At 43.6% G+C, this 576,716-nt stretch overlaps 3 protein-coding genes and 1 pseudogene across 7 annotated transcripts; 1 reads left to right on the plus strand and 3 right to left on the minus strand.

Moving 5' to 3' along the window:
• Positions 1-2,712: 2,712 nt before the first annotated feature.
• Positions 2,713-146,500, minus strand: LOC149443722 (uncharacterized). Of its 4 annotated transcripts, none has more exons than XM_089655352.1 (8): positions 146,364-146,500; positions 141,423-141,621; positions 125,708-125,797; positions 118,245-118,324; positions 110,483-110,598; positions 107,611-107,708; positions 100,411-100,479; positions 2,713-2,793 (listed from the first exon to the last, which is right to left on the minus strand). In XM_089655352.1, exons 2-8 carry the CDS (start codon positions 141,612-141,614, stop codon positions 2,731-2,733), a joined length of 708 nt encoding a protein of 235 aa, XP_089511478.1. In that variant the 5' UTR covers positions 141,615-141,621; positions 146,364-146,500; the 3' UTR covers positions 2,713-2,730. The 4 variants fall into 4 exon arrangements, with proteins under 4 accessions (XP_089511478.1, XP_089511482.1, XP_089511481.1 ...); XM_089655355.1 differs by having other exon boundaries at positions 2,735-2,793; positions 100,374-100,479; XM_089655354.1 differs by lacking the exon at positions 2,713-2,793 and adding an exon at positions 44,159-44,874.
• A 74-nt stretch (positions 146,501-146,574) lies between these two features.
• Positions 146,575-428,612, plus strand: ANKAR (ankyrin and armadillo repeat containing). The gene is made up of 23 exons (XM_089655357.1): positions 146,575-146,673; positions 211,696-212,453; positions 215,816-216,253; positions 224,319-224,482; positions 225,698-225,813; positions 231,213-231,393; positions 234,868-235,090; positions 256,978-257,179; positions 258,627-258,835; positions 264,905-265,009; positions 265,701-265,945; positions 269,062-269,230; positions 269,510-269,751; positions 269,838-269,991; positions 320,033-320,194; positions 336,394-336,500; positions 344,312-344,434; positions 363,011-363,169; positions 377,009-377,126; positions 388,244-388,353; positions 395,579-395,775; positions 425,472-425,518; positions 428,391-428,612. The coding sequence occupies exons 2-23, from the start codon at positions 211,862-211,864 to the stop codon at positions 428,585-428,587; spliced, it is 4,260 nt and encodes a 1,419-aa protein (XP_089511483.1). The 5' UTR covers positions 146,575-146,673; positions 211,696-211,861; the 3' UTR covers positions 428,588-428,612.
• Positions 159,415-161,864, minus strand: LOC149443724 (uncharacterized; annotated as a pseudogene).
• A 42,921-nt stretch (positions 428,613-471,533) lies between the features above and the next one.
• On the minus strand, positions 471,534-573,628 carry OSGEPL1 (O-sialoglycoprotein endopeptidase like 1). 2 transcript variants are annotated; one of them, XM_089655358.1, is made up of 8 exons: positions 573,535-573,628; positions 543,546-543,780; positions 535,629-536,016; positions 532,763-532,967; positions 521,900-522,045; positions 496,490-496,620; positions 495,072-495,143; positions 471,534-475,627 (listed from the first exon to the last, which is right to left on the minus strand). In XM_089655358.1, the coding sequence occupies exons 2-8, from the start codon at positions 543,740-543,742 to the stop codon at positions 475,552-475,554; spliced, it is 1,215 nt and encodes a 404-aa protein (XP_089511484.1). In that variant the 5' UTR covers positions 543,743-543,780; positions 573,535-573,628; the 3' UTR covers positions 471,534-475,551. The 2 variants fall into 2 exon arrangements, with proteins under 2 accessions (XP_089511484.1, XP_089511485.1); XM_089655359.1 differs by having other exon boundaries at positions 573,520-573,590.
• Positions 573,629-576,716: the final 3,088 nt, after the last annotated feature.

Here is a 576,716-nt window from a genome sequence, read left to right on the forward strand (position 1 = left end):
TCGCAGTCTTCTGGGACACGTGTCCACGGGACTATTCAGAATGCGCAGTGGTACTCGCTCATGCGCAAGCTGTCACAGCTGGGTGCCCACACTGAAGAGGATGGCACCGGGAAACCAGATGGCTGGTGAAATGGGCTGCGGTGGAGAACACCGTGGGATTGAGGGACAGGTGAGTGGCTAGACTGGAACTCTGATTTAATCTGCATTTTTAATCTGCCCAGCAACAAGTTGGGCAAAAAAAAAAAGAAAATTCAAAAAAAGCAAAAACGCACATACAAAAATGTAAAGCATACAGCAAAAAGCACTGCAAAACACAAAACGCAAACTGCATTGGTTTTTGTGGTTTTCTGAACCTGGAACCAGGAATGCTTCCAAAACACACACTTGTTTTACATTTTTGATGTGGTTTGCGTTTCTGTCGAGCAACCAGTTGGTCAAAAACAATTTACAAAATGCATAAAAAACTGCAAAACGCATACTGCATTGGTGTGAACAAAGCCTGAAACACAATGAAAATGCATCAAAAACACATGCTGTGATTTGATGTGTTTGAGTCACATGACCTATGAAAACGCACCCTAAATGTGCTAAACTTTGGGCAAAATAATGGGTAAAATCACAACAAAATTCCAGGTAAAATCATGGCACAATTGTGGGTAAAATCATGGGTAAAAATGCTGCAAAATCACAGGTTACAATCAAGTGTAAAAATGCAGCAAAATCGCAGGTTAAAATTGCAGGTAAAATCACAGGTAAAATTGTGACAAAATCATGGGTAAAAAACAGCAACATTGCAGGTAAAATTGCGGCAAATTCCCAAGTAAAATTGTGGGTAAAATCGCATTTGCGGTGGCCATTATCGGCACCTTTTTCTTTTTTAATTGCCAAAATGCCAATAACAATATTTTCGGTCGCCTATATATTGGTGCATCCCTCTTATGTATAGTATATACACTATTACCAGTGGAGGAGGTGCAGAGACCCCAGACTGTCCTGGGTGTTCATTCTCAGAACACTGCCTGGGTGGGAGGTACAGACCAGGAGTCTGACTCCCCCCGCTATAGTGATCAGGGAGGAAATACATCACAGATTCCTGGAGGAAGAACTGCAGAGGGCTGAGCCAAGACCAGTAACTGGGGAAATAGGAGGCATAGCAGCCACTGGTCGTACAAACAGGAAACCACAAGGGACTAGCAGTTTTATTTGAAAATCATCAGCTTATTTCAGAGCAATTACTGAATGAACCAGAGGAAGGAGGACATATTCTGTGAAGGTAGGAGATCAGCAGCAAAAGATATGAAAAAACATTTTTACCTGGAGTTTTGCTTTAAATAGAAGCTGTCAGACAAAGTGAAGCACGCTAAAAGATCTCAAAAAGCAGCACATCTGGCTGTAATCTAAAAAAATTCAAGAACAAATGAGTGTATCAGTCTGGAAAGGGTTAAAAGGCCATTTCTAAGGCTCTGGGACTCTAGCGAATCACGTTGAGAGCCATTATCTGCAAATGGAGGAAAATTGGAACAGTGGTGAACCTTCCCTGGAGTGGCCGACCTTCCAAATTTACTCCAAGTACACAACAACTCATCCAGGAGCTCATAAAAGAACCCAGAATATATTAAGAACTGAAGGCCTCACTTGCTTCATTTAAAGTCAGTGTTCATGATTCAACAAAAAGAAAGACTAGGCAAAAATGGCATCCATGGGAGAGTTCCAAGGCAAAAGCCACTGCTGACCAAAAAGAACACAGACTCATCTCATTTGCCAAAAAACATCTTGATTATCCCCAAGACTTTTGAGCAAATATTCTGTGGACTGATGCGACAAAAGTTGAGCATTTTGGAAGCTGTGCGTCCCATTACATTCAGCGTAAAACTAAAGAGCATAAAAAGAACATCATACCAACAATCAAACGTGGTGGTAGTGTGATGGTCTGGGGTTGCTTTGCAGCTTCAGGACCTGGATGACTTATAATTGATGAAACCATGAATTCTGCGCTTTAACAGAAAATCCTGAAGGAGAATATCAAGCCATCAGTTTGTGACTTCAAGCTCAAGAGCACTTGGGTTATGCAGCAGGATAATGATCCAAAACACCAGCAAGTCCACCTCTGATAGGCTCAAAAAAAATAAAAATTTAAGTTTTGGAGAGGCCTAGTCAAAGTCCAGATTTAAATCCAATTGATGTGCTGTGGCATGACAGGCCCAAAACCCTTGAAAACCCTCCATTCTGGCTGAATTAAAACAATTCTGCAAACAAGAGTGGGCCAAAATTCCTTCACAGTGATGTGAAAGATTCATTGCCAATTATTGCAAACACTTGATTGCAATTGTTTCCACCAATTAGGTTTAGGGGGCAATTACTTTTTCACATAGGGCCAGGCAGATTTGGACAGCATTTTTCCTGTAAAAAATCATCATTTAAAAACTGTATTTTGTACTTACTCGGGATATCTTTGTGCAATAATACAATGTGTTTTATGATCTGAATAATTTAAGTATAACAAATATGCAAAAAAAAAATTAGGAAGGGGGCAAATACTTTTTCACAGCACTGTGTGTATATATATATATATATATATATATATATATATATATATATACACACACACACACACATTCAGAATGAATACCACCCCAATGTCCTGCAGCACAAATGTGTGTTTTGGCCCTTCAAAAAAATGTAAAAAAAATTGTTTATCAATAGTGACAGGCTTCTCAAACAAATACTTAATTACCTTATTAGAAGCCAGGATAGAAAAAGGCCTGGTGCATCTTTTTCACTGATTGGTGCATCCTGAAACACAGAATTTTAATTTGTGTGGTTTTCTATATTAGATTGTATTGATTTCAACAAAAGACTTCTACAGTTATATGACACAATATTTAATATTCTTTGATAATATTACAACAGATAAATATGAAATAATTATGGTACCTTATCCATCAATGAGACCATTTACTGTATGTACTCTGACATTGTAGTACATTATAAAAATAGTAAAAAAACATGTTGCACATAAAGCACCAATATCACCTTTATGCCAAGGTTAAACCTGGCCAGAGAGATGTGAAGGCTGTCATTACTAACCTCTTTCTGAAATTCTTGATGCCTACCCATTATTCTGACACAATGGCCTTGATTCACTAAGATGTGAGTGTATTAGCAGAGACTGACCATTCAGGCAGACTCCGGTCAATCAATCAGTCGTCTGACCAGCGTCTAGCAAGCTCATTGACGAGCGTCTATTGATTACTTTGCTATCACTGGCACATTTTTAGGTGCAATACCGGATATGTTCGCTAGATGGCGCACAAGCGCGGGCTTTATTGACATTGGCATTCTTATGATGGCAAAAGAATTCTTAGAATGTAATAAATAGAAGAAAATAGAAAATTCTAATACAGGTATACTATTTCTTTTCTTGCTGTGTCTCCAAAATGATCAGGAAACTAATGCATTTACTAATGAATGTCATACATTCTGTACTCAAATGTTAAACATTTTCACACTTATATCTCAAATAATTTATATACTTCTAATTTCCCAATATAATTATATATCTTCATTCTCTTTAATCACGTAACTATTCTATGGTAAAGACAAGTGCAGCGCTATAAATGCATGTGATCAATAATGAACGCATGTAAAAACCAAAAAGTGCAAAGAATTGCAACAATGATGTAATATTGTAAATGGTGCTAAAATAAGTTCATAGAATCATTCCTGAATAATGGAATGTCCTTCGTGTGAGAGTACCAACTCAGAGAGTGCCTATGAATGGCACGTGTGGTCTCTCCGTGACGGACAGTAGTGCATGAACTTGTGAAAGGTAAACCACCTTTGGGACTGGTCTACACTCACCAGAACAAAAGTATTAATGTGCATGGGTTATACACATCACACATCTGGGGGTGCAGCGGTATGCTGGCAGTTATGGGTTAGTCATCCAGCTCCATCCATCCATCCATCCATCCATCCATCCATCCATCAGGGTGGGTGCCCAAATGGTCCTGGGGAGGAAGTAGCTCAGCCACAGGAGCCAGAAAGGTGCTTAATAGTGTAGTGCACTGTCACAGGGGTGGATGACCTTTCACGAGTTCATGCACTACTGTTCGTGGTTATATTTATCTTGTGTAATACCATTTTACTAGTCTATATCAGCGACCAGCTCGCTCTTATCATTTTTAAACAATGTAACTATTCTACATTATAGCTCAAACTGTGTCTCCCACAGTGGTTTAGTGGTTAGAGCTCAGAACTTACAGCACTTGGGTCATGGGTTCTAATCCCAGTCATGGCTACATCCTAAAAAATGGAGATCAATTTTCTGGGTTGTGTCAGTGCCAGGAATATTGATCAAACAATTATGATTTTGCCTAATGACTAGAAAGTGGATGAATGTACTCTTCTGCCAATTAGGAAATGTGCAAGTTTCATGCCGTGTATATTTCATTGTAACATTTTTCTCTTTTAAATCTGTCTCCTTATACAACTTGACCCCCTCCCCCACCCCGTCATCACCTGTCCCATATGCAAATCTATGGATCACCGCCCCACTCTTTAACTATCTATTTACTGATCAAGTGAATGTGTCTCATTTTCTATCAGCTACAGCTCAGATCTCACATTATTATACAATTGCTGATTGTATCTCACCACTAGTCTGATTGAATTCACAATTCCTGGTCAGTCCCGTTCCCTGACCTCTAATAAACTTTAGGGCCAGTTCACACTACATGTGTTTCAGTTGCTTTTTCGGCATCACAAACGCACAGAAAGAAGGTTATATGGTTGTCAATGTCATAGTTAACATCAGCGCTTGCATTTTCAGTGCATTGCAGGTGCTGTAAACAAAGTTGACCACGCTGCATTGTTTCTGCACAGAACTGTACTGGAACACATTGAAACGTCCTTGAATGTACTAAAACGCACATGTCCCTAACTACATTGAATACAAAGAAAATAGAAAAAAATAAGTGGAAGGGATATAAAAATGCAATGTAAACATGTCCAAAACGCATTCAAAATGTACTGGAACACACTAAACATGCATGCCAAAAGGGCATGAAAAAAACCCATCAGGAACACATCTAGACTGTTTCTATAGTGTGAACCAGCCCTTAGGACTTGTTCACACCATTGGTGGTGCAGAAACGCATGCAAGAACACACATTTTCCAGCACAGCAAAGAAATGCAATGCCCTATGTAGATGTGCGCAGGTACCATGATGAAAACGTTGTTGCACCTACACACGTCTATTAAAAACAGCCCCATTCACAGCCACAAATACGCATGGCACCACACTACTGTGCGGTTAGGTGCGACAGACTTGGAAAATAACATAAAAATAAGCCAACATGGCTAAAACATATCTTGAAAATATGGGGACTCTGATATCCGGCGACAGTCCGTTCACGAACGAGAAGCAATTCTGCACCCCTAAAACCAACATAGAGGAAAGGGATGGTCAAATTGCTGTGCTGCTTCCAAACCACCTCTGGCATGCCAGGGTCATTATGCAGGTCCTCGATGCCAGTTCTTGCCTGCGGCCACAAAATATCCACTGGCCACGAGTGAAGGTGAGTGGAGGACGTGAAGGTGGATTTCTACCAGCTTCAACCGCAAGCAGTACCACTCCTGAAAAATGAGAGCAAATAATCATTGACACGTCATCATGACAGTCAATTCTCAGTGCAGGCTATCTAGAGTGTCTTTCCTTTTTAACCATTTCAAGAGTTCAAGGAAACATTCTTGGAGCATCTACTGTGTTTGGAAAGGCCAAAGGTCCCCCCCTCCCCCAGGCACACTAATGCTTATGCAGGCCATAGACGGGGAGAAAAACGGCCGATTTTTCTTTTAAAAAATGAAAAATTGGTTGTTCAAGCGGCCGACGTTACCAGCAATGGTAAAAAAAAAAAATCGGCCGATTTTCATCCCGTCTACAGCCGGCAAAAAGTGTCTCTGCAGAGAGCTCCGCTATATCTTTGACAGTTCCTTGACATTTACAGCGGTTGCAACAATGTATCTATTTGTATCCATTTAGGATACAGATGTTTTTATTCGGAAACAAATAGATACAATGTTGCAACCGCTGTAAATGTCAAGGAACTGTCAAAGAAATAGCGGAGCTCTCTGCAGGGACACTTTTTGCCATACTGGAATTCCTCTCATTTTTCATCCTTCTTCTTCATCATCATCCTCTTCTTCTTCATCATCATCATCATCCTCTTCTTCATCATCATCATCCTCTTCTTCTTCTTCTTCATCATCATCATCCTCTTCTTCTTCATCATCATCTTCATCCTCTTCTTCTTCTTCTTCATCATCATCCTCTTCTTCTTCTTCTTCTTCATCATCATCCTCTTCTTCATCATCATCATCCTCTTCTTCATCCTCTTCTTCTTTTTGTCTTCCTCTTGCAGGTCACTGCTCATGTGCAGATTTTTTATCAGTAAAAAAATCGGCCAATTTGCCCATCATTGCCGCGAAAATCGGCCGATCGGCAAATTCGGCCGTTTTTTTTTCCAACTTTACCGAAAAAAAAAATCTGCCAAAATACCGAAAAACGGCCGAACAAATAGCCCACTAACGATCCGAAAGTTGGCCGATTTTATTTTCGGCCGAAAAATCGGCCAATTTTCGACCCATCTATGGCCTGCATAAGATATGGTGTGGCCCTAGGGTCAATGTGTGTTTAGAATACTTCCAAAATGCACATACAAAAACACTACATCCAAATGCATGTTGCATTTCTATAGCATGTTAAACAGAAGAAAAATGCACTTACATAATGTTAACATGCGCAAGTAAAAGTAGACAAAATCCACATCCTTTTATTCTGGCTTCACATACATGCATTGTGGTCTAACACCGCACTCCTGGGCAAATCACATGCAATTTGTGTGCGTTGCAATTAGAGACAAACATTTTGCACACCTCAAATTGCACCGCATCCGGGCCAAAAATGTGCAGGACCCTTTTTCAGGGTATGCACATGTATTGTACTGTCCAAGGCATTGCACACTAACGCATTGCACACTAAAAATGTCAAATGCGTTAGTGTGTACAGTGCATGAGTGTAAAATGCTTTAGTGTGTACAGTGCATGAGTGTAAAATGCTTTAGTGCACACTGCAGTGTACAATGCATTGCACACTGTAATACACTGTAATACCGTGTACACCCACACATTGTAGACTGTAATGCACTGTACACTGTCATGCAGGATGGAGCAACGCATTGCACACTGTGATACCGTGTACACCCACACATTGTAGACTGTAATGCACTGTACACTGTCATGCAGGATGGAGCTACGCATTGCACACTGTGATACGCTGTCCACTGTCATGCAGAATCCAGCAACGCATTGCACACTGTAATACCATGTACACCAACACATTGTAGAATGTAATGCATTATATGCAGTATACATGTCCAGATATTCAAAGATTAGCCATGAAGGCCTAGCTGGTTACCTATTGGGCGACCGCAGATAGCCGAATAACGCTACACTGCATCCAGGCAGCTCTGGGAGGGTGTCATATGACATCCTGGCAGAACGCGCTCTCCATGATTGCTGTGTCCTAAGGACACAGCTGATCACGTGATGTGGTAAAGGCCAATCACAGCGGCTTTTTACCATGTGATCAGCCATGTCCAATGACACGCTGGTCACCGGGAAATGCATTTGCCGGGTCTTGGCTGCACTTTCATCACGCTGTCAGAATGTGTGGAAAGTACTGCCGAGAACCAGCAGTTATCAAAGCAGGGGTCGGCCCCGATGATCAGTGCCCACCAGTGCCACCCAACAGTTCCGCCCACCTGTGGCCAGCAGTGCCACCCACCAGTGCTGCCTCATCAACGCACATCAGTGTTGCTAAATTACCAGTTTACCAAATGTTATAATATAAACAGACTTTTATTCATTATGAGCTATTTTGTGGTTTATCGAGCAAAAAGTAAAACACACAGCAGCAAGTCAATACCACCCAAAGAAAGCTCTATTTGTCTGAAAAAACTGATATAAATTTAAGATGGGTACAATGTGGCATGACCGCACAATTGTCATTCAAAGGGTAACAGTGCAGAAAGATGAAAATTGGCCAGGACAGGAAGGGGGTAGGAGTACCCAGTAGGCAAGTGGTTAATATCATTGACCCATCAATACCCAGGAGCTAATGTGCAGATAAGTAGCATGTGCACCAAGTGAGATTCTGCTAGGCCCCACCCACAAAATTGCAATTACCTGTCCCTCACATGTTATTAACATATTTGCAATGGCCACAGTTACTGTACATATAAGGATCATCTCCTCAGTTGAGAACTGTGCTCTCGCCATGTCCAAATGCCAATAAGATTATCAAAATTTTCAACCAACACAAAACCTCCAACCACTTGTCATCCACTTACATTCCCCACAACCACTTCCGGGTGCGTGCGCACGTGATGACGGACTTCCAGGATAGCCGTTCATGCGCCATGCGGACACCTGTTTGGTGCTTATTTGTTTGCAATCGCGCATTTTTATGTGCGGCTATGATAGCTTTCGCAAATGTGTGTTTCTTATTGATTTGTTTTTTTTAACCTTGGCTAATATTTGTTGCCAAAGACCAAAAATCAACAAAGTGTGGACTATTTTATTACTGTAAATCGAATTGTAGAAAACCTGTAGCTGGCTGCACAGTGAATGTGACATTCATTAGTACATAACAATATTGTGGTGCAAGTGGGTTTTTTTTTTTGGTTTTGAAAAAGCCAGTTTGCACCCACTTGCATATTCACGCTCTTACAAGCTACATTTGAGCAGATTATATAAGTATACAAAGTAACTATTAAGGTTGTTCATATATTGAACATAAAATAAACACAAAAACATCGGTCAAACATTTATTGATCAAATATATCGTCATTTATTTGGTCAGCAGGAACAAGTAGGTACAGTCAATATCTTGGTGAGTCACAAAAATAGGATTGATGTGGCAAAAATAAAACACTCCTGCTCATAAGAGCTTACAATCTAAAGATACTTCTAGTGAACTGTGTGTGCTCAGGTTATAGCAGGAAACAAAGGGGAAGATGAATCAAGTAACATTTTCATGCACATAAGATTTACTTACACAATCACTTAGTATGAAGATCCATTCACAAAAAAAGTCTACACATCAAAATATAAAGAAAACAAAGCATGTGAAAAAAACCCCTCCCACCTCTACAAATCCCCTACACATACATTTGTCAGCAAGTTTGTCAGAAAAATGCATTGGAGTCTAAATAAGCAAGCAAAATTAAAACAAGGGCAGATTTTAAACAAAACGATTGACATGTGTGAGGCTTTCAATGCAAAGAGAAAAAACACAATCATTGTGCAATAACACACAAACACTTTACAAGGCCAAAAATATGCAAACATTTCCAGCCCACTTCCAAACACAGCCTGAGTGGTGTCTGGGGCAATTCAGCACAAAATCTCTTCTTCCCCCCAACCACTACAAGCAAGGACTTAGTCACAAACCACCCGGCCTAGTAACAGGCCAAATCACTCCCTACTGCACATCTTTATATAAGCTAGGTTGTATTTGGAGCACGCCAAACAAGGCCCCACACCCAATTAAGCCACACCCACCACTGACCTTAATTTGGTCAGTGAAAGTGTTTTCACCTGATGAATCCGCTTCCTACCTGCATTAACCCTTGGTATACAGGCCCCACAAATCAGAACGATATATACAGTGAAATGTACGTGTGCAGCATACAACAGAACATTGAGCAGGGATGTGAAAGGGAACCCCAATTGGAACCGTTATTGCTACTATGGTCACAATTCCCTCCAGATTCTCGCATGAGTTAAGACAGTCACATGACCACATCTTGTATGCAATACTGAAAATGACAAATCGATTTGACTAGTATGGTGAATTTCCCATCAATTGGCAAAACACTCCAGAAATCAAACATCACCAAACATTACACTCTGGGCAAAGCTGATTTACAAATCCTGCGACTTACAGTAAAGTTGACCATTTCAATGCAATTTTCAAGACATCTGACACAGATCTCTATGCAAATTGCCACTAAAGTAGTACATGTACTACTATAGAAATCAGTGTTTGAAACGCACCCATGTGGTCGCTCTAATAGCAGACAATAGGGTGCGACTTTGCAGACGATTTACAACTTGCATGTTGTGCAAATCACATGCCAAGTCCCACTCAATGTGCACGCTATTGGAGCGTTCATATTGTTGTGGTTCAAACTTGGTTGGAGCCGCAAGTAATAATAGAGTAATGAATACACTACTTTTCATGCAATTTGCTGAGAGATCGGTGTCGATTGTCTTGAAAATTGCACTTGAAATCACCATGTACCCCGACTTTGAAATCATGCAACTTCTATGCAAGTCACATGATGTGACTGTGGTGTCAATAACACCACTTAGAAATCTGCTTTAATGTGACCGGGTAGCCCCCAGTAACATTGTTTGCGATTGCCATGCAATTGGCATGACAGGCGACTTGCAAATCGTAGACCAAGTCGCACCCTATTGGCCACTGTAGGCTCTGTTCACATCCAATTGGATTGTGAACTCGTGCAACTTCACTGTAAGTTGGGCAATTGCCGCATCGGATTAGATGTGACAGTGGTGTTAGCCCCCAGTAACATTGGGTGCAATTTGCCATGCAAAGGGCAAGTTGCTGGCCATGCCAATCGCATGACAAGTCGCATCCAGGGTGTGCAATTTCAGGTGCGATTTGTGAATTGACATGGTACCTGATATTGGATATAATGAATGTGAATGTGAGTGTATTAACGTACGCCATTTGTTGCAGTGAGAGTTCAAAGGTATTTGAAGATTTTGGCCATTTATTAGCAATTTAACATCTAGACTCAAATAGAAATCGCAATGCTACACACAATTGAAAACACAACTAGTTAGTAATTCTCTAGAAAACACAGTAAAATTGGCAACTTAAACAGTAATTTTCAATTGCATATAGTGTGAACGAAGCAGGAAAATTAACAAAGGAAATAAATCTTTGAAGGCGTGCGGTCTGCTTTGCATTTGGTGGAAAAATCCATACCAGTATTTGTGACAAGTTTGATGTGTGGATTCACCAACCAAGTCTTTTCTCTCTCGCTCACTCTTCTTTGTCTCACTGGCTCGCTCTTCTCTCTCGCTCACTCTTCTGTATGTCTCTCTTTATCACTCTTCAGTATGTTTTTCTCGCTCACTCTTCTTCATCTCACTGGCTCGCTCTTCTCTCTCTCTGTCAGCTCTTTGTTTGCCAAATCCTTCACAAAAGTGGATGGAGTGTAAACCATCATTATCAAATCTATTAGTGCTCCAGGCTCTTATCTTACCCCATTGTATGACATTCACATAAGGTGCAGCTTTGAAGGTGTTTCAACAGACAAGGCCTCATTCTAATTCACATTTTAGGGATCACTTAGACAGAAAGCAAAGATGTTGCCAGAACATCTATTTGAAGACAGCCACACATGGAGATCATACTACTTCCTTGCCGTGGTTGGGATTCAAACCGACAACCCTAGAGCTGTGAGGCAGTAGTGCTAACCACTAATCCACGGAGCTACATTGCTAATCCAGCCTGTATTTCTGTGCTGTGAATCAATCTTAGGTCCCTGGGCAAGTTCAGTGTAACTACCAGATATCTCCAATGTGACACAAATGTTGTGCTATGTTGCCAATTCACATGTATGATGGTTCTATGTATCCCAATACAAAGGATTGCAATACTAATACAGGCGTACCTCGGTTTACCAATGCCTCAGGGAACGTCATATTTGGGGTACAAATGCCAAACCATTTCAGTTCATTGGTCTGTTTACAAATGTTTGAATAATTTGGTATGGGCATGTGGCCTGGTATGGTTCAGGAGGGGGGGAGGCGCTCGCTTGTCCCCCCCCCCCTTTCCTGACCTGCTGGGCTGCATGCTCAGATAAGTATCTGTTATGGATTTTGGGGGGTACCCCATGCTGTTTTTTATTTAATTTCAGCGTGGAGTTACCCCTTAACATCCATACGAGACCCGAAGGGCTTAGTATGGATGGGAGGGGGGACCCCACGCCGGGTTTTTTACAAATTGTTTATAATTCCCTGCAATACTTTTACATCAACTGTCAGTGGGGAACTCCGCCGACAGCTGAAACATGAGCGCTGCATTGGTTTTCGCTACTAAAATGCTGCATGAGTTGATAACATAACTCATGCGGGATTGTAGGAGCGACAGCCATGTGTTAATGTTTCAACTGTCAGCGGGGTTCCCCACTGACAGCTGAATGTAAAAAAAAAAAAAAAAAAAGCGTGGGGTCCCCCCTCCCATCCATACCAAGCCCTTCGGATCTGGTATGGATATTAAGGGGGAACTCCACGCTGAAATAAAAAAAAACAGCTTGGGGATCCCCCCAAAATCCATACCAGACCCTTATCCGAGCATGCAGCCCGGCAGGTCAGGAAAGGGGGGGGGGCGAGCGAGCGCCCCCCCTCCTGAACTATACCAGGCCACCTGCCCTCAACATGGGGGGGTGCTTTGGGGAAGGGGGGCTCCCCCCCAAAGCACCTTGTCCCCATGTTAATGGGGACAAGGGCCTCTTCCGTTATTGGGATAATTGGTCAGCCATTTTTTGGGATTTTAGCATATTTTGTTTACCAGTAAAGTTGAAAATTTTTTGTTCCAAATTTACTGATAAAAAAAATGTGCCAAAATCCCGAAAAACAGCTGACCAATTAACCCACTAACGGCCCGAAAATCGTTCGATTTTCTTTTCGGCAGAAAAATCGGCCGATTTTAGACCCATCTATGGCCTGCTTTACATGGGTCTAAAATCGTCCGCAAAAAAAATCGGCTGATTTTCAGCCCGTTAGTGGGTTAATTGGTCAGCCATTTTTGGGGATTTTGCAACTGTTTTTAATTGGTAAATTTGGATAAAAATTGGCCGATTTTGCAGATCGGCCGATTTTAGCTGCAATGATCGGCAAATTGGCTGATCTTTTAACAGATAAATAATCTGCACATGAGCCATGACCTGCAAGAAAAAGAATAAAAAAAAAGAATAAGAAAAAGAAAAATGCAGGCCTTAGATGGGGCGAAAACTGACCGTTTTAAAAAAAAAAAATCGGTTGTTCAATGGGCCGACGTTACCACCAATGGTAAAAAAATTGTTAGATTTTCGCCCCATCTACGGCCTGCAAATATAATAGCGAAGTAATTACTTCTGTCCCTGCAGAGAGCTGCGCTATTATATTTGACATTAAAAAGTATAAAGGTTGCAACATTGTATCTATTTGTATCCGAATAAAAACATCTATATCCGGAATGGATACAAATGGATACAATGTTGCAGTCTCTATACTTTTTAATGTCAAATATAATAGCGGAGCTCTCTGCAGGGACAGAAGGAATGTTTCAGCTGTCATCGGGGTTTCCCACTGACAGCTGAATTTTAAATTATTTCCGTGAATTAAATAAATAATAAAAAAAACAGCGTGGGTCCCCCCTCTCATCCATACCAAGCCCTTCAGGTCTGGTATGGGTATTAAGGGGGAACTCCACGCTGAAATTTTAAAAAAAAACAGCGTGGGTCCCCCTCAATATCCATACCAGACCCTTATCCGAGCATGCAGCCCGGCAGGTCAGGAAAGGGGGGGGACGAGCGAGCGCCCCCCCCCTCCTGAACCATACCAGGCCACATGCCCTCAACATGGGGGGGTGCTTTGAGGCAGGGGGGCCCCCCCCCCCAAAGCACCTTGTCCCCATGTTGATGAGGACAAGGGCCTCTTCCCCACAACCCTGGCCGGTGGTTGTGGGGGTCTGCGGGCGGGGGGCTTATCAGAATCTGGAAGCCCCCTTTAACAAGGGGGCCCCCAGATCCCACCCTCCCCCCTACGTGAACGAGTCTGCGGTACATGGTCCCGCAGACTCCTTCACAAAAAAACTAAGTGTGGTGTAAAAAAAACACAGTACAGGGTCTTTGACAAGTCCTTTATTAAAACAATGTCCCCCGAAGTAGATCCAACGCAATCCCGGCGGCGGCGGCGGCAGGGACCCGAAAAAAGAAAAAAAAAAAAAAGGTTCCGCTCCTGTCGGAGGCTTCCAGCCTAGTGAAGAAGAGGCTAGCTGACAGTTCTTATATAGGTATGGGGCGGGGCCAGCCGGGCACATCATCCCCGCCCCTTACCTATTTGAGAAATGTCACCCTGTCTCTCCGCTGAGGCTAACTAGCTGAATGCAGGAGACAGTCTGACATTTCTTATATAGCTATGGGGCGGGGCCAGCCGGGAACAGCAAGCATGTGACATGGGGCGGGTCACTCGGATGATGTCCCCGGCTGGCCCCGCCCCATAGCTATATAAGAAATGTCAGACTGTCTCCTGCATTCAGCTAGTTAGCCTCAGCGGAGAGACAGGGTGACATTTCTCAAATAGGTAAGGGGCGGGGATGATGTGCCCGGCTGGCCCCGCCCCATACCTATATAAGAACTGTCAGCTAGCCTCTTCTTCACAAGGCTGGAAGCCTCCGACGGGAGCGGAACCTTTTTTTTTTTTTCTTTTTTCGGGTCCCTGCCGCCGCCGCCGTGATTGACGTTGGATCTACTTCGGGGGACATTGTTTTAATAAAGGACTTGTCAAAGACCCTGTACTGTGTTTTTTTTACACCACACTTAGTTTTTTTGTGAATAAGTCTGCGGGACCATGTACCGCAGACTCGTTCACGTAGGGGGGGGCAGGATCTGGGGGCCCCCTTGTTAAAGGGGGCTTCCAGATTCTGATAAGCCCCCCGCCCGCAGACCCCCACAACCACCGGCCAGGGTTGTGGGGAAGAGGCCCTTGTCCTCATCAACATGGGGACAAGGTGCTTTGGGGGGGAGCCCGCCCTGCCTCAAAGCACCCCCCCATGTTGAGGGCATGTGGCCTGGTATGGTTCAGGAGGGGGGGGGGCGCTCGCTCGTCCCCCCCCTTTCCTGACCTGCCGGGCTGCATGCTCGGATAAGGGTCTGGTATGGATATTGAGGGGGACCCACGCTGTTTTTTTTTTTAAATTTCAGCGTGGAGTTCCCCCTTAATACCCATACCAGACCTGAAGGGCTTGGTATGGATGAGAGGGGGGACCCACGCTGTTTTTTTTATTATTTATTTAATTCACGGAAATAATTTAAAATTCAGCTGTCAGTGGGAAACCCCGATGACAGCTGAAACATTCCTTCTGTCCCTGCAGAGAGCTCCGCTATTATATTTGACATTAAAAAGTATAGAGACTGCAACATTGTATCCATTTGTATCCATTCCGGATATAGATGTTTTTATTCGGATACAAATAGATACAATGTTGCAACCTTTATACTTTTTAATGTCAAATATAATAGCGCAGCTCTCTGCAGGGACAGAAGTAATTACTTCGCTATTATATTTGCAGGCCGTAGACGGGGCGAAAATCGAACAATTTTTTTACCATTGGTGGTAACGTCGGCCCATTGAACAACCGATTTTTTTTTTTTAAAACGGTCAGTTTTCGCCCCATCTAAGGCCTGCATTTTTCTTTTTCTTATTCTTTTTTTTTATTCTTTTTCTTGCAGGTCATGGCTCATGTGCAGATTTTTTATCTGTTAAAAGATCAGCCAATTTGCCGATCATTGCAGCTAAAATCGGCCGATCTGCAAAATCGGCCAAATTTTATCCAAATTTACCAATTAAAAAAAGTTGCAAAATCCCCAAAAATGGCTGACCAATTAACCCACTAACGGGCTGAAAATCAGCCGATTTTTTTTGCGGACGATTTTAGACCCATGTAAAGCAGGCCATAGATGGGTCTAAAATCGGCCGATTTTTCTGCCGAAAAGAAAATCGAACGATTTTCGGGTCGTTAGTGGGTTAATTGGTCAGCTGTTTTTCGGGATTTTGGCACATTTTTTTTATCAGTAAATTTGGAACAAAAAATTTTCAACTTTACTGGTAAACAAAATATGCTAAAATCCCAAAAAATGGCTGACCAATTATCCCAATAACGGAAGAGGCCCTTGTCCCCATTAACATGGGGACAAGGTGCTTTGGGGGGGAGCCCCCCTTCCCCAAAGCACCCCCCCATGTAGAGGGCAGGTGGCCTGGTATAGTTCAGGAGGGGGGGCGCTCGCTCGTCCCCCCCCCTTTCCTGACCTGCCGGGCTGCATGCTCGGATAAGGGTCTGGTATGGATTTTGGGGGGATCCCCAAGCTGTTTTTTTTATTTCAGCGTGGAGTTCCCCCTTAATATCCATACCAGATCCGAAGGGCTTGGTATGGATGGGAGGGGGGACCCCACGCTTTTTTTTTTTTTTTTTTTACATTCAGCTGTCAGTGGGGAACCCCGCTGACAGCTGAAACATTAACACATGGCTGTCGCTGCTACAATCCCGCATGAGTTATGTTATCAACTCATGCAGCATTTTAGTAGCGAAAACCAATGCAGCGCTCATGTTTCAGCTGTCGGCGGAGTTCCCCACTGACAGTTGATGTAAAAGTATTGCAGGGAATTATAAACAATTTGTAAAAAACCCGGCGTGGGGTCCCCCCATGCCATCCATACTAAGCCCTTCGGGTCTCGTATGGATGTTAAGGGGTAACTCCACGCTGAAATTAAATAAAAAACAGCATGGGGTACCCCCCAAAATCCATAACAGATACTTATCTGAGCATGCAGCCCAGCAGGTCAGGAAAGGGGGGGGGGACAAGCGAGCGCCTCCCCCCCTCCTGAACCATACCAGGCCACATGCCCATACCAAATTATTTAAACATTTGTAAACAGACCAATTAACTGAAATGGTTTGGCATTTGTACCCCAAATATGACGTTCCCTGAGGCATTGGTAAACCGAGGTACGCCTGTATTAGTATTGCAATCCTTTGTATTGGGATACATAGAACCATCATACATGTGAATTGGCAACATAGCACAACATTTGTGTCACATTGGAGATATCTGGTAGTTATACTGACCTTGCCCAGGGACCTAAGATTGATTCACAGCACAGAAATACAGGCTGGATTAGCAATGTAGCTCCGTGGATTAGTGGTTAGCACTGCTGCCTCACAGCTCTAGGGTTGTCGGTTTGAATCCCAACCACGGCAAGGAAGTAGTATGATCTCTGTGTGTGGCTGTCTTCAAATAGATGTTCTGGCAACATCTTTGCTTTCTGTCTAAGTGATCCCTAAAATGTGAATTAGAATGAGGCCTTGTCTTTTGAAACACCTTCAAAGCTGCACCTTATGTGAATGTCATACAATGGGGTAAGATAAGAGCCTGGAGCACTAATAGATTTGATAATGATGGTTTACACTCAACCCACTTTTGTGAAGGATTTGGCAAGCAAAGAGCTGACAGAGAGAAAGAAGAGCGAGCCAGTGAGATGAAGAAGAGTGAGCGAGAAAAACATACTGAAGAGTGATAAAGAGAGACATACAGAAGAGTGAGCGAGAGAGAAGAGCGAGAGAGAAAAGACTTGGTTGGTGAATCCACACATCAAACTTGTCACTAGAGATGAGCGAATCGAAGTATCCGAAGTGGAATTCGAGTCGAATATCGGAAAAATTTCGATTCGTGCCGAATCCGAAAAATAGCCTAATTCGGACGCGCGAATCGAAATTTTTCAGAAAATGGCGGCTGACATGTGCGGCGACGGAGCGGGGATGTCTGGGAAGGCGCGCAGACAAGGCGCGCTGACCCATAATGCATTCCTCAACTACATGTGATCGCATCAGCCAATCAGCAGCCAGCCAGCCAGCACTGTGTAATGGTCGAGCTATAAATAGCGGCCATTTTGGAATTCTTCATTTGCCTGCAGTTATTGAACAGAGGCAGACCGCTCTGTACTAGGGACAGGGACAGAGTTAGGGCCACAGAAACGATAATTGGGGACAGAGAAAAGTTACTTAGGGACAGAGAACCATTACTCAGGGACACAGACTTGTTAATGAGGGCCACAGAATCGTTATTTAGGGACAAAGAAACGCTAGTTAGGGCCACAGAATTCATACTCAGGGACAGACAGAATTGTTACTCAGTGCCAGAGAATTGTTACTTAGGGCCACAGAAACGTTATTAGGGCCACAGAATTTTTACTCAGGGACAGACAGAATTGTTACTGAGTGCCAGAGAATTGTTACTCAGGGACAGACAGAATTGTTACTGAGTGCCAGAGAATTGTTACTTAGGGCCACAGAAACTTTAATTAGGGCCACAGAATTTTTACTCAGGGACAGACAGAATTGTTACTGAGTGCCAGAGAATTGTTACTTAGGGCCACAGAAACTTTGCTTAGGGCCACAGAATTTTTACTCAGGGACAGACAGAATTGTTACTGAGTGCCAGAGAATTGTTACTCAGGGACAGACAGAATTGTTACTGAGTGCCAGAGAATTGTTACTCAGGGCCCCAGAAACTTTACTTAGGGCCACAGAATTTTTACTCAGGGACAGACAGAATTGTTACTGAGTGCCAGAGAATTGTTACTCAGGGACAGACAGAATTGTTACTGAGTGCCAGAGAATTGTTACTTAGGGCCACAGAAACTTTACTTAGGGCCACAGAATTGTTACTCGCACAGACACAGAATTGTTACTCGCACAGACACAGAATTGTTACTGAAGGCCACAGAACTGTTACTTAGGGCCACAGAATTGTTACTTGCACAGACACAGAATTGTTACTCGCACAGACACAGAACTGTTACTGAGGGCCACAGAACTGTTACTTAGGGCCACAGAATTGTTACTCGCACAGACACAGAATTGTTACTCAGGGCCACAGAACTGTTACTTAGGGACAAAGAAACGCTAGTTAGGGCCACAGAATTCATACTCAGGGACAGACAGAATTGTTACGGAGTGCCAGAGAATTGTTACTCAGGGCCACAGAAACTTTACTTAGGGCCACAGAATTTTTACTCAGGGACAGACAGAATTGTTACTGAGTGCCAGAGAATTGTTACTCAGGGACAGACAGAATTGTTACGGAGTGCCAGAGAATTGTTACTCAGGGCCCCAGAAACTTTGCTTAGGGCCACAGAATTTTTACTCAGGGACAGACAGAATTGTTACTGAGTGCCAGAGAATTGTTACTCAGGGACAGACAGAATTGTTACTGAGTGCCAGAGAATTGTTACTTAGGGCCACAGAAACTTTACTTAGGGCCACAGAATTGTTACTCGCACAGACACAGAATTGTTACTCGCACAGACACAGAATTGTTACTGAAGGCCACAGAACTGTTACTTAGGGCCACAGAATTGTTACTCGCACAGACACAGAATTGTTACTCGCACAGACACAGAACTGTTACTGAGGGCCACAGAACTGTTACTTAGGGCCACAGAATTGTTACTCGCACAGACACAGAATTGTTACTCAGGGCCACAGAACTGTTACTTAGGGACAAAGAAACGCTAGTTAGGGCCACAGAATTCATACTCAGGGACAGACAGAATTGTTACGGAGTGCCAGAGAATTGTTACTCAGGGCCACAGAAACTTTACTTAGGGCCACAGAATTTTTACTCAGGGACAGACAGAATTGTTACTGAGTGCCAGAGAATTGTTACTCAGGGACAGACAGAATTGTTACGGAGTGCCAGAGAATTGTTACTCAGGGCCACAGAAACTTTACTTAGGGCCACAGAATTTTTACTCAGGGACAGACAGAATTGTTACTGAGTGCCAGAGAATTGTTACTCAGGGACAGACAGAATTGTTACTGAGTGCCAGAGAATTGTTACTTAGGGCCACAGAAACTTTACTTAGGGCCACAGAATTGTTACTCGCACAGACACAGAATTGTTACTCGCACAGACACAGAACTGTTACTGAGGGCCACAGAAACTTTACTTAGGGCCACAGAATTGTTACTCGCACAGACACAGAATTGTTACTCGCACAGACACAGAACTGTTACTGAGGGCCACAGAACTGTTACTTAGGGCCACAGAATTGTTACTCGCACAGACACAGAATTGTTACTCAGGGCCACAGAACTGTTACTTAGGGACAAAGAAACGCTAGTTAGGGCCACAGAATTCATACTCAGGGACAGACAGAATTGTTACGGAGTGCCAGAGAATTGTTACTCAGGGCCACAGAAACTTTACTTAGGGCCACAGAATTTTTACTCAGGGACAGACAGAATTGTTACTGAGTGCCAGAGAATTGTTACTCAGGGACAGACAGAATTGTTACTGAGTGCCAGAGAATTGTTACTCAGGGCCACAGAAACTTTACTTAGGGCCACAGAATTTTTACTCAGGGACAGACAGAATTGTTACTGAGTGCCAGAGAATTGTTACTCAGGGACAGACAGAATTGTTACGGAGTGCCAGAGAATTGTTACTCAGGGACAGACAGAATTGTTACTGAGTGCCAGAGAATTGTTACTTAGGGCCACAGAAACTTTAATTAGGGCCACAGAATTTTTACTCAGGGACAGACAGAATTGTTACTGAGTGCCAGAGAATTGTTACTCAGGGACAGACAGAATTGTTACGGAGTGCCAGAGAATTGTTACTCAGGGCCACAGAAACTTTACTTAGGGCCACAGAATTTTTACTCAGGGACAGACAGAATTGTTACTGAGTGCCAGAGAATTGTTACTCAGGGACAGACAGAATTGTTACGGAGTGCCAGAGAATTGTTACTCACGGCCACAGAAACTTTACTTAGGGCCACAGAATTTTTACTCAGGGACAGACAGAATTGTTACTGAGTGCCAGAGAATTGTTACTCAGGGACAGACAGAATTGTTACTGAGTGCCAGATAATTGTTACTTAGGGCCACAGAAACGTTATTAGGGCCACAGAATTGTTACTCAGGGACAGACAGAATTGTTACTGAGTGCCAGAGAATTGTTACTTAGGGCCACAGAAACTTTAGTTAGGGCCACAGAATTGTTACTCAGGGACAGACACAGAATTGTTACTGAGGGCCACAGAACTGTTACTTAGGGCCACAGAATTGTTACTCGCACAGACACAGAATTGTTACTCGCACAGACACAGAATTGTTACTGAGGACCACAGAACTGTTACTTAGGGCCACAGAATTGTTACTCGCACAGACACAGAATTGTTACACAGGGACACAGAACTGTTACTGAGGGCCACAGAACCGTTACTTAGGGCCACAGAATTGTTACTCGCACAGACACAGAATTGTTACTCGCACAGACACAGAATTGTTACTGAGGGCCACAGAACTGTTACTTGGGGCCACAGAAACGTTAATCAGGGACACAGAATTGTTACTGAGGGCTACAGAACTGTTACTTAGGGCCACAGAATTGTTACTCGCACAGACACAGAATTGTTACACAGGGACACAGAACTGTTACTGAGGGCCACAGAACCGTTACTTAGGGCCACAGAATTGTTACTCGCACAGACACAGAATTGTTACTCGCACAGACACAGAATTGTTACTCGCACAGACACAGAATTGTTACTCAGGGACACAGAACTGTTACTGAGGGCCACAGAACTGTTACTTAGGGCCACAGAATTGTTACTCGCACAGACACAGAATTCTTACTCGCACAGACACAGAATTGTTACTCAGGGACACTGAACTGTTACTGAGGGCCACAGAACTGTTACTTAGGGCCACAGAATTGTTACTCGCACAGACACAGAATTGTTACTCAGGGACACAGAATTGTTACTCAGGGACACATAATCGTTTAATTAAAGACAACATGCAGAGGAGTGGCAGAGGAGGCAATGTTTTAGGAGCGAGCAGACGTGGCAGCAGAGGAAGGGGTCGAGGCAGCACTATTCGCAGCCAGAGGCCAGTGCTCCCGGTGTCATCCAGCGGTCGTGTCTCCACCGACAACCCTGCCGTCATCGATTGGTTGGCTCGGTCGTCTTCCTCTTCCCAGGTCACCTCTGACACCTACAGCCAACGGTCGGAGGGTACGTCAGACACAACCGTTAGTTGGCATGGCCCGGGACCAAGCCCACTGAAATCACGTGTCCTCTACCTGCCCCTGTCCTTTGGTGTTCCCTCACCAAGCGAAGTATCGCATGCTGTGGGCTCAGCCCCACTGTACAGTGAGGAAGAGCTAACAGAGGGCGGTCAGGAACGGGGGGAGACATCCGCCTTTTCAGCAGCTAGGCGAAGAAGTAGTGGCGAGGAGAGTGGCCCGGTAGCCGGTCTAGAGACAGGTCTGTCTCCTGACCCAGACGCAGCCGAGGGGGCTAGTAGTGAGGCGGAGACCCTACTTGATGATGAGGAGGTTGATCGCACTTGGCAGCCTCGTCGTCATCAGGCAATTTCTTCCGCATCATCAGGAGAAGAGGGTGGCAGCTTGGCAGTGAGCGAAACAGTCGGTGGGTTGCCCAGGAGACAGCAGCAGGGTCGCAGCAGTGTCAGTGGAAGCAGTGTCAGTGGAGCCAAACGGCCACGGAGTAGAGCACCAGCTCCACTGCAGCCTACCACCACGGCCAGTAGTGGTGCCGGTGTGCACGGAGGAAGCAGCAGTCAGCCAGTGAGGAGTATCGGGGGCAAAGTTTCCTACTCGGCGGTGTGGCAATTTTTCGTCAAGCCGCCCGAGGAAGTAAACGTAGCCGTATGTCGACTATGTGGCCAGAAAGTCAAGCGTGGCCAGGGGGCCCATGTTGGGACTACAGCGTTGCGGCAGCATATGCAGCGTCGCCATTTGGTGGCCTGGGAAAACCGTGATAAAGATACGGCGGTTCTGCCCGCCCCAGCCCCCGCTCCATCACCCGCTCTGTTACTTGCTCCGTCACCCGACGTCAATCGCCCTCCATCAGCCAGTCAAGGCTCCAACACCTCTGCTGAGGGGAGTTGTCACTCGTTGGCATCTTCCGCTCGTTCAGATGCTCCTTCTCCTGCTACTCCTCTTCACAGATTCCGTCAGCAGTCTTTCTTGGAATCCGTTTCCAAGAGACAACAGTTTGCGAGCACGCACCCGACGGTGCAAAAGCTGAACGTCCTCCTGTCCAAGTTGCTGGTGCTGCAGTCCCTCCCTTTCCAAGTGGTGGACTCAGCACCTTTCAGAGAAATGATGGCTTGTGCCGCGCCGCGGTGGAGAGTGCCAAGCCGTCATTTCTTCGCCAAAAAGGCAGTGCCAGCCCTGCATTCACATGTAGAAGACATGGTGGGCCAGTCTTTGAGCATGTCGGTCTCTGCCAAAGTGCACGGCAGCGCCGACGTGTGGAGCTGTAACTACGGTCAGGGACAGTACATGTCATTTACGGCCCACTGGGTGAACGTGGTGCTGTCACAGCCGCACCAGCAACTTGGACAGGTCACGCCGCTTTTGCCTCCACGTTTGCACGTCCTTGGTCCGGCAAAGATGTCCGCCTCTACCACCTCTTCTTCCGCCGTGTCCTCAGCCGCCACCCCCGTGCCAAGTCCCATTACCCGACCGGCATATCACATGTGCAGGGCGCAACGGTGTCACGCTGTTCTGCACCTGGTATGCCTTGGCGAACGTAGTCACACAGGGGAGGAACTTCTGAGTGTAATGAACAGAGAAATCGACAGATGGCTGTCTCCGCGCAAACTGAAAATCGGAACCATGTTGACTGACAACGGAAAGAACATGGTGTCTGCTCTGCGTCAAGGAAGGTTGTGCCATGCGCCATGCATGGCTCACGTGTTCAATCTGGTTGTCAAGCGGTTCCTAAAATCCACCATCCCACTGCAAGACATCCTTAAAATGTCACGTAAACTTTGCATGCATTTCAGCCATTCCTACACCGCAAAGCACACCCTCCTTGAGCTGCAGCGGCAGAACGGAATTCCACATCATCGCCTGATCTGCGACGTTGCAACAAGGTGGAATTCAACCCTACACATGTTAGACCGCCTTTACGAGCAGCGAAAGGCCATCACCGATTTCCTGATGTTACAAGCGGATAAAGGTACTCCCCTGTGTAACTTCGATGTCAGCCATTGGCAGCTCATGCGTGACACCTGCCGCTTGCTCAGGCCCTTTGAGGAGGCCACGCTATTCGTGAGTCGGCAGGACTATGGGATGAACGACGTCATTCCTCTGTTGCACGTCCTTGAACAAATGCTGTTAACAATGGCTGGTCAGGGTGCGGTAGACGTGGCGCACAGATCTCAACGCCACATGACCCCTGTGGGGGCAGGACAGGAAGAAGAGGAGGAGGTAGAGGAGGACATTTGTGCTCAGGAATTATTGAGTGAAATGGGTGGTTTTTCCACTCAGCGGACAGGAGTGGAGGAGCAGGAGCATCTGGTAGAGGAGGAGGAGGAGGAGACAGAGGACCCAGACGCACCGTGGCAGTATGCTGTGGAGATGGAGGCAGGGAGTCCCTCGCATTCCTTGGCACAAATGGCCCATAGCATGCTCGGTTGCTTGCGTAGCGACAGCCGAATAATAACCATCAGACAGAGGGATGACTTTTGGCTGTCCACCTTGTTGGACCCTCGCTACCGTTCCAAAATGGTGGCCTTTTTCACACCTGCTGAGAGGGAGGCCAAAATAACGTACTATAAAAACCACCTATGTAGTCAGTTGGTCTCTGCCTTTGTGCGCCAACGTCCATCCTCAGACACTGTGGGCCCTGTGCGCTCGCGTTCCGCTGCCATGGCAGCAGGGGAGGGGTGGGGTGGTAGGAGCAGTGGCAGCTCCACCAGCAGCGGCTGCCTCAGTCTGCAGTCGATGATGAGTAGCTTTCTTCACCAGCGCAGTGAGGAAACTACTAACCAGCCGCAGCAGCAGCAGCAGCAGCATCAGGTGGACCTGGAGCAGGACCTCAAACAACAGGCTTGGGCCTACTTGGACAGCACCCTGCCAACCGAGGTAGACAATCCCCTTGACTACTGGGCAACGAAACTTGACCTTTGGCCCCAACTAGCTGAATTTGCCCTTGAAAGGCTGTCATGCCCGGCCAGTAGCGTGGCATCGGAGCGCGTGTTTAGTGCGGCAGGAGGTATTGTAACTCCGCGGAGGACACGACTGTCCACCCAAAGTGTGGAGAGACTCACGTTTGTGAAAATGAATCAGGCGTGGATTAGTCTGGATTTCAAACCACCAGTTCCTGACACAACTGACTAAATCCGCCATGAATCATGCCTCAAACATGTGCCACTTTCAGGTCTCCTCACACACTGCTGGTGTGTAGAATTTTTTGACATAGGGTGCTGGCAGATTACGGGCCTCCCATAGCTGCTGCCAGGACCCTAATCTGCCATAGGCCCCTATATACCGCCTCCTCATGCTGCTGCCAGGTCCAGAGTCTCTCATGGGTCCCTGTACGGCCTCCCATTGCTGCTGTCTCCATCGCCACACTCTGCCATGTGCCACTTTCAGGTCTCCTCACACTGCTGGTGTGTAGAATTTTTTGACATAGGGTGCTGGCAGATTACGGGCCTCCTATAGCTGCTGCCAGGCCCCTAATCTGCCATAGGCCCCTATATACCGCCTCCTCATGCTGCTGCCAGGTCCAGAGTCTCTCATGGGTCCCTGTACGGCCTCCCATTGCTGCTGTCTCCATCGCCACACTCTGCCATGTGCCACTTTCAGGTCTCCTCACACTGCTGGTGTGTTCAATTTTTTGACATAGGGTGCTGGCAGATTACGGGCCTCCCATAGCTGCTGCCAGGCCCCTAATCTGCCATAGGCCCCTATATACCGCCTCCTCATGCTGCTGCCAGGTCCAGAGTCTCTCATGGGTCCCTGTACGGCCTCCCATTGCTGCTGTCTCCATCGCCACACTCTGCCATGTGCCACTTTCAGGTCTCCTCACACTGCTGGTGTGTTCAATTTTTTGACATAGGGTGCTGGCAGATTACGGGCCTCCCATAGCTGCTGCCAGGCCCCTAATCTGCCATGGGCCCCTATACCGCCTCTTCATGCTGCTGCCAGGTCCACAGTCTCTCATGCCATGTGCCACTTTCAGGTCTCCTCACACTGCTGGTGTGTTGAATTTTTTGACATAGGGTGCTGGCAGATTACGGGCCTCCCATTGCTGCTGCCAGGCCCCTAATCTGCCATAGGCCCCTATATACCGCCTCCTCATGCTGCTGCCAGGTCCAGAGTCTGTCATGGGTCCCTGTACGGCCTCCCATTGCTGCTGTCTCCATCGCCACACTCTGCCATGTGCCACTTTCAGGTCTCCTCACACTGCTGGTGTGTAGAATTTTTTGACATAGGGTGCTGGCAGATTACGGGCCTCCCATAGCTGCTGCCAGGCCCCTAATCTGCCATAGGCCCCTATATACCGCCTCCTCATGCTGCTGCCAGGTCCAGAGTCTCTCAAGGGTCCCTGTACGGCCTCCCATTGCTGCTGTCTCCATCGCCACACTCTGCCATGTGCCACTTTCAGGTCTCCTCACACACTGCTGGTGTGTAGAATTTTTTGACATAGGGTGCTGGCAGATTACGGGCCTCCTATAGCTGCTGCCAGGCCCCTAATCTGCCATAGGCCCCTATATACCGCCTCCTCATGCTGCTGCCAGGTCCAGAGTCTCTCATGGGTCCCTGTACGGCCTCCCATTGCTGCTGTCTCCATCGCCACACTCTGCCATGTGCCACTTTCAGGTCTCCTCACACTGCTGGTGTGTTCAATTTTTTGACATAGGGTGCTGGCAGATTACGGGCCTCCCATAGCTGCTGCCAGGCCCCTAATCTGCCATAGGCCCCTATATACCGCCTCCTCATGCTGCTGCCAGGTCCAGAGTCTCTCATGGGTCCCTGTACGGCCTCCCATTGCTGCTGTCTCCATCGCCACACTCTGCCATGTGCCACTTTCAGGTCTCCTCACACTGCTGGTGTGTTCAATTTTTTGACATAGGGTGCTGGCAGATTACGGGCCTCCCATAGCTGCTGCCAGGCCCCTAATCTGCCATGGGCCCCTATACCGCCTCTTCATGCTGCTGCCAGGTCCACAGTCTCTCATGCCATGTGCCACTTTCAGGTCTCCTCACACTGCTGGTGTGTTGAATTTTTTGACATAGGGTGCTGGCAGATTACGGGCCTCCCATTGCTGCTGCCAGGCCCCTAATCTGCCATAGGCCCCTATATACCGCCTCCTCATGCTGCTGCCAGGTCCAGAGTCTGTCATGGGTCCCTGTACGGCCTCCCATTGCTGCTGTCTCCATCGCCACACTCTGCCATGTGCCACTTTCAGGTCTCCTCACACTGCTGGTGTGTAGAATTTTTTGACATAGGGTGCTGGCAGATTACGGGCCTCCCATAGCTGCTGCCAGGCCCCTAATCTGCCATAGGCCCCTATATACCGCCTCCTCATGCTGCTGCCAGGTCCAGAGTCTCTCAAGGGTCCCTGTACGGCCTCCCATTGCTGCTGTCTCCATCGCCACACTCTGCCATGTGCCACTTTCAGGTCTCCTCACACACTGCTGGTGTGTTGAATTTTTTGACATAGGGTGCTGGCAGATTACGGGCCTCCCATAGCTGCTGCCAGGCCCCTAATCTGCCATAGGCCCCTATATACCGCCTCCTCATGCTGCTGCCAGGTCCAGAGTCTGTCATGGGTCCCTGTACGGCCTCCCATTGCTGCTGTCTCCATCGCCACACTCTGCCATGTGCCACTTTCAGGTCTCCTCACACTGCTGGTGTGTAGAATTTTTTGACATAGGGTGCTGGCAGATTACGGGCCTCCTATAGCTGCTGCCAGGCCCCTAATCTGCCATAGGCCCCTATATACCGCCTCCTCATGCTGCTGCCAGGTCCAGAGTCTCTCATGGGTCCCTGTACGGCCTCCCTTTGCTGCTGTCTCCATCGCCACACTCTGCCATGTGCCACTTTCAGGTCTCCTCACACTGCTGGTGTGTTCAATTTTTTGACATAGGGTGCTGGCAGATTACGGGCCTCCCATAGCTGCTGCCAGGCCCCTAATCTGCCATAGGCCCCTATATACCGCCTCCTCATGCTGCTGCCAGGTCCAGAGTCTCTCATGGGTCCCTGTACGGCCTCCCATTGCTGCTGTCTCCATCGCCACACTCTGCCATGTGCCACTTTCAGGTCTCCTCACACTGCTGGTGTGTTCAATTTTTTGACATAGGGTGCTGGCAGATTACGGGCCTCCCATAGCTGCTGCCAGGCCCCTAATCTGCCATGGGCCCCTATACCGCCTCTTCATGCTGCTGCCAGGTCCACAGTCTCTCATGCCATGTGCCACTTTCAGGTCTCCTCACACTGCTGGTGTGTTGAATTTTTTGACATAGGGTGCTGGCAGATTACGGGCCTCCCATTGCTGCTGCCAGGCCCCTAATCTGCCATAGGCCCCTATATACCGCCTCCTCATGCTGCTGCCAGGTCCAGAGTCTGTCATGGGTCCCTGTACGGCCTCCCATTGCTGCTGTCTCCATCGCCACACTCTGCCATGTGCCACTTTCAGGTCTCCTCACACTGCTGGTGTGTAGAATTTTTTGACATAGGGTGCTGGCAGATTACGGGCCTCCCATAGCTGCTGCCAGGCCCCTAATCTGCCATAGGCCCCTATATACCGCCTCCTCATGCTGCTGCCAGGTCCAGAGTCTCTCATGGGTCCCTGTACGGCCTCCCATTGCTGCTGTCTCCATCGCCACACTCTGCCATGTGCCACTTTCAGGTCTCCTCACACACTGCTGGTGTGTTGAATTTTTTGACATAGGGTGCTGGCAGATTACGGGCCTCCCATAGCTGCTGCCAGGCCCCTAATCTGCCATAGGCCCCTATATACCGCCTCCTCATGCTGCTGCCAGGTCCAGAGTCTGTCATGGGTCCCTGTACGGCCTCCCATTGCTGCTGTCTCCATCGCCACACTCTGCCATGTGCCACTTTCAGGTCTCCTCACACTGCTGGTGTGTAGAATTTTTTGACATAGGGTGCTGGCAGATAACGGGCCTCCTATAGCTGCTGCCAGGCCCCTAATCTGCCATAGGCCCCTATATACCGCCTCCTCATGCTGCTGCCAGGTCCAGAGTCTCTCATGGGTCCGTGTACGGCCTCCCATTGCTGCTGTCTCCATCGCCACACTCTGCCATGTGCCACTTTCAGGTCTCCTCACACTGCTGGTGTGTAGAATTTTTTGACATAGGGTGCTGGCAGATTACGGGCCTCCCATAGCTGCTGCCAGGCCCCTAATCTGCCATAGGCCCCTATATACCGCCTCCTCATGCTGCTGCCAGGTCCAGAGTCTCTCATGGGTCCCTGTACGGCCTCCCATTGCTGCTGTCTCCATCGCCACACTCTGCCATGTGCCACTTTCAGGTCTCCTCACACTGCTGGTGTGTAGAATTTTTTGACATAGGGTGCTGGCAGATTACGGGCCTCCCATAGCTGCTGCCAGGCCCCTAATCTGCCATAGGCCCCTATGTACCGCCACCTCATGCTGCTGCCAGGTCCAGAGTCTCTCATGGGTCCCTGTAAGGCCTCCCATTGCTGCTGTCTCCATCGCCACACTCTGCCATGTGCCACTTTCAGGTCTCCTCACACACTGCTGGTGTGTTGAATTTTTTGACATAGGGTGCTGGCAGATTACGGGCCTCCCATAGCTGCTGCCAGGCCCCTAATCTGCCATAGGCCCCTATATACCGCCTCCTCATGCTGCTGCCAGGTCCAGAGTCTGTCATGGGTCCCTGTACGGCCTCCCATTGCTGCTGTCTCCATCGCCACACTCTGCCATGTGCCACTTTCAGGTCTCCTCACACTGCTGGTGTGTAGAATTTTTTGACATAGGGTGCTGGCAGATTACGGGCCTCCTATAGCTGCTGCCAGGCCCCTAATCTGCCATAGGCCCCTATATACCGCCTCCTCATGCTGCTGCCAGGTCCAGAGTCTCTCATGGGTCCCTGTACGGCCTCCCATTGCTGCTGTCTCCATCGCCACACTCTGCCATGTGCCACTTTCAGGTCTCCTCACACTGCTGGTGTGTAGAATTTTTTGACATAGGGTGCTGGCAGATTACGGGCCTCCCATAGCTGCTGCCAGGCCCCTAATCTGCCATAGGCCCCTATATACCGCCTCCTCATGCTGCTGCCAGGTCCAGAGTCTCTCATGGGTCCCTGTACGGCCTCCCATTGCTGCTGTCTCCATCGCCACACTCTGCCATGTGCCACTTTCAGGTCTCCTCACACTGCTGGTGTGTTAAATTTTTTGACATAGGGTGCTGGCAGATTACGGGCCTCCCATAGCTGCTGCCAGGCCCCTAATCTGCCATGGGCCCCTATACCGCCTCTTCATGCTGCTGCCAGGTCCACAGTCTCTCATGCCATGTGCCACTTTCAGGTCTCCTCACACTGCTGGTGTGTTGAATTTTTTGACATAGGGTGCTGGCAGATTACGGGCCTCCCATTGCTGCTGCCAGGCCCCTAATCTGCCATAGGCCCCTATATACCGCCTCCTCATGCTGCTGCCAGGTCCAGAGTCTGTCATGGGTCCCTGTACGGCCTCCCATTGCTGCTGTCTCCATCGCCACACTCTGCCATGTGCCACTTTCAGGTCTCCTCACACTGCTGGTGTGTAGAATTTTTTGACATAGGGTGCTGGCAGATTACGGGCCTCCCATAGCTGCTGCCAGGCCCCTAATCTGCCATAGGCCCCTATATACCGCCTCCTCATGCTGCTGCCAGGTCCAGAGTCTGTCATGGGTCCCTGTACGGCCTCCCATTGCTGCTGTCTCCATCGCCACACTCTGCCATGTGCCACTTTCAGGTCTCCTCACACACTGCTGGTGTGTAGAATTTTTTGACATAGGGTGCTGGCAGATTACGGGCCTCCTATAGCTGCTGCCAGGCCCCTAATCTGCCATAGGCCCCTATATACCGCCTCCTCATGCTGCTGCCAGGTCCAGAGTCTCTCATGGGTCCCTGTACGGCCTCCCATTGCTGCTGTCTCCATCGCCACACTCTGCCATGTGCAACTTTCAGGTCTCCTCACACTGCTGGTGTGTAGAATTTTTTGACATAGGGTGCTGGCAGATTACGGGCCTCCCATAGCTGCTGCCAGGCCCCTAATCTGCCATAGGCCCCTATATACCGCCTCCTCATGCTGCTGCCAGGTCCAGAGTCTCTCATGGGTCCCTGTAAGGCCTCCCATTGCTGCTGTCTCCATCGCCACACTCTGCCATGTGCCACTTTCAGGTCTCCTCACACACTGCTGGTGTGTTGAATTTTTTGACATAGGGTGCTGGCAGATTACGGGCCTCCCATAGCTGCTGCCAGGCCCCTAATCTGCCATAGGCCCCTATATACCGCCTCCTCATGCTGCTGCCAGGTCCAGAGTCTGTCATGGGTCCCTGTACGGCCTCCCATTGCTGCTGTCTCCATCGCCACACTCTGCCATGTGCCACTTTCAGGTCTCCTCACACTGCTGGTGTGTAGAATTTTTTGACATAGGGTGCTGGCAGATTACGGGCCTCCTATAGCTGCTGCCAGGCCCCTAATCTGCCATAGGCCCCTATATACCGCCTCCTCATGCTGCTGCCAGGTCCAGAGTCTCTCATGGGTCCCTGTACGGCCTCCCATTGCTGCTGTCTCCATCGCCACACTCTGCCATGTGCCACTTTCAGGTCTCCTCACACTGCTGGTGTGTAGAATTTTTTGACATAGGGTGCTGGCAGATTACGGGCCTCCCATAGCTGCTGCCAGGCCCCTAATCTGCCATAGGCCCCTATATACCGCCTCCTCATGCTGCTGCCAGGTCCAGAGTCTCTCATGGGTCCCTGTACGGCCTCCCATTGCTGCTGTCTCCATCGCCACACTCTGCCATGTGCCACTTTCAGGTCTCCTCACACTGCTGGTGTGTTCAATTTTTTGACATAGGGTGCTGGCAGATTACGGGCCTCCCATAGCTGCTGCCAGGCCCCTAATCTGCCATGGGCCCCTATACCGCCTCTTCATGCTGCTGCCAGGTCCACAGTCTCTCATGCCATGTGCCACTTTCAGGTCTCCTCACACTGCTGGTGTGTTGAATTTTTTGACATAGGGTGCTGGCAGATTACGGGCCTCCCATTGCTGCTGCCAGGCCCCTAATCTGCCATAGGCCCCTATATACCGCCTCCTCATGCTGCTGCCAGGTCCAGAGTCTGTCATGGGTCCCTGTACGGCCTCCCATTGCTGCTGTCTCCATCGCCACACTCTGCCATGTGCCACTTTCAGGTCTCCTCACACTGCTGGTGTGTAGAATTTTTTGACATAGGGTGCTGGCAGATTACGGGCCTCCCATAGCTGCTGCCAGGCCCCTAATCTGCCATAGGACCCTATATACCGCCTCCTCATGCTGCTGCCAGGTCCAGAGTCTGTCATGGGTCCCTGTACGGCCTCCCATTGCTGCTGTCTCCATCGCCACACTCTGCCATGTGCCACTTTCAGGTCTCCTCACACACTGCTGGTGTGTAGAATTTTTTGACATAGGGTGCTGGCAGATTACGGGCCTCCTATAGCTGCTGCCAGGCCCCTAATCTGCCATAGGCCCCTATATACCGCCTCCTCATGCTGCTGCCAGGTCCAGAGTCTGTCATGGGTCCCTGTACGGCCTCCCATTGCTGCTGTCTCCATCGCCACACTCTGCCATGTGCCACTTTCAGGTCTCCTCACACTGCTGGTGTGTAGAATTTTTTGACATAGGGTGCTGGCAGATTACGGGCCTCCCATAGCTGCTGCCAGGCCCCTAATCTGCCATAGGCCCCTATATACCGCCTCCTCATGCTGCTGCCAGGTCCAGAGTCTCTCATGGGTCCCTGTACGGCCTCCCATTGCTGCTGTCTCCATCGCCACACTCTGCCATGTGCCACTTTCAGGTCTCCTCACACTGCTGGTGTGTTCAATTTTTTGACATAGGGTGCTGGCAGATTATGGGCCTCCCATAGCTGCTGCCAGGCCCCTAATCTGCCATGGGCCCCTATACTGCCTCTTCATGCTGCTGCCAGGTCCACAGTCTCTCATTCCATGTGCCACTTTCAGGTCTCCTCACACTGCTGGTGTGTTGAATTTTTTGACATAGGGTGCTGGCAGATTACGGGCCTCCCATAGCTGCTGCCAGGCCCCTAATCTGCCATGGGCCCCTATACCGCCTCCTCATGCTGCTGCCAAGTCCAGAGTGTGTCATGGGTCCCTGTACGGCCTCCCATTGCTGCTGTCTCCATAGCCACACTCTGCCATGTGCCACTTTCAGGTCTCCTCACACTGCTGGTGTGTTGAATTTTTTGACATATGGTGCTGGCAGATTACGGGCCTCCCATTGCTGCTGCCAGGCACGTAATCTGCCATGGGCCCCCGTACCGACTCCTCATGCTGTGACGTTGCAACAAGGTGGAATTCAACCCTACATATGTTAGACCGCCTTTACGAACAGCGAAAGGCCATCACCGATTTCCTGATGTTAAAAGCGGATAAAGGTACTCCCTGTGTAACTTAGATGTCAGCCATTGGCAGCTCATGCGTGACACCTGCGCTTGCTCAGGCTCTTTGAGGAGGCCACGCTATTCGTGAGTCGGCAGGACTATGGGATGAACGACGTCATTCCTCTGTTGCACGTCCTGGAACAAATGCTGTTAACAATGGCTGGTCAGGGTGCGGTAGACGTGGCGCACAGATCTCAACGCCACATGACCCCTGTGGGGGCAGGACAGGAAGAAGAGGAGGAGGTAGAGGAGGACATTGGTGCTCAGGAATTATTGAGTGAAATGGGTGGTTTTTCCACTCAGCGGACAGGAGTGGAGGAGCAGGATCATCTGGTAGAGGAGGAGGAGGAGGAGACAGAGGACCCAGACGCACCGTGGCAGTATGCTGTGGAGATGGAGGCAGGGAGTCCCTCGCATTCCTTGGCACAAATGGCCCATAGCATGCTCGGTTGCTTGCGTAGCGACAGCCGAATAATAACCATCAGACAGAGGGATGACTTTTGGCTGTCCACCTTGTTGGACCCTCGCTACCGTTCAAAAATGGTGGCCTTTTTCACACCTGCTGAGAGGGAGGCCAAAATAACGTACTATAAAAACCACCTATGTAGTCAGCTGGTCTCTGCCTGTCTGCGCCAACGTCCATCCTCAGACACTGTGGGCCCTGTGCGCTCGCGTTCCGCTGCCATGGCAGCAGGGGAGGGGTGGGGTGGTAGGAGCAGTGGCAGCTCCACCAGCAGCGGCTGCCTCAGTCTGCAGTCGATGATGAGTAGCTTTCTTCACCAGCGCAGTGAGGAAACTACTAACCAGCCGCAGCAGCAGCAGCAGCATCAGGTGGACCTGGAGCAGGACCTCAAACAACAGGCTTAGGCCTACTTGGACAGCACCCTGCCAACCGAGGTAGACAATCCCCTTGACTACTGGGCAACGAAACTTGACCTTTGGCCCCAACTAGCTGAATTTGCCCTTGAAAGGCTGTCATGCCCGGCCAGTAGCGTGGCATCGGAGCGCGTGTTTAGTGCGGCAAGAGGTATTGCAACTCCGCGGAGGACACGACTGTCCACCCAAAGTGTGGAGAGACTGACGTTTGTGAAAATGAATCAGGCGTGGATTAGTCTGGATTTCAAACCACCAGTTCCTGACACAACTGACTAAATCCGCCATGAATCATGCCCCAAACATGTGCCACTTTCAGGTCTCCTCACACTGCTGGTGTGTTCCATTTTTTGTCATAGGGTGCTGGCAGATTACGGGCCTCCCATAGCTGCTGCCAGGCCCCTAATCTGCCATGGGCCCCTATACCGCCTCCTCATGCTGCTGCCAAGTCCAGAGTCTCTCATGGGTCCCTGTACGGCCTCCCATTGCTGCTGTCTCCATCGCCACACTCTGCCATGTGCCACTTTCAGGTCTCCTCACACTGCTGGTGTATTCCATTTTTTGTCATAGGGTGCTGGCAGATTACGGGCCTCCCATAGCTGCTGCCAGGCCCCTAATCTGCCATGGGCCCCTATACCGCCTCCTCATGCTGCTGCCAGGTCCAGAGTCTCTCATGGGTCCCTGTACGGCCTCCCATTGCTGCTGTCTCCATCGCCACACTCTGCCATGTGCCACTTTCAGGTCTCCTCACACTGCTGGTGGGTTCCATTTTTTGTCATAGGGTGCTGGCAGATTACGGGCCTCCCATAGCTGCTGCCAGGCCCCTAATCTGCCATGGGCCCCCGTACCGACTCCTCATGCTGCTGCCAGGCCCGTAATCTGTCATGGGCCCCTGTTGTCGCTTGTTGGCATATTCCGCTCGTTCAGATGCTCCTTCTCCTGCTACTCCTCTTCACGGATTCCGTCAGCAGTCTTTCTTGGAATCCGTTTCCAAGAGACAACAGTTTGCGAGCACGCACCAGACGGTGCAGAAACTGAACGTCCTCCTGTCCAAGTTGCTGCTGCCAGGCTCGTAATCTGTCATGCGCCCCTGTACCGCCTCCTCATGCTGCTGCCAGGTCCAGAGTGTGTCATGGGCCCCCGTACCGACTCCAAATGCTGCTGCCAGGCCCGTAATCTGTCATGGGCCCCTGTACCGCCTCCCCATGCTGCTGCCAGGTCCAGATTGTGTCATGGGTCCCTGTACGGCCTCCCATTGCTGCTGCCAGGCCCGTAATCTGCCATGGGCCCCCGTACCGACTCCTCATGCTGCTGCCAGGCCCGTAATCTGCCATGGGCCCCTGTACCGCCTCCTCATGCTGCTGCCAGGTCCAGAGTGTGTCATGGGTCCCTGTACGGCCTCCCATTGCTGCTGTCTCTATCGCCACACTCTGCCATGTGCCACTTTCAGGTCTCCTCACACTGCTGGTGGTTTCCATTTTTGTCATAGGGTGCTGTATGGCCTCCCATTGCTGCTGCCTCCACCGCCACACTGTGGCTCCACACTCTGGTTTTGGCCCCGTGACTGCCCAAATGAGTGAAGTGTGTGGTGATTCTAAGATCGACGGCACTCATCTGCATGTCATACTGCCTGACAGTATTATTTCTCTTCCCCAGCAGACTCCAAGGGCATTTAAATTAAAGGTACAGTGTTCAGCACTAATATTAAGTCTCTCTGAAGCCTAGAAACACCCTTTTTTAAGTTAAATTCACAGCGAATATATTCGACTCGAATCGAAATTTTTCCACGAATTCGCCGAATCAGTCGAATCGAATTTTTGAATACTTCGCTCATCTCTACTTGTCACAAATACTGGTATGGATTTTTCCACCAAATGCAAAGCAGACCGCACGCCTTCAAAGATTTATTTCCTTTGTTAATTTTCCTGCTTCGTTCACACTATATGCAATTGAAAATTACTGTTTAAGTTGCCAATTTTACTGTGTTTTCTAGAGAATTAATAACTAGTTGTGTTTTCAATTGTGTGTAGCATTGCGATTTCTATTTGAGTCTAGATGTTAAATTGCTAATAAATGGCCAAAATCTTCAAATACCTTTGAACTCTCACTGCAACAAATGGCGTACGTTAATACACTCACATTCACATTCATTATATCCAATATCAGGTACCATGTCAATTCACAAATCGCACCTGAAATTGCACACCCTGGATGCGACTTGTCATGCGATTGGCATGGCCAGCAACTTGCCCTTTGCATGGCAAATTGCACCCAATGTTACTGGGGGCTAACACCACTGTCACATCTAATCTGATGCGGCAATTGCCCAACTTACAGTGAAGTTGCACGAGTTCACAATCCAATTGGATGTAAACAGAGCCTACAGTGGCCAATAGGGTGCAACTTGGTCTACGATTTGCAAGTCGCCTGTAATGCCAATTGCATGGCAATCGCAAACAATGTTACTGGGGGCTACCCGGTCACATTAAAGCAGATTTCTAAGTGGTGTTATTGACACCACAGTCACATCATGTGACTTACATAGAAGTTGCATGATTTCAAAGTTAGGGTACATGGTGATTTCAAGTGCAATTTGCAAGACAATCGACACCGATCTCTCAGCAAATTGCATGAAAAGTAGTGTATTCATTACTCTATTATTACTTGCGGCTCCAACCAAGTTTGAACCACAATAATATGAACGCTCCAATAGCGTGCACATTGAGTGGGACTTGGCATGTGATTTGCACAACATGCAAGTTGTAAATCGTCTGCAAAGTCGCACCCTATTGTCTGCTATTAGAGCGACCACATGGGTGCGTTTCAAACACTGATTTCTTAAGTAGTACATGTACTACTTTAGTGGCAATTTGCATAGAGATCTGTGTCAGATGTCTTGAAAATTGCATTGAAATGGTCAACTTTACTGTAAGTCGCAGGATTTGTAAATCAGCTTTGCCCAGAGTGTAATGTTTGGTGATGTTTGATTTCTGGAGTGTTTTGCCAATTGATGGGAAATTCACCATACTAGTCAAATCGATTTGTCATTTTTAGTATTGCATACAAGATGTGGTCATGTGACTGTCTTAACTCATGCGAGAATCTGGAGGGAATTGTGACCATAGTAGCAATAACGGTTCCAATTGGGGTTCCCTTTCACATCCCTGCTCAATGTTCTGTTGTATGCTGCACACGTACAGTTCACTGTATATTTCTTTCTGATTTGTGGGGCCTGTATACCAAGGGTTAATGCAGGTAGGAAGCAGATTCATCAGGTGAAAACACTTTCACTGACCAAATTAAGGTCAGTGGTGGGTGAGGCTTCATTGGGTGTGGGGCCTTGTTTGGCGTGCTCCAAATACAACCTAGCTTATATAAAGATGTGCAGTAGTGAGTGATTTGGCCTGTTACTAGGCCGGGTGGTTTGTGACTAAGTCCTTGCTTGTAGTGGTTTGGGGGAAGAAGAGATTTTGTGCTGAATTGCCCCAGACACCACTCAGGCTGTGTTTGGAAGTGGGCTGGAAATGTTTGCATATTTTTGGCCTTGTAAAGTGTGTTTGTGTTATTGCACAATGATTGTGTTTTTTCTCTTTGCATTGAAAGCCTCACACATGTCAATCGTTTTGTTTAAAATCTGCCCTTGTTTTAATTTTGCTTGCTTATTTAGACTCCAATGCATTTTTCTGACAAACCTGCTGACAAATGTATGTGTAGGGGATTTGTAGAGGTGGGAGGGGATTTGTAGAGGTGGGAGGGTTTTTTTTCACATGCTTTGTTTTCTTGATATTTTGATCTGAAGACTTTTTTTTGTGAATGGATCTTCATACTAAGTGATTGTGTAAGTAAATCTTATGTGCATGAAAATGTTACTTGATTCATCTTCCCCTTTGTTTCCTGCTATAACCTGAGCACACACAGTTCACTAGAAGTATCTTTAGATTGTAAGCTCTTATGAGCAGGGGTGTTTTATTTTTGACACATCAATCCTATTTTTGTGACTCACCAAGATATTGACTGTACCTACTTGTTCCTGCTGACCAAATAAATGACGATATATTTGATCAATAAATATTTGACCGATGTTTTTGTGTTTATTTTATGTTCAATATATGAACAACCTTAATAGTTACTTTGTATACTTATATAATCTGCTCAAATGTAGCTTGTAAGAGCGTGAATATGCAAGTGGGTGCAAACTGGCTTTTTCAAAACCAAAAAAAAAACCCACTTGCACCACAATATTGTTATGTACTAATGAATGTCACATTCACTGTGCAGCCAGCTACAGGTTTTCTACAATTCGATTTACAGTAATAAAATAGTCCACACTTTGTTGATTTTTGGCCTTTGGCAACAAATATTAGCCATGGTTAAAAAAAACAAATCAATAAGAAACACACATTTGCGAAAGCTATCATAGCTGCACATAAAAATGCGCGATTGCAAACAAATAGGCACCAAACAGGTGTCCGCATGGCGCATGAACGGCTATCCTGGAGGTCCGTCATCACGTGCGCGCGCACCCGGAAGTGGTTGTGGGGAGTGTAAGTGGATGACAAGTGGTTGGAGGTTTTGTGTTGGTTGAAAATTTTGATAACCTTATTAGCATTTGGACATGGCGAGAGCACAGTTCTCAACTGAGTAGATGATCCTTATATGTAAAGTAACTGTGGCCATTGCAAATATGTTTATAACATGTGAGGGACAGGTAATTGTAATTTTGTGGGTGGGGCCTAGCAGAATCTCACTTGGTGCACATGCTACTTATCTGTACATTAGCTCCTGGGTATTGATGGGTCAATGATATTAACCACTTGCCTACTGGGTACTCCTACCCCCTTCCTGTCCTGGCCAATTTTCATCTTTCTGCACTGTTACCCTTTGAATGACAATTGTGCGGTCATGCCACATTGTACCCATCTTAAATTTATATCAGTTTTTTCAGACAAATAGAGCTTTCTTTGGGTGGTATTGACTTGCTGCTGTGTGTTTTACTTTTTGCTCTATAAACCACAAAATAGCTCATAATGAATAAAAGTCTGTTTATATTATAACATTTGGTAAACTGGTAATTTAGCAACACTGATGTGCGTTGATGAGGCAGCACTGGTGGGTGGCACTGCTGGCCACAGGTGGGCGGAACTGTTGGGTGGCACTGGTGGGCACTGATCATCGGGGCCGACCCCTGCTTTGATAACTGCTGGTTCTCGGCAGTACTTTCCACACATTCTGATAGCGTGATGAAAGTGCAGCCAAGACCCGGCAAATGCATTTCCCGGTGATCAGCGTGTCATTGGACATGGCTGATCACATGGTAAAAAGCCGCTGTGATTGGCCTTTACCACATCACGTGATCAGCTGTGTCCTTAGGACACAGCAATCATGGAGAGCGCGTTCTGCCAGGATGTCATATGACACCCTCCCAGAGCTGCCTGGATGCAGTGTAGCGTTATTCGGCTATCTGCGGTCGCCCAATAGGTAACCAGCTAGGCCTTCATGGCTAATCTTTGAATATCTGGACATGTATACTGCGTATAATGCATTACATTCTACAATGTGTTGGTGTACATGGTATTACAGTGTGTAATGCGTTGCTGGATTCTGCATGACAGTGTACAGTGCATTACAGTCTACAATGTGTGGGTGTACACGGTATCACAGTGTGCAATGCGTAGCTCTATCCTGCATGACAGTGTACAGTGCATTACAGTCTACAATGTGTGGGTGTACACGGTATCACAGTGTGCAATGCGTAGCTCCATCCTGCATGACAGTGTACAGTGCATTACAGTCTACAATGTGTGGGTGTACACGGTATCACAGTGTGCAATGCGTAGCTCTATCCTGCATGACAGTGTATAGTGCATTACAGTCTACAATGTGTGGGTGTACACGGTATCACAGTGTGCAATGCGTTGCTCCATCCTGCATGACAGTGTACAGTGCATTACAGTCTACAATGTGTGGGTGTACACGGTATTACAGTGTATTACAGTGCGCAATGCGTTGTACACTGCAGTGTGCACTAAAGCATTTTACACTCATGCACTGTACACACTAAAGCATTTTACACTCATGCACTGTACACACTAACGCATTTGACATTTTTAGTGTGCAATGCGTTAGTGTGCAATGCCTTGGACAGTACAATACATGTGCATACCCTGAAAAAGGGTCCTGCACATTTTTGGCCCGGATGCGGTGCAATTTGAGGTGTGCAAAATGTTTGTCTCTAATTGCAACGCACACAAATTGCATGTGATTTGCCCAGGAGTGCGGTGTTAGACCACAATGCATGTATGTGAAGCCAGAATAAAAGGATGTGGATTTTGTCTACTTTTACTTGCGCATGTTAACATTATGGAAGTGCATTTTTCTTCTGTTTAACATGCTATAGAAATGCAACATGCATTTGGATGTAGTGTTTTTGAATGTGCATTTTGGAAGTATTCTAAACACACATTGACCCTAGGGCCACACCATATCTTATGCAGGCCATAGATGGGTCGAAAATTGGCCGATTTTTCGGCCGAAAATAAAATCGGCCGATTTTCGGATCGTTAGTGGGCTATTTGTTCGGCCGTTTTTCGGTATTTTGGCAGATTTTTTTTTTCGGTAAAGTTGGAAAAAAAAACGGCCGAATTTGCCGATCGGCCGATTTTCGCGGCAATGATGGGCAAATTGGCCGATTTTTTACTGATAAAAAATCTGCACATGAGCAGTGACCTGCAAGAGGAAGACAAAAAGAAGAAAAAGAAGAAGAGGATGAAGAAGAAGAGGATGATGATGATGATGATGAAGAAGAAGAAGAAGAGGATGATGATGATGATGATGAAGAGGAGGATGAAGATGATGAAGAAGAGGATGAAGAAGAAGAGGATGATGATGATGATGATGATGAAGAAGAAGAGGATGATGATGATGATGAAGAAGAAGATGAAGAAGAGGATGATGATGAAGAGGATGATGATGATGAAGAAGATGATGAAGAAGAAGAGGATGATGATGATCAAGATGATGAAGAAGAGGATGAAGAAGAAGAGGATGAAGATGATGAAGAAGAAGAGGATGAAGAAGAGGATGATGATGAAAAAGAAGAAGAGGATGATGAAGAAGAAGAGGATGATGATGAAGAAGAAGAAGAAGAAGAAGGATGAAAAATGAGAGGAATTCCAGTATGGCAAAAAGTGTCCCTACAGAGAGCTCCGCTATTTCTTTGACAGTTCCTTGACATTTACAGCGGTTGCAACATTGTATCTATTTGTTTCCGAATAAAAACATCTGTATCCTAAATGGATACAAATAGATACATTGTTGCAACCGCTGTAAATGTCAAGGAACTGTCAAAGAAATAGCGGAGCTCTCTGCAGAGACACTTTTTGCCGGCTGTAGACGGGATGAAAATCGGCCGATTTTTTTTTTACCATTGCTGGTAACGTCGGCCGCTTGAACAACCAATTTTTCATTTTTTAAAAGAAAAATCGGCCGTTTTTCTCCCCGTCTATGGCCTGCATAAGCATTAGTGTGCCTGGGGGAGGGGGGGACCTTTGGCCTTTCCAAACACAGTAGATGCTCCAAGAATGTTTCCTTGAACTCTTGAAATGGTTAAAAAGGAAAGACACTCTAGATAGCCTGCACTGAGAATTGACTGTCATGATGACGTGTCAATGATTATTTGCTCTCATTTTTCAGGAGTGGTACTGCTTGCGGTTGAAGCTGGTAGAAATCCACCTTCACGTCCTCCACTCACCTTCACTCGTGGCCAGTGGATATTTTGTGGCCGCAGGCAAGAACTGGCATCGAGGACCTGCATAATGACCCTGGCATGCCAGAGGTGGTTTGGAAGCAGCACAGCAATTTGACCATCCCTTTCCTCTATGTTGGTTTTAGGGGTGCAGAAATGCTTCTCGTTCGTGAACGGACTGTCGCCGGATATCAGAGTCCCCATATTTTCAAGATATGTTTTAGCCATGTTGGCTTATTTTTATGTTATTTTCCAAGTCTGTCGCACCTAACCGCACAGTAGTGTGGTGCCATGCGTATTTGTGGCTGTGAATGGGGCTGTTTTTAATAGACGTGTGTAGGTGCAACAACGTTTTCATCATGGTACCTGCGCACATCTACATAGGGCATTGCATTTCTTTGCTGTGCTGGAAAATGTGTGTTCTTGCATGCGTTTCTGCACCACCAATGGTGTGAACAAGTCCTAAGGGCTGGTTCACACTATAGAAACAGTCTAGATGTGTTCCTGATGGGTTTTTTTCATGCCCTTTTGGCATGCATGTTTAGTGTGTTCCAGTACATTTTGAATGCGTTTTGGACATGTTTACATTGCATTTTTATATCCCTTCCACTTATTTTTTTTCTATTTTCTTTGTATTCAATGTAGTTAGGGACATGTGCGTTTTAGTACATTCAAGGACGTTTCAATGTGTTCCAGTACAGTTCTGTGCAGAAACAATGCAGCGTGGTCAACTTTGTTTACAGCACCTGCAATGCACTGAAAATGCAAGCGCTGATGTTAACTATGACATTGACAACCATATAACCTTCTTTCTGTGCGTTTGTGATGCCGAAAAAGCAACTGAAACACATGTAGTGTGAACTGGCCCTAAAGTTTATTAGAGGTCAGGGAACAGGACTGACCAGGAATTGTGAATTCAATCAGACTAGTGGTGAGATACAATCAGCAATTGTATAATAATGTGAGATCTGAGCTGTAGCTGATAGAAAATGAGACACATTCACTTGATCAGTAAATAGATAGTTAAAGAGTGGGGCGGTGATATGGGACAGGTGATGACGGGGTGGGGGAGGGGGTCAAGTTGTATAAGGAGACAGATTTAAAAGAGAAAAATGTTACAATGAAATATACACGGCATGAAACTTGCACATTTCCTAATTGGCAGAAGAGTACATTCATCCACTTTCTAGTCATTAGGCAAAATCATAATTGTTTGATCAATATTCCTGGCACTGACACAACCCAGAAAATTGATCTCCATTTTTTAGGATGTAGCCATGACTGGGATTAGAACCCATGACCCAAGTGCTGTAAGTTCTGAGCTCTAACCACTAAACCACTGTGGGAGACACAGTTTGAGTTATAATGTAGAATAGTTCCATTGTTTGAAAATGATAAAGCGAGCGCTGGTCAAATTATATAGACTACTAAAATGGTATTACACAAGATAAATATAACCACGAACAGTAGTGCATGAACTCGTGAAAGGTCATCCACCCCTGTGACAGTGTACTACACTATTGAGCACCTTTCTGGCTCCTGTGGCTGAGCTAATTCCTCCCCAGGACCATTTGGGCACCCACCCTGATGGATGGATGGATGGATGGATGGAGCTGGATGACTAACCCATAACTGCCAGCATACCGCTGCACCCCCAGATGTGTGATGTGTATAACCCATGCACATTAATACTTTTGTTCTGGTGAGTGTAGACCAGTCCCAAGGGTTGTTTACCTTTCACAAGTTCATGCACTACTGTCCGTCACGGAGAGACCACACGTGCCATTCATAGGCACTCTCTGAGTTGGTACTCTCACACGAAGGACATTCCATTATTCAGGAATGATTCTATGAACTTATTTTAGCACCATTTACAATATTACATCATTGTTGCAATTCTTTGCACTTTTTGGTTTTTACATGCGTTCATTATTGATCACATGCATTTATAGCGCTGCACTTGTCTTTACCATAGAATAGTTACGTGATTAAAGAGAATGAAGATATATAATTATATTGGGAAATTAGAAGTATATAAATTATTTGAGATATAAGTGTGAAAATGTTTAACATTTGAGTACAGAATGTATGACATTCATTAGTAAATGCATTAGTTTCCTGATCATTTTGGAGACACAGCAAGAAAAGAAATAGAAGAAAATAGAAAATTCTAATACAGGTATACTATTTATTACATTCTAAGAATTCTTTTGCCATCATAAGAACGCCAATGTCAATAAAGCCCGCGCTTGTGCGCCATCTAGCGAACATATCCGGTATTGCACCTAAAAATGTGCCAGTGATAGCAAAGTAGTCAATAGACGCTCGTCAATGAGCTTGCTAGACGCTGGTCAGACGACTGATTGATTGACCGGAGTCTGCCTGAATGGTCAGTCTCTGCTATTACACTCACATCTTAGTGAATCAGGGCCTTTGAGCCTAGAATATTGCACCTTTTCACAATATTCTAATTTTCTGAGATTGTGGATTTGGGGTTTTCATGAGCTGTAAGCCATAATCATCACAATTATGACAAATCACAGCTTGAACTATCTTGCTTTACATGTAATAAATGTCATATATTAGTTTCACCTTTTAAGTTGCATTACTGAAATAAATGAACTTTTGCACGATATTCTAATTTTTCGAAGTTTCACCTGTATATGCTGAATTAGCACAAGTAATTAGTGCTTGCAGGCTGGAACAGCTGGAGGCCAGTGACAGCTAGTGGTACAACACTAAGGCTTGGCCACATATTATACAATTTTCTTGAGAATTTTGCTTTAGACTTACCAAAAACCACATAATATGAGGTCAAAACTAAACGGCACTTTCAATTGTATCCACTTAGCCAGGCCCTTGCACTATACAGTTGAAGGCAAATCTAAAGGAAATTGGGCAGAAATTGGACAGAAAATTGTAAGAACATTGTATCACTATACAGTCTCGGCTCCTATATACTATCAGCTCCTGAGCTTCCAATTTGCTACACAGCATATTAAGCGGATTACTGTAAACACAGTAAATATTTGGGGTGCGCAAAATACATAAACACTATGTTAGGGGAATTTTTCTAATATTTCTTCCCAATAAAAACCTAGGAAATAAAAGCATAATACACTGTGTACTGTAAACTACAAACAGTAAAAAGTATAATATGCAGAACTAAAACATCTCATAAATTAAAAGAAAAATGTTCTGGATTTAAGGAGAAAAGGACCAGGAACTCCAGTCATGAACCAAGGAAAAATCATTTTAGCTTTGGATCACCATTAGGTTCAGTTCACACTGACATTGCTTCATTTGTGTGCAATCCCTGGTGTTACTGCCAGTCCCTTTTCTTTCCTTTTAAAAACTGACTACACTAGGCATGAGAGCACAGATGGTAAGTGTTCTGGCTGTGCTGGGAGCCAATGATCTGACTTGTGCTGACATGCCCCCATCCCCCACCCCGCACAGTCATACATTGGAAAATTCAGTTTGCTGCTGTTTCTTCTCCCCTAGGTCTCCGAGCTCCTTATGCAGCGGAAAACATGGTATGTAATCACTTAGTTAAAAAAAAAAAGGGGGGAAACGGTATTTATAATGTGTTTTTTTATGTACCATAAATGTTTTGCCTTTCAGTTCTATTTTAAACTGAATGGGTTGTTTTACAAGGTGAGGGTTTACATATAGTAAAATTCCCATTGGGATAGATAATAATTCCCATAGGAACTGAAAAGCAGGCGTGCAGGTAGTATCACCTCCTTAATGCCTGTAAACTGGCTGTGAATCTCTTCTGAAAAACGACCCACCAAATGCTTTTCTGAGAGCGGTAAAGTCTGCCGCCTGTGTGAAAGGCCAAAGAATGTTTGCTAAGTTTCAAATATATTTACACATTCATTATGAATTTTGTATTAGTAATTGTCCGGACAGCTTTTGAAAAAAAAAATGTTTGCATTGTAATTGGTTGTATTGACGATCTATCCAGTGCTGGAAAAAAGGCTTCTTTGCAGAATCTCCCATCTCCAAACATCACCCTTCGGTAATATCAGGAGCAGTTCGATCACTGGAAGGCAGAATGTAGAGACAGCTCTAGTAGACTACATGTTACCTTGGGGAAGCAATCATATTGGCCATTTTTCATTGACAGCAGACAACTACAGATGCATAATTCATAGAGAAATTGCACATATATTTTCAGTGTGCTACTTTTATGTTGTGATCCCAGTTGTACTAGCTATGAGAGCAGTTTAGGGTAAAATCCTACTGATGAAGATATTAGATGCTACTTTTTTCTGCCCGTGTTGCCCTGAATAGCCAAAAAATAACAAGGCTTAGCTAACACCTTACTTCTGGTCCTGTTAATTGTAGTGAGCTTTCGTTAACCACTTGCCCTCCGGAAGATTTACCCCCCTTCCTGACCAGGCCATTTTTGCTATTTGCCGTTGCACTATTTTAACTGATAATTGCACAGTCATGCATTGCTGTACCCAAACGTCATTTATGTCCTTTTTTCACACAAATAGAGCTTTCTCTTGGCGGTATTTGATCACCAATGGGATTTTAATTTTTTTTTATATAAATGAAAAAAGACCAAAAATGTTAAAAAAATACTACATTTTTTATTTTCTGTTATACAAAATACCCAATAAACTCAAATTTCATCATAAATTTAGGCAAAAATGTATTCTGCTACATGTCTTTGGTAAAAAAAATCCCTATAAGTGTATATTAATTGGTTTGTGTTATAGCGTCTACAAACTATGGTATAGATACTGGAATTTACACAGCTTTTACTTTCTGACCGCCTCTCACATTCCTTGAGGTGCTAAAATTCCAGGGCAGTAGAAACACCCCCCATATGACCCCTTTTTGGAAAACAGACACTCCAAACTATTTGCTGAGAAGCATGTTGAGTCCATGGAAGATTTTTTTTTACCACAAGTTTTTGGAAAATGACAATTTTTTTTTTTTTTAACACAAAGTTGTCACTTAAATGAAATATGCTTGCACATGCCATGGCAATATATGGATTTACACCCCAAAATATATTCTGCTACTTCTCTCGAGTATGGGGATACCACATGTGCAAGACTTTTTGGGAGCCTACCTGTATACAGGAGTCTGAAATCCAATGATCCCTTTGAAAGCCTGAAGGTGCGTAATTTCCTCATTTGACTTCCTTACTACCTATCACAGTTTCAGAGGCCCTGAAATGTCAGGATAGCACAACCTCCCCCCCAAATAACACCTTTTTAAAAAGTAGACACCTCTAACTATTTGCTGAGAGGCATGACAGTGCCCTGATGATCGGTGCCGATCCCCGCTCTGACAACTGCCGGTTCTCGGCAGTACTTTCCTCACGATCTGACAACGTGAGGAAAGTGCAGCCGAGAACCGGCACTTGCATTTCCCTCTGATCAGCGTGTCATTGGACACCGCTGATCACGTGGTAAAAGGCCGCTGTGATTGGCCTTTTACCACATCACGTGATCAGCTGTGTCCGTAGGACACAGCGATCACGGAGATCGCCGGGTGAGCACCCCTTGGGGCGCGCAGGAGAGCGCGTTCTGGGAGGACGTCATATGACGTCCACTCAGAACTGGCCGGCCGCAGTGTAGCCGTCATTCGGCTATCTGCGGTCGGCAACTAGTTAAAGAAAAGCATTCACGCAACTCTCACGGTATGAGAGTTTTCGGGATTGAGGCCATCACTAGGGACTTGGATAGTGGGAGGAGACACCAAGAGTTATCCAAAAGGGAGAGTTTTTGGATTTTCACATTGGGTACCCTGTCTCCTAGAGGACTGAATGATGACCTCGAAATTCATACTCTCATCTAATTTCCTGCTAGTGACAGACATATCTGGTGTATATTATTTGTCTAGTAAAAAAAAAAAAAAAAAAAATTTTTTTTTAAACATTTTTTACTGAAATATCTATTACTTTCTTATTATATTATATATATATTTATAAGATATACATTAGCCTTATGTATTATACATGATTATGGCACAGGTTTTGTGTATACATGTATGCACATATATATATATATGTATATACATATATGAACAGGTGTGTGTAGGTGTTTTTTTATAAGCGTATTTATGTGCGTCTCTGTACATTCATATTTTATTCATTTTTTTACTCAATTATTTAATTATTTATTGTATATTTCCTATAAAATTGTTTTGTATGAAGAGTTCTGACGGTGGGATTGCAGCTATAGGGTTTGGCTATCTCATTGGCAATTGCACCAACGATCTGTCGTTAATACTAAGAATAATTTTTGACATACAGTTACAACCTATTGGCACGCATTCAATTGGGAGTCAGCAAGTGGGGTGATAGAGAAACTAGGACCCTGTGGGGATCGAGCAGCGCCGCCTGATGTGCGCGCAATGGCCATTAGATGTGCCAGTGAGATCGCGGCAATGCCGTTCTCAGTGCGCAGGCGCGGGCTGATTCGCGCATGCGCATTTACTACCACGCCACTGCGGCGTGCATTCCACAGGCTGATCCTGTCTGCAGCCATATTATTTACACAAGATCTCCCTCTGCTGCCGAACAGACAACAACACAGATATAACAGTTTCACTCGGAATATACCATCTTCTCCCTCCAATCTATATGAATCATCCCCTTGCTTGGTAATATGAATGAACGTCCATACTCTTCTATTTTATATATATGGTTGTATATATGTTTTTATGTTAGAACATTGCATTATCTCTAATGATCGCTACTTATCACTATAAATTTTTTTTAATTTTATTAATTTTACTATTTTTAACAAACATTCTGGCTGAATTGCCCACCTTTTATGAACAATCTTCAAATCACTGACCATCTATGGTTCATGCAATTGTGTGAGTTCCTCTGTTTCCATATTTTATGCATCTGACCATCAGTACAATGATAATATTAATTTTTTAATTTTTATTTTTGCATTTATAAGCTGCACTTATTAATGAATTATTTATCAATATTTTTTTATTCTACACATTTATATATATTTTATTTAAATTTTACTTCTATGATTTATAATGCTTTATATATATATCTTGATGACTAGTTACTGCACTTTGTTGACACCCGGGCCCCTCCTCCCGGCCCAGGACAGCCCAACCCATCAGGGAGGGCCCTATTTCAGTCTGGGGGCATAAATGGGAGCATACACTCTCAGTCCAGTCAGCTCTGAGGAAGAAGGCATGACCTTCGAAACGCGTCAGATGTTCTGAGTGCCTACCCCCATGATGGAATTTGCGCTGGCCTCTTGCCTTTGAAGTCCCTTTTAGGACTTACATGCCTGTTTTGGTTTCATCTACTCACACCGGCCTGGGTCCCGGAGCGCAGGAGAAAATCGCATTTGGGGCACTGGCAGGTGGCATGGATGAGCACTGAGAGCTGGCACTGATGGACACTGACAGGTGGCACTGCTGGGGCAACAATGATCATCAGGGCACACTGATCATCAGTGCCCGGATGATTAGTGCACATCTCCCCTCCGAGGAATGCTGATTACCGGCTCTCCTCTCCTCACGAGCTGTCAGCGTGACAGCTCGTGAGGAGAGAAATGCCGATAACCGGCATTTCCCTGTTTACATGCGATCAGCTGTGACTGGACACAGCTGATCACATGACCGAGCCGACATCTTTGGCTCTTTCCGTGGATCGGTTATCCACTGTGTCCGAGGGACACAGCACACCGCCGATCGCCGCGTGCTCCCGGAGCCGTGCATGCGTGGTGAGAATGGGAGGACGTCATATGACGTCCTCCCAGAATGAGAGAAACGCCTTGCGTCCATCATTGGACTATATGGCGGGCGGGAGGCGGTTAAAAGCATGAAGGTGCCTATTGGATTTTAGGGTCCTGTACATGGCTAGACTGGCAAAAAGTCTCTCACATGTGGTATCCCCATACTTGGGAGAAGTAGCAGAATGTATTTTGGGGAGTAATCCCACATATACCCATGGCTTGTGTGAGCAATATATAATTTAAATGACAACTTTGCTTTGTGTAAAACAATATTTTTTTTTGTCATTTTCCAAAAACTTGTGGTAAAAAATTTATTCTTCTATTGACTCAATATGCCTCTCAGCAAATAGTTTGGGTCATTTGGAGGGGGGGTTGTTATCTTGGCATTTTATGTCCAGAATTAGATGCTTATGCCACATATCACCCATTCTTCTAACCACTTGAAGACCGAGCCTTTTCTGATACTTTTTGTTCACATGAAAAAAATCTGTATTTTTTGCAAGAAATTGCTTTGAACCCCAAACATTATATATATTTTTTAAAGCAGAGGTCCTAGAGAATAAAATGGTGGGTGTTGCAATTTTTTTATGTCACACAGTACTTGCACAGCGATTTTTCAAATGCAAATGTTTTGTAATAAATAAATTTTTTTTTAAATTTAATGCACAAACACACTATATATTGGCCAGTTGTTTGGTAAAATATAAAAGATGATGTTACGCTGAGTAAATAGATAACAAACATGACATGCTTTAAAATTGTGCATGCCCGTGCAACGGTGACAAACTACATACATTTTTAATATCCATAGGTGATGCTTTAAAAGCCTTTACAGGTTACCACTTTGATTTGCACAGGAGGTCTAGAGCTAGAACTACTGCCCTCGATCTGACATTCATGGTGATACCTCACATGCATGGTGCTTGTTAAAGCAATCCAGTGGCTAATTAGCTGGCTGAATAAAATGATACCAGGATGATGCCTGTAGTTGCAGGTATCATCCTAGTATAACCATTCAAAGTCCAGTGATGTAACAGTATGTCTCTGTTACTTGTTGGGCATGTATGTTGTTCTTTTTTTTTTATGTAGCCTGTGAGCTGAACGAAAAGAGAAGAAATATCTTCCAGAAAAAGTATGTGGTATGTCCACCATTATAATATACCACCCTGCATCCACCCACTTCTAATGTTGGGCATAAATGTAATGTTCTTTTTTTTTCCTTTCAGCCCATGGGCTGAATGAAAAAAAAAAAGAACCTAACATATTCCTCCATTCACATTGATTGATTTGGATAAAGAAATCTCTGCCAAAAAAAAAAGGAAAAAATATATGCTGAAGCATAGGAGCAATCCACCCACTGACCACCCCAAGCACCCATGCTTAGGCATACATTTTCTTTTTTTCACTGCAGATGAGAAATCTCATCTAGCAGTGCTGCACACACTGACATATATTCTGAGAGCACACCCTGTTGCTGTCAGAATAAACAGATCGGTGCTGCAGCTGAATGGCCTTCCTGCAAAGAAAACAGTAATGGCTAACCATGAAACACAGTAACAATATAACATTAACTCAATAAAACAACTTTTTTTTTCTTAAATCTGTGCAAAAAATATGCAAAATATACAGTATATGCTGAAGCATAGGACCAATCCATCCACTGGCCACCCTAGACCCTCATGCTTGGGCATATATGTTCTTTTTTTTAACTGTGGATGATAAATCTCATCCAGCAGCGCTGCACGCACTGACGTAAACTGATGCTGCACACCCTGTTGCTTTTAAAATAAACAGATCAGTACTGCAAATTAATGCCCTTCCTGCAAAGAAAACAACAATGGTTAACAATAAAACAAAGTAACAACAGAACATTATTGGCTTTTTAAAAAAAAAAAAAAAGTAAACGTTCCAGATTTTAGGGTCTCAAAATGTGACAGCCAGTTTCCTGACTACATAACTTCTTTTTAGACCCTGTGTAAATATAGGCCCTGAACTGTGCCATGCTGTACCCTATACTAATACACCACTAGTGTGTGGTAGCGACGGAAGCAGCCCTTGAGGCAGAGACCAGGTTAGTCAGGACAGGAGGGACAAAAAAAGTGGGTGTCACGTCTAATTCCGTGTCTGCTACAGACACAACATAGTTTTTTGGGGTTACTTTTGGGTTGGGGTACCAAGAAATGCATCAGAAAAATGCCTCCAAGGCAGCCGGCTCACTGCATCAGTTGAGGGATTGGGCCACAGCACCTTCCGTGATGATCTCTTCCTGAAATTTTAGAAAGGATCCACTATGTCCAGTTGCTTTGTAAAGCACAAAAACATACAGAACAAATTGAAATAAAGATACAAACACTTTTTTGTACCAGCTTCTGGCAATATGGGAAACTAAGTACGGGTTCATCATCTGGTCATTAAAGTCCACCCCTCCCATGGTAAGTTTATAGTCATGGACACAGAGAGGCTTCTCAACACCAGCTGCCATGAAAATTTAGACTATCATGTCTGTGTGAATGGAAGACAGGATGAAAACATCCCATTTGTCCTTCCACTTCACTGTGAGCAATTCATCATTTTTCAAGCAGGTTTTCTCCCCCTTTCTAAGTCGGGTATTTATAAGCTGTTGGAAGAAGCCCCAGAGATTAAGTCGCCCAGTGCCACATGTGCCAATTCCAAGACTGTACAAATGTCTAAATAGTGGAACACTTGTATAAAAATTGTCCACATATAAGTGGTACCCCATATAGAAAAAGAATGACACCAAGTCCCAAACTATCTTGCCATTGCTTCGCATGTAGTCTGGGCATCTGGGGGGCTCTACATTACTATCTTTTCCCTCGTAAATCTGAAAATTACATGCATAGCCTGTTGAAATGCATTAATCACATTATAATCATGGCTATGGCAGCAGAGAACACGGACATATGATGAATCAGGTCTGTGGACAAATATAACCGTAACTCATTCTTTGAGGCCCATGTTGAGGTTTAGGCCCAAAAAAAATTTAAATTTGGAAACCGTAATAGATTTCCATGCAAATGGTCTGGCAAGGTTTGAATTTGGGTTGGCGGTGACATATTGCTGTGCGTATAAATTGCTATGGCCCACAATCATCTATGAAAAACAGCTCCAAAAAAGGAGCTGTTTCCAATTTCATGTTGGGCAGTGAATGGGGGAAGTACGGGTGTTTGAGAATTTGTGGGCTGCCAATCATTATTTGCAAGCACACCTGGAAGGACAGTAGGTGCTCTACGGGCCTGTGTGCGAATTCTTAGTGGCTGCAAGACACTACTTGTGCTAACCACCGCACAAGCTTGTACTGCATTTATGGGACTGGCCACGTTACCAAGTGACACTGCAGTGCTGATATGAAAAAGATCAGGATAAACTTAGGCCGCTGCTACTTGTCAGTTCACCAAAAGGTACAGCGGCACTAGTACTAGCACTCTGCTGCATATGAGAATCATCATGCAATTCTAACACCTCAGCAACCTGGGAATGGGGTCAGGTATGCCTGACCTTACCAGCGACCTCTTCTCTATCGTCTGAGCTATCTGTCAGGGTGCTGCTTCTCTCAATAGGTTCATATTCTGAGCCTGATTCTGTCAGTGAGGCTACCCCTGCTCTCATCTGACATACTAAGAATCCTGTAGACCACTAAATTTATAGGTACCTAATGCAACTCATGGGAAAAAGAGCACCTGGTTGTCAGGGACTACTTGAACTGCTACAAAAAAAATTATAAAAAAAAAAAAATTGCAAATGCTAGCAGAGCTCAGGCCTGATCTTGCTAACCCTGCAGTTTTGTGTGCAATGTATCAAGTGACAGTGATCTTCTGACACTGCACTTGCTGGAGGGGAAGGGAGGGGGGTTAAGCGTAGGGGCTAAACGTGGTTGCTGGCAGGTGTCAGGGCTAATCCTGCTAAAGCTGCATTTTTGGGGACACTACAGGTGAAACTCGAAAAATTAGAATATCGTGCAAAAGTTCATTTATTTCAGTAATGCAACTTGAAAGGTGAAACTAATATATGAGATAGACTCATTACATGCAAAGCAAGATAGTTCAAGCCGTGATTTGTCATAATTGTGATGATTATGGCTTGCAGCTCATGAAAACCCCAAATCCACAATCTCAGAAAATTAGAATATTACATGCAATCAATAAAACAAGGATTGTACATATAACAATATCGGACCTCTGAAAAGTATAAGCATGCATATGCACTCAGTACTTGGTTTGGGCCCCTTTTGCAGCAATTACTGCCTCAATGCGGCGTGGCATGGAAGCTATCAGCCTGTGGCACTGCTGAGGTGTTATGGAAGACCAGGATGCTTCAATAGTGGCCTTCAGCTCTTCTGCATTGTTCGGTCTCATGTCTCTCATCTTTCTCTTGGCAATGCCCCAAGAGAAATGATTATGATTAAGTCCCGGATGTGACGAAACGCGTCAAGGGAAGTGACGTCGGACGCACAGGAAAGGAACTAGAAGTGGCGTGACGGCCATTTTTGAAGTTGGCAAAACCGCATGGCAAGTTGAGAGGAAGCTGCTCGGCAACCCTGAGTGGTTTTTGGGCATGGGAATATGCGTTTTTAACCGTTAATGTAAGCAGTTTTAATAAAATTATAATCTTATAAAAAATGGAATTACACTATATATTATATCCATACATCTGTTACATGAGCACCCTGGAGTCTTGGGAATGTCCGTTTAAACCATGAGGATGCTCAGGAGGATATGGTGGATGAGGTATACTTCAGGAGTGGAGGAAAGGAGTGAAAGTATGCTGATGATTCCTACTATATGAATAAGGCGTTTTTACTTTTTTGTTCTGGTAAGAGTATATATGCTTTTCACTATAGAAGTATACACTGTTGTGGTCACTTGTTTTTTTGCTGTACTCACAGAGTGACGCAGTACTATTCAAGTTGCACAGTGTTCACTATTTTTGCTCTACTTTGAATTTCTGCACATTTTTGTTGGGGAAGGAATGATACTTTTTGTGATTTATTGATTAAGGTAATACACTATGTAGTGTTTTCTTTCTTTTGAGGTATTTTCTGTCCTCTAAGAGCCAGTGGAGGGGGTCAGCACCAAAGAATGTGACAAGCTGGATTTTGGACACTTATTTTGTTGCAGTGACTTTATTTTTATTTTTGAGTGACTTTACACGATTAATTCTTTATTTTGGTCATTGGACTGTCTGTTTTGGGATTTAGAGTTTTGAGTTCAGCACGTGGGTTTACAGTGTGGAGTATATGGACATATTAGAGCTTTGGTTTAATGATTTGCAGTTTCAAGGGTGAAAGTATTTCTTCTAGTATGTGAAAGGATATTTGGGTTAGTTTAGTGGTAGGTGATACCGTACTTATATTTATAATAATGCCCCATCGATTCTCTATGGGGTTCAGGTCAAGCAAGTTTGCTGGCCAATCAAGCACAGTAATCCCACGGTCATTGAACCAGGTTTTGGTGCTTTTGGCAGTGTGAGCAGGTGCCAAGTCCTGCTGGAAAATTAAGTCAGCACCCCCATAATGCTCGTCTGAGGAAGAAAGCATGAAGTGCTCCAAAATCTCCTGGTAGACGGCTGCGTTGACCCTGGACTTAATGAAGCACAGTGGACCAACACCAGCAGATGACATGGGTCCCCAAATCAACACAGACTGTGGAAACTTCACACTGGACTTCAAGCATCTTGCAGTGTGTGCCTCTCCATTCTTCCTCCATACTCTGGGTCCTTGGTTTCCAAAAGTTGCTCTCATCATGACTCCAGCCTCAGTCCTCTCCTTGTGAAAGTCCCCAACACTTTTGAATGGCTTTTTCCTGACAATCCTCTCCAGGCTGCAGTCATCCCTGCTGCTTGTGCACCTTTTTCTTCCACACTTTTCCCTTCCACATAACTTTCTATTAATGTGCTTTGATCCAGCACTTTGGGAACATCCAACTTCTTTTGCAATTACCTTTTGAGGCTTTCCCTCCTTATGGAGGGTGTCAATGATGGTTTTCTGCACAACTGTCAGGTCAGCAGTCTTTCCCATGATTGTGATTCCTACTGAACCAGACTGAGAGACCATTAAAAGGCTCAGGAACCCTTTGCAGGTGTTATGGCTTAATTAGCTGATTAGAGTGGGACACTTTGAGCCTAGAATATTGCACCTTTTCACAATATTCTAATTTTCTGAGATTGTGGATTTGGGGTTTTCATGAGCTGTATTATGACAAATCACGACTTGAACTATCTTGCTTTGTATGTAACGAGTCTATCTAATATGTTAGTTTCACCTTTTAAGTTGCATTACTGAAATAAATGAACTTTTGCACGATATTCAAATTTTTTGAGTTTCACCTGTATACTATTGTGAACGTTAGTATAATTCTAATCTAGTAAAAAAGATTGAACCGTTCAGACACCAGCAATGGAGGTGTATGTGAGCAGGTTCCTCACAATCAAAGGGTTAAATGTGATGGTAATTTAGTGGCAGGCAATCTGATGCTATCTGGGAGGAACGCTAACTGACGTTAACGCTAGCTGAAGTCGCCCGTGACACTAATACAGCGATCAGTAAAAAATGTGTACACTGTACGAATGACACTGGTGACAGGGCAGTGAAAGGGTTAACTGGGGGGTGATCAGAGGGTTTAATGTGACCTAGCTGTGCTTTTACTGTGTCAATGTTCTACTTTGACTTACGAGGATCTGCTTTCTTCTCTCTGGAACGGAATGAGCTCCAGATTGGAGAGAAGATTGGATCATTTCTGGTGCTCTGTAATGTAAACACAGGCACAGGAAGACATCTGATTTGGTACAATTGATCAACAGGTCCAGGGCACAATCATTGGCCTGAACCTGGTGAGTGATCAGTGCTGTACCGAATCACAGCACTGCCAGGCTGGTGGGAGTATGAGAACATGCCCCAAGGCCCGTGAACACAGCAAGTACTCGGATCATGTGTATGTGTATGTATATATATGTGTATATATATATATATATATATATATATAAAATTATACATTTATTACAAGTACTTATATAGCGCCGTCAATTTATAGAGTGCTTTACATATATATTGTACATTCACATCAGTCCCTAACCCTCAAGGGGCGTACAATCTAAAGTTGCTACCTCACATTCATACGTACACATATTAGGGCCAATTTAGACAGGATCCAATTAATCTACCAGCATGTCTTTGTAGTGTGGGAGGAAATCGGAGTAGCCGGAGGAAACCCACACAGGCATAGGGAGAAATTATATATACACGTGATTTTGCGCAGGGTGGACACCCTGTAGCAGTATAGCTACAGGAGGTGGTCGCCAAGAAGTTAATCTTTTATGTTCTTGCAGCCCTAACAAATGTTATAGACTTGTCCTAGGGATACATTTTGTGTATTTTTTTCCTTTCTTAATAACATTCTGTATGTTCATGCTGGTATGTTATTTTGAATTCCTCATTTGAATATTTGTCAACAGAACATCATTGTTGTACAGTGTACTTTCTACAAGAAGCTTTTCAAATCACAAGCAGTTACACAGGTTTACTTCTGTGAATTGTGGATTTGTGCATCAGACACCTGCATGTGCTAGCAATTCTTCTCTTAATGGAGAACCTGTCACACATGGGTCAAGGTAAGAGCAGTCAAGGTTAATAAACTGTTACATTTGCTTGTGCTCTCAACCAAGCTCTTCACTGGCTTCCACTAGCCCAATGCATAAATCAAAACACTAACCACAACGTATAAAGCCATCCGCAACATTGCCCCCCGCTATATCACCAACCTCATCTGCAGGTATCACCCAGATTGTCCTCTCCACTCCTCCCAAGACATCTTACACTCTAGCTCCCTTGTTACCTCCTCCCATGCTTGCCTCCAGGACTTTTCCAGCACCTATTCCATCCTCTGGAACTCCCAATTCCAGTGTGTCTGGTCAGCTCCTATCCTGTCTGCCTTTAGGCAACCCTTGAAAACTCGTTTATTCAGGGAAGCTTACCCCGCCTGCACCTAAAAAGCCATACTTGAGTCACCTCCATTTGATCATCCCCTATTACCTTTTGTACCATTTCCCCTTCCCTTTAGATTGCAAGCTCCATAAGCAGGGCCCTCCTATTCCATCAGTATTGAACTGTATTGCAATTTTACTGTCCCCCTTTATGTTGTAAAGCACTGTGCAAACAGTTGGTGCTTTATAAATCCTGTATTATAATAATAATAACCACTAGGGGACCGCCCACAGTACATATACTGTGGCAAAGCGGCCCCTGTAGGCAGGATCATGTATATAAATGTGATCCTTGTTTACATGCTAGGGGGCACGCGCAAAGCAAGCGACCACCCTGGCCGTTGCACCAATCGTGGCCACGTGTGTCAATCACCGTGTCCCAGCCGGTGATTACCCGCCGGGTCCCGGTGATTGCCAGCAAACACTGACACAGAGCACAGCTGCATTGTTTTCAATGCAGTTCTGCTCCCTGTCAGTTCCCAGCTCACTGTTCCGGAGAGCAGAGCTTAGCTTTCAGGGACAGCGTGCAACAGTGAAGTACACCCACCCACTAGTAAAACACTCCCCTCACACAGTTAACTCTTTGATTGCCTAAAAAAGTTAACCCCTTCCTCCCCAGTGCCATTATTACAGTGTCAGTGTTTTTTTTTTGCACTGATCACTGTATTGGTGTCACTGGGGATGTCAGTGGCCCCAAGTCAGTTCCCCCTCAGTGTCAGAATGTCCGCCGCAGTCCCACCATAAGTCGTTGCTCGCCGCCATAAGTCAATGATCACCGCTATTATTAGTATACAAAAAAAAATCCAGTATCTATATCGCCATTTGTAAACACTATAACTTTCACGTAAACCAATTAATTTACACATATTGGGATTTTTTTTAGCGGACATGTCGCAGAATACATTTTGGCTAAAATTTATGTCGAAATTTGATTTTTACATTTTTTTTTACTGGACATGATTTATAGCAAAAATTCCAGAATATTGTTTTTTTTCACAAAATTGTCGGGTTTTTTTTTATAGCTCAAAAAATAGAAAACGCACAGGCGATCAAATACCACCGAAAGAAAGCCCAATTCATGGGAAAAAAAGGATGTAAATTTCATGTTTGTGCAGCGTTGCATGACCGTGCAATTGTCAGTTAAAATGATGCAGCTCCATAACACAAACCACTTATGTAACCGCTTCCTGACCGCCCTATAGCAGAAATACTGCTACAGGGCAGCACAGGTGTGCAAAATCACATATATATATATATATATATATATATATATATATATATGTGATTCGTGCTCCCATGGTTTTCACGCCCCTCCCAGATAGCATTAGATTGCCTATCAGTACACCAGTCATCACATTTAATCCCTCGATTGCCAGGAAGATGCTCATAAACAATAAACCTCCATTGCTAGTATAGTGTCTGAACGGATCAATATGTTTGATCAGATCAGCACTACACCAGCGTTCACATTAGTATAGCGTCCCCCAAAATGCAGCATTAGCAGGATCAGCCCTGGCACCTGCCAGTACCTGCGTTTAGCCCCTATGCTTACCCCCAGCAAGTGCAGTGTCAGTAGGTCACTGTCACTTGATACATTGCACACAAAACCACAGTCTTGACAGAATCAGGCCTGATCTCTGTTAGCACTTGTCGGTAAATTTTGATGACTCTCATATGCAGCAGAGTGCCAGTACTAGTGCTACGCTACCTTTTGGTGAACTGTCGAGTACTAGTGGCCTAGTACTTCCTGGTCTTTCACATACCTCTTAGATTGTAAGTGTCAAGCACCGCCTGGCGGAGTCTCTAGCAACCCACAGCACGGAATTCCTCAGGGCGCGGAATCCAATCTGCTTATTCACCAGGGCTCCTGATGGTGGGGATGGACTTGGAGCAGACTGAGACCAGGTCGCGACCCCTGAGTACGTCCGACAGTAGTAGAGAGCCCCGTCAGAGGTGTGTGGGAAATGGAGCCTGATGTGAAGAGGCTGGCAGGCCTGGTCACAGGGACAGATCCATACGGGATGGATGGATCGTCAGGGTAACGTAAGGCGTAGTCAGGCAGGCCAGGTCAGCAACGTGCGGGCAGCGAGGTACCGGAGGAGCAGGCAGAGAATGGTCAGGGTCACAAGCCGGGTTCAGCAACTAACGGGCAGCGCGGTACAGAGGATCAGGCAGAAGAATGGTCAGGTCAAGCCAGGGGTCAAGCAGGAGACAATCAGCAGGGTCAGGATCAATGCAGAGGTCAGCAACAGGAAGCTTCACAGGATCAGATTACAGGAACAGGACAATAAGACCAAACGGCAATTGACATACCTCTTGTCCCGTTTAAATAGCGCTCCCTGCGCTGTCATTGGTGCCAGGCGCGTGTCTGCGATCGCGAGTGCGCAAGCACGGCTGTCGCGATTGCCCAGGTCCCGCTGCCCGCTGGCTAGAGCGTGTTAGTGTTCTGCGCATGCGCCGCCCGGCGCATCGCGGCAGAACACCTGGTCCCTGACATTGCCCCCCCCTACGGGCAGCCGCCGGATGCCCAATTGTTCTCTCCTGCGTGGGTGATTACTGAAAAATTCCGAATTAATCTAGAGGCGTGGATGTTCTGGGCTGGTTCCCATGAGTTTTCCTCCGGGCCGTAACCTTTCCATTTAATGAGGAATTGGGCCTGGCCTCTCCTCTTCCTACAACTTAGAATTGCTTCGACCTCAAATTCCTCCTCCTCATCTATGTTTATGGCCTCCGGAGGTCTAGATCTCCGGTCCGGGAATGGATCCGGTGCTGCGGGTTTCAACAAGGACACGTGAAAGACCAGGTGTATTCTAAAGGATTCGGGAAGTAGGAGTTCGTACACTACCTCGTTAATCTTTTGTTTCACCCTGAATGGACCCATGAATCTTGGTCCTAATTTTCTTGATGGGCAAGACATTTTCAGATTTGCTGTGGCTAGCCAGACCTAGTCCCCAGGGTGCAGAACAAGTTTGCCTCTCCTCCTCTTGTGGAAGGCCTTTTTATTATCTTCTTGGGCCTTTGTGATAGCTTCTTGTAAGACCTTGTTGTTTGCTGAAAAAAACTGTAGCATATCCTGCGTAGCTGGCACTGGACATTCTGGAATCGTTTGGGGTAGAAATGTGGGATGGAATCCGTAATTGGCGAAGAATGGAGTTTGTTGGGTAGCAGAGTGATTCGCATTGTTGTATGCAAATCTGGCCAGTGGCAGGAGATTCAGCCAATCACCGTGAAGGAAGGAGGTGTAACACCTGAGATACTGCTCCAGAGTCAGGTTTGTGCGTTCCATTTGTCCGTTGGTCTGTGGATGATATGCCAATGATAACGACAGCTTGATTCCCAGGGTCTGGCACAGTGCTTTCCAGAATTTAGAAGTGAACTGGACCCCTCTATCTGAGACAATGTCCTTTGGAACCCCATGAGGTCTCACCACTTCCTTCACGAAGACTTACGTACGCTTCACAATCTTTAGTCATACTTGGCCACCAGAACACACGTTGCAGCAGTTACAAGGTCTTCCGTACCCCGAAGTGGCCAGCCAGAGAGTGATCATGGCAGTGGCCCAAGACTGTGGTACGGGTTTCTTCGGGCACCATGATCCGTCTCTCCTTCTACAAAAGTCCTTCCTTATTTTGTAAAGAAACTCCGGGTGGACTTGGCATCCCCACGGACGCAGCCTGTAGTTAGGACCGTAGCTCGGTCTGTAGAGCAAGGAAATTCCCTGTAGACAGGATGGTGCCCAGTTTGTGGGTTTCTTCAGGGTCTTCAAACATACGCGAGAGCACGTGGGGTTTTGTGTTCTTTGACCCCGGTCTGTAGGTGATGTGGAACACAAATCTCGAGAAAAAGAGTGCCCATCTAGCCTGACGTGGCCTCAAGCGCTTAGCCGTCCTCAGATACTCCAGATTCTTGTGGTCAGTGAAGATCAGGATTGGGTGTGTGGCTCCTTCCAGTAGGTACCTCCTCTCTTCTAATGCTGCCTTAATGGCCAAAAGTTCCCGGTCCCCAATATCATAATTCCTCCCTGCAGACGAGAGTTTTCTGGAAAAGAAAGACACGGGGTGCATCAGTTCCTTGACGCCCTGTCTCTGGGAAAGCACAGCCCCTACCGCGTTCTCAGACGCGTCCACTTCCAGAATGTAGGGTAACAAGGAATCCGGGTGGCTCAATATGGGGGCCTCGGTGAACAGCCTCTTCAAGGACTCGAAGGCCACCTGTGCCTCAGGTGTCCACCTAAAACGTACCCCTTGTCTGGTGAGTTGGGTGATGGGGGACACGAGGCCTGAAAAGTTCTTGATAAACTTTCTATAAAAATTGGCGACACCAATGAATGGCTGCACACCCTTATTGTCAGCCGACCTCGGCCATTCCAAAATAGCAGAGATCTTTTGGGGGTCCATGGTTACTCCCGTAGTAGAGATGATTAGTCCCAGGAAGGAGATGCTGCGCTGTTCGAAGCTGCATTTCTCTGCCTTTGCGTACAGCCCATGTTGACGGAGCCGTCCCAACACGCTTCTAATATGACCTCTATGCTCCTCCAGGGACGCAGAGAAGATCAGGATGTCATCTATATAGCTGACCACAAAAACGTCCAAGAAATCTTTGAACACATCATTGATGAAGTGTTGAAGGGTGACTGGGGCATTGCACAGACCGAAGGGCATGACCAAGTACTCGAAATGGCCAAACCTGGTACGGAAGGCTGTCTTCCACTCATCTCCCTCCCGAATGCAGATCAAATTGTAAGCCCCTCTTAGATCTAATTTTGTAAAAATTGATGCTGTCCTGAGCCTCTGAAATAATTCTGGTACCAAGGGAAGCGGGTAACGGTTCTTTACCGTAATCTTATTTAGTTCCCTGTAATCCACACAGGGCCATAGGGATTTATTCTTCTCAACAAAGAAAATTCCCGCCCCGGCTGGAGACGTAGAAGGGCGGATGAACCCCTTATGGAGATTCTCATCTATATACTCTTTAAGTACCCCTAACTCTCTCTCCGATAGGGGAAAAATTCGCCCGAAGGGCACCTCAGATCCTGGAAGCAGGTCAATGGGGCAGTCATTGCGGAAGGCCCTGAATTTAGTGCGGTCCCCATTGAACTATCGGCACAGGAGGTTCCGGTAAAGGCATAGAGGCCGCTGCTCCAGCAGGTGCTTCCGGGGGACTTCGAGCTGACAATGAGGGACCCGAGTCTTGGGATGCAGGGGCGGACATAGTTAACGTCTGAATCCGTCCTTCCAAATGGGTATACCCCTCCTGCAGCATCTTTACTGCCTGGGTCAGTGCCGCCAAGTGCTGGCATATGTCCTCCAACGGGGATGGTCCTCTTCTAGGCTCCAACATCTGGCCGTTTGGTACTGTCAAGTACCGCCTGGCGGAGTCTCTAGCAACCCACAGCACGGAATTCCTCAGGGCCTAAGTCCCAATCTGCTTATTCACCAGGGCCCCTGATGGTGGGGATGGACTTGGAGCAGACTGGGACCAGGTCACGACCCCTGAGTACGTCCGGCAGTGGTAGAGAGCACCATCAGAGGTGTGCGGGAAATGGAGCCTGATGTGAAGAGGCTGGCAGGCCTGGTCACAGGGACAGATCCTTGCGGGATGGATGGATTGTCAGGGTAACGTAAGGCATAGTCAGGCAGGCCAGGTCAGCAATGTGCGTTCAGCGAGGTACCGGAGGAGCAGGCAGAGAATGGTCAGGGTCACAAGCCGGGTTCAGCAACTAACGGGCAGCGCGGTACAGAGGATCAGGCAGAAGAATGGTCAGGTCAAGCCAGGGGTCAAGCAGGAGACAATCAGCAGGGTCAGGATCAATGCAGAGGTCGGCAACAGGAAGCTTCACAGGATCAGATTACAGGAACAGGACAATAAGACCAAACGGCAATTGACATACCTCTTGCCCTGTTTAAATAGCGCTCCCTGCGCTGTCATTGGTGCCAGGCGTGTGTCCGCAATCGCGAGTGCGCATGCGTGGTCATCGCGATCGCCCAGGTCCTGCTGCCCGCTGGCTAGAGCGTCTCAGTGTTCTGCGCATGCGCGGCAGAACACCTGGTCCCTGACAGTAAGCTCCAAGGGGCAGGGCCCTCCTAGCCCTCTTGTATTGAACTGCATTGTTGCTGTATTGTTTCCCGTTATATTGTACAGCGCTGAGCAAACTGTTGGCGCTATATAAATCCTGTATAATAATAATATCAGCACTGCAGTATCACTTAATGACGTGGCGAGTCCCATAAGTGCAGTACAAGCTGGTGCGGTGGTGAACACAAGTATTGTCCCGCAAGCACCAAGAATTCGCACACAGGCTCGTAGAGCCCCTAGTATCCTTCCGGATGTGCTTGCAAATCCCGTTTGGCAGCCCACAAATTCTGCAGCACCTGTACTTCCCCCATGCACTGCCCAACCAGGAATTCAGGTGGAAATAGCAAATTTAACTACTCTCCTTGATTTTTTGGAGCTGTTTTTCAAGGAAGATCTGTATGCATCGATTGTGGATCAAAGTAATTTATATGCACAACAGTTTATCACCGCCAACCCAGATTCAAACCTTGCCAGACCATTATGGTTTACAAATTTACATTTTTTTTGGACCTAACCCTCAACATGGGCATTACTAAAAAAATGAATTGCGGTTGTATTGGTCCACAGACCCGTTTCATCATATGCCCGTGTTCTCTGCTGTCATGGCCAGGCATAGATGTGAGAGTATAATGTGTTTTATACATTTCAACAACAATACACTTTGTCATCCTTCGGGTGACCCTGAATTTGACCGGCACCACAAAATTCACAAAATTCAGCCCCTCACAAATCACCTTACCCAAAAATTTGCAGATGTCTATACTCCCCAGCAAAAAATCTGCGTTGGAGTCCCTCATTCATTTTTCTGGCCGCCTTGCATTCAAGCAATTTCTCCCCAGCAAGCATGCCAGATATGGGATCAAGTTGTAGAAGACCTGTAAGAGGGCAACAGGCTATACTTATAAGTTTCGGATTTACAAGGGAAAAGATCACGTGGAGCCCCCCAGATGCCCAGACTACATGGGGAGTAGTGACAAGATAGTTTGGGACTTGGTGTCATCCTTTTTCCATATGGGGTACCACTTATATGTGGACAATTTTTATTCAAGTTTGCCACTATTTAGACATTTGTACAATCTTGAAACTGGTGCATGTGGCACCGTGTGCCCACCATTAGCTGTAGGTGGATGCAGGGCAGTATATTCTAATGGTGGGCATACCACACACTTTTTCTGGCAGAGATTTCTTCTCTTTTTTCATTCAGTCCACAGGCTGCATACAAAAAAAAAACATAGCATATATGGTAATACCTCGGTTTACGAATGCCTCTGTTAACGTAATTTTCGGTTTACGAATGAAAATTCATTGAAAATAATAGCTGTCAGTTTTCCCGAAGCTAAAGGATACTTTGTATCTTTTAAGAAACTGAAAGGAAATATTGTTTCTTTTGGGGAAATAAACTAAAAGAAACTTTCTCTCTTTTAGCTGGAAGGGGAAAGTAACAAATGAATTTTTGAACTACTGTATAGTGAAGAAAAAAAAAACAGTAATTACATTTAAAAACTGGCACCTGACAGCTGAGTGTAAAATAATTTTTTTAATTGCCAGCAATTCTTTTATATTCAGCTGTCAGTGGGGAACCCTGCTGACAGCTGAAACATTAACACATAGTTGTCACTACTAAAATACCGCATGAGTTAATTAAATAACTCATGCGGTATTTTAGTAGCATTTACTGTTTTTTTTACCTTCGGAACAGATTAATTGGTTTTCATTGCATTCCTATGGGAAACAGTGTTTCGGTTTACAAACTCTTCGCAATGCAAAATGTCCTGCAGAACGAATTAAATTCATAATCCGTGGTACTACTGTGTACCCAACAAGAACCAGCGACGTACTGGTATATCACTGGACTTTGAATGGTTATACCAGGATGATGCCTACAGCTGCAGGCATCATCCTGGTATCGTTTTTTTCAGCCGGCGATCGGCTTTCATGTAAAAGCAATCCTAGTGGCTAATTAGCTGCACTATTGCTTTTACAAGTAGTGGGAGACGATGCCCCCCACTGCCTTCCATGGCCTTCTCGGGCAGTCCCGTGCCATTGGGGCAACCTGAGAATGCAGCCGGTGTTTCTGCCAGCTGACGATAGAGCTGATTGGAGACCAGAAAAGTGCCAAACATCTCTATAGTCTAAGAAATCGGAAGCTATGAGCATTTCATCACTTCAGTTTCATAGGATAAAAACAGTGCCATTTGTAAATTGGGAAAGCATCTAATCACACTGATCTTGGTTTGATTAGATAATGTAAGGGCAGAGGAGATATCTAGAGTCTGATAGAACCCAGATTTCTCAAAAAAGAATATATGACAATGCCCATTAAAGTTATAGGGGATATTTGCATTCCCTGTGATAAAATGGAAACAGCGGTCGCACCATGCATGTGAGGTATTGCCACGAACGTCAGATCAAGGATGTGACAATCGCGGCGTCAGACCCCTGACCTTCTTACCAAACTCGTGACCAAAAGACTAGCTAATTGGACCACAATCTATGTACCGGCAGCCTGGGAGCGATTGTTACTGGGTCAGGTTAATTACGCAATTAACCCTTCACACTGCCACCACCTCCTTTTTGTACAGAGAAAGAGGAAACTCGGCAATATCAGCTATAACACTATAATGGTTGAGATAATCGTCTGTATAACACGGTCCCCGCAGGCCGGTTATGCAGAGGGTTAAACAAACACAGTAGCGCTCTTTTTAGAGGCAGGAATTCGTAAATTGCAATAAAGAGCTATAGAAACAGTTCAACACTTTCAGAAGGAAAGATTTATTACTAAAAGGTCAAAAGGGTACAATAAAAATATTTACAGAAAAAAGATGTAACCAATATATATATATAAATATACAGAGAACAACAGCACAGCAAAGAGGTAACAGGAGGTTAAAGTACTTGCCAATCAGCCTTGGGTTTGCAGATCAAGTTTCAGAGCAAAAGGGTATGAGTTTCCCCAGGTGGTTCTGATGTTAAACAGGGAGACTTCAACTTAGCTCTCTTAGGCCTGACAGCTCATTTTGTAGTTCCCCAGCAGGGGGTGTCTCTGAAGTTAAGGACCAATACCCCGTTTAGGGCGTGAAGGTCTGGGCATAGACCTAAACTAGAGCCAAAATTTCTTTTAGTTCATATTTTGGCTCATAACTTTCCATCTGCACAAGTGACACTCCACCCGCGGGTAGATTATTATGCAGACACGTCTGAGGATTGATTAGATATGAAATTATACACTGAATGGTTCATAAGATCTACTTTTCTGCTTTCCTATGTATTCCAGCCAAGGAGAGTGACCTATCAAATTGTTCGTCTTCTCTTGGCCAATCTGACGATATGCTTGGTTTTTATGTAAGTCCCTCATATTCCAAGATATGAGATATAGGGGAAAAATGGATTTTTAAAAGTGTTATCTGGTCGTGCTTCGTGGGAATCTCTTTGAACTTCTGGGAAGGCTTGCGTTAGCTTTTACAAGGTGCTATATTGCACAGCTCTCTCAGACAACCAGGCACCTTCGCTCAAAAATGTTTTATAGCTCTGGGGTTCCCTGCTGTGCCCTGGCCTGCCTGTGACCCTTCCAACACACATATGTCCCTGTGGATTAACAGAGAGGAAAGGGGGAGATTGAGGGACAACATGGAGATTTCTTAACAAAATGGAGGACTGCGTCAGTCTCTGGGTGTACGCTTGCGTCATCTCCCCCCTCATGTGGTTGCATGGGAGGGAACCACAATTTCCTTCCTGACGCAACCGACCTCTGCCCAGAGGTTCACCTTGGCTCGACCTGGTACCGCTGCACTGCGGGAGAACCAAGTTCCTTTTGACAGGGAAGCTGTTCTCCCCAGCAACACTGCTGTGCCAACCAGGTGAGCTGTGACTATCCGGATATCGTGGCGACTGCCGGGGTGCCCACCTGTTCACAAAACACTTCGGCTCAGGGGTGTCATCTGCTAACATATTATTATGTAGCTTCTTGTCGAGGTAGAGAAGGATATTTCCCTCTCCCATCTTCTTCCTCAGACCTAGGACTACATCTGGCCCGAAGGTAGTGGCGCCTGCGTGCACCGGAACCGGACAAGCGAATTCTGGAACTCGCCTCCCAGATATGTCCACAGGTACCTTCATCCAAGATGAACAGTCCTCGTTACCTGCTAGCATCCAGGACACCAGTTCCACCAGTTTCCTGTCTGCCAGGTCAGTCACAGGTCCAGCTGAGCCAGGATAGTTGCACCCAGGCGTCTTACCGTAGCCAGCTGCACCCACTACTCACGTAACCTGCTTTTTGGCCTGGGGAGCAGGCCAGGCCACAACTGCCTCAGTTTCCCCATGCCCAGACCTCGGGGTATTTTCCAACCGGTGGTTCCCAAAGCTGAACCACTGACTTGCCCCTCTGACAGTTACCCTTCTCGACTGTCTGACTAGGCACGGGCAGTTCCTGACTAGTGACAGGGGCCCAAGGTGCTCTACCCAGACAGGGTGGAACACCGCAAGGCCCCTGAAGTGGGCAACTGCACCCAGTTCCACTCCGCATTGCAAGGCATTCCTGATCCCTGGGGAGGTGGTTGGTGCGTTCTCAACCCCAACTAGCATTCCCATGAATTCAGGGAAGCCATATGGGGTGGTGAAGGCTGACTCGTCCTGAGCCTCCTGGGTTAGAGATGGTGGCCCATACCCCCTGTTCAGGTCCATGATGGTTAAACAATGGGCACCTTCCAGATACTTCATTACCTCATGGCCCCTGGGCATGGGGTATGCCACACCCACAGGGCTGGTGCTCAGTTTTCCAAGGTCCTCAAACAGCCTGGTCAACTGATCCTGTTTGGGGATCGAGACTACCGGGGATGCCCAGACTCTAGCTGACCCCTGGATCCCTGACTGCGTCATTCCCTCTGTCTCTTTGGCCCATTCAGCCTGCACCTCCTGGGAGGTGAGGTTGGCGGAGGGCAGGAGGGAGGCAGGAATTCTGCCGTCTAACTTCTGAACCGCATGGTGAGCTCTCCCTGGGTTCCTCAGAACCCAGACACCATCTATAATAGACATTGCCAGCAGCTTCTGTACCTGAATGGAAAATAGAGGTAATTGGAGCTGAGGGCCGCAGCCCCATCTCTGAGATCCGCTGATCAGCTCCAATTGTGTCCCTCGCACTTCCAATCCAGGTGTGCTGTCACTGCCTAGGACACATGTTTTTCTGCCTGGTGACACACCAGGACAGGTCAGATCGGATGACATGCTGCCAATCTCCAAGCCCCCTGCTAATAGGCCGTTCACTCCATCCTCCCTGTCAGGCCTTTGTTTACCCCACTCAGCAGGGAAGGAAGCTCACATCCAGCTTGAGGCTGAAATCCCTGTGTGAATTGCTTTCCAGTGCTGGCCTGCACATGGGACTCCAAGTATTAGCCAGCTGTTGTTTACCCTTCTCAGGAGGGAAGCTCTCAGCTAGCTGGCCTCTGAAGGTCATTTGGGGATTGCTTTTCAAGGCTGCCTTATGTGTGGAACTACAAGTCCCAGCCGGCTGCCTAATACCATGCAAGGCCAACGGCTGGGCATTTATCAAGGCACAATCTTTTGGACCTGGGCAAGGAACAGGCCTATCCAGACCATCCCTTTGCTCAGCCCCCAGAGATTTTACCTCTGCCCCCTTCACAGCACTGAGGGTGACCCCTAACAATGAAAATGCATCATTTGTTTCATCATGACCATCATAATCATCAGCATTACCAACATTCTCATCACTACTGACATTATCAATATCTGCCTCATCGTCATCATTATCAACAGTTACGTTTATAATATCAATGACACAAGTTCGATGCCTCCCCAGGGAAGGGGATTTCTTCTCGTTCTCCAGCTAATGGAGAATTCTGTAGCCCCACTCCATTCCCAGCCCCCTCCCTCTGTCCATTCACAGGTTGCCCAGACATTACTCCAACATCTGCACACAGTACTTTTGCATGTCCAGAGAGTTCCAGGGGGACCTTCCGGGTATTCTCGGCAAGGGCATAATAGGAAACAAGAGTGCCTAGATCAGCATCCAACAAAACAGGTGTTGGAATTTCATCCGAGACCCCCACCTCCCTCATCCCCCTTTCCGCACCCCAATCTATGAATACCTTTGCACAGGGTATGCGTGAACGGGTCCCCCCAACTCCTGTGAGGGTAAGGAACTTTCCTGGGATGAGGTTCCTTAGCTCATTCAGCTCTGGCCGGATCAAGGTGACTTCTGCCCCAGTGTCCCGGAAACCAGTTACAGACTGGTTGCCCACAATGACTGGCTGCAAGTTGGCGGGGGTTACCCGCATCTTCCTGTGGACGAACAGCACGGAAGAAGAGTTGCTGGCCGGCTGGCCAGATGATGTCGTCTGCTTCTGCTCAGGACACTGCGTCCTGAGATGTCCGGCTTTCCTACAGGTGACACATCTGCGGTTGTCAGGCAGGGATGGCTTGGCTCCAAGCACTGCAGGTGTGGGCAGAGGGGAAGCTTGACTCACCGACGTAGGAGGGGTTGCTAGGGGCGATTTCCCTCCTTTCCAGCCGTTCGGAGGAGCCTTGCGATGGTCAGACACTCGCGTGTGGACGAAGGTATCTGCCAAATCGGCTGCAGCTTTAGTAGATGCTGGCTCTCTCTCCAAGACAAACTGTCTGATGTCGGCCAGGCAGATGTGTAGGAGGTGTCATGAGATCTTCTAAAGACTCGTAGGAGTCATCTTTCAGTCCCTTAGTCCACTGTCGGAATGTGGTGCGTAAGCAACTCGCCACATCCGTGTAAGAGTCCCCAGGTCCCTTCTGCATGGACCTGAACTACTTGCGGTACACTTCCGGGGTTATCTGGTACTTCCGGACAATGGCATCTTTTAAAACTTCGTAATCGTCGTCCTACCCCTCTGGCAATTCAACAAACTCGTCCAGGATGGACCTGTGGATGGACAAAGGGAGGGGGCTGACAATGGAGTGGGGCTACAGGATTAGCTGGAGAACGAGGCCCTGCCTCGTAGCCCTGGTGTCAGGTATCAAGCCCATCGAGCTGGGGGCACATGGTACTTTTTTCAAACGACAGTAAATACATGTCAATGTCACTATCTTTTTCCATCACTGGAAACTTGGCTGCAGTGCCCACGGCCAGAGTGGCATCCCTGTGTTCTAAGGACCCGAGGTTCTGACCCGGTCGCTGCTGCTGCTGGAGCCTCGCCATCTCCAGCTCGTACCGACGATCAGCTTCCTTCTGCACCACCTCTCTCTCAGCTTGGCATTCCGCGGCCTCTCTGTCAGCCTGGCGTTCAAGGAACCGCAGGTATGCCTCAGGATCGGTCTCTTGGATGCGTTTCAGGGCTTCTTGCATCTGAGGAGAGTCGCTGCTGGTTACAAGCACTCTGTTGCTGGCCCGCTCAGGTGGTGGTGTGACGGTACCATTCGGTGATCCTCCAGTGTCAGTCTCTGTGTGCCCATCCTGGGAGGCCATCTCTGAGCCACTGGGATCGGAGATAGCGGGAACCCCTGCATGGTCAAGTTCCCCCGAGTTCTGATCTGCTCGGATATCATGCTCCAGTAGGTCCCGAATCAAATCTTCACGAGTTTTGCTTGTATTCTGCTGCACCAGGCATAATTGCAAGCAAAGATAGAATAGAAAGCAGAAAAAGGAAGGAGCTGTTGCTATATGTCTCTCTCTATATACAGGTGAAACTCGAAAAAATTAGAATATCGTGCAAAAGTTAATTTATTTCAGTAATGCAACTTAAAAGGTTGAACTAATATATGAGATAGACTCATTACATGCAAAGCAAGATAGTTCAAGCCGTGATTTGTCATAATTGTGATGATTATGGCTTACAGCTCATGAAAACCCCAAATCCACAATCTCAGAAAATTATAATATTGTGAAAAGGTGCAATATTCTAGGCTCAAAGTATCCCATTCTAATCAGCTAATTAAGCCACAACACCTGCAAAGGGTTCCTGAGCCTTTAATGGTCTCTCAGTCTGATTCAGTAGGAATCACAATCATGGGAAAGACTGCTGACCTGACAGTTGTGCAGAAAACCATCATTGACACCCTCCATAAGGAGGGAAAGCCTTAAAAGGTAATTGCAAAAGAAGTTGGATGTTCCCAAAGTGCTGTATCAAAGCACATTAAGTTATGTGGAAGGGAAAAGTTTCACCTTTTAAGTTGCATTACTGAAATAAATGAACTTTTGCACGATATTCTAATTTTTCGAGTTTCACCTGTATACAGTCAGGTCCATAAATATTGGGACATCGACACAATTCTAACATTTTTGGCTCTATACACCACCACAATGGATTTGGAATGCAACGAACAAGTTGTGCTTTAACTGCAGACTGTCAGCTTTAATTTGAGGGTATTTACATCCAAATCAGGTGAACGGTGTAGGAATTACAACAGTTTGCATATGTGCCTCCCACTTGTTAAGGGACCAAAAGTAATGGGACAGAATAATAGTCATAAATCAAACTTTCACTTTTTAATACTTGGTTGCAAATCCTTTGCAGTGAATTACAGCCTGAAGTCTGGAACACACAGACATCACCAGACGCTGGGTTTCATCCCTGGTGATGCTCTGCCAGGCCTGTACTGCAACTGTGTTCAGTTCCTGCTTGTTCTTGGGGCATTTTCCCTTCAGTTTTGTCTTCAGCAAGTGAAATGCATGCTCAATCGGATTCGGGTCAGGTGATTGACTTGGCCATTGCATAACATTCCACTTCTTTCCCTTAAAAAACTCTTTGGTTGCTTTTGCAGTATGCTTTGGGTCATTGTTCATCTGCACTGTGAAGCGGCGTCCAATGAGTTCTGAAGAATTTGGCTGAATATGAGCAGATAATATTGCCCGAAACACTTCAGAATTCATCCTGCTGCTTTTGTCAGCAGTCACATCAATACAAGAGAACCAGTTCCATTGGCAGCCATACATGCCCACGCCATGACACTACCACCACCATGCTTCACTGATGAGGTGGTATGCTTAGGATCATGAGCAGTTCCCTTCCTTCTCCATACTCTTCTCTTCCAATCACTCTGGTACAAGTTGATCTTGGTCTCATCTGTCCATAGGATGTTGTTCCAGAACTGTGAAGGATTTTTTAGATGTCGTTTGGCAAACTCTAATCTGGCCTTCCTGTTTTTGAGGCTCACCAATGGTTTACATCTTGTGGTGAACCCTCTGAACATCTGGCCAACTGTTGTGAAGGGTGTTTTCTTCACCAGGGAAGAATTCTTCTGTCATTCACCACAGTTGTTTTCCACGGTCTTCCCGGGTCTTTTGGTGTTGCTGAGCTCACCGGTGCGTTCCTTCTTTTTAAGAATATTCCAAACGGTTGTTTTGGCCACGCCTAATGTTTTTGCTATCTCTCTGATGGGTTTGTTTTGTTTTCTCAGCCAAATGATGGCTTGCTTCACTGATAGTGACAGCTCTTTGGATCTCATCTTGAGAGTTGACAGCAACAGATTCCAAATGCAAATAGCACACTTGAAATGAACTCTGGACCTTTTATCTGCTCATTGTAATTGGGATAATGAGGGAATAACACACACCTGGCCATGGAACAGCTGAGAAGCCAATTGTCCCATTACTTTTGGTCCCTTAACAAGTGGGAGGCACATATGCAAACTGTTGTAATTCCTACACCGTTCACCTGATTTGGATGTAAATACCCTCAAATTAAAGCTGACAGTCTGCAATTAAAGCACATATTGTTCGTTGCATTTCAAATCTATTGTGGTGGTGTATAGAGCCAAAAATGTTAGAATTGTGTCGATGTCCCAATATTTATGGACCTGACTATATGTATAAAAAATATGCACCACTTGTTTCTAAGGACTGTTTCCGCAAAGGTTACAATCCTTCAGTGCAGAGCGAATTTTTAACACTGCACTGAAGCACTTAATGCATCTATCCCACGTACGCTGCCAACCAATATGTGATGATCGCGGCGTCAGACCCCTGACCTTCTCACCAAACTCGTGACCAATGGACTAGCCAATCTAAAACCGCGATGTCACGTGCGTAACAATGCCACACCCAGCTGCACCCTGCACAATGATTTTCCAGCTAATTGGACCACAATCTATGTACTGGCAGCCTGGGAGCGATTGTTCCCGCAGGCCGGTTATGCAGAGGGTTAAACAAACACAGTAGCGCTCTTTTTAGAGGCAGGAATTCGTAATTTGCAATAAAGAGCTATAGAAACAGTTCAACACTTTGAGAAGGAAAAATTTATAACTAAAAGGTCAAAAGGGTGCAATAAAAATATTTACAGAAAAAAGATGTAACCAATATATATATATAAATATACAGAGAACAACAGCACAGCAAAGAGGTAACAGAAAGGAGGTTAAAGGGTTAAAGTACTTGCCAATCAGACTTGGGTTTGCAGATCAAGTTTCAGAGCAAAAGGGTATGGGCTTAGCCAGGTGGTTCTGATGTTAAACAGGGAGAATTCTTCAACTTAGCTCTCTTAGGCCTGACAGCTCATTTTGTAGTTCCCCAGCAGGGGGTGTCTCTGAAGTTAAGGTCCAATACCCCGTTTAGGGCGTGAAGGTCTGGGCATAGACCTAAACTAGAGCCAAAATCTCTTTTAGTTCATATTTTGGCTCAAAGCTTTCCATCTGCACAAGTGACACTCCACCCGCGGGTAGATTATTATGCAGACACGTCTGAGAATTGATTAGATATGAAATTATACACTGAATGGTTCACAAGATCTACTTTTCTGCTTTCCTATGTATTCCAGCCAAGGAGAGTGACCTATCAAATTGTTTGTCTTCTCTTGGCCAATCTGACGATATGCCTGGTTTTTATGTAAGTCCCTCATATTCCAAGATATGAGAGATAGGGAAAAAATTGATTTTTAAAAGTGTTATCTGGTCGTGCTTCGTGGGAATCTCTTTGAACTTCTGGGAAGGCTTGCGTTAGCTTTTATGAGGTGCTATATTGCACAGCTCTCTCAGACAACCAGGCACCTTCGCTCAAAAATGTTTTATAGCTCTGGGGTTCCCTGCTGTGCCCTGGCCTGCCTGTGACCCTTCCAACACACATATGTCCCTGTGGATTAACAGAGAGGAAAGGGGAGAATGAGGGACAACATGGAGATTTCTTAACAAAATGGAGGACTGCGTCAGTCTCTGGGTGTACAAAGGACAGTAATTCTAACACTAGACCTCCTCTGTAAATCTAAAATGGTAGCTTGTAAAGGCTTTTAAAACGTTGCCTATGTATATTAAAAACGTATGCAGTTTGTCGCCATTGCATGGAGCATGCACAGTTTTAAAGCATGTTATTTTTGGTATCTATTTACTCTGCATACCATCATCTTTTATATGTCACAAAATAATTGGACAATATTTTGTGTTTTTGTGCATTAAAAGTAAAAAAAAGTGTATTTTTCTTTTAAAAATTGCATTTGAAAAATCGCTGCGCGAGTACTATGTGACATACAAAATTGCAGCACACACCATTTTATTCACTAGGGTGTTTGCTTTAAAAAATATATGTTTGGGGTTTAACCGTTTCAATACCGAGCAATTTTACACCTTCCTGCCCAGGCCATTTTTCAGGTTTCAGCGCTCTCACACTTTGAATGACAATTGCGCGGTCATACAACACTGTACCCAAACTAAAATTTTATCATTTTCTTCACACAACTAGAGCTTTCTTTTGGTGGTATTTAATCACCGCTGGGGTTTTTATTTTTTGCTAAATTAACAAAAAAAGACCAAAAATTTTGAAAAAAAAACACATTTTTCTTTGTTTCGGTTATAAAAGTTTACAAATAAATAATTGTTCTTCATAAATTTAGGCCGAGATGTATTCTGCTAGTTCACAAACTATGGTATAGATCTGAATATTGATCAATCCTGAAGTACTGACAGCCAATCTAATTTCTTGAGGTCCAAGAATGTCAGAACAGTACAGATATCCCCAAATGACTCCTTTTTGCAGAGTAGACAGTCCGACGTACTTCATAAGAGGCATGGCGAGTTTTTTGAAGTTGTATTTTTATGTCATAATTTTTCGGAAAATGAAAAAATTAAAAAAATTATTTTCACTATTTTTTTTTTTTACAGACTGTCACCAGTGCAGTACAGCATCATCATATAACTGGCATGGCGGTTAACAGGGACACTGACTGGTGACAGTATGAAAAAAAAATATATATATATATTTTTTTTATTTTTTTTATTTTTTTATTATATTTAATTTTTTATTACTTTTTTTTTATTTTTTTTAAGATTTTTTTTTCATATTTTACTATGACCAAAGTAGTACAATGTTACCATAGTAACACTGTACTACTTTGGGGAAGTGATCAGTATTTTTTTTTTTTTTTTTTTTTTACACAATTTGCTTATAGCAAAGAATTACTTTGCTATAAGCAAGCATTTACCTGAATGAAATCGATTCATTCAGCTTTTTTTTTTTTTTTTTTTGTGCTTAGCTGTGATTTGGTCACAGCTAATCACGACATGTGCATGTGATTAGCTGTGACCATTCACAGCTAGGCACTAGTATACAATGGATGGCATCATGAATGAAGCCATCCATTGTATACAACTGTCGCGACCTGCTGTGTTTGGTCACAGCAGGTCACATGGTACCAGCAACGGGAGCCGGTACTCGGATCTGTCATCGGCTGTGTCCGAGGTGCACGGCCCGTGACAGATCCCGCTGCTGCGCCGCTCTGCATTACCGCAAACGGCGCATGTGCGGGAGCACGCCAAATGGCGTGCACCCGAAATGAAGAGGCACATCTGAAGCCGCCAAACGGCCATTGGCCGGGCGGCTAATGGTTAAATTAATTTCCTAGCAAAAAATACTGATTTTTTTCATGTGAACAAACAGGCCCTGATTTACTAAGAATTGAGTCTACCAGCAGATGCTGAACATTCAGGCAGACTCAATTCAATCAATCAAGACCTGTCAGTCTTCAGAAAGGTGTCTAGCAAGCTCATTGAAAAGAGTCTACTTTGTAGACTCTTTCCTGCTAGTAAATACGGAATCGCTTCAGGCACATTTCTAGATGCAATGCCGGATATGTTCGCTGGGTGGCGCACAACCACGGGCTCCTGTTGGCGTTTTTCTGTTTGCATATTAGAATACTTATAATTTTAAATAAAAAGCACACCTATATTATATATATATATTTTTTTTTCTTCAAAAATGATCAGCCAACTAATGCATTTCCCAATGAATGTCATACATTCTATTTTCAAATGTCAAACATTTTCACTTTTATCTCAAATAATTTGAATGCCTAGCTCTAATTTCCCAATATAATTATATATCTTCCTTCTCTTTAATCATGGAACTATTCTACATTCCAGCTCAAACTCTGTCTCCTACAGTGGCTTAGTGGTTAGTACTCAGGACTTACAGCACTTGGGTCATGAGTTCTTTTTTTTTTTTTTTTTTTTTTTTTAAATTTAAATATTTATTAGTTTTTCATATTATTACAAAAATTCCATAAGAAGAGACACAATACATTTAAATAATCATTACATTTCTACTTTGCCCCCTCTGCAAGTTCTCCAATCTCTCAAGGCCCAATAACTTTAAATGACTTCCTAGTTTAAAATTTTCTATATTTCTCTTTCAATCCTGATTTTTCCCATTTTTCCCATCTCGTATAGTATATTCCCAACCTGTCTTCCTGCATATAGTAAGATTTTTCCATTCTACTAACCTGATTTACTTTATTGATCCAGTCTTCCTCCTTCGGCACCTCTGTTTTCTGCCAGAACTTGGGTATCAACCCTTTTGCAGCATTTAAATAGTACCATACGCCTGATTCTTTATATTTATTTACTGTTGTCTCAACATTATGTAGGAGACACATCGTTGGGTCTAACCCTATGTCATTTCCAGTTATTATTTCTATTAATTTAACTATTGTCTTCCAGAAAGCCTGAATTTTCGGACATTGCCACCATATGTGAAACACCGTGCCCATCGCCCCACAACCTCTCCAACACATTTTTGAATTCTCCCCACTCATCTTGTGCTCAATGCTCGGTGTAATATGCCATCGTGTCAAACACTTATAGTTAATCTCAACATCTCTCATACTAACATTCTCGTGTATCAATCTAAATATCTTGTTCTGTTGATCCTCGTCTAACACCACCTCCATATCTCTTTCCCATTTCGTTATAAAAATTAACTTTGTGTCTGTGTCTAATTCTGTGAGTATTCTATAAATTTTAGCAATACCATGTTTCCCATCTCTACGTGATTCTAACAGCCTTTCAAACATATTCCACTCCTTTTTTAATCTCAGGGGTTTTGGTAGCTTTCCAATAAAACATTTTAACTGGTGATATTTCCACTCATCTATTCCAGTAAAAATGTCTCCCTTCTTCTCTTTTAATTCTTTAAATGGTCTCAATTCCCCCTCTGCCAGTACATCTCTCAGTTGGATATCTTCCCTTTTAAACCATCTCCCTGATATCTCATCCTTTCCTGGGGGGAAATACTCAGTATTTGCAAGAGGCATTAATATAGAGTTGAATTCCCATTTCATATTTTTGTGTAAATTATCCGATACCCTTAAAACATTTAAAGTGTAAATACTTGTGCTTTCTTTAATTCTTCTAAAATGTGCTGGGACCCATATCATCTTACTCAAACTAATCCCACTCAGTTCATTTTCAATTTTTACCCAACTCTTCCCCTTATGGTTAAATGTCCAATCGTAGATTCTTGCTAAGATTACTGCTTTATAGTATCTCTTGACATCAGGTAGTCCCATTCCCCCTTTCTCTTTAGTCCTACTCAGTGTTTTGTATGATATTCTTGGTTTTTTATTCCTCCAGATATATCTTGTTAACATTTTTTTTATTATCTTAAAAAAAGCCTCTGGGAGTTTGATTGGAACCATTTGGAATTTATACAGTATTTTAGGAATGATTACCATTTTAACTAGGTTTATACGTCCTATCCATGATGGGTTTCCTCCTTCTAATATTTTTAATTCTTCCTTGGTCTCATTTATCAAAGAAATATAGTTTAATCTATACAGTTGTTTATATGAGATAGCAAGTTTTATTCCTAGGTATTTTAAATTTTTTTCTCTCCATATAAAGGGGAATTCTTTTTGAAGCTTTTCCTTTTCACTCTTTCTATGTTGATATTCAAGATCTCTGTTTTTGTTGGATTAATTTTTAAATTTGATAGTTCACCATATTCCTTCAAGATCATCATTATATTTGGTAATGTTATTCGGGGGTTGCCTACATAAAACAATAGGTCATCCGCAAAGGCCGCTACTTTGTGTTCTATATTTTCTATCTGGATTCCCTTGACCGCTCCGCTATTCCTTATCATTGACATCAGGGGTTCCAATGACAAAACATACAACAGGGGGGACAGTGGGCAGCCCTGTCTTGTTCCATTGGACATCCCAATGGATTCCGACCTCTCCCCATTTACCGTAATAATTGCGGTGGGCTCCCTATATAATTTACCTATCCACTCACGCATTCTCTCTCCAATCCCCAACACTTCTAAGTTGTCCATCATGAAGCCCCAATCCACTCTATCGAATGCCTTTTCGGCATCAATCGACAATAGTACCACCGGGGCTTTCCCTTTTCTGCTTTTCTGAATAAGCATCAGAGTTCTCAACCCGTTATCTCTACCCTCTCTCCCTGGGACAAAGCCCACCTGATCTCCATGTATCCATTCAGGCATTAGATCTTTCAGCCTATTTGCTAGAACCTTTGCGTACAACTTGGTATCGGTGTTCAATAATGAAATTGGTCTATAGCTGGAACACTGAGAAGGATATTTTCCCTCCTTGTGGATGAGTACAACATGGGCCTGAAGAGATTCTCTTCTCCCCTCCATCCCTCCTCCCAGATCATTCATATACTTCTTCAGCTTAGGTAACAATATTTCACTATATTTTGTATAGTACTTTACTGTATACCCATCCGGTCCTGGGCTTTTTCCACCCCCTGTACTTCTTAATGCTGCTTTTATTTCGTCCTGGGAAATTTCCGCATCCAAGAAGTTCAATTGTACTTCTCTTAACTTTGGTAATCCTGCATTTTTTAAATATATCATCCTTTTTTTGTTGATATCCTCTCCATTTTCTTTTGGAGAGCCTTGGGGACTAATATTATACAACTTTCTATAGTACTCCGTGAACACTTTAATAATCTATTTAGTTGAGTGAACCAACTCCCCTTTAGGATTTTTTATCTTTTCTATATAATTTCTATTTTTCTTTTTATTCAGAGCTCTCCTTATTTATTTTCCTGGTCTGTCTCCCCATCTATATCTTTCACTTAATACTTTATTATATACTCTTCTCCTCTCCTCATCCATCAATGTCTCTAGCTCATCTTTTTTATCCATTAACTTCTGTCTTGTTTCTCTTATTATTTTCTTCTTTTGTATCTGCTCCAAATCCAGGATTTCTTTTAAGAGCCCACTAACCCTCTCTCTTCTTTCTCTTTTCTTCCTTGCTCCCATCGCAACCAGGATTCCTCTTATATATACCTTGTGGCTTTCCCATACTGTGGCTGTCGATACTTCCTCTGTCTCATTCTCCTTAAAATATACCTTGATCTCTTCCCCAATCTTCTGAGCTATATCCTCATCCAAGAGAAGGGCCTCATTTAACCTCCATCCTAGGCCTCCCGTCCACCGTCTTCCCCATCCCATTTTCATTATGACAGGGGCATGATCCGAGAATGTACTCATCTCTATTTCTATTTTAACCAATAGTTCTATGAGTTGATGATCAATTAAAATATAATCCAGTCTCCAGTATATCTCATGTGCATTAGAGAAGAAGGTATAGTCTCTGTCTTTCATATGCATTATTCTCCAAGTGTCCACCAGTTGGTACTCGTGGATCGCTTTTTTCAAAGCTCTCAGAGACCTACCACCTTCTCTCTGCACAGGGGAGGTTGTATCCTTTTGTGGGTCCATACAAAGATTTAAATCACCTGCTACTATCAAACGCCCTTTTTTGAAATCTATCAATTTTTTCAACAGACCCTTCAAATAGATCTCCGGCTTTTTGTTGGGGCAATATATATTGGCTAACGTACACTCGATTCCCTGTAATTTACCTTTCAAGAACAGGAATCTCCCCTCCGGATCGGTCCTTCTATCCTCCAGCTCAAATCTCATATTCTTTGCCAATCCTATTGCCACCTCTTTTGCTCTTTTAATTGGAGAGTCAGCGTAATACCATGTTGGATAATATTTGGATTTTAATTTCACATTTGACTCTATCTCAAAATGTGTTTCCTGTAAAAATACCACTAACGTTGCCCTATGATGTAACTCTTTAAACAACTTAAATCTTTTCCCAGGACAGTTCAACCCATTCACATTATATGTTATAAACTGTATTTCTTCCATCCTTCTTAATTCTGTCTATCTCTCCTCTAATACACCTCCTCTTATTAGGCCCTACTATCTTGCAGCATATTAACCCAACCTCCCCTCCCCAAACTCCCTCCCGCCAAACCCCCATCTCCCACCCCCACCCCCCTCGCCCTCTCTTCTTTTTCCCCTACCCATTTTTAGGCATGTAAACTGCCTACAAATCATTTGTGGATCTGTTTCCACCATTGATTTAAAACTTAGGGCGTAAGCTCCGCCCATGTACGGCTCACCTCTCCTCCGACCCCCTGGATCCCCTCTCTCTATCATCTAGACTCAGCAAGAATCTTTACTCTTTACTTCCCTCCCTTAACCGGAGCCTCCAGGAGGACCTCAACATCCGGAGGGGAGAGACCAGGGGCAAGAGAGGGAAAAGAGAGAAGAAAAAAAAACAAAACATAAAAACATATTTTCTACTTAATTCTCCCTCCTTTCCCCCCCCCCAACCCCGAGGCCTCCCTCCCCCCGACATGCTTCCAGTCCTCTTTTCTTGTGTCATCTGTATTTACTTTATCTTCTTTTTCTTCTTCCCACCCAGCTATCTCCATTCTTTGCAAGTCCAGTCTATCACAAAAATCCCTTAGTTCCTCCGGAAATCTCAAATAAGCTGTGACCCCGTTTTTCCAACCAATTAGAGATGCTGAGGTACCCCATCTATACTGAACATTCTGTTTTCTCATTTGCTCAAAGAGGGGTCTCAGGGATCTTCTTCTCCATAGGGTCTCTGCTGTTAAGTCAGCATAAATTTGGATAGTCAAATCTCCATACTTAATTAATGATCTTCCCTTGGTCTTCTTCCAAATCTCATCTTTGACCCCAAATTTTTGGAACTGGACAATTATGTCTCTCGGTCTTTCCTTCTCAGTAGCCTGTTTGAACTTTCCTATTCTAAACACTCCGTTTAACTTGATCCCGTCTGTTTCAGGTCTGTCTCTTATGGAGTTTAGAATTTTTTTAACTAGTTCATATAGTATTTCCCCTTTGCAGTCTTTGGGATTCCTCGTACTCTAAGGTTACACCTTCTTTCTTTATTTTCTTGAACTTCCATCCTAAAGATCAATTTTTTCTGGGTGTTTTCTAATTGGCTTATTTTTTTCCTTAGATTATCTGTATTTTGGGCCTGGGTTTTAACTTTCTCCTCTGTTTCCTCCATTCTTGATAGCAGATGCCCTAAATCATTTTGAATAGCTGTCATTTCATGTTTTATCGTTTTTTCCAAATTTTGAAACATTTCTATCATCTCCTTCTTATTTGGTACTTGTAGTTCACCGTCAGATTCTTTTTTCCCCAAGCCATCCACTATTTGTTGGCTACAGCTGCTATTCATGCCCAATGATAATCTAGGACTATTTCCTGAACTAGTGTCCATTTCCCCTTTTGCGCTTGCGCCTTGGTCCCTTTCTGGCGTAGTATTTCCTTATGATGTAAATTTCTTTATTGTTCCTGTTTGAGACCCTTTGAGCCCTGCTCCCTTGGGACCTTTATTCTTCATATCCTCTGTAAATCTTGATAGACTTGCTATTTTTCCTATATGTTTTACTCTCCTAGGACACCTGGGCCTCCTCTCTTCTTCTCTTCTAACCCCTGGGAATCCTCCCCTCCCCTCCTTCACCCCTTGGTCTCCTATGTCACTCAGGGGTCCACAACACAGTAAGCCCCCAGCAGCTCTCACTCACCCTTCCCTTCTCAGGACGGTAGCTCCAGGCTTGTGTGGAGAGCCTTCACTGCTGCTCAGTCCTGGGGGGGGGATTCCTCTGGGTTTCCGATGCTGTATTTCTTTCTTTTTTTTTTTCTTTCTAGGATTCGTCCCGGGGAAGCAGGATGGGTCTCCTGATATTCATGGGTCTCCCTGACCCAGGATCGGACAGCCAGCCAGGGGGTACAGGCAGCTGTGAGCCGGCAGCTCCCTGTCACATCAGGAAGCCGGCCGGCTTCCTCTTTCCTCCAGAGATCCTCCGCGGCTGGCCACGTGCTCCCGCAGCGTCACCTCTCCTCTCAGCCGCACGGATCTCCCACTCATGTAGCGCCGGGGGAACCGGCGTGTCACTGCAGCCTCAGACCAGCTCCCATCTCCGGCTCTCCGGGTTCAACTCCCCAGCCCTCCAGACTCCGTTGGGTCAGCTCCTAGTGAGGGTCACTGGGTGGGTCGGGAAGCGGGACCTAGCAAGAAGCTAGTGCCACTCACTCCCCACAGCCACCATATTCAGGGTCCTCCCTCTTTCCTTCGAGCAGGTTTAGGGATTGGTCCGGCGACTCCCCTCTCCTGTCAGGGAACCGGCCGGCGTCTCTGCTTCCCAGTGCTCCTTTGCGGCCACCAGCGTGCTCACGCCGCACTGCTCCGTTTCCCCGGCAACCCGACAGCTGCACTCGGATCCCCGCCACGTGTTCACCTCCCGGAGCTCCGTGCCCGCTCTCCTCTCCCTTCACTGCGCCGGCTTCTCCCCTTTTGGAGAACTCCTCGATCAGGTAGGGCTCCGCACTTCACACCATGAGGGTTCTCGGGATGGTCAAATATGGAGATCAATTTCCAGGGTTCTGTCAGTGCCAGGAATATTGATCAATCAATTTATTGGCTACTGACTAGAAAGTGGAAAGGGAGTGTGTCCTGTTCTTCTGACAATTTTGAAACTTTCAATTTTCCTTCTGTTTATATTTCATTACAACTTTGTTTCTCATCTCTTAGGCTACGTTCGCACTAGCTTTGTCAGCAGGCATCAGACAGGTGCTTATGAAGCGTTTTTAACGCTTCTCAAACGCCTATGAAAATTCTGCACATGGCAGCACACAGTGCTGTTCACACTGAAGCATTATCGTTGCGTCGCAGCAAAACTGGCGCCTCATGTCGAGTCAGGAGGAGTTGAAGCCTCCCATTCAAGTCTATGGTGCCGCTCCTCAAACGCATGGCAGGCGTTCGCGGTGCGGTTGCGAGGCGTTTGCGGAGCGTTAATACCATTTAACAATCACCGGAACATGTCAAAAACGCATCCAAAATGCACTGGAACACGTAAAAAACGCATCCAAAATGCTCTGGAACACCCTAAACAAATCAAAAAAGAGCATGCAAAAATGCATCTAGAACACATCTAGAATGTGTTTCTATAGTGTGAACTGGCCTGTAGGACTGGTGCAGAAACGCATGCAAGAGCATGCATTTTCCTGCACAGCAAAGAAATGCAATGCCCTCTGCAGATGTGCACAGGTACCATGATGAAAACTTAATTGCACCTCCACATGTCTAGTAAACACAGACGCATTCACAGCCACCAAAACGCATGGCACCACAGTACTGTGCAGTTAGGTACAACACACTTTTAAAATAATATGCCTGCAGTATTTACACGTTAGGCAGCCCATTGAAATTAATGAGCTGAGAAAAAAAAAGTAAAAAATGCCACATTCACACAGGTCCTCTGGCCTGAATGAGCGGGGCTCATGTGGCTGGAGCCACCTGTTACACTATGGGGACACAGCAGCAGTATGAACACAGGTTTTAATCTGACAGGTGTGAAGGCGTGGGGAAGTGGCCCTGAATGCTCACTGTCTGTGTTCAGGGCTGTACACCTGCACCCATATGCTTGTCAAATTAGGACCTGCAGCATTTCCATAGTGTAACATAGGTTGCCTGCAAACAGCAACAGCCACAAAAACAAACCACTGATTCACACTTTACAGGCCACAGCACCCATGTGAATGAGCCCCAATACCTCAATTACACACACAGCTTTATTTATTAAAGCACAGTTTTATCATTTAGTTTAACAGGAATTTGGTTGGGATCATGTACATTAATAATGTTTTTAATGAATTTTTACCATAAATATAATTTGGATATTTTCTCTGGCAGTGGGGGACTGTCAGGTATGCTGTATGGGGCCCCGTGATATCTAACGGTGGCCCTGGGTGTATGCTTGTGTCTGGGCCACCTGTATAGTTAGGAAGAACAAGAACTTCTTCTATGGAATACCTTGAACCTCTGTTATGTACCTCAATGTATCTAGGAATCAGATATGTTTTCAACTGAAAATACAACAATTATTAGTAATGTTTCCTCTGCAAATGAGGATCAGCTCCTTGGTGGAGAACAGCGATCTCGCCATGTCCAGATGTGGTCTGGAATTCCACAAAAGAACAATTCACAAAACCAAAAAATAGACTTGCAAATTACCACTAAACTCTCCTAACTACACTCCCATCCACTTACACTCCCCACTACCACTTCCGAGTGTGTGCAAACATCCTTCGCAAACGTGATGACGTATTTCCGATATGACAGCCGCTCTAGCGCCTCCTCCAACAGCCGTCTTGGCATTTATTTGTGCACCATAGCAATTTTCCACACGGCTCCATTGTGTATATGACATTCGCGAATATATGTCTGCAGCTCTATTGTGTATTTGGCATTGGTGAATATATGTTTGCAGCTCTATTGTGTATATGACATTGGTGCATATATGTTTGCCGATAAAGGCCCAAAGTCAACATAAATTGGGGGCCTAATTTATTACTGTTAGAGGATTGTAGAAAAAGAATAGCTAGCTGCACATTGAACACAACCTTATTCATTGGTACATAACATTGTCTTTTGGTGCAATAGGGGGCTTTTGGTTTGTTAGTTTGGACATACTTGCATACAGTATGTGCACTCTAACAAGCTAGATTTGGGCATATTATATAGCTCGCAAAATATAAGTGTTAGGGGTGCTAGTATATTGAACTTGAACATGAAATAACCCCCTCAAAAATATACATAGTCCAAACGTTTATTGATCAAATACATATTCCCTCAAATCCCTCTTGTATTGAACTGTAGTGTTGCTGTATTGTCTCCCGTTATATTGTAAAGCGTTGAGCAAACTTTTGGCACTATATAAATCCTGTATAATAATAATAATATGCCACATTTATTTGGACAGCAGCAACAAGTAGGTACAGTCAATTTCTTGGTGGGGAAAAAAAAGCAGGATCGATGTTGCTAAAATAGAACGGTCCTGCTCATAAAAGCTTACAATCTAAAAGATTATACTTCTAATGAACTGTGCTTCACAGGTTACAGCAGGAAACAAATGGTTAATATGAATCACTTAAAAATACATAAGTGACAAAATAACAAACACCTCCCACCTCTCCAAATCCCCACACATACATTTCTCATCAGGGTTGTCCGAAAACTGCATTTCAGTCTAAATAAGCAAGCAAACTATAGCCAAGTACAGATTTGGAAGAGCAGAGCAATTGACATGTGTTAGGATTACAATGCAAAGATAATAAACACACAATCATTGTACAATAACACACAAACACACTTTAGAAGGGAAAAAAATGCAAAACATTTACAGCCCACATCAAAACAAAGCGTGAGTGAGGTCTGGGGCAATTCACCACAATATCTCTTCCTCCCCAAACCACCACAGGCAAGGATTTGCTGAAAATAACCTAGCCTATACAAGGCGAATCACCCACTACTGCAACTTGTTATATAACATAGACCACACCCACCACTGTCATTCATTTGGTCAGAGAAAGTGATTGCACCTGATTAATCCTCTTCCCACCTACGTTAACTCTTGGTATACAGGCCCCACAAATCAGAGTCAGAAAGAAAGCCACAGTGAGGTGTACCTGTGCAGCATACAACAGAACATTGAACAGGGATGTGAAGGGGAACCCCATTGGCAATATTTATTGGCACTATGGGCACAATTCACTCCAGATTATCGCATGAGTTAAGGCATTCACATGACCGCATGCAATACTGAAAACGTCAATTCACTTTTGCTAGTATGCGGGATTTCCCATAAATCAGGAAAACTCGCAGGAAATCAAACATAAAAAGGCCTCACGCCCCAGTCACATCAAAGTCGATTTAGAAATCGTGAGACTTACAGTGAAGATGCCGATTTTCTTGCGATTTGCAAGACATCTGACGCAGATATCTATGCAAATCCCCACAAAAGTAGTACACGTACTACTTTAGAAATCAGTGTTGGAAACGCACCCATATGACCGCTCTAATAGCAGACGATAGGGTGGGACTTGGCATATGATTTGCAAGTCGCATATCATGCAAATCACTTGCCAAGTTGCACTCAATTTGACCACTATTAGAACGCTCATATTGGTGTAGTTCTAACTTGATTGGAGCTGCAACAATTTCTAAAGTAATGAATACAGTACTTTTCATGCGATTTGCAGAGAGATCTGTGTCAGATGTCTTGCAAATCGCACTTTAAATCAGCATGTCCCCTGACTTTGAAATCATGCGACTTCACTGTAAGTCACATGATGTGACCGTAGGGTAAGTCGCATCACTTCAAAATCCGCTTTGATGTGACCGGGGTGGCCCCCAGTCACATCGGGTGCAATTTGGCATGCGATTTGCATGCCAGGCGATTTGCAAATTGTAGGCCAAGTGGCACCCTATTGTCCACTATCGGCTCCATTCACATCCAATCTGATTTTGAAATCATGCGACTTCACTGTAACTTGCCCAATTTCCAAATCGGATTAGATGTGACTGTGGTGTTAGACCCCGGTCACATCGGATGCAATTTGGCATGCTATTTGCAAGTCACAGGGCATGACTGCATGCCAAGTCGCATCCAGCACCAAAGCTCGCTCGTCCCCCCCCCCCTTTCCTGACCTGCCAGGCTGTATGCTCGATTTCAGGTGCGATTTGGGACTTGAGATTGTACCTGATATCGGATCTAATGAATGTGGATGTGAGTGTCTTAAAATACGCGATTTGCTGCAGCACAATTTCAAAACTAGTTCTTGTCTAACTTTTTGTGCATTTTGTAGTGATTTCACATATAGACTACGATAGAAATTGTAATGCAAAACACAATTAAAAATGCAATAACTCACTGGTAAATCTACAGAAAACACAGTGAAATTGCCAACAAAAAGCACAATTTTAAATCGCATCGAGTGTGAACCAAGCAGGCAATCCAACAAAGGAAATAAATCTTTGAAGGCATGCAGTATCTGCATGCTCGGATAAGGGTCTGTTATGGATTTGGGGGATCCATGCCATTATTTTATTAATTATTTTTTTAAAATCCTTCTCTCTCTCTCTCGGCTTGACAAATCCTTCCCAAAAGGGGGCGGAGTGCAAACCAGCATTATCAAATCAATCATTAGTCCAGGCCCTTATCTCATCCCATCTTTTGACATTCACATAAGGTGCAGCATTGAAGGTGTTTGAACAGACAAGGCCTCATTCTAATTCACATTCTAGGGATCATTTAGATAAAAAGCAAAGATGCTGCCACCAGCACATCTATGTTAGGGCAGCCGCCCAGGGAGATCATGCAACTTCATTGCTGTGGTTGGGATTCAAACTGACGACCCTAGCGCTGTGAGGCAGCAGTGCTAACCACTTATCCACTGAGCTGTGACACTAATCCAGCCTCTATTTCTGTGGTGTGAATCCACCCTAAGTCCCTGGGCAAGGTCAGTGTAACTAGCCAGATATTTCAAATGTGACACAAATGTTGTGCTATGTTGCCAATTCACATGTATGTTGGTTCTATGTATCCCAATACAAAGGATTGCAATACTAATACAGGCGTACCTCAGTTTACGAACGCCTCGGTTAACCTAATGTTCGGTTTACCTATGAAAATCCATTGAAAATAATGCCTCGGTTTACACAATTATTAATAATTTTTTTCGCAATACAAAGTGTATGTTGGTGCTGATTTTTAAATGCAAATGCTAGCCTTTTTTATTCTTCACAAGCTTATCTATCACTTTCCCCGAAGTTACAGAAAACTTTGTATCTTTTAATAAACTAAAAGTAAACATTGTTTCCTTTAGGGATATAAACACACATGTGATCCCACCCCACATGAATGTCACATGGGGTGGGGTTACTCAGATGATGTCCCCAGGTGGCCCCGCCCCTTACATATTTAACAGCTGTCAACCCAGCCAACACCATAGGGCTGGATGCCATCGTTGGGAATGGAACCTTTTTTTTTTCTTTTTTCGGGTCGGCGGTAGCTTGCACCACGATTGATGTTGGATCTACTTCGGGGGACATTCTTTTGGATTTTTCTTTTATTAAAGGACTTGTCAAAGACCGTGTCCTGTCTTTTTTTCCACTACACTTGTTTTTTTGTGAATGAGTAGCGGTACCATGTACCCCATACTTATTCACGTAGGGGGGGAGTGGGATCTGGGGGCCCCCTTGCTAAAGGGGGCTTCCAGATTCTGATAAGCCCCCTGCCCGCAGACCCCCACAACTACCGGCCAGGGTTGTGGGGAAGAGGCCCTTGTCCCCATCAACATGGGGACAAGGTGCTTTGGGGGGGAGCCCGCCTGCCCCAAAGCACGCCCCCATGTTGAGGGCATGTGGCCTGGTATGGTTCAGGAGGGGGGGACGCTCGCTCGCCCCCCCCCTTTCCTGACCTGCCAGGCTGCATGCTCGGATAAGGGTCTAGTATGGATTTGGGGGGGACCCCACGCCATTTTTTTTTTTTTTTTTGGCGTGGGGTTACCCCTTAAGATCCATACCAGACCCGAAGGGCTTGCTATGGATGGGAGGGGGGACCCCACGCCATTTAAAAAAAAAAAAATGTAATTGCAAACCTTTCTTTTTAAGTTCAGCTGTCAAAATATATATTATCTAGACCTTCGAAATATATAAAACCATTACAGAAATAATTATAAAGGATAAGAAACAAAAACAGAATCAATAGAACTAAGGAAATCAAATTAGAATACATAAAGATATGCCTAGCTACAAATAGTGCTGTTTGTTAAACACAGTAGACGCGATCAAGTGCCGTCTGTCAGAGGACTCCACACTGAGATTTACTATTAAACAGCGTCTAAAAAGAAAGCGCCCACAGAAAACGGCTAAAATGTGTTCTACACATGCGCATTTATATCTGTGCATAGACGCTGGAAAAGCGTCTAGTTCTTGACTGTCATGAATTCCTTCAAAAAACTATTTTTTTACACATTTAAAAATTTTTTTGAAATGTAAGATATTGTTTAAAGTGAAGTCCCGATATTTGTGAAAGCAAATTTCAATGTCTCTGCAGTGTGCAGTGATTTTTTGTTGTGTTAGATGTGCTTCTAGCACGTCTTCTTTCTTAGACTGATTGGATTGGATAGAGGATGAGGTAAGATCAGAGGGTGGGTACTTTGTATGGTAATTATAATGGTTTAATGATCAGGTGTGGTAGTGGGAGGTAGTTTTTATTAATTTGCATAGGAGATGGATGAGAGCTCTCCCTAAGGGGTATAAAAGATACTGAAGGTGGTGTCTTGAAAATGCCCTGTGGGTGGGGCGAAACGCGTTGACGCACTTCCGGTCTGCCGTCTTCTTGGCCTACGTCACTTCCGGCATTTGGAACGCACGCCGACTTTTGCGGTTCAAGCAGCCATTTTTGAGGTGGAAAGCTGGTCATCCTCTACAGTGATCCTTAAAGCGTGAGATCCCTATATTTACAATTTGGAAACTTGTTCCTTTGAAGCCTTTGAGGCTATTAAACAAGGCCTGTTATTTTATTGAAACATGTGAGTGTCCTTATTCTATGGATTTATATGGTATTGAGTGGCAGTATTACACTATGTAGCCTTTCTTTCCTTGCACACTATTGAGGATTCCATGGAGAAGTAGAGTGGAGTCGATTGCTGTATCTAAGCAGGGTGAAGAAGGCGATTTGAGTTCCTCCTGAGGGGCTATAGGATCCCTTATATCCTATGAGGCTTATTACTCACCTCCATCTGGTGAGTGCGGTCAATATTATTTTTCACGTGGTGATTAGGTGGAAGCACATTTTGGAATATTGTTTTGAAAATCCTTTTGGGAAAATAAGGACTTATATTTGAAATATCATATATATATTTTTGCACGGACATTTATTTATTTGTGATTATTTTTATTTATTTAATTTTTGCGCTGTTTTTTGTGTTATTGATTCTTGGATTGTGCCTAGTTAGTAAATTCGATTTCGCATCTACTTGTTGATGCTTTCTTTAGTAAATGTCTTTGCTGTCTAAAAGTAGACGGTCGCTATTGAAAAGTAGACATTAGCCCACGGAAATGCGCCTAGGCACATTAGTAATCAGGGCCAAAGTGTCAGAAAAGGCTTGATCTTCAGGTGGTTAGAGGAGTGAGTGATATGTGGCATAAACTTCTAATGCTGGGCATAAAATGTCCCCACCCCCCAAAACGACCCCTTTTTGGAAAGTGGACACACCAAACTATTTGCTGAGAGGCATGTTGAATCAATAGAAGAATTTAATTTTTTACCACAAGTTTTTGGAAAATGACAAACAAGTTTTTTTTTTACACAAAATTGTCACTTAAATGATTTATTGCTCACACATGCCATTAGTATATGTGGAATTACTCCCCAAAATACATTCTGCTACTTCTCCCAAGTATGGGGGTACCACATGTGAGAGACGTTTTGGTAGTCTAGCCAAGTAGAGGACCCCAAAATCCAATAAGCACCTTCAGGCTTTTAAAGGGCTTTATTTCCTCATTACACTTCCTGACTACCTATCACAGTTTCAGAGGCCCTGAAATGCCAGGATAGCACCAAACCCCCATCAAATGACCACTTTTTGGAAAGTAAACACCCCAAGGAATTTGATATGAAGCATGGTAAGTATTTTGCAGATCTCATTTGTTGCCATTTTTTGTCTTTTTTTTATATTTTAAAACCTTGTGTGAAAAACTAAGATCTGAAAAATACTCACCATGCCTCTTTATAAATTCCTTGGGGTGTCTACTTTCCAAAAAGGGCTAATTTGGGGGGGGGGGGGGGGGTTGGTGCTATCCTGGCATTTCAGGGCCTTCGAAACTGTGATAGGTAGGCTTTCAAAGTGATCATTGGATTTCAGGCTCCTGTATGTGGCTAGGCTCCCAAAAAGTCTCACCCCCCCATATCCCCCCCAGTGGTACCCCCATACTCGGTAGAAGTAGCAGAATGTATTTTGGGGTGTAATTCCACATATACTCATGGCTTGTGCGAGAAATATATAATTTAAATGACAACTTTGTGTAAAAAGAAAAAAAAAAGTTTTTGTCATTTTCTAGAAACTTGTGGAAAAAAATAAATTTTCCATGGACTCAATATGCCTCTCAGTAGATAGCTTAGGGTGTCTGCTTCCCAAAAATGGGTCATTTGGGGGTGTTTGTACTATCCTGGTATTTTAGCATCTCAAGAAATGTGATGGGTAGTCAGAAAGTAAAAGCTGTGTAAATTCCATTATCTGTACCATAGTTTGTAGATGCTATAACTTTCACACAAAGCCATCAATATACACTTCTTGGGATTTTTTTAACCAAAAACACGGAGTAGAATACATTTTAGCCTAAATTTATGACGAAATTTTAGTTTTTTTGGATATTTTTATCACAGAAATGAGAAAATATCGTTTTTTTTCAAAAACAATTTTTTTTCTCAAAACTTTTTTTGTTTATAGCGCTAAAAATAAAAAGCGACCAGGTGATCAAATAAGGTAAATAATACAAATTCCTCCTGCACTATATGGAGTACCTAGAGATTAAAGCCGCTCACAATCTAAACTGGTACCTTATACAGTGAACCAAACTAAACAAATCATGTAGTGCAGCACTACTATAGTACTATCCCAACATCAAATCATAGAAATGTTCTAATAAATAATCCAGACATGTGACTATAAATATTAACCCATTAAATATAATTAACGATAAATATATAAATAAATAAACAAAGTGCCACAATGTTCTTTAAATCCAAGTGTTCAATTAATAAGTGACCAGCGGTCCTGATATAAACTTCAGGACCCATGCCTTAATATTCCATCAAAAATGTGTGTCAATATAAACTAACCCCTCATACATAGCATAAACCACACACTAAAACGTGATCAGAGAACACAATAAAGTGACCAACTTAACCGCTTGCCTACAGGGCACTTATACCGCCTTCCTGCCCAGGCCAATTTCCAGCTTTCAGCGCTGTCACAATTTGAATGACAATTGCGCGGTCATGCAACACTGTACCCATATGAAATTTTAATCATTTTTTTGTGACAGATAGACCTTTCTCTTGGTGGTATTTAATCACCTCTGGCTTTTTAATTTTTTCTTAAACAAACCAAAAACCGCTGAAAATTTAAAAAAAAAGTTTTTTCTTAGTTTTTGTTGTAAAATTTTGTAAATAAGTGATTTTTCTCCTTCACTGATGTGCGCTAATGAGGCTGCAGTGATGGGCACTGATAGGTGGCACTGATGTGCACTGATGAGGAGGCACTGGTAGGTGGCACTGATGGGCATTGGCGGGCATCACTGATGGGCACTGAAAAGCAGCGCTCATATATGGCACTGACTGGCACTGATAGGCGGCACTGACTGGCACTGTTAGTCGGCACTGACGGGCACTGTTAGTCGGCACTGACGGGCACTGATAGGCAGCACTGATGCGCACTGATAGGCGGCACTGACTGGCACTGATTGGCAGCACTGATAGGTGGCACTGATTGGCAGCACTGATAGGTGGCACTGACTGGCACTGATGGGTGACACTGAAAGGCAGCTCAGATGAGCACTGATATGTGGCATTGATGTGCACTGGTAGGCACTGATATGTGGCATTGATGTGGCACTGATGGGCACTGGCATGTGGCACTGTTCAGCACTGACAGCTGGCACTGATGGACACTGACAGGTGGCACTTCTGGGGCCACACTGATCATCAGTGCCCTGATGATCAGTGTACATGTCCCCTCCGCGGAATGCCGATTACTGGCTCTCCTCTCGAGCTGTCAGCGTGACAGCTCGTGAGGAGAGAAAAGCCGATAACCGGCCTTTCCCTGTTTACATGTGATCAGCTGTGATTGGACACAGATGACCACATGACCGAGCCGACATCTTCGGCTCTTTCCGCAAATCGGTGATCCGCTGTGTCCTAGGGACACAGCGCACCGCCGATCGCCGCACTGCGCGCTCCCTGAGCCGCGCATGCGTGGTGAGAATGGGAGGACGTCATATGACGTCCTCCCAGAACGAGAGAACCACCTTGCACCTGTCATTGGACTATATGATGGGCGGGAGGTGGTTAAATTCAAATAACTTTCCATTAACAACTTAAAGTTCATAATCAAATACCACCAAAAGAAAGCTCTATTTGTGTGAAAAAAAGGCCTGGTCATTAAGGGGGGTAAATCCTCTAGAGGGCAAGTGGGATAATAAAGTAACTAGCCAAAGTCCCTGAATTTGACTTTACACTCAGATTATGATATAATATACAAAGCGTAGTGAAGAACAAAAAACAGAGCGCACCGACCTTGCTTACTGAAGCAATTAGTTGATTTATTGATTTAGGAGATATACTCACAAAAGTATTAATAAAACAGGCATGTATAATCCAAAACCAAATTATATGATAAGGAGACACATGCGAATCCCTTCGGAAGGGGAGACTCACAGAGTGACACTGATGTGTTTTGTAGGGGGGGTCCCTTCTTTATCAGAGCTAACCAGACTGAGAGCACCTTCCTCTTTATATAGTCAGTATCAATGTGTGAGCCCTCCCAAAAAGGGAGGGACCAGCAGATCCTAGGATGTGGGGCCAACATGTCACAAAAGATAAAAATATGTATATAACATAGAAATATATGTAAATAAAACATCGAAATATCAATATATAGATACAATTGTAGATATAGAACTACCAATGAAAACATGCTAAAAATATGACACAGTTTTATAGTATACTAATATTCATTCAAATGTTACTAAATTGTGTGTACATATTAAATAAATAAAAAGGAGTATATGAAAGGTGCACATCAAAGGGTTATGTCCAGTCCATAGATGCCATCAAAAATCGGATAAAATTACCTGAATAAAATATTGTATTAAATTAGAATTACCTTAGAGTTGTACAAGGCATGGGACCACATCCATAGTGGTTTGTATTAATTTCTATTTGAACCATGTAAAAGCAGCTCTCAGCAGTGACAATTTGGAGTTTTTAACTATTTTACATCAGTCTGCAAGTATCTGGAAGCCATTCTGACACAGTGGGGTTTATTTACTAAAGCTGGAGAGTCCAAAATCAGACTCCCTTCTGCATAGAAACCAATCAGCTTTCAGGTTTCATTGCCAAAGCTTCATTGAACAAGCTGAGGTTAGAAGCTGATTGGTTTCTATGCAGAAGGGAGTCTGATTTTGGACTCTCCAGCTTTAGTAAATAAACCCCAGTGTGTTAATCCATGTGTCAGATTTGCAAAATGGCAGTGGAGAGGGGAATTAAAACTGCAGTTAGTTCACGTGGCGGTGGAAAGCACGCCGGCATCCGAGACCCTACTGTGCATGCGCGTTGCGTTCCAGCTGCCATTTTGGCACAGAGATTGTCACAGGAGGAACGGCCTGCATCTGTGCACTATGATAAACTCCAGTCATCATAGTGACGTTATGTGAGAGACCAAGGGGAGAGAGGAAAGAGGAGAGACAGGGAGGGGAGAGAGGGAGTTGCGTCTGAGCACAGCCACAGACTGTTTAGGAGTCGACTCACATTGGACCGGGGAACACAGAGATGTAAGTCTCTGTTTGATCCTCTACATAAGGGGGGAAGAAAATAAAATAAAAATAATAATAATACTACTACTGTACAGGAATTGGGGACTTTAGCCCATCTTGGATAAAAAGTGTTAATACTGGGCAAATGAAGCAAAAAGAGGGGACATAAATTAATAGATCAGTAAATAGTGAGTGCTGCCTGTAAATTGATAGATACATACATGAATGGATTAATAAATATATATATATAAAATTAGTGGCTTAAAAATTCATACACTTAGAATCAGTTACGATTGTATCACGTACCTGGTGACAGTGGCCAATGGAGAGATGACTTCCCTTGCGGCTAGTTCCAGACTCCCCTGAAGGTGGGACAGCAGGAGTCAGGCCCAGAGTAGCACAGGTTGCCTGTGGGAGTGCTTGTTTGGTGGTCCATCCAGGAGCACAGCTGATGTGCTGAGATGGGGTCTGCAGGCAGGGGCACCTGTGCGAGGTATGCAGGCCTTCTAGAGAACAGAGGATCACAGGATAACCAGTTCAAGCCAAGGTCGGATGCCAGGTGGGGATCGGAGCAGATGTAGTCAAAAGGGATAGCCGAGGTCATACACAGAGCAGGAGAGAAGATCCGTTAGACAAGCCAGGTCAGGTCGGGGTTAAACAGAGCAGACAGGTCCAGGAGCAAGGCGAGTCATTAACAGGAAATCACAAGTCAGGATAGCAAGGGAACGAAGGTACTAGGGAGCCAGAGATCAACCAGCACCTGAGAGTAGGGCAGGGCTTCCTTATAAAGGCCGTTTGGCGCCAAATTTGAGCTGATGTGAACTTCTGCAGCCATGCAAGGTACTGGCAGGGGTGCGAGGCCTCCTAACACCTCTGCATAGGACAGAGCCCTGACAATTGCCAGAAACAGAGATAAATGAATACATTGAAATAAATGATCAATAAAAATGAAAATTAATTAAAATAATAATTATTGAAATATAAATATAAAATTTTAAAATTGAATTGGAAAATTATTGCAGACATTGAAAATATAAACTAATACATATAATAAATAAATATATATATATATATATATATATATATATATATATATGTGCCCATGTGGCTAACTGTATATAGGCCACACTTCTCGCCCCCTGAGAGTTCGCATCAGCGAGCAAAAAAGTAATATTATGAATTGCAAAGATAACTATTCAGTCCCTCGTCACTTCAAAGAAGTCCACCAGAGTAATTACTGTGGAATCAGAGTCTTTGGTGTAGAGGCTATACCAAAAGATCTGGATAATGTCAGGAGATACCAAAGACTTTGCAGGAGAGAGATTTTTTGGATCTTTACATTAGATACCCTATCCCCTAAGGGTTTGAATGATGATTTAGAAACACACACCTTGGTATAGTCTATTTAATTTTTAGATTAAATTAATTTTTATCCATCATCTTAAGGATGCTCGAGATATTTATATACATATATATATATATATATATATATATATATATATATATATATATATATGTGTGTGTGTGTGTGTGTAATATATGTATTGGTTTATATTTTCAATGTCTGCAATAATTTTCCGATTCAAATTTTACATTTTATATTTATTTCTATTTCAATTTTTTAATTTCAATAATTATTATTGTAATTCAGTTTAATTTTTATTCATCCGTTATTTCAATGTATTAATTTATCTGTTTCTGGCAATCGTGATTGATTCTAAATGTACTGATTTTTAAGCCACTAATTTTATGTATATATATATTTATTAATGCATTCATGTATGTATCTATCTATTTACAGGCAGCACTCACTACTTACTGATCAATTAATTTATGTCCCCTCTTTTTGCTTCGTTTGCCCAGTATTAACCCTTTTTATCCAAGATGGGCTAAAGTCCCCAATTCCTGTACAGTAGTATTATTATCATTAATATTTTTCTTTTATTTTCTTCCCTTCTTATGTAGAGGATCGAACAGAGACTTGCATCTCTATGTTCCGCGGTCCAATGTGAGTAGGCTCCTAAACAGTCTGTGGCTGTGCTCAGCCACAACTCCCTCTCTCCCCTCCCTCTCTCCCCTCCCTCTCTCACATAACGTTGCTACGATGACCGGAGTTTAGTGCGCATGCGCGGATGCTGAACGTTCCTCCTGTAACAATTTCTGTGCCAAAATGGCGGTTGGAACGCATCGCGCATGCGCAGTAGGGTCTTGGATGCCGGCGTGCGTTCCACCGCCACCTGAACTAACTCTGCAATTTTAATTCCCCTCTCCACTGCCATTTTGCAAATCTGACACATGGATTAACACACTGGGGTTTATTTACTAAAGCTGGAGAGTGTGAAATCAGGCTGACTTCTACATAGAAACCTATCAGCGTCCAGGTTTTATTGCCAAAGTTTAATTGAGCAAGCTGAGGTTAGAAGTTGATTGGTTTCTATTCTATTCAGAAGTGAGCCTGATTTTGCACTCTCCAGCTTTAGTAAATATACCCCACTGTGTCAGAATGGCTTCCAGATACTTGCTGACTGATGTAAAATAGTTGAAAGCTCCAAATTGTCACTGCTGAGAGCTGCTTTTACATGGTTGAAATAGAAATTAATACAAACCACTATATATGTGGTCCCGTGCCTTGTACAACTCTAAGGTAATTCTAATTTAATACAATATTTTATTCAGGTCATTGTATGCGATTTTTGATGGCATCTATGGACTGGACATAACCCTTTGATGTTCACCTTTCATATACTCATTTTTATTTAATATGTACACACAATTTTAGTCACGTTTGAATGAATATTAGTATACTATAAAACTGTGTCATATTTTTAGCATGTTTCCATTGGTAGTTCTATATCTACAATTGTATCTATATATTGACATTTGAATGTTTTATTTACATATATTTCTATGTTATATACATAGTTTTATCTTTTGTGACACGTTGGCCCCACCTCCTAGGATGTGCTGGTCCCTCCCTTTTTGGGAGGGCTCACACATTGATACTGACTATATAAAGAGGAAGGTGCTCTCAGTCTGGCTAGCTCTGATGAAGAAGGGACCCCCCTCTTCTAAACGCATCAGCGGCACTCTGAGAGTCTCCCCTTCGGATGGGATTCGCATGTGTCTCCTTATTGTATGATTCGGTTTTGGATTATACATGCCTGTTTTATTACTACTATTGTGAGTATATCTCCTAAATCAATAAATCAACTAATTGTTTACTGAGGTAATGTGCAAGGTCGATGTGCTCATTTTTTTGTTCTTCACTACAGTTCGTATCGAGCTTCCCCAGCTTCATGTTAGAGATGCACAGCCTACAATCAGTCCTGGACGAACTTCCATACTCTCTAATAGTATTGGTCCATCGGACCTCTACTGATCTGGGTCCCTGAGTGCAGGAGGTGTCGCATCTGTGTTTACTTATAATATACAAAGCACTAGGAGCCAATAAAGTGCCCAGTATACAGCTGACAGGAGGAGAGAGAAAGGACCTTATTAGTCCGCTGCTCATCTCTCACTGTCCAATCATAGGCAGTGGCCTTAAAGTGGAACTAAAATGTCTTATCCTATTCAGCCAATGAAGCTACCATCTTAGCCTCATTTTGATCTGCAACTGCCATGGTACTGCATGTGATCAGTTATGACACTAGCCATTTGATGATTCGACAGTGTGGTCAAGAGCACAAGCAAATGTGACAGTTACATTCCTGGCAAAAGCTGGGAATGTAACTGTTTTTTGAAAACAGATGTATTTAGAATTTATTGATTGAATTGAATTTGAATTGATTTTGAATTGATGGATTTAGTTCCGCTTTAAGACCTCGTTCACACCATTGTGCAGAGCCGTCAGTTTTTCTGCATGCATTCTGCATGGGCACAACAAAATCAATTTTTCTCTATATGCCCTGTTCACGCCACAACACTGGTATCACATGCAGATTTTTTTCTACACAGGAATCTGCAATGTGTATAAAACTCATTGAAATGCACATGAAAACTGATGTAAACTGATGTCTCTGCACATCACTTTCCATCAGTTTTCATGTGCGTATGGTGTGAATGAGCCCTTACAGTTTCAAAAATTCCCGGCATGCTGGGATTGTAGCTGTTACATTTTCTTGTTCTCTCAACCAAATTGTCAAACCATCAAATGGCCTGTGTCATAACTTGTCACAAGTGCAGCACCATGATAGTTGCATTTCAAACAGAGGCTAAGATAGCAGCTTCCTTGGATGAAAAGGAGAGCATGGTTTGGTTCCGCTTTAAGCCTTAAAGTGTAACTAAACCCTCTTATGCATTTCAGCCAAGGAAGCTGCTATCTTAGCTTCTGATTGATCTGCAACTGTCTTGGTGCTGCACTTTATGACAGCAGCCATTTGCTTTGCAAGTGTTGTGGTTAGCATTCCCAGCATACCTGGAATGTAACTGTTTTTTGAAATCATGAATCAATGGGTTTAGTTCCATTTTAACTACAGTGGAGAGAAGTCAGTTCAGCAATATAACTTGCAGAACAGTGTCAAAAGTTCAGCTTTAGCTTGTTACCAATCTTTGCAATGCTCCCTAAAATATACATTTGTATTCACATGGGGGAGCAACAATAAATATCTACGTAATATTTTTCTGTGGAATGTGACAATACTTACAAAGTACTCATCTAATATTGAAGTTTACAGCCTTTACCTTCTTTTCGATGAGAAACTCTTTCACAAGCGGTACCGTGTGTTTAGAGAAAACATAGAAACACGGGCACTAAAAGAAAGAAAAATATATATATATATACCTAAAAAGTAGGGGTGTAACATTAAATGCAGCTTAGAGTAAAATTATGCTGTTGTAAGCCCATGACCCTCCAAAAATCTGGAAATAACATGACTTTCTTTCATCAGGCAAATGGAAAAAAAAAAATTTTTTATTAGCTCTAAAGGCTTGTTTACAATTGCTGCAACCTATGCCATCCCCTGGAAAAGTGATCTGCGGTGGACTGATTCTCAGGAGGCAGTATGTCACCTCTTCACCACCTGTTTTAATCTTGAAATACCTGCACCACGTGGTTGCAGGATGGTTGTGGAGTGGTCCCATTCACTTAAATTGGTTTCATTTGACAGGGGGTTTAATTTTCGCTGCAGCAGTGGCATGTATACAACCTCAACAGGCCACTGTGTTGGATTAAGGGGGCAGTAAAACCACAGCTCAAATGCCTCAACTGTTGTGCAACATAAAATTAAAAAGACATTAAATATGTTGTCATCTGCAGTACATAATATAAGCAAAAGATACAGAGAGTCTGAAGAAATCTCTGTGTGTCAGGGACAAGGTTGAATGGATTGGATGCTGTGATATTCAGACCCTCTGACAGCACTGCATTAAAAATGAACTTGATTCTGTATTGGAAATCACTGCATGAGCTCTGGGATGCTTCCAAAAATCCCTGTCTTTGAACACAGCTTGCAGTGCCATCCAAAAATGCAAGGTATCATGCAAAGAATCCATACCGGAATATGATCTAGTCTTCTTTGGGCCAAGGCTCATTTAAAATGGTCTGTTCCAAAGTGGAAAACTGTTGTGTGGTCAGACGAATCAAAATTTTATATTCTTTTTGGCAATCATGGGCGCTGCGTCCTCCACACTAAAGAAGAAAGGGGCATTCCTGCTTGTTATCAGCGCTCAGATTAAAAGCCTGCATCTCAGATGGAATTGGGGTGCCTTAGTGCATATGGAATGGGCAGCTTGGAAATCAGGAAAGGCATCATCCCTGCTGAAAGATATATCCAGATTTTAGAGTAGCATATGCAAGAATGGGACAACATTCCTCTCCCAAAACTCCAGCAACTAGTCTCCTCAGTTCCCAGATGTTTACAGAGTGTTGTTAACCACTTCCTGCCCAGACACTTTTACCCCCTTCCTGACCAGGGCAATTTTCAGCTTTCAGCGCTATCACACTTTGAATGACAATTGCACGGTCATGCAATACTGTACCCATATGAATTTTTTACCATTTTTTTGAGACAGATAAAGCTTTATTTTGGTGGTATTTATTCACCACTGGGATTTTTATTTTTTTTACTATGTAAATGAAAATGTCCAAATATTTTGAAAAAAAGTTTTTTTAATAAAATTTTGCAAATAAATATTTCATCATAAATCTTGGCCAAAATTTATTCCGTTATTTTTTTAGTAAAAAAAAAATCCAAATTAGTTTATAACCAAAAATTATAATTTTTAAACATTTTTTTTTTTACATTTTTATTTTATTTTTTTAATATTATTTTTTATTTTTATTTATTTTTTTTACATAGTTAGCCTAGCAGTACAGTGTCACCATGGTGACACTGTACTACTTGTGGGGGGTGATGAAGATTTTTTTTTTTTTTTACACTGATTGCTTTTACACCCATATAGGATGTAAAAGCAATCATTTCTCTTTCTCTCTGTCTGCATTCTTGCAGTCATTGAAAAGTACTGACTGAGCTGTGATTGGTCACAGCTTGTCACATGGTACAAGGCTGTTGTGAATAGCCTTGTACCATGTGACCTCTGTGATCATTCACAGATTTCACACGTAGTAAGCAATGATGTCACAAGTGACATCTTGCTTACTACTTTGCATGTGATCACTGATTCGCCAATCAGTGATCACATGATCGGGACCTCGTACAGAGGTCCCGTCCGACGATCGGTGTTTCACTGTGTCCGGAGGACACAGCGGACACCGGATCGCGGTGCTGCGTTCTCCCAGGGAGCACGCACAGCTAGAAAAGGCGGGTGCCGTTTATGAACGGCAACCCGCCCCTGGACTGCCACCGCCCTGCTGTTTATAAACAGCAGGCGGACGGCAAGAGGTTAAAAGAAGAGGGGATGTTAGTCTGGTTCTTTCCTGATCCTGCTTTCTATCTTTATCTTTTCACTTTTACAGTCTCCTGATGAAGTGTCGCTATTGGTTAAAGGAGAAGTACAGCCACAGGCTCTTTGGGGGGGTGTTGGGGCAGAGCAGACAGCGGTGACTGACAGTCACCGCTCTCTGCTCAGAGCCGCTGTGAAAACTCAGCGATCAGCGGTCATGTGATCGCTGAGTTCTCACACTTACAGCCAGCAGGGGACAGATGCAGTATTCACCTAGGTAAGTATGATTTTAAAAAAAAAAAGCAATCCCACACTTCTCTTTTAAGATGTCTCTTCTGCAACCCGCATGTACTATGGTTACTTGATGCTCTGTAAGAGTACTGGTCTAAAATACTTCGACAAATTGTTTATTATTTTTTGTATGCACAAAACATTTTGCTGCAGAAGACTGTACTCTGGACAAATATGAATATGTTTTTGTACTTTGGACACATTTTTTTTCGTTTGTTGTAATATAATTGTCGGAAAATAATAAACACAGGTTAGTAAAAAAAAAGAAGAGGAGAGGAGATGCTACACTGTGACAAACATGGCCTGTCCCACTTTTTTGGAATTGTGGTTGTACTTTGCCACATTTTTGTTTCCCCCACCCCAACTTTTTTAAGACAATGTTGCTGCCATCAGTTTCAAAATTACCTTATTTTATTTTTTAAATAGTATATTTTCTCAGTTTAAATAACATTTAATATGTTTTCTATTTCCTATGTTGAATAAAATAAGTGTTTTACACATTTTACACAACGTCGCAACTTTTTTGGAATTGGGGCTGTAATAAATATGGTACACTTACCTGCTCTGTCACAGAGTGGCCCTGAATGTGGTCCCCCGCTGGTGATCTTGGCTCTTCCTTTTCTGTTTCTGTCCCCATAGTAAGCGGTTTGCTCTGGGGTCAGACATACGGGCTAGAGTCCAAGCCGAGTTGTCTGCATCTACAGACACACACAGTGCAGCTCAGCCCACTCACAGCTTCCTCCAAACAAGATTTGACTGACGACAGCAGCAGCCAATGGCTCCCACTGCTCTCAGTGAAGTGTTTGACATCACAAACCAAGGATAGAAGATAGCCCGGCACAGTGCTGAATCCGGAATGCACTCAACTAAGTGTTTAAAAGATAAGTTTGGGTTTTTTAATTTTTTTAAAATTATACTTACCTATGTGTATGCAACATCAATCCGATTCTGCATCTGTCCCCCATCGCTCTAAGGCTGAGAACTGAGTAATCAGGCACTGCTGTCAGTCACCGCCATCTGCTCTGCCCCCCCTGCTCACTGGGGCTACCGGTCCAGGCTCTGAGGTGGATCCTGATCCGTAATCTTTCCCTAGCCTGGACCGGCTGAATGACATCAGCTGTCAGCATACTTTAGCCCATGATCAGCTGAAAATGGGTTACAGGAGTGCAGAACGAACTGCAATCCTGTGATCTACAGAAGTGCAACCAAACGAGCTTTAGCTGTACTTCTCCTTTAAGGGGGGCTGGGGGATGTTGCTATTGTAAGATTTTTGTCCTAATGCAGCGAATGAATTAAGGTACTCAACCTTTTGCCTTTAAAACCACTTTAAGCTGGAATTAAATTCTTATCTGTCTTGCTGTACTAAACGTTTGCTTAATTGTGGAAATAAAAAAAAATTTAAAAACAGAGAATGGTCAAGAATTTTAAATGCTTAGTTGCAGTGATTTTCATTCCCATAGCAGCCTATTTAAAATGATGCATTACATTAAAACACATTATGCTACTTCATTTGAATGAGTTGGCAATGCACAGTAAAAAGGCTTACAGCAATTTTGTGACAAACAGCACCACAAGGCATGGCAATCCATTGCAGTGTGCTGAAATTGCATTTGCAGGGTTTGTTAAGATGCTAGCCAGTATGAATAGCACCGCAGAGCAACAGTGTAAACCCAACCTACATGTTTTTTATTCACTTGCACTTTGTCTTTAAATTTAAAGTACATTTACAAAATAAAGTGGAAGCAAAGTCCACTTTGTAAGTTGGGCCTACAGCTAATCCTATAATAAGGGTTACCTGTAGGTACAGTGAATATCTCCTAAACTTGTATCATTTAGGATATATTCACACAGCATGCAGCCAGTGATGTCACTGGCACATGCTCTCTGAAGAGACAGCACAGCGTGCTGGACCTTCAGAGCTCCGTGGGCTCCTGCGTGCAACAAAATCCTAATTAACAAGAATTCAAGTATAGGTGAGTCTAATTATTCATTAAACAGGTGGCCGGCAGACAGTTGATTTATAAAAGGGTGTTACTTGACAAAGAAAACCCATTCTCATTTCATGCTGTCAGCAGTGGCACCACATGGAAGAGAAATGTCACAAGGCCAAGAAAGAAAATAATTTCTTTACACAAGAAAGGTGAAGGGTACAAAAAGATCAGCTTTACGTATCACTCAGAATACCGTAGCAAAAGTAATCCAAAAATTAAAAAAAGATGGAACTGCAACTATCTCACAAAGATGTACAGGCCGTCCACAGAGGTTAACACCTCGACAGAAAGCCAAACTGGGGTGATTGTTTCCCGTGACACAATACAATATAAACTGCAGAGGAATGGCATGCAAGGGTGTTGTCCACAAGGGAAGCCTCTCCTAAAGCCCATGCAAAAAAAGCCCACCTAGATTTTTCCAGGGCTCATGCTGGGGTCCATGGACCCCTTCTCTTCTCCATCTACACCTCCTCTCTTGGTCACTTGATAAACTCCCATGGCTTTAAGTACCATCTCTATGCTGATGACACACAAATCTATCTTTCTACTCCTCACCTCACCCCTTCAGTCTCCTCTCGCATTACTAGACTTAGTAGTGACATATCACTTAGTAGTAACATATCGGCACAGATGTCACTCCACTTCCTCAAACTCAGTCTTTCCAAAACTGAGCTCTTAGTATTCCCTCCAGCCTGTGCCCCCTCCCCTGACTTCTTCATCAAGACCAATAATACAACCATCAGTCCCTCCCCTCATGCCAGGGTACTAGGTGTAATCCTAGATTCCAATCTGTCCTTTCAGCCCCAAATCCAATCGTTGTTCAAATCATGTAGACTTCACCTCCGCAACATCTTCAAGATACGTTCTTAACCTCGGAAATTACTAAGCAACTTATTCAGTCCCTTGTTATCTCTCGCCTTGACTATTGTAACTCCCTCCTCATTGGCCTACCTCATCGCAGGCTATCCCCTCTTCAGTCTATCATGAATGCTGCTGCCAGACTCATCCACCTTACTAACCGTTCCGTATCTGCCACCCCTCTCTATCATTCCCTCCACTGGCTTCCCATTGACCAATGGATAAAATTCAAAACATTAATAATAACATATAAAGCCATTTATAACTCTGCCCCAAATTACATCACCAATCTTGTCTCCAAATATCACCCAAAACGTACTCTCCGCTCCTCGCATGACCTCCTGCTCTCTAGCTCCCTTGTCTCCTCCTCCCATGCTCATCTCCAGGGCTTCTCCAGAGCTTCCCCCATCCTCTGGAACTCTCTACCCCAATTTATCAGACTATCGTCTACTCTGCTCACTTTTAGGCAATCTCTCAAAAACCCTTCTCTTCAGGGAAGCCTATCCTGCCCTCAGCTAATAATGAAATCTTCAACTCCTCCTACCAGTCCATCCTCCACAGTTATCTTTTGTACCACTAGCCCCTCCCTCTTAGATTGTAAGCTCCAAGGAGCAGGGCCCTCCTAACCCTCTCTTGTATTGAACTGTATTGTCTCCTGTTATATTGTAAAGCGCTGAGCAAACTGTTGGTGCTATATAAATCCTGTATAATAATAATAAAATGACTATTTTTTGCTCTGGGGTGTATTCATTTTTGCATCATCTAATTTGAGTAAAACTCAAGATTTTGTAATCTAAGTTATATTATTACCTTTACTTTCATGCAATGAGCTAAACAAATGTTCTATAAAACTCAGTTTTGTCAAAATTTTGGAAATTGTTCTTATGTTCATTGAGATATTAATTAAAATCTTACTTTTCAAAAGGGGTGTACTCATTTATGCTGAGCACTGTATATATAAATAATTTTTTAGACATAAGGATTTACATAATTGTATTATCCTTGGCGAATCTGAATCCCTTAGGAAGTAGATGGTGGCCCTGGATGATGCCTGAATATGGAGGGTATATTACAGGCAGAAAGCAAAATGGAGGCATTCTCAGCCCCCTTTTACAAGCAGTGACTGGTCTTTCAGCTGCCTGCATGTATGGAACAGTCACATCCTTCTCATCACACATCTGTAGAATGGAATGGAGTTCCTTGTCGGGTGAGTACGTCTGAACAATACACAAGAAGATAAGTATTTTCTGCTCACAACAGGCTCAACTGTGCAATCTCCTGGTGCTGTTTCAGTCATTGTGTTTTAGCAAATCAGTAAAAAAATAAATGAATCACTGCACACTGTATTAAAATACACTTATCCTTTAAAGGTGAATGCCAGGTGAAAAAAAAAATTTTGGCCATTTGCAGTGTAAAAATAAATTATATTTATTGATGCCTGTCCCACATTTGGCCGAAACTCCTTTCAATAAATCCTTTTCTTTCATTCAGCCCTGTACTGTAAGCACTGAGATTGTAGTTCCAGCTCAAGTTCACTGATCATAGCAGGTTGCTCATTGTATACCTCCTACATTCTAAAAAAGTCCTTTATTCTTTTCATTGGATGCCTTTGGAAGACTTTCTGTGATTGGAAGAAGGTCAGATGAATGTCACAATCTCCCCTCCTCCATTAAACCATTGATATATCTAATTGCTGCACAAGGCATTCCTAAATTTAGTGCTACTGCAAATTACAGCACCTTTTTATACTCTTTAGGTTTACTATTTATGCTCCTCGAGCTGCAGTACTCAAAAGGCACATACTGTATCCTCACAACACTTAATAACACATTACGCATTAACAAACATAACACAAATTTGTATGCTTCATGGTTATTAGATACACAAATTTAAATCTTACAGCTTGTCTTGATGTTGTATCTGTGGGTGAAGGTTTTTCCAGTAAAGCTGTGATTTTTTTGTTTTCATCTGTTTCCAGAATACCGTATTTCCTTATTTCTGAATGAAATAGAAGTTAAATGTTCAGTTTAATATATAATTTACAAGAAGCATTGTATATAGTTTCAAAGAAAAACATATGCAAAATAAAAAAAAATTTCTACATTTTTATAAAAGCATGGCAATAATATGAGTTCATACAGACTAGACAAAAAATAGAATTCATTTCACACAAGAGAGGTGAATATAATGACTTTAAGTAATAAACATTCCCATAAAAATCATTAGGAGCGACAAGGATGTAGAATGCTCCATTTTTGGCATATGAGCTCATGTTAATACCGAAGATGTTATAATTAATAATACAAAATTTTGCCATTTTCCTAGGTGTTTATATTTTTGTTCTTGCTGTCAATTTCATGTGTTGCTTCTCCATCTGAACTCTGTTCAGGAAACCCCCTCATGATCTGTTGGTTATACATACACTAGGCAATTTTGTAGAAACCAAGTGTCTTTCAAATAGCTTTCAACTACAGTCATTTCCTAGTTTCCAGCAATAACGTGATCCAAAATGGGTTGTATAATGATCAAAATCACTCAAAATGGCATTTACCAATCTACTTGCACCCCAATTCTTTACATAATAGTTGCTTGAAATACGGTGACATTTGTGGCTGAAACTTATGAAAAGCTACAGAATTTCTCAGTATATGTCCCCAGAACCTCATCCTGCATAGGTAGAAACCTTTGAGTACTAAAAACTGTCTTTTGAGCTCTCCCTTAAAGGAACCACAAATGAACTAGTGGGGAAATATACCTTCTGTCTAGGATTCATCCCTGGTGTCCTGTACAGCTCATAGAAAAAATAGTTTTCTGCTGGTGTGATATGCGGTGTGAAAAAATTAACACATGCTACATTTTTCTGTAGTGCACTGCAACACATTGCGCTGCTGTATAGGGAAATTAATACATTGTCACTTTGTGCACTTAAAAGCCTTAAAAAAGTAAACAATGTGATGCGCTGAGATGCGCATTGCACCACCCCCTCACCGCAGCTCACTCTGACTAGAAAGGTTTGTTAACTTTTTTATTCCGCACCACAGCAATACCTGCTGCCTCCGGGAAAGTCCACATCCCACATCTCAGGAAGAAGTATTTTGCTGAGGGGTGTATGTGTGACATCTGCGTATGTATAGGGGTATTCCCATGTATGTGCACATGCGTTGCAGATCTGTACATGGTTTACTACCAGAAACCAGTGACCTGTGTGCGCATGCACAGTAATATTCCAGCCTGAGCACATACAGTAAATACAGCCAGGTTCAAAAGACTTGGCAGAAACCTGCAACATCTCTGCGCATCTCAGGGACATCTAAAGATAGAAGCGGAGAAGACGAGCAGAGAAAAAAAACAATATCTCCCAGGTGACGTTCCTCTAATGCTTTATGAGATTAATAACTGGAAAAAATTGTACTGAATTTACAAAATAAAAGCAACACATTAGGCAATATTATAAAATAAATTCAATCAGCTGCAAGAAAAGAACTTAGAGGCAATACCCATAGTCTGATGGTAGTTTTATATAAAGTATACCTGTAGGGAATGTACCCAGTTAGCTAACAGCAATACCTGCTAGCAAATCCCTCTTATTGTTCAACACTGCCCAAAGCCCTCATGGAATGGCTTTACAAAGATCGACAACTAGATAGACAGACAACTGATGTAGAGACACAGTCCTGAGAGGGTATGATGTCAGCTACTTGGTGTTGCTGTTGTATTTTCCCACCTGTAAAAGGTTTATTGTAAATCCAGTGCCTTAAATAAAATAGAAAATGACCTCCAACTGGTTATAGTTTTTAACATTTTTGCAGTCGCTGTACCTAGGCAATATTTGGTCGCTTTACTTATATAATTGTGAGGATCTTCATCCTCTTTGTTACTGTTTTGAATTTTCCTGCTTTCTCATCCTACACATAACAGTGCAGCTCTCCAGAGTCCAGGCAAGTTAAAGTAGACCTGAACTCAATAAGTGTAGATATGCTTTTTTTTTTATACTGAAAATTAGAAATGTCAATTGTGTCTAAGGGATCATGCACACTGCAGCTCAAATGAAAAGCTTAAACAAGCTTGTACTAAACATGGGCATGCTTGCACGCTTTTGTGCATTGTTATTGCACACATATGCATGCTTTTGTGCACTTTTGTGCATAACTCAACTCATTTTTCACTCCCAAATGACCACAATGCATTGCAAAATTAGTTCTAGTCGTCGTTATGATTGAAAGAAAAAGAAAGCACTGTGAGAGCAGAAAGAAATGTTTATTTTCCAGGCACAAAAAAATGAAAACTCAAAAAAGTTCAAAAGCTTGTAGAAGCAGCTTCTTTGAGCAGTGTGTGAGAGTCCTAAGAAATAACATGAAAATGTACCATTTGTCTGGAATTTCTCCTGAAAAATAGCAGTGCACTTCCTAATACATGAATGTGCCTAGGCACTCCTGTGTCTACAGCCTCATAGCTGTATATCTCTCACTGCTGCTTCTGACTGCTAGTTGCAGGAGATTTGGAGTGCAATTTTGTAATGTCACTACTATGTTGCTCAAGGTTCTCCTTCATATGGCTTCATCTCATGGAAACAAAAGTCCTGTCTCTATCAAATGGCTACCTCTACACATAGACACAAAGCATGGTAAGTCACAAAGGGGGAAAGGTTCACTGCAGGGATACCACAGAGAGGTGATCAGTCCTTTGCCCTCTGCCCCTTATTTTAGACACATTCACTGCTTTAAAGCCAATAGATATTTACAATTGATGTAACAGAGGAACATAATACTTACCTTCTTCCTTGCAGCTGTATGATAATACTAAGTTTGCTTGGCTATTGCCTTTATGAAGTGTTTCATATTTCTCTAAAACATCTTGCAGGTGAAAATCTTCATAAAATAAGGTATCCCTAAAACAAAAACAAGGTAATATGTTTCTGCTTATTCTGTGTTTTCATTTATTGAATGTTCAGCAATGTGAAACTATAAGGACTAATTCACATTAGCACAGATGGTCCGTACAATGGGAGACTTGTTTATGTGGCTTGGAGGTGACAGGTTCTTGTATATAGCTGCCTGTACAAATCAATGACAGGTGGTGGCTGTACACCTCTCACTGCACATCAAAGCATTTGTATGCATACAGTGATTGATGAGTGGCCCTAGACACATAGACCCTGATTTACTATTGTGCCTGGGCGCATTTCCGTGGGCGAATGTCTAATTTTTACGAGCGACCGTCTACTTTTACCCCACAACGAGATTTACTATTGAGCAGCATCCATAAGTAGACGCCCAATCGAATTTACTAACGAGACACACGCCCGGAATCAGACTCACAAAGCAGACTTGCTAAGAGGCATGTCTAACACCATGAAAAATCACTGCAGAGACATGTTCACTTTGAAATTTGCTTTGCCAAATATCAGGACTTCACTTTAAACAATATCTGCCATTTAAAAAAAACATTAAGAATGTGTAAAAATAGTTTTTTTAAAGCAAATCAACACAGTAAAAAACTAGACGCCCGTGCAGTGTCTTTGGCCGATATAAATGCGCATGTGCAGAACACATTTTAGATGTCCTCTGTGGGCGCTTGCTTTTTAGCCACTGCTCAATAGTAAATCTCAGTGTGGATTCCTCTGACAGCTGACACTCGGTCGCATCTACCGTGTTTAACAAACAGCACTAGGCATATCTTTATGTATTCTAATTTGATTTCCTTAGTTCTAGTGATTCTATTTTTGTTTCTTATCCTTTATAATTATTTCTGTAATGATTTTACTTATTTTGAAGGTCTAGATAATATTTATTTTGACAGCTGAATGTAAAAATAAAGGTCCGCAATAAAAAAACAAAACAAAACAGCGTGGGTCCTCCCTCTTATCCTTACCAATCCCTTCAGGTCTGGTATGGATATTAAGGGGGAACTCCATGCCGAAATTAAAAAAAAAAAAAACAGCGTGGGGACCCCCTCAATATCCATACCAGACCCTTATCCGAGCATGCAGCCCGGCAGGTCAGGCAAAGGGGGGGGACGAGCGAGCGCCCCCCTCCTGAACCATACCAGGCCACATGCCCTCAACATGGGGGGGTGCTTTGGGGCAGGGGGGGCTCCCCCCCAAAGCACCTTGTCCCCATGTTGATGGGGAGAAGGGCCTCTTCCCCACAACCCTGGCCGGTGGTTGTGGGGGTCTGCGGGCGGGGGGCTTATCAGAATCTGGAAGCCCCCTTTAACAAGGAGGCCCCTAGATCCCGGCCCCCCCCCCCCTACGTGAATGAGTTTGCGGTACATGGTCCCGTGACTCATTCACAAAAAAACAAAGTGTGGTGCAAAAAAAACACAGTACAGGGTCTTTGACAAGTCCTTTATTAAAACAATGTCCCCCGAAGTAGATCCAACGTCAATCACGGCGGCGGCGGCGACCCAAAAAAAGAGAAAAAAAAAAGTTCTGGTCCCGTTGGAGGCTTCCAGCCGTCTGAAAAAAAGGCTAGCTGATAGTTCTTAAATAGGTTAGGGGCGGGGCCAGCCGGGGACATCATCCGAGTGACCCCGCCCCATGTCACATGCTTGCTGGCCCCGGCTGGCCCCCGCCCCTTACCTATATAAGAACTGTCAGACTGTCTCCTGCATTCAGCTAGTTAGCCTCAGTGGAGAGACAGGGTGACAGTTCCTAAATAGGTAAGGGGCGGGGCCAGCCGTGGACATCATCCGAGAAACCCTGCCCCATGTGATATCAATGATGTTACATGGGGCGGGGTTTCTCGGATGATGTCCCTGGCTGGCCCCGCCCCTAACCTATTTAAGAACTATCAGCTAGCCTTTTTTTCAGATGGCTGGAGGGCCTCCGACGGGACCAGAACTTTTTTTTTTCTTTTTTCGGCCGCCGCCGTGATTGACGTTGGATCAACTTCGGGGGACATTGTTTTAATAAAGGACTTGTCAAAGACCCTGTACTGTGTTTTTTTTACACCACACTTTGTTTTCTTGTGAATGAGTCGCGGGACCATGTACCGCAGACTCATTCACGTAGCGGGGGGCCGGGATCTGGGGGGCCCTTGTTAAAGGGGGCTTCCAGATTCTGATAAGCCCCCCGCCCGCAGACCCCCACAACCACCGGCCAGGGTTGTGGGGAAGAGGCCCTTGTCCCCATCAACATGGGGCAAGGTGCTTTGGGGGGGGGAGCCCCCCCTGCCCCAAAGCACCCCCTCCATGTTGAGGGCATGTGGCCTGGTATGGTTCAGGAGGGGGGCGCTCGCTCGTCCCCCCCCTTTCCTGACCTGCCAGGCTGCATGCTCGGATAAGGGTCTGGGGTATGGATATTAGGGGGTACTCCACGCTGGTTTTTTTTTTTTTTAATTTTCAGCGTGGAGTAACCCCTTAACATCCATACCAGACCTGAAGGGCTTGGTATGGATGGGAGGGGGGACCCCACGCTGTTTTTTTAATTATTTATTTAATTCACGGAAATAATTTAAAATTCAGCTGTCAGTGGGAAGCCCCGATGACAGCTGAAACATTCCTTCTGTCCCTGCAGAGAGCTCCACTATTATATTTGACATTAAAAAGTATAGAGACTGCAACATTGTATCTATTTGTATCCATTTCGCATATAGATGGTTTTATTTGGATACATATAGATACAATGTTGCAACCTTTATACTTTTTAATGTCAAATATAATAGCGCAGCTCTCTGCAGGGACAGAAGTAATTACTTCGCTATTTGCCGGCCGTAGACGGGGAAAAAATTGGACATTTTTTTTTACCGTTGGTGGTAACGTCGGCCCATTGAACAACCGATTTTTCGTTTTGTTTTTTTTTTACAAAACAGTCAGTTTTCGCCCCATCTATGGCCTGCATTTTTCTTTTTCTTCTTATTTTTCTTCTTTTTTTTATTCTTCTTTTTCATTTTCTTCTACTTCCTTTTCTTCTTTTTCTTGCAGGTCATGGCTCATGCGCAGATTTTTTGTCTGTAAAAAGATCAGCCAATTTGCCGATCATTGCTGCTAAAATCGGCCGATCTGCAAAATCGGCCGATTTTTATCCAAATTTACCGATTAAAAAAAGTGGCAAAATCCCAAAAAATGGCCAATTAACCCACTAAAAATCAGCTGATTTTTTTTCCGACTGATTTTAGACCCATCTAAAGCAGGCCATAGATGGGTCTAAAATCGACCGATTTTTCTGCCAAAAAAAAAATCGAACGATTTTCGGGCCGTTAGTGGGTTAATTGGTCGGCCGTTTTTCGGGATTTTGGCACATTTTTTTTATCAGTAAATTTGGGGAAAAAAAATTTCCAACTTTACTGATAAACAAAATATGCTAAAATCCCAAAAAATGGCCGACCAATTATCCCACTAACGGAAGAGGCCCTTGTCCCCATTAACATGGGGACAAGGTGCTTTGGGGGGGAGCCCCCCCTGCCCCAAATGTGCTGGTGGCAGCATCTTTGCTTTCTGTTTAAATGATCCCTAGAATGTGAATTAGAATGAGGCCTTGTCTGTTCAAACACCTTTAAAGTAGCACCTTATGTGAATGTCAAACGATGGGATGAGATAAGGGCCTGGACTAATGATTGATTGGATAATGCTGGTTTGCACTCCACCTCCTTCTGGGAAAGTTTGTCAAACCATGAGAAGAGTGAGCAAAAGAAATGGATTAAAAAAATAAAATAAAATAATGGCATGGAGTCCCCCCCCACCCAAATCCATAACAGACCCTTATCTGAGCATGCAGATACCGCATGCCTTCAAAGATTTATTTCCTTAGCTGCCAGCTAGCTATATAATATGCCCAAATCTTCCAAAATAACAAACCAAAAGCTCCCTATTGCACCACAAGACAATGTTCTGTACCAATGAATAGGTCGTGTTCAATGTGCAGCTAGCTATTCTTTTTCTACAATCCTCTTAACAGTAATAAATTAGGCCCCCAATTTATGTTGACTTTGGGCCTTTACTGGCAAATATATATTCGCCAATGTCATATACACAGTATAGCTGCAAGCATACATTCACCAATGCCAAATCTACAATAGAACTGCAAACATATATTTGCAAATGTCATATACACAATGGAGCCGCATGTAAAATTGCTATGGTGCACAAATAAACGCCAAGACGGCTGTTGAAGGAGGCGCTAGAGCAGCTGTCATACTGGAAATGACATTTGCGGAAAGACGTTTGCACACACCCGGAAGTGGATGCGGGGAGTGTGAGTGGATGGGAGTGCAGTTAGGAGAGTTTAGTGGTAATTTGCAAGTCTATTTTTTAGTTTTGTGAATTGTTCTTTTGTGGAATTCCAGACCACATCTGGACAGGGCGAGATCGCTGTTCTCCACCGAGGAGCTGATCCTCATTTGCTGGGGAAACATTACTAATAATTGTTGTATATTCAGTTGAAAACATGTCCAATTCCTAGATCCATTGAGGTACATAGCAGAGGTTCAAGGTTCTTCCTAACTATACAGGTGGCACAGACACAAGCATACACCCAGGGCCACTGTTAGATATCATGGGGCCCCGTACAGCATACCTGACAGCTCCCCACCGCCAGAGAAAATATCCATCAATATGGACATAATGCCAACCATAATACTGTGAAATCTAAATGATAAAACTGTACTGAGTTCATAAATAAAGCTGTGTGTGTAATTGAGGTGTAATTGAGGTTTTGGGGCTCATGGGTGCTGTGGCCTGTAGAGTGGGAATCAGTGGTTTGTTTTTGTGGCTATCGCCGTTTGCAGGCAACCTATGTTAACCTATGGAATTGCTGCAGGTCATAATTTGACAAGCATATGGGTGCAGGTGTACAGCCCTGAACACAGACAGTGAGCATTCAGGGCCACTTCCCCACGCCTTCACACCTGTCAGATTAAAACCTGTGTTCATACAGCTGCTGTGTCCCCATAGTGTAACAGGTGGCTCTAGCCACATAAACAACCCACTCATTCATGCTGTACAAGCCAGAGGACCTGTGTGAATGGAGCATTTTTTACTTTTTTTTTTCCTCAGCTCGTTAATTTCAATGGCCTGCCTAATGTGTGGGAACATGCAAAAATACTGCAGGCATATTATTTTAAAAGTGTGTTGCACCTAACCATGCACATCTGCAAAGGGCATTGCATTTCTTTGCTGTGCTGGAAAATGTGTGTTCTTGCATGCGTTTCTGCACCACCAATGGTGTGAACAAGTCTTAAAGGCCAGTTCACACTATAGAAACGGTCTAGATGTGTACCTGATCCGTTTTTGCATGCCCTTTTGGCATGCATGTTTTAGTGTGTTCCAGTACATTTTGGATGCGTTTTGGACACGTTGCATTGCATTTTTGTATCCCTTCCAGTTATTTTTTTCTACTTTTTTTTTATTTAATTTAATTAGGGACATGTGTGTTTTAGTACATTCAAGGATGTTTCAATGTATTCCAGTACAGTTCTGTGCAGAAACAATGCAGCGTGGTCAACTTTGTTTACAGCACCTGCAATGCACTGAAAATGCAAGCGCTGATGTGAACTATGACATTGACAACCATATAACCTTCTTTCTGTGAGTTTGTGATGCCGAAAAAGCAACTGAAACACATGTAGTGTGAACTGGTCCTAAAGATTATTAGAGGTAAGGGAACGGGACTGACCAGGGATTGTGAATTCAATCAGACTAGTGGTGATATACAATAAGCAATCGTATAATAATGTGAGATCTGAGCTGTAGCTGATAGAAAATGAGACACATTCACTTGATCAATAAATAGTTACAAAGAGTGGGGCGGTGATCCATAGATTTGCATATGGGACAGGTGATGATGGGGTGGGGGAGGGGGTCAAGTTGTATAAGGAGACAGATTTAAAAGAAGAGAAAAAAGTTACAATGAAATATACACAGCATGAAACTTGCACATTTCCTAATTGGCAGAAGAACAGGACGCAGGTAACATTCATCCACTTTCTAGTCATTAGGCAAAATCATAATTGATTGATCAATATTCCTGACACAACCCAGAAAATTGATCTCCATTTTTTTAACGTTCATAAATGTCAAGGAGCTTATAATCTAAGGACAGAAACTCAGCCATGTAACAAGGTCCAATGAACCTAACAGCATGTCTTTTGAGTGTTGGCAGAAACACATCCATACAGGGAAAGCATGCAAACTGGGATGCAGCCATAACTGGGATTAGAACCCATGACCCAAGCGCTGTAAGTTCTGAGCTCTAACCACTAAACCACTGTGGGAGACACAGTTTGAGCTACAATGTAGAATAGTTACATTGTTTAAAAATGATAAAGCGAGCACTGGTCAAATTATATAGACTACTAAAATGGTATTACACAAGATAAATATAACCACGAACAGTAGTGCATGAACTTGTGAAAGGTCATCCACCCTTATGACGCGTATACTACACTATTAAGCACCTTTCTGGCTCCTGTGGCTGAGCTAATTCCTCCCCAGGACCATTTGGGCACCCACCCTGATGGATGGATGGATGGATGGATATGGATGACTAACCCATAGCTGCCAGCATACCGCTGCACCCCCAGATGTGTGATGTGTATAACCCATGCGCATTAATACTTTTGTTCTGGTGAGTGTAGACCTGTCCCAAGGGTGGTTTATCTTTCACGAGTTCATGCACTACTGTCCGTCACGGAGAAACCACACGTACCATTCATAGGCACTCTCTGAGTTGGTACTCTCACACGAAGGACATTCCATTATTCAGGAATGATTATATGAACTTATTTTAGCACCATTTACCATTTTACATCATTATTGCAATTCTTTGCACTTTTTGGTTTTTACATGCGTTCATTATTGATCACATGCATTTATAGCGCTGCACTTGACTTTAACATAGAATAGTTACGTGATTAAAGAGAATGAAGATATATAATTATATTGGGAAATTAGAACTATCCAAATTATTTTAGATATAAGTGTGAAAATGTTTAACATTTGAAAATAGAATGTATGACATTCATTAGTAAATGCATTAGTTGTCTGATCATTTTGGAGAAACAGCAAAAAAAAAAAATAATATAGGTGTACTAATTATGTTACATTCTAAGTATTCTCTTTTGCTAACAGGAAAACGCCAAAGGGGCAAAGCCCGCGCTTGTGCGCCATCTAGCGAACATATCCGGTATTGCACCTAAAAATGTGCCAGACGCGATTCCACATTTACTAATTGCAAAGTAGACGTTCGTCAATGAAATAGCTAGACGCTGCTCAGAAGACTGACAGGTCTTGATTGATTTAACTGAGTCTGCCTGAATGTTCAGAATCTGCTGGTAGACTCAAATCTTAGTAAATCAGGGCCATACTGTTTGCATCCAGGGCAGCTCATTCATCCCTGTATGCATGCAAACGCTCAGGTATGTTGTGAAAGGTGTACAGCTGCAGCTTGTGTATAGGACTGCTGCATGAAAATACATGTATTGTTGTTAATGTGTATAATCAGTATGATTACAGGAAGATCTTTGTTCACTTAGATATACCATAAATATACAAATTCATAGTTAAGCCATAATACGGCAAGAAAATAGCTACACCTACCCTCCAATAACCACGACATGGTCATCTATCTTAAATTGTTCAATGATCAGCTGAAGGCAAGAGACAGCACCTAGACGTTCCTAAAGAGAAGAAATTTTTTTTTAAACTAGGTTTTTATTGAGTAAAAAGCAAGGCAGACATATACAAATACACGTTAACTATCAAATGACCAAGACAAGGAAATTATAGGGATACAGCTGCAATAATAACACCGTCCTCAGCAACATACACTCATTACAGAACCGTATTTAACATTAGAAATAGAACATCCATTATAATAGTCTCTGATACATATCAGGTGTCACTGCAATTGTTTTAGCAAAAGCCCTTTACCCGTGGTCCTTTACATAGAGTACCAGGCAAACTGGCAAGAACATCCTGTATATAAAAAAATAAAAGAAAACGAAAAAAAAAGTATAAAAAGTGTTACATTTTAAACAAATGGGCCGGAGTCTAACACACTTCATTGTAAAAAATGAAAGATGCACACAAGCACATAACACCCCCCCCGCCAAAAAAAATTATGAGGCCCCCCCATACACGTGCAAACGTAAAAACACATGCTGTGGCGCCTACGCATGAAAACCTCAATTGCGATACACGTTACATATCGCCGCACACATTAGGATGAGAGCAATATTTCTAGCACCAGATCTCCTCCGTAACGCTATACTGATGACCAATAAGGGGCTTTAAATGTGTCGCCTATAGAAAATATAGGGTACTGAAGTTTGTCACCATTTCACAAGCGCATGCAAATTTAAGGTTTGACATTCTGGATATCTATTTACTCTGTGCAACCTTATCTTTATATTTTACAAAAAAATTGGGTAATGTATTGCTTTTTTTGTGCTCTAAAATGAACTAAGTTGTATTCTTACTGAAATTTTGTGGTAATATCATGCAACATAAAAAAATTTTAACTACCACTATTTTGTTCTCTAGGGTCTCTGATTTCAGAAAACATATAATGTTTGGGGGTTTTATGTAATCTTCAGGCCTAAAATTATTTTTTTAATCTTGTGCAAAAAGCATAAAAATGGGAGGTAAGGTGGAGATAAACAGCGCAATGTTAAAAATGTTACACATTTAAGTCTCCATAAAACCCCCTACAGGAGATGTGTTATTACACGAAGCGCGTCTAGGAGGAGCCTCTGCACGCCTTGACGTTACGCCACCGGATCAGGAGGTCCGGTGGCCATCATTTTTATTCACTGGTCAGTGCATTTAAAGAGCTCGTTTACACTATACCTATACTGGTACTCTAACCCTGTACGTTTTACTGTTTTATCATAATGATATATACTCAATAAATACTTTTTATAATACTACACCACGAGCGTTTTCATCTCTATCACCTGGCACTGAGCCTCCACATCTCAGCCCAGCATTCTAGGAGTCCACCCAGGCAGGACAATTTGGGATATTGGTCCAGATCAACTTCTCTGGCAGCCGTCACCCCATTTACCACCAGAGGGCACATTTATCATCAGGCTATACCTTCATGGGACCTCCGGCTTCATGGAATTTCTATGTGCACATTAAATTGCACTTCCGGTGAGTGGGCAATTTTTCTACACCTTCATGTTAGGATGCTGGAATATACCCATTTGGATTGAAGTTATTTATACTCCATCACTGGAGTATACCTTTTGGACTGATATTTTACTACCTTGGACTGTTTAACATTCAGTTTATAGGACTTTTCCATTTCTGTCATATTTTGTCATACTTTAGATAGTGTGTTTTATTTGTATAGCGCTGCACACCCTATTTTCATGTCTGATTTAAATACGGTTTTGGTTCAAATTTATTTATTTTTTATCTGGACAAGTAGATTGTCATGAGGGACAAGTAGGGGCACCGATTTAGTCGAGGGGCACCGATTTAGTCCCTGGACAAGCTGTTTTCTCAAAACTTTGCACACCCCTGGTGTACATAGAAACGTTGGGTGGCATAGTAATACAAAATCAAATTAGGAACTGCCAAACCTCCCCTATTAGTGGGTAGTTGTAGACTGGTCAAAGAAACTCTAGGGGATTTTGGATACCACAAAAAGGACGTGAGAATGGAATCAATTTCTTGGAAGATTATTTAGGGGAGAAAGACTGGGGAATTGGCCAAGATATATATAAGAATTTAGGAAGGAACACCATCTTAAATAAATTCACCCTTCCCAGTAGGGATAAGGGCAGCTTAATTCATTCAGCGACCTTGGTGAGGAGGGAGGAGATACAAGACACTAGAATATTGTCATAGAATTTTGTCAACGGGAGTAGAATTTCAATCCCGAGATAAATAAATTTGGAGGTAAGTTGTAATGGGCAGTCAGAGAGCAAACTAAATGCGGGGATCTCATCTCTGAGGAACAAATTACATTTAGACCAATTAACTTTGAATCCTGAGTATTGCCCAAAGAGTTGGATTAGGGTAAAGACATTAGGAGCAGTAGTCTGGGGATCCAAGATATACAACAACATATCATCGGCGCAAAGTGAAGCACGTTCTTTCAGAGTACCAATTGAGATTCCCTGAACCAGTGGGGAAGTTCAGAGGAGTTCCACCAAGGGTTCTATGGCGAGAACAAACAGCAGGGGTGAAACGAGCACCCCTGCCACGTGCCCTGACCTATTGGGAAGGAGTCAGAAATTCGTCCATTTACCCTGAAGCGAGCCTTTGGTTGGGTATATAGTATGTGTATTCAGGTAAGGAACCCCTCCTTAAAACCAAACCTCTGGAGAACCTGAAACAGATAGGGCCATTCTATAGAATCAAACGCCTTATGTGTATCAAGTGATATCAGTGCTCTGGGGGAGTCTAGGGCATTCAGAATCTGGAGATTAGTAAAGAGTCTACCGAGATTAGTGTTGGTAGACCGTCCAGGAATAAAGCCCGTCTGGTCAAACTTTACAAGAGAGGTTATAACAGAACTGAGGCAGGTAGCTAGGATTTTGGAAATTATTTTGAGATCTGTATTAATTAAAGGTATCAGCGGATATGATTCACAAAAATTCAGATCTTTATGAGGTTTGGGGATTAACACTATCAGAGCTTCCCGCATCGAGGGGGGGCAAATCCTTGTCCTCCTTAATGGCCTTATAAAGAATAGTTAAGCGTGGCACAAGATATTCCCTATGGGCCAGGTACCACTCGATGGGTAGGCCATCCAGACCCAGGGTTTTGTGTTTAGCATACAGATCCAATGTCATATCAATCTCCTCGGCCTATCCAGAGACAGCTTATCTTTAAAGTGAAGACATTTTAACTAAAATAAACACAGTACAAATTAGACTTAAGACTCAATTCCAAAAGCTTCAACACAAAATTAAGGATCTTTATTTTAACCAAGTTGCTGTTATTGTCAAATCCCATTTGACTCAGAAGAGAATGTTGCTGATTTACCACTTCAGATCCGGACACTTTCACCCCCTTCCTGTCCAGGCCAATTTTCAGCTTTCAGTGCTATTACACTTTGAATGACAATTGCACGGTCATGCAACACTGTACCTATATTCTTTTTTTAGCATATTTTTGAGACAGATAAAACTTTATTTTGGTGGTATTTATTCACCACTGGGATTTTTATTTTTTTGCTATATAAATGAAAAAGTCCAAACATTTTGAAAAAAAAAAGTGTTTTTCTTATAAAACTTTGCAAATAAATAATCTTTCTTCATAAATCTTGGCCACGATGTATTCAGCTATCTTTTTAGTAAAAAAAAAAATAACCCAAATTAGTTTATAACTAAAAATTTAAATTTTTCAAAGATTTTTTTTACATTATTTTTTTTTGTTTTGTTTTTTTTTACATACTGTCACCCTAGCAGTACAGTGTCTCCATAGTGACACTGTACTACTTGGAAGGTAGTGATGAAGATTTTTTTTTTTTTTTTTACAGATTGCTTTTACACCCATAAAGGCTGCTGTCAGGAAGTGACATCTTGCTTACTACTATTCATGTGATCACTGATTGGCCAATCAGTGATCACATGATTGGGACCTCACACAGAGGTCCCGTACAGTGATCGGTGTTCCCAGGGAGCGCACACAGGCAGTGAATGCAGGGGCCGTTTATATACGGCCACCTGCTTCGGCACTGCTCCCATCTGGCCATTTATGTACATGGGCCGGACGGGAAGTGGTTAAAGTAGTTCTAAAGTAAAAAAGTTTTTTACCTTAAGACCCCTATCACACGGGGCAATTCTGCTCTAATCAGCAGGAGATCTGTAAGCTGATCCCCTGCTGATTGGAGCAGAGCGGGACGGATGTCACATCCATATCTGGTCAGTTTATGCAGAGTGGACACAGACAGACCACGCTGCGTAAGGGTGTAAGCTGACTCTGCTGTTCATTTACATCTGGGAACCTCTGACTCCCTTCACAAAAATGGAAGGGGATGCAATCCTCTTGTATTTCTATTGCGGATTGGGTCAGAACCGGAGGTCTGTTTACACCCTCCTATCCATAGAGCTGCATGAATCTTCCGGCCAGGCCTAGGGGTCTAGTGCATTCTCTAAGGTAAAAAACTCCACACTACTTGTCTCTGCCCCAAACCCCCCAACCCGTCTCTAAACATGTACCCCTACCACCACCCAGGATCAGTGCTGTCCCGGCTGCAGCCCTGCTCTCCTCTCTTCCTGGTCTCACAGGAGAAACTGAGAGCAGAGGGAGCCAAAGTCTCCTGCTGCTGTCAGTCAAACCCCTGTGAGGAGTGAAAGGGAGGGGGGTTAACCAATGCTGTGTGTGTCTATGGATGCACACAGCCCAGATTGGGAGCAGGCCTGTAAGGGTCATTGGTAAGGGGGCACTCAGAGGAAGAAGAAAAGGACAGTGCTGGTAGGGGGCTCTCGTCTGTTAATATACAAAGAAATAATCCAAAGATGTCATTTTCTGATTTTTGATATTCCATAAGTCTTACATTTGAACTCCACAATAAGTAATAAGAAGTGATGGTCCTTTCTATAACACAAAAGAGTTAATTAAGGCTGAAGGCCTGAAGTTCAGCTTTAAGTGTGCTGACACATTTCCTTTAATACATATTTCTCTATATTATAAAGGAAATGTACATTTAAAGCTGAACCTTTAGGCTGATTATAAGAGACATAGTAATCCAGTTTGAAAGTTTGCCTATGTGCAGAGGTTTCCTGTAATTGAGACCGGTCACTACTGCACTCTCTCCTTCTGCAGGGTGACTGGTCTTGTATCCACTCCTCGTCTAGTTTTCTGCAATGGGTGGAGTTGCTGTGTCCCTTCCACAGCTCTGCTTTCTACACAAACTTTGTACAGCACATAATGTCACTGCTAATTTTACAAGGCACTATCTGGGTTTGCAATGGCATCTGGTGCACACAAAGCTAATTTGTAGCTATTGTGGTATATATTTAAATTAAAGTTTTTGTACCCAGAATTAAACTTTAAAGTGGTTGTAAAGGCTCATGGTTTTTTACCTTCATGCATTCTATGCATGAAGGTAAAAAAACCTTCTGTATGCTGCTACCCATACGGCCCTCCCTAATACTTACCTGAGCCCTCTTTCAATCCAGCAACATTGCAAACCACTGCACACAGCAGGTAAGTATAATGTGTTTATTTTTTTTTTTAAACCAAATCTTTAATACTACTTTAAGCAAACCTGGGCTCCATTCAGTAAAACAGATCACATGCAGTATTAAGATATCCAGACACATTTTCCCTAAATATTGCATCCTGTAATTGTCAATTCACTATTTACCGCATAGCATTAAACTCAATTCACAAAAGGAAATAAATAATTGCACACAGTAATTAGGTAGTGGTCCAGGTATATGATAATTAGGGAATGACAGTCACTGCTCTCTGCTCAGAGCGGCTGTGAGAACTCAGCGATCAGCAGTCATGTGATTGCTGAGTTCTCACCCTTCGAGCCAGCGGGGATAGATGTAGCATCAGACTGATGCTGCATCCACTTAGGGAAGTATGATTTAAAAAAAAAATAATAATTTCCATACTTCTCTTGTACACTCAGGACACTTTCTGCATGGAGTTTTCATGTTCCCCCTATGTGTACATAAGCATGTGACTTAAATTGTAACCACTTTCAGGGCATGTACTGATGTGAATCCACAATGAGCAAAGCATTGTATAAATAAATACTGCACCTGTAATAAATACCAAAATAAATTGCATAGAATGAGAGTTAATTTCCCCTTTATCTTTGTATCTACCAATTGTTTTGACATACAGTTTTCAATGGAGTAGAGAAACAAATAGAAATATGTGTATTATTACTTTGTTTGTCATTGTTTGCAATTAACTGCATGATTTTTATATTATTATTATACAGGATTCATATAGTGCCAATAGTTTGTGAAGCAAGTTGGCCTAGCTCAGAGCTTTGCTTTAGAGACTAGATTTTACATTGGGAGCACAGTGGCTAAATGGTTAGCACTTCTGCCTGACAGTACTAGGGTCGTTGGTTCAAATCCCAGCCACAGCATCACCTGCCTGGAGTTTGCATATTCTCCCTGTGCCTGCATGGGTTTCCTCCCACACTCCAAAGACATGCTGGTAGGTTCATTGGTTCCTGTCAAAACTGGCCCATGAATATGAGTTAGAGACCTCAGATTGTACTCCCCTTGAGTGTTAAGGACTGATGTGAATGTACAATATATACAGTATCTCACAGAAATGTGACAACACTGAAGAAATTATACTTTGCTACAATGTAAAGTAGTGAGTGTACAGCTTGTATAACAGTGTAAATTTTCTGTCCCCTCAAAATAACTCAACACACAGCCATTAATGTCTAAACCACTGGCAATAAAAGTGAATACACCCCTAAATGAAAATGTCCAAATTGTGCCCAAAGTGTCAATATTTTGTGTGGCCACCATTATTTTCCAGCACTGCCTTAACCTTCTTGGGAATGGAGTTCACCAGAGCTTCACAGGTTGCCACTGGAGTCCTCTTCCACTCCTCCATGACGAAATCACGGAGCTGGTGGATGTTAGAGACCTTGTGCTCCTCCACCTTACATTTGAGGATGCCCCAGAGATGCTCAATAGGGTTTAGGTCTGGAGACATGCTTGGCCAGTCCATCACCTTTATCCTCAGCTTCTTTAACAAGGCAGTGGTTGTCTTGGAGATGTGTTTGGGGTCGTTATCATGTTGGAATACTGCCCTGCGGCCCAATCTCCGAAGGGAGGAGATCATGCTCTGCTTCAGTATGTCACAGTACATGTTGGCATTCATGGTTCCCTCAATGAACTGTAGCTCCCCAGTGCTGGCAGCACTCATGCAAGAGGGTTAGGAGGGCCCTGCTGATAAGTGCTTACAATCTAATAGTTTATAGTTTTTTCTTTCTTACAGCACTCAATTTTAGTTATCTATCCACACTTTTTGTGTTTTATATTCATACAAAGAATGTTACCTATGCACAATGCTTTTCACACACCTTATACTGTATTGGTTTTGCACCAACATACCTCATTAGTGGACGTGCCATCATTAATAACTTTTACAAATGGGTAATTCTCTGCCCACTCTGTGAATTTACTGTAGTACAAGTCATTAGTCTAGAAAAGAAAGAAATACTGTTTGTGCATGTTTAGAATACATTTCTGTGTGTTTTGTCATTTCTGGTAATAAAACAAAGATTCTAAAAACAAATGCTAATAATAAACTGGGTTTGACAATTTTAGGTAATCAGACCATCTTAGGAAGAAGCCAATTATTTGTCTTTGACATGCTTTAGGCTCCATGCACACTGGGGTTTTTGATAACGCTGGTAACGTTAGCTGTGTAAAGCCATATTAAAAACGTGAGCTTTTCAGATTTATTTAGCGTTTTTGCATTAGCGTTTTGCTGCATTTTACCGTGTTTTTCAGCGTTAGAGCATTTTTTTTACCATGCTAAAAAACCCCTCTAGAAACCCACTAGTTCTGGGGTTTTTTTCCAGCCAAAAAACACCCCTGCCAAAAAACGTTGATTACAGTCTATGTGTGCATTGACACATAGGATAAAATGCTGGCGGGTTTACTAGCTGTAGAAAAAAACGTCAAAAGCCAAAAACAGCAGTTGTAAAAACATCCAGTGTGCATGAGGACTTACAGGTGAAACTCGAAAAATTAGAATATCGTGCAAAAGTTCATTTATTTCAGGAATGCAACTTAAAAGGTGAAATTAATATATGAGATAGACTCGTTACGTGCAAAGCAAGATACTTCAAGCCATGATTTGTCATAATTGTGATGATTATGGCTTACAGCTCATAAAAACCCCAAATCCACAATCTCAGAAAATTAGAATATTGTGTAAAGGTGCAATATCCTAGGTTCAAAGTGTCCCACTCTAATCAGCTAATTAAGCCATAACACCTGCGAAGGGTTCCTGAGCCTTTAAATGGTCTCTCAGTCTGGTTCAGTAGAAATCACAATCATTGGAAAGACTGCTGACCTGACGGTTGTGCAGAAAACCATCATTGACACCCTCCATAAGGGGGGAAAGTCTCAAAAGGGAATTGCAAAAGAAGTTAGAAATATTTTTATTGAAAACAATATCTTGCAACCAGCAACATAATTTTATACAAAAGTAAAAAATATAAATAACATAAACCACCTACTTGGTATCAGACAAAGAAAAATACCGGATAACTCTCCCATGACAAATATAAACAATAAGACAAAGGAAAAAAATAAACCTGGTCCTTATAACTACAGCACCAGGACATATAATTTGCACCCTACAAAGTGCAAAACTAAGAAGAAGGCCTTAACAGCCCTATATATCATCCATATCCTTACACAGCACAGATTTACTTGTTCAAGTGTTTTATGCCTCTCTGGCCTGCCAACATATATAAACAACATTTCCTTTGTGAGGAAAAACCTCCCTTATTATAAATTATCAGCCTATATACAATTTTAAAGAAAAAGCCCTAATACTCTACCCAACAAAGGCTAAGAAACCTAGACCTTCAGGTATACGTAGCCATTTCAAAAAAACAACCTTCCAACAAAATCTAAGGGAGTGAAAGAAGAGAAAAGACAGAGGACAGCAACCACACCAAGAGATCAACAGACTGCTGCTACAGGCCTGATATTCCTCCACATCTTTATCCAGACCCTTCGCCACAGCCTGTCTTTCTCGAGACCCCGAATTTTCCCCACCTCACCAAGGATGTCACGCACCACCACCTGGACAGGAAGGACCTTCTGCCGCAAGGAGACCTGACACCGTGCATTCCACGTGAAATAACGGACAACTAGACAAACTAGAAAAAGTGTGTTTTAGGGCTCGTTCCCACTAGGCTGTTTTGCCAACGCTTGCCAAACGCCCCTATAGCGTTTGGCAAGCGTTGGTCCGGCGTTTGCGGAGCGTTTTTTAGCCACAACCGCACCGCAAACGCCGGCCGGGCGTTTGCGGAGCGGCACCATAGACGAGAATAGGAGGCTTCAAAGCCTCCTGACTCGACCAGAGGCGTCCGTTTTGCCGCGACGCAAACGCTCCCGTTAGAACAGCACCATGTGCTGTAATGTGCAGAATTGGCAGAGGCGTTTGGGAAGCGGTAAAAACGCTTCCCAAACGCCTCTCTGCCATCTGCACACAAGGCTAGTGTGAACGTAGCCTTAATCAAAGCCAACATGACTTTCTAATGCCCCATATACCCACTCTGCATAAGACATGCAGTGCAGGAAAGGGATGCCTAGAGCCCTCTCCACCTCTTTGTACACCTCTACATTGAAGGGACATTGAAGCAAGAAATGGTCCATACTTTCCACTTCACCCCCACACTCCGTCCTCGGACAACCTCGGTCATCCAGAGAACGGTGCTTCAAATTTCCCCTCACGTAGAGCCTGCCGTGGAACGCAAGCCAGGCCTGGTCCCTAAATTTCAAGGGAATCCTTTCCATATTTAACAAGCGCAAACCCTCCCTCAGAATATGGCCTGGGCAATCCTTCAAGGCCAGCGGTGCATGAAACGCAGAGGCCACAATCCTCTCCCTCAAGAGCCTCCCAGGGAGTGACCTGACCTCCTCCGCAGTCACACACCACCATCTAAGAATCTTCAAGCACGGGGCGACATAAGACGGGAGCTTACCGTGCTTGACCCGCAAGCTTCTCACTGGCCCGCCTCTCTCCCAGCAGCCCAGAAAAGGTCTAAACCAAACTTGAAAAAGGCTCACCCATGCCGACGGGTTCTCTTTCAACATATTACCAATGTTATGCTTTATAAACATCAAAGAGAAGAAAACAATCGGGTTGACCATACCTAGGCCACCCTCCCGCCGGGATCGGTAAGTCACATTCCGCTTCACAAGGTTCAGCCTGTTCCCCCATAACAGCTGGAAGAAACAACTGTAGACCCTCGTGTAGAGAGACTCTGGCAAGAGACAGACGAAACTGACGTACAAGAAAATGGGGACCAAGTAGGTTTTAATTAGGTTGACCCTTTCCCTTAGGGACAACTGCCAACCCTTCCAGCATCTCACTTTGACATCAGCATCTGACAACCTGGATTCCCAATTTGTTTTACTGTAATCATCAGGTCCAAATTCCAAACACTTTGATCTTCTGACAGGGCTCTGGGAAGGCATCCGGAAGCTCAAAACCCTCACCTTCCCTACCCATCCAGAAAACTTTACATTTGTCATGATTAATCTTGGAGCCTGAAGCCTCCGCATACTGCTCCATCACCGAGACCACCTCCTGCGCCTCATTAGTCCCAGAGATGAAAACAGACACATCATCAGCATAAGCCACGACCCTCAGAGGTGACTCACCAGTAGCGCCCCTGGACACCCTGCCCAACACCCCACCATCTAGCCTCCTGATGAAGGGGTCGATGGCAAAGACATAAAGCAAAGGGCTCAGCGGACACCCCTGGCGCACCCCTGAACCAACCTCAAAGGGCCGCCCAACCCAACCATTGACCAACATGAAGCTCTCAGCCCCTTTATACAATGTCTGCAACCATACATTGAACCTCCTCTCCAGGCCATACCTGCCAAGGAGATGCCAGAGGTACTTGTGATCAACCCGGTCAAAAGCCTTAGCTTGATCCAGCGCCAGCAAATACTTCCCACAACCGTCAGCCCTGCACCACTCCAGAGCCTCCCGGACAGCTAACATCGCTGAGAAGGTGCTCCTGCCCTGGACCGAACAGTGCTGCTGCTGCGAAAGTAGACCGTCCACCACTGACGACAAGCGCCAGAAAAGGATCTTGGCCAAAATCTTTCTATCGACATTGAGCAGGCTAATGGGGCTCCAATTCTCAATCATCGCTGAGTCCTTACCTTTTGACAGCAAGATCACGGCTGATTTCCTCATGGAGGGAGGGAGTGAACCCTCATCTAAACAGCAATTAAACACCTCCGCTAGGTGAGGTGCCAAGCGAGATTTAAAGGTCTTAAAAAACTCAGCTGTCAAACCGTCTGGCCCTGGTGTCTTCTTAATGGCCAAACTATCTATCGCTTTGGCGACCTCTTCAGCCGTGATCTCATTTCTCAAACTCGCAGGCGGATTGGTATTTTCCAAACCTGGTGTAGAATCCAGGAAGCTTGACATCCCTGCCCGATCAAGGTGCTTCTCCTTCAGAAGATCTTCAAAAAAAGCCCTTGAGACCTCCAAGATCCCTGACCTGGATTTCGTCAAGGATCCCGTACTGTCCCTCAGACCACTGATCGTTTTAACTGCTATGCTCTGTTTGCAGCTCTGGTAAGGGTCGGGCGAGTGATATTTCCTGTAGTCCCTCTCCAGAACCAAAGTGGCATGCCGATCATACTGATACTTCTTCAAGAGCAGCTTAACCTCTGAGATTGCCCCAGAATCTCCACCCTCAGAGACAAGGCGATCAAGCTTCCTACGCAACTGCTGATAGGCAATGTATTTTTCAAGCTGTTTTCTTTTACCTAGGGCCTTGAAAAACCTGCTGATCCGCACTTTGGTAAGCTTCCACCACTCCGACTTACTGCCGCAGAAATCCAGGATGGTCTCCTGAGCCTGAAGAAGATCCTCAAAGGATCGTCTCACCTCTTCGTCCTCCAGCAGAGCCGAATTCAACCTCCAGACACCCCTTGCCTTCAGCAGCGAATCTGAAGCATTCAAAGTCACAGTCAATAAAAGGTGATCAGAGTACTCCACCGCCCGACACTCAGGCGCCGAGAAAGCGGAGTCCCCCTTTAAAAAAAAATCTATCTATCCTACTCTCACTTCTCCCTCTTCTATACGTGAACCCTGTGCTGTCTGGGCTGCACTTAATTAAGGCGTCCACCAGACCTGCATCCCTGACTATCGCATTTAAAAAAACGCTATGATATCCCAGTCTGTCAGTGGAACCTTTCCTGTCTTTGGGCCTAGTGATAGTGTTAAAATCACCTCCAAAGACAACCTGCCAGGACGTAAAAAGGAACGGCTTAATCTTCGTGAAAAGGCATTTCCTATCCCATTTTGACTGGGGACCATATAGATTGATAAGGCGTAACTCCTGCCCCTTCACGAGGACGTCCAGGACCATACACCTTCAGATCTCCACCTCAATGATCCGCCGACATGTTACCATGCCGGAAAAAAGCACCGCAACTCCGCTGTAAGGCTCAGCCGCAAGAGACCAATAAGAGGGACCACTCCTCCACTCCCTCTTGGCCAGGTGTAAATCAGCCAGGCTATCAAGCCTGGTCTCTTGCAAAAACAATACATCAGCTCCAATCTTGCTGAGCAAAAATAAGGCTGTATATCTTGCACTTACAGATTTAATGCTGGCAACATTAATGGTTGCCACCTTTATCGGAGCGGGAACTGCCATTAAGGTAATTGAGATGGCCGTTTCTTAACCTTTGTTTTCCCAACCTTAGCAGGGGATCTGACCCTCTTGAGGGAACCCCCTGCTTCCTCATCCTCCATAGGGGATACAATATCACCTTCATCCTCAGATAACAAACTATATTTGTTCCCTAGGGAAACTTCCCCCACCTCAATAGAAGAGCAAGATTATGCAGATGATAGGATTGGCCTATTTCTACCACCCCTTCCTACCACTGACCATCCCTCTTCCTTAGCTACATCCTCTCTCCCAGGTCCACCCACCCCAGAATCCAGACCTTGCTGGTCTTCCTCCCGCCCCCTCCCCACGGCCCTAGTGGCCCTTGCTGACCTCCTGTGCCTCTTAGGGAGCAGCACTAAAGGAGGAGCCCTAACATGATCTGCTATCCCAGCCCCTTTGGCAGCCTCATTCATTTTTGACACCTCTGATGAGGGAGACACATGATGAGAGGCAGACAACACCTGGGGAGATACAATAACAGGGGAACACATTACAGCAGAGGAAGAAACAGAAACAACAGGAGACTCAACTGACTCCCCTAACTCTAGAGATACTGCTGCACTTTGCCCCTCAGGGCCCAAACTTCATCTCGCCTCCTCAGCATCTATCCTCGCCAGCTCCTCCATTACCTCAGGCATGTTGTGTAATGCCTCTGGACACCGGCTATAGGAATGACCCAGCTGCAAACAGAGGTTGCACCTGATGAGGCTGCAATCCTTGGATAGGTGACCAATCCCCTGGCACAGGGAACACTTTAGCACACTACATGTGGACGCAAAGTGTCCCTTATTTCCGCACCTATAGCAGACTTTGGGCTGGCCAGCATAGAAAATCACCAGCCTGTCTTTGCCAATGAAGGCTGACGATGGTATATGTTTTATCTGGTTATCTATAACCTGCAGCTTCACCACTGCTGACCACCCACCTGTCCATATCCCTCTGTTATCAAGTTGTTTCCTGAGTGGGCTCATCACCTCCCCAAACCGGCTCAGCCACACTATATTATCTGCAGCAGGGATGGATTTGTTTCTGACCAATATGGTCACGTTCTTTAATAGGGGCTGCCTGGACACCACTTTGGGGATAAGCCCCTCCCACCTGGGGGTATTCTTCCATTCATTTTTGTATCTTTGCCAGAACAGATCCAAGCTTTCCGGTCTGACAAATGAGATACCTTTATGCTATCGGCTTGAATCTTTCAGATCCAGCGCTCGTTTTTATCCCATTTACCACAAGATATCAAACTCCCCTGTCCCCAAGGGAGCAATGAAGGCAAAAATCTCAGAGGTTTTGAATCCCATATCTAGGATCCTATCCACAACCTCATGTCTATTAGGGGGGGAGCTTCTGCCCTCCCATCTCAGCTGAACAACATTACGCCTCTTTATTGGAGATCCCAACACTCCTGTTTGCACCTCTGGTGCTCTCATTCCCCCCTGACCCCCCCTCACAGCTGCAGAATAGCTCACTGCAGGTCTCACACCGGGAGCAGGGACAGGGGCGGAGCTAAGGGCAGGGGCGGGACCCCCCACAGGAGCCACAACAGAAGCTGAGGCATGGCTTGCTGGCACTGTGACCTGCCCTGACGTCAGAGCTAACACCGAGCCAGGAGCAGGGACTGCAGTCACACTAACAGCTGAGACTGACATCTGGCTGGGGGGAGGGATGGAGCCCTGAACACACATGGATCCAGGAGCAGGGACGGGAGCTCAGGTGGGGGCGGGGACAGGACACCACCCTGAAGCCATCATATCAGTAGAGGTGGGGATGTCAAGCAGTGAGTCCTGTCCTGACACCAGAGCTGAAACCGGGTCAGGAGCTCGGACTGTATCAACCTTGGAAGCAGACACTGAGCCAGCAGCAGGGGCGGGGCCCTGCACAGAGCTATGAGCGGGGACAAAGGTATTGTCAGAGCCTGGAGCAGGGATGGAGACACAGATGGGGGCGGAGCCAGCAGCAGGGGCTGGAGCCTGAACAGGCGCCATGATTGGTGCATGGGCAGGAACTGAAGCCGGGTCAGAGGCGGGGATCACCCTGCTCTCCATGCCATGCACATCTGACACAAGCAGGGGGGACACAGGCAGGGGGGACACATCACAAGCAGGCTTTCCTGCAACCTTAGATTTACCACCAGCAGCCATTACTGACACTGAACGGGGGTAGGGGCGGAGCCCCGCACAGTAACAGAGCCTGGAGCAGGGATGGAGACACAGATGGGGCGGAGCTAACAGCAGGGGCTGAAGCCTGAACAGGCGCCATAATTGGTGCATGGGCAGGGACTGAAGCTGGGTCAGAGGCGGGGATTACTCTGCTCTCCATGCTGTGCACGTCTGACACAAGCAGGGGGGACACAGGCAGGGGGGATACATCACTGGCAGGCTTTCCTGCTGCACCAGCCTTACCACCAGCAACCACACAGACATTCACATTGGCTGAAGCTGACACTCTCTCCCCCTCAATGTCCATGGCTTTACTCACAGTCCTGCTTTCAGCTGCACTCTGTAACTCTGCCTCCACACTCCCCACTCTCAGTCCAGCAGCTCTCTCCTGAGCTCTGGAAATCCTCTCCAGCCTCACAAACACAGCTCTTTCCTTCCCCCTCGGTATCACTGGTCTCGGACACTTGTCTTCCTCCATCTCAGAATCTGTGTCCTCAGATGTGAAGGCAAACCGCCTGCCTTGCAGTGGGGACTCCATCTCTGTAATGAAATTCATCAGCCCGGCCTCCTCACTCTCCTCCACCTGTGTCCCCAATCCGGCTTCTGCTGTGCAGGTGGGTCAGACACCAGCACCTCACTCACTGCCTCTCCAGAAGTGGATCCCTCCATTGGGAAGACTGTTGCAGCCGATGCCCCGGCTGTGGTGTCAGACAATTCCTCTGAAGACAGGACATCTCTGGGATGGCCTCTTGCTGCAGCAAAAGTCTTCTCCCTTGCTTGTTTAAAGCCATCTTTATTGCTATACTTCTTTTTCAGCAGCCCACTTGCAGCCTTCAGGGTGGACACTCGCTCCTCCTGCAGATGGACCGCCTGCTCCAACCTCTCCAGCTCAGGCCTCATGGTCTGTCTCTTTGAGCTCCAGACCCTATTGTATGTTGATCTGTAACGCTTCAAAACCATTTTTAGCTGAGAAAGTTTTTCCTCCTCTCTGGCGATCCTTTTTACGTGCGTGGCCACTCGTCTGCGGTATACTGTATATGACTCACCGGCCTTGGGGCCCTCTCCCAGGTCCTCAGTAGGTGTAAGTATGAGGCCGGTACTAGGGCCCTTGGGGGGACCCCCGCCTCCAGGGTCCTGCCTGGGAACACTCATCTCTCCTGGGCTGGGAGAGGAATCCAGTCCCTGGCTCTAAAACAAGGCCTCTGGAAGTCAGAGAGCAAGTCCACACACAACTCTCCACACCAAGCTCCTCCCAGGAAGTGGGCGCAAAGGAAGTTGGATGTTCCCAAAGTGCTGTATCAAAGCATATTAATAGAAAGTTAGGTGGAAGGGAAAAGTGTGGAAGAAAAAGGTGCACAAGCAGCAGGGATGACCGCAGCCTAGAGAGGATTGTCAGGAAAAGGCCATTCAAAAGTGTTGGGGACTTTCTCAAGGAGTGGACCGAGGCTGGAGTCAGTGCATAAAGAGCCACAACACACAGATGGATCCTGGAAATGTCGTATTCCTCTTGTCAAGCCACTCCTGAACAACAAACAACGTCAGAAGCGTCTTACCTGGGCTAAAGAAAAACAGACCTGGTCTGTTGCTCAATGGTCCAAAGTCCTCTTTTCTGATGAGAGCAACTTTTGCATCTCATTTAGAAACCAAGGACCCAGAGTATGGAGCAAGAATGGAGAGGCACACACTGCAAGATGCTTGAAGTCCAGTGTGAAGTTTCCACAGTCTGTGTTGATTTGGGGAGCCATGTCATCTGCTGGTGTTGGTCTACTGTGCTTCATTAAGTCCAGGTTCAACGCAGCCGTCTACCAGGACATTTTGGAGCACTTCATGCTTCCTTCCGCAGACGAGCTTTATGGGGATGCTGACTTCATTTTCCAGCAGGACTTGGCACCTGCCCACACTGCCAAAAGCACCAAAACCTGGTTCAATGACCGTGGGATTACTGTGCTTGATTGGCCAGCAAACTCGCCTGACCTGAACCCCATAGAGAATCTATGGGGCATTGCCAAGAGAAAGATGAGAGACATGAGATCGAACAATGCAGAAGAGCTGAAGGCCGCTATTGAAGCATCCTGGTCTTCTATAACACCTCAGCAGTGCCACAGGCTGATAGCTTCCATGCCACGCCGCATTGAGGCAGTAATTTCTGCAAAAGGGGTCCAAACCAAGTACTGAGTACATATGCATGATTATTAACTCTATATGTTCAAACAATAGTGCAGCGCTCCCTTACTGAACAATTAATGTACTAAAAATAATATATAAATTAGTGTACCAAAAAATAATTTTTAAATTGATAAATCCTACACTTGTGATTATGAATCTACAAATGCTCTATATAATTAACCTGAATATAAACAAGTATATTAGTGACCAAAACAATATATCCAATCCCATAAAACAAAAACAATATATCACATCAACCAGTGTCCAAAATAATATTTAAAAAAATAGTTCTCCAATATTAATATATGGATTTGTTCCAACACATAAGGAGGCTTCAGGATAATTGTTCCTCTATTATGCGCTTAACTCCTTATTTGCCTACTTATTATAGGCTGAAATAGCTGTTTGTCCTATCAGGACAGATGCAAAAACTGCTACTCCTGAACTCCTTCCCAGATGGTTCCACACTGCAATTTGCTGATTATCCACCTGATGTCTCTCCAGTGTGTGGTTTCTTATGGTGGTATACAGATGAATGGATGGATAGATTTCCCCTTCTCACCTCCAGGGGTCTATTCCTCCTTGTATCCCCTCCAAGTCTCCACATACATGATACCAAAAGAAAAGCAAAAGATAGTGCCTTATCCTTTAAACACCTTTATTAACATAGCCAGTAATCCCACTCACATATTCAACAGAAAAAAAGCGCCTTATCAAACTTTGTGTTTGCTCAGCACAAATCTCGTACTCGCCGTGACAGGCCGACTAAGCGTGATGACGTCAGAGCCCCTCCCCTACGCGTTACGCCACCGGTCACGTGGCTTCATCAGGGGGAATTGATAGGACAAACAGCTATTTCAGCCTATAATAAGTAGGCAAATAAGGAGGTAAGTGCATAATAGAGGACCAATCATCCTGAAGCCTCCTTATGTGTTGGAACAAATCCATATATTAATATTGGAGAACTATTTTTTAAATATTATTTTGGACACTGGTTGATGTGATATATTGTTTTTGTTTTATGGGATTGGATATATTGTTTTGGTCACTAATATACTTGTTTATATTCAGGTTAATTATATAGAGCATTTGTAGATTCATAATCACAAGTGTAGAATTTATCAATTTAAAAATTATTTTTTGGTACACTAATTTATATATAATTGTTAGTACATTAATTGTTCAGTAAGGGAGCGCTGCACTATTGTTTGAACATATAGAGTTAATAACACTATTTATGAGTTGGTGTAGGGTGCTAGCGAACCTGTTTTTAGATATATATTATTTTTATTATATATATAAATAATTTTTGGTAGTAGATAACACATTTTGATTTTCACCATATTAGCTCACAAGTAATTTTGGCACTAGTCATATGCATGATTATACTTTTCAGAGGTCTGATATTTTTCTTTTTTTTTTTTTTCCAAGAAATTTTTATTGAGATATGAAAGGCATAACAAGACATAAACAAATACGGATCGCAGTCCGCGCAAGTCTTTAAGCATGTTCTCCCGTAACTGATATTTTTCTATGTACAATCTTTGTTTTATTGATTGCATGTAATATTCTAATTTTCTAAGATTGTGGATTTGGGGTTTTCATGAGCTGTAAGCCATAATCATCACAATTATGACAAATCACGGGTTGAATTATCTTGCTTTGTATGTAATGAGTCTATCTCATATATTAGTTTCACCTTTTAAGTTGCATTACTGAAATAAACAAACTTTTGCACAATATTCTAATTTTTCGAGTTTCACCTGTATGAGCAGCAGTGTGCATGAGGCCTTATGTCTGTGAGAAACACTTAAACTGGTAGTAAAGCCAGTTTATTACTTTTTACCTACAGGTAAGCTTAAAATAAAGCTTACCTGTAGGTAAAAAGAACATCTCTTAAACATACACCGTTTAGGAGATATTTGGGTTTTTCTTACAGCAGCGCATGCGCACTGAAGGAACAGCATACCAGTGCCATTCCTTCAGAGCACTGTGCCGTATCCCGAGACTCCTGCGCACATGCGCAGGAGTGATGTCATCGCGGCTCAGTCAGCCAGATGGTTAGAGCTCACGAACCCGGAAGGAAGACTGGGTGAAGATGGAAGCCTCTACAGTGGGGACAGTGTGCCGCTGGAGGGCTTCGTTTGAAGGTAAGTTTTGCATAATGTGCTAGTATGTGATGCATACTGGCACATTATGCCTTTACCTTGCAGGGTTTTTTTTTTTAGACGTCGTTTACTGCGGCTTTAAAAAATGTTTTAATTGTTCTGATATCTGTAGTACTGTGGAAACCCCTGAACAGGGTCCCAAGCAAAGCACTCCTCAGAAAGGTTTCTTCACAGTAAGAGCTGTGAAAATGTGGAATAGACTCAAGAGTTGGTTCTGGCCAGTGTCACGACCGGCCAATCTAAAACCGCGGTGTGACGTGCGTAACAAGGCCACACCCAGCTGCACCCTGCACAGCTGTTGTCCAGCTAATGGGCTACAATCGGTGCCTGCAGCCTGAATGCGCTTGTTACTGGGTCGGGTTAATTACACAACTAACCCTCTACTGCCACCACCACTTTTGTCGGAGACTGGAAAACTCCCGTTATCAAATGTATACTATAATGATTGAAAAGTCGGCTGTCCAATACGGTCACCGCAGGCCAATTGGGCAGAGGATTAAACAAATACAGTAGCGTCTCTTCAAAGGCAGGAATTCGTGAATTGCAAGTAAGTGCTTAGAAACAGTTTAACACCTTCAGAAAGAAAGATTTGTTACTAAAAGAGTCAAACAGGTGCAATAAAATATTTACAAAGAAAATGTAACTATATATATATATATACATATAAAGACCCACAACACAGCAAACAGATAATAGGAAGGAAGTTAAAGGATTAAGTTACTTGCCAATATGCCTTGGTTTGTAAGCAGATCCAAGTTGCAGAGCAGGAAGGGTCTTTGATCTCCTCTGTTACGATGTTAAGATCAGGAGATGTGTTTTGCTCTCCTAGGCCTGTCAGCCTGTCTTTTTAAAATCCCTCTGCCAAGGGGGGGGGCTCTGAACACTGGCCACTAAGCTGTTGTGGGAGGGGTCAGTCGGGAGAACTCTGAATTAGAACCAACATCTGTCATAATCCATGACATGAAACATAGGGGAAAAAACCTGACTTGAGGAATGTTCATTTCACTCTGTCATCTTTGACTGTTAGGTTTTGTGAGGTTACAATCTCTTTCAATTCCTGGTAGAAGCTGCCTTATCTGTTTTATGATGGGTGAGCCTACACAAGTTTCTCGGGTCAGTGCTTCCCAATTCACTGAGAAATGCTGGCCTTATCAAGACTTAGGTGAGGAAAGTTACACTATCGCAGACTGCTCGGCACCAAACTAGGGATGCCTTAACCTGTGGTTGACCCTCCTAACCAGCACACACCAGCTGACACTGGGCCTCTCAGGAAGGGAGGGGGTAGGGAATGAAGGATCGAGGAATACCTCCAATAGAAAAGGGGAACTCCGCGTCCAACTCTGATGAGCCTGTTTGCTACAGCCAGCTCAGTGGATTGCTTTAAAATAAGGCCTGGATTCTTTCCTATATACAGATAATATAACTGGATACTAACATTAATAGGTGAAGTTGATCCAGGGAATATCCGATCAAATCTCAGGGGATCAGGAAGGAATTTTTTCTCCTGCAGGAGCAAATTTGATCATGCTTTGCTGGTTTTTATTTTTTTGCTTTCCTCTGGGTCAACATTGGTAAAATAGGATTATAATTTTTTTCTTCCCTTTTATGGTTGAACTAGATGGACTTGTGTCTTTTTTCAGCCAGACTAACTATGTAACTGTCACGGTGTGCCTTCACCCTTCCCCCTCCTCCCCCCTTGCCGCGTCCTCATCCTACACACAGCCTCTGAAGCTAGGCTGTGCAGGATGGGGGGAGGGGACCCGTGCGGTGAGGATCACAGCTCGTCCGGCAATCTAAGCGGAGGAGCTGTGACCCCCCCCCGCCGGGAGACCCCAGCGGCAGACCGCCGAGATGTCTCCGCACGCCCCAGTGACAAAGGCCGCGCTCACGAGAAGCATGGCCCGAGTCAAGGGGGCGTGCCTCGCCCCGGCAATGCGGCGCTGGGCTGGACGTTGCCAGGGCAATCCGGAAGCGTCCTGGGGGGTTTAAAAAGTCCAGCGCGGGAGCCGGCCGGTCTCTTCCTCCTGCGCTGTCTGGCCATTCTCCCTCGGACCGCCGCCACAGCTGTCGTGGGAGGTCCGGGTAGGGACCGGGCCTCCGCAGCCATCCCTGCTGCGCACTATGCATGTGCCCCCCTCCTCAAAGGCCAGATCCCACAGCCATGCCTCCCTCTGCTGTCCCTGGCAAGCTGGCCGCTGCGAGGGCCCCTGCTGGCTGATCGCTGGGCCCCTGGAGAAGCTGGCCGCTGTGAGGGCCCCTGCCTGCTAATCACTGCTGTCCCCTGAACAGCTGGCTGCTGTGAAGGCAGCCGTCCGTTGCTGAGGGTCCCTGGGAAGCCGCCCTGTCTGCTGATTGCTGGGCCCCTGGAAATGCGCCCTGTCTGCTGATCGTTGGGCCCCCTGGGAATCCGCCCGGTGTGCTGATCACTGAGGGTCCCTGGCTAGCCACCCTGTCTGCTGATTGCTGGGTCCCTGGGAAGCCGCCCTGCCTGCTGATTGCTGAGGGTCCCTGGGAAGCTGCCCTGCCTGCTGACCGTTTTGTCCCTGGAAGCTGCCTGCTGCTGAGCGTCCGCAAGTCGCCTACCCCCCTGGAAGTCACCCGCTGCTGAGCATCTGCAAGATGCCTATTGTGAGTGTCCCTAGAAGCCATGAACTGCCCCTATTGTGCGCACGGACCACCCTTGTCATGAACTGTCCCTAGTGTGCGCACAGACCACCCTTGTCATGAACGGTCCCTAGTGTGCGCACAGACCACCCGTGTCATGAACTGTTCCTATTGTGCGCACAGACCCCCCTGTCATGAACTGTTCCTATTGTGCGCTCAGACCACCCGTGTCATGAACTGTCCCTATGGTGCGCACAGACCACCCGTGTCATGAACTGTCCCTAGTGTGCGCACAGACCACCTGTGTCATGAATTGTCCCTAGTGTGCGCACAGACCACCCGTGTCATGAACTGTTCCTATTGTGCGCACAGACCCCCCTGTCATGAACTGTTACTATTGTGCGCTCAGACCACCCGTGTCATGAACTGTCACTAGTGTGGGCACAGACCACCCGTGTCATGAACTGTTCCTATTGTGTGCACAGACCCCTTGTCATGAACTGTTCCTATTGTGTGCACAGATCACCTGTGTCATGAACTGTTCTTATTGTGTGCTGAGGTCCGCCCCCCTAGTCAAGGTCCTGCTGAGTCCCCGTGAGCCTGATGTCCCTAGAAAGCTGGGTGGGAGCGGTGTTGAGGTCCACCCCCCTAGTCAAGGTACTGCTGAGTCCCCGTGAGCCTGATGTCCCTAGAAAGCTGGGTGGGAGTTGTGCTGAGGTCCGCCCCCCCAGTAAAGGTACTGCTGAGTCCCCGTGAGCCTGATGTCCCTAGAAAGCTGGGTGGGAGTTGTGCTGAGGTCTGCCCCCCCCTAGTCAAGATCCTGCTGAGTTCCCGTGAGCCTGATGTTGTCCCTAGTAAGCTGTGTAGGAGCGGTGCTGAGGCCAGACTCCACAGCTAAAGTCTCGTTGAGTCCCCGTGAGTCTGATGTTGTCCCTAGTAAGCTGTGTAGGAGCGGTGCAGAGGCCAGACTCCACAGCCAAAGTCCCGTTGAGTCCCCGTGAGCCTGATGTTGTCCCTAGTAAGCTGTGTAGGAGCAGTGCTGAGGCCAGACTCCACAGCCAAAGTCCCGTTAAGTCCCTGTGAGCCTGATGTTGTCCCTAGTAAGCTGTGTAGGAGCGGTGCTGAGGCCAGACTCCACAGCCAAGGTCCCTGCTGAGTCCCCGTGAGCCTGAGGTAAAACCAGGTAAAACTTCTCAGATAGATAATGCCAAGATCCAACATGGAGTTTACTAATATATAGCAATAATGATGTTAAGGAACACAATATAAAAAGCTAACTTACAACTACAAAAATATTTTGCGTGTCCTCTCTTGCTTTCAAGGCCTCCACCCAATAAGAAATGAGAGGAACCTTTCCAATTGGGAGTAATGGTTTGGGTACACCTACGAGCTTTGTATATTGTTCTTCTTTTGCTTCCTGTAAATCTTTAAGAAGTCTTGTGCCGTAACCAGCAGCCAGGATCACTACTTTCATTTTAACCCTAACAAACAAATGAATATGTCTGGTAAGCATCTTTTCGACATGATTTTCAAAAGCATCAGTGTGACAAATATTCTCAAAGCAAATATTACAATGCCAGCTTACAGGAATGTCTCATAACAGATATATATATATGAGGGGCGTTCCAAGTCAATCTGGGACTTTTGAGTTTATATAATAAAATAACAAGGAGTGGAAACTACATTTATTTTTCAACATACTCCTCTGCTACATTTATACACATATCCCAGCATTTAACTAATGCCTGGAAAGCTTCGGCATAGAAAGATTTGTCAGTGCTGACCTCCGAGGAACCTTTTAGGTGTCCAAACAGGTGGAGGGTTGTAAGGAGGCTAGGCAATAGCTTCTAGCCGAGTTGCTGTAATGTGTATGTAGTGCAGTGAGCAGTATGAGCTTGTGCGTTAATGATCAAACCAGGCTGTTTTTTTTGCAGACACGTATGCACATCACTCAGAACACGACAGTAATATTCACTGTGGATAGTGGCACCACGGGGTAGAAAATCCACATGAATAACACCATGTTTGTCCCAGAAAAACACTTGCCATCACTTTAGCTGCAGATTTTTTTGTGGTGGTGAATCCGCATGCTTCTCATCCCCGTACTGTGCTTGAAGTCTCCTGTAGAAATCCACAGGTTTTACGCCTTTGTTCACAAGAAACTTCATGAGCACACATTGTTCCATGTATGCACTAACACTGTTGTCTGCCCACCCCCATTGATACATGCGACCCTTACCGCATGGGACACATTGAATATTGATGGTGTGTTTGCAACTCAGACTTCTCCTTTAACACCACTGGGAGATTTCCGTGGTTCTCTCCAGGGGAGGATGTTAGTTTTTTCTACTCCTGGGGGACAGACGGAAACACGTAATTCGCTAAATTTGCACCTGGAGGGAAGTTATCTGTAGAAACCCTACAATCCACTTATGGGGACTTTCCAATGTTGTCGTTGAGACAACAACAACTACTTGACTTCTTCTGCAAGTTACAGCCTAAACTCTGCTTATGGGATACCCTTTCTCCATTTGAGACCTGGTGCATACACCCTTCAGACCCTAGACATTTACTATTGCATACGTATAGGGTAGTTCTTGTGGCCCACTCTTGGGCATCTCCGTACTATATTAAGATGTGGGAGAGGGAAGTGGAAATTGAGTTCTCCCCTTCCCAGATCCAGAAAATCATACGCCTGACTCATGTTTCCTCGATTAGTAACAGTATCCAGGAGTCTTCTTATAAATTTTTAACTAGTTGGTACAGAACTCCCTCTCGCCTGGCTCAGATATTCCCAGGTGCAGATCCTAGTTGCTGGCAGGATTGTCCCAAATGGGCACCTTTGTTCACCTTTGGTGGTCCTGTCCCAAGATACAGGTATTCTGTGAGGCAATTACCCCCTGGATAAAAAAAAACTCTAGACCCATCCAGAGCACTCCACTCCAGTTTCATGATACCCAGTCAATGGTTAAGTTATACAAAAAGAGTGTGACTCTTCATCTATTAAATTCAGAGTCTGATCCCCCGATATTGGAAACAGGCCACTTGTCCTACATTGGCTGATTGGAAATGGGAGGTGGACATAATCATGGAAGTAGAGTGTTGGGTGCATACAGTGAAGAACCAACTTGATCACTTTCATGATATATGGTAAGGTTGGATGTATTATTCTTTTGAGATCCTGATGACTGAATTCACATTTTGTCTGGATATTGTATTTTCTCTAATTTTTTGATGGTGCTGGTCTCTACTTTAGTATCTCTTTATAACATATATCACCTTCATACTTTTGACATTAAGCAATCCCACACTCTTGCCCCAGCTCTATTGAATGGTTGTGTCACATGCTCCCCGCAACTATGTTAGATTGTCATTCCTAGACAGACAATTTACGATGATATCCTCTTAATGGTATATATAAAACAAATTCCTCCTGCGCTTAAGGGAAGTGTACCCTAAAGTAAAGCTTCTCCTATTCCAATCCTGGCTGGTATTAATTCACCTGTAGTTCCTCTCCTACAAGTCTCCAGGTCTCTCAGGAAGGATATTCTGTGAAATATGTATCTCACCAACAAAAAAGATCCTCCATAGTGTAGTAATTATTAAATCAAAATCTCCTTTATTTGATAAAAATCGATTCCACTCAATCGATACCTACGTGTTACATCACTCAAACTCATGATACCCCGAGGAAGTCACGAGTTTGAGTGACGTAACGCGTAGGTACACATATACGCAGCTTCCGGTGTGCGGTGACGCACTTCCGGCGTTGGACGCCATCTTGGCACACCTTGGAAACCCCATACACATGCAGTACACCAATACATCAGTGAGGAATCGTGACTGCATAAATGTGAGTGAAATCGATTTTTATCAAATAAAGGAGATTTTGATTTAATAATTACTACACTATGGAGGATCTTTTTTGTTGCTCACTGTGTTGGTGAGATACATATTTCACAGAATATCCTTCCTGAGTGACCTGGAGACTTGTAAGAGAGGAACTACAGGTGAATTAATACCAGCCAGGATTGGAATAGGATCCAAGGGTGATCCTGAAAGCTTTATGGCCCGTTGGGTCGCATGAAGGAGGTAAGGAGGCATTGTAGCCACAGTGGAAGATGTGTGCTGACACTTTCACAGATTTTAACACCATTTGCACATTGCATGATTTTTGTGATTGTGTGAAGCACCCACCATTTTATTTATGGACAATTAAGAGTTATTTTGTGTATTTATATGTGATTTGTAGTGTGGTCACATTTGGCACCTATCACTTTTGTGTTTTATCCCCGTATACATAGGGGTCTTTGTCATTGATTTTATATTGTGGAATATCACTTTAATAGGTCACCCAGGTGATCATTTTGGGCACTTTATGCATTGTGTGTATATATATTTATGTACATATATTCTTATATTTATTTAATTCATTTGGGGAAGTGCTGCACTATATTTTATTATTTGTATCCTCTTAATGGTAATATACTAGTGAAAAATCTTCTTGTTTACTTTGTTTTGTTTTTTAACTACTTTTATGTTATTTATTTATGGTTATCTGTGGTTCAGTAGAGACCGCTACATGTAGATGGATGATAAGTGGACAGTCTAAAGAATCATTCTTTGTTAGTTGCAAAAATTGTCCACTCTACCTCACACTGTACATCGTCTAATTTTTGTAGAAGCATTATTCTGGTGCTCTTACAATAGTTGGTCTGTCTCCTGACATCCTGTGGAATTTAAAGAAGCAGCAAACACAAATGCTCCTGCGCTTGGGGATGTGCTCGATGCAAGCTACAACCACATTAAGAATGTCCTGTAACATGCACACCTTGCTGCCCTCAATAGACGGGGGAAGTCCAAATATACTGAATGAGGAAAGAACAGAGGGCGAACAGGCCTAGTGCATTACCATAAAAAATGTTTAATAAGAAATAAAGTAGGTGTTTTACTCACAAATGACAATAAAGTCAAGGCACGTCATAAAAGAACAGCTGGGTCAACACCGCGCTAATCCCTGAGGAAGCGGCAAGTCCTCAAAACGCGTCAGCCTATTGGATGTCTACACTCCCTATTGCGGACTGTTACTCAGCGCGGTGTTGACCCAGCTGTTCTTTTATGATGTGCCTTGACTTTATTCTCGTTTGTGAGTACAACACCTACTTTATTTCTTATTAAACATTTTTTATGGTAATGCACTAGGCCTGTGCGCCCTCTGTTTGTTCTTTCCTCATCCTGTGGAATTTCCCTATGTACAACTGGTTTTCTTTGTGCCTCTTGTACTTTTTGTGTTATTGCTTTGTACAAAATCCTAATAAAATTAATATTCAAAAAACATCGTTGTCCGCTATCTTGATTAACGGTCTCTGGACTGGTCCGCGACATGTGCTGCCTATCAGTAAAAGGACACACTTTGCTCTTACTACTGCGTGTAGTACTGCCAAGCTAGCATCCCTATTTATACCTGTAAAATTAAAAGTCCTGGTTTGACTTGAGCACCCCTCATATATACAGGTTCACTTGTCATTTTCAGTGCAATCACAAATGGATAGAAACACAATTGATTTGGCAAGTAAAACTGCGCCCTTTTATGTAATTCATCTATGTAGTTGGCAGTTTACCCAGAGTTCAGGTTTAAATGCCAAAATAGGCAAGTGCAAAGCATTTGTTGTAGTTTTTATGCCAAATGATTGACATTTTCTTTAATACTCCCCTGGTAGGAGACAGAAAAAAGCTAATAAAATAATTTCACGATGGCAACTGTAATGCACAAACATCTAAAAAAATACCACCAGATCACGTGCTCTGCAAAGTTGTAACGTTTGTAGTAACATATTCATCTTTAAAAAATATAGAGCACTAGTTATTCAGTGCAGTAACCCACAGCAACCAATCAGAATGGACTTAGCAAAAGTCAGAGCAGGACAGGATGATTTATCATTGGTTGTTATAGATTACTGTTTCCACGAATTGGGAAAATGTCTCTTCCTCCAGATCTGCTGAATAATGTGGAATCTGTCATTGTACCAACTGCTAAGGAGAACACTTGTGATTGACATGACTGATGTAGGACATTCTGTGCTGTTATAATGCTGGAGACTGAAGATCAAATGCAAAAGCTATAATCTACAAGAATACTTCTTTGCTGTCAACATATACTGGGATCACCCGTGTATACAGTCATCAGTTCATCACAGTATAAAACATAACACAAAGTAATTACCCAAATTTCCTTTCTGAAAGCACTAGAAGCACTGGAAAGCATTCAGGATTTCCTCATATAGAACGTTTCTACTTATTACAAAAAAACAGAACTACAGCCAGACATAAGAACGGTCCACATTACAGGAGCCATCTTTGTGAAGACCAGGAAGTGACATTGACCCCCCCTCCCCGCTCCCTCGGGTTACTTAGCAACAGGTTTAACAAGCAGGGCTAAACATAGAACTGATGAGGATCTGTGCAATTCCTCAGGACTGGAACTGGCAGATTTTGGTATCTTTGGGAGAAGCTGAAGGAAGATGATTGTCTAGGTAATGTTTGGATTATGTGCACTGGGCAGGAAGGGTTAACATCTGGGGCGATCAAAGGGTTACCTGTGTGCTGTGTTGTGTTTTACTGTATGTGCTGTGGGTTTACTGACTGGACGTTATAGTCTATTAACCACCTGCCAGGCTGTTTTTTTTCTGATATGGCACTGCGGTACTTTGACAATTGTGCGGTCATGCAACGCTGTACATAAATGAAATGTATTTCCCTTTTTCCCCACAAATAGAGCTTTCTTTTGGTGGTATTTGATCACCTCTGTATTTTTTATTTATTGCATTATAAACAAAAAAAGACCGACAATTTTGAAAAAAAAAACAATATTTTTGACTTTTTGCTATAAAACGTCCAGTAAAAAAAAAATTTAAAAATCAAATTTCATCATAAATTTAGGCCAAAATGTATTTGCTAAAAAACATCCCAGTATGTGTAAATTAATTGGTTTACGTGAAAGTTATAACATCTACAAATGGCGGTATATATACTGGAATTTTTTATTTTTTTATGCCAGTAATGGCGGCGATTAGTGACTTATAGCGGGACTGTGGCAAGCATTCTGACACTGGGTGGGAACTACAGTAAAGGAAGAGAAAACCCAGATGCTCCTCCGCTTAGGGATGGACTCAGTACAAATTAGGACCACATCACGAATGTCCTGGACTATGCATGCCTTGCTGCCCTCAAGAGACCGGGGGAGTCCATATGTACTGAATAAAGAAAACAAACAGAGGGCGCACCGACCTCGTGCATTACCTTAAAAAATGTATTTAATAAAAGATAAAAGAAGGTATTGTACTCACAAAATGACAATACAGTCAAAGGCACATCATAAATAAAAATCTCTGTCCAATCCGCACTATTTGTCTGCATTGGAAACTATAGACTTCCAACTGGCAAGTCCTCAAAATGCGTTAGCCTTGTGGCTCTAAAGAAGAGGCAAGTCCTCAAAATGCGTTAGCCTTGTGGCTCGGAAGAAGAGGCAAGTCCTCAAAATGCATTAGGCTTGTGGATCTAAAGAAGAGGCAAGTCCTCAAAATGCGCTAGCCATTTGGAAGTCCATAGTTCCCAATTTGGACAGACACATAGTGCGGATCGGACAGAGCTGTTTCTTTATGATGTGTCTTTGATTGTATTATCATTTTGTGAGTACAATACCTTCTTTTATTAACCACTTGCCGCCCAGCCACCGCATTAAAACGGTAGCAGGGCGGCACGGCTGGCCAAAACCACGTTTTAAAACGTAGTTTTGCAAAACAGGTAGGGGGCGCGCGCGAGGTCGCCCTACCTGTCCCGCGGGTGTCAGCAGCGGGTGTCAGCCGCCCGGTCACGGCCGGTGATTACCTGCCGTTTCCCTGGGATTAGCAGTGATCGCTGACAGAGATCAGGGCTGCATTGTTTACACACAGCCCTGCTATCTGTCAGTTCCCTGACAAGCTGAAGAGGTAGAGAAGAATTTCTCTCTCTCTCGACCAGCCTGCCCCCATCCAGCACACACCCCCGCCCCCTAGTAAAACACTCCCCTAATCCTTTCAGTGAAAAAAAATGTTAACCCCTTCCTCCCCAGTGCCATTAGTACAGTGTCAGTGGGTTTTTCTTTCACTGATCACTGTATTGGTGTCACTGGGGATGTCAGTGACCCCAAGTCAGTTCCCCCCAGTGTCAAAATGTCCGCCGCAGTCCTGCAATATGTCGTTGATCGCCGCCATATGTCGCTGATCGCCGCCATTATTAGTATAAAAAAAGTTTAAATCCCAGTATCTTTCCCGCCATTTGGAAATGCTATAACTTTCATGTAAACCAATTAATTTACACGTATTGGGATTTTTTTTAGCAATGACATGTCGCAGAATGCATTTTGGATGAAATTTGTGACAAAATTTGATTTTTTTAATTTTTTTTACTGGACCTGTTTTATAGCAAAAAGTCCAAAATATAGTTTTATTTTACTCAAAATTGTCAGCCTTTTTTTTATAGCGCAAAAAATTAAAAACGCACAGGCGATCAAATACCACCGAAAGAAAGCTCAATTTGTGGGAAAAAAAGGATGTAAATTTAATTTGGGTGCAGTGTTGCATGACCGTGCAATTTTCAGTTAAAGTAACGCAGCGCCGTAACACAAACCTCTTCTGTAACCGCTTCCTGGCCACCCTATAGCAGAAATACTGCTACAGGGCGGCATGGGTACGCAAAATCACATATATATATATATATATATATACGTGATTCGCTCTCCCGTGGTTTTCACGCCCCTCCCAGATAGCGTCAGTTTGCCCTTCAGTACACCAGTCATCACATTTAACCCCTTGATTGCCAGGAGCACGCTCATGTACAATAAACCTCCATTGCTAGTATAGTGTCTGAACGGGTCAATATCTTTGATCAGGTCAGCACTATACCAGCGTTCACATTAATATAGCGTCCCCAAAAACACAGCATTAGCGGGATCAGCCCCTGCACCTGCCAGCACCTGCGTTCAGCCCCTACGCTTACCCCACCCTTCTTCACCAGCAAGTGCATTGTCAGTAGGTCACTGTCACTTGATACATTGCACACAAAACCGCAGTGTTCACAGAATCAGGCCTGATCTCTGTTAGCACTTGCCGGTAAATTTTGATGACTCTCATATGCAGCAGAGTGCCAGTACTAGTGCCGCTCTACCTTTTGGTGAACTGGCGAGTACCAGCGGTCTAGTACATCCTGGTCTTTCACATACCTCCTTGATTTTTGGAGCTGTTTTTCACAGAATATCTGTATGCGTTGATTGTGGATCAAAGCAGTTTATATGCACAACAATTTATTGCCACCAACCCAAATTCAAACTTTGCCAGACCATTCGCATGGAAACTCATTACGGTTTTCAAATTTACATTTTTTTTTGGGCCTAACCCTCAACATGGGCATTACTAAAAGAAATGAATTGCGGTTGTATTGGTCCACAGACCCGATTCATCATATGCTGTGTTCTCTGCTGCCATGGCCAGACATAGATATGAGAGTATAATGTGTTTTATGCATTTCAGCGACAATACACTCTGTCATCCTCGGGGTAACCCTGAATTTGACCGGTGTGACAGTGTGGCAATCTGTCACCCAGGATTCTCAACAAGGCAGGTTGAGGGGCTCCAGGGTAAGTGTTTGATACGGAGGAAAGTGGCTTTTCACTTTCCTCCTTTGTTTGTAAGGTCTGTTTTGGGATCTGGAGCCTGGAGATTTCAAAGAGTTCTGGGAGGGATGAAATCTCCAACCCTGGGACCGGGTTTTGGGAATGACCAGGAGACTGATTGCACAGGTGTGTGCAGGCCTTTTCATAGGAGTCAGGAGTGCTCCACTCTGGCAGATAGGAGTCAGCAGGGCTCCACCTGGAAGTCAGGAGTGCTCCACCTATGAGAGGTGGAAGCCAAAAGCAGCAAGGGGCTGCTAGAGACTAGCTGTGTGCTAGTGGCCAGCGGTGTGCAAGAGCCATAATTCTTGAAGAAGTCTGCAGGAGACAGACATCAAGCTGAGTATAAGCCAGGAGGCTGAATCGTTGTTTTGTTTGATGGTGGATACCCCTGCGTGGGAAGCTTTATGTTATGGGACATTTGTTTAAATAAAATTGGGCAAAAAGGCCCTTAAAGAAGCGAGTCGCTGTGTGCTTTAAATGAAAAGCTCTACCACTTTGAAGCGAGTTCCCACACCGGCTCCACAAAATTCAGCCCCTCGCAAATCACCTTAACCTAAAATTTGAAGATGTCTATACTCCCCAGCAAAACATCTGCATTGATGAGTCCCTTTTTAATTTTTCTGGCCGCCTTGCATTCAAACAATTTCTCCCCTGCAAGAGTGCCAGATATGGGGTCAAGATGTAAAAGACCATACATAGTTGTTTGCACTCTGTCATCAAAGCCATAGTCCGTTGTGACACACTGTAACTAAACAGCAATAGATATGCAAACAAGTTAATTCCTGATCAGCCGACCCCAAAAATATGGCAGCGCTCAGTAGAGCTACAATAAAATGGCGCCTAATGATAGATAAGGAGCTGAGACCTCAGACCCCAGACGAAGCTAAGTTTTTCCCTGTGGCGCAACGCGTTGGGGAGGGGCAGTGACGTCACCACGTACCGGACTGACATTACGGCGAGTACTGACAGAGCGTGATCACACTTCTGAGAGGCTGAGCATCACCGCAGCTGGCGGTTTTATTTCTATATGCGTGTTGTTTACTAATACCATGAGACATTGAGCATTGAAGTAAGGAGAGGTTATAGGAGGGAGAAAACCTCACATCTACACAGTCTCAGAAGATAGTCTGTAGGTTCTCATCTACATCAATAGAAGCAATTTGAAAACGAGAGTATATCACCAATATCTTCTTCCTGCTGAATCCTAAAAACTTTTTTGCACATTTTTCTTATTTTGCACATTTTTTGCTGCTGAACTTTATGAATTGATATATTTTTAAATTATTTTTATTATTTTTATTTATTTATATTTCATTAATATATATACAATTTATAGTTTGATTTGCATCATTTGCACATTGGATCATACAAAGTTACACCAAATTTTTTTTTATATATTTATATTTAGTTTATCTGTACACTGGCACAGTGAAAATTTATCTATTTACCTATTTTTAATGAAATAATCACATTGTATAAATATCATAATTTGATTTGATTATATATTTTTAAGTTTCATTAAACACTAGGATATCATAATAGGACTAATCTAAGTAATTCAGGTAAAAATCAGATCAGATGATAGCACCATAGTATATATGAATTAATGGTATTGCTATAGTAATATACTATATATAGCATAGGTAAGGTAATGTTAGAGCGTGGATAATTATTTACTGTTTTTATAGAATTCACATCTTATGAGAGTGAGAAATATTCCAGCGATCTAATATATAGATTTCTAACTCCAGTGGCTCACAAGTTCATTCCAATAATATATACCAGGATGATGCCTACAGCTGCAGGCATCATCCTGGTGTCGTTTTTTTTCAGCCAGTGATTGACTTTCATGTAAAAGCAATCCTAGTGTCTAATTAGCTGCAAGATTGCTTTTACAAGCAGTGGGAGATGATGTCCCCCCCCCTCGCTGCCTTCCAGGGCCTTCTCGGGCAGTCCTGTGCCATCAGGGGAACCTGAGAATGCAGCCGGTGTTTCTGCCAGCTGACCATAGAGCTGATTGGAGACCAGAATGGTGCCAATCATCTCTATAGTCTAAGAATTCGGAAGCTACAAGCATTTTATCACTTCAGTTTCGCAGGATATAAACAGCGCCATTTGTAAATTGGGAAAGCATCTGATCACACCGATTTTGGTTTGCTTAGATAATGTAAGGGCAGAGGAGATATCTAGAGTCTGATAGACCCCAGATTTATCAAAAAAGAATATATGACAATGTCCATTGAAGTTATAGGGGTTATTTGCATTCCCTGTTATAGCATTAAAAGTGATAAAAAAAAAATGAAAGGTACAATGTAAAAAAAATCAAAATAACTAAAAAAAAAAAAAAATTGCCCCTCCCATGCACGCACACCTGTGTGCACAAGCCTTGACCCTGTGCCGTTATGTAAACAGCGGTTGCACCATGCATGTGAGGTATTGCCGTGAATGTCAGATCAAGGGCAGTAATTCTAACACTAGACCTCCTCTGTAAATCTAAAATGGTGGCTTTTAAAGCGCTGCCTATGGATATTAAAAATGTTTGCAGTTTGTCGCCATTGAACGGGGCATGCGCAGTTTTAAAGCATGTCATGTTTTGTATCTATTTACTCGGCATACCATTTATCTTTTATATTTTACCAAACAATTGGCCAATATATTGTGTTTTTGTGCATTAAAAGTAAAAAAAATGTATTTTGTTTAAAGAAATTGCTTTTAAAAAATCGCTGCGCGAGTACTATGTGCCATACAAAATTTTATTCACTAGGGTGTCTGCTTTAAAAAAATATATAATGTTTGGGGGTTTAAATTAATTTCCTAGCAAAAAATACTGATTTTTTTTCTTGTGAACAAAAAGGCTTGGTCTTCAGGTGGTTAGAAGAGTGAATGATGTGTGGCATAAACTTCTAATGCTGGGCATAAAACGCCCCCACCCCCCAAAATGACCCCTTTTTGGAAAGTAGTCACCCCAAACTATTTGCTGAGAGGAATGTTGAATCAATAGAAGAATTTATTTTTTTACCACAAGTTTTTGGAAAATGACAAAAATAAATATATATATTTTTTTTTTACACAAAATTGTCACTTAAATGATTTACTGCTCACACATGCCATGGTTATATGTGGAATTACTCCCCAAAATACATTTTGCTACTTCTCCCGAGTATGGGGGTACCACATGTGAGAGACTTTTTGGCAGTCTAGCCAAGTACAGGACCCCAAAATCCAATAAGCACCTTCAGGCTTTTAAAGGGCTTTATTTCCTCATTACAATTCCAGACTACCTATCACAGTTTCGGAGGCCCTGAAATGCCAGGATAGCACCTAACCCCCCCAAATTACCCCTTTTTGGAAAGTAGACGCCCCATGGAATTTGATAAAAAGCACGGTAAGTATTTTGCAGATCTCATTTGTTGCTACAAGTTTTTGGAAAATGAAGAAAAAAAACAAACATATTTTTTTTTATATTTCAAAACCTTGTGAGAAAAAATTAGATCTGCAAAATACTCACCATGCCTCTTTTTAAATTCCTTGTGGTGTCTATTTTCCAAAAAGGGGTCATTTGGGGGGGTTTGGGGCTATCCTGGCATGTTTGGGCCTTTGAAACTGTGATAGGTAGTGAGGAAGTGTAATGAGGAAGTTACGCACCTTCAGGCTTTCAAAGTGGTCATTGGATTTCAGGCTCCTGTATGTGGCTAGGCTCCCAAAAAGTCTCACACATGTGGTACCCCCATACTCAGTAGAAGTAGCAGATTGTATTTTGGGGTGTAATTTTACATATACCCATGGCTTGTGCGAGAAATAAATCATTTAAATGACAACTTCGTGTAAAAAAAAAAAAAAAGTTTTTGTCATTTTCCAGAAACTTGTGGAAAGAAAATAAAATCTTCCATGGACTCAATATGCCTCTCAGCAGATAGCTTAGGGTGTCTAAGTTCCGAAAAGGGGCATTTTTATTGGCATTTTTTTTTAACCAAAAACATGTAGCAGAATACATTTTGGCCTAAATTTATGATGAAATGTTAGTTTTTTTAGATATTTTTTTATGACAAAAATAAGAAAATATTGTTTTTTTCAAAAAAAATTTTTTTTCTTCGAAACTTTTTCTGGTTATAGCGCCAAAAATAAAAAGTGCACAGGTGATCAAATACCACCAAAAGAATGCCCTATTTGTGTTAAAAAAAGGACATACATTTCATTTATGTACCGTATTGCATGACCGCGCAATTGTCCGTTAAACTAGCGCAGTGCTGTATAGCAAAAAAATGTCGTAAATTGCAGTATCTATACCATAGTTTGTAGACGCTATAACTTTCACACAAAGCAATCAATATACACTTTTTGGGATTTTTTTTACCAAAAACATGTAGCAGAATACATTTTGGCCTAAATTTATAACTAACTTTGAGTTTACTATATATTTTTTATAGCTGAAAGTAAAAAATATTGTTTTTCTTCAAAATATTTGGTCTTTTTTTGTTTATAGCGTGAAAAATAAAAAGCGCACAGGTGATCAAATACCACCGAAAGAAAGCTCTATTTGTGTGAAAAAAAGGACGTAAATTTCGTTTAGGTGCAGCATTGCATGACCATGCAATTATCAGTTGAATTAGTGCAGCGCCGAGTAGCAAAAAGAGGCCTGGTCATTAAGGGGGGTAAATCCTCAGGAGCTCAAGTGGTTAAATACATTTTTTTAAGGTAATACACTAGGTTGGTGCACCCTCTGTTTGTTCTCTTTATACTGGGTGGGAACTGACTGCCACTGACATCCCAATGACACTAATACAGTGATCAGTGCTAATAAAAATCACTGACACTGTACTAATGACACTGGGCTTTAAGGGGTTAACATCTGGGTTGATCAAAGGGTTAAGTGTGTACTGTGTGTGTTTTACTAGGCAAACATGCTGCTGTGTATATCTGTTGTGCAGAGAAGTGCACAGCAGCATGTTACTGCTGGCAGAGAAACCTATGTTGTTTACACTGTTCCTCGGCGATCGCTAGGTGGTGGTGGAGAATGTCGGTGATCGACAGCTGTAGCCGCCAATGGTGGTGTGGGTAGGCCGACGCGTGCCCCCTACCCAACAATGCAAAATCACGTATATATGTGTGATTTTGTGCAGCCCTGCCACCCTGTAGCAGGGAAGTAGTTAATCCCAATCTCACTGAGAAGTAAATCTTGTACATAGGTCTGGGTTGTTCTGTAGCTGTTATTTATTGTATAGATTTGAAGCAGAAATGTTCATTGATTCATTTAACCTCTTGTGTACCAATAGTTTGTTAACAGCGGCTTCTATCTGTACTGAACGTATCTGTTTTACCCTTGGAGCACTTTATTCCTCTTGCAACACTGCATTGAATGCACATGAGGGGAAATAAATGATTTGCATAAATTGTTAGCATAAGATAAGGTCAAGTCGGGTTGATGAGGACACAAAGTTACTGGTAACTTTTTTCACAGGTTTGCGAGCGCTAAAAATTCAATGACTTTGCATTCACTTACATTTGATGCTTGTGCAGCAAACTCAAATGTCATCCAAATCAGCCAACATCTTTGTTGCAACCTGTGGATTAATCTGGTGGGGATAATGTTTTGACTGATTTTTAGGATATACATAAGAAATTCAGAGGTTTGGAAAGACTTTGGGTGGGAAAGAACCTCCAAACCCTAATTACAGGGACTGTGGTCTTGAAGGGGATAGGCCACTTGCAAGGGAGCTTTGAAAAGGAAGAGCAAACTATCAACAGGTGTCTATGAGGTGGAGTGGAGTACTTCTCAGCTGGGAGGAGGTGTGGACTCTCTGGAAACTGAGACAAGGTTCTACTGAGCCCAAGTGGCCTTTTTGGTATCCCTGAAGCATACAGGAACCCCATAAGCATTTTAATTTGGTCTTTTTAATGAATATACATAATAAATAAACCTTGGACAGAGGGGTGAATGTGACAAGTATACCACATACTTGGATTTTGCAAAAGCGTTTGACACAGTTCCCCACACATGGCTAATGTGTAAAGTAAAGTCTACAGGCTTGGAAAAGTCAGTATGTAAATGGATAGAAAAAGCTAAAAAGTCGTATTCAGAGAGTAGTCGTTAATGATTCATACTTTGAATGGTCTGGGGTCATCAGTGGTGTACCCCAGTGTTCAGTGTTGGGACCCTTACTTTTTAATATATTTATAAACGATATAGGGTCTAGGAATAAAAATACCATTTCAGTCTTTGCAGATGACACCAAGCTTTGCAGTGGAATAACGTCCTTACTGGAACTTACAAGCCGACCTCAATGCACTGTTTAATTGGGCAACTGTGTGGAAAATGAGGTTTAATGTTGATAAATATAAGGTGATGCACTTGGGGGCTAAGAATATGCATGCATCATACATACTAGGGGGAGTACAACTGGGGGAATCAATGGTGAAGGATCTGGGAGTTCTGGTAGATCACAAGCTTAACAATGGCAAGCTGCTGCTTCTAAAGTGAGGAAAATCCTCTCTTGTATTATAAGAGGTATAGACTCAAGAGAGAGAGATCATTTTACTTCTGTACAAATCATTAGTATCACCTCATCTGGAATATGCAGTTCAGTTTTGGCACCAATTCTCAAGAAGAACATTGGGGAACAGGAGAAAGTACAGAGAAGGGCAACCAAACTGATAACAGGCATGGAGGAGCTCAGCTATGAGGAAAGATTGGAGGAACTGAATTCTCTCTTGAGAAGATGAGATCAAGGGGGATATGATCAACATGTATAAATACATCAGTGGTTCATATAGTGAACTTGGTGTAGAGTTATTACCCTAAGGCCATCACAGAGGACAAGGGGGCACTCTTTACATCTGGAGGAAAAGAGAATTAATCTCCAAATATGGAAAGGTTTCTTCACAGTAAGAGCTGTGAAATGTGGAATAGACTCCCTCAAGAATTGGTTCTGATTTGTTAGGTCAGGCACTGATGTCATACGAGAAGGCCTGGCTCGCAGTCTCCGCTCTAATTCATCCCTGTTCCAGTAAAGTTGGAAGCATGAAATTGTCCAAAATGTCTTGGTATGCTGAAGCTGACTTCTCTAGGCCAGACGTCCTTCTTTTTCTCTGTAACTTGTCATACACAGGGATCATCGGCTGCTCTCCGCTCCTCATGGGGAGGAGGAAGAATGAGGGTTTCAGTTTTCCTAAGACACAGGCTCCTGACCAGTTTTGGGGGAGTTTTGAGTAAGCTTTGTTTCCACAAATCCAGTACAGGCTCTCTGGTGCTTTCCAGTCAAACTGTTTTGTGAGATCCTCCCATATCCCTAGTAAATTGGTGACGTTTGTAAAGGGATGTGGGTCAGACATAGGCACTTCTTTATTACTCCATCAGGAGGTATTTTTAGAGGTGTCATTGTAAAACTGTTGTCCTAGACAAGCCATTTCTCCTACTCTGGTTTTATACATGGAGCCTGACCTGGCTATACAGTATTTCCCAATTATTGATGTTTTTAGATACCATTCTGATTTTACCCGCTTGGGGGACCAGAGGTGGCATTTAACAGTGTATTGTAATCTATTTCCTGGGCTTCCCAGGGCCACTGGTCCCCCATGTTGGTTCCCCCACACACGTAGCAATTAGATACCTTCAAGTTGTCAGCTACTCTCTCCACCAGTTCTATGAACAGGTTCTTGGTACTAGGGCGTGCCTGTGTGCCAGTGGCAAGTTCTTCATAGAGAGAGTGGAACAATTGGTGTGCAGCACTCTTGGTTCCTTCTGTTTCTATGGATATATGCACAATTGTTCCAGGGTCTGATCCCTTTCCATATATGTTTACTCCAAACTTATTACCCCATTGTGTCAAAAACTTGGTGGGATTATATATGGTGAAGTTTACAAGGGTGCAGCTTCCTATTGAACAGCTGGATGAGCTAGGCAAGGACTGAAGGATAGCGTCATGGTTTTTCTTTCCCCATGTTGCCCAAGTGGCACACCCCCTCTGGGGACAATAGTTCCATTTTTCATTAGCACAGCCAGATCCTAGTTTCCCTGAACAGATGTATTTGTCATTAGTTAGATATTCTTTTTCCCATTCTAACCTCTCCTGGAGAAGTGATTTAGGTTAATGGCGGAACACACATCAAAGGTCAGACTGGCTGCTGCATTGGGTTTAGTTATCAGTACGGTTTATCAGCTTGCCTCTGGAGCCGAAGCTCCGTATGGTTAACCAAGTTTAGGTGGCTTCATAGTTGGGGTCATAACAGGTTAATTGGTTCCGTACAGTGCACATTGAATAAGTTCTTTCATTATGTACACAAGTGTCAGTTATTGTGCCTTCACATTGATAATGAGAATGTCATAGTAACATTCTAGTGATTACAGATCCTACTCTAGTAGTCTTGATACATGGGTTGCATGATCTGCCCTCCCCCCCTATGGTTCTAGCCAGGGTTATTAGTATGGCTACAAGCAATTTTATTAAAACAGTTTTATCAGGCATCATATCGGTGTATATTCCCAGCTAATGTCTGTGCGTTGACCAGTCAGCCTCCGGGTGTGACTGGAGCAGAGCTAGCAGATATCAGATGTATTCTTTTCTTCCGCCGTTCATTGACTCAACAGCTTCCGGTCGTGTGGAGAGAATGGCTGGAGTTCTTCCTTCTGATTTCTCTGGTCAGCTTTAGCTTTAGGGGTCTTGGGGGTTTGCTTTACTCAGCCAGGAATCTGTGTGATTAGCAGCTCGCTTTACCCTGGAGTGATGTATCCAGGGAGTCACCTCGGCCACCTTAATGGCTGTGGGAGTAGATAGCAGAACAGTGTAAGGACCTCTCCATCTGGGCCCTAAAGGGGTTACGCTCCACTCCTTTACCCAGACAGCATCTCCCAGTGCATATTCTCCCCCAATTTTTGGTAAGGACCTCTCCATCTGGGCCCTAAAGGGGTTACGCTCCACTCCTTTACCCAGACTGCATCTCCCAGTGCATATTCTCCCCCAATTTTTGGTGTAAGTCTCTCTTTATACCTCTACTGATGGGTGGGGGCCTACCATATAGTACTTCAAAAGGGGACAAATTTGTCCTCTTTGTTGGAGTACTCCGGATTCTCAGCAAGGCAATGGGCAGCATCAAGGTCCACTTTATTTGGGTTTCCTGAGTTTTGCCACTTTTCCAGAACTTTGAGGCCTGTATGCAGTGTGTAGTTTCCAAGTAATCTTGAGTGCGGTTGCTAATTCCTGTAGGCACTTTTGAACAAAGGCGGGACCATTGTGTGAGCTTATGGAGGAGGGAATGCCATATCTGGGGATAATTTCCTGTATTAGGCATTTGACCACTTCTCTGGTAGTTTTAGTTCGTGTAGGCCAGGCTTCCACCCAGCCCGAATAGGTGCAGACGGCCACCAGCAGATATTTACATCCTCCTGAGGGGGGCATAATAGTGAAGTCAACCATTAATTCTTCCATTGGTGAGGTCCCTACTGCTTGTACTCCAGGAGTTCATACAGGCCTTTGTCTTGGGTTGTTTCTGGTGCATTCCACGCATCTATTGGCTGCTGCTTGGGCTAGCGTGGGTAGTCAGGGAATGTAAAAATGTCTCTAGAGCCTTTTCAATGGCTGTTTTGCCTGTGTGTTCCCTTGTGGAATTCTGTCACTAATTCAGTTGCTACAGCAGCTGGAATGACAATTCTTCCATCTTGCAGTTGATACCACTGGTCTTCCCTGTACTTTCCAGGTTCAGTCTCTATCCATTCTTGTTTTGCCTTTGTATAGATTGGGTCCCATTCAGAGAGTGGTACTGGGAACAGAGGGGCCATAATCTGTTGTGGGGACCGCTGGAGTGCTGCCTCCCTGGCTGCTTGATCTGCTTTTCTGTTGCCTTTGGCCACCTGGGAGTCTCCCTTTTGTAGTTCTAGTATTTCTGTCCCATACATGATGCTCTTCCCCCCGGATGTGATAAGTCCTCTTTCCCTATACAGGGCTCCATGAGCATGAACAGTCAAGAAAGCATAGAGTTCACATAAACATTCAGTCTTTAGCCTGCAGCTAGTTGTAATGCTTGGGTTAGGGCAATCATTTCCGCTTTCTGTGCAGAGGTTCCCTGTGGTAAGGCTACTGCCTCTCACTGTCTCCTGTGTAACCATTGCATAGCTGGCATAGCGGATCTCATCTTTTACAAAACTGCCATCAGTGTAATATTCAATGTCTAGCTTTCCCAAGGGGCTGTCTCTCAAGTCTGGCCAACTTGCGTAGACTTCATCCATTACCTGGAGGTAGTCCTGTATTAGGGGTTCTTTTGAGGTGGGGAGCAGGGTGGCGGAGTCCAGGGTGTTAACAGTCTCTAAATGGATTTGAGGATTTTCACACAGCATGGCCTGGTATTTGACCATCCAGCTGTTAGTGAACCAGTTGTTTCCCTTATAATCCATCAATGCCTGAATGTGGTATGGCACTCGGACATAGATCTCTTGACCCAGTGACAACTTGTCAGCTTCGGCCACCAAGAGGGCTGTTGCTGCGATAGCCCACAGGCAAGGTGGCCAACCATGAGCTACAGTGTCCAGTTGTTTGGAAAGGTACGCCACCGTGCATTGCCATGACCCAAAGTATTGTGTCAACACTCCCACTGCTATCCCCTGCTTCTCACTGACATACAGATAATAGGGTTTTTTACTTTCCGGTAGGGTGAGGGCGGGGGCTTACATTAAGGAAGTCTTAATGTCTTGGAATGCTTGGTCTTGTTGTTTTCCCATAGGAATGGCTCCCTCTCTCCCCCCTTTGTAGATTCATAGAGGGACTTGGCTTTTGTGGCAAAGTCTGGTATCCATAGCCATCAGAATCCAGCTGCTCCCAGGAACTCACGTACTTGACACCTGGTTGTTGGTGTAGGGATTTGGCAAACAGCCTCTTTCCTGCCCTCTCCCCACTGTCTCTGGCCTTGTAATACTCTAAATACCAGATTTTTCAGTCTCTTGGCACAACAGCCTTTTTCCTGGTTACCTTATAGCCTGCCTTCCACAGTAGTTGCAGCAGTTCATTTGTAGCTTGGAGGCACTCCTTTTTTTGTTTTTGGCTGCAATTAGAAGCTCATTCACATATTGAAGAAGGACCCTGCTCTCAGGGTTTACCTGAAAGACTTTAGGTCTTGGGTTAAGGCTGCTCCAAATAGGGTGGCGGAGTTTTTGAACCCCTGGGGTAGACGTGTCCAGGTCACTTGTCCCTTATTCACAGTGTCTGAGTCTTACCATTGAAAGGCAAAGATGCTCTGGGACTGTTCGGTCACCCTGAGGCAGAAAAAGGCATCTTTCAGATCCAGAACTGTAAAATGAGTGGCTTCTCCAGGTATTAGCCCTAATAAATTGAACGGGTTCGGGACCACTGGATGAACGGTCACCACAGCCTGATTGGCAGCTCTTAGGTCCTGAACCGGGCGGTAGTCCGCTGTTCAGGATTTCTGTGCTAGAACTAGGGGGGTGTTCCAGGGTGACTGACAGGGCTTTAACATCCCATACTGTGGGAATTTGTCTAGATACTTCTGAATCCCTGTTAGAGCTTTGCGGGGAACTGGGTACTGTCTCAGACTGACCAGGGTGGCTCCTGGCTTTATTTCAGAAAGGTCCAGTGGAATGTGTCTAGCTAGTCTTGGTGGGTTATCCTCTGGGAAGGGGAGTGGGTCTTCTATCAGAGTGAATAATCTCCATTCCTCCTCTTTGGGCATGTTGAGAACCATAATGGGGGTCTTAGAGGGATGGGGGAGTTGTAGGACAGCCTGACCATCAGATTTGAAGTATATATGTGCTCTGAGTTTAGCAAGTAAGCCTCTGCCCAGCAAAGGAATAGGACAGTCTGGCATGTACAGAAACTGATGTTGGACTTGATGTCCACCCAGGTTGAAAAGTCTTTTTGTCAGAAAAGGTTTTTTAATTTTATTTCCTGTAGCTCCCACAATAGTAATTTGTTTGTCAGCGATGGGGGCTATCTGTTGAGTAACTACAGAAAATTGTGCACCAGTATCCACCATTAGTGAGGTCCTGTGGCCCCCTATTGTAGCAGTGACCATGGGCTAGCGGGATGGAGACAACGGCCCAGATTCTGAGCACACCGCTGCTTACCACGTTACACCGGAGACCGGTACCCACCCTAGAAGCGAGCGGAATGGTTTTGGGAGGCTCAAAACCAAAGATTAAAACAAAGTCCCTTAAGGATGCTCTGGCCCGGGCTCCAGCCAAGATGGCGCTGGCTCCCGTCCTTTCAGCAACACCTTCAGAGGACAGAGGTAAATGTGCCACATCTCCCCCAGACTCCCAGGGTGAATCAGATGGGAAACCACAAGTCCCAGGGGATGCTGTATCCCTGGTTCTCCTTAAGCATATTGAGCTCATACTTCATAGGGCCTTAAAGCAAACTTCAGATCACGTTACAGTTAGCCTCACCCGAGAAATAAGGGAGCTAGGCCACCGTACAGCTGAACTTGAAAACAGGGTGGATGAGTTAGAAATGCACACACAGGACTGCCTGGCGGAATTTGAACATCTCAGAGAAGAAAACTTCAAACTAGACTGGAAGACTATGAGAAAAGGGCCAGACACTCTAATTTGCGTATCCGGGGTATCCCGGAGTCAATCTTAGACCTTCAAGCTTCTGTCGGAAGAAACCACCAAAATGCCTACAAGCGTGGCTGCTTTGTTTCACCGGCCCCTGTTGTGGAGGACTCTATGGACTGATCACAATCCCTATTCACTCATGGACTCCTTGCTCTCCCATCTCCCTCCCTGACAGGGTGCTGATTCCACCAACCACTGACTTTTACTCTCCTCATTGGTTTGAGTCCTGAGCAAGTATACTTTTTGCTCCTTCAAACAACATTCTTTCAGCTTTTCCTCTACACTACTTAAAAAGGCCCATGGTTGACAAGTATCACTGACAGCAAATGCTTATTGATCTAACCATTGTGTTTCCACTATCCCCTTCCCTCCCCACACCCCCGCCCATTTTCCCTTACCTCCCTACCTGTTCCCCCCCATGGGCCTCTCAGAGAAACTTAGATCTTACCGCCGGATGTGAGGATTTATACAACGGACTTCCTCTATTCTCTGGTCTGACAGCTTTTCCTAGCCATTTTGCTTAGAGATATGTTAGGCTTCTAGTGCTCTGTGTCTTTAGAGTCTAACAAATTTCTATGTGACACACACTACAATATGTTAGGTTATTAAGTTATATTGCTATAGCTGGGTTTTCTTTTTCCTACTGCCTGGCCTACATCCTCAGCTGTTTTTCGCTGATGTTGTTGACTGGCTCTGCAGTCTCTGGTGGTTGCCAGGGTCTGCTGCTTTTTGTACCTTTTTGGCTTGCTCCCTATATGGGAGCAATGGGGTGCAACACTTATATTGGGTTCAATAATGTTGGGATATTTAATATTGTTATTTTTGGCGTTGATTGTCCCTTGTGCCCCCACGTCGATACCCTTGGGTACCCACATTATTTTGGTGTGCATCCGACAGTATCACTTGAGCCTTTGAAGGATGGCTGGTTCTTCCTCCAATAGGCCCGCATCTCAGGTTATAAAGTTTTTATGTATGTTACATGTAGAATGCTACTGTTTTTTTTTTTTTGTTTCTCATTCTTCTCTGCCTTTTTCTGGCTTTTCTTGCTTAATCTATATTCCCTGCTTTGCCTTTTAGTCTGTATACAATAATCATTTTTCCATTATGGCCCCCTTGAACATTCTAACCCTGAATGTTCAGGCACTCAGTATCCCCCAGAAACGCTCCAAGGCTTTTTGTTACCTCGCAGCCAAGAAAGCCCAAATAATTTGTCTTCAGGAAACTCATGTCTCAAGGCAAGCTACTCCTAAGTGTTTTTTTTTTTTTTTTCATGCTAGATATCCCCAAGTCTTTACTGCGTCTGCTATAACTAAACAACGTGGTGTTTTGATAGCATTTCATCGCTCAGTTCCTTTTACTCAGCTTAGGTTAGAGAACCAGAAGGCCATTATCTAATTCTCACAGGCCAACTCATGGATGTGGATATCACTATTGTGTCATATTATGCGCCCAACAGGCGCCCTACATCCTTTTTCTCTCACCTATTTGAGGTGGTTGCCTCCCATAAGCTGAGTACAGTCATAATTTGCAGTGATTCTAATCAGGTCTTAATGCCCTTTTTGGATAAATCTCCATCTCTGCTCACTAGCCCTGCTAAGCCTTCCTTTAACCATCTACTTACCAAACACAATTTAGTTGACTCCTGGCGTGAATTAAAACCCCTGGTCGGATCATAGTGCAGTGCTGATCACTGTTGCTTCCTTTATGCCAGCAGCTCAAGACACCTCCTGGTGCCTCAATGAATCTTTGCTTAAAAACCCACCCTATCGGGAAGACGTTGAGATAACTCTTAAGGACTACTTATTGCATAATTCCACACTTGATGTATTCCCTCTTACTTTATAGGAAGCCCATAAGCTGGTGGTGGGGCTATTATTCGTCAAATGGCCCTTCTTAAAAAAGATCGCAAATCTCTACTTCAAAGACTGGAATGTGACTTTAACTCCTGCTACACAACCTTCCAAGCCAACCCATCCCCATCTAATAAAACCCTACTGGACAAGGCCCGATTAGAACTTGACCTATTTTTAACTGACTCGGCAGATACATTCGTGAGACGCTCCCAACATAAATTTTATCTTCAAGCTAACAAGCCAGACTCTCTGCTTGCGCACACTCTCAGATCACTGAATACACCTTCTAAGCCCATTAGACTTAAGGTGGCACGAGATGTCTATACTAGCAACCCGGTCCAGATTTTGCATACATTTCAATCTCACCTAGGTTTCCTGTATTCACCTGATTGTGCGTTGGACGTTTCGAAGGCAGAGGCCTTTTTTTCGCATATTAAATTTCCAGAGCTCTCACAGGCCAATCGCTCCAAGTTGGATTCTCCTATTACTGAGACTGAAGTGGCTTTGGCCATCAAAGTTTTGAAAGTAAACAAATGTCCAGGTACGGACAGTTACCCCGCCCTGTACTATATACACGATGTATACCCTCTTGCTTCCTATCACTTGATATTAAAAAGGCTTTCAATACTGTGTCGTGGTCCTATCTACAATATACCTTACAAAAATGGGGTTTTGGTCCCTACTTTCTTCGCTGAATTTCGGCCTTTTACGACTCTCCGCGAGAGTATGTATCACGTACCTGGTGATGGAGGCCAATGGAGAGACGGCTTCCCTTGAGGCTAAGTTCCAGTGTAACGGACCGCCTGACAGTACCTCTATCAGTCCCCTGATAGAGCCTCCCCAGAGTGCGGAGTCTAAGTACTGGAGCACTTATTCACCAGGGCCCCTTGATGGTGGGGATGGACTTGGAGCGCTCCGGGACCAGGTCGCAGCTGCTAGGTATCTCTACCAGAGGTAGAGGAGTCTGACAAGGGCTCCAGCAGGTTAAGAGTCTGATTCGAGGGAGCCCAGGGATCCCTGAGGGATGGATGGACGGATGAGCAAAGTCAGAGTCAAACAAGCCGGGTCAGTAACTAGCGGGTCGGTGAGGTACAAGACGATAGGCAAAGGATAGTCGGGTCACACACAGGGTCAATACCAAAAGATCAGATCTATAAGGGAACATCCAGGAGCAGAGTCAGGCAAGCCAAGGGGTCAGGACAGGAGAAGGCAACAAGGTCAGACAATCCAGATCAGAGTACTCACAACACAGGCAACAGGATACAAAAGACCATTCAGCAACAAGCGTCTGTGCAGGGCTGGTTTAAGTAGCCCGCCCTGCACCTGACAGGCGCCGCCTAGGTCCCAGTGCCTGCCTAGTACTGTCAAGACGACAGGTGCGCCTGGGTCCTAGTGCCCTGCTACCTGCACGTCTTGACAGACGCCTACGCATGTGTAGACCCATGCGTCGCGATGGTCCCTGACATCCAGACTCCCCTGAGAGTGGGACAGCGGGAGTCAGGCCCAAAGTTGCACAGGTCACCTGTAGGAGTGCTGGTTGGTGGTCCACTCAGAAGCACAGCTGGTGCATGGAGATAGGTCTGCAGACAGGAGGCGCTTGTGCGTGGTATGCAAGCCCTTCTGGGATTTAGATGTTTACTGAGTAGTCGGTTCAAGCCAAGGTCAGGTACCAGGTGGGAATCAGAGCAGACGTAGTCAGATGGGATAGCCGAGGTCATACACAGAGGAGCGAGAGAGAGAGTATGTGTAAGCCCAGCCGAGGTCAGATCAGGGGTAAAGCAGAGTAGACAGGTCCAGGAGCAAGCCAAGTTGGTAACAGGAAATCACAGGTAAAAATAACAGGGAACAGGGCACGGGGAGCTAGAGATCATCCAGCAACTTGAGGAAGTGATGAGCCTCCTTATGAAGGCCATCTGGCACCAAACTGAGGCTGATGTGTGCTTCTGCGGCCATGCAGAGCACTGGCAGAAATGCCAGATCTTCCAGAACTTCTGCCGTGGACAGTACCCTGACAGTATTTCAAGTATGCTGGATATAAATCGGACCCTCTTTCCATTAGCAGAGGTACACGTCAAGGTTGTCCCTTATCTCCTATATTATTCGCTCTTCTTATCGAACCTTTAGCCCAGCACATCCGTTCGGATTCCAAAATTAGAGGGATCGAACATGGAGGACATCATCATAAATTGTGTCTTTTCGCAGATGACATTCTTCTGTTCCACTCCGCAAATTTTAGTGCCAAACTTACTAGCCATGCTCTCTCAATTTGCTTCTCTTTTGGGTCTCTATGTAAATGCTCAGAAATCGACCGCCCTTAACATATCACTATTGGAGGAAGAGCTGCGGCTCACCCAAGCAGCTTTACCTTTTTCTTGGGCCCAACATCATCTTTATTTGAGTATCAAGTTAACAGCTTCTCATTCTGACCTTTTTGCTGTTAGTCATCCCCCAATGCTCACATCTGTATCTTTAAGGACTCGCTGGTCCTCTCTTCCAATTTCTTGGATAGGTAGGATTAACGTTCTTAAGATGGTTATCTTACCCAAATTACTATATCTCTTTTGAGTCTTGCCGATTTCTGTCCCGTCCTACTTCCTTCGTATTTTGCAGAGAAGAGCTTTGTCTTATGTTTGGGGCATGAAAAAAACGTGGATACCTAGCTTCACATTGTTTCTCCCCAAACCATGTGGCGGGCTGGGTTTACCTCACTTCTCCTACTATGTGGTGCAATTAGCTCAATTGCTTAAGTATCATGCTGTTGGTGAAACCCCAGTATGGGTTTCCATAGAGTCAGTTGATTGTGACCCCCTGACGGTAGCTAACCTGTTATGGTTTCATCCAGCAGATCGAACCTCTCTTCACAACCCCATCACTAAACATTCTCTGTCTACCTGGGATAGATTCAAAGGTACATACGGATTACAATCCATTCACAATCCATTGCTGTCCTTTTTCAAAAACCCTGCCTTTCATCTGGCTTGGGAAAGTCCTACCTCGTTTCATGTTTGGATTGCCACGGGCCTTATACGCCTATAAAAACTAGTCAATGTAACAGCATATACCCAGAGATGCACGCGGTTCAACCATTTTGGCTTCAACCTCCATCTTGGCAAAGGGATTAACCATCCTGACAAATATATTTCTCTCTCATTCTTCCCCCCTCCCTTGCTGAGAGTCCCAGCGACATTTGGCCAGTGTGTATGTGTGTCACAGAAGGGTCATAGGAGCTATAAAGCCCCACAAGGGGCCTCCCTGTCCAAAGAACCTGGAAATTGGAACACCTTGTAAGAGATAAGGCAAGCTTTCCCAGGAGTTGAAAGAGATTCCAACCTAATAAACCTAACTCAGCGTATGTGACAGAATCAGATAAACACTTTTCAATCCATTTTTCCCTTATGTCTCATTTCTTGGAATATGGGAGACGTACATAAAAACCAGACATATCGCCAGATTGGCTAAGAAAAGACGAACAATTTGTTGGGTCACTTGCCTTGTCTCGAATACATAGGAAAGCAGAAAAATAGATCTCGTGAACCGTTCAGTATAGAATTACATATTTAATCTCTAATCAATCCTCAGACGTGTCTGCATATTAATCTACCCGCGGGTGGAATGTCACTTGTGCATAGGAAAAGTTATGAGCCCAAATATGAACTACATGAGATTTTGGCTCTAGTTTAAGTCGACACCCAGACCTCCACGCCTACACGGGGTATTGGTCCTTGACTTCAGAGACACACCCCCTGCTGGAGAACTACAAATTGGACTGTCAGGCCTAAGAGAAGTGAGTTGAAGACGTCTCCCATTTTACCATCAATACCGCCTGGGGAGACCCGTGCCCTTTTTCTCTGAAACTTGGATCTGCTAACCCAGGACTTTGGAAAGTACCTTAACCCTTTCACCTCTCTCTGATATCTCTTGGCTGTGCTGTTGGTCTCTATGTGTGTGTATGTATGTATGTATATGTATTGTGACAGGATGAACGGCGAGGTCATAGAGGGACGCTATGTGTCACCTCGCATACGCTCATACCTGACAGTTTAGGTGGAGTCTACTCCGGGTTTTCGGGGCCACAGTTAAGCAGGTGGGTCCGGACCAGAGTTTGGGCTCCACTGATGACCACCAACAGGTGATATAAAAAGGGCAGGGCTGGAGCAAGGAGTCGCTCATGGCCTGGGACTCAGAGAGGTATTCTGAGAGAGCTGTGTGTGTACTATACCTACAAGAAAAGGTTTGCTTTTGTTTTGTTTTTGGTGACAGGGAGAAGCCCTTCACCTCTGAGAGAGGAAACGTCTTTTGTTTAGTTAGTGCCTGGATGGCAAGGGTTTATTTTGATGTTTTCTTTATTTTGATATTTTCTGCAAACCTTTTAAATAAAGCTGACAACCAGTCAGATTTTGACGAAAGCCTGCTGTGCGGTCTACCTTTTTTCCCAGGGAAGGAGATCCCCCACCTGAGCTAACCCCACAGTATGTATATATATACTAGTTACCTCTTTTCTGTAAATATTTTTATTGCACCCTTTTGACCTTTTAGTAATAAATCTTTCCTTCTGAAAGTGTTGAACTGTTTCTATAGCGCTTTATTGCAATTTACGAATTCCTGCCTCTAAAGAGAACGCTACTGTTTGTTTAACCCTCTGTATAACCGTGTTATGCAGATGATTACCTCAACCATTATAGTTTTATTGCTGAGATTGCCGAGTTTCCTCTTTCTCTGTACAAAAAGGAGGTGGTGGCAGTGTGAAGGGTTAATTGCGTAATTAACCTGACCCAGTAGCAATCGCTCAGGCTGCTGGTAGATCAATTGTGGTCCAATTAGCTGGAAAATTGTTGTGCAGGGTGCAGCTAGGTGTGGCATTGTTACGCACGTGACATTGCGGTTTTAGACCGGCTAGTCCTTCGGTCACGAGTTTGGTGAGAAGGTCTGGGGTCTGACGCCGCAATCGTGACAGTTAATACGTCCTCTTTTCTATCCTTCCCCACTCTCTGCGACTCCTTTGGCCTTCTGCGTTCTGAGATTTCACTACCTACAGATAATACACTTTTACTCCTCTTACACCACAACTCATGGAGGGTTGACTCATCTTTCCAAATTTGAATGGACATGCCTTAATGATCCACAAGCCAGAGGCCTTGTTTCCTCCCTTTTTATAAACAGATTCTTTTTTAAAAACGAATTGTGACACACCTTCTTATGTTGCAAAATGGGAGAGGGATTTGGGCCGCCTGTTCGACCCAGATGACTGGAGGGACATCTTGCCGGTCACCAAATCCTCCTCCTCCAATGTAGTGGCATTGGAAGCTAATTATAAGGTTCTGATCAAGTGGTATCTTGTACCCAACAGAATTTGCTCCGAACAGTTTGGCACTCTGTTTTCGTGGCTATCCTCACTTGGGTACATTTTGGCACATTTGGTGGGAATGTCCATTGGCTTGTTCATTTTGGGCAAAGATTTGTACGCTCGCCTCTATCCTGTTTGAGACGAACCTAATACCTGACCTGGCCACTGGCCACTGTTCTCAGCCGGTTCTCAGCATAAGTTGTCGTTATATGCAGACAATATATTGTCAGTTACGAATCCGGGGGTTACTCTACTCAACCTACTCACGGTTCTGGACTCCTTCACTGTTCTTTCAGGCCTTCATGTCAACCCCGCTAAATCTAAAGCCATATCTATTACCCTTTCCCCATCGCTGCTGGCAACTCTGAGACATTCGTTCTCTTTTCATTGGCTAAAGTCTTACAAAGGACTTTATCAGGCTAATTTCCCTTCTGTCTTTAAGGAGTTGTCCTCCTGGGCTCATTTCCCGCTTTCGTGGTTTGCTAGAATTAATGCGATTCATATGACTTATCTCCCTAAATTATTATGTGTTTTGGGTTTTACAGGTCCCTGTCCCTCTGCATTCATCAGCGGAAACTTATGTCTTTTATCTGGGGCTTCACACACCCTAGAATTAATAAATGGATCTTTTTTGCCCATAAGACCGAGGGTGAGTTGTCTGTCCCGAATCTTCATGCTTACTATCTAGCGGCTAATATTGCTCCATTAGCCCATCTTCACGCATTTCGCAATATTCCCGTGTGTGCTACTGTGGATCTGATGGACTCCCACCCGACGCCACTTTCTTCTTTGCCATAACTTCTCCCTGTTTGTCGCCCTTCGCCTCTTAGTCCAACATTAGCGCACATGCTTCGACTTTGAGATGCCATTAAATATTCCGCTGGTCTCATTTATGCTTTGATGCGTCTACTCCACAATCCATTGTTTCCCCCGGGTCTTGACAATCCTGGACAGTTTGCATGTGGCTGGCTCATGGCTTCTATGATGTGCACTCCTTGCTCACTCCCACTCTGATACTTACTTTTGAGACTCTGCGTTCTTCTTTTGATATCCCGTTGAGGGAGCATTTTGGCTACCTTTAACTCCGTCACTTTCTTAATACATTATTACATACCCATTTGGGACCCTATAGGCTGACCCCCTTCGAAAGTCTTTGCAGACACAGGCCTCATGCTCCGGGCTTGATCTCTCTTGTCTACTCCGCTATTATTTCCTACAGGGCACCCCCAGTTCGCTCTTATCAGCACTGGCAATCAGAACTCGGGGTTATCTAGATCAGAAAGACTGGTGGATCATGACTCAAGCATTTGTCTAAATGTTCGAGGAATGTTATTATTTTAGAAAATGCCTATAAGGTACTTTACAGATGGTATTATACGCTGGCTCGTTTTCTCCCCTCATAGTCCCCGACTTGTTTTCAGGGTTGTCAACAAATAGGCACCATGGCTCATATTTGGTGGACTTGCCCCAAGGTGTGCAGACTATGGATTAGGGTCTATGCCCTTCTCCGCACTATGTTTCACACAGATATTAAGCGCAACCCATACGAGGCACTATTATTTAAACCATTAGTAGGCCTACTTCGTCCTGAGTGGCAGCTGGCATTGCATCTATTTATGGCTACCAAATTAATGATCGCGAGAGCTTGGAAAACCCCTCTTCTTAGCTTCGAGGCCGTCAAGAACCGGATGAATTTTATAATGGTTGATGAGAAGCTAACGGTGTTGGACACCCACCCAAAGTTTCTGCCAATCTGGCGCCTCTGGATTGATGGTGCCCAACCGTCAAGATTCGACCAGACACTTCTGTCGATATAAGACTCTTCTGGCTCAATCCCCTGGAGCCCTTTCTTTGTCTTTACTTTCCTTGTTTCTCCCTTTTTTTTTTTTTTTTGTGATTATCTTTGGCCTTCACCTACTAGCTCATTGGTCCTTATTTGTTTGCTATTAATGCAATTTATAAGGTTTCATTCCATCTCTTTATGTATTGTGATTATGTACTCAGTTTCTCTCTTTGTCAATACCTCAATGCATTTGTTATGTCTTTCATCAGAAGAACAGTATATCTTGTTCTTTTGTGTCAGTGATCTTGCTTTTGACTGTTTCTTTGATGTTGTGTTGGCTATAATAAAATCCATTGTAAAAGAGACTAAACATAGAATGTACCGGGACATTGTGCACACCAAAATGAAAGCACTGGAAAAAGATCTGTTCAAAAAGTTTAAATTAACCTTGAAACCTTGGATTACATACTGCCGCCCCCTGACTTTGATGAGCTGGTACTTTTGCCATAGTAAATTATTCTATTCTTTCCGCCTACACTATACCGAGCCACCCTCAGGGACTTTTCTCCTTTCTCTTCTCCTTTTTCTCTCTTCCCTCTTTTTCTGGCTTTACTCTTTCTCCCTACTATTTGGGATTCTGTATGTCTGTATTTTTTATTTTTATATCCTCCTGCTATAGCTGAGCCTGTGACTAAATAGTTGACTCGCTGGACCTTTTTCTTTTATATTTCTTATCTCATTGCAGCCTCTTTTTTGTTTTTTTTCTTGGGACAAGTTTTGTTGATATTACTTAGGCTATGGAGGCCTACTGTACATGACAGCTGTCTGTTTTCAGGCTGTTTCTTCTAGACCTCTAGCATCTACGGGATAGCACCAGGTTCTTCCTAGGTTACAATTTCTTATGTCCAATATATTTGTCTTGTAATGCTTATCTGTTTCTCTTTCCCAAGACTCTGGGTCTTGAGTTTATATTATTATTTGTTTGGCCTGTACCTTGCTTTATATCCGGCCTCTTGATGGCCTGCTCATCTGTGTGTTTGTCAGACTGCCTCCTTTTTTTCTTTGCTGTATCCTATGTTGAAATAAAAATAGTATCTTACATGGTGTATATATCAACAATTACGTCACAATGCATATATTTCCTCTTTTCTACATACATTCTGAGCAATAGCCTTTGCGGTTTCACAGACATTGCAGCTGCTAGGCTGGAACATATTGGCACACATCAAAGTCACATCAAAGTCACACAGTGTGCCAGAGATGCCTGTCCTTACCCACACCTTGAACCCCCATGGATATGGCTTGCCACACATGTATTGCTTGATGCTGCTAAATTTCCCCCTAAAAGGAATCATCATTTCATCCATACAGTTGTGTTTTTCTGGTACCACCTACAGACATTTCTCCCTGAATGCATGAAGTCATGGTCTGAGTTTTCAAAGTTTGTCTTTTTTTTCCATCTCAGACACTGTCAAATTGTTTACAAAATGTAATGATTGCAAGAGAGACTGTAATCTGTTCTGTGACATCACATCTGAAACAGGGGTGTTCTTCATGTCTGTTTCCCAATACATAAGGACTCCAGCCATTTGAACTAGGCCCATCTTCAGATACATGCCAATCATTTGTTCTATTTCCTCTGTGTTGGTATTTATTGATGCTCCTTTTCTACGTACGCTGTACTCATTAGTACATTTGTACTCAGGGCTCTGTCCTTGGCAGAGGTGTTAGGAGACCCGTCACCCCTGCCAGTACCTTGCATGGCCGCAGATGTTCACATCGGCTCAAATGTGGCGCCAACGGCTTTTATAAGGAAACCCTGCACTACTCTCAGGTGCTGGTTGATCTCTGGCTCCCTAGTACCTTCGTTCACTTGCTATTCTTTTTTTTTTTATTTATAAATATTTATTGGTTTTCAATCAGATATAATTAACAAACATTTTCTTCATTAAAAGATAATTATATTCCTCATAATTTATTTAATTCCCACAACCCTAATTCCCTCCTGAACCCCCCCCCTCCCACACCCATCCTCGTATCCCCCCTCCCCCCTCCAACCCACTCTGCCTTTTCTTTTCTAATCCAAGAGAGAGAAAAAAAAAACACTATCCCATTTTCCCCACTTTTTATAGTACTTCTCCATCCCGTCTATGTGTGTATAATAAAGTCTTTCCATCTCACATAACTGATTCATTCTGATCAACCAATCTTCTTCCGTCGGTACCTCACTTTTTTTCCAAAACCTAGGGATCAAGCTTTTGGCTGCACTCAGAAAGTACCAAATCCCTGAGTCCTTATATGATCTCACTGTAAGCTCAGAGATGTGAAGAAGACATAACTCTGGATCCAATCTAATATCGATCTTAGTAATTTTCCTCATTAAATGGATGATTTTCCCCCAGAACACCTGTATCTTTGAACATTCCTACCATATGTGATATAGTGTACCCACTTCTCCACAACCTCTCCAACATAGTGGAGAGTTCTCCCCGTTCATCTTGTGCTCCACAATCGGTGTAATGTGCCATCTAACTAAGCACTTATAATTTAATTCTACTTCTCTCATACTAATATTTTCGTGAATTAATCTAAACATTTTCCTCTGCTGTTCCTCATCTATCTCCCTACCCATATCTTTTCCCCATTTCTCTACATAAGTTAATTTTGTGTCAGTGTCTAGTGCCGTTAAGATTCTATATATTTTGGCAACTCCGTGTCTCCCATCTCCCCGTGTATCTAATAAACTTTCAAATGAATTCCACTCCTTTCTAATTCTCACCGGTTTTGGGAGACTCTCAAAAAAGTGTTTTAATTGGTGATATTGAACCTCGTCCATTCTGCTAAAAACCTCTCCCTTTAATTTCTGTTCACAGCTATTCTGACTTGTGATTTCCTGTTAACGATTCTGCTTGCTCCTGGACCTGTCTGCTCTGTTTAACCCTGACCTGACCCCGGCTTGTCTAACGGATGTTCTCTCCTGCTCTCTGTGTATGACCTCGGCTATCCCTTTTGACTACGTCTGCTCCGATCTCCACCTGGCATCCGACCTTGGCTCAAACTGGTTATCCTCTGTTCTCTGGAAGACCTGCATACCTCGCACAGGTGCCCCTGCCTGCAGACCCCATCTCAGCGCATCAGCCGTGCTCCTGGGTGGACCACCAAACAAGCACTCCCACAGGCAACCTGTGCTACTCTGGGCCTGATTCCTGCTGTCCCACCTTCAGGGGAGTCTGGAACTTAGCCTCAAGGGAAGCCTTTTCTCCACTGGCCTCTGTCACCAGGTACGTACTAGTATCAACCAGCCAATATGCCTGAGGCCGAGAGAGGTGCTTCTGCACTAGAGGCCCTGTGGCAACAGATGACGGCCCTCACTCAAGCAGTTAAAGAACTGCAGGAAGGATAGCTGAAAGGACGCCTTCATTCGTTTACTACTTCCATGACATCTGCAGACCAGAGTCCGTTGGTTAGTCCGAGCCCTATAGTCGCACCAACCAGTCCGCCTCCTACTGCTACACCTACTGTAGTACTACCACCTTCAGAGCCCAGGGTCCCCATCCCTGAATGCTTCCTAGGCGACCAACGCAAATTCCGAGCTTTTAAAAATGCTTGCAAACTGTATTTCGCATTGCAACCAAGGACCTTCTCACTAGAGATGGTTAAAGTGGGGTTCATCATCTCTCTTCTGTGTGATGAACTTCAATCATGGGCACACAGCCTACTAGAACAAAAGAACCCCGCACTCAACTCCGTGATCACATTTCTCAAAGCCTTGGTGGCTCTCTATGATGATCCCAGAGGACCTCCACTGCTGAGTCCGCTCTCCATGCTTTACAACAAGGCCGACGGCCTGTGGAGGACTACATTGTGGAATTCCTCAACTGGTCAGCCGACACCGGGTGGAACGATGCAGCACTAAAATACCAGTTCTGTCTGGGCCTGTCCGAATCCCTTAAGGACGAACTAGCTAGGGTGGAAACTCCCTCCTCCCGGAGGACCTGATCCAGCTCGCTACCCAATAAGATCGACAGCTACGGGAAAGACGTTCCGTACGTACCCATTCCTTTTGCCCTACGTGGGTTCTACCAAAGTTTCTAAGACCAATGGCTCCTGTCACTATTCCTCTGCCCATCGGCACCTCGGAAGTAGAACCCATGCAAATCGGCCTTCTCTGACCCGCTTTAACTCCAGAGGAAAGAGCACGCAGATGGCAAGGCAACCTATGTCTTTACTGCGGGGCCATTGGCCATTTCTTACGCAACTGCCCTGTGCGACCAAGTAAGTCCAGCCAACCTCATCCCTCATATCTCCAGCTGTCTGGAACCCTAACCACCCATGTCATTACAGGTGGCTGGAATGGAAGTCAAGTTGCGGGCAATCGTTGATTCAGGGGCCTGTAGCTGCTTCTTGGACATCAACCTTGCCAAGAACCTAGAAAGTCCGCTGCTTCATAAAAAACAAAGGCTGGATGTATTACTGGCAGAGAGCACCACCCCTAGTTCAGGACCCGTTACCCAGGAAACCATTCCCATCCTAGCGACAACAGATTCCGGCCACCAGGAATTCATCTGCTTTCCATGTCCTTAGATCCCATATGTTCCCAGCCATCCTAGGAATGCCTTGGTTGCAAGCCCACAACCCACAAATCGACTAACCCAGGAAAGAAATTACCTTCCCATCGAGTTACTGCCTTCAACACTGCAGCAGCTCCATACCCTCCAATGTCCCTGTGTGCCTCTCAGTTCGGTCTACTGCAGATGCCAGTCAATACGTTCCCTCTGCCTACCACAGTTTCCTGGACGTGTTTGATAAGAAAAAGGCCGACACTTTGCCTTCTCATTGATCCTACGACTGCCCTATTGAACTGCTTCCAGGGGCAGAAATACCGTTTGGACAAATTTTCCCATTGTCCGAACTGGAGCTGGAAGCCCTCCGGCAATATATTGACGAGAACCTTGCCAAAGGATTCATCCACCCTTCTTCCTCCCCTACTGGGGCAGGTATTTTCTTTGTTGAGAAGAAGGATCAATCTCTCTGACCCTGCATCGACTATAGAGAGCTCAACAAGATCATCATTAAGAATCGGTACCCACTCCCTCTCGTTCCCAAGTTATTTCAGAGGTTCCGGACAGCCCAAGTGTTCACTAAACTAGATTTACGAGGGGCCTACAATTTAGTTTGCATTAGGGAAGGCGGTGAGTGGAAAACTGCCTTCAGAACACTCTTTGGGCACTTCGAGGACCTGGTGATGCTGTTTGGATTATGCAACGCCCCTGCGACATTCCAACACTTCGTAAACGACATATTCAGGGAATACCTCAATCTCTTCGTGATCGTCTACCTGGACGACATCTTAATTTTCTCGAACTCTCTGGAAATCCACCAAGACCATGTTAAGAAGGTACTGACTACGCTGAGGACGCATGGCTAAGGCGCAGAAGTGCGAGTTTGAGAAAAAGTCTATTCAGTTCCTGGGGCTCATCATTTCCACTGAAGGAATCTCCATAGATCCTCAGAAAATCTCCGCCATCTTGGAGTGGCCTGCACCTGCTGATAAGGGGTCCAAAGATTTGTGGGTTTTGCTAACTTCTATCGGACGTTTATCCAAGGCTTTTCAACCATTATCACCCCGATCACTCAACTCACCCACCAGCATGCACGTTTTTTCTGGAGTCCAGAAGCAAAAATAGCCTTCGAGCCACTAAAGAAGCAATTTACATCGGCTCCTGTGTTACAACACCCGGAACCAACACTTCCCTTCATTCTGGAGGTGGATGCATCGGAGCTGGCTACAGGAGCCGTGCTCTCGGAACGCCAAGGTCCAAAAGCCCTGCTCCATCCGGTAGCCTTTTGTTCCAGGAAACTAAGCCAAGCGGAAAAGCACTACAACGCAGACGTTAGGGAACTTCTGGTGATCAAAACGGCCTTCGAATAATGGAGGTACCTTTTTGGAAGGAGCTAGTAACCCGATTATGATCTTCACAGATCATAAGAATCTAGAATATTTAAGATCCACCAAACGCCTAAGACCCCGGCAAGCTAGATGGGCTTATACTTCTCCAGATTAAATTTTCATATAACCTACCGCCTAGGAACCAAGAATGGGAAGGCAGACGCTCTATCCCGTATGTTCCCAGATTCAGTTGAACCTTCGCCCTCCGACACCATCCTATCTGCCCAAAATTTTTTGCTAATCCAACCCAGTCTAAGATCATCGATTGAACAGGCCTCGGCACGCTTCACTGAACACAAACCAGACTCGTTAAGGAGGCAGAATGGCTTTCTGTGGTACCAGGATAAGATCTTTGTACTCCAGGAGGTAAGATCCCAAGTTTTCAGGACATTCCACTTGCTGGCCCGTAAAACTATGGAACTAATCCAACGGTCCTTTTGGTGGCCTAACTTAAGTCAGGACTGCAGAGCCTACGTAAAATCCTGCACAGTGTGCCTACGCAGCAAGGGAGACAAAATCATGGCATGGGGGCTACTGAGACCCCTGCCCATTCCTAATTGCCCCTGGGAAATGATTGCAATGGCCTTCATTGTGGACTTGCTGCCCTCTGAGGGGTTTACTACCATCCTAGTGGTGATAGTGGTGCCAATGATAGGTACCCCGTCTGCGCCTGAGACAGCGCATGCCTTTTATCAAGGAGATTGTGAGGCTACACGGACTACCCAGCAATATTGTTTTTGACTGAGGGGTTCAATTTACCTCCAGGTTCTGGAGAGCCCTGTGCAAAACCCTGAAAGTGGAACTCTGCCTATCATCTGCTTACCACCCTCAAAGTAATGGCCAAACAGAGCGGATGAACCAAACTTTAGAACAATATCTACGATGTTTCTCCACCATTTCCTAGGATGACTGGACGTCCCTACTCCTGTTGGCAGAATTTGCCTACAACAATTATATCCATTCTGCTGCGAATCAGTCGCCATTCTGGGCTAATTATGGATTCCACCCTTCCTGCCTTCCGGATACCATACTCAAAGCCTCAGTACCTGCAGTACAGGACAGACTTTTCAGGATACAGGACAACTATCGAGCTCTCCAAGAGTCCATACAACAATCGCTAACAGACTATAAAAAGTACTATGACAAGAAACAAAGGGGAAATCCTGCTCTAAAGGTCGGAGACAAGTTTTGGTTGTCAACTTCCTTGCCCATCACGAAAATTGGGTCCAAGATACATTGGCCCCTTCCAAATCAAAAGGGAAATCAACCCAGTAGCATGCAAACTATTCCTTCCCGAATCATACAGGATTCATCCGGTCTTCCATGTCTCCCTGCTCAAGCCAGCTGTTCATGACCCATTTGGAACCACCTCCACTGCCAATAACAGTTGGGGAGGAGGCAGAATATGAGGTAGAATCAATCCTGGACTGCAGGAAATGGGGAAGACAAATCCAATTCCTGGTTCAATTGAAGGGGTATCCACCTGAAGAAAGCTCTTGGGAACCAAAGGACAATGTACATGCCCCCAGACTTCTCCAAGAGTTCTGTTCCAAATACCCAAACAAGGCGACCCAAGTAGGCATCCGGAGGCTGCTCTTTAGGGGAGGCACTGTCGGCTCTGTCCTCGGCAGAGTTGTTAGGAAACCTGGCACCCCTGCTAGTACCTTGCATGGCTGCAGAAGTTCACATCGGCTCAAATTTGGCACCAAACAGCCTTTATAAGGAAGCCCTGCACTACTCTAAGTTGCTGGTTGATCTCTGGCTCCCTAGTACCTTCGTTCCCTTGCTATCCTGACTTGTGATTTCCTGTTAACGACTCTGCTTGCTCTTGGACCTGTCTGCTCTGTTTAACCCCGACCTGACCTGGCTTGTCTAACGGATCTTCTCTCCTGCTCTCTGTGTATGACCTCGGCTATCCCTTTTAACTACATCTGCTCCGATCCCCACCTGGCACCCGACCTTGGCTTGAACTGATTATCCTGTGATCCTCTATTCTCTGGAAGACCTGCATACCTCACAGGCACCCCTGCCTGCAGACCCCATGTCAGCGATTCAGCTGTGCTCCTGGGTGGACCACCAAACAAGCACTCCCACAAGCGACCTGTGCTACTCTGGGCCTGACACCTGCTGTCCCACCTTCAGGGGAGTCTGGAACTTAGCCGCAAGGGAAGCCCTCTCTCCATTGGCCTCTGTCACCAGGTACGTGATGTCATTGGTGTTATCTGTCAGAGCCTGGATCATGTCTTCTGACACAAACCTTCGGAAGTACTCCAATGGTGTATTGAGGGAGACAGCATCATTAGTGATATCCTGACCAGAAAAATCAGTGTTGGGACTGATAAAATCCTTTTTCATCCAGCAATCCCTGTCACGGGGCAAAGTCTGTGTGCTGGAGTGGCTTGGTTTTGTTGGTGTGATGTCCACAAAATCATCAGAGGGGCAGTCATTTGGTTTTTTATTTTCCATTTCACAGGCAATTTCACTTTCTTCTTCATCACTTATATCACTGTTCTCTGAGTCCATCTCAAAGTCACTGTCCCGATTTTGGATGGCATCAATGACATCAAAAACGTTGTAGACATTGCCCTTTGCTGGTGGCATTCTAATATGGAAGTAAACACTGATTATTTTCCAGGCTAAACAATCTGAATGTAAATAAATCATAGTCATACCTAAACATTCAAAAGACTTCACACATTCTAATCAATTAATACAATCCACAGAGGGAACACAATACTGTCTATATAGCCTATTGTGCCCTATGCAATTCGCACCTATACCACCTCCACAGGCAAATTCTGCTACTCCTTTAACCCAACCTTGTAAAATTACAACACAGATATAACAAGCTCTAAATCTAATACTATCAATGCATTCAACATTACCTTGATATATGCATGATCTAGACATGTTATTAATCACAGAAAAAATATTTCCGGCAGTTTTTACTTACTTTAATCTTTTTATCAAGTGCAGTTGTGTGCTTCAAGAACACAGGTTCACAGGTTGACTGACTTCGTGTCCAGGTAAACAGGCCTATTTACAGATTTTACCATCCAATAGCAGTGCTAGGCTGAACAATAGGACCTACTAATTATGTATATTTGGCCTTTAGGCGAAAAAAAAATGCTGGTTAATTTCAGATGAATAAAATTGGTGTTGTAATATTACCACATAGGGCCTTACGGGGTTAAAGATTGTGGAGGTGGGGAGGGTTGTGAAGAGCCAAAGTGGTTTTTGGGAAAGGAGGTCTACAAACAGAGAGTGTGAATTTCCCCAACAGGGGCATAGACAGAGATAAAAATCTTACAGCTGATCTCCACTCTATGAAAACCTAAAAAAAATTGCCCTTAGTTTTACTTGAAAAATTGAAATGCCACTTGGCTATCACTACAGTGATTGTCGCTAGCTTCCAGATCTCAAGTCGAGTGGCTTCCCTGCTGCTTAGAGAACACAGGAAGTTGCTTGCTCAGCACAGACTCTATTCAGAGAACACTTTGCATTTTCTTTTTTTTTTTTATAAATATTTATTAATTTTTCATTTCATATACAAATTTTCTCAACATTTCTATTAAAACAGTCATCAGAACCATATTCTCTCCTTATATAATTTATTTATATATAACTTACTTTTCCAACCATCCCGCCCTCCCATACCCCCCACCTCTAACCCCCTATCGCCTCCCCCCCTCCCTCTCCCACGCTCCACTTTTTCTCTTCTCTGATTAAATCCATATTATTCTATTATTCCTATACCCAATTCTAACCCCACTTCCAGGTATATTATCTCTTCATATATTTCATCTTTCCTCTATATTCTTCCCAGCCTTTCCATTTTTTATTATACATCTCCAACTTGTCCTCATGCGTATAGTACAATCTTTCTGTCCCTGAAATCTGATTTACTCTACCTATCCAATCCTCCTCAGTTGGCACCTCTTTTTTCTTCCAGAACCTGGGTATTAGGCTCTTTGCTGCGGTCAAATAATGCCATATCCCCGAACTCTTATATGCTTTCACTGAGAGTTCTGAGATATGGAGGAGACATAGTTTTGGATCTAATCCTATATTGATTTTAGTAATTTTCCCTATCAAATAAACTATCCTCCGCCAAAACACCTGTATTTCCAAACATTCCCACCACATATGATACCACGTGCCCACTTCCCCACATCCTCTCCAACACATCCATGAAATTTCCGTGTTCATTTTGTGCTCCACATTGGGGGTGATTTGCCATCTATTCAAACACTTATAATTAATTTCTACTTCTCGCATACTAATATTTTCGTGAATTAATGTGAACATTTTCCTCTGCTCCTCCTCCTCTATTTTTCTTCCCATATCTCTTTCCCATTTCTCTATGTGCATTAATTTTGTGTCTGTATCAAGTTCCATTAATATCTTGTGTATTTTTGCCATTCCGTGTCTACCATTTCCCCGTGACTCAAATATTCTTTCAAATGGATTCCAGTCTTTTCTAGTTCTTATGGGCTTTGGAAGGCTCTCAAAAAAGTTCTTTAGTTGGTAATATCTTAGTCTATCCATCTTATTAAAGACTTCTCCCTTTCTTTCCTCCATATCCTTGTATGACCCAATTTCCTCTCCTACCATTATATCTCTCAGTTGTGCCTCCTGTTTTATAATCCATTTCCCTGCTATACTATCCTTACCCGGGATGAAATATTTCGTGTTCCTAAGTGGTATTAATTGTGAATTAAAAACCCACCCCTTTTGTCTATGTAGTAAATCCCATTCTTTTAAAATGTTAAGAGTGTACGTGCTGGTGCTCTCCTCTAATTCCCTGTATTGTGCGGTTACCCAAATACTTTTACATAAACTTATTCCACTCAGTGCTTTCTCAATCTTAACCCAACTTTTCTCCGGATTATGAAACCAGTCGAAGATTCTCGCAATAATCCCCGCTTTATAATATCTCCTAAAATCTGGTACCCCCAATCCTCCTCTTTCTTTACTTCTGGTCAACGTTTCATAACCTTTTCTAGGCTTTTTATTCCCCCATATACATTTTATTATCATTTTCCTAAGTTCTTTAAAATATGCCTCTGGTAGTTTGATTTGGGATCATTTGGAATTTGTATAATACTTTAGGGAGAATTACCATCTTTATCAAGTTTATGCGACCTATCCACGATGGATTTCCATTTCCCACTTTCCTCAGCTCCTCCTTAATCTCATTTAATAAGGCTATATAATTAGCCTTATATAGGTTCTTAATTGAGGCTGATAATTTTATTCCTAGATATTTTAATTCTTTGTCTCTCCAAAGGAATGGGAATTCCTCTTGTAATTTTTCCTTTTCGCTATTTTTAAGGTTTAAATTTAAGATTTCGGTCTTTGTCGGGTTAATTTTCAGGTTCGACAGTTCCCCATACTCCCTCAATGCTTTCATTAAATTTGGAAGTGATGTTCTGGGGTTTCCAACATAAAACATCAGATCGTCCGCATAAGCCACTACCTTATGTTCTCTATCTCCTATCCTTATTCCTTTTATGTCTATGTTCTTCCTAATCATGGGCAATAAGGGCTCCAGTGATAATACATATAACAATGGCGACAGTGGACATCCCTGTCTTGTACCATTTGACATCTTAAAATACTCCAATCTTCATCCATTTACCATTATGGTAGCGGTCGGCCCTCTATATAACTCTCCAATCCACCCTCTCATTCTCTTTCCAATTCCCAGCGCTTCCAGGGTGTCCATCATAAAACCCCAACTCACTCTGTCGAAAGCCTTCTCAGCATCTATCGACATCAGTATCATTGGGGTTTTCCCTTTTTTACCCTCCTGTGTAATCAACAATGATCTTAAAGCATTATCTCTACCCTCTCTTCCCGAGACAAACCCCACCTGGTCTCCATGTATCCACTCCGGCATCAACTCTTTCAGTCTATTTGCCAGCACCTTTGCATATATTTTAGTGTCTACATTCAGCAGCGCTATTGGTCGATAACTCGCACATTGCGAGGGGTCTTTATCTTCCTTCTGTATCAATACTATGTTAGCCTGTAAAGATTCTCCCCTTATCTCCATCCCATTCCCCAAGGTGTTCATATAGATCTTCGTCTTGGGTATTAAAAGCGCTTTATATTTTTTATAGTATTTAACCGTATATCCATCCGGACTTTTCCCTCCCGCCATGCTTTTTAGCGCTGTTTTTATTTCCTCTGTAGTTATTTCTGCCTCTAAAGAGTTCCGTTGTGATTCTTTTAATTTCGGAAGGCCTGCATCCTCTAGATATAACTTTCTTTTCCCTCTATTTACTGTTTCTGTTTTCTCAAACGTATCCTGAGGAATGATATTATACAACTCGTTATAATACTCTTTAAACATTCTAGCAATATCCTTGGTTGAGTGTACAAATTCCCCCTTGGGATTTCTTATTTTCTCAATATAATTTCTGTTTTTCTTCTTTCTTAAAGTTCTCATTAAATACTTTCCCGGCCTATCTCCCCATCTATACCTTTCACGTGTTACTTTATTAAAGACTCTTCTTTTTTCCTCCTCCATTACATTCTCTAATTCTTCTTTCTTCTTTATTAACAACTGCATTGTCTCCTTAGCTCTTTCCTTTTTATGCACCTGTTCAAGATCATATATTTCATTTAATAATCTACCTATCTTTTCTCTCCTTTCTTTTTTCCTTTTTGTCCCCATTGCAATGAGTAGACCTCTAATGTAGGCTTTATGTGCTTCCCACACCGTTGCTAACGACACATCCTCGGTTTCATTCTCTTAAAAAAAACCATTAAATTTCCCTCTCAATTCTTTGGTCAATCTCTTCATCCATGAGAAGTGCCTCATTCAATCGCAATACATATCCTTCTCTCCCCTCTCTACCCCATCTTAACTTCATTGCAACTGGGGCAAGATCCGACAGGGTACTTCCTCTAATTTTTACTTCCACCACCAACTCTATCATTCGATGTTCTACTAATATGTAATCTAATCTAGAATAAGTCTCATGTACATGCGAAAAGAAAGTATAATCTCGCTCCTTCATATTCCTAATTCTCCAAATATCCACCAATTGACACTCATGCAACAATTTCTTTAACATTCTCAAGGACTTGCTTTCCTCCCTCCTCACACAGGAATTAGTATCCATCCGCGGGTCCATACAGATGTTAAAGTCTCCCGCTACTATCATACACCCTCTTTTAAAATCCATCAATCTCTTCAACACTTCTCTCATAAACTTCTCTGGCCTCTTATTTGGACTGTATATGTTTGCTATAGTACACTCAGTTCCCTGTAATTTACCTCTCAAAAATAAAAACCTTCCCTCCAAATCCGTTAATCTCTCCTCCACCTCAAACCTTATATTTTTTGCGAAGCCTATAGCAACTCCTTTTGCTCTTTTAATTGGTGAACCCGCATAAAACCATGTTGGAAAATGTCTGGTCCTCAATCTGACCTTCGACTCTATCTCCAAGTGTGTTTCCTGCAAAAATACCACTGAGGATTTTCTATGTTGTAGTTCTTTAAAAAACCTAAATCTCTTTCCTGGACAGCTTAACCCTTTAACATTGTAGGTTATATATTGGATTTCTTCCATCTTACTCTTTTCCTACTGACTCCTTCTTCTTCTTCCTTCCCTTCCTCTTTCTCATTCCCAGTAGTCCCCTCCCCCATCCCTTATCCCTTCCCCCCTCTCCCAATGATCCCCTCAACCCCTCCCTTTCCCCTCCCCGTCCGCCCCCCTTCCTCCCTCCCCCCCTCCCCATGCACCCCCCTCTTTTTAGGCCTTCAAATTGCCTAACAATCATTTGTGGAGATACAATCCACCTTTGATTTAATCCTTAGGGCTACACTCCTCCTATGGACGACTTCCCCTCTATCCACATCCCCCCCTGACCCCCACTTCTCATAAATACATCTCAAAAAGGGATATAAGCCGGAAGAGTGAGGGAAGATAAGAGGGAGAGAGAGAGGAACAAAAAAAAAAACCCCTCTCCCCCCCCACCCCCTCCCCCCCCACAAGCTACCAGTCCACTTTTCCTTTAAATCTGATTTCCCCTGGTTCTTCTTCCCAACCAATAATTTCTGTTCTTTGCAGTTCAAGTCTATCACAGAAAATTCTCAAGTCCTCTGGGAACCTTAAATAAGCTGTAATTCCGTTCTTCCATCCTATTAGGCACTCCGGTATCCCCCATCTATATTGCACATTCTGTTTTTTCATCTGTTCTAACAAAGGTCTCAGAGCTCTTCTCCTCCACAAAGTCTCCGGCGCAAGATCCGCATATATGTGAATATTCATTTCTCCATATTTAATTACTGATTTTCCCTTAATTTTCCTCCAGATTTTTTCTTTATCCTGAAGCTCATAGAATTTAACCAGTATATCTCTCGGCCTTTCCTTCCCAAGATTCACATGGAGTTTCCCTTTTCTAAAAATTCCTTCTATTTTAGTCCTTTCCATATCAGAATTTTCCATTATAGAGTTTAATATTTTGCAAACCTTCTCATACAATATTTCTCCTTTTGGGCTTTCTGGAACCCCTCGTAGCCTGATATTTCTCCTCCTTTCTCTATTCTCTTGTATCTCCGCCTTATACAGCAATTTTTCCTGAGTTTTCCCCATGTTGATTATCTTCTTTTCTAATTCAGAAATAATTTGGATCTGATTTTTAACTTTCTGCTCCGTTTCTTCCACTCTAACCAGCAGCTGCCCCAAATCGTTCCGAATATTTACCATTTCTTGCTTTATTGTTCTCTCCAATTCTTTAAACATTTCTGCCATCTCTTTTTTGTTTGGTATTTGTAGATCTTTTTCCAACTCCATATTTTCTGAGATTTGACGACTACTGATATCCAGATCCAATGACTGTCTAGGACTATTTTGCAGACTAAGATCTATTTCTCTTTTTTCATTCCTACTCTGAGGCCTTTCTGGGGTCACATTTCCCTGGGACGTGTATTTTTTGATTGTGCCAGTTTGGGTCCCTTTAGGCCCACTCCCTTTTACACTTTTATTTTTCATTTCGTCTGTGACTTTTCTTTTCCCCTCTGAATACTCATAGTTAGAAAGAGACAACCATTGATATACCAGTCCCAGCCCTGTCTATTCGCTTTTCTTTTAGCTTTTTCCTTCACCGATCTTCTTCTCCTTACTTATATTCTCTGGGAGTCCCCCCTTTTCTCTCGCACTCTGCTTCCTTCAAACTCAATACAGAATTTAAATATGAAGCCACAGCCAGACTCACTCACCCCTTTGCACTTCTCTTCTTGTGAGACGACTCCAGGCTCTCTCCTTCAATCCATCCAGCAGGTGAGCTTTTCTTCCTCTCTTTTTTAGGGGGACTCCCCTGAATAACGCTGGGAGTTGTAATGATGGAGGAGGTTGTATAACTCTGGGAGTTGTAGTACAAGGGGGCTGTGGAGCGCTTGGAGTTGTAATGCAGGGGGCTGTGGCACGCTAGGAGTTGTGATGCAGGGGGCTGTAAAACGCTGGGAGTTGTGGTGCAGGGGGCTATAAAACGCTGGGAGTTGTAGTGCAGGAGGCTGTGAACACACTGGGAGTTATGGTGGAGGGGGCTGTGGAACGCCGTGGAACGCTGAACTCTGGGAGCTGCGGTGGAGGGGTTTGTAGAGCAGAGGGCTGTTGTTTCCTCTGCTCTCTCTGCCAGCCACACTGTCTCTCACCTCACCACAGCACTTCAGGACTCTGGGGCAGCTGGCCGACACAGAGTTCAGCGCCTCTCCCTCCTCCTGTCAGACGCCGGCCGGCTTCCTCGGCTCCCAGAGATGCATAGCAGCCGGCCACGCACTCGAGCCGTGCCCCCTCACCTCCCAGCACCCAGACACGCCGTCACTGCAGGGCTGCACACCAGCTAATCTCTGGCTCCAGGGTCTCCCCTCTCACGGACCACCACTCTTCCCAGGGTGCCCACTAGACAGAGGTAGGTCTGACCCTGCTGGTTTTCACATTTCCATGGGGGCTTGGGGGCCTGAGGGGGATCGGACAGAGGAGCTAATCCGAGAGCTCCTACCTCGAGCTCTCCTCAGCCACCATAGTCCACTTTGCATTTTCTTAATAAATGCAAAGTGTTCTCTGATGACAAGGTGGAGAGGTGGGCGATGACATCACAATCCCACCCTCCACCTGTCTAAGAGGGTTTTATCAACTTTGGAGAGATTTCCTCTGACTTCCTGTTGTGTCCATGCCACAATGAGTGTAGTAAGAAATCCCCAATTGGATACAGATAGCAAAAAAAGAGATGAATCTAGCCAAAATGCAAAAAAACTAAATAGTAAAATTGCAATTTGTACAGCCCCATAAATTTTACCCTAAATTTTCCCTAAAATATATTCAACAGTCTGCTAAAAAAATTGTATTACAAAAGTGCCATTTGTATGTAATGCAGCAGAATAGTAAAGATAATGGAATCTTTTCAAATGTGGGCGGTCACTAAAAATCCAAATGAAATTGCCTTTCTCTGCAGAAGTGAGTATGTGAACTAGCGAGCGCACCGTGTAAGCAGCTTGTGCACTAAAAGGAACCACAAAGCCTTTCTTATAAATACAACATAAAATTAGGAGAGCCGCGCTATGAAGAAAATACAAATAATGTATACAATTAGCCGGATATGAGTATTAATTGGTAAAGTCCTATAAACTGAATGGTAAACAGTCCCAGGTAAAACATATGGCTTCAATTACAGCGAGTGTATTCCAGTATCCTGACATGAAGGTATCGAAAGATTGCCCACTCACCAGAAGCGCAATCTTAATGCACGTATAGAGATCTCATGTAGCCAGAGGTCCTATGGAAGTATCCTCTGATGGTCGCTCAGACGGCGGGTGCCGGGGATAATGGTCTGGTCTGACACTCTTAATACTCCAGCTTGGACAGGTACCTGGAATACTGGGCTGAGGTGTGGAGGCTCAGTGCCAAGTAGTAAAGATAAAAATGCTCATAGTGTAGTATTGTAAAGATTTATTAAGATATCAATAATGAAGTAACAATATGAGCATAAACACACAGGGTGATTGTGAGTAAAAATAAGGTTCTGAATATACTGACCAGTGGAACCATGGGGTGGCCGCCGTACCTCCTGATCCGGCGGTGTGACGTCAAGGCATGCAAGGGCTCCTCCTAGATGCGTTTCGTGTAATGACACGTCTGCTGTAGGGGTGATGCCATGCAGGCATGACGTCTCATTGCTCTTATTTATAGAAGAAAATTGCGCCCAATCGCGCTAGCGCCATTTTGCCGTAGTTTGGCCTACTGCGCATGCGCAAGCGCCATGTTTTTGGTGATACTCGATTCTCTGAAAATGGCCGACGTGCATCCCACTGCGCATGCACGAGTGTTCCGGTCGCCATTTTCTTGGTTGGTAAGCATGTACAGCCGTGTAAAACTGTGCATGTGTGGGCCGTACGGCCGCCATTTTACTGATGTTTCTATGCAGTCAGGGTGGTGTTTAGCCACACTCCATGCAATGGCCAATGAGTTATAATCCGATGACTGGAAGGTTATTAAATGCTCAGAGAGTATTGGCTAACGACATATACAAAACGAATATAAAAAAGGTGTATATTAAAAGGTGTATATTAAAAAACATATGCGCATAGAAGATGACTGCACTGGAAATGTGGTCGCCATTTTCCTGGTGATCACAACATAAGTCTAAAATCAATAAATGCGATACCAGTTCAATCAAGGGTGATAAAATACATCACATGGGTAACAAATAAGACATGAGAAAATTAGGAAGATATTAAACGATAAGGGTACACAGAGAATTAATCGTGTATCGCTATAAAGTGCAACATGCATTATCTCATGATAATAAAACTGTTAATCCGTTATACACTGTCTTAGATATTAATGAATCTCAGGAAGCGTGGAGAGTTCAATAATGCGAAATATATAAGATAAGATATGCAAATGTTTTGTAAAAATATATGTAAATAAAAAAAACATGTAAATATAAAAAAATGTATGTACAGTCAGGTCCATAAATATTGGGACATCGACACAATTTGAACATTTTTGGCTCTATACACCACCACAATGGATTTGAAATGAAATGAACAAGATGTGCTTTAACTGCAGACTGTCAGCTTTAATTTTAGGGTATTTACATCCAAATCAGGTGAACGGTCTAGGAATTACAACAGTTTGCATATGTGCCTCCCACTTGTTAAGGGACCAAAAGTAATGGGACAATTGGCTTCTCAGCTGTTCCATGGCCAGGTGAGTGTTATTCCCTCATTATCCCAATTACAATGAGCAGATAAAAGGTCCAGAATTCATTTCAAGTGTGCTATTTGCATTTGGAATCTGTTGCTGTCAACTCTCAAGATGAGATCCAAAGAGCTGTCACTATCAGTGAAGCAAGCCATCATTAGGCTGAAAAAACAAACCCATCAGAGAGATAGCAAAAACATTAGGCGTGGCCAAAACAACTGTTTGGAACATTCTCAAAAAGAAGGAACACACCGAAGAGCTCAGCAACACCAAAAGCCTCGGAAGACCACGGAAAACAACTGTGGTGGATGACCGAAGAATTCTTTCCCTGGTGAAGAAAACACCCTTCACAACAGTTGGCCAGATCAAGAACACACTCCAGGAGGTAGGGGTATGTGTGTCAAAGTCAACAATCAAGAGAAGACTTCACCAGAGTGAATACAGAGGGTTCACCACAAGATGTAAACCATTGGTGAGCCTCAGCAACAGGAAGGCCAGATTAGAGTTTGCCAAACGACATCTAAAAAAGCCTTCACAGTTCTGGAACAACATCCTATGGACAGATGAGACCAAGATCAACTTGTACCAGAGTGATGGGAAGAGAAGAGTATGGAGAAGGAAAGGAACTGCTCATGGTCCTAAGCATACCACCTCATCAGTGAAGCATGGTGGTGGTAGTGTCATGGCGTGGGCATGTATGGCTGCCAATGTAACTGGTTCTCTTGTATTTATTGATGATGTGACTGCTGACAAAAGCAGCAGGATGAATTCTGAAGTGTTTCGGGCAATATTATCTGCTCATATTCAGCCAAATGCTTCAGAACTCATTGGACGCCGCTTCACAGTGCAGATGGACAATGACCCAAAGCATACTGCAAAAGCAACCAAAGAGTTTTTTAAGGGAAAGAAGTGGAATGTTATGCAATGGCCAAGTCAATCACCTGACCTGAAGACAAAACTGAAGGGAAAATGTCCCAAGAACAAGCAGGAACTGAAGACAGTTGCAGTAGAGGCCTGGCAGAGCATCACCAGGGATGAAACCCAGCATCTGGTGATGTCTATGCGTTCCAGACTTCAGGCTGTAATTGACTGCAAAGGATTTGCAACCAAGTATTACAAAGTGAAAGTTTTTGATTTATGATTATTATTCTGTCCCATTACTTTTGGTCCCTTAACAAGTGGGAGGCACATATGCAAACTGTTGTAATTCCTACACCGTTCACCTGATTTGGATGTAAATACCCTCAAATTAAAGCTGACTGTGTGCAGTTAAAGCACATCTTGTTCGTTTCATTTCAAATCCATTGTGGTGGTGTATAGAGCCAAAAATGTTAGAATTTGTCAATGTCCCAATATTTATGGACCTGACTGTATATTCCCCAATAAACATATGTGTCATTAAGAATAAAATGGTGTCTAGAAACAACTAAGATATGTTAAGACATGATGCCTACATTCTATGCACATACAATAAAAACCTTAGAAATATGTCCGTAAATCCATGTACTAATGGAGTTATACTTTATATGGAATTCAGCTATTATCGATGTAGCAGTTAATGTCGACCTCAACATTATGGCCTAAGGGGGTCATGGATTTCATTTCAAAGATCCACTTAGTTTCTAAGCGTGAGACCTGTCTGCATTTATTAGTACCCCGCCAATGATGTTGTGCAACGTCTATCCCTACAAATTTAAGGGAAGAGGGGTCTCTATCATGAAAATCCCTATAGTGTTTTGACAACGAGTGTTCACAGAAGCCTCTTTTAATGTTGTACACATGGTCACGAAAACGGTCACGGAGTCTCCTGGTAGTCCGGCTTATATACTGTTTCTTGCATGGGCATTCCAGAAGGTACACCGCGTGTCGGGTATTGCAAGAAATAAAAGTAGATATGTTATAGTCTTTTCCCGTTGTGGTTGAGGTAAATTTTCTTTTTCGACATCCTGTTTACAAATCTGGCACTTTTTACAGGGAAAGAAGCCCTTAAGATTACCGAATAGGCTGGAATGAGAAGGAGGATCGGTTATTTTGGGGGCAATCGTGTTGCGCAAAGATGGTACCCTCCTGAAAACAACTTCTGGGTTAGAGGGTAGGGCACTAGAGAGAATGGGATCCGCTCTGAGAACTTCCCAGTTTTCTTCATAATATGGCGTATGGTTTTGTGTTGGATAGAATAAGGTGTGATGAAAGGACAAAACATACTCTTTTTCACTGTTGGTGGTCCTGAGAGCATGTTGTGTCTATTCATATGGGCCACATTGTCAATCTCCAAATCTAGGGTGCTTGCCATATATCCCTTGTCTAAGAATCTCTGTCTGAGGATTTGTGGTTTGTCATGGTAAGTGTCAATTTCAGTGCAATTACGCCTTATCCTCATAAACTGGCTTTTGGGAATGCCCGCCAGCCACCGTGGGTGGTGGCAGCTGTCAGTAGGGATATATCCGTTTCTATCAGAGGGTTTGAAGTACTCTTCTGTAATGCAATATCCTCCTTTGATAATAATGGTGATATCCAGAAAGTTAACACGATTTACGCTATACTCATAGGTGAATTGGATATTCAGATTGTTGTTATTTAAAGTCCCCAAAAAATTAATTAGGGCTGTTTCTTCTCCTTGCCACAACAAAAGAAAGATTGCCCACTCACCAGAAGCGCAATCTTAATGCGCGTATAGAGATCTCATGTAGCCGGAGGTCCTGTGGAAGTATCCTCTGATGGTCGCTCAGACGGCGGGTGCCGGGGATAATGGTCTGGTCTGACACTCTTAATACTCCAGCTTGGACAGGTACCTGGAATACTGGGCTGAGGTGTGGAGGCTCAGTGCCAAGTAGTAAAGATAAAATTGCTCATAGTGTAGTACTGTAAAGATTTAAATCCCTGAGATGGGAAGTCCCCCCGGAAATGGGTGATATTAACAGTGAACAAGAGTGGTACCATTTTTTTAATATTTTTTTTTTCTTAAAATTCCTTATAACTAGGAAAAAGAAAAAACTCACGTATTTGGATAATGAAATCAATAAAGTGAGAGAACAACTCACACCGTTTAAGGGCACACCAGAATACATTGCAGAATCTAGCAAACTGCAAACCTATTTAGAAGGTATGGAACGTACACAGAAAAACAAAAAATGTAAGAAATACTCTAGGGATACTAGGGATTACCAGGAAAACCAAGTATTTAAATGGAAGATCCCCAAAGCAGACACTTTTCAGGACAAATATCCTTCAACCCCCAAGAATAATTTCACTAAAAATACTGCTCCAGTTTTGCACATAGCACTCCCCACATAAGGGAAGAGAGCCAATACGGCTCTAGATCACCTAGGAGACCTATGACTAGGAATAATCCATCTGTCCCCGTCTATAACAGATTTAGACCCCTTTATGATGTGGAAGATGATAATGTAGGTTCCAGGGATATGAGATGGCATCCGGTTCGTCCTAAGAAACCACGCCACTATAATAATAATTTTTCTCATCAACAACAAATTAGGAAGCCACTTAATCCTAATTATCATCAGGGTACATCTAGGAAGACTCAGGGTCCTCCTCAACATCCCAGTTCTCACCATAATGGACAATTTCATCACTCTTCACCAGAGAAGTGAAACATATCCGAATACTTATAACCGTAGGAATCCTAACGGTTATAATAGGGTCACAACCATCATCATAGTGATTCCAATAATTACGGCTATCACCAGAATAATACTTACAATATGGATTCACAACCACGCTCACATTGGTTAGGAGGGGGACACACACGAAAGAGAAGTGTAAGAGTAGAGGATGCAAGGGAGGAAAGGCTCAACAGACCCAAAGAAAAGGAGAACGTAATCGGTAAGGGCATATACAATTTGAGCGGAATCCCCCTCACTACACAGGAACTTACAGTTCTAGACAAGGGACTAAAATATGCACCTAAAACGAAACTAAATACGTTTCAGACCTATGTGGACATCCACAAGTTCTCAAGGAAGTTGTCAATTAAGAAACATTTTATGAGTAAAACCACTGGATCTAACAATTTAACTATCAACTCCCATCATTCCAATCTTAGAAATGCATCTCTATTCAACCCTCCACCGCATAAACAATCATACATTAATATTTTTAAGGAACTGTTAATCAAGGACATTGAAGCTATTAAGATCAAACGGCCACATAACTCCAGAGACCTAGATATAGGCCTTAAATCCCTGCTGAACAATAAAGACCTAGTTATACGGCCTGCAGATAAGGGAGGAGGCGTGCTTGTCCTGAGAAAAACAGATTACATTGCAGAAGCTTCAAAGATCCTTGGAGACAAGGATACTTACAATATACTTCATAAAAACCCACTCACTACATTCAAACGTTCTTTAAAGAGTCTCATCAAACAGGGATATGATCTCCATGTAATCAACAGCAAAGAAAAAGACTATGTCCTAAGGTACCCAGACTTCCGGTATTCTATTATCTTCCTAAAATACACAAAGATCCCATACAACCTCCTGGCAGGCCGATAATCAGCGGGATTGGTTCCCTTTGTTCCAAAGTTGGTGAGTACATCGGCTACATTTTACAACCCCTGGTTTCATCTACTCCATCCTTCATCAAAGACACTAAACAGGTACTGAATGAGGTTGGTACACTTAACTGGAATCCAGAACTCACTACCTTCCTTATTACAGCGGATGTAACCTCACTATATAGTAATATTAATCATGATGATGGTATGACAGCAGCGGATTACTATCTTGATCTGGCTGAGAATATCTCCACAACACACAAAACATTAATCTTGGACCTATTGAATTTCGCAATGAGAAGCAACTACTTCTGGTTTAATAACAATTTTTATCTACAAACCAGAGGCGTCGCGATGGGGGCCAAATTCGCCCCCAGCCTGGCCAACCTCTTTATGGCCAGGTGGGAGGAGGATATTATTTATGCTAGAGAGTGGCCAGAATTAATATTTTATAAGAGGTACATAGACAACATTCTTTTGTTGTGGCAGAGAGAAGAAACAGCCCTAATTAATTTTTTGGGACTTTAAATAACAACAATCTGAATATCCAATTCACCTATTAGTATAGCGTAGATCGTGTTAACTTTCTGGATATCACCATTATTAACAAAGGAGGATATTGCATTACAGAAGCGTACTTCAAACCCTCTGATAGAAACGGATATATCCCTACTGACAGCTGCCACCACCCACAGTGGCTGGTGGGCATTCCTAAAAGCCAGTTTATGAGGATAAGGCATAATTGCACTGAAATTGACACTTACCATGACAAAGCACAAATCCTCAGACAGAGATTCTTAGACAAGGGATATTTGGCAAGCACCCTAGATTTGGAGATTGACAATGTGGCCATATGAATAGACACAACATGCTCTCAGGACCACCAACAGTAAAAAAGAGTATGTTTTGTCCTTTCATCACACCTTATTCTATCCAACACAAAACCATACGCCATATAATGAAGAAAAAAGTTCTCAGAACGGATCCCATTCTCTCTAGTGCCCTACCCTCTAACCCGGAAGTTGTTTTCAGGAGGATACCATCTTTGCGCAACACGATTGCCCCCAACATAACCGATCCTCCTTCTCATCCCAGCCTATTCGGTAATCTTAAGGGCTTCTTTCCCTGTAAAAAGTGCCAGATTTGTAAACATAGCAGGATGTCGAAAAAGAAAATTGAGTCTTTTATCTCAACCACAATGGGAAAAGACTATAACATATCTACTTTTATTTCTTGCAATACCTGACACGCGGTGTACCTCCTGGAATGCCCATGCAAGAAACAGTAGTAGGCCGGACTACCAGGAGACTCCGTGACCATTTTCGTGACCATGTGTACAACATTAAAAGAGGCTTCTGTGAACATTCGTTGTCAAAACACTATAGGGATTTTCATGATAGAGACCCCTCTTCCCTTAAATTTGTAGGGATAGACATTGCACAACATCATTGGCGGGGTACTAATAAATGCAGACAGGTCTCACGCTTAGAAACTAAGTGGATCTTTGAAATGAAATCCATGACCCCCTTAGGCCATAATGTTGAGGTCGACATTAACTGCTACATCGATAATAGCTGAATTCCATATAAAGTATAACTCTATTAGTACATGGATTTACGGACATATTTCTAAGGTTTTTATTGTATGTGCATATAATGTAGGCATCATGTCTTAACATATCTTAGTTGTTTCTAGACACCATTTTATTCTTAATGACACATATGTTTATTGGGGAATATACATACATACATTTTTTTATATTTACATGTTTTTTATATTTACATATATTTTTATATATATTTTTATAAAACATTTGCATATCTTATCTTATATATTCCGCATTATTGAACTCTCCACACTTCCTGAGATTCATTAATACCTAAGACAGTGTATAACGGATTAATACTTTTATTATCATGAGATAATGCATGTTGCACTTTATAGCGATACACGATTAATTCTCTGTGTACCCTTATCATTTAATATCTTCCTAATTTTCTCATGTCTTATTTGTTACCCATGTGATGTATTTTATCACCCTTGATTGAACTGGTATCGTATTTATTGATTTTAGACTTATGTTGTGATCACCAGGAAAATGGCGACCGCATTTCCAGCGCATGCGCAGTCACCTTTTTTATATTCGTTTTGTATATGTCGTTAGCCAATACTCTCTGAGCATTTAATAACCTTCCAGTCATCGGATTATAACTCATTGGCCATTGCATGGAGTGTGGCTAAACACCACCCTGACTGCATAGAAACCTCAGTAAAATGGCAGCCGTACGGCCCGCACATGCGCAGATTTACACGGCTGTACATGCTTACCAACCAAGAAAATGGTGACCGGAACACTCGCGCATGCGCAGTGGGATGCGCGTCGGCCATTTTCAGAGAATCGAGTATCACCAAAAACATGGCGCTCGCGCATGCGCAGTAGGCCAAAGTACGGCAAAATGGCACTAGCGCGATTGGGCACAATTTTCTTCTATAAATAAGAGCAATTAGACGTTATGCCTGCATGGCATCACCCCTACAGCAGACGTGTCATTACACGAAACGTGTCTAGGAGGAGCCCTTGCACGCCTTGACGTCACACCTCCGGATCAGGAGGTCCGGCGGCCACCCCATGGTTCCTGTCAGGGCTCCAGGGATGACCAGAGGTGTGTGGACCGACACAGGGAAACACAGACTTCAGGTATAGCGTGTAAACAAGATAATTTATTAAGGACAAAACAAACATAAACGCAGTGCAACAAACCAAACCCAAAACTAACACAAATACATACAACAAGGTGAAACAAACCCAAACCTAAACTGATATATATACAGTATATAGAGAGAGCACAACGTAGTCAGGCGGGCCGGGTCGGTAGCTAACGGGCAAACAGGGTACCAGGAGCGAGCAGAAGAGTGGTCAGGAATAGCCGAGGTCAGGACAGGCGGAGTTCGTTCAGAGTCAGGATCAAAGCAGGATTAGGCAGGAAACAGACAGGATGCAGGTACAGGGGCTCATGGGAAACATACACCAAGGCACTGATCACAGGCCTGGTCCTGCTTAAATACACCTCCTGCAATCAACCTCAGGTGATGGCCTAATTGCAGGAGTGAGATTCTGGCTGCTGAGAGCACCCGCTGGCCAGCCTTGGTACTGCAGCCCACAAGGCAGGTGAGTCCCACCACCATTAGCGAGTCCATTCCTGACCGTACCCCCCCTCAAGGAGCGGCCTCAGGACGCTCCAAACAGTCCTTAGTGGGCAAAATGTTCCACCGCCTGAGTCAGGTAACTGGCTGGATATCAGGGGCTGGCACATCAGGCGGGGCAGCGGGCAGAGGCACATCAGGCAGAGCAGCGGGCACCGGGCCATCAGGCAAGGTAGTGGGCATCGGGCGGGGCAGCGGGCACCGAGTCATCGGGCAGAACAGCGGGCACCGAGTCATCTGGCAAGACAGCGGGCACCGGGTCACCAAGTTCGACAGCGGGTGCCGAGTCATCTGGCAGGACAGCGGGCACCGAGTCATCTGGCAGAACAGCGGGCACCGAGTCACCAAGCTCAACAACGGGCACCAAGTCATCTGGCAGAACAGCGGGAACCGAGTCATCTGGCACGACAGCGGGCACCGAGTCACCTGGCACGACAGCGGGCACCGAGTCACCAAGCTCGACAGCGGGCACCAAGTCATCTGGCACGACAGCGGGCACCGAGTCATCTGGCACGACAGCGGGCACCGGGTCACCAAGCTCGACAGCGGGCGCCAAGTCATCTGGCAGGACAGCGGGCACCGAGTCATCTGGCAGGACAGCGGGCACGAGACATCTGGCACGACAGCGGGCACCGAGTCATCTGGCACAACTGCGGGCACCAAGTCATCTGGCACAACAGCGGGCACCGAGTCACCAAGCTCGACAGCGGGCACCGAGTCATCTGGCAGAACAGCGGGTACCGAGTCATCTGGCAGAACAGCGGGCACCGAGTCACCAAGCTCAACAACGGGCACCAAGTCATCTGGCAGAACAGCGGGCACCGAGTCATCTGGCACGACAGCAAGCACCGAGTCACCTGGCACGACAGCGGGCACCGAGTCACCAAGCTCGACAGCGGGCACCGAGTCATCTGGCACGACAGCGGGCACCGAGTCATCTGGCACGACAGCGGGCACCGGGTCACCAAGCTCGACAGCGTGCGCCAAGTCATCTGGCAGGACAGCGGGCACCGAGTCATCTGGCAGGACAGCGGGCACGAGACATCTGGCACGACAGCGGGCACCGAGTCATCTGGCACAACTGCGGGCACCAAGTCATCTGGCACAACAGCGGGCACCGAGTCACCAAGCTCGACAGCGGGCACCGAGTCATCTGGCAGAACAGCGGGTACCGAGTCATCTGGCTAGATCAGGTCATCAGGCCGGATCGGGTCATCAGGCTGGATCGGGCCATCAAGCTGGGTAGTGGGCACCAGATCATCAAGCTGGATCGGGTCATTAGGCTGGATCGGGCCATCAGGCTGGGTAGCGGGCACCAGATCATCAGGCTGGGTAGGATCATCAGGCTGGGTAGGATCATCAGGCTGGATCGGATCATCAGGTTGGATCGGGTCATCAGACTGGATCGGGTCATCAGGCTGGATCGGGCCATCAGGCTGGGTAGCGGGCACCAGATCATCAAGCTGGATAGGATCATCAGACTGGGTAGGATCATCAGGCCGGGTAGGGTCATCAGGCCGGATCAAGTCATCAGGCTGGATCGGCTCATCAAGCTGGATCGGGTCATCAGGCTGGATCGGGTCATCAGGCTGGGTAGCGTACACTGGGTCATCAGGCATCAGGCTGAACAACGGAAGGCGGGTTCACAGACGGCAGGCTGACCGGTTTGGATACTGGTAGGATGGTACTGGTTGGAAAGAATTTTCGCTTCTTCTTGGGTTTAGTTAGTGGGGCATTGCAAGTAAATGCAGGTCTGTAAATGGAGGGAGTAGCTGGAGACAGAGAAGAGCTGGAGGATGGAACAGAGGAGGGAATAGTTGCTACAGCGGCCTTTTTTACAGGGTTAAAGGCAGGATAGGTGCAGCGAGTGGGAACAGGGTACTGACATGTGGTAGATAACAGGGTATATTGGGCTGTCACTGGGGGTGCTGTTGGGAATGCAGGAGTAGAGCTTTGAGCAGAGGAATGATTGGAAGCAGGACTGGCTTGTTGCGAGCTGCCTGAGGCTGGGTGTAACAAGTCTGACCAGGACTGTAGTATTGGTTGAACAAAGCTCAGCTTACACATAGCCTGTCTGACCAAAGACTGCACTGCGTTTATACAATCCATTAGCACCTGTTGTGAACATGCTGAATAATGCTCCAAGAAGCAATCCACATCATCCTCCAATAACCATACCAGTGACTCTACTTGGTCTGTACTAAATGGCGGCAAAAAGTCATCCCTGCTTTCTGGGGTACCAGATGAAGCCAACTCTGCACAAACCTGAATCAATGGTTGCGCCTCAGAGAACTCCATGCCCTGATCTACTAGGTAATGAGTGATCCATATGCATTCTAGCAGCTGATCCCTGGCATACTCCTTCAGAGTCTGATAGGCATAATCTCTGTCATCTAGGACTAGCAGCAACAAATACACAACATCCTCAGGGTGCATCCTTCACAACAATAAGCCAAGATGGCTTCCCTGTGCAGCCACTTATGGTCAGGACTGGCCTTGGTGTAATGTCAGGGCTCCAGGAATGACCAGAGGTGTGTGGACCGACACAGGGAAACACAGACTTCAGATATAGCGTATAAACAAGATAATTTATTAAGGACAACACAAACATAAACGCAGTGCAACAAACCAAACCCAAAACTAACACAAATACATACAACAAGGTGATATATGTATATATATATATGAAGCACAACGTAGTCAGGCGGGCCGGGTCGGTAGCTAACGGGCAAACGGTACCAGGAGCGAGCGGAAGAGTGGTCAGGAATAGCCGAGGTCAGGACAGGCGGAGTTCGTTCAGAGTCAGGTTCAGAGTCAGGATCAAAGCAGGATCAGGCAGGAAGCAGGTACAGGGGCTCATAGGAAACATACACCAAGGCACTGATCACAGGCCTGGTCCTGCTGTCTTGGAAATTCGCTTTAACGAATTTCTCCTTACCGTGAGTACTCGCAGTTGGATGCGCAGAAATCCCCCATAAAGCTCTGCGAATCTCGCTTACCACGACTGCAGCTTAGCCCCAAGATTCCTGCGCCTCCAACTGGGTTAGCTTCTGTTGAGATGTGGGGAATTGGAGCTCCGTTACCCAGGAATGATCACACGACACTCTCAGGTTGCTGTTGGAATTCACATAGAGGAAGTTTTCATTCTCAGCCTCTGGTTTTATTACAAACACACACATGCCCCCCATATGAATAAGGTCAATCCCCTCCCACAGAACAATGCAATGGGGAGTGCCTATACACAGGATGTACATTCCGATTGGAGCATAGCCTTTCCTTTTATCTATCACTGGTCCTCCCCCATGAGCCCTCTGAGGTCAGCAGGCTTCCTCCCCTCCCCCCATGAGCCCTCTATGGAGAGCATACTTCGTGTCCTAGCTCCTAGTGGTCTGTAAATTCCCTGTACAAGCATCCCTTAGGTTAAACAGTGTCTGTATCTGGATGGGCCCGATACGATCTTTATTAAAACACATCCATCCAGATACAGTTTCAGGTTCGTAATGGCTTGTAAGATATGCATAAGCATACACGTGGAGTTCGTACTGCTTGGCGCCTTGCGGCACGGAGTCCATGTGGTACTATGCTGCTGATATGTCGATACAGGCCCGCGGCCTACCGCCGGCGGCATTCGCATCGAATGCCGTGGTGGTATACACGCCGGTCTATAAGCGCAGATCTGCCATCTCATCCATTACCGAGCTGAGTACTGTAATACATACATTGTACATGCGCATGGCCCAATTGCAGCCTTCAGAGCTTTAATTAAGCCACACGAGAGACATATGAATAACACTCATATATGACACATTTAAAGTTCAACCAACAATACAAAATTTCCATGACACTGCTTAACCACTTGCCGCCCAGCCACCGCATTAAAACGGTTGCAGGGCGGCACTCACAGGCAAAACCACGTTTTAAAACGTAGTTTTGCAAAACAGGTAGGGGGCGCATGCGAGTCGCGCGCCCCCCTACCTGTCCCACGGGTGTCAGCAGCGGGTCTCTGCCGCCCTGTCATGGCCGGTGATTACCGTTCATTTTCCAGAGATGACCGGTAATCACTGACACAGACCAGGGCTGCATTGTTTACACACAGCCCTGGTCTGTGTCAGTTCTGTGACAGCTCGTGAAAGCTGAAGAAGGAGAGAAGAGTTTCTCTCCCTCAATCAGCTCCCCCCTCCCTCCCCCCGTCCAGTACACACCCCCGCCCCCTAGTAAAACACTCCCCTCACACACTAAACTCTAAAAATGTTAACCCCTTCCAGCCCAGTGTCATTAGTCCAGTGTCAGTGATTTTTTTTTTCCACTGATCACTGTATTGGTGTCACTGGGGATGTCAGTGAAACCAAGTTAGTTCCCCCCCAATGTCAAAATGTCCGCCGCAGTCCCGCAGTCCTACCATAAATCGCTGATCACCGCCATAAGTCCCTGATCACTGCAAAATGTCGCTGATCGCCGCCATTATTAGTATAAATAAAAATTAAAAATCCCAGTATCTTTCCCGCCATTTGTAAATGCTATAACTTTCATGTAAACCAATTAATTTACACGTATTGGGATTTTTTTTGCAAAGACATGTTGCAGAATGCATTTTGGATGCAATTTGTGACAAAATTAGATTTTTTTATTTTTTTTACTGGACATGTTTTATAGCAAAAAGTCCAAAATATTGTTTTTTTTCTCAAAATTGTCAGCCTTTTTTTTTATAGCGCAAAAAATTAAAAACGCACAGGCGATCAAATACCACCAAAAGAAAGCTCAATTTGTGGGAAAAAAAGGATGTAAATTTAATTTGGGTGCAGTGTTGCATGACCGCGCAATTGTCAGTTAAAGTAACGCAGCAACGTAACAGAAAACGTTTCTGTAACCGCTTCCTGACCACCCTACAGCAGAAATACTGCTACAGGGCGGCATGAGTATGCAAAATCACATATATATATACGTGATTCGCGCTCCCGTGGTTTTCACACCCCTCCCAGATAGCGTCAGATTGCCCGTCAGTACACCAGTCATCACATTTAACCCCTTGATTGCCAGGAACGCGCTCATGTACAATAATCCTCCATTGCTAGTATAGCGTCTGAACTGGTCAATATCTTTGATCAGGTCAGCACTATACCAGCGTTCACATTAATATAGTGTCCCCAAGAATGCAGCGTTAGCGGGATCAGCCCCGGAACCTGCCAGCACCTGCGTTTAGCCCCTACCCTTACCCCCCCTTCTCCCCCCGCAAGTGCAGTGTCAGTAGGTCACTGTCATTTGATACATTGCACACAAAACCGCAGTGTTCGCAGAATCAGGCCTGATCTCTGTTAGCACTTGCCGGTAAATTTTGATGACTCTCATATGCAGCAGAGTGCCAGTACTAGTGCCACTCTACCTTTTGGTGAACTGGCGAGTACCAGCGGTCTAGTACATCCTGGTCTTTCACATACCTCCTTGATTTTTGCAGCTGTTTTTCACGGAATATCTGTATGCGTTGATTGTGGATCAAAGCAATTTATATGCACAACAATTTATCGCCGCCAACCCAAATTCAAACCTTGCCAGACCATTCGCATGGAAACTCATTACAGTTTTCAAATTTACATTTTTTTTGGGCCTAACCCTCAACATGGGCATTACTAAAAGAAATGAATTGCGGTTGTGTTGGTCCGCAGACCAGATTCATCATATGCCGTGTTCTCTGCTGCCATGGCCAGGCATAGATATGAGAGTATAATGTGTTTTATGCATTTCAGCGACAATACACTCTGTCATCCTCGAGGTGACCCTGAATTTAACCGGCTCCACAAAATTCAGCCCCTCGAAAATCACCTTAACCTAAAATTTGCAGATGTCTATACTCCCCAGCAAAACATCTGCATTGATGAGTCCCTGATGAATTTTTCTGGCCGCCTTGCATTCAAACAATTTCTCCCCAGCAAGCGTGCCAGATATGGGGTCAAGATGTAGAAGACCTGTGAGAGGACAACAGGCTATACTTATAAGTTTCGGATTTACGAGGGAAAAGATAGTCACGTGGAGCCCCCCGGATGCCCAGACTACATGGGGAGTAGTGGCAAGATAGTTTGGGACTTGGTGTCATCATTTCTCCATATGGGGTACCACTTATACGTGGACAATTTTTATTCAAGCGTGCCACTATTTAGACATTTGTTCAATATTGGAACTGGCACTTGTGGCAAAGTGTGATCTAATGTGTGCCCACCATTAGAAGTGGGTGGATGCAGGGCGGTATATTCTAATGGTGAGCATACCACACACTTTTTCTGGCAGAGATTTCTTCTTATTTTTTCATTCAGTCCACTGGCTGCATACAAAAAAAAAAAAAAGAACATAGCATATATACCCAACAAGGACCAGCGACGTACTGGTACATCGCTGGATTTGAATGGTTATACCAGGATGATGCCTACAGCTGCAGGCATCATCCTGGTGTCGTTTTTTTCAGCCGGTGATCGGCTTTTATGTAAAAGCAATCCTAGTGGCTAATTAGCTGCAAGATTGCTTTTACAAGCAGTGGGAGATGATGTCCCCCCTCCCCCGCTGCCTTCCACGGCCTTCTCGGGCAGTCCCATGCCATCAGGGGAACCTGAGAATGCAGCCGGTGTTTCTGCCAGCTGACTATAGAGCTGATTGGAGACCAGAATGGTGCCAATCATCTCTATAGTCTAAGAATTCAGAAGCTACAAGCATTTCATCATTTCAGTTTTGCAGGATATAAACAGCGCCATTTGTAAATTGGGAAAGCATTTGATCACACCGATTTTGGTTTGATTAGATAATGTAAGGGCAGAGGAGATATCCAGAGTCTGATAGACCCCAGATTTATCAAAAAAGAATATATGACAATGCCCATTGAAGTTATAGGGGTTATTTGCATTCCCTGTTATAGCATTAAAAGTGATAAAAAGAAAAAAAAATGAAAGGTACAATGTAAAAATAATTAAAAAAAAAAATCAAAATAACTAACTATAAAAAAAATAAAAAATTGCCCCTCCCAAGCCTTGACCCTGTGCCGTTATGTAAACAGCAGTTGAACCATGCATGTGAGGTATCGCCATGAACGTCAGATCAAGGGCAGTAATTCTAACACTAGACCTCTTCTGTAAATCTAAAATGGTGGCTTTTAAAGGCTTTTAAAGCGCTGCCTATGGATATTAAAAATGTTTGCAGTTTGTTGCCATTGAACGGGGCATGCACAGTTTTAAAGCATGTCATGTTTGGTATCTATTTACTCGGCATACCATTATCTTTTATATTTTAACAAACAATTTGCCAATATATTGTGTTTTTGTGCATTAAAAGTAAAAAAAGTGTATTTTTTTTTAAAAAATTGCGTTTGAAAAATCGCTGCGTGAGTACTATGTGCCATAAAAAATTGTAGTACCCACCATTTTATTCACTAGGGTGTCTGCTTTAAAAAAATATATAATGTTTGGGGGTTTAAATTAATTTCCTAGCAAAAAATACTGATTTTTTTCATGTGAACAAAAAGGCTTGGTCTTCAGGTGGTTAGAAGAGTGAATGATCAACTTCTAATGCTGGGCATAAAACGCCCCCACCCCCCAAAACGACTCCTTTTTGGAAAGTAGTCACCCCAAACTATTTGCTGAGAGGAATGTTGATTCAATAGAAGAATTTATTTTTTTAAAACAAGTTTTTGGAAAAATGACAAAAATAAATATATATTTTTTTTTTTACACAAAATTGTCACTTAAATGATTTACTGCTCACACATGCCATGGGTATATGTGGAATTATTCCCCAAAATACATTTTGCTACTTCTCCCGAGTAGAAGTACCACATGTGAGAGACTTTTTGGCAGTCTAGCCAAGTACAGGACCCCAAAATCCAATAAGCACCTTCAGGCTTTTAAAGAGCTTTATTTCCTCATTACACTTCCAGACTACCTATCACAGTTTCGGAGGCCATAAAATGCCAGGATAGCACCTAACCCCCCCAAATTACCCCTTTTTGGAAAGTAGACGCCCCAAGGAATTTGATAAAAAGCACGGTAAGTATTTTGCAGATCTCATTTGTTGCCACAAGTTTTTGGAAAATGAAGAAAAAAACAAAAACATATTTTTTCTATTTTTTTTATATTTCAAAACCTTGTGAGAAAAAAATGAGATCTGCAAAATACTCACCATGCCTCTTTTTAAATTCGGTGGGGTGTCTACTTTCTAGAAAGGGGTCATTTGGGGGGGGTTTGGGGCTATCCTGGCATGTCAGGGCCTTCGAAACTGTGATAGGTAGTGAGGAAGTGTAATGAGGAAGTTACCCACCTTCAGGCTTTCAAAGTGGTCATTGGATTTCAGGCTCCTGTATGTGGCTAGGCTCCCAAAAAGTCTCAAACATGTGGTATCACCATACTCAGTAGAAGTAGCAAAATGTATTTTGGGGTGTAATTCCACATATACCCATGGCTTGTGCGAGAAATAAATCATTTAAATGACAACTTTGTGTAAAAAAAAAAAAAAAGTTTTTGTCATTTTCCAGAAACTTGTGGAAAAAAAATAAATCTTCCATGGACTCAATATGCCTCTCAGCAGATAGCTTAGGGTGTCTACTTTCTGAAAAGGCGTCATTTGAGGGTGTTTGTACTATTCTGGTATTTTAGCACCTCAAGAAATGCGATGGGCAGTCAGAAAGTAAAAGCTGTGTAAATTCCATTATCTATACCATAGTTTGTAGATGCTATAACTTTCACAAAAAGCAATCAATATACACTTATTGGGATTTTTTTAACCAAAAACATGTAGCAGAATACATGTTGGCCTAAATTTATGACGAAATTTTAGTTTTTTTAGATTTTTTTATGACCAAAATGAGAAAATATTGTTTTTTTCAAAAAAAAATTTTTTTCTTCAAAACTTTTTCTGGTTATAGCGCCAAAAATAAAAAGTGCACAGGTGATCAAATACCACCAAAAGAATGCTCTATTTGTGTTAAAAAAAGGACATAAATTTCATTTATGTACCATATTGCATGACCGCGCAATTGTCCGTTAAACTAGCGCAGCTCTGTATAGCAAAAAAATGTCGTAAGTTGCAGTATCTATACCATAGTTTGTAGACGATACAACTTTCACACAAAGCAATCAATATACATTTATTGGGTTTTTTTTTACCAAAAACATGTAGCAGAATACATTTTGGCCTAAATTTATAACCAAATTTGAGTTTACTATATATTTTTTATAGCTGAAAGTAAAAAATATTGTTTTTCTTCAAAATATTTGGTCTTTTTTTGTTTATAGCGTGAAAAATAAAAAGCGCACAGGTGATCAAATACCACCGAAAGAAAGCTCTATTTGTGGGACGTAAATTTCGTTTAGGTGCAGCATTGCATGACCGCGCAATTATCAGTTGAATTAGTGCAGCGCCGAGTAGCAAAAAGAGGCCTGGTCATTAAGGGGGGTAAATCTTCAGGAGCTCAAGTGATTAAATACACCTTCTGCAATCAGCCTCAGGTGATGGCCTGATTGCAGGAGTGAGATTCTGGCTGCTGAGAGCACCCGCTGGCCACTCATCTACACAGTTATATTTGGGACACTATTGTTGCTTTTTTCAAAGTAAACCTTTTGTATTTCTCATTACATTTTTTATTTTTATTTTTCTGGTGATTCATAAATGAAATATTGGCACATTTATATGGAGATTTCACAAATAATGATTTGATAGGATGATAAATTTGATAATTGTTTTTTATACATTTTTTTATTAATTTATTTTCTATCACCTTAATATACATTTCTTATTTTAATTATAAGCACTGTGCACTTTTTGATTGTATTTACTCACTTTATAAGCACTGTGCACTTTTAGATTGAATTTCTTGAGGGTATTGGAGCGCAGTAATTATTTAAATATGGTCACCATATTTGGTCAGTGACATCACCCAGGATTCCCTGATCTGTGTTTAAGATACTACAGTTACAGGAATTCAATCATTTGTGGCCAGAAGAAAAAGCCGCGGCCGGGTAGTCATGATTGACATTGGATTTACTTCCAGGAACAATGTTTACATTTTTATCTTTTTCTATAATTTTGTTAAAGGAAATTTATGGTGTCAATGAGTTTATTTACTTTTTCACTTTATTTTAAAGTGTGCCTTCCGTTTCTGTATCATACCAACTGCCCTTCAACATGGGAGGGTACCTTGAAAGTGGGAGCAGCCAACCTTCTTCCCCTCCCCCTCCCTTGCAAGCTACCTTCTCCCACTGTTGAGGGATAGGGGCCTCTTCTCACATCTTTTCCCCCAAAAAGGATGTAGGGGAAATTATAGGAATCTGTAAGCTGTCTTTATAATAAGCCTAGGTTCACACTAGTACAGTGTGTATGAGCCAATTTTTAATCCAATTTTGTAGTGCGGTTGTAGTGCAACTTGGTTCATTTTTGAAACATGTTTGCTTGTGTGTTTTTAGATTACCTCCCCCCCCCCCGAACCCTCACAACCACCAGGCCAGAGTTTGTGTGGGGAAGAAGCCCTTGTCCTTTACAACATGGAGACAAGGTGCTTTGGGGACACACCCCCTTTCCTGGCCTGCATGCTAGATTTTGGGGGGGACCCCAGGACATTTTTTTCCGTTTTTGGTGTGGGGTCCCCTTCAAAGTTCATACCAGACCTGAAGGGCTCTTTTGTTTACATTTCCTGCTGACAGCAGGGATGACTGATTGTTGCAAGGATTCCGGCAGGTGCTGGCTTCTTAACAACTGATAGCTCATCCCTTCTGCTAACAGCAGCAGTGAATCAGTGGTTGTTAGGATGCTGGCAGGTGCCAGCATCCTAACAACCACCACAAATCGCACAGAAACACGGATCAAAAAACTCATGTAAAGGCAATTTTGTCAATTTGAAGTCTATGGACAAAAAAAATTGCACTGCACCACAACAAAGTAGCACAGGACCCTTCCCCAAAAACGCATTGCAACTGTGCTACATTGATGTGAACGGGCAATTGGAAGCCATTGGAAGCAATGTTATCTTCTTTGTCATGTGATTCAGTGCGCCCCAAATCGCACCTGAACCCAGTATTAATGTCAATATACTGTAAGTGGCACTCAGATATCAACACCTTATTACTCATACCTAAAAAAAAAAAGTAAATTTTTTTTTATACACATGAAAAAAAGGAGGAAATGGTGTGGGATTCCTCTAAACATTCAAATCAGGACCTTATCCAGCATACAGCCTGGGTGGACAGGAAAGGAGGAGCAGTGAATGTTGGGGGGAGACATATGGGAATCTGGAAGCCCTTGTATAATAAGGAACCCCAGATATCTGCCTCCTACCAGGGAGTAGAGTACAGACGCACAGTAGTACCCATTATTACTCATTCTTAAAAAGGTCATATGTAAATAATGAAGGTATATGCTCCCCCAATGTTTAAAGATATGTGGCCTGGTCTGTCTTGTTTCAAGCTCTTTTCTTTTTCAGTTTAGCAATTTATATGGATTAAATGTATATGCTTTCAGATTCCTGTTAGTCTTCCCCCAAATTCCCCTCATTCTCCTGGGACATCAGATGTGGGGAAGAGGCCTTTGTCACTCAACATTAGGGCAAGGTGCCTTATAAGGGTTGGGAGGCTTTGCTTCTGCTCCTTGCAAGATATATCCCCCAGTTTTGAAAAGCATGTTGCCTGGTAGTATTCATAAAAGGGGAATTGCATGCTCACTGCCCTCCCCCCCAGGTTACATGACTGGATAACGATCTGGTTGGAATTTTAAGGTGAACTTCATGCTGTATTTTGCACTTTTTTTTCTCAAATTTTTAAAGAACTACACTGTAGCATTTGCAGCTTTAAGTCACCCCCAAAGCATGCTATGTAAAATATTTGTATATTTTCTGTGTTATCCTTAAGCCACATCAGAAGACTCTCTCTCCTGTGAATGGTATGTTTTGCAAATTATTTTTGCATCAGATCATGTCCCCCAAGGCAGTGCTTAGCTACCCGTGCCTTGCTCTGACTTGTTTAACCCGACCAGCTTTGCTCATTCCAACCCCTGAGCATACAGAACGTTTATACACATACACACACACTACCATCACCTTTTTATTATTATTATTATTATACAGGATTTATATAGCGCCAACGGTTTGCTCAGCGCTTTACATTATAGTGGGAGACAATACAGTAACAATACAGTTCAATACAAGAGGGATTTAAGGGCCCTGCTCCTTGAAGCTTACAATCTAGGAGGGAGGGGTGAATGGTACAGTAGGTAGTAACTGTGTGGGATGGAGTGGTTGGAAGAGTTGAGGATTCCAGAATTAGCAGAGGGCGGGATAGGCTTCCCTGAAGAGATAGGTTTTCAGTGATCGCCTAAAGGCAAGTAGAGTAGGTCATAGTCTTATAGATTGGGGTAGGGAGTTCCAGAGGATGGGTGATGCCCTGGAGAAGTCTTGGAGACGAGCATGGGAGGAGGAAATAAGGGAGCTAGAGAGTAAGAGGTCTTGCGAGGAGCGGAGTGTATGGTTTGGGTGATATTTAGAGATATGATCGGTTATGTAAATTGGGCAGTGTTCTGGATAACTTTATATGTCATTGTTAATGTTTAGAATTTTATCCGTTGGGTAACTGGGAGCTAGTGGAGGGATTGGCAGAGAGGGGTGGCGGATACAGAACGGTTAATGAGGTGGATGAGTTTGAGAGGTTATAGGGAGTACAGTGGTGAGAGAAGACAAGGTCGAAGGTATTCCCTTTGGAGTGAGTGGAGGACTGTAGCCGGGTTATTGACGTTAATAGGGATGTTGAAGTCTCCAAGGATAATAGTGGGTAGCTCAGAGGAGAGAAAGTAGGGTAGCCAGGCGGCGAAGTCATCGAGAAAGCGGGACACGGGTCCAGGAGGCCGGTAGATCACTGCAATCCTTAGAGAGATCGGAAATAGCCGGATGCAGTGGGTCTTGAAAGAAGAGTAGGATAGAGAAGGAGAGTTAAGGAGGCCTTGAAAGGTGCTCAGTGGTGACAGAAGTAGACCAACCCTGCCTCCTTTCCGACCACTGGGCCTGGGTTAGTGGATCAAGATCAGGCCTCCATAGGAAAGTGCTGCGGGGGAGACAGAATCTGCTGCTTGGAGCCAGGTTTCAGTAAGTGCTAGAAGGTTAAGAGAGCGGGAGACGAAGAGGTTGTGGATAGAGGTGAGTTTATTGCAGATGGAACGGGCGTTCCAGAGTGCACATGAAAACGGGAGGGTGGTTTTGGGGAGCGAGGGGACAGATATTAGATTGAGGGGATTGTGGTAATTCCCAGAAGAAAGAGGATGTCTTATACAGTATTTATATAACACTAAAAGGTTTGCTCAGCGCTGTACATTATGGACTTGTGTGTGGGCAAAGTAATGGAGGACCAGGGTTCGGGGAGATATCCCCAGAGGTTAGGAGGAGAAGAAGGGTGAGGAAGGTGGCATGTGAGCGAGATATATGGGCGCGCATGCCTTCCAGTCCTGGTGTTAGAGTCAGCAGGAGAATGAAGTATCAGTAGGAGGTGATGAAAACAGTAGTAAGGAGATGGGAGCAGTGAGGGTGAGATGTACAAGTTTTTGGGTGGAGCAGAGGGACGGAGAAGTGAGATTTTGGGAACACAAGAAAGGAATATGAAAAGGTGGAGTAGAGGAGGCATTTAAAGGTGCAGGGAGTGGGGATCAGGTATGGAGAGATGGTTTCTAGGGGCGTTTGATTGCAGATTGTCTAGCAAGCAGTAGAGTTTCTTGTTGTAGTATCTTCCTGCAGCTAGAGTGCTTCTCCTTTGGGTCAAGCTGGGCTGGATTTGGCATGAGTGGTATCTGAGTGGTCAAATCTGGAGCGTTGTGTGGCTATTTCTTGAGGAAGGACGTTCGTGCTTTTGTGGAGATTTGCTTGGAGTTTAGTGGCTAGCTTGGTGTGAGGGTTACTAGGCAGGGTTCAAGGTCCAGGTGGAAGTTTCAGATTGTGAAGTGAGGGTTGGCTTGAGGAGGAGAGGGATGGGTGACAGTTGTAGAATTTATGTCCCTTGAAGCCGATGGAGAGAAGCCGATGTGAGGGAAGCAGGAGAACCATATACCGGCCTGGCCTCTGGTATGGGGTTAGGTTGACTCAGATGAGGCCTTGATGACCTTTTAAGACTTTCTACCAGTCAGTTAGGATGTCCATTATATTAATACAACTATATGGGGACTGGAGGGGTGGGGCTAGAGTCAATGTATACAGCAAAAATTAGGATTTGCATAAACATTCAGATGTACATATTTCTGTCTTTACTAGTCATTTTAACATGCAGTTGCTATTGAAGGTAACCTTTGCTTATGCATTTATACCCTAAGCAAGAACCTTCACTATGGTGTTTGGAAAGAAAGGATGTTTTTTGCTTTATATTCTTTTCTTATTCAGTTTAGCAACTTATATGAATTAAACGTTTATGCTTTTGTTTTTCAGATTCATATAGAGATCCCTGGATAAAAAACACCTATTAGAAAGCCACCTTATGTTCTTATTGAAATTCTTCTAGTGAATGAATGCCTTAAGTTTACATTGATGGATATCACTATGCTAGCCATCATTACTGCAATTCCCTAGTATACAACTGTATAGGCACATAAAAATGTTAAGGACAGTCAAGAAAAACATTAAAAATACAGTGCAAGATGAAGACTTTATGGCTGAAATGACAGTTCAGAGAAATGCAAATGCTTTCTTTGACAAATTTGATCGAAGTGAAATACAAGAACTTTTGGCCCATACCACATTGAGCTGGCTTGTGTCTTTGGATGATGTTCATCTACCTCTCCAACTTCCCAGTGGTTTGATAACCCAGCTGAAAAATATCACCCATCCAAATGTTCTTCTTTTCATTCCAGTTGACAATGATATTCCATTGGATTGTCGCGAGGTTCACCAGATACTAAGGGAACTTGTTTTTGGAATTTATTGCTTTCATCAAGTGCCATCAATCTCCCTTGATGTAAACTATGACAACAGTACATCATGCCACTTACCCCCTGCATACTATGACACAAGGGTTGGGCAAATAATGATCAGTGTGGATTACATGATAAAGGCTCTATGGCATGGTGCCTGTATGTCAAAAGAAAAAAGGACAAGATTCTCTGAATTTTGGAGATCTGTCATGGACATTGATGCAAATGGACTTCCTCAGACTAAGAAAAACATTTTTTCAGAGTTCTGTTCAGCGGGTAAGCTTTTTCTATAGGTTAACTAAACGTATGCTACATTGGTGTAGTAATGTTTCTTTTACAATTTAATGGAAGTGCAAATACTGTTTATCTTGGTAAAAAAAAAGGAGGGGAAAACTCTGGAGGAGACTACTTTCCACCGGCTTCCAATATGTTCTTACTTTATTGGCATTATTATATAAAATCAAAGTAGGTTTATTATAATATTAAAAAAGTACAACACATATTGAAAAGGGAATAACAAATATCATATCATCAAACATTATATCCTGGAAAAATAAAAACACATATACCCAGTACTGTATTAGTACTTAAGCTAGCCTGAACTCACTATATATTCACATATACTTATAGTATTCAGTGTGTTTTTAGACAAATCCAGATCTGTTAACGCATTTCTCAAAAGAATAGCTTCATCAGGACAAGGAGGATGGGTAGATACAAGCTAATTATAAACAAAAAAGGCATAATATATAAATGACATATAGCAATATACAAAAAAATCATATATAGTGTATAATATATTTAAACGGTAACATTTATTATTTTTGTGATAAACTTACTTTGATTTTATATAATAATGCTTTGTGGTGTGCCAATAAAGTCCGTATTAATTGGATGCCGGTGGAGCGTAGTCTCCTCCTCTGGAGCTTTCCCCTCCTTTTTCTCCTTTGATAGTTTTGGATGTGGCACTTTGAAAGTCTCTATTATTATACTATTGGTAAAATAAAAAAAACTTGCAGTGGTAAGCTGTATAAAATTTGGAAAATGTAACCTCAGCCATAAACTTTCTACTGCTTTCTATCTCTTCAATTTGTTTTTGTTGATGCTGGAAGCCACAAAATCATTAGTCACTGCTGCATATGAAACTGAATTCAACAGATAGCCAGTCCGAAATACTGGCGCTCTATTAGCAGATACATGCCTTTTTACATCGTTTTAAAATTCATACATTTTCTTAAGGATTTTGCCTGCAACAGCAGTAGTACACAGGGCTGTCTTTCTTTTAGCGTAAGACCTAGGGCATTCAATGGTGGAGAAGGATCTGGGAGTTCTGGTAGATCATAAGCGTAATAATGGCATGCAATGCCAAGCTGCGGTTTCTAAAAGGAGCAAAATCCTCTCTTCTGTTAAAAGAGGTATAGACTCCAGAGAGAGAGAGATATCATTTTACCCCTGTACAAATCATTAGTAACACCTCGTCTAAAATATGCAGTTCAGTTTTGGGCACCAGTTCACAAAAAGAATATTGGGGAACTAGAGAAAGTGCACAGAAGGACAACCAAACTGATAAGAGGCATGGAGGAGCTCAGCTATGAGGAAAGATTATTGGAACTGAATTTATTCTCTCTCTTGAGAAGAGGAGATTAAGGGGGGATATGATCAACATGTATAAATACTGTACATCAGTGGTTCATATAGTGAACTCGGTATAGAGTTATTCACCCTTGGGTCATCACAGAGGACAGGGGTGCACTCTTTATGTCTGGAGGAAAAGAGATTTAATCTCCAAATACGGAAAGGTTTCTTAACAGTAAGAGCTGTGAAAATGTGGAGTAGACTCTCTCAAAAGTTGGTTCTGGCCAGCTCTGTAGATTGCATTAAAAAAGGCATGGAATTTTTCCTAGATACACAAAATATAACTGGATACTAACATTTATAGGTAAAGTTGATCCAGGGAATATCTGATTGCTTCTTGGGGGATCAGGAAGGAATTTTTTCCCCTGCAGGGGCAAATTGGATTGTGCTTTGCTGGGGTTTTTTTTGCCTTCCTCTGGATCAACTGTGGGTGTAGGATTATAACTTTTTTTTTTTTTTATGGTTGAACTGGATGGACTTTTGTCTTTTTTCAGCCAGACTAACTATGTAATCTAGATACTTTTGGCCCAGAAGCTCCTGGCACAGGATGAGGATAATTTTATTCCTTTTTTCATAAGATGCAGTTTTCACATTTTATTTTAGTTTTTTTTGTTAATTTCTGCTGATCTTCTCCAGTCTTTTCCAGCTACTTCCTGTTTACTCACGCCAACATAGGGGGCTCACCTTCAGTTAAAATATAATATTAGGTGCATTTAAGCAAAAGGTGTTCAAAGTCCTACAGTTAGCTTTAGTTAGTAAGCAGCCACATCCTGAGCAAAAAAGTCTGTCCCCCCACTTGCATAGTGTACAGGAGGAATCTTGCTGTCTAGAGGCAATGATCTCTGCAGAGGTTCAACACACCACATGCTGAGTTGTAGCTAGAGCTCTGTAATCAGTAGGGAGCATGGGCCTGATAGTTCTATATATTTGCGGTGTAAGATCTTCTAAGACATTGCTGCCTCTGACTGCACATCTTGCGACATTTGATGATAGAACTACTGTATTGCTCAATGTTTTTCTGTGAACTTGCTGGAGAGAAAGCTGTATTTGAGGGCAAGGTTCTTCTGCTTCTATATAATTCCTTCTGTGGATATTTGCTTCCTATTCCTTCTCTTCTGCTTTTTGATAATTGTGCTACCAGTCATTAGATCTAGTGAAAGTGCACCAAACCCCCTCACCCGGATATTATAGGTATTAGAGAAATTATTTTTAAAAAAATGTATGCAAAATCAGGAAAAAAACATTTTAAGTTTAAAAGCTTTGAATTTTCTCTGCATCTCTTTAGAATGTGCTCTAAAACGCAACCTTATTGAGACCAGGGCCCAGCAAATTCTTCCAATACTTTTAGTGCCCCCACAGTAAAAAAAAAATCAGTGATCAGTGAAAATGTTTATACTCAATAAAAATATGGGAACACAAAATGTGTTTTGAAATTCTGGAAGGGGCTGGGAGTCACTGTGGGGGGATTCATGTTCTGGAGGGGGTTAGGGGACTCTAGCAGACTTAGTAGCCTTGTAGGGGATGAGGCTTCTAGTGGGAGCTGGGGGCAACTGTGATTGATGGGGTCTCTGGAGGAGGCTGGGGGTTTTGCAGGGGACTGGAGGACACTGTGTGGGTTGGGGGGGCATTATGGGGGCCAGAGGCTCTGCAACATGCTAGGGGGCTGGGGGGTACTGTGGGATGTGAACTGTGCAGACTAAGGGCTCTTAGGGGCCTAGGGGCACTGTGGACCACTATGGGAGGTTGGGAGGCCCTATGGGAGCTGGTAGGCATTGTGGGAGGTTAGGGGATTTTCAGCTAGCTGAAGGCCTGGGAGGAAGGAATCTGTGGCCCAGCAGTGGGTCATGACCTTGTGGTTGAAACCACTGTTCTAAAATTCATGAGAATTTGTTTAGGCTATTTATCAAAGGAACAATTCACAAAATAATTTTTAGTTTAATGGAAGTATATTTGAGAAATAAATCTAGCAGGACAGTTCACTTATATCATTGTTTATTGGATAGGTCTAATCGATATTTCCAGTGATCCAGACTTTGATGGTATATACTCACAGAGCTTTGACTTGGACCCCACGTATGAACCAAACAAACAAGAAGAAAAAAATCTCTTTATGCAGTATGCAAACAAAATGTCAATAAAGATGACCTGCTTTACTGTTGAGGTGCAGCAGTACAATAACTTGTTTGTATATGATGCCTCATACATGTTGTCTAATGTAATAAGGTTGACAGAAGATTACATGGATCCCGTAACATACCAGCATCTCCAGCAGAGGCTAACTATCCATCAGAAGCTTGTGAAAGAAAATCTAGAGAAAAAAGCAGAAATGCGCAAAAACATTGCCTACCTCAAACTCATCAGTTTTCTTGTGCCATTTCTGCTGGGTTTGAAAAAGAAGATGAAAGTGCCAGATTTCAGTCGCCTTCTACAACCATATAATGGTAAGGTATTTTTAACAATAAAAGAATATAAATGTTATTTGATGTGTAAAAGTTACCATATTCTGTTATGTAAAAATAATACTACCTAATACTAACTTGTAGTTTTACCATTATCATGCATTCACGAAGACCTAACTATATGCAGGAACATTCTCAGCACCATCATTGCTGTATATGTTCTTAAAGCTATTTTAACAGGTAAATGTGCACAATTATTCGGCAACTGAGTATTTTGACAAAATCATAAGTTTTATGCATACTGTCCAACTCCAAGCTGTATAAACTTTAATGCTTATTGGATTTAAGCATATCAGGGGATGCGTATTAGTGTAATGGGGGAGGGTGTGACCTGAGGAGATCAATACCCTATATGAAGGTGTGCATAATTATAAGGCATCTTCTTGTCCTCAAGCTAAATGGACCAAAAAAGGGATTTAACTGACTCTGAAAAGTCAAAAATTTTAAAAAGTCTTTCAGAGGGATGCAGCACTCTTGAAATTGGAATATGACCACAGAACTATCAAACATTTTGTTGCAAATAGTTAACAGGGTCGTAAGAAATGTGTTGAGAAACAAAGACGCAAATTAACTGCCAAAGATTTGAGAAGAATCAAATGGGAAGCTATCAGGAACCCATTGTCCTCCAGTGCTGTCATATTTTAGAACTGCAGCCTATCTGGAGTGGCCAGAAGTACAAGGTGTTCAGTGCTCAGAGATGTGGCAGGGTAGGGAAGACTGAAACCCAACCATCACTGAACAAGACACATAAGTTGACATGTTAAGACTGGGCCAAGAAATGTCTGAAGACATATTTTTCAAAGGTTTTATGTACTGATGAGTTAAGAGTGGCACTTGACGGACCAGATGGGTGGGCCTGTGGCTGGATCAGTAACGGGCACAGAGCTCTACTTCAACTCAGACGCCAGCAAGGTGGAGGTGGGGTACTGGTATGGGCTGTTATTATTAAAGATGAGTTAGTTGGACCATTTCGGGTTGAAGATGAACTCATAATCAGCTCCCAAACCTACTGCCAGTTTTTAGAAGACACTTTCTTCAAGCAGTGGTACAGGTTACACAACAGTAAAATCAGTCTGCATATGCAGTAAAGCATGCTTGTTATACTCACTGTTGAACCAAAGGGGTTAATCCTCTGCATTGTCTAAAAATGCTGTTTGATCATTTCTTCTCTGCCCCTCCTTGTTGAAATGACCACCTGTTAGAGATTGAATCCGTAGTCACATGCACATGCTCAGTTTGGTGTGTATTGCTAGAGGTTTTTTTTTTCCTGGGAGAGTGCATGTGAACAGCACAGGGCCAATCAGCACTGTCCACACAGAGGGTCAGGGGTTTAAAATCCTCCTAGAGCAGAAAGAAAACTCTTCCTACAAGCTTTAACCCGTGCTCTGCTGAAGTCACAAGACTGCTCTAACTGCTAATGATAAAAGGTCTTATGGTAACATTGTACTACTTTGGACATAGTGAAATATGAAAAAAAAAGAAAAAAAATGTAAAATAATAAAGCAATTTAAAAAAATATATATATATTTTTTTTCATACTGTCACCAGTCAGTGTCTCTGATCACCGCCATGCCAGTTATATGATGAAGCTGTACTGCACTGGTGACAGTATGTAAAAAAAAAATTGTGAAAATAATTTTTTTCATTTTTTCATTTTCCGAAAAATTATGACAAAAAAAATACTTCAAATAACTAGCCATGCCTCTTATGAAGTACGTCGGACTGTCTAATTTGCAAAAAGGGGTCATTTGGGGGATATCTGTACTGTTCTGACATTCTTGGACCTCAAGAAATTAGATTGGCTGTCAGTACTTCAAGATTGATCAATATTCAGATCTATACCATAGTTTGTGAACTCTATAACTTTCCTACAAACTAAAAAATACATCCTAATTTGGGTTATTTTCACCAAAGACATGTAGTAGAATACATCTTGGCCTAAATTTATGAAGAACAATTATTTATTTGCAAAGTTTTATAACAGAAATAAAGGAAAACTTGTTTTTTTTTCAAACTTTTCTGTCTTTTTTTATTAATTTAGCAAAAAATAAAAACCCAGCGGTGATTAAATACCACCAAAAGAAAGCTCTAGTTGTGTGAAGAAAATTATAAAATTTTAGTTTGGGTACAGTGTTGTATGACCGTGCAATTGTCATTCAAAGTGTGAGAGCGCTGAAACCTGAAAAATGGTCTGGGCAGGAAGGGGTAAGAGTGCCCAGTATGGAAATGGTTAAAGTTGAAATAATAATGACATGGCCCCCTTCCTAACCTGACCTAAACCCAATTGAGAATTGTGGGCCCTTCTTAAATGGGAGATTTACGATGAAGGAAAACGATACACCTCTCTGAACAGTGTCTGGGAGGCTGTGGTTAGTGCTGCACAAAAAGTTGATCATCAAGAAACTGACAGACTGCAGGAATGAATGGATTTTGACTGTTATCGAAAATAAGGATAGTTATATTGGTCACTGATTTTTTTTTTTAAATTTGAAATGTAAGAAATGTTTATTTGTAGATTTTGAGTTGTTTGTTTATTAATCTCACTTTAACAGATGAAAATAAACGAGTGAGATGGGAAAATTTTCATTTTCATTTAGTTGTATAATAATTCTTCACAGTAATAGTTGCCCAATAATTGTGCACACATAGATATTCTCCTAAGAAAGCCAAAACCTCCCTTTTACTTTCTTAAATAATCAGGTTTGAGGTTTATTGACATTTTGGATTGACCGAGAGCACTGTAGTTGTTCAATAATGAAATTAATCCTCAAAAATCCAACTTGCCTAATAATTGTGCACACAATGTAGCACATCTAGATATCTATTGAAGAAAGTGTTTAATAGAACTATATTTTTGTGTAATACCACTTACACTTCTGATGACCACTGAAAAGCTGGGCTTTTGTATAGGAGAACCTAATTTGCCTAAAAGATTTGTATGTCCCAGTAGGAAACTATTTTATGTATATGTAGTCAGAATTTACTTGTATGCTTACTGTTGTCCTATTGATGTTTCTAAAGGGTTGCTCTAAGCATTTCGGAAGAGGGAATTGTTAAAGTGGAACTAAACCCTCCTATCCTTAAGCCTGGGTTCACACTTCTGCGTTGCAGCATATTGCATGTGATTCGCACAGGAACCGTACTGCATTCCTGTGCAAATCACATGCAAATGTGGCAAAACAAACTTGTTGCTTGGCAAAACACAACCAATGTGTCATTCCTCTCACATAAATTGTCTTCAATTCACCAGCCCTGATGAAACAGGTTTCTTTGAACCCTAAAACAGGTTCTAATTTCAGTTAATGGTAAAGTGTACTCTATAAACGCCTAGTTAGATCTCTGATTCCTATTGGTCCTCTCTGCACACAACCTTTCTCTGAAGTCATGGCATAGGCCATGACCCCCACGAAAATGAAAATTGGGCCATCACGTTACATGGTTACATAGTTAGTTAGCCTGGCTGACAAAAGACAAAAGTCCATCCATTTCAACCATAAAAAAAAAAATTCATTATAATCCTACACCAACAGTTGATCAATAGGAAAGCAAAAAACCCAGCAAAGCATGATCGAATTTGCTCCTGCAGGTGAAATAAATTCCTTCATGATCCCCTGAGAGGCAATCGGATATTCCCTGGATCAACTTTACCTATAAATGTTAGTATCCAGTTATATTCTGTGTATCCAAGAGAGAATCCAGGACTTTTTTAAAGCAATCCACTGAGCTGGCTAGAACCAACTCTTGAGGGAGTCTATTGCACATTTTCATAACTCCTACTCTGAAGAAACCTTTCCATGTTTGGAGATTAAATGCATTTTCCTACAGGCATTAAAGAGTACCCCTTGTCCTCTGTGATGACCTCAAGGTGAATAATTCACTCGTCAGGTCCATAAATATTGGGACATCAACACAATTCTAACATTTTTGGCTCTATACACCACTACAATGGATTTGAAATGAAACAAACAAGATGTGCTTTAACTGCACACTGTCAGCTTTAATTTGAGGGTATTTACATCCAAATCAGGTGAACGGTGTAGGAATTACAACAGTTTGCATATGTGCCTCCCACTTGTTAAGGGACCAAAAGTAATGGGACAGTTGGCTTCTCAGCTGTTCCATGGCCAGGTGTGTGTTATTCCCTCATTATCCCAATTACAATGAGCAGATAAAAGGTCCAGAGTTCATTTCAAGTGTGCTATTTGCATTTGGAATCTGTTGCTGTCAACTCTCAAGATGAGATCCAAAGAGCTGTCACTATCAGTGAAGCAAGCCATCATTAGGCTGAAAAAAACAAAACAAACCCATCAGAGAGATAGCAAAAACATTAGGCGTGGCCAAAACAACTGTTTGGAACATTCTTAAAAAGAAGGAACGCATCGGTGAGCTCAGGAAAACCAAAAGACCCGGAAGACCACAGAAAACAACTGTGGTGGATGACCAAAGAATTCTTTCCCCGGTGAAAAAAACACCCTTCACAACAGTTGGCCAGATCAAGAACACTCTCCAGGAGGTAGGTGTATGTGTGTCAAAGTCAACAATCAAGAGAAGACTTCACCAGAGTGAATACAGAGGGTTCACCACAAGATGTAAACCATTGGTGAGCCTCAGCAACAGGAAGGCCAGATTAGAGTTTGCCAAACAACATCTAAAAAAGCCTTCACAGTTCTGGAACATCCTATGGACAGATGAGACCAAGATCAACTTGTACCAGAGTGATGGGAAGAGAAGAGTATGGAGAAGGAAAGGAACTGCTCATGGTCCTAAGCATACCACCTCATCAGTGAAGCATGGTGGTGGTAGTGTCATGGCATGGGCATGTATGGCTGCCAATGTAACTGGTTCTCTTGTATTTATTGATGATGTGACTGCTGACAAAAGCAGCAGGATGAATTCTGAAGTGTTTCGGGCAATATTATCTGCTCATATTCAGCCAAATGTTTCAGAACTCATTGGACGCCGCTTCACAGTGCAGATGGACAATGACCCAAAGCATACTGCAAAAGCAACCAAAGAGTTTTTTAAGGGAAAGAAGTGGAATGTTATGCAATGGTCAAGTCAATCACCTGACCTGAATCCGACTGAGCATGCATTTCACTTGCTGAAGACAAACTGAAGGGAAAATGCCCCAAGAACAAGCAGGAACTGAAGACAGTTGCAGTAGAGGCCTGGCAGAGCATCACCAGGGATGAAACCCAGCGTCTGGTGATGTCTATGCGTTCCAGACTTCAGGCTGTAATTGACTGCAAAGGATTTGCAACCAAGTATTACAAAGTGAAAGTTTTTGATTTATGATTATTATTCTGTCCCATTACTTTCGGTCCCTTAATAAGTGGGAGGCACATATGCAAACTGTTGTAATTCCTACACTGTTCACCTGATTTGGATGTAAATACCCTCAAATTAAAGCTGACCGTGTGCAGTTAAAGCACATCTTGTTCCTTTCATTTCAAATCCATTGTGGTGGTGTATAGAGCCAAAAATGTTAGAATTGTGTCGATGTCCCAATATTTATGGACCTGACTGTATACATGTTGATCATATCCCCCCTTAATCTCCTCTTCTCAAGAGAGAATAAATTCAGTTCCTCTAATCTTTCCTCATAGCTGAGCTCCTCCATGCCTCTTATCAGTTTAGTTGCCCTTCTCTGTACTTTCTCCAGTTCCCCATTGTTCTTTTTGTGAATTGGTGCCCAAAACTGAACTGCATATTCCCGATGAGGTCAGAGTAAAATGATATCTCTCTCTCTGGAGTCTCTACCTCTTTTAATACAAGAGTGGATTTTGCTCGCTTTAGAAACTGCAGCTTGGCATTGCATGCCATTATTAAGCTTGTGATCTACCAGAACTCCCAGATCCTTCTGCACCATTGATTCTCCCAGTTGTACTCCCCCTAGTATGTATGATGCATGCATATTTTTAGCCCCCAAGTGCATAACCTTACATTTATCAACATTAAACCTCATTTGCCACATGGTTGCCCAATTAAACAGTGCATTGAGGTTGGCTTGTAAATTGGAGACATCCTCTAGGGACGTTATTCCACTGCAAAGCTTGGTGTCATCTGCAAAGACTGAAATGGTATTTTTAATCCCAGACCCTATATCGTTTATAAATACATTAAAAAGTAAGTTTCCCAACACTGAACCTTGGGGTACATCACTGACAACCCTAGCCCAGTCAGAGTATGAATCATTAACCATTACTCTCTGAATATGGTGTTTTAGCCAGTTTTCTATCCATTTACATACAGATTTTGCCAAGCCTGTATACTTTACCTTGCAAATTAGCCGTGTGTGGGGAGCTGTGTCAAACGCTTTTGCAAAATCCAAGTATACCACGTCCACCACCGAAATCAGATTTGTTTGACAACTTCTGTCTTTCATGAATCCATGCTGTCCGTTGCTTAAAATATTTTTTTCCAGCAAGAACTCATCTGTGTGGTCTTTTATTAAACTCTCCGGTATCTTCCCAACTATAGTTAAATTAAGAGGTCTATAATTACGTGATAAAGATTTTGACCCCTTTTTAAATGTAGGCACCACATTGGCCTTACGCCAATCCAGTGGTACTATGCCAGTCATTAAAGAGTCCCTAAAAATTAGAAACAATGGCTTTGATATGAGAGAGCTCAATTCTTTAACCACCTCCTGCCCACCATATAAGGAAATGACAGACGGGCGGTGATTCTCACATTCTGGGATGACAACATATGACGTCCTCCCACTCCCACTGTGATCGGTGGTGCTCTGTGTCTCTGGGACACAGCAGATCACCGATCAGCAGAAAGAGCCAATGACTTTGGCTCTGTCATGTGATCAGCTGTGTTCAATCACAGCTGATCGCATGTAAATAAGGAAATGCCGGTTATCGGCATTTCTCTCCTCACGAGCTGTCACGCTAACAGCTTGTGAGGAGAGGAGAGTCAGTAATCAGCATTCCTCAGAGGGGACATCTACACTGATTATCAGTGCCCTGATGATCAGTGTAGCCCCATCAGTGCCACCTGTCTGTGCCTATCAGTGCCACCTGTCAGAGCTCATCAGTGCACATCAATGCCACATATCAGTGCCTATCAGTGCACATCAATGCCACATATCAGTGCCCATCTGAGCTGCCTTTCAGTGCCAACTATCAGTGCCAGTGAGTGCTGCCTATGAGTGCTGCCAATCAGTGCCACCTATCAGTACCAGACAGTGCTGCCTATCAGTGCCACCTATCAGTGCCATATAGGACTACTGCCTTTCAGTGCCCATCAGTGATGTCTGCCAATGCCCACCAGTGATGCCTGTCAATGCCCATCAGTGCCACCTACCAGTGCCTCCTCATCAGTGTCCATCAGTGCAGCCTATCAGTGCCCATCAGTGCAGCCTCATTAGTGCACATCAGTGAAGGAGAAAAATGACTAATTTACAAAATTGTATAACCGAAACTAAGAAAAAACCTTTGTTTTTCAAAATTTTCAGTTGTTTTTGGTTTGTTTAGCAAAAAATAAAAAACACAGTCATGATTAAATACCACCAAAAGAAAGCTCTATCTGTCTCAAAAAAATGATAAAAATTTCATATGAGTACTATTGCATGACCGCGCAATTGTCATTCAAAGTGCGACAGCGCTGAAAGCTGAAAATTGGCCTGGGCAGGAAGGGAATGAAAGTGCCCGGTAGATAAGTGGTTAAGGACCTTTGGGTGTATGCCATCCACGTGCACAAGCATTTTGATCAGCACAGCAGGAAAGCTGCTAGGTTAAGGTGATGAACAACAAATTTAGTGTTTTTGGTGTAATGTGATTAAAAAAAAAAAAAAGATACATGCTCTTCTTAAGTATGACTTCTTTGGGTTGGGCAGCCCATTCATTTGAATGGGATGCCCAACACCACGTAAAAAAACACATCTGTTCAAATGGATTGCTTCATTGCATAAATGTGAACCTAGACTAAAAGAAAGTTAAAATCATATCTGAATATATGATGTATATATGCATGTGATACTACATTGTATAAACATTTTTTGGAATGCAAACAGTAGTAAATGATTGATGTTTTGCAGATGATAAAGTAAAGACTGAGCGTGAATTTCCTCCACTAATGCAGGGACAAGATTTTAAGTGCCAACATTTTCAGTATACAGCAAATGAGTACTTTCACCTTCATGGAGGAATCGAATTTGACTTGGGAACACCACCTATTCAGAGTGTGCCCAAAGAAATAAAGGTCAATGCCAGTTTATTCTTTTTCTTATGTTAGATATTTTGTCAATTGAATCCGACTCTGTTGCCTGAAAAAGATTTCTGAAATATGCCTGGAAAAAATATTAATCTCCAGGAAGCTCTTACGTTTTCTCTCTTGAAGAGCTATGGTGGTTGAATAGTCTTCAGTACTCAAAACGCTTCCAGGCTGTATACAGGATACAGTAGTGACTTAGCAGCTGGTGGTAGATGTGTGTTGGATGATGAAGTTAGTAGTAGTTGGCTACATTCAACTGGACTTGTTCTGTAATCTTGAATTACGTTTTGCTACCTATCCATGTCATTTCTTCCATGTTCTCCTCAGATTAGTAGCGAAATGTCCTTTTATTACAGAACAAGTCCAGATGAATAACTACTACTAATTATAACATGACCTGAATAAATAAAATGTTATTTAGCCACCTTTCCTTTTTTTCTTTGCAGGGTTTTTTTTGTTTTCCTGTTTTTATTTAATTTTTTAGCCAAAGATGCAGATTTTCAAAGGTGTGCGAATAAGGGTAAATTGGTACAGCAGCAAAAAAGTTAAAGTGCTATGACCTACTCTCATTAAAGCGGAAATAACCCCATCCTCCTATCCTTTACAGCCACGGAAACTGCCATCTTAGCTTCTGTTTGGTGTGCAGTTGCTATGGTGCTGCGCATTTGATCAGTTATGACACCAGCCATTTGATGGCTTGACAATTTAATTGAGAGCACAAGCAACTATGACAGTTATCACTTATGGCATGCTTTGAATGTAACTGTTATGGGAAACAGTTAAATCAGTGGGTTTAGTTCTGCTTTAAGGGCACATCCACACTATTGCTTTGCAGTAGCACAAAGCAATACACCTTACATGTGCTGGTGTGATGTGGTGCCATTCATTCTGCACCTTGCAATTGCCATGCACTGCGCTTCCAGATATGCTACATGTACTTTTTTGGTGTATTAGCCCATTTAAATGAATGGGCTTCTTAATGCAACAGCATTAACAAGCATCGTAGTACACATTGACGTACCACAATAAATGAAAGCTTTATATAACAAGATGTAAAAATTATTTAGGTTGGCAAATTAATCTGGCCATACACTGCAAGTTTATTTTTAATTTAGCCAGTGAGCCGAACATATTGAGTCATCCACTCAAACGAAAATAACCTCTGGTCATGAACAGGTTAATAAGCCAGTTTATTTTGATTAGGAGGATTATGAAGACATGCTAGACATGGCAACAACGCACATGAATGACCTGCTTGATCTCGATACAACTTACAGGGAACATTATCCTCTTCCTGTCAAGAATGTTAATGGAAAGAGGCAAGTGACTTTTTCTTATAAGTACATTAGACATGGATACTGAAAATGTGGCTCCCCTTATCTTTATTCATTACTATCCATACTCTACTTCTTAGGTGATTCTATTTCACTGGTAATATTAGCTGTCAATAGAGTAAAGTAAAAACAAAGTAAAGACAAAACTTTTTCTGTGTCCCCATAAGGGATATTCACTTTATCTAATTGTCGTGATCACCAATCTTGCCAGTAATCAAAATGAGGATAAATCAAAATGCTTTATTGCCAGCGGAACAGGGGGGCAACTATCTAATGGAGATACTTGTTCCTGCGACAGCTGTCTAAGAGGGGATATCCCTCACATTGAAAATATATCCTCTCACTTCATGTTGAGGCTACAGGGCAGGAAGTGAAGAGAAATCTCCCTAATGAGACACAAATGGAAAAAAACTGAAAGCAGTTTTAAAGTGATACTAAACCAAGGACCCTGCATTCACTATATCTGGTCGCCCACAGTACATAGAACATGGAAATGCAATTATTTTAGTCAGAAAAACTGCTAAATACCTAAATTCTCATCAGCAGTATATAGCAGTCTTGTGACTTCTATCAGTGGTCAGCAGAGCACGGGTGTAAAGCTTGTGGGAGGAGTTTTCTTTCTGCTCTAGGAGGAGGCAGAAGCCCTGACCTCGGTCTGGACAGTGCTGATTGGCCCTGTTCTGATCACTTGCACTCTTCCAAGGAAAAAAAAAAAAAAACCTCTCTAGCAATACACACCAAACCGAGCATATGCAGACTGTCTCCACACGATATGTCTTATCAGCAGATAAGAGGGGAACACTGGAAGAAGGGGAGGATCAGAGAAGTCAGGATCAAACAGCATTTTTACACAATGCAGAGGATTAACCCCTTAGGTTCCACTTCAAGTATAACAAGCTTGTTTTACTGCATATACAGACTGATTTTACTGTGGGGGGTTTAGTAACAATTTACCCTTCCCTACGCTATCAAAAATGAAAAAAAAATGTAGGCTTCAGACTAGCTTTAACTTTTCAAATTAGAAATAGGGACTCATAGCAACAAATTTTTATCCTTCCTAACATTACTCAAAATGTGCTAAAATGTATGTGGATAGGGGATGGGTCAGGGAATTTGAGGTAATGCTTCCTTTTTTTGCAAATGGAATATCCTGCAGAACCCTATCTACACCAAAGAGCACCCAATGACTACATTCAGTACTCCATCTACACTATATTGCCAAAAGTATTGGGACACCCCTCCAAATCATTGGATTCAGGTGTTCCAATCACATCCATGGCCACAGGTGTATAAAATCAAGCACCTAGGCAGGCAGACTGCTTCTACAAACATTTGTGAAAGAATGGGTCGCTCTCAGGAACCCAGTGAGTTCAAGCGTGGTACCGTGATAGGTTGTCACCTGTCCAATAAGTCCATCCGTGAAATGTCCTTGCTACTAAATATTCCACGGTCAACTGTTAGTGGTATTATAACAAAGTGGAAGCAACTGGGAACAATAGCAACTCAGCCACGAAGTGGTAGGCCAGGTAAAATGACAGTGTGGGGTCAGCGCATGGTGAAGCGCACAGTACGCATAAGTCGCCAACTGTCTGGAGGTCTTTAGCTATTGACTCTGCAAACTTCGTGTAGCCTTCAGATTAGCACAACAACAGTGCGTAGAGAGCTTCATGGAATGGGATTTTATGGCTGAGCAGCTGCATCCAAACCTTATGTCATCAAGTTCATTGCAAGGCTTCGGATGTAGTGGTGTAAAGCACACCGCCATGTAAAGAGCAGTGGAGACGTGTTCTCTGGAGTGACAAATTACGTTTCTCTGTCTGGCAATCTGATGGACATGTCTGGATTTGGCGGTTGCCAGGAGAACGGTACTTGCCTGCCTGCATTGTGCCAAGTGTGAAGTTTGGTGGAGGGGGGATTATTGTGTGGGGTTGCTTTTCAGGGGTTGGGCTTGGCCCCTTAGTTGCAGTGAAGGGAACTCTTAAGGTGTCAGCATACCAAGACATTTTGGACAATTTCATGCTCCCAACTTTGTGGGAACAGTTTGGGGATGGCCCCTTCCTGTTCCAACATGACAGCGCTCCAGTGCACAAAGCAAGGTCTATACAGACACGGATGAGCGAGTTTAGGGTGGAGAAACTTAACAAGCCTGAACAGAGTCCTCACCTCAACCTGATAGAATGCCTTTAAATGGATGAATTAGAGCAGAGACTGCAAGCCAGGCCTTCTTTTTTGACATCAGTGCCTGACCTCACAAATGCTCTTCTGGAAGAATGGTCAAACATTCCCATAGACTCACTCCTAAACCTTGTGGACAGCCTTACCAGAAGAGCTGATATTGTTATAGCTGCAAAGGATGGGCCAACTCAATATTGAATTCTACGGACTAAGACTGGGATGCCATTAAAGTTCATGTGCATGTAAAGGCAGGCATCCCAATACTTTTGGCAATATAGTGTATATTTGCATATAGATTATCTGTCCATTAAGACATGAACTTAAACCAGTGTTTTTGCACCCTTTTGAATTGCACACAAATCCGGGGCTCACCAGTCTGAGGTGTGTCCGAGCTCAAGTGCTTTTTTGCTTGTTCAGTGTATTAGGCTGCTCCTTTGCTTGTGAAACATGCAAAAAAAAGTGCTGGCATGATTTTCAAATTGAGCCCCACCAAAATACATGGTACTGAGGCACCATGTGTTTACAAACATACAATTGGTGGATGCGTGGGGGTGTGCTTAAGAGTTAATAGCACTCGTGCACAACTGCAAAAGGCAATGCATTTTTTTGTGTGGTGCAGGAAAATGCACAATTTCACATTTTACCACACTGCACCCGGTGTGAAAAAGCCCTAAAATGTAGTTTTGTAAGGCAGAGTTAAATGGTCAGTAGGTTGTAAATCCCCAAACCCCCATTTCCCTGCTAGCACGAATCCCCTCCTGACAGAAACCATCCCTCCTGACACAAACCTCCCCATGGAGCATAAATACCCCAGCTAGCCAAAAACCACACATCCTAAATCCCCCTTTCTAGCACCGGTTGAAAAACCCTTGTTTAACCACTTCAGTATGGGCACTTTTACCCCCTTCCTGGTGGGCCAATTTTCAGATTTCAGCGCTCTCGTTCTTTGAATGACAATTGTGCAACCATGCAACACTGTACCCAAACTAGATATTTATCATTTTGTTTACACAACTAGAGCTTTCTTTTGGTGGTATATAGTCACCACTGGGTTATTTTATTTTTTGCTAAATTAACGAAAAATAAACAACATTTTGAAAAAAAACTAGTTATTCTTCGTTTCTGTTATAAAATTTTGCAAATAAATGATTGTTCTTCATAAATTTAGGCCAAGATGTATTCTGCTACATTTCTTTGGTGAAAATAACCCAAATAAGTATTTATTATTTAGTCTGTATTAAAGTTATAGAGTCCACAAACTATGGTATATATCTGAAAATCGATCATTCCTGAAGTACTGACGGCCAATTTAATTTCTTGAGCCACAGATGTCAGGAAAGTACAGATATCCCCCCCCCCCCTTTTTTGCAAAGTAGATAGTCCGAGGTATTTAGTAAGAATCATGGTGAGTTTTTTGAAGTAGTCATTTTTTTGTAATTTTTTGGAAAATTTAAAAAAAAATGTTCAATTTTTTTTCCGTTACTGTCACCAGTGCAGTACAGGGTCATCAAGTAACTGGTGTGGCGGTGATCAGGGACACTGACTGTTGACAGTATGAAAAAAAAATTTTTTTTTTCAATTTTCTTAATTATTTTTTTTTCTTTTTCATAACACACTGTGACCAGAGTAGTATAATATTACCATAGTAACATTGTACTACTCTGGGAAAGTGATCAGTGTTTTTTTTTTTTTTACATATTATGATTGCTTAAAACAAAGAATTTAATTGCTATAAGCAAGCATGAAACCGATTCATTCAGGTTTTTTTGTTGTGAGTAGCTGTGATTGGCCACAGCTAATCACATGAAACAGATGGGATGTGATTGGCCCAGTCTGTACCATGTGATTACTGTGACAAATCAAAGCTAGTGGCACAGTTATATACAATAGATGGCATGAAAGGAAGCCATCCATTGTTTACAATTGTCATGTGATCTGCTGTGATTGGTCACATGATACTGGCAACAGGCCGGTACACAGATCTGTCATCGGCACTATCTGAGGGACACAGCCAGTGAAAGATCTTGTCACAGCGTGACGCGATCCGGGAGGACCTCATCTGACGCCCACCCAGATCGACGTGAGTCCCGCTCAGCCATCATTTTGCTATTGGCCGAGTGGCAACTGGTTAAACCACATATTGTTAGTACTAAAGCTGGCCATACACTAGTATAAAAAAAAATTATTTTAAGGACATTTGCTGGATTTTCAAATCATTAGTTGGTCAAAGTGACGTTCATTTTCTACCACTGAGAGTTTTCATAGGAATGTTTTTATTAATTTTCTTACAAACTTTTGTTTGAAAATCTACTAGTATATGGCCAGCTTACTGTAAGTATCAGATATCACTATACCTCGCATGCAAGGTGAGTGAATTCATCATTGCCAGGGCATTCCAGCGATCCAACAGAGCAAACCTGGAAGGTATACTATGAGAAGATGGAAGCACCCATGGCCAGTGGGAATGCTGACAGCACATAATTGGAGGCCATCGCTTATCAGGTAATGCCTCATACACACTATGAGAATATCGGACAAATGATCGACCATTTTTGTGGGGTTTTTTTGCATGCTACTCTCATATCGAAAACGAATAGGTTACGAAAGTTACGAAAATTCTATTAAGACAGAATACAACTTCAGAAGTAATAAAATGTATTGTATTGTATTGTAATGTACTCTTTTGTGTCTGAGCATGCGTGGTCTTGGTCACTTGATTTGCTTCGTACAAATTTTAAACTGACTACACAAAACTCGTTCATTCTGTTATCTTATGAGAAAAAGTTTTTTGTGTATCCCTTTGGATATTTTTGCATGAACTGTCGTGATCGGCTCTTGGAACCTGTGGACCAACGAATAGAATATCCGATGATTGTTCCAATTGCATTTTCTTTTTGTCTGATTTTCTTATCATGTGTACCAGGCATAAGTATACCATATTGTGGTAGTATGCAGTGCATACTAGGACATTATAACATAAAGCTCCTGGGGGTCCATTTATTAATAAATTACAGCAGAGTTTAAATCTGCTTTCAGTGCAGCCTTTTGTATGTAGCAGCTCTCAGACTGTGAGAGGGAGGGGCAACCCTAGGACACAATTATGGCTTAAATGGAGGGATTCCCCTTAAAGGATATTACATCTAAGGGTTAGAGTATGTGTGAAGGCATCACACCTTGTTTTTCATGTTTCTGCTGTGTCTTTTTTATAGTTACTATGTAATTGCAATCCAGCTTGAAGACTTTTATCAAACAATGCTAAGAAAGCAATGGTGGGGAGCAGTTAATGGAATAATAAGCTCGCTGAGGCCCAAAAGGCTCCCACTAACAGACATTCATCTCCATGAGCAACTGAAGAAAAGGTTTGGCTATAAAAAGGCAATAAAGTGCAAGGTATGTTACATGCAGTTTTGGTATATGCATGATTTTCAGAAAACCTACAGCATGTGTATAGGCAACCCCAAAGTGTGAAGAATTTCCATCTTAGACCATTGTCACCTGGGCAGGTGTCACTATTGGATTTTCCACTCACTGTTAGTATTGATGACAGTGGTCAAATACAGGGATGTATTTTCCCAGCAGGGAAAAAGACAGCAATAAAAGGTTGACATGGAGTCTGCCCTGCCTCATTATCCAAAACTAAAACAAAATGCACTTTACATGCACTTTACAGAAGAATTCTACTCAAAACTTCATATAAATTATTGCTGTTGCCATCTGCTTAATTTGTATTCATTTCTATCACATTCACTTTAAGTCTAACAGTACTTTTTATTTCAGTACTGGATAAAAACAAATGGACCATGAAGCACTATAAAAGTTAAGGAAAACAATAGATCACCCATGCTGTTATTTGACCATATCTACTTTAAGAAGTGTTGACCTTAATCCCTTATTTTTTAACAGACAATATTTTTGGTAACTATTGTATTGTCAGATATACATGATTTGTAAATAGAAGTGTACTAGTAATTGAAGCATAACCAGAAAAATAATCCTGTGTTTTGCTGCTTATCAATGTGAGCTAAGAAAATGGGGTTATTATTCTGATTTGTTTGTGAATGCAGCCCTTGGGATCTTTGCAGATGGTTGTCTGTGTTTTTCTAATGCCCTGTAATAGCTACAGTGCTCAGCATAAATGAGTACACCCAAAAGGTTTATCAGAAAACCTTTACTTTCCTTTCAGAATCTACATTTTGTATGGAACACTATACTACAAAATACTCCCACAAATGCAGGCCATTGATTGTAAACAAGATTTGTTAATTTGCACACACAAAAAAAGTATTTTTCCTAACAAATTATTTTAAGACCATGTTGCAAAAGTGAATACACCCCAATAAAAGTCTTAAGAGCAAAGCTAAATGTTAGACAACAAAATCTTCTGATGAGAAGGGTTGAATGAAATCACCACACAAATTCACTGCAGTTAGCTGTAGAGGTAGAAAGCCAAACTCGGGTGATTGTTTCCTGTGACACAATGCGGGGTACATTGCAGAGGAATGGCATGCATGGGTGTCGTCCACGAAGGAACCCTCTCCTAAAGCCCATGCACATAAAAGCCACCTTGAATTTGCCAGGGCCCATGCTGAAAAAGAAGAACACTACTAGGACTCTGTACTCTGCAGTGATGAGACGAAAAAAATGTTTTTGGAACTGATGGCTACAAAGCTGTATGGCGTCGCAAAGGTGAGGAGTACAAAGAAAAACGCATGGTGCCTACAGTGAAACATGGTGGTGTCAGTGTCCTTCTGTGGGGCTGCATCAGTGCTGCTGGTGTCATTTTATTGATGGTATCATGTACTGCTCCATATTGAAAGAGAAGATGCAACCATCACTCCATGCCCTTGGTCGTCGTGCACTTTTCCAACATGACAATGATCCGAAACACACATTTAAGACCACTGTTGCATTTCTGAAGAAAAACAAGCTGAAAGTGATTCAGTGGCCAAGTATGTCTCCTGATCTTAACCCAATCGAACACCTATGGGGAATTCTGAAGAGATAAGTTGAGCATCACTTTCCATCCAGCATCCAGGCTGTAAAAGAGGTCATTCTTGAAGAATGGAAAAAGATAGATGTTGCAATATGTTGCCAACTTGTTCATTCCATGCCTAGGTCAAACAAAATACTAAATGTAGTAGTTTTTGTTGTGGATTGTATTCATTTTCAAATCAACTAATTAGAGTAAAACCGAAGCTTTTTAATCTAATTTATATTATTAACCATACTTTCATGTAATGAGCTAAACAAATGTTCTATAAAACTAAGTTTTGTAAAAATTTTGGAAATTGTTCTTTTGTTCATTGAGATATTGATTAAAATCTTAGTTTTGAAAAGGGCGTGCTCATTTATGCTGAGTACTGTATGATCTTGAGCATGTAGAGGGGTGCAAGGAGGGGGTTATTAGGTTCTTCTGGGCCACACTAGGCACTGTGTGGGTGGGGCCACTCACCTTGCATATGGGGTACCTTTACTGTGTTGTATTCATGAATCCCCCTGGACAAAGTGGGGAATTCAATCTTACGGCGGTCTTCTAATTTAGAGATGGGCCATACACCATGTACACTGAATGAACAAACTAACCTCCAGTTACCATTTCTGGTACAGTGTCAATGCACACCTTAACTGTAACTATTTTCATTTTGGAGGGACACGTTGAGCCTATGCCCACTCCTCCCATCCAGCATATCTCTGTCACCTCACTCCCAGTGATAAAATGGGGTCCTGCCACATGCATAGCAAGGACCTCATGCGTACACTTTTTCTTCTCACTCTCCTGTACCTGGCGGTCAGGTCGTGGGCCTCTGTAACGCTGATCTACTCCCATTGATATGGGAGACAGACTGCTAAGGGAGGGGAATCCCAGAGGCAACCCCCCTTGTTATCAGAGTATGCCTCACCTGACACAGGTATCACGCTTCATGACAGGCTGCTTGTACTGGTTACTAGACTTCAGTTACACCTAGCAACCACTTGTTGTACTCTTGCAGAGCTGTCTTCATACTCAGTGTGCTTTATTGACCCAAGCTGCAGACTATGTGTAAAGTTCTGGTTACTTTCTTACACTCCTATCAATAATTTCAGACCAGGCTTTGAAACGATTCAAAGGTTTTACTAATAAAACTCAGCATGCCAGCAAAACAGGCAACAAGACTTTTTCCCAACTGCCCAAGCATACCTGCACATGAAGAGTCCTTCAATGGCAAAGTCCATTGTGGCGGATCCCAAGATGCTGGTTTCTTTTGGGCAGACTGCAAGTCCCAGAAATTCCCCCTTCTACAGATAGTTGCAGAGTTCAGTAGAGAGACTTTGGCCAGCCAGGCTAGGGCTGCTGACGGTGAGAACCCAGAGCCCTGGGTTCCAGACAGGTATCATCACATAGGGCCAGGGAGCCGGACCCAAAAAGCCTGAGGAATTCACCTAGGAACGGTGTCAATAATTATTAACCCATCCTTCCCTTTGCTAGGTAAGAGTAATGGCTAACTACAGTAGGCAACCTGCCTACAAGCAGACTCATGTAATTTGCTCCCAGTCTATGACTGTCTTCTGAAGCAAGTTACCAACAGTTCCTACAGCATTTGTATCATGCCTGTGTTCTTCAACCATCCCCTGTTGTGTGTGTCAGCAATTTCTAAGGTTTATGTAGCATTATATATGCTGTATATTATGTGGGGCCTTTTGTTTGTCAGGCCGCCCTTGAGTCCCACTATGACAGGAGAGTTGACACTATGACAGGGGAGTTGACCACCACTGCTATACACAGTGATATATTTTTTGTACATTAATAGAATAAATAAGCAAGAGAATAATTTCAGTTATTAAATAATGCTGTGATAAATCTGAATTGGTATTTTCTTCTTTTAGAACATATCTTTTGGACTAAAAGCTGCTGCAGAGAGAGGACTAACTGCCATCTTTTATACCTTTTGCCGTAAAACTCCTATTTCTGGGCTGAATATTCTTGATGATGCCGGCTATTCTATTTTACACCATGCTGCTTTACATAATAGAGTGGCAGTTGCTTCTCAGTTAGCAAAAGCTGGTGTGGATTTAAACCAACAACGAAGTAGTAATTTTGGTACACAAGGTGAACTTTCCAGTGCTGTATATTGCTTCATTTCACAAAGTAATATGAAATCAATTGTTGATTCTAAACAGATTGGTTGCTAATGTAAGTAGACATGGATGTGTAGAGATGTTTTTGGCTGCATTATTTAAAAACATAAAGCTGAACTTCAGGCATTTATAAAAAAAACAGCATGTAATGCAGCTTTGTATTCCTTTACATAGTTACATAGGTAGTCTGGCTGAAAAAAAAGACAAAAGTCCATCTAGTTCAACCATAAAAAAAAAAAGTTATGATCCTATACCCACAATTGATCCATAGGAAGGCAAAAAATCCAGCAAAGCATGATCTAATTTGTTCCTGCAGGAGAGAAAATTCCATCCTGATCCCTGAGAGGCAATCGGATATTCCCTGGATCAACTTTACCTATAAATGTTAGTATCCAGTGGATTGCCTTTTTTAAAGCAATCCACTGAGCTGGCCAGAACCAACTCTTGAGGGAGTCTATTCCACATTCTCACCGCCCTTACTGTGAAAAAACCTTTCCATATTTGGAGAACAAATCTCTTTTCCTCCAGACATAAAGAATGCCCCCTTGTCCTCTGTGATGACCTAAAGGTGAATAACTCTACACCTTGTTCACTATATGAACCACTGATATATTTATACATTTTGATAATATCCTTCCTGAGAATAAATTCAGTTCCTCTAATCTTTCCTCAAACGCTGAGCTCCTCCATTCCTCTTGTCAGTTTGGTTTCCCTTCACTGCACTTTCTCCAGTTCCCCAATGTTCTTTTTGTGAATTGGAAAATATATATAAAATATTAAATGTATTTCTGAGCTCTTAATGGACACAGGATTCACTATTCTGAGTCAAATCGGTTACACTGCAGCCTTCAGGAGGAGTTTGGAGACCGGCAAACAAAAAAGCCATTGGCCAGTCAGGTATAAACCCACCCACTACCATCATGCTTCAGTTTTTAATAGGGTTTTGGGCATCTTTTCACTTTTTCCATTGAGAAAAGTTGAACTATTTTTATTAGCTATTTTTGTTACTGTTGTCCTCTCCTCGGTCTGCTTTTGGACATTCCACATGTCTCAGAATAACAAAATCCTTTATCCCTTAATGAATGAGAAAGAAAACAAGATTTTTGTATTTACCATAAAATCTGTTTTTTGGAGTTCAATTAGAAAAATAGATCCAACTGCTGTGTATTTGTAATCTAGTACTGCTTTTCTACACAACTGAACGATGATAGGAGTAGGAGGGGTTATATTTGTTGACTAACAGCCTTTTTACTTTCAATGTTTTTTACTGAATATACTGTATAAAAGACCATACAAAAAGATAAAGGTTATTATACAGATCCAGCTATTAAGACCATAATAATAGCTAAAGTAACAAAATAAGACAAAGCAATGCTACACACGGGTTCTCCAGGTATTCTGTTTCCAAGTGTTACATGCATTACACTAAGAAGATCACCACAGAGCTCACATCCGGTCTGAGGGACAATAACCGCCGTGCTAGATCACATAACAATCAATGTAAATTCATCAGATCATCAGATCAAAAGATGGAAGAAGAAAGAGAGAAGACAAGAAAGGGGAAAGATAGGGTGAGGGAGCATCCCAGGGACAATACAAATGAATCACTAGGTTACCCAAGACACCATGGAATTTATAGGTCGATGTGCATGTAACATGCCTGTGGACTCATGAAGTAAACTTAATGCCTATGGTGCATGAAGAGAACTATGATTTAATTTGTATTGATGAATCTTGGCTTCATTCTGCACATGACTGGGCTATTAATATTCCTGGCTATGCTCTCTTTTGGAGAGACAGAGTAAAAAGGAAAGGTGGTGGTGTCTGTCTGTATGTGAGAAGTGATCTCAAAGTGAGTGCGAAAGAGGACCTAGTTGATGGAGAGTATGATGAGGCTGAAGCATTATGGGTGGAACTGCACATGGATGTGCATACTACAAAGGTAATAATTGGAGTTGGTTATAGGCCACCCATTGTTAATGAGGAGGTGGAGACTCCTTGCACAGATAGAAAGGGCTGCAAGGGCTTGGACAGTGATAATATCAGGGGATTTTAACTACTTGGAAATTGAGCAATGGCACTGCAGGAACAGTTAAAGGGCAAAAATTAATAAACCTGTTACAAGACAATTTTATGGTACAGTTCATAGAGGCCCCAACTAGGAGTGATGCTCTGCTGGCCCTGGTAATCTCAAACCATGCAGAGCGTATTACTAATGTTTATATAAAAGAACATCTGGGTAGCAGTGACCATAACATGATTTCATTTATTGTTACCTGTAAACAACAAGCACATATGGGAAAAATAAAAACACAAATTTTTAAGAGAGCAAATTTTCCAAGGCTGAATACTGCTGTCCAAGACTTAGACTGGGAGGGAGTATTGGCATCGATGAACACAGAACAGAAATGGGAGTTCATCAAAAAGACTGTATGTGAACACACTGCAAAATATATTCCCCTAGGCAACAAGTTTAAAAGGCTATAAATAAAACCTATGTGGCTTACAGCCAAAGTTAAAAAAGCTATAAATAATAAGAATAAGAGCTTTTATAAAATATAAAAATGAAGGAACACTATGATTGTTTAAATATTACAAAGAATACAACAATATGTAAAAAGGAAATCAAGTCCTGCAAAAATTGAAAATGAACGACAGATTGAAAAAGATAGCAGGACAAACCCCCAAAAATCCTTGAAATATATTAATAGTAAAAGGTCAGGATTGAGCATGTAGGCCTTTAACATAATAACCTACAATGGGTAACTGGGGACAAAGAAAAAGCAAATTTTTTAAATAACTTCTTCAGTTTCTGCAGCTGTGTATGCAAAGGAGAATGGGGGAGCTCATGTCCATAATGGGGATGATATTGACACAGCCCCAAATGAGCCACAATGGCTCAAAATTGATATGGTCTGGAAATATTTAGACAGAATAAAGGTGAATAAATCACCTGGACAGGACGGCATACACCCATGGGTCCTTAACCGCCTCCCGCCCGCCACGTAAGGAAATGACCGGCGCAAGGCGGTTCTCTCGTTCTGGGAGGACGTCCTCCCACTCTTAACTGAGCGTGGGCACGGTGATCGGCGGTGCGCTGTGTCCCTGGGACACAGCAGATCACCGTTCAACGGAAAGAGCCGAAGATGTCGGCTCTGTCATGTGATCAGCTGTGTCCAATCACAGCTGATCGCATGCGGTTATCGGCATTTCTCTCCTCACGAGCTGTCACGCTCATCCAGTAATCGGCATTACTCAGAGGGGACATGTACACTGATCATCAGGGCACTGATGATCAGTGTGCCCTGATAATCAGTGTAGCCCCAGCAGTGCCACCTGTTAATGTCTATCAATGTCACCTGTCAGTGCTCATCAGTGCCACATCAATGCCACATACCAGTGCACATCAATGCCACATATCAGTGCCCATCTGAGCTCCCTTTCAGTGCCACCTATCAGTACCAGTCAGTGCCGCCTATCAGTGTCCATCAGTGCTGCCTATCAGTGCTGCCTAACAGTGCCCCAAACAGGTATTCCCCAAATGACCCCTTTTTGCAAAGTAGACAGTCCAAGGTATTTTTTCACAAATTGTTTTTTACATATTGTCATAAAGTCCTCCCAATTCAACCCACAGTTGATCCAGAGGAAGGCAAAAGAAAAACAACAGCAAAGCATGATCCAACTTGCTCCTGCAGGGAAAAAAATACCTTCCTGATCCCCCGAGAGGCAATCGGATATTCTCTGGATCAACTTTACCTATAAATGTTAGTATCCAGTTATTTGATGTGTATCTAGGAAAGAATCCAGGCCTTTTTTAAAGCAATCCACTGAGCTGCCCAGAACCAACCCTTGTGGGAGTCTATTCCCCCTTTTTTTACTGTGAAGGAACCTTTCCGTATTTGCAGATTAAATCTCTTTTCCTCCAGGCGTAAAGAGTGCCCCCTTGTCTGTGAATACCTCAGGGTGAATAACTCTACACAGAGTTCACAATATGAACCACTGATGTATTTATACATGTTGATCATATCCCCCCTTAATCTCCTCTTCTCAAGAGAGAATAAATTCAGTTCCTCTAATCTTTCCTCATAGCTGAGCTCCTCCATGCCTCTTATCAGTTTGGTTGCCCTTCTCTGTACTTTCTCCAGTTCCCCATGGAGAAAGTCTTTTTGTAAATTGTTGCCCAAAATTGAACTGCATATTCCAGATGAGGTCTTACTAATGATTTGTACAGGGGTAAAATGATATCTCTCTCTGGAGTCTATACCTCTTATAATACAAGAGAGGATTTTGCTCGCTTTAGCAACTGCAGCCATTATTATTGCCATTATTAAGCTTGTGATCTACCAAAACTCCCAGATCCTTCTCCACCATTGATTCCCCTCAGTTGTACTCCCCCTAGTATGTATGATGCGTGCATATTCTTCGCCCCCTTACATTTACCAACATTAAACCTACTTTGCCACCTAGGTGCCCAATTAAACAGTGCATTGAGGACGGCTTGTAAGTTGAAGACATCCTGTAAGGACGTTATTCCACTGCACAGCTTGGTGTCATCTGTAAAGACTGAAATGGTATTTATAATCCCAGACCCTATATCGTTTATAAATATATTAAAAAGTAAGGGTCCCAACACTGAACTTTGGGGTGCACCACTGACGACCCTAGACTATTCAGAGTATGCATCATTAACCACTACTCTTTGAATACGATCTTTTAGCCATTTTTCTCCCATTTACATACAGATTTTCCCAAGCCCGTAGACTTTACCTTACACATTAGCCGTGTGTGGGGAACTGTGTCAAACGCTTTTGCAAAATCCAAGTATACCACATCCACCGCCACCTCTCTGTCAAAGGTTTTGCTCACTGCCTCATAAAAAGAAATCAGATTTGTTTGACAACTTCTGTCTTTCATGAATCCATGCTGTCCGTTGCTTAAAATATTTTTTTTCAAGCAAGAACTCAACTATGTGGTCTTTTATTAAACTTTCCAGTATTTTCTCAACTATAGAAGTTAAACTAACAGGTCTATAATTACTTGGTAATGATTTTGACCCCTTTTTAAATATTGGCACCACATTGGCCTTACGCCAATCCAGTGGTACTATGCCAGTCATTAAAGAGTCCCAAAAAATTAGAAACAATGGCTTTAAAATGACAGAGCTCAATTCATTGAGTACCCGCGGCCATCTGGTCCAGGTGCTTTATAAACCTTTATACTGTCTAAATATTTTTGGATCATATCAATTGTGAGCCAATGTGGATCATCTGGAGCTGTGTCAATACGATGCCCATTATGGACAAGAGCTCCCCCCCATGCTCCTTTATATACACAGAGCTGAAGAAGGTATTTAATAAATTTGCCTTCTCTTTGTCCCCAGTCACTCACTCTAGATTATTTTATAAAGGGCCTACGTGCTCAGACCGAACCTTTTTACTATTAATATATTTGAATAATTTTTTGGGGTTGGTCCTGCTATCTTTTGCAATCAGTAGTTCATTTTCAATTTTTGCAGCCTTTATTTCCTTTTTTCATATTCTGGATTGAATATAGATTGGGACATAAATTGTTTTATAGACACTAGCTACATTTCTCACTGACTACCAACATCTCATCCAAGATACTTTCTATTGAATAACAATTCTTGTTTGTTTTTGATAGATTTGTAAACATCTCTCTCTCTCTTTATAGATATAAATATATTTTTAAAACTAATTTTTGTTTTTTATGTCCAAAACTTTTTCTGTTTTGTTTTTAGTTTCTTATGTTCTATATCTTATATTTTAAATGTGGCCCGTAATGAAAATTGGCAATTATATCTAGTTTTTATAATGTTATAAATCCTCTGGTCATAATGTATGAGATTTTAGCACCAAAAATGTGTTGCCATTCCTGTGTATGTTCTTATGAACTACAGGAAAATTGCACCGGACTGGAAGTGTCCTACATCAAAATGGCGCTGGAACCGGAAGTGACCTTCTGAGTTCCTTTACTACAACAAAATGGCACCAGAATCGGAAGTGACGTTCCGCCGCTGTATTGATGGGCCACATAAATATGGCCTTGGCAGGTGAACATGTATGCGCCCATGAAGACGCACGATAGCGCGAAACAGCGTTGGGGGAGGTGCATCACGTGCCGTCATTCCTTATTGGTCTTTTGTGCAAGTTCTACGCATTTGTATTCATACATTTTATACCATTTTCTATTGAGATGTTGTATTCATCTTCGTTTTTATTTTAGGATTAGTACAGGAACTTTTTTGTCTAATCGGTGAATCCTTGCTGGTGTGAGTGCATTTGATCCCGGGAAGCTGGAGAGGTTTATTGATGCCCCATTCCTGTCAACAGAGAGGATTTTATTTTGGACCTTGGGAGATAGATAGAGAGAGAGCTATTATGTTCAAAGCACTCATTGCTGTTCTCGTATTAGACAGCATATGGTTCTGGTGAGTCTGTGTGGCCTTCACCTTTAGAGGTGAAGGCCACACTATCGAGTTTACACATCATATAGTGGATATTAATACTGGGACTGTTATTTTAAGCTGATTTAGCTGATGTATTACCATTTGGACATTGGTAGCACTTTATTTGTATATATTTTTATTAAGTGGGCACAGAGTGATTTGTCTACAGTTTATCTATTTACTGTAGCACTGTGTTTTATTATGTGAACTTTGAATTTAGAAGCTGATTGGTTACTATAAACAGATGCACCAGATTCTATGTGCTCCAGTTTCAGTAAATCCCCCCCAATGGCCATTCTCTAGCAAGACAAAACAGACATGTCCAAAGATATAGCAATGAATTCACCAAATATAACAGCAAAAATGACTTGTGCCCAGTGGGGAGATTTTTCTTTTTTTTTCAAGAAAATGCAAAAAGGCTGCAAACCAAAAGCAGCAGCTTTCTGAAAGTACACAAATAACAATATAGTAAGGCATTCACAAGATAAGGTACATTGTAGTAGCAAAGGCACAAACAATGAAAATGAGTGGCAAATATAGGGGTCATGAAGAGTCCTAAAACGGTATTCCAGTTATAGGGGAGTTCGCTTTTCTTTGGCACCATTGATTTGCTTGTTGCTTTGTTGGGCAACTAAAAAAAGGTGGAGGACAGATTTGCTACAAGGAAGGAGGAGTGGGAAAAGAAAGGGGAGGAGTAAGAATACTTGCCTGGGAAAGAGAATAAAGAAGGGAGGAAGGGGGGAAGGAGAAGAGGGGGAACCTGAGTGGTTCAACCAGTAGGCTTAGCAACCTCTACTGAGGTAGGTCATAAACAAAGCAAGAAATGGTCAATATTCACCTGAGCATTATAGTCTATACATGGGCCCCAAACTTTAAGGTATTGGGCATGTGTATATTCCAAGACTGAAGTGAGCTTCTTATGCACCATAATGCCTACGAGCCTTTGCTGTACCTCATCAACTTTAAGAAACGGTTGTCTCCAAGCCCAGGACAGAGTTTGACGGGCGGCCAGAAACACAAACCCCACCAGTCTCCTCTGATTTTTAGATAAGGATGGGATAGGTTCATGCAACAGGGAATCCAGAGCCAGATTTCTTTGGGACAGTCCACCAGATGTGGAGGAGGGTGCCACGTTTCCTACAACTCTGAAAGCACATTATAGACACCAAGGGAGTAAACTTAGAAATACGATCGGGGCTCATGTACCCTCTTTCATTTTTAATGATAAGGAGAAACAATAGAAATAGAGACAGTGAATCTCTCTAACAGGTTGCAGAGAGAGCAATAGAAACTGACAGGTGTTCTAATCCCTCTCCGCTGTATCCATCCCACTGGATATGTCATGTGATAAAATACAAATTGGTTTCATGAGATAAATACTGGAATAACGCATGCCTTATTTTATGAGTGTTTTTTGATGAATGGCAAAACATTTTTGAAAAAACACTATGATCTTAAATCTGTAGTTATCGTTTTATAAATGGAGCCCATGAATCAGAATCCTGTGTCCCCTAATCAACTTGAAGAAACAGATTTTTCTTCTAAGTAAAAAAAACTTTTCTGCCTCCCCTTGCACAGCAGTAGTCAGGCTGGGAGAGGAAGAGTCAGCACTACAACCTAATGAGACTTTGCTGCTTTTGTGTATGCTAGTAATTGGATAAGAGACCAGAGTGAACAGAGTTGTTGTGTGCGTTTCTGCTCCTTCATTGCCTAATCAGTGGGCTGCAAGTGTATTCCTGTGTGTTGTCACTCTTTTAGATGTGCTGTTTGGCAGATGTGTATGAATCACAAAGTGTCTGAGTGTCCTGTAATACAGGCAATGCTACATACACCATAGATTTAGCTTCATTTCATAAATGTATTTGCTTACTACATAGAGAGGATGGGCCTCCAGAATCTGGAAACCATCATTGAAAAACAGGTAAGGTCACTTTTTCCTGTTTTTCTTCTAGTCAACTTCTCCCTAAATATTAGAGGGGTCAGGTGTATGGGAATTACTAAATAGCAATTATATCAGCCTATACCTAAGTATAGGGGACTGGACAGGTTACCTGGACAATTTATTATTTTCTAGACCGCAAGCAGGATGAGCTAAAACTCCTGTCTGAGAGTAAAAATGTCTAAACATTTGCTTTCAATAAATCACTATAGGTTTCTTTTTCACACAATGAGACAGATCTAACCAGGTTTATCTAATCAGGTGTGAAAACAAAACTGGTCCATGGCATGTTTTATCCTGGTGCAAGTGTTAATTTTGATTCTCATAAACTGATTTAATTAGAAATGTAATTCAAAATGTAAAGTGATTTTCAGTAATAAATGAAAGTTAAATTGTATTGGTGACATTCTTTATTTGTGTAAAACTCCAGAGACAGCATTATAAAAACAGCCATAAAAAGTAGCATCATCATACGGTATAAAATGGTAACTCAATAAAAAACAACTAGTATATTTTATTGAGTTATATTTTTTTAAAGAAAAATTAATAGCTTGGCCATACATAATTGATAAGTCAGTTGAGGGCACCATAATCATTATAATGGTTCCAGGTCGCTGAGAAATAACCGAAGATTTTGTTGTGAGCTTGGTAAAAGGTCTAGTCCACCCAAAAGCTTTAATTATGTCTGGTGGGCTGAGCTACATACAGACTTCTTTTATCTCTTGGGGATCTGAGTGATAGGATCTTCTTATTGTGCTTGTCTGTGTTGAATGAAGGAAAAGGCTTCTATGCAGAAATCTGCATAGAAGAGAATAAGCATCAAGAAAGATAGGGAAGAGAAATAGATTTTGAAAAAGCTAAAGGCTTAATTTAGGTTGCAATAACGGGATAGGACAGGCAGGTGAATGGCAGATAAAATTCAACTAAGAATAACTGACTGTTCATTTTGTGGGGGTTTAGAGAGAATACTTAGGTAAAAGGTACTGTTTTTAGCAGAATCCTTGACTCAAACCAGTAAATCGAGGTCTAAGAAAATGTTTTGTCCCGATGGCAGCTGAGGGTGTGGAGTAGCTTGTTTGTAGAGAGCTGCAGGCTTTTGCATCATTAAAGAGGTACACCAGAAATTATATTCCATTTTTTAAAAAGGGTTATAATGGATAAGATATATCCCCAGGTAGTTTCCTCATTGCACTGCTATGAATTTCTATTGGCTCAGTTCTTAAATTTAAAATTGAATTCCAGGCAGATATAGACACAAATTAATGCAACTCTATAATCATTAAAGTGGTTTTAAAGGCAGAAGTTTTTTTTTACCTTATTGCATTCTATACATGCGATTCTGCCTGTGACTTCAAATCTCACTACAATCGTGGCAAAACACACCACGCTTGTTTGGGTGCCATTCATTCTTAATGGTACCGCAAACGCAGTGCATTGTTACCACTCCGTTTACAGAAGAGGACATCATATATAGGCTCCTTTCCCAACTGTAAGGCTCCTGGACCAAACTGTATGCCTGTGGAGTGGTATAAACACTATGTTGAGGCCTTGTCCCCATGTCTCCTCTCCTTGTATGCTGAATGCTTATGGAGTGATGCCCTTCCATTCTCCTTCTATGATGCACATGTCGTGCTGTTGGCCAAGCCAGACAAGGAACCCCTGCAGTGTAGCTCCTATAGCCCTTTTGAATATGGTTTTCAAAGTACTCACAAAAATGTTTGCTACTAGACTCATGGCTGCCCTCCACTGAGCTATATCTTCTGATCTGACTGGGTTTATGCCCGGTTAGGCCACAGTTATTAACCTCCAACAGGTGTTTGCCCATACCCAGTTGAGTGGTGATGTGTCCAGTGGAGGGGTGCTAGTGTTCTTAGATCTCGAAAAAGCCTTTTTGATTCTGTGGATTGGACACATATGAATGTGATTTTGCATAGCATGGGCTTTGGTCCTGTCTTTCTTCAATGGATTGATCTGCTATATAAACACCCTGTAGTGGCTATCAAGCTCAACTATCTTTAATCTGATTCCTTTCAGGTTTTCAGGGACACTCATCAGGGCTGCCCTCTCTCTCCAGGCCTATTTGCTCTAATGATGGAGCGTTTGGCGCTGGCTTTATGCACTTCCCCGGAGATTGGTGGCATCCGAGTTGGTAGCTTAGAAGAGAAAACTGCTCCCTATGCAGATGACATGGTTTTGTTTCTTCGTGATGTGGGGCCTCGTTGTCCGCTGCCCTATCCATTATGGATACCTTTACCATACCACTATGATTTAATTGGTATTGCTGAATCTTGGCTTCATTCTTCACATGACTGGGCCATTAATATTCCTGGCTATGTTCTCTTTCGGAGAGACAGGGTAAAAAGGAAAGGTGGTGGTGTCTGTCCCTATGTGAAAAGTGATCTCAGAGTGAGTGTGAAAGAAAACTTAGTTGAAGGAGAGTGTGATGAGGCTAAAGCATTATGGGTGGAACTGCACATGGGGGTGCGTACTACAGCGGTAATCATTGGAGTTTGTTATAGGCCTCCCAGTGGTAATCAGGAGGTGGAGACTCAGGTCCTTGCACAGATCGAAAGGGCTGCAAGGGCTGGGACAGTAATAATAATGGGGGATTTTAACTACCCGGAAATTGACTGGAGTAATGGTACTGCAGGAACAGTTAAAGGGCACACAGTTATAAACCTACAATTTTATGGTACAGTTTATAGAGGCCCCAACTAGGCATGATGCTCTGCTGGACCTGGTAATCTCAAACCATGCAGAGCTTAGTAAGAATGTCCACATAAAAGAACTTCTGGGTAGCAGTGACCATAACATGATTTCATTTATTTTTAGCTGTAAACATCAAGCACATACAGGTAAAATAAAAATGCTCAACTTTAAGAGAGCTCATTTTCCAAGGCTGAGAGCTGCTCTCCAAGACATAGACTGGGAGGGAATATCGGCATCAGTGAACACAACACAGAAATGGGAGTTCTTCAAAAAGACTGTATGTGAACACACTGCAAAATATATTAACATGGGCAACAAGTTTAAAAGGCTAAAAATCAGACCTATGTGGCTTACGGCCAAAGTTAAAAAAGCTATAAATAATAAGAAAAGAGCTTTTATTAAATATAAAAATGAAGGAATGCTATCATCATTTAAAAATTACAAAGAATATGCAAAAAGGAAATAAAGGCCGCAAAAATTGAAAACGAACGACAGATTGCAAAAGATAGCAGGACAAACCTCAAAAATTCTTCAGATATATTAATAGTTAAAAGGTCAGATCCAAGCATGTAGGCCCTTTACAAAATCTAGAGTAGGTGACTGGGGACAAAGAAAAGGCAAATGTATTAAAATACCTTCTTCAGCTCTGTGTATACAAAGGAGCACCGGGGAGCTCTTGTTCAAATTGGGCATGGCATTGACACAGCTCCAGATGATCCACATTGGCTCACAGTTGATATGATCCAAAAATATTTAGACAGAATAAAGGTGAATAAGGCACCTTGACCAGATGGCATACACCCACAGGTCCTTAAAGAATTGAGCTCTGTCATTTCAAAGCCATTGTTTCTAATTTTTAGGAACTCTTTAATGACTGGCATAGTACCACTGGATTGGCGTAAGGCCAATGTGGTGCCTACATTTAAAAAGGGGTCAAAATCTTTATCATGTAATTATAGACCTCTTAGTTTAACTTCTATAGTTGGGAAGATACTGGAGAGTTTAATAAAAGACCCCATAGATGAGTTCTTGCTGGAAAAAAATATTTTAAGCAACGGACAGCATGGATTCATGAAAGACAGAAGTTGTCAAACAAATCTGATTTCTTTTTATGAGGAGGTGAGAAAAACCTTAAACAGAGGGGTGGCGCTGGACGTGGTATACTTGGATTTTGCAAAAGCGTTTGACACAGCTCGCCACACATGGCTAATTTGCAAGGTAAAGTATACAGGCTTGGCAAAATCTGTATGTAAATGGATAGAAAACTGGCTAAAATATCATATTCAGAGAGTAGTGGTTAATGATTCATACTCTGAATGGTCTAGGGTCGTTAGTGGTGTACCCCAAGGTTCAGTGTTGGGATTCTTACTCTTTAATATATTTATAAACGATATAGGGTCTTGGATTAAAAATATAATTTCAGTCTTTGCAGATGACACCAAGCTTTGCAGTGGAATAATTACAGGATGTCTCCAACTGACAAGCCGGCCTCAATGCATTTTTTAATTGGGCAGCTATGTGGCAAATGAGGTTTAATGTTGATAAATGTAAGCTTATGCACTTGGGGGCTAAGAATATGCATGCATCATACATACTAGGGGGGTACGACTGAGGGAATCAATCATGGAGAAGGATCTGGGAGTTCTGGTAGATCATAAGCTTAATAATGGCATGCAATCTGTGGTTTCTAAAGCGAGCAAAATCCTTTCTTGTATTAAAAGAGGTATACACTCCAGAGAGAGAGAGAGAGATATCATTTTACTCCTGTACAAATCATTAGTTATACCTCATCTGGAATATGCAGTTCAATTTTGGGCACCATTCATAAAAAGAGCATTGGGGAACTGGAGAAAGCACAGAGAAGGGTAACCAAACTGATAAGAGGTATGGAGGAGCTCAGCTATTATTAAAGATTAGAGGAACTGAATTTATTCTCTCTTGAGAATAGGAGATTAAGGGGGGATATGATCAACATGTATAAATATATCAGTGGTTCATATAGTGAACTTGGTGTAGAGCTATTCACCCTGAGGTCATCACAGAGGACAAGGGGGCACTCTTTACTTCTGGAGGAAAAGAAATTTAATCTCCAAACACGGAAAGGTTTCTTCACAGTGAGAGCTGTTAAAATGGGGAATAGACTCCCTCAAGAGTTGGTTCTGGCCAGCTCAGTGGATTGCTTAAAAAAAGGCCTGGATTCTTTCTTAGATACACAGAATATAACTGGTTACTAACATTTATAGGTAAAGTTGATCTATGGACTATCCGATTGCCTTTCAGGGGATCAGGAGGCATTTTTTTCCCCTGCAGGAGCAAATTGGATCATGCTTTGCTGTTGTTGTTTTTTTTGTCTTCCTCTGGATCAACTGTGGGTTGAACTGGGAGGACTTTTGTCTTCTTTCAGCCAGACTAACTATGTAACCAAGTTTTCTGGACTTAAGGTCAATTGGCATAAATAATCTATATTGCCTCTCTGAGTGCCTTTTCCCACACTTCGTACTCCCATAGATTGCCCTTTGAAGATAAAGTCAAGTATCTTTGTATCAACATCTCTAACACGGTCTTGGACTTCATACCACTCAATGTTTCCCTATCATTGGTGACCCTGAAAAGTATACTACTTGCCTGGAAGAGCCTACCTTTGTCTCTTATCGGGAAAATCAACCTTCTTAAAATAAAGTTTCTCCCTCTGTTTTTATATTTCTTTCATAACTCACCAGTTTGGATCCCTAAAGCCATAATTTAAAGAATAGATAGCCTTCCTCTGGCAGGGAGGCAACCCTAGAATCAAATTAGCAGTTCTGCAGCAGCCAAGGAGGGAAGGGGGATTGGTAGCTCCTCATTCTTTTACATATTTTTTAGCTGGCCAGTTTGTTTTCACTCATTGTTGGCTCACCACTCCTCAAGATGATGCAGTTGTGTCTCTGGAAGTGGCTGTGCTTGGCTTCTATGAGGCCCTGTCTTGTATGGTCTAACATGGGTGCAAGTCTCCATAACCACTCACGCTTTCTTACCCACTTTTATTCCTATCCGGATCCAGTTCTCTGGATGAAATTTGGTATTAAAACGCTTTAAGATGTGGTCCACCACAGGATATTGCTTCAGTTACATGAGCTTAATTCCTTTTATTTTCTACCTGACACTCATTTTTTAGATTCCTGCAGTTCAGGCATGCATTCTAGGCTCAGTTTGGTAATATTGGCCTTCAACTGGTAATCAGTGATCTGGAAGCCTTGTTGCATAATGATTCCCTTGTGAAGGCCTTATCTACTATTTATAAGCAATTGTTTACTGATCCTGGTATACTACATACACTGTGCAGAAATGCTTGGCTTGCAGATGTCCCTAGGCTTGACAGTGATGACTGGGATGATATATGGGAGGCCTCCTTTTACTAAATTGGTTTCAGCTCGAGATCAGCTGATTCAGTATGTGTTTTACATCGTATTTATTTGACACCAGCTAGACTAGCTTGGGTGTTTAGCTCACAGTCCTCAGCATGTTGGCATTCTGCTTCCCCCAATGCCTCCTTTATTCATATTTTTTGGGGTGCCCAGCCATTCAGCATTAATGGCAGGAAGTTGTGTGGTGTATTAAGTCAGTTACCACTTTACGTATTCATCCTACTATAGACATGTGCCTTTTCAGTTTGGTTGACTCCTTGGCCCCTACAACGGCTATCCATACACTACTGTTGTTTATTTATGCTAGGAAACTGTCAGCACCTGTAGTAGTGAGCCCTTGTAGATCGTCAGCAGGGTGCAGAGTCTAAGCCCCAGCCTGCTTCTTCACCAGAGTCCCTGATGGTGGGAATGGACTTGTCGCAAGCTAGGACCAGGTCGCGGCCCCCAGTTACGCTCAGCTGAGGATGAGGAGACCTCTCACGATAGCAGAGTACACTGGGAGGAGACAAACAGAAATCCGATAGACTAGCCGAGGTCAGGACAGGCGGAAAACAAGCACAGTCAGAGAATGAAACCGAGGTCGGTACACAAGTAATCAATGCAGGATACAGGAAATAGCAACACACAGGAGCTGACAACTAGGAAGTTGCTCAGGCAAAGTGGCCTAGACTGAACATGTCTTATATAGGCAGGCAAACAAGGAGGCGGGCCAGGAAGTGATGGGAGAGAAGGAAATAAAACCCAGAGAACAGCAGACGACGCCCATAGGTGAGCACAAACACACATGTGAAAGGAATCAGGAACAGCACTGCAGCAAGGAGGTAAGAATACACAAACAAGAAACTGCAGGCTAACTTGTGACAGCACCCCCCCCCCCCTTACGAGTTATCCCCACTTTTTTAGGGCCAGGCTTACGGGGAAATTTCTGATGAAAAAATTCCACCAGACGGGGTGCAGAAACATCAGTAGAAGGAATCCAGCATCTCTCCTCAGGACCATATCCCTTCCAGTCAATTAGATACAAGAGCTTCCCTCTGATGAACTTAGAATCCAAGATTTGCTTGACTTCATACTGATCCGAAGTACTCATCATTGGGGAAGGGTAACGATGAGGATGGGAAAACCTGTTGATGATGTACGGTCTCAGAAGAGAAACATGGAAAACATTAGAGAAATGTGAAGGGAGGCAAAGTTTAAAAGCAACAGGATTGACCTGGCGGAGGATGGTAAAGGGACCATTGAACCGAGGAGCAAATTTCATAGAGGGTACCCGTAGACGGATATTCTTGGTAGAGAGCCAAACCTTGTCACCAGGGAGAAATTTGGGACTCACGCGGCGATGGCGATCTGCAGCTATTTTGTACTTGGAAGCTGCTAGATGTAAATTCTTGGAAACCTCTGCCCAGATGGAACTGAATAATCCTTGTTTGTCTGAAGCCGCAGGCACCGCAGAGGAGATGGGAACAGGAAATGGCGCAGAAGGATGATGACCATACACAGTCAAGAAGGGAGACTCACCAGTACTGGCACTGGCATGGTTATTAAGGTCAAACTCTGCCCAGGGTAGAAGGTCTACCCAATCATCCTGATGGGCCAAAAGGAAGGCACGAATATAATGTTCCATGTTCTGGTTGACCCTTTCAGTTTGGCCATTAGACTGCGAATGAAAGGCTGAGGAGAAGTCCAACTTGATTCTGAAGGATGTGGCCAGAGCCCTCCAGAAGCGAGCTGTAAATTGAACACCTCTATCAGAAACAATGTGTGAGGGCATACCGTGAAGACGGAAGATTTCCTTAATGAAGTTGGAAGCCAACGTGAGGGCAGAAGGTAGTCCTGGAAATGGAGTTAGGTGGCACATTTTAGAAAACCTGTCCCCAACCACCCAGATAACAGTGGAACATGCTGAAGGGGGTAGTTCAGAAATAAAGTCCATGGAAATGCAACTCCAAGGTTCATCTGGAAAAGGAGGCCTGCTGGGGCAGACGTGGAGAACTTCGACTGCACACAAATGGAGCAAGCCTGAACATATTCTTCAACATCCTTTTGCAGTGAGGGCCACCAGTAATGACGCTGCAGGAAGGCACAGGTATGTTGCACCCCAGGATGTCCAGAGAGTTTAGAGTCATGTGCCCATTTGAGCAGCTTGGAGAAAAGGGCGGGGACTACAAAGGTCTTTCCGGGTGGGATGCATTTAGGCTGAAGATGAGTGATGGCCAAGATACGATTGGCAGAAATGATAGGCTTAACATGACACTCAGAGTCAGCAATGTTAAATGATCTGGACAAGGCATCTGCACAGGCATTTTTGGAACTGGGCCGGAAGGTAATGTCGAAGTTAAATCTGTCAAAGAAGAGAGCCCATCGCGCTTGTCTGGGGTTCAAACACTGGGCATATTGGAGACGATCTTATGATCAGTATAAATAAGGATATGATGTGGAGATCCCTCCAGCAGATTTCGCCATTCTTGTAGTGCCAGCTTTATTGCCAGCAGTTCCCGATCACCGATAGTGTAATTCTTTTCGGCATCCGAAAACTTCTTGGAGAAGAAGGCACAAGGACGGAGCTTACCATCATGCATTTGGAGAAGGACAGCCCCCACTCCCAAAGATGAAGCATCTACCTCCAAGAAAAAAGGCTGGAAAATGTCCGGACGTATGAGAATAGATGCAGAGAGGAAGGTGGATTTTAGTTTGTGGAATGCCTCGACTGCCTCAAGAGGCCGTTGGAACCCTTCCGGGTCAAAGAAGTGATTGGGGCCACCAGCGAAGAATAATCAGGAATGAACTGGCGATAGAAGTTGGTGAATCTCAAGAAGCACTGTGTGGCTTTCAAACCAGAGGGCTGAGGCCAGTTGGAGATGGCTTGGAGTTTGGCAGGATCCATAAGCAGCCCTTTATCCGTTACTATATAGCCTAGAAAAGGAACCTGGGTTTGTTCTAAGAGGCACTTCTCCAACTTTGCATACAGGCGGTGGTCCCGAAGACATAGAAGAACAGTACATATGTGCTGACGATGAGTTTTTAAATCTGGAGAACAAATGAGTATGTCATCCAGATAGACAATGACACAAACATACAGGAGTTTAGAAAAAAATGTAATTAACAAAGTTCTGAAAGACGGCTGAGGCATTACAGAAGCCGAGGGGCATTACACAAGCTGAAGGGCATTACAAGATATTCATAATGCCTGTCTCTGGTATTGAAAGCTGTTTTCCACTCATCACCCTCACGGATCCTACCCAGATTGTATGCTCCACGGAGTTCTAGCTTAGTGAAAATGCTAGCATCTCAGAGTCTGTCAAAGAGTTTGGAAATCAGAGGTAAAGGGTACCGATTCTTAACGGTGATAGCATTGAGACCTCTATAATCAATGCAGGGCCGGAGTGTACCATCTTTTTTCTCCACAAAGAAGAAGCCAGCCCCAGCAGGAGAATTGGACTTATGGATAAATCCTTTCTGCAGATTCTCCTGGACGTACTCAGACATGGCTTGAGTCTCAGGAATGGAGAGAGGGTAAACTTTATCTCGAGGTGGAGAAGTCCCAGGTTGGAGGTCAATAGCACAATCATAGGGACGGTGAGGGGGCAAACAGTCAGCAGCTTTCTTACAAAAGACATCTTGGAAGGCCTGATAATGCAGAGGGAGTATTGGAGAGGTGGTGACCTCAGCCACGGGTACACAAAGAGGTGGAAGCACTTTAGGGAGACAAGTCCGATGACATTGTGACCCCCATGACAATGCTTGGCCAGAGTTCCAGTCAAGATAGGGTGAGTGTTTCTGCAACCATGGAAGTCCAAGAATGATGGATCTTGAGGACTTAGGGAGGATCAGGAAGGAGATTTCCTCACAATGAAGAACACCCACATGCATAGTTATGCAGTTAGTTCAAAAGCGTAGAGGTCCTAAGGCCAAAGTAAAGCCATCAACTGCAGATACTGACAGGGGTGTCATCAAGGGGACAAGAGGAATGCCCAATTCAGCCGCCAATGATTGTTCAATGAAATTTCCGGCTGCCCCAGAGTCCACATAAGCCGAAACCTGATACGAGTTCAGAGCCCAATGGATGGAGACAGGTATAACAAATCAAGGGAAGGTGGCGGAGTTCAGGTTATGGTCTAGATCACCTCCCTCAGAGTGACCTAGACCCGAACGTTTCCTGGACGGACCGAACAAGACTTAATTACATGACCCTCAGCCCAACAGTAAAGGCATAGACCAAGTTTTAGGCGACACGATCGCTCTTGTGGAGTGAGGAGTGTTCGGCCTAACTGCATAGGTTCTTCGGATGTTGGCACAGTTGCAGAGGTAGATCGATCAGGGAATTTTTGGAAAACAGGAGCTAACGAACCCACGTGGGGGCGACGTGGACCAGACTTTTCCAAATCTCGCTCCTGGAAGCCAACATTGATTTGGATGCTAAGAGCAATCAAGTCATCCAGGGTGGTGGGTATGGTTCTTCCAGCTAGTTCATCCTTCATACGGTCCGCTAGACCCTGCTAAAAGGTTACAGAAAGAGCCTCATTAATCCATGCCAGTTCCAAAGCTAAGGTGCGAAACTGAACTGCATACTGACCAACCTTCATGCTACCTTGACGAAGCCGAAGAAGGGCTCCCGCAGCAGATGAAGTCCTGCCGAGCACATCGAAGGTTTTCCGGAAAGCTTTCTGAAAGGCAAGGAGAATGTAAATAGTGGGATCTTGACGCTCCCACAGTGGCGAGGCCCAAGCCAGTGCTTCACCTGCAAGGAGGGAAATCATGTATGCCACTTTGGAACGGTCAGTAGGAAAATGGTCGGGTGCTAGTTCAAAGTGAATAGAGCACTGATTGATGAAGCCCCGACAAGCTTTGGGATCACCAGAGAAGTGAGGCGGTGGAGGCAGCTAGAGTCTCAAAGGACTGTGTTCCACTGGGAGAGCAGTGGGAGTCGGAGCAGCAGGAGCCAGGACAGGAGCCGAAACAGAGGGTGAGGAAGTGGACACAACCTGCAGCTGATCAAACCGGGAGGAGAGTTCCTGCAGACAGTGCATAATTTGTTCTTGATAGGCCTGCTGGACAGCGACTCTGCGCCAAACACTGAAGTTCTTCCAGGAGAGGCTGCGGTGTCTGCGAGGAGCTCATGGCCTGAGCAAACTGTCAGCACCTGTGGTAGTGAGCCCTTGTAGATCATCAACTTGGGGTTTCTCAGGGCATGGAATCTAAGCCCCAGCCTGCTTCTTCATCAGAGCCCCTGATGGTGGAGACGGACTTGCCGCAAGCTAGGACCAGGTCGCAGCCTACGGGTACGCCCAGCTGAGGATGAGGAGACCACTCGCGGGAGCAGAGCTCAATGGGAGGAAACAAACAGAAATCCAATAGACTAGCCGAGGTCAGGACAGGCAGAAAACAAGCACAGTCAGAGAACAAAGCCGGGGTCAATACACAAGTAGTCAATACAGGATACAGGAGATAGCAACACACAGGAGCTCAGACAACTAGGAAGTTGCTCAGGCAAAGTGGCCTAGACTGAGCATGTCTTATATAGGCAGGCAAGCAAGGAGGCGGGCCAGGAAGTGATGGAAGGGAAGGGAAGGAAATAAAACCCAGAGAACAGCAGATGACACCCATAGGTGAGCACAGACAAACACGCATGTGACAGGGATAAGGAACAGCACTGCAGCAAGGAGGTAAGAATACACAAACAAGAAACTGCAGGCTAACTTGTGACAGAAACTCATTATTCTCTGATGGAAACAAGCTGCTGCCCCCACACTATTAGCATGGAAGGCCCCTCAAGTTTAAGCCGTCATACTAGTGGCTTGCTCAATGGGTTTGTGCAGATTTTCATTTATCTAATGAGGTCCTTTAGATAGGACTGTGCCATAAACCAACTTTCAGTGCTTTGATGGTTCTGCTTTATTGTATACAGTGCATCCAGAAAGTATTCACAGCGCTTAGCTTTTTCCACATTTTGTTATGTTACAGCCTTATTCCAAAATTGATTAAATTCATCTTTTCCTCAACATTCTACAAAAAATACCCGATAATGATAATGTGATAGAAATAATATATATTATAATTACTTGCGAGCCACTGAGGTATGAGATAATAATTAAATATATAGGTCAGCAGGCATCTATTCACATCCTTATATAAATGTGTTTTGTAGTAATGTACAATAAATTGATTGCTTATTGCCGCGCCCTAAATGTGAGATATGAATACTTCCAGAAATAATGAACCTTTCAAGTCAACTTATTACAACTTCAAAATAAATCAATAATAGAATCTGAAAAAAAACAAAAAATGTGAAAAAAAAATCATAATATAAGTAATTTAAATAATAAAAATGAATAGTGTCCAAAAAAAGTCTATATAAATTCGATTAAAGTTGATTAGTCAAACAAGATTGCAGATGGATTCTTGCTGGAATATAGATACTTGTATGTGCTCACCTTCCATTAAGCCCACTGCTGGGCTAACACAGCTTTATGATGTTTATCCTTGATGGATATCTTTAGAGACTCCCTTGGATACTCCTGATGGTTGATAATGGATGATTGTGGGTCTGTGGGTTATCTTTTTCTCATGGCAATAAGAAGTGCTCCATCTCCTTGTACTATTCCTCGTTGGTATAGTGGGAAAGTAAAAGGTACATGGTGCCTTACCTTAAGCTAACCCACAGACCCACAATCATCCAGCAGTATATGTGGTTTTTTTTTCGTTTTTTATTTTTAATAAATTGCAAAGATTTTAAATAAACTTTTTTCACGTTGTCATTATTGGGTATTGTTTGTAGAATGCTGAGGAAAAAAATAAATTTAATCCATTTTGGAATAAGGCTGTAACATAACAAAATGTGACTGCGCTAGCTGCCTGCGAGCAACTGATTCTCGACAGCAGTATTTTATAGCTTTAAATGGCTATCATAGCCTTTGGTGCTGTAACGTTTTCAGTTGAGTTTTTTTTTGTTTTTGTTAGGGGAGCGGGTTGTTTTTGTATTTGATATTTTGCACCTTAAAATTAATAAAAATACATTTTCAAAAATGATGTTGGTCATCAGGCTGAAGACATCTAGTAACAGAAACAAGTAGGACATCTTTGGACAAAAGGTGAATTTTGTAGCAAAGGCTGGTTGTCCTATTTTATTCTTATCTTGTTTCACTGCAATACACACATAATAATGCACAACAATACATACAAGTATACTCAGTATAAGCATATAAAAGGTAGTATTGAATTAAATAGAAAGGAGGTAATTTCAAACAAAATTCTGCTTTAAATTGCATTAGCGGTTTTCTGTAAATGTCTTTATTCTGTTTGTCTGCCAATTATCCAGTTAATATTCATGTCTCCGTATATAGGACCCACTGCATTACACTTGGCAGCTCAGTGTGGCTCACTTGAAGTTCTATCCTGCTTGCTGGCTTTAAATGCAGATTACAAGTTATGTGACAAGCGTGGCTGGATGGCAATACATGTCGCTGCATTCTATGGCACAATTCCCTGTATCAGAGCGTTATACAGGAAAGACCCTGATCTTCTAGAGGCAGAAACAGCAGCTGAGTGAGTACATGCAACCAACACTATGCTGTGTTAGGTCTAATGATACCATTAAAATGATTGGGCATAGTAGCTTTTTTCTTTAAACCTGAAATGCCGTATCTAGTCATACAATTGTCCCAATAGCACACAGGTCCTAGGTTTTACTTTGACCAGAAGCTACAGGTATATTTATTTATTTATTTCAGGTACTTATATAGCGCTGTCAATTTTACGCAGCGCTGTACATACATATATATTGTACATTCACATCGGTCCCTAACCCTCAAGGGGCGTACAATCTAAGGTAATATATAGAACATATACAAAGGTTACCTGTTGATGAAATTTGGTATCTCTGAGAACAATTGAATATAAAACAATGTAAATAAGTCAGGAGTAGGGGGAGGGGCCTTGGCTGTTTACAAAACACACAGGAACAGAGCTGAGGCTGTCAATCTGCTGTCACCATTTTCCTCTTGGTGTCAGGAAACTTTTCAGAAGGGACTCATGATGATAGCAGAGGAACCAGGCAGTAGAGAGAAATGACACTTCTAGTGCTCTGGATTGACACAAGTACCAGCTATAGAGGGATTATTTTTGTTCATATTTCATGTCTGAGGTTTACAATCACTCATGTTTCTCGCTCATTAAAAATCGAGCTGTTCGTATCTGTGACAAAATGAACAAAAAACTCCAGGAATGCTTCTCACATGCATCTCCTGCAGTTGTTCATAAGGTCACTGGTCACATGAACAGCTGCAGTAAAGGCATGGTAAAGTGTAACTGTTCATCTCAGTTCTCTGGAGCTTTGTTGCACAACTCTGCAGTGTGAAGGATGTGATAGAACAGCACCACTCAGTGTGATTTACCTTTTAAAGGAAAAATTAAATGGGTTTTTGCTCAATTTTTATTCTGACAGTTATAAGTTTGAAAGCTAGCGTCAATGGGTAAATGCAGCTTGATTTCCAATGCATTGCACATCAGTTTAAGAAATGTCTTTTTGTTCAGATTATTTACTGGTGCATATGAGCAGTGTTGGAAGTCTCTTTTGCAACTGGGGAGTAGTGCAGATAATTTCTCTCTGTAACAAATACATTGAGTTTTAACTGCGGAACAGTTTGGATAGTTATTGACACACCACATAGTTGTTGACACATTGGGGGAGATTTACCAAAACTGGTGCACTTGGAATCTGGTGCAGTTGTTCATGGTAGCCTATAAGCTTCTAAGCTCAGCTTGTTCAATTAAGCTTTGGCAATAAAACCTGGAAGCTGATTGGTTTATATGCAGAAGTGCACCAGATTTTGCACTCTTCAGCTTTAGTCAAAAAAACAAAACATTTTTTAGATTTGTCACATGCAACTTTCTCTCTGATAAATAGACCTGCACTCAAGATGCCATTTTTTTCTTGTAGAATTATTACAAGCAACTGTCCTGGCTTACATTTCAGCATTTTCCTGTTTTACAGGTACAAGTCTACCATATTGCTGCTCACTGCAATATCTGGAACCCTTGATACCCTCAAATATCTTCTTTCATTAGGGGCAAATTGGAAAAAAACAGACAGCATGGAAAACAACATAATCCATTTAGCTGTGCTTTATTTTCATACGCACATACTGAAATATATAATAGAACAAAATATTCCAGAATTGAATGTATGGCAGCATCTTGTAGGTAAGGTAATCACAAACTTTGAACAATGCTATTAAATTCAACTCTTTGACTTGTTTGTACTGGTTTTATTGCTAATATATTACTCTAACCAGCTTTCAAAACTGTGTCCTGCAATAATATTAGGGTAGAAAGCTTACGCAAAGAAGACTGAAATGCCATCTTTATTTAATGTTACATATAACAATGTAATACACAACCTAATCCAGTGTTTCTCAAACTAAAGTTTAGTCGTTATTCATATGAGCGTACTTAGGCATTTGCCTGTGTGAGCGTCGTGTTTGTCCACATGGGGATGTACAGGTGTCCTGTGCATCTACATGCAGGCAGTCCCATTTATGGCATGTGGCTGTGTGTCCCTGAAGGCAGACAGTGGGAGTTTAGGAACACACGTCTGCACAGATGTCAAAATTTGGAGCAGCGACTGTGTTTGTGTAGCTGCTGCATCTCTAATGACATGAATAGGATTGATTGAATGTGGATGCATGAGAAACCTTTGCATCCCTGTGAGGGCAAATGCGGCCCTCGCAGAGGCGTACGCTTAAGAATGCCCATGTGAATGAGGCCGTAGGCTGGTGTGCCCCAAAACTGTGCACAATTTTAAAGTGTGCATTGACTGAGTATTGGCTTGTGGGATAAGGCACTTGGTGGAGAAACCACATGACGAAGAGTAATTTTTGCACTGCATTGGCACAATAAATGTGAACACAATCACTTATCAGTACATTGTGGTTTGCTTTAGAGTGTATAACACTATATGGTTTTGTTTTCCTCATCAAGTTTTCTACATATTACAAAAAATGGTTGAGCCATTATACTAATTTATCCATTTACCAACAACATTATCATACAAACATCAAAGTCACTTAAATCCTCTTTCTTCCCTATTCTGATGCTTAGTTTGAACTTCAGCAAGTCATCTTCACCATGTCTAGATGCCTAAATGGACTGAGTTGCTGCTACGTGATTGGCTGATTAGCAATTTGTGTTACCAAGCAATTGAACAGGTGTACCTAAAAAAGTGGCCAGCGAGTGTATAACTCCTGCTGCAGCTGCACCCCTGGCCACTGCAGTTAACCTCCCTTGCGGTCTGATTATGTCAGTATTTCTGTGCTGAAAGCGGTACATTTTTTTGCATGGAAATATGTCGTTTTTTTATTGTAGGCCTGTAATTTCTAGGAATAACTCACTGAAATCTGTCTGAGCAAGAGTCTAGTAAACATCCCAGGTATGATAAAATTTGAAACATGAAATCATAAATTATATTATAATAAATAATCATAAAAAATATTAATATAATATTAAATTTAATTCAATAATATAATCAAACCAAAAACACAGAAATTTGAAAAAGAGTGTCAAGTTCGCACATCACTGAGCTTAGTCGCAAAATTGTTTTCAGTGTCTGATGATGAATTTCCCCACGAATCATTATCACTCAATTCTGCAAGTGGTTCTGGTTTACTATCGCTGTATTCTAGCTGGTCTAAAACCGTTTTTGACATAAAGGGACGCTTTCTGCCATGGACTTTTCTCAGTTTCCAGGCAGAAAGAACAGTAAAAATGCAGACAGGGCATAGGACAAAGCAGTAGGGAAACAATGTATGTGAAATGGTTTGATACAGTAATGTTATACTATGTGATTTTAGTGTATTAGTGAATGTCACTTTTTAGAACTTTTACATTTCCCGCCGGCTCCGGCCCCGTACGTCCCAACGCTCGCAGGGACTGGAACCCGGAAGACAGATGCCGGCATCGGCCAAAGGAGATGGCCGGGGATGCTGCAGGGCACACATCGCAGGAGCGCAGGACAAGATAAGTGATCGAGGGAATCCCAGAGCAACGCTGCAGGGTAATCCCGAGTGTAGCTCGGGGTTACCGCTTTTGGCACTGATAATTAACCCCGAGCTACACTCGGGAATACCGCCAGGGAGGTTAAAGGGGGTGTGGTATGGGCAAGGGTGGTAACAACATGTTTTTTATTATGGGGAACCCTGTAAGGCTGCTTTCACACTGATGTTCTATGGTTTACCTGCACTGCGGGTGCAGCGCAGTGCATCTGTGACTTTCCTGGGTTAGCTGTGCTTTGCCGCAGACTTCTATTATATCCTGCAGGAGTAGTGCACTTTCTGAAAGTTCACTAAAACTCCTGGAGTTATGGTGCACTTTCAGAAAGTGCACTAAACCCGCAGGATATAATAGAAGTCTATGGCTAGGCACAGCAAACCCGCAGGAAAGCTGCAGATACACTGCACTGCACTCATGGTGTGGGTAAACTTCAGCACATCAGTGTAAAAGCAGCCCTATACTACTGTGCAGAGTGTATTGCTTCACACTGACCTGAAGATCTCTTCTTTTCTACTGCTGTCACCACTCTGGAGGCGGAGTGCAGTTGGTATCAGGGACAGGAACCGGCACTACAGTTGGGACTGGAGCCGGCACTACAGAGGAGGCATCGGCTTATGCAGCTCTTGCTCCCTACTACAGCTCCAACTTTACAAGGAGTTCCCATGCATTGCACTCTGTTTGATGCTCTGGGATGGCAGGTCAGCAAGCCCAGATCACGATCTTCCAGTCACCTGGCTGCAATCTATTGGTAGATCGTGATCTACTGGTTGCTGACCCCTGATATAAGGCATGTTTCTTGCAAGTATCTGAGTGGTTAACTTTCACTTTATTTTGGCTGAAGTGTGCCTTTAATGTGAATGTAATTCCATGCCAGATGGCAATTAATATGCTGCAGGATAAGATGAAGTTAATCACCTAGTGGCAGAGGGCCTTAAAGGAAACCTGTACTGTGAGAAGTATAGGGTTACTATTGCTGACCCCTTCTGAGAACACAAGATACCTGGTTATTCCTGACTTTAATAATTTGAGTCACTAAACCAACACAAACATGCAGGTTAGAAACTCAGAGTGAAGTCTGAACTCCTAATCTAATTTGCATTCTTCTTTTAGGACTGTGCTTGAGAAAAAAATGACAGCAGTGATAGCCTTCATATTCACACCTAAATATGTTAAAATCTTCAATTTTATTGCTAGAAAATTACTTAGAACCCACAAACGTTATATATATTTTTTTAAATCCGAGACCCTGGAAAATAAAATGGTGGTTGTTGGAATATCTTATGTTGCGCAACATTTGTGCACACATTTTTAAATGCAAAATTTCAGGAACAAAATACACTTTAATGAATTTTAGTGCACACAAACACAATATAACACTCAAATTTTTTTTGGTAAAATATAAAAGATAATGTTACATTACATAGTTGGTAAGAATGAATAAAGACTCCAGTCCATCCAATTCAACTAGTGTCAATGTGTGTACGTGTGTGAATGTGATTATGTCGCTACCAATTCCCATATCCCTGTATATTGTGTTTACTAAAGTGCCCATCTAAATGATTTTGTGGAAGGGAGTTCCATATTGTTAGTGCTCTAACAGTGAAGAACCACTTATGCAGTTTAACTGCTTTTCGTCCAACTTTATTGAGGAGCTGCATGTTTTCTTAAAGCGGAGTTCCACTCAAAAGCGGAAGCTCCGCTTATTTGCCTCTATTTGCTTGATATCTCTATCCACTGATAACAGACTCCATATGTGAAAACACCTCCAGATCAATTGCTTGTGCAAATTCCTCTAGAACATCTACAATACTTCACCACCCTAAAAACATCAAAAGAAACTTTCTTAGCATAACACCGTTTTTATTAGGTAAAAACCTAAAATTGCATTTGCATAAAAAACATGTGTATGTCACTTTAAATCCCAGCACAAAGCAATTCCTTCTCAGAGGACAAGTGTAGCGCTATCAGGCCCCTCCCTACGCAGTTCATCATATGACATCATCAGGAGCGATCCCGATGACGTCGTATGATGAAACACGCAGGGCGGGCCTGATAGCGCTACACTTGTCCTCTGAAAAGGAATTGCTTTGTTCTGGGATTTAAAGTGCCATACACATGCTTTTTTATGTAAGTGCAATTTCAGGTTTTTTACCTAATAAAAACGGTGTTACGCTATGGAAGTTTTCCTTTGATGTTTTTGGGGCGGTGGATGAGTACTGTGGATGTCCTGGAGGAGTTTTCACAAGCGATTGATCTAGAGGTGTTTTCACACATGGAGTCCTTTACCAGTGGATAGAGGTATCAAGATCATACAGACGGCAAACTTACTGCAGGAGAGTGCTGCAACATCCAATGTGTTATTTGACCTACCATTTAAGGTGGTCAATTATTTGTGGTGAGTGGGGCTCTGGAGGGGGAGCACTACTTGGAGCACTTAACATAGAGTATTGCTATGGAAAAGAAGATTAACCATTGTATCACTTAGCATTCACATTGGATGCGGATTGAAACTTTTATATTCTCGAACGCTGATTGGGACTTTAATATATATATATATATATATATATATATATATAGTTTTTTGCATATAAGTGCACTGTACGTATAGTTTGATGGTATTGTTATATTTGCAACTATTCATTTTTTAGCACAATTGTTGTTTGAGCACACAGAATATATATATATTGGTTTCCCTATTTATGATTTAGTCACTGGGCAGGAGGGATATATTTGTTAGCTCATAGGGCATTGAAGTATACACACATCTGTGGGGCCCCTATATATAGTAGGGTGGTATATTTTTCCAGTAGAGGCAGCGCAGCAACATTTATACACAACACACTATATTCTATGCCAACAGACCTCAATTTGTAAACTAAGCGTTTATGGGTAAATGTATTAAAAGCTTTGGCAAAATCCAAATACAGCACTCCCACAGGTCTTCTTTTATGCAGATTACAGGTCAGATCCTCATAAATGTTAACATGTTGGTTTGGCAATCATGTCATGCTTGAAAGTTGCACACGCCTGTGGAATTAGGACAAATTTGTCTAAAGCTTTAAAAGCCTTTCCAGTTTAGAGTTAAACAGGAGGTCTGGTGCTAGAATTATTGCTCTTGCTCTGATGTTTGCAGTGATACCTCAGATGTGTGGTGCAAGCACTGTTTACATACGTGTTCACATTTCTGCAAAGGCATGGGGGGATGCTTTAAATGTTTTTTTTTCATTGTATTAATTATTTTATTTAAATGTAATTTTTATACTGTCTCATTTTTTGTGGTCAATGTTATGGCTATCACAGGGGATGAACAACATCCCTTTTGATAGCGTGGGCAGTCACAGGTTCTCTTTACTGAGAGGTCTGGGGGTCTTTTAAACCCCAGATCTCTCTCAACTTTGCCCTCAAAAGCATCTGATCAGACTGATATTGGCTTGATCAGTTGCTTTACAAGCTGGCAACATCTTGTAAACCAACCAAAACCAGAAAACCGGAAGTGACAAAATCATGCTTGCTTCCAGTTTCTAACGTCACAGAGGGTGGGTGTGGATGTGCCTTCCTATCCTCTTTGAGAAGCTGAACTGACCAATTGCATCATTGCCAGGAACCCCAATCACATAGGGGAGCACAGGAATGGTGGTGGGGAGTAGCCCTTCAAGCGACTATAGAGCCGCTTGGATCACTTCTACAGTAAAGCCATCGCCGATTGAAAATTATGTACTGGGATCCTGGCTGCAGCCAAGATCCAGGTACAGACACTTTGCCCTGAGGACGTACCAGGGCGAAAAGCAAACTGTTCATCCTTCCTTCAGTTCTCTCCCCACAGTGGGTGCCAGCCCCTTTAGAGGCATTTCTCACAATGAAACAATCACCATAGCAAAAGTAGGTGGTGTACACCACATAGATCAACCAGTAAGCTAACAGAAGCTCCAGCGACAGTCCTTGCATCTTAACTACACCTCTCTGACACCCTCTGACACTTTTCACCCTGATTGACCTATATGACTAAGCCCGATCAAGGTGGAAAACATATCAGAGGGGTATGGTCAAGCTGCTGGGACTGTAGCTTGAAGCCTATGTTAACTTGCTAGCAGGTGTGGTTGATCTATGTGGTGCGTGCCTATAGTTTTACTATCATGATGAATGCATGTTTATACTTAACGTTTATTATACAATTGCATTTCAGATAATCTGTGTATACTTAAGTCTACATTTTGTTTCTTTCAGAAATGCTGAAATCTAATGATTCTCAAAGGAGAGAAATGGCTGCCAGATGCTTGGAGGTTCTTTGCATTTTAAAAGTACACTTTTGGAAGGACGTTTATGAAGCAGGTCTTAATTTTAGTTAATCATTTGTACAATATTTTACGGCCTTTCAACTGTTCATAAATATCCACTTATTTTGCAATCACATCATTGAAAGGTGATTGTTGGCTGTGGTCTAGGCTTACTGACAGACAGGCAGTTTCAAAAGATGCTGCCCTTTCTGAAAGTAACCCAAAGTTCTTGATACCTCAACAGGGGTACCTCTTTATTGATTTTGAATGGGCTGTCAACACACCACAAAACATGTGCACTGGAGTGTGTTTGCAAGGGGCAATGGGGTGCATTTAAAAATAAATGGACTTTTGTCATAGGTTCCTGCTATACACTGATGTGAAGCCAGGCTAAAAGAAAATACCTGTGGTTCTGCATTGTTAACACACAAAGTGCAAGCATGGTTTGGGAAGCCCAGTCAGAGTAATGATGTGCAACCAACGCTGGAACTAGTGCATGTAGACAGGTGGTAGCTGAAAAAAGAAACCAGAAGAACTAAGATACATAAAAGTAAACAAAGTCTTTTGTTTAAGAAATGGCAATTTTTTATGATATAAGGTACTTTAGCAAACAAAATGTTACTCAATTAGAGTTTTATCTACTTCATGGCTGTCAGATAGTCATTAAAACTATACAATGCTAACATTTTACTATTGTATACTAAATATGCATTTGTTAAAAAAGACTGTATATGTCTTAATTCTAGGAACAGTTCCTTGCCTTGTCGACCTATTAAAAAGTAATCAAGTTAATCTGGAATGTATAGTTGCAGGAATTTTAAGCAATATCTCAAGTAACGTTCCTGTTGCAAAGTGTCTAGTGGAGGCAGAAGCCATACCAGTACTTATTACATTGCTGCACTCCAAACATCCTGAGCTTCAGTCCCGATGTTCGGTGATTTTATATGACATTGCCCAGGTCAATGGTAATCAGGACAGCATTGCACAAATGGTAAGCAAAGGAGGTAATGTTTGTAAAATTACGTTTGGACAGGGTCCCATGTCTAAAAAAAAAAAGTTTCACACTAAAGAGTCACCAGTAAATTATTAACGCATTTGTATTGTTATTAGAAGATAATTTAGGTATTTTCAGTGAAAATACCATTTGGTATGTGCATTCATAGTTACATAATTAATTTAGTTGAAAAAAACACAAGTCCATCTGTTTAACCAACAGAGAGAGAATATAAAACAACAACACACACAAATATTTGGAGATTAAATCTCTTTTCTTTCAGACATAAAGAGTGCCCCCCTTGTCCTCTGTGATGACCTTAAAGTGAATAACTCTACACTGAGTTCACTATATGGACCACTTAAAACAGAGCTCCACCCAAAAGGGGAAGTTCCACTTTAAGGACTGCTCCCCAGCTCCCCTTTAAGGATTGGCACCTTTGGGGAGCGGGTACCCGAATTTGACAGGTACCCGCTCCCACTTCCGGTCCGATTGCCTAGGTGATCGGAAACGGAAGGTGTTATCCCTCCCTGTAGTCTTTTGGGACACGTGACAGGTCCCAGAAGACTACAGGACCATTCACGAAGTGCAGTGCTACACGCGAATGCGCAATGGGTACCCGGCTATGAAGCCACAAGCTATCACAGCCGGGTGCCCAGACTGAAGATGCCGGCTTCCTGGAATACAGGACGGCCGGTGAAACGAGCTGCGGGGGACATACCACGGGACCGAGGGACAGGTAAGTAGCTGTTTTTTTTAAAAGTCAGCAGCTACAGTTTTTGTATCTGATGACTTTTTTTTTGATAGGTCGAGTGGAACTCCGCTTTAAGCATTTATACATGTTGATCATATCCCCCTTATTTTTCTCTTCTCAAGGGAGATTGAACTCAGTTCCTCTAATTTTTTCTCCTCATAGCTGAGCTTCTCAATGCCTCTTATCAGTTTGGTTGCCCTTCTCTGCACTTTCTCCAGTTCTCCAATATTCTTTTTTGTGAACTGGTGCCAAAAACTGAACTGCATATTCCAGATGAGGTGTTACTAATGATTTGTACAGGGGTAGAATAATATCTCTCTCTCTGTAGTCTATACCTCTTTTAACACAAGAAAGGATTTTGCTCGCTGTAGAAATCGCAGCTTGGCATTGCATGCCATTATTAAGCCTATAATCTTCCACAACATCCAGATCCTTCTCCATCATTGATTCCCCCGTTGTACTCCCCCTGGTATGTAAGATGTATGAAAAAGTTTAGCCCCCCCAGTGTACAACCTTACATTTACCAACATTAACCACCTCCCGTCTGGCCGTTGTATATAAACTGTGGCAGTGCAGGGTCGGGTGGCCGTTTATAAATGGGCTCCCCACATCCTGCTTGTGCTCGCTCCCTGAGAGCGCACAGCACCGCGATCCGGTGCCCGCTGTGTCCTCCGGACACAGTGGAACACTGATCGTCGGATGGGACCTCTCTGCGAGGTCCCGATCATGTGATCACTTATTGGTCAATCAGTGATCACATGCAGAGTAGTAAGCAAGATGTCACTTGTGACATCATTGCTTACTACGTGTAAAATCTGTGAATGATCACAGAGGTCACATGGTACAAGGCTATTCACAACAGCCTTGTACCATGTGACAAGCTGTGACCAATCACAGCTCACTCAGTAGTTGTCAATGGCTGCAAGAATGCAGCTAGAGAGAAGGAGAAATGATTGCTTTTACAGCCTTTATGGGTGTAAAAGCAATCAGTGTAAAAAAAAATCTTCATCACCCCCCACAAGTAGTACAGTGTCACCATGGTGACACTGTACTGCTAGGGTGACATGTATGTAAAAAAAAAAACCCATAAATAATATAAAAAAATGTACAAAAAAATGTTTAAAAATTATAATTTTTGGTTATAAACTAATTTGGATTATTTTTGTTTTACTAAAAAGATAACGGAATAAATTTTGGCCAAGATTTATGATGAAATACTATTTATTTGCAAAATTTTATAAGAAAAACACGTTTTTTTCAAATTTTTTTTACTTTTTCATTTACATAGCAAAAAAAATAAAAATCCCAGTGGTGAATAAATACCACCAAAATAAAGCATTATCTGTCTCAAAATAATGCTAAAAAATTCATATGGGTACAGTGTTGGGTACAGTGTTGCATGACCGCTCAGTTGTCATTCAAAGTGTGATAGCACTGAAAGCTGAAAATTGGCCTGGACAGGAAGGGGGTAAAAGTGTCCGGACTGGAAGTGGTTAAACCTCATTTGCCACATAGTTGCCCAATTAAACAGTGCATTGAGGTCCGCTTGTAAATTGAAGACATCCTGTTCAATGTTATTCCACTGCAAAGCTTGGTGTCATCTGCAAAGACTGAAATGGTATTTTTAATCCCAGAGCCTATATCGTTTACAAATATATTAAAAAGTAAGGGTCCCAACACTGAACCTTGGGGTACACCACTGATGACCCTAGACCATTCAGAGTATGAATCATTAACCACTACTCTCTTTATACGATCTTTTAGCCAGTTTTCTATTAATTTACAAACTGATTTATCCAAGCCTGTAGACTTTGCCTTACACATTAGCCGCATGTTGGGAACTGCGTCAAACACGTTTGCAAAATATAACTATACCACGTCCACAGCCACACCTTTGTCTAAGGTTTTGTTTACCTCCTCATCATACCAAGACTGCTTTCACTAAAACTTGTTTAACCCGCACTCCTGAATCTGTTCCAGGTAGCAAATCACATGTAGATCTGTTTGGTATATGTTTACAAGAGTCTTTTTAAGCACAGTCAAGCACTCCCAATATTTTTACTATACATGCACTATAAATGAGGCATCAGATATCAATAGAATCAAACTAAACAAAGCTAAACGTATAGGTTTTGCATCATACTATGGAAACAAACATAAAAAACACAGACTTCTGTGGTAGATTCCTTGTTACTTAAAAACAGCAGATAAAGTAATCTATGAACATACATGTCATCTAAGTTTACATTTTCAGTGGTTTATTTAGCAAGCATATGAGCCATGCTCATCATGGTCACTAAAAAAAATGCATAACAACATTTTTTTTAAAATGGTTATGTTGTCTTCCTAAATATTTTAGAATGGAATCTCACCTTTGGTTAATCTGCTGCATGAACATTTTGAAGATGTATTGGTAAATGCTATTAACTGCATCCGAGTCTTATGCATTAAAAACCCAGCCAACCAGAAGGCTGTCAAAGATCTAGGAGGCATCCCACTACTTGTAGACTTTCTATCTGCTAAATCAGGTAAGTCTTACATTTAGTGAAGAATAAAACCAAATTCTCCATGTTTGCATAGGATATGATTTTGATCCATTTACTGAACAGTCACGGCACACCATTATGATGATGCACCTGCACTAGTATCAGAATACCGATAAATGGGTTTCTAGAAGTGCTGTTGTGTTCTGCTTTATCAATGACAATTTGTTGATTTTAATTAATGTTAACAGAAAAGCCAGCTGTGAGCTTGTGATACTCACTTCTTTCAACATGTATATATTTATTCATTTTGTTTCTTTGAAGATGTGCTGATAAGCGCATCTTCAGTTGCTATTACAGAGCTTGCTCGAGGAAACAAACAGCTCCAGGATGCTATAGCAAAGGAGAATGCAATTACTGCTCTTATTAATATACTTAGACTGAAGAAACTCAGTAACCAGGTGAAAGCGGCCATGGCTATAGAAGCACTTGCTGACCATAATGCTGCCATACAAAAAGAGTTTTTGGGTAGATCAACATCAAAACACATATCAAAGCTCCTCAAGGCAAGAATTTTAACACTGGCTATCTTTTTTATGCTTTTCACCTAAAACCTATAACCAAAAATATTATCACGTTTCCTGTTTGTTAGGTTTTTCATCTAGAGGTCAAAGAACAAGGCTGCATGACACTTTGGGCACTGGCTGGGCAGACACGGAAACATCAGAAAAAAATGGCAGAGCAGATTGGATATACATTTATCATTGACATGCTCTTATCACCATCTGACAAGATGCAGTATGTTGGTAAGTTTTCTGCATTTCAGCCACCATATGCTGGTTGATTCATAGACCCTCACTATCAAAATGAATGTGTCATGTTTCACATGACTGTCATATGCCTTTAAGTGTTTTCTATATTTTATCTCTGCTCCTCCCTTTCCTCTGGTTTAGTTAATGCTGTATAGATAGCCCACCCTTTTTCCCAGAAATGCATTGCAGCTTCTAGCCTCATGTCATGAGGCAGGTCACATTATGATCTTTTGACCTATCAGATGTTCATTGTTGTAAGATTCTCTCAGTTTATGGAATAAACTTCACAAGATCTACAAGATATCATCCGATTGAGTCACTGACTGTGGTATTCAACTGAGATTGGAGTTATCGCTATCTCATCACAACTGTAAGTTACAGAGATCACACTTTCAATGCTTAGATTGGAGAGACAGAACAGTCAAAAGATCAGTGAAATGTCTTTATAGGATCCTTGCTAGCTTCAAAAGATCAGTGAAATGTCTTCATAGAATCCTTGCTGGCTTTGGATACACAGTGAGATGTTATATGGACAGCTACAGAGAGTGCAGCCATCTCTACACAAGCCTGTACATGTCTGCAAGTATATCTCAGCATAACACTCATCAGTGTCAGGACAAATTATTGATATGAATGTCTTACAACTGCAAGTTTATACACTGCATCTGTATGCATTAGCACATGGCTTGTCTGTAAATCTTGTAAAAAAGTGAAAGAAAACTTTTCTGCAATCATTGCCTAGGAAACCTGAGCTCACCCACAGAAAAATTGATAAATTTTTCTGTAAACTTTCTATCAACTCCTCCTTGCTAACATGTTTCAGGAAAGTAATATACAGTCTGGGGAAACTAATACACAACTACAATCAGAGCTTCATCCAGACCAGGAATTAGATAAAACAGAAAAACACTTAAATCTTAATGCTGACAAGGAAGAATTGCTGACTAATATCAATGACTTATGGTCTAATACTGTTAAATGCATGTCTGCTCTCTCCCAACAATCTCATGAGCCAACACAACTAGAGGGCGCTATCCAGCAATTGAATGTTGCTTATGAGAATTATCAAAGACTGTGTGTTAAATATATTGCTATTTTAAAGCGGTACAACACTCAAAGGTCATTGGAAGAATTAATGAGTTTTGAGGAGCTCAATCTTGAAAGAGACAATTTAGTGGTGCGAACTAAGACAGAGGTGAGAATAACACAGCTCCATGAATCCAGATCTTATCGCTCTGCATCTTCTAAACGCTCCTCAAGATCTTCCAAATCCCTACAAGCAAAGTCTTCTACACTCAGTCAACAACTAATAAAAGCCCATATCTAAAATACAAAAGATATTATGGATATATTAAACGTCCCAGAGTCACACAATGAGTGTGATATGCAAATTCTGTCGTGTCTCCTTTTTTCAGGATAATTAATCCACAGGTAACCAGGAAATGAGTGAAATACGCACTTACCAGAAGTGCGTTCAATAAACGCATGAAAAGAAAATTCCTTTTTTCATCAGGTGCGTCGGGGTCCTTTGGTCTCAGGTTAGGCTGCACTCTCACTAGAGATGCCTCCTGGCCGGATTCCCTGGTTCACTTCTGGGGTCCCTCCTTAGGTTTGGTTTATCTGGGGTTCCTCCTTAAGCTTGATACCTCCCGGAGTCTCTCCTTAAGCTTGGTACTAGAAGGGTAATGCTCATAGAGAGCAATAAGGGACATCCCATAGCGTGATACTGCATAAAAAGCTTTATTTCCAAATATGTATAAAGTAAACAGGCAAAAGTACTGACCGCAAGAATAAGTGTTGGCCACCTGCGGTGGCTTAGATGTCCATGTGCTGTAGCCCCCCTTGACGCGTTTCGTGCAATGCACTTTGTCAAAAGGGTCCAGGGCTTACAGCATGGACATCCTCTCCCTCCTATTTATGTCTAAGAATGGCAATCACGCTGTATAGCGCCCGCCATTTTGCCGGCGACCGGCGCATGCGCAGTACGCCGGCGCCATTTTGTTGTGGACCGAAAACCACCAGCAATGTTCCTCTTGTGTCTCCAGACTCGTAGGCAGTGACGCCGGATTACTGAAGAGGGAGGGAGCATATACATTGCTCTTTTCATTACTATGGAAATCCATTATTGGCAATAACCAGGGCAGTTACTGGCAATATACCAAACTGGATTCCATTCTATAAAGTCTCTGGGCAGCAAAGCAAAAATACAAAAAAAACACAATAGGAGGAAAATTAAAATAAGGGATAATTTTATAACAAACTTTATTCCCCTATATACCGCTATTCACCAATCGACTGCTAATATTAAATAGGCAATGCCCTCCCCTTTTGAAAATATACATGACCTATATATCATAGTCATATATGTATATATATAATATAATATTTAAAGGGGAAAACGTCTGAGAAACATCTAGTATATATATATATATATATATATGTATATACAATCGTGGTATGACATCGATATTATGGATGTCAATGTTCAGCGCAAACTATTTATAATAAAAATTAACCACATAAAGGCACTCATAGTGCGTAATAACATAAAATATGTGGTCACTGATAATAATGGGGTCAGTAAACATATAATATAAAACACATATGGATACATATAAAAATCATATATATGTGTATATATGGCCATGCATAATAGAAACCTCTTAAATAAGAATAAAATCCAAACAGGTCAATAAACATACAATTTCTTAAAATTGCAACGACGAGAACTCTATAAGATAAAAGAACAGACTCATAAAATTCGATCAAAAAAATTGAATAAAAAATTCGATATAAGCAATAAAAAATCGATGTGTTAAATTAGATATAAAAAGGATTACTATGATAAAATATGGTGTAAATAAACCAGAATAAACATTATCATAATATATGATAAAGAGCAATGTATATGCTCCCTCCCTCTTCAGTAATCCGGCGTCACTGCCTACGAGTCTGGAGACACAAGAGGAACATTGCTGGTGGTTTTCGGTCCACAACAAAATGGCGCCGGCGTACTGCGCATGCGCCGGTCGCCGGCAAAATGGCGGGCGCTATACAGCGTGATTGCCATTCTTAGACATAAATAGGAGGGAGAGGATGTCCATGCTGTAAGCCCTGGACCCTTTTGACAAAGTGCATTGCACGAAACGCGTCAAGGGGGGCTACAGCACATGGACATCTAAGCCACCGCAGGTGGCCAACACTTATTCTTGCGGTCAGTACTTTTGCCTGTTTACTTTATACATATTTGGAAATAAAGCTTTTTATGCAGTATCACGCTATGGGATGTCCCTTATTGCTCTCTATGAGCATTACCCTTCTAGTACCAAGCTTAAGGAGAGACTCCGGGAGGTATCAAGCTTAAGGAGGAACCCCAGATAAACCAAACCTAAGGAGGGACCCCAGAAGTGAACCAGGGAATCCGGCCAGGAGGGATCTCTAGTGAGAGTGCAGCCTAACCTGAGACCAAAGGACCCCGACGCACCTGATGAAAAAAGGAATTTTCTTTTCATGCGTTTATTGAACGCACTTCTGGTAAGTGCGTATTTCACTCATTTCCTGGTTACCTGTGGATTAATTATCCTGAAAAAAGGAGACACGACAGAATTTGCATATCACACTCATTGTGTGACTCTGGGACGTTTAATATATCCATAATATCTTTTGTATTTTAGATATTGATTTGATATTAATATAGTAGTATTGACATTATCAGCGCTGCACCTTTTTCTCTTTATACTATTTTGGAAGGTTATGTTGGTTACCTTTTTAGGTGTTCTAGCAGCTTAATCTTTGCATTACAGTGGGCGCTCGCTATATAACCTACTGTATATCCAATAAAAGCCCATGCTGATGCTGAAGCTTCTGAAATTCAGGCAGCTTTCGCCCAAAAGAAAGCAGAAATAGAGGCTCAGGCCGCATATAAGAACACAGAAATGGAGCCTCAGGCCACATGTTAGAAAGCAGAAATAGAGGCTCAGGACGCATATAAGAAAGCAGAAATGGAGGCTCAGGTGGCACATAAGAAAGCAGAGAAAGAAGCTGAAGCCACACGCCAAAAGGCAGAAATTGAAGTTTTGGAAAAACAATGTGAGGCTGCCACAGCCATGGCAAGGTTAAGGGTCTTAGAACAAGCCGCTAGTGAAAACAAAAGAGACAACAGTTCTAGACACTCAGTTGTATCTTATGTCTCAGATTCTTCACACACCTCTCCAGAACGTCAGCTCCCTTTCACAGCAGCCAAAGTACTCAATCAAAGTCTCTTCTCTGCACCTACTGTACCTCAAGACGATTTGCCCTTATATCCTCCAATACATCAGACTGCAGTATCTCAGCTAGCCACAGGCACTGGTATGTATTTAATAGACCGTCCATCATACTTTGGCACCAACAGAGTACCTCCTAGCAAATGCACTACTCTACAAACTAACATGCCAATGGACTTTAAGCCAGCTCCGGCATTGAATGCCTCAGCAGCAACATATATTCCCAAGTTACTCCACGTAAGTCCACCAACCATCAAAACCAACTCTGTTCCACCTGCAGTCATGCACCCAAAATCTGAAAACACGGTCATGTCACAGTTTGCTAAATATAAATGAAAAAACAGGTTTACGCTCAAAATATCAACCCAATTGTAAATATGTCCACACTGTATAATTATATAAATCTATATACCAATGAATATTAATAGTGTCCAAATAAATGTGAAAAAAAATATTAGATGTGCAAAAAAAGTCCAACACCAATAAAAGAAAATCTTTTTCTTTGTGTCATAAGCAATATTCAATTCCAAAGTAGTATTTCTGTGCTAGAGCAAAATCACTGTGCAAACAATCCACCACCGAATAAATTGAATGAACTCACCAGAGCAATATGCTGATCAAATTTTAAATCAGCATAAGCTCTTTGTGCTCTGGGAGCAATACTCTGCAGGAGAATTATCAGCAATATGGAGTATTTTTGTATGGCACCCAACTCTTCATATGCTCAGAATGGTACTCAGAAAGCAAGAGAGGAGAAGCTCATAGTGCAGTAACGTTTAAAACAAATATTTTATTAAAATGAATCATTGCACTCACAATAAACGGTGTCTGAGCCGACACCAGCACAAAACAGCGTTTTCAGCAGAAAACGAACACAACCTCCTCCGGGATCCACGGACGCCAACAGATCAGGGACCGTCGTGATCTCACATCCACAAGCTTCGCCCTCAATATTCACACAACTCTACTACACTCACAAACAATCTTCCCGAGGCAAAGCAAGGCGGGGAGAGCCCAGATCAAGCAGCACCTACCACCCCAGTGTTCTCTACATGTACAGAGGTCTGTGGAGAAGGATTCTGTAACAAATCCTGTGCAAAGATATGCTTGGTACGTGTATACTCCAAAGGTCAACCTGAAACAGCCATAAGACTGTATAGTATTCTGGATGATCAGAGTAACAGATCTCTTGCAAGAACTCAGTTTTTTGAACTGTTGAACATAACTGGAGATGCTCTGCCTTATACTCTAAGTACTTGTTCCAGCACTACAGAACTCTTAGGTAGGAGAGCCAGTGGTCTTGTAGTTGCTCCTCTGAATGGCAATGTGGAAATATCTTTGCCCACTATTACTGAGTGCAACCAGATTCCAAACACCAAAGAGGAGATCCCTACTCCTGAAGCTGCTTTTCACCATTCTCACTTAAAGCACATAGCCAACCAAATACCAGCCCTTGATGAAAGTGCCGATATTCTGCTGTTACTCGGTCGAGACATCCTAAGGGTGCACAAAGTTCATCATCAAATCAACGGTCTACAAAATGCACCATATGCTCAGCGTCTGGATCTAGGAAGGGTCATCATAGGCAATGTCTGCCTAGACAAGGACAGGAGGTCCTACTCAGTCTCTTCCCTTAAAACACATGTTCTCTCAAATGGGCGAACAACTTGTTCTGCACAACAACCACATAAATATATCGTGAAGGAAAGACTGTTTGAAAAAGGCGTATAACGACACATCATACAAGACAATAAGAAAGCTCCTAATCTCTGGGATGACAACATCGGCAACACATTGTTCGAGGTAACCACTAAAGACAATGAGTTGGCAGCTACCATAGAAGACAAAGAATTCTTGAAAACTATGAGTAAAGAGTTCTACCAAGATGATTCCAACAGTTGGGTAGTACGTCTACCATTTCGTAGCCCAAGATAGAGACTACCAAACAACAGAGTACTTGAAGAATCACGGTTTGTTTCTTTAAATCGCAGTTTGAACCAGAAGCTTGAAATGAAAAAGCACTTTGTGGACTTCATGCAGAAGGTGTTTGAGAGAGATCATGCTGAGCCTGCACCTCCTCTTACAGAAGGAGAAGAATGTTGGTACCTACCATGCTTTGGTGTCTACCATCCTCGCAAGCCTGATCAGATTAGGGTGGTCTTCGACTCAAGTGCTCGTCATGAAGGCGTCTCCCTCAATGACAATCTTCTCACTGGGCCTAATCTGAACAACAATCTCATAGGGGTTTTTCTTCGCTTCAGATAAGGGCCAGTTGCTGTTATGGCTGACATTCAGCAGATGTTCCAGTGTTTCATCGTCCGTGAAGACTACAGAAACTTCCTCAGGTTCCGATGGTACCGCAATAATAATGTCAACGATGAAGTCATAGACTGCTGAATGAAGGTACATGTTTTCGGTAACAGTCCTTCTGCAGTAGCAATTTATGGACTGAGGAAAACGGCTCGAGAGTGAGAGAGAATTTTGATCTGATGCAAGACAGTTCGTCGAAAGGAAGTTCTATGTAGACGAAGGACTCAAATCTCTGCCCAATGAAGAAGAAGCTATTGACCTTCTTACTAGAACCCAGAACATGCTTGCCACTGCAAACCTCAGACCAGGGGCGGACTGACCATTTAGAAACTCGGGCACTGCCCGAGGGCCCGGGGTCAGTAGGGGGCCCCATGAGATGCCCCCGGTACCTTTTTCATAGGCTTTTTTGAGTTTGGGCAAGGACACAGGGGCCCCATGATCCCCTATTGCCCGGGGGCCCCATGAGTTGTCAGTCCGCCCCTGCCTCAGACTTCACAAAATCATCTCTAACAGCGATAAGGTCATGATAGTCTTTCCTTCTGATGACCATGCTGTCAGTGTGAAGAAATTCCAACTAGGATCTGACCTTTCTATTACACAACGCAGTCTTGGATTGCTTTGGAATGTTAAACAAGACACATTCACATTTCAAGCATCAGCCTGTGACAAGCACTTCACAAAGTGAGGAGTTTTGTCTACAGTGAACAGCATTTATGATCAGTTAGGTTTCATTACACCTCTCACCATTCAGGGTAAGATACTGCTGAGACAACTTACTTCTGAAAGCTCAGACTGGGATACCCCCTTACCCAAGGAGAAACAACAAAGGTGGGAATCCTGGAAACAGTCTCTAAAAGCATTAGAACAACCCCAGGTACCATGCTCTTACACACAAGCATCCTTAAAGAATGTCACCAGAAGAGAGATTCATGTCTTTTCTACTGCATCCAATGAAGCCATTGCTGCAGTGGCTTATCTTTGAGTTATGGATCCCAGCGGTAAAGTGGGTGTAGGATTTATCATGGGCAAGACCAAGCTCACACCAAAACCTGCACATACTATTCCAAGGCTTGAACTTTGTGCAGCTGTGTTAGCTGTGGAAATTGCTGAGCTTATAGAACTTGAGACAGATGTTGAAATAGACTCCTTTGACTTTCATACAGACAGCAAAATAGTGCTAGGATATATACACAATCACACAAAACAGTTCTACGTGTATGTCGGCAACAGGGTGGAACACATAAGGAAGTTCTCTATGCCTGAACAATGGCACTATGTTCCCACTAGCCTCAACCCTTCTGACTGCGGCAGTTGTGCAGTACCTACTACTGCATTTCGGGACAAATCTTGGCTATATCCACCATGAAAGAAGGTTCTGCACACCTTTACTTCAGCCCCATAAAGGAACTAGTACTTCTTTTGCCCAAAGAGGAAGACAAGTCATCAACCTGAATTAAAGGGAGGTAAGAAGGAATGTGCATGTTGCTGCCTTCCCCTCTGAATACGGATTTCCATTTTTTAGCCTGAACTTTCGAGACCAACATCTGCAAGTATTATGCTAAATGTTTGTATTGTTTTCCTTTGTTCTTCCCTTCCCTCTTGGTTTGCAGGTGTTTATGGAAAGACTCTTCATTTCTTATATTGGACTTGAACTAAAGTTTGTTATAATAGTAAACAGATTTCGACGGGGAGTGTCATGTTTCACATGGCTGTCATATGCCTTTAAGTGTTTTCTATATTTTGTCTCTGCTCCTCCCTTTCCTCTGGTTTAGTTAATGCTGTAAAAAAAGCCCACCCTTTTTCCCAGAAATGCATTGCAGCTTCTAGCCTCATGTCATGAAGCAGGTCACATTTTGATCTTTTGACCTATCAGATGTTCATTGTAAGATTCTCTCAGTTTATGGAATAAACTTCACAAGATCTACAAGATATCATCCGATGGAATCACTGACTGTGGTTTTCAACTAGATTGGAGTTATCGCTATCTCATCACAACTATAAGTTACAGAGATCACACTTTCAATGCTTAGATTGGAGAGACTGTTTTACTAATTTAACCACTTGAGCCCCAGCCACTGCATCAAAACGTTTGCAGGGCGGCACGGCTGCACAAAACCACGTTTTAAAACGTGGTCTAGCAAAACAGTAAGGGGGCGCGCGCCCGCCCTAGCTGTCCCGCGGGTGTCAGCCGGTCATTACCGGCCATTTCCCGGTGATTAGCGGCAATCGCTGACAGAGAGCAGGGCTGCATTGTTTACACACAGCCCTGCTCTCTGTCAGTTGCCTGTCAGCTCCTGACAAGCTGATCGGGACAGAAGAGTTTATCTGTCCTGATCAGCGTGTCTCCCTGCAGTACACACCCCCGCCCCCTAGTAAAACACTGCCCTCACACAGTTAACCCTTTCAGTGAAAAAATGTTAACTCCTTCCTCCCCAGTGCCATTAGTACAGTGTCAGTGGGGTTTTTTTTCACTGATCACTGTATTGGTGTCATTGGGGATGACAGTGACCCCAAGTCAGTTCCCCCACAATGTCAAAATGTCCACCACAGTCCCGCAATCCTGCCATAAGTTGCTGATCGCCGCCATAAGTCGCTGATCGCCGCCATTATTAGTATAAAAAAAACTTAAAAATCCCAGTATCTTTGCCGCCATTTGTAAACGCTATAACTTTCATGTAAACCAATTAATTTACACGTATTGGGATTTTTTTTAGCAAAGACATGTTGCAGAATTTTGGACGAAATTTGTGACAAAATTTGATTTTTTATTTTTTTTTTATTGGACATGTTTTATAGCAAAAAGTCCAAAATATAGTTTTTTTCTCTCAAAATTGTCAGCCTTTTTTTTTATAGCGCAAAAAATTAAAACCGCACAGGCGATCAAATACCACTGAAAGAAAGCTCAATTTGTGGGAAAAAAAGGACGTAAATTTAATTTGGGTGCAGTGTTGCATGACCGCGCAATTGTCAGTTGAAGTAACGCAGCGCCGTAACACAAACCTCTTCTGTAACCGCTTCCTTACCACCCTACAGCAGAAATACTGCTACAGGGCAGCATGGGTACGCAAAATCACATATATATATATATATATATATATATATATATATATATATATATATATACGTGAGTCGCGCTCCCATGGTTTTCACACCCCTCCCAGATAGCGTCAGATTGCCCGTCAGTACACCAGTCATCACATTTAACCCCTTGATTGCCAGGAACACGCTCATGTGTACAATAATCCTCCATTGCTAGTATAGCGTCTGAGCTGGTCAATATCTTTGATCAGGTCAGCACTATACCAGCGTTCACATTAATATAGCGTCCCCAAAAATGCAGCGTTAGCGGGATCAGCCCCGGCACCTGCCAGCACCTACGTTTAGCCCCTACGCTTACCCCCCCCTTCTCCCCCAGCAAGTGAAGTGTCAGTAGGTCACTGTCACTTGATACATTGCACACAAAACCGCAGTGTTCACAGAATCAGGCCTGATCTCTGTTAGCACTTGCCAGTAAATTTTGATGACTCTCATATGCAGCAGAGTGCCAGTACTAGTGCCGCTCTAACTTTTGGTGAACTGGCGAGTACCAGCGGTCTAGTACATCCTGGTCTTTCACATACCTAATTGATTTTTGGAGCTGTTTTTCACGGAATGTCTGTATGAGTTGATTGTGGATCAAAGCAATTTATATGCACAACAATTTATCGCCGCCAACCCAAATTCAAACCTTGCCAGACCATTCGCATGGAAACTCATTACGGTTTACGGCCTAACCCTCAACATGGGCATTACTAAAAGAAATGAATTGCGGTTGTGTTGGTCCGCAGATCCGATTCATCATATACCGTGTTCTCTGCTGCCATGGCCAGGCATAGATATGAGAGTATAACGTGTTTTATGCATTTCAGCGACAATACACTCTGTCATCCTCGGGGTGACCCTGAATTTGACTGGCTCCACAAAATTCAGTTCCTCGCAAATCTCCTTAACCTTAAATTTGCAGATGTCTATACTCCCTAGCAAAACATCTGCGTTGAGGAGTCCCTCATTAATTTTTCTGACCGCCTTGCATTCAAACAATTTCTCCCCTGTGTCTTGGAAATTCGCTTTCAACGAATTTCTCCTTACCGTGAGTGTCCGCAGTTGGATGCGCAGTAATCCCCCATAAAGCTGTGCGAACTTCGCTTACCGCGACTGCAGCTAAACTCCATGATTCCTGCGCCTCCAACTGGTTTAGCTCTGTTGAGATGTGGGGAAAATGGAGCTCCCGTTACCCAGGAATGATCACACGACACTCTCAGGTTGCAGTTGGAATTCACTCTGAGACTGGCTCCAACCCCAGCCTCCTGTTTTATTACAAGCACACACACGCCCCCCACACGGGGGGGTCAGGTCAATCCCCTCCCACAGAACAATGTATAGGGAGTGTTTATACAAAGAATGTACATCCTGATTGGAGCGTAGCCTTTCCTCTTATTTATACTGGAAACCACTTCTCCCCTCCCCCTTTCCCATCATTTACATGCTATCAGCTCCTAGTAGTATGTCCATTCCCTGTACAAGCATCCCTTAGATTAAACAGTGTCAGTCTGTATCTGAATGGGCCCGATACGATCTTTATTAAAACACATCCATCCAGATACAGTTCAGGTCGGTAGTGGTTTGTAAGATATACATGAGCCTACACGCGGAGTTCGCACTGCCCGGCGCCTGGCTATACGAAGTCCATGTGGTACTATGAGGCTGATATGTGGATACAGGCCCACGGCCTGCCGCCAGCGGCATTAGCATTGAATGCCATGGTGGTATACACGCTGGTCTATAAGCGCAGATCTGCCATCTCATCCATTACCGAGCTGAGTACTGTAATATATACATTGTAAATGCGCATGGCCTAATTGCAGCCTTCAGAGCTTTAATTAAACCACACGAGAGACATATGAATAACACTAATATATGACACATTTAAAGTTCAACCTGTAATACAAAAATTTCCATGACATTCCCTCCTGTTTTATCATATTCTCCTCGTGTCCCTTCTTGATCTTCTTCAGCTTGATGGGTGTCGTCTCAAAACCTCAAAGAGTTGGTCTTAGACCAGAGTTCCTGTAGTTGTCCCTGAGGATAAAGCTCCACGGGGTACCTGAAACAACAAGACTCGACGCAAACAGGCTTGATTGAAGCAATGATCCTCAAGAGCGTTGGAGCCTTCACTACAGGAAGGCTCTTGCAGAAACCACGAACAGAACTTTTTCAAACTGGTCCGGCAAATGGAACCGGACTTGTGGTATAAACAAGGCTTGTGATCCCACGGTGGTCCGGGGAGATCCAGCAGCCGATTCTCAAATTGCCCCTGCAAACGGGGCCACACAAGGCTGGTCTCGACCCAGACGGTTTTCCAAAAAGTGGAACAAACAAATCTTGCAGCTTTATACACAAACAACGATGAGGCTTGAAGCTTGCTTGGAGGTCTTGGGGAACATGGTCTTCAGGGAGATGAATCAGAGGGAAGCCAGGACGTAACCTGCAGAGAAGGTGGCTGGTTGGTGAGGTCTTCCTCCGATCAGTGGTTGGAGTGGGATCCCAGGAGCGGGCATGGAGATGTGGTCGTCTGCCCGAGCTTGGCTTACAAGGCTGATGAGGCAACAGGAACATCTTACCGTGGCATATAAGAGGCAGAGGAAAAAGAGAAGCATCAGGACATACACTCCCACTTCCTTCAACCAAGATCCGATGGAGAACAGGAAATCTCCCAATCCTCCCAAACCCTTGAACGGATTCCAACCCTCACTAGCTATAGCTCTAGCTTTTCCCTGTAGTTCACTAACTTTGTCCATATGGGTCTGGACCTTGTCATCGGTATATTCTGTCCAAGTACAACAATCCTCTCCGATGAACTCACAGAACCCCCCTTTGGCAGCTAAAAGGTAATCAAGGGCCATCTTCTCCTGAAGCACCAGAATTCCCATCTGCCATTGTTCTTGGGCAATGTCTCTGACAGCCTCTACAGTCTCGTTAAACATACTATCCACGATGACACAAACGGCCCACTCTTTGGTAACGAGATGTAATCTCATACGGCCCACTCTTTGGTAACGAGATGTAATCGATCTGGATGCGTTGGAAGGGGCGCTCAGGTTTTGGTGAGTGCCTTTGGGGCGTTACTACCATTCTGCCAGGGTTGTGTAGGGCACAAACTAGGCAAGAAGCTGCAAATGTAGCTGCAGCAGTACTGAACCCAGGTGCAATCCAATGCTCGTCTACCAATGCACACATAGCCGGCTTAGATTGGTGCCCAGGGTAATAAGCCAAGAGGGCCATCATGGGGAAAAGGGACTTTGGCAAACACCATCTTTTTTTTTTCAGGCACCAAATGTCATTCGACCCTTGGGAGGCTCCTGCTGCTGTCCATCTAGCCTTCTCCTGCAAACCCGCCTGCGATTGCAGCTTTTTAAACTCGTCTAACGAAACCTCTGAAGGAATGGCCAGCATCAGAACCCCCCTTTCCTGAACCAGTGCACCGGCCTTTGCGGACCGATCTGCCAAAGCGTTTCCACATGCCTCCACACTAGTCTCAGTAAAATGAGCCTTCACCTTAAGAACAGCTATCTCCCATGGCAGGCCGAAAGCAATGCACAACCTGTCAATCAGTTCTGCATGCTTCACCGGTTTACCTGAACTTGTGAGAAACCCCTCGCTTTCCAGATGGGACCAAAGTCATGTGCAATACCAAACGCATACCTCGAATCCGTATAAACATTAATCCTCTGACCTTCATGCAACTCACATGCCCTAGCCATTGCCCACAGCTCAGCTTCCTGAGCTGACATATGTGCGTTCAAAGAGCCCTTTTCCACAACGTCACTTTCAGTCGTGACCGCGTAACCAGTGTGTGGCCTACCGTCTTGGGTGTAGTACCTGGACCCATCGACAAAAAGATTTTTCGCTTCAGGTAGTGGCTTTTCCTTCACCGGGCTGATCGCCGCTGACTCCAGTTCCATCAAAGAAATGCAGTCGTGTCCTTTGGAAGAGAGGTTAGTAGAGGAAAAAGAAGACATGTTAGCAGAAGAGGTGTTAGTATTGTTAGTCGGGTTGCAAGATTTAGCACTGTCGTTGCTGTCCTCCCCCCCCTTCTCGTCTTCCAACACAGAAAGAAGAGAAGCTGGGTTAAGAATAGTGCATCGTTTGATAGTGAGGTTAGTAGGGGTTAGGAGGGCTACCTCGTATTTGGTCAGTCTTGCTGCAGAGAGATGTGTAGTTTGGACCTGGTTTAGGATCTCTTGCACCGAGTGCAGAGTGTAGAGTGTGAGGGGTGAATCCAAAACGATGTCACCCACTTTTTGGACAAGGACAGCACAAGCAGCCACTGCCCTCACACAACCCGGGGACCCTTTGATGACTGGGTCCAGAGCGGTCGATAGGTACATGATGGGGCGGTACTTGGTTCCGTGAAGTTGGGTTAGTACTCCGGTTGCATGGCCCTGACTTTCGTGACAGAAAAGGTAGAAAGGTAGGTCATAGTTGGGTAGACCTAGGGCTGGTACTCTTGAGAGTTCCTGGGTCAAATCTTGAAGAGTTGACCAGTCGTCGTCTGACATTTGAAACAGTGTTTTGGATGTCGGCTCGTACAGAGGTCCAAGTCTGGCCGAGATGTTGCGGACCCAATCTCTGCAGTAGTTGATAAGGCCGAGGACGGCTCTCAGCTGACGGTGGTTTTTGGGTCTCTTTATGTCTTGCAGTGTCTGCACTCTTTGGGTTGTTAGGTGCCTGGTGCCCTGAGAAATACAATGCCCCAAGAAGATGACTTTCTCCTGGCAGAGTTGTAGTTTCTCCTTGCTGGCCTTGTTGCCCGTTGACGCCAGATGGTTGAGTAATGAAACAGTATGTTGATAACAATCCTTTTTTGTGGGACAGCAAAGTAGCAAGTCATCAACATACTGTAACAACACCACCTCTGGATTCATTGGGGTCCACTGATCTAACACGATTTTCAGCTTGCAGCTGTACTCTGAGGGGCTGGTTACCGCCCCCTGGGGGAGACGGGTCCAGGTAAGTTGTCGGTAGAGATGAGCGAAGTATTCAAAAATTCGATTCGACTAATTCGGCGAATTCGTGGAAAAATTTCGATTCAAGTCGAATATATTCGCTGCGAATTTAACTTATAAAAGGGTGTTTCTAGGCTTCAGAGAGCCTTTATATTAGTGCAGAACACTGTACCTTTAATTTAAATGCCCTTGGAGTCTGCTGGGGAAGAGAAATAATACTGACAGTCAGTATGACATGCAGATGAGTGCCGTCGATCTTAGAATCACCGCACAGTTCACTCATTTGGGTAGTCACGGGGCCAAAACCAGAGTGTGGAGCCACAGTGTGGCGGTGGAGGCAGCAGCAATGGGAGGCCATACAGCACCCTATGACAAAAATGGAAACCACCAGCAGTGTGAGGAGACCTGAAAGTGGCACATAGCAGAGTGTGGCGATGGAGACAGCAGCAATGGGAGGCCGTACAGGGACCCATGACACACTCTGGACCTGGCAGCAGCATGAGGAGGCGGTACAGGGGCCCATGACAGATTACGGGCCTGGCAGCAGCATGAGGAGTCGGTACGGGGGCCCATGGCAGATTAGGAGCCTGGCAGCAGCTATGGGAGGCCCGTAATCTGCCAGCACCCTATGACAAAAAATGGAACACACCAGCAGTGTGAGGAGACCTGAAAGTGGCACATGGCAGAGTGTGGCGATGGAGACAGCAGCAATGGGAGGCCGTACAGGGACCCATGAGAGACTCTGGACCTGGCAGCAGCATGAGGAGGCGGTATAGGGGCCCATGGCAGATTAGGGGCCTGGCAGCAGCTATGGGAGGCCCGTAATCTGCCAGCACCCTATGACAAAAAATGGAACACACCAGCAGTGTGAGGAGACCTGAAAGTGGCACATGGCAGAGTGTGGCGATGGAGACAGCAGCAATGGGAGGCCGTACAGGGACCCATGAGAGACTCTGGACTTGGCAGCAGCATGAGGAGGCGGTATAGGGGCCCATGGCAAATTAGGGGCCTGGCAGCAGCTATGGGAGGCCCGTAATCTGCCAGCACCCTATGACAAAAAATAGAACACACCAGCAGTGTGAGTAGACCTGAAAGTGGCACATGGCAGGGGCATGATTCATGGCGGATTTAGTCAGTTGTGTCAGGAACTGGTGGTTTGAAATCCAGACTAATCCACGCCTGATTCATTTTCACAAACGTGAGTCTCTCCACACTTTGGGTGGACAGTCGTGTCCTCCGCGGAGTTGCAATACCTCCTGCCGCACTAAACACGCGCTCCGATGCCACGCTACTGGCCGGGCATGACAGCCTTTCAAGGGCAAATTCAGCTAGTTGGGGCCAAAGGTCAAGTTTCGTTGCCCAGTAGTCAAGGGGATTGTCTACCTCGGTTGGCAGGGTGCTGTCCAAGTAGGCCTAAGCCTGTTGTTTGAGGTCCTGCTCCAGGTCCACCTGATGCTGCTGCTGCTGCTCCTGCGGCTGGTTAGTAGTTTCCTCACTGCGCTGGTGAAGAAAGCTACTCATCATCGACTGCAGACTGAGGCAGCTGCTGCTGGTGGAGCTGCCACTGCTCTTACCACCCCACCCCTCCCCTGCTGCCATGGCAGCGGAACGCGAGCGCACAGGGCCCACAGTGTCTGAGGATGGACGTTGGCGCAGACAGGCAGAGTCCAGCTGACTACATAGGTTGTTTTTATAGTACGTTATTTTGGCCTCCCTCTCAGCAGGTGTGAAAAAGGCCACCATTTTTGAACGGTAGCGAGGGTCCAACAAGGTGGACAGCCAAAAGTCATCCCTCTGTCTGATGGTTATTATTCGGCTGTCGGTACGCAAGCAAGCGAGCATGCTATGGGCCATTTGTGCCAAGGAATGCGAGGGACTCCCTGCCTCCATCTCCACAGCATACTGCCACGGTGCGTCTGGGTCCTCTGTCTCCTCTTCCTCCTCCTCTACCAGATGCTCCTGCTCCTCCACTCCTGTCCGCTGAGTGGAAAAACCACCCATTTCACTCAATAATTCCTGAGCACCAATGTCCTCCTCTACCTCCTCCTCTTCTTCCTGTCCTGCCCCCACAGGGGTCATGTGGCGTTGAGATCTGTGCGCCACGTCTACCGCACCCTGACCAGCCATTGTTAACAGCATTTGTTCCAGGACGTGCAACAGAGGAATGACGTCGTTCATCCCATAGTCCTGCCGACTCACGAATAGCGTGGTCTCCTCAAAGGGCCTGAGCAAGCGCAGGTGTCACGCATGAGCTGCCAATGGCTGACATCTAAGTTACACAGGGAGTACCTTTATCCGCTTTTAACATCAGGAAATCTGTGATGGCCTTTTGCTGTTCGTAAAGGCGGTCTAACATATGTAGGGTTGAATTCCACCTTGTTGCAACGTCACAGCATGAGGAGTCGGTACGGGGGCCCATGGCAGATTACGGGCCTGGCAGCAGCAATGGGAGGCCCGTAATCTGCCAGCACCCTATGACAAAAAATGTAACACACCAGCAGTGTGAGGAGATCTGAAAGTGGCACATGGCAGAGTGTGGCGATGGAGACAGCAGCAATGGGAGGCCGTACAGGGACCCATGAGAGACTCTGGACTTGGCAGCAGCATGAGGAGGCGGTATAGGGGCCCATGGCAGATTAGGGGCCTGGCAGCAGCTATGGGAGGCCCGTAATCTGCCAGCACCCTATGACAAAAAATGGAACACACCAGCAGTGTGTGAGGAGACCTGAAAGTGGCACATGGCAGAGTGTGGCGATGGAGACAGCAGCAATGGGAGGCCGTACAGGGACCCATGAGAGACTCTGGACTTGGCAGCAGCATGAGGAGGCGGTATAGGGGCCCATGGCAGATTAGGGGCCTGGCAGCAGCTATGGGAGGCCCGTAATCTGTCAGCACCCTATGACAAAAAATGGAACACACCAGCAGTGTGAGGAGACCTGAAAGTGGCACATGGCAGAGTGTGGCGATGGAGACAGCAGCAATGGGAGGCCGTACAGGGACCCATGAGAGACTCTGGACTTGGCAGCAGCATGAGGAGGCGGTATAGGGGCCCATGGCAGATTAGGGGCCTGGCAGCAGCTATAGGAGGCCCGTAATATGCCAGCACCCTATGACAAAAAATGGAACACACCAGCAGTGTGAGGAGACCTGAAAGTGGCACATGGCATGAGACACTGTGGACCTGGCAGCAGCATGAGGAGGCGGTACAGGGGCCCATGGCAGATTAGGGGCCTGGCAGCAGCTATGGGAGGCCCGTAATCTGCCAGCACCCTATGTCAAAAAATTGAACACACCAGCAGTGTGTGAGGAGACCTGAAAGTGGCACATGGCAGAGTGTGGCGATGGAGACAGCAGCAATGGGAGGCCGTACAGGGACCCATGACAGACTCTGGACTTGGCAGCAGCATGAGGAGGCGGTATAGGGGCCCATGGCAGATTAGGGGCCTGGCAGCAGCTATGGGAGGCCCGTAATCTGCCAGCACCCTATGTCAAAAAATTGAACACACCAGCAGTGTGAGGAGACCTGAAAGTGGCACATGGCATGAGACACTGTGGACCTGGCAGCAGCATGAGGAGGCGGTACAGGGGCCCATGGCAGATTAGGGGCCTGGCAGCAGCTATGGGAGGCCCGTAATCTGCCAGCACCCTATGTCAAAAAATTGAACACACCAGCAGTGTGTGAGGAGACCTGAAAGTGGCACATGGCAGAGTGTGGCGATGGAGACAGCAGCAATGGGAGGCCGTACAGGGACCCATGAAAGACTCTGGACTTGGCAGCAGCATGAGGAGGCGGTATAGGGGCCCATGGCAGATTAGGGGCCTGGCAGCAGCTATAGGAGGCCCGTAATCTGCCAGCACCCTATGACAAAAAATGGAACACACCAGCAGTGTGAGGAGACCTGAAAGTGGCACATGGCATGAGACACTGTGGACCTGGCAGCAGCATGAGGAGGCGGTACAGGGGCCCATGGCAGATTAGGGGCCTGGCAGTAGCTATGGGAGGCCTGTAATCTGCCAGCACCCTATGTCAAAAAATTGAACACACCAGCAGTGTGTGAGGAGACCTGAAAGTGGCACATGGCAGAGTGTGGCGATGGAGACAGCAGCAATGGGAGGCCGTACAGGGACCCATGAGAGACTCTGGACTTGGCAGCAGCATGAGGAGGCGGTATAGGGGCCCATGGCAGATTAGGGGCCTGGCAGCAGCTATGGGAGGCCCGTAATCTGCCAGCACCCTATGTCAAAAAATTGAACACACCAGCAGTGTGTGAGGAGACCTGAAAGTGGCACATGGCAGAGTGTGGCGATGGAGACAGCAGCAATGGGAGGCCGTACAGGGACCCATGAGAGACTCTGGACTTGGCAGCAGCATGAGGAGGCGGTATAGGGGCCCATGGCAGATTAGGGGCCTGGCAGCAGCTATAGGAGGCCCGTAATCTGCCAGCACCCTATGACAAAAAATGGAACACACCAGCAGTGTGAGGAGACCTGAAAGTGGCACATGGCATGAGACACTGTGGACCTGGCAGCAGCATGAGGAGGTGGTACAGGGGCCCATGGCAGATTAGGGGCCTGGCAGTAGCTATGGGAGGCCCGTAATCTGCCAGCACCCTATGTCAAAAAATTGAACACACCAGCAGTGTGTGAGGAGACCTGAAAGTGGCACATGGCAGAGTGTGGCGATGGAGACAGCAGCAATGGGAGGCCGTACAGGGACCCATGACAGACTCTGGACTTGGCAGCAGCATGAGGAGGCGGTATAGGGGCCCATGGCAGATTAGGGGCCTGGCAGCAGCTATGGGAGGCCCGTAATCTGCCAGCACCCTATGTCAAAAAATTGAACACACCAGCAGTGTGTGAGGAGACCTGAAAGTGGCACATGGCAGAGTGTGGCGATGGAGACAGCAGCAATGGGAGGCCGTACAGGGACCCATGACATACTCTGGACTTGGCAGCAGCATGAGGAGGCGGTATAGGGGCCCATGGCAGATTAGGGGCCTGGCAGCAGCTATGGGAGGCCCGTAATCTGCCAGCACCCTATGTCAAAAAATTGAACACACCAGCAGTGTGAGGAGACCTGAAAGTGGCACATGGCATGAGACACTGTGGACCTGGCAGCAGCATGAGGAGGCGGTACAGGGGCCCATGGCAGATTAGGGGCCTGGCAGCAGCTATGGGAGGCCCGTAATCTGCCAGCACCCTATGTCAAAAAATTGAACACACCAGCAGTGTGTGAGGAGACCTGAAAGTGGCACATGGCAGAGTGTGGCGATGGAGACAGCAGCAATGGGAGGCCGTACAGGGACCCATGAGAGACTCTGGACTTGGCAGCAGCATGAGGAGGCGGTATAGGGGCCCATGGCAGATTAGGGGCCTGGCAGCAGCTATAGGAGGCCCGTAATCTGCCAGCACCCTATGACAAAAAATGGAACACACCAGCAGTGTGAGGAGACCTGAAAGTGGCACATGGCATGAGACACTGTGGACCTGGCAGCAGCATGAGGAGGCGGTACAGGGGCCCATGGCAGATTAGGGGCCTGGCAGTAGCTATGGGAGGCCCGTAATCTGCCAGCACCCTATGTCAAAAAATTGAACACACCAGCAGTGTGTGAGGAGACCTGAAAGTGGCACATGGCAGAGTGTGGCGATGGAGACAGCAGCAATGGGAGGCCGTACAGGGACCCATGACAGACTCTGGACTTGGCAGCAGCATGAGGAGGCGGTATAGGGGCCCATGGCAGATTAGGGGCCTGGCAGCAGCTATGGGAGGCCCGTAATCTGCCAGCACCCTATGTCAAAAAATTGAACACACCAGCAGTGTGTGAGGAGACCTGAAAGTGGCACATGGCAGAGTGTGGCGATGGAGACAGCAGCAATGGGAGGCCGTACAGGGACCCATGACATACTCTGGACTTGGCAGCAGCATGAGGAGGTGGTATAGGGGCCCATGGCAGATTAGGGGCCTGGCAGCAGCTATAGGAGGCCCGTAATCTGCCAGCACCCTATGACAAAAAATGGAACACACCAGCAGTGTGAGGAGACCTGAAAGTGGCACATGGCATGAGACACTGTGGACCTGGCAGCAGCATGAGGAGGCGGTACAGGGGCCCATGGCAGATTAGGGGCCTGGCAGCAGCTATGGGAGGCCCGTAATCTGCCAGCACCCTATGACAAAAAATGGAACACACCAGCAGTGTGAGGAGACCTGAAAGTGGCACATGGAAGAGTGTGGCGATGGAGACAGCAGCAATGGGAGGCCGTACAGGGACCCATGAGAGACTCTGGACTTGGCAGCAGGATGAGGAGGCGGTATAGGGGCCCATGGCAGATTAGGGGCCTGGCAGCAGCTATAGGAGGCCCGTAATCTGCCAGCACCCTATGACAAAAAATGGAACACACCAGCAGTGTGAGGAGACCTGAAAGTGGCACATGGAATGAGACACTGTGGACCTGGCAGCAGCATGAGGAGGCGGTACAGGGTCCCATGGCAGATTAGGGGCCTGGCAGCAGCTATGGGAGGCCCGTAATCTGCCAGCACCCTATGACAAAAAATGGAACACACCAGCAGTGTGAGGAGACCTGAAAGTGGAACATGGAAGAGTGTGGCGATGGAGACAGCAGCAATGGGAGGCCGTACAGGGACCCATGAGAGACTCTGGACTTGGCAGCAGCATGAGGAGGCGGTATAGGGGCCCATGGCAGATTAGGGGCCTGGCAGCAGCTATAGGAGGCCCGTAATCTGCCAGCACCCTATGACAAAAAATAGAACACACCAGCAGTGTGAGGAGACCTGAAAGTGGCACATGGCATGAGACACTGTGGACCTGGCAGCAGCATGAGGAGGCGGTATAGGGGCCCATGGCAGATTAGGGGCCTGGCAGCAGCTATGGGAGGCCCGTAATCTGCCAGCACCCTATGTCAAAAAATTGAACACACCAGCAGTGTGTGAGGAGACCTGAAAGTGGCACATGGCAGAGTGTGGCGATGGAGACAGCAGCAATGGGAGGCCGTACAGGGACCCATGAGAGACTCTGGACCTGGAAGCAGCATGAGGAGGCGGTATAGGGGCCCATGGCAGATTAGGGGCCTGGCAGCAGCTATGGGAGGCCCGTAATCTGCCAGCACCCTATGTCAAAAAATTGAACACACCAGCAGTGTGAGGAGACCTGAAAGTGGCACATGGCATGAGACACTGTGGACCTGGCAGCAGCATGAGGAGGCGGTACAGGGGCCCATGGCAGATTAGGGGCCTGGCAGCAGCTATGGGAGGCCCGTAATCTGCCAGCACCCTATGTCAAAAAATTGAACACACCAGCAGTGTGTGAGGAGACCTGAAAGTGGCACATGGCAGAGTGTGGCGATGGAGACAGCAGCAATGGGAGGCCGTACAGGGACCCATGACAGACTCTGGACTTGGCAGCAGCATGAGGAGGCGGTATAGGGGCCCATGGCAGATTAGGGGCCTGGCAGCAGCTATGGGAGGCCCGTAATCTGCCAGCACCCTATGTCAAAAAATTGAACACACCAGCAGTGTGAGGAGACCTGAAAGTGGCACATGGCATGAGACACTGTGGACCTGGCAGCAGCATGAGGAGGCGGTACAGGGGCCCATGGCAGATTAGGGGCCTGGCAGCAGCTATGGGAGGCCCGTAATCTGCCAGCACCCTATGTCAAAAAATTGAACACACCAGCAGTGTGTGAGGAGACCTGAAAGTGGCACATGGCAGAGTGTGGCGATGGAGACAGCAGCAATGGGAGGCCGTACAGGGACCCATGAAAGACTCTGGACTTGGCAGCAGCATGAGGAGGCGGTATAGGGGCCCATGGCAGATTAGGGGCCTGGCAGCAGCTATAGGAGGCCCGTAATCTGCCAGCACCCTATGACAAAAAATGGAACACACCAGCAGTGTGAGGAGACCTGAAAGTGGCACATGGCATGAGACACTGTGGACCTGGCAGCAGCATGAGGAGGCGGTACAGGGGCCCATGGCAGATTAGGGGCCTGGCAGTAGCTATGGGAGGCCTGTAATCTGCCAGCACCCTATGTCAAAAAATTGAACACACCAGCAGTGTGTGAGGAGACCTGAAAGTGGCACATGGCAGAGTGTGGCGATGGAGACAGCAGCAATGGGAGGCCGTACAGGGACCCATGAGAGACTCTGGACTTGGCAGCAGCATGAGGAGGCGGTATAGGGGCCCATGGCAGATTAGGGGCCTGGCAGCAGCTATGGGAGGCCCGTAATCTGCCAGCACCCTATGTCAAAAAATTGAACACACCAGCAGTGTGTGAGGAGACCTGAAAGTGGCACATGGCAGAGTGTGGCGATGGAGACAGCAGCAATGGGAGGCCGTACAGGGACCCATGAGAGACTCTGGACTTGGCAGCAGCATGAGGAGGCGGTATAGGGGCCCATGGCAGATTAGGGGCCTGGCAGCAGCTATAGGAGGCCCGTAATCTGCCAGCACCCTATGACAAAAAATGGAACACACCAGCAGTGTGAGGAGACCTGAAAGTGGCACATGGCATGAGACACTGTGGACCTGGCAGCAGCATGAGGAGGCGGTACAGGGGCCCATGGCAGATTAGGGGCCTGGCAGTAGCTATGGGAGGCCCGTAATCTGCCAGCACCCTATGTCAAAAAATTGAACACACCAGCGGGGTGTGAGAGGACCTGAAAGTGGCACATGGCAGAGTGTGGCGATGGAGACAGCAGCAATGGGAGGCCGTACAGGGACCCATGACAGACTCTGGACTTGGCAGCAGCATGAGGAGGCGGTATAGGGGCCCATGGCAGATTAGGGGCCTGGCAGCAGCTATGGGAGGCCCGTAATCTGCCAGCACCCTATGTCAAAAAATTGAACACACCAGCAGTGTGTGAGGAGACCTGAAAGTGGCACATGGCAGAGTGTGGCGATGGAGACAGCAGCAATGGGAGGCCGTACAGGGACCCATGACATACTCTGGACTTGGCAGCAGCATGAGGAGGCGGTATAGGGGCCCATGGCAGATTAGGGGCCTGGCAGCAGCTATGGGAGGCCCGTAATCTGCCAGCACCCTATGTCAAAAAATTGAACACACCAGCAGTGTGAGGAGACCTGAAAGTGGCACATGGCATGAGACACTGTGGACCTGGCAGCAGCATGAGGAGGCGGTACAGGGGCCCATGGCAGATTAGGGGCCTGGCAGCAGCTATGGGAGGCCCGTAATCTGCCAGCACCCTATGTCAAAAAATTGAACACACCAGCAGTGTGTGAGGAGACCTGAAAGTGGCACATGGCAGAGTGTGGCGATGGAGACAGCAGCAATGGGAGGCCGTACAGGGACCCATGAGAGACTCTGGACTTGGCAGCAGCATGAGGAGGCGGTATAGGGGCCCATGGCAGATTAGGGGCCTGGCAGCAGCTATAGGAGGCCCGTAATCTGCCAGCACCCTATGACAAAAAATGGAACACACCAGCAGTGTGAGGAGACCTGAAAGTGGCACATGGCATGAGACACTGTGGACCTGGCAGCAGCATGAGGAGGCGGTACAGGGGCCCATGGCAGATTAGGGGCCTGGCAGTAGCTATGGGAGGCCCGTAATCTGCCAGCACCCTATGTCAAAAAATTGAACACACCAGCAGTGTGTGAGGAGACCTGAAAGTGGCACATGGCAGAGTGTGGCGATGGAGACAGCAGCAATGGGAGGCCGTACAGGGACCCATGACAGACTCTGGACTTGGCAGCAGCATGAGGAGGCGGTATAGTGGCCCATGGCAGATTAGGGGCCTGGCAGCAGCTATGGGAGGCCCGTAATCTGCCAGCACCCTATGTCAAAAAATTGAACACACCAGCAGTGTGTGAGGAGACCTGAAAGTGGCACATGGCAGAGTGTGGCGATGGAGACAGCAGCAATGGGAGGCCGTACAGGGACCCATGACATACTCTGGACTTGGCAGCAGCATGAGGAGGTGGTATAGGGGCCCATGGCAGATTAGGGGCCTGGCAGCAGCTATAGGAGGCCCGTAATCTGCCAGCACCCTATGACAAAAAATGGAACACACCAGCAGTGTGAGGAGACCTGAAAGTGGCACATGGCATGAGACACTGTGGACCTGGCAGCAGCATGAGGAGGCGGTACAGGGGCCCATGGCAGATTAGGGGCCTGGCAGCAGCTATGGGAGGCCCGTAATCTGCCAGCACCCTATGACAAAAAATGGAACACACCAGCAGTGTGAGGAGACCTGAAAGTGGCACATGGAAGAGTGTGGCGATGGAGACAGCAGCAATGGGAGGCCGTACAGGGACCCATGAGAGACTCTGGACTTGGCAGCAGGATGAGGAGGCGGTATAGGGGCCCATGGCAGATTAGGGGCCTGGCAGCAGCTATAGGAGGCCCGTAATCTGCCAGCACCCTATGACAAAAAATGGAACACACCAGCAGTGTGAGGAGACCTGAAAGTGGCACATGGCATGAGACACTGTGGACCTGGCAGCAGCATGAGGAGGCGGTACAGGGTCCCATGGCAGATTAGGGGCCTGGCAGCAGCTATGGGAGGCCCGTAATCTGCCAGCACCCTATGACAAAAAATGGAACACACCAGCAGTGTGAGGAGACCTGAAAGTGGAACATGGAAGAGTGTGGCGATGGAGACAGCAGCAATGGGAGGCCGTACAGGGACCCATGAGAGACTCTGGACTTGGCAGCAGCATGAGGAGGCGGTATAGGGGCCCATGGCAGATTAGGGGCCTGGCAGCAGCTATAGGAGGCCCGTAATCTGCCAGCACCCTATGACAAAAAATAGAACACACCAGCAGTGTGAGGAGACCTGAAAGTGGCACATGGCATGAGACACTGTGGACCTGGCAGCAGCATGAGGAGGCGGTATAGGGGCCCATGGCAGATTAGGGGCCTGGCAGCAGCTATGGGAGGCCCGTAATCTGCCAGCACCCTATGTCAAAAAATTGAACACACCAGCAGTGTGTGAGGAGACCTGAAAGTGGCACATGGCAGAGTGTGGCGATGGAGACAGCAGCAATGGGAGGCCGTACAGGGACCCATGAGAGACTCTGGACCTGGCAGCAGCATGAGGAGGCGGTATAGGGGCCCATGGCAGATTAGGGGCCTGGCAGCAGCTATGGGAGGCCCGTAATCTGCCAGCACCCTATGTCAAAAAATTGAACACACCAGCAGTGTGAGGAGACCTGAAAGTGGCACATGGCATGAGACACTGTGGACCTGGCAGCAGCATGAGGAGGCGGTACAGGGGCCCATGGCAGATTAGGGGCCTGGCAGCAGCTATGGGAGGCCCGTAATCTGCCAGCACCCTATGACAAAAAATGGAACACACCAGCAGTGTGAGTAGACCTGAAAGTGGCACATGGCAGGGGCATGATTCATGGCGGATTTAGTCAGTTGTGTCAGGAACTGGTGGTTTGAAATCCAGACTAATCCACGCCTGATTCATTTTCACAAACGTGAGTCTCTCCACACTTTGGGTGGACAGTCGTGTCCTCCGCGGAGTTACAATACCTCCTGCCGCACTAAACACGCGCTCCGATGCCACGCTACTGGCCGGGCATGACAGCCTTTCAAGGGCAAATTCAGCTAGTTGGGGCCAAAGGTCAAGTTTCGTTGCCCAGTAGTCAAGGGGATTGTCTACCTCGGTTGGCAGGGTGCTGTCCAAGTAGGCCCAAGCCTGTTGTTTGAGGTCCTGCTCCAGGTCCACCTGATGCTGCTGCTGCTGCGGCTGGTTAGTAGTTTCCTCACTGCGCTGGTGAAGAAAGCTACTCATCATCGACTGCAGACTGAGGCAGCCGCTGCTGGTGGAGCTACCACTGCTCCTACCACCCCTCCCCTGCTGCCATGGCAGCGGAACGCGAGCGCACAGGGCCCACAGTGTCTGAGGATGGACGTTGGCGCACAAAGGCAGAGACCAACTGACTACATAGGTGGTTTTTATAGTACGTTATTTTGGCCTCCCTCTCAGCAGGTGTGAAAAAGGCCACCATTTTTGAACGGTAGCGAGGGTCCAACAAGGTGGACAACCAAAAGTCATCCCTCTGTCTGATGGTTATTATTCGGCTGTCGCTACGCAAGCAAGCGAGCATGCTATGGGCCATTTGTGCCAAGGAATGCGAGGGACTCCCTGCCTCCATCTCCACAGCATACTGCCACGGTGCGTCTGGGTCCTCTGTCTCCTCCTCCTCCTCCTCTACCAGATGCTCCTGCTCCTCCACTCCTGTCCGCTGAGTGGAAAAACCACCCATTTCACTCAATAATTCCTGAGCACAAATGTCCTCCTCTACCTCCTCCTCTTCTCCTGTCCTGCCCCCACAGGGGTCATGTGGCGTTGAGATCTATGCGCCACGTCTACCGCACCCTGACCAGCCATTGTTAACAGCATTTGTTCCAGGACGTGCAACAGAGGAATGACGTCGTTCATCCCATAGTCCTGCCGACTCACGAATAGCGTGGCCTCCTCAAAGGGCCTGAGCAAGCGGCAGGTGTCACGCATGAGCTGCCAATGGCTGACATCTAAGTTACACAGGGGAGTACCTTTATCCGCTTGTAACATCAGGAAATCGGTGATGGCCTTTCGCTGTTCGTAAAGGTGGTCTAACATGTGTAGGGTTGAATTCCACCTTGTTGCAACGTCGCAGATCAGGCGATGCTGTGGAATTCCGTTCTGCCGCTGCAGCTCAAGGAGGGTGTGCTTTGCGGTGTAGGAATGGCTGAAATGCATGCAAAGTTTACGTGACATTTTAAGGATGTCTTGCAGTGGGATGGTGGATTTTAGGAACCGCTTGACAACCAGATTGAACACGTGAGCCATGCATGGCGCATGGCACAACCTTCCTTGACGCAGAGCAGACACCATGTTCTTTCCGTTGTCGGTCAACATGGTTCCGATTTTCAGTTTGCGCGGAGACAGCCATCTGTCGATTTCTCTGTTCATTACACTGAGAAGTTCCTCCCCTGTGTGACTACGTTCGCCAAGGCATACCAGGTGCAGCACAGCGTGACACCGTTGCGCCCTGCACATGTGATATGCCGGTCGGGTAATGGGACTTGGCACGGGGGTGGCGGCTGAGGACACGAAGGAAGAAGAGGTGGTAGAGGCGGACATCTTTTGTGGACCAAGGACGTGCAAACGTGGTGGCAAAAGCGGCGTGACCTGTCCAAGTTGCTGGTGCGGCTGTGACGGCACCACGTTCACCCAGTGGGCCGTAAATGACATGTACTGTCCCTGACCGTAGTTACAGCTCCACACGTCGGCGCTGCCGTGCACTTTGGCAGAGACTGACATGCTCAAAGACTGGCCCACCATCTCTTCTACATGTGAATGCAGGGCTGGCACTGCCTTTTTGGCAAAGAAATGACGGCTTGGCACTCTCCACCGTGGCGCGGCACAAGCCATCATTTCTCGGAAAGGTGCTGAGTCCACCACTTGGAAAGGGAGGGACTGCAGCACCAGCAACTTGGACAGGAGGACGTTCAGCTTTTGCACCGTCGGGTGCGTGCTCGCAAACTGTTGTCTCTTGGAAACGGATTCCAAGAAAGACTGCTGACGGAATCCGTGAAGAGGAGTAGCAGGAGAAGGAGCATCTGAACGAGCAGAAGATGGCAACGAGCGACAACTCCCCTCAGCAGAGGTGTTGGAGCCTTGACTGGCTGATAGAGGGCGATTGACGTCGGGTGACGGAGCAAGTAACGGAGCGGGTGATGGAGCGGGGGCTGGGGCGGGCAGAACCGCCGTATCTTTATCACGGTTTTCCCAGGCCACCAAATGGCGATGCTGCATATGCTGCCGCATCGCTGTAGTCCCAACATGGGCCCCCTGGCCACGCTTGACTTTCTGGCCACATAGTCGACATACGGCTACGTTTACTTCCTCGGGCGGCTTGACAAAAAATTGCCACACCGCCGAGTAGGAAACTTTGCCCCCGATACTCCTCACTGGCTGACTGCTGCTTCCTCCGTGCACACCGGCACCACTACTGGCCGTGGTGGTAGGCTGCAGTGGAGCTGGTGCTGTACTCCGTGGCCGTTTGCCTCCACTGACACTGCTTCGACCCTGCTGCCTCCTGGGCAACCCACCGACTGTTTTGCTCGCTGCCAAGCTGCCACCCTCTTCTCCTGATGATGCGGAAGCAATAGCCTGATGACGACGAGGCTGCCAAGTGCGATCAGCCTCATCATCATCAATTAGGGTCTCCGCCTCACTACTAGCCCCCTCGGCTGCGTGTGGGTCAGGAGACAGACCTGTCTCTAGACCGGCTACCGAGCCACTCTCCTCGCCACTACTTCTTCGCCTGGCTGCTGAAGAGGCGGATGTCTCCCCCCGTTCCTGACCGCCCTCTGTTAGCTCTTCCTCACTGTACAGTGGGGCTGAGCCCACAGCATGCGATACTTCGCTTGGTGAGGGAACACCAAAGGACAGGGGCAGGTAGAGGACACGTGATTTCAGTGGGCTTGCTCCCGGGCCATGCCAACTAACGGTTGTGTCTGACGTACCCACCGACCGTTGGCTGTAGGTGTCAGAGGTGACCTGGGAAGAGGAAGACGACCGAGCCAACCAATCGATGACGGCAGGGTTGTCGGTGGAGACACGACCGCTGGATGACACCGGGAGCACTGGCCTCTGGCTGCGAATAGTGCTGCCTCGACCCCTTCCTCTGCTGCCACGTCTGCTCGCTCCTAAAACATTGCCTCCTCTGCCACTCCTCTGCATGTTGTCTGACATACTCTTTAATTAAACGATTCTGTGTCCCTGAGTAACAATTCTGTGTCTGTCCCTGAGTAACAATTCTGTGTCCCTGAGTAACGTTTCTGTGGCCCTAAGTAACAGTTCTGTGGCCCTCAGTAACAATTCTGTGTCCCTCAGTAACAATTCTGTGTCCCTCAGTAACAATTCTGTGTCTCTCAGTAACAAATCTGTGTCTGTCCCTGAGTAACAATTCTGTGTCTGTCCCTGAGTAACAATTCTGTGTCCCTGAGTAACAATTCTGTGTCTGTCCCTGAGTAACAATTCTGTGTCTGTCCCTCAGTAACAATTCTGTGTCCCTGAGTACCAATTCTGTGTCCCTGAGTAACAATTCTGTGTCCCTCAGTAACAATTCTGTGTCCCTCAGTAACAATTCTGTGTTCCTGAGTAACAATTCTGTGTCTGTCCCTGAGTAACAATTCTGTGTCCCTAAGTAACGTTTCTGTGGCCCTAAGTAATGGTTCTGTGGCCCTCAGTAACAAATCTGTGTCCCTCAGTAACAATTCTGTGTCTGTCCCTGAGTAACAATTCTGTGGCCCTAAGTAACGTTTCTGTGTCCCTAAGTAACGTTTCTGTGGCCCTAAGTAACGATTCTGTGGCCCTCAGTAACAATTCTGTGTCTGTCCCTAAGTAACAATTCTGTGGCCCTAAGTAACGATTCTGTGGCCCTCAGTAACAAATCTGTGTCCCTCAGTAACAATTCTGTGTCTGTCCCTAAGTAACAATTCTGTGGCCCTAAGTAACGTTTCTGTGGCCCTAAGTAACGATTCTGTGGCCCTCAGTAACAATTCTGTATCCCTCAGTAACAATTCTGTATCCCTCAGTAACAATTCTGTCTGTCCCTGAGTAACAATTCTGTGTCCCTAAGTAACGTTTCTGTGGCCCTAACTAACGATTCTGTGGCCCTAAGTAACGTTTCTGTGGCCCTATGTAACGTTTCTATGGCCCTAAGTAACGATTCTGTGGCCCTAACTAACGTTTCTGTGTCCCTAAGTAACGTTTCTCTGTCCCTAACTCTCTCCCTGCATACAGCCAGGTCTGCCTCTGTTGAATGACTGGAGGCAAATGGAGAATTCTAAAATGGCCGCCATTTATAGCTCGACCATTACACTGTGCTGGCTGGCTGGCTGCTGATTGGTTAATGCGATCACATGTCATGAATGAATGCATTATGGGTCAGCGCGCCTTGTCTGCGCGCCTTCCCAGACATCCCCGCTCCGTCGCCGCACATGTCGCCGCCATTTTAGGAAAAATTTTCCTAATATTCGAAACGAATTCCACTTCGCCTACTTTGATTCGCTCATCTCTAGTTGTCGGCCCTGGAAGGAGAAGGCAAAAAGGTACTGGCACTGGGGGTCCAGGGGTACCGGGAAAAACGCGTTTGACAGATCAATAACGGTAAAAAATTTGGCATTGGGTGGTACGGTTGCCAGCAGGGTGTGTGGATTGGGCACCAAAGGGGCATCACTGATGATGTTGTTTACCTCTCTCAGGTCATGTACCAGCCGGTAGGTGGTCGGTTGACCTGGTGCTGTCTTTTTGGCTACTGGGAATAATGGTGTGTTACACAGCGACTGGGTTGGGATGAGGACCTTTATCTGTAGATTATGGTCGATCTGGGTTTTTAGGCTGTCCATTTGGGTTACACTTAAAGGGTATTGTGGTAGTTGTGGTAATACGCTTCCTGGTCTGATGTTGACTGTAGTTGGAGGTACCGACAGGAGACCCACATCATATTTATTTCAAACTTTGGGGTCAACTTCAGCCAATACATCCAACTCCAGACAATATGTAGCCTCGGTGAGATAAGGTAGGGCCAACAATGTGCACAGTCTTTCTTCCGACAGGGCTCTACTCACCACAACACCCGATGGGGTGAACTCAATGACAGCTTGAATGTCTGACAAGATGTCCACTCCCAAAAGATTGATGGGGACGTCGTCTGAGACCAGCACTGACCTGACAGCCTCAGTGTGCGGACCTAACCTGCAACGGAGTGGTTTGGTGGACTGTAGAGACACCGTTTGACCTGTAAGACCTACCGTCGGTGTGCTTTCCCCTGAGAGGGGTACCTTGCCTTGGATGTCCTGTTTTCTCAAGACTGTTCTGGCTGCACCGGTGTCGATGAGGCAAGGGAGGGGATATTTTAATTCCTCGAGAAAAAGATGGACCTGGGTTGACACCGATTTGCCAACTTCCTATGAGGATTCATAGGAGTTACTTACCATGGTGGTGACAGGGGCGGAGGACTCATCAGGAATGAACTGCCACCGACCTTTAGGTAATTGGGGACAGTTCCTCCTCATGTGCCCCGTTTGGTGGCACTGAAAACACCTGGGAGGGGGCCTATCCTTCCTGTGACCCAGATCCCTTGGTTTTTCGTGTGGGGTCTGGGACATAAGAACTTTGGCCTTGTCCTGTTTTCTCCTATCCATTTCCCTCTCTATTGCAACAAGAGTGGAAAGGATAGCAGGGATAGACATCTCGTTATATTCGGGTCGGGCCAGAACCAGCCTTTCCCGAATTTTAGTATTGATGCCTTCCAAAAATTTGGCCCGCAACAGAATGTGCATCGCGGTCACCTTTACCCCTTCAGTTGGAGGATCAGGTCCAACTTCCAGATCCGCATCCAGTGCCGTCTGCTTGAGATGGCGCCAGAAGCAGGCGCCTTCCTCATGAGGACCCTGAGTGAGCTTCATCATGTCCGTAGTAGAGGTAGCACCATACATTTCTGGAAGCTTGCCTTTAGCTGTGCACAAAACTCTTTGCCCCCTGAAGTCATCTCCTCATGAGTGGTTATAGAGCACCCTGCAATCACTGCACTGGCCACTTCCATGCCCACCTTTGCCCGCAGGATCTGCGCACAATCCGACCCACTCATACCATAGCTGAACTGATTTTGTACAAACATTCGAGCAAATCCTCTCGGATTGACTCGATAGTCCAGGAGCTCAGCCAGAATAGTGCGGATCTCTGCCGGGGTGAAGGGGACTGGCCAAACTACCCGTTCCCCTAAGGTCCGCTCCCCCTGTGCATTGGGAGGACCTTCAAATTGCTGCACCCTGACTGGATAGGCCTCGATCCGGGAAAAGTGCAAGGGCTGGCCCGGTTTCATCGGTGGGCTTAGATTAACCACCTCCCTTACTGCACCTTCAGGTTTGAGGTCCCTCAGATCAGGGTATAGCTGGGGGGCAGGGGTCTGATTAGTGGTTTGTAGCGCTTTGATGCAATCCGCCCTGTTTCTTAACCGGGTGTCTATTCCCCTTGATTCGCAGATAGTCTGCAAATTGGCTGTTGAGAAGACTTCGTAGTTGGAAACAAAAGGAGCTGGGGTGAAGCAGGGAGAAGGAAGAGGTAGAGGCTGAGGCATAGATATAGAAGACACGGAAGGTACGTCAAAAGTGACGTCACTAGCAGAAGAGACAGGTGCAGTTATACTTATCTCAGCCACTGTTGGTTGTTCGGGAACCCCAGCAGACCCTGATCCTGCCTGCCTTAGTAGAGTCAGCCCTGAAAGAGCTTCCTCCACCTCTGACACCAGATCCTCCTGTTTTATTCCCTCTGGAGGCCAGGTATACATCACCTGGTTCTTCCGGACAGACACCAGTTTCTGTATGCCCTGCTTCCCTAATTGGATTGACCTGTGAAGCCATAGCTGTGCGATATCTAGTTCTGACGCCTGCATCCGTGGTTCAAATTCAGAGATGAATTTTTCCCACCTCCATGCGTCAAATGTACCTTCCCGGGGAATTTCCCATCTGGTACCCTTCGACCATTTATTCCATCTTTTGAGGGGTTCTGTAGACTTCCCCCCCAAACTCACCTTCATCAGTTGTGCAGCTGTCCTCACCCTGAAGAGGGCTGGTTTCCCCTCTCTCTTCATGGACTGACTAATGCCCATCGTGACTAGTCACTGGTATATACAGTTGCAAGAAAAAGTATGTGAACCCTTTGGGATTACAAGGAGTTTTGCATGAATTGGGCATAAAATGTGCTCTGAATGTCATCTAAGTCACAATAGAAGAACACAGTCTGCTAAACATAATGCTACACAAACATTAGATGTTGCCATGGTTTAATTGCACATAACATGTAAACATTCACAGTGCAGGGAGGAAAAAGTATGTGAACCTTTGGACTTAATAACTGGTTGACCCTCCTTTGCAGCAATAACCTCAACCAAACATTTCCTGTAGTTGCAGATCAGACCTGCACAACGATCTGGAATAATTTTGGACCACTCCTCTTCACAAAACTGTTTCAGTGTAGCAATATTCTTGGGATGTCTGGTGTGAATCGCTCTCTTAAGGTCATGCCACAGCATTTCAATCGGGTTGAGGTCAGGACTCTGACTGGGCCACTCCAGAAGGCGTATTCTGTGCTGTTGCAGCCATTGTTTTGTTGAATTACTTGTATGCTTTGAGTCATTGTCCTGTTGCATCACCCATCCTCTTCGGAGCTTCAGTTGGCGGACAGATGGTCGTACGTTTTCCTGCAAAATGTCTTGATAAACTCTGGAATTCATTTTCCCATCAATGACAATAATCCGTCCAGGCCCTGAGGCAGCAAAGCAGCCCCAAACCATGATGCTCCCTCCGCCATGTTTTACAGTGGGGATGAGGTTTTGATGTTGGTGTGCTGTGCCTTTTTTTCTCCACACATAGTGTTGTGTGTTCTTCCCAAACAACTCAATCTTGGTTTCATCTGTCCACAGTATATTTTGCCAGTAGTGCTGTGGAACATCCAGGTGCTCTTTTGCAAACTTCAAACGTGCTGCAATATTCTTTTTGGACAGCAATGGCTTCCTCCGTGGTGTCCTCCCATGTACTCCATTCTTGTTTAATGTTTTCCTTATTATAGATGTGTCAACAAAAATGTTAGCATGTGCCAGAGATTTCTGTAGGTCTTTAGCTGACACTCTGGGATTCTTCTTTACCTCATGCAGCATTCTGTGCTGTGTTCTTGCAGTCATTTTTACAGGACGACCACGCCTAGGGAGAGTAGCAACAGTGCTAAACTTTCTCCATTTGTAGACAGTCTGTCTTACCGTGGACACATGAACATCAAGGCCTTTGGGGATACTTTTGTAACCCTTTCCAGCTTCATGCAAGTCAATAATTCTTGATCGTAGGTCTTCTGAGAGCTCTTTTCTGCGAGGCATGGTTCACATCAGACAGTGCTTCTTGAAACCAGTAAACCCAAAACAGGTGTGTGTTTTTTAAGGGCAGGACAGCTGTCAGCAACACATCCAATATCATCACACTGATTGGAGTCAAGGTTGGCTCACTCCTGGCTCCAATTAGCTCTGGGAGAAGTAATTAAGCTAGGGCCTCACATACTTTTTCCTCCCTGCACTGTGAATGTTTACATGTTATGCGCAATTAAACCATGGCAACATCTAATGTTTGTGTAGTATTATGTTCAGCAGACTGTGTTCTTCTATTGTTGTGACTTAGATGACGTTCAGAGCACATTTTATGCCCAATTCATGCAAAACTCCACGTAATCCCAAGGGGTTCACATACTTTTTCTTGCAACTGTATCCCGCGTCCGGGTACCTGTTTACCCCCTGGAGCACTCGGTGGGATCCTACCGGGAGGCCTGATTCCACCACTTTCCCAGCACAGCGTAATTTATGTGATTCTTATCAATCACCCGAAGCGCATCAAGTGGCGGTCAGACTGAGAGCACACCTTCCACTCCCACAGCGCAATTTATGTGATCCTGACCACCCGAAGTGTTTGTGGTAACCAGGCTAAGCGTTACACTTCCCTGGACCGCCCACTCGCACAGCGTAATTTATGTGGTTCTCATCACCCACTATGTTTGGCAGGCCACACCGCACAATGATGAAAGTGGCTTTTCTCTCCCTACACACAGTAGCTAACACAAGTCAAAACAAAAGGAGGGGTTCTTTGCTTGTTACTTATGGGTCACTGGTTGCCCGGAAACCTGCTAACTGACCTTTAGGAAAATTGTGTAAAGAAAAAACTTTCCTAATACACACAGAAAAACCCCTTTTCAACTTGAAAAACCGTTAAAAAGGACAAAGTGGGGCCTTATGAAAAAAACGGGACGTTTAGCAGTAAAACAATTACACAGAGGTAAACCGAAAAACTGCGCCAAAAATAACCCTGGTTGTCGACGTGAAAATCGCTCCTACCAGCGCCGCTAAACGATCCGCGCTACACACGCGATCTTGGCTGCAATCGCCTAAAACCATTTACACAAAAAGTCTGCTCGACGCGAAACACGCAACGCAGCAGCTTTAAAACAAACCCGCTTTACAAAAAGGAACCACTTTTAAACAAGAAAAACACAATCCCTATACAAGAAGTCTGTGTGCAAAAACCCAAACTTTACCGCGCTCACTAAAAGTGGAACACATGAGGGGGAAAACTCGCTTAACACACTTTAAATTGGCTGGCAATTCGCAAATTTAAAGCTAAAAGCAAACAACTTAACTGTAAAAATGTGGATTAAAACACAATGTGAGTCAAATGCATATAGAAAACTGCATACACATTGCATAGAGATTACTGCACATGTGGTAGTCAACAAAATGGCCACCACCAGAGAAAGCACATGTGGTAGTCAACAAAATGGCCACCACCAGAGAAAGCACATGTGGTAGTCAACAAAATGGCCACCACCAGAGAAAGCACATGGCAGTCAATAAAATGGCCACCAACAAAGAAAACCACTAGCCTCAAAATTGCCTCTAACCTCTTACATAAAACAGACTTTTGGACAAAACATACACTGGACAATTACACAACAATATACAGTACACATACAACACAAATTTGGCACAATCACAGAACAGACATAGAAAAACCAACATATCACACTAAACCTGCGCATGTAACAGAAAAGACCCCCTGCTGCATGCTTGCTGGGAGCAGTAGTACCGACAAAACACTGCACAGACTATATGCACACAAAGGTCTTACAACAGTTAACAATTAATCTAAACCTTTCAGCACTGTAATAATTACCTCACGTGGAGGGAGGTAAAGCAATTACCACAGTACCTACAACCCGCAAATACTTACCTAAACTATGCAAAAACGTTTAACCCACTAAAACATATACCCGTTTCATTTTTGGTTGAAAGATTTTTAAACTTGACCAAATCCAGCCAACCAAAACCCACCCCTCTGCTGTTTTTAGCAGAGAAAAACCCTTGTCTTTCACCCACAAATCAAAATTTTAGGACAACTAGGTCCTTGCTAAGCGGAATTCACATTCGCTAACAGAGAGCGAAATTAGCCACACGAACGCGCAAAAAGCGATCCTCTTAACGGTAGAGAGACCTGAAATGTGTCGGCATACTTTTAGCTAGTTCACGATAGCCCATTCCCCCCTTGTACTCGGTTAGCTATTGCAGAATTTGCGTTAGAATCCTCTGGCTCGCCAAACTCTCTTGGAAATTCGCTTTCAACGAATTTCTCCTTACCGTGAGTGTCCGCAGTTGGATGCGCAGTAATCCCCCATAAAGCTGTGCGATCTTCGCTTACCGCGACTGCAGCTAAACTCCACGATTCCTGCGCCTCCAACTGGTTTAGCTCTGTTGAGATGTGGGGAAAATGGAGCTCCCGTTACCCAGGAATGATCACACGACACTCTCAGGTTGCAGTTGGAATTCACTCTGAGACTGGCTCCAACCCCAGCCTCCTGTTTTATTACAAGCACACACACGCCCCCCCCCCCCCCCCACACACAGAACAATGTATAGGGAGTGTTTATACAAAGAATGTACATCCTGATTGGAGCGTAGCCTTTCCTCTTGTTTATACTGGAAACCACTTCTCCCCTCCCCCTTTCCCATCATTTACATGCTATCAGCTCCTAGTAGTATGTCCATTCCCTGTACAAGCATCCCTTAGATTAAACAGTGTCAGTCTGTATCTGAATGGGCCCGATACGATCTTTATTAAAACACATCCATCCAGATACAGTTCAGGTCGGTAGTGGTTTGTAAAATATACATGAGCCTACACGCGGAGTTCGCACTGCCCGGCGCCTGGCTATACGAAGTCCATGTGGTACTATGCTGCTGATATGTGGATACAGGCCCGCGGCCTACCGCCGGTGGCATTCGCATCGAATGCTGTGGTGGTATACGCGCTGGTCTATAAGCGCAGATCTGCCATCTCATCCATTACCGAGCTGAGTACTGTAATATATACATTGTAAATGCGCATGGCCTAATTGCAGCCTTCAGAGCTTTAATTAAACCACACGAGAGACATATGAATAACACTAATATATGACACATTTAAAGTTCAACCTGTAATACAAAATTTCCATGACACCTGCAAACGTGCCAGATATGGGGTCAAGATGTAGAAGACCTGTGAGAGGACAACAGGCTATACTTATAAGTTTTGGATTTACGAGGGAAAATATAGTCACGTGGAGCCCCCCCGGATGCCAAGACTACATGGGGAGCAGTGGCAAGATAGTTTGGGACTTGGTGTCATCATTTCTCCATATGGGGTACCACTTATACGTGGACAATTTTTATTCAAGCGTGCCACTATTTAGACATTTATTCAATCTTGGAACTGGCACTTGTTGCAAAGTGTGACCTAATGTGTGCCCACCATTAGAAGTGGGTGGATGCAGGGTGGTATATTCTAATGGTGGGCATACTACACACTTTTTCTGGCAGAGATTTCTTCTCATTTTTTCATTCAATCCACAGGCTGCATACAAAAAAAAAAAAGAACATAGCATATATAACCAACAAGGACCAGCGATGTACTGGTACATCACTGGATTTGAATGGTTATACCAGGATGATGCCTACAGCTGAAGGCATCATCCTGGTATCGTTTTTTTCAGCCGGCGATTGGCTTTCATGTAAAAGCAATCCTAGTGGCTAATTAGCTGCAAGATTGCTTTTACAAGCAGTGGGAGATGATGTCCCCCCTCCCCCGCTGCCTTCCACGGCCTTCTCGGGCAGTCCCGTGCCATCAGGGGAACCTGAGAATGCAGCCGGTGTTTCTGCCAGCTGACCATAGAGCTGATTGGAGACCAGAATGGTGCCAATGATCTCTATAGTCTAAGAATTCGGAAGCTGCAAGCATTTCATCACTTCAGTTTCGCAGGATATAAACAGCGCCATTTGTAAATTGGGAAAGCATCTGATCACACCAATTTTGGTTTGATTTGATAATGTAAGGGCAGAGGAGATATGTAGAGTCTGATAGACCCCAGATTTCTCAAAAAAGAATATATGACAATGCCCATTGAAGTTATAGGGGTTATTGGCATTCCCTGTTATAGCATTAAAAGTGATAAAAAAATAAAAAAAATGAAAGGTACAATGTAAAAATACTAAAAAAAAAATCAAAATAACTGAAAAAAAAAAAAAAATTGCCCGTCCCATGCGCGCACACCTGTGTGCACAAGCCTTGACCCTGTCCCGTTATGTAAACAGCAGTTGAACCATGCATGTGAGGTATTGCCGTGAACGTCAGATCAAGGGCAGTAATTCTAACTCTAGACCTCCTCTGTAAATCTAAAATGGTGGCTTTTAAAGCTCTGCCTATGGATATTAAAAATGTTTGCAGTTTGTCACCATTGCATGGGGCATGCGCAGTTTTAAAGCATGTCATGTTTGGTATCTATTTACTCGGCATACCATTATCTTATATATTTTACCAAACAATTGGCCAATATATTGTGTTTTTGTGCATTAAAAGTAAAAAAAGTGTTTTTTTTTTTTTAAATTTGCATTTGAAAATCACTGCGCGAGTACTATGTGCCATAAAAAATTGTAGTACCCACCATTTTATTCACTAGGGTGTCTGCTTTAAAAAAATATATAATGTTTGGGGGTTTAAATTAATTTCCTAGCAAAAAATACTGATTTTTTTCATGTGAACAAAAAGGCTCGGTCTTCAGGTGGTTAGAAGAGTGAATGATAAACTTCTAATGCTGGGCATAAAACGCCCCCACCCCCCAAAACGACCCCTTTTTGGAAAGTAGTCACCCCAAACTATTTGCTGAGAGGAATGTTGATTCAATAGAAGAATTTATTTTTTTAAAACAAGTTTTTGGAAAAATGACAAAAATAAATATATATATTTTTTTTTTACACAAAATTGTCACTTAAATGATTTACTGCTCACACATGCCATGGGTATATGTGGAATTATTCCCCAAAATACATTTTGCTACTTCTCCTGAGTAGAAGTACCACATGTGAGAGACTTTTTGGCAGTCTAGCCAAGTACAGGACCCCAAAATCCAATAAGCACCTTCAGGCTTTTAAAAGGCTTTTTTTCCTTCATTACACTTCCAGACTACCTATCACAGTTTCGGAGGCCCTGAAATGCCAGGATAGCACCTAACCCCCCCAAATTACCACTTTTTGAAAAGTAGACACCCCAAGGAATTTGATAAAAAGCACGGTAAGTATTTTGCAGATCTCATTTGTTGCCACAAGTTTTTGAAAAATGAACAAAAAAAACAAAAACATTTTTTCTATATTTGAAAACCTTGTAAGAAAAAATGAGATCTGCAAAATACTCTCCATGCCTCTTTTTAAATTCCTTGGGGTGTCTACTTTCCAGAAAGGGGTCATTGGGGGGGGGGGTTTGGGGCTATCCTGGCATGTTTGGGCCTTTGAAACTGTGATAGGTAGTGAGGAAGTGTAATGAGGAAGTTACGCACCTTCAGGCTTTCAAAGTGGTCATTGGATTTCAGGCTCCTGTATGTGGCTAGGCTCCCAAAAAGTCTCACACATGTGGTATCCCCATACTCAGTAGAAGTAGCAGAATGTATTTTGGGGTGTAATTCTACATGACTTGTGCGAGAAATAAATAATTTAAATGACAACTTTGTGTAAAAAAATAAATGTTTTTGTCATTTTCCAGAAACTTGTGGAAAAAAAATAAATCTTCCATGGACTCAATATGCCTCTCAGCAGATAGCTTAGGGTGTCTAATTTCCGAAAAGGGGTCATTTGAGGGTGTTTGTACTATTCTGGTATTTTAGCACCTCAAGAAATGTGATGGGCAGTCAGAAAGTAAAAGCTATGTAAATTCCATTATTTATACCATAGTTTGTAGACGCTATAACTTTCACAAAAAGCAATCAATATACACTTGTTGGGATTTTTTTAACCAAAAACATGTAGCAGAATACATTTTGGCCTAAATTTATGAAATTTTAGTTTTTTAAATATTTTTTATGACCAAAATGAGAAAATAGTTTTTTTCAAAAAAAATTTTTTCCTTCAAAATTGTTCTGGTTATAGCTCCAAAAATAAAAAGTGCACAGGTGATAAAATACCACCTAAAGAATGCTCTATTTGTGTTAAAAAAATGACATAAATTTCATTTATGTACCGTATTGCATGACCGTGCAATTGTCCGTTAAACTAGCGCAGTGCTGTATAGCAAAAAAATGGCGTAAATTGCAGTATCTATACCATAGTTTGTAAACGCTATAACTTTCACACAAAGCAATCAATATACACTTATTGGGATTTTTTTTACCAAAAACATGTAGCAGAATACATTTTGGCCTAAATTTATAACTAACCTTGAGTTTACTATATATTTTTTATAGCTGAAAGTAAAAAATATCGTTTTTCTTCAAAATATTTGGCTTTTTTTTGTTTATAGTATGAAAAATAAAAAGCGCACAGGTGATCAAATACCACCGAAAGAAAGCTCTATTTGTGTGAAAAAAGGACGTAAATTTCGTTTAGGTGCAGCATTGTATGACCGCACAATTATCAGTTGAATTAGTGCAGCGCCGAGTAGCAAAAAGAGGCCTGGTCATTAGGGAGCTCAAGTGGTTAAGCAAATAAGATGAAACAAAGTGAAAATGTACTTCACAATGAATATCATGAAAAAAAAAAAAGATTTATGCTTGCATATGATTGGACGATTGAATCCAGCACAACTCCAGAATGAACATGCTCTACTACCCTAGTAAATCAACCCTATAATGCCAAAATGGCCAATATAAGAATAGAATATTGGTAATAAATAAGATAATGTTAATCCACTTTTTTTTTTTATGCAAAAGAGTGACTCCTCTTTTTTTTTTTTTTTTTTTTTTTTTTTTTTTTTGTATTTCAATGGTTTTTATTAATTTTAAACAGTATAAAACAGAGGCAACAAAACACGCCCACGCAGGGGCTATCAATTGCACCGATAGAAAATGCATAATAGAGCAGACAACGCTCTAATTCCAATAAGGCAAAACATATGCCCACGTAGGGGCTATCAATGGCACATAGGTTACAATAACATCAGTGAAACCCAGATTATCGCACCTAAAGACAGCTGTCCACTGTCACATCAAAACAAACAGAAAAGGAAAGAAGAAAAGCAGAGAAGAAAGAAAGAGAAAAAAAAAAAAAAAACACACACCAAAGAGCAAGGGTCCATGAGCGCCAATACAAAACTCCTTCACCTCCCTATACTGGCAGGGGGGAGCGTGGGAAAGGCATATTGCAACCACGGCTCCCATATTGTCAAAAATTTATGTTGAGAGTCGTTGCATATACTCGACATCTGTTCATTGAGCATCATAGTAGTCATACGATCCCGCACCCCCTGAAAAAGTACAAACGGACTCTTCCAGGCCTGGGCAATTGTCCTAGTGGCCGATAAAAACAAATAGGAAGCCAACCGCTGCTGACGAGCCAAGAGGCCCGGCATGGGGCAATGAAGCAAAGCATACCGAGCATCCCGGCGTATGGAGAGATGAAACAAAGTGAAAAGGAGGCCAAACACACGAGACCAAAAACGAACCAACCTCGGGCATGACCACCAGATATGCAGTACATCGCCACGATGGCCACAACCCCGAAAACATCGATCACTACAGGCAGGGTTAGCCTGGGCCAAACGAGCCGGCACCCAATACCAACGAAACAATACCTTATAGGCTGCTTCCAGCGTGGTCGTATTAAACGAACATTTAGCTATGAGTGACCAGGCTTTATTCCAGTCCTCCGGATCCACAGCCACTCCCAGGTCGCGTTCCCACTGAACTACATATGAAAGAGAAGTGTGCGACGAGCATCTGTTCAAAGCTGCGTAAAGAAGGGAGATAAGGCCCGGGGCGCCCGGACGCTGCTGGCAAAGCCGTTCAAAGGCAGATTTCTGATATGGGAAAGCAGAAGTGGCCCTCAGCGAGAGTAGCCAGTGCCGCAACTGAAGGTACCGAAAAAATTCCGCTGGGGGAACATCCCGAGACTCCCGGAGGACATTCCAGGTGGGAAAGGACCGAAAAATCAAAAAGTGTTGCACCTGTGAGAAACCATGAGCCACCCACCAAGAAAATGCCCTCGGGTGATCTAGACCCGGCGGGAAAAGAGGGTTATTAACGATTGGAAGCAAGGGCAAGAAAGGCGACATCAGACCACTGGAGTAACGTACTGAGTCCCAGACTCGTAGGCCATGGAGCAACATCGGACTCAGCGCCGTAGGACGCAGGGCAGGGGGAAGCCATAGAAGTGTCGATAGTGCGATAGGGGCACAATTAGGTAGTTCCAGCAGGACCCAGAGAGGAACGTCGGAGGAAGCGTGCAACATAGACAGCGGGGCAATTTGGCTCGCCTGATAATACTTAGTTACATTGGGTACCCCAAGACCACCTTGGAGTCTATGAGCAAAGAGCGTATTTCTAGAAACTCTGGGATGCTTATTGGCCCAGATAAAACGCATAAACTTCGCCTGAAGCAACCGAAGAAAATGAGGGGGAACCCGCACTGGGAGGGTGCGAAAATAATATAACAATTTCGGCAAGATGGTCATTTTCACTGAGTGAACCCGTCCTATCCAAGACAGGTGCGGAAATTGCCAGGAATGCATAAGAGAAGATAAGGAGCTAAGCAGAGGATAATAATTTGCAGCAAAAAGGGAGTCATAGGTGGGGGTCAAGCGAATGCCCAAGTATTCAAGAGAAGAGGAAGCCCACCGGTAAGGGAAATGGGATTGTAGGCGTGAAACCAAATCTGAAGCCAAAGTAATATTGAGAGCAACGGTTTTATCCAAATTAATACGTAGACCCGAGATCAAGGAAAAGCGTTCAAGAATTGCCTGCAAATTAGGAAGCGTCGTCAGAGGATTAGTAAGGGTCAAGAGGGCATCGTCCGCAAAGAGGCTCAGCTTAAACTCCTGTCCCGCGTATGGAACCCCCGATACATTGCAGTCGGTCCGGAGCGCTAAAGCCAGTGGCTCAAGCGCCAGGACAAAGAGTGCCGGGGACAGTGGGCAGCCCTGCCTTGTCCCTCGCCCAACAGGAAAGGGATCCGAGAAATATCCAGCGTATTTAACGGAAGCCGAAGGAAAGGAATACAAGGCTTGAATCCATGAGAGAATAGAATCCCCGAAACCCCAGCGAGACAGGACAAACCGCAGATATTCCCAGGATAGAGAATCAAAAGCTTTATATATGTCCAAGGACAGTAAGAATCCTGGGATTTTCCGTTGTTGCAGAAAATGTATAAGATGGACCACCTTACGGACGTTATCACCCGCCTGCCTCCCGGGGACGAACCCTACTTGGTCCCTGTGGACCAGGCTACACAAATATTTATTGATGCGAAAACTAAGGATCTTGCCCAATATTTTCAAGTCCTCATTAAGAAGAGAGATGGGCCGGAAGGCTTGCGGTTCCTGGACATCAGCGGTCGTCTTAGGAATCATGGAGATATGTGCCCTAAGTGCGTCCGGAGAGGGCAAGGAGCCCTGTCGTAACTCATTAAAGTAGGCAGCTAAAAAGGGTGCCAAAAGGGCTGAGAATTTTTTATAATAGAGACCGGAGAAGCCGTCTGGACCTGGGGCCGCAGTGGACCGTAAAGATTTGATTGCTTGTAGCACTTCCGGTACGGTGACACCTGCGTTGAGGGCCGCCTGTGCTGCCTCGGTTAATCCAGGAAGATGGAGGTCCTGAAAGAATGCCTCTGCCTGGGCCACAGGGAAGGGATCTGGGGCAGCATAAAGGCGCGAAAGGAAGTCCGAGAATCGGGAAACAATCTGCTTGGGATTAGAAGTACAGCCACCCGTGGAAAGTCGAAGCCGAATCGGTTTATGGGGTTTCCCCACAGAATTTAGTTTCCTGGCTAGCATGGGACCGGGCTTATTAGCACACGAATAGAATTTATGTTTGGTCCAACGCAAGGCCCGTTCCGCCTCCGAAGAGGCAAGGAGGTCCAATTCTGTCGCCAGAGCGTCCCGAGCGCGTTTATGGGCCACGGATGGAGATGACCTCCAACGCGCATCCGCAGAGGCCAGGAGAGAATGAAGCTCCGAGAGTCGACGTTCCCGCTCCCGCTTCCGGACCGCAGCCAGCTGTATAACATGACCCCGCACCGTGGCCTTATGCGCTTCCCATAGGGGCACTGCTGAAGAGACCGATCCCGAGTTTTCCGTAAAATATGTCCGTAAGAAGAATTCTATTTCTTGGCAGGTAGCCTGAGTGGTCAGTAAAGAGTCATTGATGCGCCAATGAAAAGGGCGTCGTTCTGACCCAGAAAGGGCAAGGAGGAGTACCAAAGGATCATGGTCTGACCAGGGTGAGGAGGGAATAGTTATCCGCCGGACCGAGGGGAGTTGCTGGACCTGCATGAATATATGATCAATTCTACAAAAACTGTCATGAGGGTTAGAATAGAACGTAAAGTCGCGTTCAGTTGGATGAAGTTCCCTCCAGACGTCCGCTAACCCCGCTGTCCGCAAAAGAGAGCGCATACGTGCCTCCAGCACCAAGTCATGAGAGGGGGTCGCTCCTTGTGCGTAGCGCCTATCCAGTGTGGAATCCAAGGTAACATTCGAATCCCCCATAACAAGAAGAAGACCCTTAGAGTGTCGAGAAATAATGGTGCAAAGATGCGAAAAGAATTTATGCTGGAAACGGTTAGGCGCGTAGTAAGAGACAAAGGTAACCTCCTGGTCCCAGAGGGTGCCTTGCAGAAGCAAATACCTGCCCGTGGGGTCCGCTATATTCCGAGCACAGACAAAGGGGAGATTGCGTTTGAAAGCTATCAGAACACCCCGACGCTTCTCAGGAGCCGAGGCCGTGTAAAAGATGGGATAGTGAGGTGAAAGATAACGCGGAGCGGAGGACTGAGAAAACCTGGTCTCCTGTAGACATACCACATCAATTTGTTGCGACTTGAGATGATGAAAAACTTTAGCCCGCTTCTGAGGCGAATTGAAGCCTTGAACATTATGTGAATATATTTTCAAAAGGGGTGAGGCCATGGCGGTATCAACGCAACACGCTCAGCAGAAAAAAGCCCAAAGCAGCCAGCAATTTCCACTCCCAATGGCGATCGGACCATGGCGTCCCGGAACCCTGCAGAAAACAAAAACAAAAAAAAACAGAGAAAAAGAGAAGAACAAAGAAAGAAAAAAGGAAAAAGACACAAAAAGTATACACAACAGTGCAATCGTGTCACACCAATGGTGACGTGCATCCTACACATGAAGGATACAGTTAGGGGTAACTCTACCACCGGACAAATGGCTGCAAATGGAAACATCAAAACAGAAGCCCTCAGGGGGCAAAAAGGCAATGTACATAATAGAATATAGTAAATCTTAATAAACTAAAAGTCCCAGGAACAGGAACCTCCGCAACAACCTCCCCAGAGAAACCCGGAGAACCACAGGGGCCAACCCCCCTCCACCCAACCAGGCCCACCGGGTCAACCTCCCACCCCGGAGCCCAAGGGAACCATCACCCAAGGCCACAAACGTAGACCCAAGCACCATCACATGGACCCAAAACAGGCTGCGGCAGCAAAAAGTCCCGATTCCTAAGTCCAGGAAGAGACCCCCCCCCAACCCGGAATGAAACCCAAAGGGGCAAGCCGGAGCAGTCTCAACCTAGAATGTTGACAAACCGGGGAGGCCCTAAGGGCCAAACTCACGATCTCGTCAAGGTAGTCCCTCGGTGAGACAATATGTGGGAGTTCCAAGGCGCATCTTCAGCCTGGAGAAGAACAGGAAGGACTTGATCGCGAAGGGGTCTGAGGGAGAGCCCCCCTCCTGGTGGACGACCGCTCCCAGATGCGGCCCAGAGCGGGCGGCCTTGCCGAGGATCCAGAGGAATGAGCCGGGCTCCGATCAGCAGCTTCCGGCGAGAGAAGATGTAGAGATTCCAAGAGAGAATGGGCCTCCTCCGGCGTAGCCACAGAATGACTGCGGCCCTGGTAGGTGAAGGTGAGGCGGAACGGAAAGCCCCAGGCATATTTAATTCTGTGTTTCACCAGGACCGAAGTGAAGGGCTTCAACTGGCGTCGCTTCTGGAGAGTGGTCTGAGAGAGGTCTGCGAAAAGCTGGTAGCGGTGCCCCTGGAAGCTAAGATCAGGGTTATTTCTGGCCGCCAAGAGGATAGTTTCCTTAGTGCGGTAATAAGTAAACTTGATGATAATGTCCCTCGGGGGCCCATCCGGTCGTCTGGGGCCCAAAGAACGATGTATGCGGTCAAATTCGAGCCGGTCAATGGGAATAGCGGGTGTCAGCTCCTGAAACAGAGCAGTAGCAGTGGAGGTAAGATCCGTGACCGTTTCCGGAATACCCCTTAACCGCAAATTGCCACGGCGGGAACGGTTTTCGAAATCCTCAAGCCGCAGTAGTGCGTCCGCCAATTCCTTCTTAAGGTCGCACAGGTCCTGTTCGTGATTTTCAATGACCGTGGTCGCAGCGTCCATTTTATCTTCGAGATCATTCGTCCGATTGCCCAAATCCCGAATTTCCCGCGAAAGACGGTCGGCCAGCTTGGAGGTAGCGGAGGACAATTCTGATTGCAACATACTTTTAAAGCGGCGCAGGAGCTCGGCATCCCGCAGGGATGGAATGTGCGACTGCCGGGATGGCTCGGGATCCAGGTCCTCCCCACTGCCAGGATCCATCTCACCTGCAGGTAGTGATGGCAGGGGACCCAAACTTGCAGCCAGGGCTGCAGCTGTTGTCCCGGGCGAAAACCGCGAATCCGCGGCCGGGGTCCTGGAAGCCTCCGGCGGCCGGCCCAAAATCGAGGCCGCGGCTTCACCCGCGATCTCCGGCGGGTAGGCCGCAACCTCCCGAACGGTCCGTCGGACGCTGGAGGTGCGGGCAGCCGGGGTTTTTTTCCCCATCAGGGTGCTAGAAGGACAGGGGGACAGGGAGGAAGCGGAGGGACCCCCCTGAGGGTCAGAAATCGGCCGATTTGTCCGGTGGCCGAGACAGTAAGTTAATAGGCAGCCATCCTGGCTGCTGCTCACGAGCGCCCCCGTGACTCCTCTTTTTAACCTCCCTGGCGGTATGATTATTTCAGATTTTTGGTGCTGAAAGCGGTACCATTTTTTTGCATGGAAATATGTATTTTTTTAATTGTAGGCCTGTAATATTTAGGAATAACTCACTGAAATCTGTCCGAACAAGAGTCTAGTAAACATCCCGGGTATGATAAAATTTGAAACATAAAATCATAAATTATAATTTAATAAATAATCATAAAAATAATATAAAAATAATAAAAAATTTAATTCAATAATATAATCAAACCAAAAACACTGAAATTTTAAATATAGCGCCAAGTTCGCACATCGCTGAGCTCAGTCGCAAAATCGTTTTCAGTGTCTGATGACGAATTTCCCCACGAATCATTATCACTCAATTCTGCAAGTGGTTCTGATTTACTATCGCTGTTCTCTAGCTGATCTAAACCGCTTTTGACCTAAAGGGACACTTTTTGGATGCCATGGACGTTTCTCAGTTTCCAGGCAGAAAGAACAGACAAAATGCAGGCAGGGCACAGGACAAAGCACTAGGGACAAAATGTATGTGAAATTGGTTGAGACAGCAATGTTTTACTATGTAAAATGTAAAAAAAAAAAAATGACATTTTTTAAAATTTTTAAATTTCCCGCCGTCGTCGGCGGCGGCGCCCGTACGTCCCGACGTCACAGGGACAGGACACAGAAGCCGGATGCCGGCATTGGCCGGAGGAGATGGCCGGGGACGCTGCAGGGGACACATCGTGGGAGCGCAGGGTAAGGTAAGTGAAGAACACATGCCGGAGCAGTGCCGCATGGTATTCCCGAGTGTAGCTCGGGGTTACCGCTTTTGGTACTGAAATGTTACCCCGAGCTACACTCGGGAATACCGCTAAGGAGGTTAAAGAAATAAAAATCATCTCCCAATCAATTTTATAGTTTGTGTGCATTTTATTTTTGCCATAGCAAGAAAGCCATACCCTGGATGGAATAATAACAAGAGTTAAAATAGATCTAACCCCTAACTGGACAACATTTATCTTGCTAAAGCTCTGTGTATTATAAAGTAGTGCCATGTTTTTTTTGTATCTTTTCATGTTTTATAAAATGCTTGTTTTCCACCTTTTTTATCATCTTGTTTTTAATTTCAGTGCTTCTAATCTCCCCCAATCATATTCAGCCCAATCCTGTCAGCATGCATTCATGCCCTGGATTTGCTACATAACATTGCTCAGGACTGGCTTCCTGACAATGCTGAACCATAACTACACATTGTGTGTTGGCATGGGCACTTGATGTCTCCATCGGGAGCAAATATAACTATTCTTACCCATTTTTGAATATTATTAAAGAGAATGTGTAGTGTTTTTGTTTATTGTGTATGTGTATAAATATATATATTAAATTTTTCTATTTACTAATTCAGGCAAACTAGGCCATGCTCTAGGATTCTTTGCATATATTTAACAAATGTCTGCTGTTTACAGAGCATAAAAGTTGAAGTTCAGAAGCAAAGTTGTCATTAGTATACCCTGTAATAAATGTTTATTTGTAAATTTAAGTTTTTATATGACTTGTAAAAAACTGTTGGAAAACATCTGTTAACTTAAATTGATAAAAAAAATGAAAGTTTTCCCTTTTTTAAAGGGTAACTCCAAGCAGTAAGTGAAATAAATCAATGGAATGCTAGTACATTCCAGGAAACATTTCCACTGAGCTAAAGTCAGTATATCCACTACATTAGGCTTGGTTCACATCTGTGCAGGTGATGCCACTGCGGATCCACACGGAAATCTGTGCAGTTGCACCACCCGCACAGAGGAATGCGGACCTGCGGGCGGGTGCTATTAGTTCTAGCGGGTGCCATTAGCCCGCACTGGAAAATGCAACTGTACTGGGAACTGAGGTGCGGGCTGCGTTTTCAGTGCAGGGACTTCTTCCCTGCCTGTCATGGGGCACAGGAGTCCATTCATATGAATGGGCTCTTGTGCCAGTGCAAAACGCGGCCCTCGCGGCCACATATATGTGAATCGGGTTAACCTAAATCTCATGTTTTATGTCATTCCAGATAAACTCCTAAAGTTGCTGATGCGGACAACACTTGACTGCAATGTCCAAAAACATCAAAATGTTTATTATGAATAATCATGACTCTTCCTTTTGTTTAGTGCTTAATAATAAATTACAGACCAATATCAAAAGTTCTGTTATCTTGAAAAAGACAACTACTGTAGATATATAGCCATGGATGTTTCTTGTAGATATTTTAAAGGTAATAAACCGATTATTACCAACATGTAATGTAGGTTAGTAAAAATTAAAAAAAATGTAATGGGACTTTAAATGAGTTTTGTTGGCAGTTCTCTGTATCAGGGCTAGGCACATTATGTCTTCCAATTATACAAATATTTACTTTGTTTCTACAGGTGGTCAAGCAATTATAGCTTTATGCAAAGATAGCAAACATCATCAAGACCAAGTATGCAAAGGTAATGGTATTGGTCCTTTGGTGCGACTATTACGAAACTCCAAAGTGGCAGAGGGAACACTTCTGAGCATTGTTACAGCATTGGGGACAATGTGTGTTGGTATGTGTTTTTTAACTTCTTCATTTTTTATATATATATCTGCCATAAACATATGCTGTGTGTTCTGAGGCTTATGCAGTGCACTTAGTCTTACCTTGCATTCCTCAGTCACCTAAAAATTTAAACTGAACAAGGTCCCAGACCACAATATATGAGATTATAGTCGACCTTGCACCAAAAAGGCAAGGTTTTACATTGTTCCCTTACCCCATACAAGATTGGTGCAATAAAGTGTAAATAGCCTGTGGAGATATTCAAAAATTCGGTTCGGCTGATTCGCCGAATTCGCCGGATAAATTCGCTTCGAGCCGAATATATTCGCTGCAAATTTAACTTATAAAAAGGGTGTTTCTAGGCTTCAGAGAGCCTTTATATTAGTGCAGAACACTGTACCTTTAATTTAAATGCCCTTGGAGTCTGCTGGGGAAGAGAAATAATACTGTCAGTCAGTATGGCATGCAGATGAGTGCCGTCGATCTTAGAATCACCGCACACTTCACTCATTTGGGCAGTCACGGGGCCAAAACCAGAGTGTGGAGCCACAGTGTGGCGGTGGAGGCAGCAGCAATGGGAGGCCATACAGCACCCTATGACAAAATGGAACCCACCAGCAGTGTGAGGAGACCTGAAAGTGGCACATGGCAGAGTATGGCGATGGAGACAGCAGCAATGGGAGGCCGTACAGGGACCCATGACACACTCTGGACCTGGCAGCAGCATGAGGAGGCGGTACAGGGGCCCATGACAGATTACGGGCCTGGCAGCAGCATGAGGAGTCGGTACGGGGGCCCATGGCAGATTACGGGCCTGGCAGCAGCATGAGGAGGCGGTACAGGGGCCCATGGCAGAGTGGCGGAGCGTAAGCAGCTAAAATTGAAGGCCATACAGAGGCCTATGTTAAAAAGTCCCCCCAGCAGCAGCGTGGGGAGACGACTATCAAGAGTCCAATGGCAGAGTGGCGGAGCAGAAGCAGCTTCAATTGAAGGCCATACACAGGCCTAGGTTTAAAAGTCCCTCACAGTTAATTCCAATAACGAACTCTACTCCTCCGTGCAATCTACTTACGAGACCCTGGGCAGGTCTGGGTCCAATTTGTGGTAGAGACTGGTTTTGTTCAGCCATGCTTGAGCGAGTAATAACAGGTCTGTGCTGCCCTTTGGTGTCTGGCTTAATGCGCACAACACTGAACGTCCCAGCGTTTGTCAACGATTTGCAGTTAAGTGATGCAAACCCGCTGAACCACGTTCATGAGGAGCCGGTACAGGGGGCCATGAATCAGTATGGACCTGGCAGCAGTGTGAGGAGACCCGAAAGTGGCACATGGCGCAGGGTGGCGGTGGAGGCAGCAGTATTCGGAAGACATACACAGGACTAGTTTAAAAAGCGGAAGCCGTCAGCAGCGTGAGCAGACGACAGAGGCACATGGCGCAGGGTGGCGGTGGAGGCAGCAGTATTCGGAAGCCATACACAGGCCTAGGTTTAAAACTGGAACCCAGCAGCGTGAGCAGACGACAAAGACGCACATGGCAGAGGATGGATCTGGCAGCAGTATGAGAAGGCGGTACAGGGGCCCGTGGCACAGTGTGGTGATGGGGGCTACAGCAACTGGATGCCAGAAAGTGGCCGATAGGGCTATATACTGCATGGAATTATAAAGTTGTAAAGACAGCGGCCTATAAGGCTATACACACTATAACAATCATGACTTGATTGACCATTGGCCTATAAGGCTATACACAGCATGAATATCATGACTTATTCTGAGAGTGGTTTGGAAGGCTATATACAAAAAGTAATTCATGAGCTGTCCGGACAGCGGACAATAAGTACATATATACAAATCAATTCATCAGCTGTCCAGCCAACGGCCTCAAAGGCGACACATATAGAAAGCAATTCATGAGCTGTTCAGACAGCGGCCTCTAAGGCGACAGATATACAAAGCAATTCCCGAGGTGTTCAGGGAGCGGCCTGAACGGCTAGGTTATTACTAAATATATTTTTGTGGCCAAACATCGGCCTATAAATAGATGTCTACACAGTGACAAAAAATTATGTCGCCAGACAGCGGCCCCTAAGGCGACAGATATACAAAGCAATTCCCGCGAGCGCACAGGGCCCACAGTGTCTGAGGATGGACGTTGGCGCAGAAAGGCAGAGACCAACTGACTACATAGGTGGTTTTTATAGTACTTTATTTTGGCCTCCCTCTCAGCAGGTGTGAAAAAGGCCACCATTTTTGAACGGTAGCAAGGGTCCAACAAGGTGGACAGCCAAAAGTCATCCCTCTGTCTGATGGTTATTATTCGGCTGTCGCTACGCAAGCAACCGAGCATGCTATGGGCCATTTGTGCCAAGGAATGCGAGGGACTCCCTGCCTCCATCTCCACAGCATACTGCCACGGTGCGTCTGGGTCCTCTGTCTCCTCCTCCTCCTCTACCAGATGCTCCTGCTCCTCCACTCCTGTCCGCTGAGTGGAAAAACCACCCATTTCACTCAATAATTCCTGAGCACCAATGTCCTCCTCTACCTCCTCCTCTTCTTCCTGTCCTGCCCCCACAGGGGTCATGTGGCGTTGAGATCTGTGCGCCACGTCTACCGCACCCTGACCAGCCATTGTTAACAGCATTTGTTCCAGGACGTGCAACAGAGGAATGACGTCGTTCATCCCATAGTCCTGCCGACTCACGAATAGCGTGGCCTCCTCAAAGGGCCTGAGCAAGCGGCAGGTGTCACGCATGAGCTGCCAATGGCTGACATCTAAGTTACACAGGGGAGTACCTTTATCCGCTTGTAACATCAGGAAATCGGTGATGGCCTTTCGCAGTTCGTAAACATATGTAGGGTTGAATTCCACCTTGTTGCAACGTCGCAGATCAGGCGATGCTGTGGAATTCCGTTCTGCCGCTGCAGCTCAAGGAGGGTGTGCTTTGTGGTGTAGGAATGGCTGAAATGCATGCAAAGTTTACGTGACATTTTAAGGATGTCTTGCAGTGGGATGGTGGATTTTAGGAACCGCTTGACAACCAGATTGAACACGTGAGCCATGCATGGCGCATGGCACAACCTTCCTTGACGCAGAGCAGACACCATGTTCTTTCCGTTGTCGGTCAACATGGTTCTGATTTTCAGTTTGCGCGGAGACAGCCATCTGTCGATTTCTCTGTTCATTACACTCAGAAGTTCCTCCCCTGTGTGACTACGTTCGCCAAGGCATACCAGGTGCAGCACAGCGTGACACCGTTGCGCCCTGCACATGTGATATGCCGGTCGGGTAATGGGACTTGGCACGGGGGTGGCGGCTGAGGACACGGCGGAAGAAGAGGTGGTAGAGGCGGACATCTTTGCTGGACCAAGGACGTGCAAACGTGGAGGCAAAAGCGGCGTGACCTGTCCAAGTTGCTGGTGCGGCTGTGCCGGCACCACGTTCACCCAGTGGGCCGTAAATGACATGTACTGTCCCTGACCGTAGTTACAGCTCCACACGTCGGCGCTGCCGTGCACTTTGGCAGAGACCGACATGCTCAAAGACTGGCCCACCATCTCTTCTACATGTGAATGCAGGGCTGGCACTGCCTTTTTGGCGAAGAAATGCCGGCTTGGCACTCTCCACCGCGGCTCGGCACAAGCCATCATTTCTCGGAAAGGTGCTGAGTCCACCACTTGGAAAGGGAGGAACTGCAGCACCAGCAACTTGGACAGGAGGACGTTCAGCTTCTGCACCGTCGGGTGCGTGCTCGCAAACTGTTGTCTCTTGGAAACGGATTCCAAGAAAGACTGCTGACGGAATCCGTGAAGAGGAGTAGCAGGAGAAGGAGCATCTGAACGAGCGGAAGATGCCAACGAGCGACAACTCCCCTCAGCAGAGGTGTTGGAGCCTTGACTGGCTGATAGAGGGCGATTGACGTCGGGTGACGGAGCAAGTAACGGAGCGGGTGATGGAGCGGGGGCTGGGGCAGGCAGAACCGCCGTATCTTTATCACGGTTTTCCCAGGCCACCGAATGGCGACGCTGCATATGCTGACGCAACGCTGTAGTCCCAACATTGGCCCCCTGGCCACGCTTGACTTTCTGGCCACATAGTCGACATACGGCTACGTTTACTTCCTCGGGTGGCTTGACGAAAAATTGCCACACCGCCGAGTAGGAAACTTTGCCCCCGCTACTCCTCACTGGCTGACTGCTACTTCCTCCGTGCACACCGGCACCACTACTGGCCGTGGTGGTAGGCTGCAGTGGAGCTGGTGCTCTACTCCGTGGCCGTTTGGCTCCACTGACACTGCTGCGACCCTGCTGCCTCCTGGGCAACCCACCGACTGTTTTGCTCGCTGGCAAGCTGGCATCCTCTTCTCCTGATGATGCGGAAGCAATAGCCTGATGACGACGAGGCTGCCAAGTGCGATCAGCCTCATCATCATCAATTAGGGTCTCCGCCTCACTACTAGCCCCCTCGGCTGCGTGTGGGTCAGGAGACAGACCTGTCTCTAGACCGGCTACCGAGCCACTCTCCTCGCCAGTACTTCTTCGCCTGGCTGCTGAAGAGGCGGATGTCTCCCCCCGTTCCTGACCGCCCTCTGTTAGCTCTTCCTCACTGTACAGTGGGGCTGAGCCCACAGCATGCGATACTTCGCTTGGTGAGGGAACACCAAAGGACAGGGGCAGGTCGAGGACACGTGATTTCAGTGGGCTTGCTCCCGGGCCATGCCAACTAACGGTTGTGTCTGACGTACCCACCGACCGTTGGCTGTAGGTGTCAGAGGTGACCTGGGAAGAGGAAGACGACCGAGTCAACCAATCGATGACGGCAGGGTTGTCGGTGGAGACACGACCGCTGGATGACACCGGGAGCACTGGCCTCTGGCTGCGACTAGTGCTGCCTCGACCCCTTCCTCTGCTGCCACGTCTGCTCGCTCCTGAAACATTGCCTCCTCTGCCACTCCTCTGCGTGTTGTCTGACATACTCTTTAATTCAATAAGCACCCCAAAAATAAAAACGGATTTAACTCTTTGAACGTACAATAGTGGTTGTGAAGCAGAAAGTCAGTTTATTTAGCACAATCGGTCAATTGCAGCTTGCCGTTGGCTGGAAACTGTACGTTTATGTCACTGGAATGCACTAATCACCCAAAAAATATTACCGCCACCCGGCGTGTATATGGATTTAACTCTTTGAACGTACAATAGTGGTTGTGAAGCAGAAAGTCAGTTTATTTAGCACAATCGGTCAATTGCAGCTTGCCGTTGGCTGGAAACTGTACGTTTATGTCACTGGAATGCACTAATCACCCAAAAAATATTACCGCCACCCGGCGTGTATATGGATTTAACTCTTTGAACGTACAATAGTGGTTGTGAAGCAGAAAGTCAGTTTATTTAGCCCAATCGGTCAATTGCAGCTTGCCGTTGGCTGGAAACTGTACGTTTATGTCACTGGAATGCACTAATCACCCAAAAAATATTACCGCCACCCGGCGTGTAAATGGATCTAACTCTTTGAACGTACAATAGTGGTTGTGAAGCAGAAAGTCAGTTTATTTAGCACAATCGGTCAATTGCAGCTTGCCGTTGGCTGGAAACTGTACGTTTATGTCACTGGAATGCACTAATCACCCAAAAAATATTACCGCCACCCGGCGTGTATATGGATTTAACTCTTTGAACGTACAATAGTGGTTGTGAAGCAGAAAGTCAGTTTATTTAGCACAATCGGTCAATTGCAGCTTGCCGTTGGCTGGAAACTGTACGTTTATGTCACTGGAATGCACTAATCACCCAAAAAATATTACCGCCACCCGGCGTGTAAATGGATCTAACTCTTTGAACGTACAATAGTGGTTGTGAAGCAGAAAGTCAGTTTATTTAGCACAATCGGTCAATTGCAGCTTGCCGTTGGCTGGAAACTGTACGTTTATGTCACTGGAATGCACTAATCACCCAAAAAATATTACCGCCACCCGGCGTGTATATGGATTTAACTCTTTGAACGTACAATAGTGGTTGTGAAGCAGAAAGTCAGTTTATTTAGCACAATCGGTCAATTGCAGCTTGCCGTTGGCTGGAAACTGTACGTTTATGTCACTGGAATGCACTAATCACCCAAAAAATATTACCGCCACCCGGCGTGTAAATGGATCTAACTCTTTGAACGTACAATAGTGGTTGTGAAGCAGAAAGTCAGTTTATTTAGCACAATCGGTCAATTGCAGCTTGCCGTTGGCTGGAAACTGTACGTTTATGTCACTGGAATGCACTAATCACCCAAAAAATATTACCGCCACACGGCGTGTATATGGATTTAACTCTTTGAACGTACAATAGTGGTTGTGAAGCAGAAAGTCAGTTTATTTAGCACAATCGGTCAATTGCAGCTTGCCGTTGGCTGGAAACTGTACGTTTATGTCACTGGAATGCACTAATCACCCAAAAAATATTACCGCCACCCGGCGTGTAAATGGATCTAACTCTTTGAGCGTACAATAGTGGTTGTGAAGCAGAAAGTCAGTTTATTTAGCACAATCGGTCAATTACAGCTTGCCGTTGGCTGGAAACTGTACGTTTATGTCACTGGAATGCACTAATCACCCAAAAAATATTACCGCCACCCGGCGTGTAAATGGATCTAACTCTTTGAACGTACAATAGTGGTTGTGAAGCAGAAAGTCAGTTTATTTAGCACAATCGGTCAATTGCAGCTTGCCGTTGGCTGGAAACTGTACGTTTATGTCACTGGAATGCACTAATCACCCAAAAAATATTACCGCCACCCGGCGTGTAAATGGATCTAACTCTTTGAACGTACAATAGTGGTTGTGAAGCAGAAAGTCAGTTTATTTAGCACAATCGGTCAATTGCAGCTTGCCGTTGGCTGGAAACTGTACGTTTATGTCACTGGAATGCACTAATCACCCAAAAAATATTACCGCCACCCGGCGTGTATATGGATTTAACTCTTGGAACGTACAATAGTGGTTGTGAAGCAGAAAGTCAGTTTATTTAGCACAATCGGTCAATTGCAGCTTGCCGTTGGCTGCAAACTGTACGTTTATGTCACTGGAATGCACTAATCACCCAAAAAATATTACCGCCACCCGGCGTGTAAATGGATCTAACTCTTTGAACATACAATAGTGGTTGTGAAGCAGAAAGTCAGTTTATTTAGCACAATCGGTCAATTGCAGCTTGCCGTTGGCTGGAAACTGTACGTTTATGTCACTGGAATGCACTAATCACCCAAAAAATATTACCGCCAGCCGGCGTGTAAATGGATTTAACTCTTTGAACGTACAATAGTGGTTGTGAAGCAGAAAGTCAGTTTATTTTGCACAATCGGCAAACTGCAGCACCAACTGTGCACGACAGCCACCAAAAAAAAAAAGGGTGTATGTCACTTTAAATTTTCGATTCTTTGATAGCTGTGTCCCTAAGTAACTATTCTGTGTCCCTGAGTAACGATTCTGTGTCCCTGAGTAACGATTCTGTGTCCCTGAGTAACGATTCTGTGTCCCTGAGTAACGATTCTGTGGCCCTAAAGTCTCTGTGGCCCTAACTCTGTCCCTTAATACACACAGGTCTGTCTCTCTTGAATGACCGGAGGCTAATGGAGAATTCTAAGATGGCCGCGATTTATAGTGCTGGCTGGCTGCTGATTGGCTAATGCGATCACATGTCATGAATGCATTATGGGTCAGCGCGCCTTGTCTGCGCGCCTTCCCAGAGATCCCCGCCCCATCTTCTCTGTCCATTTTCTCCGTCGGCACACATGTCGCCGCCATTTTTGGGAAAATGCGATTCGTGCATCCGAAGTTTGCTAATCTTCGGATTCGTCGCGAATAGAATTTTTCCAAATCTTCGGAACGAATTCCACTTCGTCATGTTCGATTCGCTCATCTCTACTTAACACCTAAACCACTTAAACCAGCAACCACAAACTTTTTAAGAGTAGACTGAAGAAAGAGATACTGGTGGTGCTCATGCCAATTAGAAACTACTTTGTTTGCAGCTGACTAGGCATATAGATAATGGGGTTGGTTTACTAAAGGAAAAGGACTGTGCACTTTGCAAGGGAGTTTGTGTCAGCTCTCAGTAAATGAGGTGAAGCTTCAAATTCCAAAGAATACCCAATCACATACAAAGGAAAATAAAAAACCAGCATTTTCCGTTGCTCATGATTGGATGATGGAAGTCAGCAGTGCTCTCCCCTCATTTACTAACCTCTGGAGTAAATTCCCTTGCAAAGTGAAATCACATTTGCAAAGTGCACATCTATTTGCCTATAGTAAATCGACTTCAATATGCCTTGAGTATGTTACATAGTACCAGTGACTCTTTATTAAAAGAAAGAAAGACAGAAAGTAGACAAATGAAATTTGAAGAAAAAATTACTACTAAATTGGTTGTAAACCCTCACCTTGTAAAACCACCATTTCAGTTTAAAATAGAAATGAAAGGCAACACATTTGTGTAAAGATATAAAAACATTATAAATACCTTTTTGTTTGCCTTTTTCAAAAGTGATCACATTCTCTCTAAGCTCCTTGTGCAGAGAAGAACAGTGAGCTAGGGGAGGAGATACAACAGGACACTGATCTTCCCAGTGTGCTGTGCAGGGGAGGTTTGTTTCAGGGTGAGTCTTATCATTGGAGAAGAGCAGGCTGAGCTCCTAGCATAGCTAGAGAACTGACCAAGTACATATCAGGAATATAAAATGTTGGCTTTACACATTCTTTAAAAGAGAAGTACAGCTAAATTTCATTTTAGTTCCTTCTGCACTCCTGTGACCCATTTTCAGGTGACGGGCTGAAGCCTGCTGTCGGCTGATGTCACAAAGCCGGTCCAGGCTTGGGAAAGATCCTGACAATACGGTCATGATCCAGCCAGGAATCTGGATCGGCACCAGCGGGGAACAAATGCAGCATTGGACTGATGCTGCATCAACATAGGCATGATTTCTAAAAAAAACCCCATACTTCTCTTTTAAGTAAAATCAGGGCTGGATTAACATCTCATGAGGCTATAGATACAGACTACCAAGTGCATTAATCATATCATGTTATCATATACTGTTCCTCCTCCTGTGCTGCTAAAAACACAAAGCATAAGTTATTTTGAAATAAAGATACGTCACATGAGTGTGCTATTTATTATTGATTATTTATTTGCTATATTTGTGTACTATTATGTATAGGGATGTGCTACACAATTTATAGTGAATCATGTATATACACTGTGTGCATAATTATTAGGCAAGTTGTATTTTTGAGGATTAATTTCATTATTGAACAACTACAGTACTCTTGGTCAATCCAAAATATTAATAAACCTCACACCTGAATATTTAAGAAAGTAAAACTGAGGTTTTGGCTTTCTTAGGAGAATATCTATGTATGCACAATTAGTGGGCAACTATTGTGCAGAATTATTATGTGACAAAATGAAAAATAAAAATGTTTCAAATCTCAAGTGAGAATAATAAACAAACAATTTAAAATGTACAAATAAACATTTCTGACGTTTAAAAAAAAAAAAAAAAAAAATCAGTGACCAATATAGCCACCCTTCTTTTCAATAGCAATCATAAGCCTTCCATTCATGGAGTCTGTCAGTTTCTTGATCTGTTGACGATCTACTTTTTGTGCAGCAGCAACCACAGCCTCCCAGACACTGTTCAGAGAGGTTTACTGTTTTTCTTCACCATAATTCTCCCATTTAAGAAGGGCCCACAAGTTTTCAGTAGGGTTTAGGTCAGGTGTGGAAGGGGGCCATGTAATAATTCTTTCATCTGGCTAGCCACACAGTGGATTACTTCAATGCCTACGATGGATCATTGTCCTGCAGAAGTATCATGGTCTTCTTGAAGGATGCAGACCTTTTCCTGTACCATGGCTTGAAGAAAGTGTCTCCAAAAAACTGGCAGTAGGTTTGGGAGTTGATTTTGAATCTTCAACCTCAAAAGGTCCAACTTTCTCATCTTTAATATTACCAGCCCATACCAGTACCCCACCTAAACCTTTCTGGCATCTGAGTCGAAGTGGAGCTGTTTGCCCGTTACTGATTCAGCCATGGGCCCATCCACCTGGTCCATCAAGAGTCACTCTCATCTCATCAGTCCATAAAACCTTTGAAAAATCTGTCTTCAAATATTTCTTGGCCCGGTCTTGAGATTTCAATTTATGTGTCTTCTTCAGTGGTGGTTGGATTTCAGCCTTCATTACCTTGGCCATGCTTCTGAGCACGGAACACTTTGTACTTCTGGGCACTCCAGGTAGGTTGCAGTTCTGGAATATGACAACACTGGAGGATAATGTGTTCCTGGTAGCTTCATGTTTTCATTCTTCTCAAATCTTATTTTCCTCAACACATTTCTTGCAAACCTGTTGACTATTTGCAACAAAACGTTTGATGGCTCTGTGATCCCGCCCAAATATCTTAACAAGTGTTGCATCCCTCTGAAACACTTTTTACAATGTTTGATATTTCAGAGTCAGTTAAATCTCTTTTTTGGCCCATTTTGGCAGAGGAAAAGAAGCTGGCTAATAATTATGCACACCTTGATATTGGGTGTTGATCTCCTTGGGCCACACCCTCCCTCATTACATAAATACACATCACCTGATATGCTTAAATGCAACTCAAGTTTATACAGGTTGGAGCTGGACAAAATGCTTAAAAATGATGATTTGGTCAAAATACTCACTTGCCTAATAATTTTTTTTAACAGAGTTTATTAAACACAGAAGTGTAATAGAGGTATGCGGTTGACAATGAACACTAGCCAGTAGTTAAACAGTCAGTACAGTGCACTGAGTTGATACATCAAATGCAAAGACAAATAGGCTGAGTCATCCAGAATTAGATGCAAAAGGCAAATAACGTATGCAGTCAGGTCTCACAATAATCATGATGCAATAAGAACAATGGAAAACATTCCCCCATTCTTCATCCTAGGAGCAAAAGAGAGGGTGAGGAGGAAGTGGGGGAGAAGAAAAGGAGGTGGAAGGGGAAGGATGGGTGGATGAAAGGAAATGGAGGAAGGGGGAGGAGAGGAAGGGACAGGGGGGAGTTGGAATACTAAGGGCGGAATGGGAAAAGAGATATCTAAGGCTCAATCGGGTTCTAGATTACCTTCCCAGGAATCTAGCCAGGTAATCCATATCTTATCAAATTTCCTAGGACAGTTGCGATTAGTATAGGTAAGTTTGTACTAGTATAGGTAAGTTTGTGCGCAGTAGCAATCTACTACCTGGTTGTAAATCTTTGGGGTATTCCTGTTTGTTGTATATTTATCGTTTGTACACATGTAGCACTGTATTTATAGTTGCATGCCAAGACTCAGCAGTCGGAGGCATAGGGGATTTCCAGGGGATTTTCATTTAAGGAGGATTTCCCTCCTTGCATAAATGGAGGCAAAAAATACTTATAGTTTAATATAGTGACTGAGTTCAGCACCATCCAGCACTCCCAAAAGCAACATTTTATGGTCTAGATTTAGGGCCAAATCATAGGTGTTTTTAATAACATTCAAGACAGATGTCTAGAAATCCCTAAGTGGGGCAGGTGCAGACCATGTGATGAAATGTACTTTCAGCTTGCTGACATTGTGTGCATAGGGGACTAATGGAGGCGTATGTACCAGCCAAGCGAACAGGAGTATAGTAAGCTCTGTGGATGAATTTAACCCTTGGCTGAGACCATATTGGTAACATAGCTGCCTGCCATTTGGAGAACAGCTTAGTCAGTCCCACCAAAAGAGCCACTGAGAGGCGAAGATAAATTAGAGGACAGAGGCTTCCCCAAGGTTTGAGAGGTCAGGAGACGCTCTAAAGCACGGGTGTCAAAATGGAGGCCCTCCAGCTGTTGCCAAACTACGAGTTCCATGAAGCATTGCAAGATTGACAGTTACAAGCATGACTCCCAAAGGCAGAGGCATGATGGGACTTGTAGTTTCGCAACAGCTGGAGGGCCGCCAGTTTGAAACCCCAGCTCTAAAGGATCAGATTCAAGGGCAACATCAGCTGGAAATTGTGTGAACACTGCATGCCTGAGTTGCAAATGAGGAGGTCCTCAAAGTTATGCAGCCTGCCATTAGATATATGTTTGAGTCCCACAATCCTTTGAGCAGCCCACAATTGGGGATCAGGCAACATAGCCAAGTGGGGGCAGAGTTGGGTTGGCCCAAAGGGGAATATGAGGGGAGAACATAGAAGGCTGGCGATACTGTGCCCTCGCCTGTTGCCACACCACAACAGTGGTTCTCATTAGACAAGTGCAGAAGGGGCCCACAGGCCTTGGAAGACTAGATTACTAAGAGTAGCATAAGAGTCAACGATGGCTGCTTCCAGCGTAACCGCTGGGTTGTCCCTCTGCTGCAAGAACAACCATCGCACCGCAACCGATACTGCAGGCCAATAGTAAAGATGGAAGTTAGGCAAAGAAAGTCCCCCCTGTGAAAGGGATAGTTTCAGTGTAGACTTGGCTAATTGGGGGATCTTGTCAGCCCAAATAAATGAGCCAACAATACCATCTAGCTTGCTAAAAAGGATTTGGGTATGCAAAAAAATATAGAAACTTAGGTAAGTATATCATTTTTAGCAGGTTAATTCTTTGCACCGGTGATAATGGAAGGGTACTCCAAGTGGAGCATCTCTGAGATAGGGATTGAAGCAAGGGGAGTTCATTGAGATCCACATAGGATTGGAGAGAGTTACTAATACGAATCCTAAGGTATTTAAACTCCGTAACCCACTGTAATGGAGTGTCAGTAACAGGTGGGGCAGGCCAGTGCCCAAGAGGGAATAAGCTGGATTTGTCCCAGTTGATCCGTAAGCCAGAGAAGGCACCGCACTTGCCGAATAATTGTGCACAATGTATTTATACTACAACAACAATACCTTACTGTATGTAAAGGGTGTGATACACCGCTAGGAGATCATATACTCTGTGTGGATGTGTATATTTTTATACTATGACAAAAGTACCTGTATATTGTATGCAAACGGCTCTGATACACTGCATAGGAGGGTTTTTACATACTACATATAGGGTGTGATATTCTGCATAAGAGATCATATATATATTTACACTATGTCAGCAATACCCTACTGCAGTGTTTTTCAACCTCTTTGTATTCAAGGCATCTTTTAGAATTGCACCCAACCCTGGGGCACACCAGTCTGAGGTGCATCCGAGCCCGAGCACTTTTTGCATGTTCTATGCTTATGAAACACGCAAAAAAGGTGCTGGCATGATTTTTAAATTGAACCCCACCAAAATACGTGGTACTGCAGTACCATGCGTTTAAGTGGGCTCAAACAAACATGTAGTTGGTAGATGTGCGGGGGTGCCATTAAGAATTAATTGCACCTATGCACAACTGCAAAAGGCAACTCACAAATCCCCCCTGCTAGCCAAAACCCCCATTCCTAAATCTTCCCTTTTGGCATAACCCCCCTCCTTCCCCCAAATACCCCCGCTTTGCCCTTGCTACAGAAAAATGACACAAAGCCCTGTACAGTTCGACCATGAAAGAGTTACTGTGTTAATTTGGGGGAAGGAGGGAGAGCTTATCCCGTTCTTCCTCCGGGCTCTCTTCCTCTCTATGCAAAAGTGAAAGCTGTGTAAGCCGTCTGCCTGCATCCTATCAATTGATGATGTCATCAGTTGCTAAGAGAAGGCCGGGTGCCTTACACAGCTTTCACTTTTGCCAGCAAAAAGTACAGATAGTGTAATTTAGCTGCGACACACCAGGATGCCGCAGCACCCCAATTGAAAGACCATGCCCCACTGTATATAAAGGGGTTGCATACACAGCATAGACAATCTTGTATGTATTTATACTATGACAACAGTAATAGCCTGAACAAATTTCTAAAACATCCAAACCTATGTGCTAACAAAAGTGAGGCATTAAACGCTGCACATATGTACTGTGTAGTAAACATGTCCTGTCATCAGTGACTACTACATTACCCAAGTCATATTTCCAGTTGTGCATTTTGCCCAAGGTGCCTTTTATCCAAGATGTACCACTCTCAAGTTCTGCCAATCCACTACTTATGCCCTTTTTACCTCTGCATACCCTTTATACTATTTTGTCCTCAGTTTTCATTTTCTATACATGCTATCTCTTTGCTTCCTCACCATTGTTATGGGCCTTCTCTAGCCTCTACCTCTCTGCATCCATTTTTAATAATATAGCTAACCAATAGGGTTCTCACCCCAGCCTATGACTGGCTGACAGTCAAAGTCTGGCTCCACATAGGCCTCCTCTTGTACGTTCGCTATGTGAAGGAACTAAACTTGTGCATGAACGGAGGTAGGATAATTCAGAGGTATAAAAGATGGAAAAACTGTCTTGGAAGCAGACAAAGGCACTAATAGACTTAATGGAAAATCAGACCCTAGATAAAGAAAGTGGAACGTTTTTAGCCTTTCAGTTGTGTTAGAATTACCTTTTAAGAAAATAACTGAAATCATATGAGATATGATAAAACATATATAAATAATTCTGTAAAAATAAAGATATCACCAGAGAAGATAGTGATGGAAAATATGTGGATTACAGTAAAAATAAATACATTTAGCGCCAGGACAATTTAAAAGAGAATTTTGGGAACTACAATGCTATGAAGATTGAAGGGAGTCAGAAGGAAAGCTACCAAGTGGACAAAAATTAAGAGAAGAAAGTGGCGTCATCATGTTTATACTGTATGTTAAAGTAATAGTGCAGCGCTATAAATGCATGTTATCAATCATAAATGCATGTAAAGTCAAAAAAGTGCAAATAAGTGCAATAATGATGTAAACTGGTAAATGGTGCTAAACAAAGTTCATATAATCATTCCTGAATAATGGAATGTCCTTCGTGTGAGAGTACCAACTCAGAGAGTGCCTATGACTGGCATGTGTGGTTATCCGTGATAAATAGTAGTGCATGAACTCGTGAAAGGTAATCCACCCTTGGGACGGGTGTACACTCACCAGAACAAAAGTATTAATGTGCATGGGTTATACACATCACACATCTGGGGGTGCAGCGGTATGCTGCCAGCTATGGGTTAGTCATCCAGCTCCATCCATCCATCAGGGTGGGTGCCAAAATGGTCCTGGGGAGGAATTAGCTCAGCCACAAGAGCCAGAAAGGTGCTTAATAGTGTAGTACTTTATTATAATGGTCACGGGTAACATATTCATATACACCCTGAGGACGTGTTGATACACGAAACGTGTTGGGTGGAGCCCTATTGCTGACGCCATGCCGCCACCATTGAGGAGCGGTGGCCATCTTGGTACTCACTTTGCTATTATTTTTATTACTCCACGTGGATATTTTAAATTGTTACTCGTGACCATTATAATAAAGTACTACACTATTAAGCACCTTTATGGCTCCTGTGGCTGAGCTAATTCCTCCCCAGGACCATTACCGCTGCACCCCCAGATGTGTCATGTGTATAACCCATGCACATTAATACTTTTGTTCTGGTGAGTGTACACCCGTCCCAAGGGTAGATTACCTTTCACGAGTTCATGCACTACTGTTCGTCACGGATAAACCATACGTGCCATTCATAGGCATTCTCTGAGTTGGTACTCTCACACGAAGAACATTCCATTATTCAGGAATGATTATATGAACTTTATTTAGCACCATTTACCAGTTTACATCATTATTGCACTTATTTGCACTTTTTTGACTTTACATGCGTTTATGATTGATAACATGCATTTATAGCGCTGCACTATTACTTTAACATATTTCTATTCTGGGACTGTTGCCAATACCCCGAGTGCTAGCGGCTACCTTCATATATTTATATTTATCTTGTTTAATACCATTTTAGTAGTCTATATAAATTTACCAGTGCTCGCTTTATCATTATTTTTAAACATCTCAATGTTTATACTGTAAAAAAGAGGAAATGACAAAGCGCCATGATAAAGAAGATCCAGAGAGTGAGATAACTGAACAGTAATGAAAGTAAATAAACGTTAGAATGTGAAAATGCGGTAGTCTGATTTTAAAATATCTGTATGCTGCAGAAAACTTATATGCTAACCATAAAAAGTATACCTTTTATTTATTTATTTTGTCTAGCATATGTCATTTGGAAAAAACAGTTGTCATGAGAGAATTAAAGGTATTGAGCATCTTGGATTCATTAATGACAAATAACATTACATTTTTCTCTGTGTTGAACAGGTGTAGCTCTTATAAATAATCCAGTCACACAGGAGAAGATAGTGGAGGAACAAGCACTAACAACGCTGGTTCAGCTTCTGAAAACTCACAGTTCTCTGAAAATTAAGGTATTCCAATAGGCAGTAAATATCTTCACCAACTATCTTTGTTACCAACTTTTAATTTTCTCTTTTTCCAGTATAGCTGGGATTCACTTTCCATTTTTTAAGCATAGATCAAACATCAAATGCAAGGCAAAAAATAGAAATAGTTAAAATATAACAGCAAAACTCCTTTGTTGACCTGTAACATTAATTTGACCCTTAGATACCTCAGCCCAACATCCAAGGCCTCTAAGAGGCACAGGTGTTCACTACCTCCAGGAAAAGCTAGGCACTTGAAATCCTAAAATGTCCTCCAGCCTGTTACAAGAGTACATTTGCAGGGATTTTGTGTCTCTCAAAGGCTCAGTGATATCACCCATACCTTCCAGAAATGTTGGAAGCTTTTTTTTTTCTTTGGTACAAACCTTAAAGTAGAATTTCACTCTTTCAGTCACTCTCTATTTTTAACCCTTATGCTGCTTGCATTAGTAAATAGATAGGAAAGAATATAATATTTACTTGTTTTCAACTTTTTTTTACATTTCTACAGTTACTTCCTGGTTTTCATGCCTAGGCAAATGATGTCATACATCCCAGAAGTCTTCAGGAGAGGATAAGGGGTTTTCTTAGCTAAGCCCGCCCTCCTGCCTGCATGAGTTCTAGGAAGTAAATGCTACATGAATCCTCTGCCCTTATTCAAGATGGCCATGGCCAGAAATGCTAGGTGCTGTTTTTCAAAGTGATTTCTTAAAAAAAAAATAAGCTTGGAAACATGGGTGAGTTTGCTTTGAATATTAAAATTGAACTAAACCGTGTTTTTGGTTTGTGGTGCTCAGATGCAGTAAAGTTTCACTTTAATTTTTGAGGGCTTCTTCAAGTAATTTATATTTGGTGGGTGGGAAGCTATACGTAATGTTCTTATGGAAGGTCCCATTTAAACTTTAACCTAACCCTGAAAAGTAAAAAAAAAAAAAAAATTGACTCCGTCACTGTGAGAAGATAAGAAAATGTGACACAGGATTCACATTTAGGGTGAATGCAATGTTCCAGACTAGTGTTTCTGGCCAGAGAGAGCTGTGGATTTGACTTTCTCTGGATTCTGCAGCTCTGAATCAGAGCATTTGATCTTGTGTCTCGGTTTTGCTAGACACCCGCAACCTGACTGAGTACACAGGTGTGAGGTGTCATTATATATTAAGGTCTGAGAATAGCTCAGGGCTCCCAGCTTGGAGACTGCTCCCAGTGGGGGAGATGGAAGGTCTCTTTGAGGGGCCAGAGGACTCAGCTAGAAGCCAAGAGACAGAGGTCTCAGTTCCAGGAATCTGGTCAGCTCCTATTAGGATGTCAGGAGAACCCCAATCCATAGGCGGGCCATGCAGGAGGGTGCTGTGACTAAAGGCTAGAGAGCCAAGTATCCAGAAGAGCTGGACAATACAGTCTGAAAGACTGGTGAAAGGAGCAGTATGATACTGCTTTGAAGCTTAGTGAACTTATGAGCCAGGTGGCTTAGCATTTTCCAGTGTTTGTCTTTTTGCTGGAGAAGATTCCCTGCATGGGAAGTCAATCATTTGTAAACTTTTGCTTTTTTTTAAATGTAGGCTATAAAGTCCTTAAAAATAGTTCTGTCTGTCGTGGGCTAACTAAAACAATGCATCTACCACAAGAGCTAACTACGCCATGTCACATATGGTGGACGATTTAGCGGGCAAATTGACAGTGGAATCCAGGTCTTCACTCCAGTGATGAGTCCATGTCAGGAAATATTGGCTGTGTGTGGAAGTGCAGCCAGGCAAAAAGCCTTGCATGTTGCAGGTGGTGTACCTGTGAAAGGAAAGGGAAAAAGTTCTGCTGTGAACTGTTACAAGTTGCTGTGTGTATGACTGCAAAGATGGGACGGTCAAGCGTAAAGAGGAAGCAATGTTTGCTGAGATGAGAAAAAAAGACTATTATGGATAGAGGGAATATTGCCCAAGCCCATTCCAGAGAGTCCACCAGTGTGCGAATGTGCTGTGGACTGGTGCAAGAGGCATTTGACAGCATTAAGCCAAGCCAAAGAGGAAAGCAAGTCTGTGCTATATGCCAGAAGAGTAGCTGACCAGAGGCCAGCACCAAGTGTGGTTGCCCATAGTAACATAGAGGAGGCCAGTCAGGCTGTCTCTGTGGACCATGGGGTAGATATAACATGCATAACATCATGACAGAGGGGTTCACGAGGAGCCAGCACAGCCAGCTGGAGAGCGCTGGCAAAGTTCTGCTAGGAGAGTGTGGTCTCAACAGCAACAAGAAGAAAGGTGGAGCTACAACAGAGAAGTGGCTCATCTTTTCAATAAAGATGGGAGTGAAAATGTACCATGCCTAGAATTTGGTCAGTTGGGGTACAGGGTCTTTTCTTGCCCCAGATTCTGGAATACAGCTGGATACAATATGTTTCAGGAAAAGCCTTTACCTGCAGGCCCAGTTTGCTGTTCCAAAGTGTTGGCTGTTACCACTGAACATGTAATCCGTTTCGCCTGTAAAAGGTGTTGAAGAGTCCAAGAAGGCTGCGATGTTGCCCTGGGACCATATGGGGGCATTAGTCTGTGGAAGTGTTACAGAGGAGGGTCAATGCGCTCAATTGAAGATTATAGCTGTCAACTGGAGTGGTAAGATTGTTGCTGATATACAGTGGGGCAAAAAAGTATTTAGTCAGCCACCAATTGTGCAAGTTCTCCCACTTAAAAAGATGAGAGAGGCCTGTAATTGGCATCATAGGTAGACCTCAACTATGAAAGACAAAATGAGAAAAAAAATCCAGACAATCACATTGGCTGATTTGGAAAGAATTTATTTGCAAATTATGGTGGAAAATAAGTATTTGGTCACCTACAAACAAGCAAGATTTCTGGCTCTCACAGACCTGTACCTTCTTCTTTAAGAGGCTCCTCTGTCCTGCACTCATTACCTGTATCAATGGCACCTGTTTGAACTTGTTATCAGTATAAAAGACACCTTTCCACAACCTCAGTCACACTCCAATCTCCACTATGGCGAAGACCAAAGAGCTGTCGAAGGACACCAGAAACAAAATTGTAGACCTGCACCAGACTGGGAAGACTGAATCTGCAATAGGCAAGCAGCTTGGTGTGAACAAATCAACAGTGGGAGCAATAATTAGAAAATGGAAGACATACAAGACCACTGATAATCTCCCTCGATCTGGGGCTCCACGCAAGATCTCACCCCGTGGGGTCAAAATGATCACAAGAACGGTGAGCAAAAATCCCAGGACCACACGGGGGGGACCTAGTGAATGACCTGCAGAGAGCTGGGACCAACATAACAAAGGCTACTATCAGTAACACACTACGCCGCCAGGGACTCAGATCCTGCAGTGCCAGACGTGTCCCCCTGCTTAAGCCAGTACATGTCCAGGCCCATCTAAAGTTTGCTAGAGAGCATTTGGATGATCCAGAAGAGGATTGGGAGAATGTCATATGGTCAGATGAAACCAAAATAGAACTGTTTGGTAGAAACACAACTCGTCGTGTTTGGAGGAGAGAGAATGCGGAGTTGCATCCAAAGAACACCATACCTACTGTGAAGCATGGGGGTGGCAACATCATGCTTTGGGGCTGTTTCTCCGCAAAGGGACCAGGACGACTGATCCATGTACAGGACAGAATAAATGGGGCCATGTATTGTGAGATTTTGAGTACAAACCTCCTTCCATCAGCAAGGGCATTGAAGATGAATCGTGGCTGGGTCTTCCAACATGACAATGATCCCAAACATACCGCCCGGGCAACGAAGGAGTGGCTTCGTAAGAAGCATTTAAAGGTCCTGGAGTGGCCTAGCCAGTCTCCAGATCTCAACCCCATAGAAAACCTTTGGAGGGAGTTGAAAGTCCGTGTTGCTCAGCGACAGCCCCAAAACATCACTGCTCTAGAGGAGATCTGCATGGAGGAATGGGCCAACATACCAGCAACAGTGTGTGCCAACCTTGTGAAGACTTACAGGAAACATTTGACCTCTGTCATTGCCAACAAAGGATATATAACAAAGTATTGAGATGAACTTTTGATATTGACCAAATACTTATTTTCCACCATAATTTGCAAATAAATTCTTTCCAAATCAGCCAATGTAATTGTCTGGATTTTTTTCTCATTTTGTCTCTCATAGTTGAGGTCTACCTATGATGCCAATTACAGGCCTCTCTCATCTTTTTAAGTGGGAGAACTTGCACAATTGGTGGCTGACTAAATACATTTTGCCCCACTGTAAATGTGAGAAGTGTGAGAGAAACTGATTAGGAGTATAATCTGTGTGAAGTGGTGGCAAGTCTGTATGGAGATCTGCTACAATTAGAGACATGCTGCTGTGTAGTACCCTATCTAGTGGGGAAATATGGGTTAATGTTGAACCCGCAGCGTGCCGGAGGACTGATAAGTACTTGTCTTCATGCAGTGTTATGTGTAGCAGGGAGACAAGTAGTAAAGCTAAATATGATGATGTGCTGCTAATGAATTTGAAAAAGCTGAGGTAAATAATGGGTTAATGCAGCCTGCTAGAATAGTAGTCTTATGAGATTAATGAAGCCCCTGTGCCATTGCCCCTAGCTACCATGACAGGTGAAACAGAGGTGTCCCTGGATACCTCCCAGGAGCTCATGGTGTCTGAGCTTGAGGTTTCCCAGGACAACTGTGTAGCCATCCTGATGGGCAAATGTGTTTCTCTTAATGTGAAAAAATAATGTACTAAATGTCCCACTGGCTCAAGCTGGTGATGGTGTGAGACAGCCTGTAAAAGTCAGGAATGATGATAATGCTGATAATGTTGGGAAATGCATTACTGACAATGTTGCTGATGATGGTTTGGTGTCTCTCATGGCAACCACAGGTAGTGCCGCAGAGTTGTCTCTGCAAATCTCATGAGGACTCCCTGTGTTGGAGCTGGCGGTTGTCCAGGACAGCTTTGCTACTGCTGTGGGGGAAATGAGCTAAAATGGTAGAACATATATTATCAGGGTTTGATATGGTTACTGGATCCCAGAAATGATAGACTGGAATAGTCTGGCCATAAAATTATGTGCGTGGTTGAAGCAAACTCCCATGTGTAATAGTCACAGCACCCTGTGACATGACAGGTGCGGTGCAAAATGGAGAGTCTGTAGAGCTGCTAGTAGTTGAGGGTACGTTGGTTGCTCGCTTGTGTGAGGTCCCTCCTCGGGTCTGATCCTAACAAACACTGACAATATGACAATTTTGGAAAATATGAAACAATACTGACCATTGAGCAATCCCGTGAATAAGGTTTTGTTTGCCAAGGGTAACAGGAAAAGGGTTGGTGAACCTAAAAGACCGAGTGCGATTGTTAAAACTAGTATAAATGAGGAAAAAAATGATTCTTCATTAAGCAAAGTTGGATCCCCTACACCTTTAAGACAGGGAGCTGGGGAGAAGTGTTAGAAAAGGCAGAGGACCCCGGAAAAAGAATGATGCGTTCAGGAACCCCAGGAATAGAGGGAGAAGGCTGCGTATACAGAACTGTAGGACCACATTGAGATTCACGATAGGGAGAGCCTGGAAACATACCCAGAAAAAGAGTTGGACCTACGTAGCTAATGGCTGGCACATAGGTGTCACAACCACAGTAATGGTTCTCTGGTTCAAAACAAGGGGGGGGTGGGAATTGTGACAGAACGAGAATCTAAAAATAAGAAAATGTGACACAGGATTTGCATTTAAGGTGAATGCGACATTCCAGACTAGTGTTTCTGGGCAAAGAAAAATGTGGATTTGGCTTTCTCTGGATTCTGCAGCTCTGGATTGAAACACTCTATCCTGTGTCTGGGTTTTGCTAGACACCTGGAACCTGACTGAATACACAGGTGTGAGATGTCATCATATACTCAGTTCTGGAAATAGCTCAGGGCTCCCAGTTTGGAAACTGCTCCCAGTGAGGGAGACGGACGGTGTCATTGAGGGGTCAGAGGACTCAGCCAGAAGTGAAGAGACAGAGGTCTCTGTTCCAGGAGTCAGGTCAGCTCCTATCGGGATGTCAGGAGAGCCCCAATCCATAGGCCAGATTTGCGCCATGCAGCAGGGTGCTGTGACTAAAGGCTAGAGAGCAAGGCATCCAGCAGAGCTGTACAACACAGTCTGAGAAACTGGTAGGAGGAGCAGCATTTTCCGGTGTTTGTCTTTTTGCTGGTGCTGGAGAAGATTCCCTGCATGGGAGTCATTCATTTGTGAACTTTTGCTTTCTTTTAAATAAAAGTGGGCTACAAAACCCTTAAACAGTTCCTGTCTGCTGTGGACCAACTAAAAAACACACACACACTCATGTCTGTACTTCACAAATAATCATCTAGTTATTAAGGGTCCTAAAATTCGATTGAATGTCATGTGAAAGCTTAATATTGAATGCATTTTGGGATCATCCAACAAAAAGAAGCCAGCATTAAGATCGATAGATTATATGTGAGTTGTAAACACACCTCATAATACAGCAGGCTGTAGAACTGTCTTGCAGCAACCGCAAGCAATGATATTTTTTTATGTGGGTTTCTGTTCAATTAAATTACAACAGACTTCAAGTGAAGTGACTTCACTACAGGGCAAAGTATTTTGATATTCATGTCAATAACTATCATCTGAAAGTGGCTAGACTTCCCCTGGCACAGGGATTTTACAGCATAGTAAACATTTTCTGAACTAAAAACTGAACCTTTTCTGATCTGAGCAGGAATATTGGATTTGGTCATTACATGAAGTGCCACATGTACTTGTGGACCGTGTGATGCTATGCTGTAGCCTTCCTGGCGGTATTCCCGAGTGTAGCTCGGGGTAAAGTTTCAGTACCACAAGCGGTAACCCCCGAGCTACACTCGGGCTTACCATGCGGCGCTGCTCCGGGATCTGTTCTTCACTTACCTTGTCCTGCGCTCCCGCATTGTCCCTCCTGCAGTGTCCCCGGCAATGTCCTCCGGTGGATGCCGGCAACTGTCATCTGGGTTCCGTCCCCTGCGAGCGTCGGGATGTACGGGGACGGAACGGTGGGAAATTTGAAAATGACAAAAAGTGACATTCACTAAAATCACATAGTAAAACATTACTGTATCAAACCATTTCACATACATTTTGTCCCTAGTGCTTTGTACTGTGCCCTGCCTGCATTTTTACTGTTCTTTCTGCCTGGAAACTGGGAAATGTCCATGGCGTTCAAAAATCAGAACCACTTGCAAAATTGAGTGATGATTTGTGGGGGAAATTCGTCATCGAACACTGAAAACGATTTTGTGACTTTGCTCAGTGATGTGCGAACTTGGCGCTATATTTCAAATTTCAGTGTTTTTGGTTTCATTATATTATTGTATTAAATTTATTATTATATTATTATTTTTTATGATTATTTATTAAATTATAATTTATGATTTCGTGTTTCAAATTGTAACATACCCGGGATGTTTACTAGACTCTTGTTCAGACAGATTTCAGTGAGTTATTCCTAAAAATTACAGGCCTACAATAAAAAAAATAATACATATTTCCATGCAAAAAAATGTACCGCTTTGAGCACAAAAATATGGACATAATCAGACCGCTAGGGAGGTTAAAGCCACTGAGTGGGTCATTCACATGTGAGCATACAGGTGGATCAAATTATGCTTTATGTCTTCTTATATGTACTTTTGGCTCTAGTGTCACTGCTGAACCCAAGAACCATTTCTCCTTTTGGAAAGGAGTTATTTGCTTACATCATAATAGTCATTTTGTCCCATTCTTTAATCTTAAAAAAAAAAAACTTGCATATTTTAATGATTTAATTTATTTTTTGTGTGTCTTGTTGGACAGGTTGAAGCTGCTTGTACTATAGCTTGTATTGTCCTGAAAAATTCTAGCCTGCAAAGTCTCTTGCATGAAAAAGAAGGATTTAAATATACAGATGTTCTTAGTCTCCTCCATGCCTGTGATAAGGTATTTCTTACTGTGCTGTTTTGTACTTACATTATACTCCTTGTTAGCCTAAGCACAATCCATGACTAAAATGTGTATGCACAACATTTGCTCTGTTGGTGATATCTGTGGACATTTCTTGAGTATCTTTGGAGAGGTTGAGGTCTTGCAGACTGCTCACCTGTACTAAACTGGAGAAACTGTAGCATATGTTGAAGGGGAAGTGTGAAAGGCGGGTTAGGTGGTGCAGTCTTTGTTGACCTTAGGAACCTGAAGCGCATCCCTAATAAACATTGTTGAGTGGTGGTTGTCACGGTGCATGCTTGCTGCCCTCCCATTCCTGGTCAACGAGGCTGCATGGACTTTGAACTGTAGGGGGAACCCCACACTACTTTTCCCCCTTTTTTAAGGGCCAGTACACGTTTTGAAAAATGGTGGAACAAAACACTATTCCAACCAGACTCTTATCCTGGCATGGAGCCTAGGTGGGTGCAGAAAGCATGCACCTCCTCCTTCCTGTACCATATTAGACAACTTGAAATAGTGTCCCCTGATATGAGTCCATCATCAATCATGATAACCCATCTCCCCACAATGTTTCCCCACTGTGATGGTGACCCACCACCAAAAAAGGTTGCCCCACGATACCGCCATTAAATGACAGACTCCTGGGTGATGACATTGACCAAATATGGTGGATCAATTGCTCTCAAGTCTCACTCCACCACCTACAGTAAGCTGTGTTTTGACCCTCTTGAGCATCAGCTGTTCAGGTATTTTGAGTAAGCAATGCCTTACCTCTCCTTAGGCTTAATCGTTTGTGGTACAACATGTCTTTTAAAATAGAAAATAGAAAAATTCCTGGCTCAACTTGCCAACCAGCCTGCAAACAAACTGAATTAACCTGTCTAACAGTAGGCATTAAAAACAGGGGTTTAGTTAGCACAGATTTGCAAATACATGCATAAGCTACAAAGCCTCGTCACAGCACCCCAATATTCTGTAGTTCCTAACTCTACAAATTTTGAGAGCCCCCACAGTAGAGGCACATGTATTTAATGGATAGACCAAGGGCAGGTGGACCTGAGGGAGCCCACCCCTCCTTAAAGGTACAGGAGCACACTGGACACCCAGCATATAGCACAATGGCAGCTAAGGTCTCCAGTGCAGCCCCTCACCAACAATTCAACAGTACAAAAAATGGCCACTGCTGCAGTCTATAACTGGCCTTCACAGCAAGGAGCATATGAAAGGGCGACGCATGTCAAACAACAAAAGAGAAATTCCCGGCTCAACTTGCAAACCAGCCTGCAAACAAACCAAATTATCCTGTCTAACAGTATGCGTTTAAAAACAGGGGTTTAGTTGGTTAATGGATAGACCAAGGGCAGGTGGACCTGAGGGAGCCCATCCCTCCTTAAAAGGTACAGGAGCGCACTGAGGCAGTGGCCATTTTTTAAAATGTCTTTTAAAAGACACAGAGGACAGTTGCTGCATTGGGTGACCGCAGCCCACATACCTCCATTGTTACATGTTTGGTAAGCCTAGAAGAGACCGATGCATGTAGCACAGATCCTGGAACGCCTATTACCATAGGGGCGTCTTAATGCCAGTCTTACATAGCACTAGAACGTGATTCTGAGATCTACGGAATGCAACAATATCTTTAATATCCGCTTTGGATTTTTAATCAGTTGTATAGAGGCTCTAAGTATGCTTCCACCATGACGGAACCAATTTTGGTTCAACTTAAGCTCCACCTCCAATGGGTCCTAAGGCCCCTTATTACTATTTCTGATTCAGATTTGGATGCTTTATATGCCTTTCTCTAAAGAACATATATTTCAGCAAGTTCCATGTGACTCAGATTTACGAGAAGTTCCTGATAGCGTTCTTAAAACTAATAGAGGTGTTCTTATAACTGTGTAAAGACTTTCCCAATATACTTGGTATGTAAACCTTTTCTCTATGAGGACTGGAAACAACCTGTAAAATCATGGACTTCCTCCTGACAATTTGTTTTTCCCTTTGAAGGGAATTCACTGACGTGGTCTCTGGCCACTCTAGCTGCTAGATTCATCAACCTTAACAAACATACCAAAGAGGTTGATGATATTCTCACTCTAAAGGATTTCACCTAATGGCAGTTAGCTACCCTACTTAATTCTCAGTTTAAGCTATTTGAAATAACTGTTTATCCCCTATTGGGAATGACTCAATTTTTTTACTTCGGCTGGATGACATATCTTACAGGAGACCCCTCCATGTCTTGACAAATCCTTGTGTTCTGGAGCTTTTTGAATAAAGGTCTGGAGCCCAGCGGTTCAGCAGTGATAGTGCTTTACAAGCATTTCAGCTTGTGTCTTGCATGGGTCTACTGTCTGTTCAAATGCATAAGATGCTTTTAATTTGTTCCTGACACTCCGAGGATATGCTCAAGGAACTTAAAATCGGAGCTCCACCCAAAAGGGGAAGTTCTGCTTTAAGGACTGCTCCCCTGCTCCCCATTAAGTATTGGCACCTTTGGGGGGGGGCACCCAAATTTGACAGGTACCCACTCCCATTTCGGGTCCGATCGCCTAGGCATTCAGAAACGAAAGGTGCCCTCCCTCACTTCCTTACTGTAGTCTTTTGGGACACATGACAGTTCCCAGAAGACTACAGGACCATTCATGAGGCGCAGAGCTACTCGCACATGCACAGTGGGTACCCGGCTGTGAAGCCGCAAGCTATCACAGCCGGGTGCCCACACTGAAGATGCCAGCCTCCTGGAATCCAGGACAGCCGGTGAAACGGGCTACGGGGGACACACCACGGAATGAGGGACAGGTAAGTGGCTATTATTTAAAAGTCAGCAGCTACAGTTTTTTTAGTTGCTGACTTTTATTTTTTGACAGATGAGTGGAACTCCACTTTAATTTACTTGCCTTTTAAGGGTAGGCTTCTCTTTGGTTCTGCCCTTGACACCACTATTCCTCATGCCTCTGGTGCTAAGGCTGCATGCTGATCTTAATGCAGGAGATCTTGGGATGGAGCAAGAATTAATGGCATGCCTGCGCCATTGCAATTTTGATGTGGGTGCGGGAAAGTGTGTGATTACACGCAGTCCTGTACTTACATATAGTGTGAACCCAGCCTAAAACAGAGTAAGTCATATTCTCCTTTACTGGTGGCTGGGTGTACCTCAGGGAATAGTCCTGTTGCCTTAACCATTTTATTCTTCTCACTTGAAAAGACTATCCTAGTTCAAGCCGGTCTGCTCCCTAAATTTTCTGACTACAATCATCAAGAATTTATTTAACCACTTGTCCTCTAAAAGATTTACCCCCCTTAATGACCAGGCCTCTTTTTGCTACTTGGCTCTGCACTAATTCAACTGATAATTGCACAGTAATGAAATGCTGTACCCAAACGAAATTTACGTTTTTTTTCACATAAATAGAGCTTTCTTTCGGTGGTATTTGATCACCTGTGCCCTTTTTTATTTTTCGCTTTAAACAAAAAAAGACTGAAAATTTTGAAGAAAAACTATATTTTTTACTTTCGGCTATAAAAAATATATAGTAAACTCAAAGTTAGTTATAACTTTAAACCAAAATGTATTCTGCTACATGTTTTTGGTAATAAAAATCCAAATAAGTGTATATTGATTGCTTTTTGTGAAAGTTATAGCGTCTACAAACTATGGTATAAATACTGCAATTTACTCCATTTTTTTTTTGCTATACAGCGCTGCACTAGTTTAACGGACAATTGCGCAGTCATGCAATATGGTACATAAATGAAATGTATGTCCTTTTTTCACACAAATAGAGCTTTCTTTTGGTGGTGTTTGATCACCTGTGCGCTTTTTATTTTTGGCGCTATAAACAAAAATTTTTTAGAAATATAAAAAAAAAAAAATTCTCATTTCTGTAATCAAAAATATAAAAAAAAAAAAAAAAATTGTCAAATTTAGGCCAAAATGTATTCTGGTATATGTATTTGGTTAAAAAATCCCAATAAGTGTATATTTATTTTGCTTTGTGTGAAAGTTATAGCATCTACAAACTATGGTATAGATAATGGAATTTACACAGCTTTTACATTCTGACTGCTCATCACATTTCTTAAGGTTCTAAGATACCAGGACAGTACAAACACCACCAAATGACCCCTTTTCAGAAAGTAGACACCCTAGGCTATCTGCTAAGAGAATAATAAATCTTATTCCTGTGCCAAAAACTTCAAAATCTAAACTGATGCTGTGCAAATTGTGAAAAAACACAAACAATAAGAAATATAAATAAACAGCGCAAATATAGATTTCTAAATCCACTCATAAAAAATTGTTATATAAAGTGCATGAATTAATAGTAAATATCCTCAATTATATTATTATAAAACACCAAAAGTCCATGTGCAATAAAGATCAAAAATTCCAGAAATTCTTCAAATATAAAGAAAAACTTCCACCTTCCACCCGTGCAGAAACCAACAGGTCTTGAGAACGCCCGATGGGAGGGGCGAAACGCGTTGATGCAGTTCCGGTCCATACCCCGTACGTCTGATGTCACTTCCGGTGAGTGGAGCGCACGCCGAGCGGTGCGTTCCAGCGGCCATCTTTGGGAGCTGTGTTGGTATGTGTGGATTCTCTGCTCTATCCTGTGGCTGATGTAAGATTCCTGGAATAAGGAGGCTGTTAAAACGCTCATGTTTTATCTGGAGGCTATTATATTCAATAAATGTGCCTTTTACAAGTTGCTGACATGTGAGTGGCCTTAATCTCTGCTTTGAAATTTTACCATTATTTGGCAATATTACACTATTTGAGATTTTTTTCTCTTGGCGAACGGTGGAGCCTATTCGGATGGTGAAGAATTCTATAGAGTGGAAGCTAAAGAGGGTTTAGGATCCCTTTAAAATTCCTTAAAGGCTTCTTACTCACCAAGTTCTGGTGAGTGCATTTGATATTGGTTTCTGCTTGGGTGGAAGGTGGAAGTTTTCTTTATATTTGAAGAATTTCTGGAATTTTTGATCTTTATTACACATGGACTTTTGGTGTTTTATAATAATATAATTGAGGATATTCACTATTAATTCATGCACTTTATATAACAATTTTTTATGAGTGGATTTAGAAATCTATTTTTGAGTGGTTTATTTATATTTATCTGCTAAGAGGCATATTGAGTCCATGGAAGATATTTTTTTTTTCTACAAGTTTTTGGAAAATGCCAAAAATCTTTTTTTTTTCTTTTTTTACACAAAGTTGTATATATTACAATATTAGTAATGTATATCCCAGCTCCCCTGTACTCCATTATAGTGATATGAGATGTATACAGTATGTATATCCAAGCTCCCCTGTACTCCATTATAGTGATATGACATGTATACAGTACTTACTCCTTGAGTCCTCTGCGGCGGTGGAGAGGGTATCTCCTCTCACCGGACCAGAGCGGACCTCTCCTGCACCTGTCCCCTCAGCGGCGGTGCCGAAGAAGCAGGAACTCGGAAACTGGAACTCGGCTTCACAATGAGGCTTGGAGCGCAGCCACTCCATCTTTGCTCGCCGCTAGAGAATTTCTCCTCGCATTTGGCGAGCGGGCAAGCGGCTTTTTCAAGCCCTGACATAGTACTTGAACAGCAATTTTTCAAACGTAATTTAAAAAAAAAAATACACTTTTTTTACTTTTAATCCACAAAAACACAATATATTGGCCAATTATTTGATAAAATATAAAAGATGATGGTATGCTGAGTAAATAGATACCAAACATCACATGTTTTAAAACTGTGCATGCCCCTTGCAATGGCAACAAAATGCATACGTCTTTAATATCCATAGGCAACTTTTTAAAAGCCTTTACATGCTACCATTTTAGATTTACAGAGGAGGTCTAGTGTTAGAATTACTGTCCTTGATCTGATGTTCGTGGTGATGCCTTACCTGCATGGTGCAACTGCTGTTTCCATACTGGCACAGTGTCAAGGCTCGCAAACATGCGTGGAAGGGGGGGGGGGCTGAGGGTACTTTGAGTTATTTTGATTTTTTTTTTTAATTTATTTTTACACTGTCCCTTTTTATTTATTTATTTTTTATTGATCACTTTTAATGCTATCACACGGAATGCAAATATCCCCTATAACTTCAATGGGCATTGTCATATATTCTTTTTTCAGAAATCTGGGTTCTATCAGACTCTAGATATCTCCTCTGCCCTTAATTAAATTAAACATCCTTTTTTTCCCCATTGGGCTTTCTTTTGGAGGTATTTGATCGCCTGTGTGGTTTTTTGTTTGCTCTATAAAAAAAAGACTGACAATTTTGAGAAAAAAAAACACTATTTTGGACTTTTTGATATAAAACATGTCCAGTAAAAATCAAATTTTGTTATAAATTTTAGGCAAAATATATTCTGCTACATGTCTTTGAAAAAAAAAATCCCAATACATGTAAATTAATTGGTTTACGTGAAAGTTTTATAGCGTTTACAAATGGTGGTATAGATACTGGATTTTAAATTTTTTTTTATTTTATACTAATAATAGTGACGATCAGCGACTTATGGCAGCGATCAGCGACTTATGGCGGGACTGCGGTGGACATTCTGACACGGGGGGCAACTGATTTGGGGTCACTGACATCCCCAGTGACACTAATACAGTGATCAGTGCAAAAAAAAACAGACACTGTACTAATGGCACTGGGGAGGAAGTGGTTAACTTTTGGAGACAATCAAGGGGTTAACTGTGTGAGGGGAGTGTTTTACTAGGGGGCGGGGGTGTGTACCTCTCTGTTACACACTGTCTCAGGAGGCTGTGTCCTGCGATCCCGGAACAGTGTGCTGAAAACTGACAGGGAGGAAAGCTCCATTGAAAACAATGCATCGGTGCCGCGGATAGGGCAGCCTCGCGTTCACCACCTAACCCGGAAAGCAGGATCACGTTTATATACGTGATCCTGCGCACAGGGGCCACCTTGTAGCAGTATATGTACTGTGGGCGGTCCCCTAGTGGTTAACTAGACATTATACCATCTCCATTGTTTACTGGTTTTTTTTTTCTAGATATCTCCCAGCTGAAAGCGCACAACACTTACATAGACTTGAGCACTGAAAAAGTGAAATTTTTAACTATTTATTGCCAACAGTCCTCTATCAGCCTTCTGCCATAAGGACTGCTTGGCTTTTATGCCTTCATCCTGAATATGACCTAGCCAAGTATGTTTCATTGCCATATCATAACTTTTTGGATGATTTTGGTAAAAAGAGGGCGATACTCTACCTCACCAAAGCCTATACAATTGCCATACTGAACTCTTAGCAGGGGCAGAAATACCATTTGGTTGACTTTGTCCCCTTTCTGAGGCTTGGCCAATACATTTCAGAATTGGACACAAGGGGGCGCCAATCTCAGTGTAGAGGGTTAAAGATTTATTGGTAACGAGGTTTAAAAACTACTCACAAAAGGTAAGAAGTGTAATAGCATGGTAAAGGAATGCCATTTTCAAAAACTCTCTGCATTGCTGAACACTGATGGCTGCATCTCTGCTTATCCTGCACAACCAGGATACATCATCACATCACTGGCAGACTGAAGGCTTACCAAAGGCATTCCTTTACCATGCTATTATACTTCTTATGTTTTGTGAGTAGTTTTTAAACCTCTTGTTACCAATAAATCTTTGACTCTCTACACTGAGATTGGCGCCTCCTTGTGTCCGATTTTATTTTCTACAGAGTTCTGCTTCGCTCTATGGGGAGCTGCCTTCACCATCCATCCACCACCTAAGACCCTTTGACTTTGGAATTCCTCTGTCTCCATTTGTCGCTTCATCGCCACCCCATTTTTAACACATTACTATTGTACACTTATTCCCCTATTTGTATTTCTCCTGCTGTATCCGTCATTTGTCACTAACCTATCTAGACTCTTCATGTGTGGTCCTCTCCCAGCGCCGTTTTCTTTTTTGTTTGTACAAATACATTTCAGAGGATTTGGTTTCAGCCATCACCTGTTGGAGCAGGCAATTTCTTTGTCGAGAAGGACCATGCTCATCGTTCTTGTGTGGATTATCAACAGTTTAACAAAATTACAAGCAAGAACAGGTGTCCTTTCCCTCTGGTCCCTTACCTCTTTCAAAGATTCAGAACTGCTAAACTTTACACCAAGCTTGACCTGCAAGGGGCTTATTATCTTATCCATATTGCGAAGGGGGGCAATGGCATTCAGAACCTGTTTTGGACATTTTGCATATCTGGTCACGCCATTTGCCATTTTTGCCATTTTTAAATCCTCCAGGACTTCCGTGACCTTTTATTAATTCTATACTTGGATAATATCCTGATCATCTCCCTCTCGCTGGAGCTTATTGTGTTCACATCAAGAGCATTGAATAAAGAGAAAAAAACTTTATGCCAAAGCAGAGAAATGTGAATTTGAGAAACCAAAAAATCTCATTTCTAGGTTTAATGATCTCAACGGCAGAGATTGCTATGAATCACCAAAGGGTCACTGCCATCCCGGATTGGCCTGCTGCAACTGATAGAAAGGGAGTACGAAGGTTTGTGGGTTTTGCAAATTTCTATAGAAAATTTATGAAGGGCTTTTTAGTCATCATGTTTCCCATTACACAAGTCACAGAGCAACACACACAGTTCCAATTGTCATTGGAGGCTTAAGGAGCATTTAACAAGCTGAAACTGCATCACATCTCAATCCTGTGACATTCAGACCCAGCACTGCCATATATCCTTGAATTAGATGTCTCACAGAACACTGTTGGGGCCATCCTGTCCTAGAGGTAAAGCTCTAAATCACTGATGGTTTGGCTTTTTTCAACAGTAAGCTGAATTCTGCAGAGATAAGTTACTGTTGGAGGCAGAGCTATACAGGAGCTGTCCTAATTTTTTTTGTTAGCCAGCATCCCAATCTTTTGTGTTATTGGCCTCATTTACTGCTTGCTCACAAAAACATGATGGTTGGTGGTGGAGTACACAGGTGCTGTCTTAATGTTTTTTTGCCATTGTCCCAACTTTCTAAAGGGGCAGTATACTTAAACTCATGTGTCCAAGAAAAAACATTTTAAGATAAGTACTGTCATGTTTCACATGACTGTCATATGCCTTTAAATGTTTCTATATTTTGTTTCTGCCCCTCCCTTTCCTTTTGGTTTAGTTAATGCTGTATATATAGCCCTCCCCCTTTCCCAGAAATGCATTGCAGCTCTAGCCTCATGTCATGGAGCAGGAAACAATATGATCTTTTGACCTATCGAATGTTCATTGTTGTAAGATTCTCTCAGTTTATGGAATAAACTTCACAAGATCTACAAGATGTCTAATCGATTGAGTCACTGACTATGGTATCCAACTGAGGTTGAAGTTATCGCTATCTCATCACAATTGTACATTACAGAGATAACACTATCAGTGCTTAGATTGGAGAGACATAACAGTCAAAAGATCGATGGAATGCTTCATAGGATCCTGGCTAGTCAAAAGATCAGTGAATTGTCTTCATAAGAATCATTGCTAGCTAGATTACACAGTGAGATGTTATATGGATACTGAATATAACAGCTATAGAGAGTGCAGCCACCTCTACACAAGTCTGTACATGCCTTCAAGTATATCCCAGCATAACACTCATCAGTGTCAGGACAAATTATTGATGTGAATGTTTTACAACTGCAAGTTTATTCATTGCATCTGTATACATTACCACATGGCTTGCCTTTGAACTAAAAAAGAAAACCTTCCTGCAATCATTGCCTAGGAAACCTGAACTCACCCACAGAAAAAGTGATACATTTCTCTGTAAACTTTCTATCAACCCCTTTCCTTGCTAACATGATGTTTCAGGAAAGTAATATACAGTCTAGGGAAACTAATACACAACCATAATCAGAGCTTCATCCAGAGCAGGACTTGAATAAAAGAGAAGAACGCTTAAGAAATCCAGCTTGGAAAGTGCAAGAAAATCTTAATGCTGACAAGTTAGAATTGCTAATATTAATGACTTATGGTCTTATACTGTTAAATGCATATCTGCTCTCTCCCAACAATCTCATGAGCCAATACAACTAGAGGGCGCTATTCAGCAATTGAATGTTGCTTATGAGAATTATCAAAGACTGTGTGTTAAATATATTGCCTTGTTAAAGCAGTACAACACTCAAAGGTCATTGGAAGAATTAACCTCCTTAGCGGTTTTCCCGAGTGTAGCTCAGGGTAAAATTTGAGTACCAAGAGCGGTAACCCCGAGCTACACTCGGGCTTACCATGCGGCGTTGCTCAGGGAGTCCCTGCAGCACTTACCTTGTCCTTCGCTCCCGCGATGTGTCCCCTGCAGCGTCCCCGATCATCTCCTCCGGCCGATGCCGGCATCCAGCTTCCGTGTTCCGGTCCCTGTGATGTCGGCGGCAAATTTGAAATTTTTAAAAAATTTAATTTTTGCTGTTTCAATGCATTTCACATATATTTTGTCCCTACTGCTTTGTCATGTGCCCTGCCTGCATTTTGACTGTTCTTTCTGCCTGAAAACTTAGAAAAGTCCATGGCGTCCAAAAACCATCCCTTTACATCAAAAGCGGTTTTAGACCAGCTAGAGAACAGCGATAGTAAATCAGAACCACTTGCAGAATTGAGTGATAATGATTCGTGGGGAAATTCTTCATCAGACACTGAAAACGATTTTGCGACTTTGCTCAGCGATGTGCGAATTTGCCTCTGTATTTCAAATTTCAGTGTTTTTGGTTGGATTATATTATTGAATTAAATTTATTATTATATTATTATTTTTTATAATTATTAAATTATAATTTATGATTCCGTGTTTCAAGTTTTATCATATCCGGAATGTTTACTAGACTCTCGTTCGTACAGATTTCAGTGAGTTATTCCTAAAAATTACAGCCTACAATAAAAAACTACATAAAAAAAAAAATCAGAAAGAATCATACCGCCGAGGAGGTTAATGAGTTTTGAGGAGCTCAATCTTGAAAGAGACAATTTAGTGGTGCGAACAAAGACAAAGGCAGACGTGAGAATAACACAGCTCCATGAATCCAGATCTTATCGCTCTGCATTTACTATATGCTCCTCAAGATCTTCCAAATCCATACAATCAAGGTCTTCTACACTCAGTCAACAACTAATAAAAGCCCGTGCTGATGCTGAAGCTTCTAAAATTCAGGCAGCTTTTGCCCAAAGGAAAGCAGAAATGGAGGCTCAGTCCGCACATAAGAAAGCAGAAATGAAGGCTCAGGCCGCAGAAATGGAGGCTCAGTCCGCACATAAGAAAGCAGAAATGAAGGCTCAGGCCGCAGAAATGGAGGCTCAGGTCGCACATCAGAAAGCAGAGAAAGAAGCTGAAGCCACACGCCAAAAGGCAGAAATTGAAGTTTTGGAAAAACAATGTGAGGCTGCCACAGCCATGGCAAGGTTAAGGGTCTTAGAACAAGCCGCTAGTGAAAACGAAAGAGACAACAGTTCCAGACACTCAGTTGTATATTATGTCTCAGATTCTTCACACACCTCTCCAGAATGTCAACTCCCTGTCACAGCAGCCAAACCACTCCATCAAAGTCTCTTCTCTGCACCTACTGTACCTCAAGACCATTTGCTATTATATCCTCCAATACATCAAACTGCAGCATCTCAGCTAGCCGCAGACACTGGTGTGTATTTAATAGACAGTCCATCATGCTTTGGCACCAACAGAGTCTCTCCTAGCATACGCATTACTCTACAAACCAACAAGCCACTGGACTTTAAGCCAGCTCCAGCATGAATGCCTTAGCAGCAACATATGTTCCCAAATCACTCCATGTAAGTCCGCTAAACCGTCACAACCAACTCTGTTCCACCTACAGTCATACACCAAAAATATGAAAACATGGACATTTCCCAGTTTGCTAAATACATGCTTTGCAGAGAACTTGCTAAGACAGGCCTCACCAGGTTTGATGACAAGCCTGAGAATTAAAGAAGCTGGTAATTAACTTTTAAGGCCGCAATGACTGACCTAGACATCAATGCCACAGAGGAATTAAATCTACTCATCAGATGGCTAGATCCCCAGTCTACTGAACGCATCAAGAGACTCAAAGCAGTTCATATTGACAACCCTGCTGCAGGCCTTAATGCTGCTTGGGGCAGACTTGAACATGCCTTTGGCAGCCCAGAGGCCATTGAAGATGCTTTATTCAAAAGGTTGCAAAGCTTCCTAAGGATTTCTGCTAGCGACAATCTAAGGTTTCAAGAACTCAGCGATGTTCTATTAGAGCTTCAACTTGCTAAGGCTGACATCAACTTACCTGGTCTCAGTTACCTTGACACCTCTCATGGCATCAAATCTATTGTTCTCAAGCTACCATATGGAATTCAAGAAAGATGGGCAGCGCTTGGATCAAAGTAAAAGGAAGAACATAGAGTTGCCTTACCTCCTTTTTCCTACTTCTGCGAGTTCATCAAAAGAATTGCAGACACTAAGAATGACCCAAGTTTTTCATATGGGGACTGTAACCTTCTCAGTACACTCTCTCCAAGACCTATGAACACACATATCCCGCACAGAGACCGTAGAGGTCCAGCGTTGGTGAAAAGAACTAATGTTCTCCCTGTACCTGCTACTGTTCTTGAAAAGACTGATCAAAACAAGAGAATTGAGGACCCAAATTGCCAGTGTCCAATACATAACAAACCACATCCACTTTAGAAATGTATCGGCTTCAAAAAGAAAACCCTCCAAGAACATAAGGAACTTTTGAAGAAATTTGGGGTTTGCAACAAATGCTGTGCCTCCACAGAACACTTTGCAAAAAACTGTAAAGCGATCATGAAATGTATCGCGTGTGACAGTGATGACCATGTGCAAGCTCTTCATCAATATTCGCACAACTCTACTACGCTCACAAACAATCTTCCTGAGGCAAGCAAGGCGGGGAGCGCCCAGATCAAGCAGCACCTACCACCCCAGTGTTCTCTACATGTAAAGAGGTCCGTGGAGAAGGATTCTGCGACAAATCTTGTGCAAAGATATGCTTAGTCCGTGTATACCCCAAAGGTCAACCTGAAAAGGCCATAAGACTGTATACTATTCTTGATGATCAGAGTAACCGATCTCTTGCAAGAACACAGTTTTTTGAACTGTTGAACAAAACTGGAGATGCTCTGCCTTATACTCTAAGCACTTGTTCCGGCACTACAGAAGTCTTAGGTAGGAGAGCCAGTGGTCTTGTAGTTGCTCCTCTGAATGACAATGTGGAAATATCTTTGCCCACTATCACTGAGTGCAACCGGATTCTAAGCATCAAAGAAGAGATCCCTACTCCTGAAGCTGCTTTTCACCATTCTTACTTAAAGCACATAGCCAACCAAAATATCAGCCCTCGATGAAAGTGCCGATATGCTGCTGTTACTTGGTCGAGACATCCTAAGGGTGCACAAAGTTCGTCATCAAATCAATGGTCCACACAATGCACCATATGCTCAGCATCTGAATCTAGGATGGGTCATCATAGGCAATGTCTGACAGGAGGTCCTACTCAGTCTCTTCCTTTTTAAAACACATTTCCTGTCAAATGGACGAACAACTTGTTCTGCACAACGACCACATAAATATATTGTGAAAGAGACTGAAAAAGGTGAACAACAGCACATTATACAAGACAATAAGAAAATTCTTAATCTCTGAGATGACAACATCGGCAGCAGTGTTCGAGGTAACCACTAAAGACAATGAGTTGGCAGCTACCATAGAAGACAAAGAATTCTTGAAAACCATGAGTATAGAGTTCTACCAAGATTATTCCAACAGTTGGGTAGCACCTCTACCATTTCATACCCAAAGAAAGAGACTACCAAACAACAGGGTACATGCAGAATCACGGTTTGTTTCTTTAAATCACAGTTTGAACTAGAAGCCTGAGATGAAAAAGCACTTTGTGGACTTTATGCAGAAGGTGTTTGAGAGAGATCATGCTGAGCCTGCACCTCCTCTTATGGAAGGAGAAGAATGTTGGTATCTACCATGCTTTTGCGTCTACCATCCTCGCAAGCCTGATCAGATTAGGGTGGTCTTTGACTCAAGTGCTCGTCATGAAGGCGTCTCCCTCAGTGACAATCTTCTCACTGGGCCTAATCTGAACAACAATCTCATAGGAATTTTTTCTTCGCTTCAGACAAGAGCCAATTGCCGTTATGGCTGACATTCATCAAATGTTCCACTGTTTCATCGTCCGTGAAGACTACAGAAACTTCTTCAGGTTCCATCTCTATGCTGATGACACACAAATCTATCCTTTCTACACCTCACCCCTTCAGTCTCCTCTCGCATTACTAACCTACTAAGCGACATATTGGCATGGATGTCACTCCAGTTTCTCAAACTCAATCTTTCCAAAACTGAGCTCTTAGTATTCCCTCCAGCCCGTGCCCCCTCCCCTAACTTCCCCATCAAAATCAATAACACAATCATCAGTCCCTCCCCTCATGCCAGGGTGCTAGGTGTAACCCTAGACTCCCATCTGTCCTCTCAGCCTCAAATCCAATCGCTGTCCAAATCTTGTAGACTTCACCTCCGCAACATCTCCAAGATAAAGTCGTTCTAAACCACTAAGCAATTTATTCACTCCCTTGTTATATCTCGCCTTGACTATTTTAACTCCCTCCTCATTGGCCTATCTCATCGCAGGCTATCCCCTCTTCAGTCTATCATGAATGCTGCTGCCAGACTCATCCACCTTACTAACTGTTCTGTATCAGCCACCCCTCTCTGCCAATCCCTCCACTGGCTTCCCATTGCCCAACAGATAAAATTCAAAACATTATCAATAACATATAAAGCCATTTATAACTCTGCCCCAAATTACATCAGCAATCTTGTCTCCAAATATCACCCAACCGTACTCTCCGCTTCTCACAAGACCTCCCGCTCTCTAGCTCCCTTGTCTCCTCCTCCCATGCTTGTCTCCAGGACTTCTCCAGAGCTTCCCCCATTCTCTGGAACTCTCTACCCCAATTTTATCAGACTATCGCCTACTCTGCTCACTTTTAGGCAATCTCTGAAAACCTCTCTCTTCAGGGAAGCCTATCCTGCCCTCAACTAATAATGGAATCTTCTACTCTTCCTACCAATCAATCCCCCACAGTTATTACCTTTTGTACCACTAACCCCTCCCTCCTAGATTGTAAGCTCCAAGGAGCAGGGCCCTCCTATCCCTCCTGTATTGAACTGTAGTGTTGATGTATTGTCTCCCTTTTATATTGTAAAGCGCTGAGCAAACTGTTGGCACTATATAAATCCTGTATAATAATAATAATAAAGGTTCCGGTGGTACCGCAATAATGATGTCAACGATGAAGTCCTAGACTACCGAATGAAGGTACATGTTTTAGGTAACAGTCCTTCTCCTGCAGTAGCAATTTATGGACTCAGGAAAATGGCTCAAGAGGGTGAAAGGAATTTCTATGTAGACGACAGACTCAAATCTCTGCCCAATGAAGAAGAATCTATTGACCTTCTTACTAGAACCCAGAACATGCTTGCCACTGCAAACCTCAGACTTTACAAAATCATCTCTAACAGCGACAAGGTCATGATAACCTTTCCTTCTGATGACCATGCTGTCAGTGTGAAGAAATTCCAACTAGGATCTGACCTATTACACAATGCAGTCTTGGATTGCTTTGGAATGTTAAACAAGACACATTTCAAGCATCAGCCTATGACAAGCCTTTCACAAAGCGAGGAGTATTGTCTACAGTAAACAGCATTTATGATCCATTTAGGTTTCATTACACCTCTCACCATTCAGGGTAAGATACTGCTGAGACAACTTACAGTGGGGCAAAAAAGTATTTAGTCAGCCACCAATTGTGCAAGTTCTCCCACTTAAAAAGATGAGAGAGGCCTGTAATTGGCATCATAGGTAGACCTCAACTATGAGAGACAAAATGAGAAAAAAAATCCAGACAATCACATTGGCTGATTTGGAAAGAATTTATTTGTAAATTATGGTGGAAAATAAGTATTTGGTCACCTACAAACAAGCAAGATTTCTGGCTCTCACAGACCTGTACCTTCTTCTTTAAGAGGCTCCTCTGTCCTGCACTCATTACCCGTATCAATGGCACCTGTTTGAACTTGTTATCAGTATAAAAGACACCTGTCCACAACCTCAAACAGTCACACTCCAAACTCCACTATGGTGAAGACCAAAGAGCTGTCGAAGGACACCAGAAACAAAATTGTAGACCTGCACCAGGCTGGGAAGACTGAATCTGCAACAGGCAAACAGCTTGGTGTGAACAAATCAACTGTGGGAGCAATAATTAGAAAATGGAAGACATACAAGACCACTGATAATCTCCCTCGATCTGGGGCTCCACGCAAGATCTCACCCCGTGGGGTCAAAATGATCACAAGAACAGTGAGCAAAAATCCCAGGACCACAAAGGCTACCATCAGTAACACACTACGCTGCCAGGGACTCAGATCCTGCAGAGACAGACGTGTCCCCCTGCTTAAGCCAGTACATGTCTGGGCCTGTCTGAAGTTTGCTAGAGAGCATTTGGATGATCCAGAAGAGGATTGGGAGAATGTCATATGGTCAGATGAAACCAAAATAGAACTGTTTGGTAGAAACACAACTCATGTTTGGAGGAGAGAGAATGCGGAATTGCATCCAAAGAACACCATACCTACTGTGAAGCATGGGGGTGGCAACATCATGCTTTGGGGCTGTTTCTCCGCAAAGGGACCAGGGCGACTGATCCATGTACAGGACAGAATGAATGGGGCCATGTATCCTGAGATTTTGAGTGCAAACTTCCTTCCATCAGCAAGGGCATTGAATATGAAACGTGGCTGGGTCTTCCAACATGACAATGATCCCAAACATACCGCCCGGGAAACAAAGGAGTGGCTTCCTAAGAAGCATTTCAAGGTCCTGGAGTGGTCTAGCCAGTCTCCAGATCTCAACCCCATAAAAAACCTTTGGAGGGAGTTGAAAGTCAGTGTTGCCCAGAGACAGCCCCAAACCATCACTGCTCTAGAGGAGATCTGCATGGAGGAATGGGCCAACATACCAGCAACTGTGTGTGCCAACCTTGTGAAGACTTACAGGAAACGTTTGACCTCCTGTCATTGCCAACAAAGGATATATAACAAAGTATTGAGATGAACTTTTGATATTGACCAAATACTTATTTTCCACCATAATTTACAAATACATTCTTTCCAAATCAGACAATGTGATTGTCTGGATTTTTTTTTCTAATTTTGTCTCTCATAGTTGAGGTCTACCTATGATGCCAATTACAGGCCTCTCTCATCTTTTTAAGTGGGAGAACTTGCACAATTGGTGGCTGACTAAATACTTTTTTGCCCCACTGTACTTCTGAAAGCTCAGACTGGGATACCCCCTTACCCAAGGAGAAACAACAAAGGTGGGAATCCTGGAAACAATCTCTAACAGCATTAGAACAACTCCAGATACCACGCTCTTACACCCAAGCATCCTTAAAGAATGCCACCAGAAGAGGGATTCATGTCATCTCTACGCCTGAACCATGGCTTTATGTTCCCACAAGCCTCAACCCTGCTGACCGTGGCAGTCGTACAGTACCTACTACTGTATTTCAGGACACATCTTGGCTATATCCACCATGAAAGAAGGTTCTGCACACCTTTACTCCAGGCCTATAAGGAACTAGTACTTCTTTTTGCCCAAAGAGGAAGACAAATCATCAACCTGCTTAAAAGGGAGGTAAGAAGGAATCGTGCATGTTGCTGCCTTCCCCTCTGAATATGGATTTCCATGTCTCAGCCTGGACTTTTGTGACCAACATCTGCAAGTATTATGCTAAATGTTTGCATTGTTTTCCTTTGTTCTTCCCTTCCCTCTTGTTTTGCAGATGTTCCTGGAAAGAATCTTCATTATTTATATTGGACTTGAACTAACGTTTCTTATAATAGAAATCATAGATTTCGACGGGTAGTGTCATGTTTCACATGCCTGTCATATTGACTATCATATGCCTTTTAAGTGTTTCTATATTTTGTTTCTGCTCCTCCCTTTCCTTTGATTTAGTTGTATAGATAGCCCTCCCCCTTTCCCAGAAATGCATTGCAGCTCTAGTCTCATGTCATGGAGCAGGAAACATTATGATCTTTTGACCTATCGAATGTTCATTGTTGTAAGATTCTCTCAGTTTATGGAATAAACTTCACAAGATCTACAAGATGTCTTATCGATTGAGTCACTGACTATGGTATCCAACTGAGGTTGAAGTTATCGCTATCTCATCGCAATTGTAAGTTACAGAGATCACACTATCAATGCTTAGATTGGAGAGACAGAACAAGTACAAAAATGATTTTTAGAAGACCAAAAGTTTACTTCAGTCATTCCTATGGTTTTTATAGCTTTATAGTATTGCTCAGCAACAAATAAATCCAAAAACAATATCATGATGCAGCTTTGAATTTGAGGATTCTTTTATTTAGAATAACCTGTACGCATCCAAAAATGTACAGCATTCTAAGGATCTCTAAAAAGAGAAAAAAAATCTGAAGTATATAATAATACCTTTTACTTTGTTTCAGGATATATGTTTACGGGCTGGCCACGCATTAGCTCTTTTTGCTTACAACAATACCTTACAGCAGTTCTATCTTCTGCAAAATGGAGGTGTGGAAATAGCCATCTATGAACCTTTCCTTCAATCTGAAAATGACACAGACAAAGCATTTGCTGCATTTCAGGTACAATAAGTGTAAAATGTGTTCTGTTTGGGGTGTCTCGATTCTCAGTTAAGATAGGGTTTGGGTTTATTTACAAATAGGAAGGTAAATCCATTACAGTTACAAATAAGGAGAGGGGAAAGGGAATGAGGTGATAGGGGAAGAAGCGGGTCTTCTCTAGTTTAACACACATACGCCTATTCTCAATATCTCATGCCAGGGACCTTTATCTAGACTTAAGACCTACACCCCAACTCTGGGTTGGTAATCAAAGTCCTAGGTCATAAAAGTTCATTCCTCTCCCAGGCTCAATTTCGAGTTTCTCTAGGAGCAGATGATCACACAGGTAGTCCATCCATTCCATCACCCTTCAGGCCCTTTGCTGGGCAGGGGGGGGGGGGGGTTGGTGCAGTTGAATAGCCTCAAGAATCCTACTGACCAGATGATAATAACCTTGTGCATTCTTCTAGTCCTGTTTATTGCAGGCTGGCTGTGAAAATTGTCATCTGCCTCAAATCAAGGTCCTTTCAAAGCCATACTGTCAACACCTTATTGTTCTGATGTCCCATCTGTATTAATATCATTTATTTTCCAATATCACATCTCCTCCTCTTGTGCCTGATTGGCACACAGACATTTGCCACAAGCTGCATCAAAAAAATTGATATCAGCGTTACTCCAATCCTCGCAATATTCTGACATGATGGCATTTTGATGAAGATGGCCCCTTTGCCACTATTGTAGTTCAGGAACAGAGAGCCTTTCTTATCAGGAAACCATATGTTCTATATTCATTCGCAATTACACATGGATGTAAATAACATGTTCCCATCTCCCTCATAAAATCACACCAACATTATATACATTCACCATGCAACATGCTAAACTACCCAATGCATAGTTAAATAATATACTTAACTCTAATATAATTTCCCAATTATGTTAGCCCATAAAGAGAAGGGGAAATTAGTGGTAAGTATCAATATTAGCTATACCAATATGATCCCCCCCAAGAGATGGTAATAACATCAAGGCATCACTTATGACATTCAAGCACATTGTTTGAGTATACCAGCAACCACACCCATCCTACACTTTTTTGGTGCACTTATCAAAACTTTCAAGTGTGCTGAAGAATTTAGCGATTTGCTTTAGTGCATTTTGCATTACCAAAAAGAGCAAATTAGCTACTGCAAGAGACAACTGGTTTGGTCACCCTAGGTACCCAAATATAAGCTGAGCATGGACATATCAAAGTATTGACCTCCTAGCACTAAGTTCTTTGTTTAAGACCCATGTAAGCATTTGAAACCTCTCCTCTTCCTCCCACTTTCACCCATGAATTTACCTAAAAAGATGCAAGTACGATGAAGAGAGGAATACAAACTGTGCAGCCTTTTTTTCTACCCTTAAGTACCACTTAAAGTATGTTAAATACATTTTCCTCCATTGCTATAATAATACTAAACTAACTTTCAGTATTACAAATATTCAACCATTTGCCCACAGTCCTTCACAATCATCATGTACAGTTTTCACACTCTCACATACTACCAATCACCATCCTAATTATTGGTGGTTGTTATGTCTAATAATCTAATAAACCAGTTGTAATAAATATGCTATTGTCCATCTCCAGGTGATGTTCCTACACTGGAACAGGAAACTATAAGTTCTTTCCAGCAATGCTGCCAGAGGCTGAGGAAAATCCAAGTCTTATTCCATGGACTAGACCATTTATAAGCTCTGTATTAATATAGGTGTTCCTGGAGATTCCACTTATGCCATCCATATAGAGCTACAGTGCCTTTAGAAAGTATTCATACCCCGTGAAATGTTCCACGTTTTGTCACGTTACAACCAGAATGCAAATGTATTCTATTGGGAATTTATGTGATCGACCAACACAAAGTGGCACATAAAACTGTGAAGTGACAGTAAAACGATGATTGGTTTTCAAAATTTATTACAAATAAATATCTGTAAAGCGTGGCGTGCATTTGTGTTCAGCTCCCTTTTACTCTGATACCCCTAACTAAAATCTAGTGGAATCAATTGTCTTCAGAAGTCACCTAATTAGTAAATAGAGTCCACCTGTGTGTAATTTAATCTCAGTATAAATACAGCTGTTCTGTGAAGCCGTCAGAGGTTTGTTAGAGAACATTAGTGAATAAACAGCATCATGAAGGCTAAGGAATACACCAGACAGGTCAGGGATAAAATCGTGGAGAAGTTTAAAGTATGGTTATGTTATAAAAAATTTCCCAAGCTTTGAACATCTCATGGAGCATTGTTCAATCCATCATCTGAAAATGGAAAGAGTATGACACAACTGCAAACCTATCAAGACATGGCCATCCACCTAAATCAGGTAGGCAACCTGCGGCTCTCCAGCTGTTGCAGGACTACAAGTTCCATCATGCCTTGCAAGTCATAGCTGTAACTGTCAGTTTTGTAATGTTGCAATGTCTCATGGGAAATGTAGTTCCACAACAGCTAGAGAACCACAGGTTGTCTACCCCTGACCTAAACTGGCATTCTGGGCATGGAGAGCATTAACCAGAGAAGCAGCCAAGAGGCCCATGGTAACTGTGGAGGAGCTGCACAGATACATAGCTCCAGTGGGAGAATCTGTCCACAGGACAACTATTACTTGTGCACTCCACAAACCTGGCCTTTATGAAAGAGTGGCAAGAAGAAAGTCATTGTTAAAAGAAGGCCATAATAAGTTTGCTAGAAGCCATGTGGGAGACACTGCAAACGTGAAAGAAAGTGCCTTGGTCAGATGAGACCAAAATTTAACTTTTTGACCTAAAAGCAAAATGCTATGTATGGCAAAAACTAACACTGCACATCACCCTGAACACACCATCCCCACCATGAAACATGGTGGTGGCAGCATCATGTTGTGGGGATGCTTTTCTTGAGCAGGGAGGAGAGGGAAGCTGGTCAGAGTTGATGTGAAGATGGATGGAGCCAAATACAGGGCAATCTTAGAAAATAACCTGTTAGAGTTTACAAAAGACTTGAGACGCCCGATCATTAGAATGGGACTCAGGGGAGGAGCCTGACTATGGAGCCGCGGTAAGATCTCCCGTACCCAGGCTCCCGCAGCATGCAGCCAATAGGTTGTAATGACCTACTGAAGCAAGGCAGAGGGAGGGGGACTTGTAAGGTGCGGAGCCCCGCAGGTGAGACCCGACACCCAGGCCCTCTTCCGGCAGTCCTCGGTTCTCTGGGAGGACTGCGGGAACGTGTAGGAGGAGGCTGAGCTGAAGGGTGGAAAGCCCTGTGATCTAAGTCACGCAAGATGCCGGGTGGTCATGTGATCGGCCGTGGGGAAGCCTAGGGAGGAGAGAGGGAGAGAGACGCTGTCCGGCATAGGGGAGGGCACGTGGACCTGATCTCCCGTCTCTCTCCCCTGTCTCCCTCACCCCCCCCAATTATCATAACGCGGGACTGCAATGGAAACTGGAGCCTGAGAAGGAGACAAATAAGTAAATGCTTTCTGGGGTATTACATGCCAGATAGACTGCTGAAATGGAGGCACCCTCTTTTGCAACCCCCCTGCTGAGGAGATCAATAGAAGCCACCCCCCCAGATGAGGAGAAGGGAAAGTTTAAAGGGTGAGTGAGAGTGGCAGAAGAAACTAAATGTAATGTATGTTATGTGTCAAAAGGAAACATGAAGTAAATATGGACTGTTAAAGGAGTGGGGGTTGCATATAGGGGTCACTACGGAGACTATAGAGGGTCTTATATTCTTATAGTCAAACAAATAAAGAACGTTCGCTCCTGCAGGGGGCCCACGAGGAAGATAGGGGGAAAGAAGAAGGAGAAGAACTAAAAAGGAGGAGGAGAGTATTTAAACCCACTAGCTACTTAAAATAAAGCAAAATGAAGAACAAAGCAATAAAAAGGTAGTGGGTCAAAAGCCCCCATATCAAGCTCAATTAAGAAATATATCCCCGGACAGGATAAACAGACCCCTGAGAGGCAAAGTGGAATCTGTGAAAAAAAGTGTGATAGAGAACAGTAGTGGTGGGAGCCCCAGAAGACCCCTGGGAATGTCCAATATTAGTCAAAACTTTGTAGATACAGAAAAAATAACCACTCCGGATAACTTGGAAGATCAAGATTCATATTTACCGACTAAAATAGAAATAGCAGAAATGTTTAAAGGTCTGGAAATATCAATAAAAAAAGAGATGGGAAAGCTACACAAAGATTTGGGATATGTTCTTTCTAGAGTGGAGGAGATGGAAGAAAAACAAATAAACAGGCTCAAGAGATACAGGCCTTAGAAAATAAAATGGCAGAAATGAAAAAGGAACAAAGACATCTGCTTTATAAAGTGGAAGACCAGGAAAGTAGGAATAGAAGAAGCAACTTAAGGATTCGAGGTTTACTGGAGATTCCCCAAGGAGAACATCTGAGGGAAATGTTAGATACAATAATGGACAGATCTGAAGAGGAACCCTATAAAATAGAGGGTGTGTACAGAATTGGAAGATTATACCAAGATGGAGGAAAAGGAAGATCGAGAGAATATCGGAATTGAGCGATGATATATCAGGATAAAGAGCAGATCTGGAAGAGGATGAAAGGAAGAGCTACTATAAAATACGGAGAAATAAACATACAGATATTTGCGGATCTTGCTACAGAGATATTAAGAAAGAAAATCTTGAAACCATTAGTAGAACAAATGAAGAAGCAGAACGTTCGATATAGCTGGGGGATCCCAGCATGTTTGATCAGCTGGAAAAATGGACGATCGGCAAGATTAAAGTTTCCTGAAGAATTAAGATACTTCTGTGAGAGACTTGAGCTGCAGAAAATGGACATTCCAGGGTGGGGGAGGGGGGGAGAATGAGGGGGTAGGTAGTTAGAAGGGGTATGGGGGGGCGGGGGGGAGGAGAGGGGGAAGTGGTGTGTTTTTTTTTTTCCTCTATGCCCCCTCCCTCATCCCTCCTCCTCCCCTTTTGCTCCCCCTTTTTTCTTCCCCTCCCCCTCTTCTATTTTTTTTTTTGTCTTGGCAGGACATTGGGGGAGTGTAAAGGGGAAGAGTTGTTCATGATCAGAGCTCCACCCTAAAAGGAAATCAAGAGTTAGAGATAGTAGTAGGTCTTTGAAAAAAAAAAATTCTTTCAATGTCAACTTGTAGATATGTGGAGAATTAAGCATATGAAGGAAAGAGACTACACATTTTACTCTCATGCACAGGAGATGTATTCACGACTGGATTACATTCTGTTGGACCATAGACTTATTGAGTCTCTGGTTAAGGTAAACATAGAGGTTATGTCGATTTCTGATCACGCTCCTGTCACAATGCAATTACTTTGGGGAAATGAGCAGAGGGGAGGAAAAATATGGAGGTTGAATGAGTCACTACTCCAGGATCAAGAGACGGACTGGAAAGTTAAGAAGGAAATTTTTTTAAGAAAATGACTCTGAGAAAGTGTCGATAGCTACGGTGTGGGAAGCATAAGGTCTATATCGGAGGAATTTTAATAGCGATCGAAGCAAAAAAGAAGAAGAGGGAAAGAAGAGAAAAAAATAAACATACTTTTAGGTGAACTCTGTGACTTAGAGGTGACACATAAAAATAGAGTAACAAAAGAGATTACGCAGAAGGTAATAAATAAAAGAGAATAATTAATTTCCTGGAAGAAGAGAAGAGGAGAGTGTTTAATAAAATAAGTGCGAGATATAGATGAGGGATAGATCAGGAAAGTATTTAATGAGGGCTCAGAGGAAAAAAAAAATCTAGGAATATTGAGAAAATAAGAGATAATAAAGGAGAATTATTTCACTCAACCAAAGATATAGTAAAAGTGTTTAAAGAATATTATAATAAGCTATATAATATTAGGCCTCATGGTACCACAGGAGAGGGTGAAGTAAGAAAAACAGAAGACAGGCATATTTAAAAAATGGCGGGATTACCAAAATTAAGTAAAGAACAATTAAAATCCCTGGAAACAGTAATAACTCAGGAAGAGATACAACTAGCATTAAAAATTACGGTAGCAGGGAAAAGTCCAGGACCCAATGGGTATACAGTGAGATATTATAAAAAATATGAAGAAATATTACTACCTAAACTGAGAATATATATATGAATGCTTTGGGAGGTGAGATGGAAATGAGGAAGGAATCCCTGCGAGCTCATGTGGTTCTCATATGAAAGGAAGGCAAAGATGATACTCACTGTTCAAGTTATAGACCGATTTCATTATTGAATGTAGATTCTAAAATATATGCAAAAGTACTGGCAAGTAGATTGCTGAAATATAGATCAAGTAGGGTTTGTCCCAGGAAGAGAGGGTAGGGACAACGGACTAAGATCCCTGTTCCTCATACTAAAAAGCAGGAAAGAGAAAATCCCGGCATTGGTACTCTCAATGCTGAAAAGGCATTCGACAGAGTAAATTTGAGATATATGTTAAATACCTTGGAAGTAATAGGCATGGGACCTACAATGAGAGAATGGATAAGGAAATTATATAGTCAACCCTCGGCAGCAATAATGGTAAATGGGGAATTATCGGAGTATATTGGGATGCAGAACGGAACAAGACAGGGATGTCCTTTTGTCCCCATTGTTATACAGGTGAAACTCGAAAAATTTAAATATTGTGCAAAAGTTCATTTATTTCAGTAATGCAACTTGAAAGGTGAAACTAATACATGAGATAGACTCATTACATGCAAAGCAAGATAGTTCAAGCCGTGATTTGTCATAATTGTGATGATTATGGCTTACAGCTCATGAAAACCCCAAATCCACAATCTCAGAAAATTAGAATATTACATGCAATCAATAAAACAAGGATTGTACATAGAACAATATCGGACCTCTGAAAAGTATAAGCATGCATATGTACTCAGCAATTACTGCCTCAATGCGGCGTGGCATTGCTGAGGTGTTATGGAAGACCAGGATGCTTCAATAGCGACCTTCAGCTCTTCTGCATTGTTCGGTCTCATGTCTCTCATCTTTCTCTTAGCAATGCCGCATAGATTCTCTATGGGGTTCTGGTCAGGTGAGTTTTCTGGCCAATCAAGCACAATAATCCCACGGTCATTGAACCAGGTTTTGGTGCTTTTGGCAGTGTGGGCAGGTGCCAAGTCCTGCTGGAAAATGAAGTCAGCATCCCCATAAAGCTCATCTGCGGAAAGAAGCATGAAGTTCTCCAAAATCTCCTGGTAGACGGCTGTGTTGACCCTGGACTTAATGAAGCACAGTGGACCAACACCAGCAGATGACATGGCTCCCCAAATCAACACAGACTGTGGAAACTTCACACTGGACTTAAAGCATCTTGCAGTGTGTACTTCTCCATTCTTCCTCCATACTCTGGGTCCTTGGTTTCCAAATGAGATGCAAAAGTTGCTCTCATCAGAAAAGAGGACTTTGGACCACTGAGCAATGACCAGGTCTTTTTTTCTTTAGCCCAGGTAAGACGCTTCTGACGTTGTTTGTTGTTCAGGAGCGGCTTGACGAGGAATATAACATTTGAAGCCCATGTCCAGGATCCGTCTGTGTGTGGTGGCTTTTGATGCAATAACTCCAGTCTCAGTCCACTCCTTGAGAAAGTCCCCAACACTTTTGAATGGCCTTTTCCTGACAATCCTCTCTAGGCTGCGGTCATCCCTGCTGCTTGTGCACCTTTTTTCTTCCACATTTTTCCCTTCCACATTATTAGTTTGACCTTTTAAGTTGCATTACTGAAATAAATGAACTTTTGCATGATATTATAATTTTTCGAGTTTCACCTGTATGTCCTATTTTTGGAATCTCTTTTGGCTACCATTAGGAATAATATAGATATAACAGGAATTTGGGTAGGAGAAATTGAGCATAAGGTGGCAGCTTATGCAGACGACATGTTGTTCTATGTAGAAAATCCAAGGATAACATTGCCAAACTTAATCATCTTTAAAAAAATACGGAGAGATGTCAAATTTAAAAATTAATCCAACTTTTTAGTTACAAATGCACACCAGAGATTTTAAATATAAACCTTATAAATAGAGAGAAAAAAATGTTACAGGAGGAATTCCCTTTTGTCTGGAGGGAAAGAGAACTAAAATATCTTGGTATAAAACTATCTTTAAAAAAGCTATATAGATCAAATTATATCCCACTATTAAATGAGATTAAGGATGAAATAAAGAAATTAGGATGGGGATCTCAGTCATGGATCAGTTGGATAAACCTGATAATAATGGTAATTGTTCCAAAAATCCTATACAAATTCCAAATGATACCAATTAAACTTCCAGAGGTATATTTTAGAATAATTTAAAAAATCTTAAGATTTATATGGAGAAATAAGAAGCCCAGAATAAGCTATGAAATTTTAAGTAGAGATAAAGAGAAAGGTGGACTTGGGGTACCAGACCTGAAAAGATATTATAACTCAGTAAATTTTGTCAATAATTTTTGATTGGACATATAATGCACAGGGGAAAAGTTGGGTAAAAATAGAAAATACACTAAGTTATATTAATTTAAGTAGAATTATCTGGTTACCTCCTCAATACAAGGATTAGCAGATAGCACAAGTTTGTTTACACGTATTGTTTTAAGAGTTTGGGATGTTTTACACAAACAAAGGGGTGGGAATTTAACTCACCGTTCATGCCCCTAGGATCCACAGAGTTTTTCCCTCCAGGTAGAGTATCACAGGGATGTGGATAAAGAAAAAAGATGTACAATTAAGAGATATATTGGCGGGAGAGGAAATATGTTCACTTGGCGAACTGGAAAGTAAAAGGGAAATATTTACGAGAATGGATGAATGGCGTTTCTGTAAATTAAAAAGTTTTATAGGGAGTCTCCCAAAGCCATTAAGAAAAAGAGGATTGGAACCCCTTTCAGCACTTATTAGATACAAGAGGAGATGGGAAGCACGGGATTTCTAAAATATATAAGATTCTCACAGGATTAATCACAGCTATAAGGCCACCATTTATAGAGAAATGGAAAAGGGACTTAGAAATAATAATGGATGAGGGAAAACAAAAGCAAATGTATAGTTTAATTCAACAGAATGTAAATATGAAAGAAGTAGAAATTAATTACAAGTGTTTGGTAAGATGGTATATTACACCAAATGTTGCACCTAGAATAAGTGAAGATAATTCTCCTGTATGTTGGCGAGGATGTGGGGATAGAGGTACAATGTTTTACTTATGGTGGGAGTGACACAAAATACTGGGAGGGTATAGTACACATAATTAAGGAAATAATGGAGGTCAATATCCCAAAGGACCCACAGACTTGTCTTCTCTATGGTACTGAGTTCTCGGTAAAAAAATACAAAAAAACTGGATTATTGTATTATTTAAATGCAGCGAAGGGATTGCTACCCAAGTTTTGGAGGGAACAACAAGCACCGAAAATAAAGGATTGGGTAGAAAGGGTGGAGAAGACGTATGGAACAGAGGAACTTTACCATTTGGAGGAAGATAAAATGGAGGTTTTCCGTACAAGGTGGGAAAAGTGGATAGAATTTAAAAAGTCAGAGATATACCTAGAATATGTGAAATAGAGAAAAGAAGACACAGGGGAAAATATAATATAATGTCAGTATTATTCTAGAAATAGGATCTTTAGAATGAAAAGTGCATAATCAAGGCGGGGTAGGGGGGGAGGAGGGAAGAGGGAGGGGTAAAAGGTTACCAAGATTAATGTTATATTTCGAGAATGTCAAATGTGCGTAACTTATTTTGTCTGTTTTATTAGCTTTTGTACATTTCTAAAATGGCAACTTGAAAAGAAATAATAAAATAATTAAATTAAAAAAAAAAAAAAACACAAAAGACTTGAGACTGGGCAGAGGTTCACCATCCAGCAAGACAACGACCCTAAACATACAGCCAGAGCTACAATGGAATGGTTTAGATCAAAGCGTATTCATGTGTTAGAATGGCTCAGTCAAAAGTCCAGACCTAAATCCAATTGAGAATCTGTGGCAAGACTTGAAAATTGCTGTTCACAGATGCTCTCCATCCAATCTGACAGAGCTTGAGCTATTTTGCAAAGACAAATGGGCAAAAATTTCACTCTTTTAGATGTGCAAAGCTGGTAGAGACATTCCCAAAAAGACTTGCAGCTGTAATACAGCAAAATGTGGTTCTACAAAGTTTTGACTCAGGGGGCTGAATGCAAATGCACACCACACATTTCAGATATATTTATTTGTAAAAAAGGTTGAAAACCATTTATTTTTTTCCTTCCAATTCACAATTATGTGCCACTTTGTGTTGGTCTATTACATAAAATCCCAATAAAATACATTTACATTTTGGTTTTAACATGACATAAACCAATGACAAAGACACTCAACTTTTGTTCTAATTTGCAATTAAAGACAACCATGGACCACTCCTCATGAGAAGAGTAAGTGCTAATTCCAACCTAGAAGACAATTCGTTAATGAGCAAAAAAATCAAAACATTTGCACATTATCACATTTTACCTTAATTTGGCATTTGTAACTTTTTAACCCCTCAATGCCTGACTATTATTTAATTGTTTGCAAACAATTAATAGATATGAGCTCATGACATGTGATAATTGACTTTATATCCACATTAAACTAACTCATGCTCCACTAGCTTTGGCCATTATTGTTCTCACTTCCAAGGACTTGCAAATATTTCTATCCAAAATAGTTTAACTTCTTCCATGGCTCTAAAAAAAACCAAACACAATTATTACACACTATTATTTTTCTTAATCCCTAAACATTTTCAGTTATGAGTATTCCCCTAGGGAATAAATACCAGATTTTCCTATACTAAGCTGGAAGTATTTGTAAACTGTGCCATATTACTCAGGAGAAATGGTAATGCAATTTGTGCCCAGCCGCATATAAACCATAAGGACAGATTAGCCCAGGGGGCAGACATTGGAATGTTCATCCAGTCTTACTGCTGACTGTGTTGAGGGTATGGGCTTTTATTATCTCTTCCTGAGAATGGTGTGATCTCTCCTGGCTGTTATCTTTGATATCCGGTCTGTGTCCTATGCTGTCCTTGTCCTGGGTGGGGGATTTCATCTCAGATATTTTTATATTTCCTTGCACACGGCTAGCAATGTTGGGTGTTCTAAAAAATCTTTCTGTTTTACCCCATCTATAACAGTTGAATTCTTTCTGCATTCCCATCTCTCTCTCCTGAAACATCTGCCTTTGATCTGTACCCCCTATCACTGGACTCTTGACAGTAGTCCCACAGAATATTGGTAAAACTTGGATTGTAATCAAACTGTTAGTCTGATTCGAAGCTGTATGTGCAATAGCAGTACCTTATTGTGGGCATTGACCTCATTGATTGTGCAAACATTAGCCAACTGACATGCTCTTTTGTGCTCAATGAGCAATAAGATACATTGCCCTTTAGTAAGCTGGTGGTTTGCATCTGTTAATTTTCTTTCTTAAGACACAACCAGCTCTTCCATCCAGGGGCAGAAACTTGAGCACTGCCCAAGGGCCCAGGGTCAGTAGGGGGCACCATGAGATGCCCCTGGTACCTTTTTCGTAGGCTTTTTTGAGTTTGGGCAAGGACACAGGGGCCCCATAATCCCTTATTACCTGGGAGCCCCATGAGTTGTCAGTCTGCCCCTGCTGCCATCCCAGACAATTTTATTTGAAATGACTGCATGAGCTTGCTTTTTATATCACAGTCCACAATGTATCTATGAAGCTGTTCTTGTAGCTCACAGTTTCTTTCTGACAAAGTGCCTGCTACAGCCCGCAATTCATCCATTTCAGTATTGGAGGCTAAATTTCTCTGTGTCCTCTCTGAAAGGCCTCCTCTCTGCTCCCTACTGCCTCCCCATTTGCTCACATATACGTTTATTCTGAGTAATACTGCAATTTAATTTGCTAATCTTCTTCACTTTCTTTGCTAGGTGTTTACCCAATAATCTTCTATTATGTTGCTGACCCTGAGATAATAGTTCATTACACTGGCTTTTAGTAGGTTCACCTGCACATGAATGATAACTGGCAGAGGCATATTTTTTTTACATTATGTGGGAATTCGCTTCACAGTGGTAGAGCTTTTGTAACGCACACAGCAACTCGCTTGCTTTTTAAGGCCTTTTTAGCCCACTTTTATTTAAATGAAAGTTCAAAACATCAGAAGTTTTCCACACAGGGGTATCGATCATCCACATACACAAAATTCAGCCTCCTGGCTCTCTCAGATATAAACACTCTTCCACTGGCCTTCCTCTTCAGGCTTACGTCTGTCTCCTGCAGACTCTTTCAAAACATGGCTCTTGCACGCAGCTGGCCACTAGCACATAGCTAGTCTCTAGCAGCTCCTTGCTGCTTTTGGCTTCCACCTCTCCTTGGTGGAGCCCTCCTGACTCCTATCTGCCGGGGTGGAGCCCAGAACCCTGGTCCTGACTCTATGAAAAGGCCCGCACACACCTGTGCAATCAGTCTCCTGGCCATTCCCAAAACCTGGTCCCAGGATTGGAGATTTCATCCCTCCCAGATCTCTTTGAAATCTCCAGGCTCCAGATCCCAAAACAGACCTTACAAACATAGGAGAAAAGTGAAAAGCCACTTTCCTCTGCATTCAACACTTACCCTGGAGCCCCTCAACCTGCCTCGTTGAGAATCCTGGGTGACAGATCGCCCCACTGTCACAATACTTATACACACAAGCCACAACTCTATTAGTACCAGGGCACTGAGCAACAACCCAAACTCAATTGCCTTTAGCATACAACAGCTCAAACAAGTCAGACTACAAACCAACAAAAATCAAACCACTCTTCTAGCATTCAATATCCTTCATTCATTACCACTTTCACCTGAAATTCCACCAAACAATTAAAACTTTTGCATATCCATAGAAAAGACTCACCACACTTGCATAACTTTCAGTTTCTGTGATGTTATCAGCTGACTTTTCAATGGGAATTCATAGAAGTCCTGCTTGTCCTTATAGAACCGTGACTCCTAGCACTTATGTCCTCTAAGTTCTATGTGACTTTTAGGATTTCCACAATCTCTCTGGTGTGCCAAATGTAAAATATGCTCTGTTTGGGGAGTCTCGATTCCCATGAAGGAAGACTTCTTAAGATAGGGTTTGGGTTTATTTACAAATAGCAAAGTAAATACATTACAGTAACATAAACCCATTCTCACTCAATATTTCATGCCAGGGCCCTTTTTATCCAGACCTGAGACCCACACGCCAGCTGGGGGTTGGTAATCACAGACCTTGAAGACAGCTTGCCCCATAGGTCATAAAAGTTAATTCCTCTACCAGGCTTAATTTCAAGTTTCTCTTGAGCAGATGATCACACAGGATGTCCATCCAATCCATGACCCTTCAGGCCCTTTGCTGGCCAGGGTTGAGGCAGTTAAATAGCATCAGGAGTCCTACTGGCCAGATAAGTAAAACTGTGTACATTCTTCTAGCCCTGTATATTTCAGACTGGCTGTAAAAATTGTCATCTGCCTCAAATCAAGGGCCTTTCAAAGCCATACTGTCCAAGGCTTATTTTTCTCATGTCCCATCTGCATTGGTATCAATTGTGTTCCAATATTACAATAAGACAAGTCAAAAGGTTCCTCATCACCCATTTAATTAAATGTTATTGAACACTGCTGTTTGAAAAATATTTATTTGTACCGTGTTCTTTTTAAAGTAAATGTTGGTACTCATCGCTTGTACCTTGCTGTCCAAGCCGCAAGTCCATAAATGCTTCATGAAAAATTAAACTCTGATGTAAACATCTTCAACATTAGAAACAAGATTTTTTTTATGTGGAAAGGGAAAGTGTTAACTTATATATCCATTTCATCCACATTTTCTGCAGATTGTTGTTTTATCCAGAATTATTGTGGACATGGCTCAAGTCACACTTTCTGCTCAAGGTGTGACAATACTGTCAGAGCTACTACATGCAAAGAAGTCATCCACAGTTGTGCTAGCAGGTAGGAGGCATGAATATATCTATATACTTATAATTAATATTTTATTTCCTTCATTTTGTATATATTTCACACTCTAAATCTTGATGTATTTAGTAATGGTCTACACAGAAGTATTAAAACCTAATGCAGGCCATAGACGGGGAGAAAAACGGCCGATTTTTCTTTTAAAAAACGAAAAATCGGTCGTTCAAGCGGCCGACGTTACCACCAATGGTAAAAAAAAATCGGCCGATTTTCATCCCGTCTACAGCCGGCAAAAAGTGTCCCTGCAGAGAGCTCTGCTATTTCTTTGACAGTTCTTTGACAGTTCCTTGACATTTACAGAGGTTGCAACAATGTATCTATTTGTATCCATTTAGGATACAGATGTTTTTATTCGGAAACAAATAGATACATTATTGCAACCTCTGTAAATGTCAAGGAACTGTCAAATAAATAGCTGAGCTCTCTGCAGGGACACTTTTTGCCGGACTGGAATTCCTCTTATTTTTCATCCTTCTTCTTCTTCTCCTTCTTCATCATCATCCTCTTCTTCTTCTTCTTCTTCTTCATCATCCTCTTCTTCTTCTTCTTCTTCATCATCATCCTCTTCTTCTTCTTCTTCTTCATCATCCTCTTCTTCTTCTTCTTCTTCATCATCCTCTTCTTCTTCTTCTTCTTCTTCATCATCATCCTCTTCTTCTTCTTCTTCATCATCATCCTCATCTTCTTCTTCTTCTTCATCATCCTCCTCTTCTTCTTCTTCTTCTTTTTCTTCATCGTCATCCTCTTCTTCTTCTGCTTCTTCGTCGTCATTATCATCCTCTTCTTCTACTTCTTCATCATCATCCTCTTTCTTCTTCTTCATCGTCATCCTCTTCTTCTACTTCTTCATCATCATCCTCTGCTTCTTCTACTTCTTCTTCATCATCATCCTCTTCTTCTTCTACTACTTCTTCTTCATCATCATCCTCTTCTTCTTCTTCTTCTTCTTCTTCATCATCATCCTCTTCTTCTTCTTCAAACATCATCCTCTTCTTCTTCTTCTTCTTCATCATCATCATCCTCTTCCTCTTCATCATCATCATCATCTTCATCCTCTTCTTCTTGCTCTTCTTCTTTTTCTTCTTTTTGTCTTCCTCTTGCAGGTCACTGCTCATGCGCAGATTTTTGATCGGTAAAAAAATCGGTCGATTTGCCCATTATTGCCGCGAAAATCGGCCGATCGGCAAAATCGGCCGATTTGTTTTCCAACTTTACCGATAAAAAAAAACGGCCAAAATACCGAAAAACGGCCGAACAAATAGCCCACTAACGATCCGAAAGTTGGCCGATTTTATTTTCGGACGAAAAATCGGCCGATTTTCGACCCATCTATGGCCTGCATAAGGCTGGCCATAGACAGAATAGATTTTCTGACTAAGCTTCAGTGTTTGTGAACACGTTTTGAAGTGTAATTAAAGGCAAAACTTAGGTTTTTTTTCGTTTTGGACAGATTGAAGTTAGATTAGATCACCTACAGTTGCAAGAAAAAGTATGTGAACCCCTTGGGATTACGTGGCGTTTTGCATGAATTGGGCATAAAATGTGCTCTGAACGTCATCTAAGTCACAACAATAGAAGAACACAGTCTGCTGAACATAATACTACACAAACATTAGATGTTGCCATGGTTTAATTGCACATAACATGTAAACATTCACAGTGCAGGGAGGAAAAAGTATGTGAACCTTTGGACTTAATAACTGGTTGACCCTCCTTTGGCAGCAATAAGCTCAACCAAACGTTTCCTGTAGTTGCAGATCAGACCTGCACAACGATCTGGAGTAATTTTGGACCACTCCTCTTCACAAAACTGTTTCAGTGTAGCAATATTCTTGGGATGTCTGGTGTGAATCGCTCTCTTAAGGTCATGCCACAGCATTTCAATCGGGTTGAGGTCAGGACTCTGACTGGGCCACTCCAGAAGGCGTATTCTGTGCTGTTGCAGCCATTGTTTTGTTGAATTGCTTGTTTGCTTTGGGTCATTATCCTGTTGCATCACCCATCCTCTGCAGAGCTTCAGTTGGCGGACAGATGGTCGTACGTTTTCCTGCAAAGTGTCTTTGATAAACTCTGGAATTCATTTTCCCATCAATGACAACAATCCATCCAGGCCCTGAGGCAGCAAAGCAGCCCCAAACCATGATGCTCCCCCCGCCATGTTTTACAGTGGGGATGAGGTTTTGATGTTGGTGTGCTGTGCCTTTTTTTCTCCACACATAGTGTTGTGTGTTCTTTCCAAACAACTCAATCTTGGTTTCATCTGTCCACAGTATATTTTGCCAGTAGTGCTGTGGAACATCTAGGTGCTCTTTTGCAAACTTCAAACGTGCTGCAATATTCTTTTTGGACAGCAATGGCTTTCTCCATGGTGTCCTCCCATGTACCCCATTCTTGTTTAATGTTTTCCTTATTGTAGATGTGTCAACAAAAATGTTAGCATGTGCCAGAGATTTCTGTAGGTCTTTAGCTGACACTCTGGGATTCTTCTTTACCTCATGCAGCATTCTGCGCTGTGCTCTTGCAGTCATTTCTACAGGACGACCGCGCCTAGGGAGAGTAGCAACAGTGCTAAACTTTCTCCATTTGTAGACAGTCTGTCTTACCGTGGACACATGAACATCAAGGCTTTTGGAGACACTTTTGTAACCCTTTCCGGCTTCATGCAAGTCAACAATTCTTGATCATAGGTCTTTTGAGAGCTCTTTTCTGCAAGGCATGGTTCACATCAGACAGTGCTTCTTGAAACCAGTAAACCCAAAACAGGTGTGTGTTTTTTAAGGGCAGGACAGCTGTCAGCAACACATCCAATATCATCACACTGATTGGAGTCAAGGTTGGCTCACTCCTGGCTCCAATTAGCTCTGGGAGAAGTCATTAAGCTAGGGCCTCACATACTTTTTCCTCCCTGCACTGTGAATGTTTACATGTTATGTGCAATTAAACCATGGCAACATCTAATGTGTGTGTAGTATTATGTTCAGCAGACTGTGTTCTTCTATTGTTGTGACGTCATGTTCAGAGCACATTTTATGCCCAATTCATGCAAAACTCCACGTAATCCCAAGGGGTTCACATACTTTTTCTTGCAACTGTATTATGTTTTTATTGCTGTCTGCGTCCTTGTTAGGGAGATTCACCCTCTCTATTTGTTCTGTTTTACAGTAATTGAAGTAAAAAAATCCCAAAGTCCCCAGAAAAGTAATAGAGGGGTCATCTTCCAATTGGGACACTATTTCTGGTGAAATGGGGTTCCCAAAGGATTCCCTTCATTTGAAGGGATTTCCTCTTACTTCCTGTTTTGGCTATGGAACAGGAAGTAAACGTAAATCTCCCCAGTAAGACAGACTTATTTGAAATCTGATTTTCTTGGGGGTGTGGCAAAACCGTGGTAGAGGAAGGAGGCTGATTCCGGAGCTCCTGCTGCCCACCACCATTAAGCTCTGCACATTGCCATCACAGCCGTCCATGCCCAACTGAGGTGATGCTATGGAAAAAGGGGGACACGGAGCCACCAGCAGATCCTGTTAACAAAGGGCAGCATCATCCTGTTCCTCGCCGGTCCGTGGGTGGGAGACCCGGCTGACACCATCATGATGGACCCTTACTCTTTCTCTCTTTCTGGGGACATACCAGAAGGGAAGATCTTCACATGGAGGCCATGCTGCAGGGTGAGTCCCAATCTCCCTCCACACCCTCCCTCCCCTTCAAATCCAGGGAACTGGCAACCTAACCTGCTGCATTCCTTACTCCCTCAAGATCCCTGTTGGGATATTAAACACTACAAAAAATGGCCACTGTCCCCATAGTAGAGGCACATGTATAGACCAAGGGCAGGTGGACCTGAGGGAGCCCACCCCTCCTTAAAGGTACAGGAGCACACTGGAAACCCAGCATGTAGCACAATGGCAGTTAAGGTGTCCAGTGCACCCCCTCACCAACAATCCGACAGTACAAAAAATGGCCACTGCCCCAGTCTATAACTTGCCTTCACAGCAAGGAGCACATGGAAGGGTGACGCATGTCAAACAAAAAAAAAAAAGAAACATTCCCAGCTCAGCTTGCCAGCCAGCCTGCAAACAAACCGAATTGACCTGTCTAACAGTATGTGTTAAAAACAGGGATATTAAACACTGCCTGAGGTGAGCTCCCAACAAAGGCAGATTTGGCAGTCTTTCTCAAACAACATACAAAGCTGATATTCTACATATAGGCACATGGGTTGCTACCCTTGAAACCCAACACAGTGAGTCCACGACTGTACTTCATTCTCTGCAAGACCGGTTAGATAGACAAGATCACAGGAATGAGGAATTGCTTTCTAAGCTTGATGATTATGAGCATAGGAGCCGCAGGAAAAACCTGAGGATCTGCAGGTTGCCTGAATCCGTTAAAGCAGCCTCCCTGATTCCAACTTTGCTTTCACAAAAATTTTGGGAAAACCCTGTATGCTACTCATTGAAATAGAATGCACTCATAGAGCCCTGGGGCCAGCGAACCCTGACATTAACAAGCTTTGTGATGTGAACTGCTGCGATACCAGGAGAAAGAAGCTATCATGAGGGGTATGCACAAGAGCCCCAGCAGAAGTCTCAAAACTATACTTTTTTTTTCCCAATCTATCCCACCACACCTTGGAGCTGTGGAAAACCCTGCGCCCTGTACTGAACACCCTGCGCACTGCGGGAGCTACATACCATTGGGATTTTCCGTTCCGACTTACAGCTACTAAGGATAGAACTTCGGCCACGCTCCGTGACAAGGATGTCCTACTGCAGTTTCTTCAAAACCCTAAATTTGTCCGACGTGGACTTTCCTGACTGGAGAGGTGGTGGACCATCACCTCTCACTGACGTGCAACGTGATTGGCAGGAACCACGCTGCAAACGTAAGCGGATCCGAAACCCTCTGGGCTCACCCAATCCCAAAGGAAACACTTGGAACACTTGCTCCTGATTACTACACTTCCAACTTGGTTTGGGTTGGTGCCTCTGGCCACACTTACTGTTGATCTCCCTTGAACTGTCTTAACGAGACTTTAAGATGGCGCATCTCCATTTTATGTATTCCCCTAACACCGGGACCGTTTCCCAGTTCCTATTGCCATGTAATCTATTTTTTTCCTTTTGTTTTCTTCCTCTTATCCTGCTGGCCTCTTATGCCTAATGCTGCTGGCCAGGGGTTTTGGGACATATGGTTTGGCATGTATACTGTTCTTGTTATTTGGCTGTGCAATCTTTTCAGTGCTCTTTATTTATGCACTTCTGTAGGTGGTGGGTGGCTCCAGCTGAAGTTGCCTGCTTGGGTATGACTTACACGCTTCCCCACTATAGGTTCACCCCATTCCATTTTTCCTTAGGGTGCCCACCCTTAGGGGTTGTGGACTACTTGCTGCCACAACTGCTCAGAGGTCGGTTTTCCACGCTTAGGTTAATTTTGATATTTCTTCTCCTGGTCAACTGTTTATCTGCCTCAAACAGGTTTTGCTTTTTTCTAATATCTGCTTATAATGTGATTTCATACAATGTCAGAGGTCTTAGTTTTCTATTTAAATGCAGTAGAGGATGTCAGGAGGTAAATGCTCTCAAGCCCCAGGTCCTGATGTTGCAAGAGACCCATTTTGAGGTAGGATCAAACTCTAAACTACCATTGTACCTATTTGACTGCTGGTTTCTGAGCATATCCCCACTTAAGCAAGCCAAGGGAGTGGCAATAGCTTTTCACAAAACCTGCCCCTTTGTCTGGAGTCCCACCTTATTGATAGAGTGCTTGCTATCTTGCAGGACTTCTCCTCTGGCTCAGTAATCTTGGGAAGGGGGATTTTAATATCTGTCTAGACCCTGGATTGGACTCCTCCTTGGGCTAGTCCTCAATATCCTTCTCTGCTAGGAAACATGTTTCTAGATCCCTGCGAGATATGTGGCTGGTGTACTGCTGGAGGGTTTAACATGCCAATGATAAGGATTTCTCCTATCACTTCTCAGTGCACCAGTCATACTCTCGGATTGATATCTTCTCACGCCCCAATAGAACTTACCCTCCAGCCTCGACCTAAATCACAACAGTACTGGTTGTGGCGTCATAACAAAAATCTTTTAGATGATGTTGGGGTGGTTAGAGAGGTACGCAAGGTTATGCTGCAAAATTTAGTTGAAAATACAGTGGGGGGGGTCTGAGAGCATGATTTGGGAGGCACATAAGACTGTCATGAGGGGAGCCTTTATTGCACAGGCCACCCACCTAAAAAAAAACAGTTAAACTCGGACTTGACTGGTTTGCTATCCCAGATCTTTGATCTCTCCTTTAGACACAAAAAGAGGAATGACCCTCAGGTAGGGGCCCAACTTGCTGATCTGTGGACACAACTGAAACAACTCTTAGATGCCCAGTCAAGATGTAAATTTAGTCATTTAGCCCATACATTCTATGACCAAGGCCACAAGTGTGGGAGAATGCTGGCAAGGGGCACTCAAGAAATGTGCTTCCTGTTCCTATGTTCCCCATGTATGCTCTGCTTCGAGTGATAAACAGCACTATCCATCCCAAAATGCCAACAGCTTCTGGGATCTCTACCAGTCCCTTTACAACCTTAAAGTCTCAGAGAGTGAGGAGGCTAAGTCAAGACGCAGCACGGCAATAGATGCTTACCTCGATGAGATTGATTACCCACAACTTCCTCCGAAGGTGATTTCTGACTTGGAAAGAGACATCTCCCTGGCAGAAATTCTTTCTACGGTCAAAGCTATGCCCTCCGGGAAAAGCCTCTGCTTTCTCTTCAATACTTTCTTCAATACTCAGATCTCCTCCTGCTCCATATGATGGCGTACTTTAATTCCTTATCAAGGACAGGTCGTATTCTACCTGACGCACTGCGAGCCCACATAACTGTCATCCCAAAGGAAGTGAAAGACCCAGCGTATTGCCAAAACTACTGCCCTATCTCTTTTACTTAATTTGGATATAAAAATCCTGACGAAAATTATGGCAAATCGTTTATGAGAGTTTCTAGACTAGTTAGTTCAAGCCGACCAAATGGGGTTTATCCCTGGCCGAGAAGGTAGCACTAACTCCCAGAGAGAAATTTCCCTCTTCCATTGGATTTCTGCCTCAAAAACCCCCTGCCTTGTCCTCTCGTCCACTGCTGAGAAGGCTTTCGACCACATAGCTTGGGTATTTATATCATGTATACTGCATAGGCTCGGACTTGGGGTCAAGATGCAATCTTGGATTGCCGTTTTGTATATCAGTCCTACAGCCCAGGTGAAAGTCAATCAAGTCTTGTCCCAGCCCTTTCCAAACTCCAACAGGACTAGACAGGGCTGTCCCCTATCACCATTATTATTTTCCCTGATTATGGAGGCCTTTTTACGCTGGATCTGATTGAATCCTGATATTTCTGGGATCCAGGTGGGATCCTCCGAACATAAACTGGCTGCATTCACAGACAATGTTCTTTTCTTTCTAAGTTATCCTAAACTAACCTTCCACAACCTATCTAACTTTAAGGTTAATCTCAGGAAGTCAGTCATTCTGCCCCTAAATATTTCAGAGGTTGACTGTCGAGGTCTTGAAAGTTAATTTCCCTTCAAATGGCAAGACTCCCCCTCACTTATTTGAGTATTAAACTTCCCGCGGATCTCTACAAGGTCAACTTTGTTTCATTGTTGTACTCTGTCCAGGTAGAACTGAAGGCGTGAGAAAAGGTACACACCACTTGGTTCTGTAGGATAAGTATATTGAAAATGATGATTCTTCCCAAATTATTTTTTTTTCTAATGGTCCCCATTCATTTACCTAGTCTTTTTCTTTCAAACTCGATGGGAGTTCACTAAATTTGTGTAGCATGGGAAACCGCCTTGTCTCTCGTACGACCTAATGCATCGTACGAACGCAAGGGTTGGCCTAGGTCTTCCAGACCTTGTGTTATACTATCAAGCCACTGCCTTTCTCAATATTATTAATTGGAATATACATACAGTAGACAAACTATGGGTCCCCTTGAAAAAAACCATGTTGGGATGAAATCTAGCCCATGCCCCTTGGCTTCCTCGAACATCTTGGGGACTTTCTGATTGGGTCTCCCCGCTCTCTTCTTCAACCTTGACTTTCTGGGATGGATTGAATAAGAAACTCCCCTTGGCAAATTTTCAATCACCACTCTCCCTACTTGAAGGTTATCCCTGGTTCATTCTAGGAGAAGACGTGGCTTTCTTTAAGTATCGGGGAAGATCTCAAGAGATCCAATGTTTCCAGTTTATGTCAGACTCATCTGAAGCCACTTATAGCATTCCAAAAGGAATAGGGGATGTCCCCCTGGAATAGCTGGGAAAATGCACAGCTTAGTACATTCTTCACCACCATACGAAGAGGTATGACATCTTACGACTCATCTACGTTTGAAACTATGTGTCTAGATAGGACGGGTTCTATCCACCTTCTCTCCAAATTATACAAACTACTATTGGAGAAACTGATTAACACAACTCCTTATTATGTCTGGGAGTGGGAGAGGGAGCTGGGTAGAGACCTGTCAGACAGTAGTATTGACAAAATAACGGCCTTGGCCCACACTTCATCAGTTAACTCTAAATCCCAGGAAGCATGTTTCAAATTTCTATCCAGATGGTATAGGGTTCCTGACAACTATCCCGTATCTTTCTGACAGTATCTGAGCTTTGCTGGAGAGGCTGCAGACAGAGGGGCACTTTCCTACACTTGTGGTGGGACTGCCCAGCCTTTTGCCCATTTTGGTCCACCATCCAGAGTATAATTCACAAGGTCACGTGACACAAAGCAATCGGTTGGGTCTTATAAACGCTCCTTGATGCCTATCTCATCAACACGAGTAAATGTCTTATTCCAATCCACTGGAAATCCCCGGTAGTACCCACTATCAAAGAGTGACTGCAGAAAGTACATAATATCATGGAAGCAGAGGGGTGGAGGTATCAGTGTGCACATACGTACAAAACGTTTTATGGGTGTTGGGCCTTATGGCTTGACTTTCTCTCCTCTGACATGTATAAACAACTAATGTTGTAATTGTAGTATCTCATTTATTATGACCTGCTTAAGTTACAAGTTCCTCTTGAAGGCATGTTGACCAGGACAGACTATGTTTTTACCTTATGTGTCTTATTGTACTCCTTTTTTTTTTCCTGATTATACCTTTCTGGTTTTGTTACCCTTCCCCTCACCCTCAGTTCCGTACATTCCTCCCTGGCTTCTGTAGTGCCTTAAGCCAGCTATCCAGAGATATTTGTGTCTAGTCGGTCGTTATGCTTGACCTCAGTAGCATGTGATACTGTTATAGTATTGTTTTTTTTTTATGCCTATATAGACTCTTTTCTGAGAATTTATTAAGTGTTTCTTTTGATTACTGAATCCTGTGAAAATAAAGATTAAAAAAACACAAACTGATTTTCTTGAAAATGTTTTACTGTGCCAACCATTTGTGCTAGAGATGTAGGCAATTGTATATGTTACATAACACTATAGTCTGCCATTCTGTTTAACTGTTGATAAAACATCTGGTTAAGAATTGTCTGATGAAAACAGTTCTAATGCCTAAAAGTTTACTTGTGGGTACTCTGCCAAGCAGTTAGATTTTATATGAATTGCATCCTCATAAATAAGACTGTAATTTAGAGAGCATTGATAAATAGTTAACCTGGAGTGGTTCTGGGGGAGTAACAGCTTTATCTACATATATTTTAATGCTTTGAGTTTCCATTGAAATCTAAAATTGTGTATGAGTTTGTAGTTTTGTTTGGAGGTTAGATTATTTGAAATTGCCTTTGATTTTATTTGGTAACCAAGAATGTTTCTGAAGTCACCCAATATTCTTAAGAAACTGAATAGAGAAACTATTGGAATAAATTTAATGAGCAAACAGACTAGTTCTTATGTGCACCATCCAATCAGAATTATTGTGATTTCAGCAGGATGAACTGCTATGGGTTTCTGCAGTTAAGAATTAGCACCTTTTCTCATTGTACTGCTTATTATTTAGGTCCACAATTGTCTACCCAACCTTCTTGAGTATAACCAGTTGTGCAACTGGTTTCCCTTATATTCACCTAGTGATCGAGCCAGTTACTCACTCACTTGACTGTCTGTGAAGGCGCAGCATTGTCACCATGGGACAAAAAAAAGTATGTTAGGTTTAGAGAATACTTTCCCCTCCAGCAGCCCACACTGCTAAACCCTGTTGTCTTCAAGAGATAAGCTTGCTGAAAATTTGTCTGAATTTGACACTTCCGAGTGTGTCTCCCGAAAGTGTCAGATTCAGAATGTGGTGTTCCCTACTAAGTCACTACAGGATACAGGATCAGCAGATATCTCGGCAGTCAATGCTCCTGGAAGTAAATCAAATATTCTGAGAATTTTAGCAAAATCATCTGAACAACAAGAATTAGTGGCTTGAGGGGTAAGTATTCATGCAATCCACCATTCCTTTAAATAGACAATGGGGTTATTGTACTAAAGGCTTATACACTATTCTTTTAGAAACTTAAGTTGCACTCTGCATAGGGAATTTTCCCCAGAGTTTAGTGAATGTGGTGAAGCATTGCATTGCAAAGAACACCTAACTACATGCAAGGGAAAAAAAACAGCATTTTTGCTTGCAGAAGATTGAATGATGCAATCGGCAGAGCTTTGCCTCATTCACTAAACTCTGGAGATAATTCCCTTGCACGGTGCAATTGCACTTGCAAAGTGAACAGTTTATTTTTAGTAAATCAACCACACTGTCACCTTGCCAATGCAGGGCAAAGTGATTGTGTCTCTCGAAAGAGGAACCCCTGGCTCCTCATACAGTAAATGGGTTCTAAATGTTTGTTGATAAGTGAAGAATTAAACAATATGTTATGTATTTTTGGATATACAATTTAGGTGTAATAAATTAACATTTAAAATGTATTGAACTTTTATCTAAATATTCTGTTGTGCTAATTACTCTTTAGATTTATTGATGCTTTTCAAGTGACAGTAGAGTCCTAAAACAATATTTTTTTTAAATTTCCTATCTCTGCAATATCTATTTTTTTAAAAATTTTGAAAATCTGTTAAGGCTAAATTTCTTTTTTTTACAGGGGAGTTGCTGGCTTGTTTAGCTCACACAAGGGCAGGAATCCCAGAAGCCATAACTACAGTAGGAACTGTGGAGTGCCTTTATAACCATTTAAAGTCTGAAGAAGAAGAGGTAACTAGCAGATTTAGTGGAATATGTTTTTATCACATTTTTCTTGCTTTTTACTCACACGAGTACACTAATATAATTGTCATTTGCAATTTCCATAAAATTGAGTCTGGCAAATATTTCTGACTGCAAAGTTAGCTGACTGGGTACAGAAAACAGAAAACTGAATGACAGATATTTACCGTAATTTTCCTTTCCTGACAGCACCCCCCCCCCCCATCCTTTCAGGACCTAACTCATAAATTTTAGCCCACCTGTAGCTGTGGCATTCTGTAACTAGCCCTAGCAAGCTGGGTGGGCATTGTGCTGACATGGAGCATGTCAGGAAAGGAAAATTACAATAAGTATCTGTCATTCAATGTTTTGTTTTCCTGATGGCTCCATGTCAGCACAGCTGGGAACTAACAAGCCATACAGGGGAGAGATAATGCTGCACACTCTTTAATTCTGGCTAAAAGCAGAAGCGAAGATGTATGTGCCAAACTCATCTATTAAGACTGCTTCTATACAGTAATGAGCCATGAACATGTATACGTGTGTGTGTGTTTATACACTGCTGAAGAAAAATTAAAGGAACACATTTTAATCAGAGTATAGCATCAAGTCAATTTAACTCCTGGGATATTGATCTGGTCAGTTAAGTAGCAAAGGGGTTGTTAATCAGTTTCCGCTGCTTTGGCATTAATTTATTAACAACAGGTGCACTAGATGGGCAACAATGAAACAACCCCCAAAACAGGAATGGTTTTGCCCTACTCATCTTTTCTGACTGTTTTTCACTAGTTTTGCTTTTGGCTAGGGCCAGTGTCATTACTGGTAGCTGAGGCGATACCTGGACCCTACAGAGGTTGCACAGGTAATCCAGCTCCACCAAGATGGCACATCAATACGTGCCATTGCCAGAAGGTTTGCTGTGTCTCCCAGCACAGTTTCAAGAGCATGGAGGAGATTTCAGGAGACAGGCAGTTACTCTAGGAGAGCTGGACAGGGTCGTAGAAGGTCCATAACCGGTGTCTGCTCCTTTGTGCAAGGAGGAACAGGATGAGCACTGCCAGAGCCCTGCAAAATGACCTCCAGCAGGCACTGGTGCGAATGTCTCTGACCAAGCAATCAGAAACAGACATCATGAGGGTGGCCTGAGGGCCCAATGTCCTCTAGTAGGCCTGTGCTCACTGCCCAGCACCATAGAGCTCGATAGGCATTTGCCATTGAACACAAGAATTGTCAGGCACGCCACTGGCACCCTGTGCTTTACACAGATGAGAGTAGGTTCACCCTGAGAATGTGACAGACGTGAAAGAGAAGCCATTACGTGGAAAATGTTATGTTGCTTGTAACATCGTTCAGAATGAATGTGCACATATACTGTTCATGCATATGTATGTGTGTGTATGTATGTGTGTGTGTGTGTGTGTGTGTGTGTGTATGTGTATATATATACACACACATACAGGCATATATATAATATTTTGACACCCACATAGCTGCCTCGCAGATAGTGATTGGGAACACTCGGCCTACTAGATGCTTCTAGTGGAGAGTGACATGATCTGCCTGGCACAGTCAACCCTTTCAGCTTACATGCTCCACCTGGAATGACAAACAAGTGCTCGACTTTTTGATGCCAGATGTCACTTGATGTAACATTTTGAAGCTTGGCCCACATTCAATGGGCAAACGTTTGAGGCACTCCCACAGAGAGACGTAGAAAGGACAACTTCTTGTGTGATATGGACTCTGAAGGCCACTTTAGGCACAAATTCAAGCATCGGCATGAGTGCCACCCTGTCCAGGAAGGACATGAGAATGGGTTCTTTAAGGCAGCTAATGACACTCTTCTGACCGATGTAATTGCCACCAGAAAAGTGGTTTTCAGTGAGCGGTATCACAAGGGGCCACTTTGATTGAAGGCATATGGTGCAAAGTCCAACACCAATGGGAGATCCCTCTTCGGTAACAACAATCCCGTAGGGAGGATTTAATCAAATTGCAGCTTGAAGAACAGTATAATTAAGTGTAGGATGCCCACTGTATGCCAGGGAAGGCAGAGATAGCTGAAGTGTGCGCATGTAGCATACTTACACATAAACCTAAGTCAAGCCTTCCTGCAGAAACTTCAGAACATAACAAACGTGTGAAGAGCCCAGTGTAAAATCTTTATCCTGTGAATTTATGACATATTCCACTATAGGCACTGTAGTACTGTTCTTTGTTCCTTTCATAAGAGTATTCACAACCTTTACAGAGCACCCAAGTTCTATTAGCCTCTGCTTCTCAAAACCCAAACCATCAGCTTGAGCCTGTGCTGAAAAATTAGACTTTGGAGAGGATTTGATCAGAGGGATCCTTGAAACTCAGTAGAAGCAGAGGGTACCAAGGCCCCTTTGACCAATCTGGCCACCATCAGACCTGTCACCTTCCCCTGCCATAACCTCAGCAGAAAGCTGAGAATCCGAGGGAGCGGCAGAAAGGCAAAATCTGTCTTGGAGATCCACTTTGCGATCATTTCCCCCCTGATTGCTTGTAGATGTTGGACCCTGGAATAGAACTTCAGTAACTTGGTGTTGACTTGGGATGTGAACCTTTTGGAAGAAATTACCAAGCTCCGTTAGTTCTCGAAAGACTTGCGGCAGTCTGGACCATTCATTGTTGAGGATCGTTCTGGACAAATAGTTTGCCTGAAAATTTTTCCAACCAGGCACATAGGCCGCAGATAACTGCTGAATATTGACTTGGGCTGAATGTAGAATTGGAGAAACCTCCTTCAGCGGGGAGGGGAGTCAGTGGCAAAATAATTATTTGATACCATGCAGCGTTTGTAAGCTTGCCCACTTATGAAATTTCTATAATTTTTATCATAGGTGTATTTTAAATGATAGAGACAGAATAACAACCAAAAATCCAGAAAAACACGTTATAAATTGAGTTGCTATTCAGTGAGTAAAATAAGTATTTGATCCCCTACCAACCAACAATAATTCAAAAACAATAATAGACTGGCTATGTGCTTATGTGGAACACAGATTTAGTCCTGTCAGTTGTAAGAAGGTGCTCGTAACGACAACTCATTATGTGTATAACAGACACCTGTTGACAGAATCTTTCTTCAAACCTCACCACGATGGGCAAGACTATAGAGCTGTTAAAGGACATCAGGGACAAGATTGTTGACCTGCACAAGGCTGGAACTGGCTACAAGACCATCAACAAGATGCTTGGTGAGAAGGAGACCACTATTGGAGCTATTATTCACAAATGGAAGAAATACAAAATAGCCATCAATCTCCCTCTCTCTTGAGCTCCATGCAAGATTTTGCCTCATGGGGTAAGGACAATCATGAGAAAAGTGAGGGATCAGCCCAGAACCACAAGGGAGGAGCTTGTGAATGATCTCAAGGCAGTTGGGACCACAGTCCCTAAACAAACCATTGGTAACACAATGCCGCCAGGGATTGAAATCCTGCAACATCTGCATGGTCCCCCTCCTCAAGAAGGCACATATACAGACCCCTCTAAAGTTTGCCAATGAACATCTAAATGATTTAGAGAAGGATTGGGAGAAAGTGCTGTGATCAGATGAGACCAAAATTTAGCTACTTGGCATGAACTTGACTTGCTGTGTTTGGAGGAAGAAAAATGCTGACTATGACCCTAAGAACACCATCCCTACAGTCAAGCAGGAGGTGGAAACATTATGCTTGCATACAGCCCAACTTTGCCGCATTGAGGGGCCAATGGATGAGGCCATGTATTGTAAAGTCTTGGATGAGAACCTTCTTCCCTCAGCCAGAACACTGAAGATGAGTCATGGATGGGTCTTCCAGCATGACAATGACCCAAAACATACCACCAAGGCAACAAAGGAATAGCTCAAAAAGAAGCACATTAAGGTCGTGGAGTGTCCTATCCAGGCCCCAGACCTTAATCCTATAGAAAATTTATGGAGGGAGCTCTGGGAAGGAGGGAAGTCCTGTAAAGAAGAGTGGACCAAATCCCTCCTGAGATGTGTGCAAACCTGGTTTCCAACTACAAGAAACGTCTTACCTCAGTACTTGGTGGAGAAACCCTTGTTGGCAACCACAAAGTCATGTTTTGTTTTGGGATCAAATACTTATTTTACTCACTGAACTGCAACTCAATTTATGACATCTGTATTATGGGTTTTTTCTGAATTTTTGGTTGATATTCTGTCTCTATCATTTAAAATACACCTATGATAAAAAATAATAGATCCTTCATTTTTGTAAGTGGGCAAACTTACAAAATCAGCAGGGAATAAAATAATAATTTTCCCCACTGTATGAATCACCCCTTGTTTCTGGTTGTAGGCCACAGATATAGTGCTCTCCAACTTCACCAGGACAGGTCCACCCCGGATGAGGCTGAAGGCTAGGAGAACCTGAAATGTCGTTCTCGTCTCCAGGATGTTGGACACCATCTTGGACCCTTAAAAAAACCATTGGTTTTGAGCCCATTACTCCCCAACTACTTTGCTGGTGTTTGACTGTACCACCAGACACTAGGTCATCAGACGGGAATGACATTACAGAAGATTCCACTTCTCCAACCACAAGTTTAGCCTCACTTTCATACAGGGTGTAATCAATATTTTCTGACCTAGGCCCTCTGACTGTCACTGCTCCAGAAACCTGACTTGAAAGGGGGTGAGAGTACAAATGAGCCTACCTGACTGGCTGGAGTGAGGTGATTTCTGCGGCCCAATCTGAGACATGAAGGATGAAAGACCTTCCCAATATGGCCTGAAATGCTTGCCTTGATGGACCATGTGTCTGTCACAAAGGCTGTATCTATGTCTAAAAAGGAGCCACCAAGTACCCATAAGACATGTTTGGTTAACATCCCCAACATTCCGAAAAGCATCCTGAGATGGAGCTCTTCGCTGACCTCTTGGATTATGTGCTGGCTTACCAGTTTTTCCTGGACTCCAGCCAGAAATGCAGAAGCTACATTCTGTAGTGAGCGTGGAAACGACTCTTGAACTTCGGTCTCCTTTACCTGAACAGACGTTCATCTAGAGGCAGGAAGTCAAACTGACCACTATTAATTTAGGCTTCAACTTCTAAGATCAAGAACAATGCAGTGCTTGAGTACGTCCTTGAAGGCCACAGCATCTTCTAATGGTAAGGTCTTGTATCTGGGCAGTCCAATAAGGGACACACTGACCAAAAGGCAACTAATGACACCTTCCTGTTCAAAAGGGCATAACTTTGACTTCATGCTGCAATCTTGCAGAATGAGCACTTGATTTAGTCAGCATAAGGAAATTGTCAAGCCATCCTCTGGAGGCACTTGAAATACTTCCACAGCTTTGCTTCCATATTAAAGGCAATTCACCAACCTTAAAGGAAGGATCAAAGCCTAGACAAAGGTCATCCTCATCTTCTTATTTAGAAGAGACTGAAGAGGATTGATTGGCTTGAGAAGGCTCTGAGACCATTTTTTTTAATGGCCCTGAAAGGAAGACTGGACATTGCCAGAATAGATAGCCCTTGCAGAAGGTGAATTCAACAATTCCTTGTCTTGACAAGCTAGATCACCACCATCTTAATGCTTTAGCAAAGCAGGAATCATAGTCCTGTTTATCCACAGAATCTTTGGAAGAATCTGACAAGGTTTGAAGTTTCTGAGACTGCTCATTGGCAGAATGTATGACCCCTTCATAAGATGAGTGAAAGCAACTACCTTAGAACGTATTGACCACGTGTTCAATTGATGTGATAACCTGTTAGGTATCAACTTCTTTATCTCTGGCTGCTTGAACCAGCAGGGTTTATACAGTCGTGCTCATCAGTATCTTCTTTTTGGAACAGTCTGAGGAGGATTGTTTGCCTGGAAGGCTAGGAAGCAGCTCATTGCTAGAATAGATAACCCTTTCGCAGAGTGAGTGGAAACACTCCTTTAGAGTGTATTAGCCTCATGTGACAACCTGTTAGGTGCCATCAACTTTATTCTTGGTTGCTTGAACACAGCAGTATTCATGTTATGTAGTTATGTTCATCCACATCATCCTCTTTGGAAACTCTGAAAAGGCCTGTTTCACCTGAGAAGGATAGGCAGCTTCTCATTGCCAGAGCAGATAACCCTTTCAAAGGGTGAGTGGAAATCACTCCTTTAACAGGGTATTAACAATGTGCTTATTGAATGTGACATCCTTTTAGGTCTCATCATCTCTATCCCTGGTTGCTTAAACCAGCAGGATACATACAGTCATGCTCAACCACATCTTCCTCCAATATAGAGTTTGAAGAGGGCTGTTTTTTGCCTGGAAAAGCTCTGAGCCTGCTCATTGCAAGAATAGATAATCCTTTAACGGGGTTTTACCTGCCACTTAACAAGCAGCTCAAAAAATAATTTAATGGAGTACAAAATAGCTTGCTTAGTAACAAACCATAATGGGTTAACTACTGCTAGAAGGAGGCTGTTATTGCAGCTTCCAACCACAGCCCTGAAGTCACCAGGTGGTTAATGAACCTAACCTTGCCCTGCCAGAGAACAGGACATGATGAAACAGTTCTGTTCAGAAGAGCAATAAAAAGTTAGAAATCTGCAACAAAATTACAATCATATTTTGCAATGTACACAAACCACTCAAAGGAATTGTCATCATAAAGACTTTTTTTTCAGAGAAAGTGTAGAGCACAAACAAATATTAAAGGATGTCTTATACTCCAACAGGCAATAGTTGGATAAAGTAGTCATCCACGGGTGATTTATCTACCTTCCCTGGGAATTCTGGTCTTTTGAGGGGGTTGGAATAATGGTACAATAGTAAAGCAAACATGAGAAGTTATCAACAGGTTAATGCCATGTGTGAACAGACAAAGTATTACTTTGTACACCTGTTATGCAGAGTACTACCTCTGGAGGAGCTCAGGGTATGCACAGCAACTGCAGGGAGCAAGGCACAACAATAACTAGCACTGTAGCATTCATTTGGATACAAAGCATTTTTCAATTTAGCTTACCCAACCACTACCATCTGACTGCAAACGCTGGCACTGCGCAGGTGCGCGTGCCTAGGAGAGACTCTGCTGACACAGCTGCCCACTTCACATGGACCCAGCAGACCCCAGACAAGGCTGTTAGCCAACTATGTAACTATAGAAGACTTGTTCACCTGTCTTATGTACCTCATTCTTAAAATGTTGAGTTAAATAAATCTAAACATATGTTAAGAAAAAAAAATAAATGACTGTCCTGTGCAAAGGTTCGTGTAGCCTGTGCTGATGCCTTGGGTTATTTAACATTCAACCGTACTGCCCATCGTCAACTTTTAATGGAGTGCAGGAATCAACCAGAATTGTATAATCTGCTTATCAACAACCTCAGTAAAGATGGAAGAATCTCCAAAGTGTTTATAGAAGAATTTGATACTCAGAGAAAAATAGGACTTCCCTCCCTCAGGTAAGTAGCATCAATTTTACTTGGTAAAGGTCTTTGCTTGAATACAAAGTGTGTGTGTGTGTTGCCAGTCTGTGGACAAGCATCTTGCACAGCAGACATCTTCAAAACCACAACAAAATATATTTTCAAATCTAGAAGAAGCACAGGGAAGAAAGTCAAGTTTCACCTAAAAAGAAACTAAAGTCCTCTAGGTGGGGGTTGGCTCTTGCCCTAAAGTGCACTTGTAAATTATTGCACACTTACCTCCTAGTGTGCCCTCCACCAGCAATGACAGGTCCATCTTCCCCTCTAATTTTTCTGGGTCTTGAATCCAACCTTCTTGGCCATTGGATTAGCCACTTTTGAAGATACTGCTCTGACTTTAAATGTCTCTTCTGCTAGAAAACCCTAACTCTTAGAAAATGTTACTGCAGGTTTAACCACTTGCCCACCCTCCTTTTTTCCCACGAATTGAGCTTTCTTTCGGTGGTATTTGATCACCTGTGTGTTTTTTATTGTTTGCGCTATAAAATAAAAAGGCCGACAATTTGGAGAAAAAAACAATATTTTTGACTTTTTGCTATTAAACATGTCCAGTAAAATTTTTTTTAAAAATCTCATTTCGTCATAAATTTAGACCAAAATGTAGTCTGCGACATGTCTTGGTTAAAAAAAATCCCAATATGCGTAAATTAATTGGTTTACGTGAAAGTTATAGCGTTTACAAATTGCGCTATATATACTGGGATTTTTAAAAAAATTTTTACCAGTAATGGCGGCGATCAGCTACTTATAGCGGGACTGCGATGGACATTCTCACACTGGGGGGAACTGACTTGGTGTCACTGACATCCCCAGTGACACCAATACAGTGACCAGTGCTAAAAAGAAAATAACACTGGGTAGGAAGGGGTTAACATGAAGGGGTTAACAAGAGGGTTTCACTGTAATCGCACTGCTCTGGATGGCTGTGCTGTGCACAGCCATCCAGAGCAGTGTGCCCGAGCTGACAGGGAGGAGGACTGTTAATAAACAAAACAGTCCTCCTCCCTATCGGTGATCGTCGGAAATCACCGGGCTTAGGTGAGTAATTACCAGCTGGGACCCGATGATTGACAGCTGTAAATGGCGGCGTGGGTAGAGCGCTCGCACCTACCCAGAAATGCAAAATCACATAATTTTGTGCACCCCTGCCACCCTGTAGCAGTATATCTGCTATAGGGTGGTGGGGATGTGGTTAATGTGCCACAAAAAAGTGTGTATAGAATAGGAAATGTTTATAATCCCGATCAGATTTTTTTTCGATATGGGAAAATTTTGCCTTACTTCCTGTCCAGGAGACACTGTAGGAATAGATAAGAAATCTCTCCATTGTGCGGGAAAAGACAAATGTCACTGGTACCAGTGCCCCCACTGGAAATTTTGTCCGAACCCATGATCTGTTGACTGTAAAATTTGGGATTCCCCATCACTTCTATTTAGTGGCAATAGTTAACTGCACAATTAGAATATCCTCATCGAGGAAAGACAGAAGTAAAAAAACTGGGTTCTAAATCTTTTTTTTTCCATATCCAAAACTAAAAGAAAGCATGGGCTTTAGAGGAACCCCTCAACTCTCTGAGCTTTTGTAGCTGCAGGCACCAAGGGCAAAGTCATCCTCAAAGTTCACAAGAGAAATAGTGAAGTTATTGAAGTCTGTTCTTGGCACTTTGTTCTACTTCTCTGCTTTAAACTTTGAGGATGATTTACTCCTCAGTGCCTGCTACACAAGTCATTGAAGGCTTGTCTTAGAGTTCACATATTTGCTTGTTAAAATTTGTGAAAGCTTGAATGTCCATAGCTTGGGCACAGTTGCATTGTTTAGATTTCTGTCATAAAATTAATCTTTCTTTCTATACAGTATTGACAGGAGACAGTCTAATGCAAAACGTACTATAATTATTATAACTATAATTATTACTGAAATTTCATGTCAGTAACAACACAAACAAAATCTTTCACATAAGCTTCAATTATGTGTCTCTCTATTCCTAGATAAACCATCCAGAATCCACATTATTATAAAGAGACCCACCTATACATTTAAAGACTATAATAAAGAGACTTCTTTTAGCAATTCATCCGCCATAAACCCAGCCCCCAAACAAGTCAGAAAAGAAAGAAGAAAAAAAAGAAATACAAAAAAAAGTATAAAAAAAGTATAAAAAAAAATAAAGTGGGGGAAACAATATAATTCTCTTTCTCATCTCCCCGCCCCCCTCCCCTCAGTTAGCTTTTTAACAATGTGACCTACTTCTAGAATGCACAGAAAGATTTCCATGGGGACCACACTGCTATAAATTTCTTGTAATTGTCATTTATCATTGCAGTCAATACTTCCATTCTCCTAAGGTATTTCCTCTACCCACTCTGCCATTCACGGGAGATCAGAAGATCTCCAAAATCTTGATAGAACAGTCCTTGTGGCTATCAAACAAAAGAGTAGGAGTTCCTCCTTGACCTCCCTAGCAGAGCCTGGAAGGATAGACAGCAATGCCACCTGCAGTGTAGAAGCAACTTGTTTGTTCATTATATATTCATGTACATCAAGTATAGCTGTCCAAACAATATAATTCTTGAGCATATCCATCACAGATGGAGTAATGTGCCTGGATGTGTTTAACACCTCCAGCAGTTATTTGACATTTGAAGAAATATTCTGTGCAGCATAACCAGATATTGGTACCATCTTGATATTAGTTTGTACTTTACTGACTGTGGACATTTTATGTGACCGCCTGAATGCTTTTATGGTATCTTCCTGTAGGATTGTACTCCCCAATTCCCTTTCCCACTCGGCTATATAGTATGGCACTCTCAAGTTTGAGGTAGACAGCAGTAACTCATAAATGGTTGAGATCAGATGGGGATAATCTGCATCCCTAAACATAATTTTTCAAAAGATGTAAGAGTTCTGTGTATTGGACCCTTTTTCTTTAATACATTCTTATAAAAATTCCCAAGTTGGAAATACCCCAATCTGGACCCACTAGCAATTCCCTTAGGGGCTTTATGTTACTCTCGGAGAGGGCATTAAATATTGGTGAGATTGAGAAAGAGGTCCACCTGAACAGTCCCTTTCTAAACTGTCCTGGTGGAAAATCTGGGTTACCCATAATTGGGGTCATTGAACCTTCATAAGTCGAAATGGTGATCGTTTTAATTAAATAGTCCCAAGAAGTAGTAATAATAGAAATGGTCAGTCAGTTACTGGACATTTTTTTTAGAGGGTATCCATGGCATGACAGAAGGGAAAGTGAGCTTCTATCTGGGCCTATTGTTTATCCTTTAAGTGATATTTACTATCTATCTATGAGTCTAGCCAGAAGAACTGCTTTATGGTAAAGTGCTAAATTTGGTAGTCCCAGTCTTTGGTTTCCTCCTTTATAAGCACATCATATTTTGGAACTAGCCCAAACATCTTTTAAGCATGAGGAATGTACTGTTCAGAAGAACTTTTCAGGGAGGGTTATTGGTATAGTCTGAAATATATAAAAGAATCTTGGAAGAGAATTAATTTTTATCAAGTCTTGATAAAGCGCATGCGTGTGAAACATGTTGTCCCGGCAACTGGCCTCTTCCTTCTAAAGCTGCGGCTCCAGCGAGAGTTCCCCCACCCTCCGTCTCCCCACATCGTGGTGGCGTCACCCGGGGCACTGGGACGCCGGATATACGTGGTCCCTGCACTGACAGGCATTCCACTCTCCACTGCTTCCCTCTGAGCGGACAGGCCGTCCATTTTGGAACCTGGCTTCTTAAAGCGACAGGCTGGTTATCTATTTTTTACCATATGAATCATTAAAGGTACACCTCCATATAAGGTGTATTACTTTTATCACAAAACTACACAGCGCCGATTAAAAAAAAATAAAAAGGGTGGGGGGAGGAGCCTGAACATGGCGGCACAGGAAAGTGTGGAGTAAGCACTCTCCGTTAGCCTTCCCCACCTATCCTCCCTAAAGTGTCTCAAAAAGTCTAAATAGCTCTGTTGGAGGGCTGCTGGAGACTAACCTGGATGGAAGGGGGGTCTCGGCGGTGGCGTGGTGGCTTGTCTGGAGCAAGGCGACGAGGCTCCCGTTCTCCTGAGGTCTGCCAGTGGTAATTCTGGAGGAAGCGCAGGGTTGCCAGGTGACAAAGAGAAGCGGTGTGACCACGTGGGTGGCCGCGGAGGAGCGCTGGGAGAAGAAGACGGCCGGCGTCCTAGGGAGCCGGTGAAATGCCAGCTTTCGTTTCTAATCTGTCCCCAGGGGACTCGGGGGTATAAAAGAAAAAGGGAGCCAAAGGAATCCCCCTAAAGAGAGGATACGGCCACAGGAGAAGAGACAACAAAAGACTGCAATTTTGAAGCCGCTCCATAGTGGAGGGTGAGTGAGAGCTGCTGGTCTTCTTATGTGCTGGTTTTTCTGTGTCATAATGTACTGAATTTGATACTCCGTTTAAAAAGAAAGAAGGGGATTCCTAGAGAGGGCCTGAAGGTGTGGAAGAAAGAAGGTTGTTACCTGGCCCTAGAAAAAGAAAAGAAAGTGGATATAAATAAAGATCAACAGGTTAATCTTTTTTTTTTTTTCTCCAAATGCCTACTCAAATATATACCCCAGAGTCTTAAAAATAAGAAAAAAGTCCCATAAGCGACATGAAAGGTAAAAATATTAAAGGGAGTGGGCCCAAGAATTCCCAAACTGGTACGATTAATAAGTACATGTCGCAGGGGAATTTGACTCCAGAAAGATCTCAGGGAGTAAGTGAAAAGAGTGAACTGGAAATAAGTTTGGATAACAGCCCGAGATCTTCCCTGGGATCGGTTAACAATAGTCAACAAATAATGGAAGGAATGGAGCTGAGAGAAACTGAAAAAGAACTGCAAATACCAAATAAAAAGGAAATGGCGGAGATGTTTAAAAACTTGGAAAAATCAATAAACCAAGAGATGGGGATAATTCGGAAAGAAATGGGGCAGTTGTTAACTAGAGTGGAAGAAACGGAGGAAAAAGTTAAAAATCATGCCCAAATTATTCCAAAATTAGAGAAATGGATAATAGATACAGTTGCAAGAAAAAGTATGTGAACTCCTTGGGATTACGTGGAGTTTTGCATGAATTGGGCATAAAATGTGCTCTGAACGTCATCTAAGTCACAACAATAGAAGAACACAGTCTGCTGAACATAATACTACACAAACATTAGACGTTGCCATGGTTTAATTGCACATAACATGTAAACATTCACAGTTCAGGGAGGAAAAAGTATGTGAGGCCCTAGCTTAATGACTTCTCCCAGAGCTAATTGGAGCCAGGAGTGAGCCAACCTTGACTCCAATCAGTGTGATAATATTGGATGTGTTGCTGACAGCTGTCCTGCCGTTAAAAAACACACACCTGTTTTGGGTTTACTGGTTTCAAGAAGCAATGTCTGATGTGAACCATGCCTCGCAGCAAAGAGCTCTCAGAAGACCTACGATCAAGAATTGTTGACTTGCATGAAGCTGGAAAGGGTTACAAAAGTATCTCCAAAAGCCTTGATGTTCATGTGTCCATGGTAAGACAGACTGTCTACAAATGGAGAAAGTTTAGCACTGTTGCTACTCTCCCTAGGCGTGGTCGTCCTGTAAAAATGACTGCAAGAGCACAGCGCAGAATGCTGCATGAGGTAAAGAAGAATCCCAGAGTGTCAGCTAAAGACCTACAGAAATCTCTGGCACATGCTAACATTTTTGTTGACACATCTACAATAAGGAAAACATTAAACAAGAATGGAGTACATGGGAGGACACCACGGAGGACACCACGGAGGAAGCCATTGCTGTCCAAAAAGAATATTGCAGCACGTTTGAAGTTTGCAAAAGAGCACCTGGATGTTCCACAGCACTACTGGCAAAATATACTGTGGACAGATGAAACCAAGATTGAGTTGTTTGGGAAGAACACACAACACTATGTGTGGAGAAAAAAAGGCACAGCACACCAACATCAAAACCTCATCCCCACTGTAAAACATGGCGGAGGGAGCATCATGGTTTGGGGCTGCTTTGCTGCCTCAGGGCCTGGACGGATTGTTGTCATTGATGGGAAAATGAATTCCAGAGTTTATCAAGACATTTTGCAGGAAAACGTATGACCATCTGTCCGCCAACTGAAGCTCCACAGAGGATGGGTGATGCAACAGGACAATGACCCAAAGCATACAAGTAATTCAACAAAACAATGGCTGCAACAGCACAGAATACGCCTTCTGGAGTGGCCCAGTCAGAGTCCTGACCTCAACCCGATTGAAATGCTGTGGCATGACCTTAAGAGAGCGATTCACACCAGACATCCCAAGAATATTGCTACACTGAAACAGTTTTGTGAAGAGGAGTGGTCCAAAATTACTCCAGATCGTTGTGCAGGTATGATCTGCAACTACAGGAAACGTTTGGTTGAGGTTATTGCTGCCAAAGGAGGGTCAACCAGTTATTAAGTCCAAAGGTTCACATACTTTTTCCTCCCTGCACTGTAAATGTTTACATGTTATGTGCAATTAAACCATGGCAACATCTAATGTTTGTGTAGTATTATGTTCAGCAGACTGTGTTCTTCTATTGTTGTGACTTAGATGACGTTCAGAGCACATTTTATGCCCAATTCATGCAAAACTCCACGTAATCCCAAGGGGTTCACATACTTTTTCTTGCAACTGTATCAGGAAAGAACAAAAAAGACTGCTTTATATGATGGAGGATCAAGAAAATAGGGAAAGGAGAAATAACCTTAGAATAAGAGGAGTCCCAGGGCTGTTACAGGGCAAAGATTTAAAGGAGACAACATGTAAAATTTTGAACTCCATAATGGACAGATCTGCTGTGGAGATGTTTAAATTGGATGGAGTGTATAGGATAGGGAAGTTTCAACAAGAAAAAGGCTCAGAAAAATCAAGAGATATAATTGTTCAATTCCATAATTATGGAGACAAAGACGAGATATGGAAGAAGATTAAAGGAAGAACAAATATTAAGTATGGAGGAAAAAATATTCAAATTTTTGCAGATTTAGCAGCTGGGACATTGAGAAGAAAGAGATCATTGAAACCCCTATTAGAATTGTTGAAAAAACATAATGTGCAATATAGATGGGGTCGCTCAGCATGTTTAATCGGATGGAGGGATGGAATCACAGCATTTCTAAGATCTCCAGAAGATATGAAAGACTTCTGTGATAAATTTGAACTGCAGAGAATGGAGATACTGGAAAGGGAAGTAGAGGAGGGAGAGTCATGCACTTTGGGAAAAGAGGAGTGGCAGCTAGTTAGAAGGGGAAATAGAGAGCCTATAGATAGAGGGACACTGGGGAGGAGGGGGGGGGGGAAGTTAAGCGGTACATGGGTGGAGCAAAACCCCAAGGTTGGAATCAAGGGTGGGACTTGTTCCACAAATGATTCATAGGCAAATAAGAGGACTAATGGGGGGGGGGGGGGGTGGGAGGGGAGGGGGCTGGAGGAGGGATGGGAGTAGGGCAATATGGAAGAAGTCCAGTTTGTAACTTATAATGTAAAGGGGTTGTGTTGTCCTGGGTAGAGATTTAGATTGTTTAAAGAATTGCAACACAGAACATCTTCAGTGGATTTCTTGCAGGAGACACACTTAGAGATTGAGTCAAATCTTAGGCTGAAGACTAGACATTTCCCGGTATGGTACTATGCGGATTCACCAATTAAAAGAGCAAAAGGGGTAGCTATAGGCTTTGCAAAGAATATAAGGTTTGAGCTGGAGAAGAGAATAACGGATCCTGATGGAAGGTTCTTGTTTTTGAGGGGTAAATGGCAAGAAATTGAGTGTACAATAGCCAGTATATATTGCCCAAATAAGAAACCGGAGATATTTTTGAGGGGAGTATTGAAGAAGCTGATGGATTTTAAAAGAGGCCGTCTGATAGTGGCTGGAGACTTTAATGTTTGTATGGACCCGCGGATGGATACTACTTCTGTGAGGAAGGAGGAGAGCAGGTCCCTGAGATCATTAAAGAAACTGATGCATGAGTGTCAATTAGTGAATATATGGAGAATTGGGCATATGAAAGATAGAGACTATACTTTTTTCTCACACACACGAGACTTATTCTAGATTGGATTATATACTGGTAGAACATCGATTTATAGAATCTGCAGTAGAAGTAAAAATTGAAGTAAGTTCTTTATCAGATCATGCCCCGGTTGCAATGAAGTCAAGATGGGGCAGAGAGGAGGCTTAGTTTGGAGGATGAATGAGGCAGGTCTTCTGGATCAAGAGATCGATCGGAAGATCGAGATGGAAATTAAACGATTTTTTGAGGAGAATGATGCAGAAGACGTGTTGGTTGCTACGGTGTGGGAGGCCCATAAGGCCTACATTAGAGGACTACTTATTGCAATAGGGGCAAAAAAGAAAGGAGGGAAAAGATCAACGGACTTCTAAGTGAAATATTCGATCTTGAACAGGCTCATAAAAGGAAAATATCTAAGGAGATGATGCAGAAAATAATAAAAAAAAGAAGAATTAGAGAATGTGATGGAAGAGGAAAAAAGAAGAGTCTTTAATAAAGTAATAAGTGAAAGGTATAGATGGGGAGATAGGCCAGGAAAGTATTTAATGAGAGCCCTAAGGAAAAAGAAAAATAGGAATTATATAGAAAAAATAAGAAACCCCAAGGGTGAACTGGTTCACTCAACTAAAGACATTGCTAGAGTATTCAAGGAATATTATAGTAAGTTGTATAATATCATCCCCCAGGATACTTTAAATAAAGTTGAAATAGTAAATAGAGAAAAAAAAACATACTTAAAAAATGCAGGTCTATCAAAATTGAGTGAAGTACAATTGAATTCCCTAGAATCAGAAATTACGTTAGAGGAAATAAAAACAGCATTAAAAAGTACCACGACGGGGAAAAGCCCAGGGCCAGATGGGTATACTGTAAAATATTATAAAAAATATAAAGAGTTGCTAATACCCAAATTGAAGATATACATGAATGCTCTGGGAGGTGAGTTGGAAATGAGGGGAGAATCTCTACAGGCTAATATAGTTTTAATTCATAAGGAAGATAAGGATCCCTCTCAGTGTGCAAGCTATAGACCAATTGCACTGTTGAATGTAGATACTAAACTGTACGCAAAGGTTTTGGCAAATAGGCTGAAGGATTTGATGCCGGACTGGATACATGGGGACCAGGAGGGTTTTGTCCTGGGGAAAGAGGGTAGAGACAACTGTTTGAGATCATTGTTGCTCATTCAGGAAGGTAAAAAAGGGAAAACCCTGGTGGTGCTGTTGTCAATTGACGCCGAGAAAGCATTTGATAGAGTGAATTGGGGATTTATAATGGACACCTTGGAAGCGCTAGGATTGGGAGATAGAATGAGAAAGTGGATTGGAAAGTTTTATATAGGGGCCTTCAGCAGCTATCACGGTTAATGGAGGAAGGTCGGAGCTTTTCGGGATGTCAAATGGAACAAGACAAGGATGCCCACGGTCTCCACTGTTATATGTTTTATCGTTGGAGCCATTGCTATCTACAATAAGGAAGAACATAGATATAAAGGGAATATGGATAGGAGATAGAGAACATAAGGTGGCGGTCTATGCGGATGATTTGATGTTCTATGTTGGAAATCCTAGGATATCACTTCCAAGCTTAATGAGGACATTGAAGGAATATGGGGAATTATCAAATTTAAAAATTAATCCGACAAAAACTGAAATCTTAAATTTAAATCTTAAAAACAGTGAGAACAAATACAAGAGGAATTCCCCTTTGGAGAGAAAAAGAATTAAAGTATTTAGGGATAAAACTGTCCGCCTCAATTAAAAACATGTATAAATTTAATTATATTTCACTATTAAATGAGATTAAAGAGGAATTAAAGAGATTGGGGAGTGGAAATCCGTCTTGGATAGGTTGCATAAATCTGATAAACATGGTAATTGTGCCTAAAATTTTATATAAATTCCAAATGATTCCAATCAAACTTCCAGAGGCATATTTTAAAGAACTCAAAAAAATGATAATGAGATATATATGGAGGAACAAAAAACCTACAATATGTTTTGAAATGCTGACTAGAAATAAAGAGAGAGGTGGTTTAGGTTTACCAGATTTTAAGAGATACTATAAAGCTGTAATAATTGCGAGAATTTTTGACTAGACTCATAATCCAGGGAAAAGTTGGGTCAAAATCGAAAATACACTGAGTGGAACAAATTTAAGTAGGATTATATGGGTGCCTGCACAATATAGGGGATTAGATGTTAACACAAGTTTGTACACTTTAAATGTTTTAAGAGTCTGGGAAATATTACACAGACAAAAGGGATGGGTTTTTAATTCACAGTTAAGGAAAACAGAATATTTTGCCCCAGGGAGGGAAGACATCACAGGGAAATGGATCATAAAGCAGGATGCGCAACTGAGAGACATAATGGTGGGGGAGGAATTGGGATCATATAGGGAGTTGGAGAAGAAAAAAGGAGAAGTTTTCAATAGAATGGATGGGTTACGATATCACCAATTGAAGCATTTTTTCGGGAGTCTCCCGAAATCTTTGAGAACCAGAAAAGATTGGAACACATTTGAAAGGTTGTTAGAAGCACGGGGTGACGGGAAACATGGAATCGCTAAAATATATAAGATTTTCACTGAGTTAGACACTAGCACAAAACCAATATATATAGAGAAATGGGAAAGAGATATGGGAAGGGAAATGGATGAGGAGATGCAGAGGAAAATATATAGATTAATTCATGAAAACATTAGTATGCGAGAAGTGGAATTAAATAAGTGTTTGGTAAGATGGCACATCACACCAAAAGTGGAGCACAAAATGAATGGGGAGATTTCACCATTGTGTTGGGGGCGCTGCGGAGAGATAGGCACGTTATATCATATATGGTGGGAATGTTCAAAAATACAAATATTTTGGCAGAAAATAGTTCATTTAGTAGGGAAGATTACTGAAATTAATATTAGATTAGATCCAGAGTTATGTCTTTTCCATAATACAGAGCTTCCAGTGAAATTATATAAGGATTCGGGTATGTGGTATTTTTTGAGTGCAGCGAAGAGCTTGATACCTAGGTTTTGGGAAAAAAAAGGAAGTATCGACAGAGGAGGATTGGATGATTAGAGTGAATCAGATTTGTGGGACGGAAAGACTTTACTATACAGTCAGGTCCATAAATATTGGGACATCGACACAATTCTAACATTTTTGGCTCTATACACCACCACAATGGATTTGAAATGAAACAAACAAGATGTGCTTTAACTGCAGGCTGTCAGCTTTAATTTGAGTGTATTTACATCCAAATCAGGTGAACGGTGTAGGAATTACAACAGTTTGCATATGTGCCTCCCACTTGTTAAGGGACCAAAAGTAATGGGACAGAATAATAATCATAAATCAAACTTTCACTTTTTAATACTTGGTTGCAAATCCTTTGCAGTCAATTACAGCCTGAAGTCTGGAACGCATAGACATCACCAGATGCTGGGTTTCATCCCTGGTGATGCTCTGCCAGGCCTCTACTGCAACTGTCTTCAGTTCCTACTTGTTCTTGGGGCATTTTCCCTTCAGTTTTGTCTTTAGCAAGTGAAATGCATGCTCAATCGGATTCAGGTCAGGTGATCGACTTCGCCATTGCATAACATTCCACTTCTTTCCCTTAAAAAACTCTTTGGTTGCTTTTGCAGTATGCTTTGGGTCATTGTCCATCTGCACTGTGAAGCGGCGTCCAATGAGTTCTGAAGCATTTGGCTGAATTTGAGCAGATAATATTGCCTGAAACACTTCAGAATTCATCCTGCTGCTTTTGTCAGCATTCACATCATCAATAAATACCAGTTCCATTGGCAGCAATACATGCCCATGCCATGACACTACCACCATGCTTCACTGATGAGGTGGTATGCTTAGGATCGTGAGCAGTTCCGTTCCTTCTCCATACTCTTCTCTTCCCATCACTCTGGTACATGTTGATCTTGGTCTCATCTGTCCATAGGATGTTGTTACAGAGCTGTGAAGGCTTTTTTAGATCTGGTCTAATCTGGTCTTCCTGTTTTTGAGGCTCACCAATGGTTTACATCTTGTGGTGAACCCTCTGTATTCACTCTGGTGAAGTCTTCTCTTGATTGTTGACTTTGACACACATACACCTACCTCCTGGAGAGTGTTCTTGATCTGGCCAACTGTTGTGAAGGGTGTTTCTTCACCAGGGAAAGAATTCTTTGGTCATCCACCACAGTTGTTTTCCGTGGTCTTCTGGGTCTTTTGGTGTTGCTGAGCACATCGGTGCGTTCCTTCTTTTTAAGAATGTTCCAAACAGTTGTTTTGGCCACGCCTATTGTTTTTGCTATCTCTCTGATGGGTTTGTTTTGTTTTTTCAGCCTAATGATGGCTTGCTTCACTATTAGTGACAGCTCTTTGGATCTCATCTTGGAGTTGACAGCAACAGATTCCAAATGCAAATAGCACACTTGAAATGAACTCTGGACCTTTTATCTGCTCATTGTAATTGGGATAATGAGGGAATAACACACACCTGGCCAGGGAACAGCTGAGAAGCCAATTGTCCCATTACTTTTGGTCCCATAACAAGTGGGAGGCACATATGCAAACTGTTGTAATTCCTACACTGTTCACCTGATTTGGATGTAAATACCCTCAAATTAAAGCTGACAGTCTGCAGTTAAAGTACATCTTGTTTGTTTCATTTCAAATCCATTGTGGTGGTGTATAGAGCCAAAAATGTTAGAATTGTGTCGATGTCCCAATATATATGGACCTGACTGTATAGTAAAGTCTTTCCGTACAGGTTACAGTGCATTTCTCTCTGAAATTCTGAGGAAAATGGATAGTTCCAGACATTGTTCAGAAGAACAGCGTACCTTGATTAAAAAGTTGATTGGAGAGGGGAAAACATATAAAGAAGTGCAGAAAATGATAGGCTGCTCAGCTAAAATGATCGCAAATGCTTGAAAATGGCAACCAAAACCTGAAAGATGTGGAAGAAAGCAAAAAACTACCATTCAAATGGATAGAAGAATAGCCAAAATGGCAAGGACTCAGCCAACAATCAGCTCCAGGAAGATCAAAGAAGGTCTAAAGTTACCTGTGAGTACTGTTACAATTAGAAGACGCCTATGTGAAGCCAAGCTATCTGCAAGAAACCCCCGCAAAGTCCCACTGTTGAGAAAAAGACGTGCTGAAGAGGTTACAATTTGCCAAAGAGCACATTGACTGGCCTAAAGAGGAATGGCGCAACATTTTGTGGACTGATGTAAGTAAGGTTGTTCTTTTTGGGTCTAGTGGCCAGAGAGAGTTTGTCAGATGACCCCCAAACACTGAATTCAAGCCACAGTACACTGTGAAGACAGTGAAGCATGGTTGCGCAAGCATCATGATATGGGGATGTTTATCATACTACGGTGTTGGGCCTATTTATCGCATACCAGGGATCATGGATCAGTTTGAATACATCAGAATACTTGAAGAGGTCATGCTGCCTTATGCTGAAGAGGAAATGCCCTTGAAATGGGTGTTCCAACAAGACAACGTCCCCAAACACACCAGTAAACGTGCAACATCTTGGTTCCAGACCAACAAGATTGACGTTATGGAGTGGCCAGCTCAATCCCCGGATCTTAATCCAATAGAAAACTTGTGGGGTGACATCAAAAATGCAGTTTCTGAGGCAAAACCAAGAAATAGAGAAGACCTGTGGAATGTAGTCCAATCATCCTGGGTTGTAATACCTGTTCACAGATGCCAGAAGTTGGTTGACTTCATGCAACATAGATGTACAGCAGTTCTCAGAAACAGTGGTTATACAACTAAATATTAACCGCATGCCGCCCAGCCACTGTACATATACGGCGGCAGGGCGGCACTCACAGGCAAAACCACGTGTTAAAACAAATAGGGGGCGTGCGCGAGGCGCGCTGCCGCCCTATTTGTCCTGTGGATCACCGCCGCAGATGTCAGTTGCCGGGTCACAGCCGCTCTTTAGCGGCTATGTCCCGGCGATCGGCGGTAAACGGTGACAGAGAGCACAGCTGCAGTAGCTGTGCTGTCTGTCACCTCTCTGTCAGCTCGAGGATGAGCTGATCGAGAAAGAATAGTTTCACTTTCTCGATCAGCCTTGTCCCGCCCAGTACACACCCCCGCCCCCTAGTAAAACACTCCCCTCACTCCTATAACCCTTCCCTGCTAAATAAAGTTAACCGCTTCCTCCCCATTGCCATTAGTACAGTGTCAGTTTTTTTTTTTGTTGCACTGATCACTGTATTAGTGTTTTTGGGGATGTCAGTGACCCCAAGTCAGTACCCCCCAATGTCAGAATGTCCGCCGCAGTCCCGCCATAAGTCGCTGGTCGCTGCCATAAGTCCCTGATCGCCGCCATAATTCGCTGATTAGTATAAAAAAAACCCTAAAAATCCCAGTATCTTTCCCGCCATTTGTAAACGCTATAACTTTCACGTAAACCAATTAAATTACACGTATTGGGTTTTTTTTTAGCAAAGACATGTCGCAGAATGCATTTTGGCAGAAATTTATGACTAAATTTGATTTTTGCATTTTTTTTTAACTGGACATGTTTTATAGCAAAAAGTCCAAAATATTGTTTTTTTTTCCTCAAAATTGTCAGCTTTTTTTTTTATAGCGCAAAAAATAAAAACTGCACAGGCAATCAAATACCACTGAAAGAAAGCTCAATTTGTGGGGAAAAAAAGGATGTAAATTTCATTTATGTACCATATTGCATGACCGCGCAATTGTCCGTTAAACTAGCGCAGCGCTGTATAGCAGAAAAATGGCGTAAATTGCAGTATTTATACCATAGTTTGTAGACGCTATAACTTCCACACAAAGCAATCAATATACACTTATTGGGATTTTTTTTACCAAAAACATGTAGCAGAATACATTTTGGCCTAAATTTATAACTAACTTTGAGTTTACTATATATTTTTTATAGCTGAAAATAAAAAAAATTGTTTTTCTTCAAAATTTTGGGCGTTTTTTTGTTTATAGCGTGAAAAATAAAAAGCGCACAGGTGATCAAATTACACCGAAAGAAAGCTCTATTTGTGTGAAAAAAAGGACGTAAATTTTGTTTGGGTGCAGCATTGCATGACCGCGCAATTATCAGTTGAATTAGTGCAGCGCCAAGTAGCAAAAAGAGGCCTGGTCATTAAGGGGGTTAAATCCTCAGGAGCTCAAGTGGTTAATTAAGTGATTCAAAGGAAAGCAAAATCTTCAAACATGTTTCAGTTTATATAGTGAATGTTTGAGTTTGTAAAGAAGAATACAAAAACTGCTAATATTCACTTTTCTTCAATTTTTTTTAGAGGAACAACACAAATTTGATATACTTTTCTTCATGTTTTGATTTGGAATAGAATGTGTAGTTTTCTCAATGCATTTGTGTGTATGGAATTAAAAGCTATTAGAAGGATTTTGAGCTTTATTCACTTTTTTCAACACACTGCTATTATTTTGAACACAACTGTATATGTATACATACACATACATATATGTCCCTATATCCGACTAGATAAAATATCTAACACCTACCAGAAAAACTGTAGAGTCCAAAACCCTCCATTGGCAAGCTTATTCACCTCCGGGAATCCAGCATTAAAAGTCGGCCACAAAATACTTTCAAAGATGCAGGAGAAACCCAACCAAACAGTTATAAGGACCTTCAAGTTAAAAACAAAAAAAGGAGCTGGGTATAACAGTCATACAACCAGCAAGGCTGACTTATATATTCCCCCCACCCTGCTGATAAATACCAGTCAGGTGTGGACGCCCAAATTGGGATCGCACATGCTCACAAGCCCACCAGAAGCAACACAGAGTCCAAGTAAGGTTCGCCTAAGCGAACCAAAGGCTGGAAGTTGGAACCTTGTTGCAGACAGACCCACTAGATTGCGCTACCCTATAAGGGGACACAGAACACTCCCCTCCTGGATAGCGCCCCCAGGCACCTGATGGTCAATCAAGGACTCAGCAAAGATCCCTATTAACAAATAGGAAGTCCAAAAAGTGTATATAAAAAACATATTAGCAGAAAGGATCCGCATTGGTTAAGGACATTACAAATTAATATATGCCTGAGTCGATTCATAGTTACATAGTTAGTCTGGATGAAAAAAAGACAAAAGTCCATCCAGTTCAACCATAGAAAAAAAAGAAAAGTTATAATCCTATACCCACAGTTGATCCAGAGGAATGCAAAAAATGATCCAATTTGCACCTGCTGGGGAAAAAAATTCCTTCCTGATCCCCTGAGAGGCAATCAGATATTCCCTGGATCAACCTTACTTATAAATGTTAGTATCTAGTTATATTCTGTGTATCTAAGAAATAATCCAGGCCTTTTTTGAAGCAGTCCACTGAGCTGGCCAGAACCAACTCTTGAGGGAGTCTATTCCACATTTTCACAGCTCTCACTGTGAAAAAACCTTTCCGTGTTTGGAGATTATATTTCTTTTCCTCCAGACCTAAAGAGTGCCCCCTTGTCATCTGTGTTGACCTCAGGGTGAATAGCTTTACACCGAGTTCACTATATGAACCACTGATGTATTTATACATGTTGATCATATTCCCCCTTAATCTCCTCTTCTCAAGAGAGAATAAATTTAGTTCTTCTAATCTTTCCTCATAGCTGAGCTCCTCCATGCCTCGTATCAGGTTAGTTGCCCTTCTCTGTACTTTCTCAAGTTCCCCAATGTTCTTTTTGTGAATTGGTGCCCAAAACTGAACTGCATATTCCAGATGAGGTATTACTAATGATATGTACAGGGGTAATATGATATCTCGCTCTCTAGAGTCTATACCTCTTTTAATACAAGACAATACAATTCGGTATCTACAACATCTACACCTGGTAAACAATTAGAACAACCTCAAGTAAACCCACAAAAAAACAACTGTTAAACTAGCCATGAGCTGTGTTTGAACAAATCAATATATACTTCACAATCAAAAAGAATTCATATTTGTTGTTTGCAAAATCCAATTAAGACAACGTTTCAGGAACCATATATCTTGTGATTAACCTGACATTTTGAGTACCAGAGTTGATCTTTTTCTCCTTCTGAATCAATGATTGTCTATCCTGACTATTAGAACTTTGGTAGGCTTCTTGAGGACAAATTACTCATTTCAAATTTTGTTTGGTTGTCTGAAATTTGAGGTTTGGTACTTCCTGTGATCTGGTGCTGCCTAAGCTGCCAAAATGGGTGCTGTTCATACATCCCCCCCCCCCCCCACGTGAATTAGACTGGCCAACGACCCTAGTACTGCCAGGCGGAAGTGCTACCCATTTAGCCACTGTGCTGCCCTATGTTTCTTTAAGACATTTACCTCCCCTTCCATTAGTGATACATCCAATGTCTCTGTTTTATGTATATTCACCTTAAAGTTACTAACCTCAGAAAAAGCATTAAGTTCTTTCAACAATACTGGAAAAGCAATGTGGGAGTTTTAAACAAGTAACAATAGATCATCAGCAAAGAGGCACATATTACATTCCAAGTTACCTATTTCAGTGCCTTGTATGAGGGGTTCTGTTTAATGGCATTGGCTAGAATTAGAGAGAGCTGATCTTGCAATGTCTTATAAAAAAAGCCCTGTAAATCCATCTGGACCAGGGTTTTCCCTAAAGATAATTTCTTCATAGCTTTCTTTAGTTCAGCTTGTCTAACTGGACTTGCTAATGCCTTGATAGCTTCCTCTGAGATTGTTGTAAGTGCCGTTATTCTAACATATTCTTTTATGTTCCCTAGAGGACAATTTGATTAACTTTTTTAATTTGCAGATGCTAAATTATATAACCTAGTATAATATTTCTGAAATGCCCTATTTTTTCCGATGTACATACAGTCCATTGAACTGGACATACTGTAATTTTTTTTAACGTATGTACAGGATTGATTTTTTTATGTATTGAATTAGCTAACTATATCCAGAAGGATAATATTTGATATGTTGCACCATCAATGTTTGTCATATGACATTGTTCTAGATCAGAGATATCCTTCAGACGCATAGATATTTTAGTTCTTTCTTTCTTCAATTTTAACCCTAATTTACTTCGTTACCCCGTAGGACACATTTTAAAGTTTCTCATTTAATTGGTTGTTGAGTGGGGTCTGTCCGATGAGTTATCTCGAGCTCATCTATAGTTTCCCTTAGGGCTTTTAACACTTTCTCCTCCCTTAATAAAGATTCATTCAATTTCCACAAGGAGCTAGTTTTCAGAGTTTGCGGTATTCAAAAAGTCAAGAAGAGTGAATGATGTGATCTGATCTAAACTGCATGCCAATCTGTGATACTGGTTGCCAACTCAATAACGGATGCAAAATGAAAAACAATTATCTATCCTACTATATGATGAATAAGGCACTGAAAAAATGTAAAATCTTTAATAGTAGCTTGCAATATACGCCACACATCCACTGGCTGAAGGGAGTATAAAAGATTACGTAAAACATTAATTGTGGATACAGGCAAATTAATTTTCCCACCACAAGATTAAAGTCCCCGCTTCTTATGAGATGGCCCTGCTTTACTTGTTTTAGTTTAGTCATAATTCTCTAGAATGTCAATTTCTGACCTTTTATTGGGTAGGTAGGTATGGACTAATGTGAAAGTCACATTATATAATCTACAAATAAGGCTTCATGTGTACTGGTTTATTGTAAACACTGTTTTATTTTATTGGCCAGAATTTTAATTTCTTCTGGGCATTGAAATGACTAAATGCTGAAGTGCTAAATTCTGGTAAACTCTTGTCCTTGTGCTTTCAGAGAAATGTCAGTAATCTCAGCTGCCTGTAAACTCTTCTAAACAACTACAGTATGTGTACATTGACACATAGGATAAAAGAGAGGAAAGTTCAAGGTCTTAGATAAAGCGCCCAACTACTCCTAAACGTCAGTTTAGCAGGTGCAGTGTACATGAGGACTAAGTATCAAATATCTCCCTTCCGGGTCTATAATTAGAGATGAGCGAATTATTCAAAAATTCGATTCGGCTGATTCAGCAAATTCGCGGAATAAATTCGATTCGAGTTGAATATATTCGCTGCGAATTTAACTTATAAAAAGGGTGTTTCTAGGCTTCAGAGAGCCTTTATATTAGTGCAGAACACTGTACCTTTAATTTAAATGCCCTTGGAGTCTGCTGGGGAAGAGAAATAATACTGTCAGTCAGTATGACATGCAGATGAGTGCCGTCAATCTTAGAATCACCGCACACTTCACTCATTTGGGCAGTCACGGGGCCAAAACCAGAGTGTGGAGCCACAGTGTGGCGGTGGAGGCAGCAGCAATGGGAGGCCATACAGCACCCTATGAAAAAATGGAACCCACCAGCAGTGTGAGGAGACCTGAAAGTGGCACATGGCAGAGTGTGGCGATGGAGACAGCAGCAATGGGAGGCCGTACAGGGACCCATGACACACTCTGGACCTGGCAGCAGCATGAGGAGGCGGTACAGGGGCCCATGACAGATTACGGGCCTGGCAGCAGCATGAGGAGTCGGTACGGGGGCCCATGGCAGATTACGGGCCTGGCAGCAGCAATGGGAGGCCATACAGCACCCTATGACAAAATGGAACCCACCAGCAGTGTGAGGAGACCTGAAAGTGGCACATGGCAGAGTGTGGCGATGGAGACAGCAGCAATGGGAGGCCGTACAGGGACCCATGACACACTCTGGACCTGGCAGCAGCATGAGGAGGCGGTGCAGGGGCCCATGACAGATTACGGGCCTGGCAGCAGCAATGGGAGGCCATACAGCACCCTATGACAAAATGGAACACACCAGCAGTGTGAGGAGACCTGAAAGTGGCACATGGCAGAGTGTGGCGATGGAGACAGCAGCAATGGGAGGCCGTACAGAGACCCATGACACACTCTGGACCTGGCAGCAGCATGAGGAGGCGGTGCAGGGGCCCATGACAGATTACGGGCCTGGCAGCAGCATGAGGAGTCGGTACAGGGGCCCATGGCAGATTACGGGCCTGGCAGCAGCAATGGGAGGCCCGTAATCTGCCAGCACCCTATGACAAAATGGAACCCACCAGCAGTGTGAGGAGACCTGAAAGTGGCACATGGCAGAGTGTGGCGATGGAGACAGCAGCAATGGGAGGCCGTACAGGGTCCCATGACACACTCTGGACCTGGCAGCAGCATGAGGAGGCGGTACAGGGGCCCATGACAGATTACGGGCCTGGCAGCAGCATGAGGAGTCGGTACGGGGGCCCATGGCAGATTACGGGCCTGGCAGCAGCAATGGGAGGCCCGTAATCTGCCAGCACCCTATGACAAAATGGAACCCACCAGCAGTGTGAGGAGACCTGAAAGTGGCACATGGCAGAGTGTGGCGATGGAGACAGCAGCAATGGGAGGCCGTACAGGGACCCATGACACACTCTGGACCTGGCAGCAGCATGAGGAGGCGGTACAGGGGCCCATGACAGATTACGGGCCTGGCAGCAGCATGAGGAGTTGGTACGGGGGCCCATGGCAGATTACGGGCCTGGCAGCAGCAATGGGAGGCCCGTAATCTGCCAGCACCCTATGACAAAATGGAACCCACCAGCAGTGTGAGGAGACCTGAAAGTGGCACATGGCAGAGTGTGGCGATGGAGACAGCAGCAATGGGAGGCCGTACAGGGACCCATGACACACTCTGGACCTGGCAGCAGCATGAGGAGGCGGTACAGGGGCCCATGACAGATTACGGGCCTGGCAGCAGCATGAGGAGTCGGTAAGGGGGCCCATGGCAGATTACGGGCCTGGCAGCAGCAATGGGAGGCCCGTAATCTGCCAGCACCCTATGACAAAATGGAACCCACCAGCAGTGTGAGGAGACCTGAAAGTGGCACATGGCAGAGTGTGGCGATGGAGACAGCAGCAATGGGAGGCCGTACAGGGACCCATGACACACTCTGGACCTGGCAGCAGCATGAGGAGGCGGTACAGGGGCCCATGACAGATTACGGGCCTGGCAGCAGCATGAGGAGTCGGTACGGGGGCCCATGGCAGATTACGGGCCTGGCAGCAGCAATGGGAGGCCCGTAATCTGCCAGCAGCCTATGACAAAATGGAACCCACCAGCAGTGTGAGGAGACTTGAAAGTGGCACATGGCAGAGTTAACATGTTTGGGGCATGATTCATGGCGGATTTAGTCAGTTGTGTCAGGAACTGGTGGTTTGAAATCCAGACTAATCCACGCCTGATTCATTTTCACAAACGTGAGTCTCTCCACACTTTGGGTGGACAGTCGTGTCCTCCGCGGAGTTACAATACCTCCTGCCGCACTAAACACGCGCTCCGATGCCACGCTACTGGCCGGGCATGACAGCCTTTCAAGGGCAAATTCAGCTAGTTGGGGCCAAAGGTCAAGTTTCGTTGCCCAGTAGTCAAGGGGATTGTCTACCTCGGTTGGCAGGGTGCTGTCCAAGTAGGCCCAAGCCTGTTGTTTGAGGTCCTGCATCAGGTCCACCTAATGCTGCTGCTGCTGCGGCTGGTTAGTAGTTTCCTCACTGCGCTGGTGAAGAAAGCTACTCATCATCGACTGCAGACTGAGGCAGCCGCTGCTGGTGAAGCTGCCACTGCTCCTACCACCCCACCCCTCCCCTGCTGCCATGGCAGCGGAACGCGAGCGCACAGAGCCCACAGTGTCTGAGGATGGACGTTGGCGCAGAAAGGCAGACACCAACTGACTACATAGGTGGTTTTTATAGTACGTTATTTTGGCCTCCCTCTCAGCAGGTGTGAAAAAGGCCACCATTTTTGAACGGTAGCGAGGGTCCAACAAGGTGGACAGCCAAAAGTCATCCCTCTGTCTGATGGTTATTATTCGGCTGTCGCTACGCAAGCAACCGAGCATGCTATGGGCCATTTGTGCCAAGGAATGCGAGGGACTCCCTGCCTCCATCTCCACAGCATACTGCCACGGTGCGTCTGGGTCCTCTGTCTCCTCCTCCTCCTCTACCAGATGCTCCTGCTTCTCCACTCCTGTCCGCTGAGTGGAAAAACCACCCATTTCACTCAATAATTCCTGAGCACCAATGTCCTCCTCTACCTCCTCCTCTTCTTCCTGTCCTGCCCCCACAGGTGTCATGTGGCGTTGAGATCTGTGCGCCACGTCTACCGCACCCTGACCAGCCATTGTTAACAGCATTTGTTCCAGGACGTGCAACAGAGGAATGACGTCGTTCATCCCATAGTCCTGCCGACTCACGAATAGCGTGGCCTCCTCAAAGGGCCTGAGCAAGCGGCAGGTGTCACGCATGAGCTGCCAATGGCTGACATCGAAGTTACACAGGGGAGTACCTTTATCCGCTTGTAACATCAGGAAATCGGTGATGGCCTTTCGCTGTTCGTAAAGGCGGTCTAACATATGTAGGGTTGAATTCCACCTTGTTGCAACGTCGCAGATCAGGCGATGCTGTGGAATTCCGTTCTGCCGCTGCAGCTCAAGGAGGGTGTGCTTTGCGGTGTAGGAATGGCTGAAATGCATGCAAAGTTTACGTGACATTTTAAGGATGTCTTGCAGTGGGATGGTGGATTTTAGGAACCGCTTGACAACCAGATTGAACACGTGAGCCATGCATGGCGCATGGCACAACCTTCCTTGACGCAGAGCAGACACCATGTTCTTTCCGTTGTCGGTCAACATGGTTCCGATTTTCAGTTTGCGCGGAGACAGCCATCTGTCGATTTCTCTGTTCATTACACTGAGAAGTTCCTCCCCTGTGTGACTACGTTCGCCAAGGCATACCAGGTGCAGCACAGCGTGACACCGTTGCGCCCTGCACATGTGATATGCCGGTCGGGTAATGGGACTTGGCACGGGGGTGGCGGCTGAGGACACGGCGGAAGAAGAGGTGGTAGAGGCGGACATCTTTGCTGGACCAAGGACGTGCAAACGTGGAGGCAAAAGCGGCGTGACCTGTCAAAGTTGCTGGTGCGGCTGTGCCGGCACCACGTTCACCCAGTGGGCCGTAAATGACATGTACTGTCCCTGACCGTAGTTACAGCTCCACACGTCGGCGCTGCCGTGTACTTTGGCAGAGACCGACATGCTCAAAGACTGGCCCACCATCTCTTCTACATGTGAATGCAGGGCTGGCACTGCCTTTTTGGCAAAGAAATGCCGGCTTGGCACTCTCCGCCGCGGCGCGGCACAAGCCATCATTTCTCGGAAAGGTGCTGAGTCCACCACTTGGAAAGGGAGGGACTGCAGCACCAGCAACTTGGACAGGAGGACGTTCAGCTTCTGCACCGTCGGGTGCGTGCTCGCAAACTGTTGTCTCTTGGAAACGGATTCCAAGAAAGACTGCTGACGGAATCCGTGAAGAGGAGTAGCAGGAGAAGGAGCATCTGAACGAGCGGAAGATGCCAACGAGCGACAACTCCCCTCAGCAGAGGTGTTGGAGCCTTGACTGGCTGATAGAGGGCGATTGACGTCGGGTGACGGAGCAAGTAACGGAGCGGGTGATGGAGCGGGGGCTGGGGCAGGCAGAACCGCCGTATCTTTATCACGGTTTTCCCAGGCCACCGAATGGCGACGCTGCATATGCTGACGCAACGCTGTAGTCCCAACATTGGCCCCCTGGCCACGCTTGACTTTCTGGCCACATAGTCGACATACGGCTACGTTTACTTCCTCGGGCGGCTTGACGAAAAATTGCCACACCGCCGAGTAGGAAACTTTGCCCCCGCTACTCCTCACTGGCTGACTGCTACTTCCTCTGTGCACACCGGCACCACTACTGGCCGTGGTGGTAGGCTGCAGTGGAGCTGGTGCTCTACTCCGTGGCCGTTTGGCTCCACTGACACTGCTGCGACCCTGCTGCCTCCTGGGCAACCCACCGACTGTTTTGCTCGCTGGCAAGCTGGCATCCTCTTCTCCTGATGATGCGGAAGCAATAGCCTGATGACGACGAGGCTGCCAAGTGCGATCAGCCTCATCATCATCAATTAGGGTCTCCGCCTCACTACTAGCCCCCTCGGCTGCGTGTGGGTCAGGAGACAGACCTGTCTCTAGACCGGCTACCGAGCCACTCTCCTCGCCAGTACTTCTTCGCCTGGCTGCTGAAGAGGCGGATGTCTCCCCCTGTTCCTGACCGCCCTCTGTTAGCTCTTCCTCACTGTACAGTGGGGCTGAGCCCACAGCATGCGATACTTCGCTTGGTGAGAGAACACCAAAGGACGGGCAGGTAGAGGACACGTGATTTCAGTGGGCTTGCTCCCGGGCCATGCCAACTAACGGTTGTGTCTGACGTACCCACCGACCGTTGGCTGTAGGTGTCAGAGGTGACCTGGGAAGAGGAAGACGACCGAGCCAACCAATCGATGACGGCAGGGTTGTCGGTGGAGACACGACCGCTGGATGACACCGGGAGCACTGGCCTCTGGCTGCGACTAGTGCTGCCTCGACCCTTTCCTCTGCTGCCACGTCTGCTCGCTCCTGAAACATTGCCTCCTCTGCCACTCCTCTGTGTGTTGTCTGACATACTCTTTAATTCAACGATTCTGTGTCCCTGAGTAACGATTCTGTGTCCCTGAGTAACGATTCTGTGTCCCTGAGTAACGATTCTGTGTCCCTGAGTAACGATTCTGTGTCCCTCAGTAACGATTCTGTGTCCCTGAGTAACGATTCTGTGTCCCTGAGTAACGATTCTGTGTCCCTGAGTAACGATTCTGTGTCCCTCAGTAACGATTCAGTGTCCCTGAGTAACAATTCTGTGTCCCTGAGTAACAATTCTGTGTCTGTCCCTGAGTAACAATTCTGTGTCCCTGAGTAACAATTCTGTGTCCCTGAGTAACGATTCTGTGTCCCTCAGTAACGATTCTGTGTCCCTCAGTAACAATTCTGTGTCTGTCCCTGAGTAACAATTCTGTGTCCCTGAGTAACAATTCTGTGTCTGTCCCTGAGTAACAATTCTGTGTCCCTGAGTAACAATTCTGTGTCCCTGAGTAACAATTCTGTGTCCCTCAGTAACGATTCTGTGTCCCTCAGTAACGATTCTGTGTCCCTCAGTAACAATTCTGTGTCCCTGAGTAACGATTCTGTGTCCCTGAGTAACGATTCTGTGTCCCTGAGTAACAATTCTGTGTCCCTCAGTAACAATTCTGTGTCCCTCAGTAACAATTCTGTGTCCCTGAGTAACGATTCTGTGTCCCTGAGTAACGATTCTGTGTCCCTGAGTAACAATTCTGTGTCCCTGAGTAACAATTCTGTGTCTGTCCCTGAGTAAAAATTCTGTGTCCCTGAGTAACAATTCTGTGTCCCTGAGTAACAATTCTGTGTCCCTGAGTAACAATTCTGTGTCTGTCCCTGAGTAACAATTCTGTGTCCCTGAGTAACGATTCTGTGTCCCTCAGTAACAATTCTGTGTCCCTCAGTAACAATTCTGTGTCCCTGAGTAACAATTCTGTGTCCCTGAGTAACAATTCTGTGTCTGTCCCTGAGTAACAATTCTGTGTCCCTGAGTAACAATTCTGTGTCCCTGAGTAACAATTCTGTGTCCCTCAGTAACGATTCTGTGTCCCTCAGTAACAATTCTCTGTCCCTGAGTAACAAATCTGTGTCCCTGAGTAACAATTCTGTGTCCCTGAGTAACGATTCTGTGTCCCTGAGTAACGATTCTGTGTCCCTAAGTAACGATTCTGTTGCCCTAAAGTCTCTCTGGCCCTAACTCTGTCCCTAATACAGACAGGTCTGTCTCTCTTGAATGACCGGAGGCTAATGGAGAATTGTAAGATGGCCGCAATTTATAGCTCCACCATTACACAGTGCTGGCTGGCTGGCTGCTGATTGGCTAATGCGATCACATGTCATGAATGAATGCATTATGGGTCAGCGCGCCTTGTCTGCACGCTTTCCCAGAGATCCCCGCTCCGTCGCCACACATGTCACTGCCATTTTTGGGAAAATTCGATTCGTGCATCCGAAGTTTGCTAATTTTCGGATTCGACGCGAATCGAATTTTTCCTGATATTCGAAACGAATTTCACTTTGCCATGTTCGATTCGCTCATCTCTATCTATAATCTTCCAGTACAAGATTCCTCAAAGATTAGAGTAGAATCTTATCGTGACTCCTTTTGATTTTTTTCTGGGGTTTGTCACTTGTATACCATTGATTATTGTGTCTTGATATAAGCTTCAGGGCCTTACCTTTTTGGAAATGTTTCTCTTGAAGAAATAAAATTTCCACTTTCTGTTTGTGCATATGGTGCAGCACTTGGCTTCTTTTTTGGGGGATATTAAAGCACTCAACGTTCGGGGAACCATCAAAGTCATCCTTTCTCTGAGCTGTAAGTGATATACCCTGCCAAGGTACAGCTCTTTCCTGTTGAGAGTCAAGGGGGGAGGGGGGGAGAGAGAGAGAGAAAAAAAAAGAAAGGAGGAAAACAAAAAGGCGGGGGGTCAGGGGGGGTAGGAAACCCATCCCCATTCAATCATCCTCTGTTAAGCCCACCATAATCAGAAAAAGAATCCGAATGCTGCTCTACAAGAACACCACCCAAAACAACATACCAGTGGCTAAATGTTAAGCACTTCCACCTGGTAGTACTAGGGTCGTTGGTTCAAATCCTAGCCACGTCACCACCTGCTTGAAGTGTGCAGGTTCTCCCTGTGCCTCCGTGGGTTTCCTCCGGGAACTCCGGTTTCCGCCCACACTCCAAAGACATGCTGGTTAATTGGATCCTGTCTAAATTGGCCCTATTATGTGTATGTATGAATGTGAGTTAGGGACCTTAGATTGTACAGCCCTTGAGGGTTAGGGACTGATGTGAATGTACAATATATATGTAAAGCGCTGCATAAATTGACGGTGCTATATAAGTGTACAGTAATAAATACCAAATTAAACCAACACACAGTTTAAAAAAAATAAAACCAAAAACTTGGAATAAATACCTATTACAGATGTCCTATTACAGAAGCAGGCAAAGATGTGAGCTGAGGCATCATATTTCTAATATATTTAATTTTATGAGCTGGAGAGAAGTATATAAAAAAAGAAGGGCAAAGGGATGGGAAGAAGAAAAAAAAGGGGGGGAAGAAGAGAGGGGAGAGGAACTCCCCAGTCCCCCTAATTTACTCACACCTCTGCTCTGTTAAACCATATCTCCCCCCTGCCCCCTCCCCTTAAAGTCCTCCAATCTTATAAACATTTCAGGTATATAACAAACAAATCTTATCTATATATTTACATTTTTACCCTTCTATCCAAATACAAGAGAAACTGGGGAAAAGAAGGAAAAAAAAACCCAAACCCCCATCTCACAATCGTTCCATAAGGGAAATTTCTAGGGGCATTCCATATGCCATAATAGGACTGTTCAAACTGTCGTAAGTTCTAACAGAAGTGATATTTTCATTATACATTGGGGATCGAAAGTTTGGGCACCCCAGCTAAAAATTTGTATTAATGTGCATAAAGAAGCCAAGGAAAGATGGAAAAATCTCCAAAAGGCATCAAATTACAGATTAGACATTCTTATAATATGTCAACAAAAGTTAGATTTTATTTCCATCATTTACACTTTCAAAATAACAGAAAACAAAAAAATGGCGTCTGCAAAAGTTTGGGCACCCTGCAGAATTTATAGCATGCACTGCACCCTTTGCAAAGCTGAGACCTGCCAGTGTCATGGATTGTTCTCAATCATCGTCTGGGAAGACCAGGTGATGTCAATCTCAAAGGTTTTAAAAGCCCAGACTCATCTGACCTTGCCCCAACAATCAGCACCATGGGTTCTTCTAAGCAGTTGTCTAGAAAACTGAAACTGAAAATAGTTGACGCTCACAAAGCTGGAGAAGGCTATAAGAAGATAGCAAAGCGTTTTCAGATGTCAATATCCTCTGTTCGGAATGTAATTAAGAAATGGCAGTCATCAGGAACAGTGGAAGTTAAAGCAACATCTGGAAGACCAAGAAAAATATCAGACAGAACAGCTCGCAGGATTGTGAGAAAAACAATTCAAAACCCACGTTTGACTGCACGATCCCTCCAGAAAGATCTGGCAGACACTGGAGTTGTGGTACACTATTCCACTATAAAGAGATACTTGTACAAATATGGTCTGCATGGAAGAGTCATCAGAAGAAAACCTCTTCTACGTCCTCACCACAAAAATCATCGTTTGAACTTTGCAAATGAACATATAGACAAGCCTGATGCATTTTGGAAACAAGTTCTGTGGACCGATGAGGTTCAAATTGAACTTTTTGGCCAGAATGAGCAAAGGTACGTTTGGAGAAGAAGGGGCACAGAATTTAATGAAAAGAACCTCTGTCCAACTGTTAAGCATGGGGTTGGATCAATCATGCTTTGGGGTTGTGTTGCAGCCAGTGGCACAGGGAACATCTCACGAGTAGAAGGAAAAATGGATTCAATAAAATTTCAGCAAATTTTGGATGGTAACTTGATGCCATCTGTGAAAAAGCTGAAGTTAAAGAGAGGATGGCTTCTACAAATGGATAATGATCCTAAACACACCTCAAAATCCACGGGGGATTACATCAAGAGGCGTAAACTGAAGGTTTTGCCATGGCCTTCACAATCTCCTGACCTCAACATAATTGAAAATCTATGGATAGACCTTAAAAGAGCAGTGCGTGACAGACAGCCCAGAAATCTCAAAGAACTGGAAGACTTTTGTAAGGAAGAATGGGCAAAGATACCTCAAACAAGAATTGAAAGACTCTTGGCTGGCTACAAAAAGCGTTTACAAGCTGTGATACTTGCCAAAGGGGGCAGTACAAGATATTAACTCTGCAGGGTGCCCAAACTTTTGCAGACGCCATTTTTTTGTTTTCTGTTATTTTGAAAGTGTAAATGATGGAAATAAAATCTAACTTTTGTTGACATATTATAAGAATGTCTAATCTGTAATTTGATGCCTTTTGGAGATTTTTCCATCTTTCCTTGGCTTCTTTATGCACATTAATACAAATTTTTAGCTGGGGTGCCCAAACTTTCGATCCCCACTGTAGGTATGATTGTCCTAAATCCTAGATATACTCATACCCTCTACGCAATTAAATAACTTCTAACACTAATGGTCAGATCAGTTTTTAAACCTCACTGATTTTTTTCATATTCATGCACGAGTGTTCTAAGGTTGCTGGACATTAACTAGAATTCCAGTGGTGTTTCCTTCCCTCCTGTCTCCTCTCATTTGGGCTTCCCCTTTTTTCTTTCTAAAGCAATACTAGAGCACTGTAAATGTCAGTGTTTACTTTTCAAAGGCATAGCATGTTGCCTTTATTAGGGAATTCTTGTACTAAATTTTGTGATTACTTAATATATTTGCACTTAAAATGTATGGGAAATACAGAAAGCATAATTACTAACATGACCAAAACAGCACTGATCTGTAGGGACAGATTATGCTGCAAGGCCCTTGCCTTTATTTTCCAAGTATAATTGTGCCTTTTAGTTGCTTTGCATCTTTATATGCTTCCACGATTAATGGTTTTGAAATAAATAATTCCAAAATTAATGTTAGCTAACAATAGCAATGCAGGTTGATAGGTGTGTTTTTTATTGATTAATCAAGAAGTACTTATAAATAAGAATAACTTTGTTCTTTCAGCTTTTGGGTGCTTATTGTGTCTGTTCTTTCTTATAGTTTAGTTAAAAATGGTGGCCCTCCTGTACAACCATCATCATGGAAAGGTAGGATCATTTTAGACAGCTGCCTTATTACATTTTGAGTTTTGCATTGAATGATAAAATTGATAATTGAATGGGAATTGGGGTCCAGTAAATGTAATGGAAGCGACACTCACAGAGCACATTAGGCATATGAACTAGTATCTTCATGGCAGGGACGGACTAACCATTTGGGATCAGTAGGGGGCTCGGTTAGAGGCTCACTGGGCACAATTCACTAAGCGGTATCTTACCGCATCCGAGTATGCAGTAGGATACCACATAGCATTTTTTAAAAAAGTTCGAATTCACCAAAAAAACGCTACTAAAATACCGCATTAGTTATTTTATCAAGTTATGCGGTATTTTAGTTGTGAAAACCATGCATTAATGTTTCAGCTGTCAGCGGGATTCTTTCTGTAAAAGAAAATTGCTGGTAATTAAAAAAATTATTTAAAAACCGGCGTGGGTCCCCCCTCCATCTATACCAAGCCCTTTGGGACTGGTATGGATTTTGAGGGAAACACCCATGCCAAAATTCAAAAACAATTGACATGGTGGCCCCCTCCAAAATCCATACCAAACCCTTATCCGAGTATGCAGCCCAGCAGGTCAGGAAAGGTGGGGGGCGAGCAAGCGCCCCCCCCTGAACCATACCAGGCCACATGCTCTAAACATGGGGGGGTGCTTTGGGGTGGAGGGCCCCCCCAAAGCACCTTGTCCCCATGTTTTTGGGGACAAGGGCTTTTCCCCACAACCCTGGCCGGTGGTTGTGGGGGTCTGCGGATGGGGGCTTATTGGAATTTGGAAGCCTCCGTTTAGCAAGGGGGCCCCCAGATCCCGCCCCCCCATGTGAATGAGTATGGGGTGCATGGTACCGCTACCCATTCACAAAAAAAAAGTGTAGTGTGAATAAAGACAAGAGACAGTCTCTGACAAGTCCTTTATTAAAAGTAGGAAACTAAAAGAATGTCCCCCGAAGTAGATCCAACGTCAATCACAATGCCCGCTGCTGCTGCTACCCAAAAAAAGGAAGAAAAAAAAAAAGGCTCCAGTCCCGACGCTGGCTCTCGGCCATCTGACTGCTCCTCTGGCTTGACAGTTCTTAAATATGTAAGGGGCAGGGCCATCCGGGGACATCACGTTTGTGACCCTGCCCCTTGTGGCATCATCAACCGGGGCATGCTGGGTCAATGATGTCACAAGGGTTGGGGTCACTCACATTATGTTCCCGGGTGGCCCCGCCCCTTACATGTTTAAGAACTGTTAAGCCAGCGGAGCAGTCAGACGGCCGAGAGCAGCGTCGGGAGAGGAGCCTTTTTTTTTCTTTTTTCGGGTAGCGGCGGGCATCGTGATTGACGTTGGATCTACTTCGGGGGACATTCTTTTATTTTTCTTTTAATAAAGGACTTGTCAAAGACTGTCTGTCTTTTTTCACACTACACTTTTTTTGTGTGAATGGGTAGCAGTACTATGTACCCCTTACTCATTCACATGGGGGGGGGGCCCCAGATTCTGATAAGCCCCCTGCCCACAGCCCCCACAACCACAGGCCAGGGTTGTGGGGAAGAGGCCCTTGTCCCAATCAACATGGGGACAAGGTGCTTTGGAGGGGCACCCCCAAAGCACCCACCCATGTTGAGGGCATGGGGCCTGGTATGGTTCAGGCGCTCGCTTGTTCCCCCCCCCCCTTTCCTGACCTGTCAGGCTGCATGCTTGGATAAAGGGCTAGTATGGATCTTGGGGGGGGACCCCACACCATTTTTTCTTAATTTTGGTGTGGGGGTTCCCCTGAAAACCCACACCAGACCCGAAGAAGGGCTTGTTATGACAGGAGGGGGGACCCCACGACGTTGTGTTATTTTGTTTTTTAATTATTTTGAATGCCCTTTCTGAGCTGCAATATGTAGGTGGAGTGTTGTGTGGGTGTGGCTTTGGCTTTAGTGTAGGTGGAGACACAGGGGGCCCCATTATCTCTTATTGCCGAGGGGGTCCCATGAGTTGTCTGTAATCTTGCCATGAAGCAGGGGCAGACTGACAGGTGTGCAATTGGAATACAAATCCATGATTCCAGCAGGTATTCACTGGTGCCTGCCCTCCTCCCAAAATGGCATCCTGTTGAAGGTGCAATACATTTTCCTGGGCCGAAGTGTCTGTGAGCTGTTCATCCCTTGATTCCTGTGAACCAGGCACAGGAGGTTTTGGACCCCCCCCCCAAACTTTAGCTCTTTACCAGTTCACAGGAAAGTTGCACATTCTGTATCATATGCCTGCTTTTGTGTTTTAAACACCTTCCTCTAGGCACTGGAGGTGTGCAAGGTTCCAGGGTAGGTACCATGGATTCTTGCACACTGCCCCTGCTGCTTGATACCCCAGCTGGTTGACCACTAGCTTTATAGTTATCTGGATACCCACCAGTTTACTGAAGTACTGCACAGGTAGTCCTGGGTAGATAGGCTTTTTGGCTGTTCTAGAAGATTTTGAAGTGTATTATTGCTCCTCCAACAGACACTGTACTTAAGTCCAAGTGATGATGGACAACTAATATAAGGTAAGAAACACCATGCCTATATTTCCGGTAGTGTACATTCTACATTGAAGTACCCTACTTTGGGCACATGTAAAGTACAGTATATATGACTTTTCAGGCTGCAGGTGGTAGGGCATTCGCTGCCATGTGCTCTCTGAAGAAACTACCTGTAATCAATTAAACAAGCTAGGATTCCTGAAATGTCTCTAGTCTATTAGCGTCTACTACGCTCTACTGCCACATGAATTATGGGTTTTCACCAACTTTAGGCACCACAAATTAGAATTTGTTTTAACGTTTGTACCAAGTATCATTGGACATGCTGTTATTCTTAGAATATTTACATTATGTGTAACTGTTTTTTAGGAATCCAAGATGATCCTAACCTTAACTTTAAACAGCGTTTCCAGTCTAAGTCTGCATTGGTTCGCATGCCACCGAAACCTAGGACAGCTGACCCTACCAGTCAGAGGATCTCAGCTGTACCATTGTTACCTGCTTCGGCCATTATAAGACCTAAGACTGCTCACCTGGGAAATGTGATACCTTTTCAACAGAAATAATCTAAATAAAATACATTTAAACTAATTTTGCTGTTTTGAATAATAATTTAATTTAAATTTAATTAAAAGTTACTCTGTGTTGTATATTTAAAAATATATTAAAATAGATGATTTCCCAATACTTCCTGTAGAGGGCCAACAGTAAATAAGGACATCTCCTTAATAACTTGCTATACAGGGCAATTTTTTTTACACATGGTAAAATCAGTATTTTTTGTCAGAAAAAAACCCAAACATTATATATTTTCCTGAAAGCACAAGCCTTGGAGAATAAAATGGTGGCTGTTGCAGTAAATATAAAAGATGATGTTGTGTTGAGTTAGTAGATACCAAACACATCAAGAATTAAAACTGTTCACCCGAACTACAGTTCCATAAATCTTTCATACAGCAATAAGAATAGTGAAGCGTTGAATCATAAAATACCTTATACATACTAAATCATCAGTACATGATATAGAGGTGAAATTCGAAAAGTTAGAATATCATGGAAAAGTTCACTTATTTCAGTAATGCAACTTAAAAGGTGAAACTAATATATGAGATAGACTCATTACATGCAAAGCAAGATAGTTCAAGCTGTGATTTGTCATAATTATGATGATTATGGCTTACAGCTCATGAAAACCCCAAATCCACAATCTCAGAAAATTAGAATATTACATGCAATCAAAAAAAAAAAAGAATTGTACATAGAACAATATCGGACCTCTGAAAAGTATAAGCATGTATATGTACTCAGTACTTGGTTTGGGCCCCTTTTGCAGCAATTACTGCCTCAATGCGGTGTGGCATGGAAGCTATCCGCCTGTGGCACTGCTGAGGTGTTATGGAAGACCAGGATGCTTCAATAGCATCTTTCTCTTGGCAATGCCCCTTAGATTCTCTATGGGGTTCAGGTCAGGCGGGTTTGCTGGCCAATCAAGCACAGTAATTCCACGGTTGTTGAACCAGGTTTTGGTGCTTTTGGCGGTGTGGGCAGGTGCCAAGTTCTGCTGGAAAATGAAGTCAGCATCCCCATAAAGCTCGTCTGCGGAAGGAAGCATGAAGTGCTCCAAAATCTCCTGGTAGACGGCTGCGTTGACCCTGGACTTAATGAAGCACAGTGGACCAACACTAGCTGTCAGGAATGGACTTGCCAATAGTGGTGGGACTCACCTGCCTTGTGGGCTGCAGTACCAGGGCTGGCCAGCGGGTGCTCTCAACAACCAGAGGTTCACTTCGGCAATTAGCCATCACCTGGGGCTGATTGCAGGTGTATTTAAGGGATGGCCAGACCTGCAGTCTGTGCCTTGGTGTGTGTTTTTCCATGGGCCCCTGTATCTTGTAACCTGCGTTCCTGTTCCTGCCTCTGCCTGACTTGTTGCCGACCCTGCCTGATCCTGACCTCTGCTGACTTCTCCTGTTTTGATCCCTGGCTTGTGACCCTGACCATTCTCTCCGCCTGCTCCTCCTGTACCTACCTGCCCGATAGTTATCGACCCAGCCTGCCTGATTACGTTGTGCTCTATATGTGTATGTACCTGTGTATCTGTATCAGTTTAGGTTTGGGTTTGTTTCACCTTGTTGTATGTATTTGTGTTAGCTTGGGGTTTGGTGCACTGCGTTTATGTTTGTATTGTTAGTCTTTAATAAATTGTCTTATTTATACCATATCTGAAGCTTGCGTTTCCCTGTGTCAGTCCACACACTTCTGGTCACACCTGCATCCCTGACATTACACCAAGGCCACAAACCTGACCAGAAGTGGCTGCACAGGGAGGCCATCTTGGCTTATTGTTGCTGGGAAGGATGGATCTTGATGAGGTGGTGTATTTATCTCTGCTAGTGTTTGATGACAAAGACTATGTTTATCAGACTCTTAAGGAGTATACCCGGGATCAACTGCTAGAGTGTATAAGGATCGCTCATTGTCTAGTTGATCAGGGCGCAGAGTTTTCTGAGGTGCAGCCATTGATCCAGGTTTGTGCTGAGTTGGCTCGGTCCTGTACCCCTGAAAGCAGGGATGACTTTTTTCCCCCATTTAGTGTGGATCAAGTGGAATCACTGGTATGGTTGTTGGAGGATGATCCAGATTGTTTCCATGAGCACTATGCAGCATGTCCATCACATGTGCTTATGGATTGCATAAACGCAGTGCAGTCTTTGATCAGACAGGCAAGGTGTAAGCTGAGTTTTGTTAAACCAGTACTGCAGACATAGACAGATTTGTTACACCCAGCCTCAGTTGGCTTGCAACATCATTCCTCTGCTGAAGGCACTCTTCCTGCATCACGGACAGCACCCCCAGTGATGGCCCAGTATACTCTGCCAGTCCCCTGCTCCCACTCGCTGCACCTATCCTTTCTTCAACCCTGTAAAGAAGTCCTCTGTAGCAACTGCTCCCTCCTCTGTTCCATCCTCCAGCTCTTCTCTGTCTCCAGCTGCTCCATCCGTTTACAAACCTGCGCTTACTTACAGTGCTCCGGTAACTAAAACCAGGAAAAGGCGAAAGTTCTTTCCAACCAATACCATCCTGCCAGTATCCAAACCGGTTAGCCTCCCATCTGAGAACCTGCCTTCCGTGGTGCAGCCTGGTGCCTCGGCGCCCACAATTCAGCCTGATGCCTCTACCCAGCCTGATGTCTCCATTCAGCCTGATGTCTCTACCCAGCATGATGTTTCTACCCAGCCTGATGAACTGATCCAGCCTGATGATCCTATTATGCCAGATGACTCGATGCCCGCTGTTCCGCCAGTTGACTCGGAGCCCGCAGTCTTGCCAGACGACTCGGTGCCCGCAGTCTTGCCAGACGACTCGGTGCCCGCAGTCTTGCCAGACGACTCGGTGCCCGCTGTTCCGCCAGTTGACTTGGTGCCCGCAGTTCCGCCAGTTGACTTGGTGCCCGCAGTCTTGCCAGACGACTCGGTGCCCGCAGTCTTACCAGTTGACTCGGTGCCCGCAGTCTTACCAGTTGACTCGGTGCCCGCAGTCTTACCAGACGACTCGGTGCCCGTAGTCTTGCCAGACGACTCGGTGCCCGCAGTCTTGCCAGACGTCTCGATGCCCGCTGTTCCGCCAGTTGACTCGGTGCCCGCAGTCTTGCCAGACGACTCGGTGCCCGCAGTCTTGCCAGACGACTCGGTGCCTGCAGTCTTGCCAGACGACTCGATGCCCGCTGTTCCGCCAGTTGAATCGGTGCCCGCAGTCTTGCCAGTTGACTCGGTGCCCACAGTCTTGCCAGACGACTCGGTGCCCGCAGTCTTGCCAGACGACTCGATGCCCGCTGTTCCGCCAGTTGACTCGGTGCCTGCTGTCGGGCCGGTTGACTCAGAGCCCGCTGTTGTGCCTGGTGACTCGGGGCCCGCAGTCTTGCCAGATGACTCGGAGCCCGCGGTATTGCTAGATGACTCGGAGCCCGCGGTCTTGCCAGATGACTCGGTGCCCGTGGTCTTGCCAGATGACTCGGTGCCCGCAGTCTTGCCAGACGATCCAATGCCTGATGACCCAGTGCCCACTGTGATGCCTGGTGACCTGATGCCCGCTGTCGTGCCTGGTGACCCGATGCCCGCTGTTGAGCCAGATGACCTGGTGCCCGCGGTCGAGCAAGACGATTCAATGTCTGATGACCCGGTGCCCGCTGTTGTACCTGGTGACCCGATGCCCGCTGTCGAGCCAGATGGCCCGGTGCCTGCCGCCCTGCCTGGTTGCCCGGTGCCCGCCGCTCCACCTGGGGGCCCGGTGCCTGCAGCTCCGCCTGGTGGCCCGGTGCCCGCCGCCCTGCCTGGGGGCCCGGTGCCCGCTGCTCCGCCTGGTGGCCCGGTGCCCGCCGCCCTGCCTGGGGGCCTGGTGCCTGCTGCTCCGCCTGGTGTCCCGGTGCCTGCTGCCCTGCCTGGTGCCCGCTGCTCCACCTGGGGACCCGGTGCCCGCCGCCCAGCCTGGGGGCCCGGTGCCTGCTGCTCCACCTGGTGGCCCGGTGCCCTGCTGCTCTGCCTGGTGATCTGGCGTCCAGCCTGATGTGCCTCCGTCCAGTGCCCAGCCCGAAGTGCCTCCATCCGGTGCCCAGCTCGAAGTGCCTCCGTCCGCTGTCCAGCTCGAAGTGCCTCCGTCCGGTGTCCAGCTCGAAGTGCCTCCGTCCGGTGTCCAGCTCGAAGTGCCTCCGTCCGGTGTCCAGCTCGAAGTGCCTCCGTCCGGTGTCCAGCTCAAGTGCCTCCGTCCGGTGTCCAGCTCGAAGTGCCTCCGTCCGGTGTCCAGCTCGAAGTGCCTCCATCCGATGCCCAGCCCGATGTGCCAGTCTTTGATATCCCGCCAGTCACCGGACCCGGGCGGTGGAACATTTTGCCCAGCTAGGACTGTTTGGAGCGTCCTGAGGCCGCTCCTTGAGGGGGGGGGTACTGTCAGGAATGGACTTGCCAATAGTGGTGGGACTCACCTGCCTTGTGGGCTGCAGTACCAGGGCTGGCCAGCGGGTGCTCTCAACAACCAGAGGTTCACTTCGGCAATTAGCCATCACCTGGGGCTGATTGCAGGTGTATTTAAAGGATGGCCAGACCTGCAGTCTGTGCCTTGGTGTGTGTTTTTCCATGGACCCCTGTATCTTGTAACCTGCGTTCCTGTTCCTGCCTCTGCCTGACTTGTTGCCGACCCTGCCTGATCCTGACCTCTGCTGACTTCTCCTGTTTTGATCCCTGGCTTGTGACCCTGACCATTCTCTCCGCCTGCTCCTCCTGTACCTACCTGCCCGATAGTTATCGACCCAGCCTGCCTGATTACGTTGTGCTCTATATGTGTATGTACCTGTGTATCTGTATCAGTTTAGGTTTGGGTTTGTTTCACCTTGTTGTATGTATTTGTGTTAGCTTGGGGTTTGGTGCACTGCGTTTATGTTTGTATTGTTAGTCTTTAATAAATTGTCTTATTTATACCATATCTGAAGCTTGCGTGGCTTGCGTGGCATGGCTCCCCAAATCAACACAGACTATGGAAACTTCACACTGGTTTCAAGCATCTTGCAGTGTGTGCCTCTCCATTCTTCCTCCATACTCTGGGTCCTTGTTTTCCAAATGAGATGCAAAAGTTGCTCTCATCAGAAAAGAGGACTTTGGACCACTGAGCAACAGACCAGGTCTGTTTTTCTTTAGCCCAGGTAAGACGCTTTTAACGTTGTTTGTTGTTCAGGAGCGGCTTGACGAGGAATACAACATTTGAAGCCCATGTCCAGGATCCGTCTGTGTGTGGTGGCTCTTGATGCACTGACTCCAGCCCACTCCTTGTGAAAGTCCCCAACACTTTTTAATGGCCTTTTCCTGAGAATCCTCTCCAGGCTGCAGTCATCCCTGCTGCTTGTGCACCTTTTTCTTCCACACTTTTCCCTTCCACATAACTTTTTATTAATGTGCTTTGATCCAGCACTTTGGGAACATCCAGCGTCTTTTGCAATTACCTTTGGAGGCTTACCCTCCTTATGGAGGGTGTCAATGATGGTTTTCTGCACAACTGTCAGGTCAGCAGTCTTTCCCATGATTGTGATTCCTAATGAACCAGACTGAGAGACCATTTAAAGGCTCAGGAACCCTTTGCAGGTGTTATGGCTTAATTAGCTGATTAGAGTGGGACACTTTGAGCCTAGAATATTGCACCTTTTTACAATATTCTAATTTTCTGAGATTGTGGATTTGGGGTTTTCATGAGCTGTTAGCCATAATCATCACAATTATGACAAATCACAGCTTGAACTATCTTGCTTTGCATATAATGAGTCTATCTCATATATTAGTTTCACCGTTTTAAGTTGCATTACTGAAATAAATTAACTTTTGCACGATATTCTAATTTTTCGAGTTTTACCTGTATGTGCAAACCCGCGCACCCCCTCCCCCCGACTTCTCCATCAAGACCAACAACACCACCATCAGTCCCACCCCTCATGCCAGAGTACTAGGTGTCATCCTAGACGCCAATCTGTCCTTTCAGCCCCAGGTCCAATCCCTGACATACTCATATAGACTTCACCTCCGCAACATCGCAAAATACGTCCATTCCTAACCCTAGAAACCACTAAGCAACTCATTCACTCCATTATTATATCACGACTTGACTACAGTAACTCCCTCCTCATCGGCTTACCTCACCGCAGGCTATCCCCGCTCCAGTCTATCTTGAATGCTGCGGCCAGACTCATCCACCTTACTAACCGCTCCGTATTCGCCACCCCCCCTGCCAATCCCTCCACTGGCTTCCGATTGCCCAATGGATAAAATTCAAAATGCTAACATTGACATATAAAGCTGTTCATAATACTGCCCCAAACTACATCACCGATCTGGTATCCAAATATCACCCAAAACGTACTCTCCGCTCCTCACAAGACCTCCTACTCTCTAGTTCCCTGGTCTCCTCCTCCCATGCCCATCTCCAGGGCTTCTCCAGGGCTTTCCCCATCCTCTGGAACTCCCTACCCCAATCCATCAGACTATCACCCACTCTCCTCACCTTTAGGCACATGCTGAAAACCTATCTCTTCAGGGAAGCCTACCCCGCCCTCAGATAATTGCTGAACTCCTCCACTCTTCCTACCACTCCATCCCCCACAGCTATTTCCTCCTGTACCACCCAACTCCCTCCTAGATTGTAAGCTCCAAGGAGCAGGGCCCTCGAACCCCTCGTGTATTGAATCGTATTGTTATTGTACTGTCTCCCATTATAATGTACAGCGCTGGCAAACTGTTGGCGCTTTATAAATCCTGTATAATAATAACAATAATAATAAAATACAATGAAATAGTGATATAATGAAAAAGTCCAATCAATAAAGTGTGCATCCAACAGTGTGAAAAGAAAGAGATGGCCCAAAATTCTTCTTTCCATACCACCAACCGTGCACTTCTCCACCTATATGCACTCACTAGAGGGCTAAAAAGCAAAAGCCATCATAGCCAGCGTTATCACTCGGGCATCCAAATCCCTGGTCACCATACGAAATTTCTAAATGGAAAGGAGCACTGTAGAGGCAAGACACCAATGAAGGTAGGTGCCAAACAAACTGTTTGGTTGGGGCAGTGGGACGGATTATAGTAGATTAACCCTCAGAAGAGTGGGAGAAGATTGTCCACCCCTCACCTTCCTTAACCACTTGCTTACCGGGCACTTTTACACCCTTGCTGCCCAGGCCAGCTTTCAGCGCTGTCACACTTTGGGTGCAGTGTTGCATAACTGCACAATTGTCAAACAAAAAATTTAAATTTTTTTGAGACAGAGCTTTATTTTGGTGGTATTTAACCACTTGCCCTCCAGTGGATTTACCCCTCTTCCTGACCAGGCCATTTTTTGCTGTTCGGTACTGTGCTATTTCAACTGGTAATTGCGTTATCGTGCAATGCTATACCCAAACAAAATTTATGTACTTTTTTTCACACAAATAGAGCTTTCTTTTAGTGTTTTTTGATCACCTCTGCAGTTTTTTTTAATTTGTGCACTATAAACAAAGAGACTGCAAATTTTGAAGAAAAAAACCCAATATTTTACACTTTTGGTTTTAAAAATATGAAGTCGGTCATAAATTTAGGCTAAAATGCCAGGGCAGTACAACCCTTTCCCCCCCCCAAATGGCCCCTTTTTGGAAGGTAGACGCCCCAAGGATTTTGCAGAGAGGCATGTTGAGTCCATGGAACATTTAATTTATTGCTACAAATTTTTTGACTATGACAATTTTTTTTAACACATAATTGGCACTTTAATGATATATTGCTCATGCATGGGTATATGTGGAATAACACCCCAAAACACATTCTCCTACTTCTTCCAAGAATGGGGATACCACATGTGAGAGACTTTTTGGCAGCCTAGCTACATACAAGCCCCCAAAATTCAATGACCACCTCCAGGCTTTCAAATGGCATATTTCCTCATATCACTTCCCCAGTACCTATCACAGTTTCGGAGGCTCTAAAATGCCAGGATAGTACAAACACCCCCCCCCCCCCTCATGACCCCATTTTGGAAGTAGACACCCCAAGGAATTTGATAAGAGGTGAGTATTTTACAGATATATTTTTTGTCAGGGTTTTGAAAAAGAAAAACATTTTTTGTTTTCTTTCTTCGTTTTCCAAAAACATGTGGCAACAAATTAGATCGGCAAAACACTCAACATGCCTCTCAGCAAATACCTTGGAGTGTCTGTTTTCCAAAAAGGGATCATTTGGAGGGGTTGCTTCTACTATCCTGGCATTTCAGGGCCAACATTAGAAGCTTATACCATACATCACCCACTCTTGAAGACCAAGCCCTTTCTGACACTTTTTGTTCACATGAAAAACAGTTTTTTTGCTAGAAAATTACTTTGAACCCCCAAACATTATAGATTTTTTTTAAAGCAGAGGCCCTAGAGAATAAAATGGTGGATGTTAAAATTTTTTTCTTCACATAGTTTTTCAAATGCAAATCTTTTGGGTAAAATACACTTTTTAGCATTTAAATGCTCAAAAACAATTCAGCAGCTAATTGGCCACGAGGATTGCTTTTACATGAAAGCCAACCGCCAGCTGAAAAAAACGGTACCAGAATGATGCCTGTAGTTGCTGGCATCATCCCGGTATAAACACTCAAAGTCCAGCGACATACCAGTACATTGCTGGTCCATGTTCGGCATATATGTAACAGCAAAGAACACAGGAATACAATGAATTGGCTCTGAGGATCAACATGACTGCAATTCATTCTTTTCTGTAATGCCCATGTTGAGGGTTAGGCCCAAAAAAGTTCTAAATTCAGAAACCGTGAAAGGTTTCCATGCGAATTGTCTGGCAAGAGCTGAATTTGGGTAGGCAGCCATGTATTGTTGTGTGTATAAATTGCCTTGGCCCACAATTAATTGGTACAAACCTTCCATGAAAAACAGCAGAGGGGCTAAACGCTAGTGCTGACAGCGAACGGGGCCGATCCTGCTAACACTGCATTTTTGTGGACACTATACAAAGGAGGCACTAGTATAGTTCTGTTCATGATCAATATAACACTAAACTAGTAACGGGGGTGATCAGCGACCTATAGCGTGAGTGTGATAGTGAGCTGGCAATCTAACTGACTCTAGCTGACCTTGGCTGGGTGGGGCACTAACAATAACGTTATCTGATGTCGCTAGTGGCAGGAATACAGTGATCAGTGAAAAATTCTAAATACTGACACTGTACTAATGGCACTGGTTGGGTGACGGGGTGATCAAAGGGTTAATAGGGGTGATCAACGGGTTAAATGTGCTAATCTAACGTGTGTAAAATGTAGTAGTGCTTTTACTCGTTGCTGTGTTCTCACTTCTCTCCCTGGACAGATGGGTGGCGGGGGGGGCAGCAGGGGGCGCAGGTGCGTTCACACCCCAAAATAGGAAGCACCGCAAGATTACGTCGCTTTGCCAAGAGCTGCTGCTTACCCACAAAATGAGGGTAAGCGGTTGGCAAGTAGTTTTTTTATTTTTTTTTTACATACTTTTATCAGAATAGTACAATGTTACCATAGTAACATTGTACTACTGTGGGTGGAGGTGATCAGGGTTTTTTTTTTTTTTTTTACACATTGCAGGAGAAAAAAGATAATTTCTCCTGCAATGCAAAGCTTGCTGTCAGAACCTAACTCATTCATGAACTGTCATGAATGAGTTAAGTTTTGACAGCTCAGGATAGTGATCTGTGATTGGCTGGAGCTGGTCACATGGTACAGGGTGCTGTGATTGGCCCCATGTATCATGTGACAGCTGTGGGCCTATAAGCTCACTAGGAAGAGAAGCAGAGCTGTTATGAATGACATAGATTCATAACAGCTTTGCTTACATAGCGATCACATGATCATCGAATCCCATTCACTGGGATCTTCATTCTGCTGTGTCTGCTGGACACAACAGTCGCAAGGACGGAGCAGTGTGCTAACTCAGGCGTGCACTGCCCCCCTGTGTTAGTACAACCAGAGCAACGTACGGGTACGTTGCTTTGCCTGTAGCTGCCGCTCTGCCGCAGTACATTGTGGGCAGTCAGTTTAATCACCACTGGGGTTTTTATTTTTTTGCTAAACAAACGAAAAAAGACTGAAAATTTTGAAAATTTTCTTAGTTTCTGTTATACAATTTTTTGTAAATAAGTAATTTTTCTCCTTCACTGATGTGTGCTTATGAGGCTGCAGTGATGGGCACTGATAGGTGGCACTGATGGGCATTACATAGTTACATAATTAGTCTGGCTGAAAAAAGACAAAAGTCCATCCAGTTCAACCATAAAAAAAGTTATAATCCTATACCCACAGTTGATCCAGAGGAAGGCAAAAAAAACCCCAGCAAAGCATGATCCAATTTTCTCCTGCTGGGAAAAAAATTCCTTCCTGATCCCCCGAGAGGCAATCGGATATTTCCTGGATCAGCTTTACCTATAAATGTTAGTATCCAGTTATATTCTGTGTATCTAAGAAAGAATCCAGGCCTTTTTTGAAGCAATCCACTGAGCTGGCCAGAACCAACTCTTGAGGGAGACTATTTCACATTTTCACAGCTCTCACTGTGAAGAAACCTTTCCATGTTTTGGAGATTACATTTCTTTTCCTCCAGATGTAAAGAGTGCCCCCTTGTCCTCTGTGATGACCTCAGGATGAATATCTCTACACCGAGTTCACTATATGAACCACTGATGTATTTATACATGTTGATCATATCCCTCCTTTATTCTCTCTTGAGAAGAGGAGATTAATTCAGTTCCTCTAATCTTTCCTCATAGCTGATCTTCATGCCTCGTATCAGTTTGGTTGCCCTTCTCTATACTTTCTCAAGTTCCCTAATGTTCTTAAAGAATTGATCTCTGTCATTTCAAAGCCATTATTTCTAATTTTTAGGGACTCTAATGACTGGCATAGTACCACTGGATTGGCAAAAGGCCAATGTGGTGCCATTATTTAAAAAGGGGTCAAAATCTTTACTAAATAATTATAGACCTGTTAGTTTAACTTTTATAGTTGGGAAGATACTGTTTTTGTGAATTGGTGCCCAAAACTGAACTGCATATTCCAGATGAGGTCTTACTAATGATTTGTACAGGGGTAATATGATATCTCTCTCTCTGGAGTCTATACCTCTTTTAATACAAGAGAGGATTTTGCTTGTTTTAGAAACCGCAGCTTGGCATAACATGCCATTATTAAGCTTGTGATGTACCAGAACCCCCAGATCCTTCTCCACCATAGATTCCCCCAGTTGTACTCCTCCTACTGTGTATGCTGCATGCATATTCTTAACCCCCAAGTGCATAACCTTACATTTATCAACATTAAACCTCATTTGCACATAGTTGCTCAATTAAACAGTGCATTGAGGTTGGCTTGTAAATTGAAGGACATCCTGTAAGGACGTTATTCCACTGCACAGCTTGGTGTCACCTGCAAAGACTGAAATGGGATTCTAAATCCCAGACCCTATATCGTTTATAAATATATTAAAAAATAAGGGTCCCAACACTGAACCTTGGGGTACACCACTGACAACCCTAGACTATTCAGAGTATGAATCATTAACCACTACTCTTCGAATACGATCTTTTAGCCAGGTTTCTATACATTTACATACGGATTTTTCCAAGCCTGTAGACTTTACCTTACACATTAACTGTGTGTGGGGAACTGTGTCAAACGCTTTTCCAAAATCCAAGTATACCATGTCCACCGCCACCCCTCTGTCCAAGGTTTTGCTCACCCCCTCATAAAAAGAAATCAGATTTGTTTGACAACTTCTGTCTTTCATAAATCCATGCAGTCTGTTGCTTAAAATAATTTTTTCCAACAAGAACTCATCTATGTGGTCTTTTTTTAAACTGACCAGTATCTTTCCAACTATAAAAGTTAAACTAACAGGTCTATAGTTATTTAGTAAAGATTTTGACCCCTTTTTAAATATTGGCACCACATTGGCCTTATGCCAATCCAGTGGTACTATGCCAGTCATTAGAGTCCCTAAAAATTAGAAATAATGACTTTGAAATGCCAGAGCTCAATTCTTTAAGCACCCGTGGGTGTATGCCATCTTGTCCAGATGCTTTATTAACCTTTATACTGTCTAAATATTTTTGGATCATATCAATTGTGAGCCAATGTGGATCATCTGGAGCTGTGTCAATACCATGCCCATTATGGACAAGAGCTCCCCCATGCTCCTTTGTATACAGCAGCGGTTCTCAACCTGTAGGTCGCGACCTCTTTGGGGGTCGAACGACCCTTTCACAGGGGTCACCTAAGACCATCGGAAAACACATATTTCCGATGGTCTTAGGAACCGAGACACCGCTCCTCTATCTGTCTCCAGGTGTGGGCGGGATGACATGCCGCCCTTGTCATCTGGACACACCCCCGGGATCAATCCTTGCCGGTGATTGGCCGCCGGAACTGTAGCTCAGGAGAGGCACACAGGCGGCCAATCACCGGCGAGGAGGTGGAGTTTGGAGAGGAGGAGCCAAACGGCACCGCGAAGATCGAGCGAGTGAATAGGAGGAGAGCGGCCGGAGAAGGAAGACAGCTGACCAGTAAGTGTCTGTACCATGGGAGAGGGAGGGAGCGAGCGAGCCCAGGCTGGAGCAGGGGTCAGCAAGGTAAGTATCATTGGTGTCAGTGGGAGGAATAGTGCCCAATCATTGGTGTCATTAATACCAATGATGGGGTACTATTCTTCCCCCCACTGACACCAATGATGGGGCACTATTCCTCCCCCCACTGACACCAACGATGAGGCACGATTCCTCCCCCAAATGACACCAACGATGGGGCCCTATTCCTCCCCCCACTGACACCAACGATGGGGCACTATTCCTCCTCCCACTGACACCAACGATGGGGCACGATTCCTCCCCCCACTGACACCAACGATGGGGCACGATTCCTCCCCCCACTGACACCAACGATGGGGCACGATTCCTCCCCCAAATGACACCAACAATGGGGCACTATTTCTCCCCCAAATGACACCAACGATGGGGCACTATTCCTCCCCCCACTGACACCAACGATGGGGTACTATTCCTCCCCCCACTGACACCAACGATGGGGCACAATTCCTCCCCCCACTAACACCAACGATGGGGCACGATTCCTCCCCCCACTGACACCAACGATGGGGCACGATTCCTCCCCCAAATGACACCAACAATGGGGCACTATTCCTCCCCCCACTGACACCAACGATGGGGCACTATTCCTCCCCCCACTGACACCAACGATGGGGCACTATTCCTCCCCCCACTGACACCAACGATGGGGCACTATTCCTCCCCCTGACACCAACGTTGGGGCACTATTCCTCCCCCCACTAACACCAACGATGGGGCACGATTCCTCCCCCCACTAACACCAACGATGGGGCACGATTCCTCCCCCCACTGACACCAACGACGGGGCACGATTCCTCCCCCAAATGACACCAACAATGGGGCACTATTCCTCCCCCCACTGACACCAACGATGGGGCACTATTCCTCCCCCCACTGACACCAACGATGGGGCACTATTCCTCCCCCCACTGACACCAACGTTGGGGCACTATTCCTCCCCCCACTGACACCAACGATGGGGCACTATTCCTCCCACTGACACCAACGTTGGGGCACTATTCCTCCCACTGATACCAACGATGGGGCACTATTCCTCCCACTGACACCAACGATGGGGCACAATTCCTCCCCCTGATACCAACGATGGGGCACTATTCCTCCCACTGACACCAACGATGGGGCACTATTCCTCCCACTGACACCAGTGATGGGGGCACTATTCCTCACACTGATACCAGTGATGGGGCACTATTCCTCCCCCCACTGACACCAACGATGGGGCACTATTCCTCCCCCCACTGACATCAACGATGGGGCACTATTCCTCCCCCCACTGACACCAACGATGGGGCACTATTCCTCCCCCCACTGACACCAACGATGGGGCACTATTCCTCCCCCCACTGACACCAACGTTGGGGCACTATTCCTCCCACTGACACCAACGATGGGGCACTATTCCTCCCACTGACACCAACGTTGGGGCACTATTCCTCCCCCTGATACCAACGATAGGGCACTATTCCTCCCAATGACACCAACGATGGGGCACTATTCCTCCCCCTGATACCAACGATGGGGCACTATTCCTCCCACTGACACCAACGATGGGGCACTATTCCCCCCACTGACACCAATGATGGGGCACTATTCCCCCCACTGACACCAATGATGGGGCACTATTCCCCCCACTGACACCGATGATGGGGCACTATTCCCCCCACTGACACCTATGATGGGGCACTATCCCCCCCACTGACACCAATGATGGGGCACTATTCCCCCCACTGACACCAATGATGGGGCACTATTCCCCCCACTGACACCGATGATGGGGCACTATTCCTCCCAATGACACCAATGATGGGGCACTATTCCCCCCACTGACACCAATGATGGGGCACTATTCCCACCACTGATACCAATGATGGGGCACTATTCCTCCCATTGACATCAGTGATGGGACACTATTCCTCCCACTGACACCAATGACGTGGCACTACTCCTCCCACTGCAAAATTACAGTTATGAAGTAGCAACAAAAATAATTTTATGGTTGGGGGTCACCACAACATGTGGAACTGTATTAAAGGGTCGCGGCATTAGGAAGGTTGTGAACCACTGGTATACAGAGAGCTGCAGAAGGTATTAAATAAATTAGCTTTCTTCGTCCCCAGTCACCCACTCTATATTATCTTGTAAAGGGCCTACATTCTCAGATTGGACCTTTTTACTATTAATATATTTGAAGAATTTTTTGGGGTTGGTCCTGCTATCTTTTGCAATCTGTCATTCATTTTCAATTTTTGTGGCCTTTATTTCCTTTTTGCATATTCTGTTATATTATTTGTAATGTTTGACAGGCATCACTTGGCACTGACAGGCAGCACTCATATATGGCACTGATGGGCACTAGTAGGTGGCACTGACAGGCAGCACTGATTACAACTTTTAAGCAGCACTGACGGGCACAGATAGGCGGCACTGATAGGCAACACTGACTGGTTATCACATACCTGGTGTTAAAGGCCAATGGAGAGAGGGCTTCCTTTGCGAATAAGTTCCAGACTCCCCTGGATATGGGACAGAGGGAGTCAGGCCCAAAGTAGCACGGGTCGCCTGTAGGAGTGCTTGTCAGAGGTACACCCAGGAGCACAGCTGATGCACTGGAATGGTATCTGCAGACAGGTGGCGCCTGTGAGAGGTATGCAGGCCTTCAGGGAAGCAGAGGACCACAGAATAGTCGGTTCAAAGCCAAGGTCAGATGCCAGGTGGAGATTGGAGCAGACGTAGTCAATAGGATAGCCGGGGTCATACACAGAAGAGCGGGTGAGAATATCTGTTAGCCAAGCCAGGGTCAGATCAGGAGTCAGGCAGCAAAGACAGGTCCAGGACCAGTGCACATGCGTGTTCCGGCTTGTGTCTGTGCGCAAGTGCGCAAGTGCGCATAGATTTTTGCCCACTTAGGCCATCTTTTCTGGATATATGGAACAGAGCTCTTGGAGAAGTCTGGGGGTATGTACATTGCCCTCTGGTTCCCAGGAGCTTTCTTCAGGTGGATACCCCTTCCATTTGATCAGGTATTGGATTGGTCTCCCCCGCTTCCTGCAGTCCAGGATTGATTCTACCTCATATTCTGCTTCCTCATATTGGCGGTGGAGGTGGCTCCACTCTTCCTGGAAATAAATCAGGAACAGCTGGTTTGAGCAGGGAGACATGGAGGACTGGATGAATCCTGTATGATCATTCATATGCTACTGGATTTATTTCACGTTTGATTTGAAAAGGGCCAATGTACCTTGGTCCTAACTTTCGTGATGGGCAAGTAAGTTTCAGGTTGGCTGTTGACAGCCAAATTTTGTCTCCAACCTTCAGAGTAGGGTTTCCTCTCTGTTTTCTGTCAAAATACTTTTTATAGTCTGCCTGAACTTTTTGCATAGACTCTTGGAGAGCTCGATAATTGTCTTGTATAATGGAGAGTCTGTCTTGTACTGTGGTTACTGAAGCTGGTATCCGGTAGGCAGGAAGGGTGGAATCCATGATTGGCCCAGAACGGCGACTGGTTCGTAGCTGAATGGATTGAATTGTTGTAGGCAAATTCTGCCAATGGGAGCAGGATGCCCAGTCATCTTGGGAAAAAGCTGAAAAACATTGTAAATATTGCTCCAGAGTTTGATTTGTTTGCTCATTACTTTGGGGGTGGTAAGCAGATGATAAGCAGAGTTCCACTTTCAGGGCCTTGAAAAGAGCTTTCCAAAACCTGGAGGTAAATTGCACCCCTTGGTCTGAGACAATGTTACTGGGCAGCCCATGTAGCCTAATGATCTCCTTGATGAAGGTATGTGCAGTCTCAGGCACAGATGGAGTACCCATCATTGGCAAGAAGTGGGGCATTTTGGATAGCTGATCTATCACTACTAGGATGGTAGTAAACCCTTCAGAGGGCGGCAAGTCCACAATGAAGTCCATTGCGATCATTGTACTAGAGGCGATTAGGGATAGGCAGGGGCCTCAATAACCCCCATGCCTTGGTTTTGTCTCCCTTGCTATGCAGACACACTGTGCAATATTTTATATAGGCTCTGCAGTCCTGACTCAAGTTGGGCCACCAAAAGGTTCGATGGATCAGTTCCTTTGTTTTACAGGCCCCAAAGTGTCCAGCAAGTTGATGGTCATGGAATGTCCTGAAAACTTGGGATCTTACCTCCTGGGGTACAAAGATCTTATCCTGGTGCATTAGAACACCATCCTGCCTCCTTAACGAGTCTTGTTTGGGTTTAACGCATAGTGCAGAGGACAATGTTCGATAGACAACTGGGTTGGATCAGTAAAAAATTTTGTGCAGACAAGATAGTATTGAGGGGAGAAGGCTCAGCTGGGTCCGGGAACATACGGGATAGAGCATCTGCCTTCCCATTCTTGGATCCTGGGCGGTAGGTTATGTGGAAGTTGAATCTGGAGAAGTATAGAGCCCATCTAGCCTGCCAAGGTCTTAGGTGCTTTGCGGATCTTAAATATTCCAGATTTTTATGATCTGTGAAGATCATAATTGGGTGGCTAGCTCCTTCCAAGAGGTATCTCCATTGTTCAAAAGCTATTTTGATCACCAGAACTTCCCTATCACCCACATCATAGTGTCTTTCAGTTTGGCTCAGTTTCCAAGAGCAGAAGGCTACCGGATGAAGCAGAGCCTTTGGGCCCTGGCATTGAGAGAGCACGGCTCCTGTAGCCACCTCCAGGATGAAGAGAAGTGCTGGTTCCAGATGTTGTAACACAAGAGAGGTGAAGCAAGCTTTTAATTGCTCAAATGCTATTTGTGCTTCCTGGCTCCAGAGGAAACGTGTATGCTGGCAAGTGAGTTGGGTAATAGGGGAAATGATTGTTGAAAAGTCTTTGATAAACTTTCGATAGAAGTTGGCAAAGCTTAAAATCTTTGGACCCCTTTCCTGTCAGAAGCTGCAGGCCAATCCAAAATTGCAGAGACTTTCTGAGGGTCCATGGAGATCCCTTCAGTGGAGATTATGAGCCCCAAGAACTGGATAGACTGCTTCTCAAACTTGCACTTCTCTGCCTTTGCGTACAAGCCATGAGTCCTCAAAGTAGTCAGTACTTTTTTAACATGGTCTAGGTGGAGTTCAAGTGAGGTGGAGAAAATCAGAATATCATCCAAGTAGACGATCAAGAAAAGATCGAGGTATTCCCTGAAAATATCATTTACAAAGTGTTGCAGGGGCACTGCAGGGGAAACGTTGTAGGGGCATTGCATAGTCCAAATGGCATCACAAGGTACTCGAAGTGTCCAGGATAGCTGGGGTCATACACAGAAGAGCGGGTGAGAATATCTGTTAGCCAAGCCAGGGTCAGATCAGGAGTCAGGCAGCGAAGACAGGTCCAGGAACAAGCCAAATCAGTAACACGAGATCACAGTAGCAATTGAACACGGACAAAGGTACTGGGGAGCCAGAGATCAACCAGCAATTTGAGGGAGTGATGGGCTTCCTTATAAAGGCCGTCTGGTGCCAAACTGAGCTAATGCATGCGTAACTATGCACCAGTGCACATGCGTGTTCTGGCTCATGTCTGTGCGCCAATGCGCATCGATTTTTGCCAACGTGCATTTCTGCGGCCATGCAAGGTGCTGGCAGGAATGCCAGGTCTCCAAGTATCTCTGCTGTGGACAGAGCCCTGACACTGGCACTGATAGCCAGCACTGAAAGTCAGTTCTGATGGGCACTGATATGTGGCATTGATGTGCACTGTTAGGCATTGATATGTACTGATGGGCACTGGTATGTGGCATTGTTGGGCACTGATGACCAGTGTAGATGTCCCCTCTGAGGAATGCTGATTACCAGCGCTCCTCTCCTCACGAGCTGTCAGCATGAGGAGAGGACTGCCAACAATCTGCATTTCCTATTTACATGTGATCAGCTGTGATCGGACACAGCTGATCACATGACAGATCCAATGTCATCGGCTCTGTACAGTGATCGGTGACACAGTGCACTACCGATCGCCATGTGCAGTTAGAGTGGGCGGACGTCATATGACGTCCTTCCAAAACGAGAGAACCGACGCACGCCTGTCATTACCTTATATGGTGGGTGGGAGACAGTTAAAGTGTTACTAAACCCAGGACCCTGCATTCACTAGATCTGGTCTCCCACAGTACACACAACATGAAATGCAATTATTTTAGTAAATTTAAACTGCTAAATACCTTTTCTCATCAGCAGTTAGAGCAGTCTTGTGACTTCAACAGAGCACTGGTAAAAGCTTGTAGGAGGAGTTTTCTTTCTGCTCTAGGAGGATTTGAAACCCCTGACCCTCTGTCTGGACAGTGCTGATTGGCCCTGTGCTGATCACATGCACCCTCCAAAGAAAAAAAAAAAACAAGAGGAGGGGCAGAGAAGAAAGGATCAAACAGCCTTTTTATACAATGTGTATTATACCCTTAGGTTTCACAGTGAGTATAACAAGCATGCTTTACTGCATATACACAGTGAGTATAACAAGCATGCTTTACTGCATATACACAGTGAGTATAACAAGCATGCTTTACTGCATATACAGACTGATTTTACTGTTGTGGGTTTAGTAACACTTTAACCTTCAAATATTAAATTGCCCTGAGAGATATCCTCAAATGGGCTGCAGAAGACTTGCTGATGGAGGCAGATGGCTTAGTTTATTGTAGGGCATCAACTTCCAGTGTAACCATCACATGGTAGAAAATCAACCACATTTCATGCAACCATATTCACAAATAATCAACCAAATCTTTCATAGGTGACACTAGGTGATGACCCTAGAAAAATACACTCACTGTGACATTTGCAGCGATGCCTCACAGGTGTGGTGCACTTGGTATTTACATTTGCACTTGTGCACTTGCATTTATGCTGGAATGCTTTTACAAAAAACAACAACAGGGATCTTAACCATACTCCACTCTGCTAATATTGCTCTTTGTGTCCGAATGAGGAGGTCTACCTTCTGTCTCATTAACACAACAGAAAAGGAGGGGGGTTTTCCAACAAAGTACCACAAACAAAAATAAGAAACCCTGAAAGTGGCTCTATCCTTTCCTAAGTCTGTTAAAAAAAAAAATAAAGGTGAACGGTTCTCTTTATAAAGTACTTCTGAACTAAAAATTTATAGATTTGTTATGTGTATTAATTATTCAACCTGAAAAATCTACCTTGTGTGAAACTTTAAAGAAAAAAAGCTCCAACCTCCAGGATCACCAGACACCACTCTCCAAGAAAAAGTTTTGAATAATGCAGGGAAAAAAAACACATATATATAAAAAAGAAAGAAAAAATATATATAATGAAATGAAAATAAATAAAAAATGACTAAATAAAATTAAATTAAAGAAAAAATAAAAATAAATATAAACACAAAATTAATATACAACTGTATTTACAACTAGGTAGCCACCCAGATAAAACTATTACCATTCAGGTACCAAAGTGCCTAACTGATATATCCATTTTGTTTTGTTCTGTGACACAGATTTAACCATATCACCCCCCCTCCAAGGGGTTTTGACTATCTATGCCACAAAACATCAACGATGATGGATCTCTATTATGAAATATTCTATAATGATGAGATAGACTATGATATTTGTAACCCTTTTTAATGTTCCTAATGTGTTCCCCTAATCTTGTGGATAATTTTCTTGTGGTCCTACCTATATACTGGAGATGACAAGGACATTCCAGTAAATATGTGACATAAGTACTATCACATGAAATAAATTCTCTAATCTTATGAGACATCCCATTAGTTCGTGACTGAAAATGCGTGCAACTCTTATTCTTGTCCTTCTTCATGCTTCTACATGCCAAGCATCTCCCACACTTGAAAAAACCAGCTCTATCCAAAAAATTTGCTTTTTCAAGGGTGCATCTGGAACATTTTTTACCAACTTGTTCCTCAGGGTTGGTGGTTTCCTAGAAATGAATTTTGGTTTATTGAGCAATAAATCCTTTAATACATCATCTCTTTTTAGAATAGTTTATATTGGTTAGAAAAACCTGTAATGAAAGCTAAGTCACCATTAGTATTTTCCTTTATTTTTTTATGTAATAAATCATCTCTATTTATCTTATTAACTTGTTCTAATGCGTCAACTACATTTTTTTTCTTATAACCTTTTTCTTTGAATCTTTGTAGCACTATTTTTGATTGTGCCTCAAAATCTTTATTGTCATCACAATTATGTTTTATTCTTATTAGTTGACTCTTTGGAATAGCCCGCAGCCAATTCCTGTGATGACAACTATGATTAAGAATGTACCCATTCCTATCTACCTCTTTGAAATGGGTCCTAGTACAAAATGTATCCTTATGTCTGAAAATAGTTAAATCCAGAAAATGAATAGCTACAGAGCTAATATTATTAGTAAAGGAGATATTATAGGTATTACATCCCATTCCCTGAATGTATTCCTCCAAAGCTTCTTGGGTTCCATTCTATATTATTACGATATCATCTATAAATCTCCTGTACAATACCAGTTCTGACTTTTTGTTTTTAAATATAGCCTCATTTTCCCATCAACTCATGAAGAAGTTTGCTACCCCATTAGCTGTCTATAGAACATTTTATTATGCCAAAAGAAATGTGACATGGCCAAATCCAAACTTCTAAGTAGAAATTTCCTCTGATTAAATTTTACTTCAGATACAGTTCTCAATGCCCAATCTACTGAACCCAAAGCATCCTCTTGTATTATATTGGTGTATAATGAATTAACATCAATACTAGCCCTTAGACAGTTCGCACCCCCTTTTATTCCCTTCAATATACTGATCAAATCTCCAATGTCATGCTGGAAACTTTGGGGACCAAAGGCTGTAGAAATTTGTATACTTATTCATGTGAGGTATATTGTAATGGGATCCCATGGTGGTAAAAGCGGACAGCTGAATAGGGTTTAAGATTAGCATATGGCCTATCAGGTACAAAGGGGAGGATCCTGCACCTATTATATATAGGGCATTGACTGGAATGGTGGAGTCTGTGAAAACGCCCTGGAGGAGGGCCGAAACGCTTTGACGCATTTGCTTTGCCGTCCAACATACCACATCACTTCTGGTGAGTAGAACGCACGCTGGCGTGTGGCATTCCCGGGGCCCATCTTGCTTGTGGGTGATTCTTGTGCTGTCATCTGTTCCTGCCCGTGAGATCTCAGAAATACCCTGGTGATGTGGCATTTTTGGCTCCATTTGAAATAAAATAAATGCTGATTATACTTTTTAAGAATGTGAGTGGTTTGGTACTTGGAAATTGATTTTGCCCGAGTATTGCAGTATTACACTTTATATTTGTTTTTTTTCCCTGCATTATTCAAAACTTTTTCTTGGAGAGTGGTGTCTGGTGATCGTGGAGGTTGGAGGCTGGCTATATTCCTGTCTGGAGTAGGGGAAATCCAAAAATATGTGATGATTGGAGGCATATTAACCACTTCCCGTCCGGCCGCTGTTTATAAACGGCAAGACGGGACACCTACAGGAGCGGGTTGCCGTCTCTAAACGGCACCTTGCATCTGAGGCTCGTGCGCGGCTCCTAGAGTGCGCACCCGCGAGCCCGATGATCGCCGAGTCCGACGGACACGGTGGATTACATGACATGGTATGGGACCAATGAAATCGGTCCCATACCATGTGATCAGCTGTGTCCAATAAGGACACAGCTTAAGTGTAAACAAAAGCCGCATGGTGCGGCTTCCGCCTCCTTCTCCTCTCACGGAGTTGTCTGTGAGAGGAGAAACAGCGAAGAAAAGGGCTGTAGCTAACTGCCCTCCACCTCAGTGACACCTGATCGCCCCTAAAGTGTCCCTGATCGCCCCTAAAGTGGCCCTGATTGCCCCACGTGTCCCTGATCACCCCAATAAGTGGCCCTGATCGCCCCCACAAGTGTCCCTGATCGCCCCCACAAGTGTCCCTGATCGCTCCCACAAGTGTCCCTGATTGCCCCAAGTGGCCCTGATTGCCCCAAGTGGTCCTGATCGCCCACAAGTGGCCCTGATCGCCCCAAGTGGTCCTGATCGCCCACAAGTGGCCCTGATCGCCCACAAGTGGCCCTGATTGCCCACAAGTGGCCCTGATCGCCCAACAAGTGGCCCAGCAGTGTCCCTGATCGTCAGTGTCCCTGATCACCACATAGTGGCCCAGCAGTGTTCCTGATCGCCACAGTGTCCCTGATCGCCGCAGTGGCCAAGCAGTGTCCCTGATCGTCACACCAGTGGCCCAGCAGTATCGCCGCAGTGGCCAAGCAGTGTCCCTGATTGCCACACAAGTGGCCCAGAAGTGTCCCTGATTGCAGCAGTGGCCCAGCAGTGTCCCTGATCACCGCAGTGTCCCTGATTGCCGCACAAGTGGTCCAGCAGTGTCCCTGATCGCCGCAGTGGCCCAGCAGTGTCCCTGATCACCGCAGTGTCCCTGATTGCCGCACAAGTGGTCCAGCAGTGTTCCTGATCGCCACAGTGTCCCTGATTGCCGCACAAGTGGTCCAGCAGTGTCCCTGATTGCCGCAGTGTCCCTGATTGCCGCAGTGGCCCAGCAGTGTCCCTGATCGCCACACAAGTGGCCCAGCAGTGTCCCTGATCGCCGCACAAGTAACCCAGCATTGTCCCCGATTGCCGCACAAGTGGTCCAGCAGTGTCCCTGATCGCCGCAGTGGCCCTGATTGCCGCAGTGGCCCAGCAGTGTCCCTGACCACCACACAAGTGGCCCAGCAGTGTCCCTGACCACCACACAAGTGACCCAGCAGTGTCCCTGATCACCGCATTGGCCCAGCAGTGTTCCTGATCACCACACAATTGGCCCAGCAGTGTCCCTGATCCCCACATTGGCCCAGCAGTGTTCCTGATCACCACACAAGTGGCCCAGCAGTGTCCCTGATCGCCGGATAAGTGGTCCAGCAGTGTCCCTGATCACCGCAGTAGTCCAGCAGTGTTTCTGATTGCCACACAAGTGGCCCAGCAGTGTCCTGATCATCGCAGTGGCCCAGCAGTGTCCCTGATCACCGCAGAAGTGGTCCAGCAGTGTCCCTGATCGCCGCAGTGTCCCAGCAGTGTCCCTGATCACCGCAGTGTCCCCGATTGCTGCATAAGTGGTCCAGCAGTGTCCCTGATCACCGCAGTGTCCCTGATTGCCGCAGTGGCCCAGATCACCACACAAGTGGCCCAGCAGTGTCCCTGATCACCACACAAGTGGCCAGCAGTGTCCCTGATTGCCGGACAAGTGGTCCAGCAGTGCCCCTGATCACCGCAGTTGCCCAGCAGTGTTTCTGATCGCCACACAAGTGGACCAGCAGTGTCCTGATCATCGCAGTGGCCCAGCAGTGTCCATGGTCGCCGCACAAGTGGTCCAGCAGTGTCCCTGATCGCCACAGTGTCCCTGATTGCCACAGTGTCCCTGATCGCCACACAAGTGGCCCAGCAGTGGCCCTGATCACCATACAGTGGCCCAATCAGTGTCCCTGATCACCTTACAGTGTGCCTGTTCATAAAGTGTCCCTGATCTCTGCCACACCAGTGGATCCTGTTCACTGCCATCGTCTGTGAGGAGAGAGATCCAGTACAGCTAACTGTGAGTAATTTTCAGCCTTTGCACAGAGTTTACACACACTCACAAAACATTGCCAGCCACCTCACTGTATCTCAGATTTTTGCCCAACAGTGACTAGTGTGAACCAACTGCAGCCAGATATCTGTCCCTCACTGCAACACCAGCCTGATCACTGCCATACCAGTGGGTCCTGATCAGTGTCAAAAATATGGCCAAAAGATCATATACAAGCGAGGAGGCATTTCAAATTCTGAGTATGACAGATGAGAGTGACGGAGAACTTAAAACATACCTTGGGGTGTTTGCTTTCCAAAATGGGGTCTTTTTGTGGATAATTCCATTGTCCTGATACTCCAGGACCTCCAAAACAGCAATAGGTAGTTAAGAAATTAGATGTGGGATCTTTGCCCTTAGAACGCTAACAGGTGCTTATTGGATGTGGAACCCCTCTATGTGGCCAGACTGTGAAAAAGTCTCACACATTTGGTATCACCATTAGAGATGAGCGAATTATTCAAAAATTCGATTCGGCTGATTCGCCGAATTTGTGGAATAAATTCGATGCGAATTTATTCGCTGCGAATTTAACTTATTAAAAGGGTTTCTAGGCTTCAGAGAGCCTTTATATTAGTGCAGAACACTGTACCTTTAATTTAAATGCCCTTGGAGTCTGCTGGGGAAGAGAAATAATACTGCCAGTCAGTATGACATGCAGGTGAGTGCCGTCGATCTTAGAATCACCGCATACTTCACTCATTTGGGGGGAGGGGGAGGAGGAGGAGGAGGAGGAGGGGGAGGAGGAGGGGGAGGAGGGGGAGAAGGAGGGGGAGGAGGGGGAGAAGGAGGGGGAGGAGGGGGAGGAGGAGGGGGAGGAGGAGGAGGAGGATAAGAAGAATTCCAGTACAGCAAAAAGTGTATCTGCAGAGAGCTCCGCTATTTCTGACAGTTCTCTGACAGTTCCTTCACATTTACAGCGGTTGAAACATTGTATCTATTTGTTTCCGAATAAAAACATCTGTATCCTAAATGGAAACAAATAGATACAATGTTTCAACCGCTGTAAATGTGAAGGAACTGTCAGAGAACTGTCAGAAATAGCGGAGCTCTCTGCAGGGACACTTTTTGCCGGCTGTAGAAGGGATGAAAATCGGCCGATCGGGAAAAATTTGATTCGTGCATCCGAAGTTTGCAAAATTTCGGATTCGGTGCGAATCGAATTTTTCCTAATATTCGAAACGAATTCCACTTCGCCAAGTTCGATTCGCTCATCTCTAATCACCATATTCAGGAAGAGTTAGAGAATGTGTTTTGGGGTGTAATTTTAAGTATGCCTATGCAGTGTATTAGAAATATCTCATAGATTGACAACTTTGTGTAGAAAAAAATACATTTTCATTTTCTTTTCGCATTTTCCAAAAACTTGTGGCAAAAAATGAAGTCTTCAGAAGACTCTGCATGCCTCTTAAAACATACCTTGGGGTGTTTGCTTTCCAAAATGGGGTCATTTTGTGGATAATTCCATTGCCCTGATGCTCCAGGACCTCCAAAACGGCAATAGGTAGTCAAGAAATTAGATGTGTAATTTTTGCCCTTAGAACGCTAACAGGTGCTTATTGGATGTGGAACCCCTCTATGTGGCCAGACTGTGAAAAAGTCTCACACATTTGGTATCGCCATATTCAGCAGGAGTTAAAGAATGCGTTTTGAGGTATCATTTTAAGTATGCCTATGCTGTGTAATAGAAATATCTCATAGATTGACAACTTTGCGTAAAAAAAAATACATTTTTATTTTCTTTTCACATTTTCCAAAAACATGTGGCAAAAAATGAAGTCTTCAGAGGACTCCCCATGCCTCTTAAAACATACCTTGAGGTGTTTTCTTTCGAAAATGGGGTCATTTTGTGGGTAATTCAATTGTCCTGGTGCTCCAGGACCTCCAAAACTGTGATAGACAGTCAAGAAATTAGATGTGTAATTTTTGCCCCTAGAACGCCTAAGGGTGCTTATTGGATGTGGGGCCCTTCTATGTGGTTAGGCTGTGAAAAAGTTTTACACATGTGGTATCGCCATACTCAGGATGAGTAGCAGAATGTGTTTTGGGGTGTAATTTCAAGTATGCCTATGCCGTGTGAGAGAAAGAACTTGTTAAATGACAACTTTGTGGGAAAAAAAAAAGAATTTTTTTTACTTTCATCATTTCCTTAAAAAATTGGCAAAAAATGACAACTTCAAAAAACTCCCCATGCCTCTCATTAAATACCTCAGACTGTCTACTTTCCTAAAAGGGGTCGTTTGGGGGGTATTTGTACTGTCCTGGCATTTTAGGGCCCCAAGAAATTATATAGGTAGTCCGTGCATCAGGATTGATACATTTTCAAATATATTAAATATATATACCGTGGTCTGTGGACTCTATAACTTTCACAAAGACTAAATAATACACACTGATTTGGGTTATGTCTACCAACAAAATGTAGCACAATGGATTTTGGCCTAAATTTATGAAGAAAGTATATTTATTTGCAAAATTTAGTATCAAATACTAAGAAAAACATGTTTTTTTTTCAAAATTTTCAGTCTTTTTTCATTTTTCTAGCAAAAAATAAAAACCCCAGTGATGATTAAATACCACCAAATTAAAGCTCTACTTGTTTGAAAAAAAATGATAACAAATTTCATTTAGATACAGTGTTGTATGCCTGAGTAATTGTTATTCACAATGTGAGAGCGCCGAAAGCTGAAAATTGGCCTGGACAGGAAGGGGGTAAAAGTGTCCGGACAGGAAGTGGTTAACTGGGTCTATGATCCCAAAAAAACCCTAAAAAGGCGTTTTTTCACCAATATCTGGTGAGTGCGGTGAGGTATTTGAGCACTATTTCGGTGGAAACACGGGTCAAAAGTTTTTTGGAAGAGAACTTTCATGAATATATTTTATTTTTCACTTTATTGATTTGGAGTGGGACTTATTACTTAATTTTTTATTTTTATATATTTTTTACTAATCATTATTTATTTAATTTTTCACTGCAGTATATATTTATTAATTTTTATTATATTTGCGCTGTTTTGATGTTTTATACATGTTTTCTTATATGTCACTGTGCTACTTTAAATGGAAAGTGTGTGGTCATGCAACACTGTACCCAAATGAAATTTATATAATTTTTTTCACACAAATAGAACTTTATTTTGGTGGTATTCATTCACCACTGGTTTTTGTATTATATAAATGAAAAAAGACTGAAAATTAAAAAATATATATAGTTGCACTTTCTGCTATAAAACTGGAACTCAAGTGAAAAACAAACTGAAATCTTGTAGGAAGGAAGTAAACATAAAAAAATAAAATAATGTGGTTGCATAAGCATGCACATCCTCTTATAACTGGGGATGTAGCTGTGTTCAGAATTAAGCAATCACATTCAAAATCATGATAAATAGGAGTCAGTATACACCTGCCATAATTTAAAGTGCCTCCGATTAACCCCAAATAAAGTTCAATTGTTCTAGTAGGTCTTTCCTGAGTAAATAGAAACATACTGTATATCACATCCTAGTACTATATTAATTTGTTACAAGGTATTAAATGTTGATAAGGATATGAGACTTGTTTCAAACAAATATGCTTAATCTTGTAGATGTCATCCATATGCAGAGTTCTTCTCTCTTTACCCTGAGGAAGGAGTGGAACCACTCTGAAACCCGCTGGAACTATTAGAATAGTATCTCTGCAGTTTTTGGACATCATTGATGATACCATAATTCATATCCTCTATGGCCAGTCAAACATAGTCATACTGGGTATCCTCATCATGTAATTTCATCTTCTGGTTTCGATGCTGTACTATGACTCTGTATGATGTATTGTATGTCTATGGGTCACAACAATTTTTCACAAATAAAAATGTGTACTTTAATATTTTTGGTACTATTTAAGCCTTCAAAGTCCCAAGTCCTAGGAGGTCCCTCCTTTTTCATCTAATTGTTATTTTGGGGATGGTAGCTTACAATCAGGAATTTTCCCTCTTTCCCTTGTATCTTTTGCAATAATGGATAAAATGTTCAACTGTGGTTTCATCAGACTATAACACATTTTCACTGGAAGAACGGTCTGGATAAAAGCGCACAGATGTGTCCCAAAGGAAATAAGTGAATGGTATATGTCAACTATGATTGGTGGGGAAAAAACTCACTGCTGCCATGGTAAAAACACATCGGTTTGTGGGAGGTATGAACAGGAGCCAGGCACTGTGTAGTTTTGTGATAGAAATAATACACCTTGTATGGAGGTGTGTCTTTAATAAGTCATATGGTAAAACAATAATAAATAACCAGCCTGTGGCTTTAGGAAGCCAGGTTCCAAGATGGACGGCCCGTCCGCTCAGAGGGAAGCAGTGGAGTAGAATGCCTGTCAGTGCAGGGACCACGTTTACCCGACGTCCCAGCGTCCTGGATGACGTCACCACGATGTGGAGAGACAGAGGGGGGGAACTCTTGCTGGAGCCGCAGCTTTAGAAGGAAGAGGCCGGTTGCTGGGACAACATGTTTCGCGCGCATGCGCTTTGTCAAGTCTGTGAAAAGTCCAGCAATCGGCCATTTTATAGGAGACCTGCACGGCAGAAGGGGCCGGCTTAACAACCAAGGGGATAATCAAGAGCAGACGGCTCGTCTCACAACAGGATCAGATTGCAATTGAAATATGAAAACACATTATAAGGACAGGAACAAAGTGTGATTAAAACCTAAATATGACCATATTAAAAACCTTTTGGGCTTAATTGTGTCAAAATGGCATGTGCAAGATTATCAAGGGGAAAAAAAAAAAAAAGAAAAAAGGGGGGGGGGGGGGGGAAGGCTGCTTAATGAAGCTTCATTAGCCAGCTGGATGAGTTCACATCTCAAAAACATTGCTGACAGCAATAAAACACAGGAATGGTGGGAAAGATTGTCAATAATCCTATTCATATCTATAATAGTGAATAGGAAAATTATCATTATATTGGTGCTAATAATATTCATAAATATAATAAAACTACCTACATATTTTATAAAACAAACTTGCATAGGTATATATAATAAAACAATATAATGAAAAAATAAAATATACACACATATATATATATATATACATACATATACATTAAAAAAAAAAAAAAATATATATATATATACATACATACATGTGGTAATAAACAGGAAAAAAAAAAAAAAAAAATTATAAATTATAAATAATAAATTATAATAAAACACACATCACTATTATTACATGATTATTATCTTTGATATTTTATACATTATTTTTCATATTTTATATATCTAATACCACTCTGTTTATTCGGTCCATAAGAGTAATTACTGAAATGTATTTATAAATTTTTTTTTTTTTTTTCCTGTTTATTACCACATGTATGTATGTATATATATATATATATTTTTTTTAATGTATATGTATGTATATATATATATATATATATATATGTGTGTATATTTTATTTTTTCATTATATTGTTTTATTATATATACCTATGCAAGTTTGTTTTATAAAATATGTATGTAGTTTTATTATATTTATGAATATTATTAGCACCAATATAATGATAATTTTCCTATTCACTATTATAGATATGAATAGGATTATTGACAATCTTTCCCACCATTCCTGTGTTTTATTGCTGTCAGCAATGTTTTTGAGATGTGAACTCATCCAGCTGGCTAATGAAGCTTCATTAAGCAGCCTTCCCCCCCCCCCCCCAATTTTTTTTTTTTTTTTTTTTTTTTTTCCCCCTTGATAATCTTGCACATGCCATTTTGACACAATTAAGCCCAAAAGGTTTTTAATATGGTCATATTTAGGTTTTAATCACACTTTGTTCCTGTCCTTATAATGTGTTTTCATATTTCAATTGCAATCTGATCCTGTTGTGAGACGAGCCGTCTGCTCTTGATTATCCCCTTGGTTGTTAAGCCGGCCCCTTCTGCCGTGCAGGTCTCCTATAAAATGGCCGATTGCTGGACTTTTCACAGACTTGACAAAGCGCATGCGCGCGAAACATGTTGTCCCAGCAACCGGCCTCTTCCTTCTAAAGCTGCGGCTCCAGCAAGAGTTCCCCCCCTCTGTCTCTCCACATCGTGGTGACGTCATCCAGGACGCTGGGACGTCGGGTAAACGTGGTCCCTGCACTGACAGGCATTCTACTCCACTGCTTCCCTCTGAGCGGACGGGCCGTCCATCTTGGAACCTGGCTTCCTAAAGCCACAGGCTGGTTATTTATTATTGTTTTACCATATGACTTATTAAAGACACACCTCCATACAAGGTGTATTATTTCTATCACAAAACTACACAGCGCCTGGCTCCTGTTCATACCTAACACATTTTCACACATGCTTTTGGGAGACTTCAGATGTGTTTTTGCAAAATTTATCAGGGATGTTTTTCTTCATAAGAAAAAAATTCCATCTTGCCACTCTACCTCATACATATGAAGAATACGGGAGATTGTTGTCATATGTTCCACACAGCCAGTACTTGCCAGATATTCCTGCAGCTCCTCAAATGTTGCTGTAGGCCTCTTGGCAGCCTCCCAGACCAGTTTTCTTCCCGCCTTTTCATCAATTTTGGAGGGACAACCAGTTCTTGGTAATGTCACTGTAACGCCATATTTTCTCCATTTGATGATGACTGTCTTCACTATGTTCCATGGTACATCTAATGACTTAGAAATTCTTTTGTACCCTTCTCCTGACTGATACATTTTAACAAGGAGATCCCTCTGATGCTTTGGAAGCTCTCTGCAGACCATGGCTTTTGCTGTAGGATGCAACTAAGAAAATGTCAGGAAAGACTTACTAGAACAATTTAACTTTATTTGGGGTTAATCGGAGGTACTTTAAATTATGGCAGGTGTATACTAACTCCTATTTATCATGATTTTGAATGTGATTGCTTAATTCTGAACACAGCTACATCCCCAGTTATAAGAAGATGTGCACGCTTATGCAACCACATTATTTTATTTTTTTATGTTTACTTCCCTCCTACAAGATTTCAGTATAGGTCACATTAAAAGGTGGAACTCTGTGAATGAATGACCCCTGCATGGCAGCGCTCTAGTCAAAAAGTGACAGCTTGCATGGGGAACTTCTCCCCGTACGGCTGTCAAGGGGGGGGGGGAATCACGGTTAAAGCATATGTCACCCCAACATTTCATATTCCTGATATACAGGTGAAACTCGGAAAATTGGAATATCATGCAAAAGTTCATTTATTTCAGTAATGCAACTTAAAAGGTGAAACTAATATATACGATAGACTCATTACATGCAAAGCAAGATAGTTCAAGCCGTGATTTGTCATAATTGTAATGATTATAGCTTACAGCTCATGAAAACCCCAAATCCACAATCTCAGAAAATTAGAATATTACACGCAATCAATAAAACAAGGATTGTACATAGAACAATATCGGACCTCTGAAAAGTATAAGCATGCATATGTACTCAGTACTTGGTTTGGGCCCCTTTTGCAGCAATTACTGCCTCAATGCAGCGTGGCATGGAAGCTATCAGCCTGTGGCACTGCTGAGGTGTTATGGAAGACCAGGATGCTTCAATAGTGGCCTTCAGCTCTTCTGCATTGTTTGGTCTCATGTCTCTCATCTTTCTCTTTTCAATGCCCCTTAGATTCTCTATGGGGTTCAGGTCAGGTGAGTTAGCAGGCCAATCAAGCACAGTAATCCCACAGTCATTGAACCAGGTTTTGGTGCTTTTGGCAGTGTGGCCAGGTGCCAAGTCCTGCTGGAAAATAAAGTCAGCATCCCCATAAAGCTCATCTGCGGAAGGAAGCATGAAGTGCTCCAAAATCTCCTGGTAGACGGCTGCGTTGACCCTGGACTTAATGAAGCACAGTGGACCTGTTGGTGATATGGCTCCCCAAATCAACACAGAATTTTCCCTTCCACATAACTTTCTATTAATGTGCTTTGATACAGCACTTTGGGCGCATCCAACTTCTTTTGCAATTACCTTTTGAGGCTTTCCCTCCTTATGGAGGGTGTCAATGATGGTTTTCTGCACAACTGTCAGGTCAGCAGTCTTTCCCATGATTGTGATTCCTACTAAACCAGGCTGAGAGATCATTTAAAGGCTCAGGAACCCTTTGCAGGTGTTATGGCTTAATTAGCTGATTAGAGTGGGAGACTTTGAGCCTAGAATATTGCACCTTTTCACAATATTCTAATTTTCTGAGATTGTGGATTTGGGGTTTTCATGAGCTGTAAGCCATAATCATCACAATTATGACAAATCACGGCTTGAACTATCTTGCATTGCATGTAATGAGTCTATCTCATATATTAGTTTTACCTTTTAAGTTGCAGTCCTGAAATAAATGAACTTTTGCACGATATTCTAATTTTTCGAGTTTCACCTGTATGCCTGCTGTACCATGTACTTGTATGAAAAAGTATCCTGTTCTCTTTGTATTGCTTCCTTTGCGTGAAATCCTTGGTGTTCCTACCAGGCCTTCTGCTTTTCTGTTTAAAAAAAACCGACCGCACTAAGCTGAAGAGCAGAGCGTGGTCGGTTCTTTAGCTATGCTGGGAACTCAGCCTGCTCTCCTTCAATGATCAGACTTGTCCTGATATGTACCCCTGAACCTTTCCTGAGTGAGAGACTATTCCCCCATGTCTATATGTGGTCTGCTGAGGAAAATATGCCAGTTTTTCATCCTGGGAATGTGCACCGCAGGGATTGCTGGAAAAATGACCCTCTGTACAGGAAAGAGTCTACCCTCCTTGGCACAGCAAACACTCCTGGTGCCCCACTGCTGACTGGCATAGTTTAGGTAAACTCAGACCATTCAGAGAAGCAATGACATTATACTTGCTCCTAACTCCAGGATGTTAAAAAAAAAGGTTTACATTCTTCCTCAGACCAACAGCACGGAACAGAGGGTCCAGAAACTCTGCCCCATTCAAGAAGGCTGTTGTCCATCTTGACAATATTCCAATGTTATGGGGAAAACAACGTGGCCACTGACATTGCTGGAATCCATCATGACAGAATAAGGTTCAAGGATGTACCTGAAGCACCTTAAAACTAACTGAAGCTGCTCAAAATGTTGTTTTTCCAAGGTGTCTGAATAATATTGAACAAATAGAAGTTTCAAATGGCAGATACCACAAACTCCAGCTCTCACACAGAGAGCTCTCCAAGGCGTACTAGTGCTGGGACTGATGTTGGGGAATCTGACTCTGCAGCTTCAAGGTCTAAAGCATGAGTGGCACATTGTCAAAGTCAAGGAGGCCTGCTTTTGCAGCAATAGATCATCCAATTATTTTTAATTGGAATAGCTTGGAGAAGAGGAAGACTATGAACAGGTGTGAGGAACTTTGTGAACACATTTGGGTCAAAGCAAGGCCCAAGAAAGAGGCACAAACTAATAAAGAATGCATAAGAGAAACAATATCTGACTTGATAGTTACCATCTGAAAATTCTGCGGATGTTGAAGTCCAAGACAGGTCTAAAGCCTCCTATGGGTTTTAGAACAGTAAAAGGTCTTAATAAAAACCTGGTAACCGTTCAGTTGGGAGAATGGGAACACAACCCCCATAGGCAACAATTCCAGAATGGCTGAAAGGGGTAAGCCTGACATTGCTGAGACACTGAAAGAGGCAAAAGCAAGAATTAGGGCAGAGAACGGAGGTGGAAATCTATTTTGCAACCTTTAAATACTACCTCCCTCACCTATGTGACAGCTATGCAAGTTTCTCTAAACTTCACGAAAACCTTCAGGCATTCTCCCACCTCAGTTGGAAGTGGTGTTTTCAAACCTTCATTGTTAAGCAGATTCATCCTCGGGCATGGATTCTTTGGTTTGCTAAATACTATTAGAACTCCCAGAGTCTGAGGAGCAGGAAGACAACTTGTGGGTCTATGGACTGGAACCCGACTTGGAAGAAACGAGCAATCAGAAGTGTGTCAATCTAAGCAACTCCTTATTTCTGCTGAGCTGCGATGAGTAAGCACTCCTATTTGCTGTCTCCATTTTTTTTTACGTTCAAGGACTTTTATTTATTTTCATCAAATACAAGGAAAAAAAATAAAAATTTGGTGCTCTGCCCAAAAGAGACTGAGTGTGAAAATGGACCCATGGTCCCACAGCACATATACAGTACATGAGCTTCTTACAATATTAAAAAAAAAAAAAAAATCATAAGGGTATCCTTCCTCAGCTATGCAACAGCTATGTGAGCTTCTCTAAACGTCATGAAAATCTTCAGGCGTTCTTCCACCTCAGATGGAAATGGTGTTGTAAAACATTAATTTAGCAAACCTCAGGTATGGATTCCTTGGTTTGCTAAATATTATTAGTAGGACGAGGGATTCCCAGAGGTAATTCATTCAACAATGCTAGTTGAGGCTGTTGAAAGATAGAAATATTGGTTACACGACTGAGCAAGGAAGACACCCTGTTCCAGAAGCCCCTAATTCTCAGACACTCCACCATACATGAAGCATAGAGCCCCACATCAAATACCCCATAAAACACATGGGAGAGGAATTTGGATGCATCCTAGCAAGGCAAGTGGGGACCAAATTCTATTGAGTCAGAACCTTAAGATCAGTTTCTATCAAGGAGACCTTTAGAATCCCCTTGAAGGAGGCTTGTGCTCGGGAATACCAGGATTCCGTCTCGAGATCGAAAACAAGGTCCCTCTCCCAAGCCAACATGTATAGTTACTTTTGAGGGCAGGTAAGCAATAGCTCATGCATCGGAGATACCACCCCCTGAGCCCTTATCTCTGGTACACCATTTTTCATAGGATTTTAAGGAAGGGGGGATCAGACAAATGGGGTTAAAGAGAATATAGAAAATGGGAAATTTGATAAAAATGAAACTGTTCAGTCAGGGGCATCTCCAGATTACCTGTGCAATGAGAAAGAATAAAAAGTCCTCTGTGGGTGAAAGTGTCCAATGCAATAGAGCCCCTTATCAGTCCACCATTTAAATGCCTTGATTTCCATACCCGACAAGAGGTTGGGATTGTTAAACAAATGGGCAAGGGGAGTCAAATCCGATTACACAATCGAGTAATTACATTCAAACGGTCCCAAAGTACAAATGAGTGAGACAATGTCGGTGCCATAATTGGGGATATTTCTTTAGGTGTGCACTACAGAAAATAATCAGTAGTGAAGGGGCTTATAGCCTGCCTCTTCATACAGATCCAATCTGTTTTTTCATGCCTGAAATACACTACCGAAAGTTGTGTCAGTTGAGCTGACCTCTAGTAATTCCAGATGTTAGGAACACCAAGCCTGCCCTGGGCTCTAGGTGTGAACAGAGTAATCTTTGCTAGCCTATGGCCCCGTTTACCCCAAATATTACTACTGACCTTGGATTGAAAGTGTAGGAGATCTAACCTATGCATAATATCCCTGATGAGTGCCCCTTGCATCCCCAATGGGGTCAGAATGACCACCCTGTAATTTGTTTTTGGCATGAGGTTGAGAATAGAAGACCCCTAACGAGCAAAGAAAATGTGGACCAAATCCCACAGAATTAAAGGTCTTCTGCATATAACAATAGTCCCACCTGGTGGACATCTCCATCCCATCGAGACTGCAGAAGTGAAATAATCTCTACAGTTTAGGAAAAGAAAAAAAAAGTACAAATGGACTTTAAAGACACAAAAGCTACATATACATATTGGTAAACTCACATACTTTATTTTGCCAAAATATCACAAAAAACATTGTTCGTTTAAAAAATCATTATACAATGTCCCTACAGGCAATGTCCCACAGCCCACCATATTGTATGGAACAAAACCAGTGATAAGGAATACTGAAACCACCAGGAATGACCTATGGTGGTGGGGGGTGGGTGTGAGAGACATTCAGCTGCTAGAAGAATGGCCCAACATGTTTCACGACAACAATTGCTTCTTCAGGCGCTTAATAGTAATATCGAAAAAAGATATGCGTATTTAAATATACAGAGTATATTGTTGTATGATTTTTTCATATTTACATTATGTATCTAAGACTTACATACAACGTTATTATGCACCATACAGCGGTAGACCCCCTAGTCACAGAGGGCAGACCTTTGTGTTCCCATGGAGCGAGGAGCCATCCATATTTACATTATGTATCTGTTTATTTAAATATGCATATCTTTTTTAGAATGTCTGTGGGACATTGCCTGCGGGGACATTGTATAACGATTTTTTAACTGAACAATGTTTTTTGTCAAAATAAAGTAGAAGTTATTTTACCAACATGTATTTGTAGCTTTTGTGCCTTTAAAGTCCATTTGTATTTCCTTTTTTTTCTTTTCCTAGTCTGACTAATCAGGACGTGGCACTAGTTTATAATTCTTTTGGGAGTGACCAGATACCAGGAGTGCACTCCAATCTTCCTTTTTTGCTAATCTCTACGGCTTGTTTTATTTGATATGGCCCCTGCCTACCCAGGATGAACCCTACCTGGTCCTTATGTATGTAACAGCCAAAAAGAAAGTCTATCAGCGAGGACCTTAATAAAAAGTTTGAGGCCATTATTAATCAGGGAAATGGGTTGGTAGTTACTTTCCTCCCCAGGGTCCTTGTTGGGCTTAGGGACAACTATAATGTTTGAAAAAGCACCAAAGGGGGGTCCCGTCCCAGAGTGCATTAAAGAAATGTTCCATGTGAGAACCAAGATATCCTGGAACTTGCAATAGTAAAGCCATCCGGTCTAGGGGCCGACCCCATCTCTGTATGCTTGAGCACCATTAAAATCTCCTGCTCTGTAAAGCGTGCTTCTAAATGATTTCTATACTCAAATAATAAGGTAGGAAGCAAAAGACCCTCTAGATATCCAGCACACACCTCAGGGTCCTCCCCCGCCATAGCTTTATAGAGAGAGGAGTAAAAGTTCCTTAAGACCTCTAATACCATGTGAGGATTTTGGGAGTAAGAGCCATCTGAACAATGTATTTTCGGGATAGTAAAGCTACGGATTTTGGGGTTTAACCTGTGGGCCAACATGGAGTTAATCCGATCCCTATGTGTATAGAATTTTGTAGACCCTGTGGTAAGTATCAAGTTACTATTATTATTATACAGGATTTACATAGCGCCAACAGTTTGCTCAGTGCTTTACAATATAACAGGAGGCAATAACGCAACAATACAGTTCAATACAAGAGGGTTAGGAGGGCCCTGCTCCTTGGAGCTTACAATCTAAGAGGGAGGGTCTAGTGGTACAAAAGGTAGTAACTGTAGGGGATGAATTGGTAGGTGGAGTAGAAGATTTCATAATTAGCTGGGGATAGGATAGGCTTCCCTGAAGATATAGGTTTTCAGAGATTGCCTAAAAGTGAGCAGAGTAGGCAAAAGTCTGATAAATTGGGGTAGAGAGTTCCAGACGATGGGGGAAGCTCTGGAGAAGTCCTGGAGAAGAGCATGGGAGGAGGAGACGAGGGAGCTAGAGAGCAGGAGGACGTGCAAGGAGAGGATGCTTGGGTGATAGTTGGAGATAAGATTGGAGATGTAATTTGGGGCAGAGTTATACATGGCTTTATATGTTATTGTTAATGTTTTGAATTTTATGGGAAGGCAGTGGAGGGATTGGCAGAGAGGGGTGGCAGATACGGAACGGTTAGTAAGGTGGATGAGTCTGGCAGCAGCATTCATGATAGATGGAAGAGGGGATAGCCTGCGATGAGGTAGGCCAATGAGGAAGGAGTTACAATAGACAAGGCGAGAGATAACAAGGGAGTTAATAAGTTGCTTAGTAGTTTCCGAGGTTAAAAATGGGCGTATCTTGGAGATGTTGTGGAGGTGAAGTCTACATGATTTGGACAGAGATTGGATTTGGGGCTGAAAGGACAGATTGGAGTCTAGGATTACACCTAGTACCGTGGCATGAGGGGAGGGACTGATGTTTGTATTATTGGTCTTGATGGAGAAGTCAGAGGAGGGGGCACGGGCTGGAGGGAATACTAAGAGCTCAGTTTTGGAAAGATTGAGTTTGAGGAAGTGGAGTGACATCCATGTCGATATGTCACTTAGTAGGTTAGTAATGCAAGCAGAGACTGAAGGGGTGAGGTGAAGAGTAGAAAGATAGATTTGTGTGTCATCAGCATGGAGATGGTACTTGAAGCCATGGGAATTTATCAAGTGACCAAGGGAGGAGGTGTAGATGGAGAAGAGAAGGGGTCCAAGGACAGAACCTTGAGGGACCCCTACAGAAAGAGGGAGTAGAGAGGAGGAGACAGAGTTATTGGTAACGCTGAAGGAGCACTGCAATAGGTAGGAGAACCAGGAGAGAGCAGAGTCTCGCAGGCCAAGAGAGTGGAGTCTTTTGAGTAGGATAGGTGTTTGAAGACGAGGCGACTGTGAAGGTGATGAGATTGTGATCAGGAGAGAGGAAAGGAGGCATTTGTAAGGTTGTAGGGAGTACAAATACGGGAGAAAACACGGTCTAATGTATTCCCATCAGAGTGAGTGAAGGACTGTGTCCATTGCGTTAAGGCAAAAGATGAGGTTAGGTTGAAGAGTTGGGATGTAGCCGGGTTGTTGACATTAATGGGGATGCTAAAATCTCCAAGAATGATAGTGGGTATTTCAGACGAGAGAAAGTTGGGTAGTCAGGCAGAGACGTCATCAAGAAAGAGGGACTCCGGTCCAGGAGGTCAGTAGATCACTGCAATCCTCAGAGAAATTGGAGAAAACAGGCGAATGCAGTGAGTCTCAAAAGAAGTAAAGGATAGAGAAGGAGGGTTATGGAGGACTTAAAAGGTGCTCAGTGGGGATAGAAAGAAGCCAACTCCACCACCTTTCTGACCACTGGGTCTGGGTGAGTGGGTCCAGAGAAGGCCTCCATAGGAAAGTGCTGCAGGAGAAGCAGAATCTGCTGCTTGAAGCCAGGTTTCTGTAACTGCTAGTAGGTTAAGGAAGTGGGAGACAAAAAGGTCATGGACAGAGGTGAGCTATTACAAACAGAGCAGGCATTCCAGAGCACACATGAAAAAGGGAGGGTGGTTTTTAGGAGCATGGGGATTGAGATTAGATTAAGCGGATTGCGGCTATTCCCAGAGGAAAGAGGGTGCCTGGTGTGGAGGTGAGATAGCGGAGGTCCAGCGTTTGGGGAGATATCCCCAGAGGTTAGGAGAAGGAGGATGAGGAAAGTAAGGTGGGAGTGGGATGTATATGAGTGCACATGCCTTCCTGTCCTGATGTTTGGGTCAGCAGGTGAGTAAAGTATTAGCGAGATGAGGGTGAGATGTATAAGCTTTGGGGTGGAGCAGAGGGGTAAAGAAATTAGATTTTGGGAACACAGGATAGTAATATGAAAAGGAGTAGAGGTGGCATATTAAAAAAAGGTACAGGGAGTGGGACTCAGACTTGTAGGAAATGTTTACCAGGGTGTTTGCTTGCAGTCCACCCAGCGTGCAGTAAAATTCTTTGTTGTTGTTAAATCTTCCTGCTGCTTGAGTTAAACGACTAGACGAAGGGTAGGCAACCTGCAGCTCTCTAGCTGTTGTGGAACTACATTTCCCATGAGGCATTGCAACATTACAAAACTGACAGTTACCGCTATGACTTGCAGAGGAATGATGGAACTTGTAGTCCTGCAACAGCTGAGGACAAAAAAATGGAAACATGATTTGGAGGTGTGAAAGTGACAAAATATTTTGTGTTGAAAGCAGAAGTGGTGTAACATTCTTTTGCTTCTGCTGTGTGATAAGACGCCCAGCTAACAGGTGAAAGTCTCACTTTCGTCATTAAGTGTGTGTGCTGCTAGTAATATGGAGTCATGTCGGAGCTTACGGAGTTTTAAGCAAATTGTTGGTGCCCGCTTAGCTAGTGCCTTTGTGACTCAAGTTGCCGATTTATGTGCTGCGTGTCAAGGTACAATCTCAAAAGGTTATTATGGCATATACAGTTTCCGGGAAAATGTTATCCTTATCAGACAAGTGGGGTCAACTGATAGAAAGAAACAAAAAGGACATTTTGCAGGGTTGTGACCCAGAATAAAAAAACTGCTGCAAAAGTGACTGCAAAGCTGAATTCACAGAGTCTCATGGGACTGAATTAAGATCTGCAGCCACTTTTGTCGCAGTTCCTTCCTTATTCCGGGTCACGATCCTGCGCAATTTGTCCCTCCCCCGCTGCATGGATCCTTTGTGGCTCCCTTGCAGCTGACAGCTTCTCCCCACCCACTGACTTCAGGGTGCTGCAAGTGAGCCATGGGGCGATTTAATTGTAAAACTAGAAACTCCTCCCCCAGCTGCTCCAACCCCCATACTGCTCCACCACCTCAGGGATTCCCTGGTACCCCCTTCCTGCAGAACTGCTGGCTGGTTTCCCCTCCTCCCACCGGCTGCAGCGGTGATCAAAGCAGTGTTCAGAAGGTAGGGGAGCTGGTAACATGTCTTAAAAATATTAAAGGGAACATTAAAAAAAAAACAAAAAAAAAACAACACACATGGTGAGGCCTTGTTCAGCCGGAGCATACTACAGTGTATGCCCATGCGAGGCTGTGTTTACCCACACGGGGATGCATAGGTATTCCATGCATCCCCATGCTTGCAGTTCCATTCAAGTCAATTGGGAAGCAGCGACTGAATGGACACAGCCGCTGCTCTCAACTTGACATTATTTGGGTTCATGTCCCTGAACTTACACTATTTACATAAAGGGTTGTGCACCCGCACCCATATTGGAAGCAGCTGCTGCATCCCAGTTGACATGAATGGGACTACCTGCACAGGGATCCATGGAACACCTGTGCATCCCCATGCTCATAAACATGGTCTTCACACGGTTGTACACTTTAGTACTCTCCATATGAACAAGGGCTTAGTAGGAATTTAACAGGAATTTTGTAAGTTATGTTGTGTTTATGTGTGGGAATAAAGATTTTAGTGTATCTTTAGTGAAAACAGTGATTTCATAAACATTTGCGCAACTATTGCAGGACCTACAGTTGCAAGAAAAAGTATGTGAACCCCTTGTGATTACGTGGAGTTTTGCATGAATTGGGCATAAAATGTGCTCTGAACATCATCTAAGTCACAACAATAGAAGAACACAGTCTGCTGAACATAATACTACACAAACAGTAGATGTTACCATGGTTTAATTGCACATAACATGTAAACATTTACAGTGCAGGGAGGAAAAATTATGTGAACCTTTGGACTTAACTGCTTGACCCTCCTTTGGCAGCAATAACCTCAACCAAACATTTCCTGTAGTTGCAGATCAGACCTGCACAACGATCTGGAGTAATTTTGGACCACTCCTCTTCACAAAACTGTTTCAGTGTAGCAATATTCTTGGAATGTCTGGTGTGAATCGCTCTCTTAAGGTCATGCCACAGCATTTCAATCGGGTTGAGGTCAGGACTCTGACTGGGCCACTCCAGAAGGTGTATTCTGTGCTGTTGCAGCCATTGTTTTGTTGAATTACTTGTATGCTTTGGGTCATTGTCCTGTTGCATCACCCATCCTCTGTGGAGCTTCAGTTGGCGGACAGATGGTCATACGTTTTCCTGCAAAATGTCTTGATAAACTCTGGAATTCATTTTCCCATCAATGACAACAATCCGTCCAGGCCCTGAGGCAGCAAAGCAGCCCCAAACCATGATGCTCCCTCTGCCATGTTTTACAGTGGAGATGAGGTTTTGATGTTGGTGTGCTGTGCCTTTTTTTCTCCACACAGTGTTGTGTGTTCTTCCCAAACAACTCAATCTTGGTTTCATCTGTCCACAGTATATTTTGCCAGTAGTGCTGTGGAACATCCAGGTGCTCTTTTGCAAACTTCAAACGTGCTGTAATATTCTTTTTGGACAGCAATGGCTTCCTCCGTGGTGTCCTCCCATGTACTCCATTCTTGTTTAATGTTTTCCTTATTGTAGATGTGTCAACAAAAATGTTAGCATGTGCCAGAGATTTCTGTAGGTCTTTAGCTGACACTCTGGGATTCTCCTTTACCTCAAGCAGCATTCTGCGCTGTGCTCTTGCAGTCATTTTTACTGGACGACCACGCCTAGGGAGAGTAGCAACAGTGCTAAACTTTCTCCATTTGTAGACAGTCTGTCTTGCCGTGGACACATGAACATCAAGGCTTTTGGAGATACTTTTGTAACCCTTTCCAGCTTCATGCAAGTCAACAATTCTTGATCGTAAGTCTTCTGAGAGCTCTTTTCTGCGAGGCATGGTTCACATCAGACAGTACTTCTTGAAACCAGTAACAACACCCAAAACAGGTGTGTGTTTTTTAAGGGCAGGACAGCTGTCAGCAACACATCCAATATCATCACACTGATTGGAGTCAAGGTTGGCTCACTACTGGCTCCAATTAGCTCTGGGAGAAGTCATTAAGCTAGGGCCTCACATACGTTTTCCTCCCTGCACTGTAAATGTTTACATGTTATGTGCAATTAAACCATGGCAACATCTAATGTTTGTGTAGTATTATGTTCAGCAGACTGTGTTCTTCTATTGTTGTGACGCAGATGACGTTCAGAGCACATTTTATGCCCAATTCATGCAAAACTCCACATAATCCCAAGGGGTTCACATACTTTTTCTTGCAACTGTACATTACTCTTCTACTTCATGTGCCCAAAAGTGCACCAGGTCTTTTACAATCCTAGCAAAATCTCTGGAAAACCATGCCCAGTCTGCACTGTGGTGCACCAAGCACACTGCATGTTTGTATCAAGCAATGGTGCCCAACTTATGATCTTGAACACAGGTCCACTGATTTCATAAAACTGCCCCTGAATTAAAGTATTTCTGTGGCACACCCCCTCAAAATTAAACATAGGCTTTATTTGTTACAGTTAAAAAAACTCCATACTCAGTCCTAACACTTGCGTGTTTTTGCCCAGTACTGGCCTTAGCTAACTGGGATCTTCATATACATTGCATTTAAAAACTCTGCAACCAATCTTAGTTCAACAGATCAGGTGTAGGATAATCAACAAATTAATCTAGATCCAAACAACGTCTATGTATAAACCAAAACGAGGCAAAACAAGATAAAAATACAATGTAAAAAAATATGACAGAATGCAAATGCAAAGGAGAGGCATGGTGAACACTATATAAAGTATTTTAAAAACTGACTTCTCTCCCATCGCTGATTAAGTCCCTGTGGTATACGAGTTTCCAATTTATGTGCTGTAAAAACAACTGTATGGGTCTGCAGTAAGAGGCTCTACAGGGCAGAGAAGGATGTAGAAGTGCTATTCCCTGAATGCAAGATCTTTAACGCGGTTGTAAACCTCAGACATCAAATATGAACAAAGCATATCCCTCTATAGTGTGTGCCTATCTCAATCTAGAGTACTAAGTGTTATTTCTGTCCACTGCCTCGTTTCTCTGCTATAAGCACAAGTCACTTCTGGAGAGTTTTCCTGTCATCAAGAGAAAAATGGTGACAGGGAGGGCACAGTCTGATTGACAGTCTCAGCTCTGTTCCTGTGTGAAGGTATGTGTATGTCCCTTCCCTCCAATCAGCTCTCAGAGCTTCCCTCACTTTTGTAACTTCATCTTCCCACCCACTGCTTTTTAGAGCTGAAAGAGTGTATATTCTTCATTTTGAATGGATGTAGGGGACAGACAGCTGTAGATAGGTACAACTTAGGTTGCTTTCACAATGATTTGTATTTCTTCTGCTTTTGAGTTAAAAAATAGTGGAAGAAAAACGCGTGACCACGAATTGCTATGGAATTCTTTACACGTATCCTTTGCGGGTCTGATGAATTTTTTAAAATCTTGCTTGCTGCATTTTGTACGGTTAAAAAAAAAGCGCACCACCCCATTGAAGTCAATGGAAAACATGGCAAAAACACAAATGCACCCACATGGCGTTTTTGAGTCACATGTCCTGTAAAAAAAAAAAAACTAAAAAAAAAAAATCACAGTAAAAAAAAAAACTGTGTGAAAGTAGCCCTATGTAGGGGAACTTGTTTTATCTCTGCGTATTACCTGAGGCTAACCACTTCACTAGGTATATGTGAGGTTTTAAAACCACTTTAAGGAATCTTTGTATTTTCTCTATTGCCTGTTTTTTCCCCTGATGAAGGGGGAGTGCTGAGCCCCCAAAACATGCTGGCTGTTACAAAATAAAAAACTCCTTTCAAAAGGTCTATACAAGGTGGTGTGGTGCTCCCATCCGTTCATATCTTCACTGAATGCAAGCACTGGGAGAGGAAACTGCTCAGTGGTGCTGTTACTGAAAGAAACAGCAGGGAAAGTAGCCAAAAGATTCCGTTAGTGCATTCATGTACGCCCTTCCTAAAAGATGCATCATCAAACTACCGCTAAAAAAGGAGGAAGCGGGAAGTTTAAAAAACAGTGACTGGGCATAAGCAGCTGACAGAGTCTCAGAAAAAGTACACACTGAGATGCGAATAAAATGGAGGGTTCTCCATCGTGGTCAGATTGCAAATTGCATAAAAGTACAAGCAAACCAAGCAGTAAAGAAAAATAGTAACCCCTTTACAAAATGGGCAGACAGCTACAGCTGCTTATAAACAAAATACTACAAGCAGCCTTAGTTGGGAGTATGAAGTAAGGACACAAAGTGAATCTTCAGAGACAGGAAAAGGAACACTTGCTTTGTTCTGGGCTTGACCTGAAAGTGGAGTTCTGTGCAAACTGGACACAGACAGGTAGTTACTGACAACTTAAAGAACGAGATAACATCAGTATACTAAAGGAATTGGTAAATCTGTGCTTCCTGGCTAACTGGAGAAAGATTCCAAGAATTTTGGGCAGCCACCGCGAGAACACCAATATACTAAGTTATTTTGGAAAACCTGTGCTCCTTAGCTGACTGGAGGATTTTACTATTGGATCAAATCTACCTGCACCAATTGATCACTGAAAATCTTCCAAACAAACAGAAAACCAGCAGAGAAACCAACCTTAATGTGGAAGACCTTCAATTTTCCATAGCCTAGTGTCCATTTCTCCTATATTAAGAAGTATAACCTTAGGTTTCTCAATATCAAGCGTTGTCCCTCAACAGATGGAAGAGAAAATAACCTGTTTAGGTTAATATAGGACAACAGACTTTCAATGAAAACAATACGCTTTCTAGATAGTAACTGACTACTTCGCAATTGTCATTTAGCCAGGATTCTGACTGCCCCATCTAATGCGTTCGCTAGACGTTGGACGTTGCTGGAGTGTTCTTCCGCATAGTAGATTTGTAACATGTGATACATGCAAAATAAAACAAACACTCACCCCTCATATACCTGAAATCCAGTAAAAATGTGTTTCTACCCTAACAATAACTATTAGGACCAGTGTTGACAGACTTATTAGCTTCAAACAGGTATTGAGTTCCCATACAAGTCTATAAACAAACAAACTGCAGGTCAGAAACACTTGTTAGTGCATTCTGAATGATGTCAAATTGACGATATTGATATGAGCCAAAACCCCACAAACACAGGCTCTTGCAATAATTTAGCTAATAAAATAATACACAGTACTGTCAACCTCAGAAGAATGCAAAACATCCACACCCAGATTTAAAATGTTACAAATAGTAATATTCAAGCAAGCGCTATTAAAATATGTAAATGAATAAAGCAATATGATAGAGCAGCTTGCAAAAGGAACAAAAACCTCTAAATCCTTAAAAATAACTCTATCAAAATTACAGCGCTTAAAAATACCAATTGGCAATATACAGTGATACGTGAAACAGCGCTATCAAGGAGCGCAATAAAGTGAAACTAGTGCGTCGTCCTATATGGACGAAAACCAGTGACACAAACGCACAGTATAAACGTATGATAGTCCACATTAATTATTCCTTTAGATAAGTGCTTATATCATCCAGTGTGTGCAGGATAATTAGTAGCTCCCTCACAGATAAATATGGTGCTTGTGACTCCTTGTGGATAAGGAAAAAAGAGGTGTGCTTGCACTCACCGGACGCACAACCAAATTATGCATATAATAGTATTTCTGTAAGGTACTAGTGGTCATCTAGTTACCGATGGGGATATGGTACTTCTCAGGTACTCGCTACACCCTTAACTGGACTTCAGACCTCTCCACAGGACCCTCACAGCAAAAAGGATAGCTCCTCGGTGTAAACTCCACAGCAATAAAATAACGTTGGATCTCCACCGTAAAGCAGCTCCAGAAATAAGCCAAGAAAAAAAAGCTAATATAGTGTAGTATTTTTTATTTTTGTTGTTCGAGCCAATAAAAAAGCATATGGTTCAATAGCTGTCAAAAACGTATAACATTATTGTAGCCAATAAAAACAGCATACAGGTCAATAGCTGTCAAAACATAAATCAGGCTTATTCCAGCATGCAAGTGAAAGCCAGCATAAATATAAATGTGTATATATGCTAAAAAAATGGTCAGCCTTTCATGTTAAATAGTATCTGAAAGTACTTTCAAAAATGTGTATTGTAGATCAGATATGGCTGCCAGCCCAGCACATGGACCTGGCAGCGTAGAACGAGCTCGCCGCGTTGACGTCACATGCTGCCAGGTCCTTGATAGCGCGGTTTCACGTATCACTGTATATTGCCAATTGATATTTTTAGCGCTGCAATTTTGATATAGATTTAAAATGTTATTGCTGCACAAAAAAAGAGAAATTTGTAATAAATTGTAAAATGTTACAGAATACAAAAATATGATGTTGAAAAGTCCAAGGTAGGTAATGGGCAAGTGAAGGAGAATGGTTTTCTTCATGTACACTAATATCAATGAATCAACTGAGCCATGACTGAGGTCCATCTTCATGAGATATGGTTTCAGCGTTATCCCCTTGCGTAGATTACATTTATTTTATTTTAAGAGGAGGCAATTTAATTGCAGTTTTCCGTACTTGTTCTGAAATGTCTGTCCCAAGAGGAGCTCTGCAGTGAAAAGAAAACAGTCTTAGTCCTTCTAATTGACACAGTGGCTGTGGGATACACTTAAACAACACAAACTATATCCAGGCAATGGTGGGAAATCTATTTATGAACTGTAGCCAGACAGAGGGACAGAACAGTGATGTCCTGGTTGAGGTGAAAAGTCAAAACTACCTCTGGTAGGGAGGAAGTTCTGCAGTGCAACTCTACATAAAGTGTACATGCAACATATTTATTTATTTCAGGTACTTATATAGCACTGTCAATTTACGCAGTGCTTTACACATATATATTGAACAGTCACATCAGTCCCTAACCCTCAAGGGGTGGTGTACAATCTAAGGTCCCTAACTCACATTCATACATACACATATTAGGGCCAATTTAGACAGGATCCAAATAACCTACCAGCATGTCTTTGGAGTGCGGGAGGAAACCGGAGCACCCGGAGGAAACTCACGCAAGCACAGGGAGAACATGTAAACTCCATGCAGGAGGCGCCATGGTCGGGAATCAAACCAATGACCCATTTACTGCAAGGCAGACGTGCTAACCACTAAGCCACTGTGTTGTGCTGCATATACACAAAACCTGTGCTTCTATAAATACCTCATGAGGATATCAGAAATATTTATAGTCCATGTAACAGTTCATCACCAACGTGTAATAAAGTGCAGCATTCCGTATCCTTTGATAAAAACATGCAAAATGTCCCTCAAATGGAAGTAAACATTGGCTATTCACCTTCCAAAATTGAACACTGAGCTAATCAGTAAGGCCTAACAATGTTTGTCCCGCTCAGGGGTTAATTTTTAGATAAGATGACACGACTCTCCAAACATGCTTGCCTGGAGTAAACTACCATACATAGAAAGCAAGAGCAAACCACTGGTGCTCTCTGTTTTCTGTTTGTAAAATTTTGTACCACTCATAAATGTAAAACACTTACAGTAACAGGCACTAAACCAGTGCCTATGAGAGCACTCAATAACATGCCAGTACACAAGATTCAAGATGAAAGATGGCCACGGGTTGGCATAACGGACATGGCTCCACCCCCCTGTACGAGTTGCATCCTAGGATGCGACTCTCTCAGAAGGACTTTCTCAGCAGGAGAAAAGCCGACAGGTCTACCTGCACTTAAGAGTAATGCTCACCGCCTCCATGGCAACCAGAATGCACAAAAGTCGCACTAAAACATCAAAGACAGAGGAAAGATGGAAGACTCAACAGTGACCCTGGAACTTCAACAAAGAGCTCCAGAAGACACTGGGGACATGGAAAATCTCAAAAATACAATACAAAAAATACATAAAAATGTATTTAAAAAATATATTAATAACCCCGTATATACTCTAATCAAGTCAATCTTGCAGCCACCTTCGGAAAACTGGCCCAAAATAGTAAAAAACAAACAAACATTTTTTTTAAATTTAGCTGTGTGTTTCTTGTTAATACCATAACCTACCACCAAAGAACAACCCAAAATAAATTTCCCAGTTCTTGACGATCGCAGCAATACCATATACGTGTATGTTATTTGTTGTTTGTACCGGTACTACAGCCCAGAAACAATAGTGCCAGTTTTGTTTTTTTCTTACCTAAAACACACTAACACTAACAGACACTGAAAAATAAAAAATCCTGACCTTTGACCCTGACCCAAACACTAATTCTGGCACTGAACTAGATCAAATCTTGATTTGGGTATTTTTTCTTTATTTTTTAATATTCATGTATAATTTTTTTTTTTTTTTTTTTTACAAACAGTTTTTTTTTTCCTTCTCTGCAAGGAGATAGACACAGAGAGGAAAAAAAACCAAGGGGGGCAGGCTTCACAGCGATTGATCACTGTGATAGCCAATCAGAGGCTATCAGAGCAATGTGTCTGGGGTCCCGATCATTAGAACGGGTCCCGGGGCACCCGGTCACACCCCGGTCTTTGTGCTGAGTGTGCGCTGTGTGGTGCGCTCCCAGCACACAGACAGGTACGCAAATATGCGGCCCCATGGAAAAAAACCCAGTTCTGTGAGGCTGCATATTTGTGTTATGTCGGCATGAAAGGGTTAATCATAAATGTAATAAAAATTTGTGAAAAATGGATCACATTTAATATCAATGCAAATAGAATCTAATCAAAAAACAGAGGGGAGGAAATAGAAAAAAAATTATATTGATTATAAAGATGAATTAAGTAAATTAATTAAGAGAGGGGAGATGCAGAAGGATTTAAGTAATGTGCTTCCTTTTTATTTAAAATATTTTGCATGTAGAATACCTATTTTTTTTTATTTCTTACCAAAAATACATAAGAAGAGGGGCCACCTGGTAGGCCAAAAGTGAATGGAATAGACTGAGTACATGCTTAGGATGATTTATAGTCTTCTACAGCCTTTAGTCTTTACTATTTTATAATATTTTTTTTTTCACTTGTTGGGACTTATTTCTTCACTTCTTGGGACTTTTTTTTTTTTATTTATATCAATTGATATATGTCACGGTTTTATAATTGGTCACTTTGATTTTAGATTTGCTTTGGAATGTATTTCACCTTTAATTAAGGTAATACGGATACATAAGGTTTATTAATATTCTTTCACTTTAATATTATTTATGATTTGATAATATGGTATTTTAGTATTTACAGTGCTAAACCATTTGTTCAAAATAATTTTTTCAGCTCATTTTTCTATCGGGTGTTAGCAGCTACTTCATCCCTTGTGAGGATATTTGGCAGCGCAGGAGTCCACCCCCATTTAAAGGATTTCTTTCTAATTACTGATAGATTTCAGCAGGTGCTTTGGATTTCCATGCCTTTTTGTATCTCCCTTTATGTGTTCAATACTTTTTCCCCTGTGTCATTCCATTTTATTACACATAACTTAACCACTTGCCCTCCTGAGGATTTACCCCCATTCCTGACCGAGCCTCTTTTTGCTATACAGGACTGCACTACTTCAACTGGTAATTGCGCGGTCATGCAATGCTGTACCCAAACGAAATTTATGTCCTTTTTTTAACACAAATAGAAATTTCTTTTGGTGGTATCTCATCATCTGTGCACATTTTATTTTTCACGCTATAAACAAAAAAAAGACCAAAAATTTTGAAAAAAAAACCTATTACTTTCGGCTATAAAAAAAATATATAGTAAACTCAAAGTTGGTCATGAATTTAGGCCAAAATGTATTCCGCTACATGTCTCTGGTAAAAAAGAAATCCTATTAAGTGTATATTGATTGCTTTGTGTGAAAGTTATAGTGTCTACAAACTATGGTATAGATACTGCAATTTACACAATTTTTTGCTATACAGCGCTGCACTAGTTTAACTGACAATTGCACTTTCATGCAATACTGTACCTAAATGAAATTTATGTCCTTTTTTTCACAGAAAGAGAACGTTCTTTCAATGGTATTTGATCATATGTGCGCTTTTTATTTTTCACGCTATAAACAAAAAAACCCGAAAAAAAACAAAAAAACAAACAAACAATATTTTCTCATTTCTGTCATAAAAAAAATCCAAAAAACTAATATTGTCATAAATTTAGGCCAAAAATGTATTCTGCCAAATGTTTTTGGTTAAAAAATCCCAATAAATGTATATTGATTGCTTTGTGTGAAAGTTATAGCATCTACAAACTATGGTATAGATAATGGAATTTACACAGCTTTTACTTTCTGCCTATCACATTTCTTCAGGTGCTAAAATACCAGGACAGTACAAACACCCCCAAATGACCCCTTTTCGGAAAGTAGACACCCTAAGTTATATGCTGAGAGGCATATTGAGTCCATGGAAGATTTATTTTTTTTCCCACAAGTTTTTGGAGAATGCCAAAAACATTTTTTTTTTTTTACACCAAAGTTGTCACTTAAATGATATATTGCTCATACAAGCCATGGAAATACACCCCAAAATACAATCTGCTACTTCTACCGAGTATGTGGATACCACGTGTGAGACTTTTTGGGAGCCTAGTCACATGCAGGAGCCTGAAATCTAATGACCACTTTGAAAGCCTGAAGGTGCGTAACTTCCTCATTTCACTTCCTCACTACCTATCACAGTTTCGGAGGCCCTGAAACACCAGGATAGCACCAAACCCCCCCAAATGACCCCTTTTTGGAAAGTAGGCACCCCAAGGAATTTAAAAAGAGGCATGGTGAGTATTTTGCAGATCTAATTTTTTCTCACACGGTTTTGAAAAAAGAAAAAAAAGAAAAAATGTTTTTGTTTTCTTTCTTCATTTTCCAAAAACTTGTGGCAACAAACGGGATCTGCAAAATACTCACCATGCTTACTAAATTTCTTGGGGTGTCTATTTTCCAAAAAGGGGTCATTTGGGGGGGTTTGGTCCTGGCATTTCAGGGCCTCCAAAACTGTGATAGGTAGTCAGGAAGTGTAATGAGGAAATAAAGCCCTTTAAAAGCCTGAAGGTGTTTATTGGATTTTGGGGTCCTGTACTTGCCTAGACTGCCAAAATGTCTCTCACATGTGGTACCCCCAATACTCAGGAGAAGAAGCAGAATGTATTTTGAGGAGTAATTCCACATATATGGCATGTGTGAGCAATAAATAATTTAATTGACAATTTTATGTAAAAAAAAAATTTTTTTTTTGTCATTTCTCAAAAACTTTTGGTAAAAAAATTAATTCTTCTATTGACTCAACATGCCTCTCAGCAAACAGTTTGGGGTGCCTACTTTCCAAAAAGGGGTTATTTTGGGGGTTGGGGCATTTTATGCACAGCATTAGAAGTTTATGCCAAGCATCTAACTACCTGAAGACCAAGCCTTTTCTGACACTTTTTGTTCACATGAAAAATAACCAGTATTTTTTGCTACGAAATTACTTTAACCACCTCCCGCCCGCCATATAGTACATGACGTACATATAGTAATATGATGTCCTCCCATTCTAACCACGCATGCGCGGCTCCAGGAGCGTGCAGCACGGTGAGCGGCAGTGCGCTGTGTCCCTCGGACGCAGCGGATCACCGATCAACGGAAAGAGCCGAAGATGTCGGCTCGGTCATGTGATCAGCTGTGCCCAATCACAGCTGATCGCATGTAAATAGAGAAATGTCGGTTATCGGCATTCCTCTCCTCACGAGCTGTTACGCTGACAGCTCGAGAGGAGAGTAGAGCCGGTAATCGGCATCCCTCAGAGGGGACATGGGCACTGATCATCAGGGCACTGATGATCAGTGTGCCCTGATGATCTATGTAGCCCCAGCAGTGCCACCTGTCAGTGTCCATCAGTGCCAGCTGTCAGTGCTCATCCATGCCACCTGCCAGTGCCCATCAGTGCCACATCAATGCCACATTTCAGTGCCTACCAGTGCACATCAATGCCACATATCAGTGCCCATCTGAGCTTCCTTTCAGTGTCACCCATCAGTGCCAGTCAGTGCCACCTATCAGTGCTGCCAATCAGTGCCACCTATCAGTGCCAGTCAGTGCCACCTATCAGTGTGCATCAGTGATGCCCATCAGTGCCATATATAAGTGATGCCTTTCAATGCCAATCAGTGATGCCTGTCAATGCCCATCAGTGCCACCTACCAGTGCCTCCTCATCAGTGCCACCTATCAGTGTCCATCAGTGCAGCCTATCAGTGACTATCACTGCAGCCTCATTAGCGCACATCAGTGAAGGAGAAAAATCACTTATTTACAAAATTTTAAAACAAAAACTAAGAAAAAACATTATTTTCCCCAAAATTTTCTGTAGTTTTTGGCTTAAGAAAAAAATAAAAAACCCAGAGGTGATTAAATACCACGAAAATAAAGCTCTGTCACAAAAAAAATAAAAAAAGGATAACAATGTAATATGGGTACAGTGTTGCATGACTGCGCAATTATCATTCAAAATGCAACAGCGCTGAAAGCTGGAAATTGGCCTGGGCAGGAAGGGGGCATAAGTGCCCTGTAGGCTAGTGGTTAAACCCCCAAACATATGTTTTTTAAAGCAGACACCCTATTGAATAAAATGGTGGGTGCTGCAATTTTTTATGGCACAGTACTCACGCAGCAATTTTTCAAACGCAAATGAAAAAAAACAAAAAAAAACACAAAACACTTTTTTTACTTTTAATGAATAGAAACACAATATATTGGCCAGTTATTTTGTAAGATATAAAAGATGATGGTATGCCAAGTAAATAGATACCAAACATGACATGCTTTAAAACTGTGCACGCCCTGTGCAATGGCAACAAACTGCATACATTTTTAATATCCATAGGCAAAGCTTTAAAAGCCTTTACAAGATACCATTTTAGATTTACAGAGGCGGTCTAGTGCTAGAATTACTGCACTTAATGTGATGTTCGTGGCAATACCTCACATGCATGATGCAACCGCTGTTTACATACTGGCAGTACTGGTAAGTAATTTGATTTTTTTTCATTATATTTACACTGTCCCTTACATTTTTTTTATCACTTTTAATGCCATCACAGGGAATACAAATATCACTCAAAGGCCAGTGATATACCAGTATGTCGCTGGTCCCTGTTGGGTGTATATGCTATGTTCTTTTTTTTTTTATGCAGCCTGTGGGCTGAATGAAATAAAGACAAGAAATCTCTGCCAGAAAAAAGTGTGTGGATTTAAGGATTGGGCCATAGCACCTTCTGGATACAAAGGGCCGTGATGATCTCTTCCTGGAATATTTGGAAGGATCCACATCATCCAGTTGCTTTATAAATTACAAAAGCATTATATATAGCCAATTGAAATAAATAGACACCTTTTTGTACCAGTGTTGAGCTTTCCGGGAAATTACATACGGATTTATCATTTGGTCGTTAGAGTCCACCCCTCCTATGCTAAAGTTATAGTCGTGGACACAGAGGGGTTTCTCAACAACGCCAGATACCGTGTTAATTTGGACTGTTGCATCTGGGTGAATGGAAGACAGGACAAAAAAACACCCCGTTTGTCCTTTCACTTCACTGCGAGCAATTCATCATCCCTCAATCTGGCTCTCCCCCTTTCTAAGTCGGGTATTTACAAGTAGTTGGGGGAAGCCCCAGCGATTCAGGTCGCATGGTGCCACATGAGCCAATTCCAAGATTGTACAAATGTCTAAATAGTGGCAAGTCCCAAACTATCTTGCCACTGCTCCCCATGTAGTCTTGGCAGTCAGGGGGGCTCTACTTCGCTGTCTCTTCCCTCAAACCCTAAATTTGTACATATAGCCTGTGGCCCTCTCACAGAGCTTATACAATTTGACCCATATCTGGCACGCTTGCTGGGGATGTACTGTTTGAATGCAAGGCGGCCAGTACAGTGAATGAGGAACTCCAAGCAGATGTTTTGCTGTGGAGTATACAAATCTGCAAATTTCTCAGTGAGGTGGTTTATGAGGGGCTGAATTTTGTACAGCCTGTCATGTTCAGGGTCACCCCGGGGATTACAGAGTGTGTTATCACTGAAATGCATGAAACGCATTATCGGCTCATATCTATGCCTGGTCATGGCAGCAGAGAACACGGGCATATGACCGCAACTCATTCTTTTTTGTAATGCCCATGTTGAGGGTTAGGCACAAAAAAGTTTTAAACTCGGAAACGGTAATGGGTTTTCATGTGAATGGTCTGGCAAGGTTTGAATTTGGGTTTGTGGTGATATATTGTTGAGCGTTAAAATTGCTTTGGCCCACAATCAAATTGTACAAATCTTCTGTCAAAAACAGCTCCATAAAATCAAGGAGTTAAATTTGCGGTTTCCACCTGAATTCTGAGTTGGGCAGTGGATGGGGGGGGGGGGGGGGGGGGGAGTACGGGTGCTGCAGAATCTGTAGGCTGCCAATCAAGATCTGCAAGCACGTCCAGAAGGACACTAGGGGTTCTACAGGCCTGTGTGCGAATTCTTGGTGGCTGCAGGACACTAACTGTGCTCGCCACCGCACCAGCTTGTACTGCACTTATGGGACTCGCCCCGTCACCAAGTGATAATGCAGTGCTGGTATAAAAAAAAAGACCAAAAAAGTAGTGCGGCACTAGTACTGGCCCTCTGCTGCATATGAGACAAGTCATGCTATCCTAGCACTTCAGCTCCATTGGGCCAGGTACGCCTGATCTTAACAGGGACCTCTTCTCCATCGTTCGAGCTACCTGTCAGGGTGCCGCTGCGGTCTACAGGTTCGTATTCTGAGGCTGATTGTTTCAGGGAGTCTTCCCCTTTGCTCTCACCTGACATGCTCAGAATCCAGTAGGCCTCTTTACTAGTGTACCTTTCATTGGACATTTTGGACTCTAAATTTACAGGTACCTAGTGCAACTCACGAGAAAAAGAGCACCTGGCTGTCAGGGACTTCTTGAACAGCTACAGAAAAAAAAAAAAAAAATACCGGCAAGTGCTGACAGAGATCAGGCCTGATTCTGTGATCACTGCGGTTTTGTGTGCAATGTATTACAGGTGACAGTGATCAGAAATTATACTGAGACTGCACTTCTTGTTATGGGTGGGGGGGGAGCATTGGGGCTAAACGCTAGTGCTGGCAGCGAACGGGGATGATCCTGCTAGCACTGCATTTTTTGGGAACACTAATACTAAGGGGGAACTGGTATAGTTTTGTTCGTGATCAATATACTGATCAGTACAAGCACTCTAATAATAATAACGGTGATCAGCGACCTATAGCATGAGTACGATGGTGTGCGGGCAATCTAACGTTGCTGACAGGGATGCTAACTGAACCTGACACTATCTGATGTCACTAGTGGCACCAATACAGTGATCACTGAAAAATACTGTACACTGATACTGAACTAATGGCACTGGCAGGGGGCAATCAAAGGGTTAAATGGGGCAATCAAGGGGTTAAAATGTCTCTATCGTGTGGGTGCAGTGTGCTGCTTTTACTCACGTGTGATGTCTTTCTTCTCTCTCTGAAACAAAATGGTTCCAGAGAGAGAAGAACCAACTAGATCCTGTGTCTGTATTTACAAACAGGCACAGCTCTGCATCTCCATTCGCTGTAGGAGATCGGCAGAGTCCCGGCCAAAATCGCTGGCCGAGACCTGCTGACATACACCTCCTACAACGAATGATAGCGGGGGTCAGCGGGGGAGGGCACGCGCATAAGCGTTCTAAGCCCGGAAGAGTAAAGTGACGTACCGGTACATCGCTTTGCCTGCAGCTACCGCCCATCCCGTAAAAATGGTGACTTGTTTTACCCTCTGTATTATAAGACCATGTGTTAGCTTGTTTGCTGAATAGCAGCAATTTAACCACTTGCACTCCCGAGGATTTACCCCCCTTAATGACCAGGCATTTTTTTGCTGTTTGGCGCTGCACTAATTCAACTGATAATTGCGCGGTCATGCAATGCTGTACCCAAACAAAAATTTACGTCCTTTTTTTCACACAAATAGAGCTTTCTTTTGGTGGTATTTTATCACCTGTGAGCATTTTATTTTTTGCGCTATAAACACAAAAACCACAAAAATTTGGAAAAAACAATATTTTCTACTTTCGGCTATAAAAAATATATTGTAAACTCAAAATTAGTCATAAATTTAAGCCAAAATGTATTCTGCTACATGTTTTTGGTAAAAAAAATCCCAATAAGTGTATATTGATTGCTTTGTGCGAAAGTTATATAGTGTCTACAAACTATGGTATAGATCAGGGGTGGGCAAACCTTTTGACTTGAGGGCCGCAGTGGGTTCATATATTGGACCCGGGGGCCGGACTAGCTGCTGGCCGGCCCAGCCACTACCATGCCATCCATAGTAAGTATAGTAATATTCCCCCATAGTAAGCACAGTAATTAATCCCCCATATAGTAATTCATCCCCCATAGTAATTCATCCCCCATATAGTAATTCATCCCCATATAGTAATTCATCCCCCCTATAGTAATTCATCCCCCATATAGTAATTCATCCCCCATAGTAATTCATTCCCCCCTATAGTAATTCATTCCCCCCTATAGTAATCCATCCCCCCTATAGTAATTCATTCCCCATATTGTGTCAATTCACTTACCTTTGCTCCGCACGTTCCTCTCGCCGTGTTCCCGCGCCGTTCCGGTCTTCAGGGCGGACTTTGAGAGGAGAGGAGTTCGTCGCGCTGCCCCACCTACATCCTGACAGCCAATGTTTGCCACGCTCCGCGGGCCGGTTTAAAAGGTCCGCCGGGCCGTAGTTTGCCCATTGCTGGTATAGATACTGTAATTTATGCCACTTTTTGCTATACAGCCATTTTGACCACTAAATGTATAGGTACCTAGTGCGACTCACAGCAAAAAAGAGCACCTGGCTGTCAGGGACTGCTTGAACAGCTACAAAAAATTTACCGACAAGTGCTAACAGGGATCAGGCCTGTTTCTGTGAACACTGTGGTTTTGTATGTAATGTATCAAGTAACAGTTATCTACTGGCACTGCACTTGCTGGGGGAGAAGGGGGGGGGTTAAATGTGACCTAGGTATGTTCTAACTTTAAATGTGTAGTGTTTTACTCACTTTTACGGTGTCGTCTTCTCTCTCTGGGACGAAATGTGCCCAGGCAGAGAAGAATGACATCATATCCTGTCCTGTGTAACTGTCAACACAGGATAGGACAGGGACCGATCATCCTATTTCAGCCGGACATCACTGGCTGAAAATGAAGGATTGATCCCTCGGGGATCAAATGGTGACAGCTGTGGGTCGGTGGGGGCACGCGCGCCCTCCCCTGCCCGCGAAAAACCTCGGGAGCGTGGAGCACGTTTAAAAACGTGCTTTTGCGCAGCCGTGCCACCCTGCCAACGTTTTAATGCAGTGGCTGGGAGGCAAGAGGTTAATAGATTATATTTTGGATTTTGTTTGAACGGATATATTTCCTTTCATCAGATGCCACTAGTATAAACTGAAGGATTTTGCACAATGCAATGAACACAGATCCTTTCCTTACACTAGCAATTGATGGATCCTGGTCATTTGTTTTTATTCAGGTAGAGTGACCTTTATTATTATTTACCAAATTATAATTTTGGAAACTATGGAGACTCTTTCACTGCTGTTGGCCCCCCTCTGGACCCTGTTCTACGGCTGCTTTTGCTTTCTCTGTCATGGCATGTGGTGGGTGGCTGGCCCTTAGGTCAAGATGGTATTTCATAACAATGAGGTGAAGCATGTCGGACCACAAAAGACCAGCATATATGTATGCCACTTTTATAAAATGTTTTGGTGAAACTGATGAATAAGATTGTATTATGGATTGATTTTATGAAATATTGTATATTATATTAGTAGCTTTTATATTTAACAGAATATATAAAGTATATATGTATATATATATATATATATATATATATATTTTTTTTTTTTTAACAGTGGTGCCTCAAAAATCCCATCTTTTACAATACGCTACTAGATAAAAATATTGAGCTGACACTGAAGATAGAACATACTAACACTGTATTTTTGGATTTAGAGATTAAGGATAATAGGCAGTCTAAAATGAGAAACCATTTTAAGCCAACAGATTGCAATAGTTATATTGCTTTAGATAGCGGTCATCACAAGTCTTGGCTTTTTAACATTCCAAAAGGACAATTTATAAGGTTGTGTTTCAACTGTTACTCTGAGGCTGACTTTCTACGGCAATTAGAGATCACTAACAGGTTTATGCAAACAGATTATAATAAGACTATGACAGAGTGAATTGCAGACAGTTAAAGCTATGGATAGGAATGCTTTGATAGTTGACAACCCTTCTAGAGTTAATGCCAACATGGTGGAAAATGAATACAGGATAATTATGAATTATAATGTCCAATATAAAGATATGGAAAAGATCATTAAAAGGTACTGTAGTATTCTGAAACAGTATAGAATATTGGGTTCAGTTTTGCCCCCGTATACCAAGTTTATCTATAGGAAGGCACCTACGTTAAGAGATTTTATAGAACCAAGGGTTTTGGATCCCCCTGTAAGGAGAAGTAATAAAAGGTTTACATTTTTATAAGGCTTTTATGCTTGTGGTAAATGTGTAGCACTCTAAGGTTAATATGAAAAAGCATAAAAACTTTGTGGCCTCTGTGACGGGGAAAAGTTAAAAGATCTTATTACTTGTGCTACCCTGCGTGCTCCAGTATGTGGGCCGGACTTCAAACTTCAGGTTAAAATTAGGGAACACGTTAACAATATTACAGTGGGTCCTAAAATGCTTGGACACATAATTTTGTTCACTTTTTTTAATAAGGATCCTAGTGGCCTTAAGATTTGGGGGTTGGAAAAAATTGAGAAGCATTGGAGGTGTGGTAATTATATAAGGCAATATAGCCATAGGGAATCATATCGGATTTATGAAATGAAACTATTATCGCCTCCAGGTTTAACCACTTCCCATCTGGCCATTGTATATAAATGGCCGGACGGTGGCAGTGCAGGGTCGGGTGGCCGTTTATAAACAGCCTCCCCGTCCCCTGCTTGTGCGTGCTCCCTGGAGCCTGCAGCACCGCGATCCGGTGCCCGCTGTGTCCTCCGGACACAGTGGAACACCGATCGTTGGACAGGACCTTTGTACGAGGTCCTGATCATGTGATCACTGATTGGCCAATCAGTGATCACATGCAGAGTAGTAAGCAAGATGTCACTTCTGACATCATTGCTTACTACATGTGAAATCTGTGAATGATCACAGAGGTCACATGGTACAAGGTGTCACGGTCGCCCGATCGCCACCCTCAACATGCGACAATCGCACGACCGCGACCAACAATAATACGTCATGCCCACGGCGTCAGACCCCAGACCTTCTCACCAAACTCGTGACCAAAGGACCGGCCGATCTAAAACCGCGATGTGACGTGCGTAACAATGCCACACTAAGCTGCGCCCTGCACAACGATTGTCCAGCTAATGGTCTACAATCTGTGCCTGCAGCCTGAATGCGCTTTTTACTGAGTCGGGTTAGTTACGAAACTAACCCTCTACTGCCACCACCACTTTTTATACAGAGAAAGGGGAAACTCTCTATCAAATATACACTGTGATGGTTGAAAAGTCGCCTGACCAATACGGCCACCGCAGGCAGATTGGGCAGAGGATTAAACAAACACAGTAGCGTCTCTTCAGAAGGCAGGAATTCGTGAATTGCAAGTAAGCACTTAGAAACAGTTTAACACTTTTAGAAAGAAAGATTTATTACTAAAAGAGTCAAACAGGTGCAATAAAATATTTACAAAGAAAATGTAACTAGATATATATATTTATATATAAAAACAGCATATCACAGCCAAGAGATAACAGGGAGAAGTTAAAAGGTGAAGTTACTTGCCATGTTAAGCCTTGAGGTAGCAGATCAAAGTTGCAGAGCGAAGGGTCTTTGATCTCCTGCTGTTAGGATGTTAAAATTAGGAGATCTCTTTAGCTTATCCTCAAGCCTACAGCCTGTGCTTTTTAAAGTCCCCCAGCAGGGGGGTGCCTTTGAGTAACTGGCCAATACTCTGTTTAGGAAGTGATCTTGGGCGGACTCTGAATTAAAACTAATATCTTCATAATCCATGATATGAAACGCAGGGGACAAACTGACTTGAGGAATGTTCATTAAATTCTGTCACCTTAAGCCGTTAGGTTTTATGAGGTTACAATCTCTTTCAATTCCTGGGAGAAGCTGCCTTATCTGTTTTATGATGGGTGAGCCTACACAGGTTCTTGGGTCAGTGCTTCCCAATTCTCTGAGGAACACTGGCCTTATCATGACGTAGGTGAGGAAGGCTACACTTTCGCAAACTGCTCGGCACCGAACGAAGGATGCCTTAACCTGCTGTTGACCCATAACCCGCACACACCACATCTGTCACTGTGCCTCTCAGGAAGGGAGGGGGAAGGAGAATAAAGGATTGAGGAATACTTCTAATAAAAAAAAGGGGAACTCCGCGTCCAACTCTGATGAGCAAGTTTGCTACACAAGGCTATTCACAACAGCCTTGTACCATGTGACAAGCTGTGACCAATCACAGCTCACACAGTAGTTCTCAATGGCAGCAAGAATGATTGCTTTTACAGCCTTTATTGGTGTAAAAGCAATCCGTGTAAAAAAAAGTGGTGACACTGTACTGCACGGGTGACAGTATGTAAAAAAAACCCCCAAAAAAAAAAAAATAATATAAAATAAAAAAAAAAAAAAAGTTTATAAAAAATAATTTTTGGTTATAAACTAATTTGGGTTATTTCTTTTTACTAAAAAGATAACGGAATTAATTTTGGCCAAGACTTACGATGAAATATTATTTGCAAAATTTTATAATTTTTTTCAAAATTTTTGGACTTTTTCATTTACATAGCAAAAAAATTTAAATCCCAGTGGTGAATAAATACCACCAAAATAAAGCTTTATCTGTCTCAAAAAAATCATATGGGTATGTGTTGCATGACTGCGCAATTGTCATTCAAGAGTGAAAGTGTCCGGACATGAAGTGGTTAAACAGAGTTTGACTTGAATTGTTTTATTAGTGATCTGTAAATTTTGGGCCCTCCCTTTTTTTTTTTTTTAATCTCCTCCTCGGTTTATGATTAGATTGTATTTGTATTGATATTAAACATGCGTTCCATTTTTAGCTAATTTTTTATATTTATGATTAAAGAAATTTTAGATTTATATTATTAGTATTGTTGAAAATGTAAGGCGGCTGTGAGATTGACCTAATTAGAGTATATACTGGGTTTTTAATATAATTTTTTTATAAATTTGTAATGTACAGTGGGGATCGAAAGTTTGGGCACCCCAGCTAAAAATTTGTATTAATGTGCATAAAGAAGCCAAGGAAAGATGGAAAAATCTACAAAAGGCATCAAATTACAGATTAGACATTCTTATAATATGTCAACCAAACTTAGATTTTATTTCCATCATTTACACTTTCAAAATAACAGAAAACAAAAAAATGGCGTCTGCAAAAGTTTGGGCACCCTGCAGAGTTAATATCTTGTACTGCCCCCTTTGGCAAGTATCACAGCTTGTAAACGCTTTTTGTAGCCAGCCAAGAGTCTTTCAATTCTTGTTTGAGGTATCTATGCCCATTCTTCCTTACAAAAGTCTTCCAGTTCTTTGAGATTTCTGGGCTGTCTGTCACGCACTGCTCTTTTAAGGTCTATCCATAGATTTTCAATTATGTTGAGGTCAGGAGATTGTGAAGGCCATGGCAAAACCTTCAGTTTATGCCTCTTGATGTAATCCCCCGTGGATTTCGAGGTGTGTTTAGGATCATTATCCATTTGTAGAAGCCATCCTCTCTTTAACTTCAGCTTTTTCACAGATGGCATCAAGTTACCATCCAAAATTTGCTGAAATTTTATTGAAGCCATTTTTCCTTCTACTCGTGAGATGTTCCCTGTGTCACTGGCTGCAACACAACCCCAAAGCATGATAGTTACAACCCCATGCCTAACAGTTGGACAGAGGTTCTTTTCATTAAATTCTGTGCCCCTTCTTCTCCAAACGTACCTTTGCTCATTCCGGCCAAAAAGTTCAATTTTAACCTCATCGGTCCACAGAACTTGTTTCCAAAATGCATCAGGCTTGTCTATATGTTCATTTGCAAAGTTCAAACGATGATTTTTGTGGTGAGGACGTAGAAGAGGTTTTCTTCTGATGACTCTTCCATGAAGACCATATTTGTACAAGTATCTCTTTATAGTGGAATAGTGTACCACAACTCCAGTGTCTGCCAGATCTTTCTGGAGGGATCGTGCAGTCAAACGTGGGTTTTGAATTGTTTTCCTCACAATCCTGCGAGCTGTTCTGATATTTTTCTTGGTCTTCCAGATCTTGCTTTAACTATCGCTGTTCCTGATGACTGCCATTTCTTAATTACATTCCGAACAGAGGATATTGACATCTGAAAACGCTTTGCTATCTTCTTATAGCCTTCTCCAGCTTTGTGAGCGTCAACTATTTTCAGTTTCAGTTTTCTAGACGACTGCTTAGAAGAACCCATGGTGCTGATTGTTGGGGCAAGGTCAGATGAGTCTGGGCATTTAAAACCTTTGAGATTGACATCACCTGGTCTTCCCAGACGATGATTGAGAACAATCCATGACACTGGCAGGTCTCAGCTTGGAAAGGGGGCAGTGCATGCTATAAATTCTGCAGGGTGCCCAAACTTTTGCAGACGCCATTTTTTTGTTTTCTGTTATTTTGAAAGTGTAAATGATGGAAATAAAATCTAACTTTTGTTGACATATTATAAGAATGTCTAATCTGTAATTTGATGCCTTTTGGAGATTTTTCCATCTTTCCTTGGCTTCTTTATGCACATTAATACAAATTTTTAGCTGGGGTGCCCAAACTTTCGATCCCCACTGTATTTTTGAGATTTTCTGTGTCCCCAGTGTCTGTTGGAGCTCTTTGTTGAAGTCACTGTTAAGCCTTCCGTCTTTCCTTTGGCTTTCATGTTTCAGCTCGGCTTTTGTGTATTCTAGTTGCCATGGAGGTGGCGGGCGTCACTCTTTTAAATGCAGGTAGATGTGTTGGCTTCTCTTCTGCTGAGGAAGTCCCACTCTAGGATGGAACGCATACAGGGGGGTGGAGCCACATCCGTGGTGTCATATGCATCTCGAATCATGTGTACTGGCATGTTACGGAGTGCTCTTATCGGCACTGGTTTAGTGCCTATTCCTGTGTGTTACATTTATGAGCAGTATTTACCCCTTCACGCCGGCATCTCCCGGCCCTTTAAGGAGTTTCTGACGCCAGGAGGCCTGGTGGGGTTCAGGGTCATGTGACTGCCATGATTGGTTGTCACGGCGGTCACATGATTGGAAAAGGTCCCAATCGCAACAGATCGGGACCTTTCCGTGGGACACCGATACATCTGCTGGGAGCGCGCAGGATGCAGTGCATAGCTTGGGACTTTTTGGCACTATATTTGGCACTTTATGTATTGTTTGGTTGCACTACTTGGGTTTATTTTAAGTTTTATCTTTACAGGATAAGGTCACCGGCTCAGACACTCGCCTCACAAAAGGTAATGGCAACAAGAAACACACCCTTGAAAGTGAAGATTAAAGAGTGAAATATCCTTCATCAGTTCAAAAAGGCAGTTTATGAAGAGCCAAAAGAACTAAATTGAATCCCATGGATTCAATGGGGGGCACACGGCAGTCACCCTTTACAAAGTATGGGAAGTCAGAGGTATCTGGAAGAAGATCAAAAGCACCTGACCCTTGGTGCTAGGGGCCAGATGCTGGTGCAGACCTATCTGCAAAAGCACCAAAATTTGTCCCAGAGAGATTTTTATGTCTTGCACCATGCAAAGTATGCTTTTCATGTGCAGAAAGTAGAATTCCTAACTTTCAGGATTGTGGGAATTACCTATTCCGAGATGTTTCTATCCCCCGGAATAGTCAAAAGCCACCAGCAATGGAGCAGGACCAGGACAGGGAAATTAGGTGAGTATAACAGACAGGTGGTGGAGGTGCACGTTAAGATTAAGAAAACACGGAGTAGTATTGGTAAAGAAGTATTCATATGATGATTTTAAAGAAGAAATATTGAGAAGGACTTCTTGAACAATTGGGACTTATTAAAATGTTACATTTTGAAGTTTATATATACACATTTTTCTGTTGAGAATTTGAGGTCACATTTGAATGGTTTAAATTGATGTTGTGTGGAAAGCGCAGCACTGTTATTGTGTTATTTGTGGTTTTGAGCACATTTATAGGCGTATGTGTAGGCGTGGGCAGCTTTTAAGTTTAAACACTAGAGCTGCTCATGGGATATCTTATTATTTATGAGACTAATAATATTGTTGTGCTATGTGTTAAAACATGAATCATGAGTAGAAGTGTCACCACTCTAGCTACTAACCCAATATCAGGTTAAAAAGGTTTGTATAACCCACCAGTAACACTACTATTTCAATAGTGCGTTAAACATAACCTCAAAAAATACATAAAAAACAGTGAGTTTCACCACCACTGCTGACATAAATCTAATAATGTCCAAAGCAGAAAAAAAATGTTGAATTTAGGAGCGTTTGAACATCATTCCACAGATGCAAACTGTTTCCTCCACTTGCGATGGAGTAGCAATGCCTTCAGTGAATTTCACCACCACATGCAGCCTCTTACCAGTTGAGTAGACCAAGTTATAGGTGGTCTAAAATAGCATGTTTGAATCAGGGATCATCTATAAATATATCAGAGATCATCAATGATCACAGCAGCAGGATATTACAAAGGCATTTTGAGAACCACAGGGCACATCAGCAGGGATTCACTACCAGCACTTCACTTCCATCATGCATGTTATCCCATAAAAGAAAAACAGGCATCCCATAGTGCAACCTGAAGCTTTTATTTAATATACATACACTGCAAATCTACTCATATATAGATGTAAAGCAATCACATGTAATACAATCAGCGCCGCCATCACCTCCAGTGGGCTTGATAATGTCAGCACAGACTCCGCCCCAACGCGCTACCTCCAAAAGGATGTTTTTAACCCCTTGGAAATGTCCTTTTGGAAGAAAAGCGTCAGGGCTTATAAGTGGTGACACTTAAAAGCACGATTCACTTTTAAGACACAGCTCAACATTTTATTTGCCTTTTGCATATCTTATGCACTAGTACTGAGTGATTTTTTTAGTGCAGCTGTGGAAGATTTTCATTTGTGTTTGATTTATTGGTTTAGAAGCACCAAGCTCAGTTTTTTGTCTTCTTTTTCAATAAAGGTGAGAGTCCCTGTGTCTCTGGCCAGGGCACCTCTATAGGGCTCTACTGTGCAGGAAGGAGACAGGGGACAGCATGGGATGTAAACAATCTCTGAAGCTCATGGGTGGAATTAATTTGCTGAGGGCACAGGGGCATAAAAATAATGGCAATTTGTCTGGAAGTACACGCATTTCTTCAGTAGCAAACTTTATCACACAAGTTTCCAATACTTTTCCCCTCCTGTCAGTCAAAATTTACAGTGATTAAAATAGGAATGAAAATGTGATTAAAGTATATGTAAACCAATCACCAAAATCTCATACAAGCTTCCACAACAGCCTATATTTATAAAGTTACTGCTATACAATTATAAATATATAAATTTTATATATATATATATATATATATATATATATATATATATAAAAAAATAAATAACTTAATTGTATATACTTTTTTTCTTTTTTAATTGTTGGATTAGACTTACTATATAGTGTATGATTGCTGCATACAATTCAGCTGCTAAAAATAATTAGGTATTGTAATAAGTCACAAGTACTTTATGAAGCAATTTTTCTCAGTTTGTGGCAAAATTTTAAAATGTCCTCAAAATCTTTGTGAATGAAAGAAGAATTGATGTTCTTTACCGATAGAGCAAACAATCCTTTAACTATATATGTATGTATGTGCAAAAAATGAAGAATGGGGGGAGGGGGTTGCAATACCCATAGTCATTTTAAACTTTTTTTTTGTACTTAGTCTGTAGTTTGTGTGTCTTACCTAGGCTCATAACGAATATCAAAAGTATCATTTAGAATCCCAGCACCAGCACGCAACCTTTCAATACCATTCCTAACAAAGAAAGGAATCATTAGACCGATCAGGTAAAAGGCAAGGTAAGGTTACACCATTCATCTATAATTTCAAAATTTCAGTATGATCTGTATTCATCAGTGTGCAACAACACAAACTACAATCATTATGAAACCAAGTACTGTGGTCTGAAAAAGAATTCAGGCTGCAATTTCCAAAAGGAACTTTTACGGCCAAAAAACCCCCCAAAAACATTTTTATTGAACCCATTTACATGCATATACACAAAACACAATACATGCAAACATGCAGTTACACTTGTTTGGCTACAATGGCCATATACAATCCCCTTTCCCTCCTAGTCTTATACTTACCTGTCACCTAATTCATTGAGATTGCTGTGTAGCCTGCTGCACACTACACAGGTTTTTTTTTCAAATTCTTCACTGTCATATATAAATCTGTATGTGTATGCATACTGCAATCTCTATTTAAAAGGTTAAGTTCACTTTTTCCACAAAAACAATAAATGCACTTTTTTTGCAGGTAAAAAAATGTGCTTTTATTATTTTGGTCTGCAGAAGCCTGTAAAGCATTGCTTCAGCGATCAGTAGATCGCTGATGCCATGCAGGTCTCCTGCAAATCTGTCAGTATATCCGATTGCCCATACGGGATGTACGAGCAAGCAGATATGCTGACAGGAAGATTCAATGAACCACCACACAGCTCCACAGTGCTGTGGTAGTTCATTGAAAACTACAAGCTGACAGCCGCTAAGGCTGTCGGTACTTGCAGTGCGTAGTGCATTCATTTATGGAGCTCTGAATGAATGATGTGGCCGTTTGGGCGGAGCCCTGCACGGCCACACTGTTTTCAAATCTGACAGATCATATGGGGGAATTTCTCCCTGTACTTCTAACAGAGGGAGGGTGGAGCAGCAGGCGGCAGCTGCAGCATTGGGAACATGTTACATGTTCCACCCTAAAAACGGGAACATGTAACATGTTCCCAAAGGTGAACTTATTCTATAATTCTTTGAAGAGTTGGTACTCTACTGGGACAAGTAAAGTATCAACTCTCACTAGGATTAAATGGAAATGTGTGGAAGGAGTTGTGTTGAAGGAGTTTGATCCAACAAAAAGTTCAAAGAGGCGGCTGTATAGATCCAAGTAGGCATACAGAAAAATTTTTGGCAGAGAAGTGACAGGTAAATATAACAGAAAGGAGCTAGGAAAATCCATCATAGCCAAAGTAAGGGTGTAACAGTAAAAATATGCTAGACATTATTTTGGTATGAGATATTAAAATAACACAAGTTTGTTTAATCTTCAGTGGCTTTTTGTTATGCCTCCGATTCTACAATTGATATCAAACTTTTTCTCACCAAGCAATCATGATGCCATTGTCAGTGCAGAGGTGTGGCGGTGGACATAACAAGGACATTCCCATACAATCTGTTAAATTTTGCAGCATTTTACGAATATATCCATTACTGGCAACCCCACCAGATACAACCTAGAAGAAGATGAAACACATGTGATTCTCAAACTCATGTATTCCTCTTGGCAGTTAAAAAAAAATAAAATAAATTATATTATATTAGATTTGTTAATTTGCACACACAAAAAATAATTTTTCCTAACAAATTCATTCAAGACCATGTTGCAAATATGAATACACCCCAATGAAAGTCTTAGGAGCAAAGCTAAATTTTAGAGAACAAAATCCTAATTAAACAAGAATTCAACTACAGGTGAGTCTAATTATTCATTAAACAGGTCCAGCAGACAGTTCATAAAAGGGTATTACTTAAAGAAATTCCCTTCCCATTTCATGCTATCCGCAATGGTACCACATGGAAGAGAAATGTCACAAGGCCTGAGAAAGAAAATACATTTCTTTACATGAGAAAGATGAAGGCTACAAGAAGATTAGCAAAGCTTTACTTAGACTTTACTTTGCCAATCACTTCAAAAACAAGATTGACACAATTCGCAAGGACATCGCCGCAACTCACACGCCCTCTCAACCCGTCCCCTCTCACACAGCTACCCCCTCATCCTCGACATAACCCACAGGGACTTCGACGCTGTTCAAACTCCCTCCAACCCCGTTCCCCCTCACTCAGCTACCCCCTCATCACCCCTCTCTCACAGCCCCACCACTGCTCTGACCTCCACTTCCACCCCACCCTACATTCCTCATACTGAAGCTCCCCCAACACTCCGCACCTTTGACCTTACTACCATCGAGGAAGTCTCCAAGATCCTCTCTGATGCCTGCCTCACCACCTGCCCCCGCGACCCTATCCCCTCACAACTCCTACGACCTTCCTCCCCCTCCATCCTACGTTCCCTCACCCACATCTTCAATCTCTCCTTCTCCTCCGGCACTTTCCCCTCCCTTCTGAAACATGCACACATCACCCCCATACTTAAAAAGCCCTCCCTGGACCCCAATGACCCGAACAACCTCAGACCCATCTCCCTGCTCCCATTTACATCTAAACTCCTCGAGCGCCTAGTCTACACCCGCCTAATCTCTCACCTCAACGACAACAACCTCCTAGATCCCCTACAGTCCGGCTTCCGTCCCCTACACTCCACCGAAACTGCCTTACTCAAACTCTTCAACGACCTGCTAACCGCCAAAGCTAATGGCCACTATTCAGTGCTCCTACTCCTTGACCTCTCTGCGGCCTTCGACACAGTCGACCACCCCCTCCTCCTCAAAAAACTACACTCCCTCAGCCTCAGAGATTCTGCTCTCTCCTGGCTCTCATCCTACTTGTCACAACGCTCTTTCAGCGTTACCTATAATGCTACCACCTCCCCCTCACTCCCCCTCTCTGTTGGGGTCCCTCAAGGCTCTGTCCTCAGGCCCCTTCTCTTCTCCATCTACACCTCCTCCCTTGGCCAACTCATACACTCTCACGGCTTCAACTACCACCTCTATGCCGACAACACACAAATCTATCTCTCAACCCCTCACCTCACCCCCTCAGTCTCTGCCCGAATCACACACCTACTGAGCGACACAGACTGGATGTCACTCCACTTCCTTAAACTGAACCTCTCCAAAACCGAGTTTCTTGTCTTCCCCCCCAGCCCGGACACCACCCCCCATTGACTTCTCCATCACATCCAACAACACCACCATCAAACCCGCCCCGCAGGCCAGAGTACTTGGTGTCATTCTGGACTCCAACCTATCCTTCCAGCCCCAAGTCCAATCTTTAACAAACTCGTGCAGACTCCACCTCTGCAACATCGCCAAAATATGCGTGTTCCTAACTCCAGAAACCACTAAACAGCTCATCCACTCCCTCATCATATCACGACTAGACTACTGCAACTCCCTCCTCACTGGCCTGCCTCGCCGCTGGCTATCCCCGCTTCAGTCGATCCTGAATATGGCTGCCAGACTCATTCACCTTTCCAACCGCTCCGTTTTCGCCACCCCCCTCTGCCAATCCCTCCACTGGCTTCCGATTGCACAACGGATCAAATTCAAAATCCTAACACTGACGTACAAAGCTGTCCACCACACTGCCCCAAACTACATCACTGACCTAATATCCAAGTGCCGCCCAGCACGCACACTCCGCTCCTCACAAGACCTCCTTCTCTCTAGTTCCCTGGTCTCATCCTCCCATGCCCGCCTCCAGGACTTCTCCAGGGTGTCACCCATCCTCTGGAACTCCCTGCCCCAACCCATCAGATTATCACCTACTCTCCTCTCCTTTAGGCGCACCCTGAAAACCCATCTCTTCAGGAAAGCCTACCCCACCCCCTGCTAACATGCCGACCTCCTCCACTCTTCCTACCACTCCAATCCCCACAGCTATCTCCTCCTGTGCCACCATCCCCCCCCCCTCCTAGATTGTAAGCTCGAAAGAGCAGGGCCCTCAATCCCCTCATGTTTTGCATTGTATTGGTATTGTTCTGTCACATGTTCTGTCCCCCTGTAATGTACAGCGCTGAGCGAACTATTGGCGCTTTATAAATACTGTATAAAAATAATAGACAGAATACTGTAGCAAAAGAGATAAACATTTAACAAAGATGGAACTGCAACCATCTTACAGAGACATCCAGGCCATACATGGCAGTTAACACCTCAACAGGAGCATCTTCTGATGAGAAGGGGTGAAGAAAATAGCCATGCACGTTCACTGCAGTTAGCTAAAGAAGTAGAAGACCAAAACTGGGGCAATTGCTTCCTGTGACACAATACGCCGTACACTGCAGAGGAATGGTATGCATGGGTGTCGTTCATGCACAAAAAAAGCCTGCCTAGAATTTGCCAGGGCCCATGCTGAAAAAGAAGAAGACTACTGGTACTCTGTAGTGATGAGACCAAGATAAATGTTTTTGGAACTAATGGCTTCAAAACTGTATGGCGTCACAAAGGTGAGGAGTAAAAAGAAAAATGCATGGTGCCTACAGTGAAACAAGGTGGTGGAAGTGTCCTGTGGGGCTGCATAAGTGCTGCTGGTGTCGGGGAGCTGCATTTCATTGATGGTATCATGAATTCACAAATATATTGCTTTATATTGAAAGAGAAGATTCTACCATCACTCCGTGCCCTTGGTCGTTGTGTTTTGGATCACTGTCATGTTGTAAAAGTGCACACCATATTTAAGGCCACTGTTGGATTTCTGAAGAACAGGGGGAAAGCAATTCAGTGGCCAAGTATGTCTCCTGATTTGAACCCAAACACCTATGGGGAATTCTCAAGAGACAAGTTGAGCATCACTCTCCATCCAGCATCCAGGCTCTAAAAGAGGACATTCTTGAAGAATGGAAAATTATAAAATGTTGCAATATGTCGCCAACTTGTTAATTCCATGCCTAGAGGACTTGGTGCTGTCCTTACAAATCATGGCGGTCATACAAAATACTAGATGTAGTAGTTTTTGTTGTGGGATGTATTAATTTAGCACCATCCAATTTGTGTAAAACTGAAGATTTTGAAATCAAGTTATATCAACCTTACTTTCATGTAATGAGCTAACCAAATGTTCTATAAAACTCAGTTTTGTCAAAACATTGGAAATTGTTCCTTTGTTCATTGAGATATTAATTGAAATCTTAGCTTTGAAAAGGGGTGTACTCATTTACGCTGAGCACTATATATATAGCTAATAGAAATACCTTACAGTTATGGTGCTGTAAAGCGCCATCTCCTTTAGAGCTCTAATACACTCTCAAAGCTCAGATATTTTAAATGGTGTATGTAGAGAAGACTGTAAAGACTCATTCAGTATATTTCTAAAAATATATATGTCACTAAATTGTGAAAAAGCAAATCAAAAACTGCTAAAGTTGCAACACTGCTTTTTCTAGTGCAGAGACAAACCATTGAAGCTTTTTTTAGCAAATGAGAGAGCTTCTTTATGTTCTCTGAGGATGTTCCTTGTATAGACGAAATGTGTAAGGAGGGGCTAGCAGCCTATGAGGTCCTCACACCTGCTGGCGTACTGCAGTGTGATGTTTTTGCGCTTTTGTTACCATGAGATGCTTGTGAGTATATTTGCATGAAATAAATTGGTGTTGTTAGCAGCATTATTCTATGGTTGTTTGTATTTTCCATTGAATCTCAGTGCGGAGAACTGCCCTTTCAGGACAGCCAGTGGAGGACCTGGTGGGCGTGGAGAATGTTACCATACCCTGGTATGATTCACATTTTGTGCATCCTACGCTAGTGATCTCTTATAATCTAGAGATCTTGGTTATCCGGTAAGGGAATTGAAATATCTATGTCTGAGGTGGTTTGGGACTAAAAACACGTGGAACTGTGGTGTTTCATTTTAAACACAAGATTCTACACCAGCCCCCAAGTGGAGCCCTGAAATATTATTTTTGGAGTGGATTTTCATTTCTAGTATATTATTGTTTGATTTATACTGAATATGGTTTTAATTTTTCCACTATATGTGTGGTTTTATTTATTGATATTATTTGCATCACTTTACTGTTTGTTTTTTTATGGTTTTGCACACTCATTTTGTTTATTAAATGAGGAGCTTGTTCAAGCCTAGAACCTTGTTTTCCAAGGAAAGGTACTGTACATTTTTCACAGCCTTAGTCACCATTTACTTTTCAAAATGGAATGAAGCTGGTATAACAGTTCTGATGTAATTTTCACAGTAAATTCAATTTAAGTTTACTTCTGAGACAACCCTCATACTACAGATATTTTATTCGGTTCAACAGAAAAATTGGTTTTAAACGTCAAAGTTAAGAGAGTATTTTTTTTTTCTAATCATACTTACCTAGGTGGATGAAGCATCGATCCGATGCTGCATCTGTCCCCCCCCCCCCCCAACTCTAAGGGTGAGGAACTGAGCAATCACTCCATTCTCCCTGCTGCTCTAAGCAGATAACAGTGACTGTCAGTTACCACTGTCTGCTCTGCCCTGCCAGCACTCACTGTAGTACTGTTCTGTAGAGGGGGCGGGTGCGGTTGGCTCAGGCTCTCAGTGGCTTGCTAAGAGGCTGAGCCAGGTGCCGGTCCAGGCTGCCGGGATCCCAACCATATGGTTGCAATCCTCCCCCAGCCTGGTCTGCTTTGTGACATCAGCCGGCCCGCTGTCAGCTAAAAATGGGTAATAGGAGTGCACAACGAACTGTACTCCTGTGAACCACAGGAGAAGTACAGCCAGATAAGCTTTGGCTGTACTTCTTTAAATAAAGTGTGAAAGTACCATAAAAGTCTTCTGAAACTAGTTCTAGCTGTCTTGCTTCTTTTTTGCGGCCTAGAGGGGACAGCTCGCTGCTGACGCCCCTACTGGCAACATGTGATTTATCACATGACTTTACAGGGATGTTCAATTTGTATTACCCAACGCACAGGACATGTAGTTCCAGGCAGGTAGTTTCTTTTAACCTTTAGCAGGGCTCACCTGTCAGGAGGAAGCATTAGAGTAGCAGCGCTGCCGCCGATTGCTTCCACACAGCCTCCTACAGTGTCAGCCTCCATCGCCCTGTAAGCCCTCCACCTCTGTCCACAAACCACCACCCTGGCCGTTTTCTCCCAGGCACCGCTTGCCCATCTGCATAAATCTAAGTCAAATTTTTTTTATTAAATAGTAAAAAATTTAAAAAGTTACTCCTCCCCCCACATATTTGTACATACAAACGTAAAATCTCACGCTGGGGCGCCTACGCATGAAAGCGTTGATTGCGAAACACGTTACATATTGCCGCGCACGTCAGAATGAGAGCAATAATTCTAGCACCGGACATCCTCCATAGCACTAAACTGATGACCTATAAAGGGGCTTGAAAAGCATCACTTATAGAAAATATAGGGTACTAAAGTTCGTCGCCATTTCACAATGGCACGCAATTTTATCTGTATACTTTTTGCAACCTCATCTTCACAAAAAAAAAAAAAAAAAAAAAAAGATGGGCAATTTATTGCTTTTTTTCTGCCCTAAAATGAAGTGCACCTTTGTGGTAATGTCGTGTTATATACAATATTGAAACTACCACTATTTTATTCTCTAGGGTGTCTACTTTCAGAAAATATATAATGTTTTGGGGGTTTTATGTAATCTTCAGGCCAAAAATAATTTTTTACACGTGTGTAAAAAACGCAAAAAAAGCCCTGGCAGAGAAAGAGATAAAGGATAAGCCTGACACTCCACTTTCCTGACAAGCACACATTCAGTGCTCATTAAACTGCAAGGTCTCTCCCCTCCCTGCTAGTTCCCGGGTGCGGTGCTGGAGACAAGCAGGGAGGTGAGGAGGAGATAAACAGCGCAATGTTAAAATGATTACACATTTAAGTCACCATAAAGCCCCTTTTGTTTTTAAAAGCCCCAGACATTCCTAAAATCATCTCAGATTTAAATACGGTTTTGGTTAAAAATGTATTTTTTTTTTATCAGGACAAGTAGATTGTCATGAAGGACAAGTAGATTAGGTAGTATGCTGTAAATTAGCTTTCATGGGTAGAGGAAGAGGTACTGAGGTCAACCATGGTAGCATTGTAAGTGGCAAATAAGTTACCATTTTAAGGTGCTGCCACCATTAGGTCTCACCAGGAACCCAGGATCTGGACCAAGTTTGAATGCCTGACACATCAAGAATGCTGGCTGTAAAGTGAAAACAAAGTCAAGACACATGGATTAGAATTAGGGACTGTCATTAAAAAGAAATTTTGACCAACCTGTAAGTTTCATATCTTGGCGTTAAGTACAGGACACAGGCAATATATTCATAGACCCTGGCTTGTAGGCTTATAACATGAGGTGCAAACACTGGCAAGATTTGAAGATATGTCCACTGGGTGCCTCCCCTAAGTTCACCCCACTCTAAGAGTCCTCAGTTTTGTGGCAAGCAATGCAGAGTAACCAAGAAGGGAGGGTGGCCTGTGGCCTGTACTTCAAGATACGAAATTTACAGGTAAGCCAAAACGCCTCTTTTCTTAAATCGTACAGGACACAAAACTATTCATAGATCCTAGGATGTCCCCAAGCAATAAATGAGAAAGGTGGGTAAACAGAACCAATCCCACAGACCCAAAACAAGGGTCAACAGATTCAGCAGAGGCCTGATGCCAAAATGTCCTGGAAAATCCCACCAATCTGGTGGAATGAGCACAAAAGAGTGCAGCAGGAGATTGGTCCAGGAGAGTGTGAGCTCCAATGATAAGATTTCCTAGTCATCTTGTGGTGGTGGACTTGGAAGCAGGGTGTCCCTTGCGCGGTTTTGAGGACAGAAGAAATAGGGAATACTTTTGTTTGATTGAAGCTTTGATGTGGATTCGAACGTCTATGTCCTGACAATGGAGAGAGATATCCCTTGGATGCTTTAGAGTGGCGCATAGTTACATAGTTAGTTTGGCTGAAAAAAAGACAAAAGTATATCCAGTTCAACCATTAAACAAAAAAAAAGTTATAATCCTATACACACAGTTGATCCAGAGAAAGGCAAACCCCCCCCCCCCAGCAAAGCATGATCCAATTTGCTCCTGCAGGGAAAGAAAATTCCTTCTTGATTCCCTGAGAGGCAATCGGATATTCCCTGCATCAACTTTACCTATAAATGTTAGAATCCAGTTATATTTTGTGTATCTAGGAAAAATTCCATGCCTTTTTTAAAGCAATCCACTGAGCTGACCAGAACCATCTATTGAGGGAGTCTATGTCACATTTTCACAGCTCTCACTGTGAAGAAACCTTTCCATGTTTGGGGATTACATTTCTTTTCCTTCAGACATAAAGTGTGCACCTCTGTCCTCTGTGATGACCTCACAGTGAACAGCTCTACAACGAGTTCACTATATGAACCACTGATGTGTTTATACATGTTGATCATAGCCCTCCCCCCCCTTACTCTCCTCTTCTCAAGAGAATAAACTCAGTTCCTCTAATCTTTCCTCACAGCTGAGCTCATCCATGCCTCGTATCTGTTTGGTTGCCCTTCTCTGTACTTTCCCAAGTTCCCCAATGTTCTTTTTGTGAATTGGTTCCCAAAACAGAACTGCATATTCCAGATGAGGTCTTACTAATGATTTGTACAGGGGTAGTATGATATCTCTCTCTTTGGAGTCTATACCTCTTTTAATAGAAGAGAGTATTTTGCTCGCTTTAGAAACCGCAGCTTGGCATTGCATGCCATTAAGCTGATGATCTACCAGAACTCCCAGATCCTTCTCCACCATTGATTCCCCCAGTTGTACTCCCCTAATATGTACTGTATGATGTATGCATATTCTTAGCCCCCAAGTGCATATCCTTACATTTAGCAACATTAAACCTCATTAATTTGCCACATAGTTGCCCAATTCAACAGAGCATTGAGGTCAGCTTGTAAGCTGAAGAGATCCTGTAAGGACGTTATTCCACTGCACAGCTTGGTGTCATCTGCAAAGACTGAAACAGGATTCTTAATTCCAGACCCTATATCATTTATAAATAAAAGTAAAAGTAAGGGTCCCAACACTGAACCTTGGGGTACACCACTGACAAACCTAGACCATGCAGAGTATGAATCATTAACCACTACTCTTTGAATACAATCTTTTAGCCAGTTTTCTATCCATTTACATACAGATTTTTCCAAGCCCGTAGACTTTACCTTACACATTAGCAGTTTGTAGAGAACTGTGTCAAATGCTTTTGCAAAATCCAAGTATACAACGTCCACAGCCACCCCTCTGTCCAAGGTTTTGCTCACCTCTTCATAAAAAGAAATCAGATTTGGTTAACAACTTCTGTCTTTCATGAATCCATGCTGTCTGTTGCTTAAAATAGATTTTTTTCCAGAAAGAACTCATCTATGTGGGCTTTTATTAAACTCTCCAGTACCTTTCCAACTATAGAAGTTAAAGTAACAGGTCTATAATTACTTGGTAAAGATTTTGACCCCTTTTTAAATATTGGCACCACATTGGCCTTACACCAATCCAGTGGTACTATGCCAGTAAGAAGAGTCCCTAAAAATTAGAAACAATGGCTTTGAAATGACAGCTCAATTCTTTAAGGACCCGTGGGTGTATGCCATCTGGTCCAGGTGCTTTATTCACCTTTTTTCTGTCTAAATATTTATGGATCAAATCAATTGTGAACCAATGTGGATCACCTGGAGCTGTGTCAATACCATGCCCATTATGGACAAGAGCTCCCCCCCATGCTCCTTTGCAAGAGCTGAAGAATGTATTTAATAAATTTGCTTTCTCTTTGTCCCCAGTCACCCACTCTAGATTATTTTGTAAAGGGCCTACATGCTCGGACTGAACCTTTTTACTATTAATATATTTGAAGAATTTTTTGGGGTTGGTCCTGCTATCTTTTCCAATCTGTCGTCCATTTTCAATTTTTGCAGCCTTTATTTCCTTTTTGCTTATTCTGTTATATTATTTGTACTATTTAAACGATGATAGTGTTCCTTCATTTTTATATTTAAAAATAAAAGATCTTTTCTTATTATCTATAGCGTTTTTAAGTTTGGCCATAAGCCACATAGATTTGATTTTTAGCCTTTTAAACTTGTTGCCCATGGGAATATATTTTGCAGTGTGTTCACATACAGTCTTTTTGAAGAACTACCATTTCTGTGTTGTGTTCATTGATGGCAATATTCAGTCCCAGTCTAAGTCTTGGAGAGCAGCTCTCAGCCTTGGAAAATTAGCTCTCTTAAAATTGAGTGTTTTTATTTTTCCTGTATGTGCTCGCTGTTTACAGCAAACAATAAATGAAATCATGTTACGGTCACTGCTACCCAGATGTTCTTTTATATGGACATTCACAATAAGCTCTTCATGGTTTGAAATTACCAGGTCCAGCAGAGCATCATTCCAAGTAGGGGAATGATACTCTGCTGGACCATAAAATTGTCCTGTAGTAGGTTTAAAAATGTTTGCCCTTTAACTGTTCCTGCAGCAAGATTACTCCAGTCAATTTCTGGGTAGTTAAAATCCCCCATTATTACCACTGTCCCAGGCCTTGCAGCCATTTCGATCTGTGCAAGGAGCTGAGTCTCCACCTCCTCATTAACACTGGAAGGCCTGTAACAAACTCCAATGATTACCTTTGTAGTACACACCCCCACGTGCAGTTCCACCCATAATACTTCAGCCTCATCAACTAGGTCCTCTTTCACACTCGCTCTGAGATCACTTCTCACATAGAGACAAACACCACCACCTTTCCTATTTACCCTGTCTCTCCGATAGAGATCATAGCCAGGAATATTAATGGTCCAGTCATGTGAAGAATGAAGCCAAGATTCAGCTATACCAATTAAATCATAGTTCTCTTCATGCACCAAAGCTTCCAACTCACCAATTTTGCTTGGCAGACTTCTGGCATTGGTGAAAAAACACTTTAATTTGTTGACACCTTGCATATTCTTTTATTTTCATACAAATGGTACCAATTCCACTGGTTGTTTGTAACATCTGCCATAGCTTTCCCTCCATCTTTCCCCATTTCACCCACCAATAAGTACCAACCCCTATCTGACCTGTCTACCCTGTTATAATCTAGTTCTCCCTCCCCCTCGATCCTAGTTTAAATACTCCACCAGCTCTCCCATAATCCTCTCCCCTAGCACAACAGACCCCCTTCCATTTAGGTGCAAACCATCTCTAGCATATAGGTTACACCCAAATTAAAAGCCAGCCCAGTGCTCTAGAAACCTAAATCCTTCCCTCTTACACCAGGTCTTCAGCCATGCATTGAGTTCTCTAATCTCCCCGTCTTTCCTGAGTTGCACATTGCACAGGTAATATTTCAGAGAATATCACCTTGGAGGTCCTTCCCTTCAACTTGCAGCCTAGTTCTTTAAATTGATTCTTAAGGAGCCTCCACTTTCCATGTATTCTGTCATTGGTTCCAACATGAACCAAGACAGCTAGGTCATGCCCAACCCAGCCCAGTAATTTATCAACCCGGTCCACCACATGCTGAACCCTGGCACCAGGGAGACCACAAACCATTCGGTTGAGGCAATCCTGGAGACAAATTATTCTATCAGTCCTTCTGATTATAGAATCCCCTACTACCACCAGCTGTCTAGGCCTTCCTGCACTACCCTCACCACCCCTCCCAGATGGTCTGCCCTCCCGGCTATTAGGGATAGCAGTGACATCCACCCTTGAGCTTGCCACCCCCACATCTTCACTCAACTTGGCAAATCTGTTTGGGTGCACAAACCCAGGGCCGGCCTTCCTTTTCCGTGAGCTCCTACCACTCCCTCTCGTTACAGTAACCCATCTTCCTACCTGATAATCCTGATTAGCCCCTCGGCCCTCCACATCAATCCCATTAGCTACTTGCTCAGAGAGCAGAAGACCCCTTTCAAGGTTGTCGGTTCTGCCCAGTGTTGCAACTTGCTCCTCCAAATCTTAACGCGAGTTTCCAGAAGGGCAACCATTTCCAGAAGGGTATCCATCCTGGAACTGTTGCTCCATTGCTGCATACATGCGGCAAATTGTGCACTTTCACCCCGCTAGCACACATTATTCCAGTTACAATATTAACAGGAAATATCAGTTGCCACTTACAGGTTAGTAGACTCCTGTTATAATCTCCTGTTTCCAACTCTAGTTTTTTAACTCCACTTATCAAATGTCCACTTGGTCAAAGGTCCAGCAAGCAAAATACAGGCAAGCACAAAAATGAGCAAGCTCAGAGTGAGCTCTACAAGAAGTTATATAGGACCTTTATCACCTGTGACCAATTAACCCCTCCCTTTAATTAGCAGAATAAAGGAAGACAAGGAAAAGGAAGAAAAAAATGCTGTTTAAAAAGTGATTTAAAAAAGTAAAAGCTTTTTTTTAGCAAGACCCAAAGAAGAAAATAAAAACTACAAGCACCAGCAATCAAAAGTAAACGTTTCCCACTCTTTTTAGCCATCAGTCAGCAAAAAATGCCAGTTATGATAGGGCTATGTTTTCACTGAGGTAGGAGACTTCTACCACCTTGGGAAGAAAGGATGGTCTTGGATACAAGACAACCTGTCTTTGTGAAGTATAAAGAACTGCTCCTTACAGGGGAATATTCTTGATCAGTCCAAAGTTTGCTTTCTGCAGGGCAGAGAGAACCAAGCTGAGATCCCAAGGAAACACAAGGTGCTGTAATTGGGACATAATGCAAGATACACCATGAAGAACAGTTTTTACAAGAGAGAGCTAGGCTAAAGGCCTTTGAAAGAGGATGACAAGGCCAAGACCTGTTCTTTCAGAATGCTTAACGGCGAACTTCTGGTTTGTGGCTCAAGTCTTAAACTGAAAAGAAGGGCTAAACCTACAGTGAAGGAAATAAGTATTTGATCCCCTGCTGATTTTGAATGTTTGCCCACGCACAAAGAAATGATCAGTCTAAAAATTGAATGGTAGGTCTATTGTAACAAAATAGCAAAAAATTTAAAAGAAATGCATGTCTAACAAATTATGCACTGATTTGCATGTTCATGAGGGAAATAAGTATTTGATCCCCTATCATTCAGCAGGATTTCTGGCTACCAGATGTCTTTCATACAGGTAACAGGCGGAGATTAGAAGCAGTCTCTTAAAGGGAGTGCTGCTAATCTCATTTTGTTACCTGTGTAAAAGACACCTGTCTACAGGAGCAATCAGATTTCAAACTCTCCACTAGAGATGAGCGAAGTATTCAAAAATTCGATTCGGCTGATTCGGCGAATTCGAGGAATAAATTTGATTCGAGGCAAATATATTCGCTGCGAATTTAACTTATAAAAGGGTGTTTCTAGGCTTCAGAGAGCCTTTATATTAGTGCAGAACACTGTACCTTTAATTTAAATGCCCTTGGAGTCTGCTGGGGAAGAGAAATAATACTGTCAGTCAGTATGACATGCAGATGAGTGCCGTCGATCTTAGAATCACCGCACACTTCACTCATTTGGGCAGTCACGGGGCCAAAACCAGAGTGTGGAGCCACAGTGTGGCGGTGGAGGCAGCAGCAATGGGAGGCCATACAGCACCCTATGACAAAAATGGAACCCACCAGCAGTGTGAGGAGACCTGAAAGTGGCACATGGCAGAGTGTGGCGATGGAGACAGCAGCAATGGGAGGCCGTACAGGGACCCATGACACACTCTGGACCTGGCAGCAGCATGAGGAGGCGCTACAGGGGCCCATGGCAGATTACAGGCCTGGCAGCAGCAATGGGAGGCCCGTAATCTGCCAGCACCCTATGACAAAATGGAACACACCAGCAGTGTGAGGAGACCTGAAAGTGGCACATGGCAGAGTGTGGCGATGGAGACAGCAGCAATGGGAGGCCGTACAGGGACCCATGACAGATTACGGGCCTGGCAGCAGCATGAGGAGGCGGTACAGGGGCCCATGGCAGATTACGGGCCTGGCAGCAGCAATGGGAGGCCCGTAATCTGCCAGCACCCTATGACAAAATGGAACACACCAGCAGTGTGAGGAGACCTGAAAGTGGCACATGTTTGGGGCATGATTCATGGCGGATTTAGTCAGTTGTGTCAGGAACTGGTGGTTTGAAATCCAGACTAATCCACGCCGGATTCATTTTCACAAACGTGAGTCTCTCCACACTTTGGGTGGACAGTCGTGTCCTCCGCGGAGTTACAATACCTCCTGCCGCACTAAACACGCGCTCCGATGCCACGCTACTGGCCGGGCATGACAGCCTTTCAAGGGCAAATTCAGCTAGTTGGGGCCAAAGGTCAAGTTTCGTTGCCCAGTAGTCAAGGGGATTGTCTACCTCGGTTGGCAGGGTGCTGTCCAAGTAGGCCCAAGCCTGTTGTTTGAGGTCCTGCTCCAGGTCCACCTGATGCTGCTGCTGCTGGTTAGTAGTTTCCTCACTGCGCTGGTGAAGAAAGCTACTCATCATCGACTGCAGACTGAGGCAGCCGCTGCTGGTGGAGCAGCCACTGCTCCTACCACCCCACCCCTCCCCTGCTGCCATGGAAGCGGAACGCGAGCGCACAGGGCCCACAGTGTCTGAGGATGGACGTTGGCGCAGAAAGGCAGAGACCAACTGACTACATAGGTGGTTTTTATAGTACTTTATTTTGGCCTCCCTCTCAGCAGGTGTGAAAAAGGCCACCATTTTTAAACGGTAGCGAGGGTCCAACAAGGTGGACAGCCAAAAGTCATCCCTCTGTCTTATGGTTATTATTCGGCTGTCGCTACGCAAGCAACCGAGCATGCTATGGGCCATTTGTGCCAAGGAATGCGAGGGACTCCCTGCCTCCATCTCCACAGCATACTGCCACGGTGCGTCTGGGTCCTCTGTCTCCTCCTCCTCCTCTACCAGATGCTTCTGCTCCTCCACTCCTGTCCGCTGAGTGGAAAAACCACCCATTTCACTCAATAATTCCTGAGCACCAATGTCCTCCTCTACCTCCTCCTCTTCTTCCTGTCCTGCCTCCACAGGGGTCATGTGGCGTTGAGATCTGTGCGCCACGTCTACCGCACCCTGACCAGCCATTGTTAACAGCATTTGTTCCAGGACGTGCAACAGAGGAATGACGTCGTTCATCCCATAGTCCTGCCGACTCACGAATAGCGTGGCCTCCTCAAGGGGCCTGAGCAAGCGGCAGGTGTCACGCATGAGCTGCCAATGGCTGACATCTAAGTTACACAGGGGAGTACCTTTATCCGCTTGTAACATCAGGAAATCGGTGATGGCCTTTCGCTGTTCGTAAAGGCGGTCTAACATATGTAGGGTTGAATTCCACCTTGTTGCAACGTCACAGCATGAGGAGTCGGTACGGGGGCCCATGGCAGATTACGGGCCTGGCAGCAGCAATGGGAGGCCCGTAATCTGCCAGCACCCTATGAAAAAATGGAACACACCAGCAGTGTGAGGAGACCTGAAAGTGGCACATGGCAGAGTGTGGCGATGGAGACAGCAGCAATGGGAGGCCGTACAGGGACCCATGAGACACTGTGGACCTGGCAGCAGCATGAGGAGGCGCTACAGGGGCCCATGGCAGATTACGGGCCTGGCAGCAGCAATGGGAGGCCCGTAATCTGCCAGCACCCTATGACAAAATGGAACACACCAGCAGTGTGAGGAGACCTCAAAGTGGCACATGGCAGAGTGTGGCGATGGAGACAGCAGCAATGGGAGGCCGTACAGGGACCCATGAGAGACTCTGGACCTGGCAGCAGCATGAGGAGGCGGTACGGGGGCCCATGGCAGATTACGGGCCTGGCAGCAGCAATGGGAGGCCCGTAATCTGCCAGCACCCTATGACAAAATGGAACACACCAGCAGTGTGAGGAGACCTGAAAGTGGCACATGGCAGAGTGTGGCGATGGAGACAGCAGCAATGGGAGGCCGTACAGGGACCCATGACACACTCTGGACCTGGCAGCAGCATGAGGAGGCGCTACAGGGGCCCATGGCAGATTACAGGCCTGGCAGCAGCAATGGGAGGCCCGTAATCTGCCAGCACCCTATGACAAAATGGAACACACCAGCAGTGTGAGGAGACCTGAAAGTGGCACATGGCAGAGTGTGGCGATGGAGACAGCAGCAATGGGAGGCCGTACAGGGACCCATGAGAGACTCTGGACCTGGCAGCAGCATGAGGAGGCGGTACAGGGGCCCATGGCAGATTACAGGCCTGGCAGCAGCAATGGGAGGCCCATAGTCTGCCAGCACCCTATGACAAAATGGAACACACCAGCAGTGTGAGGAGACCTGAAAGTGGCACATGGCAGAGTGTGGCGATGGAGACAGCAGCAATGGGAGGCCGTACAGGGACCCATGAGACACTGTTGACCTGGCAGCAGCATGAGGAGGCGGTACAGGGGCCCATGGCAGATTACAGGCCTGGCAGCAGCAATGGGAGGCCCGTAATCTGCCAGCACCCTATGACAAAATGGAACACACCAGCAGTGTGAGGAGACCTGAAAGTGGCACATGGCAGAGTGTGGCGATGGAGACAGCAGCAATGGGAGGCCGTACAGGGACCCATGACACACTCTGGACCTGGCAGCAGCATGAGGAGGCGGTACAGGGGCCCATGACAGATTACGGGCCTGGCAGCAGCATGAGGAGTCGGTACGGGGGCCCATGGCAGATTACGGGCCTGGCAGCAGCATGAGGAGTCGGTACGGGGGCCCATGGCAGATTACGGGCCTGGCAGCAGCAATGGGAGGCCCGTAATCTGCCAGCACCCTATGACAAAATGGAACCCACCAGCAGTGTGAGGAGACTTGAAAGTGGCACATGGCAGAGTTAACATGTTTGGGGCATGATTCATGGCGGATTTAGTCAGTTGTGTCAGGAACTGGTGGTTTGAAATCCAGACTAATCCACGCCTGATTCATTTTCACAAACGTGAGTCTCTCCACACTTTGGGTGGACAGTCGTGTCCTCCGCGGAGTTACAATACCTCCTGCCGCACTAAACACGCGCTCCGATGCCACACTACTGGCCGGGCATGACAGCCTTTCAAGGGCAAATTCAGCTAGTTGGGGCCAAAGGTCAAGTTTCGTTGCCCAGTAGTCAAGGGGATTGTCTACCTCGGTTGGCAGGGTGCTGTCCAAGTAGGCCCAAGCCTGTTGTTTGAGGTCCTGCTCCAGGTCCACCTGATGCTGCTGCTGCTGCGGCTGGTTAGTAGTTTCCTCACTGCGCTGGTGAAGAAAGCTACTCATCATCGACTGCAGACTGAGGCAGCCGCTGCTGGTGGAGCTGCCACTGCTCCTACCACCCCACCCCTCCCCTGCTGCCATGGCAGCGGAACGCGAGCGCACAGGGCCCACAGTGTCTGAGGATGGACGTTGGCGCAGAAAGGCAGAGACCAACTGACTACATAGGTGGTTTTTATAGTACGTTATTTTGGCCTCCCTCTCAGCAGGTGTGAAAAAGGCCACCATTTTTGAACGGTAGCGAGGGTCCAACAAGGTGGACAGCCAAAAGTCATCCCTCTGTCTTATGGTTATTATTCGGCTGTCGCTACGCAAGCAACCGAGCATGCTATGGGCCATTTGTGCCAAGGAATGCGAGGGACTCCCTGCCTCCATCTCCACAGCATACTGCCACGGTGCGTCTGGGTCCTCTGTCTCCTCCTCCTCCTCTACCAGATGCTCCTGCTCCTCCACTCCTGTCCGCTGAGTGGAAAAACCACCCATTTCACTCAATAATTCCTGAGCACCAATGTCCTCCTCTACCTCCTCCTCTTCTTCCTGTCCTGCCCCCACAGGGGTCATGTGGCGTTGAGATCTGTGCGCCACGTCTACCGCACCCTGACCAGCCATTGTTAACAGCATTTGTTCCAGGACGTGCAACAGAGGAATGACGTCGTTCATCCCATAGTCCTGCCGACTCACGAATAGCGTGGCCTCCTCAAAGGACCTGAGCAAGCGGCAGGTGTCACGCATGAGCTGCCAATGGCTGACATTGAAGTTACACAGGGGAGTACCTTTATCCGCTTGTAACATCAGGAAATCGGTGATGGCCTTTCGCTGTTCGTAAAGGCGGTCTAACATGTGTAGGGTTGAATTCCACCTTGTTGCAATGTCGCAGATCAGGCGATGTCCCATAGTCCTGCCGACTCACGAATAGCGTGGCCTCCTCAAAGGGCCTGAGCAAGCGGCAGGTGTCACGCATGAGCTGCCAATGGCTGACATCGAAGTTACACAGGGGAGTACCTTTATCCGCTTGTAACATCAGGAAATTGGGGATGGCCTTTCGCTGTTCGTAAAGGCGGTCTAACATGTGTAGGGTTGAATTCCACCTTGTTGCAACGTCGCAGATCAGGCGATGCTGGGGAATTCCGTTCTGCCGCTGCAGCTCAGAGGGTGTGCTTTGCGGTGTAGGAATGGCTGAAATGCATGCAAAGTTTACGTGACATTTTAAGGATGTCTTGCAGTGGGATGGTGGATTTTAGGAACCGCTTGACAACCAGATTGAACACGTGAGCCATGCATGGCGCATGGCACAACCTTCCTTGACGCAGAGCAGACACCATGTTCTTTCCGTTGTCGGTCAACATGGTTCCGATTTTCAGTTTGCGCGGAGACAGCCATCTGTCGATTTCTCTGTTCATTACACTCAGAAGTTCCTCCCCTGTGTGACTACGTTCGCCAAGGCACACCAGGTGCAGCACAGCGTGACACCGTTGCGCCCTGCACATGTGATATGCCGGTCGGGTAATGGGACTTGGCACGGGGGTGGCGGCTTTGGACACGGCGGAAGAAGAGGTGGTAGAGGCGGACATCTTTGCCGTACCAAGGACGTGCAAACGTGGAGGCAAAAGCGGCGTGACCTGTCCAAGTTGCTGGTGCGGCTGTGCCGGCACCACGTTCACCCAGTGGGCCGTAAATGACATGTACTGTCCCTGACCGTAGTTACAGCTCCACACGTCGGCGCTGCCGTGCACTTTGGCAGAGACTGACATGCTCAAAGACTGGCCCACCATCTCTTCTACATGTGAATGCAGGGCTGGCACTGCCTTTTTGGCAAAGAAATGACGGCTTGGCACTCTCCACCGCGGCGCGGCACAAGCCATCATTTCTCGGAAAGGTGCTGAGTCCACCACTTGGAAAGGGAGGGACTGCAGCACCAGCAACTTGGACAGGAGGACGTTCAGCTTCTGCACCGTCGGGTGCGTGCTCGCAAACTGTTGTCTCTTGGAAACGGATTCCAAGAAAGACTGCTGACGGAATCCGTGAAGAGGAGTAGCAGGAGAAGGAGCATCTGAACGAGCGGAAGATGCCAACGAGCGACAACTCCCCTCAGCAGAGGTGTTGGAGCCTTGACTGGCTGATAGAGGGCGATTGACGTCGGGTGACGGAGCAAGTAACGGAGCGGGTGATGGAGCGGGGGCTGGGGCAGGCAGAACCGCCGTATCTTTATCACGGTTTTCCCAGGCCACCAAATGGCGACGCTGCATATGCTGACGCAACGCTGTAGTCCCAACATGGGCCCCCTGGCCACGCTTGACTTTCTGGCCACATAGTCGACATACGGCTACGTTTACTTCCTCGGGCGGCTTGACGAAAAATTGCCACACCGCCGAGTAGGAAACTTTGCCCCCGCTACTCCTCACTGGCTGACTGCTACTTCCTCCGTGCACACCGGCACCACTACTGGCTGTGGTGGTAGGCTGCAGTGGAGCTGGTGCTCTACTCCGTGGCCATTTGCCTCCACTGACACTGCTGCGACCCTGCTGCCTCCTGGGCAACCCATCGACTGTTTTGCTCGCTGCCAAGCTGGCACCCTCTTCTCCTGATGATGCGGAAGCAATAGCCTGATGACGACGAGGCTGCCAAGTGCGATCAGCCTCATCATCATCAATTAGGGTCTCCGCGTCACTACTAGCCCCCTCGGCTGCGTGTGGGTCAGGAGACAGACCTGTCTCTAGACCGGCTACCGAGCCACTCTCCTCGCCAGTACTTCTTCGCCTTTCTGCTGAAGAGGCGGATGTCTCCCCCCGTTCCTGACCGCCCTCTGTTAGCTCTTCCTCACTGTACAGTGGGGCTGAGCCCACAGCATGCGATACTTCGCTTGGTGAGGGAACACCAAAGGACAGGGGCAGGTAGAGGACACGTGATTTCAGTGGGCTTGCTCCCGGGCCATGCCAACTAACGGTTGTGTCTGACGTACCCACCGACCGTTGGCTGTAGGTGTCAGAGGTGACCTGGGAAGAGGAAGACGACCAAGCCAACCAATCGATGATGGCAGGGTTGTCGGTGGAGACACGACCGCTGGATGACACCGGGAGCACTGGCCTCTGGCTGCGACTAGTGCTGCCTCGACCCCTTCCTCTGCTGCCACGTCTGCTCGCTCCTAAAACATTGCCTCCTCTGCCACTCCTCTGCATGTTGTCTGACATACTCTTTAATTCAAAGATTCTGTGTCCCTCAGTAACAATTCTGTGTCCCTCAGTAACAATTCTGTGTCCCTCAGTAACAATTCTGTGTCCCTCAGTAACAATTCTGTGTCCCTCAGTAACAATTCTGTGTCCCTCAGTAACAATTCTGTGTCCCTCAGTAACAATTCTGTGTCCCTCAGTAACAATTCTGTGTCCCTCAGTAACAATTCTGTGTCCCTCAGTAACAATTCTGTGTCTGTCCCTCAGTAACAATTCTGTGTCTGTCCCTCAGTAACAATTCTGTGTCCCTAAGTAACGGTTCTGTGTCCCTAAGTAACGGTTCTGTGTCCCTAAGTAACGATTCTGTGTCCCTAATACAGAGAGATCTGTCTCTCTTGAATGACCAGAGGCAAATGGAGAATTGTAAGATGGCCGCAATTTATAGCTCCACCATTACACAGTGCTGGCTGGCTGCTGATTGGCTAATGCGATCACATGTCATGAATGAATGCATTATGGGTCAGCGCGCCTTCCCAGAGATCCCTGCTCCGTCGCCGCACATGTCGCCGCCATTTTTGGAAAAATTTTGAATCGAAATTTTCCTAATATTCGAAACGAATTCCACTTCGCCGAGTTCGATTCGCTCATCTCTACTCTCCACCGTGGTAAAGACCAAAGAGCTGTCTAAGGATGTCAGGGACAAGACTGTAGACCTACACAAGGCTGGACTGGGTCTACCAAACTATAGCCAAATAGTTTGATGAGAAGGTGACAACAGTTGGTGCAATCATTTGCAAATGGAAGAAACACAAAACAACGATCAGTCTCCCTAGGTCTGGTGCACCATGCAAGATCTCACCTCGTGGAGTGTCAATGAGAATAGTGTAGAATCATCCCAGAACTACACGTGAGGATCTTGTCAATGATCTCCAGGCAGCTGGCACCACAGTCACCAAGAAAACAATTGGTAACACACTACGCCGACAAGGATTGAAATCCTGCAGTGACCGCAAGGTCCCTCTGCTTAAGAAAGCACATGTCCAGGCTCGTCTGAAGTTTGCCACTGAACAACTGAATGATGCAGAGGAGGACTGGTTGAAAGTGTTTTGGTTAGATGAGACCAAAATAGAGCTCTTTGGCATCAACTCAACTCGCCGTGTTTGGAAGAGGAGGAATGCTGCCTATGACCCCAAAAACACCATACCAACTGTCAAACATGATTGTGGAAACATTCTGCATTAGGGTTGTTTTTCTGCTAAGGGGACAGGACAACTGCACCGCATCAAAGGGACGATAGACAGGGCAATGTGCCGTCAAATCTTCGTGAGAACCTTCTTCCCTCAGCCAGGGAATTGAAAATGGGTCGTGGATAGGTGTTCCAGCATGATAAGGACCTAAAACACACGGCCAAGGCAACAAAGGAGTGGCTCAAGAAGAAGCACATTAAAAAGGTCCTGGAGTGGCCTAGCCAGTCTCCGATTGAAAATCTGTGGAGGGAGCTGAAAGTTCGAGTTGCCAAATGTCAGCCACCAAACCTTTATTTATTTCAGGTACTTATATAGCGCCGTCAATTTACGCAGCGCTTTACACATATATAATGAACAATCACATCAGTCCCTAACCCTCAAGGGGCATACAATCTAAGGTCCCTAACTCATATTCATACATACACATACTAGGGCCAATTTAGACAGGATCCAATTAACCTACCAGCATCTCTTTGGAGTGTGGGAGGAAACCAGAGTACCCGGAGGAAACCCACACAGGCACAGGGAGAACATGCAAACTCCAGGCAGGTGGTGCCATGGCTGGGATTCGAACCAATGACCCTAGTACTGCCAGGCGGAAGTGGTAACCATTTAGCCACTGTGCTGCCCAAACCTTAGTGACTTGGAGAGGATCTGCCAAGAGAAGTGGGCCAAAATCCCTCCTGAGATGTGTGCAAACCTAGTGGCCAACTACAGGAAATGTCTGACCTCTGTGATTGCCAACAAGGGATTTGCCACCAAGTACCTAGTCATGTTTTGTGAAGGGGATCAAATATTTATTTCCCTCATGAACATGCAAGTCAGTGCATACATTTGTTAGACATGCATTTCTTTAGAATTGTTTGTTGCTATTCTGTCTCTTAGAGTTACAATACACCTACCATTCGATTTTTAAACTGATCATTTCTTTGCGAGTGGGAAAACATTCAAAATCAACAGGGGATCAAATACTTATTTCCTTCACTGTAGGTGTTGAAGTTGAAGCCGGAGGACAACGGTTAGCTGCTCTGATTTTGAGGTGGCGGAGGCCCCTTTTTGGGTGGGGGTATTTGTTTCTTCTGCAGCAGAAGCAAAACCTTCCCTCCTGTGACAATGATGAATTGGTCAAGTGCCTCTCTAAACAGAAGTCATTCTTGAAAAGGCATTTGTTTGAAGCACCTTTTTACAGGCAGCTTCAGCTATCAGGCTTTTAGCCACATTATTCTGTGCATGGGAGTGGAGTTTAGCGCCATTATTAGGACAAAAATGATCTACCAAATCGTGGAAATGGAGGGAGGGGGTACGATGCCACTTCCCAATAAACCATACACAGCCCCAACAGGAATAAACCATTCCCAACAACAAGGGACTTTAAAGGCTTTATACAGAGGCAAAAGGTAGCACAATGAAGTTCCATAAAACATACATAGAAAAGTCACATTAAAAAATCATAAAACGGTCTGCATACAATCCAGAATTGATGCTTGTATACTCCTGCTGACTTGGTCCAATGCATTTCGCAGCCTAACTGCTCCTTCAGGGACCCAGAAAGAATCATAATATTACTATATGTCAACCATGAAATACCCCAAAGCTCCAATGAGTAGCCACTGGTAACAATGTGTCCGCCCAACCTCCACCACAAAAGGACGGGGAATGACATCAGAGGCACTGAACTGCCTCTATATCTTCTTTATTCTCTTCTGTGTCTGCCTTGTCTACTTGGGAGTAGAAATGGAAGTAGTAAGAAAGGCATAGTGTTTTTGAGCCATAGGCAAACTTGGTTGTATTTGTCCAAGGAATTGTAGCATAGATGCAGAAAATTCAGCTTTTGTCAGGTATGCAGCTTGTTGAGTGCCTGAAATAGATGTAGAATCAAATGTAGAGACCAGTGTTAGAGCTGGTTGCTGCTCTGGTGCAAGGGGTGCATGGCCGCTCTGAGATTGAGTGTTGCGTGGGCCTTTGCCAGAGCAAATGTTTGCCTGCGGTTTTACAATGGCTCCCTTTTACTTAGTATCTGCCATAGCTACACCTTAGGATATTTCCCTGTGGGGTACTCATGGAGTAGGGTGCGAAATATACAGTAAGCACGTTCAAAAGGAAAATGGAGCAAACCTGGTGCAGTCCATTCTGTAGTGAATCCTCATGGCGAAAGGATGGGAGGAACCACCTGAGTAACAGCTCTAAGCAAAAGTGATGGTAAAATGTGCAACCTGTGGTATGATGTCACACCTGGTCATCCACCTGAGACTAAGCTCCGAGTGGTTGAGTTTTAGTGCCCAATAAGAAATCTTTACACTGTATAAAGTCTAAGCCTCGCCTGTTACAGTGGGCACACCCCAGAAGACATCCTTAGGGTCTGGATTCTATAGTGATAGACTACAGCTCTGGATCTGTATAGCACCCTGAAGCTAAATACATGCCATGCACCAAGTGCCAAGGTGAGCGCCCAAGCAGGATCCAATATCTGAAGCAACATTACAGGCCATCCCAACAGTGTGGAGCATGGGTACGCCCTCCAAGAGTTACCAAGGTTGAGCTGATCCTGATGCACCGTTTCCATTGGTGGCATTAGTAGACAGTGAGGAGATGACTGAAGAATTTAAAGATTAAAAAAAAAGAAAAAATTTGAAAAAAGGGGTTAGGCTAAGAGGGAATTCTCAGTGTAGGGCACCTGTATTTGTAGCCATTGATCAATATTATTAAGAATAATTAAAAAATGTTGCTAAAAATACATACAGATACAGTACCTTCTACTGCACCCACAGAAATGAGATGAATTTGGAGAAAACAGACAGCATGCCAGGACTCAACATTGATTGAGGGCAAGAGTTTGTAATTAAAAAGGTAAAAATAATAATGTAAAAGGGTAATAAAGAGGTACTCTAAGCCAACTTGGAAGCATGTTTTAAAGGCAAACTTGCAAGTTTTAGATTTACAGGACAGCCAAGGCTGTTTACACAGAATAAGAGCAGCCCAGGTGAAATCATGGGAGGCCACTACAAAGGAGGTTGATAGATGCTGAACAGAAACTTTAGATAGTCCTATTCCATAGAACAGACAATGAAAACAAAACTGAAGGATGTCGATCAGACATTTGGTAAGATAGTAAATCTTAGGGTTCAATAACAGATACTTAAGAAGCAATAAGGTAGGAAATATGAGGGTAGCTAGAAGAGGGATCAAAGGCTGGAATTTGTTTTAGACTTGTAGTTTTAGTAATTTTACCATGCCTGGGAGAAGAAAGAATATATAAAATGAAAAGGGCAAGAATAAAGATGTACAGTGAAAGCTTGAGGGAAAGGGCTGATATCATTGAGAGGAAGAGGATATTACAAAAATGCAGTTGGGTGAGAAGACTAAGCACACTCAAAACTGCACAATTTTGCTCCTGGACTACAAGTCAAGCTTAAAAACATGTGTAAAATGTGCAAACAAAATGTACATAAAATATTGCCTACATATGCTTATGTCTAATGTGAATGGGGCATTCACATTGAGCGCAAGCACAGGTAGATGATTTTTTTTTTCTGTACGTTAGTTTGCACTGTTTACATGTGTTTTTAAGCTTGGCTTGTAGTCCAGGAGCAGAATTGTGCTGTTTGAAGTGAGGTCTCCTCACACTGCTAAATGCTTGTTAAGTCTAGGGGTAGATGATTATGCTGTAAAACTTGCCTTAATTTTCCACCATGCTGTGCGACCAGTCGCCCAAAGCCTCTTCCCTGCAGCGCCCTAGCTGGTGACTGCAATCTAATGTCATCGCGTTTAATGCAGGTCCAGTAATCCAGCATTGTACAAGAGGACCATGAGAGCATGCCCACAACTGGGAGCAACAGAGAAAAGAGAGCACCAGAAACCTGCTGGAGCAATGAATAGGGTAAGTATTATAGCTACCACTAGACTTAAAGAGCAGTTAACCATTGAAGTGGGGGTGGGAGTTAGGCACTGCTACTTCATTTTCTGTTCTACAAAAATCAAGGCATACAGCTTTAAAGGACAAACAAATATGATTGAAGCATACATATATAATGGTGAAAACCTGTAGGTAAAGAATTTCCCACTAGCATTTAGCATAAATAAAAATATCTGATATTTTTTGTGTGCCAGAGCTGCTGATATCATTGCATAGATATCAGAAGGGGCAGTTCACCCAAGGCAGATATAAGTCAATGATGGTACTGTTCTCTGGCAAGATAAGGACATGCAAATTAAGAAATAAGAGAAGAAGAAGAAGAAGAAGAAGAAGAAATGACCAGACATCTCACCAAGGATGCATTAATTGGTAAAATATTTTCCTGCTTGCAGAACAGAATAGCTCGTTGTGTTCGCTTGATGATATGGTGAGCCACAGCATGCTGGAATGAAGCAGCAATGTCAGCTGCACATGAAAGAACAGCTCCATTTTCTATACCTGTTGGACAAAGAGCATTATTAACCACCTGACTAGTTATACGTCTACAAACTATGTTAAATATACTGGAATTTATGCAGCTATGATGATATATTGGTAATGGCAGTGATCAGCGACTTATAGTGGGACTGTGATAGTGTGGCAGCCAATCTAGCGCTATCAGATACTCGCTGAGAGTTGCACTAACTGACTGACACCACTAGTGACACAGATAGTGATCCAATATAATACTGTACATTGTCACTGTACTAACGACACAGGTTGGCATTAACATCAAGGGACAAATCACAGGGTTGACTGTGTGCCTAACAAGTATAATGTAATATGTGCTTGTTTTACTAAAAGATCTGGCTGTTTTTTCTCCCTGCTTTGCAGAGAGGAGAAACAGCCAGATCACTAATCTGTGCACCGAGTCCTGTGTGCTGTTAAACACAGGACTCTGTGCTGTGACTGGCTACTGCCAATCAGCAGGCCCACATCCAAAATCATTGGCCGGGAGTGGCTGACAAAATTGCGCTGTAGCCAGTGACAGAGCGGGTCAGCAGGGGCCACGCATATGCAAAGTCAACTCAGAAGAAACGTGATCACGTATATGTACATGATCCTGCTTGAATGTGCAAGCAGTTAAAGAGTATAATTTCTTTAACCGCTAGCCTACAGGGCACTTATACCCCCTTCCTGCCCAGGCCAATTTCCAGCTTTCAGCGCTGTTGCACTTTGAATGACAATTGCGCGGTCAAACAACACTGTACCCATATGAAATTTTTTATCATTTTTTTATGACAGATAGAGCTTTATTTTGGTGGTATTTAATCACCTCTGGGTTTTTTATTTTTTCTTAAACAAACCAAAAACCACTGAAAATTTTGAAAAAAAATGTTTTTTTTTAGTTTTTGTTATAAAATTATGTAAATAAAGGATTTTTCTCCGTCACTGATGTGCGCTAATGAGGCTGCACTGATGGGCACTGATAGGTGGCACTGATGAGGAGGCACTGGTAGGTGGCACTGATGGGCATTGACAGGCATCACTGATGGGCACTGAAAGGCAGCACTGATACATGGCACTGATAGGCAGCACTGACTGGCTCTGATGCGCACTGACAGGCGGCACTGACAGGCAATGATGGGTGGCACTAAAAGGCAGCTCAGATGGGCACTGATATGTGGCATTGATGTGCACTGGTAGGCACTGATATGTGGCACTGGCACGAGGCACTGACATAAGGCACTGATGGACACTGACAGGTGGCACTGCTGGGGCTACACTGATCATCAGGGCACCGATGATCAGTGTACATGTCCCCTCCGCGGAAAGCAGATTACCGGCTCTCCTCTCCTCTCGAGCTGTCAGCGTGACAGCTTGAGAGGAGAGAAATGCCGATAACCGGCATTTCCCTGTTTACATCTTCGGCTCTTTCCGTGATTGGTGATCCGCTGTGTCCGAGGGACACAGCGCACCGCTGATCGCCGCGCGCTCCCTGAGCCGCGCATAAGCAGTGGAGAATGGGAGGACGTCATATGAAGTCCTCCCAGAACAAGAGAACCACCTTGCACCCGTCATATTACTATATGGTGGGCCGGAGGTGGTTAAAGACAATCGGTCTGTATATCCACTCAGTTGTTATAATAGTGCAGCTTTGCCTCTTAAATTGTCAGTAAAAGGCAAAAAACTTTTTTTTTTTTTTTTTTTTAGTTTCGATAGAATGGAGAGAGACTAGTACACCTGTCAGTTGCTGTCTGTATCCTTGTTGTGGAGATGCACCCTCGCTATCTTTCCGGTTTACGGTTATTAGCGAAAGTAAAAAGAGCTGACACCTCAACTGTAATAGAAAATCTTCAAATGGGAACACTAGTTCAGGTTACATCCTGGGATTCCCTCACTTTGAAGGGATTTCTTTTCACTTCTTGTTTTGGTTATGGGACAGGAAGTGAAGAAAAATCTCCCCTATGGGACAGACGGCAAAAAAAAAAAAAAACCCTAACAGGAGCTATAATCCTCCCTTTTTCTATCCAAAATGAGAAAAAAAAAAGGTTTTGCCTTTATTAACATTTTCACTTTTTCCTGACCCATGTACACATATATGCAGGGGCGAATCTACCGTGAGGCAAACAAGGCGTTTGCCTTGGGAGCTGCCGCCCCCAGGCATAAAGGACACATGGAGAAACAGAAAAAGGGCGCACCGACCTAGTGCATTATCGTTTAAAATAATTTATTAAAGAAACAAAAATAGGTATCATACTCACAATGGACATAACACAGGCATGTCAAACTGAACAAGATGTATGATCCAAACAACATCTGAGTCCATACTATGGAACCCTCGATGACCAACTGGCTAACGCGTTTCGAGGACACAACCTCTTCCTCAGAGCCAACCTTTTTCTGTTTCTCCATTTGTATCCAGTGTATTCGGACCACCCCGGTCTGTTGAGGGCAGCAAGCAGTGCATTTTCCAGAAAATTCCAGAACATTCCTATTGGGTCTACTGAATCCTTTCCTAGCACAGGAGTAAAGTGTTTGTTGTGTTGGATAAAGGACACATGGGTGTGAGTGGTCTTCAGAGCAGGGCAACTCAGCAGTTCCCAAGTGGATTTTCCAGCAGCTCCACTGGCTCCCCTGGGCCGGACAACTGTCACAGCCAAGCTCCATCTCAGTCTTATCCACACTCCACTGGGCCAGTGGCATCGCTAGGGGGATGCATGCTTGGCTACTTGCACAGACTGTCATTCTTTTCCCTACTTCCCTTGCTCTCCCACCTGTTTTTCTGCTTGTTAGGGGTGTATAAGGTGAATATGTCAGTATAGGCACTGAGAAGGGGGATGTACAAGGTTTATGAGTGGGCACTAAAGGGGAAAGCAGGGATGTACAAGGTATGTAACAGTGTGGGCATGGGGAGGGGGGGGGGGATGCAAGGCTGTTTGTTAATGGGCACTGGGGGATATACATAGTGAGTGTAGGCACTGGGGGGGGGGGGGTGTACAGGGTGCATGTGAGTGTGGTCATTTTAGGACTAGGGATTTAAAAAGGTGCATGTCACTGTGGGGGAGCTGGGGCAAGATATACAAGGTGTATGTGAATGTGGGCATAGTTGCACAAGTTATTTGCGAGGGGTAGGACAAATTTAGATGGGGAAGGGGGGGGGGGGCGATATTAGTCTTGCCTAGGGCAGCACAAAACCAAAATACAGAACAGCATATATGTGTCCCTGGGAAGTGGTGGTGATATCTGGCGATGGACATTTTAGTAAAAGTGATAGGAATGGCTAAAAAGTTGCTCAATCACTTTTTCAAGCGGCGAAAGGGGGCCTCCATCCCTCCGCCGTGCACCTCTGTTTCCAGGCTCACCCACCCCACCCCAAGGAACCTGGGCCCACTGCATGTGGTCTGATCATAGAGATGTAGCAGGAACTTACTGTCCCCGATCATCTCTATGGTGTCTGAAATTGGAAGTGATGAGGATTTTGTCACTTTCAGTTTTGGGCTTTTGTTTACCAGCTAGTAAAGCAGCCAAATTGATCGGAGTTTAACCGGCTGCTTTGGAGGGCAAAGGAGATATCTGGGGTCTAATAGGCACTAGATCCCTCCATAAAGAGGACATGTCATAGCCCATGCTATCACAAGGGATGTTGTTCATCCCTTGTGACAGCAATAAAGTTGAAAACAAAAAAATGAGACCCTATAAAAAAAAATAAAAAATATGTTTAAAGTGGAAGTAAGGGCAAATCCTAACTAACTCTAAACCTCGTCTCAGCAACATTTTAAGTCTAATCTATCTAGCCCGCTCCGGTCAGGTCCCATGCTGAGCTGTCAGCGGCAGCTTCAGCATGTAGGAGTGTGCAGAAGAGGCAGCCGACAACGGAAGCCCCATAGTAACTCTATGGGCGACGTCACTTTCCAGCCGTTGTTGACTGTCTCCAGCACACAGAGGGAAACTCTTAATACCAGGTAAGTATAGCGATAGTTCTCTTTACAGGGCTAGATAGATTAGGCTTAGAATGTGGGTGAGAGTAGGTGTAGAGTTAGTTAGGATTTGCCTTTACTTTCACTTTAACATGTTCCCACCCGGCCTATAGCAGATTGATGGCTAGGCGGTCCTCTTCTCGCTGTGACTGGGCGTTCGATGATATCCTGTGCATTGTGGCATGCAGTGTGGCCGTTGTTGTCAGGCTGTGTCCCTCGGACACAGGCCTTCCCTGCTGAAGTTAAAGAGCCAAATAAATTGGCTTTTTACCACATGATCAGCTGTGACCTGCCGATCATAAATATAAACACACAGCGGTCACTCACTGTTGCTATCTTCTCCTCCTCACACACCGATCTTGTGTGAGGAGGAGAACCTAGGAAGAGCGAGTTTTTCAAACCCTTTCACTACTGTGCACCACACCACCCCTAATAAAAACAGTCCCTGTCAGTGCCACCAGTGGATCTGTCAGATTATCCCATTAGTAGATCTGTCAGTGCTGCCACCAGTGGATCTGTCAGATTAGCCCATTAGTAGATCTGTCAGTGCTGCCACCAGTGGATCTGTCAGATTAGCCCATTAGTAGATCTGTCAGTGCTGCCATCAGTGCATCTGTCATTGGAGCACATTAGTAGACCCATCAGTGCATCTGTCAGCGCCGCCCATCAGTGCATCTGTCAGCGGAGCCCATCAGTGCATCTGTCAGCGGAGCCCCATCAGTGCATCTGTCAGCGGGGCCCCATCAGTGCATCTGTCAGCGGGGCCGCATCAGTGCATCTGTCAGCGGGGCCGCATCAGTGCATCTGTCAGCGGGGCCGCATCAGTGCATCTGTCAGCGGGGCCGCATCAGTGCATCTGTCAGCGGGGCCGCATCAGTGCATCTGTCAGCGGGGCCGCATCAGTGCATCTGTCAGCGGGGCCGCATCAGTGCATCTGTCAGCGGGGCCGCATCAGTGCATCTGTCAGCGGGGCCGCATCAGTGCATCTGTCAGCGGGGCCGCATCAGTGCATCTGTCAGCGGGGCCGCATCAGTGCATCTGTCAGCGGGGCCGCATCAGTGCATCTGTCAGCGGGGCCGCATCAGTGCATCTGTCAGCGGGGCCGCATCAGTGCATCTGTCAGCGGGGCCGCATCAGTGCATCTGTCAGCGGGGCCGCATCAGTGCATCTGTCAGCGGGGCCGCATCAGTGCATCTGTCAGCGGGGCCGCATCAGTGCATCTGTCAGCGGGGCCGCATCAGTGCATCTGTCAGCGGGGCCGCATCAGTGCATCTGTCAGCGGGGCCGCATCAGTGCATCTGTCAGCGGGGCCGCATCAGTGCATCTGTCAGCGGGGCCGCATCAGTGCATCTGTCAGCGGGGCCGCATCAGTGCATCTGTCAGCGGGGCCGCATCAGTGCATCTGTCAGCGGGGCCGCATCAGTGCATCTGTCAGCGGGGCCGCATCAGTGCATCTGTCAGCGGGGCCGCATCAGTGCATCTGTCAGCGGGGCCGCATCAGTGCATCTGTCAGCGGGGCCGCATCAGTGCATCTGTCAGCGGGGCCGCATCAGTGCATCTGTCAGCGGGGCCGCATCAGTGCATCTGTCAGCGGGGCCGCATCAGTGCATCTGTCAGCGGGGCCGCATCAGTGCATCTGTCAGCGGGGCCGCATCAGTGCATCTGTCAGCGGGGCCGCATCAGTGCATCTGTCAGCGGGGCCGCATCAGTGCATCTGTCAGCGGGGCCGCATCAGTGCATCTGTCAGCGGGGCCGCATCAGTGCATCTGTCAGCGGGGCCGCATCAGTGCATCTGTCAGCGGGGCCGCATCAGTGCATCTGTCAGCGGGGCCGCATCAGTGCATCTGTCAGCGGGGCCGCATCAGTGCATCTGTCAGCGGGGCCGCATCAGTGCATCTGTCAGCGGGGCCGCATCAGTGCATCTGTCCGGGCCGCATCAGTGCATCTGTCCGGGCCGCATCAGTGCATCTGTCCGGGCCGCATCAGTGCATCTGTCCGGGCCGCATCAGTGCATCTGTCCGGGCATCCCCACCAATATACTTGTCAGTGTACCCATCAGTGCATCCAGTATACCTGTAAGTGCATTCATCAGTGCAGCCCATTGGTGTACCTGTCACTATAGCCAGCAGTGCACCCCAATCAATGTACTCATCACAACTGCCGCCTATCAGCAGTGTACCCATCACAGCCAGCCATCAGTAGTTTAACCTTCATACAGCCACAATCACCAGAGCTGCGATGTCCAAAAAATATTTTACTAGTAAGGAGGCGCTCAAAATCCTGAGCATGTCGGATGGGAGCAGAGGGGAGCTCTCACCAGCCGTTTCCGATATGGAATATGAGCCAGTAGAAAGTAGTGGGTCGGTGACCGAATTGGAGGAGGAAGCAGTCCCTCCTAAAAGGATATGGCACTCTGAAGAGCAGGCAAAGACGAGCAGCGCCATACACCCCAATGGTCAATCAGCAGACACCAATGGAGCTAGACCCCAGGATGAAAGGCCCAGTACCAGCACTGGAGCATTCCACCAGACCCCAAGAATTAGGGCCCAAACATAACTTCCTGATGCCCTGGCAAACCCTTTATGGCTGCCTTCCAGCCCAGGATCAGCTTCAATCCCCCCTTTCACCGCACAGCCAGGTGTGCAGACCAATGCTGAAAATTTTTCTGAATTGGATTTTTATTTTTTTATTTGTTTTACCCTGCCAATTTATTGTAATACATTGTGGAACAGACAAACCTTTTTGCTCAGTAGTATATTGAGAACAATCCCAGTACATCCTATGCCCGTCCTTTTCTATGGAGACGTTTCACAGTGGAGAAGTTAAAAATGTTTTTGGGCCTACAAAAAAAAAAAAAAAAAAAAAAAAAAGGAAGAATTGCATGCCTACTGGTCCACCAACCCCATCCATCATATGCCCATCTATTCTGCTGTAATGTCCCGGTCATGCTATGATCTGATCATGCAATTCCTGCATTTCAATAACAACTCACAGTGCCCTCCCTGAGATCAGCCCAACTATGACGAGATATACAAAATCCGCCCCTTAATAAATTCTTTTAGTAAGAGATTTGCAGAACTTTATGTCCCTAAGAAACAAATTTGTGTTGATGAATCCCTTGTCCACGTCACTGGCCATCTGGGATTCAAGCAATACATTCCCAGTAAAAGGGCCAGGTATGGATTGAAGCGGAACAAGCTCTGCGAAGAACAACAGGATTTGTGCATGCATTCCGCGTGTACAAAGGCAAAGACTCCCAGCTCCAGCCCCATCAGCACAAGTGGCAAAAAAGGTTATCATATCTACCTTGAAAACTATTGTACCAGTCTGACCCTTTTTCAGCATCTGTACCATGAGAAAACCTTAGCCTGCAGTACCACCTGAAAAAATAGAAAGGGCTTCCCACAAAGATTAGTAACCACAAGGCTACAAAGGGGGGAATCCGCAAGTCTGAGAAACGAGGAAGTGTTGGCCATGAAGTGAAGGGATAAGAGACGTTTACGGTAAAAAAAGTGGGTTTTTTTTTTTTTTTTTTTTAATTTTCGCTTGTTTCGCAAAAAAAAAAAGAAAAACCCACTGGTGACTGGAGTACCAACAAAATAAAGCTCTATCTCTGTGAAAAAAAAAAATGCTATAAAGTTTTGCTGAGGTACAGTGTAGCATGACTGAGTAATTGTCATTCAAAGTGCGAGAGCACCGAAAGCTGAAAATTGGTCTGGGCAGGAAGAGGGTAAAAGAGCTCTGTATTGAAGTGGTTAAAGCACCCCAGTCCCCCCCGTAATCACACACAAATGCGAATGCATATGTAGGTCCGACAGGCATAGGTATGCTGATCGCAGTTGTAATGCTTTACAAAATGCAGAAATAATAAATGCACTATTTATACCTGCTAAATAGATAGGCATTTATTATTTTTTTTGCAAAAGGTGAATTTAGCCTTTAACTCCTTGCCTACAAGGCACTTATACCCCCTTCCTACCCAGGCCAATTTTCAGCTTTCAGTGCTGTCGCACTTTGAATGACAATTGCATGGTCATGAAACACTGTACCCATATGAAATTTTTATAGACAGAGCTTTCTTTTGGTGGTATTTAATCACCTCTGCACCTCTGGGTTTTTCATTTTTTTGCTAAAAAACCAAAAACAACTGAAAATTTTGAAAACAATTTTTTAATGTTTCTGTAATAAAATTTTGTAAATCAGTGATTTTTCTCCTTCACTGATGTGTGCTAATAAGCCTGCAGTGATGGGCACTGAAAGGCAGCACCCATACTGGCACGGATAGGCGGCACCGACTGGTACTGATGGGCGGCACTGACAGGCAGCTCAGATGGGCACTGATATGTGACATTGATGTGCACTGGCAGGCACTGATATGTGGCACTGATGGACACTGACAGGTGGCACTGAAGGGGCTACACTGATCATCAGGGCACATTGATCATAAGTGCCCTGATGATCAGTGTACATGTCCCCTCCTTGTTTACATGTGATCAGCTGTGATTGGAAACATCTGATCACATGACAGAGCCGACATCATCGACTCTTTCCGTTGATCGGCTGTGTCCCAACGAGTTGGAAGACTTCATATGACGTCTTCCCAGAATGAGAGAACCACCTTGCACCCATCACTTTCTTATATGGCAGGTGGGAGGTGGTTAAAGATGGTTATGAGGTTACTCAGTTTAAATGTTCTTTTAATTGGAATGCAATCAGGCAGGCCCTTGCACTACACAGCAAAATGTACATCTAAAGGAAATTGAATATGAAAAGTGTATAATGTATGGCCGACCAAGTCATCAGTAGCCAATCTTTTAAAGTCCCGTTAACTTAAAAGGTGGAGCCTCCATGGATTGGATTTGTTTTTCCAGCACATGCCATGGATTCTTAATTGGATTGCGAACTTGAGAATATGGAGGTCAAGTCAATACCTAAAACTCCTCACACCATTTTTGTAGTGACAGGGTACATTGTTCTGTTCAAAGAAGCCACTGCCATTAGGGAATGCTTTTTCCATGAAGGGGTGTACTAGGTCAACCACAAAATTTGGGTAGGCAAGCAATGTACGCTCTCTACCATCCATATGATATAAAAGAAAATGTGATTCATCAGACAAGGCCACCTTCTTTCCATTATTCTGTAGTTCAGTTCTGATGCCCACTGTAGGCTCTTTTAGCTGTGGACATGGGTCGGCATGGGTCTAGCCATTAAAATTTGGCCCTTGTCGAAGTTGCTCAAATCTTTATGCTTGCCCATTTTTTCTGCTTTCAATGCCTCAACTTCAAGGACAACATGTTTACTTGCTGCCTAATATATCCCACGCACTTTCAAGATGCCATTGTAATGAGATAATTTGTGTTATTCACTGTACTTGTCAGTGATCCTAAATGTTATGGCTGATCGGTATAAGTCTTATGGGTGGAATGGAGTATTTTTTACTATAGAAAGGCCATCAACTTACAATTTCTCCTAGTGGAAGACAGCCTTTCCATAGGAAAAAAGTATACTTGACTGTGCAGATTTCAGGGTACTGCAAAAGCAAAGATATTGGAGGAGAAGGATAAGTAAACTTGGCCATACACAGCTTTTGTTTTAGCTCAGCCTGCAGGCTGAATGAAGAAAAAAAAAAAAAAGCCCAATCCTCAATCCTTGCTCTACAGTGCAGATGGAGGATTCTCCCGTTGGCTGTCAAAATACCCAAATAGTGGCTGCAATTTCATGCCCAGCTCCTTATGTAAATTTTTCAATTGAAAGATGTCGAACAATAGGCAGATGACAGGTCCACCCACTGAGCCAAAATTCATAAGGTGTATGGCCCGCTTAAAGGGTAACTCCACTTACACGGAAAAAAAAATTAATATCACATATACAATTTCTACACAAGCCATTTTGTAATTTAACGATATTAAAAATTACCTTTCCTTTTTCAAACTGCAGCTGCTATCATTTTCAAAAAGTCAATTCAATATGGCTCCTGGAGGCATTCTGCACACAGTTGGTGTACTGAACGCTTCCAGGAATGTAATTTCCTACTTGTGTAAAGAAGTTTGCAGTAAGATACAAGTCAGCTTTTAGGCATCCTCTACAACAAAAATATCATTTTTGGCGAGATACTCCCTAATGCGTAATTTGCATCTAAAGGTTATACTGACACTGCAACTTTTCTCAGTGGATTAAAAACAATTAGTCTTTCCCATTCAGAACCAGTGTCCAAAAGAAACAGTTGGATACACAACTTTTTCTTCAGAACAAAAGTGTAGGAATCTGTAACAAAGGTTGGTAAAATCTTTGCAATGTACATTGTTCACCCAGAGGGGAATGTTTTTTTCTCAACAAAGTGGAGTTACTCTTTAAGTAGAGGACTTGGGAGTGCAGGCAGACTTTTAAAGGATAACTGTACTAAAACTACAGTTAACCCATAAAGTCAGGCAGACAGTACAAAAGAAAAAAAGGAATAAAAAAAGGGAGATACCACAGTGGGCCCTTTTCCATTAACCTAGTAGACATATCCCTGCACAATCTGGTTCTCAATGTCCTAGAAATAGAGATCATACTCATATCCCCACAACATTTCCTGAGAGGACAACTTTTTCCTCCTATGTGTGTGTGGATCGTTCATGTGCATGACACAAGCAAGCTCCACAGACCACCCTGTGACAATATTTGTCTCTAAATCCTTCAATGTAAGAAAAAAAAGGGACTTTTTTATGTACAAACTGAATATTTGTCTGAAATATTAATCTGTCCTCACTTACCTTCCACATCCTCCATTTTCTGAATAACACAATTAAAGTAGTTTTGCAGTCCAGAAAAGGAGAAGTTGCAGTCCTGGTATTTTGACAGTGGTAGAATTTGTTTACAAAACGTTTTGTCCCCAAACTGAGCCAAGTGCTCTATTGCTTGTCCCCCACTCATACAAGAGCACTCCGGATGTTTAATCAATGAAAGGCGTCTGGAAACCTGAAGCATATTAAAACATATCATAAATGACATGTTATAAGCTGCACCTCTGTCCTGGTGAAAAAGATATTAAACTTAAACACTAAATTCATGTTTAGGAACAGGTTACATGTCACACACCCGTATTTATGGTGTAACATGTTCCTAAGCACCCTCTTCCTGCCCCCAGAGCACCATCCTGTGACAGCAGGAAGGGGTTCTCCCCAGCAGCCGCTGTCACATTTAACATTTTCGTGACTGTCTAAGGCTTTGCCCACACAGCCGCATCATTTATTCACAGACATCTGCACTCACAGTCCATTGACACTTCTTACAGCTCTATAACTGAAAGCCCACACACAAGTACAGGCAACTGTAAGAAGTGTCTGCAAGAGCCTGATTTTGCACTTGTGATCCACTGATTGTGGATGCAGTGCTTTGCATGTTCCCCATGGAAAAAAAATAGTAAATGCACATTTTTCCTGCAAAATTATGTGCATTTATTGTTTTTTCTAAAGGTGAACCTATTCTTCAAAGCAGAACTAAATCCAAAAAAAAAAAGCTAACAGACAGGCTCTTTATTGCAGAAGAGGAGCAATGACTTTTCTGCAATAAAATAAACTTATCAGCCAGTTTGTAATCTCCTGCCGAATGTAAACTAAGCCAGCTCAGTTTACATTTTCAGCATAGTCCAAGTGTTCTGGGATGAGTGACTCTTATACATGCACGGGAGTGATGTCATCCCACACTGGCCAATCAAGACGGCTAAAGACCAGCCCCCAGAAGAAGCTGGGAAGAGATTCTGGTGCAGGACCTTGCAGGCGTCGGACCACAGGAACAGAGGTAAGTATTTTTTACTTTATTTTAGTCTAAAGATAAACAATTCAAATAAAATTGTAGTTATATGGAAATTTAGCCTGTTTTCTTCTGCTAATAATGGCTGAACAGTATTAACAGTAATGGTACTGCCAAGAACCAGCTAATCAGGTATTCCAAGTTCAGTAAGAAAGGTTTATAGAAAAACAACACAAAGTTCACAAAACTGTGTAACTTATTATTTAAAATGTCCTGCAAAAACATTTTGTCTTAGGGGATAGAGTGGGAACAGATTAGAAGCTCATTTGGTTTTACTAGGATCTAGGGCTCTATTAGAAGGACTTCCGTCTTCTGTCATGATGACATTTTAAAAGTGATTCTAAAAAGGTACAATTTAATTTTTTTAAAAAATAACAAATGTATCATACTTACCTATGTCACAAACAAACAAAATATTTCTCAGCACACTTACCAGCAAGCCTGCAACTGAAGTGACCCTGTTTAAAAGAGAGGGCTTTGTTCGTATGCATTTTCAAATGTATGAGTAAGCTGCAGTGCCCAGCCACATATCAAACTTGTGCGCAATAGTTTTGCACAGAGCAGTCCTGATTCTCCTCTTCTCGGGTCCCCCTACTGGTGCACCTGGCCCATTCCCCTTGCCGAGTGCCCCCATAGCAAGCCACTTGAATTGGCTCTGTGTGAGGAGGAGGGAAAGAGCTGAGAGAGCTGTTGCTGGGGGCTGCATGCAGAGGGTAATTTATCTTAATGCAGAGAATGCATTGAGGTTAAAAAAAAGCTTCTGCTTTTACAACCACTTGAACAAAAAGGAACAGAGGGGAACTCTCAAACAGCAACACAGACAGAAATAAAAATTATTTTTTTGTGGAGGGGGTGGCTGGAACATCCTGTCATATTTTATTTCTCTCTGTGTCCCGGTTTCAGATTTCCCACACCTCCTGTCTGGAAAAACTGCTGTCAGTGAGACAGAAAGTGAGGAAAAAAGTCTCTCTATTAAAGCTCTGGATAGCATTAAAACCGAAACAAGGTTTTAATCCGCCCCCCACATGATCCAAAATTAAAAAAGTATAGGGCTTGAAACACAATTTGAGAGGATAAATGAATGAAAAACATAGAGAAAAAAAAAAAAGGAAGGATCAGACCAAAGGGTTATGAAAGTCAATGAATAAAGGTATTCAGACAATCATGAGATAGTGTGCCTACTATGTGCAGGATCACGGACACATTCTGCATTCAGGCAGCATGAATGTGGATACCTTTAAGTGATTCTAAAAGGTAACATTTTTATTTTTTTAAAAAACAACAAACATATTTATACTTACCTGCTCTGTGCAATAGTTTTGTACAGAGCAGCCTTGATCCTCCTCTTCTCGGGTACCTTGCTGGCAATTCTGGCCGCCCTCCCCCCCCCCCAACGAGTATCCTCATATAGCAAGCTACTTACTATGGGGGCATTCGTGAGTGCTCACTCCCAAGCAGGCTTTGTGTGCCCATTGACATTGTGGGTCAACCCTGCCTCACTCTCCTCACTGGTTGTAATTGACAGCAGCAGGAGTCAATGGCTCCAGCTGCTGCCTTTCTGTCCAGTGAGGAGTGAGAGAGCACTGCTCTCGAACACATTGCTGGATTGAGATCAGGCTCTGGTAAGTATTTGGGGAGGGAAGGGGGCTGCCTGCAAGCAGAAGTTTTTTTTTATCTTAATGCATTTTGCCTTCACAACCACTTTAAGCAGTCTCTGCAAAAGGAATACAGATGCAACTTTCATGTGTTTCCATGTGTTTCACATTTGTGCCACACTTGGTTTAAATAAGCTTGCATTTTTATATAAAAGAAATTCTAATACAGTACCTTGTCCAGAGAGTTACCTGGTGCTTCATCTATTGACTGTCCAAGCAGCAAAAAATCTGATATGCCATTAGCTACAGCCAGAAGGCAATGTCCTCCTGAAATCAGCAGTACCAAGAATGGGAACTCTACTGGATGCAACAACCGAACAGTCAAGGCATGAGCTTCCATATGATGTATCGGTATAAAAGGCTTATTATACTGCTTCACCAGATCTAAACTGTAAATTAGACCAACTCCAAGGCTCAGAGCCAGACCAGGTTTCACTGTTGTGGCAACAGCTGAAAGGTTACTTGCTGAAATTCCGCTACAAATGATGGCTTCATTAACAACTCTATCGATATTGTCTCTGTGAAGCTGTTGTGCCACTGTTGGAATAATGCCACCTGCCCTGTAATGGAAGACAGTGGGTAAAAAAAAAATTTGGTTGAAATTTGTAGTTTGTTCTAAGTTTAAAGTAGACCTGTCATGACTGACAACCAGAACTGCCCTTGCTGGCTTCCTTTTAAAAACGCTATCTGCCTAGCTGTTCCTGGCCTCAATATTTGTGACTTACTCATTTACAGCATACATGTTTTAGTTTGTATCAGAATTCTTAATCTCTATGCTTGCCCTAGGTGAGTGACTTACAAAGCATTGAACTAGAACATTGCACTGGCTTGGGTTTACATTTTTTGGAATAGCCTCACTGCAGACTAGCAATGAGACCAGCCATTGCAGAAGCACTGGACAACATGGACAGCTGAGAAACCCTTCTACACAATGAAAAAATGTATGTCACCTGCCGAAGATTTAGTATATAGATTTTACTACTCCTGAATACACCCATAAAGCATTAGACTGGGGGTACAGCACATTAGGACGATTGTAATTTAGTAAACTGCTTTTCTAGGCAGACTGTAGCAGTTCTTACTGTAATTTCAATGCAAATCACATATTAAAAAGGGGGAGTAATGTGTACCGTTTACTACTCAGAAAGATATGAGGATGGGCTGGAATTCTAAGGGGTAGCAACTTTTGTTAACTCCTCCTATTTCTAACATCTCATTTAATAGCCCATCCTAAATCAAAGCAAAAGTTTGACAAAAAGAAAAGTAATTAGAAAATACCAGAACAGCATCTATATATAAAACAAGCTTAAAGCTAAACTTCAGGTATACATTTTTTTGTAGAGTTTATTGATCCAGGTTGGACCAATGTAAGTATGGATATGCCCACAATCTTGTTGCCTTCTCTTAAAATTGAAAGAAACCCCCCCCCCCCCCCAGAGTTAGACTTACTAGTTACTCATTTTCTATAAGTCTTCCAGGACAGCCCCTTGAGATGTAGAGCTCCTCCCTCCGGGACAGGAAACAGGTAAGCCCAGAACCTTAAAGATGGACCTCCAGGCCTCCCTCTTTAGTATTCCCAAGAACCACAGGAAGGCACTAAAAGGCATAACCATTTATGCATAAACATGCATTACTGTACAAAAACTCAGGGTGGGAAATCCCAGAAGACTTATAGAAAATGAGTTACCGGTAAGTCTAACTCTGGTTTTCTCAAAAACGTCTTCCAGGACAGCCCCTTGAGATGAGAAGCAAGAACTTACCCACTAAGGAGGGGCTACTGCCTGGAGGACTTTGCGACCAAATGCCTGATCCTCACTAGAAAGCAAATCCAGGCGATAAGGATTCACAAAGGTAGAAGAGCTGGACCAAGTGGTCGCCTTACAGATCTGTTCTGGCGAAGCACCAGCTCTCTCTGCCCAGGATGCTGACAAGGATCTGGTTGAATGTGCACTAACAAATGGGGGTGGAATCTCTAACAAGTTATACAATTCTGCGATAGCCATTTTAATCCATCTAGCTATGGTGGATTTGGAAGCATTACAACCCTTCGACCGAGGCAACCCGTGACGAGGATCTGTAGCTTATGCATGTGTTTGCAAATGTGTGCTAACTAAACCCCTGTTTTTAACGCATACTGTTAGACAGGTTAATTCAGTTTGTTTGCAGGCTGGCTGGGAATTTTTCACCCTTCCATGTGCTCCCTGCTGTGAAGGTCAGTTATAGACTGGGGCAGTGGCCATTTTTTGTACTTCAACCACAATGCCCTGCTAGCCGAATTCACCAGGGCAGACGTTCTTGTGGCTAGCTTAATGGATTTGGCCAAGGCATCAGTGAGGAAATCTACCACTCTAAACAGCAAAGGAAAGGATTTCAGAATTTATTACCTGGATGTCCCTGCCGAGAGATGCGTTTGTAATTGGGTAAGCCAGGATTCCAGATTTATGGTGGCACAGGTGGCCGATAAAGCCAGCTTGAAGCTGATGGGAGGTAGAATTCCAGGCCCTCCAGAGCAAAAAGTTTCTCCTTATCTATAGGATCTTTTAGAGCCCCCATATCTTCAAAAGCTAGGTCTGTCTTCTTAGAGAATTTAGATAAGGGGGCTTCCAACTTTAAAACCTTGTTCCATGGCTGGGATCTGTCTTCCTCAAAGGGAAATTTCCTTTTAAGACTACCAGAGAAAAAGAGCTTCCTTTCAGGGTTTTCCTACTCCAGTTTGATGGTATCAACCAGGGAACTATGGACAGGAAAGACCCTAGTCTTTTTTACATGTAGACCCTGATACATGAGGTCATGCTTTGACGAACATACGTCCGCCTCCTCAATCTCTACGGTTTCACAGATAGTCTTAATGAGGTCATCTACATCATCAAGGGTCAATAGTACCTGAAACCCCAGGAGGAGCAAACTTCTCCATTGTCCTCCTGTGAGCCAGACCTCGCTTGCGAGGAAGCAAGGGACCTGGGATCCTCTTCCGGGTCCTTCTCTCTTCGGTTTAATGCCTCTGATACCAGAGTACTCACAGACTGGGTCCAAGGCCCCAGTGGCATCTGCATCCTATCCAGCAAGAATCTAAATGACTGAAACGTAGTCGTCATGTCATCCTTAATGAACCCTGTGAGAGTGAGAACCCTATGGCAGGTTGTAAATGACTCATCCTTAATTAGACTATCCACACAATTGCGGCACAAGGGCTTTTCCCAAGCTGAATGCTGTTTCGTCGCACAAACTGCACACCTTGTGCACAAGGTGTCAATGAATTAAAGTGTTTGTTCACCAATGCTAGAAGTCTGCCAAGCAAAATAGGAGAGTTGGAAGCTTTGGAGCACGAAGAGAATTATAATTTAATTGGTACTGCTGAATCTTTGCTTCAATCTTTACATGACTGGGCCATTAATATTCCTGGCTATGTTCTCTATTGGAGAGTCAGGGTAAAAAGGAAAGGTGGTGGTGTCTGTCTGTCTGTCTATGTGAGAAGTGATCTCAGAGCAAGCGTGAAAGAGGACCTAGTTGATGGAGAGTGCGATGAGGCTAAAGCAATATGGGTGGAACTGCACATGGGGGTGCGTACTACAAAGGTAATCATTGGAGTTTGTTATAGGCCTCTCAGTGTTAATGAGGAGGTGGAGACTCCGCTCCTTGCACAGAACGAAAGGGCTGCAACAGTGATAATAATGGGAGATTTTAACTACCTGGAAATTGAGTGAAGTAATGGTACTGCAGGAACAGTTAAAGGCAGACATTTAGAAACCTATTACAGGACAATTTTATGGTACAGTTTATAGAGGCCCCAACTAGGAATGATGCTCTGCTGGACCTGGAAATCTCAAACCATGCAGAGATTATTACGAATGTCCATATAAAAGAACATCGTGGTAGAAATGACCATAACATGATTTCATTTATTGTTACCTGTAAACATCAAGCACATACGGGGAAAAATAACAACGCTCAACTTTCAGAGAGCAAATTTTCCAAGGCTGAGAGCTGCTCTCCAAGACTAAGACTGGGAGGGAATATTGGCATCGATGAACACAACACAGAAATGGGAGTTCTTCAAAAAGACAGTATGTGAACACACTGCAAAATATATTCCCATGGGCAACAAGTATAAAAGTCTAAAAATCAAACCTATGTGGCTTACAGCCAAAGTTAAAATGGTTATAAATAATAAGAAAATAGATTTTATTAAATATAACAAATGAAGGAACGCTATCATTGTTTAAACATTACAAAGAATACAACAGAATATATGCAAAAAGAAAAAGTGCGCAAAAATTTAAAACAAATGACTGCAAAAGATAGCAGGATCAACCCTAAAAAAGTCTTCAAATATATTAATAGTAAAAAGGTCAGGTCCGAGCATGTAGGCCCTTTACAAAATAATCTATAGTGGGTGACTGGGGACACAGAGAAGGCAAATGTATTAAATACCTTCTTCAGTTCTGTGTATACAAAGGAGCACAGGGGAGCTCTTGTCCATAATGGGGATGGTATTGACACAGCTCCAGATGATCCACATTGGCTCACAATTGATTTGATCCAGAAATATTTAGATAGAATATAAAAGGTGACTAAAGAACCTGAACCGGATGGCATACACCCACGGGTCCTTAAAGAATTGGGATCAGTAATTTCAAAGCTATTGTTTCAAATTTGTAGGGACTCTAATGACAGGCATAGTACCACTGGATTGGCATAAGGCCAATGTGGTGCCAATATTTAAAAAGGGGCCAAAATCTTTACTAAGTAATTATAGACCTGTTAGTTTAACTTCTATATTTGGGAAGGTACTGGAGAGTTTAATAAAAGACCACATACTGTAGGTGAGTTCTTGCTGGAAAAAAATATTTTAAGCAACAGACAGCATGGATTCAAGAAAGACAGAAGTTAAACAAATCTGATTTCTTTTTATGAGGTGAGCAAAACCTTGGACAGAGGGGTGGTGGTGGACATAGTATACTTAGGTTTTGCAAAAGCGTTTGACACGGTTCCCCACACATAGCTAATGTGTAAGGTAAAGTCTACAGACTTGGAAAAATCCGCAGATAAATGGATAGAAAACTGGCTAAAAGATCGTATTCAAAGAGTAGTGGTTAATGATTCATACTCTGAATGGTCTAGGGTCATCAGTGGTGTACCCCAAGGTTCAGTGTTGGGACCCTTACTTTTTAATATATTTATAAACAATATAGGGTCTGGGATTAAAAATACCATTTCAGTCTTTACAGATGACACCAAGCTGTGCAGTGGAATAACGTCCTTACAGGATGTCTTCAATTTACAAGCTGACCTCAATGCACGGTTTAATTGGGCAACTATGTGCAAATGAGGTTTAATGTTGATAAATGTAAGGTTATCTACTTGGGGGCAAAGAACATTCATGTATCATACATACTAGGGGGAGTGTAACTGGGGGAATCAATGGTGGAGAAGGATCTCGTAGATCACAAGCTTAATAATGGCATGCAATGCCAATATGCGGTTTGTAAAGCGAGCAAAATCCTCTTGTATAAAAAGGAGGTATAGACTCCAGAGAGGGAGAGATATCACTCTACCCCTGTACAAATTATTAGTAAGGCCTCATCTGGAATATGCAGTTTAATTTTGGGCACCAATTCACAAAAAGAACATTGGGGAACTGGAGAAAGTACAGAGAAGGGCAACCAAACTGATAAGAGGCATGGAAGCGCTCAGCTATGAGGAAAGATTAGAGGAACTGAATTTATTCTCCCTTAAGAAGAGGAGATTAAGGGGGGATATAATTAACATGTAATAATACATCAGTCGTTCATACCGTGAACTCGGTGTAGAGTTATTCACCTTGAGGTCATCACAGAGAACAAGGGGGCACTCTTTACTTCTGGAGAAAAAGAATTTAATCACCAAATACAGAAAGGTTTCTTTACAGTAAGAGCTGTGAAAATGTGGAATAGACTCCCTCAAGAGTTGGTTCTGGCCAGCTCAGTGGATTGCTTTAAAAAAGGCCTGGATTCTTTCTTAGATACACAGAATATAACTGGATACTAACATTTATAGGTAAAGTTGATTCAGGGAACAACCGATTGCCTCTCGGGAGATCAGGAAGGTTTTTTTCCCCTGCAGGAGCAAATTGGATCATGCTTTGCTGTTTTTTTTGCCTTCCTCTGGATCAACTGTGGGTATAGGATTATAACTTTTTTTTTTTTGGTTGAACTGGACTTTTGTCTTTTTTTAGACAGACTAACTATGTAACTATTTAACTTCTTTTTTGGGGGCCTGATTCTGTGTCTTGTCTTGGGATTTAACCTACAACAAGCAGAAACACAATACAGAACATAATAAGCATGGGCTCCTCATTCCAAACACCACTGTACTGGGGGAGAAAACAGAAGTGTGCCCCACCGTCACCTGAGACCCAGGGTCTGCCTGATGGGGGGGGGGGGAGCAGCGCCCTCCATTCTGTTCCTATGGTGTGGTAGCCACAGCCTCTGCTAGGTCTCTTCACACTGCACCAGCCAGCGGAGCACTATTGCCTGCGCATGGAGACTGGAACCACGAGTCTCCCGGAGCCCACCGATGACGTCACTGCAACCAGAACTTGGTTGGGCAACCCTGCTTGGAGCGCAGCTGCTCCGTCTCGCGGAAGTCGCGGCCATTCGCCCAGTGGTTAGGATGTGGAGTCAGACAGTTCTTGGCGCTGGACACCATCAGTGGTCCTCCTCCTCCTAGAACTGGAAAGCAACAGGAGTGCGGCCCCACTCCTCTTCTGCAATGGAGGGATCGCTCCGGGCAAGGAGGAGATAACTTGCCACCAGGAGCCTAGGGCTCCTATACAGGTTCCTAAATTGTGCAACCTATCCTTTCAGAGGAAACACCGATACTGAAGAGGGAGGCCTAGAGGTCCACCTTTAAGGTTCTGGGCTTACGCATTTCCTGTCCCAGAGGGAGGAGCTCTACGAAGGGGCTGTCCTGGAAGACGTTTTTGAGAAAAAATAATTCTGCAATGCTTACCTGGAAACTACAGAACGATTCATCCAGTACAGATAACATGACAAAGTAAAGCCTAATGCCTGGTACACAATGCTGGGCTGAACGAGTAAAAACTGAAAGATTGCTGTACTAAGCGATGTTAGTACAGCGATCTCTCTCGCTGTGCCTTTGTGTTCTGACATGGGAATCTCCCCCTTCCATCAGAGCACACTAATCAACTGATCAGATGCTGGTTTTCCAGCATGTCCCTTTGCAAAAGCTAGTCCTTAGACCAGCTTCTGTCGGAAGGACAGCTGTACACATGGTTCAAATGTCGGCCAGTTTGAACCGTGTGTAACAGCTTGATACATTTTTAAAATCAAGCATATCTCTGCTCCCTATCAGATCATAAATATGGCTGCACATTACATAAGGGATCAACAGGGGTCAGGAGATGGGAGGGGTAGGGTAAGTTTTAATTGTTACAGGTAGAGTGAAGATTTACATATTACTTCAACTGCCTATACAGTATATCTGGATTTCTAACTGTTTTATCATGCAATTTTCACAGGTAAAAGGTTACAACTGAACATGCATTTCTTCATCATATGCTCAGCTTGAACTGCTCAGGTTTGTGACAAATTAACTTTAATTTAATTCTAAATAACAGGAAAAAAAAAAATCACCATATTGTAGCTTGCAAATAAGGCTTCATTCATTTGGGAATAGGCATTTTTTCTGCATGGAACAGAGGTTTTTGCTGGTAGAGCTAGCAGACGATCTTGTGTAAAATACGAGCCTAAAGTACTCACATTCAGATGTGTACAATTCTTCAGACTTTATGTGTTTATGCGTATACACAAGTATAATCTACAGATATGTATAGCCTGGACGCAACTGTGTCCTACTTTTTATTTGCATCACTGAACGGGGAGCACATATTCGTTTGTAGATGCTGTATGACCCCAATGATTCCTACAGTGCTGCGTTTAGATGCATACAAAACTATACGCTGTATGCATATAAACTCAGCATTTTAGATGCCTATGTAAATGAGTCCTAGTTATACTATGTAACAAGGACACTGGTATACTTTATATGTCATTTAGTTTAACATCCATAACAGAAATACACTACTCACTTTAAGTGAACATCTTTCTGAGACAGAAGGGCTTCTCCAAGTATTTTTCCATGTTCATCCACAACTGCAGCCCCGGTGTCATCACAGCTTGTTTCAATTCCCAGAACTACTCTGGGGTATGTCGCCATGGAACGCAGAGATATAAGTCCTTTATAAATAGCCAGGGAAGTCCTCATGTTACAAATGAACCGAGCCATTCCTTTACTCTAGGGGTTCATCTGTACCAATCGAAAATCTAAAAAATACAATTAGATTGTATGTTAACCTATTTGCATTACAAAATGTATTTCATCATCTAGGGGAAAACCAAGTACAACTTAAACAGTTGTCCTCTGGAAGGTTTTACCACCTTCATGACCAGAGCATTTTTTTTTTTGCTATTCAGCACTGTGCTACTTTGAATGGCAATTGCGCGATCATGCAACAATGTATGCAAATTAAATTTCTATCATTTTCTTTAACACTAAATTAGAGCTTTCTTTTGGTGGTATTTGATCACAGCTGGTTTTTTGTTTTTTTCGATATAAAACTAAAAAAAACCCCAAGAAAAACGTTTGAAAAAAAACAGTATTTTCGAGATTTTCATTGTTATAAAACATATCCAATAAAAAAATTAAAAAATCAAACTTTTTCATAAATTTAAGCCAAAATGTATTCTGCTATGTCTTGGGTAAAAAAAAAATATCCCAATAAGTGTATATTAATTGGTTTGTGTGAAAGGTAGAAAGTCTACAAAAAATGGCATATATAATGAAACATACGCAGCTGATAGGGTGGTAGGCAATCTGGCATTAATAGACACTGGGATGGTTAGTGACAATCATAATACTGTACACCGACACTGTACTAATGACACTGGCATATTTTAACATCTAGGGGCAATCACAGGGTAAAATATGTGCCTAATAATGTGCAATGTATTTAATCTGTGCTTTTTTATCTTTTCTATCTGGCTGTTTCTTCTGCCTGATTTGCAGGGAAAGGAAACATCCAGAAGGCTGATCAGTGTAAAGAGCCCTGTGTTGTTTGGAAACTCAGAGCTCTGTGCTGTGGTTGGACACAGCCGATCAGCAGGTCTCAGCTATGAATCAATGGCCCGGACCTGCTGATAAAATTGTGCGGTGTCCAACCACAGCATGGTCAGCAATGAGCACGTGCATGAGCGCCTGCAAACACAGAAGAGCCTCACTGATGTATAGGCATGTGATCCAGTGGGGCTGTGCCACTCGTCTGCAGTATAACTAATGTGGGCAGGTGGCAAGTAGTTACATACAGTGAAGGAAATAAGTATTTGATCCCTTGTAGATTTTGAATGTTTGCCCACTCACAAAGAAACGATAAGTCTAAAAATTGAATGGTAGGTGTATTGTAACACTGAGAGACAGAATAGCAACAATAAATTCAAAAGAAATGCATGTCTAACAAATTATGCACTGATCTTCATGGAGGGAAATAAGTATTTGATCCCCTTCACAAAACAGGACTTAGTACTTGGTGGCAAATCCCTGGTTGGCAATCACAGAGGTCAGACATTTCCTGTAGTTGGCCACCAAGTTTGCACACATCTCAGGAGGGATTTTGGCCCACTCCTCTTGGCAGGTCCTCTCCAAGTCATTAAAGGTATGGTGGCTGACGTTTGGCAACTCAAATTTTCAATCGGATTAAGGTCTGGAGACTGGCTAGGCCACTCCAGGACCTTAATGTGCTTCTTCTTGAGCCACTAGTTTGTTGTCTTGGCCATGTGTTCTCACCTAAGATTTGACGGTATAGTGCCCCGTCCATCATCCCTTTGATGTGGTGCAGTTGTCCTGTCTCCTTAGCAGAAAAACACCCCCAAAGCAGAATGTTTCCGCCACCATGTTTGACAGTTGGTATGGTGTTCTTGGGGTCATAGGCAACATTCCTCCTCCTCCAAATATGGTGAGTTGAGGCCAAAGAGCTCGATTTTGGTCTCATTTGACCACAACACTTTCAACCAGTCCTCCTTTGCATCATTCAGATGTTTAGGGGCAAACTTCAGATGGACCTGGGCATGTGATTTCTTGAGCAGAGAGACCTTGCAGGCACTGCAGGATTTCAATCCTTGTCGGCGCAGTGTGTTACCAATTGTTTTCTTGGTGACTGTGGTCCCAGCTGCCTGGAGATCATTGACAAGATCCTCACGTGTAGTTCTGGGATGATTCCTCACTGTTCTCATGATCATTGACACTCCACGAGGTGAGAATCTGATTGTTTGATTGCTCCTGTGGACAGGTGTCTTTTATACAGGTAACAAAATGAGATTAGCAGCACTCCCTTTTAAGAGAATGATTCTAATCTCAGCTTGTTACCTGTATGAAAGACACCTGGTAGCCAGAAATCCTGCTGAATGATAGGGGATCAAATACTTATTTCCCTCATCAACATGCAAATCAGTGCATTATTTGTTAGACATGAATTTTTTTTGAATGTTTTGTTGCTATTCTGTCTCTCAGTGTTACAATACACCTACCATTCGATTTTTAGACTGATCATTTCTTTGTGAGTAGGCAAACACTCAAAATCAGCAGGGGATCAAATACTTATTTCCTTCACTGTAAAATAGACTGTCTACAGGAAATGAATCATTTCATGAGGTACAGTTTTTTTCTAGTCCTTAGCACTGACTTTATATAAACTAAAGTATAACTAAAGCCCAAACTAGTTTTTTATAGTTTTAGGAGGTTTTTATTGTTGTTTGTGTTCCCTTAGTCTAGGTTCACACCTATGCATTTCCCACTGTGTTTTGCATTTTCCAGAAATGCACAGCAGTCCATTTAACATGCTTTCCTATGGGACAGGTTCACATCTCTGCATTTATATCCAATGCATTTTCTGGAAAGGGTCAGGGACTTTTTTTAAACACAAAAACTTAGCATTTTTGGTTCTATAGACTGCAATGGAGATGCTGCAGAAAAGCATGTACTGCGCTTTTGATGCATTCTTGACATGTTTTGCGTTTTGCTCTGCCCAGCAACAAGTTGAAAAAAGAAAAATCATCAAAAACGTGGCAAAAATGCAAAACAAAAACCAAGAAAACACTGCAGAAATGAATCAAACACAAACTGCATAGGTGTGAACCTAGCCTTAGAGAGATTCACTCTATTTGTTATGTTTACGGTTACCAAAAAAAAGAGAAAGAACATGCTCATATTTGAGAGTATTCCTCTCAGTTCCTGTCATGGGTATGGGACAGGAAAAAGAAATTATCCCCAATAGAACACACATTTATATTAAAAAAAAAACAAAAAAAAAAAAACACCTAACCAGGGTTATAACACCCCCCCCCCCCTTTTTGTGAAGGAAGAGTTCAGTTCTTTAATGTGCCATTTCACCCTACAGATAACATGTCCTCCACGCTGACATGGGTGCCTACTTTTACCTCCTTGGGTTTCAACCTAGGACATAAACCCACCCATTAGACCATTGTTCAATGAGCATCTCTTATTAGCTAGCAGGGTACTCTCAGTGGACTCAAACAGATTTGTGAGTGGCAAGGCTTATACCCCACATTGAGTTTTCTACAAAGTGAAAGTAATCTCAGGTGGAAATGTTTTGGACAATATGAAGATTTAAACCTCCCCCCCCAAAAAAAAAATGTATTTTCTGTCAGCTTACCAGTCCTTAGATGTGGTGACTGAGTTCATTTTCAAGGCATTTTTTATTTTATTTTAATTTAGTTGTCACCCTAGAACAGAAACAACAGAAGCATGACAGGACAACAGAAGCTTCCTCCTCTTCTCCATAATACAAAAGTTCAGGGTTTTGTAGTCTTCCGAGATAACTAGGAATTATTTAACTGATAATATCGCACAGACAATAATCACAGGAAGCTAGTAGCATTTCTAGCAGGATCAACAGGCATAGTTTGCATTTATCAAACAGATAACGGAAAATTGAATGACAACAGATACCACAATTTTTTTTTCCTGACAAGCTCCATGTCAGCACAGCTGGTTATGGGCTCCGCACCGCCACTCCCCCCCCCCCCCTTTCCAGGACCTAACTCATAGGGAAAACTCAGGAACCCGGGAAAGGAAAATTACAGTAAGTATCTGTCATTCAATTTTCAGTTTTCCTTGACGGCTCCATGTCAACACAGCTGGGAACTAACTAGCTACACAGGAGAGGGATAATGCCACACACTCCTTCATTCTGGATAAAAGTAGAAGCCAAGATGCCTCTGTCAAGCTCAACTGTCATTAAGGCTGTTTCTTTACATAGCTAGTCTGGCTGAAAAAAGACAAAAGTCCATCCATTTCAACCATTACAAAAAAAAAAAAAAGTTATAATCATATACCCACAGTTGATCCAGAGGACAGCAAAAAAAAAAAAACCCAGCAAAGCATGACCTAGTACAGTAATGAGCCATGAACATATATATTGAAGCTCATGTAGCTGCCTTGTAGATCGTCTCTGGGAACACTCAGCCTGCTGCCACTCACAAGGTCAAGACCCTTCTAGTGGCGTGTGCTGTGATTCCCCTGGCACAGCCAACCCCTTCAACAAGTAGATGAGCTTCACCAACCAAGAGGCAGTAATCTTGTTTGAAGCCATGAAATCATTAAGTGAATGACAAAAAGGTGCTCCGACATCCTGATGCCGCCTTGATGTAACATTTTAAAGCTTGGCCCACATCCTATGATTTAACTCCTTGGGCACTACCCAAGAGAGATGTAGGGTAAGACAACCTCTTGTGTAATATGGACTCCGAAGGCCACTTAGGCACAATCTCGATCAGCATAAATACCACCCTGTCCAAGATGAACGTGAGAAAGGGTTCTTTAAACCCCAAGGCCGCTAATACCGAAACTCTTCTGATTGATGTAATTGCCATCTGATGCAAAAAAAGTCCAACACCAATGGAGATTCCACTTCAGGAACAATCCCTTAAGGATGTTTCAAATTGCAGCTTGAAGAACAGTATAATTAAGTCCCACTGTATGCTGGTGAAGGCAGACATAGCTAAAATGTGGGCCTATAGCATACTTACGCATAGACCTAAATCAAACCCCACCTGCAGAAACTTCAGAACTTGACAGACTTGTGAAGAGCCCAGTGTAAAAACTTGATCAGCAGCACTCCTGTGAATTTATGCTATATTTTACTATAGGCAGTGTCAGTGCTGCCCTTCCTTGCTTTCATAAAAGTATTCCCAACCTTTACAGAGCACCCAAGATCTATTAGCCTCTGTCTCTCAAGACCTAGGCCAGCAGCTTAAGCCGGTCTGGTGCTGAATGCATGGCACGTTGGAGAAGATTCGATCTTACCAGCAGAGGAAACAGATCCTTGAAGAAGAAAAAGCAGAAACCACATGAATGGGTGTCACAATCCCCAAAATACCAGAAAGCTTACTGACTGGAGATCTTCGCTGATTTCTTGGATTATGTGCTGGCTTACCAGTTTTTCCGGGACTCCCAGCCAGAAATGCAGACACCAACCTCTCTGGAGTGAAAATGGAAACTGACTCTTGAACTTTGGTTTCCTTTAACTCAACAGACGTTCATCTTGAGGCAAGAAGCCAAACTGACCACTATTAACTGATTGCCGTCCAGCCGCAGTGTTTATACTGCGGCAGGCGGCACCGCTGCACAGAATCACGTTTTTAAACGTCATTCTGCAAAACAGGTAGGGAGTGCACGCCACCGCGCTACCTGCGCCGCCGATCACGGCCGCGGGTGTCAATCACCGGGTCCCGGCCGGTTGGGCGGGATTACCAGCAATCACTGACGGAGCACGGCTGCAGTGTTTACACTGCAGCTCTGCTCCGTCAGTTCCGAGCACACTGATCCTGAGAGAGGATTTTCTCTCTCAGGATCAGTGTGTTCCTGTGAAGCACACAGCCCCGCCTCCTAGTAACACACTCCCCCTCACACAGTTAACCCTTTCATTGCCTAAAAAAAGTTAACCCCTTCCTCCCCAGTGCCATTAGTACAGTGTCAGTGGGTTTTTTTTGTCACTGATCACTGTATTTGTGTCACTGGGGATGTCAGTGACCCCAAGTCAGTTCCCCCCCAGTGTCAGAATGTCCGCCGCTGTCCCGCCATAAGTCGCTGATCGCCATTATTAGTGTAAAAAAAATTAAAAATCCAGTATCTATACCGCCATTTGTAAACGCTATAACTTTCTTGTAAACCAATTAATTTACACGTATTATGATTTTTTTTTAGCAAAGACATGTCGCAGAATACATGTTGGCCGAAATTTATGACGAAATTAGATTTTTTATTTTTTTTTACTGGACATGTTTTATAGCAAAAAGTCCAAAATATTGTTTCGTTTCTCAAAATTGTCAACCTTTTTTTTTATAGCGCAAAAAAAAACAAAAAAAACACACAGGCGATCAAATACAACCGAAAGAAAGCTCACTTTGTGGGAAAAAAAGGACGTAAATTTAATTTTGGTATAGTGTTGCATGACCGCGCAATTGTCAGTTAAAGTAAAGCAGCGACGTAACACAAACCACTTCTGTAACCGCTTCCTGACCGCCCTATAGCAGAAATACTGCTACAGGGCGGCATGGGTGCACAAAATCACATTATAGATATATAGGTATTTATATATATATATAGATCTATATATCACCTGATTCGCGCTCCCACGGTGTCCACACCCCTCCCAGATAGTGTCAGACTGCCCGTCAGTATACCAGTCATCACATTTAACCCCTTGATTGTCAGGAACACACTCATGCACAATAAACCTACATTCCTAGTATAGTGTCTGAACGGATCAATATCTTTGATTAGATCAGCACTATACCAGCGTTCACATTAGTATAGTGTCCCCAAAAATGCAGCGTTAGCGGGATCAGCCCCGGCACCTGCGTTTAGCCCCTACGCTTACCCCCCCCCCTTCTCCCCCAGCAAGTGCAGTGTCAGTAGGTCACTGTCACTTGATACATTACACACAAAACCGCAGTGTTCGCAGAATCAGGACTGATCTCTGTTAGCACTTGTCAGTAAATTTTGATGACTCTCATATGCAACAGAGTGCCAGTACTAGTGCCATGCTACCTTTTGGTGAACTGGTGAGTACTAGTTGCCTAGTACATCCTGGTCTTTCACATATCTCTTAGATTGTAAGCTCCCAGGATCAGGCCCTCCTAACCCTGTAGTGACTTTTGGGGGACTATTTATCAAAAATATGATTTCATTCCAACAGCAACAAGCCCAGCCGTCTGTTAAGGGTTAACCTTTCTTGGTTAGAATTCAAATGACCTTCTAGTGAAATTACACCCACAAAGAGTGGAAGGAACCTGTTCCAGAGACAATAGGTTATTTGAATGTCTACAAGTAGTCAAACACGACCCAAGACAGACAATAGTGAGAGCTGATGTCGGTGACTCTAAGACTGGCAAAGTATACTTTCTCAATAAATTGCCATTTGTCTGTTGGAAATGAGGAGATTCCACCTACAAAAAGTTAATTATAAAGTCAAATACAACGTTGGACTTCCAAACAGTGAGTCACCACACCTGACCAAATTAACAATGGTGAAACGATACTTGTAAGTCTGAGAAGATTAAACAAAACCTTGGGGAGAGTGATAAGCCAACAAACTTCTCAAACGAAGGCTACAAGGATAACTGGTTGTTTACCCTATTATCTTAACAATGGACAGGTAAACAGAGGTTTCCTGTTCGTCATTCCTAAAACCAAAAGGTGAAACTTAGAACATATATTTCTACCCACAAAGACATTAAAGAAGAGACATATTCACACTCTTTTTCAAACAAAAATATATTCAACAGAGTTGGGGATTGCATACCACTAAATTAAGTATGAAATGGTGAAAAGTAAGATATTTTGTGAATTGGTATCAGTTGTATGTTTCCATCAGAAAGCAAATGTTTTCACACAAGTTCGAACCTCAGGGAAATGAATAACTGAATACACATATATCTTTCTATGGTTCCTATCCAGAACATTAGAGGTAGAATAAAAAAAATATTTGGATAAGACATATATTTAATATCTAAAATTACCTTGGTTTCCAACCGAGGCATGAGTCATCATTAATACTCAAATTGTTTTGTGATCCCTGACTGCCCCCCAGTGGACAGGTGAGAGATATCTTAGGTACATACACTTCTCGACCGGCCAATCAAAAAGCCTGTTGGGAGGGTCTTTTAAACAATGGTTTGGATGGTATAAAAAAGCCATGCACCTCATTTAGAAAAAAGACACAAGCAAAAAGACAAGCTGAAAAAACTCATACTAAGAAAAATAAGAAAAGCTACAGAAAAACCAAGGAGATCTGAAAAGCTGAAGAAATCGGACGAGGCTGAAATCTATCCCATCTGAAGAACTAATACTTAATCCTTTCAAACTTTTAAAAACTTCTACTAAACTTCTAAATCTCTGAACTTCTACCATCCTACATTTTTTCAACATCACCACCTATTGTACTATCTATCACTTGCTCCCTGCGGCCATTTCTGAAGGCATTTCAATTGCCAGCTGAATCCACTGGGGAGGCGTCATAATCCAGGTTCTGGGTGTGGCGAGACTGTTTAGAATTAATATTGTATTGTATATCTCCTCTCCTGCTTAGAGTGATAATAACTGCATTGGGTGTTTATATATAGATAGAAAGATCCATATTATTACTGCTAAGAATTGTTTGGTGTGATATTGAAAATCTACATATTGCATAATTAATTAATTTGTATTGGTTATAGTACAATTTATCAGGGAATATTTTCTCCCATTCCTATGGCCACGTTTTGGGAGAAAATGACCTCTGAAGTACTCTAAATTACCATTTATCACTAAATTTAATTGTAATCTTTATTATCATTATTAGAATTGTTTGGTGTATAGTATTGGTATATTATATTTTTGATCGCGTGTACCAGTATCCATTTATTACCAGTCTTTTGCGTTTTGTGTTAATATATATATAATTTTTGTACATAAATAAATTTATATATTTATTTATTATAAGACAATTTTTGTGTATATGGTACGAAATCATACTGGCTAAAAAAGGACTCAAGGTATATTAATAAGTGGTGATCAAATTATTAAGGTGTCCAAATTATTGGTTCATTAAATATTTGCCGTATTTTAACGGCTGGAGGCACTGTAATATTTTATTTAAGGGAAAAGGACATCGCCCTTCATAAGTAGAATAAATTCTTACATAAACCACCACAACCCTCTTGTATTGAACTGTTGTGTTCTGTATTATCTCCCGTTATATTGTAGCGCTGAGCAAACTGTTGGCGCCATAAATCCTGTATTATAATAATAATACCAGCACTGCAGTATGACATGGCGACGTGGTGAGTCCCAGAAGTGCATTATAAACTGGTGCAGTGGCGAGCACAAGTATTGTCCCGCAACCACAAAGAATTCGCACACAGGTCCGTAGAGCTCCTAGTATCCTTCCGGATGTGCTTGCAAATCCCCATTGACAGCCCACAAATTCTGCAGCACCCGTACTTCCCCCATTCACTGCCCAACCCGGAATTCAGGTGGAAATAGCAAATTTTACTACTCCCCTTGATTTTTGCAGCGGTTTTTCACGAATATCTGCATGCGTTGATTGTGGATCAAAGCAATTTATATGCACAACAATTTACCGTCGCCAACCCAAACTCAAACCTTGCCAGACCAGTTACATGGAAACTCATTACGGTTTTTGAATTTAAATTTTTTTTGGGCATAACCCTCAACATGGGCATTACTAAAAGAAATGAATTGCAGTTGTATTGGTCCGCAGACCCGATTCATCATATGGTGTGTTCTCTGCTGCCATGGCCAGACAAAGATATGAGAGTATAATGTGTTTTATGCATTTCAATGACAATACACTCTGTCATCCTCGGGGTAACCCTGAATTTGACCGGCTCCACAAAATTCAGCCCCTCGCAAATCACCTTAACCAAAAATTTGCAGAGGTCTATACTCCCCAGCAAAACATCTGCGTTGATGAGTCCCTCATTAATTTTTCTGGCCGCCTTGCATTCAAACAATTTCTCCACTGCAAGCGTGCCAGATATGGGGTCAAGATGTAGAAGACCTGTGTGAGGGTAACAGGATATACTTATAAGTTTTGGATTTACGAGGGAAAAGATAGTCATGAGGAGCCCCCCTGATGCCCAGACTACATGGGGCGCAGTGGCAAGATAGTTTGGGACTTGGTGTCATCCTTTTTCCATATGGGGTACCAATTATACGTGGACAATTTTTATCCAAGCATGCCACTATTTAAACATTTGTTCAATCTTGGAACTGGCGCTTGTGGCAAAGTGTGACCTAATGCGTGCCCACCATTAGAAGTGGGTGGATGCAGGGCGTTATATTCTAATGGTGGGCATACCACACACTTTTTTTGCCAGAGATTTATTTTCTTTTTTTCATTCAGCCCACAGGCTGCATACAAAAAAAAAAAAAAAAAAAAAAAAAAGAAAGAACATAGCATATATAACCAACAAGGATCAGCAATGTACTGGTACATCACTGGACTTTGAATGGTTATACCAGGATGATGCCTACAGCTGCAGGCATCATCCTGGTATCATTTGGTTCAGCTGGCGATCGGCTTTCATGTAAAAGCAATCCTAGTGGCTAATTAGCTGCAGGATTGCTTTTACAAACAGCGGGAGATGATGACCCCTCTCTCCCGTTGCCTTCCACGGTCTTCTCGGGCAGTCCCGTGCCATCAGGGGAACCTGAGAATGCAGACGGTGTTTCTGCCAGCTGACCATAGAGCTGATTGGAGACCAGAGTGGTGCCAATCATCTCTATAGTCTAAGAATTCGGAAGCTACAAACATTTCATCACTTCAGTTTCGCAGGATATAAACAGCACCATTTGTAAATTGGGAAAGCATCTGATCACACCGATTTTGGTTTGATTAGATAACGTAAGGGCAGAGGAGATATCCAGAGTCTGATAGACCCCAGATTTCTCAAAAAAGAATATAGGACAATGCCCATTGAGGTTATAGGGGATATTTGCATTCCCTGTGATAGCATTAAAAAAAAAAAAAAAAATAATAAAATAAAATGAAAGGCACAGTGTAATTAAAAAAAAAAACAAAAAACTCGCCCCTCCCATGTGCGCACACGCCTTGACCCTGTGCCGGTATGTAAACAGCAGTTGCACCATTCATGTGAAATATTGCTGTGAACGTCAGATCAAGGGCAGTAATTCTAACACTAGACCTCCTCTGTAAATCTAAAATGGTAGCTTGTAACGGCTTTTAAACGTTGCCTATAGATATTAAAAACGTATGCAGTTTGTTGCCATTGCACGGGGCATGCGCAGTTTTAAAGCATGTCATGTTTGGTATCTATTTACTTGGCATACCATCATCTTTTATATTTTACCAAATAATTGGCCAATATATTGTGTTTATGTGCATTAAAGTAAAGAAAAGTGTATTTTTTTTTTTTAAATTGTGTTTGAAAATTCCCTGCGCAAATACTATGCGACATAAAAAATTGCAGCACCCACCACTGTATTCACTAGGGTGTTTGTTTTAAAAAAATATATAATGTTTGGGGGTTTAAATTAATTTCCTAGTAAAAAATACCAATTTGTTTTCATGTTAACAAAAAGTGTCAGAAAAGGCTTGATCTTCAGGTGGTTAGAAGAGTGAATGGTGTGTGGCATAAACTTCTAATGCTGGGCATAAAATGCCCCCACCCCCCAAAACTACCCCTGTATTGCTCACATATGCTATAGGTATATGTGAAATTACTCCCCAAAATACATTTTGCTACTTCTCCTGAGTATGGGGGTACCACATGTGAGACATTTTGGCAGTCTAGCCAAGTACAGGTCCCCAAAATCCAATAAGCACCTTCAGGTTTTTAAAGGGCTTTATTTTCTCATTACACTTCCTGACTACCTATCACAGTTTCGGAGGCCCTGAAATGCCAAGATAGCACCAAACCCCCCAAATGACCCCTTTTTGGAAAGTAGACAACCCAAGGACTTTGATAAGAAGCATGGTGAGTATTTTGCAGATCACGTTTGTTGCCACAAATTTTTGGAAAATGAAGAAAAAAAACCCAAAAACATTTTTTTTTCTTTGTTTATATTTCAAAACCTTGTGAGAAAAAATGAGATCTGCAAAATACTCATCATGCCTTTTTTTAAATTCCTTGGGGTGTCTATTTTCCAAGGGGTCATTTGGGGGGGGGGGGGGGTTGGTGCGATCCTGGCATTTCAGGGCCTTCAAAACTGTGATAGGTAGTGAGGAAGTGAAATGAGGAAGTTATGCACCTTCAGGCTTTCAAAGTGGTCAGTGGACGTCAGGCTCCTGTATGTGGCTAGGCTCCAAAAAAGTCTCACACATGTGGTATCCCCATACTCGGTAGAAGTAGCAGAATGTATTTTGGGGTGTAGTTCCACATCTACCCATGGCTTGTGCAAGAAATATATCATTTAAATGACAACTTTGTGTAGAAAAATTTTTTTGGTCATTTTCCAAAAACTTGTGGAAAAAAATAAATCTTCCATGGACTCAATATGCCTATCAGCAGATAGCTTAGGGTGTCTACTTTCCGAAAAGGGGTCATTTGAGGGTGTTTGTACTATCCTGGTATTTTAGCACCTCAAGAAACGTGATGGGCAGTCACAAAGTAAAAGCTGTGTCAATTCGATTATCTATACTATAGTTTGTGGACGCTATAACTTTCACACAAAGCAATAAATATACACTTACTGGGATTTTTTTTAACCAAAAACATGTAGCAGAATACATTTTGGCCTAAATTTGACGAACTTTTAGTTTTTTTGGATATTTTTTATGACCGAAATGAGAAAATATTGGGTTTTTTTTCAAAAAATGTTTATAGCGCCAAAAATAAAAAGTACACAGGTGATCAAATACCATCAAAAGAAAGCTCTATTTGTGTGAAAAAAAAAAAAGGACATACATTTCACTTATGTACCATATTGCATGACCGCGCAATTGTCCATTAAACTAGCGCAGCGCTGTATAGCAAAGAAATGGTGTAAATTGCAGTATCTATATCATAGTTTGTAGACTAACTTTCACACAAAACAATCAATATACGCTTATTGGGATTTTTTTTTACCAAAAACATGTAGCAAAATACATTTTGGCCTAAATTTATAACTTTGAGTTTACTATATATTTTTTATAGCTGAAAGTAAAAAAATATAGTTTTTCTTCAAAATTTTCGGTCTTTTTTTGTTTATAGGATGAAAAATAAAAAGCGCACAGGTGATCAAATACCACCAAAAGAAAGCTCTATTTGTGTGAAAAAAAAGGACATAAATTTCGTTTGGGTGTAGCATTGCATGACCGTGCAATTATCAGTTGAATTAGTGCAGCGCCGAGTAGCAAAAAGAGGCCTGGTCAGGAAGGGGGGTAAATCCTCAGGAGGGCAAGTGGTTAATATACCTAGGCTTCACCTTCTAAGATCAGGAACACTGCAGTGATGGGATGTGTCCTTGAAGGCCACATCTTCTAATGGTAAGGTGATGTATCTGGCCAATTCCATAAGAGACACATCGACCAAAGAGATAGTGATTCCAAACCCTGTTTTGACATCCTGCTGTGACAATATGCTCCCATCTTGTAGAATAAGAATTTGTTTTAGTCAGCGTAAGGGAATTGTCAAGATCATTCTCTAGAGGCACTTGAAATACATCCACAGCTTTGCTTCTATTTTAAAGGCATTTCACCAACCTTACAAAAGGAGGGATCAAAAGCATAGACAAAGGTCATCCGAATCTTCTTGTTCAGAAGAGACTGAAGAGGATTGATTGGCTTGAGAAGGCTCTGAGACAGGTTTTAATGGCCCTGAAAGGAAGACTGGACATTTGCAGAATAGATGGCCCTTGGAGAAGATGAGTTTATCAATTTTAGAGTGTTTTGACCACATGCTTCATTAACCACTTGCTTACCATGCACTTTTACCCCCTTCCTGCTCAGGCCAATTTTCAGCTTTCAGCACTGTTACACTTTGAATGACAATTGCGCAGTCATGCAACAGTGTACCCATATGAAAATTTTAGCATTTTTTCATACAAATAAAGATTTCTTTTGGTGGTATTTAATCACCACTAGGTTTTTTTATTTTTTGCAATATAAACGAAGAAAAACAGAAAACTTTGAAAAACACACTATTTTTGTTTCCTTTACAAAATTTTGAAAACGGGTAATTTTTCTTCATCACTGATGTGTGTTGATGAGGCTGCACTGATAGGCAGCACTAGTGGGCATTTACGAGGCTGCACTGATAAGATGCAAAGATGAGCATTAATAGGCAGCACTGATGGGTAGAGATTGGCAGCTCTGTTGGGCACTTCTGGGGCTGCACTGATAATCAGGGCACTGATAACCAGTGCCCCGATTATCAGTGTAGCTGTCTCCTTTCACAGTTGCTGGTTATCGGCAGTACTTTCCTCACACTGTGACAGTGTGCGGAAAGTACTGCCTATAACTTGTAAGTGTGTTTACATGGTGATCAGCTGTGCATGAACACAGCCATTCATGTGGTAAAAGGCCGCTGTGATTGGACCTTTACCATGTCAGGTAATCAGCTGTGTCCAAAGGACACAGCTATCACAGAGTGCGGGGTGCGCACTGCTGGGGGTGCATTGTGGGAGAACGTCATATGATGCCCTCCCAGAACTGGATGACCACGCTGTAGCTGTCATTCGGGTATAGCACGGTGAAGAAGTGGTTATTTGTGACAACTTGGTCACCATCATCTTAATTACTGTATGCTTGTACAAAGCAGGAATCATACAATCATGTTCATCCACATCTGTCCTTGGAAGGATCTGACAAGAGCTGATTTGCCTGAGAAGGTTCTGAGACTGCTCATTGGCAGAATATATGACCCCTTCACAGGGCGAGTGGCAGCAACTCCCTTAGAATGTATTGACCACATGTTCAATGAATGTGACAACCTGTTAGGTGTCAACATCTGTATCCCTGGCTGCTTGAACCAGCAGGGTTCATACAGTCATGCTCACCCATATATTCTTGGAAGGCTAGAACACTAGATAACTCTTTTACAGGGTGTGTGTATTAGCCTCATGTGACAACCTGTTAGGTGCCTTCAACTTTATCCTTGGCTCCTTGAACAAAGCAGTGTTAATGCAGCCATTTTCATCCGCACTGTCCTCTTTGGAGACTCTGAAGAGGGCTATTTCACCTGGGAAGGCAAGGTGGCTTCTCATTACCAGAACAGATAACCCTTTCAGAGGGCAAGTTGAAACCACTGCTTTAGAGTGTATTGATGTGTTTACTGAATGTGACATCCTGCTAGATGTCATCATCTCTATCCTGGCTGCTCGAACCAGGAGGATACAAACAGTCATGCTCCTCCTCATCTTCCTCTCTATAGAGTCTGAAGAGGGCTGTTTTGCCTGGGAAGAATATGAAACTGCTCATTGCCAGAGCATTTAACCCTTTTACAGGGCGAGTGGAAACAACTTCTTTCGAGTGTATTGGCCATTTGTTTAATAAATATCATAACCTGTTAAGTGTCATCATCCTCATCTCTGGTTGCTTGAACAAAGCAAGATTAATATAGTTATGTTTATCCAAATCTTCCCCTTTGGAGAGTCTGAAGAGGCTGTTTTGCCTGGAAGGCTATAAGACTGCTCATTGCTAGAACATATAACCTTTTCACAAAGTGAGTGGAAACACTCCTTTGTGTGTATTGGTCACTTGTCTAATAAATGCAAAGATCTGTAGATGTCATCATCCTAATCTCTGGTTGTTTGAACAAAGCAGGATTCATACAGTCATGTTCATCCCCATCTTTTTTGAAGAGCCTGAAGAGGGCTGTTTTGCTTGCGAAAGCTCTGAGAATGCGCATTGCCAGAATAGGTAATCCTTTCACAGGATTTTTCCTGCAGCTTAAAGCAGCTAAAAAAAAAACTATTCAATGCAGTAGAAAATGGCTTACTTGGTAAACTCTAAAGGGTTAACTACTGCTAAAGGGAGGCTGATCCGGAAGCTTCCAACTACAGCCCTGAGATCACCAGGTGGTTAAAGTGTTATTAAACTCACAACAGTAAAATCAGACTGTATATGCAATAAAGCATGCTTGTATAACTGAAGGGGTTAATCCTCCGCATTGTGCATAAAGCGGTTTGAGTTCTCTGATCCTCCCATTGTTCTGCTGTCGCCAATCCATCTGCTGATAGAGAGCTCTAGGAGTCACTCTGCACATGCCGAGTTTGGTGTGTATCGCTAGAGTTTTTTTTCTCTTTGGGAGGGTGCATGTGATCAGCACAGGGCCAATCAACACTGTCCAGACAGAGGGTTTGGGGTTATGCACCCTCAAAGGACAGTGAGAGGAGAATGAAAACTCCCCCTAAAAGCTTTAACCAGTGCTCAGTTGGACACTGACAGAAGTCACAAGACTGCTATATACTGCTAATGAGAAAAGGTATTTAGCAGTTTATATTTACTAAAATAATTACATTTCCATGTTCTGTGTACTGTGGAAGACCACATATAATGAATTCAAAGTCATGGGTTTAGTAACACTTTAAAGATGAAAACGTTTTTAGTTTCAGTGTTCAGAAGAGCAATAAAGGGTAGGAACTTGCAACAGAATTACAATAATATTCTGCAATGTACACAAATCATCCAAGGGAATAGTAGACATAAAGACCAGCTCTTTTTTTTTGTTGGCTGAGAAACTAGAGAGTACAAACAAATATAAAAGGATGTCCTATACTCCAACAGGCAATATCAGGCTACAGTAGTCATCCACAGGGGAATCCTCTACCTTCTCTGGGAATGCTGGTCTTTTGAGGGGGTCGGCATAATGGCACATTAGTAAAGAAAACATGACAAAGCCACCAACGGGTTAATGCCATGTGTGAACAGAAAAAGCATTACTTTGTGTAACTGCGGAGAACCTGTAGGGAGCTCAGGGTATAAACAGCAGCTGCAGGGAGCAAGGCACAACAATAACTAGCAATGCAGCATTCATTTGGATAAAAAGCATTTTTAAATTTAGCTCACCCAACCTCCGCCGTCTGACTGCAAACACTAACACTGCGCGGGCACACGTGCCTAAGGGAGACTGCTGACACCACTGCCCACTTCACATGGACCCAGCGGATCCCAAACAAGGCTGTTAGTCATGATAAAAGCCACCCTGAGAACCAACAGCGGGGCTCCCTGGATTATAGGTCATTTAGCCAGTACACCAAGGACCATGTCCAGTCTAAACCCACATACGGACAGCCAGTCCTTTAGACCAGCCAGGTAGAGGCGCATGCCTAGGTCCTGCACATAGGAGGAAAAAAAAGAAAAAAAAAGAAAAAAGGAGGACCGCTACAGGTGGGCTCAAATTTATGAAGCCATCAGGGAAAAAAGACTTTAGATGGTATATTTAACAGACCAAAAAGGAACATGTAAAAAGGAGTATGTTAGGTTTACATACCCTTTCAGTAAAAGTCAGGCACCATGTGACCTCCTGCTCTTAGGCAGCATTTGGAGACAGAGTGGAAAAGGTTTGTCTATGTATCTTGGCTGAGTGTTAGCATATAAAAGCTAGGATACATCTGATTTCACAATTTTACTGATTTTACAGTAGCTGGTTACATTATTTATCTTATCCATTCTAATGTTCATTTGAACAAGTGAACCCCATGCATGTATGCTTAGCCTCATAATTTTAAGTTTGGCTATCTCTGCTGCTTGATGTGGTTTCCTTCTATCAGCCATTTAATTACTAGTGAACACAGCAACTGACTGGAAAAACCAACGGGAGCAGCGAGGTAGGCATTCTACAACACAGCTGGAAGTGCTGGATAGCAATGGCACCAATATCTTTGGAAGGAAATTGAGATTTGAGTAGTCACCTGTTGGACAGGGGAGTACAAAGTTTATATTTTTACATTCTGGCCACCTTTAAACTTTAGCCAGGTGACAAGCTCAATTTAACCACTTGTGCTTCGCCCTATAGCAGAAATACTGCTACAGGGCGGCAGGGCTGCGCAAAATCACGTGTATATATAGGCGATTTACAAGTAAAAAATACAAATTGATTAAATACTTGTGAGCCACTAGAAGTTTTCTTACTTTTAGAGCAATTAATTCCGTGTGTAAAAATAATTATAAATGATGAATAAGTGAACTACTGATTAATTAATTAAGTGCTTAACTAGATATTAGATCGCCAGGTACTTATTACACCCTCTCCAGGTGTATGGATGTTAGCTTTATATATCAATATTGTACCGCGCTCCAATATATACAACTATGAGTGCTATAATAAATTATAAATGGCTGAAGTGTATCACCAATAATTCAATAATACTTAAATCCATAATTGATATAAATATATAAATAAATTAAAAAAGAATCAATTAATATTTTTAAATGAGTGCAAAAACCTAATAAAAAGTGAAAATGTGAAATATGAAAAATAAAATAAAATGAAAAAATGAAAAAGAGAAAAAAAAAAAAAAAAAAATTTTTTTGGAATGGGAATGACAGTTCAGTCAAATATCATAATGTAAATATCATAATGTATCATTACAGTTTAAATTATATCATGGTCAGAAAACAGAAGGACTAGAATTTTGGGGAATAGAAAAGCATAAGGCACACTGGAGAGGGGATAATCTTATCAGAGAAATTAGTAAGAAAGAATCCCAGTGGATTTACCAAATGAATTCTTTGCATCCGTTGGGACTAAATAAGGAATTTGATCTAGCTTGTTTCCTGAGTGATTATTGATATTATTATATAATAAGGAGCATAAAAAATATATTTCATATATAGAGTAGAATATTATGGGGGAGATATAGATGTATTAATGATAAAGACGTTAATTAAAGATTAGCATATAAAAATAAAAACAACTTTTAGGTATTGTTGGTGCTACAAGCACTTATAATACCATTTTCAAATAATAGGTTTATTTTTATTTTTTTTTTTATTTTAATATATTATTTTTTATATTTTTATATTTTATTTTTAATTTTATTGTTATTTTTATTTTTAATTATTTCAATTATTTTTAGCAATTTTTTAATAAATTGGTTATTGCTAAACTAATAATATTTTTATTTTAATCTTCTATTAAAAATGTATTATTAAAAATGTATATAAAGGAATTTAAATGTTTAATATGGAGATACAGTATGAAAATTGTGGATAATATAGAAATGATTACGGTAATCTTTATGGCGATATAATAGTATAAAAGGTATGAGACTGCAATCCTAATTGTGAAGGGTGTGTGTGGAAGCATTCAGTATGCAGCCGGAGGATGATGAGGCGCACTAAGTATATATATATATAATAGTGTTAACATTAAGATATAATTTGGACTCCTAAAATATGGAGGGGGTATTAAGAACGTATAAATCACAGCAAAAATGGTGCCGGTAGGATATATATAACCTCAGTGCAGGATGACATGTAAAACTACATCCCCCAGAGGAAGCTACGAGTCCCTGTAGCGTAACGCGTAGGGGAGGGGCGGTGACGTCATCACGCATCCACAGAGGAACGGCGAGTATATCGAGTGAAGACACACACACCTGCAAGGCTGTTTGTAGGAGGATTTGGATATATTTTATACAAAGCGCTACTTTTATTTATACCATGATTAAGCCAAGCAGCTAGAGGAGAAAGTCCTTATTGAGAAGGCTGTATTGAGGAGAAAGGAGAGGAGGAAGGAGAGAGAGGTTCATGTCATGAACATTGACCTACCACGCAGATTAGATTGAACTACAATACCATCTCAATTCGTATGAACTGAACTGTCATTCCCATTCCAAAAAAAATTTATTTATTTATTTTTTTTTTTTTCTCTTTTTCATTTTTTCATTTTATTTTATTTTTCATATTTCACATTTTCACTTTTTATTAGGTTTTTGCACTCATTTAAAAATATTAATTGATTCTTTTTTAATTTATTTATATATTTATATCAATTATGGATTTAAGTATTATTGAATTATTGGTGATACACTTCAGCCATTTATAATTTATTATAGCACTCATAGTTGTATATATTGGAGCGCGGTACAATATTGATATATAGGCGATTTACATTTCCGGGTAGGGGGCACGCACGCTGCCTCACTACTGGCTCCGCTATTGGTGGCTACAGATGTCAATCACTGGGTCTTGGACAGCACTTGGCAATCATCGAGGAAAGCCTGCACAGCACAGAGATACAAAACAGCATGTCTCCCTAGTAAAACAGCACACAGTAAAACACACACAGCACACAGATCACCCCAGATGTTAACCCCTTCCTGCCCAGTGTCATAAGTACAGTGTCAGTGCTTTTTATTAGCACTGATCACTGTATTAGTGTCACTGGGGATATCAGTGGCAGTTAGTGTTTTCCCCCCCAGTGTTAGAAAGCCTGCCTCAGTCCCGCAAAAAGTCGGTGATCGCTGCCATTACTAGTATAAAACAAAAACTCCAGTACATATACCGCTATTTGTAAACGCTATTTTCATGTAAACCAATTAATTTAAACGTATTGGGATTTTTTTTTTTAGCAAAGACATGTCGCAGAATACATTTTGGCCTAAATTTACTGGATGTTTAATTTTTACTGGAAGTGTTTTATAGCAAAAAGTCAAAAATATTTTGTTTTCCCTCAAAATTGTCAGTCTTTTTTTATAGCGCAAAAAATGAAAAAAACAAAAAAAATGCACAGGTGATCAAATACCACCGAAAGAAATCTCAATTGGAGGGGAAAAAAAAAAAATCAAGTTACACTTACGGTAACGTCTTTTCCGGTAGTCTTTCAGGACAGCACCTTGAGAGACCTCGGCTCCTCCCCACCTGAGGAAACGCCTCCACCCAACATAAAAAGTACTCCACTCCCCTCCGACCTCAGTTCTTAAATCGTACCTCCGGTCACCTGGGGAGACACAACATGAGACAACATGACCGCAATAAGACATTCTTACGTAACCAAATATCAACACTGGGTGGGCAACCGCTGCTGTCCTGAAAGACTACCGGAAAAGACGTTACCGTAAGTGTAACTTGATTTTTCCCCTTTCGTCTTTCAGGACAGCACCTTGAGAGGATAAGCGAGTACTCACCCATCGGGCGGGCCAACTGCTTGCAAGACTTTACGCCCAAAGGCCTGATCCTGCACCGAGACCAGGTCGAGCCTGTAATGCCTTACAAAAGTGTCATAGCTGGACCAGGTAGCCGGCCTGAAGATTTGTCCTGGGGAAGCCCCCGCCAGCTCCGCCTGGGTAGTTGCTACCGCTCGGGTGGAATGTGCCCTGATCCCCTCCGGGCCTCTATGCCTTCTGCGCGGTATGCCTCCGTAATTGCCAGTTTCAACCATCTGGCTAGTGTCCTTCTAGAAGCTTTCTTGCCCCTCCTGGCCCCTGTGAAAGAAACAAACAAGGATTCCGTGCTCCTAAATCCTTTTGTCTTTTCAAGGTACAGGAGCACGCACCTTCTGACATCTAAAAAATGAAGTTTCTCCTGAACTTTCCCAACCGGGTCAGGAAAAAATGAGGGTAGCACTATATCCTGCTCCCTCTGGAATCTCTGGGCCACCTTTGGAATGAAGGATGGGTCCGGTCTCAACACCACTATATCTGAAAAAATCTGTAGATAGGGGGCTCTAACTGAAAGGGCCTCCAGCTCACACACCCTCCTTGCTGTGGTAATTGCCACTAAAAAGGCCGTCTTAATAGTAAGGTCCCGTATCGGGCAGGACTCCAGGGACTCGAACGGGGCCTTAATTAATGCACCCAGCACCTTGGCCAAGTCCCACCCTGGAAAAGGTCCAGACCTCGGAGGCCTCTGCCTCGCTAGCGCCTTAAAAATCCTCCCTACCAACGCTTCCCTGGCTAAAGGCATTTCCAAGAACACGCTGAGGGCCGAAACCTGGCACTTGAGGGTGCTGACTGACAGCCCCTTGTCCGCCCCTGCCTGCAGGAACTCCAATACTGAGACCATGCTATGGGTCGCTACCGATGCCCTCTCGCACCAGGCCGAAAAGCAACCCCAGACCCTGTTATAAATGGCCTGAGTCTCCTCCTTTCTACTGGCCAGCAACATCGTCACCAGCCTGGATGAAAACCCTTTAGCTAAAAGGAGCTGCCGCTCAGAAACCAGGCCGATAGTCTCTCCAACCTGGGGCACAGGACCGGCCCCTGCGTCAGCAGATCCTTCCTTGGCGGCAATTCCCAGGGCGGATGTCTGGCTAAGCTCTTCAGGGTAGCAAACCACGCTCATCGCGGCCAAAAGGGGGCGATGAAGATGAGCGAGGTTTTTTCTGTCCGGAATTTTCTTAACACCAGGGGGATCAAGGGGACTGGGGGGAAAGCGTAGCACAGCGGGTAGTCCCACCTCTGTCCTAACGCATCCACCGCTACTGACTCGTCCCCGCGGCTCAGGGAGAAGAACCTTGGGACTCTCTTGTTCCTCCCTGACGCGAAAAGATCTATGTCCGGGGACCCCCATCTCTGTATGATCGCCTGAAAAACCTCCGCGTTCAGGGCCCACTCTGATTCTCTGAGCCGAGTCCTGCTCAGGAAGTCTGCCTTCCGATTTAATTCTCCCTTTAGGTGTACTGCAGACAGGGAAGCTAGGTTCCTCTCCGCCCAGGATACAACAAATGCTGCTAGGGATCCGAGAGCCCTGCTCCTTGCCCCCCCCCCCCCCCCGTCTGTTGATGTATGCTACTGCCGTAGCATTGTCCGTCAAGACCCGTACGTGCTGGCCCTTGATCCTGTCTTGGAAGGAGCGGAGAGCCTCCCCTACTGCCCTCAACTCTCTCCAATTCGAGGATTCTCTCCTCTCTACCGAGGACCACACCCCCTGAACCACTAAATCTCCCAGGTGGGCCCCCCACCCAAGAGCACTGGCGTCTGTCGTGACTTCCTTGGTCACGGAGACACACCACAACAGCCCCTGGGTCATGTTGGATGATTTCCTCCACCACCACAGAGACCTCTTCACACTGGAGGGAACAAGAACCTGGTCCTCCAAGGATTGAATCCTTTTGTCCCAAGTCCTCACAATCCAAAGCTGGAGGGGACGCAGATGGAAACCTGCCCACTGCACTGCTGGGATGGAAGATGTCCACAACCCCAGCACCGACATGGCCTGCCTCACTGTTACCGACCTGCTCCCCTGTAACAAAGAGACCCCTGCGTCTAACTTGGTGACCTTTTCTGGAGTTAAGAAGGTCCTCTGCCTTACAGAATCCAGAATGTATCCCAAGTAAACCGCTCTTTGGGAGGGCACCAAACAGGACTTTTCCAGGTTCAAAAGCCACCCTAGGTTTTCCAGATGACCCCTTACTGTGGCAATGTTCTTCTGCAGCTGGGACTCCGACTCTGCAAAGAGAAGCAGGTCGTCCAAGTAGGCTATTACCGCAATCCCCTTCAGGCGGATGGGAACCAGAGCCTCTGTCAGAATTTTCGTGAACACCCTCGGCGAGGAAGATAGTCCGAATGGTAGAGCTCTGAACTGCCAATGCCGTATTCTTGCTTCCCCCCGCACCGCCAACCTGAGAAAACGTTGCGAGGGTTCCGCGATGGGCACGTGAAGGTATGCGTCCCTTAAATCTATCGAGGCCATAAACATCCCTGCCGGGAGTAGGGTCCTGACCGTGAAAATGGAGTCCATACGGAACCTCCTGTATCGCACCACCCTGTTTAGGGGCTTCAGGTTCAGAATCAGTCTGAACGCCCCCGACTGCTTCTGAACCGTGAATACGTGGGAATAAAATCCTTTCCCCTTTTCCTCCTCCGGGACCCTGGTGATGACTCTCTGGTCCTCCAGATCCCTTAGTGCGCCCATTAGGGCCGAGGCCCTCGCCGGGCTTCTCGGCCGGGCCGTCACAAAAAATCTTCCTGGTGGCGGCTCTACAAACTCTAGCTGGTAACCCCTTCTGATGACATCTAGAATAAAGGGGCTGGCAACCGCTGCTTCCCACTGTGGGAGAAAGGCCGCCAATATTCCTCCCACAGGAGGAACCAAGTCACCTTGGCTTCTGGGGCTGCTCAGGAGGGCGAAAAATTGCCCCTCCCCTGCCCCTACCTCTCTGCCCCCACGACCTACTCTGTTTTTCTGGCCTGAGGTTCTGTCTCTTGGCTGGGCGAACCTTTCGCGTCCCTCCTTTCTGTAACTTCCTTCTAAGGGGGAAGGACTTTTTCCTATCCGCCGTCCGGTCTAGAATCTCCTCCAACCCTGATCCGAACAGGAAATCTCCCGTAAAGGGGATGCCACACAACCTCACCTTTGATGTGATATCACCCTGCCAAGTCTTCAACCACAGAGCCCTGCTTGCAGAGTTCGTCAGGGCTGCTGACCTGGCCCCCAGCCTAACTGACTCTGCGGACGCATCCCCGATAAACACCACACCCTGTAACAGAGTCTTGAAAGAAGCCAAGATTTTTTCTTTAGGGGAGTCTGCTACAATATGGGCCTGTAACTGTGTCAACCAATATTCAAGATTTCTGGCCACTACAGTTGTGGCCATGGCAGGCTTCAAGTTGGCCAGGGTTGAATCCCAAACCTTCTTGAGGAGAGATTCCGCTCTCCTGTCCAGTAAATCCGGCAAGACCCCCATATCCTCAAATGCCAGGTCCGTCCTCCTCGCTGTTTGAGAAAAAGCTGCCTCGAGTTTGGGGTTTTTAGTTCACACAGCCTCCGAATCCTCACTAAATGGGAACCTCCTTTTCAAAGCCCTGGAAAAGAAGGGTTTCCTTTCCGGATCCTGCCACTCTTTTTTGATGGTATCCACCAAAATATTATGTACAGGGAAAACACGGTGCCTTTGTTCCTCCAACCCCTGATACATTTGATCGTGCAGGGACAAAGTCTTAACTTCCTCCTTGATGTCCAGGGTCTCGTAAATAGCCCCTAAGAGGTCATCAACCTCCTCTAGGGACAGTTTATACCGCAAGGGACCCCTGCCCTCACCCGATGGGCCCTCCCCAGCAGATTCCTCCTCCGACTGGGAATCTTCCAAAGGCCCCTCCTCCTCACATGCTAAAAAGAGTTCTCTGCTCCGACCTACCGCCACGGGGGGGGGGGGGGGGCACGGTGTGGCTTGGGGAACGGCTAACCTTTCCATAAGGCCTTTAAAAGAGTCAAAGGTGCTGGCCAGTTCCTTCACTGACCTGACTAAGTCACCCTGCTCTGGCCTCTCTTCCTTTACCAACCCTTCTATACACGGGCCGCAAAGAACCTTCCTCCAGGAGTCTTTTAACACTGCTTTGCAGGATGGGCATCTGCGCTTAGGCTCCTGGTGTTTCAGTTTTGCCCGGGCCTTGCCCTGAAAAACACAAGAAGGCAGTAAGGAAGCCTAACACCCACTCCATAGCCTATTCCCCCGCCCCCCCCCTCCTTCCCAGCGGGGCTTAAGGGCCTGACCCCTCCACAGACCCCCCTACCCCGCCCATGAAGACCCTCACCACCAGAGGGTCCGGGAATGCCTCAGGAGCTAGGGGCCACCAGGTAAGGGAGGACTCCTCAGAGTCACCTTTTTCTGTGAATGGCTGGTGCTGGCATCCCCTGGTCCCGGTGCCTCCAACATCCTTCTCAGGAGGGTGGTCGCCTCGTGCTGGCCTGTCCCCCAGGCTGCACCGCACCGCCTTTTAAATCTCGCGCGCCGTGGTGCCAGGGCCGCGACCGGAAGCGGAAGCCGCGGCCCTGGGAGAAGCCCCGCCCCTTCCGCCAGAAACCGCCGTCCCCCGACGTCCGGCCCGGCAAGCTTCACTGCCCGCCAGCATGGGAAGGAGCGGGACTCCTCCCCGGTCCTCACCACGGCCGCCCCGACGCCCCAACTCACCGCAGGGGGTCGGGGGGGAGAAAGCAGGTAGGTGCCGTCCCCTGTCCCCCAGGGCACATGCCCACTGCACGGCAGCCAGCCTAGGGAGGATCGCAGCCGGACACTCCAGCCTTCACTCCCGGCTGCCCGGAGCCTCACAGCCGGCTCTCCGACCCTCGGCTCCCCTGCCTGTCTTCTTGACAGCACCTAAGCTTCCTCGTGTGTCTCCCCACCGGAGGAAACACCTGAACTGAGGTCGGAGGAAAGTGGAGTATTTTTTATGTTGGGTGGAGGTGTTTCCTCAGGTGGGGAGGAGCCGAGGTCTCTCAAGGTGCTGTCCTGAAAGACGAAAGGGGAAAAAGATATAAATTTCATTTGGGTGCAGCATTGCATGACCGCACAATTGTCAGTTAAAATAATGCAGCACGGTATCACAAACTGCTTCCTGACCACCCTATAGCAGAAATAATATATATACGTGATTCACACTGCCATGGTTTGCACACCCCTCCCAGATATCGTCAGATTGCCCGTCAGTACACCAGTAATCACATTTAACCCCTTGATTGCCAGGAACATGCTCATACACAATAAACCTTCATTGCTAGTATAGTGTCTGAACGGATTAATATCTTTGATCAGATCAGCACTATACCAGCATTCACATTAGTATAGTGTCCCCAAAAACGCAGCGTTAGCGGGATCAGCCCCAACACCTGCGTTTAGCCCCTACGCTTAGCCCCCCCCTTCTCCCCCAGCAAGTGCAGTGTCAGTAGGTCACTGTCACTTGATACATTGCACACAAAATCCCAGTGTTCACAGAATCAGGCCTGATCTCTGTTAGCACTTGCCAGTACTAGTGCCACGCTACCTTTTGGTGATCTGGCCTAGTACATCCTGGTCTTTCACATACCAGCACTGCAGTATCACTTGGTGATGTGGCGAGTACCATAAGTGCAGTACAAGCTGGTGCGGTGGCGGGCACAAGTATTGTCCCGCAACCACCAAGAGTTTGCACACAGGCCCGTAGAGCCCCTAGTATCCTTCCGGATGTGCTTGCAAATCCAGCCCACAAATTCTGCAGCACTTGTAATTCCCCCATCCACTGCCCAACCCGGAATTCAGGCGGAAACAGCAAATTCCTCCCCTTGATTTTTTGGAGCTGTTTTTCACAGAATATCTGTATGCATTGATTGTGGATCAAAGCAGTTTATATGCACAATAATTTATCGCCGCCAACCCAAATTCAAACCTGGCCAGACCATTCGCATAGAACCCCATTACGATTTCTGAATTTTAATTTTTTTGGGGGACTAACCCTCAACATGGGCATTACTAAAAAAATGCATTTCAGCAACAATACACAGTCATCCTCGGGAGTGACCCTTAATTTGACCGCCTCCACAAAATTCAGCCCCTCATAATTCACCTTAACCAGGAATTTGCAATGTCTATATTCCCCAGCAAAACATCTGCGTTGAAGAGTCCCTCATTAATTTTTCTGGCCGCTTTGCATTCAAACAATTTCTCCCCAGCAAGCGTGCCAGATATGGGGTCAAGATGTAGAAGACCTGTGAGAGGGCAACAGGCCATACATAGAAGTTTTGGATTTACGAGGGAAAAGTCACATGGAGCCCCCTGGATGCCCAGACTACATGGGGAGCAGTGGCAAGATAGTTTGGGACTTGGTGTCATCCCTTTTCCATATGGGGTACCACTTATACATGGACAATGTTTATTCAAGCGTGTCACTATTTAGACATTTGTACAATCTTGGAACTGGCGCACGTGGCACCGTGCGACCTAATGTGTGCCCATCGGAAGTGGGTGGATGCAGGGCGGTATATTCTAATGGTGGGCATACCACACACTTTTTCTAGCAGAGATTTCTTCTCCTTTTTCCCCCATTCAGCCCACAGGCTTGCATACAAAAAAAAAAAAGAACATAGCATATATACCCAACAAGGACCGGCGACGTACTGGTACATCACTGGAATTTGAATGGTTATACCAGGATGATGCTACAGCTGCAGGCATCATCCTGGTATCATTTTTTTCAGGCCGGGGATCAGCTTTCAAGTAAAAGCAATCCTAGTGGCTAATTAGCTGCAGGATTGCTTTTACAAGCAGCGGGAGATGATGCCCCTTCCTCCCCCGCTGCCTTCTCGGGCAATTCTGTGCCATCGGGGAAACCTGAGAATGCAGCCAGTGTTTCTGCAAGCTGATCATAGAGCTGATTGGAGACCAGAATAGTGAAAAAACTTTCGCCCCCCGCATACCTGTGTGCGCGAGTGTTGACCTGTGCCGGTATGTAAACAGCGGTTGAACCATGCATATGAGGTATCGCCGTGAACGTCAGATCAAGGGCAGTAATTCTAACACTAGACCTCTGTAAATCTAAAATGGTAGCTTGTAAAGGTTTTTAAACGTTGCCTACGGATATTAAAAACATATGCAGTTTGTCGCCATTGCACGGGGCATGCACAGTTTTAAAGCATGTCATGTTCGGTATCTATCTATAAAAAAAATGTTTTTGTCATTTCCCAGAAACTTGTGGGAAAAAAATAAATCTTCCATGAAATCAATATGCCTCTCAGCAGATAGCTTAGGGTGTCTACTTTCTGAAAAGTGGTAATTTGTGGGAGTTTGTAATATCCTGATATTTTAGCACCTCAAGAAATGTGATGAGCAGTCAGAAAGTAAAAGCTATGTAAATTCCATTATCTATACCATAGTTTGTAGACGCTATAACTTTCACACAAAGCAATCAATATACACTTATTGGGATTTTTTTAAACCAAAAACATGTAGCAGAATACATTTTGGCCTAAATTTTAGGTTCTTTTGGATATTTTTTATGACCAAAATGAGAAAATATCATTTTGAGTTTTTTTTATAAAACTTTCTCAAAACTTTTTTTTGTTTATAGCGCCAAAAATAAAAAGCGCACAGGTGATAAAATACCACAAAAAGAAAGCTCTATTTGTGTGAAAAAAAGGACATACATTTAATTTATGTACCGTATTGCATGCCCGCGCAATTGTTAAACTAGTGCGGCGCTGTATAGCGAAAAAATGGCATAAATTGCAGTATCTATACCATAGTTAGTAGACGCTATAACTTTCACACAAAGCAATCAATATATACTTATTTGGATTTTTTTTTACTAAAAACATGTAGCAGAATACAACAAAAATATTGTTTTTCTTCAAAATTTTTTTTGTTTATAGTGCGAAAAATAAAAAGCGCACAGGTGATCAAATACCACTGAAAGAAAGCTCTATTTGAATGAAAAAAAAGGACATAAACTTAGTTTGGGTACAGCATTGCATGACCGCGCAATTATCAGTTGAATTAGTGCAGCGCCGAGTAGCAAAAAGAGGCCTGGTCAGGAAGGGGGGTAAATCCTCAGGAGGGCAAGTGGTTATTATACCTAGGCTTCACCTTCTAAGATCAGGAACACTGCAGTGATGGGATGTGTCCTTGAAGGCCACAACATCTTAATGTCGTATTGCAAAAAAATGGCCTGGTCAGGAAGGGAGGTGGGGTAAATCCTCTGAAGTGGTTAAAGGAACAAAACCAGAGAATTCCATGTAGCAGGTATAACAAAAAACATAGTACTCTCTATTGTCTCCAATGCTGTCAGCCTTTTAAAAACAAAAATCAAAATAGCAAAGTACAGTTTTTCCTTTTAATACAATTGAATATTCTGGGGCACCTGGAAAACTATTAAGGGAAGAAGACAGGGCAGGCATGTGCTGAATAAGAGAAATGTGTGATTTTGGGGTGCATTGCCAAGACTTCCATAATACACAGATCAGAACTTGAACAACAGCATTCCAAACAGGCCTGAAGTTGTTGTGAAGTGAGAGAATAGAAGAGGAAAAAGGCGGAAGGAATAATCCAGGCAATATATATTACACAGAAACACCCCGACACCACACGTCCTCTCTGCTACATGTACACACTCAGCCATCTGCATCCCACCCCTTCACTAAGGGACCTTCTGCTGTATTTGCTCAACAAACAGGCAATCAGATATTCTAACTCTGTGATTGGCTGTGTACTCATCCCTCCGCAGGTCTTTCTTTCTAAAGTCATATCAGTATTCCCACACAAGAGCCGACAGCAGAAACCAGCTTCATCCATAGTTCTCCTAGCAGATGCATGAAACTAAGCCTAAGTATCTGACATGGTATCGCCTACATTCCAATACAGTACTTTATTTGAGGAGCCCGTTCCTCCAAGCGAACTATAGGACTCTTTCCGGGTCAAATCTGCACAGGAAGAGATCGGGGCGCATGCACTTTAGAGCGTCACTCCACGATTGGCATGTACAACGCATCGATGGCACCTTATGCAATATTTTGTGCAGAGCGCCCTCTTGCGACTCCTCTGTTCGGATCTGGTCTAATTACAGGACTAGAGGCCCCTTCTATGCAGAAATATCATTAGAACGTTCGTTTCGTTTATTTTATGCGACAATCTTTGAAAGTCTGTAGGGCTCCTTCACATGGCTGATTGGGGTCATACACTGGGCAGATCATCAGGTGTTTTGGGTCGGCCTTATACATCAGGATTGTACAAATCAATGACATGTTGACGCTGTCTGCATGTAATCACAAGTGGAGCAATGACCTGTGGTCAGGAACAGGTGTGTACCCCTGGATACCAATCACTAATCGCAGGAAATCGTTCCATGTACATCAGGTTTCCTTGCAGCCTGTCATTGATTTGTACAGACTTCCTGTTTGCCGCTGATTGGAGCCTCCTGACCTTACCTGCCACCGAAATACCCAAATCTGGGCGATAGTTACATAGTCTGGCTGAAAAAAAGACAAAAGTCCATCCAATTCAACCAAAAAAAGTTATAATCCTATACCCACATTTGATCCAGAGGAAGGCAAAAAAACCCAGCAAAGCACGATCCAATTTGCTCCTGCAGGGGAAACAATTCCTTCCTGATCCCCCGAGAGGCAGTCTGATTTTCCCTGGATCAACTTTACCTATAAATGTTAGTATCCAGTTTTATTCTGTGTATCTAAGAAACAATGCAGGCCTTTTTTAACCACTAGGGGACCGCCCACAGTACATATACTGCGGCAAGGTGGCCCCTGTGCGCAGGATCGCGTATATAAATGTGATCCAGCATTTCCGGTTAGGGGGCGCGCATGAGGCGCGTGACTGCCTTATCGCACCGCCGATCGCGGCCCTGGGTGTAAATCACCGGGCCTGGCCAGTGATTACCGGCGATCACCAACAGGGAGGACGGCTGCATTGTTTACAATACAGCCGTCCTCCCTGTCAGTTTGGGCACACTGATCGGGATGGATGAGCACAGCCATCCCGTTCAGTGTGCTTACAGTGAAGCACACACACCACAGCCCCCTAGTAAAACACTCCCATTACACAGTTAACCCTTTGATTGCTTCCAAATGTTAACCCCTTCCTCCCCAGTCCCATTAGTACAGTGTCAGTGCTTTTGTTTTAGCAGTGATCACTGTATTGGTGTCACTGGGGATGTCAGTAACCCCAAGTCAGTTCCCCCAGTGTTAGAATGTCCACCGCAGTCCCTCCATAAGTCGCTGATCACCGCTATAAGTCGCTGATTGCCGCCATAAGTCGCCGATTGCCACAATTATTAGTATTAAAAAAAAATTCCAGTATCTAAACGTATTGGGATTTTGTTTAGCAAAGACATGTAGCAGAATACATTTTGGCCTAAATTTATGACTAAATTTGATTTTTACATTTTTTTATTGGACGTGTTTTATAGCAAAAAGTAAAAAATACTGTTTATTTTCTCAAAATTGTTTTTTTTTTGTAATGCAAAAAGTAAAAAACGCACAGGTGATCAAATACCACTGAATACCACTTTTTTTGTGGGGAAAAAAAGGACGTAAATTTAATTTGGGTGCAGCGTTGCATGACCGCACAGTTGTCAGTTAAAGTAACGCAGCGCCGCAACGCAAACCACTTCTGTAACCGGTTCCTGACTGCCCTATAGTAGAAATACTGCTACAGGGTAGCACGGGTGCGCAAAATCACATATATATATGTGATTCGCTCAGCTGTGGTTTTCACACCCCTCCCAGATAGCGTCAGATTGCCCATCAGTACACTTGGAATCACTTTTAACCCCTTGATTGCCAGGAACATGCTCATACACAAACCTCCATTGCTAGTATAATGTCTGAATGGATCAATATCTTTGATCAGATCAGCACTATGCCAGCATGCACATTAGTATAGTGTCCCCAAAAAATTGCGTTAGCGGGATCAGCCACGGTGGCAGATTACTTGCAAGACTGCTTTTACAAGCAGCGGGAGATGATGCCCCCCCTGCCTTCCACTGCCTTCTCTGGCAGTCCCGTGCCATTGGGGGAACCTGAGAATGCAGCTGGTGTTTCTACCAGGTGACCGTAGATCTGATTGGAGACTGGAATGGTGCCAATCATCTCTATAGTCTAAGAAATCGAAAGCTACAAGCATTTCATCACTTCAGTTTCGCAGGATATAAACAGCGCCATTTGTAAATTGGGAAAGCATCTGATCACACCAATCTTGGTGAGATAAGATAATGTAAGAGCAGAGGAGATATCTAGAGTCTGATAGACCCCAGATTTCTCAAAAAAGATGCCCATTGAAGTTCTAGGGGATATTTGCATTCCCTGTGATAGCATTAAAAGTGATCAAATTATAATTAAAGGGACAGTGTAAAAATAATTAAAAAAATCAAAATGACTTTTTGCACTTGCGCACCTGCGTGCACGAGTGTGCCGTTATGTAAACCGCGGTTGCGCCATGCATATGAGGTATTGCTGCGAACGTCAGGTCAAAGGCAGTAATTCTAGCACTAGACCTCCTCTATAAATCTAAAATCGTAACTTGTAAAAACTTTTAAAACGTTGCTTATGGATATTAAAAATGTATGCAATTTGTCTCCATTGCACAGATCATGCTGAGTTTTAAAGCATGTCATGTTTGGTATCTATCTATTTACTCGGCATACCATCATCTTTTATATTTTACCAAATAATTGGCCAATATATTGTGTTTTTGTGCATTTAAAGTAAAAAAGTGTATTTTTTTTAAAACAATTTGATTTGAAAAATCGCTGTGTGAGTACTATGTAACATAACAAATTGCAGCACCCACCATTTTATTCACTCGGGTGTCTGCTTTAACCACTTCCTGTCCGGACACTTTTACCCCCTTCCTGTCCAGGGCGCTATCACACTTTGTATGACAATTGCGCAGTAATGCAACACTGTACCCATATGCATTTTTTACCATTTTTTTTTAGACAGATAAAGCTTTATTTTGGTGGTATTTATTCACCACTTTATTTTTTTTGCTATGTAAATGAAAACGTCCAAAAATTTTGAAAAAAAAAGTGTTTT

This window comes from Staurois parvus, unplaced genomic scaffold (assembly GCF_062004578.1).
Source record: "Staurois parvus isolate SC_StPar_1 unplaced genomic scaffold, SC_StPar_1.0 ptg000836l, whole genome shotgun sequence".
In the NCBI taxonomy this organism is placed as follows: domain Eukaryota; kingdom Metazoa; phylum Chordata; class Amphibia; order Anura; family Ranidae; genus Staurois; species Staurois parvus.

Coding starts and splice junctions, on each gene's coding strand:
- LOC149443722 (XM_089655352.1), bottom strand. CDS start 141,614: ATGAAAGTAGTGATCCTGGCTGCTGGTTACGGCACAAGACTTCTTAAA. Junction 125,798..141,422: donor CGCAAAATATTTTTGTAGTT/GTAAGTTAGCTT, acceptor TTTCTTTTCTAG/ACTAATGACTTGTACTACAG. Junction 2,794..100,410: donor AGTTTCTCATCGAAAAGAAG/GTAAAGGCTGTA, acceptor TCTGTGTTTCAG/GATGCACCAATCAGTGAAAA.
- ANKAR (XM_089655357.1), top strand. CDS start 211,862: ATGTTAAGGACAGTCAAGAAAAACATTAAAAATACAGTGCAAGATGAA. Junction 265,010..265,700: donor GAAGGACGTTTATGAAGCAG/GTCTTAATTTTA, acceptor TCTTAATTCTAG/GAACAGTTCCTTGCCTTGTC. Junction 265,946..269,061: donor AGGACAGCATTGCACAAATG/GTAAGCAAAGGA, acceptor TAAATATTTTAG/AATGGAATCTCACCTTTGGT.
- OSGEPL1 (XM_089655358.1), bottom strand. CDS start 543,742: ATGGCTCGGTTCATTTGTAACATGAGGACTTCCCTGGCTATTTATAAA. Junction 536,017..543,545: donor CAGAAAGATGTTCACTTAAA/GTGAGTAGTGTA, acceptor CTTCCATTACAG/GGCAGGTGGCATTATTCCAA. Junction 495,144..496,489: donor AATGGCATCATGATTGCTTG/GTGAGAAAAAGT, acceptor TTTCTTTGTTAG/GAATGGTATTGAAAGGTTGC.